This window comes from Erinaceus europaeus, chromosome 2 (genome assembly GCF_950295315.1).
Source record: "Erinaceus europaeus chromosome 2, mEriEur2.1, whole genome shotgun sequence".
Taxonomy (NCBI): Eukaryota; Metazoa; Chordata; class Mammalia; order Eulipotyphla; family Erinaceidae; genus Erinaceus; species Erinaceus europaeus.
This window is the reverse complement of record NC_080163.1, coordinates 165163452-165740167: the sequence shown is the minus strand read 5'-3', so window position 1 is coordinate 165740167 and position 576716 is coordinate 165163452. Positions and strand designations below refer to the sequence as shown.

Here is a 576716-nt window from a genome sequence, read left to right as displayed (position 1 = left end):
TATTCTTTTGTTTTTCCATTAGGGAAGAACTGGAGATTGTATCAGAAATGTCAAGTAAACATCTTCCACATGCCATACTTGTCCAAAATCCTCCATAAAACTTGGCAAAGCAGCATCAAGCAAATCATTTAGTCTGAAGTCTAACAACTCTCTGATTATGGAAAACCTGAGTTCACAACATTGTCACAATATGACACAACTCAAGTGTTCCATATGTGACTGTAAATGGGGTGAAAACTACAAGCTGTCTAATATATGTCACAAATTGAGCCTAAATGGTTTTATTTTATTTTTAGTGTATTCTTAAAATTTTTTTTGCTGCCATGATTATCAGTGGGGCTCCCTGCCAACACTACGAATCCATGGCTCCTGGCAACCATTTTTCTTATTTGACATGACAGAGAGAAATTGAAAGAGAAGGGTATATAGAAAGGGAGAGAGAAAGACATCTTCATCGCTCATGAAGCTTCCTCCCTCCAGGTGAGGAGTGGGGGCTTGAACCAGATTCTTACGCATGGTGATACATGTGCTTAACCCAGTGCTCCTTGGCCTGGCCTCTATTTTTAATTTTTTTTTAAGCAATTTACTTTTTCCAGCCAGGATTATCACTGGGGCTTGCTGCATGGACTATGAACCCACCAATCCCTGAGGCCATTTTTTTTCTTTTTTTTTTCCTTGTATTTTATAGGACAGAGAGAAGCTGAGAGGAGGTGGATAGAGAGAGGGAGAGTGCTGGGGAGACAGAAGAATGGTTCTGCAAAAAGCCTTTCAAGGCTGAGGCTCTTCATTCTATCTCTTTGACTAAAAAATAATTCAGAAAACTATGATTTTACCATTTAGCTTTCGTGGATGGAGGCCTACCGACCAGTTTGGAGAAGCAAATACATCAACAGCACACTGGGTATTTTGAAAGGAGGCGCTGCTGGTCTGCTTCTATATGCTCTGTGCAGCTCCACCTGCAGGTCAGTATCTGAAGAGAGAACATCACATCACCCAGGCAAAGAGTTGCAAGAAGGTGTCAGGTGCCGGCACTGCTAGTTACAGAGAACCATTAGCTCTACAAGATTTGATTTCAATTTGTTTAAAGCCCCCTCGTGGCTACCTCTACAGAATATTATTTAATTTAGTTTTGTTTGCTTGTTTGTTGTTGTTGTTGCTTTGTACACTACTGTTAAAATTCAGCGGCTCTAGCTGGCCAGGCTAGTTCATGGGCGGGTAACAGAGACAACCAGAGACATACGGCTGGGCAGGGAAGCTGTATTTCTGTATTCAGGAACAACGATTCATAAACTAAACCAAACTAATCACCAAACAGAACTCTGCTGTCTCTTTACCCCCGCGGCGGCGCCAAGCACTCTCGAACGAACTCTGGGACTCTGGAACCCTGTTGGGGTCCCTAGGGGCAGGGCCAAGGGGGCTGCGAAACTAACAGGACTGATTCAATTTTCTTGGCGGGGGAGAGCTAGAACAAACCAATGTAAAGCATACAACAGTACAGAACACTGATCAGCCCTGTCTTGCCGTGATATTGGAAATTAAACCTGGGGCCTCATGTGTCTTAGGACTGAAAGTTTGGAGCTTTAATTCTAGTACCATCTACCCAGCCCAACACTCTCTACTCTTTTGAATTTACCTTCTGAATATTTCTCAAATAAATCCTGATATGGCAGGCATTTACACCGCAGCCTCTGTTTAGATGCTTAAAAGCTCTAGGTTCAACATTCAGTGACCTGATAACAGCTCTAAACCCATCCACACTGAGGTGTAAAGATACAACTCACCATCCACAGCCACTACTATATGTATCATTTCATTTAAAAAAAAACACACCTACCATGATGCCAACCTAACTTCCCTGGGCAGACAACCCACCAATATGTCCTGGAGCCCCACCTCCCCAGAACCCTACCCCACTAGGGAAAGAGAGAGACAGGCTCGGAGTATGGACAGACCTGCCAATGCCCATGTTTAGAAGGGAAACAATTACAGAAGCCAGACCTCCCACCTTCTGCACCTCCTAATGGCCCTGGGTCCATACTTCCAGAGGAATAAAGAATAGGAAAGCTTTCAATAGAGGGGGTAGGATGGAGAAATCTGGTGGTGGGAATTGTGTGTGAAATTGTACCCTTCTTATCCTATGGACTTGTCCTTCATAATTAAATTGATTTAAAAAGAAGAAAAATACACATCACATTGATACTCACAGCTACAACATCGTTCTTATCTTACACATCTTCCAATGGCCTCAGACTCCCTGAATTACAGTCCATGTGAAAACACTGGTTTTCAGTTTTAAGCACTTACTTAAGGAGAAAGACACCAGCAAAGCACCACTCATCTCTCACAGAAGCAGTGCTGGCACACAAGCCAAGACCTTGCATGTCCAAGTTCAGTGTCACACAGGCAAGCCTGGGGCTCCTCCTGCTAAGCCACTGCCCAGGCACAAGGACAACCCCACCCAAACCCCCTTTCAGCTGGACCCCTTCACACTGCCCTGGGGATGTCAGTTGTTTCTTTTCACACCCTCCAGTTTCACATTGTGCTGCCTCTGCATCTGCTGCCTACAACTCTCAAAGACAGTTCTCGCCCAACTGCCCAAATCCACCTCAGTCCTCAACCATCCAGCTCAGTGCTCCTGCCACCAAAAAGGAACCCGATGCCAGCAGCTTTTTTCCTCAAGGACTAAGCTTTCTGCTTTCCACAACACCTCAGTGCCCATCTGCCACATGGCCGAGCGGCTTCCTCCCCCAGCAGACTAAGACCCTGCCTTCCTGGGGTCACATCTGGGAAAACACCAGTCCCCAGAGGTTTCCGGCAGGTTCACTGACCTTGCTGGTCTGTCACAGGCAGGATACTTAGGAGACAGCATTTCAAGCGGTGGGCTCTCCCGGGCAGGAGAAGCCTGTCTGCCTGTCTGAAGCCTCTTCTCTGGGCTCGCATCTCCCAGCACTGCGCTGGCCTGACTATGGATACACTTCTGTCCTGGGCCCTGCCGATGTGGTCACTGTGGGCTGTGGATGGAGAGAAAGGTTGTCACCAGGTGAGGATGAGCAAGAGTCGGGTGTGTGACCCCCACGAAGGGCAGTGGGGACTCTGCTCCGGGCCCAAGGGGCAGGTCAGGGGCAGGAGCTGCAGTCCACCATCACCCCCACAGGGAGAAGGCCCAGCTCCACCCAGTGCCCTGCATTTTATTAAGTGAGATCTTCCTGCATAGTAGGAATAATGACATTTTAGTGCAAAATCTCCAGGATTTTCTCTAAAGGGATTTATTTCTTTATTGTCACCAGGATTACCACCAGGACTTGCTGTCAGCATGAATGATGAATCAATGGCTGCTAGTGGTCTTAAAAAAAAAGCAATCAAATATTTATTTATTTTCCCGTTGTTGCTCTACTAGTGGTCATTTTAATTTTAGTTTGGATCTATATAGAGAGAAATTGAAAAAGGTAGGATGAAACCTCAACAAAATGAACATAATAAAAAAGTGGTCAGGATACACGAGTAGGTGACTCTCTAAAGAAGAGATACACATGGACCACAGACACAAGGGGAAATGCTCCAGTTCACTCATCATCAGAGACATGCAAATCAAAACCATTTTGAGATTCCACCACATACCTGTGAGAACGGACTCCATCAGTCAAACAAGAGAAGATAACTAACTATTGGAGAGGATGTGGAGAGGGGAAGTTTACTGCACTGCCGGTGGGATGCAAAGGGGTAAACCCAGTCTGGAGAACAGGATGGAGACTCCTTAAACAAATAAAAATGGAAATGCCACATGACCCAGCAATTCCACTCCTAGGCATATACTCAAAAGATATAAAAGCACTGACTCAGGGATGTGAGCCCCCGTGTTCATAGTGGTTTTAGTCACAATTGCAAAGACCTGGAAACAACCAAAATGCCTTTTACAGATGCCTAGATAAAAAGAGAGTATAGGAGGGGGAGAGGAAGATGGCAGACTGAGAAGTCGCTAACAGCGAGCGCTCGGATCGCATCGTCGGCAACGGTAGGATTTTCTGCCTTTAGCAGGCCAGTTAATAAGGGGTGACACCAAAAAGTGAGTACAATTTAATTTGGGTTAAGAATTAGAGTAAAGGTGACACGGACTAGCAGGGTTCCAGAATTCCCAGGGCGCCGGGCAAGGCGAGTGCGCCGGGCATTGTCCTCCGCCCGCCCAGTAAGGCGGCTCCTCCGCTGGTTGCAGAGCGCGGCGGGCAGAGGACCCGGAGAGAGCACTTTAGCTCGGGGGCTTTCCCTTGGGAGTCTCCAGGGTCCACCGCGACCCTGAGGGCGGATCCAAAGACTTCTTGAGTATAGCTCTCATTGGATCAAAGCACTTGGAGCTAGTTTTCATTTTTGAGAAATCCTTTAAAAAAGTCTGGAGGGGGGGGGTTTCCCGGAAGATGGCCGACTGAGAAGCGGCTAGCCTTTGAGCTCTGGACACATCTCGTGTAAACAATAGGATTTTCTGCCTTTAGCAGGCCAGCCAATAAGGGGCCATAGCGGTGACACCAAGGAGGTGTCTATAACTTAATTTGGGTTAAGAATTAGAATAGGGGAAAAAAATTCTTTTTTCTTCCTTTTAATTTTCAAGCATACATCCTTCCCGCCCCCCCACCCCCCATAAGCAGTGCCTGGGACCAGCTACTAGCAGGATACCCCATACCACCAAACAGGTTTTTTTTTTTTTTTTTAACTCACTGATACACATTTGGGAAGTCCCTCGCACTGCTCTTTAATTACAACCCTTCTTCTTATCTTCTCCCTTTTCTCTCTCTTATCTCTCTCTATCTCTTTTTTAAATTTTTTTATCTTGTCATACACTTCTTTCTTCTTTGCCTTTCTGAATTTGTGAATTACTTTGGGGAAGAAATCTGACCCAGAGTGGACTCTCTATGTGTGTATCTCTGCTCTACTTCCCTTTACACTCTTGTTACCCCTAGAATATACACTGGATAGTAGATTTGCATAACTGTCTATTCTTGCTATCCTCTCTTTCTTTTCTCTTTCTTCACTGGGATTTGGTTACTATTTTTTCACGGACTGGAGAAATTTTTTGGCTAACTGGTAACGATTAAACTCCTTCAATACTTACCTCAGTTGCTACTGTAATTCCTGAGGTTGGTGAGTGCAATTGTCATAAAGGTATTTAGTACAGTGTTACTTGTGCTCAAAACACAATAACTGAGGAACAACAGAGCATTAAAAAAAAAGAGGGAGAAACACATAAATAAAAAAAATGGGTAGATTAAAAACAAATAAAACTGCTACCCCAATGAATGAAGACAAGAGCCCAGAAGAAACCACAAATCAGTCAGAAGTAACCACAGATAAGAAAAGTATGCAAGCAATAATAAACTTATTAATCACAGAAATGAAAACAACATTGGAGGAAAGGAATGGCAGTATTAAGGAAACAACAGTTGAGACCCCCAAGGAAAATACTGATTATCTTGAGACAATTAGAGAACTGAAAGCTGAAATAGCTGTAATGAAGAAAGAAGCTGAGGCAAGGGAAAGCAGACTAACAGAAGCAGAAAACAGAATTAGTCAGACAGAGGATGAGTTAGAGAAAACTAAGAAAGAGGTGAAAGAGCTTAAAAAGAGATTGAGAGACACTGAAAACAACAACAGAGACATATGGGATGATCTCAAAAGAAGTAACATTCGTATAATTGGCCTGCCAGAGGAAGAAAGAGAGGAAGGGGAAGCAAACATTCTAGAGTAAATAATACAAGAAAATTTCCCAGACCTGAATAACAGAAAGGATATCAAGGTGCAAGAGGCCCAGAGAGTACCAAACAGAATCAACCCAGACCTGAAAACACCAAGACACATCATAGTCACAATGAGAAGAAGTAAGGATAAAGAAAGGATCCTAAAGGCTGCAAGAGAGAAACAAAAAGTCACATACAGGGGAAATGCCATAAGACTTTCTGCAGATTTCTCAACTCAAACTCTAAAAGCCAGAAGGGAGTGGCAAGATATCTATCGAGCCCTGAATGAAAAAGGGTTTCAACCAAGGATAATATATCCTGCTAGACTTTCATTCAAGCTAGATGGAGGGATCAAAACCTTCTTAGATAAACAACAGTTAAAGGAGGCAACTATCACCAAGCTGTCCCTGAAAGAGGCACTAAAAGACCTCTTATAAACAAGAACATCACTATAATACTTGTAATATATCAGAGTAAACAAATTGTTTTTTAGAACAATGGCACTACAATACATTAAATCCATAATATCAATAAATGTCAATGGCTTAAACTCACCCATCAAAAGGCACAGGGTGGGGGGATGGATCAGAAAACATAACCCAACCATATGCTGCTTGCAAGAATCCCATCTGTCACAACAAGATAAACACAGACTTAAAGTGAAAGGATGGAAAACTATCATACAGGCTAACGGTCCACAAAAAAGGGCAGGAACAGCCATTCTCATCTCAGACACAATAGATTTTAAATTAAATAAAGTAATAAAAGATAGGCAAGGACATTACATAATGATTAGAGGATCAATCAGCCAAGAAGACTTAACAATTATTAACATCTATGCATGCACCCAACGAGGGACCATCTAAATACATTAAACACCTATTGAAAGAATTTCAAAAATACATCAATAGTAATACAATAATAGTGGGAGACTTCAATACCCCACTCTCACACTTAGACAGATCAACAAAGCAGAGAACCAATAAAGATACAAGAGAATTGAATGAAGAGATTGACAGACTAGACCTCTTGGACATTTTCAGACTCCTCCACCCCAAAAAACTGGAATACACCTTCTTTTCAAATTCACACAACACATACTCAAGGATAGACCACATGTTAGGCCACAAAGACAGCATCAATAAATTCAAGAGCATTGAAATCATCCCAAGTATCTTCTCAGACCACAGTGGAGTAAAACTAACTTTTAACAACAAACGGAAAATTATTAAAAGACATAGAATTTGGAAACTAAACAACATGCTCCTTAAGAACCACTGGGTCAGAGACTCACTCAAACAGGAAATTCAAATGTTCCTGGAAACTAATGAAAATGAAGACACAACCTATCAAAATATTTGGGACACAGCGAAAGCAGTACTGAGAGGGAAACTTATAGGCATACAATCACATATTAAACACCAAGAAGCCCAAATGAATGACCTTACTACACACCTCAAGGACTTAGAGGAAGAGGAACAAAGGAACCCTAAAGCAACCAGAAGGACAGAAATCACTAAAGTTAGAGCAGAAATAAACAACATCGAAAATAAAAGAACCATACAAAAGATCAATGAAGCCAAATGTTGGTTCTTTGAAAGATTAAACAAAATTGACAAACCCCTAGCCAGACTCACCAAACAAAAAAGAGAGAAGACTCAAATTAATAGAATTGTAAACGATGCAGGAGATATCACAACTGACACCACAGAAATCCAGAGAATTCTGCGAAACTTCTATAAAGAACTATATGCCACCAAGCTAGAGAATCTGGAAGAAATGGAACAATTCCTAGAAACCTATGCACTTCCAAAACTGAACCAAGAAGAACTACAAAATCTAAATGCACCAATCACAGACAAAGAAATTGAAACCGTTATTAAGAATCTCCCCAACAACAAAAGTCCTGGACCAGATGGCTTCACAAATGAATTCTACAAAACTTTCAGGAAACAGTTAATACCCATACTTCTTAAGCTATTCCATAAGATTGAAGAAACAGGAATACTCCCTTCCACCTTTTATGAAGCTAACATCACCCTGATACCAAAAGCTGATAGGGACAGAACAAAAAAGGAAAACTACAGACCAATATCTCTGATGAACATAGATGCCAAAATATTAAACAAGATCTTGGCCAACTGGATACAGCAACACATCAAAAAGATTGTTCATCATGACCAAGTGGGATTCATCCCAGGAATGCAAGGCTGGTTCAAAATCCGTAAATCAATCAATGTCATTCATCACATCAATAAAAGCAAAGCCAAAAACCACATGATTATCTCAATAGATGCAGAGAAAGCCTTTGACAAAATCCAACACCCATTCATGCTCAAAACTCTACAGAAAATGGGAATAGATGGGAAATTCCTCAAGATAGTGGAGTCTATATATAGCAAACCTACAGCCAACATCATACTCAATGGACAGAAGCTGAAAGCATTCCCCCTCAGATCGGGGACTAGACAGGGCTGTCCACTGTCACCGTTACTCTTCAACATAGTATTGGAAGTTCTTGCCATAGCAATCAGGCAAGAGAAAGAAATCAAAGGGATACAGATTGGAAGGGAACAAGTCAAGCTCTCACTATTTGCAGATGATATGATAGTATACATAGAAAGACCTAAAGAATCCAGTAGAAAATTACTGGAAGTTGTTAGGCAATATAGCAAGGTATCAGGCTACAAAATCAATGTACAAAAATCAGTGGCATTTCTTTATGCAAACACTAAATCTGAAGAAGAAGACATCCAGAAATCACTCCCATTTACTGTTTCAGCAAAATCAATCAAATACCTAGGAATAAAGTTGACCAAAGAAGTGAAAGACTTGTATACTGAAAACTATGAGTCGCTACTCAAAGAGATAGAAACTGATACCAAGAAATGGAAAGATATCCCATGCTCATGGATTGGAAGAATAAATATCATCAAAATGAATATTCTCCCCAGAGCCATATACAAATTTAATGCAATACCCATCAAAGTTCCACCAGGCTTCTTTAAGAGAATAGAACAAATACTACAATCATTTATCTGGAACCTGAAAACACCTAGAATTGCCAAAACCATCTTAAGGAAAAGAAACAGAAATGGAGGCATCACACTCCCAGACCTTAAACTATATTATAAAGCCATCATCATCAAAACAGCATGGTACTGGCACAAAAATAGGCATACAGACCAGTGGAACAGAATTGAAAGCCCAGAAGTAAATTCCAACACCTATTGGCATCTAATCTTTGATAAGGGGGCCCAAAGGATTAAATGGAAAAAGGAGGCTCTCTTCAATAAATGGTGTTGGGAAAACTGGGTTGAAACATGCAGAAGAATGAAATTGAACCACTTTATCTCACCAGAAACAAAAATCAACTCCAAATGGATCAAAGACCTAGATGTTAGACCAGAAACAATCAAATACTTAGAGGAAAACATCGGTAAAACACTTTCCCACATACACCTCAAGGACATCTTTGATGAATCAAACCCAATTGCAAGGAAGACCAAAGCAGAAACAAACCAATGGGACTACATCAAATTGAAAAGCTTCTGCACATCCAAAGAAACTATTAAACAGAGAGACCCCTCACAGAATGGGAGAAGATCTTCACATGCCAGACATCAGACAAGAAACTAATCACCAAAATATATAAAGAGCTCAGCAAACTTAGCCGCAAAAAACCAAATGACCCCATCCAAAAATGGGCAGAGGAAATGAACAAAACATTCACCACAGAGGAGATCCAAAAGGCTAACAAACATATGAAAAACTGCTCTAGGTCACTGATTATCACAGAAATGCAAATCAAGACAACACTAAGATACCACCTCCCTCCTGTAAGAATGGCATACATCAAAAAGGACAGCAGCAACAAATGCTGGAGAGGATGTGGGGACAGAGGAACCCTTTTACATTGCTGGTGGGAATGTAAATTGGTACAGCCTCTGTGGAGAGCAGTCTGGAAAACTCTCAGAAGGCTAGACATGAACCTTCCATATGACCCAATAATTCCTCTCCTGGGGTTATATCCCAAGGACTCCATAACACCCAACCAAAAAGAGGTGTGTACTCCTATGTTCATAGCAGCACAATTCATAATAGCTAAAACCTGGAAGCAACCCAGGTGCCCAACACCAGATGAGTGGCTGAGAAAGCTGTGGTATATATACACAATGGAATACTATGCAGCTATCAAGAACAATGAACCCACCTTCTCTGACCCATCTTGGACAGAACTAGAAGGAATTATGTTAAGTGAACTAAGTCAGAAAGATAAAGATGAGTATGGGATGACCCCACTCATCAACAGAAGCTGACTAAGAAGATCTGAAAGGGAAACTAAAAGCATGACCTGATCAAATTGTAAGTAGGGCACCAAAGTAAAAACCCAGTGGTGAGGGGTAGGCATGTAGCTTCCTGGGCCAGTGGGGGGTGGGAGTGGGCGGGAGGGATGGGTCACAGTCCTTTGGTGGTGGGAATGGTGTTTATGTACACTCCTAGCAAAATGTAGACATATAAATCAGTAGCTAATTAATATGAGAGGGGGAAATCAATTGTATGTCAAAGTTTCTCAAAAGACAAACTGAATCTTTTTAATATATAGGCTATGTATTTGATATGCGGACTCTCTCAAAAGCCTAGACCAAGTAGATTAGAAGCTTCCAATAGCACAGCTATATACAAGATACTGGGTACTGTCCAGCAAACCATAACAAAGGGACTTTTCAAAGTTAACCCAATTAACAAATAATGTGATGATAATATTAACTATGGATTGTCTTTTTGAACCCTAAGACAGCAGGAACCTCACATCTTCACTATAGAGCCCCTACTTCCCCCAGTCCTGGAACCCTTGGATAGGGCCCGTATGCATCTCCCAATCCAAACCAAATAACATTGCATCTGCCGATCACAACCTAACCAAAGCAACGATTGCTACCTCAACATGCTTCACCTCAGAATGTATCCAGAGACTTCACTTGTGGAATGACAACCCTTCAGCTTCATTACTCGGGTGAGACCTTTCCTTTAATAGTACACTCTAATTTCATCTCAGGTAGTTCACTTTCTAACAAAGTCCCATAACCTAGATATACACCAGTTTTTATGAGAGAGAGCTTATGTGCACACGTATCCATAAACTACTGCAAAATATATACCTGAAAGCAGGACTACACTAGAGTTTGCAGTGAGTACCTGCCTAACACTTCCTCTCCACTATTCCAAGTTTGGGATCCATGATTGCTCAACAAATTGTTTGGCTTCATATGTTAACTCTATTTTCAATCACCAGGTTCCAGATGCCACCAGGATGCTGGCTAGGCTTCCCTGGATTGAAGACCCCACCAATGTGTCCTGGAGCTCAGCTTCCCCAGAGTCACACCCTACTAGGGAAAGAGAGAGGCAGACTGGGGGTATGGACCGACCAGACAACGCCCATGTTCAGCGGGGAAGCAATTACAGAAGCCAGACCTTCTACCTTCTGCAACCCTCAACGACCCTGGGTCCATGCTCCCAGAGGGATAGAGAATGGGAAGGCTACCACGGGAGGGGGTGGGTTATGGGGATTGGGTGTTGGGAATTGTGTGGAGTTGTACCCCTCCTACCTTATGCTTTTGTTCACTAATCCTTTCTTAAATAAAATTTTTTTTAAAAAAGAGAGTATAATGCAACAGTCAAAAGGGATGACCTTGTATAATTTGGGATAAAGTGGCTGAAACTGGAGAAAAAAAAAGAGAGGGGAAGGTGAGATAGAGAGAGACAGACACCTGCAACATTGCTTCATTACTCACGAAACTTTCTCCCTGCTGGTAGGGAGCAGAGGCTCGAACCCAGGCCCCTGCACACTTCCTCCCGCATAGTAATGACATTGACATTTTAGTTCTGAGTCTCCAGGGTGCTCTCTGAAGGCACGTGTGTATTTATGTATTTACTGAGGCTGAACCCCTCCCCACAGGAGGGGTCCTTGCTTGTGGTTCCCTGTGTGCTCAGCCAGGTGCTCCCAAGCGGGGCCCACCCGCGGCATTTCCTGAAGGTCACAGGCACACGGCCACCGCGCACAACCCGCTTCCTTGACAGGTGCCCTGCGGTCTCAGCCCTCAGGAAGCCCAGGAGCCTCGAACCTGCTGGAAGCCAGGAGGCACATGCTGATGTCACAGACCCCACCCCGTAGCACACCCCCCTCGTCCTCTGGTGGGAATGGGGCACTCACTGTGCCCACCACCTCCTGTTGGACTCAGGCTGGTGGGTCCCTGAACTCCGGTCCTTGCACCTCCTGTCAGTGCGGAAGTGCAGGCCCGCGGGGTCACAGGGAATCTGGGGAGAGCTGCAGATGAAGGACAGGGTTGAACCATGCGGGGGGGGGGGGGGTGTAGAGTCCTCCGTGGGCGTGTGCAGGGGGCTGAGTCTCCCGGAAAGGAGCCGGAGCTGCAGCTGCAGGCTGGGCATGTGCGAATGCCTGGGGTCTGTCCTCAGCCAGATGCAGGTGTCCAGCACCTGCTGGGAGCCATCAGGATCTCAGAAGTTGGCAGCAGGGGCTGAGGTCGGCCTCGCACTCACCGATGGAGAATGTCCAGATTTTAGCCCCTGCACTGCTTATAAACACTGCTTGTGTTTATAATCTGCCTGTGGTGCACTTGTAAGTGGGCAGCGACACAGGACAGAAAGACTGAAAATATAGGGGCTGGGTGGTAGTGCAGCGGGATAAGCGCACATGGCACAAAGCTCAAGGATCTGGGTTTGAACCCCAGGCTCCCCACCTGCAGGCGAGTCGCTTCACAGGTCTGCATGTGTCTTTCTCTCCCCTTCTGTCTTCCTCTCCTCTCTCCATTTCCCTCTGTCCTATCCAACAAAGACATCAATAACAACAACAGTGGAACTGAGCCCCAGTGATAACCCTGGAGGCAAAAAAAAAAAAGTGAAACTGTGGTGGGAATGTAAATTGGCCCAACCTCTGTGGAGAGCAGTCTGGAGAACTCTCAGAAGGCTAGAAATGGACCTACCCTAGGACCCTGTAATTCCTCTCCTAGGGATGTATCCTAAGGAACCCAACACACCCATCCAAAAAGATCTGTGTACACATGTTCTTGGCAGCACAATTTGTAACAGCCAGAATCTGGAAGCAACCCAGGTGTCCAACAACAGATGAGTGGCTGAGCAAGTTGTGGTATATATACACAATGGAATATTACTCAGCTATAAAAAATGGTGACTTTACCGTTTTCAGCCGATCTTGATGGATCTTGAAAAATTCATGGTAAGTGAAATAAGTCAGAAACAGAAGGATAAATATGGGATGATCTCACTCTCAGACAGAAGTTGAAAAACAAGATCAGAAAAGAAAACACAAGTAGAACCTGAGCTGGAATTCGCATATTACACCAAAGTAAAGGACTCTGGGCTGGGTGGGTGGGGAGAATATAGATCCGAGAAGGATGACAGAGGACCTAGTGGGGGATGTATTGTTATATGGAAAACTGGGAAATGTTATGCATGTACGAACTATTGTATTTACCATGCAATGTAAAACATTAATTCCCCAATGAAGAAATTTAAAAAAAATTATCACCCTCTATACAGGTCCACAAAGGATGACAGAGGACCTAGTGGAGTTGTATTGATATGTGGAAAACTGAGAAATGTTGTGCATGTACAAATTATTGTATTTACTGTCAAATGTAAAACATTAATCCCCCAATAAGGAAATTAAAATAAATTAAAAAGTGAAACTGTAGTAAAGGGTCAGGAAGTGTAGAAGGTCTGAGGCAGTGTAGGTGTGTAGTGCAGGCTGGCCTTCACGGGGTGAGCAAGGGACGACAGGTGGAGGCGGTGAAGGCCGGTTGAATCTTTACTGAGATGGCACTTCTGTAACCCCACTAGCTCCTGCTTCCTAGAGGTCCCACCCCCCCAGTGGGGTCTCTTATGTGGAGGCTCAACTTTCCCAGACACTGCTCTGCAGGAAAGATAACAGTAACTAAGGCAACCAGACCCTGAGCATGGGGTCCAAGTCCCACCCCTTAACCTGCAGCCTCTGCTTCTGGGATGATGGTTTTTGCTCTCCAGCCTGCACCCCATATAATCCTGCGCTGCCCCCTCTGTCCTCTGCCAGCCTTATCAGAAAGATCTGAGCTCCTGGTCCAAGCAGGAATAAAAGGCTCCTTTCCTCCTCCACCCACCTGGGCTTCAGTCGTCTTGATTATTAACAGAGTTCCTCAGCATCATCTCCCTTGTTCAGTCCACAGACCTGCAGTGCAGCCCTGCTGTCATGAGGGACTTGGCGCAGGGAGAGGCTGGACCCCAGGATGGGTGGCTGTGATGGCTCTGATGGACCAGGGTTTGAGCCTCCGGTCCTCACCTGCAGGAGGAAGGTTTTACAAGTGGTGAAGCAGGGCTGCAGGTGTCTCTCCATCTCTCTAACTCTCTATTACCCCCTACCTTCAAGATTTCTGGCGGTCTCTATCCAATAAATAAAGATAACAATAGTAGTAATAATTTCTCATTTCAAAAGTGTCATGACTTTGTTTCATTTGTCCTGGTCTTGCCATATACTGTTCTGCATCATAAAACATGTTCAATGTATATTTTTGAATGAGTGGATATAAAGTAGGAGGATTTACTCAGTGGTGAAATTTAAGTGAATGAATACATTTTAAAATTCTGGTGGTGTCTACGGCCATCAAACCTAGAACACGGCCGATCTTGTCTGATCTCCGAAGCTAAAAATCTGGTGGTCCTGGAGATGGTGCAGTGGATAAAGCACTTGAATGTGAGGCATGAGGTCCTGAGTTCAGTCCCTGGCAGCACATGTACCAGAGTGATATCTGGTTCTTTCTCTTTCTCCTCCTATCTTTCTCATTAATTAATAAAAAATTTTTAAATCTGGAAACTGTTTTATACTAAACAGTGAGTATGTTGAAATGTTATAAAATGAGGTAAAAGCTAGAACAGAGTTAGGAAAGACCCTTCAGGACCAGCAAGATGGCCGAGCCAGACAGTTGCCCGCTTTGCCCTGTACACCACCTTGGCTCAGGCCTGGGCCTCACCACACTATAGAAGACGACAGTGCTGAGAGTTTTCCCCTCTCTGTGTCTCTGTGTAGAAGAAACTGGCATAGACAGTCAAGCCCCAGTGATGCCAAAAAGTACAGGAGAAAAAAAAATTAAACAGCCTTAAGGTCTTTGATCCATAGGCCCAACGACCTAGTTGGTGGAAGAAATAATTTCCTACACAGACTTCATCCTACTATTTCATTGTATTGGTAGCACATCAATATAAAACATTTTATTTAATTGTCATGTGAAGTTTGATTTTATAAAAATTAAAAACATTTTTTAATATTTATTTATTTATTTATTTTTAACCACAGGGGTTCTCTCTATGGGTCTGGATCTGTGCCAGCGTGATGAATTTATTCCACTCAGTGGCCAGATTCCCTTTCATTATCTTATCATTATTATTATTTATTATAGAGACAGACAGAAGAAGAGTGAGAGGAGGAGAGAGAGGGACTGAGAGAACCAGCACTGGCCCAAGTCAAGGGACAGAAGACACCAGAGGTCACGACCTCAGAGGTTACAGGGGCCTTAGATTTTTTTCTCAGCTGCTCACTGGATGCTCTGCTCTGGATGATTCTGGGGCTGAAACAGGACCAGGAAGCTCAGAGCCTCAGGCTTCTGAGTCATTGGCAGAACAATTCTGCTGACTCCCCAGCCCACTACAGGGACATTTGCAAATGCAGATTCAGACCACAGTGAGCCTCCAGCTCATATAGAGGTTATGGGGGCATATAGTCAATGGAACACTGCTCTGCTATCAACAAAGATGACAGTGTATCACTGGGAACAAGATGGTCGGCTCTGGAGGTAATTATGCTGAGTCACTTAAGTAAAGAGCTGAAAGACAACTACCAGATTATTTCACTCATATCTGGGATATGTTTGACTGAATTAACTTTTAAAACCTATAGTAACCCCTGGCTCCCCACCTGCAGGAGGACCACTTCACAGTGGTGAAGCAGGTCAGCAGATGTCTGTCTTTCTCCCTCTCTGTCGTATCCAAAAAAATGAAAAAATGTCTGCCAGGAGCAGAGGATACATAGTGCTGGCATGAGTCCCAGCGATAACCCTGGAGGCAAAGGAACAAACAAACTATAGTAACTAAATGCTCTCTTGGGCTTTATGACAAAAGTGCTTTTTTGGGGGTTGTCACAGAACTTTGATGGCAGTTGTGGTGATATACAGTTACCATGTATGAGCTGAAATTACACCCCTGAAACCTTGTGATTTTGTAAACCTCTATTAAATCCCTGAAGAAGAGAGAGAGAGAGAATGAGAGAGAGAGAGAGAAGAAGAAAGACGAAGGAGAAGACAAAGAACAGGAGAAGAAGGAGGAGGAGGAGGAGGAGGAGGAGAGAGATGCACAGAGTTTTGCTGTGCTTGGGCAGATGACTTAGCACATAGACATAAAATTCAATCCTGAGGTCCCAGGTCTGGACCCTAGCGCAGCATATGTTGAGTAGATGCCCTGTATTTATCTCTCCTTAGAATTTTTTATTTTAACTTTATTTATTGCAGTTGATAGAACAGAGAGAAATTGAGGGGCTTGTACCCCAGTCCTTGGGCAGGAAAACATGTGCTCTCCTCAGGGTGAGCCACCACCCAGCGGCCCTGTGGAGTTTCTCTGTAGTTGGCTGTTAGGAGCTGACCACCCCCTGGGGCTCAATCTTGAAACTGAAGGCCAAACAATGCTGCCTTCTGCTGGATCCTTTCCCTCTCTCTCATCTGAAGAATTTCCTTTGCAGACAGAACTATTTTATGAAGAAATGTCTGTTTTATTCTTTGTCCAAAATGTATGAGCCACAGTTATTATTCAAATGATTTTGTTAATCACAAATAAATAAGTAAAAGATCACTTATTAATGTTTCCCTAGGACATTGGATAAAAAGCTGTCCATCTAGTAGATTCATTTTGGGGTGGGGAGTGGTACACCCAGTTAAGTGCATGTAGTACTATGTGCAAGAACTCAACACAAGGACTGAGGTCTGAACCAACACTACTCACCTACAACAGGACACTTCACAAGTGGCAAAGCAGGTCGGCAGGTGTCTGTCTTTCTCTCATTCTCTATATCCCCTCCCTTCTTAATTTCTTTCTGTCCTATCCAAAAAAAGGGGGGGAGAGCTGATGGCTGCAGTGAAGTCCTATTGCCTATACTGAGCCCCAGCAGTTATAACCCTGGACACAAAGAAGAGAATTGATCCCAAATGTCCTCAGGAAAGTCAAACTATTGTGCTAGTTAATTTTGGAGACATAAAAAGGATGTGTAAATTTAGATTCAAATACATTGCTAAAGTATGGAATAGTTTCTAAATTCTTCTAAAACATAAACCATGGAAAGAATCATCTTACAAAATGTTGCTGGGGGGCCGGGTGGTGGTGCACCTGGTTAAGCACACACACACTACAGTGTGCAAGGACTGGGGTACAAGCCCCCGGTCCCCACCTACAGGGGGAAAGCTTCACAAGTGGTGAAGTAGAGCTACAGGTGTCTCTCTGTCTCTCTCGCTCTCTATCTCCTCCTCTTCTCTCAATTCCTCTCTGTCTCTATCCAATAACAAATAAAATAAAATGAAATAGAAAATTGCTAAATGCCTCTAGCTGACTGTTAATATCAATTTACATGTACTTTCAATTTCTGATTCTTATTCAACATTATGCACTGTCATAAGTTTGATCATTCACAATTAAAATATGTGACTGGTCTATTAGAAGAATCCAGTTTCTAAGTACTTGAAGAAAACTGAGTGATTTTTGTTCATTTTGTGGAGTTGTACCCCTCCTACCCTATGGTTTTGTTAATTTATCTTTTCTTAAATAAAAAAAAGAAAATTGCTGAATGCCTCTAGCTGACTGTTAATATCAATCTACATGTACTTTCAATTTCTGATTCTTATTCAACATTATGCACTGTCATAAGTTTGATCATTCACAATTAAAATATGTGACTGGTCTATTAGAAGAATCCAGTTTCTAAGTACTTGAAGAAAACTGAGTGATTTTTGTTCATTCTGTGGAGTTCTACCCCTCCTACCCTATGATTTTGTTAATTTATCCTTTCTTAAATAAAAAAAAAAGAAAATTGCTGAATGCCTCTAGCTGACTCTTAATATCAATCTACATGTACTTTCAATTTCTGATTCTTATTCAGAATTATGCACTCTCATAAGTTTGATCATTCACAATTAAAATATGTGACTGGTCTATTAGAAGAATCCAGTTTCTAAGTACTTGAAGAAAACTGAGTGACCTTTGTTCACTTTGCTGCCATGTGTAGGGGATGAGTGCCCTCAGGTGGCTGAATCCCAAAACTGCAGCTAAAGCAAATCTGCTTGAACCTTTTGGAGGTGAAGTTCCATTGAGTCTCTGACAGCCCAGGGAACTGAATGAAATCACGGCCACCTGACTATGCCTGACCTGTGTGACAGCAGCATGAGGAAATCTAGGATATGTGATCCATTTCCTCCTTAATATTCTAATCATTCTTTATGGCATAAGACAAACATCTGTCTCGTTTTTCCTAGATGGAGTAAGCAAAAGCATTGTTCAAACATCGCATCATTAGTAAGAATGTCGTATTTTCTTTGAGTTTATAAGATACTAAGGAAAGCTAAGAAAGAAATAGAAGTCTGAGGAACCCCTCAGCCTGGTCCAGCACTCAGACGATGCAGCAGGACAGTGAGAACAGGCTTCTCCTCACCTCTCTCCCATACAAGCAGACACAGACACAAACACACCTGTCTGGGGCTCAGCACCCTGATTGATCTGACTAGTGATTCTCTCATTGATGTTAATCTGTATGTTTCTTGTCTGTGATCAGATGGAGTGCATCTTACCAGAGCTGTTTAAGACAAGAAGTAGTGGAGGAGGCTACTTGGTTGAGAGCACTAGCTATAAGCTGCTGGGTCCAAGCCAATGGTCTCCCGCCCACCCTGCTGGAAGGGGAAGAATTTTATGAGCAGTGAAACAGTGATGCAGGTGTCTCTCTGTCTTTCTCCATCTACTCCTTCCCTCTCATGTCTCTGTCTCTATACAGTGAATTGTAAATAAGAATAATTACTAAAAAATAAAATAAAAGACATAATAAAAAGGAAAAAAAGCATAAAGAAAAAGCAAAGAGATTGTGGTCCAGGAAGTGGCACAGTGGTTAATGCACTGGATTCTCAACCATGAGGCCCCGAGTTTAATCCAGGCAACCCATGTACCTGTGACTGTGATGGCTGGTTCTTTCTCTCTTTCCTCCTATCATTCTCATGAATAAAGAAATTCTTTAAAAAACAAAACTGGTAGTCAGGCAGTAGCGCAGCGGGTTAAGCACACATGTTCCGAAGCATAAGGATCCAGGCTCGAGGCCCCAGCTCCCCACCTGCAGGGGGGTCGCTTCACAGGCCAGGTGGCAAAGCAGGTTTACAGGTGTCTATCTTTCTCCCCCCGTGTCTGTCTTCCCCTCCTCTCCATTTCTTTCTGTCCTATCTAACAACAAGTACATCAATATCAACAATAATGTCTGTCTTCCCCTCCTCTCCATTTCTTTCTGTCCTATCTAACAACAAGTACATCAATATCAACAATAACTACATCAACAACAACAAAAAAACAAGGGCAACAAAAGGGAAAATAAATAAATTTTTAAAAAACCTAAGAGGTCTATTCTAGGCTACATCCAGTCCTCTAATGGTTACTTGGATGTATACTTTTTACACTACAGTTGAAGGTCATCAAAGAATGTCCACAACTCATTTGACATTTGATTTTCCAAGTGACATTCCCTTCACACACACACACACACACACACACACACACACTGATGCTCCTGGAAATAGTGTGTCTCTGACAGCATCCATGTGAATATCCTGCCATGATATTTACTCTGTTTAGGATTATATAATTATATCACCACTGTGTGAAATGGGGGCAAGGCTTGCGGCATCTCTATTGTTTCTAATCAATGCATGGGGATCTATAGTTATCAGAACAAAATTCCAAAGGACTAATGAAAAACTCAATGCTGAAGATACAAATTGCTTCAGGGAATCATGCTTTCAGCTGTGCAGTAATGATCTGACCTTTGACTAAAGACATCACAGCCCAGTGGCCCTGGCTACAGTGGAATCTTCAGTCTTGGAGACTGAGCTGAGAGTGCAAGTAGTGCTGTGTCCAGCTCTCTCTTTAGCGTCAAAGAGTGAAGAATAGAGGATGTCTGCATCTACCAGAAAGTCTTCGCGGCTTTCAGAGTGTCTGGACTGTCTGTCCTGCTTCAGGTAGAGTCTGTACACATGCCCTGTGTGACCGGCAGAGCAGGAGGAGGGCAGTCCCAGGACGTGCTCTGTGTGATGCCCACTGACAGAATCCTCAGCTTCAGCCCTGGTCTCATGAACATGTGCTCATGAGATTCCCTCCTGCTGATGCCAGAGAGCAGACTTGACCTGCTAGGATCAGAGTCCTGTGGGCTTACTCAGGGCACAGCCAAGAATAGCTTGGTACTTCCTTAAATTGAGAAACATTTGGATGTTGGATTTATTATCTGCTGATCTTGGGATTCCTGCCCCCCTCAACCCCCAAGTGATGACTGAGTTAAGATTAGAGTCAGTTTTCCAGAATCCTGTTATCTAAGGGTGTATGTTAACCTGAGACCACAGTGGAATGACACCTTCACACTCTTGGAAGTCATGTAATCTGTAATTTGACTTCTATAAGGTCATATATCTGTTTACATTTTATTATTATTATTGAGAGTGAGAGTCAGAAGCAGAAGTAAGAGAAAGTGAAGGGGTTAAGGAGATGGGGAAAGGAAGAGGAAGAGGAAGGAGAAGAGGGAGTGGAAGGAGACAGCCAGAGAGTCACTGGCATATGCAATACTGGGGGTGACACTTGGGGCTACATGATTTTCAGTTCATCTAGACACTGTACTGTGGACCTGAGTTGGTTGTTTGAAACATTTGTCATCTCTCCTTTGTCCTCTAACTGTTCCCTCACCCCTTTTATCATTTAGTGGAGGGACTAATTCACTACAGTGCAGTTTGTTGACATGGGGTAAGATTTCTCATCACTCAGTGAGAGGTGTCTGCAGAACACTCTCCTCCCCACTCAGCTCCACTCCCAGCACCAAGCACCAGGACCCCAATACCCTCGGTCACCCTCACTCCCTCTTAGAGTCCCCAGACTCTGCTGATTCCTTGTCCCCTGACACTAAAGTGACAGCCCCTGTGTCCTGTCCTTCAAGCTGCCCTCCATCTCCACTGGCCCTGAGTGACCTCAACTCTCACAGGAGCTCTGTGTAGCTCAGGACTCCTGAATCGGGGTGCTGAGTCCTTCTGGGGAACTGAGACTCCTCTGCAATGCTTGTGAGTGCTGGCATCAGCAGGAGTCCTTGTGTCCAGCCTCCCCAGTGACAGGCTTCCCTGTGGGTCTGCTGTGTTGCAGTTCTGCTGTGGAGGAGAGCGGCCCGGAAGAGGAGAACATCCCAGAGGTGCCTCGTGGCCACATCCAGTTCACAGGCCTTGGCAAATTCCAGAAGGGTCGGAGGTGGCAGAAAAGGCAACTGATCTTATATTCCAATGTGCTGCTCATCTCCAACACAAAGTGCGTACCTGTTCCCCCTGCTCCTGACTCCACAGCTGCCTCTTCTCTGCTGCCCTGAGGATAGAAGAGGTGGCTTTTCTGCAAGGTTTCTGTCCAGCACTGGGCAGGCAGCAGAGGGGAAGCAAGGAGACTGGGCAGGGCTCCGAGTTCTGGGGAAAGGCAGCCAGGGTGGAGAGGCTGAAGGAGAGATGCAGAGTCAGAGGCCAGGGGGCCCCCAGACTGGAGGACCCTCCCACAGCCTTCTCTTCCTTCACATGTCTGCCCTTCAGCTTGGCCCCAGGGAGACAGGACAAGCCATAGCCCATCCCTGCTTCCCATGACTCACAGACACTCACACTAAATTTCTGCAAAGTGTTTGCAATCACAGACTGCACATGGTGACAGGGACCAGGGACTGAGGGAATGAGTGGTTTATTAACTAAATTTATCCTGTGTGACACGAGGCAATGAATTCAGTGAGTGGACTACAATTGAAGTGAGTGGTCCTCCTCAATTTTTTTTAACCAGAGCACTGCTCAGCTCTGGCATTTGGGGTGCAGGGGATTGAACCTAGGACTTTGGAGCCTCAGGCATGAGAGTATCTTTTCATAACCATTATAGTGTCTATACACCACCCTCAAATTTCTTTTAAAGTACCTGAGAGACAAAGAAGGAGATGGGGAAGGGAACAGAGAGGAGAGACACCCAGTGACAGCTCCCACCATGCAGTTCCCTTTGCTCCTGTCCATGGTCCTTCTCATGGTACATGAGCCTCTGCCTGGTTTTAGGTGGGCACAGTACTTAAGCAGCTTTTTATGTTTTGCCAGAACATAAAAACATAACATAACATGTTGACAGATATGTATATGTATAATTATGAATACAAATTTATGAAAGCAAATTTTCAATAACTTAAGCTTTAAAGGCATGAAAAACCCTTAGAAACTGAGACTGGGTGGCTGGGTGGTGGTGGCACACCTGGTTGAGCATCCATGGCCTAAGACCCAGGTTCAATCCCCACTCCCCATCTGCAGAGGGAAAGATACATGAGCAGTTAGCAAGGCTGGAGGTTTCATTCCTCTCTTCCACTCAGTCACCTTACCATCCTATTTCTCGCAGTCCTATTGAAAAAACAAAACAAAACAAAAAACAGGAAAATGACCCACAAGAACAGTGGATTCATCATGTAGCCACTAAGCCACAGAATAACCCCAATGGCAACTAAAAAAAATAGATATTGAAAATTCAACTTGTTTGGGAATCATGGAAAATATGTTTAACTAACATTGTAATGCATGATTTATTTCATTAGTATCCACAAGTACTTTCAGGATGACAATAATTAACTAATAAGCTTATTGCAATTTCCATACAATTAATAAGGGAAATATGATCATGGATCATTATGGCAAACAAATAAGCAACAGGAAAGATGCTGAGTGAAAGGTTCTCTTAGGGAGCTCATAAATATGGGGTGGTATCTAATTGTTCTGCAATGTTCAGGAAAATGGCTGCTTTCCTCCCACTGGTAAGGAGTGTTCAGGGACATCCTGGGCCAGGCTCCAGTCAGCACACAGCACTCAGGCCCCAGCCCTCCCTCTGCTGTGCTCTCAAGGCTCAGCTCAGAGGGGAAGGAGCCACAGAAACACACCCACCATCTCCCCAGGAGAAACCCAGCTGCTCCCAGAATGCTGGAGATGCCAGCTAACTGCTCTGTGCTCTGTTCCCTCTCCAGGTTGAAGAGTGACTGCAGAATCAAGTACACGTTGACCCTGCGGGACACGTGGGTGACATTCAACAAGAGGAAAGAAAGCCCGAACATCGCTGGTCTTGGGCTGGAGAGACCGCATCTTCGTGGTCTGTTTTCAGTAAGACTGCAGCCTGACCCTGTCTCCTCATGACTCTCGGGGGGAGCACAGCTCCATCTGGGGGTCTATTAGCCACACATGCTCTGACCCCCACAAGGACAGCTGTGTGCTCTCAACTGCCCCCCAATGGCTCTGATTCAAGCAAACACATGCAGCTTCTAAGCCCTCTGCAGGTGGGGACCAGGGGCTTGAACCTGGGTCCTTGTGCATGGTAACATGTGCAGTTAACCACTGGCACCACCACCTGACCCCCAACCCAATTTCCTCTCCATCTAGAAGATTTCTTTGCCAACTCAGCAAACTATCTGTCAGAGAGCTGGGCCTCTCACCACCCAGTGAGCAGGACAGGCCTCCTGACTCACACAGTCCCACCAATAACAACCTGATGTTGATGTTTACATGTTGAAGATTTTTTTTTGTTTCCTGTAGATAATTTACCCCTGGAAGGGATAACTTTATTTTACTTTTTGTTAACTTTTTATTGGTGGGGGAAGTACTCACAATATGTTTGTGTGAATTCTGTGCATTTTATCTTCTTTTCTCCCCTTCTCTTGGATTTCAGTTCAGTTACGAAAATGGAGCAATGGTACAATGAGCTTCATAGGTATGTCCTTAGTTCAGGTATTTCAAATCTTTTTTTAAAAGACTTTATTTTATTAATTAGAAAGACAGGGGAAGAGAGAGAAAGAAACAGACATCACTCTGGTACATGTGCTTCCAGGGATTGAACTAGGATCTCATGCTTGCATCCTTTTTCCTTTGTGACACCTCCCAGGCCATGGTATTTCAAATCTTCAAGTTCTCAGAATGCAGAGTCCTGGCAGTCAGGGCCCCTCCCTCTCCTCCCCCTTCTCTCCATGCTGTGATGGGAGCTAACATCACCCTGGACCATGTATTTACCTGCCCAGACTTAAGGGCAGGTTTCTCTGAGGGGTGGTTCTCAAAGCAAATGCACCTGCCAGCCCTACAGCCCAGGGAGGTTCTGGCCTGGACTCCAGGCAGGAAAGCTGTGAAGTCAGGATCTGTAGGCCTGATTTCAGAGAGCTGACAACATAGGTATGTTTTCTAGGATTGCTCTCATTTTCCAGAAATACATTTGCATATATCTTCATTAGATCTTGCTGAGTATGTTAATGTTTTGAAAATGTAGTGAAAAAGACTGAAGTGACTAGTCAAAATGTAAGTTGACTTGAAAATAATCTAACAGATATTCTTCTGTTTTGGGTCACTGTGGACTTGATTAGCAAAATTCAGAGTGAGATTCTGGGCATCCAGAACACCTCCCGAAAGCAGGTGGAAGACATCACTGTAAGTATTTCTAAGACTAGAACTTACAATTCAAGCTCCTGCCTAGGACAGAAAGAGGTCTAGATATGAGGGGAGAACCCAGAATGTACCAGTCAGAAAAGTGTATTTTTCTACAGACACACAGGTCTGTGTATACACAGAAAAGGAAGCTGTGACTATATGCAACAATCCTTGGTGGTCACATGACAAACTTGGAAAGAACACTGCATCTGAAAAGTTACCGTTTTTTTCAGATTTCCCCTAATATCCATCCTTGATGTCTCTTGCACCAAATAATTTTCACGAGGCAGCTTTTCTATTAGCATGGATTTCTTTTTCCAATTAACTCTTGCATATACAAAGTGGTTTGCATTCTTTTCTGTAGATAATTTATCCCTGCAAAGGATTTTTGTTTACTTTTTATTCAAGGGGGTATTACTGGTTTACAGTAAACAGTAAACAGTTGTTGGCACATATGTATATTTTCTCAGTTTTATGCAAAACACTCTCACCCCCAGCCCAGCTCCTCCTCCCCCATCATGCACCAGGACCTGAAAGACCACTCACCCTAGTCCTTTACTTTGGTGCAGTACACCAAACCCAATTTAGGGATGGCCCTTTCAAGTCAAGAGAAAATACTGACCTCAATTTTCTTTTCCTTTCCTTTCCTTTCCTTTCCTTTCCTTTCCTTTTTTTTTTTTTAGTAATTTATTTCTTTATTGGGGAATGAATGTTTTACATTCCACAGTAAATACAATAGTTTGTACATGCATAACATTCCCCAGTTTCCCATTTAACAATACAACGCCCACTATGTCATTTATCATCCTTCATGGACCTGTATTCTCCCCACCCACCCACCCCAGAGTATTTTACTTTGGTGCGATATGCCAATTACATTTTGGGTTCTACTTGTGTTTTCATTTCTGATCTTGTTTTTCAACTTCTGCCTGAGAGTGAGATCATCCCATATTCATCCTTCTGCTTCTGACTTATTTCCCATAACATGAATTTTTCAAGGTCCATCCAAGATCGGCTGAAAACTGTGAAGTCACCATTTTTTACAGCTGAGTAGTATTCCATTGTGTATATATAGTATAGCACAACTTGCTCAGCCACTCATCTGTTGTTGGACACCTGGGTTGCTTCCAGGTTTTGGCTATTACAAATTGTGCTGCCAAGAACATATGTGTACACAGATCTTTTTTGATGGATGTGTTGGGTTCCTTAGGATATATCCTCAGGAGAGGAATTGCAGGGTAGGTCCATTTCTAGACTTCGGAGAGTTCTCCAGACTGTTCTCCATAGAGGTTGGACCAATTGACATTCCCACCAGCAGTGTAAGAGGGTTCCTTTGACCCCACACCCTCTCCAGCATTTGCTACTGTTACCTTTTCTGATGTATGACATTCTCACAGGAGTGAAGTGATACCTCATTGTTGTCTTGATTTGCAATTCTCTGACAATCAGAGACTTGGAGCATTTTTCCATGTGGTTCTCGGCCTTTTGGATCTCTTCTGTGGTGAATATTCTGTCCAAGTCCTCCCCCATTTTTGGATGGGGTTATTTGTTGTCTTGTTGTTGAGTCTGGCAAGCTCTTTATATATGCTGGTTATTAAACTCTTATCTGATGTATGGCATATAAAGATCTTCTCCCATTCTGTGAGACATCTCTTGGTTTGGGTAGTGGTTTCTTTTGCTGTGAAGAAGCTTTTTAATTTGATGTAGTCCCATAGGTTTATACTTGCCTTAGTCTTCTTTGTAATTGGATTCGTTTCATTGAAAATATCTTTAAAATTTATGCGGAAAAGAGTTCTGCCAATATTTTCCTCTAAGTATCTGATAGTTTGTGGTCTATCCTCCAAGTCCTTGATCCACTTGGAATTTACTTTTGTATTTGGTGAAATACAACGATTCAGTTTCACTCTTCTGCATGTTTCAACCCATTGTTTCCAACACCATTTGTTGAAGAGACTCTGCTTTCCCCAATTAATAGTCTGGGCACCTTTGTCAAAGATTAGATGTCCATAGGTGTGGGGCCTCATTTCTGGGCTCTCAATTCTATTTCACTGTCCAGTGTGTCTGTTCATGTTCCAGTACCAAGCAGTTTTGATGACAATGGCCCTGTAATACAGTTTGAAATCTGGATGTGTGGTCACTCCGGTTCTGTTCTTTTTTCTCAAGATTGTTTTGGCAATTCTAGGTCTTTTCTGATTCCAGATAAACATTTGTAGCATTTTTTTCTATTCTCCTAAAAATGTGCTTGGGATCTTGATAGGGATAGCATTAAATTTGTAGATGGCTCTGGGTAATATATTCATTTTGATGATGTTAATTCTTCCAACCCATGAACATGGAATATCTTTCCACTTCTTTGTGTCTTTTTCAATTTCTTTGAGTAGTGACTCATAATTTTCAGTATACAAGTCTTTCACTTCTTTGGGTAGATTTACTCCTAGATATTTTATTGTTTTTGTTGCTATAGGAAAAGGAATTGATTTCTGGATTTAAATTTCTTCTAACTTAGTGTTTGCATAGAGGAATGCCACTGACTTTTGAATGTTAATTTTATAGCCTGACACCTTACTGTATTGCCTGATGATTTCCAAAAGCTTCTTGCTGGAATCCTTAGGTTTTTCCATGTTAATTATTATGTCATCTGCAAATAAGCAGAGTTTGACTTCTTCTCTTCCAATCTTTATCCCTTTAATTCCTTGCTCCTGCCTGATTGCCTGATTGCTATGGCAAGAACTACAACACTATGTTGACTAGTAATGGTGATAGTGGGCATCCCTGTCTAGTGCCTGATCTGAGTGGAAATGCTTCCAGTTTTACACCATTGAGTATGATGTTGGCTGTAGGTTTGCTATATATAGACTCCACTATCTTCGTAATTTTCCATCTATTCCCATTTTTGTAGTGTTTTTATCACAAAGGGATGTTGTATTTTTTCAAAGGCTTTCTCTGCATCTATTGATATGACCATGTGTTTTTTGGTCTTGCTTTTGTTGATGTGGTGGATCACATTGTTTGATTTACATATATTAAACCAACCTTGCATGCCTGGGATAAACCCCACTTGGTCATGATGAACAATCTTTTTGATATACTATTGTATCCGGTTGGGTAGAATTTTGGTGAATATTTTCGCATCTATGTTCATCAGAGATATTGGTCTGTAGTTTTCTTTTTTGGTTGTGTCCCTGTCTGCTTTTGGTATCAGAGAGATGTGGGCTTCATAGAAGCTAGCAGGGAGTATTCCAGTGTCTTCAATCTTCTGGAAGACTTTTAAAAGTAGAGGTATTAGTTCTTCTTTGAAGGTTTTGTAGAATTCATTTGTAAAGCCATCTGGTCCAGGACTTGTATTTTTGGGGAGATTTTTGATAACTGTTTCAATTTCATTAGCTGTGATGGGCCTGTTCATGTTATCCACTTCCTCTTTACTTAGTTTTGGAAGTTGGTAGGTATGTAGGAAATCATCCATTTCTTCCAGGTTCTCTAGCTTGGTGGCATATAGTTGTTCATAGAAGTCTCGCATGACATGTTGAATTTCTGCAGTGTCTGCTGTGATATCTCCTCTTTCATTTATTATCCAATTTACTTGGGTCTTCTCCCTTTTTTGTTTTGTGAGTCTGGCTAAAGGTTTGTAGATTTTGTTCACTCTTTTGAAGAGCCAACATTTACTTTCGTTGATCTTTTGTATGGTTTTCTTATTCTCAATGTTATTTATTTCAGCCCTAACTTTAGTGATTTATGTCCTTCTGGTTGCTTTAGGGTTCCTTTGTTCTTATTCTTCTAGGTCTTTAAGATGTGCAATCAGGCTGTTTATTTGAGCTTTCCTAATGTGTGCTTGTATAGCTAGGAACTTCCCTCTTAGGACTGCTTTAGCTGTGTCCCAAATATTTTGATAGCTTGTGTCTTCATTTTCATTGAACTCTCGAAACATTTTGATTTCTTCCTTGATTTCCTCTTTGACCCAGAAGTTGTTAAGAAGTGTACTGTTGAGCTTCCACATTTTGGCACTGTTACTAATCTTTTGTTGATTGTTAAGTGTTAGTTAACTCCACTGTGGTCTGAGAAGATGCTTAGGATGATTTCAATGCTCTTGAATTGGCTGATGCTGTCTTTGTGGCCTAATGTACGGTCTATCCTTGACAATGACCCATGTGGATTTGAGTAAAATATGTATTCCAGTTTCTTGGGATGAATGACTCTTCAAATGTCCAATAGTTCTAGTTTATCTATCTCTTCATTTAGCTCCCTTATGTCTTTATTGATTTTCTGCCTGGATGATCTGTCAAGTTGAGAGAATGGAGTGTTGAAGTCCCCTACTATGATTTTGTTGCTGTTAATATATTGCTGTAGCTCTTTCAGTAGAAGTTTGATGTATTTAGATGGCTTATCATTGGGTGCATAGATGTTAATAATTGTTCAGTCCTCTTGATTGATCCTCTGAGCATTAAGTAGTGTCCATTCCTATCTTTTTTAATCTTATCTATTTTAAAGTCTATCGTATCAGATATGAGTATAGCTGTTCCTGCACTTTTTTTCTGGGCCATTGGCTTGTATGATAGTTTTCCATCCTTTCAATTTAAGTCTATGTTTGTCTTGTTGAGTTCGGTGGGCTTCCTGTAGACAGCATATTGTTGGGTTGTGTTTTATGATCCATCTTCCTACTCTGTGTCTTTTAATAGGTGAATTCAGGCTATTGACATTAATTGATATCAAATATTGAAGATATTTTAACGCCACTCTTGTAGAGTTTTAGAGTGTTTTGATATATGTCCTATTTGTGGTGGTCTGATTGTTTATAGGAGAACTTCTTTCAGGGCAGGCTTGTTGATAGTTGATTCCTTCAACTATTGCTTGTCTGAGAAGGTTTTGATGCCTCCATCTAGTCTGAATGACATTTTAGCAGGATATAGTATTCTTGGTTGAAAGCCTTTCTCATTGAGCACTCGATAGATATCTTGCCATTCTCTTCTGGCCTGTAGTGTTTGTGTGGAGAAGTCTGCTGCTAATCTTATGGGTTTTCCTTTGTAGGTGACTCTTTGTATTTCCCTTGCAGCCTTCAGGATCCTTTCTTTATCCTTACTCCTTTCCATTCTAAGTATGATATGTCTTGGTGTCTTTAGGTCTGGGTTAATTCTGTTTGGGACCCTCTGGGCTTCTTGAATCTTTATGTCTTTGATGTTGTCTAGACTAGAGAAGTTTTCAACTATTATGGCCTGGAAAATGCTTTCTTCCTCTCCTGCTCTTTCTTCCTCTGGTATGCCAATAATGCATATATTGTTTCTTTTGAAGTCATGCCATAGGACTCTGTTGTTGTTTTCAGCATCTATTTATCTCTTTTTGAGATCTCTTACTTCTTTGTTAGTTGTCTCTAATTCATCCTCAATCTTGCTAATTCTGTCTTCAGCCTCGTAGATTCTATTCTCTCTGGCCTCTACTGTTTTCTGGAGTTCATCTATTTTGTTGCCCTGTTCTGATACTGTTTTAGCTTGTTCAGCTAGTTGCATTCTTAGCTCAGCAATTTCAGCTTTCAGCGCTCTAATAACCATGAGATAATTAGTATTTTCTTCCATAGTCCCATTTGTTGTTCCTGTATTTCTGATTACAATTTTTTCAAATTCTTTACTCACTCCTGTTATTATTTCCTTAGCTAATGTTTGGATGTTGAACTCATTATTTTGTGCTTCACCCTCTGGAGGACATTTAGCTGGACTCCTGTCCTGGTTCGATTCTCCAGTATTTCTTCTTGTTGTTTTAACCATTTTATATATTATGTTATGAGTTCCCTTTATCAGTACTTTTCAAATTACTGATCACTATTGCCTGGATTGACCTGTGTCTAAGTAAGTTAATTAAAGGGTTCACAGTGGTGGAAGTTACCAGTTGTTTCAATAGTTTTTTAATCAATCCCTGAGTTGGAGCTCAGTGGTTTAAAAGCCTCTTTTTTTCCTTCCCTGTAGGCTATGGGAGCCTGAGGACTTTTAAAATATCAGTAGGCTTCTTAGCTTAATCACTGACTCCTGACCAAGAGATAAAGCAGGGCGTGGCATAGGTAATCCAGTGGTTATGCAAAGAGATTTTCACAGCCCCTCAGCTATGCCATGGAGGTATAGGTCTTCTTCTGAGTTTCCTGGTTAGATCTCTGTCCCCTGGTGTCCCTCCCTGTCGCTGCTCCAGATGCTGAGGGCAGTAGCAATGGAGACTCAGAGTTGTACTTGGTGAGTCTCTGGGGAGTCCTCTCCTCCCTTCAGCTGTCCCCTTGTTCATGGAGCAGACTGGAGGTGGTGTCTCAACTGATAAACTGCTGGACTGTTAGCAGTCACTTCATCTCTCCTTTTGCTCCTCTCTCCTCTCTGTCACCAGCCACACGTGTTTGTACTCACCGGTGATTTAGTGGGTTCCTGTGGTCATTCTAGTCCTGTCTTGTTCAGTCCCGGGAGGTCTCCTTTGGTATTCCTAGTTGATCTGGGAGAGGAGAGGAGAGGAGAGAAAGTGATATGCTGCTGCTCGTAGCTCTGATCCGGAAGTCTCCTTTCCTTTCTTTTTCTCCTCTCTCTCTGGGGCTCTTGCTGCACTACAAATCAACTGCTCCTATGGCTATTTATTTGATTTTTTTTTATAGGAAAGAGAGAAATTGAGAGAGGAGGGGAAGATACTTGAAAGAGAAAGAGAAACTGCAGATCTGCTTCACCACTTGTGAAGTGACCCCCATGCAGATCAGGAGCAGGGGCTTGAACCAGGATCCTTATGTAGATCCTTGCACTTTGTACTATGTACGCTTAACCTGTTGCACCATAACCCACCTCTCCCCCCTCAAGAGAGATAGACACCTGCAGACCTGTTTCACCTCTCAGGAATCCTCCCCACTACAAGTAGGGAGTGAGGGTTCAGACCTGGGTTCTTGCACTTGGTAAGGTGTGTGCCTAACCAGCTGCACCACCACCTAGCCTGCTTTCCTTTTTTTAAATTCCTTCTTTCACATAATTTGAGCTTATGCATCATGTCAGGGTTGGCCTTCATTCTGCAGCATTGATGACACTTTCCTGCTTCTTCATACACCAGGCAATGCTTCTCCTCAAGTAGGGGAAAATGTGCATTCTTTCTTTCAAACCATTTGATTAGATAGTTGATATTTTTAATTACAAATTAATCAACTAGGAATTACCTGTGTGTATATCCTGAGACTAGAGAGCAAGCAAGAAGAAATCCATATATCCTTGTCAACACACTTCTGAACATGCACTGAAAACCCAAGGATTCACTTAAATCTACAGTGTAGACTCTAAACCACAGTCACCCCCAGGGGTGAAATAGCTTTGATCCTGGACACAGGGCTCTCTCTCTCTCTCTCTCTGAGGAAACAAAACTGCTGGAAAATGTTTTCTTCCACTGCACACTGCAAAGGCTTGTTGTGACCCTGCTTTCCTTCTCTTCCAGGATGCGAATTCCAGTCTGGAAGAAACCACAGAGCCACCTGCAGGTGAGTGTCAGGATAATCTGAGAAGAGGCTGATTGGAGTGAGACATTAACTGCAAAGACTCAAAGTAAATGGTTTCCGGCTTTGCTTCAATACCTTCTGACAGGGAAAAGCACAGGCAACAGGCCTCCGTGCCTTCAATAGACACTGACCAACTCACTGCTCTGTAACAGGCTCCAGTGACAGTCCTTGCTTCTCTACTTCTTTCTCTGTGGCAGATTTGCTCTGTAGCGCTCTTCCTCATGAGGAGTTCATGGCATTCCATGCACAGGAATGTATAAGAGCATCTTCCTCTTTATGTTGTCAACTCTTTTCTTGGGCACATGCGAGGGCAGGGTCTCCTGTCAGGTTCAGAGACACAGAGACACGGCCTTCTTTGCACAGAAGGTCCAGGAGAAGGCCCGTGTGTCACACTTACAGTGAAGTGAGTCTCTTCATGGTCAGCCTGGACCTAGACTGAGGTTCTCTCCATCTAGGTGGCAAATATCAGCAGGAGCATGAAGTGGGCCAAATGCCAGCCACTGAGGAGCTTCCACAGGAAGCACAGGAGTCCCCCAGCCTCGCATGTGAAGACCAGCAGGGGAGAGGGGACCCCCTGGGTGCCTGTGTATGCCTTGAGCCAGGTCAGATCTTCCTTCCTGAAACAAGCTCATGACACTGAAAACCAATCCCATTGGAGGGAGGGCAGGATTGGCAGGGACCTAGAAGCCCCCAGAAACCATACGCATCTCCACTGACTCTGGTAGAGGTGGAGCTGCAGTGCAGCTCAGAGTTGCAAGGATGGACTGGACTCTATTCTGAGCTTGTATTGGAGAAGCCTTGGTGTTCCTGTTACAGTGAAACTCTCAATTCCACTCCCAGAGCAGACTCATTTCCCAAGTCGTCTTCAGGCCCAGATGAGCAAGAAACTAGACTGAAAGTCTATGTGTTATCAGGTGTCTTTAAAATGGTCGTTCTAGCCAGTCCCTCCCCCTTCCCCAATATAATGCTAAAACTCTCCCACCAATCTTTGTGCCTTGTAAGAAAAGGCCTAGCTGGCATTTTTTTGGATCAGAATAGAATGGATTAAAATATTTTTAATATGATAATGCGAATCCAGAAGAACTGACTCACACTTTCAAGGTTGTATTCATACCCCATCAACCGTGAGGTATTCATAAAACAAATCTTGCCTAAACTCTGAAGACAGATCATTTTAATAAGCTAGCCTGTTTAGTCATCCCACTCAGCCCCCATGGATAGAGCATCTCTCTTGTTTGGTCACTGAGGGAACATGAACTCTTCCTCTAAATAATGCCCAGCACAGAAGGACCAGGCCTGACAGGGTGACACAGGACTCTGTTTCTCTGCTGCTGCTTGTGCTCAGCCTCAGAGGACTCTCTGGGTGTAGAGTGAGTGTAAGGAGATGTGGCATTCTTCCTCAAGGCGTTCTCTCTGCTGAGACTCCATATTGAATTTATCTGGATTCCAGTTACAAATATTAAGTTCAGTAAAACATACGGTCACATACCTCAACTCCTCATTAAACATTTTCCTGCTAATATGCTGGGATCGTGTCTCCTAGACTTAAGACTGGGTTTGCTCTCCCCTTCTGTCCCTCTACAATGGTTTCAGTGAGGAAGTGGACCCTCGGCCCCTTGGTTATCCAAGCCCTTCATCCTCTCACTGCCTCTGCTCTGCTCCCTAAGGCTCCTCCTTTGTCCATTGCTAAACCCACTGCTATGTTGATAGGTCTCTGTGCTGGGGGTGACTCTACCTGGACCCTGGGCAGCTCTATTGACAGAGACAAGAACAAGAGTCTGTCAGTGGCTGTGGAGCAGAGGAGTGAGGACAACACTGCCTTCCGTGACATGGAAAGCACCAGGCAGTGCTCCATGTTCATTCATTGGCACAGGGCTGCGACATGGCCACCTGTATTGACCCAGACTGCCCCGGAGCCTAACACTGAGTTTCTGATGGGCTCTGGGGACAGGGCCACCCACAACACACCAGTCACCAACACTGCTCTGGCCCTCTACAGGCCCTGTTATCCCATTAATAGTGTCATATATTGGTATATAGTCATTTGTTGTATTTTTCTGTTTATTGATATAATAAAATTTATCCTATAATTCTGTACTTATATGATCTCTATTTTTTGTTCAAGGCTCACATTAGCTCCTTGCTGAGGCCTCACCTGGGCAGTTCTGGAATCAGCCAAGGTCATGTGTGTCTCTGCTTAAATTTTATGAACTTCAGTGTAAATTTGGTTGTGTTCTCAGTCTGTCTTGTACATGCCTGTTAGCAAGCATCTCTTTCCTTACGATGTCAGAATTTTTGGAAACCTGTTCCATACATACCCAATTTCACATTTCTGAATCATAGGCTCATGTCTTTTAAAGCTTACTAATGCCTGGGATGGGTGCTGTCTTTGTTGATCTCACAGCAGCCTATGACAGGTTTTGGCACCTTGGTCTCCTAGTCAAGATATCAAGATGCCTGCCTCCATGGGTGGCCAACACTATATCGTTTCTTCTCCAAAACAGAAGATTCCGGGTGCATCTGGGTGACAAGTCTAGCAGATGGAGACTTGTCTCAAGTGGCCTCCCCCAGGGCTCTGTTCTGGCTCCTACACTATTTAATATTTACATCAATGACCTCCCAGAAACTTCTTCAAGGAAGTTCATCTATGCCGATGACATCTGCTGTGCAACCCAGGCATCCAAGTTCGACATCCTTGAGGAAACACTCACGAAAGACATGTCTCTGATATCTGATTACTGTAAAAAATGGCGACTAATCCCTAGCACTGCAAAAACGGTATCATCTGTTTTCCATCTACACCATGCCTCGGCCTCGCGTGAGCTTAATGTGCAGCTTGGCGATACGAGAATCCGACATGAAGCCCAGCCAGTATATCTTGGCGTTACTCTCGATCGCACTCTGTCATTTCACAAACATCTCATAAAAACGGCAGCAAAGGTGGGCGCGAGGAATAACATCATTGCAAGACTGGCCAGCTCCTCATGGGGCGCGAGCGCTTCCACACTACGATCATCATCTCTGGCATTATGCTATTCCACTGCAGAATACTGTGCCCCAGTATGGTTCTGTAGCCCCCATGTCCACCTGGTCGATTCCAAATTATATTCCTCCATGGTATAATTTCTGGAACCATCCGTTCCACCCCGGTTCCATGGCTGCCAGTTCTTAGCAACATCGCCCCGCCAGATATTCGTCGGGATGTGGCATCATCTAAGTTCATTTTCCATGTCTACGCTCGACCGGACCTGACAATATACGCAGATATCTTCGCCCACCCTGTCCAACGCTTGATGTCTCGTCACCCAATCTGGTCCCCTACGCCTACAGTGAACTTCTCTGTTCAAGACTCTTGGAAAAAGAGTTGGCAGTCAGCTGAGGTAAAGAACAAACACCTTATCACAGACCGCTGCAAGCGTCAACCTGGCTTTGACCTAGCACGTTATGATTGGGCCCCCTTAATTGCTATCGAACAGGCCATGGCCGGTGTGCCGCTATGTTCCATCCCTGGGGAGCCAGAGACGACCCAAACTGCCCCTGCAAATACAGAAAGACTATGACCCACATAGTCAACGACTGCCACCTCTACAGATTCAAAGGAGGTCTCGAAACTTTACATCAGGCTCAACCTGACGCTGTTGACTGGCTACGAAAGAAGGGCAAACGCTAGAAGAAGAAGAAATGCCTGGGATTATTATTATTATTATTGTTGTTGAAGTTACTGTTGTTGATATCATCATTGTCATTGGATAGGACAGAGAGAAATGGAGAGAGGATGCAGGGGGGTCACTTCACAGGTGGTGAAGCAGGCCTGCAGGTGTCTATCTTTCTCTCCGTCTCTCTCTTCCCTTCCTCTCTCCATTTCTCTCTGTCCTATCTAACAATGATGACATCAATAACAACAACAATAATAACTATAACAATAAAAAGCAAGGGCAGAAAGGGAAAATAAACCCACATGTGCATACATAATAAAGGACTAAAACCTTTTCAGTAGGGGGGAAAGAAGTCCTGTTCAATAGCTAAGGCTGGGTAGTCAATTGGAGAAAAATGAAACTGCACCAGCAATTAACACCATATGCCAAATTAACTCAAAATGGGTCAAAGATCTGGTTATTGGAACTGAGAACAAAAAATATAGAGAAAACATTGGTGAAAAACATCCACAATTTAACATCAGGCTCTATTTGGAGACTCATTGCTATGAGTAAGCAAAACTAAAACAAGGATAAATTACTGGGACTACATCAAACATATAAGGGAGGCGGGCTGTAGCTCAACGGGTTAAGCACAGGTGGCACAAAGCACAAGGTCGGCATAAGGATCCTGGTTCGAGCCCCCAGCTCCCCACCTGCTGGGGAGTTGCTTCACAAGCGGTGAAGCAGGTCGGCAGGTGTCTATCTTTCTCTGTCCCTCTCTGTCTTCCCCTCCTCTCTCCATTTCTCTCTGTCCTATCTAACAACAACAACATCAATAACAATAATAACTACAACAACAACAAAAAACAACAAGGACAACAAAAGAGAAAATAAATAAATAAAATATTTTTTTAAAAAATTACTGGGATTACATCAAATATATCAGTTTCTATGAATTTAACAGCTTCTTCTAAAATAAACAGACACACACACAAACACACACACACTCACACACAAAGGTAACCCAGAATTTGGCAGAAGATACCTGGATGTCACACAACTGACAAGAAACGGATAACAAATGATAATAAACAAATCATATGACTCAACGATAACAACAGAACAGACTCATTATTAAATCACTAATAAAAATAGAAAAAAACAATGTTCCTCCCTCCAAGTGTATAGAGAACATGTTTTCTTTAGTATTTGTGTTAAGCTAGCTAGGCTAAATAAACTCTTTTCTAAATATTCTACAGAATGGATGTAGAGCCTCAGAAAGTTACTAAGAAGGCACCTAGCAGATAGTGTGCTTCTTTGTTTTTATAGATTTTTTTTCTCTTGCTTTCTTTAAATTAGTGATTCAATAATGATTAAGAAGATTGTGGGATAAGAGAAATACAATCCCATACAATTCCAGTCACCGGAGTTCCCTATACCCTCCCCTCCACTGGAAGGTTACCTAATCTTTATCCCTCTGCGAGAATGGACAAAAGATTCCTTTTTTTTTCCTCCAGGGTTATAGCTGTGGCTTGGTGCCTGCACTACAGTCCACTGCTTCTGGAGGTCATTATTTTCCATTCTTTTGTCTTTGTTGTTACTGCTGTGATTATTGTTGCCATTGCTATTGTTGTTGGATAAGACAGAGAGAAATCCAGACAGGATGGGAAGACAGAGGTGGGGAGATAAAGACAGATACCTGCATACCTGCTTCACCACTTATGAAGTGCCCACTCAGCAGTTGCGGAACTGGGGGCTCGAGGTGGGATCCTTACTCAAATCCTGGAGCTTTGTGCCATGTGCGCTTAACCCACTGCCCTAACACCCAGCCCCTGGACCAAAGACTTTATGGGGTGCAGAAAGTAGAGTTGTGACTTCTTTAATTCCTTCTCCACTGGACATGGTCATGGACAGGTAAGTCCATACCCCCAACCTGTTTCTTTCTTTCCCTAGTGAGGCAGCAGGGCTTTGGGGAGGTAAGAGTTATATCTTTTTTTCAGTCTCCTATGATTTCACATGAAAAATGTTGATTTTCTTAAACCTCTGGGGTTATTGCTGGGGCTCAGTGCCTGCACTATAATCCACTGCTCCTGGAGGCTATTTTCCCTTTTGTTGCTAATCATTGTTGTTATTAACACTGTTGTCACTGTTGTTGGATAGGACAGAATCTGAAAGAGGACAGGAAGACAGAGATGGGGAAAGAGAGAGAGACACGACAGTCCTGCTTTACCTCTTGTGAAGTGACCCCCCTGCAGGTGGGGAGCAAGGGTCTCCAACTGGGACTCTTAGGCAGTCTTTGAAATTTGCACCATGTGTGCTTAAACCACTGCACTGCCGCCTGGTCCTCGATTTTTTTCTTTTATAATATACTTGTTAATTTTTTTACAAGATGCTTTCAAATTCTTTTTAAATTTTATTTATTTATTTTCCCTTTTGCTGCCCTTGTTGTTTCAAATTCTTCATAACAGCTGACTCTATCTTTTCAAATAGTCTCTGAGTAAAGAATATTTCATGCTCCTAAGGAAGGCTGGACAACATACCCTATGTTCCACCTGAGGATGATGGATGCTAAATTGGGGCAGCTTGGAACATTCGTACTCATGACCACAGAATGTGAACTCAGATCTATAGGGATGCAGAGGTCATATAGGCTCCTAAGATGAATATGGGCATCAAATCAGATCAAATTTATGGGGCTTACAGTCATCAATATTTATACACCTTTCCCACATTGGGGAGCTACTCTCTTCCCTGATTCAGCTTTCTGGTCCTTTTTCCAGTCATGATATCATCTTCAGGATCTTCCCCCATAATCTACCTCTTGAATTACCGACTTTTATAATCAATCCGAAATTTAATTTTAGATCTACTAGTGGGTGGCATTTCTTTTTAGAAAACTTAATTGAAGAGTTAGATGAGAATACAGAAACGACTGTTTATATTCATTAAAATTAGGCACCAAGAATGATCACGGGAATGTAGGGCTCAAAGACATCTCATTAACTCATAAACTAATCATATCTCTGCACATATTTGCAGGGATTTTTACATGAACTGTCTGTCACAAGGTGATAGTTAAATCTCTGATTTGTGCAGAATGTAGGGAAGAGATGATCTGGCAAGAGGGAGATGACACACCCCATATTGTTAAAGAGATTACCAAAAATTAACAAAAACCATGCACTCGAATTAAGTGAGGAAGAAAAGAAGCAACAATCTACACGAGAGACAAATACTTAAAAGCCCTCAAAGATCTACTGTTTAACATTATGTTTTAAAGCACTGACATGATGGAGAAAAGGAATCATTTAGGTTTTTCAATCAATTTGTATTTTTTCAGGTAAATAAAGTGTTTTTATTTCTAGGGAGGTGCTAAAATCAGTGAGAAAACAACATAAAATTGAAACCAATAATCAATGCTATAGTCTATAGAATTCTTAGTGAGATGCTTTTTCAGCTGTATTAACTAATTCATTCTTATTCTTTGAGTTCATCTGGAAGTATTATTACTATTTATTAGTATTCTGGCCATTTCTCATAGATGTCCCAGTTTTGTCCTTCTGACCAAGTAGTTATGATCTCACAGAAAACATGTTTACTTATGGCAGCTGCAGTTGATCTCGACCAAGGGAGAAAAGCTTCAACTAAGTATGAACAGGTGATGTGCAACTTAAAAGGAAATGCATGAATTTGATGTGTTACTCGGTGTTTTTGCCTTTTCTGGTGCAGTTCTTTTTTATACTCCTTAGAGAATCATTTCCTCCATTCCATAAATATACAAGTGTTTGTAAAAGGTTTCCATTTTTTAAATAAATACATTAAAATAATAATGAAAAAGAAATTGCAATTTGTTTTTTAAAAAACACAGAAAACGAGTCTAACATATCAAGAAAATAATTCACCAAGTAAAACGGGATTTATCCCTGAGAAACAGGAATGGATCAATATGTGAAGTCCAATCAATAAAATCTATCATGCCAGAAAAGGGAGAGACAGAGAGAGAGAGAGAGAGAGAGAGAGAAGGAAAAGAAAAAATCACAACCTAGTAAACACCATTAAGACAAACCCACAGCTAACATCATTCTCAATGGGGAAAACCAAACAAGGATGTCCACTACCTCCACTGTTATTCAATAAAGTCACTGAGGTCATCACCACTGCAACCAGACAAGAAAGAGATATCAAATATATGCAAATTAGAAAGAAAAATTAAACTAGCACTATTTGCTACTGACTGATAACATATCTGGAGAACCTCAAGGCTCTACGGACAAACTACTGAAGTATTTAATAAATTTCATAAAGTAACAGGATATAAAGTCATACTCATAAGTCTGTGGCATTTCTGTATACAAAAAAAGTTAGAAGAGAGTAAAATAAAAGACTAAAGTACTTTTACAATCAAAACCAAAAATATAAAATACCTTGGGATGATCTCACAAAGGAGGTTAAAAAAATAAACTACACAAACACATAAAGGAAAACTATTGGGCACTGTTAAAAGAAATAGAGAACGTCTTTTCACACAAGAAATGAAGAACATTCCTCGTCCCTGGATTGGAAGAATAAACAATATTAAATGGTCTTTCTACCAAAACTAATGTACAATTACAATGCAACCTGTATCAAGACTCAGTGGCATATTTCAAGGAAATTGAACAACTTGTCTAAAAGTTTTGTACGTAATCATATTTTTCTGAATGCACAGTAATATTCCCATATATATAATATGTATAATATATAACCCATAACTCCATACAGGCATTTATCCAAAGTACACTCAAATGTGAAGGGACATAGACACTCTTATGTTTATAGCTGCTTATTCACAATAGTCAAAGAGTGGAAGCAGCCTAAATGCCATCATCAGAAGACTGGCTAAAGAAGTTATGGGATATATATTCAGTGGAGATGCTATTGTGTCTTTCAGGACAAAATGGATAGAACTGGAGATGATTTTGTTTCTAGATATAAATAAAGGCATTAAAGACAATTCTCAGATGGTTTCACTCATGTGGAATATAGAGAACTGAAACATATGAACTTGAAAAAACATAACAGAATCAAGCAAAGTGTAAGACTTGTGAGAACTCTAGCGGTCATCTCTGGGTAGTGGAGTGGTTGGGATTCAGGACTCTGGTGGTGGGTGTGAGATGACAGTATACACTGGAATTTTACAATCTAATCATAAAATTTAAAAACACAAGAATCAGATAAAAATGAAATAAAAAGTGAAGAAAGAGGACTGGAGATGTATTCCATCAGGCAGGACAAGAATCTTGCCACGCACGTGGTCCAGTTCAGGTTCTAGTACCATAGTGAGGTACCACAGGACCAGAGCAAGTTTCAGAGAGTGGTCTTTCTTCCTTCCTTCCTCCTTCCTTCCTTCCTTCCTTCCTTCCTTCCTTTTATTTCTTTCTCTTTCTTTATTCCTTGCTTCCTTTCTCCCTCACTCCCTCTACCTCTCTCTTACCTATTATTATTCCTATTGTCGATGTTGGTAAAGTCAGAGAGAGATCCAGAGAAGAGGGGGAGACAGAGATGGAAGAGAAAGAAAGACACCTGTAGACCTAATTCACCACCTACCAAGTGAACCCCCTGCAGGTGAGGAGCCAGGTGCTGGAACCTGGAGCCTTATGCCAGTCCTTGCGCTTCATCCCTTTTGCGCTTAACCCGCTGCACCACTACCCAGGTCCCTCATTCTTCCTTTCTTTCATCTTTATATGTTGGATAGAAATAGACAGAAATTGAAAGGGGGAGATACAGAGGGAGAGAAACAGAGAGACACCTGCAGCCCTGATTCACCACTGGTGAAGCTTCTCCCCCACCCCTGCAGATGGGGCTGGTGGCTTGACCCTGTGTCCTTGCACATTGTAACATGTGCCACCATCTGGCCCCAGCAGTGTTGTTTCAGTCTATCACTATATGAATGAGCAACGTCAGCCAGAGTGACGAGACATGCTAGAAGCCTGAGGTCCTCCCCACCCGGCCAAACAAAAGGAGAGGAAGAGGAACTAAAACTCTTGGAGCAGCAAAACTTCCTGGAAAATAGATGGGGACGACGGACGTTCCCATTCAAAACAGGAGGTGCAGCAAGTTCTGGGAGTTGAGCTGAAGAAAAGGACTGTTGAAGAGGTCAGGCAACAGCACCAAGGCCTCCACTGGCAGGAAACAGTGCACAGCAGGAACATGTAAGGAGGCTGAGCAGTCAGTCTTCAAGGCCTAGTTTATCAGATCAAAGCACAAGGAAAACTCAGAAACTTAAAAGATGGTGTCCCAAAGAAGAAGCTGTTGAATAAAACCCTTGAATATCACCTGAAATTTAAATAAAAAAACAAAACAAAACAGGGCACTGAGTCTATTCTGCAACACAGCCTGTAGTGAACATGGACATCCACATTAAAAGAGGTCTGAACAGCAGAAGCAGCAACAGGCGGGTGGAAAAACTCACCAGCCAGGAAAGAGACCAGGGGGTGCTCCGTGGATGTCCTGGAGACAAGCAAGAGGACCGAGTTTAACTGAATTTGGAGCTGTTCCTACATGTGATTTGAAAGGGTCACCTGTCCCCTAGTTAATCCACACTTGGGTACATTAAGCATGAGTGTGACAGACACTCTTCCAAGACTTCATGGAAAGTCTCCGTACAGGTCCAGAGGTATGGTGTTCTCATGAATCTTCACTGAGACTGGCCGCCCAGCTGGTGAGTGAGTCAACCCTGGGGGCTTTTTTGAAGTTATTTATTGCTCCTCATCATCACTGTACTTCGCTCTTGGTTTTAATCAAGTATCAAAGAAATTAGATTCGTTAACATTTCAAATGTGTACAGTGAGAGGAAATGCTATGTAACTAAAAAGACTACTAATCACATTCTAGAAACAATTTTATTTTTCATTATCTACTGCAATTCACGTCTAGACCATCCCCCAACAGCACTGTTGTTTTATCTGATGTCTGCACACTGTCTTCTATATAGTGTCTACAAGGATATGTGGGCTGACTTGTTACTGTTTACCTGTTTGCTTTAGATTTTAAGATTCTTTTAACTTCTTTATCTCAACATCATTTTTTTCAGTTTTGTTGTTGTTTTTGTTGTTATTGTTTACTTTCGTCATCAGGGTTATTGCTGGGGATTGGTGCCTGCACAAGGAATCCATCATACTTTATATATTAATTTGCTTTTGTTGCTTAAGATGGCATCTTTAATCTATTTCCAAACTTACAAAATTATGCTACTACATTATTATGATAACTGAATACAAAATTCTACCATTTTTAGATTTTCTTTTTCCACCAGGGTTATCATTTGGGGCTTGGTGCTTCCACAATGAATCCACTGACCCTAGTGACCATTCATTTTTCCTTCCCTTTTTTTTTGGTTTTTGTTTCCTTCATATTTGACAGGACAGAAAGAAACTGACAGGGGTTGGGGAGAAAGAAGGAGAGAGACAGAGACATGCCTGCATTCTGGCTTCACTGCTCATGAAGCTTCTTCCCTGCAGATGGAGGCCAAGGGCTTGAACCTAGGTCCTTGCTCCTGTCAATATGTGCACTCAACTGGGAGTGCCACTGCCTGAACACAGATGATTCAAGTTTTTAAAGGTTTTTATTAGTGGCTTAATATTGATTTACAAAATTATGAGACAACAGAAGTACAATTCCATTCCTTTTCTGCCCCTTCATTGGAAACTGCAGTGGTTCTCCCAAGGTTAAAGATTTGAGTTGACCTATTCCTTCTGTAAATAGTCATCTTCGAGTCACCTTCCCATAACATTTCTCCTCCCACTGGGAGTATGGACCAGAATTCCTTTTGCGGTGCAGAAGTTGAGAGTTCTGCGTTCCGTAACTGCTTCTCCTCTAAACATGGGAGTTGGCATGTTGATCCAAACAACCAGCCCATTTGTGTCTTTCATTTGTGGTGCTCAGTTTTTTTAAAATATATATATATAACTGGGCTTTGGAATCTCTGAATGTGCCACAGGGACACTCTCTGATTGTGCTGAGAAGAGTCTTCAAGTCTTAGGAGACTAAAGTCCCTGAGTGTCAATCAGAGGCACACGCCTCCCCGCCCCCAAATTGATGACTGGGTGAGAACAGATAAGTCCCCCCCCTGCCAGTAACCCCTCCCACCGCCAGTCCAGTGGCAGGTGAGGTGGCCTCCCCCTGCGCACTCCAGCCAAAGGTGATGGAGAGGAGACAGTGCTTCAATCTCCCTAACTCAGCCCAGGCAGAATCTATCAACACTGAAGATGGTTCTCCTGGCAATACAAGACTGCCAACACTGATAAATCATGGATTCCGAATCCCAAGACCTTCACCTAGAGCGACAGGCTGGTGGGGTTCCCTAGCCAGGACAAGCCCAGAGTTTCCTGGGCCACTGCAGGCAGGTCCCCTCTCCTTGCCACCTCGCCCGAGCTCGCCATCCCCTCCCCACCTCTTGCAACTCTTCTCTCCTTTAGGCTCCCCAAGTCTAATTTGTCCCGACACCCCTGGTGCTGCGCTGGTGGGTGGGGCGAGGCGGTGGACAGTGGCCCCCCTACACACACACCCCAGCCAGCCCACCTGGGCGCACCTGCCGCCCCCTGGCCGCGGCGCGCAGGGCTGTTCTCATCAGATCATTATTTCTCCAGCAAGAGAGCAAAGGGTGCGAGCGGCGACAGCAGCTGCCAGGGGAGGCTTGGTTACAAAATCCTGCACAAGGTAGTGCCTGGATTAGCAACCAACCCTAAAAAAGCCTGGCAAGCTTGCTAGCACTTGGAGAGCTAGGAGTTGGCCACCCCCTGCCGGCGCACGCCTTCCCCCCACCCCAGTCGCCACAGCCAAGGCCACCCCGCACCAGCGACCCCACACCTCTCCTTTCCCGTGGGTCCCAGAGAGCGTCACCACAAGGAACTGACCAAGGAGGTTGGGGGGGGGGGTGCGATGTGCCGCCTGCCCCACCACCAGTAAGGCGACTGCCCCTCCAGCGCTGGAACCTGAGTCCCAGTCAGCATGTAGCCCTCTTGCTGGTCAGCCCCTCCATGGGTCTCCTGGCTACTGGGCTCACAGGGCCGAGGAGGGACCTTCGCACCTCCGCGGCGCCCCACTCGGCGCCCGCCGTGCACCCCAGAGCCCGGGACCCAGGGCCCCGCCATGGTGCCGGACTCGCGCTGGCTCCGGGCACTCAGTGCCGCTGGGGCGCGGGGCCACACGCTGCCAACTCGCGGTCCCACGCACAGGTGCCGGAGGACCTGCTCTGGCTCCGGAGCAGCAACCTACGCGCTCCCGCCCCCACGCAGTCTCGCGCAGGGTCCCCCGCCCACTCCCGCGCGCTCCGCGGGGACCCTACCCCGCCACCCGCCACCCCCTCCCCCGACAGCGCCCTCGCCCAGACCCGACCTGGCCCCGCAGTCGCACCGCACCTTCCTCAGTGCGGACATCCTCCAGTGTTCCAGGCTCAGCAGGTGCTGGGCCACATTGCAAGCGGGCCCCTAGGCGGACTTCGTAGTCCCGTTGCCTCTGAGACTCGAGGCTCCGTTGGTCAGTCAGTCAGGGTTCGAGTGGGTACAGGGCTGCTTCCGCCACTGCCGCCTCGCACTCTGACCGGGCTCTAGGCCGGTTTCCGTCCTGCCAGCAGTTGGCGCCTGCGCACTCAGTGCCCAGGGAGGCACCTGCGCACTGGGGGGCGGCTGGTGCGCGCTCCACCCAGAGGGGCCAGCCCCCTGCACGCCTAGGGGGGCGCTCAGCCCAAGTTGCCTCGCACCGCGGGCCCCAGCCCAGGCCCCTGGCCCGCCCGCCCTCCTTCACCCCACCCCAAACAGACAAGTGCTGTGAGGGGACCAGCAGGGAAAGCTGGGACATGGGGACCAGGGAGGGTCCCTGGGAACATGTCCCTCGGGGGCTGCGGCCTCCACCGCAGTGCGCTGGAGCCCAGCCCCTGGAAAAAATCCATCAAGAAGGGCATCTTGTGGGCCCTCCTATGACCTTGTCTTCACCATAAAGCAGTGACTTTGGGATAGCCCCAGTCTCCGAAGGGAGGCTAAGGTATCCTGCCCTGTCACTCAAAAAACACTGTGTCCTGAAATGAGTGCAGCCTGCAATGTTCCCAGCTGTGACCATGAGCTGTGAGCTCAGACCAATAGGGACTTAGAGGTTACACAGGTTCTGGTGCTAAATATAAATATAAGTATATTATAAATATAAGTATAAATGTAAATATAAAGTATAAGTACAAATATATATGGGCCCTCGGTCAGATGGATGGAGATAGTTCATTTTTGCCATATAATTTAATTATATAGAGATGAATTAATTTAAAAATCTACTTTAATATTTATTAAATATGCTAAGTATAGAAACTAACAATCATGTATTAATAATCACACTATGAATGCCAAGGTATGCGTTTTCACATTTATTGAAAATATTTTATTAAAGATGTCCAGAGGGGAGTCAGCACCATAGCAGTCTAGCAAAAACCAAACAATGCATACATAACATTCCTGACTTCCATTGATGCTACAAAGCAATAGTAATTAATGTTACATACTGTAATGGAACAAAACCAATTTATAGACCAACAAAAGGAAATTGAAATTTCATAAACAAACCCATATGAGTGTACATAATAAAGGGAAAAAACCTTTTCAGTGGGGGGTGGGAGGGAAAAAGACCTCTTCAATAGCTGATGCTGAGTAGTGAATGAAAAATGAAACTGCACCAGCCCTTAACACCATATGCCAAATAACTCAAGATGGATCAAAGATCTGGTTATTGGAACTGAGACTAAAATTTATAGAGAAGAAAACATTGGTGAAACACGTCCACAATTTAACATCAGGCTCTATTTGGAGACTCGTCACACTATGGGTAAGCAAAACTAAAACAAGGTTAAATTACTGGGACTACATCAAATTTAACAGCTTCTTCACATTAAAAGAAAATTTCATACACACACACACACACAGGTAATGTGGAAATTGGGAGAAGATACCTGATGTCACAAAACTGACAAGAGACTGACCACAAATGACAATAATTAAATCATATGACTCAACAATGACAACAATTAAACCCATTATTAAATCACTAATAAAAATAGGGAAAAAAACCAAGCAATGTTCCTTCAGCAACAAGTGTATAAAGAACACGTTTTCTTTAGTATTTCTGTTAAGCTAGCTAGACTAAACTCTTTTCTAAATATACTACAGAATGGATGTAAAGCTTCAGAAGGTTACTAAGAAGGTAGCTAGCAGCTAGTGTGCTTCTGTGTTTTTATAGATTTTTTATCTTTTTTTTAAATTAGTGATTTAATAATGATTAACAAGATTGTGGGATAAGAGAAGCACAATCCCATACAACTCCAGTCACCAGAGTTCCCTATACCCTCCCCTCCACTGGAAGGTTCCCTAATCTTTATCCCTCTGTGAGAATTGACCAATGATTTCCTCCTTTTTTTTTTTTTTTTCCTCCAGGGTTACAGCTGTGGCTTGGTGCCTGCACTACAGTCCACTGCTCCTGGAGGTCATTATTTTCCATTCTTTTGTCCTAGTTGTTACTGCTGTGGTTATTGTAGCCATTGCTATTGTTGTTGGATAGGACAAAGAGAAATCCAGAGAGGATGGGAAGACAGAGGTGGGGAGAGAAAAACAGACAACTGCAGACCTGCCTCACTACATGTTAAGTGGCCACCCTACAGTTGGGAGCTGCGGGCTCGAACTGGGATCCTTACTCCAATCCTGGAGCTTTGCACCACGTGCAATTAACGCACTGTGCTACTGCCCAACCACTGGAGCAAAGATTTTATGGGGTGCAGAAGGAGGAGTTCTGAATTCTGTAATTGCTTCTCCACTGGACATGGGCATTGACAGGTGGGTCCATACCCCCATCCTGTTTCCGTCTTTCCCAAGTGAGGCAGCAGGGCTCTGGGGATTTAAAAGCCATATCTTTTTTTAGTCTCCTATGATTTCACATGAAAAATGTTGATTTTTTTTTTTTACCTCTGGGGTTATTGCTGGAACTCAGTGCCTGCACTATAATCCACTGCTACTGGAGGCTATTTTCCCTTATCATCGCTGTTATTAACAATGTTGTTATTGTTGTTGGATAGGACAGAGAGAAACTGAGAGAGGACAGGAAGACAGAGATGGAGAAAGAGAGAGAGACTCCTCCAGTCCATCTTTACCACTTGTGAAGTGACCCCCCCCCCCGCAGGTCAGGAGCTAGGAGTTCAAATCAGGATCCTTAGGCCAGGCTTTGAGCCTTGTACCATGTACACTTAATCCACTGCACTACCGCCAGGCCCCCAATTTTATATTTTTATATATATCTTGTTAATTTTTAAAAAGATGCCTTCAAATTCTTTTTTTTGTTTATTTATCCTTTTGTTGCCCTTGTTTCAAATTATTAATAATAGCTGACTCTATCTTTTCAAATAGTCTCTGAGTAGAGAATGTTTCTCTATTTTCCACCTGAGGAAGTTGGAAACTGAAATTGGGGCAGCTTGGACCATTCCTACTCATGACCACAGAATGTGAACTCAGGTCTATAGGGATGCAGCAGTCATATAGGCTCCAAAGCTTAATATGGTCACCAGATCAGATCAAATTGATGTGGTTTACAGTCAACAATATTTATACACCTATCCCATACTTGGGAGCTACTCTTTTCGCTGATTCAGATTTCTGGTCCTTTCTCCAGCCATGATATTATCTCCACAGACAATAAATTAGATCCACCTGCATATTAGATGTTAGGCTCAGGAAAAAAAGAGTAGTATAGTCATAGGCTCTTTGGAATACACCTAAAATAGAACTATAACTAACTCTAAAATGGATACCCCCCAACTCTTCATATGAACTTTTACAGCATTTAGGATAATGATTAGTCAACTTTTGTTTGTTTGTTTTATATGTTAACTCTTTTTTTAGACAACAGGTTCCAGATGCTAACATGATGCCAACTGGACTTCTGTGGGCAGAAAACCCCACACCAATGTGTCTTTGAGCTCTGCTTCCCTGAACCCCGCCCCACTAGGGAAAGAGAGACAGGCTGGTAGTATGGATCGACCTACCAACACCCATGTTCAGTGGGGAAGCAATTACAGAAGCCAAACATTCCACCTTCTGTACCCCATAGTGACCCTGGGTCCATACTCCCAGAGGGAGGAAGTATAGGAAAGCTATCAGGGGAGGGGTGGGATATGGCATTCTGGTGGCAGGAATTGTGTGGAATTGTACCCATCGTATCCTGTGGTTTTTGTCAGGGTTTCCTTTTTATAAATAAAAATTTTAAATACTGTCTCTGAAACATGGATGTGGAAATGAACATAAAAGGAAAGGAAAGTTTCCATCATTTTCTGAAGCTGTCTCTAGATCTGATTTATCTGAGGCAACTCCCATTTTAAACACAGAGCTTTGAATGGAGTTTATGGTAATATTCCCAATGGATGTGACCAGTGGTGTTAGAGGGAACTCCTAGAGGTCTTGCCCCACATCATCTATGGGGGAATCCTATGATCCTCTGGATAGGACCCTAGGTGATAAGAGTGGCTTGACACTGGCTAAAGAGACCATCATTGTGTGAGCCAGTCTCCTGCCCTTATCTAGCTTTTGGAGTCCCTTCTTTATCAGACAAGCTTAGACTTTCTCCCAGTTTTTAAAGTGTTAAGTGACTTTTCAAACCAATATTAGGTTTGTGAGATACAGGTTACAATCCTCTGGAAAACCTCAGGAGGTCTCTATTCTGTGAAAAGGAACACGGCAGGTTTCCTAGTTCCATGAAACAGTCAAAGATTCACATCCATCACACACACACACACACACACACACACACACAAACACACAGACACACACACACACCCCCATTATTCTTCCTGGGCCCTAAGGGTCTTTTATCCCCCACCCATGAGTGTGGCATGTGAGGAGGCAACAGAACAGAATGAAGTGGCATATGCACTTCGGACCACAGTAACACACTCTCCCACATGGTCTTCCAATCTGGTTAGATAAGGACAAACTCAGTCAGATGGGTTGACATAGATTGGTGTCAGGATTGAAAAGGATGACAGGTATTTGGGGTACAAGGGCCTGCTTTTCTTCACTGAGCACAGTATTTTGTATTAAACTTTCATCCTTTTAATGCATACATATAGTTTTCTTTCCCTTTTCTCTTCTTTTACTTTTCACACTGGCTTTATCCAATGGTTAATGCTATTTTCCAACTTCTTACAATGAACAAAGCTGAAGAGAACATCTGTTCAGCTAATTTCCTATAAATTCATGATAATTTTCTTAGGATATGTTCCCAGAAATGAAACTGCTGGAAGCAGAAAGAATGGTGGTGGTATTCTTGCCGCCAATGGAATATGGTACCTACACTACTTCCCCATTACAGGCAGACATTTCTTTAGAGAGTAAGAGACATAGAGAAAGAAGAATAGAGAGACACAGAGAAGGAGAGATGTCTGCAACACTGCTTCACAGCCCATGAAGGTCCCTGAAGGTAGACACCAAGGACCTGAACTTGGGTCCTTGTGCTTGGTAGCGTGTGCTACCAATTCTGCCAGTTGAGCCACCACCAGGCCCTGGAATAGTAGTGCTTTTTAAATGTGTGCTATGACCCTTAGTACAATATCATTATAGAAACAAGGAAATATAAACAAATAGATAAATTGAAGAGTAAGAAATAATGTTCAGACTTCAAAGAGCAATGTAACTTGCCTTACAAAAAATTAAAATCTGGTACTAATGATGGTTGATGACATCAACAGCATAGTATAGACTTGGGAATATGTAGTTATCATGATGAAAGACTGAAAAGACAACATCAACAGTTTGTGAAAAATTCTAAATTGCTGGGGGGCAGATAACATAGCAGGTTAAGCACACATGGTACAAAGCACAAGAACAGGCATAAGGATCCAGGTTCGAGACTCCAGCTCCCCACCTGCACGAGATCAATTCACAAGCGGTGAAGCAGGTCTTCAGGTCCCTATCCTTCTCTCCCTCTCTGTCTTCTCCTCCTCTCTCTCATGATTTCTCTCTGTCTTATACAACAACAATGACAGCAATAACAGTAAACAATAAGGGCAACAAAAGGAAAAAAACAGCCTCCAGGATCAATGGATTTGCAGGGCAGGCACCGTGCACCAGATTAAGCCTGAAGGCAAAAAAAAAAAATTTAAATTGCCTATAGTATAGATTTCAGTACTACGTTTTTAATAGAACCAGAAAACAAATGTTGGAAAACTTGTCAAAATATTACAAAAGATTGAAGTTATTTTTAAAGAGTCAAAGGTATCCTATTACAAGCAAATAAAAAGTATTCATACCCACTAACATGCTCATGAGGTCCTCTAGCTCCATCTGTCTCTCTCACACAATTTATAGAAGAAATGTGAAAACATGCCAGTAGGACACTTTTTAGTAGTGGACTATGGATTTAGTTGGTTGTGGATTTATTTATTCATTCAAAAACTATGTGGAAACTAGGAGACTGCCAAACTTGCCCATTCACTGAATCTCAACCCCTAAAGACAGTGCCATACTCTAGCTGGGCAGCCTAGAGAACAAATATTCCATAGAATGTTCCCGGTGACAGGCAGAGACCCAGGGCCACACAGATAGATTGACTTTTGGCAGTTAAGACCTGAGACACAGGCACAGCAGAAGCAGCTATTCAGTGAGATCATAAAGAACAAATGAGAAGAAAAAACGGAAAAGGCTAAATAAATTAATTCATTAAATTAAAAATCAGGGAATCTTGTCCTTGTATAGGTGAATCAGAAACTGGTACGGGGTAACAGGACCCAAGAGCAGAGTACTGAGCCCACAGGAAGTGGCAGTGTTAACAAGACAAGGTTAGACAGATCTGGAGAATCTGTAATGTGTCCCACAGTCTCACTCACTCATCCACAGAATAGTATGACCTCTTCGGTCAGATCTTAGCTAAATAAGACCAGGCACTGGTGTTTTTGTTTTGTTTTGTTTTTTAAATTTATTTATTTTCCCTTTTGTTGCTCTTGTGGTTTAACGTTGTTGTGGTTACTGATGTTGTTGTTGTTGGATAGGATAGAGAGAAATGGAGAGAGGAGGGGAAGACAGAGAGGTGGAGAGAAAGACAGACACCTGCAGACCTCCTTCAACACCTGTGAAGTGACTCCCCTGCAAGTGGAGAGCTGGGGGCTCAAACAGGGATCCTTATGCCTGTCCTTGTGCTTTGTGCCACGTGCACTTAAACCACTGCGCCACCGCCCAACTCCCCAGGCACTGTTTTTTAAGAGCTGTCTCTCCAGAAAAAAGGTGGCAGGGCCAGGGTGTCTGAGGGAATGGGGAGATTTTGATGGTGAGATGCTATTCCATAGAAGGTGCAGAGTGTTACTTGGCCCACCCTGTGGATCAGAAAGTGGTACTGATATCACATCTAAGTTCTCATTGGGACACTCACCCTGCTTCCCAAGTGTTGGGGGGGCACAGAAAAGTAGTTTGGATTTAGAGACAAAATCTTAAGACTTCACCCACATGGTTTCACATTCAGAACCACAGCCATATTTCTCTGGGAAAATAGCTCAACAACAGACCATGCTAAATGCCCAACAACAGACAGGTGGTTAAGAAAGTTAGCGTCTAGGCGTAGGCAGTGGTGCATCCAATTAAACACACATATTACCATGTTTAAAGACCTGGATTTAAGCCCCTGTTCTGAGAGAGGGAGGGAGAGTGAGAGGAGGTGAGGTGAGGTGAGGTGAGGTGAGGTGAGGTGAGGTGAGGTGAGGTGAAAAGAGAAGAGAAGAGAAGGATGAGGAGGAGGATGGAGAAGGGAATAGAAGAGAAAGGTAGTTGTGGTCTATATTCATAATGGAATACTATACAGCTATTTAAAATGATGTAATAATCTCTTTTGCCCCATCTTGAATGGAACTTGAAGAAATCATGTTAAGTGAGATCAATCAAAAGGAGAAGAATGAACACTATATGATCTCACTTATAAGTGGAACTTAAGAAATATAAAACACAGGGAGTCGGGCGGTAGCACAGTGGGTTAAGTGCACGTGGCACAAAGCGCAAGGACTGGTTTAAGGATCCCTGTTTGAGCCCTCACCTCCCCACCTGCAGGGGAGTCGCTTCACAGGCAGTGAAGCAGGTCTGCAGGTGTCTGTCTTTCTCTCCCACCTCTCTGTCTTCCCCTCCTTTTTCCATTTCTCTCTGCGCTATAGAACAACAACAGTAGTAACTACAACAATAAAAAGAGCAACAAAAGGGAATAAATAAATTTTTTTAAAAAAGAAAGAAAGATACAACACTGGGTGAAAACCAGACTAAATGTTCTCTATTGCAGAAAGTCCAAGGAAGGGAGTTGAGTGGCTATCAGGGACCCAATGCACAGTGGTGGAGCAAAATTGATGGTGGGAATGGTGTGTAGATACCTATCATGGAAGGATGAACAAGTAACCCATGTAAGAACTGTCCTGTAAATCATTATTTTCTGGGTGGATGGTAATATGAAGATGGCCTGGTCACAACCTATGCAAGATGGCTGCAACTGGGTCCCAATGAACCAGCTTCATTGAGCATGACTGTGAACACTGCGCTAAATGCTTTATTTTTAAAATATGGAGACTGGGCAGTGGTGCACCCAGTTGAGCACACATGTTGTAGTGGCACTGGTGTTCAAGTCCCAAGTCCCCATCTGCAGAAGGAGTGCTTCATGTGCAGTGACACAGCAGTGCAAGTGTTTCCTCTTTCTCTTTGGCTGTCTCCTCACCCTCCTCTCAATTTCTCTCTGTCCTATCAAATAAAAAGGGGGGAAAGTTCATTGTGTATGTATGTACTTATTTAGGAGAAAGAGAGAGAATCAGTAACAACTCTAGCATGTGCATACCAGGGATTGAACTTGGGACTCTCACACACACAGTTTCTGTGTTCTACCTGTTGAGTCATCTCCGGAGCTTCTCTAAATGCTGTATGCTGTACAGCCACAGTTTCACTTCATCCTTGTGACAATCCTATCAAATCAGCATTGATTCTGTCCCCTTTTGAGTATTAGGATCAGAACTCAGTGATACCACTTGAACTGTCACCTCATGGGGGCTCCAATTCATCCTCATGCCGGAGAGCAGGACAACTTTTCATGACAGACAAGGGGATGATGACATCTTGGCTGGCTTAACATATATACTTACAGGTTCTGGTGGATTAGTTCAGTACTTTTTTTCTTTTGTGCAGAGTATAGTACATCATTTTAAAGGTAATGCCTACCTATACTTACAAAGTTACTGTTAACATATTTTCTATGATATTTAGGAAAGGCTGGTTGCAAATGTTCCTTTTTAGCAATGACTCATTAAAAGTTTTCTTTTTTGTTATTCTATGACTACACCAGATGTGAATATCAGATGAAGACTGAAAATCTTGCTCTTCAGTAGTTTTCATGTAATTATTATTATTTTTTAAGAAAAACTCATACTTCACTTTGGTTGCCATGGAGAGACAACCAGATTCTTGCCTGAATTCACATTAAAGTGGCCATGTTGCTCTGTGTACAGACAGTCACCACCTAAGCTGTTGGCACCCAGCAACAATTCTAGGCCCCACTCCCTTTCAGCCTTTCTCCCGAGGGTTCCCTCTGCTCAAAAGGCATGTTTCTGTCTCAGCTCAAAAATAAATAAATAAATGTCATGTTATCTTATCCCTGGATACCAAAATTCTCAAACAGGAAGGGTTCTCATTAGACAAAGCAGAACCCATTTTGAAAACAGCAAGACTCTCAGAAAGGCAAATATGTTAGTCCATGGAAATTTACATGCAAATGTCTATGGAGGGCCAATCACAAGGGCAAGAGTGCAGGACAACTTCTTCTAGCCAGAAAGAGAGTTTAAGAATAAAAGCTGGAGGCATCCATCATGGAAAAATGACTGGGAATAATTCAGGAGAGGCAAATTTTCTCAAGAGTGAGCCCTATAATGTTCTCTCTGAGAAATGACAGATCAGCCCAAGAGGACTGTCACTCCAAGGGACTGAATGTGAGGACCAGGAGCTGCTGACTGAGAAGCATCTCCACAGCATAGGGGCAGAAAGTAATGGCTGAAAAAGCAGAGCAGTGGTTACTGAACTCCAGCTGCTATGGACAGCTCAGCCCATTCCTTGTCACTACTGTTCAGGCTAGAAGGCAGGGTAAGTGCTTCTATCTGTGTCTGGCACACAACAGGACAGAGCTGAGACTTGGCCTTTCAAAAGGAGAGCCTTGACACCACACACACACACACACCATCTTACACACTCCAGAGCCCAGACAAAGAAAATGTCAGTCTTCTGGGAATGGACTGTTTGATAAAAACAGCATTAAGTAAAACTATGGTGGATGAAGAATGACTTTTCTTTTTAATGGGCCGAAGTAGAAAGAGTGAGAGAGACCGGAGCACTGAGGCTTTCTTCAATGCTATGGGGGCCCGGGCTCAAACTTGGGTCACACACGTGGCAAAGCTCTGCATTATCCAAGTGAGCAACTTTGTCAGTCCTTACAAGTGATTTAACTGCACAAGAACACTCTGCTTGCTGACTTCCTGCTTATTTGTTTTAATGTAGTGCCAGAAATGAGCTCTGAGCCTTGTACATATGCAACATCAATTTATGGCTCCATGCGTGGCAGATAACACTACTGAGAGACCTCTTTGGCCCTTTTTCTTTCTTCACTATCTGGGGGACAGGAGAGAAGAGGAGTATCACATCATCAAACTACCTCATCAGGGGAGCTACCACTGTGCTATCCATGCGACTCCCATGTGGTGCCCAGACTCAAACTCATGGTAAGGTATATGTGCTGCTCACTGACTCATCTTGTCCTTATGACTGACTTCCTGAACACAACTCTTCATAACCAATGTACTGGCAGTGCTGACACAGGACTCCCTTCTGCCCAGGGCACAAAGGCATAGTAATTTTTATTGTGTCCAGTGAAAGACCAGGGCAAATCTATTCTGTGTGTCAATAAAATATATCTAATTAACACTCCTTTAAAATCTGTAGTCAAAGTGCCTATTATTCAATAACTTGGGCAACTGAGAAACTATGACTTCCATGTTTTCTTAAATCAATATTATATACTTACTTTTTTGCCACCAGTGTCTGCAACAATCAACCACTCCAAGTAGACTATTTTCTCTCTCTTTTTTTTCATACAGAGGATGGAATATAGAAAGGCGTAGAGAGAGAGAGAGAGAGAGAGAGAGAGAGAGAGAGAGAGAGAGAAAGAGAGAGGGGGAGAGAGTGAGGAGAAACACCACAGCACTACTTTACCACTCATGGAGTTCCCCTCTGCATGGTGCTCCTATGAATACTTAGCATGGCAAAGTGTGTACTCTACTAAGTGAGCTATCTCCTAGTTGTCACCTCAATATGTTTTTTTAAATAACAAAAGCATCAAGGCATCTCTGCTCCCTATGTGCATTTCATGAAAGATACTCTGTTAAGAGCAATAACAGATCCTCTAACAATAAAAAGAAAAGCCCCATTATAATCCTTTACTTTCAAAACTGGTCAGGTTCTAGGTACCTGGAATACAATGTATTTAAATTCTGCAAAGCACTTTTTTTATAGGATAAGACAGAGTGAATTTTTTTCTTTTTTTAATATTTATTTTTCCTTTTTGTGGCCCTTGTTGGTTTTTATTATTGTTGTTATTGATGTCATCGTTGTTAGATAGGACAGACAGAAATGGAGAGAGAAGGGGAAGACAGAGAAGGGGAAGAGAAAAAGAGACACCTGCAGACCTGTTTCACCACTTGTGAAGCGACTCCTCTCCAGGTGGGGAGCCAGGGGCTCGAACAGGGATTCTTATGCCAGTCCTTGCCCTTTGCGCCACATGTGCTTAACATGCTGCGCTACCACCCAACTCTCTTTTTTATCTTTATTAATTTATTGGATAGAGACAGCCAGAAATCAAGAGGGAAGAGGGTGATAGAGAGGTAGAGAAACAGAGAGATACCTGCAGCCCTGCTTCACAACTTGTGAAGCTTTCCCCCTGCAGGTGGGGACCGGGCTCGAACCTGGGTCCTTGCACATTGTGACATGTGCACTCAACCAGGTGTGCCACCGTCTGGTTCCAGGACAGAGTGAAATTGAGAGAGGAAGGGAAGATAGGGGAAGAGAAAGAGATGACTGCAGACCTGGTTCACTATCTGTGAAGCAACTCCCCTGTAGGTAGGGAGCTGGGGCTTGAACTGGGATACTTTCACAGGTCCTTGCACTTCGTACTATGTATGCATAACCTGAAGCACTACTGCCGGCCCCCCAAAGGACTTTTTCTATTGAGTATTATTATTAAGTGCCATTATTTATTTTGTAACTTATACCATTTTTAAAAACCTAACAACAGAGAGCTACAGGATATATATGTCAAAGGGGAGAAATACCAAAGTAATCCGAATTCTATAGAAGGGTTTTACATGTTAAATTTCATTTCCACCACAAGTAACCTATAACATTCAGAAATATTGGAAAGTAGAATACATGTTTGTTTTTGTCTTAAACAGTACCACTTAGGATAATTATACTATAAGTGCAAAGTTCTTTCGAAGAAGGAGGAATAAATGATTAAGAGTTTGAAACAATGACTTAGAATGCTGAACTGAGAACCTTTATTTCATCTGCTTGGTTACTGGACATAGTACTCATTTTGCTCACTCAAGTTACCTTTTAGTCTCAAGTGCAATACACAAGTTTGACATGACAAGTGACATAGATGACATCTGTGGCTTATATGAACTCTTAACCAAGAACAGAGAAACCTGGAGGAAAGAGTTACTAAAGGGAACTGAGTGATTTGCATGTATAAAGTCCAGTTCTCTTGAACAACTTTTAGTGAGAAGAACCCTCAGGTCTGCTGAACTACTGACAGAGGATAAATCGACTCTAAATGTTGGTGGAGAAGATAGTGTCTTTGGTGCTTGTAGTTCCTGTTCCTGTCCCTGCAGGCCTGCAAGGCCCTACCTCTCAGTCCAAATGTACCCAGGTACACCATACACCCTGAATCCCACTAGCCATAATGCCAGATGTGGGGTACAAAATAATTCTCATTTGTTCTCTTGCAGGCAATGAAAAAGTCATCCCATCTAAAGAAAATGGTGTACACTCTACAATTACTATTAGAGCCAAAATCTCTGAGTCACAGCCGCCTGCACAAGGCAATTTGGCTACTGGAAAATTCTGATTAATGAAATTTTTGGAAAACCCAGAGTAACAACTTGACCTGCCAAAAATTAGCATGTTTTTATCATTTTACCTTTTTTTTTTTGCCTTGGTTAACTATTACCTTTCTTTCACCAGCGAAATAAAGCAGGTAAACTGAAAATTGTGCTGTAATGCAACTCAACCTCAAATCTAAACGAGTCACTCCCAGGGGTGAAAGTGGAGCTAAAAGGGGGTCTGTTGCTAACTGGGCTTTAGAATATCTGAATGTGCCACAGGGACACTCTCTGATTGTCTCCTTGCTGAGAAGTCTTCAAGTCTTAGGAGACTAAAGTCCCTGAGTGTCAATCAGAAGCACAGGCCTACCTGCCCCCAAATTGATGACTGGGTGAGAACAGAGACATCCCCTGCTGGCAACCCCTTCCACCCCCAGTTCAGAGGCAGGTGAGGTGCCCCCCCACCGCACCCCACCCCCGCGCACTCCAGCCAAAGGTGATGGAGAGGCAAGAGCACTTCAATCTCCCTAATGGAACCCCTGCAGAATCAATCAACACTGAAGACTGTTCTGCTGGCAATGGCCTTATAGTTAATCCACACAAGATTGCCACCGCTGATAAATCATGGATTCAGAATCCCAAGACCTTCACCTAGAGCGACAGGCTGGTGGGGTCCCCCAGCCAGGAGGAGCCCAGAGTTTCCTGGGCCGGTGCAGGCAGGTCCCCTCTGCTAGCCACCTTGCCCAAGCTCGCCATCCCCTCCCCACCTCTTGCAACTCTTCTCTCCTTTAGGCTCCTCAAGTCTAATTTGTCCAGACACCCCTGGCGCATCGCGGGGATAGGTGGTGGGGGTGGGCGGGGCGGTGGGCAGCGGCCCCCCTACACACACACCCCAGCCAGCCCACCTGGCCGCACCCGCCGCCCCCTGGCCTAGGCGCGCAGGGCTCTGCTCATCACATCATTATTTCTCCCACAAGAGAGGGAAGGGGCATGAGCAGTGACAGCAGCTGCCAGGGGAGGCTTGGTTACAAAATCCTACTCCAGGTAGAGCCTTGCTTAGCAACCACCCCTAAAAAAGCCGGTGCACTTGCTAGCACTTGGAGAGAGGGGCATCAGCCACCCCCTGCCAGCGCACACCTTCCCCCCACCCCAGTCGCCTCAGCGAAGGCCACCCAGCACCAGCGACCCCACACCTCTCCTTTCCCGCGGGTCCCAGAGAGCGTCACCACATGGAATTGACCAAGGAGGTTGAGGGGGTGCAATGTGCCGCCTGCCCCCCCCACCACCACCATGACGGCTGCCCCTCCAGCGCAGGAACCCGAGTCCCACTCAGCATGTAGCCCTCTCGCTGGTCAGCCCCTCCATGGGTCTCCAGGCTACTGGGATCACAGGGCCGAGGAGGGACCGTTGCATCTCCGAGGCGCCCCACTTGGCGCCTGTTGTGCACCCCAGAGCCCGGGACCCAGGGACCCGCCAGGGTGCAGGACGCGCGCACTGGTTCTGAGCACTCAGTGCCACCGGGGCGCGGGGCCACTCTGCCAACTCGGGGTCCCACGCACAGGTGCCGGGGGACCTCGCTCTGGCTCGGGAGCAGTGACCTATGCGCTCCCGCCCCCACGCAGTCTCGCGCAGGGCCCCCCGCCCACACCCGCGCGCTGGGACCCTACCCCGCCACCCGCCACCCCCCTGCCCCTGATGGCGCCAGACCAGACCTGGCCCCGCAGTCTCACCTTCCTCAGCGCTGACATCCTCCAGTGCTCCAGGCTCAGCAGGTGCTGGGCCACATGGCTAGTGAGTCCCTAGGCGGGCATCGTAGTCCCGTTGCCTCCGAGACTCGAGGCTCCGTTGGTCAGTTAGTCAGGGTTCCTGTTGGTCCAGCGCTGCCGCCGCAGCTGCCTCGCGCTCTGACCTTGCTCCAATCCGCTTTTGGTATGTTCCAGAGGTTGGCGCCTGCGCACTCAGCGCCCAGGGAGGCACCTGCGCACTGGGGGGCGGCTGGTGCGTGCTCCACCCGAGGGGCCAGCCCCCTGCATACCTAGGGGGGCGCTCAGGCCCTGGTGCCTAGCACCATGCGCGCCCCAGCCCAGGCCCCTGGCCCGCCCTCCTTCACCCCACCCCCCTAGTCTCTCCAAACAGACAACTGTTGAGCAGGGACCCGTGGGTCTAGCAGGGACATGGGGACCACGGAAGGCCCGGGGCGCATGTCCCGTGGGGGCTGCGGCCTCCGCCTTGGTGCGCTCTAGCCCAACCCAGGGCGCTGCAAAATTCCCTGCAGGACCGCGCAGCCCAGTGCCGGAAGGCCCACTGGGGACCCAAAGCTCCAGCGCGCGGAGCTCCTGTGCCCACAGAAGTCTTCACAGTGGCTGCTCTGCTCAGTGCTCCAGAGAGAGAGAGAAAGAAAGAAAGGACAGAGGGAGTAAGGAAGGGAGGGAAGGCATGAGAGTGAGATTGTGTGTATGCACGCTGGGAGAGTACAGTGATCAAATTGGAGTTGGTGACTCATAGTTGAACTCAACATCTGAAAGTATCTCTTTGAGATACAAGATAAAGCCATTCTCATTACTTCCTAGACATGTTCTATGCCCTCAATTTCAAACATGGGCATTTCAACAGGCCAATAAAAATAAAATACCATGATGTGGAGTGTGGTTCAAAAAGAGGAGAGATATAGACAGACATACAGATAGAGAGACACAGAAAGAGGAAGGAAACCTGGAGAAATATGAAAGTCTTCTATAAATTTCCAAAAAAGATGATGCTAAGCAACTGCTCTCAACCCCTGTCCCCTAAACCTGTAGCCTGGAAGGCCCTGTCCAGTACAGCTTTGGGGGTGTAAGGGGGCTATGCTCACAGAGGAATGAGTGCACTTTCCATGTAAACATGTTGAGCTCCTCTTATGAGCTGAACAAGAAAAAGGAGGAGACACAGCATAACAGAAGGAAAATGAGGAGGCACCACCCTGCACTTGTGAAGTCTCATTTACCTTCCAAGTTCAAATATCTAGAAAACGATTAAATCATAAAACCTAACAAGAAACACTAAAATGCTATTCAACATCATACAACATGTTGCTTTCAAAGAAGGTCCAGAAATCACCCCTTTCCCCATTCAATTACCAACCACCTGGCTAAGTGCACACATTACAGTGCTCAAAGATCTGGGTTCAAGCCCCCGGTCCCCACCTGCAGAAAGGAAGCTGCATGAGTAGTGAAGTAGAACTGCAGTTGTCTCAACTGGTAGAGCACCAGACCTGCATGCCTAAGATTCCTGGCTTGACTCCTGGCAGCATATGTGCCAAAGTGGTGCTCTGGTGTTTCTCCACCCCATCTCATATGAAACTCTCTCTCAAGTATAATAAATAAAAAATGAACCTTGAAAAATGGTTTAAGGATCTGGGGATATAATTCACCAGGTAAAGCGTGTGCCTTGTTATGTGTGCATAGTTCAGGTTTGAGTCCTGGCACTGCCTGGGAGATGCTACAGCAATAGAGGAAGACCTGGTGCTGTGGTGTTTCTCTATCTGAAAGAAAAAGGGGGTTGGGTGGTGGTACAGCAGGTTAAGTGCAGGTGGCTCCAAGTGCAAGGACCTGCGTTAAGGATCCCAGTTTGAGCCGTCAGCTCTCCACTTGCAGGGGAGTCTCTTCACAGGTGAAGCAGGTCTGCAGGTGTCTATCTTTCTCTCCTCCTGTCTTCCCCTCTTCTCTCCATTCCTCTCTGTCCTGTCCAACAACGATGACATCAATAACAACAACAGTAATAACTACAACAATAAAACAAGGGCAACAAAAAGGAAAATAAATAAATATATTTTTAAAATTTTTTTTATTTATTATTTATTCCCTTTTGTTGCCCTCGTTGTTTTATTGTTGTAGTTATGATTGATGTCGTTGTTGTTGGATAGGACAGAGAGAAATGGAGAGAGGAGGGGAAGACAAAGAGGAGGAGAGAAAGATAGACACGTGCAGACCTGTTTCACCGCTTGTAAAGCGACTCCCCTGCAGGTGGGGAGCCGGGGGCTCGAACCGGGATCCTTCAGCCAGTCCTTGTGCTTTGCGCCACCTGCGCCCAACCCACTGCGCTAACACGGACTCCCAATAAATAAATATTTTTTAAAAAGAAAGAAAAAGGAGCCCAGTTTGGTGAAATCATGCATGTAGAAGGCCCTGTCTCCTCAAAAAGAAATTGTGCAAAATATCATATGCTTGGAATTTCACAAATAGCAGCAGGGCATAGTAATCAGGAAAAGATGCAAGAGGAAAGCATGCTCGTGCTCACAACTTCTGCTTTTTGCAGACTGGATTTTAAAGTTTCTGAATATTGAAAATAGAACATATTTTGACTTTATTATTATTTTACTATTATTTTTTCCCGTTAGGGGGAATGGGAATGGGAGACAAGAGATCATTTCCAATTGGAAATACTGGATTTTGAGAGGTTGTTTTTCACTGCTAATGAACACTCATGCTGATGGTTTTCCAGTTGATGTATGGTTGTGTCTGTGCAGCTGTTTGTTCCAGGATCAAGTTTCTGCTGTAAATAGGAGATTCTGGGATGAACAGACATAGGACATGTTTTGTGGCTCTGCAAATTGGGAGGGAGTTAAGACACAGCTGTATGGTCAGGGCCACATGTGCTCGTAGGACCTTTCTTTGTTGGGGCTGTTTGAAATCAGATGTCTGCTCATCTCTATTTCTGATATACAAAGGCTGGGTCTGAGGGATGGACAGTAGCACAGCAGGTTAAAAATAACAATAACAACAAAAAAGAGGGAGAAATGGCCTCCAGGAGCAGTGGATTTGTAGTGCAGGCACCCAGCCCCAGAGATAACCCTGGAGACAAAAAGAAAAAATAAAGAAAGGTTGGGTACTACTATGCAATTCCTGCAAACTCCTGCTTAGAGATGCCTGTCAAGCCCTGTGTGTCATCATATATATATATATATATATATCTCCAGGGTTATTTCTGGGGCTCAGTGCCTGACCTACGAATCCACTGCTCCTGGAGGCCATTTTCCCCCATTTGTTGCCTTTATTGTTGTTATTGTTGTTGTTATTGTTGCCATTGCTATTGTTGTTGTTGAATAGGACAGAGAGAAATGGAGAGAGAAGGGGAAGAAAGAGAAGCGGAGAGAAAGATAGAAACCTGCAGACCTGCTTTACCATCTGTGAAGGGACCTCCACACAGATGGGGAGCCAGGGGCTCAAACTGGGATCCTTAGGCCTGTCCTTGTGCTTCGTGCCATGTGCGCTTAACCCAGTGCACTATCCCCGGCCCTTGTGTCTTCTTATATACTTATGTGCATTACATCACAGTATGTGCTTTACATGTGCTGGACACTGCACAGTGCAGTAAATGTACTCACAGCGCACTGTGTGCTGTACGAGGTGTAGCAAATGTGTGTGATGCACTAGTAGTCTGCACCACACCGAGCATATATGTATATGGTTCACACAGGAGTGCAGGCTGCATGTACAGTTCATACTGCATAGATAATAAAATATAAGGCCTTGCCTCTTCATGCTGCAGATGAATAATCTGAGCTCAGAAAGGAAGCATCCAAGCAGGTAAAGTGGAGGTGCCTGGTTCCATCACATGTTCAATTCCATCCTGGCTCCCAAGATATCACAGAGCATCTTCCTTACTGCATAAAGTGTTCTACATGCATCTCCCAAGCACATCACCCTACCTTCTTGTGATGCTGCCATTACTGTGATCCCAATTTTAAAGGTGAAATGGAAACTCAGAGAATTTAAGTAAATGTCTGTTGGGTAGTATGCCACCTCCCCCTGGCTTCTGCTTAACCATATGCCTATATAGGGATTTACTGATCCAAAGCTTTGGTCTATTTACATAAATCACTTTTACATAAAGCACTCCAGGGCATTGGTGGTTCAGTGATAGGATTCTCGCCTGTTCCGCCCCCTCCTTGTCACACTCTTGATTTTCACCAGTCACTTTTCTCTCCACCCTCTCTATATCACATCCTGTTTCCACCCTACTTGGAGAGTATAAAAACAGCTGCTCTTCTGATTAAAGACACTTGGAAATTGCTTTCCGGCTCCGAGAGTTCCAGAGTGTATCTCCTGCGGAAGTTAGTGCGGCACGAGTTCCTGATCCCTCTCCCACACAGCAGACTAGATCGGCTCCAGTTGAGTTCTCTCCAAGCCAGAGAGCACTAGCTCGGGAAGAAGTACACCCAGGCTATCCCGGCAAATGTCAAGAGTCATAAAATAAGTAGCAATACTCAGACACCGAGCCAAGTCCTTTAGCTCCAAGCCCCGTGGTTTTTCCAGGCTCCTGCAGATTCATTGACATTCCGTGTGTTCTGCAGCTTTAATGCCAACCATGGCACTTTGATTTGAAGGATGATGATTCCTTTACAGTCCTGGAATTCTTTGTTGCTGGTGGTAGGGCTGCATGTGGGGGTCAGAGCACTCACATGCAGCCATGTAGCCACGACGACCTCATGTCCCATCACATAAGCCCCCAGTCCAGCTCATGGAAGCAGCCCCCAGCCCATCATAGCCCCTGCCAATATTAACCTAGTCAACCATGGTCACCAGGATGTCTGTATCTTGCTTTCTGACAATGGCTGTTTCATTGCTTTATCACAGGCTAACTTCAGAAGTCCTGAATATACAGATTTTATTTTCATAGGACAGGTGCCCTTTGCTTGGTCCAGGTATCACTGTCATGGCCTCTGTGGGATGAGTGCAAGGCTCAGAGCTTCCTTAGCCTCTGACACACAGAGGACACAGAGGGCTCTCTCATCTGAAAGCCCCACGGGCTACGCAAATGACACCAAACTACCCATTATACATGTCTTCAGATTTGAAGGCCCTCTTCTGTCCTTGTGTCCACACACTGCCTTCTTCCCTATCAGTTCACCCTTTTACCCACACTTGAAAATGCCCCTCCCCCCTCAGGAAAACTTGCTGGACTAATGTGAGCAGAATTAATTGTTTATCTTTCTAGTTGCTACCCTCACAATCTCAGACACTGTATAAAGCTCACGTCTAATGCTTCCTAGCCCCATGGGCTCATGTTTCTGACAGCAGGATTCTGTGCATGTTCTCAGCACCCAGATAGCACTGACACATACTCAGAACGAAACATAATATGTGTCAACATGACAAAGTGCCACATTTAGATGTCGGTCCCTTCTCTTTGTCTACAGGGTGGTCTCACCTCTGGGTGAAGGCACTCCTTATCTGCTCCTCTCAGAGGAGGTTTTTTTTATATTTATTTAATTTATTTATTCCCTTTTGTTGCCCTTGTTGTTTTATTGTTGTAGTTATTATTGTTGTCATTGTTGGATAGGACAGAGAGAAATGGAGAGAGGAGGGGAAGACAGAGAGGAGGAGAGAAAGATAGACACCTGCAGACCTGCTTCACCGCCTGTGAAGCGACTCCCCTGCAGGTGGGGAGCCGGGGTTTGAACCGGGATCCTTATGCAGGTCTTTGTGCTTTGCGCCACCTGTGCTTAACCCGCTGAGCTACAGCCTGACTCCCTCAGAGGAGGTTTTAACAGACACATCTCAGGCTTTCTTAGAGAAAAGATCTAATCACAACTAGTTACTGCACTTCAACATCCTCTGAGAGAAGTGATGTAGCAGATGAATGTACTAAGGACAGACTGAACTAGTTAACATGAAAAGTCACCACCACCCTATAGCCTGAGACAGGCCTCAACTGGGAATACTGCACTGTGTGTATCTGGCGGAGAGATAGAGAGACAGACACAGAAAAAGAGAGAGAGAGAGAGATGGAGGGAGCAGGCACAGCAATAGTGCTTATCTAGTATGCAAAGGATGGGAGAATATATGAGAGTGGAAAACATGAACATGATCTCGACTCCCCTTGAATGATCACTGGAGTACAGAAGGGTCTGAACATCTGGTCCCTCACAACCCAAATACCTGTGACCTGATCTGGGAATCACAGGGAAACAGAATACAGGACTTGAAAGAGCCCTGATGGTCATCTGGTTGAACACCTATGAGCCTCAAAAGTGAGAGATGCTGAGATATCGCTCAGCTGAGGACCAGATAGGAAGAGAGGTCCTTTACTGAGGGATACACAAGGGTCACCCCCGAGCCCAGGCCCTTTGGAAATGAGTGAGCCACAGGAACAGGAAGCCCACCAACTCTCTCACAGGGATGGATGTGATCCTGAGCCTTCTGCCTACCACGTGCCTCACTCAGGCCTTGTAGGGACGTATCCTCCACAGGGCAGGTATCCTGTTATTCCAGAAACCTTCTATCCAGTGTGGAGGGTTTGCTTTATGATGCAGGTGACATTCAAATAAATACACATTAACTGACATCTTTTCAAAGTGGCTTCCCTGGGGAACACGTCATTTCTGAAGAAAAGAATGATCATTAGACCCAGTCTCTAAAGAGTGGAATTGTTGGGAAACTTGAAGCATCAGCTTTGTTGGATGTGACAGGTGCACATTTGATGTCCATTGACGGGTAATGACTGCACAAGATAAGTGGCACAACTGATGGCTGCTGCTGGAAGCAGGGATATAAAATGTACCTCTGTACCTCGCTCATGTCTGCCCCTGGAGAGCTCCCCGTAGGCTGGGGAGCCCCTGAGTTGTTATGGGCTTTGGGACAAAGCACTGCTGCTATTCAGGCAGAAGAGCTTCCTGGGAGTGTTGCTACCCAGGCTCTGACATTCAGAAACCTTCCAGAGAAGGTCAGCTCACTTGAAGGCCTGACCACCAGCTCTGTGGCATGCAGAGAATTTTAAAGTAAGTGTAGATTTAGAAAGGGCGGAATTGATTGCACAGTGGCCTCGCATTGAAATGTTAAAAGACCCAAGCTACTAGTGGTGACTGGAGGGAAGCCCCTCTATGTTCCCCCTGGGAGAGGTTTTATTTGGTGGAGAACCAGTGGAAAAGTTGATTTAGAAATTAGAAAAATACTCATTTCAGCATGACACCCGTGCTCCTCCACCCCCCAGTGTTTGTGGAGCTGTTTCAAAAACACTGCTTGCAGCTCCTCTCCCACCTGGGACAGCTATGTCCCAGGCACTTTCTTCTGGAAGCCCTTCCACCCACCAGCATCCTCTTGAAAGAGCCTTCCTAAACCCTGGCTCTCAAGCAGCCAGAACACTTCCTCTTTTCACAGTAGCTACTTCCTCCTGCAGACAACTCTCTCATGTGCTGTGGTTGCCTTCTATTTATGTATCTAGTAGAGACATGAGCACTGCACACATTCAGTGAATGCTGGATCTATAGAAGCAGATGGATTCTGCTGCCTTCATTCTTTTAGAAGGTGAGGGGCCGTGTGGCTTTGCTTTCAACCCTCTCTGATTCTATCAGTGTAAAAATAAGATACCAGGATTGTTGTGTATGGGATCAGGACTCTTTCTGCAACTCATGTAAATACATCAGTATCCTGAACTGAAATGCACAATAAAGTCAGGACTCAGAGTGAATCCATTCTTCTAGAAACACAATGTAGAAACTGGAATAAAAAGTAAGGGAAATATAACACACTTCTGAGGGAAGAAAAAAAGTACCAAAAAGACAAAGGTAATTTCATGGAGTTCCATGCACTGCAGTTGTGCTGTTCACTTAGGTGTACATTGGAGGTCATTCAAATTAGGGTTAAATGATGTGTGGAACGAATCTCGGTGTGAGATGGTCATCTTCTTCTCAGTACCACTAGGTGGGAGCCTCCTAGCTGCCCCATGGTCCCAATGCAGCAAAACTAATGCTGATTTGCCCTTATGGGTTTCTTTTTTCAAGAGAAAAGGATCTTCTCCTTTCAGACACATTCTTGAAGGATAAAGCAAAGGAGTATGACCAGGGTTTCAGATCCACCCCGCCCTGCCCTGTGGAATAACACAACTGGCAGAAAAGCTTCAGGGCCTAAGTTCCTCAAGGCACTAGGCTCTGGGACAGGTGGCCAGCAGGTTCTTACCTCTCTCCCTTCTGCAATTTCCCTGTTTCATTTACACCACAGCAAGGAGTATTCTCTTCCACAAAGACAAAAAAAAAAAAAAAAAATCAAAGGTGTGCTTCTCCAATCAGTCAACAACACTTTCCTTTTACCATATAGTTGTTTTTCAGAGCCTAGAAGTATATTGCTGTTTTATTTAGCTCATCTACTTGATTTTTTATGCTTATCAATGATTTAGTAGTGATTTACAAAATTAAAAGATAATAGAGGTAAAATTCCACACTGTTCCTACCTACCACCAGAGTTCTGGGTCCCCACAGCCCTCCTGTGGAAATTATAATAGTTCTCCCAAAGTCACAGATATGGATTGACTATATATTTTTATGTTTTTTTAAGTGATTAATATTGATTTACTAGATTGTAAAAGGTATAATTGTAATAGGAGAATAATTCCATACAGCTTCCATCAATAGAGTTCTGTGCCCCATCTCCTCTATTGGAAACTTTCCTATTGTCTCTCCATCTGGGAGTATGGACAAAAATTCTTTTTTGGGGTGCAGAATGTGGACAGTCTGTCTTCTGTAATTGTTTCTCTGCTGGCCATGGACTCTGGCTTCTGTAATTGTTCTCTGCTGGACATGGACACTGACGTGTTGATCCATACTCCCAACCTGTTTCTGTCTTTCCCTAGTGGGTTAGGGCTCAGGAGAGATGAGGTTACAGGATACATTTATGAGGTCATCTGCCCAGGGAAGGACTGACTATTATCTATCATCCAATCTATCTATCTATCTATCTATCTACCTATCTCTATATATTTTTTTTCCATTTATATTCACTTATATGACCCTGTCTTCTCTTCCTTTCTAAGTCACACTTACACCCATTTCTATTACCATTTCTATGTCACACCTACACCCATTACGACTTCCAAATTTTCATTTTCTTCTTCCCTCTCAGATAAGCAAAACACTGCCTGACTTCCTCTGGTGATTTCCAGATTTTTTTCCCCTTCAGTGATGGGGAAAAAACAAAGATTCCTGGTGACAAACATTTCCTGGCCTGATGGAATTGGGTTTCAAAGTTCTCTGGTCATCTTCCCTTCACATCCCCCCACTGCTGGAAGTATGAACCTCAAATTATTTTTGAGGTGCAGAAGGAAGGAGCTCTGGCTTCCATGATTGCTTCTCTACTGGCCAGGGATGTTAGCTAGTTGATCCATATCCCCAGCCTGTCTCTATCTATCCCTAGTGAGGTAAGACTACGGAGAGGTGTAACTCATCCATTTGTTTTCTCTATCTATCACAAATGAGTGAAATCACAAGGCATTTGTCTTTCTCCACCTAAACATAATATCTACAAAGTCTATCCAGGCTACTGCAAACAGCAAGCCTTCTTTTCCTTTGATCTGAATATATATTGTGTATGCAGACTACATTTTCATTATCCACTCCCCTCTCTATAGGTAATAGGTTGTTTTCAGTTCTCACATATTGTAAATAGTACTGAAATGAACATGGAGATGTAGGTGGCTCTTGAATTACTGTTTATGCTTTTTTTTCAGGTAAGAAACCTGAAGGAGGATAACTGGACCATATACAACATATATTTTTAATTTTTTGAGGATTACACACATATTTCCACATGTTTTGATGGAACGGGAGCTGGGTTAGACAGAAAGACAGCTCAACAGATTGGGCACATACCTTCCCATACTTTCAGCCTGGGTTCAAGCTTGAACACCACATGGTAACAGTATGGCCCCAGGGAAAGCTCTGGTTCTGTGGTAAGTCTCTCTCTCTCTCTCTCTCTCTCTTCCTCTCCCTCTCTCTCTCCCTCTCTTTCTTTGTGTGTCTCTCTAACTGGATTAAAAGATATTGGAAACTGAACTTGTATCTGTATGAGATTCTGAGTATAAAGAAAAAAAGTGGAGCATGGGGGTATTACCATGAATTGACTTGCTGGAGTTTCAGAAATGACTAACCTCACGATCTTCTTTCTCTTACAATCTAGGAGACCTTGGCATCAACAGCCTGACTAGATATGTTACCATCCTCTGAACAAAAATAGTCACTGACAGATGCCCGTAAATCATCTGGACTGATCCCAAGTGAAATACTCCAACAACTCACCATAAATTGAAATTGTTTCATGGTCATTAATTTCAAATGCACACATTCTCCTCTTCTGATCTATAGTCATCCACAACACACTGGTGACAAGCCAAAACAGTTTTAATAGACACTAATATTTTAATAAATGAACTAGTGGTCTCTCTAGAAGAGAAGGTTCATTTGAACTAATCCTATGTCATGGCCTTGTCACTAGGTAGCTGCAATTACATGAGTATTTGTGTAATACACTACAGCAGAGGATATGAACAAAACATTCATCTCAGGAGATCTAAAAGGCTAACAAACATATGAAAAACTGCTCTAGGTCACTGATTGTCAGAGAAATGCAAATTAAGACAACACTAAGATATCACCTCACTCCTGTAAGAATGGCATACATCAAAAAGGACAGTAGCAACAAATGCTGGAGAGGTTGTGGGGACAGAGGAACCCTTTTGCATTGCTGGTGGAAATGTAAACTAGTACAGCCTCTATGGAGAGCAGTCTGGAAAACTCTCACAAGGCTAGACATGGACCTTCCATATGATCCAGTAATTCCTCTCCTGGGATTATACCCCAAGAACTCCATAACACCCAACCAAAAAGAGGTGTGTACTCCTATGTTCATAGCAGCACAATTCATAATAGCTAAAACCTGGAAGCAACCCAGGTGCCCAAAAACAGATGAGTGGCTGAGAAAGCTATGGTATATATACACAATGGAATACTATGCAGCTATCAAGTACAATGAACCCACCTTCTCTGACCCATCTTGGACAGACCTAGAAGGAATTATGTTAAGTGAGCTAAGTCAGAAAGATAAAGACGAGTATGGGATGATCCCACTCATCAACAGAAGTTGAGGAAGAAGATCTGAAAGGGAAACTAAAAGCAGGACCTGACCAAATTGTAAGTAGGGCACCAAAGTAAAAACCCTGTGGTGAGGGGTAGACATGCAGCTTCCTGGGCCAGTGGGGGGTGGGAGTGGGTGGGAGGAATGGGTCACAGTCTTCTGGTGGTGGGAATGGTGTTTATGTACACTCCTAGTAAAATGTAGTCATATAAATCACTAGTTAATTAATATGAGAGGGGGAAAATTAATTGTATGTCTCGAAGTTTTTTAAAAGACAGACTGAATCTTTTTAATATATAGTCTGTGTATTTGATAGGTGGACTCTCTCAGAAGCCTAGACCAAATAGATCAGAAGCAACCAATAGCACAGCTATATACAAGATACTGGGTACTGTACAGCAAACCGTAACAAAAGGCCTTTTAAAAGTTAACCCAATTACCAAATAATGTGATGATAACATTAACTATCGATTGTCTTTTTGAACCCTAAGACAGCAGGAACCTCACATCTCCACTATAGAGCCTCTACTTCCCCCAGTCCTGGAACACTTGGATAGGGCCCACTTTCCCGAATGCCTCTCCCAATCCGTATACAATAATATTGCATCTGCCAATCATTACCTAATCAACACAGCGATGCTTCACTTCAGACTGTGTCCAGAGACTTCACGTGTGGAATGACAACCCTTCAGCTTCATTACTCAGGTGAGACCTTTCCTTTCATAGTGTATCTAATCCATCTCAGGTGGTTCACTTTCCAACAAAGTCCCAAAACCTAGATATACACCAGTTTCTGTGAGAGAAAGCATATGTTCACACGTATCCATAAACTACTGCAAAATATATACCAGATAGAAGAAGTACACTAGAGTTTGCAGTGAGTATCCCCCTAACACTTCCTCTCCACTATTCCAAGCTTTGGGTCCATGATTGCTCAACAATTTGTTTGGCTTTGTATGTTTGGCTTTGTATGGGGAAGGCAGAGAGGGGGTGAGAAAGATAGACAACTGCTTCACCACTTGCAAAGTGACCCCCCTTTAGGTGGGGAGCTGGGGACTCAAACCTGTATCCTTACCCTGGTCCTTGTGCTTTGTGCCCTTTGCGCTTAACCTGCTGCACTACTGCCCAGCGCACTCACTATAAATGTTTTTAGCACATGTCTAAGTTGCACAGTGAACATTTAAAAGTGATTTCACAATAATCCTGTGCGTATTTTGAGGCAAATCCATGGCAGGCACCCACACACACAGTGTTTTGCATTCAAGCACTTTCGAGAGCCCGCTGCCTAGACAGTCAAGTTGAAGCACTCTTTCCCAGCAAAAGTGAAAATCTTCCTGAGGGCAAGTGGAAATATGCTCCTTGTGTAGGAGTTACTGACACGTTGCCTTGCAGGGAATGAGACCCACTGTCTCAAAGACTAGCTGAGGGGAGCGATGGAGCACAGCCATCTCAGCTTTCTCTCATCTGTCAGTGAGCACTAGGAAGACAATCAGCATCTGCCAGTAGAACTGGGGGAGCAGCTTTGTGGGCCTTTGCATTATAAAGGACAAGAAACTGTATTTAAGCCCCATCGTCTGCACCGTGATGTGGCCCTGAGAGCAGGAGAGCCTATCATTCTTTCCATTCACATGATAGTGCCCTAAGAGATAGATGACCTTGGCAGAGCTCTCAAAATCAATATGACAGTAGAGAAACACTCAAATTTTATCATGACTACTGGCTCTTATCCACTGAGCTGAAATCCTCAAGAACCAATTTATTTATATATTTTATAACCTCAGGTGCTATCGCAAAGGCAAACAAATTTAGACTTCTGAGTTACAAAAAATAAAAACACACAAAACAAACAAACAAACAAAACAAAAAGAAAAACCACACGGTACTCACACACCAAATTCCTTATAAATGAGGAAATGTGCACAGGGTCTGGGTGGTGGCGCACCTGCTTAAGCGGACATGCTACTGTGCACAAGAACTCAGGCTCAGGCCCTGGTCCCCATCTGCAGGGGAAAAGCTTCCCTAGTGGCGAAGCAGGGCTGCAGCTGTCTGCCTCCCTCTCTATCTCCTCATTCCCCCTTGATCTCTCTCTGTCTCTATCCAGTAAATAAATAAAGATAATTTACAAAAAAATTTTTAAAAATGTGTACAGAGCCAGAGGACACTCTACTAAACAAATAAGAAAGTACAACTGGGAGTGTGGATCGACCTGCCAACCCCATGTCTCGCGGAGAAGCAATTACAGAAGCCAGAACGTCCACCTTCTGCACCCCACAGTGATCCTGGGTCCATACTCCCAGAGGGATAAAGACTAGGGAAGCTTCCAATGGAGGGGATGGGATATGGAACTCTGGTGGTGGGAATTGTGTGGCATTGTACCCCTCTTCAATAAGGTCTTGTTGATCATTATTAAATCAATAAAGTACAGAAAAGAGAAATGAGGTTGGAGAAGGTATCAGTGATTTAACAGTTGTTACCATCTAATCTCACTTAAGACACTGAGAAAAAAATGACACAGTTTCTGCTCAACAGAAGTTTACAATTCATATGTAATAAATTATAATTTATTTAACATCCAAGCAGCAATGATTATAAAGAATTAGTATTGGGCTACCAACCAATGAAATTCAGGATGCTGACAATACAATGGGCAAAAAAAAATTTCTAATGGGTCTGAAAAGAGAAGAGTACCAAGCCTCCTTTAAAAAAAATTAAAATTTCCTCAAAGAATAATAAAAGTAAGAAAAGCACACATCATAATGAGTTCCAGGAAACTGCATACGGTAACCTGACCTCCAAACCCAGCATCACCTCAGACACCTGCATAGCAGCACTCAGGGCTCCTCCTGTCTCCTTCAGGTCCCTGCTCAACAGTTCAGATGCTTTTTGCCTATTTTGTACTTTGTGCAAATAGAAATGTTTGATGGGATCCTCATTCTCTTAAAGGATGTTGTGACATTCATCCAATGTTTGCCATGCACATGTACATTTGTCTTTCCATCACTGTAGATTATTCCACTGTGGAATTATCCCATCATCCACAATGATCCAGATGACAGTAGAGCTGACACAGTTTCTAGTTCTGGCCGCTTTGCAAAGATGCCACTAACTCGATGTCTGGGGATGGGGTGTGAGGGCGGGGGAGGAAGCCTGTTCGCCTACCTTTCTGCAGCCTCTTCTCTGGGTTTGCGTCTCCCAGCGCTGCGCCGGACTGGCTGCAGCCGCACTTCTGTCCCAGGCCCAGCTGGCACGGTCACTGCGGGCTGTGGACAGAGAGAGAGGTTGTCAGCGGGTGAGGGTGAGCAAGAGCCGCGTGTGTGACCACACGAAGGGCAGCGGCGACTCTGCTCCAGGCCGAAGGGCAGGTGGGGGGGGAGGGGCTGCAGCTCTCCATCACCCTCACAAGGAGAAGGGCCCAGCTCCACCCAGCGCCCTGCAGTATTACAAAAAAATATTGGGTGCCGGGCAGTAGCACAGCGGGTTAAGCGCACGTGCAGCAGAGCGCAAGGACTGACATAAGGACCCTGGTTCGAGACACTGGCTCCCCACCTGCAGGTGGGTCGCTTCACAGGCGGTGGAGCAGGTCTTCGGGTGTCTTTTTCTTTTTACTTTTTTAATTATCTTTATTTACTGAATAGAGACAGTCAGAAATCGAGCACTGCTTCACCACTTTTGAAGTTTTCCCCTGCAGGTGGGGAGTGGGGGCTTGAACCCAGGACTTTGTGCATTGTAACATGTGCGCTCAACCAGGTGCGCCACCACCCGGCCCCGGTGTGCAGGAATCTCTCTCTTTCTCTCCCCCTCTCTGTCTTCCCCTCCTCTCTCCATTTCTCTCTGTCCTGTCCAACAATGATGACATCAATAACAACAATAATAACTATCAAAATAAAAAACAAGGGTAACAAAAGGGAAAAATAAATCAATATTTAAAAAAAGAGGAAGGGAGGCAGACACCTGCCACATTGCTTCATCACTTGCAAGTGGGGAGCAGGTGGGGAGCAGGGGCTCGAACAAGGGTCCCTGCAAACTGTAACATGTGCGCTCAGCGTCCTGATTTTATTAAGCGAGTTCCCCCCACACAGTGGAAGCAGTGACATTTTAGTTCAGAGTCTCCAGGGTGTTCTCTGAAGGCACTTGTGTATTTATGTATTTACTGAAGCTGAGCCCCCCCAACCCGCAGTGGGGCCGGAGCGTGAACCTGGGTCCTTGCTCGTGGTTCCACGTGCGCTTAGCCAGGTGCAGCAGTGTGCAGCCGCCCAACGGCATTTCCTGAAGGTCACAGGCACAGGGCACACATGGCCGCTTCCCTGACACGTGCCCTGCGGTCTCCGCCCTCAGGAAGCCCAGGCAGGGGTTGTGGGGCTTCTTGCCAGAGCTCCCAGCAAAGGCGTGGGCTTTGCGGTGAGGGCGGGGGCAGGCTCTCGCTGTGAGCATTCTGGGGGCTGTCTCCTGGAAGGGGCCCAAGCAGGAGCCGCAGACCAGGCGTGTGTGAAAGTCACGGGTCTGTCCTCAGCTGCACACACGTGTCCAGCACCTGCTGGGAGCCATTGGGGCTTGGAAGTTGGCCGCAGGGGCTGAGGTGGGACTCACACTCACCGATGGGGAATGCCCAGATTTTGCCCCTGGCCTGCTTGTACTTTGTGTTTATAATCTGCTTGTGATGCATTTGTAAGTGGGCGGCAATACAGGACAGAAAGACTGAAAATATAGGGGGCCAGGGGTTGGTGCAGCAGGATAAGCCCACTTGGCACCAAGCGCAAAGATCCTGGTTCAAGCCCCCAGCTCCCCACCTGCAGGGGAGTCGCTTCACAGGCGGTGAAGCAGGTCTGCAGGTGTCTTTCTCTCCCCCTCTCTGTCTTTCCCTCCTCTCTTCATTTCTGCCTGTCCTATCCAACGACAGCAATAACAACAACAATGAATTGAAGCCCCAGTGATAACCCTGAAGGCAAAACAGCAACAACCACAACAAACCTGAGACTGTAATAAAGGATTAGGAAGTATAGAAGGTCTGAAGCAGTGCAGGTGTGTAGTGCAGGCTGGCCTTCCCAGCCTTGGTGAGCAAGGGACGACAGGTGGAGCCGGTGAAGGCCGGGCTGAACCTTTACTGAGAAGGCACTTCTGTAACCTCACTAGCTCCTGTCTCCTAGAGGACCCCCACACCCCCAGTGGGGTCTCTTATATGGAGGCTCAACTTTCCCAGGCACAGCTCTGCAGGAAAGATAAAAGTAACCAGATAAGGCAACCAGACACTGAGCAGTGGGTCCAAGTCCCACCCCTTAACCTGCAGCCTCTACTTCTGGGATGATGCTTTTTGCTCTCCATCCTGCGCCCCATATAAGCCTGTGCTTCCCCTCCATCCTGTGCCAGACTTATCAGAAAGATCTGAGCCCCTGGCCCAAGCAGGAATAAAAGGCTCCTTTCCTCCTACACCCACCTGGGCTTCGGTCGTCTTGATTATTAACAGAGTTCCTCAGCATCCTCTCCCTTGTTCAGTCCACAGACCTGCAGTGCAGCCCTGCTGTCATGGGGCACATGGCCCAGGGAGGGGCTGGGCTCCGGGATGGGTGGCCGTGATGGCTCTGATGGAGCAGGGTTCAAGCCTCCGTTCCTCACCTGCAGGAGGAAAGTTTTGCAAGTGGTGAAGCAGGTCTGCAGGTGTCTCTCTGTCTCTCTCCCTCTCTCTCTCCTCCTCTTCTCTCAATTTCTCTCTGTCTCTATCCAATAACAAATCAATAGAATTAAAAATTGCTGAATGCCTCTAGCTGAGCCGTAATATCAATCTACATGTACTTTCAATCTCTGATTCTTATTTAACATTATGCACTGTCATAAGTTGGTCATTCACAATTAAAATATGTGAATGGACCTATTAGTAGAATCTGGTTTCTAGGTACTGAAGAACACTGAGTGATTTTTGTTTATTTTGCTGCTATGTGTAGGGGATGAGTGCCCTCAGGTGGCTGAATCCCAAAACTGCAGCTAAAGCAAATCTGCCTGAACCTTTTGGAGGTGAAGTTCCAGAGTTCAATCCTGGTTGCCCCGTGATGACTGGTTGTTTCTCTGTCTCCTCCTATCTTTCTCATGAATAAAGAAATTCTTTTAAAAAACTGGGAGTCAGGAGGTAGCGCAGTTGTTGTGAGGCGTAAAGAGCCAGACTCGAGCCTCTGGCTACCCACCTGCAGGGGGGTCACTTCACAGGCCAGGCGGTGAAGCAGTTCTGCAGGTGTCTATCTTTCTCTCCCCCTCTCTGTCTTCCCCTCCTCTCTGTTTCTCTCTGTCCTATCTAACAACAACAACATCAATAACAACAACAAGGGCAACAAAAGGGAAAGTAAATAAATATAAAAAATAAAAAAATAAAACAAAACGAAGGGATCTATTCTAGGCTACATCAAGTCCTCTAATGGTTACTTGAATGTACACTTTTTACACTACAGTTGAAGGTCAGCAAAGAATATCAACTCTTTTGCCATTCCACTTGCCAAGTGACATTCCCTTTGTACATACATACACATACACACACACACACACACACACACACACTTATGCTCCTGGAAATAGTGTGTCTCTGACAGCATCCATGTAAATATCCTACTGTGATACTTACTCTTTAGGATTATATGACCACTGCTTGAAATGGGGGCAAGGCTTGTCACATCTCTATTATTTCTAATAAATGCATGGCAGTTGGGTGGAGGGTAGATAGCACAATGTTTATGCAAACAGACTCTTGTGCCTGAGGCTCTAAAGTCCCAGGTTCAATTCCCCACACCACTGTAAGCCAGAGCTGAACACTGTACTGGCTTAAAAAAATGCATGGGAGTCTATGGTTATCAGAACAAAATTTCAAAGGACTAATTAAAAAACTCAAAGCTGAAGATGCAAATTGCTTCAGGGACTCAGTCTGTCAGCTGGACAGTTATGACACTGACCTTTGACCTCTGACATCACAGACCAGTGGCCTTGGCTACAGTGGAATCTTCAATCTTAGAGACTGAGTTGACAGTGCACACAATGCTATGTTCAGCTCTCTCTTTAGCGTCGAGTGAAGAGTAGAGGATGTTTGTGTCTACCAGAAAGTCTTCGTGGCTTTCAGAGTGTCTGGGCTGGCTGCCCTGCCTAAGGTAGAGTCTGTTCACATGCCCTGTGTGACGGCAGAGCAGGAGGAGGGCAGTTCCAGGACGTGCTCTGTGTGATGCCCACGGACAGAATCCTCAGCTTCAGCCCTGGTCTCATGAACGGTTACTTGTGCTCATGAGATTCTCTCCTGCTGATGCCAGAGAGCAGACTTGACCTGCTAGGATCAGAGTCCTGTGGGCTTACTCAGGGCACAGCCAAGGAATAGCTTAGTACTTCCTTGAGTTGAGAAACATTTGGATGTTTGATTTATTATCTGTTGATCTTGGGATTCCTAACTCCCTCAAGCCCAAAGTGATGACTGAGTTAAGATTAGAGTCAGTTTTCCAGAATCCTGTTATCTAAGGGTGTATGTTAACCTGAGACCACAGTGAAATGACCTCTTCACACTCTTGGATGTCTTGTAATCTGCAATTTGACCTCTATAATGTCATATATCTGTTTACGTTATTTTTTTATTATTATTGTGAGAGAGAGAGAGAGAGAGAGAGAGAGAGACAGAAGCAGAAGAAAGAGAAAGTGAAGGGGTGTAGGAGATGGGGAAAGGAAGAGGAAGGAGGGGAAGGAGACAGAGAGTCACTGGCATATGCAAAACTTGGGATGACACTTGGGGATACATGATTTTCAGTTCAACTAGACACTGTGCTGTGGACCTGAGTTGCTTGTTTGAAACATTTGTCATTTCTCCTTTGTCCTCTAACTGTTCCTTCATTTAGTGGAGGGGCAGTTTGTTGACACGGGGTAAGATTTTTCATTGCCCAGTGAGAAGTGTCTGCAGAACACTCTCCTCCCCACTCATCTCCTCTCCCAGCATCAAGCACCAGGACCCCAATAACCTCACTCCCCCTCACTCCCTCTTAGTGTCTCCTTTCTACCAGATCCTGCTGAGACTCTGCTGCTTCCTTGTCCCCTGACACTAACGTGACAGACCCTGTGCCCTGTCCTTCAAGCTTCCCTCCATCTCCACTGGCCCTGAGTGACCTCAACTCTCACAGGACCTCTGTGTAGCTCAGGACTCCTGAATCGGGGTGCTGAGTCCTTCTGGGGGACCGAGACTCCTCTGTAATGCTTGTGAGTGTTGACATTAGCACGAGTCCCTGTGTCCCACTTGCCCACTGACAAGCTGCCCTGGGGGTCTGCTGTGTTGCAGGTCTTCTGTGGAGGAGAGCGGCCTAAAAGAGAGGAACATCCCAGTATTGCCTCATGGCCGCACCCTGCTCAGTGGCCCTGGCAAATTCCTGAAGAGGCGGAGGTGGCAGAAAAGACAACTGATCTTATATTCCAACGTGCTGCTCATCTCCAACACAAAGTACGTACCTGCTCCCCCTGCTCCTGACCCCACAGCTGCCTCTTCTCTGCTGCCCTGAGGACAGAAGGGGTGGCTTTTCTGCGAGGTTTCTGTCCAGCACTGGGTGGGCGTCTGAGGGGAAGCAGGGAGACTGGGCAGGGCCAGAGTTCTGGGTAAGGGCAGCCAGGGTGGAGAGGCTAAAGGAGAGATGCAGAGACAGAGGCCAGGGGGCACCAGCCTGGAGGACCCTCCCCTGGCCTGCTCTTCCTTCAGGTGTCTGCCCTTCCAGCTCTGCCCGAGGGAGGCAGGACAAGGCACAGCCAGTCCCTGTTTCCCAGGAATCACAGACACTCACACTGAATTTCTGCAAAGTGTTTGCATTCACAGCCTGTTGTTTTCAACGGGTTATGTTGTTTTTGCCGGGCTAGCTTCACGGGCAGGTAACAGACGACCAGGGACTCATGGTTGAGCTGTAGGCAGTATCTCTTTATTCATGCAGGACTCAGCACAATCTAAGATGAGCTAAGCTAAACTCAAGGTACTGTAAAATGCTGTCTTTATATATACTTGCCAAGTAGGGTGTAAACAGGATGTGACATAGAGAGGGTGGAGAGAAAAGTGACTGGTGAAAATCAGAGTGTGACAAGGAGGTGCAGAGCAGGCGAGAATCCCATCACTGAACCACCAATGCCCTGGAGGGAGGGTGCTACTTGTTAACAGTGGTTATGTAAATAGAATGAAGTGGTTATGTAAATAGAATAGTGTTAAGCAGGGGGGATTTAAACCAAATGAAACAGAAGGGGTCTCCTGCATACCAACAATAGCCTGCACATGGAGACAGGGACCTGGGACTGAGGGAATGAATGATTCATTCACTGACTGAATTTATTCTCTTGTGACAAGAGGCAGTGAATTCAGTGAGTGGAAAACACTGTTGAGCAAAGTCCTCCTCATGGCTGATGGGATGTGGGGGTGAACCTGGCACTTTGGAGCCTCAGGCATGAGAGTATCTTTGCATAACCATTATAGTATCTACCCACCACCCTCAAATTTCTTTTTAAGTACCTGAGAGACAGAGAAGGAGATTGGGAAGGGAACAGAGAGGAGAGACACCCAGTGACAGCTCCCACCGTGCAGTTCCCTTTGCTCCTGTCCATGGTCCTTCTCATGGTACATGAGCCTCTGCCTGGTTTTAGGTGGGCACAGTACTAAAGCAGCTTTTCATGTTTTGCAAGACTCTAAGTGGGATAATTATGAATACAAATTCATGAAAGCAAATTTTCAGTAACTTAAGCTTTAAAGGCATGAAAAACCCTTAGAAACTGAGACTGGGTGGCTGGGTGGTGGTGGCACACCTGGTTGAGCATCCATGGCCTAAGACCCAGGTTCAATCCCCACTCCCCATCTGCAGAGGGAAAGATGCATGAGCAGTTAGCAAGGCTGTAGGTTTCATTCCTGTCTTCCACTCAGTCATCTTACCATCTTAATTCTCTCAGTCCTTTAAAACAAAACAAAACAGGGAGTCGGGCAGTAGCACAGCAGGTTAAGCACAGGTGGCACAAAGTGCAAGGACCAACATTAGGATCCTGGTTCAAGCCCCTGGCTCCCCACCTGCAGGAGAGTCGCTTCACAAGCGGTGAAGCAGGTCTGCAGGTATCTATCTTTCTCTTCCCTCTATCTTCCCCTCCTCTCTCCATTTCTCTCTGTCCTATCCAACAAAAATATCATCATCAACAACAACAATAATAACCACAACAATAAAAAAACAAGGACAAGAAAAGGGAAAAAATACATAAATAAGTATATATTAAAACAAACAAACAAAAACCAGGAAAATGGCCCACAAAAACAGTGGATTCATCATGTAGCCACCAAGCCACAGTGATAACCTCAGTGGCAATTAAAAATAATAGACATGGAAAATTCAACTTAATTGTTTAGGACTCATAGAAAATATTCTTTTAAACTTTTTAAAAAATTATCTTTATTTACTTATTGGATAGAGACAGCCAGAAATCGAGAAGGAAGAGGGTGATAGGGAGAAGGAGAAAAACAGAGAGTCACCTACAGCCCTGCTTCACTACTTGCGAAGCTTTCCCTCTGCAGGTGGGGACGGGGCTTGAACCCGGGTCCTTGCGCACTACCGCCCAGCCCAGAAAATATTCTTAAAAAAATTTTTTTTTTATTTAAAGAAAGGATAAGTTAACAAAAACATAGGGAGGAGGGGTATGATCCCACTCATCAACAGAAGTTGAGTAAGAAGATCTGAAAGGGAAACTAAAAGCAGGACCTGACCAAATTGTAAGTAGGGCACCAAAGTAAAAACTCTGTGGTGAGGGGTAGACATCCAGAAAATATTCTTAACTAACATTGTAATGCATGATTTATTTTATTAGTATCCTCAAGCACTTTCAGGATGACAATAATGAACTAATATATTAATTGCAATTTCCATACAATTAATAAGGGAAATATGATCATGGACCATTATGGCTAACAAGCAAGCAACAGGAAAGATGCTAACTGAGTGAAAGTTTCTCATAAAAAGCGAGCTCATAAATATGGGGGAGTATCTAACTGTTCTGCAATGTTCAGGAAAATGGCTGGTTTCCTCCCACTGGTAAGGAGTGTTCAGGGACATCCTGGGCCTCGCTCCAGTCAGCACACAGCACTCAGGCCCCAGCCCTCCCTCTGCTGTGCTCTCAAGGCTCAGCTCAGAGGGGAAGGAGCCACAGAAACACACCCACCATCTCCCCAGGAGAAACCCAGCTGCTCCCAGAATGCTGGAGATGCAAGCTAACTGCTTTGTGCTGTTCCCTCTCCAGGTTCAAGAGTGACTGCAGAATCAAGTACTGGGTGCCCCTGCTGGACATGTGGGTGGCACACAACTCAAGGAATGGAGCGAGAGCCCGCACATCGCTGGTCTTGGGCTGGGATGACCGCAGCTTTGTGGTCTCTTTTCAGTAAGACTGCAGCCCGGCCCTGTCTCCATATGATTCACCTGGGCGGGGGGCACAGCTCCATCTGGGGGTCTATTTGCCACATGTGCTCTGACCCCTACAAGGATAGCTATATGCTCTCGACTGTCCCCCAATGGTTGTGATTCAAGCAAACACATGCAGCTTCTAAGCCCTCTGCAGGTGGGGACCAGGCGTTTGAACCTGGGTCCTTGTGCATGGTAACATGTGCAATTAACCACTGGCACCACCACCTGAGCCTCAACCCAATTTCTCCTTCAGCTGGAAGATTTCCTTGCCAACACGCAGCAAACTATCTGTCAGAGAGCTGGGCCTCTCACCACCCAATGAGCAGGACAGGCCTCCTGACTCACACAGTCCCACCAATAACAACCTGATGTTGATGTTTACATGTTGATTTTGTTGTTGTTGTTGTTTCCTGTAGGTAATTTCCCCCTGGAAGGGATAACTTTATTTTATTTTATTTATTATTTGTTTTTACTTTTTATTGGTGGGGGAAATACAATATGTTTGTGTGAATTTTGTGCATTTTAACTTCTTTTCTGCCCGTCTCTTGGATTTCAGTTCAGTCGACAAAATGGAGCAATGGTACAATGAGCTTCATAGGTAGGTCCTTAGTTCAGGTATTTCAAATCTTTTTTATAAGACATTATTTTATTAATGAGAAAGATAGGAGGAGAGAGAGTAAGAACCAGACATCACTCTGGTACATGTGCTTCCAAGAATTGAACTAGGATCTCATGCTTGAGACCTTTTTCCTTTGTGTTACCTCCCAGGCCATGGTATTTCAAATCTTCAAGTTCTCAGAATGCAGAGTCCTAGCAGTCAATGCTTCTCCCTCTTGTCCCCCTTCTCTCCACTCTGTGATGGGAGCTAACATCACCCTGGACCATGTATTCACCTGCCCAGACTTAAGATCATGTTTCTCTGAGGGGTGGTTCTCAAAGCAAATGCACCTGCCAGCCCTACAGCCCAGGGAGGTTCTGGCCTGGACTCCAGGCAGGAAAGCTGTGAAGACACGATCTGGAGCCCTGCTCTCAGATACCTGACAATATATGTTTTCTAGGATTTGGTCTCATTTTCCAGAAATACATTTGTATATCTCTTCATTAGATCTTGCTGAGTATGTTGATATCTTGAAAAAGGTGTGCAAAATACTGAAGTGACTAGTCAAAACGTAAGTTGACTTGCACATAATCTAACAGATATTCTTTTGTTCTGGGTCACTGTGGACTTGATTAGGAACATTCAGAATGAGATTTTGGACTTCCAGAACACCCTCCGAAAGCAGGTGGAAGACATCATTGTAAGTGTTTCTAAGACTAGAACTTACACTCCAAGCTTCTGCCTTGGACAGAAAGAGGTCTAGAGATGAGGGAAGAATCCAGAATGTACCAGATAGAAAAGTGTATTGTTCTACAGACACACAGGTCTGTGTATACACAGAAAAGAAAGCTGGGACTATATTCAACAGTCCTTACTGGTCACATGACTTAAACTTGGAAAGAAGATTGCATCTGAAAAGTTAACATTTTTTTTCAGAATGCCCTAATATCAATCCTTGATGTCTCTTGCAACAAATGATTTTCACAGGACAGCTTTTCTATTAGCTAGGATTGTTTTCCCAATTAACTCTTGCATGTACAATGTGGTTTGCATTGTTTCCTGTAGATAATTTATCCCTGGCCAGGATTTTTTTGTTTTTTACTTTTTATTAATGGGGAGATTAATGGTTTACAGTAAACAGTAAACAGTTTTTGGCACATATGTATATCGGTTTTCTGCAAAACACTTCACTCCCAGCCCAGCTCCTCCTCTCCCATCATGCACCAGGATTGGAACAACCATTCGCCCTAGTCTTTTACTTTGGTGCAGTACACCAAACCCAATTCAAGGATGGCTCTTCAAGTGAAGAGAAAATACTGACCTCAATTTTCCTTTCCTTTCCTTTCCTTTCCTTTCCTTTCTTTTTCTTTTTTCCTTTCCTTTTGTTTCCCCCCCCCTCTAGCTCTCTCTCTCCCTCCCTCCAGGGTTATTGCTGGGGCTCATTGCTGCACTATAGATCCAGTGCTTTTATGGATATTTTTTTGACTTTTCCTTTTTTTTTTTTGATAGTACAAAGAGAAATTGAGAGGGGAGGGGAAGATAGAGGAGAGAGAAAGAGACACTGCAGACCTGCTTCACCACTTGTGAAGTGACCCCCATGCAGATCAGGAGCAGGGGCTCGAACTGAACCAGGATCCTTATGTAGGTCCTTGCAGTTTGTACTATGTACGCTTAACCTTGTGCACCATAACCCACCTCTCCCCACTCAAGAGAGATAGAACCTGCAGACCTGCTTCACCTCTCAGGAAGCCTCCCCACTACAGGTAGGGAGTGAGGGTTGAGACCTGGGTTCTTGACTTGGTAAGGTGTGTGCCTAACCAGCTGCACCACCTCCTAGCCCGCTTTCTTTTCATTATTTCTTTTTTATTTTTTTTTGCATAATTTGAACAGCTGCATCATGTCAGGGTTGGCCTTCACTCTGCAGCATTGATGACATTTTCCTGCTTCTTCATACACCAGGCAATGCTTCTCTTCAAGGGGGGTGGGGGAGGAGCTGCTTTTTTTTCAAAGCATTTGAGTAGATAGTTGATATATTTGACATTTTAAATTATGAATTACTCACTCAACTGGGAGTTACCTGTGTGTATAACCTGAGACTAGAGAGCAAGCAAGAAGAAATCCACATATCCTTGTCAACACACTTCTGAACATGCACTGAAAACCCAAGGAGTCACTCAAATCTACAGTGTCGACTCAACCACAGTCACTGCAAGGGTCAAGTAGCTTTGATCCTGGACACAGGGCTCTCTCTCCAGGGAAACAGAGTTGCTGGGAAATGTGTTCTTCCACTGCACACTGCAAAAGCTTGTTGTGACCCTGCCTTCCTTCTCTTCCAGGATGCGAATTCCAGGCTGGAAGTAAACAGAAAGCCACCTGCAGGTGAGTGTCAGGGCAATCTGAGAAGAAGCTGACTGGAGTGAGACATTAACTGTAAAGACTCAGAGTAAATGGTTTCCAGCTTTGCTTCAATACCTTCTGACAGGGAAAAGTGCAGGCAACAGGCCTCCATGCATTCAGTAGACAGTGACCAACTCACTGCTCTGTAACAGGCTCTAGGGATAGTCCTTGCTTCTCTACTTCTTTCTCTGTGGCAGATTGGGCTGCTCTCATGAGGAATTCATGGCATTCCAGGCACAGGAATGAATAAGAGCATATTTCTGTTTATTTTGTCAACTCTTTTCTTGGGCACAAGTGAGGGCAAGATCTCCTGTCAGATTCAGGGACACAGAGACACAGAAACACAGTGACACAGAGACACAGAGACACCTCCTTCTTTGCACAGAAGGTCCAGGAGAAGGCCCCTGTGTCACACTTACAGTGAGGTGAGTCTCTTCATGGTCAGCCTGGACCTAGACTGAGGTTTCTCTCCATGTAGGTGGCAAACATCTGCAGGAGCATGAAGTGGGCCAAATGCTGGCCACTGAGGAGCTTCCACAGGAAGCACAGGAGTCCCCCAGCCTTGCATGTGAAGACCAGCAGGGGAGAGGGGACCCCCTGGGTGCCTGTGTATGCCTTGATCCAGGTCAGATCTTCCTTCCTGAAACAAGCTCATGACACTGAAAACCAATCCCATGGGAGGGAGGGCAGGATTGGCAGGGACCTAGAAGCCCCCAGAAACCATGCACGTCTCCACTGACTCTGGTAGAGGTGGAGCAACTCAGAGTTGCAGGAATGGACTGGACTCTATTCTGAGCTTGTATTGGAGAAGCCTTGGGATTCCTGTTACAGTGAAACTCTCAATTCCACCCCCAAAGCAGTCTCATTTCCCAAGTTGTCTTCAGGCCCAGATCAGCATGACAGTAGACTGAAAGTCTATGTGTTATCAGGTGTCTTTAAAATGGTCCTTCTATCCAGTCCCTCCCCTTTCCCCAATATAATGCTAAAACTCTCCCACCAATCTTTGTCCCTTAAAGAAAAGTGCTAGTTGGTATTTATTTGGATCAGAATAGAATGGGTTAAGATATTTTTATTATGATAATTCTAATCCAGAAGTACTGACTTACACTTTCAAGGTTGTATTCATACCCCATCAACCCTGAGGTATTCATAAAACAAATCTTGCCTAAATATTGAAGACAGAACATTGAAAGAAATTTTAATATTTATTTCCTTTTGTTGTCTTTGTTTTATTGTTGTAGTTATTATATATGTTGTTGTTGCATAGTACAGAGAGAAATGGAAGGACAGGAAGACAGAGGGGGGAGAGAAAGATAGACACCTGCAGACCTGCTTCACCAACTGTAAAGCGACTCCACTGCAGGTTGGGAGCTGGGGGCTCAAATTGAGATCCTTAATCTGGTTCTTGTGTTTTGCAACATGTGTGTTTAACCCACTGTGCTACCGCCCAACTCCCGAAGACAGATCAATTTAATAAGCTAGCCTGTTTATTCATCCCACTCAGCCCCCACAGATACAGCATCTCTCTTGTTTGGTCACTGAGGGATCATGAGCTCTTCCTCCAAATAATGTCCAGCACAGGAGGACCAAGCCTGACAGGGTGACACAGGACTCTGACAGGGTGACACAGGACTCTGGCTCTCTGCTTCTGCCTGTGCTCAGCCTCAGAGGACTCTCTGGGTGTAGAGTGAGTGTAAGGAGATGTGGCATTCTTCCTCAAGGTGTTCTTTCTGCTGAGACTCCATATTGAATTTATCTGGATTCCAGTTACAAATATTAAGTTCAGTAAAGCATAAGGTCACATACCTCAACTCCTCATTAAACATTTCCCTGCTGATATGCAGGAATCATCTCCTCGACTTAAGACTGGGTTTGCTCTCCCATCTCTCCCTCTACCATGGTTTCAGTGAGGTAGTGGACCCTCGGCCCCTTGGTTCTCCAAGCCCTTCATCCTCTCACTGCCTCTGCTCTGCTCCCTGGGGCTCCTCCTTTGTCCATTGCTAAACCCACTGCTTTGTTCACAGGTCTCTGCACTGGGGGTGACTCTACCTGGACCTTAGGCAGCTCTGTTGACAGAGACAAGAACAAGAGTATGTCGGTGGCTGTGGAGCAGAGGAGTGAGGACAACACTGCCTACCGTGACGTGGAAAGCACTAGGCAGTGCTCCATGTTCATTCATCGGCACAGGGCTCCGACACGGCCACCTGTATTGACACAGACTGCCCTGGAGCCTAACACTGAGTTTCTGATGGGCTCTGGGGACAGGGCCGCCCACAATACACCAGTCTACAACACTGCTCTGGCCCTTTCCAGGACCCATTATCCCATTAATAATGTCATATATTGGTATATAGTCATTTGTTGTATTTTTCTATTTATTGATATAATAAAATTTATCCTATAATTCTGTACTTATATGACCTCTATTTTTTGTTCAAGGCTCACATAAATCCCTTATTGAGGCCTCACCTGGGCAGTTCTGGAATCAGCCAAGGTCATGCGTGTCTCTGCTTAAATTTTATGAACTTCAGGGTAAATTTGGTTGTGTTCTCAGTCTGTCTTGTACATGCGTGTTAGCAAGCATCTCTTTCCTTATGATGTCAGAATTTTTGGAAGCCTGTTCCATACATACCAAATTTCACATTTCTGAATGATAGGCTCATGTCTTTTAGAGCTTACTAATGCCTGGGATTATTATTATTATTATTATTGTTGTAGTTTCTGTTGTTGATATCATCGTTGTCATTGGATAGGACAGAGAGAAATGGAGAGAGGCTGCAGGGGGGTTCACTTCACAGGTGGTGAAGCAGGTCTGCAGGTGTCTATCTTTCTCTCTCCCTCTGTCTTCCCCTCCTCTCTCCATTTCTCTCTGTCCTATCTAACAATGATTACATCAATAACAACAACAATAATAACTATAACAATAAAAAGGGCAGAAAGGGAAAATAAACCCACATGTGCATACATTATAAAGGACTAAAACCTTTTCAGTGAGTGGAAAGAAGGCCTCTTCAATAGCTGACACTGGGTAGTCAATTGCAGAAAAATGAAACTTCACCACCCCTTAATACCATATGCCAAATTAACTCAAAATGGGTCAAAGATCTGGCTATTGGAACTGAGAATAAAAAATATAAAGAAAACATTGGTGGAAAACATCCACAGTTTAACATCAGGCTCTATTTGGAGACTCATTGCTATGAGTAAGCAAAACTAAAACAAGGTTAAATTACTGGGACTACAACAAATTTTACAGCTTCTACAAACTTAACAGCTTCTTCTAAATAAACACACACACACACACACACACACACACACACACACACACACACACACAAAGGTATCCCAGAATTTGGCAGAAGATACCTGGATGTCACACAACTGATGAGACGGATAACAAATGATAATAAATAAATCATATGACTCAACAATAACAACAGAACAAACTCATTATTAAATCACTAATAAAAATAGAAAAAAACAATCAATATTCCTCCCTCAACAAGTGTACAGAGAACATGTTTTCTTTAGTATTTGTGTTAAGCTAGCTAGACTAAACTCTTTTCTAAATATACACAGATTGGATGTGGAGCTTCAGAAAGTTACTAAGAAGGCACCTAGCAGATAGTGTGCTACTTTGTTTTTACAGATTTTTTTTACAGATAGATAGAGATAGATAGATCTCCTGCCCTGCTTTACCACTGTAAAGCTTTTTCCTACAGGTGGAGACTGGAGTCCTGGCCAGGGGTCCTTGCACATGTCATGTCTGTGCTCAATCAGGGGTGCCACTGTCCGGCTCCCAAGCCCATGTGATTTTTTTCAGTTTAACAATAATTTGAGAACATTTTCTCCTGAAAGTGTGCATCAATTTGCAACCAACTCAGCAATGCTGGTAAGAATGTAACTTCCCCAGCCTCACTGACACTGAATAGAATCACTGATTTCAAAAACTAACCAACCTGTGAGTCAAACAGTATTAAGTTGTAATTTTGTATAAGGGACAGGCCAGAGCACCATTCACTCCAGGACAGGACATGCTGCAGTGGGTAGGAAGCTAAGTCATCAAGCAGACGCTGTGCTGTGCTCCTACTCATTTGTGAACCTTCAGGTCCTACCAGCATGGTACACATCTGACTGACTGATCCAATGAGCCTTAGAATACAGGTGGCTTTACACTACTGAGAAAATATTAATAAGCCTATGAATACATATTTGGCACATACCAGTCACCAGAGTATTGATGTACCTTTCTAAGTCAGAATATACAGAAAGTCTAAGAGGTGAGTGCAATCAACTTCAGTGTCAGCAAGAGCAGCTCTGCCAATTACATAAACACAATCTGTAATTAGCTAGTGGTCACATTTCTTTGGTGTCTGATTAGTTAAAAACATATCTCTAGCTGCAAATTCAACTGTAAATTTGAATGATAGTGATAATAGCTGTATCACAAGATTAAAGTCAGGACCACCTTACTGATTGGACAGTGGCAATCATAACAAAGACCATACTTTAATTTTAGTTAAAGAGTAAAGGCCAGGCCAGGTGATGGTTCACCAGGTTAATCACACAAAGCACAAAGTGCAAGGACCTGCGCTAGGATCCCAGTTCAAGCCACTGGCTCCCCTCCTGCAGAGGGGTTGCTTCACAGCAGCAAAGCAGGTCTGCAGGTATCTATCTTTCTCTCCTTATCTCTAACTCCCCCTCCTCTCTCAATTTCTCTCTGCCCTGCCTAATAAAATAGAAAAAATGCCTGCAGGAGCAGTAGATTCATGGTGCAGGCACTGAGCCCCAGAAACAACACTGAAGGAAAAAAAAAAGAGTAAGAGCCAAATGAAACACAAGTGCAAATAGTATATAAATACAATTATTATTCATCTCCATGGATGAGTTTTAAATTGAAAATTCATTTTAAATTCAGACATTTTATATTTTTAAATTGAGCACTAATTGTAAAAACAGCATGTAAGCATACCCATATCCTTGCAAGGAAGACCTTAAAACTAGAAAATAGAGAGCTAGGCTGTAGCATTGCAGTGGGTTAAGCACACATGGTATGAAACATAAGGACTTGCGTAAGGACCCCAGTTCAAGCCCTCAGCTCCCCACTTATAGGGGAGTTGCTTCACAGTCAGGGAAGTAGGTCTTCAGGTATCTGTCTTTCTCTCCCCCTCTCTATCTTCCCCTCCTTTCTTGATTTCTCTCTGTCCTGTGCAGCAGCAACAACAATAGCAATGGCAACAATAAAAATACCAACAATAAGGGCATCAACAAAGGCAGCAAAAATGTGGGGAATGGTCTCCAGATGCAGTGGATTCATAGCGCAGGCACCAAGCCCCAGCAATAACCCTGGATATATCTATATCTATATCTATATCTATATCTATATCTATATCTATATCTATATCTATATCTATCCACATATATTCAAGGTGGGAGAAATAGAAAATTTTAGGATACAGGAAAGATTTGGGATCAATCCAAAAATGTCATCGTAGGCAGTGAAAGAAATCTTGTTGTGTAAGCTCTCTAGAAAGAGTATCTCATTCATACGGGCACAAGGAAGCCTCTCAAAACCAGACTCACAGTAACACCTGAGGCAGCATTCCTTTATTAATTATCTGAGTGCTGAAGACAAGTCAGTTCAAGTCAGAAAGCAGCAGATACATAGACTCCGGTTTCCTAAATAACCTGTAGGTGAAATCACTGGGACTCCCAGGGGGGGTGTTTAGAAGAGCTGAGTCCTATGGACTGCAAAGACTAGAGACAAAAGTGGTAAATAACCTGAGGTCAAAATCATGCAGTTGAATGAGAAGATAACTGTATCTGTACTGTTGGTAAAATGTCTTCTCTCTGGGGGTCGGGTGGTGGTGCAGTGGGTTAAGCACAGGTGGCGCAAAGTGCAAGGACCAGCATAAAGATCCCAGTTCAAGCCCCCGGCTCCCCACCAGCAGGGGAGTTGCTTCACAGGCAGTGAGGCAGGTGTCTATCTTTCTCTCCCCCTTTTTGTCTTCCCCTCCTCTCTCCATTTCTCTCTTTCCTGTCCAACAATGAACAACATCAACAATGGTAATAATAATAACCACAATGAGGCTACAACAACAAGGACAACAAAAAAGTGGGAAAAAAATGGCCTCCAGGAGTGGTGGATTCATGGTGCAGGCACCAAGCCCAGCAATAACTCTGGAGGAGGGGGAAAAAATGTCTTCTCTTTAAAAGAAAGGCAAGGAAACTAGACTCTGATATTTTTTTAATTGTCAAACAATAAAAAAAAAAGTGCTAAGTGCCCTCCAGCGGCAGCTCCTCTCTTAGCACTGGGGGAAAAAATTTCCTAAACTGAACAACTTTAGTCTTGGCCAACAGCCAAATAGCCAACAGCCCCAAATTCCACAATTATTTTGATTTTTCATAAGGTGATAAATTCACATACATCTTATAGCTATCTATGGATTTTTGTGCATGTGTGTATGTAACTTATAAGGCAGAACATAACCCAACCCATCAGCTCCAAACTCCACAATTATTTTGATTTTTTGTAAAGTGGTAATTTCACATACATCTTATAGGTATCTATGGATTCTTGTGCATGTGTGTATGTAACTTATAAGGCAGAAGATAACCCAACCCAACAGCCCCAAACTCCACAATTATTTTGATTTTTCTTATGGTAGAAAATTTACATACATCTTATAGGTAACTGTGGGTTTTTGTGCATGTCTTTATGTAACTTATAAGGCATAAGATACTTCATTTTGAATCTGAGCTATCTCGGGCAAATAATGAGAATGAAGGGTACTATAAATCAAACAAAGTAAGACTACAACTACATCTCGATTATTTTTTAGGTCAAATGATATTGTTCATTTAAAGTAATTAAGATCACCTAAGGAAATTTCTATAGCTTCATTATTCTGATCCTTAACACATGTAAAATAAAATCAGAAATAGATCACTTTTTTCATTTAATTACTATTTTTAAAAATCTTGAATAGGGGAGAGGGCATAATGGTTATAAAAAAGACTGATATTTGATATTTTGAGGATTCAAGGTCTAAGTTTCATGTCCTTATCACCTTCATAAGCCAGACCTGAGCAGTCTTTCTCTCTTCATATCTTTCTCTTCATATCTCCACTTATTTATTAAAATAAATTTAGTAAATAAGTAAAATCACACTACCAAATCCCCAACATCAAAAAGACTAGAAACAGCAATTATTGGTGAGGGTATGAAAAAAAAGGTTCCCTTATGCAGAGATATGTAAACTGGTCCAGGCTCTAGATAAAGCAAATGGAAGTTCCTCAAAGTATTAAAAATGAACAGCAGGGTGATGGCACAGCCAGTTGAGAGCACACATTACAGTGCACAAGGACACAGGTTCAAGCTCCTGGCCCCCACCTGCAGGGAGCAAGCTTCACAGGTGGTAAAACATGGCTGAGGGTGTCTCTCTGTCTCTGTCTCCCACTCTACATCCCCCTCCCCTCTCAATTTCTCTCTGTCTCTATGCAGTAATAAAGATTATAAAAAACTTTTCAAAATAAAAATAAATTGTACTTGGTCCTGGATAACATATTCATTTTGATGATGCTAATTCTTCCTATTATTTTTCTACTTCCTTGAATAGTGACTCATAATTTTAAGTATACAAATCTTTCACTTCCTTTGTTAGGTTTATTCCTACATATTTTATTGTTCTTACTGCTATAGTAAAAGGGATTGATTTCTTCTTCTGTTAATTGAGTGTTTCCATAGAGGTATGCCACTGACTTTTATATGTTAATTTTGTAGCCTGACATCTTACTATATTACTTGATAATTTCCAAGAGCTTACTGCTGGATTCTTTAGGTTTTTCTATGAATACTATCATACTATCTGCAAATGGTGAGTGTGTGACTTCTCTTCCACCATACTAACTGTGGGTTTGTCATAGGTTGGTTTTATTATGTTTTCACCTCAATATTTCCAAAAAAAATCTTACTATCACAATAGAAGAAAACTGAGAGGATTTATCCACACTGAGAGATGACAGTCCTTCCCTTTCAGAACATGACACACCTGGACACAGTAATTCAAACAGCTTAGTCCACTATAATGCCCAGGTGTCTAGGAGTAGACCTCCGCCCAGGAAGATCCTACCTAGAAGTAGCCTTTGGCAAAAGCTTCTGTTCTGTCTCTAAGCAACCTCTATAGGAAAGCTCAGAGGGATATTTTATTTATTTATTTACTTATTTATTTATTCCTTTGTTGCCCTAGATGTTTTTTTTAATAGTTATTGTTGTAGTCATTGCTGGATAGAAATGGAGATAGGAGGGGAAGACAGAGAGGAGGAGAGAGAAAGAGACACCTGCAAACCTGCTTCACCGCCTGTGAAGCTACTCCCCTGCAGGTGGGAAGCCCAGGGCTTAAACCAGGATCCTTACACTGGTATTTGTGCCTTGCGCCACCTGAGCTTAACCCTCTGTGCTACTGCCTAACTTCCAGGGGGATATTTTTAACAAGTGATCCACACTTACTTTGTCTTAGTAGTAGCATTACTGATAAAGAAGTGACATAATAAAACACTCCACATGTTCAAGTTACTTTATAAAACCAGCTAGATGGATAGACAGTTATTAAGCAAAGAAGTAAGATTTTGTAGATAAAATAACTTTCAGACAAAGAAAGGGGTTGTTGGGAGTTGGCCAGTAGCGCAGCAGGTTAAGCGCACTTGGCGCAAAGCGCAAGGACCTGTGTAAGGATCCCGGCTCGAGCCCCCGGCTCCCCACCTGCAGAGGAATAGCTTCACAAGTGGTGAAGCAGGTCTGCAGTGTCTACCTTTCTCTCCTTCTCTCTCCATTTCTCTCTTTCCCATCCAACTACAACAACATCAATAGTAACTACAACAATAAAACAAAAAGGGCAACAAAAGGGAATAATAAAAATAAATATTAAAAAAAGAAACAAACAAAAAAAGAAAGGGGTTGTTACTATACTACAATGTGGCACTAATATGTAAAGAGGTTAATGCATGTGAAATACATTAAACCTGAACACACACAAAGGGCAGGGTTGAGTATGTTTGGTGGTGAAAGCAGCACAAACTTTCTAGTTCTCTAGCTGTTTCCAGGAGTAAGAACACATTAAGATGCTGATGCAGATACCTAGTTTCACCATACTGCCTTTTTAATCCATGAAGACTGAACCCAATGCCATTAAGCTTATAGGGAAATTCTCACAAGTCAATTTCTAGCTTAGGCATGCAATTTAATAAATATCTGATTTTTCATGTACTGTCATAAATAAGGGAGCTTAAAACAGAGGAATATGACAATTTAGCACTTTTGATGGGTATAATTATTCCTACAAACAAATAAAGTCAATTTCTAATTAATAATTGTATTTTTAATTTATTTAAGAAAAGAGGATCAGTGCATTAATCTGTTTCATATCGTGTTAGAATCTAATTTAGAATCTCATGCTCACAAGTCCTGTACTCTACTACTGCACAACACCCAGCCCACAAAACAAAATTGGACTCTTTTTAAAGTTGACTAGAGTGTTTCAGGATCCCTGAGGTGGATCAAGTCAATGTACCTGTTCTCCTAGAATATGAGCCTAAGGGAACTGGGCAGTGGCACAGAAGGTTAAGCACACATGGCGCAAAGCACAAGAACCAGTGTAAGGATCCTTGGAGTCGCTTCAAAAGAGGTGAAGCAGGTCTGCAGGTGTCTATCTTTCTCTCCCCCTCTCTGTCTTCTGCTTCTGTCTCCATTTCACTCTGTCCTATCCAACAACAAACGGCACCAATAAGGACAACAATAAAACAAAAAGGGCAACAAAAGGGAACAAATTAATATTTATTTAAAATATAAAATAAAAAGAAGTATATGAGCCTAAAAGACCAGGAGAGAGCACCCTGTGTATCAGGGTAGTCAGTTGGCAATCCTTAGTGCTTGTGTGGTGCTAGTATTTCCTGACACCACTCCTTATTCCTCTGCACCAAAAATGCCACTGTGATTACTAAATGATTAGACTTCACATCTTCTTATTTCTACTCTATGCAATTTAGATCAGAGTTAAATTATATGCACTGAAGACTGATGAAGGAAAACTCTACTTACATGTTTAAACTATCAGGCAGAGCTGAGCAATGTTTCTAAGTAAGACCCAAGAAAAGTTATCAGTGAGCTTACAGGAAATTCTAATTCTCCTCTATTTTTCTCTATGACTGATAGGGAGCTGCTACATGCTATAAAGCAAACTGTTGGAAGGAATTGTCTTTTTTAATTATTATCTTTATTTAATGGATAGAAAGAGCCAGAAATTGAGAGTGAAGTGTGATATGAAGAGAGACACCTGCCATACTGCTTCACCACTCACAAAGCTTTCCCTCTGCAGGTGGAGACTGGAGCCTTGAACCTGGATCCTTCCACATCATAACATGTGCACTCAATCAGGAACACCACTACCTGGCCCCAGAATTCTTTTGTTTTTCATTAGGAAAGAACTAGAGATTATATCAGCAACGTCAAGTAAACATTTTCTATATGTCATAATGTTCCAAAATTCCACATAAATCTTGGCAAAGCAGCATCAAGCAAATCATCTAGTCTGACGTCTATCAACTCTCTCATTACAGAAAACCTGAGGTCACAACATTGTCACAATATGACAGAACTGAAGTGTTCCACATGTGACTGTAAATGTGGTGAAAACTACAAGATGTCTAATATATATGCCACAAATTGAGCCTAAACATTTTTATTTTATTTTTAATTTATTCTTTTTATTTATTTTTTTGCTACCAGGGTTATCGCTGGGCTCCCTGCCAACACTAGGAATCCATGGCTCCTTGCAACTAATTTTTTCTGTTTTTTGTTTATTTGAGAGGACAGATTGAAATTGAAAGAGAAGGGTAGATAGAAAGGGAGAGAGAAAAATATCTTCATCGCTCATGAAACTTTCTCTATCCAGGTGAGGAGTGGGGCTCAAACCCAGATCCTTACACATGGTTATATGTGTGCTTAACCCAGTGCACCACTGCCTGTACCCTATTTTTAATTTTTTAAGCAAGTTATTTTTTCTAACCAGGATTATCGCTGGGGCTTGGTGCCTGGACTATGAACCCACCATTCCCAGATGCCATTTCTCCCCCCCCACCCTTGTATTTTATAGGACAGGGAGAGAGCACCACTCATCTCTCACACCAGCAGTGCTGGCACAGAAACCAAGACCTCAAGCATTCAAGTTCAGTGTCACAAAGGCAAGCCCAGGGCCCTTACTGCTGAGCCACTGCCCAGGCACAAGGACAACCCCACCAAAACCCCCTTTCAGCCCACCCCTTCACACTGCCCTGGGGACTTCAGTTGTCTCTTCTCACACCCTCCAGTTTCCTGCTCTGCAGCCTCTGCATCTGCTGCCTGCAACTCTCAAAGGCCGTTCTCGCCCAACTGCCCAAATTCACCTCAGTCCTCAACCATCCAGCTCAGTGCTCCTGCCACCAAAAAGGAACCCGCTGCCAGCAGCTTCTTTCCTCAAGGACTAAGCTTTCTGCTTTCCACAACATCTCAGTGCCCATCTGCCAGATGGCCCAGCGGCTTCCTCCCCCAGCAGACTGAGGCCCTGCCTTCCTGAAGTCACTTCAGGGAAAACAGCAGTCCCCGCAGGGTTCCTCCAGCAGGTTCACTGACCTCACTGGTCTGGTTGTTCACAGGCAGGATACTAAGGAGACAGCAGTTCAAGCACATGAATTAGCACCGCCACATCTGCAAATTGGACAGAGCCAGGTGGGCTCTCCTGGGCAGGAGAAGCCTGTCTGCCTACCTGTCTGAAGCCTCTTCTCTGGGCTCAAGTCTCCCAGCACTGCGCATGCCTGGCTATGGATACACTTCTGTCCTGGGCCCTGCTGGTGTGGTCACTGGAGGCTGTGGATGGAGGGAAAGGTTGTCACCGGGTGAGGATGACCAAGAGTCAGGTGTGTGACCCACACGAAGGGCATTGGGGACTCTGCTCTGGGCCCAAGGGGCAGGCCAGGGGCGGGGACTGCAGCCCACCATCACCCTCACACGGAGAAGGGCTCAGACCCACCCAGCATCCTGCATTTTATTAAGTGAGATCTTCCTGCATAGTAGGAATAATGATATTTTAGTGCAAAGTCTCCAGGATTTTCTCTGAAGGCATTTATTTCTTTATTTTGCATTAACTGATGACTGGCTGTGCTCTCAATCTTGGAAGGAACATGCATTGTTGTTGTTGTTGTTGCCCTTATTGTTTTTATATTTGTGTTTTTATTGTTGAATTAGGTGGGATTCCTGCAGAAAGCATATGGTTGGGTTATATTTACTAGTCCATCCTGTTATTCTGACTGTTAAAGGGTAAATATAAGCCATTGACATGTATTGATATTATGGGTTTAAGTGCCATTATTCAACACTTTTAAAAGATGTTTTGGGGAGTCGGGCTGTAGCGCAGCGGGTTAAGCGCAGGTGGCGCAAAGCACAAGGACCGGCATAAGGATCCCGGTTCGAACCCCGGGTCCCCACCTGCAGGGGAGTCGCTTCACTAGCGGTGAAGCAGGTCTGCAGGTGTCTATCTTTCTCTCCTCCTCTCTGTCTTCCCCTCCTTTCTCCATTTCTCTCTGTCCTATCCAACAACGATGACAACAACAATAATAACTACAACAATAAAACAACAAGGGCAACAAAAGGGAATAAATAAATAAAATATTTTTTTAAATGTTTTTATTTATTTTTAATATTTATTCCCTTTTGTTGCCCTTGTTGTTGTTTTTTATTGTTGTAGTTATTATTGTTGTCGTCATTGTTGGATAGGACGGAGAGAAATGGAGAGAGGAGGGGAAGGCAGAGAAGGGAAGAGAAAGACACCTGCAGACCTGCTTCACCACTTGTGAAGCGACTCCTCCGCAGATGGGGAGCCGGGCTCGAACTGGGATCCTTATGCTGGTTATTGTGCTTTGTGCCACCTGCGCTTAACCTGCTGCACTACAGCCCAACTACCTATTCAACACTTTTTTGCGTGTTCTGATATTTGGCAAGTTTTTTTTTTTTTTTTGAGAGATGTTGCTGTTAATGTGTATTGGAGAGCTTTTACAACCTCTTTCTGGGTAGGTTTGATGATAGTTGCCTCCTTTAACTGCTGATTGCCTGAGAAGGTTTTTATCCCTCTGTCTACTCTGCATGACAGTCTAACAGGTTATACTATTCTTGGTTGAAACTCTCTTTCATTGAGAGTTCAGTAGATATCTTGCCATTCTCTTCTGGCTTTTAGAATCTGAGAGAAGTCTCCTGATAACTAAAGGGTTTTCCTCTGTATTTGAATTTTTGTTTTTCTCTTACAACCTTCAGGATCCTTTTTTTTTTTTTTACCCTTATTTCTTCCAATTGTAACTATGATGTGTCTTGGTGCCTTCAGGTCTGGGTTCATTCTGTTAGGACTCTCTGAGATTCTTGTATCTTAATGTCCTTTTTGTTGTTTAGTATGGGGAAGTTTTCTTCTATTGTTTCTTCTTGGATGCTATCTTCCCCTTTCTTTCTTTCTTTCTTGCTCTGGTAGGCCAATTATGTGTGTGTTGCCTCTTTTAAGGTTGCCCAATATGTGTCTGTTGTTGTTTTCGGTGTTTCCCTTTCTCTTTTAGCTCTTTGAATTCTTTCTTATTTTTCAGTTTTCTCTAACTCATCCTTGGTCTGGCTAATTCTGTTTTCTGCTACTATTATTTTGCTTTCCCTTCCCTCAGCTTCTTTCTTCAGTTAACCCTGTTTTTTTTTAAAAAACCTCATTCTGTTACAGTATTAGCTTGTTCTGCTAGCTGGACTTCTACCTCAGGTATTTCAGCTTTCAGTTCTCTAATTACCTTGAGATAGTTCATGTTTTCTTTCAGGGTCTCAATGATTATTCCCCTATTTCTGTATAAGTACCGCACGCTAACCCATTGCTAACCCACTGGAACTCCAATTTCCCTATTACTGATCAAAAGCTTTTCTCATTCATGTGTTTAATGCATCATTTAATGTTTGGAAATTTTCTTCTATTTTGGTTGCTTCTAGCTTACTTGGAATTTGTTCTGGGCTCCTGTCCTTATTTATTGTTGTAGCTGATTTATCTGTTTTTGATTTAGCCATTTTGGGGGGGGGTGTTTTGTGTCCTGGCTATTCAGTTACTCTATTTTGTGAGAAAAAGCCACAAAAAACCAAAGTCCTCTCACAAATGAAATCACAAACCTCAGCAAATACAACAGCAACAGAAGTGTATATTAGTGCTATTCAAACAAAATCAGTTAGCCAAGCAAAATTCTTCCTCCAAAGACAAAAAAAAAGAATAGACAATCACAAAAATCAGCTATCAAGTATACATTTAAGAGAGAGTGGGAAAGAAGAGGAAAAAAAATACAGGGGCAGGCAGTAGTTCAGCGGGTTAAACACATATGGCGCAAAGCACAAGGACAGCGGAAGGATCCTGGTTAGAGCCCTTGGCTGCCTACCTGCAAGGGGAGTCACTTCACAGGTGGTGAAGCAGGTCTGCAGGTGTCTTTCTTTGCCCCTCTCTGTATTCCCCTCCTCTCTCAATTTCTCTCTGTCCTATCCAACAACAAAGACAACAATAATAGTAACTACAACACCAATAAAAACAACAAGGGCAACAAAAGGGAAAAAATGGCCATGAAGACCAGTGGATTCATAGTGCAGGCACCAAACCCCAATGAGGATCCATTTAAATACATCAAACGCATCGAAAGAACTACAAAGAAAACATCTATAGTAACACAGTGGTAGTAGGAGACTTCAACACACCAGTCTCACACTTAAAAGATCATCTAGGCAGAGAATTAACAAAGAAACAGAATTAATTGAAGAGATAGACAGACTAGACCTTCTGGATATTTTTAGAGTTCTTCACTCCAAAAAACTGGAATATACTTTCTTTCTGAACCCACACAGGAAATCAAGGACAGACCATATCCTTAGGACACAAAGATAGTATCAGCAAAGTCTAGAGCACTGAAATCATCCAAGCACCTTCCCAGACCACAGTGAAATTAAATTAACACTTAACAACAAACGGAAAATCAGTAAAAGTCACAAAATATGGACACTAAGCAACACACTGCTTAACACATTGAGGAACTCAAGAAAGAAATTCAAAGGTTCCTAGAAACAAATGAAAATGAAGACACAATCTATCAAAATTTTAGGACACAGGGGGTCGGGCAGTAGTATAGCAGGTTAAGCTCAAGTGGCACAAAGTACAAGGACCAGCATAGGTATCCCGGTTCGGGCCCCCTGCTCCACACCTGCAGGGGAGTCGTTTCACAGGCAGTGAAGCAGGTATGCAGGTGTCTTTCTCTCCTTCTCTCTGTCTTCCCCTTCTCTCTCCATTTCTCTCTGTCCTATACAACAAATAACTAAAACAAGGGTAATAACCACAACAAGGGGGCAACAAAGGGGGGCAGATGGCCTCCAGGAGCAGTGAATTCATGGTGCACGCACTGACCCCAGCAATAACCCTGGAGGCCAAAAAATTTAGGCACTACTTTTATATTTTAAAGCACTACTTTGAGGGAAATTCATAGCCATACAAGCACACATCAGGGGACCAAAAAATAAATAAATAAAATAAGCTCCAGTAAACAACCTGACAACACGATTTAAAGACTGAGAAAAAGAGAAACAAAGAAACACTAAAGCAACCAGAAACAGCAAAACTTAAGGCAGAAATAAGTAGTGTCAAAAATAAGAGAACCATACAAAAGATTAATGAAGCCAAATGTTGGTTCTTTGAAAAATTAAACAGCCTGACTCACAAAAAAAAAGACTCAAATAAATAGAATTGTAAATGACAGGGAAGACATCATAACAACCGCCACAGATATTCATAAATTCATTTGAAGCTAAATGACAGATTTCAGAAAAAAGCACCAGTCTGTGGGTATGGAAGGAACAGAAGACTTCAAGATGGAGGCTTTGCATGCCTGAGGTTGAGGTTCAAAGCACTGTCCCAAACGAAGCCAGAGGTAGGCAACTCTGGTAAAAAAACAAAAGAAAACGACCTTTTAGAGATCATCTGTTGTGGGACTGTGGATTGGTAGAGTTTAGGGAAAACTCCTCCCATTGTTGGTATGCTTCTGGATTCTGCTTGTGAAGCCTTCTGTTTTTATCATCACATTGGGTTCCCTTGTGTTGCTTCCTATGTGTTCTGTTTGCACGTCCACTGTTGACTGGGCACACCCCTGCCTCCGGGATATTGGTTTGGTCTTCCCCTCCTGCCTCTGGGACATTTGGTTTAGTCTTTGCTGGTTTGCGCTTCTTCCTTCTCCCTGCCTCCATCATATGTATTTCCTTTGTTTCTGACTCTTCAGCTGGAGGAGAGAGATGCAGGACAGAATTGGGTTGTGATTAGATTAGATTAGTTTGTTGAACTGCATCCCTGCTCGTGAATAAACATTGAACTGCGTTCTCAGCTCAGCCATAAGTCTCTGGTCGTCTCTGTCTCCTGCCCAGGATGCCAGCCCAGCAAAAATGACAAAATGGCGCCCGAAGAACAGGGACAAGAATCTTGGCTTCACACACATGAAGGAGACCAGATAAGTAAAGCTGCCATGGCCTGCCTTTCTACTTATGGAGAGGTTTCCAAAAGCCTTTACTCTTTCCTCATGAGACAGTTTCTCTGTCTCTGGAACATTTCGTTCTGGGCCACACTTTGGTTTCTGCCTGCCACCCCCCACCCCGCCAGAGCCTGCATGCTACTGTGGGACGCGGGACGCTGGGCGTGGGCTCCCTCTGTGCTGCTTGGCTTCTGGGAGCAGGGCTGCAACCCATCACCCGCCCTGGGTGCCTTGGCCCATGCCTTCTACACGGCTCCCTCTCCCACCCTCCTGCTATGATGCTTGGGCAGATCCCGAACCCCGCGGTGACCACAGGCTCCCTGCCAGGACTGGACCCTCTGGCCGAGATCCCCAGCTTGGCTCTGATGGCAGAGGAGCTAGAATACACAGACTTCCATGCAGTGATCGCACCTCTGCACTTCCTAGAGGTGAAGTTGGGCAAGAGGCCACCGCTGGACAACGCACCCCCCCAAAACCAATGATGTGACTTGGCACGACCTGAAGAAAAGGATTCATAGATTCCAAGGCTCACTCTCTACAGAAAAGCGAAATTCCAGTGGGTCACCTTCCCCATGGAGATAGACACGAAACATTTCATCCCCTGGCAGTTCTTCCCCTAGCCATCTACTTTGGACTGGCACTTCTATCGGACTGACTGGTACACAACTCTACAGCAGCTCCCTTTACGCTGCTGGGTGTCTCAAAGACTGACTGCATCCAGCTGCCTTGGGACTCTATAGGACAGACACACACCCCTCCTTGGTAGGTAATGCCCACAGAGGTAGGAAACGCCTGTTGAGGCATTTTACGCCCCCAGAGGCAAGAGAAGCCCACAGAGGTAAGAAATGCCCATTGAGGCATTTTACGCCCCTAGAGGCAAGAGAAGCCCACAGAGGCAGGAAATGCCTGTTGAGGCATGAAGCGCCCCCAGAGGCAAGAGATGCCCACAGAGGCAGGAAATGTTCTTTAGCCTGATAGGCCTTGCCCACAGAGGCAAGAAACGCCCCCTCAGGCCTTCCCTTGGCATCACACTGGTTCTTGCTGCTCTCTTACTTGTTCCTCCATGTCTTGTGCCAGTTTTTTTTTTGAAAATGCCTGTACAGGTTTCTGTTCCCCCCACATTCCTGATACTATGGCCATTAGTTAAAAAGAAAAGGGGGAATTGTTGGTATGCTTCTGGATACTGCTTGTGAAGCCTTCTCTTTTTATTAACACATTGCGTTCCCTTGTGCTGCTTGCTATGTGTTCTTTTTGCATGTCCACTGTTGGCTGGGCACACCCCTGCCTCCAGGATATTGGTTTGGTCTTCCCCCCTTTTCTCTGTGACATCTGGTTTAGTCATCACTGGTGTGCGCTTCTTCCTTCTCCCTACCCCCTATCGTATGTATTTCCTTTCTATTGCCTCTTGCTACAAACCAAATGTTTGCCTGCTTTAAATTTCACTTAAAATTCACGATCACTTCACCATCTTTGATCACATACAAATCGGAGTCCATCACCCTGCCTTGTCAGTAACATAACAGTTAAGACCCACACACTATTTCCTCATTCTGTGATCACTGTTCCTTACATCAATATTCTGCCCTTTACCTCACCATGCTGGTTTAACTACCATGTTTTTCTTAATACCTTTAGTTAATTAGCATTCTTGCCTCAAAGTAACAAATCACAATGACCTTTCAACTACCCCTATCAATTCTCATCATTCCTTAGATTCCCCCACCAAAAGGGTACTGACCTTTTGGAAACCCATCATCATTGACATATGTGAAAAATGTTCTTTCTTCCACTCTGCTATATAAACCTTGCCTTTTTCTTAATAAAGCGGATTGTTCATACCTTAATTTTCCCCTGGCGGTTCCCTCTGTTTGCGCAGTCTCTTGAGCTGGCATGGGGAAACCAGTGACTTACCTCTGGTTGCAAGGCCACCCACATGAGTGCCAGCAATATACACTATTATATATTATCAGGTATGTATTAAATATTGTCTATGTATTATATTAACTATTATAAACTGTACTTTGGGTAACTGTATGTATATTATTATGTAATTTATATTATTATTATGTAATATGTAGTACCTTGTATGTTAGGATATTATCACATTAATATAAGCTTTTAAATTGTAGTTTACACATTATAAACATACAATTATTAAGCATTTTTTACAATTTTACCTTATACACTTTCCACTGTAATATATAATACACAAAATATGTTAAAATATATTTTATAAGGAGTTGGGCAGTAGCACAGCAGGTTAAGCACACTTGGTACAAAGAACAAGGACCAGCCTAAGGATCTCAGTTTGAGCCCTCGGCTCCACATCTGCAGGGGAGTAGCTTCACAGGTGATGAAGTACATCTGCATGTGTTTATCTTTCTCTTCCCATCTGTCTTCCCCTCTACTCTCTATTTCTCTTGTGTCCTATCCAACAATGACAATGTCAATAACAACAATAAGTACAACAACAATGAAAACCAACAAGGGCAACAAAATGTATATATATTAAAATAAAACATCATCTAGTATACTGCATAAGATACTATATATTGACATTTTGTTATCTCCAGTGTTTAAAATCCACATCTAGTGACTTAGTTTTGGTCTGATTCCCCTGGCTAGCTCCCAAATATTTGAAAATTATATAAATACCACTAAATGTAAACCCAAAAATCTGACCTAGGGCCCATATATATTCATATTTAGCACAGGAGCCTGTGTAACCTCTGAATCTCTGTCATTGTGAGCTCTCAGTTGATGGCTACAGCTAGGAACATTCTAGACTGCACCCATTTTAGGACCAGTCTTCCTTGACTGCCACAGTAGGTTGATCCAGTCTCCCTTCAATAAATGGGGCAGTTTCTACCATTGCTATTCTACACTGAGGGCAAGGTACTGTAGAGGCTAACAAGAGGGCTTATGACAATGTTCCTGATGAAGATGACTAGTGGTGGTAGAGAGATGGGGCCTATTAGAGGTCTAGGCCCATCATTATCTATGTGGTAATTCAAGGATTCCCTGACTAGATTCCCAGATGATGGATATTCCTGGTAGGGACCAAAAAGGCCATCATTAAAGTGTGCCAGTCTCTTGTCCCTAAACAGCGTTTGAAGTCCTTGCCTCTTTGTATTTGTTACTGGATAGAGACAGAGAAATTGAGTGAGAAGGGGGAGATAGAGAGGAAGAGAGACACCTGTAGACCTGCTTCATCACCTGTGAAGTGACTCCCTTGCAGGTGGGGAGCCGGGGGCTAAAACTTGGATCCTAACAGGTCCTTGCACTTTGTGCCATGTGCTATTAACCCACTGCACTACCACCCGACTCCCCTGAAGTCCTTACTGTATCTGACAAGATTAGATATAAAGTGGTTGAGGGAAGTGAAGTATGGGGTAGGAAAGAAGGGAATTTAGACCTAAGCAGTAAATATTTGATTAGGTACTTTATGGTGTCTTTAGGCATTTATACTAGCTTGCTGCACATATAGAATCTAAATCTAATCACAGCAGCCTATTGAGTACTTTAACTTTGAGGCATATATTTTCCCCTAACTGATGTGCACATATAACCTATCACTTAGGCCCTAGTCTATATCTAGGTTCTGTCACGTTGTTAGAGAATGTGCCCTTTGAAAAGGAACTGTAACATAATCTTAACTCACTTAAGTCAAAAACCACTTGAAATTCAAATAACACGGGAGTCGGGCGACAGCACAGAAGGTTAAGCGCAGGTAGTGTGAACCAGAAGGACTGGCATAAGGATCCCGGTTCCAGCCCCTGGTTCCCCACCTGCAGCGGAGTTGCTTCACAGGCAGTGAAGCAGGTCTCCAGTTGTGTGTCATTCTCTACCTCTCTCTGTCTTTCCCTTCTCTCCATATATATTCCATTTCTCTCCATATATATTCTGTTGGCTCTGTTCTTCTAGAGAAGCCTGACAAGTGCCATGGAGAAACAGGGCAAATACAACTTGAGCTAGGGGACTGCGGTCATTGTCAGCAGTGATGTCATACTGATAATATGTACTTTTGAATGACCTGGTAAAAATAGCATTTTTTTTTCTGTGCTCTACTTTCCAGGAACACACAACCCTGGTCCAATTAGGAGAAAAGCATCATATGCATCCCAACATAAAGACAATACAAAATACTCAGCCAGCACTCTTCAAAGCTGTCAAGGTCCTGAGATGCAAGGGGAGGCAAGAGGTTGCTGAAAGTGAAGCAGGTTAAAGAGACAGGCCAGAGCATGCTAGAGCAGATCCTGCAAGGATCCTGCATGACAATGAAGTTTGCACCCCTGAGAAAAAAGTTAAAGCAACAATAATCACCTAAAATAATAATAATAAAAAACCCACAACTGGGAATTCTTCAGAATCTTACTAAGCCACAGGTAGGTGAAGACACATGTGGTCAAAGAGTAGAAAAAGGGTGAAGGAGAGATTCTCAGGACATAAGAAGCTATGCTTAGTGACTGCTGGCACCATTTTAGGAATTACAAGGCAGAGTACACTGTTAGTGGCATGAAGGTAGATCTTGAGGCTTAAGCTAGGAACTCAATAACAACAGTATATTGGGCTCCCCAGAAGGATTCACCAGTATTAATGGAAAAATTAAGATGAGAACTAAAGACCTGTGGTTGGCTCAGGCTTCCAAAAGCACCTAGGCAAATAAATCCTGGCCCACTTCCAAATGCATACTAAATGCATACCAACAGATTCACTCCCCAAACAACTAATTGAAGTTAAAACAACAATAAAATTACATGAAAACTTACCAATTAAAACTATGTCTTTTTTTAAAAAAAGATAACTCACTTAGCCACATATTGGTTAGAGGATCAATCCAACAGAAAGATTATATGTGCCCCCAATATGGTTGCACCCAAATATACTAAAAGTGTTCTAAGTTCAGAGTGTCTCTTCAATAACTATGTTATTATCTCCAATATACAAATGAAGAAATTAACATATGAATATACTATTGTTAGTTTTTTTGCAGTTAATAAAAAACTCCTTTATTTACATGCCAACTGATGGGACAAGACCTCAAATAAATCCCTCTCTCCATTGTTACCAGTCATCTCTATCAAGAACAACAAAACCGAGCCCTTTGTGGGGCCCCCATAGGACCTTGCCCTCATCTTGGATCAACAATGGTAGAGAATGTTCCATCCTCCGAAGGGAAGATGGACAACATACTCTATGCTACACCTGAGGAAGATGGGTCGATATTTGGGCAGCTTGGAATGTTCCTACTCATGACCACAGAATGTGAGCTCAAATCTACAGGGATGCAGAAGTCACATTGGCTCCTAAACTGAATATGGGCCCCAGACCAAATCAAATCAATGGGGTTTACAGTCAACCATATTTATACCCCTTTCCCATATTAGGGAGCTACTTTCTTCCCTGATCCAACTTTCTGTTCCTTTTCCAGCCATGACATCACCTCCACAGACAATAACTTGGATCCACATGCATATCAGATTTCAGGCTCAGAGGGAAAAAAAAAAACACTAATATACCTATAGGCCCTTTGATATAGGCTAATATACCTATATACCTATAGGCCCTTTGATAAAAAACACTAATATACCTATAGGTCCACTAATATACCTATAGGCCCTTAACTAAAACATGCCTACTACCTTCTACAAAATGGAGGACCTCCCTCTCCTCAACACTTCATCTGCACTATTCCAGTTTTCAGGTACTGATTGTTCAACAATTTGGCTTTGTATCTTAACTCTCTTTTCGGCCACCAGGGTCCAGATGCCAGCATGATGCCAACCAGACTTCCCTGGACAGAGGACCCCACCAATGTGCCCTGGAGCTCTGCTTCTCCAGAACCACAGCACACTAGGGAAAGAGAGAGGCAGGCTGGGAGTATGGATTGACCAGTCAATGCCCATGTTCAGTGGGGAAGCAATTACAGAAGCCAGACTTTCCACCTTCTGCATCCCACAATGACCTTGGGTTCATACTCCCAGAGAGATAAAGAATAGGAAAGCTATCAGGGGAGGGGATTGGATACAGCTATCTGGTGGTGAAAATTATGTGGAGTTGTACCCCTCTTATCCATGGTTTGGTTAATGTCTCCTTTTTAAAATAAAATAAATAAATTAAATTAAAAAGGTGAAGAAATGAAAAAAAACACTTAAATAATTATTTTTAAAAAATGGCTCCGGCAATGATTTTTTTTTTTTTTTGCCTCGAGGTTTACTGCTGGGGCTCAGTCCCTGTAAAACAAATCCCCATTGTGAATGTGATGTGGCGAGAAAGGAATAAGAGGCCCAGAGGTAGTCTGAGCACTAACTACTGTAGCGGGGCTACGGGGCTACTCACCGTTTTACCATGGAATTTAAACAATACATGGCATGGCCCGGCTGCCACACACTAAGTGCATACACTACAGTGCCTAAGAATACCATGGATTGAGCCACCTATCCTTCCCTGCAGGGGGAAAGCTTCACAAGTACTAAAGCAGGGCTATGGGGGTCTCTATCCCCCTCTTCTCAATTTCTTTCCATCTCTAGAAAAAAAAATTAACAAAATAAGCACTAAGTTGCAGAGTGTACCCTGAAGTTCTTAGTGCCTGGCTTCTGGTAATTTAAGTATAGGAATAGGAGAATGTGCTTCCAGAGTTTAGAACAAGCCTGTCCAAATATAACTGACTTCTAGAGAAAGCATTCTGTAACACTTTGGAGGATTGAGTTAATGGGATGACAGAAAGGCAGGAAGATAACTGAAGGGAAGGTTAGAATATCCCCAGTAGTCACAAGCAAGGTCCCATAAGTGTAAATCAATCTGAGAAGGTCCAGAAAGAGTTTTGAAGAATAGACTCTGTGGGGTTGTAGGCCTCAAAAATATTGTCATTCTATCTCTTCGAGTAAAACACAATTAAGAAACCCGTGATTTTACTATTTAGCTTTCATGGATGCAGGTCTACTGACCAGTTTAGAGAAACAAATACATGAACAGTACACTGGGTATTTCAAAAGGAGGCACTGGTGATCTGTTTATATATCCTCTGTGCAGCTCCACTGTCAGGCCAGTATCTGAAGAGAGAAAATCATGCAGGCCAAGTGCTGCAAGGAGGTGGCAGGTGCCAGTACTGCTAGTGACAGAGAACCATTAGTTCTAGGAGGTTTGATTTCAGTTTGTTTAAGGACCCCTCATGGCTACCTCTACAGAATATTATTTAATTTAGTTTTTGTTTCTTTTCTTGTTTTTTTTTTTTTTTGTTTTGTTTTGTTGTTGTTGCTGTTTTGGACAAAGCACTGATGAGCCCTGGCTTGCCCTGGTATTGGGAACAAAACCTGGGGCCTCATGTATCTTGAGACTGAAAGTTTGGAGCTTTAATTCTACTTCCATCTCTCCAGCCCAACACACTCTGTATTCTTTTGAAATTACCTTCTGAATATTTCTTGAATGAATCCTGTTATAGCTGGCTTTTATACCGAGGCATCTGTTAGGATGCTTAAAATATCTAGGTTCAACCTTCATAGTGATCTGATAACAGTGCTAAACCCATCCACATTGAGGTGTAAAGATACAACTTACTATCCACAGGCACTACTATATGTATCATTTCATTAAAAAAAAAAATACACATACGATGCTTTCAACCAAACTTCCCTGGGCAGACAACTCCACCAATGTTTCCCTGCTCCACTAGGGAAAGAGAGAGACAGGCTGGGAGTATGAATCCACCTGTCAATGCCCATGTCCAGCAGAGAAGCAACTGCAGAAGCCAGACCTTCCACCTTCAGCACCCCATAAATATCCTGGGCCCATACTCCCAGAGGGATAAACAATAAAGAAGCTACTGAACTAGGGGGTAGGATGGAGATATCTGGTGTTGGGAATTGTGTGTGGAATTGTACCCCTCTTATCCAATGGACTTGACCATCATAATTAAATAATTTTTTAAAAAGTAGAAAAATACACATAACATTGAGATTCACAGCTAAAACATCCTTCTTATCTTACACACCTTCCAATGGCCATAGGCTCCCTGAATTATAGTTCATTTAACAACCTCTGTTGTCCAGTTTTAAGCACTTACTTAAGGAGAAAGACACCCTTTGGCAAATCACCACTCATCTCTCACACAGCAGTGCTGTCCAGAAGACAAGACCTCACACATCCAAGTTCAGTGTCATAAAGGCAAGCCTGGGGCTCTTCTTGCTGAGTTACTGCCAAGGCACAAGGACAACCCCACCCTAACCCCCTTTCAGCTGACCCCTTCACACAGTCCTCAGGATGTCAGTTGTCTCTTCTCACAGCATCCAGTTTCATGCCAGCTGCCTCTGCATCTGCTGCCTGTGACTTCTGAAGGATAGTGTTTGCCCAATTGCCCAACTCTACCTCAGTCCTCAACCATGCAGCTCAGTGTTCCTGTCGCAAAAAAGGAACCCGCTGCCAGCAGCTTCTCTCCTCAAAGACTAAGCTTTCTGCTTTTCACAACACCTCAGTCAGTGCCCATCTGCCACGCAGCTGAGCAGCTTCTTCCCCTGGCAGACTGAGGTCCTACCTTCCTGGGGTCACCTCTGGGAAAAAACCAATCCCCGCTGGATTCCTGCAGTTTCACTGACCTTGCCAGTCACAGAAAGGAATACTTAGGAGACAGCATTTCAAGTGCATGAAAGAGCACCACCACATCTGTAAACTGGACACAGCCAGGTGGGCTCTCCAGGGCAGGGAGAAGCCTGTCTGCCTGACTTGTCTGCTGCATCTTCTCTGGGCTTGCTTCTCCCCAGCGCTGAGCTGGCCTGGCTGAGGCTGCACTTCTGTCCCGAGGCCCTGCTGAACACGGTCACTTCCCTGCTGCTAGACAACTCTGTCCGCAGACAGCCTTCCACTAGATCCTAAAATGTTCAGGCATAATACCCATGGGAGGAGAGGCAGAGCCCAGCAATTCCCAGGAGGACTGATGGCCACATACTCTGAAGCTCCAGTCGCCATTCCTTGCACAAGGAACATCTCTGAGCCAGTATCGAACCAGGACAGAACTGTCTGTGGGATCAAAAGTTGTTGGTCTGTTGGTCTCTGTGTCCAGAAGCAAGAGTGAACCACTACAGATGACCTACTATGAGATTCCGGCCTCTGGCTTTGAGAAACAGGATTATGACTGGTATTTTAATTCAAAAACTAGGGTGCAGCCCTCCCAATATGTCCAGGAATTGGAAAAAAAGGGTTCAATCTCTGTGAAGGGCTTTGCCTTTATAAAGCTGGAGACCTATAGAGGAACTGGTCTGACACCAGGACAACAAGACATGAATCCCACTTAGCTAGCTCTAGAGCCAGGTCTGCAACCTCTCTGGGGACAGTGTCATCAGACATCATTATCAGAGCTGATTATGACTCAGGAAACTCACAGCCCTTCACTCCATTTCTCTCCCTCTCCCTATTATACACACACACACACACACACACACACACACGCCATGCATAAAAATATTAACTTTTCGGAGTCGAGTGATAGCACAGAGGGTTAAGTGCACATGGAGCAAAAGACAAGGACAGGTGTAAGGATCCTGGTCGAGCCTCTGGCTCCCCACCTTCAGGGGAGTTGATTCACAAGTAGTGAAACAGATCTGCAGGTGTCTATCTTTCTCCCCCTCTCTGTCTTTCCCCTCTCCATTTCTCTCTGTCCTATCCAACAAGGACATCAATCACTACAACAATAAAATAACCAGGGCAACAAAAGTTAATAAAAAAATACTTTAAATAATGGACTATTTGACCAGATATGTTTTACCCATTCTCCTCATTATTACCTTTGTGATAACCAAGAGTACATCTTCATTAAAGGAAAAGGTTCCTGTTAAAGAAAAGAGAGGGAGTCGGGCTGTAGCACAGCAGGTTAAGTGCAGGTGGCACAAAGCACAAGGACCGGCACAAGGATCCCGGTTCGAACCCCGGCTCCCCACCTGCAGGGGAGTTGCTTCACAGGTAGTGAAGCAGGTCTGCAGGTGTCTATCTTTCTCTCCTCCTCTCTGTCTTCCCCTCCTCTCTCCATTTCTCTCTGTCCTATCCAACAACGACAAAACAATAATAATTACAACAATAAAACAACAAGGGCAACAAAAGGGAATAAATAAATAAAATAAATATTAAAAAAAGAAAAGAGAAGAAAGAAATAATGAAAGGCAAGGGGTATAAACTAGTCCTTTCAATTACTTTGACACTCAGATTCCTAATGCACACACACAAAAAAAAAATCAAGGGTGTCTAGAATTTAAATAATACTACCATGTAAAAAAAAAGATAATGTACACTAGATACCTTTATTTCCTAGAAAAACTGAAATAACCCTTTTTAGTGAATCTAATACATTGTCTGTGTAATGACTTGTAATATTACTTGTTTCTAAACGTATAGAGATTGTCCATGTAGTACACACAAAAGTGTGTTATATAGAGGGATATAAGTAGATCAGTAAGTTTTAGTACATCTGTTTTCTTTCATTTATATTATTACTATCTTAGTATATATTGAGGAAAACTGAGAGCCTAAGGGAAGGAAGAAGAGAGTGGCCAGGAAAAGGAAAGAAAATCCTGGAAGACTGACCTAAAAGTAAGACTCAAACTGTTTACAGTGATGCTGGATCTGTGTTGATGGATGGATTGGAGATGTTTAAGATTTCTCAGGCAAGTGCCTCAGGCAATCCAGGAAGTGATGCAGTCAGTGTCTGGATTAGGCATGGAGTCTATTATGAGAGTGGGAGGTGGTAGGATTGGGATCCCCATTAGAAAGAAACTATTTCATCCCACAGTGTCTCACCATCCATACCTGCCTCAGAGCCAGGTTATGTTGAAAGAAGACAGGGATGTTTTTGGCCAGTATTTTTTTTATTTCTTTTTTTTTTCCTCCAGGGTTATTGCTGGGCTCGGTGCCTGCGTCATGAATCCACCACTCCTGGAGGCCATTTTTCCCCCCTTTGTTGCCCTTGTTGTTGTAGCCTCCTTGTGGTTATTATTATTGCCCTTGTTTACGCTATTCATTGTTGGATAGGACAGAGAGAAATGGAGAGAGGAGGGGAAGACAGAGTGGGGGAGAGAAAGATAGAAACCTGCAGACCTGCTTCACTGCCTGTGAAGCGTCTCCCCTGCAGGTGGGGAGCCGGGGGCTTGAACTGGGATCCTTACGCTGGTCCTTGTGCTTTGCGCCACATGCGCTTAACCCACTGTGCCACCGCCCGACCCCCTATTTCTAATTATTTATTTAAAAAAGGAGATGTTAATGAAACCATAGGATAGGAAGGGTAAACCTCTAAACAATTCCCACCACCAGATCTCTATATCCAATCCCCTACCCTTAAGGAAGACAGGAATGTGTTTTACCAGGTTTTTTTAAATTTCTTAGGAGCATTTTCTCCATACCATTCTAATACTCTCCCATCAATAATTATATATTGAAAAAAGTGTATCGGCTTGCTATGTACTATGACCAGACTAGGATGACGAATTAAATAAATTTTTCATTATGACTTTTTTTTTTTTTTTACCACCAGGGTTATTGCTGGGGCTCTTGGCTGCACGATGACTCCATTGCTCTCCACAGTGACTTTTTCCTTTTCTAATTTGTCACACCAGAGATATAGAGATGGGGACAGAAGGATAAAGGCAGACATCAGCAGCACTGCTCCCCCACTTGGGAGGTGTTCTCCTCTCCCTCCCCCCCACCCAGGATTAGGGTCCAGGGACTTAAAACAAGGTCCTGCCCCCGGCTCCTCTGTGTGCACTACCAGGTGCACCACTGCCAGGCCTTGGTGACTCTTGCAACAGATACTGTCCATTCAAAAGGCAGAAGCCTGGCAACAGTACGTGACAAGACTCAGTGCCCTCTCTGCTTTCTGTCTTTGCTCATAGACGTGTCCTTGGAGGTAGGACTGTATGTCAAGGGACAGGGCGTTCTTTCTACAGGCATTCTCCCTGTGAAAGATGAATAACACAATATATCTGGATTCCACCTACGAAATCTTAAATCCTGTTAAAAGTAGAGAAGTCAAATCTCATACATCAGCCCATGCACAAATATTTCCATGGTGAGGTACATCATTCTCCTGGACTTAAGACTGGTTGGGCTTTCTTCCTTCTCTCCTTCTATAATGCTCTCAACTAGAAAGTGGGCCTGGTGGCTGCCTGGCTCTCCACCTCCTCTCAGCACACAGAGTGGCCACTTGAGCTCATCATTATACACACTGCTATGTCACAGGTCTATTTGCTGGGGGAGGGTGGGGTATCCCAGGCCCTTGTACAATCTGTCATCAGATACCATCCATCACAGATTCTTGGTGGCAGTGGACCAGAACAGTGACAACATCACCACCATCAATGATATGGAAACTTAGCTGCAAGCACTCCACCATATACCACACGCCCATGGCCCCAACATGGCCAAATCTACTCCTCCTCAGGACCTTGAGCTCACCCCTGAATCTGTGATGGCCTCTGGGGACAGGGATGACCCAAACTGCTACCGGACAGTAGCTACTACCCAGGAGACCCCCTTCTTCCCTGAGAACATAGTGGTGGAGTACATAAGCTGTTTCATTCTGGTTCTAGAGAAGTTGAAGGCCACCAGTACATCCTTAACCTTCTATCAGGACCTGTAGACTGTCTACCTTCAAACTTGGGGGGACATTCATATAAGATGTCCTAGAGTTTAGGATTGCTATCTAAGCCAATACGTGAAAGACTTTCCAGTAAGCTATCTGACTATTTCTCACACATAACTGTAAAAAACCAAGGCAGAGGGCAGCCAGTGCTCTTGGACATTTACTGTCTCTTTTTTTTTTTTTTTAATATTTACTTATTCCCTTTTGTTGCCCTTCTTTTATTGTTGTAGTTACTATCGTTGTTGTTGTTGATGTCCTTGTTGTTGGATAGGACAGAAAAAAATGGAGAGAGAAGAAGACAGAGGGGGGAGAGAAAGATAGACACCTGCAGACCTGTTTCACCAATTGTGAAGTGACTCCCCTGTCACTTCACAATGGGAAGCCGGGGGCTTGAACCAGGATTCTTATGCCAGTCCTTGTACTTCCTGCCACGTGTGCTTAACCTGCTGCACTACAGACCAACTCCGGACTCCCAGATATTTACTGTCCTAACCTTTTATAGGTTCCTGAGCATGAAAACATGTGCTCTCATCAGGGTGAGCCACCACCCAGCACCCCTGTGGAGTTTCTCTGTGGTTGGCTGTCAGGAGCCAACCACCCCCTGGAGCTCAATCCTGAAACTTGAGGCCAGAAAATGCTGCCTCCTGCTGGATCCTTTCCCTCTTTCTCATTTGCAGAATCTCCTTTGCAGGCAACTATGTAAAGAAAAATGCATTCTCCAGTCTTGGCCCCAAATGTATGAGACAAAGTTATTACTCAATGGTTATATGAATTACATATTAAGATGTAAAAGAGCACTTACTGGTGTTTCTCTAGGCTGTAGAGTAAAAAGCTGTGCATTTAATCACTTCATTATGGGGCTTGCGGTAGTGCACACAGATAAGCACACACAGTACATGGTCAAGGTCCTTCCAGGTCCTGCTCATCCCTGTAGCAAGGAGGCATCACAAGTGGAGAAGCATGTCTGTAGGTCTCTCTCTCTCTCTCTCTCTACATATATATATATATATATATATATATATATATATATATATATATTCCTCCCTCCTTTATCTTCTGAATTTCTTTCTGTCCTATCCAAAAAAATAGGGAATTAGTAAAAAAAAAAAAAGATAAAAATGGCAACCAGCTGCAGTGGATTCCTGTGCCTGCAATAAGCCCCAGCGGTTATAACCCTGGATACAAGGAAGAGAACTGACCCCAAATGTCCTAAGGAAACTCAAACTATTATTGTGGTAGTTAATGCTGGACACATAAAATGTGTGGTGTAGGGAGTCAGGTGAGAGCACAGTGGGTTCAGCTCATGTGGCACAAAGCGCAAAGACTGGCTAAGGATCCCAGTTCAAGCCCCAGCTCCTCACTGCTGGAGACACTTCACAGGCGGTGAAACAGGTCTGCAGGTGTCTATCTTTCTTCCCCCCTCTTTGTCTTCCTCTCCTCTATACATTCTCTCTGTCCTATCTAACAACAACATCATTAACAACAATAATAATAACTACAACAACAATAACAAACAAGGGCAAAAAAAAGAGAAAACAAATAAATATAAAAAAAAAAACAGGGAGCCGGGCTGTAGCGCAGCGGGTTAAGCGCAGGTGGCGCTAAGCGCAAGGACCGGCATGACGATCCCGGTTCAAACCCCGGCTCCCCACCTGCAGGGGAGTCGCTTCACAGGCGGTGTTGCAGATCTGCAGGTGTCTATCTTTCTCTCCTCCTCTCTGTCTTCCCCTCCTCTCTCCATTTCTCTCTGTCCTATCCAACAACGACGACATCATCAACAACAACAACAAAAAGACAACAAGGGCAACAAAAGGGAAGATAAATAAATAAAATTACAAAAAAAAAAGTGTTGTGTAAATTTAGATCCACATGCATCTCTAAAGTATGGAATGGGATAATTCCAAAGTTCTGAAAAGCATAATCCATAGAAAAAAATCATTTTACAAAATATTGTGGACTGCCTTCATCTGACAGTTAATATCAATCTACATGTATGTTGAATTTCTGATTCTTATTCAACATTATGCACTGTTATAAGTTGATCATTCACAATTAAATTATGTGAATGGATCTATTAGAAGAATCTCCTTTCTAAGTAAGTACTTGAAGAAAAAAACTGAGTGAGTTTTGTTCATTTTGCTTCCCTGTGTAGGTGATGAGTGCCCTCAAGAGGCTGAATTCTAAAACAACAGCTAAAGCCAATCTGCCTGAACCTTTTAGAGGTGAAGTGCCAATGAGTCTCTGACAGACAAGGGAAGTGAATGACATCACGGCCACCTGACTATACTTTACCAGTGTGCCAGCAGCATGAGGGAAATCTTGTATATGTGACCCATTGCCTCCTTAATCTTTTAATTATTCCTTATGTCAAAGACAAACATCTGTCTCACTTTCCCTGGACTGAGTGAGGAAAAGCATTGTTCAACCATCACATCATTAGTAAGAATGTCATATTTTCCTTCAAACAGTTTATATTAAGGGAAGGTAAGAAAGAAAGAAAAGTCTGAGGAACCACTCATCCTGGTCAAGCACTCAGATGATGCAGCAGGACAGTGAGAACAGGCTTCTCCCCACCTCTCTCTCCGCACAAGCAGACACAGACACAAGCACACTGTCTTGTGCTCAACACCCTGTTTTTTCTGAACAGTGATTCTCTCACTGATGTTAATCTGGATGTTTCTCGTCTGTGATCAGATGGAGTGCATCCTACAGAGCTGTTTAAGACAAGAAGTAATAGAAGGCTGGGATGCACCTAGCTCAGAGCACTAGTTACAACATGCTGGGTTCCAGACACAGGTCCACCCTAAAGAGGAAGAGCTTCACAAGCAGTTGAAGCAGGGCTGCAGATATCTCTCCTCTCTCCCTCCATCTCCTTCACTCTACTTTTTCTATTTCTGTCCAGTGAACTATGAATAAAATAATAAAAAAAGAAAGTGAAAGACTTTCATGTGTGAGGATCTTGGATCCTTTCCAGGTTCAATCCCATTGCCAAAGGCAAGAGCTGAGCAGTGCTCTTATCTTTCTCATTAAGATAAATAAATTAATTAATAAAAGAGAAAACATACCAAGAAGCTAAGGCATCTATTCTAGGCTACATCAAGTCCTCCAGTGGTTCCTTGAATGTGGGTCTTTTACACTAGAGTTGAAGGACATCAAAGAATGTCCACAACTCATTTGCCAATGGATTCATTCTTTCAAAAATGGTTTTATGAGGATAACATTGCCTTTGTGTGTGTGTGTGTGTGTGTGTAAACACACACACACATGCTCCTGGAAATAGTGTGTATCTGACAGCATCCATGTGAATATCCTACAGTGATATTTACTCTGCTTAGAATTAAATAATTAGATGACCACTGCATGAAATAGGGGCTAGGCTTGTAGCATCTCTATTATTTCCAATAAAAGCCTGGAAGTCTATAGTCATCTCAAAAGGAAAAGATTAAAAGACTCAAAGCTGTAGGTGTAACTGGCTTTAGAGGGGCACTCTGTCAGCTTTCAGTTATGATGCTGACCTTTGACCACTGACATCACAGGCCAGGGTCCCTGGCTACAGTGGAATCTTCAGTCTTGGAGACTGAGCTGAACAGTGCACAAAGTGCTGTGCCCAGCTCTCTCTTTCGTGTCAAGGAGTGAAGAGTTGAGGATGTCTGCGTCTACCAGAAAGTCTTTGAGGCTTTCAGGGTGTCTGCGCTGGCTGCCCTGCTTAAGGTAGAGTCTGTTCACATGCCCTGTGTGACCAGCAGAGGAGGAGGAGGATGGTTCCAGGAGGTGCTCTGTGTGATTCCCACTGACAGAATCTCAGCTTCAGGCTGGTCTCATCAATAGTTACTTGTGCTCATGAGATTCCCTTCTGCTGATGCCAGAGAGCAGGCTTGACCCCTTAGCATCAGAGTCTTGTGGGCTTACTCAGGGCACAGCCAAGGAATAGCTTAGTACTTCCTTGAGTTGAGAAACATTTGAATGTTTGGTTTATTCTCGGCTGATCATGGGATTCCTGCCCCCCTCAACCCCAAAGTGATGACTGACTTAAAGAAGATTAGAGTCAGTTTTTCCAGAATCCTGTTATCTAAGTATGTATGTTAACCTGAGACCACAATGGAATGACTTCTTCACACTCTTGGATCTATGCAATCTGACCCCTATAGGTCACACATAGATCTGTTTAAAATTATTTTTATGAGAGAGGAAGAGAGAGAGAATAAAAAGAAGAGAAAAGAAGAAAAGAGGAATGAAATGGGGAGAAGAATGGGTAGGGAAAGAAGCAGCGTCACAAAGGCTAAAACTGCAGATGATACTGTAGTTGATTATGCTCCGACAATGCTGTAGACACTGTGCTGCCTTCAGGCCTTGGCCCTGTGTCCCTGAGTTGGTTCTTTGAAACATTTCTCATCTTCTCTCCTTTGACCTATTAGTGTCCCCTTACATTTTTTATCCTTATATTGGGGGTCAGTGTTAATTCACTTCAGTGTGATTTATTGACACAGGGTGTCTGCACAATACTCTCACCCCCACTCAGGATCTTTCCCAGCACCAAGCCACCAGGGCCCCAATACCCTCACTCCCCCTCACTCCCTTTAGTGTCTCCTTTCTACCAGGTCCTGAGACTCTGCTACTTCCTTGTCCCCTGACACTGAATTGACAAGCCTTGTGCCCTGTCCTTTAAGCTTCCCTCCATTACCACCAGCCCTGAGTAACCTCAACTATCACAGGAGCTCTGTCTAGCTCAAGACTCCTGAATTGGGCTACTGAGCCCTTCTGGGGGACAGAGACTCCTCTGTAATGCTCTGTGAGGGCTGACATCAGAATGAGCCCGTGTCCTGCCAGAGACAAACTGCCCTGCGGGTCTGCTGTGTTGCAGCTCTTCTATGGAGGAGGGCAGTCTGGAAGAGAACATCCTAGTGTTGCCTTATGGCCATATCCAGTTCATGGGCACTGGCAAATTCCAGAAGGGTCGGAGGTGGCAGAAAAGGCAGCTGATCCTATATTCCAACGTGTTGCTCATCTCCAACACAAAGTATGTACCTCCCTCCCAGGAGTTGGTATAATGCACCAAAGTCAAAGACTCTGGGGTGGAGGAATGGGGGGGTACACATCCTGGAAAAGGATGGCAGAGGACCTAGTGGGGGTTGTATTGTTCTGTGAAAAACACTCAGGATAAACTGAGAAATGTTATGCATGTACAAACTATTGTAGTTACTGTCAACTGTAAAACATTAACTCCCCAATAAAAAAATTAAAGAAAGAAACACACACACCATCTCCTCAGGAGAAACCCAGCTACTCCCAGATCGCTGGGATGCAAGCTAACAGTGCTGTGCTCTATTCCCTCTCCAGGTACAAGAGTCACTTCCGAATCAAGTACTTGGCACCCCTGATGGACATGTGGGTGGAACCCAGCATGAGGAAAGCCGCGAGAGCCCGTACATCACTGGTGTTGGGCTGGGCTGACCACAGCTTCGTGGTCTCTTTTCAGTAAGACTGCATCCAGGCCCTGCCTGTCTCCTCATGACTCTTAGGGGGAGCACAGCTCCATCTGGGGGTCTATTAGCCACACGTGCTCTGACCCCCACAAGGACAGCTGTGTGTTCTCCATTGGCTCCCAATGGCTCTGATACAGGCAAACACATGTAGCTGCTAAGTCCCTTGCAGGTGGGGGCCAGGGGCTTGAACCCGGGTCCTTGTGCATGGTAGCATGTGCAGTTAACCACCAGCACCACCAAAGGGCCCTAAACACAATTTCTCCTCCATTTAGAAGATTTCCTTGCCAACCCAGGAAACTGTCAAAGAGCAGGGCCACTCAGCACCCAGTGACCAGGACAGGCCTCCTGGATCACACAGTCCCACCAATAACAATCAATGATGCTGTTTATACTGCCCAGAACTCATAATATGTTTGTGTGAATGTGCATTTTAACTGTTTTTCTCCACTTCTCTTGGATTTCAGATCAGTTGAGAAGATGGAGCAATGGTATAACGAGCTTTCTGAGTATGTCCTTATTTCATGTATTTCAAATTTTCAAGTTCTCAGAATGCAGAGTCCAAGCAGTCAATGCCCATCCCTCTTGTGACCCTTCTCTTCATGCTGTGATGGGAGCTAACATCAGCCTGCACCATGTATTAAATGGCCCTGACATAAGGGCAGGTTTCTCCATGGGCTGGTTCTCAAAGCAAATGAACCTGCCAGAGCTACAGCCCAGGGAGGTTCTGGCCTGGACTCCAGGCAGGCCTGGAGGATGGGATCTTCAGCCCTGGTCTCAGAGACCTGACACCCCAGACATGTTTTCTGGCATCTGTCTCATTCTCCAGAAATACATTTGCATACTGTTATTCTCATTAAGTCTTGCACGTATCTTAAAAAACTTGACATCTTGAAAAAGCATTGAAAAATGCTGAAATGATTAGCCAAAACACAAGTTCATTTGATAATAGTCTAACAGCTCATTTCTCCTTCTCTCTTTTGGGTCACTGTGGAATCTATTAGCAAAATTTATACCGCCATTCTGGACTACCTGGATATCAACCAAAAGGAGGCAGAACGCACCTGTGTGAGTGTTTCTAAGACTAGAACTTACATTCCAAGTTCCTGCTTTACACAGAAAGTGGTCTAGATATGAGGGAAGAATTCAGCACATACCACCCGAAGGATGTATTTTCCTATTTACACACACTTCTCTATAGACACAATAAAGGGAGCAGACTGGATGCAACCCTCTCTTGCATATACAGAGTGGTCTGCATTGCTCCCTGTGGATTATTTCCTCCTGGAATGGGTGACTCTACTAATTAAAGAAAAAATAACAACCTCACATTTCTTTATGCTACTGGACCAAAAGCAAGCTAGGAGGGACCAGGCAGTGGTGTGCCCAGTAGAGTGCACATTACCGTGCAAGAGGACCTGGGTTCAAGTCCCTGAGACCTACTTGTGGCAGGGGAGCTTCATGAGTGGTGAGGCAGTACTTCAGGTTTCTCTCTCCTTCTCTGCCCCTTTCTCCCCCGTTTCCCTGCTATCAAAGAAAACGAAAAAGAAGAGAATGACAGCCAGGAGCTCTGCGTATCATTTGGTTTCTGGAATTGCAGTACAATAGCTAAGACATTTACTATGGAGAACTAAGACATTCTCTTAACCACATTTTCAGTAGTGACTGAATAATGGTTAATAAGCTTATCCAAGTATACGGGTAGAGTTCCATGCTCACCCCACTCCAAATCCCTGTGTCTCCCATAAGAGATAACTTCATAGTTCTCACAAACCTTGAGATACATTGGAGCTTCCATTTAGGGGCAGGGCCTGGAGCTGATTATGCTTAATGAATTGAGGAGGTGAGGGCTAAAGAACTGAGTCATGTGAATTTGAACAAAGTAATTCTGAGTATCTTCTCAAATTTGTAAATGTACTTTTCATTCAGTTAGAGTCTTTCCATCATGTGACCTCGGATATCTTTTCTTTCCCATCTTAAATCTTTCCCCATTTTCAGATATGGGACACCATATTCTTCCCTTGGAGTTTTTTTGTTTCTTTGTTTTACTATGGATAGATACAGAAAGAAACTGATAGGGGAGGGGAGATGGAGAAGGAAAGAGACAGAGTCACCTACAGCACTGCTTAACTACTCATGAAGTCCCCCTACAGGTGGGGCCAGGGCTAGAACATGAGACATTGTCCATGGTAATGTGTGCACTTAACTAGGTGTACTGCCTTGCCTGGCCCTGAGGAGGATTCTTTCTTTCTTTCTTTCTTTTTTTTTCCAGAGCACTAATCCGCTTTGGCTTCTAGCTTCGGGTGGTCCTGGGGGTTGTACCTGGGATTTTGGAGCCTCGGGCATGACAGTCACTTTGCATAACCATTATGCTAGGAGATCCCACTATGCTATTCTCATAAGATCCCACTTATTAGACCCATGGATGATGTCTGCATGTCCCTTGGACACTGTGTGCTCTATTTACAATTCTTTACTGCATTAGAACGGGATCATTTTTAATGACCTATCACAAACCAATTCCTCCTAAATTTCTCATCTTCATTAACAGCTTAGTATGTCAATAATAAGGCTTTCTGGCAGGGTAGTGGCACCGAATCCTGGATTCTTGCACTTGGTAAGGTGTGTGCCTAACCAGCTGCGATACCGCCTAGCCCTCTCTTATTTTTCTTCTTCTGCATAATTTGAACATCTGCATCATGTCAGGGTTGGCCTTCACTCTGTAGCATTGATGCCATTTTCCTGCTTCTTCATACATCAGGCAATGCTTCTCCTCTAGTGGGGGGTTATATATTTTTAAATGCATTTGATCAGATAGCTGACATTTTAAATAACAAAGTACTTACTCAACCAGGAGTTACCTATGTATGTATCCTGAGTCTAGAGAGAAAGCAGGAAAAAAGCAAATACCCTTGTCAACACACTTCTAAACATGCACTAAAAATCCAAGAATCACTAAAATCTACAGTGGCGATTCTAAACCACAGTCACCCCCAAGGGGTCAAGTAGCTTTGATACTGGACACAGGGTGCTCCCCCCCTCTCTCTGTGGGGGAACAGAGCTGCTGGGAAATGTGTTCTTCCACTGCTCACTCCAAAGGCTTATTGTGACCCTGACTTCTTTCTCTTCTAGGAGTCTGAGGAACCTGATCAGGGGTCTGTGAGTTCCAGGATGGAAGAAACCACAGAGCCACCTGCAGGTGAGTGTCAGGGCAATCTAAGAAGAGGCTGACTGGAGTGAGACATTAACTGCAAAGGCTCAGGGAAAATGGTTTCCAGCTTAGCTTCAATACCTTCTGACAGGGAAAAGTGCAGGCAATAGGCCTCCGTGCATTTTACCGACACTGACCAACTCACGGCTCTGTAACAGACTCTGATGATAGTCCTTCTCTACTTCTCTGTGGCAGACAGGGTTGCTCTGTAGAGCTCTTTCTCATGGGGAATTCATTGCATTCCAGGCACAGGAATGTATAAGAGCATCTTCCTCTTTACTTTGTCAACTCTTTTCTTGGGCACATGCTAGGGCAGGGTTTCCTGTCAAATTCATGGACACAGAGACACAGAGACACAGCCTTCTTTGCACAGAAGGTCCAGGAGAAGGCCCATGTGTCATCTTCTACAGTGAGGTGAGTCTCTTCATGGTCAGCCTGGACCTAGATTCAGATTTCTCTACATGTAGGTGGCAAACATCTGCATGAACATGAAGTGGGCCAAATGCCAGCCACTGAGGGGCTTCCACTAGAAGGAGATGATTCCCGCAGCCTTGCATGTGGAGACCAGCTGGGTGCCTGTATATGCTAGGTGCCAGGTCATATCTCCTTCTGAAACAAGCTCATGACATTGAAAATCAATCCAAAGGAGGGGGTGGGGGCCGGATTGGCAGGGACCCAATAGCCCCACAGAAAACCATGCACATCTCCAAGGAAGACATACCTCCCTTGCCATGCTCTGGCTACATCCCATGGTCATGATAGGCTCATCATGACCACTTCAGCCTGAACCTATGCTTGGATTTCTCTCCATACAGATGGTGAATATCACCAAAAAAATGGAATGGCTCCACTGCTAGTGACTCAGGACCAGTCTCAGGAACAGGAAATCTCTGGCTTGGCTTCCAGCCACCAGGAGTCCTTCCTTTTGGAGCAGCTATTTGAGGACACCCCAGGTTAGTTCCTCTTCAAGCCCAGACCCCAGGACAGGGCCATCAGAGGACAGGGAAATTGAACACTTTGCTGCAAGTGCCACCTCTGTGACCATTTCTACCTCCTGAAAACAAGCTCACGACACTGAAAACCAGCCTCACTGGGGAAATGGGATCAGAATATACACCAGAACTAATAGTGACCCAGCATGATAAGTTCTACTTCCAAGTTTCTAGAAACCTCTTAAGTTCTCCAATAAAAAGCCATGGCCAGTTATACACCTTCAAATTCAATCAAAAGTAGGGAGTCCAGGTCTCCTTTCTCAAATCCTTAAAGATTTTCCTGCTGATATGCAGGAAACATCTCCTACACTTATAACTGGGTTTGTTTTCTCCGACTATCCCTCTACAAAGATTGCAGTTAGAAATGGAAGTTCGACCCATTGGCTCTCCATGTCCTTCATCCTCTCACTGCCTGTGCTCTGCTCCCTAGGGCCCCTCCTTCATCCACTGCTAATCCCACTGCTATGTTCACAGGTCTCCAGACTGGGGGTGAATCTCCCTTTACCTTGCGCATCTCTGTAGACAGAGGCCACCACAAGAGCATCTTGCTGGCTGTGGACCAGAAGGATGACACTGTCACCACCCTCCATGATGTGGAAAGCATCAGGCAGAGCTCCGTGTTCAATCATCTGCACGGGGGCCCCTCATGGCCACTTTTGCTGGACCTCACTGCCTCTGAGATCAGAATTGAATACCTGATGGGTTGTAGGGACAGGGCCACCCACAAGCTGTCACTCTACAACTATGCCCTGAGCCACCCCATCATCCCTGTGAACCTGGCAGTGGAGAACATCATGGACTGTGCCACTCTGCTCCACCAGAAGGAGAAGGCCACCAGCACTCAGTTCTCCTGCATTATGGCCGTGCTGTGCACCAGCAACCACACAGAGTGTAACAAGGAAGACAAGGAGGAGTGAGGCCCTCCATCCTGGTCCCCTGGTCCTGCTAGAGGTACGTGCCTCCTTCCTGACTGATGCCAGTGGTACAAAGGTGACCAGGCTCCTGGACACACCTCATCTACACCATGAGTCTGGATGAGCCTAGGCCATGTGAGATTAATTTGAGCAACCAGTCTGTGTGAGACACAAGGTGTTCTGGCTGATTAAAACAGGACAAGAGAATCACATCCCAACAATGGCAGGACTTTACTCATTCTCTTGGTGGCAACACAGTCTGAGAGGAGGCTGCAGATTTTTGCTGTATAGAGAGGAAAGGTTTCTACTACATGCTGACTAGGTTTTAATATATTTAACTTTTGATGTTAATTCAATTTACCTAATGGCTAGAGACAGTAATTAAGATGGGAGGGAAGAGACAGATGGGGAGAGAAGGAGACACACCTACAGCTTTGCTTTCCAGCTTCTGAAGCTTCCCCCCTGCAGGTGGGGTTAGGGGCAAGAACCCAGGTCCTTGCTCACTGTGGCATGTATGCTCACCAGGTGGGCACCACTTAGCCCTTTCATGTATTTATCTCCAAGGATACATTCTCCCTTTGACTTATTTCTTCAGGAATAAAGAGTTAGCTAGTATATGTGAATGTGATTTGACTAAACAGCTCTCTGTTTTTCATTTCAGGCATGACAAGAAGACAACCTCCTAATTCCAAGCCAGGAGAGTGACACCTACAAAAAGGAGCAGTGATGGACCAACTCATGCCTCTCTGAGCAGGATCCAGAGAGCCCCCTAGCAACACCCTGCTCAGCTTAAGGGCTAGGGCTCCTCTCAGCACCTTGCTGGGGGCTCCCCTGGCAAATCTGCAGTCAGTGAGGCCACCTGGGTGTCTGCTGGAATGCCAACAGACAGCTTCCCCTTTCTAGAACTGGCCCTTTCTTTTCCCTGTGACTTTATAATATCCAATTGAGAACAATTATTCTCTTAATCCTTTACAGTATTTTGAGTTAGTCCTTAGTCCTGCCATCTATGTGAAAACTTCCTAGTGGAAGACATGAAGCCCTCTGACTAATGAAGTTCTTTTAAACTTTTTATCTAGTGTGGTCACAGTAAAAAATATCAACATTCTACATCCAGCTCATTTCATTTGAGGCATCTTCCTTGATCCCTTCTTACATCCTGCTTTGAAGGTCTTTTCACAGAAATCTCCCTCTTATTCCTTTCACTGTATGTATGTAGTTATAGAGTCTTTTGCTGTATTTTCTTCTTATTTGTACTGCCATAATAAATATCACTTCCTGACTCTGTGCCTTATACAACCACTCTCTTTGCACAGGGCTCATACGAAACCTTGGTGGACTCCTCTGGGCAGCTCTGCATTAGCTGAGGTCCCATTGTGTTTGCAGACAGCTAACAGATCAACTGGATCTATTTTCTGTGTGTTGCCTGTTCCCCAAGCTTCCACAGGGTGGCACCTAGATTCTTCAGTGCTGGGAGAAGGGCTCCCATACCACAGCCAGACAGCCACTGAGGTCTCTGCCTGCTTCCCATTTGTCCATGTTCCATGGGCCAGAGCAAGGACATGGCTGAGTCTGCAGTCAGCCCAGGAGGAGACAGTAGCAGAGACTAAAGATGGCGCACTTCAGACTTCTGGATGGCTGTTACTGTGATCAGCACATTACACTGCAAAGTTCAAGGTGACACCTCTACTGCCATAGGCCCTCAGCTACTAGCCTTTTACTCCTTAGCCCAGCACTTCCCAGACAGTAGCCAAGTGTGGGAACAAATGGTCATGGAATAGCCACTCATTATGCTGACACTGGCCTCTCTGCACCACATGCAGGTCAGAAGTTCACAGGTCAAAACTGGCTTCCTAGGGAAATGAAGGTCACTGTTCAACCTGACTGCCCTTTCTCTTTTTTTGGAAAATTTAGTACTACACTAAGAACTTTAGTAAATATAACACCCAGGAGTCAGGCTGTAGCTCAGCAGGTTAAGTGCAGGTGGCACAAAGCACAAGGACTGGCATTAGGACCCTGGTTCGAGCCCTGGCTCCCCACCTGCAGGGGAGTCGCTTCACAGATGGTGAAGCAGGTCTGCAGGTGTCTATCTTTCTCTCCCCCTCTCTGTCTTCCCCTCCACTCTCCATTTCTCTCTGTCCTATCGAAGAACAATGACATCAATAACTACAACAATAAAACAACTAGGGCAACAAAAGGGAATAAATAAATAAATAAATATAAAATTAAATTAAAAATTAAAAAATAATAAAAAAGAAAATATAACACCCAATGTCCTTTCAAAGAGAAGTGTCATTTTTAAACAAGCAAGTCCACATTTTCCAAAATTAAAAGCACAAATTTTCTAAAATTTCAGAGTATGCTTTTGTAAAAATTAAAAAAATGAAAACCTGTGTACACTACTACTACACCTGAAAATTATAAAAGTTTAAGATCAGGAGTTGGGCAGTAGCACAGCTGGTAAAGCACAGGTGGCACAAAGCAGGAGGACGGGGTAAGGATCCCAGTTAGAGCTGCCAGCTCCCTACCTGCAGGGGAGTCGATTCACAAGTGGTGAAGCAGGTCTGCAGGTGTCTATCTTTCCCTTCCAGTCTCTGTCTTCCCCTTGTCTCTCCATTTTTCTCTATCCTATCCAACAAGATCAACAAAAATAGTAACTAAAACAACTAAACAAGGGCAATAATGGGAATAAATAAATTTTAAAATTTTTCACTCTCTGAAAGGCAATAAAAAAGACAGATACAACGAGTTGGGCAGTAGTGCAACGGCTAATGGGCATGTGGCGTGAAATGCAAGGACTGGCGTAAGGATCCCGTTTCTAGACCCCAGCTAGCCACCTGTGGGGAGTCATTTCACAGGTGGTGAAGCAAGTCTTCAGGTGTCTATCTTTCTCTCCCCCTCTCTGTCTTCCCCTCATCTCTCCTTTTCTCTCTATGCTATCTAACAATGATAACAACAATAATTACAACAACAATAAAAACAGTAAGGGCAACAAAAGGGAAATAAATATATAAATAAAATTTTTTAAATGCACCATAAAAATCTTTTTTAAAGAAAAGATGGAAACAATTATTTCGGTCAGTTCCAAATCACTGAGCACGGGAGTTTTCTTTTATATTTTTCAATAGTGACCCACTTTTTTAAAGCTATTTATAAATACAATCAACATTATAGTCTCTTTTGCACCTCCCTAATAACAAGTGTAATATTTTTATGTATTTATTGACTACCTGTACTTTTTCTGTACCCTATTCATAATATTTGAAAAACTCTAAAGGCCCATGTGTCTTTTTCTTCTTGATGTTTCACTATTGTTGCTAATGCTATGGCTTCTGCTCATTAGCTATAGACTCTATCATCATTATCAGCTATCTACATTTAATTTAATTTATTTTATTAATATATAATAAATATATCATTTATGTTATTTTTATTATTAGCTACAGGACTCTAACATCATCAGCAGCTGTCTTTATTTTATTTATTCATTTTGAATGTATGTAGAGACAAAGATGAAGAACCGAGGTGTGGAACTGTTCTACTATTTCTAAAACTTTCCCCCATCCACACCTCGCAGGTGGGGACTGGAGCTGTACCCCAGTCACCAACATGGCAACTTAAGTGCTCTACTGAGTGACACACAAACTGCCCACTTTTCTCAATTTTTAAGAACTCAGATGGTCTCCAGGCATGTCACTCATCTAACTTCCTTATCTTCCACTGTCCCTGCTGGGGAGCCAGCATAATGCTTCTATATGTCAAAGGCTTCCATGCCTGAGGCTCCGAAGTCCCAGGAACAATTTTCAGCCCCACCATAACCCGGAGCTGAGCAGTGCTCTGATCTTTCTCTTTTTGCATCTCTCTCATTAAAAATATAAAAAATTAAGAGTCGGGTGGTAGCACATCGTGTTAAGTGCACGTGACTCAAAGCACAATGACAGGCATCAGGATCCCAGTTCGAGCCCCAGGCTCCCCACCTGCAGGCGGTTTGCTTTACAGGCTGTGAAGCAGGTCTGTAGGTGTCTATCTTTCTCTCCCCCCTCTGTCTTCCCTTCCTCTCTCCATTTCACTCTGTTCTTTCCAACAAGGACTACAACAGTAATAACTACAGCAATAAAACAACAAGGGCAACAAAAGGGAATAAATAAATATTATTAAAAATCTTAAAAAATTATATATATATTTTAGGGTCCAGGCAGTGACACATCTGGTTGAGCGCACATGTTACAGCACACAGTGACCCAGGTTGAGGCCTCTGATCTCCAACTGAGGTGGAGAAAGCTTCAAGAGTGGTGAAGCAGGGCTGCAGGTGCCTCTGTCTCTTGCCTTTTCCACCTCCCCCTCCCTTCTAAATTTCTCTCTGCCGTTTCCAATAATAACTGTCTGTTAAAAAACATATATATGTACTTTAATTTCTAATATTTAATTGTATGCTAGTCCCAAGACATATGCACAGCTATGTTTATATAGCTATATATTGGTAAATCAAAATATGGAAGCAACCTAAACACAGACAACTAGGTAACCATATTAGAATGGGGCATATCTGGTGATGCACACAGCTGAGACTGCTGTTATCATACACAGGGACCTGGGTTTGAGTCCCTGCTTCCCACCAGCAGGAAGGATGTTTAATGAGTGGTGAAGTAGGTTTAGAAGTCCCTCTCTCTCTTTTTTCATTTTTACTTAATTCCCCATGCCAGGGTAATTGCTTCAGCTCAGTGCCTATGCTACAAATCCACTGCTCCTGGAGGGTACTTTTTCCTTTTGTTGCCCTTGTTGTGTATCTTTGTTGTGGTTCTTATTGATTTTTATTTCTATCATTGTTGTTGGACAGGACAGAGAGAAATTGAGAGGAGGGGAATACAGAGGGGGGAGAAAAAGATATGATTAGTGAAGTAAATGAGTAAATCAATCAACAGATTTTTCCTTTTCCTTTTTTTTTTGCCTCCAGGGTTATTTATTGCTGGGGCTCAATAAGAATCTACTTTTCCTGGTGGCCTATTTTTTCATTTTATTGGATAATACAGAAATTAAGAGGTGAGAGGGAGGGAGAATGATGTACACACTAGCAGACCTACTTAGACTCTTGTGAAGCGACCCCCCTGAAGGTAGGGAGTGGGGTTTGAAACTTGAACCTTGCATTGGTCCTTGTTCTGAGTACTATGTGTGCCTAACCAGGTACACCGCCAGCCCATTCAATATACGTACTTAAAAATATTTTATTATCTTTATATATTTATTGATGGGATAGAGACAGCCAAAGTTGAGAGGGAAGGGGATGATAGGGAGAGAGACACCTGCAGCACAGCTTCACCACTCATGAAGCTTTCCCCCTACAGCTGGGAGCCAGGGGCTTGAACCTGTGTCCTTTAGCATTGTGACATGTGCTCTCAACTAGGTGCACCACCACCCAGCCTCTCTCTCAAAATATTTTTTTTCAAGACAGCATTTCTTTGTGAAAAAAAATAGATAGGAGACTTCAACTCTCTGGCTAACACCATCAAGCGTGGTTAGAGGTGCAGAGGTGCAGGTCTGAGGCTTGTTTTTTTTTTCCCTGAGAAAATGTAGCTGAAATCATGGAAAATGGGATGAAAAAGATACTGGGAACAGGTGAGTTTGGGACAGGGGTATTGAGGCCTTTACATTGTACAATGCCTGTTTTCTACTTTCATTATTTTAATAAATCATTTCACCTAAAACAAATTACACTGTGATGACAAACAGAAAGACCCAGCAACTATATTGTTCCCCAGATGTACAAATTATTATATTATTGACAACAACAATAAAACAACCGTAAACTAGGTGTTTATAAAGTAAGACTCATCCTGCTAAAAGGTATTTTATGCAATTTTCATTCTTGGTGCAAAATCTTCCTTCTTAAGATAGAGACAAAAAACAGAGGGGCAAACAGACAAATAGACAGGGAGAGAGACAGAGAGAGAGAGAAAGAGAAAGAGAGAGAGACAGTGCCAAAGCTTTTTTCATCGTGGAGGCTTTGAGGCTTTGTCATAAAAAGCAATGAAGTACACTCTAAGACAGCCTTTTGCCCTTCCTCTGATGCAAATTCTTATCAAATCATTTTTTTCTTTAGTAGGCATATTAGAAGCATAACATGTAAGCATGTGGGAATAGGAAGCTGGAGAATTACAAAAAAAAAAAAAATTTAGCTCTGACCATCAACATCCAGTCAGTATGTGGGAAGTAAGTCAGGGTGGAGTGAGGTTAGAGCCACATTCTAGCTGAGTCAAGGCCACTTCAGCCCAGGCTGTGCTCAGAGTCCCTTTCACCCCCTCCCAATAGTCCCTGTGCATGGGAGTCCCCAGTACAGGTATGGATTGACAGGCCTGGAAGTGCATCTGCTCCCGGGGTTGCCAGGATACTGGACATACCCTGGGGTGGGGAAGGCCTCCTCCCAGGTCCTAAAGGCCCTGCTCAAATGAGAGAACAAAGCACCTACACAGAAGCTCAGGCAGAACAGGCTCTTGGCACCCAGCATAGGAGCCACTGTCACCATACACAGGTGGGGACCTCCAGCCGGTGGGCAACACGAGATAATGCAAACAATATTCTTCATAAGAATGCAGCTGTCTCTAGGAAGAGCAAGCTTGTTGGGGACCCTGAAACTATAATGTCTCATCACTTATGTGACCCATTTCTCTCGTACTGGCAGCTATTTATTAAAACTAGTTATGATACAAATTCTTTGTAGTTCTGTTTCCAGCTTTCACAGTGTTTTGGATACATCAGGGTAAACTCAGACAGTGGTCACCAGGGCCCTTTAGGCTAAAAATAAGCCTGTCTTATTTGATACCCCTGAATTATGCCTACTTCCTTAGCATAAGGTCAGAATTTGAAAAGTAAACAGAGAATCAGATATAGTCACTAAAATGGAGATAACAAGTCTGATATAGAACAGTTAAAGACGAGGAGAGAGACCATTCTACTGTGTATGCCCTTAAGATATTTATACTTGACATAGCTACATGTATACACAGTCAATATATAAGGAAAAATGCTGCCAGTGCAGAACACATACAGGGCAGACTCTTTTTTTTTTTTTTTTGTCTCCAGGGTTATTGCTGGGTTCAGTGCCTACACTATGAATCTACTGCTCCTGAAGGCTATTTTTTCCTTTTGGTGCCCTTGTTGTTAGTGCTGACATTGTTGTTGGCTAGGAAAGAGAGAAATGGAGAGAGGAGGGGAAGACAGAGACAGGGAGAGAAAGATAGATACCTGCAGACCTGCTGCACTGCCTGTGAAGTGACCCCCTGCAGGTGGGGAGCTGGGGGCTAGAACCAGGATCTTCACTCAGTCCTTGAGCTTTGTGCCACATGTGCTTCAACAGGGCAGAATCTTGTTGTAAGAGGTACACCATGTGCCTGCCAATCTTCATTATAGAGCTCAGGCTCCAGGCATCTGGTCCTTAAACCCAACACTATTCTACAATACCAGCTACTATTGAGGGCATAGGAATAATTAGAACAATATGAACAAGAAAACTGGGATACGGTGCAGTGGAATAAGTGCTAGACTCTTGAGAATGAAGTCCTAAATTCAATCCCCAGCACTGCATATACAGAACAATGCTCCAGTTCTCTCTCTTCCTCATATTAACAAATAAGTAAATTTGGGGGACTGGGCTGTGGTGCACCAGGTTATGCACATATATAACCATGTGCAAGGTTCTGGGTTCAAAGCCCTGCTCTACACCTACAAGAGGGACACTTCCCAAGCAGTGAACCAGGTCTTTCTTCCTTTTTCACTCCATCTTTCTCAATTTCTCTTTCCTATTCAATCAAATAGAAAGAAAGAAAAGTAAATCTAACAAAACAAAGCAATGTGTCTAAATGGTCCTGCTAAAAATGGACTGCATCCAGCTGCCTTGGGACTCTATAGGACACACACACACCCCTCCTTGCTAGGTAATGCCCACAGAGGCAGGAAACGCCCATTGAGGCATTTTACGCCCCCAGAGGCAAGAGAAGCCCACAGAGGCAGGAAATGCCTGTTGAGGCATGAAGCGCCCCCAGAGGCAAGAGATGCCCTCAGAGGCAGGAAATGTTCTTTAGCCTGATAGGCCTTGCCCACAGAGGCAAGAAATGCCCCCTCAGGCCTTCCCTTGACATCACACTGGTTCTTGCTGCTCTCTTACTTGTTCCTCCATGTCTTGTGCCAGTTTTTTTGTTTTTTTTTTGAAAATGCCTGTACAGGTTTCTGTTCCCCCCACATTCCTGCTACTATGGCCATTAGTTAAAAAGAAAAGGGGGAATTGTTGGTATGCTTCTGGATACTGCTTGTGAAGGCTTCTGTTTTTATTATCACATTGGGTTCCCTTGTGCTGCTTGCTATGTGTTCTGTTTGCATGTCCACTGTTGGTTGGGCACACCCCTGCCTCCAGGATATTGGTTTGGTCTTCTCCCCTTTTCTCTGGGACATCTGGTTTAGTCATCGCTGGTGTGCGCTTCTTCCTTCTCCCCACCCCCTATCGTACGTATTTCCTTTGTTTTTCCTCTTGCTACAAACCAAATGGTTGCCTGCTTTAAATTTCACTTAAAGTTCACAATCACTTCACCATCTTTGATCACATACAAATCGGACTCCATCACCCTGCCTTGTCAGTAACATAACAGTAAGACCCACACACTACTTCCTCATTCTTTGATCACTGTTCCTTACATCAATATTCTGCCCTTCTGTGTTTACCTCACCATGCTGGTTTAACTACCATGTTTTTCTTAATACCTTTAGTTAATTAGCACTCTTGCCTCATAGTAACTAATCACGATGACCTTTCCACTACCCCTATAAATTCTCATCATTCCTTCGATTCCCCCACCAAAAGGGTACTGACCTTTTGGAAACCCATCATCATTGACATATGTGAAAAATGTTCTTTCTTCCACTCTGCTATATAAACCCTGCCTTTTTCTTAATAAAGCGGATTGTTCATACCTTAATTTTCCCCTGGCGGTTCCCTCTGTTTGCGCAGTCTCTTGAGCTGGCACGGGGAAGCCAGTGACTTACCTCTGGTTGCGAGGCCACCCACAGGAATGCCAGAAATATACACTATTATATATTATCAGGTATGTATTAAATATTGTCTATGTATTATATTACCTATTATATACTGTACTTTGGGTAACTGTATGTATATTATTATGTAATTTATATTATTATTATGTAATATGTAGTACCTTGTATGTTAGGGTATTATCAAATTAATATAAGCTTTTAAATTGTAGTTTACACATTATAAACATATAATTATTAATCACTTTTTAGAATTTAACCTGATACACTTTCCACTGTAATATATAATACACAAAATATGTTAAAATACATATTATAAGGAGTTGGGCAGTAGCACAGCAGGTTAAGCACACTTGGTACAAAGAACAAGGACCAGCCTAAGGATCTCAGTTTGATCCCTTGGCACCCCATCTGAAGGGGAGTAGCTTCACAGGTGATGAAGTACATCTGCATTGTGTTTATCTTTCTCTTCCCATCTGTCTTCCCCTCTACTCTCCATTTCTCTTTGTCCTATCCAACAATAACAATGTCAATAACAACAATAAGTACAACAATGAAAAACAAGAGCAACAAAATGTATATATTATATATATATATATATATATATTTAAAATAAAACATCATCTAGTATACTGCATAAGATACTATATATTGACATTTTGCTATCTCCACTGTTTAAAATCCACATCTAGTAACTTAGTTTTTTTTGTCCCTATCCAGCGTTTGAAGTCCTTACCTTTTTTTATGTTATTGGATAGAGACAGAGAGAAATTGAGTGAGAAGGGGGAGATAGAGAGGAAGAGAGACACCTGTAGACCTGCTTCATCACCTGTGAAGTGACTCCCTTGCAGGTGGGGAGCAAGGGGCTTGAACTTGGATCCTAATAGGTCCTTGCACTTTGTTCCATGTGCTCTTAACCCGCTGCACTACCACCCGACTCCCCTGAAGACCTTACTGTATATGAAAAGATTAGATATAAAGTGGTTGAGGGAAGTGAAGTATGGGGTAGGAAAGAAGGGAATTTAGACCTAAGCAGTAAATATTTGATTAGGTACTTTATGGTGTCTTTAGGCATTTGTACTAGCTTGCTTCACATATAGAGTCTAAATCTAATCACAGCAGACTATTGAGTACTTTAACTTTGAGGTATATATTTTCCCCTAACTGATGTGCACATGTACCCTGTCACTTAGGCCCTAGTCTATATCTAGGTTCTGTAACTTTGTTAGAGAATGTGCCATTTGAAAAGGAACTGTAACGTAATCTTAACTCACTAAAGTCAAAAACCACTTAAAATTCAAATAACATGGGAGTCGGGCGACAGCACAGAAGGTTAAGTGCAGGTAGTGTGAACCAGAAGGACTGGTGTAAGGGTTCCGGTTCCAGCCCCTGGATCCCCACCTGCAGGGGAGTCGCTTCACAGGCAGTGAAGCAGGTCTCCAGTTGTCTGTCATTCTCTACCCCTCTCTGTCTTTCCCTTCTCTCCATATATATTCCATTTCTCTCCATATATATTCTGTTGGCTCTGTTCTTCTAGAGAAGCCTGATTAATGCCATGGAGAAACAGGTCAAATACAACTTGAGGTAGGGGACTGAGGTCATTGTCAGCAGTGATGTCATACTGATAATATGTACTTTCGAATGACCTGGTAAAAATAGCATTTTTTTTTCTGTGCTCTACTTTCCAGGAACACACAACCCTGGTTCAATTAGGAGAAAAGCATCATATGCATCCCAACATAAAGACAATACAAAATACTCAGCCAGCACTCTTCAAAGGTGTCAAGGTCCTGAGATGCAAGATGAGGCAAGAAGTTGCTGAAAGTGAAGCAGATTAAGGAGACAGGCCTGAAAAGGGGAATGGAGCATGCTAGAGCAGATCCTGCAAGGATCCTGCATGACAATGAAGTTTGCACCCCTGAACAAAAATTTAAAGCAACAATAATAACCTAAAATCATCATAATAATAAAAAAACGCAACTGGGAATTCTTCAGAATCTTACTAAGCCACAGGTAGGTGAAGACACATGTGGTCAAAGAGTAGAAAAAGGATGAAGGAGAGATTCTCAGGACATAAGAAGCTATGCTTAGTGACTGCTGCCACCATTTTAGGAATTACAAGGCAGAGTACACTGTTAGTGGCACGAGGGTAGATCTTGAGGCTTAACCTAGGAACTCAATGACAACAGTATATTGGGCTCCCCAGAAGGATTCACCGGTATTAATGGAAAAATTAAGATGAGAACTAAAGCCCTGTGGTTGGCTCAGGCTTCCAAAAGCAGCTAGGCAAATAAATCCTGGCCCACTTCCAAATGCATACGAAATGCATAGCAAGAGATTCACTCCCCAAACAACTAATTTAAGTAAAAATAACAACAAAATTACATGAAAATTTACCAATTACAACTATGTCTTTTTTTAAAAAAAAGATAACTCACTTAGCCACATATTGGTTAGAGGATTAATCCAACAGAAAGTTTATCATCCTCATTATATGTGCTCCCAATATGGTTGCACCCATATACCAAAAGTTTTCTAAGTTCAGAGTAAGTGCCTCTTTAATAACTATGTTATTATCTCCAATATACAGATGAAGAAATTAACATATGAATATATTATTGTTAGTTTTTTTGCAGTTAATAAAAAACTCCTTTATTTACATGTCAACCGATGGGACAAGACCTCAAATAAATCCCTCTCTCCATTGTTACCAGTCATCTCTATCAGGAACACAAAATAGACCCCTTTGTGGGCGCCCTATAAGACCTTGCCCTCAACTTGGATCAACAATGGTAGAGAATGTTCCATCCTCCGAAGGGAGGATGGACAACATACTCTGTGCTACACCAGAGGAAGATGGGTTGATATTGGGGCAGCTTGGAATGTTCCCACTCATGACCACAAAATGTGAGCTCAGATCTACAGGGATGCATAAGTCACATAGGCTCCTAAACTGAATATGGGCTCCAGACCAAATCAAATCAATGGGGTTCACAGTCAACAATATTTATACCCCTTTCACATATTAGGGATCTACTCTCTTCCCTGATCCACCTTTCTGTTCCTTTTCCAGCCATGACATTACCTCCCCAGACAATAACTTGGATCCACATGCATATCAGATTTCAGGCTCAGAGGAAAAAAAAAAAAACTAACATACCTATAGGCCCTTTGAAATATAACTAAAACATGCCTACTACAAAAGGGAGCTCCTCCCTCTCCTCAACATTTCATCTGTACTATTACAGCTTCTAGGTACATGATTGTTCAAAAATTTGGTTTTGGATGTTAACTCTCTTTTCAGCCACCAGGCTGCAGATGCCCGCATAATGCCAACCAGACTTCCCTGGACAGACAACCCCACCAATGTGTCCTGGAGCTCTGCTTCTCCAGAACCTCAGCACACTAGGGAAAGAGAAATGCAGGCTGGGAGTATGGATTGATCAGTCAATGCCCATGTTCAGTGGGGAAGCAATTACAGAAGCCAGACTTTCCACCTTCTGCATCCCACAATGACCTTGGGCTCATACTCCCAGAGGGATAAAGAATAGGAGAGCTATCTGGGGAGAGGATTTGATACAGAGATCTGGTGGCGAAAATTGTGTGGAGTTGTATGTACCCTTCTTATCCATAGTTTGGTTAATGTATCCTTTTTTAAATAAATAAAATTAAAAGGTGAAGAAATGAAATAAACCACTAAAATAATTATTTTAAAAAATGGCTCTGGAAATGATTTTTTTTTTTTTGCCTCCAGGTTTACTGCTGGGGCTCAGTGCCTGCAAAACAAATCCCCATTGTGGATGTGCTGTGGTGAGAAAGGAATAAGAGGCCCAGAGGTAGTCTGAGCATTAACTACTGTAGCAGGGATGTGGGGCTACTCACCCTTTTACCATGGAACTTAAACAATATATGGCATGGCATACACTACAGTGCCTAAGAATACCATGGATTGAGCCACCTATCCTTCCCTGCAGGGGGAAAGCTTCACAAGTACTAAAACAGGACTATGGGGGGTCTCTATCCCCCTCTTCCCAATTTCTCTCCATCTCTAGAAAAAAAAATATTAACAAAATAAGCACTAAGTTGCAGAGTGTACCCTGCAGTTCTTAGTGCCTGGCTTCTGGTAATTTAAGTATAGGAATATAAGAAGGTGATTCCAGAGTTTAGAACAAGCCTGTCCAAATATAACTGACTTCTAGAGAAAGCATTCTGTAACACTTTGGAGGATTGAGTTAATGGGATGACAGAAAGGCAGGAAGATAACTGAAGGGAAGGTTAGAATATCCCCAGTAGTCACAAGGAGGGTCCCATAAGTGTAAATCAATCTGAGAAAGTCCAGAAAGAGGTTTGAAGAATAGACTCTGAGGGTGGTAGGCCTCAAAAATATTGTCATTCTATCTCTTCGAGTAAAACACAATTAAGAAACCCGTGATTTTACTATTTAGCTTTCATGGATGCAGGTCTACTGACCAGTTTAGAGAAACAAATACATGAACAGTACACTGGGTATTTTAAAAGGAGGCGCTGGTGATCTGTTTATATATCCTCTTTGCAGCTCCACTGTCAGGCCAGTATCTGAAGAGAGAAAATCATGCATGGAAAGAGCAGCAAGGAGGTGGCAGGTGCCTGCACTGCTATTGACAGAGAACCATTAGTTCTAGGAGGTTTGATTTCAGTTTTTTTAAAGCCCCCTCATGGCTACCTCTACAGATTATTACTCAATTTAGTTTTTTGTTTGTTTACTTGCTTTTTTGTTGTTGTTGTTGTTTTGGACAGAGCACTGATCAGCCCTGGCTAGCCCTGGTATTGGGAACTAAACCTGGGGCCTCATGTATCTTGAGACTGAAAGTTTGGAGCTTTAATTCTACTTCCATCTCTCCAGCCCAACACACTCACTATTCTTTTGAAATTACCTTCTGAATATTTCTTGAATAAATCCTGTTATGGCTGGCTTTTATACTGCGGCATCTGTTTAGATACTTAAAATATCTAGGTTCAACCTTCATAGTGATCTGATAACAGTGCTAAACCCATCCACATGTAGGTGTAAAGATACAACTTACTAGCCACAGGCAATACTATATGTATCATTTCATTAAAAAAATTACACATACCATGATGTCAACCTCACTTCCCTGGGCAGACAACTCCACCAATGTGTCCTGGAGCCCCACCTCCCCAGATCCCTGCTCCACTAGGGAAGAGAGAGACAGGCTGGGAGTATGGATCCAACTGTCAATGCCCATGTCCAGCAATGAAGCAATTACAGAAGCCAGACCTTCCACCTTCTGCACCCCATAAAGATCCTGGGCACATACTCCCAGAGAGATAAAAAATATAGAAGCTTCCGATCAAGGGGGTACGATGGAAATATCTGGTGTTGGGAATTGTGTGTGGAATTGTACCCCTCTTATCTAATGGAATTGTCCTTCATAATTAAATCATTTTTTTAAAAAAGGAGAAAAATACATGTAACATTGAGATTCACAGCTACAACATCCTTCTTATCTTACACACATTCCAATGGCCATAGGCTCCCTGAATTACAGTTCATTTAAAATACTCTGTTTTCCAGTTTTAAGCACTTACTTAAGGAGAAAGACACCCTTTGGCAAAGCACCACTCATCTCTCATACAAGCAGTGCTGGTCCAGAAGACAAAACTTCACACATCCAAGTTCAGTGTCACAAAGGCAAGCCTGGGGCTCTTCCTGCTGAGTTATGGCCCAAGCATAAAGACAACCCCACCCTAACCCCCTTTCAGCTGACCCCTTCACACTGTCCTCAGGATGTCAGTTGTCTCTTCTCACACCATCCAGTTGCATGCCTTGCTGCCTCTGCATTTGCTGCCTACAACCTCTGAAGGATAGTTCTTGCCCAACTGCCCAAATCCACCTGTCCTCAACCAGGCAGCTCAGTGTTCCTGTCTCCAAAAAGGAACCCACTTCCAGCAGCTTCTCTCCTCTGGGACTAAGCTTTCTACTTTTCACAACACCTCAGTGCCCATCTGCCACATGGCTGATCAGTTTCCTCCCCTAGCAGACTGAGGTCCTGCCTTCCTGGAGTCAAATCTGGGAAACCAGCAGTCCCTGCAGGGTTCTGGCAGGTTCACTGACCTCGCCAGTCACAGGAAGGAATACTTAGGAGACAGCATTTCAAGTGCATGAATGAGCACCACCACATCTGCAAACTGGACAGAGCCAGGTGGGTTCTACAAGGCAGGGAGAAGCCTGTCTGCCTACCTTGTCTGCAGCATCTTCTCTGAGCTTGGTTCTCCCCAGCACTGAGCTGGCCTGGCTAAGGCTGCACTTCTGTCTCGAGGCCCTGCTGAACATGGTCATGTGGGCTGTGGATTGAGGGAAAGGTTGTCTCTGGGTGAGGATGAGCATGAGCTTGGAGTGTGACCCACACCAATGGCAGCAGCAACTCTGCTCTGAGCCCAAGGGGCAGGCCAGGGGCAGGGGCTGCAGTCCCCCATCACCCTCACATGGTGAAGGGCCCATCTCCACCAGCACCCTGAATTTTATTAAGTGTGCTCTTCCTGCATAGTAGGAATAATGATATTTAAGTGCAAGGACTCCAGGATTTTCTCTAAAGGCATTTATTTATTTATTTTCACCAGGATTACCACTAGGACTTGGTGTCTGCATGAATGATGAATCAACAGCTGCTAGTGGTCTTTCTTTTTTAAAATTATATTTACTTATTTATTCTCAATTTTGTTGCCCTACTAGTGGTCATTTTTGTTTTATTTTTGATATATATATAGAGAAATTTAGAAAGGTGAGACGAAAACTCAACAAAAAGAACACAATAAAAATGTCAGAATATACGAGTAGGTGGCTCTCTAAAGAAGAGATACCCCTGGCCCACAGACATAGGCAGAAATGCTCCAGTTCACTCATCATCAGAGATGTGCATATCAAAACCACTTCTGAGATTCCACCTCACACCTGTGATATGGACTCCATCTGTAAAGCAAGAGAAGGCAAGTGTTGAAGAGGATGTGGGGAGAGGGGAACTCTCCTGCACTGCCTTTGGGATGCAAACTGGTAAATTGAGTGAGGAGAACAGTATGGAGAATCCTTAAACAAATAAAAAAGGAAATACCACATGACACAGCAATTCCACTCTTAGGCATATACCCAAAAGATAGAAAAGCACTGGTTCAGAGGGATATGTGCACCCCCACTTTCACAGCTGCTTTAGTCACAATAGCAAATACCTGGAAACAACCAAAATGTCCTTTTGACAGATGCCTAGATGAAAAAAGAGTACTATGCAGTAATCAAAAAGGATGACGTTGTGTCCTTTGGGATAAAGTGGCTGAAACTTGAGAAGATGATGCTCAGTGAAGCAAGTTAGGAGTAAGGACAACTACAGAATGGTTTCACTCATATGTTGAATAGTGAGTCTATATGTGTGGGGAAAAAAAACAAACTGTGAACCTATTTCTGAGACTGTGTGCACACACTAGTGGTTTATCTATGGGTGTGTGGATGGGGACACAGACTGAACCTTTACTAAGAAGACGCTTCAATAAACCCCACTAACTCCTGCCTGCCAGTCCCTGTTCGGGGCGCCAGTTGCTGTTCTAGCTTTGCGGGTGGGAGAGAGACGACCAGGGACTCAAGGCTGAGCTGGAAATGCAGTTCTATCTTTATTGACGAGCGGGGATGCAGTGCAAGCTAGCTCTAATCACAATCCTGTCCTATATATATATCTCCTGAGGCGGAAGTGTCAGGAAGAGGAAGTACGTAGGATAGGGGGTGGGGAGAAGGAAAAAGCTAGAACCAGTGGGGATTAATCCAATGCCCTGTATGCAGGGCGGTTCCCAGGTAACACAGTGATTATGTAAATAGACCAGTGTAAGCAGTGCAACAGAAGAGGTCCCTGAGGCAGAATTCCGGAGCAGACCAACACCTGCCCACCTAGACATCCTGCCCCCACCACCAGTGGGTTCTCTTTTGTGGAGGCTAAACTTTCCTAGGCACAGCTCTGCAAGAAAGATAATAGTAACTAAGGCAAACAGACCTTCAGCAATGGGTCCCAGTCCCACCCCTTAACCTTGCAGCCTCTGCGTCTGGAATGATGCCTACTGTTCTCCAGCCTGTGCCCTGATATAAGGCAGTACCGCCCCTTTGTCTGGTGCAAGACTTATGAGAAAGACCTGAGACCCTGGTTCAAGCATAAATAAAAGGCTCCTTTCCTCCTCCACCCACCTCGGCTTCAGTTATCTTGATTATTAATAGTGCTCCTCAGCAACCTCACTCTTGTTCAGACCACAGACCTACAACACAGCTCTACTGTCATGGGGGACATGGCCCAGGGCTGGGCTGGGCTCCGGGATTGGTGGCCATGATGGCACCCTTGATGCAGCCCACAGAGCTGCAGCCTCACTGCTCATGATGGCTCTGCCTGTGCGCACTGTGACAAGGACCACTTGAGAAACCTCAGACATGGCCACACTAAGCAGCTTCTGCTCTTTCCTCTCCTTCCCTGCTGCTGGACAACTCTGTCCTCAGACAGCCTCCCACTGGGTCCTGAAATGTCCAGGCATAACACCCATGGGAGGAGAGGTAGGAGCCCAGCAATGCCCAGGGGGACAGATGGCCACATGCCTCTGAAGCTCCAGTTACCATTCCTTCCACAAGGAACATTTCTGAGCCAGAAACTAACTAGGACAGAACTGTCTGTGGGATTGAAAGTTGTTGGCCTGTTGGTCTCTGTGTCCAGAAGCAAGGGTGAGCCGCCACAGATGACCTACTATGAGATTCTGGCCTCTGGCTTTGAGAAACAGGATTAAGGCTGGTGTTTTAATTCAAACACTAGAGCGCAGCCCTCTCCATATGTGCCAGGGACTGGAAAGAATGGGTTCAATCTCTGTGACAGGCTTTGCCTTTATAGAACTGGAGGCCTATAGAGGAACTGGTCTGACACCAGGACAGCAAGATATGAATCCGACTTGGCTAGTCTAGAGCCAGGTCTGCAACCTCTCTGGGGACAGGGTCATCCATCAGGCATCATTATCAGAGCTGATTATGACTCAGGAAACTCACAGGCCTTCTCCCCGTTTCTCTCTCTCTCTCTATTACACCACACACACACACACACATACCATGCATAAAAATACTTTTCTGTCCAGGTAGTATGTATTCATTTTCTCATTATTATATTTGTGATAACCAAGAGTACATTTTGCTTAAAGGAAAAGCTTTCTTTGAAAGGAAAGAGAAGAAAGAAATAATGAAAGGCAAAGGGGTATAAACTAGTCCTTTCAGTCCTTTGACACTCAGATACTTAATGCACACAAAAAAACAGCGGTGTCTAGAATTTAAATAATAGTATCCGGTAAAAAAAAAAGATAATGTACCTGAGACACCTTTCCTTTGTAGATAAACTAAAATAACCCTTTATAGTGAATCTAATATATTGTCTTGATAATGACTTATTACTTATTTCTAAATGTATAGAGATTGCTCATGCAGTACAAGCACAAGTGTGTTATATAGAGGGATATAAGTGGATCTGTAAGTTTTTGTACATCTGTTTTCATTCATTTATATTATTACTATCTTAGAAAATATTGAGGAAGATTGAGAGCCTAAGGGAAGGAAAAAGAGAGTAGCAAGAAAAAGGAGAGAAAATCCTGGAAGACAGACCTAAAAAGATGACTCAAACTGTGTCCAGTGATGCTGGATCTGTGTTGATGGATAGATCGGGGATGTTTTTAGATTTCCCTAGTGTCTCAGGCAATCCAGGAAGTGATACAGTAAGTGTATGTATTAGGCATGGACTCTATTCTGAGACTGGAAAGAAGTAGGATCCAGATTCCCATTAGAAATAAACACTCTGCAGGTGGCACAAAGCACAAGGACCGGCTTAAGGATCCCGGTTCGAACCCCGACTCCCCACCTGCAGGGGAGTCGCTTCACAGGCAGTGAAGCAGGTCTGCAGGTGTCTATCTTTCTCTCCTCCTCTCTGTCTTCCCCTCCTCTCTCCATTTCTCTGTCCTATCCAACAATGACAACAACAATAATAACTACAACAAATAAAAAAAAAAACAAGGGCAACAAAAGGGAATAAATAAATAAAATAAAATTAAAAAAAAGAAAGAAACACTCTGTTTCATCCCACAGTGTCTAACCATCAATACCTGCTTCAGAACCAGGTTATTTTGAAAGAAGACAGGGATGTTTTTGACCAGCTTTTTAAAAATTTCTTTAGGAGCCATTTTCTCCATACCATTCTAATACTCTCCCATCAATAATTATGTATTGAAAAAGTGTATTAGCTTGCTATGTAGTATGACCAGACTAGGATGTCTAGTTAAATAATTTTATTATTCTGACTTTTTTCTTTTTTTTTAACCACCAGTGTTATTGCTGGGGCTCATGCTTGCACTATGATTCCATTGCTCTCTGCAGTCATTTTTTCCTTTTCTAATTTGCCACGCCAGAGAGATATAGACATGTGGAGAGAAGGATAAAGGCAGACATCAGCAGCACTGCTCCACCACATGGGAGGTGTTCTCAACTCCCTCCCCCACCCAGGAATAGGGTCCAGGGACTTAAAACCAGGTAGTACCTGGGCTCCTGTGTGTGCACTACCAGGTGCACCACTGCCAGGCCCCTGGTGACTCTTGCAACAAATACTGTCCATTAAAAGGCAGAAGCCTGAAAGACAGTATGTGACAAGACTCAGTGCCCTCTCTGCTTTCTGTCTTTACTCATGAAGGCGTCTTTGGATGTAGGACTGTATGTAAAGGAAACATTTCCATGGTGAGGTACATCATTCTCCTCCTGGACGTAAGACTGGTTGGGCTTTCTTCCTTCTCTCCTTCTATAATGCTCTCAACTAGAAAGTGGGCCTGGTGACCGCCTGTCTCTCCACCTCCTGTCAGCACACAGAGTGTCCACTTGAGCTCGTCATTCAACACACTGCTATGTCACAGATCTATTTGCTGGGGGGGAGGGTGTATCCCAGGACTTGTACAATCTGTCATCAGGCACCATCCATCAGAGCTTCTTGGTGGCAATGGACCAGAAAAGTAACATCATCACCACCATCAGTGATATGGAAACTTTACTGGAAGTACTCCACCATATACCACACACCCATGGCCCCAATTTGGCCAAATCTTCTCCTCCTCAGTGCCTTGAGCTCACCCCTAAGTCTGTGATGGCCTCTGGGGACAGGGCTGCCCCAAACTGCTCCTGTACAATAGCTATTATCCAGGAGACCCCTGCTTTCCCTCTGAACATAGTGGTGGAGTTCATAAGCTGTTTCATTCTGGTTCTAGAGAAGTTGAAGGCCACCAGTACATCCTTAACCTTCTATCAGGCCCTGTAGACTGTCTACCTTCAAACTTGGGGGATATTCATATAAGATGTCCTAGAGTTTAGGATTGCTATCTAAGCCAGTACCTGAAAGACTCTGTTTCCAGTAAGCTATCTGGCAATTTCTCACACATAACTGTAAAAAAACCAAGGCAGAGGGCATCCAGTGCTCCTCCACATTTCCTGTCTTAACCTTTTGTAGGTTCCTTGGGCATGAAAACATGTGCTCTCATCAGGGTGAGCCACCAACCAGCAAACCTGTGGAGTTTATCTGTGGTTGGCTGTCAGGAGCTGACCAGCCCCTGGGGCTCAATCTTGAAACTTGAGGCCAGAAAATGCTGCCTCCTGCTGGATCCTTTCCCTCTTTCTCATCTGCAGAATCTCCTTTGCAGACAGAACTATGCAAAGAAAAATGCATGTTCCAATCTTGGCCCCAAATGTATGAGACAAAGTTATTACTCAATGGCTATATGAATGACATATTAAGATGTAAGAGAGCACTTATTGGTGTTTCTCTAGGCTGTAGAGTAAAAAGCTGTCCATTTAATTGCTTCATTATGGGGCTGGCGATAGTGCACCCAGATAAGCACACACAGTACATGGTCAAGGGCCCAGATTCCAGTTCCTGCTCATCCCTGCAGCAAGGAGGCTTCACAAGTGGAGCAGGTCTTAGGGGTCTCTATCTCTCTTTCTCTCTCTCTCTTTCTCTCTCTCCATATATATTCCTCCCTCCCTTCTCTTCTGAATTACTTTTTGTCCTAGCCAACAAAATAGGGAAGAAGAAAAGAAAAAAGGTTAAAAATGGCAACCAGGAGCAGTGGATTCCTAGTGCCTACACTGAGCCCCAGCGGTTATAACCTGGACACAAAGAAGAGAATGGATCCCAAATGTACTAAGGAAACTCAAACTATTTATTACGATACTTAACTCTGGACACACAAAAAGTGTTGTGTAGCGAGTCAGGCGAGAGCACAGCAGGTTAAGTGATTGTGGAGCAAAGCGATAGGACTGACTAAGGATCCTGGTTCAAGCCCCAACTCCCCACTGCAGGGGAGTCGCTTCACAGGCAGTGAAGCAGGTCTGCGGGTGTCTATCTTTCTTTCCCTGTCTCTGTTTCCCGACCTCTCTACATATCTCTCTGGCATATCTAACAACAATGACATCAATAACAACAATAATAATAACTACAACAACAAAGATCAACAATAAAGATCAACAAGGACAACACAGGAGAAAATAGATAAATACTAAAAAATAATAAAAAAGTGTTGTGTAAATTTGGACCCAGATGCATCTCTAAAGTATGGAATGGAATAATTCCAAAGATCTAAAAAACATAAACCAGAGAAAGAATCATTTTAGAAAATATTGCTGAATGCCTCCAGCTGACAATGTACATGTACTTTGAATTTCTGATTCTTATTCAACAATATGCACTGTTATAAGTTGATCATTCACAATTAAAATATGTGAATGTATCTATTGGAAGAATCTCCTTTCTAAGTACTTGAAGAAGAAAACTGAGTGAGTGTTGTTCATTTTGCTGCCCTGTGTAGGTGATGAGTGCCCTCAACTAGCTGAATCCCAAAACTGCAGCTAAAGCAAATCTGTCTGAACCTTTTAGAGGTGAAGTTCCAATGAGTCTCTGACAAACAAGGGAAGTGAATGACATCATGGCCACCTGTCTGTGCTTTACCGTGTGCCAGCAGCATGAAGGAAATCTAGCATATGTGGTCCATTGCCTCCTTAATATTTTCATCCTTCCTTATGGCAAAGACAAACATCTCTCTCGTTTTTCCTGGATTGAGTGAGGAAAAGCATTGTTCAAGCATCACATCATTAGTAAGAACGTCATATTTTCCTTCAAATAGTTTATAAGATATTAAGGGAAGGTAAGAAAGAAAGAAAGAAAAGTCTGAGGAACCACTCAGCCTGGTCATGCACTCAGATGATGCAGCAGGTGAGAACAGGCTTGTCCCCACCTCTCTCCCACACAAGCAGACACAGACACAAACACACTGTCTGGTGCTCAACACCCTGATTTTCCTGACCAGTGATTCTCTCACTGATGTTAATCTGGATGTTTCTCATCTTTGATCAGGTGGAGTGCATCCTACAGAGCTGTTTAAAACAAGAAGTGGTGGAAGGCTGGAGTGCACCTGGCTCAGAGCACTAGTTACAAGCTGCTGGGTTCAAGACACGGGTCCCCATGAAGAGGAAGAGCTTCACAAGTAGTTGAAGCAGTGCTGCAGGTGTCTCTCCTCTCTCCCTCCATCTCCTTCACTCTACTTTTTCTGTCACTGTCCAGTGAACTATATATAAAATAACAAAAAAGGGAGTCCAGCAGTAGCGCAGTGGATTAAGCACAGGTGGAGAAAAACAAAAGGACCAACATCAGGATCCTGGTTCGAGCCCCCAATTCCCCACCTACAGGGGAGTAACTTCACAGGTGGTGAAGCAGGTTTGCTGGTGTCTTTCTCTTCCCCTCTGTCTTTCCCTTCTCTCTCCATTTATCTCTGTCCTATCTAACAACAAGAACAACAATAATAACTACAACAATATAACAACAGAAGGACAACAGAAGGGAATAAATAAATAATAAAATTAATTAATTAATTAATTACATAATTTTTAAGAAGTGAAAGACTTTCATGTGTGTCTGGAGTACTTTCCAGGTTCAATCCTACTGACAAAGGCCTAAGCTGATCAATGCTCTTATCCTTCTCATTAAGATAAATAAATTGATTAATTAATGAATAAAAGAGAAAACATACCAAGAAGCTAAGGCATCTATTCTAGGATACATCAAGTCCTCCAATAGTTCCTTGAATGTGTGTCTTTTACACTAGAGTTGAAGGACATCAAAGAATGTCCACAACTCATTTGCCAATGGATTCATTCTTTCAAAAATGGTTTCATGAAGATAACATTGCCATTGTGTATGTACACACGGACACACACACACACACACACTCCTGGTAATAGTATGTCTGTGACAGCATCCATGTGAATATCCTACAGTGATATTTACTCTGTTTAGAATTATATAATTAGATGACCACTGCATGAAATAGGGGCAAGGCTTCTGGAATCTCTATTATTTCCAATAAAAGCATGGAAGTCTATAGTCATCTCAAAAGGAAAAGATTAAAAGACTCAAAGCTGTAGGTGCAACTGGCTTCAGAGGGTCACTCTGTCAACTCTGTTATGACACTGACCTTTTACCACTGACATCACAGCCCAGGGTCCCTGGCTACAGTGGAATCTTCAGTCTTGGAGACTGAGCTGAATAGTGCACACAGTGCTGTGCCCAGCTCTCTCATTCGCATCAAGGAGTGAAGAGTAGAGGATGTCTGTGTCTACCAGAAACTCTTCCAGGCTTTCAGGGTGTCTGGGCTGGCTGCCCTGCTTATGGTAGAGTCTGTTCACATGCCCTGTGTGACCAGCAGAGGAGGAGGAGGGTGGTCCCAGGAGGTGCTCTGTGTGATTCCCACTGACAGGATCCTCAGCTTCAGCCCTAGTCATCAACAGTTACTTGTGCTCATGAGATTCCCTTCTGCTGATGCCAGAGAGCAGGCTTGACCTGTTAGGATCTGAGTCCTGTGGGCTTACTCTGGGCAAGCTAAGGAATAGCTTTGTATGTCCTTGAGTTGAGAAACATTTGAATGTTTGGTTTATTCTCGGCTGATCATAGGTTTCCTGCCCCCCTCAAGCCCAAAGTGATGACTGGCTTAAAGGAGATTAGAGTCAGTTTTCCAGAATCCTGTTATCTAAGTGTGTATGTTAACCTGAGACCACAATGGAATGACTTCTTCACACTCTTGGATCTATGCAATCTGATCCCTATAGGTCACACATAGATCCATTTAAAATTATTTTTATGAGAGAGGAAGAGAGAGAGAACAAAAAAGAAAGAAAATAAGGAAAGAGAAAAGAAAAGGGGAGAGGAATGGATAGGAAGAGAGGCAGAGTCACTGAGGCAAAAACTGCAAAGGATACTTGGGGTTGATTATGTACCGCAACACTCTAGACATTGTGCTGCCTTCAGGCCTTGGCCCTGTGTCCCTGAGTTGGTTCTTTGAAACATTTCTCATCCTCTCTCCTTTGACCTCTTAGTGTCCCCTTACATTTTTTTATCCTTATATTTTGGGGTAAGTGTTAATTCACTACAGTGTGATTTGTTGACACAGGGTGTCTGCACAATACTCTCACCCCCACTCAGATCCTCTACCAGCACCAAGCACCAGGGCCCCAATACCCTCACTTCCCCTAACTCCCTCTCAGTGTCTCCTTTCTACCAGGTCCTGAGACTCTGCTACTTCCTTGTCCCCTGACACTGAAGTGGCAGGCCCTGTGCCCTGTCCTTTAAGCTTCCCTCCATTACCACCAGCCCTGAGTGACCTCAACTCTCACAGGAGCTCTGTGGAGCTCAAGACTACTGAATTGGGTTGCTGAGCCCTTCTGGGGAACTAGACTCCTCTGTAATGCTCTGTGAGTGCTGACATCAGCAGGAGCCCCTGTGTCCTGCCTGCCAGTGACAAATTGCCCTGTGGGTCTGCTCTGTTGCAGCTCTTCTTTGGAGGAGGTTGGTCCAGAAGAGAAGAACCTAGTGTTGCCTCATGGCCATATCTAGTTCTTTGGCTCTGGCAAATTCCAGAAGGGTGGGAGGTGGCAGAAAAGGCAACTGATCTTATATTCTAACGTGCTGCTTATCTCCAACACAAAGTATGTACCTGCTCACCCTGAAGTTGGTGTAAAGCACCAAAGTAAAAAACTGGGGTGGAGGAGTGGGGGGAAATACAGGTCTTGGAAAAGAATGACAGAGGACCTAGTGGGGGGGTGTATCATTATGGGGAAACTCTCAGGGAAAACTGAGAAATATTATGCATGTACTATTGTAGTTATTGTCGACTATAAAACATTAATCCCCCCAATAAAAATTGAATAAAAGCAAGAAACCCACCATCTCCTTAGGAGAAACTCAGCTGCTCACAGATCTATGGGATACAAGCTTACAGTGCTGTGCTCTATTCCCTCTCCAGGTACAAGAGTCACTTCAGAATCACTTCCGAATCAAGTACTCCGTGCCCCTGATGGAATTGTGGGTGGAACCCAACATGAGGAAAGCCACGAGAGCCCGCACATCGCTGGTCCTGGGCTGGGCTGACCGCAGCTTCGTGGTCTCTTTTCAGTAAGACTGCAGTCAGGCTCTGCCTGTCTCCTCATGACTCTCAGGGGGAGCACAGCTCCATCTGGGAGTCTATTAGCCACACGTGCTCTGACCCCCACAAGGACAGCTGTGTGCTCTCCCTTGTCCCCCAATGGATGATTCAGGCAAACACATGTAGCTGCTAAGACCCCTGCAGGTGGGGACCTGGGGCTTGAAACCAGGTCCTTGTGCATAGTAGCATGTGCAGTTAACCACCAGCACCACCAACTGAGCCCAAACCCAATTTCTCCTCCAATTATAAGATTTCCTTGCCAACCCAGAAAACTATTAAAGAGCAACATTCTTTTGCATATACAGAGTGGTTTGGATTGCTCCCTGTGAATTATTTCCCCCTGGAATGGGTGACTCTACTAATTAAAGAGAAAATAACAAGCTCAAGTTTTCTTTATGATACTGGACCAAAAGCAAGCTAGGAGGGACCAGGCAGTTGTGTAACTGGTAGAGTGCACATGTTACCATGCAAGAGGACCTGGGTTCAAGTTCTGAGTCCTACTTGTGGCAGGGGGAGCTTAATGAGTGGTGAGGCAGTACTGCAGGTGTCTCTCTATTTCTATGCCCCTTTCTCCCCCGTTTCCCCTCTATCAAATCAAATGAAAAAGAAGAAAATGACAGCCAGGAGCTGTGGAGTCATGATGTAGCCACCAAGTCCAGTGGCAAAAGAAAGTTCGTTGAGTATCATTTGTTTTCTGGAATTGCAGTACAATAGCTATGACATTTACTATGGGGGACTAAGACATTCTCTTACCCACATTTTTAGTAGTGACTGAATAATAGTTAATAAACTTATCCAAGTATAGGGGTAGAGTTGCATGCTCATCCCACTCCAGAGCTCTGTGTTTCCCATAAGAGATAAACCCATAATTCTTGAGATAGCTTGGCACTTCCATTAGGGGGGGAGGGGCTGGAGCTGATTATGTTTAATGAATTGAGGTGGTGAGAGCTACTAGGTGGTTTCACACATTTAGGAATATAAAGAAATGAGTCATGTGAACTTGAACAAAGTAATTCGGAGTATCTTCTCCAATTTGTAAATGTACTTCTTTCACTAAGTTAGAATCTTTCAGTCATGTGACCTTGTATATTTTTTCTTTCCCATCTTAAATCTTCCCCCATTTTCAGGTATGGGACACCATCTTCTTCCCTTGGAGTTTTTTTGTCTCTTTGTTTTACTATTGATACATACAGAAAGAAATTGAGTGGGGAGGGGAGATAAAGAAGGAAAGAGACAGAGTCACCTAGAGCACTGCTTAACTACTCATGAAGTTTTCCCCTTAAGGTGGGGCCTAGGACTTGAATGTGGGTCCTTGTCCATGGTAATGTGTGTACTTAACTAGGTATACTGCCTTGCCTGGCCCTGAGGAGGGATCTTTCTTTCTTTCTTACTTTTGCTTTTTTTCCAGAGCACTGATCAGCTTTGGCTTATGGCCTATAGTGGTCCGGGGGGTTGAACCAGGGACTTTGGAGCCTCAGGCATGACAGTCTCTTTGCATAACCATTATGCTAGGAGATCCCACTATGCTATTCTCATGAGATCCCACTTACAGATATACTAGACCTATGGATACTGACTGCATGCCCCTTGGATACTGTGTGCTCTTTGTACAATTCTTTATTGCATTAGGATGCAATCATTTTTAATGATTTATCACAAACCAATTCCTCCTTAATTTCTCATCTTCATTAACAGCCTCATGTCAATAATAAGACCTTCTGGCAGAGTAGTGGCACCCAATCCTGGGTTCTAGCACTTGGTAAGGTGTGTGCCTAACCAGCTGCACAACTGCCTAGCCCTCTTTTTTTATTTCTTCTTTTGCATAATTTGAAAATCTGCATCATGTCATGGTTGGCCTTCACTCTGCAGCATTGATGCCATTTTCCTATTTCTTCATACACCAGGCAATGCTTCTCCTCAAGTGGAGGGGGCAGTTCAAAGCATTTGATTAGATAGTTGACATTTTAAATTACAAAGTACTTACTCAACTGGGAGTTACCTGTGTGTATATCCCGAGACTAGAGAGCAAGCAGGAAGAAATCCACATATCCTTGTCAACACACTTCTGAAGATGTACTGAAAATCTAGGTATTTAAATCTGCAGTGTTGACTCTAAACCAGTCACTCCCAGGGGTCAAGTAGCTTTGTCACTGGACACAGGGCTCTCTCTCTCTCTCTCCCTCTCTCTCTCTCTCTCCCTCTCTCTCTCTCTCCCTCTCTCTCTCTCTCTCTCCCTCTCTCTCTGGGGAAACAGAGCTGCTGGGAAATGTGTTTTTCCACTGCTCACTCCAAAGGCTTACTGTGACCCTGACTGCTTTCTCTCCCAGGAGTCTGAGGAACCTGATCAGGGTTCTGTGAGTTCCAGGATGGAAGAAACCACAGAGCCACCTGCAGGTGAGTGGCAGGGCAATCTAAGAAGAGGTTGACTGGAGTGAGACATTAACTGCAAAGGCTCAGGGAAAATGGTTTCCAGCTTAGCTTCAATACCTTCTGACAGGGAAAAGTGCAGGCAATAGGCCTCCATGCATTCAGCAGACACTGACCAACTCACGGCTCTGTAACAGGCTCTAATGACAGTCCTTGCTTCTCTACTTCTCTGTGGCAGACAGGGCTGCTCTGTAGAGTTCTTTCTCATGAGGAATTCATTGCGTTCCAGGCACAGGAATGTGTAAGAGCATCTTCCTCTTTACTTTGTCAACTCTTTTCTTGGGCACATGCTAGGGCAGGGTCTCCTGTCAGATTCATGGACACAGAGACACAGAGACACAGCCTTCTTTGCACAGAAGGTCCAGGAGAAGGCCCATGTGTCATCTTCTACAGTGAGGTGAGTCTCTTCATGGTCAGCCTGGACCTAGATTCAGGTTTCTCTCCAAGTAGGTGGCAAACATCTGAATGAACATGAAGTGGGTCAAATGCCAGCCACTGAGGGGCTTCCATTAGAAGCAGATGACTCCTGCAGCCTCGCATGTGGAGACCAGCAACAGAGAGGGGACCTGCTGGGTTCCTGAATATGCCTCCTGCCAGGTCATATCTCCTTCCTGAAACAAGCTCATGACACTGAAAAGCAATCTCAAGGAGGGAGTGGAGGGCAGGATTGGCAGGGACCCAGTAGCCCCAAAGAAAACCATGCACATCTCCCTGGAAGATACTCCTCCCTTGCCAAACTCTGGCTACATCCTGTGGTCACAATGTGCTCACCACAGCCACCTCAGCCTAAACCTATGCTTGGATTTCTCTCCATACAGATGGTGAATATCACCATGAAAATGGAATGTCTCCACTGCCTGTGACTGAGGAGCAATTTCAGGAACAGGAAATCTCTGGCTTGGCTTCCAGCTACCAGGAGTCTTTCCTGTTGGAGCAGCTATTTGAGGACACCCCAGGTTAGTTCCTCCTCAAGCACAGACCCCAGGACAGGGCCAGCAGAGGAGAGGGAAATTGAACACTCTGCTGCAAGTGCCACCTCTCTGGCCATTTCTCCCTCCTGAAAACAAGCTCATGACACTGAAAACCAGCCTCACTGGGGAGACGGGACCATGATATACACCAGAACTAACAGTGACCCAGCATAACTTCTACTTCCAAGTTTCTAGAAACCTCTTATTTTGTCAAATAAAAAGCCACGGCCAGTTATATACACCTTCAAATTCAATCAAAAGTAGGGAGTCCAGGTCTCCTTTCTCAAATCCTCAAAGATTTTCCTGCTGATATGCAGAAATCGTCTCCTACACTTAAGACTCGATTTGCTTTCTTCATCTGTCCCTTTACAAAGGTTTCAGTTAGGAAGTAGACTCTCAGCCCCTTGGTTCTCCATGTCCTTCATCCTCTCACTGCCTCTGGTCTGCTCGCTACGGCCCCTCCTTTGTCCATTGCTAAGCCCAATGCTATGTTCACAGGTCTCTGCACTGGGGGGGACTCTACCTGGACACTGGGCAGCTCTGTTGGCAGAGGCCACCACAAGAACATCTTGGTGGCTGTGGACCAGAGGGATGACACTGACACCACCCTCCATGATGTGGAAGGCATCAGGAAGAGCTCCATGTTCAACTGTCCACATGGGGGCCCCTCATGGCCGCCTTTGCTGGACCTCACTGCCTCTAAGCTCAGAATTGAATACCTGATGGGTTGTGGGGACAGGGCCACCCACAAGCTGTCACTCTACAACTATGCCCTGAGCCACCCCATCATCACCATGAATCTGGCAATGGAGGACATCATGGACTGTGTCGCTCTGCTCCACCAAAAGGAGACGGCCACCAGCACTCAATTCTCCTGCATCATGGCCGTGCTGTGCACCAGCAACCACACAGAGATTAACAAGGAAGACAGGGAGGAGTGAGGCCCTCCATCCTGGTCCCGTTCCTGCTAGAGGTAGGTGCCTCCTTCCTGACTGATGCCAGTGGTACAAAGGTGACCAGGCTCCTGGACACACCTCATCTACACCATGAGTCTGGGTGAACCTAGGCCATGTGAGATTAATTCAATCAACTAGTATGTGTGAGACACAAGGTGTTCTATTTGATTAAAGCAGGACAAGAGAATCACATCCCAACAATGGCAGGACTTTACTCATTCTACTGGTGGCAGTACAGTCTGGGTAGAGGCAGCAGATTTTTGCTGTATAGAGAGAGGAAAGGTTTCTACTACATGCTGACTAGGTTTTAATATATTTAACTCTTTTGATAATAACTCAATTTACCTAATGGCTAGAGACAAAAATTAAGATGGGAGGGAGAGACAAATGGGGGGAAAAGAGAGACACCTACAGCTTTGCTTTTCAGCTCCTAAAGCCTCCCCCTTGCAGGTGGGGACAGGGGCAAGAACCAGGTGCTTGTTCACTGTGGCATGTGTGCTCACCAGGCACCACTTAGCCCCTTCATGTATTTATCTCCTTGGAGAAATTCGCTCTTTGGCTTACTTTCTCAGCTAGTATATGAGATTTTGATTTGACTAAAACAGTTCTCAGTGTTTCATTTCAGGCATGACAAGAAGACAGCCTCCAAATTCCAAGCCAGGAGAGTGACACCTACAGAAAGGTGCAGTGATGGACCATCTCAGGCCTCTCAGAGCAGGATCCAGACAGCCCACTGTCTACACCCTGCTCAGCTGATAAGGGCTCAGGTCTCCTCTCAGCACCTTGCTGGGGTAACCCTGGCAAATTTGCAATCAGTGAGGCCACCTAGGTGTCTGCTGGAATGCCTACAGTCACCCTTCCCCTTTCTAGAACTAACCCTTTCTTTTCCCTGTTAGTTTATGATATCCAACTGAGAACAATTATTTTCCTAATCCTTTGCAGGATTTTGAGTTAGTTCTCAGTCCTGCCATCTATGTGTAAACTTCCTGGTTCAAGACATGAAGCCCTCCGACTAAGACAGTTCTTTTAAACTTTTTGTCTTGTGGGGTCACAATGAAAAATGTCAACATTCCACATCCAGCTCATTTCATTTGAGTCATCTTCCCTGATGCCTTCTTACATCCTAGTTTGAGGGTCTTTTCACAGAAATCTCTCTCTTATTCCTTTCACTGTATGTATGTAGTTACAGAATCTTTTACTGTATTTTCTTGTTGATTGTACTGCTATAATAAATATCACTCCCTGACTCTGTGCCTTATATCACCCCTCTCTTTGCACAGGGCTCAGATGAAACCTTGGTGGGCTCCTCTGGGCAGCTCTGCATTAGCTGAGGTACCATGTGTCTGCAGGCAGGTAACAGCTCAACTGGATCTATTTTCTGTGTGTTTCCTGTTCCCCAAGCCTCCACAGGGTGGCACCGAGCTTCTTCAGTGCTGGGAGAAGGGCTCCCATACCATAGCCAGACAGCCACTGAGGTCTCTGCCTGCTTCCCATTTGTCCACATTCCATGGGCCAGAGTAAGGACATGACTGATTGGAGTCAGCTCAGGAGGAGACAGTAGCAGAGACTAAAGATGTTGCACTTCCAACTTCTGGATGGATGTTACAGTAAGCAGTACTTTCACAGCAAAGCTCAAGGTGACACCTCTACTACCATAGGACCTAAGCCTGGTAGTAGAGCTACAAGACTTTTACTCCTTAGCCCAGCCTCTCCCAGACAGATGCCAAGTGTGGGGACAAACGGTCATGGAATAGCCGCTCATTTGCTGACACTGGCATCTGCACACAGCCTGCAGGTCAGAAGGTCACAGGTCAAAACTGGCCTCCTGGGGAACTGAAGGTCACTGTCCAAACTGACTGCCCTTTCTCTTTTTAGGAAAACTTAGTACTACACTGTCTACTAAGGACTTCAGAAAATTTAACATTCAATGTTGTTTCAAAGAGAAGTGACATTTTTAAATAAGCAAGTACACGTTTTCCAAAATAAAAAGTTCAAATTTTCTAAAATATCATAATATGTTTTTGTCAAAATTAAAAAAAATGAAAACCTGTGTACACTACTACCACACCTGAAAATTAAACAAGTTTAAGTTCAGGAGTCGGGCGGTAGCACAGTGGGTAAAGCACAGGTGGCACAAAGCAGAAGGACGAGTGTAAGGATCCCAGTTAGAGCCGCCAGCTCCCCACCTGCAGGGGAGTAGATTCACAAGTGGTGAAGCAGGTCTGCAGGTGTCTATCTTTCCCTCCCCATCTCTGTCTTCCCCTCCTCTCTCCATTTCTCTCTGTCCTATCCAACAACGTCAACAAGAATACTAACTACAACAAGGGCACAAAAGGGGAATAAATAAATGAATAAAAAGTTAAAAAGCTCAGAAAGGCAATAAAAAAAGATAGAAACATGGAGTTGGGCAGTAGAGCAGCGGGTTAAGGGCATGTGGCTGAAATGCAAGGAGTGGCGTAAGGATCCCGGTTCTAGACCCAGCTCCCCACCTGTAGGGGAGTCACTTCACAGGCAGTGAAGCAAGTCTGCAGGTGTCTATCTTTCTCTCCCCCTCTCTGTCTTCCACTCCTCTCTCCATTTCTCTCTAACCTATCTAACAAGGACAACAACAATAATAACTACAAAAATAAAAACAACAAAGGCAACAAAAGGAAAAATAAATACATAAAAAAATTTTAATGCACCTTAAAAAATCATTTTTTAAAAAAGATGGAAACAATGATTTCAGTCCCAAATCACTGAGCATGGGAGTTTTTTTATATATATATTTCAATAGTGACCCACTTTTTTTATGCTACTTATAAATATAATCAACATTATAGTTTCTTTTGCACCTCCCTGATAATAACTGAACAAGTGTAATATTTTTATGTATTTATTGACACTTGTACTTTTTCTGTACCCTATTCATAATATTTGAAATCCTCTAAAGGCCAATGTGTCATTTTCTTCTTGATGTTTCACTGCTGTTGTTAATGCTATGGCTTCTGCTCATAAGCTATAGGACTCTATCATCATTATCAACTGTCTTAATTTAATTTTTATTTATTTTATTCATATATTACTAATATATCATTTATGTTATTTTTACTATTAGCGACAGGACTCTAACATCATAATCAGCTGTATTTATTTTATTTATTCATTTTGAATGTATGTAGAGACAAAGATGAAGAACCGAGGTGCAGAACTGTTCTACTATTTCTAAAACTTTCCCCCCTCCCTGCCTCGCGGGTGGGGACTGGGGCTGAAACCAAGGTTACCAACATGGCAACTTAAGTACTCTACTGGGTGACACACAAACTGCCCACTTTTCTCAATTTTTAAGAACTTCCCATAGTCTTGAATACTCAGATTGTCTCCAGGCATGTCATTCATCTGACTTCCTTATATTTCACTGTCCCTGCTGGGGAGCCAGCATAATGGTTCTGCATGTCACAGGCTTTCATGCCTGAGGCTCTGAAGTCCCTGGTTCAATTATCAGCTCCACCATAACCTGGAGCTGAGCAGTGTTTCTCTTTTTGTATCTCTCATTAAAAATATAAATTATATATTTATATTTTTAGGGTCCAGGCAGTGGTGCACCTGGTTGAGCGCACTTTACAGTGCACAATAACCCAGGTTCAATTCTCTGGTCTCTGCCTGAGGTGGGGAAAGCTTCAAGAGCAGGGAAGCGGGGCTGCAGGTACCTCTCTGTCTCTCCCCTTCTCCATCTCCCCCTCCCCTCTAGATTATTAATTGTGTGCTAATCCCAAGACACATGCACAGCTATGTTTATATAGCTATATAGTTGGTAAGTCTAATGTGGAACCAACCTAAACACAGACAACTAGATAACCATGTTAGAATGGGGCATGGCTGGTGATGCACACAGCTGAGACTGCTCTTACCATACACAGGGACCTGGGTTTGAGCTCCTGATCCCCACCAGCAGGGAGGATGTTTAATGAGTGGGGAAGTAGGTTTGAAAGTCCCTCTCTCTATATATCTCTTTTCTTTTTTTATTTAATTCCCCCCCAAAGATAATTGCTGGGGCTCAGTGCCTGTACTACAAACCCACTGTTCCTGGAGGCTCTTTTTTTCTTTTGTTGCCCTTGTTGTTTATCTTTGTTGTAGTTATTATTATTGTTATTTCTGTCATAGTGGTTGGAAATTGAGAGTAGGGGAAGACAGAGAGGGGGAGAGAAACATAGACACCAGCAGACCTGCTTCATCCCCTTGTACAGTGACCCCTCTGCAGGTGGGAAGTGGGTGGCACCAATGTGGATTCCTAAACTGGTCCATAAACTTCCTGCCATGGGCTCTTAACCCACTACACCAGTCCCCCTCCCTTTTTTCTTCCCACTCACCTCTTAATTTCTCTCTGTTCTAACACATAAAACAGAAAATTAATGACCATTACTCATACTACCACACCACTGATAAACTTGATGATAATAATAATAATAATTTCAAGTATATACTTAATATGAAAATATTTTGCAATTTAAAAAAGAGATAGTACCATGTCCTTTTGGACAAAGAATATAGAAAATTGGAACAAAAGAACTTGGAAAAAAGTAAAAGAAATAGAAGCAGCCAAGCTGACTTCTAAGATTATGTGAAAACTATGGTGGTTCCTCTTGTGGACAGAAGTACAGAACTTTGGCAATGGGTTTGGTGTGGAATCACGGCTGTCCATATTATAATCTTATAAAGCATTACTAAATCCCTAATACAAATGTTAAAAAAGATATTTAGTTATAACTATCATTTTCCCCCTTTATTCCTCTGGTCTTTTAAAAACAGTTTTAGCACTTTTAACTCAGGAAGACTAAGTGCCATTGCAAAGCAGAATAAATTTAAACCTGTAAGTTACAAAAATAAAAACAACAAAAAATAACTACTTATCATAATCAGAAAGTACCTTGGGAAGGAAAAAAAGACATTCACAGAGCCAGAGCAATCTCTATTTATACTAATATGAAAACAGAAAAGAGAAGCATGAAAAGTTGTTTGTGGCTATTGGTGATTTAACAACTGCGTAGTATCAGACACGACTTAGGCTCTGAGAGAGGAAAGAAAGCACACGTCTTCTGCCCACCAGAAACCACAATTCAGGTGTAAACAAGCATAATGTTAGCAACATTCAAGCAGCAGTGATTCTAAAGAGTTAGTGATGGGCTTCAAACCAATGGAAGTCATGATGCTGACAGTACAATGGAGAAAAGAATTCTAGTGGGTCTGAAAAGAGAAGAGCACCAAGCCTCCTTTAAAGAATACTTAGACTCTGATGAAAACATAATAAAGGGAGGAAAAGCACAGGTGTCACAATGAGTTCCATGAAGCTTTCTTGACACAGTAAACTGACCTCCAAACCCAGCTTCAGCTCACAACACCTACATGGCAGCACTCAGGGCTGCTCCTGGCTCCTTCAGGTCCCTGCACCAAACCTTGGTGCTATAAGTCTATTTTGCAAACACAACTGCAGTGACCGGGAGGCAGCATAGCGGTTACACAAAAGGCTTTCATGCCTGAGGCTCTGGACTCCCAGTGGAACCTCTGGCATGACCACAAGCAGAGCTCAGAGGTGCTCTGGTTGTTTTTAAAAGCAGAATTATTGTGTCCCAGGAGGGACCTCAGAAGTCACAAAGCAGGGCCTGCAAGCATAGGATCCTGAATTTGGTTCCAGCACTGAATGTGCCAGAATGATACTCTGGTATGTTCTCTTGAGAAGAATTTGACACAAAGAATTCACTGTTCCAGCAGATGTAGAGAGCATAATGGTTCTGCAAAAAGACTCTCATACCTGACACTCCAAAGTCCCAGGCTCAGCAGCTCACACCACCATAAAATAAGCCGGAGTTGAGCAGTGCTCTGGTATAATAAATAAAACAAATAAATAAATAATAGAGAGAGACAAAGAGAAGGAGGGAGGAATAATAAAGAAAAGGGAATTTATAATAAAGAAAAGCAATGTCCAATATCTAGAAAACTGAATTTTCACTAATTTGTAAAGAGCAGCTATGCCTATAACTGGCATCCACACAAAGCTCAGAGGTGCTATGGTTGGTTTTTTTTTTTTAATATTTATTTTATTTATTCCCTTTTGTTGCCCTTGTTGTTTTATTGTTGTAGTTATTATTGTTGTTGTCGTTGTTGGATAGGACAGAGAGAAATGGAGAGAGGAGGGGAAGACAGAGAGGAGGAAAGAAAGATAGACACCTGCACACCTGCTTCACCGCCTGTGAAGCTACTCCCCTGCAGGTGGGAAGCCAGGATTCGAACCAGGATCCTTATCCCATTCCTTGTGCTTTGCGCCACCTGCGCTTAACCCGCTGTGCTACAGCCTGACTCCCTCTGGTTGTTTTTAAAAGCAGAATTACTGTGACCCAGGAGGGAGCTCAGAAGTTAGAAAGCAGGGCCTGCAAGCATAGGATCCTGAATTTGGTTCCAGCACTGAATGTGCCAGAATGATGCTCTGGTATGTTCTCTTGAGAAGAATTTGACACAAAGAAGTCACTGTTCCAGCAGGTGTAGAGAGCACATTGGTTCTGCAAAAAGACTCTCACACCTGACACTCCAAAGTCCCAGGCTCAGCAGCTCATACCACCATAAAATGAGCCAGAGTTGAGCAGTGCTCTGGTAAAACAAACAAACAAACAAATAATAGAGAGAGACAGAGAGAAGGAGGGAGGAATAATAAAGAAAAGGGAATTTATAATAAAGAAAAGCAATGTCCAATATCTAGAAAACTGAATTTTCACTAATTTGTAAAGAGCAGCTATGCCTATAACTGGCATGTAAAGTCAACCTATCCTCATTCCAAGACACTGTTTTGCAAATGCTACCTGTGAAAAAACAGTTTAAAATAATGTGGAAAATGAACCCTTTAACACACATAGTTCACCAAGTAGAGCAGGCTGCCCAGAATTGGACCCTGGCCCTACATGGGAAGAGAATGGACCAGGAGAAGTTTCAATGCAGTCAGTATGCCATCTGTCTCTCTTCACCTCTCTTGTCCCTCTGTCTGAATGAAAAAGCAGCCTAGAAGTGGTGAAATCAAGCATACAGGAGGTCCTAGATCCACAAGGTTAATAATGCTTGAAGTATAAATGCAGTTCAATTCCACTTAACTAGAGAAGGACATTCACTGATGGAATGAAAAACCATAAATGTAAATAAAGCCCTCACACTTCAGGATTATGTAGTACATAAAACAATCTTAAATGTTTCTTAGAACACTGAGTTCCTTAGCGAAAACTTCTCATACAACTATGTGTATGTGTATATATACAGATACACACTTCCTTACAAGCTGAGATTCATTCATGATGCTACCTAATCAAGGATGGTTTTTGTATTGCTACAGCCTTTGAATATTTCCTATGACTAATTGCACTAAGTTAATACTTTAAATTCTTGGAACTAAAATAATCTAGCAGAGACACCAGATGTACTGCAAAACCTTTCTAGAAGGGATTTCAGAAGAGTATTAATCCTTACTGTGTTAGGGCATTCATAGTCCTGACTAAATGGAGTTTTCTCATGTGTGCCTGGAATGGTCTTCTAATCCTTTTTTTAAAATTAATTTTATTTATTTTTTTGAGAGCGATGCAGAGAGAGAGAGACACACACACACAGAGAAACACCAGAGCACTGCTCAGCTCAGGCTTATGGTGGTGTGGGGGATTGAACCTGGGACTTAGGAGCCTCAGGCATGAGAGTCTGTTTGCGTAACCATTATGCTCTCTCCCCCACTCTGTATTATCAACTTTAAGAGAAAGGAAACAATAGTAACTCACTCCCTGGCCCATGTTAGAAAAGGTTGTTACCCACTAGATGATGAGACAAGGACCTGCAGAGTAATTGAATTCCAGCCAAAGCCAAATGGGCAAAATCTAAAACACATGAGGAATTTGTAAATTTAAGAACAATACATTTGGGAAAATAAAAATAAATGACTGAAAGGCTATTACTATGCACTATATACTGATCTAAAAACTGTATTCTACAGAACTTCAGTTTAATCCTAACAATACATAAGTGAGCCACCTAAATTAGGAAGTGACTTCTGTCCATAAAATCTAGTTTAAATTAAGGACAGAAGAACTTCTTTCTGTGGAAAACTAGAGTTTAGTGCTTAGACCCCAGAGTCTGCAGATGAGGTGCAGGGGGTTCATTGGACTCTGGTGGAAGATAAGGTGTTGCAACACATTTTGAAAAAGGGAAGATATCAATTTCTGTAACACTGGTTTATGAATCTACCTCAACTCAAAACAGCCTATTGTTAATCTTCAAAATTCCTTTCAGTTTATTTTTCTACTTAGGAAAGAATGATTTAAAAAATAGTAGTTATCAAGTGGGCACAATTTCTCCCCGTCTCTGACAGTCACCTGCACACTGACTCCACAGCCATCTTAGCCTTTCTGCCACCCTTGGGCAGAGTGGGTATCTCCAGCACCCACTCTTCCTCTTCCTGTTACAGCACAAGGCCTGGTCTTGTTGCAACAGGCCAAGCCCAGTCTAAAGTCTGCCATGTATCTGGCTTTTTCTTGCTAATTTTTTTTAAATGAAGGGAAAGGGCATTTAAAAAATATAATTATTGGTTTATTCCCTTTTGTTGCCCTTTTTGTTTTATTGTTGTAGTTAATGTTGATGTTGTTGTGGGATACAACAGAGAGAAATGGAGAGAGGAGGGGAAGACAAAGAGGGGGAGAGAAAGACAGACACCGGCAGAATTGCTTCACTGACTGTGAAGAGACTCCCCTGCAGGTGGGGAGCCAGGGCCTTGAACCTCTTCCTTATTTCTTAAGTTCCATCTATAAGTGAGATTTCCAAATACTCATCTTTCTCCTTCCAACAAATGGTACTAAACATGGCCACCTGAAGTTCCATACAGTAGGACGTAAGAGGATAATTTCTCCATCTTCAATGGGTGAGTAGACTTCCCTTGTGTATATGGACCACAAGCATTTAAAACACTGTTAACCCGTCTGTTAACCTTCGCGGTTGCTCCCGGATTTGGACCCACCTGTGCACTGATCATTTTGGAGACCTATTTGTCTCCTTTTGCATGGCAGTTTTTTAATCCTCTGCTTATTTCCTTTCTGTGTGTGCCTAAGTTGGGCGTGTGTGTGTGTGTGTGTGTGTGTGTGTGTGTGTGTGTGTGTGTGTGTGTGTATTTCCCACAACTAGAAGGCATTGCTGTCTCAACTTACCTGACACCAACATTTCATTCAAATGCTTCTAATGTAACACTGGCTCTGACTGGCCTGCTCTGGGCTCCCAATGTGGGAAAGGGCCCACAGTTCCTCTGTGACACTGTGTCTGTCTGGCTGCAATCACAAGGCCAACACTTCCACTTTGTCTCTCTTTGGTGGGGATCAGTCAGATTCCTCTCTTTGACATCAAATGAGCCAGATTGTTCCTTAGTTCTCATTTCTTTTGTTTTCTTTATACTTTCCTTCTCTTCCCTCCTTCATGTCTCTCTCCCTCTCCCTCTCCCTGTTCCTCTCTCTCTCTATATATATATTTGTAAACTGGCACATGTATTTATGACCAGAAAGTACCTCATCAATACCCTTTGCAACCTTGTGTGAGTTGAGTAACTGTTGCAAAGTTACCAGTCACCAGCAGACTCTAGCAAGTGTTCAGACTGGTCAGCACAGGCAATGCAGACAGGTTGTTTATAGTGACTTCTCAACTGAAATTGAACAGCCAAGGTTTTAACACAATGGCTCCCTTAATATTCTGTGATGTCTGAACTTGATCCACTGTGGGAGCCTGGCCTTGTCGGTCCTCTAGTTACAGCCTGAGCCTTTCACGAACAGGAGGTGATGAACACCTTGCTGCTTTCAGAAATTCCAAAAGGGACCAGGGTGAATCTGGAATAACAGAGAGCACATGTTCCCCAGCATGAAGACTGAGTACAAATCCCTGGGCCCTTTACAAGGGGAAATGCGAGGATTTATGATATGTATACATTTCACTTTCTTGCACTCTGGTCTGGTAAGAGACACAGTGCACAGAGACAGAGTCCTGTGTGAGAGAGGCTCCAGAGACAAAGAGGAGGAGCCACTATCTACCTACAGCCACTGAAAAATAAGAACCCTCCCTAGCAGTGAGCTGGGTCTGATTTCACAACAGGAAGTGTCCCCAAGTTGGACTGTGTTGGGTCTTGGGCCCTGCCTGTACGACCCCCTCACCCCTACAGGTGGCTTTCAATGTCAGGAGCCACATCAGGATGGCAGTCATGGGCCCAGAGGGGACACTTGCAGAATGGCTGGGGTTCACCAGTGCTCCCTGCTGGTTCCTACTCAGTGTCTGGGCCTGAGGACACACTGACCTGGGTTCTCCTCAGAGGTCTGCTCCAGATGGCAGGGCTCTGCCATGATGGAGACAGAAGTGGAGTCTTGTGGTCTCCGGCGCAGCAGCTCAATAGTTGGCAGCTCACTCATTTCCTATCCACAGTCTTGTTGATGCCCTACACGGAGAACAGTCAACATGCAGACTCAGGCTGAAGAATGGTACCAATCAGGCCAACTCACCTTGAGCTAGTGCCCACATGGTGCCTTAGGTCCTCCCTCTGGGCGTCAGGATGGAGCCACTGTGTCTGTGGGAACATCACTGCACTCAGCCAGGGAAACCCTACAGAAAGCAGGTGCCCAGGCATAGAAATTGCTGAGTCCATGGGAGCAAGCTTCCCAGGTTCCCTTGCTTATAATGCAGACATCCCTTGGTACAGGGTGCAATAGGAACTTTATATTCCGTGATGTCTAGGGTGACATTGCACTGGGTTTGTCTTTCTTCCAGTAGAGGAGGGAGATAGATCAAAAATAACAAGAGGCCGGGAGGTGGGGCACCAGGCTGAGGGCACACATGACCATGTGCAAGGATCTGGGTTTGAGTCCAAGTTCCCAACATGCTTAGAGATGAAACACGCTGCAGGTGTCTATCGTTCTTTATTCTCTCTTTTCCCCTCCAATATATCTTTATTCAATAAAATAGGAAAAAAAAAAAAAAGGAAAACGACTGACAGGACCAGTGAATTCATGGTGCCAGTAACCAGCTCCATCCACTGAATTACAGGATAGCAGAGAGAGAGGAAGAAAGATAGGGAGAGGGAGAGGGAGAGAGAGAAAGGCAGCAACACAGCACTGACACTTATTTCCATCATATGGTGAGGATTGAGCTTGAACCTGGATCTGGCACAGGAAAAGCTGGCGACTGCAGTACGAGGGCTCTTCTCCTGGGCCCATTAGTAACTTCAGCTAGGATCCTGTCTGAGAACACTCCTGCTCGTCCATGCCCAATACCATTGAGATCTGTATTTCTATGGCAGATTATTTGTCAGTTCTGACACTAAATGTGTCCTTCTTTAGAAAAGATTTGATTTACTGTTTCTTGTGAATAAAGATAAGAGATATTGAGAGGAGAGATGAGGGTAGAGAGATAGACAGGAGCATGTAGTTCTGTTTCCCTGTCCATCAAGGTTCCCTGTTGCAGGTGGGGGCTAGGGACTAGAACCTGGATGCTTGTGCACTGTAATTTGTGCGCTCTACCAGATATGCCACTGCCTGTGCCCTGACATTGCCCTTCTAAACTGTGCCTTTACAGAGATCTGTTAAGGAGTCAAACAAATGAAGGTAGGAACACTGATGGCTGCTGTGATTAAATAACTGCAATGGATTGTGTGGAATTGCTCTGCTCACTATACTGCCACATGAGGTCAGTCTAATAGACTTTAAATGTTTCTTTTCTTTTATTATTTACTTAACTGCTATGGTCTTATGACCCACTAGTTCCAGAAGACCTTTTCTTTTGAATCCTTTAAAAAGAGCCAAGGTGGCCAGGCGCTAGTGCAGCAGGTTAAGTGCACATGGTGTAAAGCTCTAGGACTGACCTAAGGATTCCGGTTCGAGCCCCTGGCTCCATAAGTGGAGAAGCAGGTCTGAAGGTGTCTGTCTTTCTCTGCCCTCTCTCTCTTCCTCTCCTCACTAGATTTCTCTCTGTCCTGTCTAACAACAATGATAGTAATAACAAAAGCAATTATAATAACAATAAAGAACAAGGGCAACAAAAGAGGAAAATAGCCTCCAGGAGCAGTGGATTCATAGTACAGGGCACAGAGCCCCAGCAATAGCCCTGGAGGCAGAGAAAGAGAGAGAGAGACAGAGGTTTTGAGATAGAGATCCAGGCTCACTGCAAGCCTCCACTGATCATGGAGTCTCCCCTCTGTGCTGTTTGAGCTGATGTGATGTGCACATGGTGTGTGAACCTGGGGCTTCCTACACAATAAAATGAACTTTGCTGTGGGAGCTCTGTGCCAGTCCTAGAATGTCCTTCTCCTTGTCAGGGCTACAAAGGAACAGCAGGCACTTTGCTCTATGCTCCCATCCCACTGCTCCTTCCAGCCCATGGAGTCACCAAAGAGAGGACGCAGGGGACTGAAAACCCAGAAGCCAAGTACAAAGCCAGAGCTGACACAGGGAGTAACTGTGCATAACAACAGTGGCTAGTACTTCATGCTTAGGATTGCTTTCCCTTGCCCTTCCCAAAATTGAGAAAGATAGTTTGCTGTGGTGTGGATTTGAGTTTTAAAAATGTGGTTCATTTCTTTTTCTTTTTTTTCCCTAAAATGTTTTCTTAAAGACGTTTTAAAATATTTATTTATTTACTTTTGTTGCCCTTGTTGTTTTTATTGTTGTAGTAGTTATTATTGTTGATGTTGTCATTGTTGGATAGGATAGAGAAATGGAGAGAGGAGGGGAAGACAGAGAGGGGGAGAGAAAGACAGACACCTGCAGACCTGCTTCACCACCTGTGAAGTGACTCCTTTGCAGGTGGGACGGTTCATTTCTTAATGAGAGAGAGAGAGAGAGAGTAGAGAAAGGAGGAGGAGGAGAAGGAAAGAGAGAAGCAGAGTGTCACTATGGATGGGCACTGAGGATGCTGCACTAAGCAGCTCACAGTCCTCTGACAGTGCTCTAGCTCGCAGTCTGGGAAATGGAGCTCATTTCTGAGGTATAGAGAGGAAAGTCTCTTTGCATTCTGATCTTGAGGATTTAACTTGGACTGTAAATGCACAACACTAAGAGGGCTGGGAACTCAGTCTGAGAAACACCAAGTGCAGGTGTTCAGCACATGAACACCTGAGCCTGGACACAAGCCTCTAGCTATCTTCAAATGCTGAGTACATTCTGCCATGGGGCTGGGGTTCAAGAAATACTTCTGTGTGGACTCAGAGGTGTGACCTCACTTGAAAGGAGTCTCAGAAATACAAGGGCCTTTTTTGCAAAGAAATATACTAGCAAGGGCAACCAAAAGGAATAAATAAATAAATAGACTAGCAGAATCCCATACTGAAAATAAAAAGCTGTGAGGAAAAGAGAGTGTAATTTGTATTTCTATAAACATCAAGAAAGAAAGACATGATTAGTGAAGTAAATGAATAAATCGATTAACATTTTTTTTCTTTTCCTGTTTTTTTTTTTTTTTTTTTTTTTGCCTCCAGGGTTATTTATTCCTTGGGCTTAATAAGAGTCCACTTTTTCTGGTGGCCTATTTTTTCATTTTATTGGATAATACAGAAATTGAGAGTGGAGAGAGAGAAAGATGGACACACCTGCAGACCAGCTTCCACTCTTGTGAAGCGACCCCCCTGAGGTGGGGAGTGGGATAAACCTTGATTCTTGCATGGGTCCTTGTGCTGACTACTATGTGTGCTTAACAGGGTACACTGCCAGCCCCCTAAACATATATATTTTTAAATTTTTATGATATTTATTTATTTATTGATGGGATAAAGACAGCCAAAAATTGAGAGGGAAGGGGGTGATAGGCAGGAAGACACCTGCAGCACAGCTTCACCACTCATGAAGCTTTCCCCCTGTAGGTGGGGAACAGGGGCTTGAACCTGTGTCCTTTAGCATTGTAACATGTGCTCTCAAATGGGTGTGCTACCACCCAGCCTCTCTCTCAAAACATTTTTTCAAGACAGCACTTCTTGGTGAAAAAAATAGAGAGAAGACTTCACCTCTCTGGCTAACAACACCATCAAGCATGGCTAGAGGTGCAGAGGTGCAGGTCTGAGGTTGTTTTTTTTTTTCTTTTTTTTTTTTTTTCCTGAGAACATGTAGCAGAAAATGTGGAAAGGGGATGAAAAAGACACTGGGAACAGGTGAGTTTGGGACAGGGGTATTGATGCCTTTACATTGTACAATGCCTGTTTTCTATTTTCATTATTTTAAAGAAGCATTTTACCTAAAACAAATTACACTGTGATGACAAAATGAATAGAAAGACCCAACAACTATATTGTTCCCAAGATTTACAAATTGGTGTATTCTTCAATGTATTAAAGAAAACCTTTAGGAAGTCAGGTTTGACTTTTGTGCCACAGTAAGGGCTGGTCAGGATGTATGAAATGTGTGAAGACAATTAAGCTAAATACTAAACAGCTGCTACTGAGAGAGTTTTGAACTGCTATTTTAAATCTAACATCCCAACTTAGAATATCTTGACACTCACCCATCAATGTGTCTGGAGTCTCATTTTCCTTAGAAGTCAGACACATCTAATGCTGTGCAGGAACCTTGAATTAAAAAACAAAAACAAAAAACTGGAGTTACAACCCACCTTTCACAGGATCTACTTGAAGAAAACTTGTCTTTAGCTTCCCTAAGGTTCACAAAGAATGAATCAACTAAAAATATAAATTCTCTTAGCTCCACAGACTTCACTATGGTTGGAGAGTAAACATTGCTGATTTCAGTAACTCTTTAACTGAATGCATAAGAACAATATGTTTAAAACACTAATGTCAACATTTGTATTTCTTCTTGCAGTGTGACTGTTTCCTTGTAAATGAGAAATATATATTCTAGCAAATTCAGCTCTTTGCAAATCAAGTTTAAATACAGATCATAGTTTAAAATAAGTATCACCAGGGCCACGTGCATCTGCATGAACAGGGATTGCTGCCAGGTGGCTTCTTGCTGATACAGGAGGAGAAGTTCTGCTCATCCAACAGGGTTCCCAGGGCCTGGGAGTTCCTGGTAATGCCCTGGAATCCCGACCAGGGGACTCGCCCATCAGCAAGGACACCTGTGAACAAGACACTGAGCTCTGGGATGAGCAGAGGAGGAGGTTCCTGTCTGCTCAGTAGAGGCTTGGAGAGAATGGAGGACAGCTAAATATGGGGCCTGGGGCAGGTCCACTTCCTACTGAGGCTCAGTAGGACAGAAAGGAGGGGACAGCAAACTCCTATTTAATACAAGAAGGGATTCTCCTACATCAACATGGGAATATTTGTTAATAGATGAGTTGATACATGCATCCTGGTTTTCCTACCTGAGACCCAAGACTTCTAAAATGGAACCCAAATATAGTCCCTTACAAAGGCTTTCGGCAAGAACGCTCTATTCCTTGATGGAACAGAGCCTTTGTGCAATCTTATAATAGTGACTCCAGAACACCGACAGTCAGAAAAGGAGTCTCATCCCGAGAAGGACTGTCAGGCTCAGCTGTATTGTTAGTTACAGATAGATATGCCCTGGTGTAGACTCTGATTTTCTGTGACTGATGACAATAGCTGGTCTATTTTATTTTTTGGGGGGCAGGGCAAATGGAGATGATTAAACAAGTTAATTTAATGAAACCTCATCCTTCATCATCTGTTAAGGCAAGATTCAAGTACAGTTTCCTCAGGTTTCAGTGAAGTAAAAATATTATTGACAACAACAACAAGAACAAAAAGCTGAACTATATGTTAATAAAGTAAGAGTCACCTTAATAAAAGGTATGTTATATGATTTTCATTCTTGGTGTAAGATCTTTTTTCTCAACATAGAGACAGAAAAACAGAGGGGCGAAGAGACAGACAAATAGACAGACAGAGAGACAGAGAGAGATGGTGTCAAAGCTTTTTTCAACATGGAGGGTCTAGGCTTGAGGCTTTGTCATACAAAAGCAAGGTAGTGCTTTACCTAAGAGAGCCTTTTCCCCTTCCTCTGATGCAAAAGCTTATCAAATCATTTTTTTTTCTGTAGTAGGAATATTAGAAGCATAACATGGAATCATGAGGGAATATGAAGCTGGAGAATTAAAAAAAATTAGTCCTGACAATCAACATCCAGTCAATATGTGGGAAGTAAGTCAGTGGAGTGAGGTCAGAGCCACATTCTAGCTGAGTCAAGGCCACTTCAGCCCAGGCTGTGCTCAGAGTCCCTTTCACCCTCCAATACTCTCTGTGCATGGGAGTTCCCCACTACAAGTATGGATTGACAGGCCTGGCAGTGCATCTGCTCCCAGGGTGGCCAGGATACTGGACACACACTGGGGTGGGGAAGGCCTCTTCCCAGGCCCTAAAGGTCCTGCTCTAATGACAGAACAATGTACCTACAGAGAAGCCCATGCAGGATAGGATCTGGGCATATGAAATAAAAGCCACCTCTAGCCTGTGGACAACACGAGACCCAGGGAGTCATTTCATCTGGGAATCAAAGTCAGCACATAGCATCCAATGCTCATGTTCAAGCTGATAATTGTAGGGCCTGTAAATTATCTCTTAAATATCCATGTCACCCCTGGCAGAAAAAGGGTTGGCCACACTGACCTAGAGCAATTCCCAAAATAAAATACCTTTCTAGAAATGACTTCGGATGAGAATTGGGTCCCTGCCTGTAACCTTCCCTGAACCCCCGCACCCCCCACATGCGAATGGTCCTGTGTCATGATCCTGCTTCAGAAAGGGAGACATCCCAGAGGAGGCACTTTGGGAAGGCTGGGGCTCACCTCTCCCCTGCTGGCTCCTTCTCTACTGCCTGGCCTTGCGGACCAGCTGCCCTGGGGTCTCTGAAGTCATCTGCTCCAGATGGAAGGGCTCCTTGAAGGTGGGAAAAGACCATGAAATGGTGAGTCCAGATAAAGTACCTGAGGGGATTCTGAATGATCCTTTTACATTTACCATTTTTTTCTAGGTTATCTCAGTAAATCATAAGGGACAGGGACCTGTGAAAACACTGAAAACACCATTTGTAAGGATGACAATTAACTGAGGGAAATTGTTATTTGTTTATGCTGAGGAACTTTTAATTTTTTCCCCCAAGGGTTGTTGCTGGGGCTTGGTGCCTGCACTATGAATCCATTGTTCCTAGAGGCCATTTTTCCCATTTTTGTAGTTGTTATAGCTGCTGTTGTTGGACAGGACAGAGAGAAATCAAGAAAGATGGGGAAGACAGGGGGAGAGAAAGAAAGACACCTGCAGACCTGCTTTACTGCCTGTGAAGCGAGGCCCCTGCAGGTGGGGAGCCTGCAGTTAGAACCTGTATCCTTAACCTGGTCCTTGCACTTCTTTTTTTAATTTTTTTTTTATTTAAGAAAGGATTAACAAAACCATAGGGTAGGAGGGGTACAACTCCACACAATTCCCACCACCCAATCTCCATATCCCACCACCTCCCCTGCCAGGGTACTGGAGAACTCTCCTCAAATTAGAGTAGTCCTTCTCCATGGGAAACATTTGATAAGAAGTCCAGAAAGTCTCAGTGGAAATCCCCATGCATATCCCAAGGTCTATGATCATGGTCATAAAGAACCAAATTATGGCCCAGAGCAAAATGTAGTCCTTTTCCTCAGGAAACATGGGAGAGGGAATCCAAAAAGTCCAAGGAGAAATCTCAGTGCATCTCCCAAGCTCTATGATTAGGGTCACAAGAAACCAAAGTTCCTGGTCAGGGAAACAAAGTGTGGCCCAGAGCAAAATGTTCCAGAGACAGAGTAACTATCTCATGATGAAACAGTAGAGGCTTTGGCAAACCTCTTCATAACTGGAAGAGAAGACCATAGTGCATAGGTAGGCAAAGTCTTCACTTATCTGGGAGTTATCCTCTTCATAAGTGGAAGAGAAGACCATAGTGCATAGGTAGGCAAAGTCTTCACTTATCTGCGCAGGTCCAGTCCCACATTGTAAGCGCCATTATGTTGTTTTCGACAGGCTGGCTTCACGGGCGGGTAACAGACGACCAGGGACTCATGGTTGAGCTCTACGCAGTATCTCTTTATTCATACAGGACGCAGCACAATCTATACCAAGCTAAGCTAAACTAACTACAAACAATCTTGTCCTTATAAATATACTAGCCCAGTAGGGTGGGAACAGGATGTGATGCAGAGAGGGTGAAAAGAAAAGAAAAGTGACTGGTGAAAATCAGGGTATGACAAGGAGAGGGGGCGGAGCAGGCAAGAATTCTACCACTGAACCACCAATGCCCTGGAGGGAGGGTGGTACTTGTTAACAGCGGTTATGTAAATAGAATGAAGGGGTTATGTAAATAGAATAGTGTTAAGCAGGGGGGATTAAGCTAATGAAATAGAAGGGGTTTTTAGAAGCATACCAATACCCCCAAGGGTTATTGCTGGGGCTTGGTGCCTGCACTATGAATCCATTGTTCCTAGAGGCCATTTTTCCCATTGTTGTAGTTGTTATAGCTGCTGTTGTTGGATAGGACAGAGAGAAATCGAGACAGGAGGGGAAGACAGAGGGGGAGAGAAAGAAAGACAGACACCTGCAGACCTGCTTCACTGCCTGTGAAGCGTGGCCCCAGCAGGTGGGGAGCCTGCAACTAGAAACTGGATCCTTAACCTGGTCCTTTAACTTCTTACCATGTGCGCTTAACCTGCTGTGCTACCTCTTGGCCCCCAGGAATGATGTTTTGCAAGACTGTAGTCATCTGATGGGTTCACATTCATATCTCCCTAAACTACATGTAGAAACTCTCACCCTCAGCCATATGCTATCTCCCTTGAACACAGGGCTTTGGGCCTCTCCCCTGCTTTTAGAAAATTTCTTTGATTCTTGTAGGAGTTTCCAGTTAGTAAACATCACTCCCTTTTTTAAAAAAAAAAATATGTATCATTGGATAGAGACAGAAATAAATTGAGAGAGGAGGGGATACAGAGAAGGAGAGAGCCAGAGACATTTGCAGGCCTGCTTCACTACTCCAGAAGCTTCAACAGGGGCTTGAACCTGTGTGCTTGTGCACTGTAATGTGTGTGCTTATTCAGGACATGACCACCTGGCCCTCAAACTCACTTCCTTACAAAGAGTATGATGACTGACATCAGGAAGAGCCTGATCAACATTATGGAATTTAATAAGCAACATTATTTCTATATTTAGGCTGTAGAGCCACTAAGAATTCCTTTTGCTTCCTATGCCTTTACAGTTTCCCATAAACATAAATATCTGTAGTTTCCCTAGTAAACCAACTGCACAGCATGCAGGTGGTATACCCATTAGAGTGCAAATGTTATCAAGAGCAAGGACCTGGGTTCCGTTTCCTGCTTCCACCTGCTCTGGAGAAGCTTCATGGGCTATGACGCGGTGCTATAGGTGTCTGACTCTCTTCCTCTCCACCCTCTCCAGACAGGAATGCCACTCTTGTTTTTGCTGAACTGACCTGCAGTGCAAGAAATTGGGAAGAAATAAGTTCAACTCCACAAAATACTGATGTCCATATTTCCTTTTTTTATCTGTGGGCCTCCTGTGCATGATTACACTGTGCCAGATGACCCATGTTTTCTTTTGTTTTTCCCTTTTAATGTTCAGAAGAGAACGAGAGAGAATAACTAAGACTAAAGCTTCATGCTTGAGCCACTGGCTTTACAGACAAGTAGATGAAAAGGTTTTAAATGTAAAAGTCATGACCACATGGAAAACCAAGATGGAGGTCTTAGGAGAAAGTAACCAGGAAGCTGTTCCTGGGCCAGCCTAGAACCAGTGACCTCTTGTCTCTGCTGGTGGCTCTCCTGGATCTTTGCAAGTAGGCAGACACCCACAGGCTAAGCAGAGGCACTGAGTGCTTGATCCTGAAGCTCCTTTCAAACTTGGAGAGACAGAGAGAAGCACTCTGTCATTCTCCCCTCTGCTCTTAGCCCAACCCATGAGCTCCTGCAGCTCTGTCCTCATCTGGCAGCTCAGCAAGGGTGGGGAGAGGGGCCTGAGCACTGTGTGTGCTGACTGACCCTGGAGACACCACACCACAGGCAGGAAGGTCCTGCCCTCAGAGCTGAGGCTCCAGTGTGGCTGCACTCTGCACTTCTGGGTTTACAAATGCCATTCAGAGAATGCTGAGTGTTCCTTTCCTGTTGCTGAATTTCTGATATTTATACTTTGTTACACTTAATGTATATACTACATTACTAAACCTCATACATTAGTAGAAATGATGAACTTTTTAAGTCGGGCCTTCTAAATTATTTCAGGCCTTCACAGAAAAGAACACATGATTGGAAAAAAGATTTCAATAGCTTTTTCATAAAAGAATGAAATAAATAAATTTATTTAGAGTTTCTTTCAAGTTTTTATTTAGGATGAGAGGAATAGATCACCAGGTAGCCTACTTCAAAACTCCATTTGTTGATTGATGAGAGAGACAGAGATAGAATAACACATGACACAAGCATATGCAGTGCCACAGACCAGACCTGAGATTTATGTTGCTGAGTTGTTTCTACCCAGTGCCAAAAACCATTCTGTAGCTGTCACTTACCTCTTTACTTATCCACCAAGCATAATCCTATTTATCCCAAAGGATACAACATCATCTTTTCTTTCCTAGGGGATACTTCATTGAGTATATGTCCCATAACTTTTTTATCCAGTCATCTGTCAAAGGGCATTTGGTTTTTTCCAAATGGGGGCTACATAGGTCCTAAACTGGAGAAATGTGGGCTGTGGTTTTTCTAGTTGTTCAGGAAGCTTGATGGACGCCTGTCTTTTATTTACCACTAGACACACAACCACCTCAACATTATGCCTCTGCCAGGCATCATTCACAGTTTTGGATGAGACCTTGGTTTGCAAGACTGTATGTTTTAGACATGTCCATGCAGCTTCCAGGGCAAGTTTCCAACACTGTCCAGGTCCTGGACCCCTAGGTGCTAATGACCGTCCACCACAAGTGGCTACTAATGAATTCTTATCTGCATCTTCACATTGGCCTACATATTTAAGTTATTTTTCTGAGGAAATGAAATAGTGTCCTATAGTAAGAACTAAAAAAAAAAAAGAAAAAGAAAAGAAAAAAGGCCCAATTCTCATGCAACCAACTTTTGAATGGAGATGACAGAAATTCAACAGAAGAGACTACCAATCACAATGTGATTCTAGACTCCTGGAAATATTACCCAGAAAAAAACAGAGGGAAGTGAGGGAGTAAAGGTGAAAGATGAAACCTGACTGACATTGTGGAGAGGACAAACAAGGAAGGCTCCTTGTAAGAGCTCATTTGAAAGGAGACTTATTTGAATTTAATTTCTTTTTTTTTTCCAGAGCTCTGCTCAGATCTGGCTTATGGTAGTAGCAGGGTTTGAACCTGGGACCCTGAAGCCTCTGACAGAAATGTCATTTGCATAGCATTATGCTCTCTCCCTGGCTCTTGATTTATTTTAATCACTGCAGGGAAGAATCCTGGCCCTGCCATCTGCACAGTGCCACTGAATGGCCCTAATGCCCAACTGTATAATATTTAAAATAATTTTTTAGAGAAAGAGAGAGAGAGCAGTTGGAAAAAGAGAGACAGAGTCATCACAGCACCTGTCACCACGCATGACGAGACTGAGGCCATGTATGGTGCTGATGCTCAAATGCAGGGATTCAAACATGGGAGGCATGCACTCTAAGAGATGAGCTATCTCCAGTCACCAAAATGTAAACATACTTTGAATTCATCTAAAATGCCACTGTGAATAACTGCAGGAACGATATAAAATTGAAGGGTAAAATTACACTTCTCACTGATATTTTTAGCTAAAATTGGTGTTAAGTCCTGGACCCAGACATGAACATGTTTATGTCTACAGTGTCAGAGAGAGAAGCCCACACTCCTTCATTTAGACATGGGTCAAGGTCAGTCACATCAGTTTCTGTTTTTAAAGGAAAAATGGAAAGACTCTAAGTTACAGAACAGCCTGACATGTGCTTCCAAAGAACATGAGCTGCTCAGAAGGGTCCCCAGAACAACAATCCACACACTGTTACTGTGGTGCCGATCTCCGCATCTAGGCTTCCTCACCAGCCTGGCCACCACCACTGGTAACACTCTGTCTTAATCTTATCTTCATATTCTCTGAGCACGCTCTTGCCAAACCAGAGGTGTGTGGGCACTCACAAGACTAACTGACCCCACTTCTCTAAGTTGATGTCAATGTCCCTGAAGCCCCGAGGCTGTCCCTCCAAATAAATGTGCAGCACAGGGAGTTTCACCTGGAGCTATTCAGCACTGAGCTCGGCCCCCTAGAGGAAGTCCATCCTGTGACAGAACAGAATTTCTGGGGTCTAAAAACTCAGATGGTGCCCACCTGCAGCCAGGCTTCATCTCTGCACACTGATGTGCTAAGAACGCTGTGCTCTGCACTAAACTCTGCTCCCTCACCTCAATAATAGTAACTCTGAGCTTCCTTCAGAAGTATGTTTAAATTCTAACATGCAGTTCATTCTGACGGAAGAGAACTTCTAACAGCTGCTGGGAAAATGCAAGTGCATCTGCGTGTATCTTCGATGCTGAATCCCAGGCCCCAGACTGTTCTGTTATTTCCCTAACGTGTTCAGTCCTGGCTATGCTGTGTCATGTTCATAGGTAAGGCCTGTAGGACTCCAACATCAGAAGCTAACTCAGTAGGAACCAAAAGGTTTGGGCTCTGTGTGTGCATATGTGTGTGTCTACATCCACACATCACTACCCCTGGCATGTTTGATGAGAGGGCTCAGGGCAAAAGCCATGGCTCAGGTGCTAGCTCATCTGGTAGAGAGCACATGTTACCATAGTAGAGGACCTGGGTTCAAGTCCCTGGTTCCCTCTTGAAGGGGTAAGAACTCAGGAGCAGGTGACCAGTGCTGCATGCGATCATCTTCTCTCTTTATTTTGAATAGAGAGAGAAATTGAAAGTGGAAAGAGAGATTATAGAAAGGGAGAGACACCTGCTGCTCTGCTTAACTGCTCTGTGAAGCCTCCTTTCCCCCCGGGTGAGGACCTGAGACTTAAACCTGGGTCCTTGTACATTATCGTAGCTGAGCTCTATAGTGTGTGACACTATTTCCCCCATCCATCTGGGTGCTCCATCGAATGAAAAATGGGAAAAGAAGAAGATAAAGAACCGCCTCTAGGAATGGTGGAGTTGGGCAGGTGTGGAGTCCCAGCCCTGGAGGGACAAAATGAAGCACAGAGTAAAGGCCGTCTCACACTAAACATTTCCTTGAACTTTCAAAGGTTCAGTGTTCACCTCACTGTTGCCTTCCTTCTAGCTTTTGCTGTTTGTCTGTTTTCCTTTTGCCATCATCTTAATGGGGCCTCCAGGTTTATGGGAGAGTTGACATAAGGGCACAATCCCAATCACTGTCTCTGTAACCTATGGAGACACCCGGTCTCCTGCCCTCAGAAAGCAGAAGCGCCTTTGAAGAAGCTTCTGGAAGCTCCAGGTGGGAAGCAGTGACGTCAAGGTCATAGGCATGTGGCTGAGGTCTCAGACCCACATCACTGAGTGCACCCCTTCTTACCATCCAGCAGGATGGGATCCCCCTGTGCACTGTGACTCCTGGTGGACTTGGGGTGTGGTCTCCAACCCGGGTCCTGGTGCCTCCTCTCAGAGCAGAAGTGCAGACCCATGTGGACCCAGGAAATCAGGCAGGAGCAGGAGTGGGAGCAGGAGAAGGAGGCAGAGGCTCAGGGCATAGAGAGAGCAGGGGTGAGTCTTTCCTGGATGAGTCATGGTGTTGAGGGAGAGGAGGCACAACCCAGAAATGGGAGTGGTTACAGCTGTAGGTGGGGCCTTTGGCTTTAAAAGTGGTGAACCTTGTGGGGCTTGCTCTCTTTCTGGGGAATACCATGTGATCAAGGAGAAAGTAAGTGAGTTCATTCCTCTCCCTCTCCCTCTCTTGTACACTAACATGTTTCGTTTTCTCTACAGTTTAGTTTACTTGGATAATCATGCTCTCTTTTTAATTCATTGTTGAGATTGGCGTGAGGCACTTTCAGAATGGGGGCAGATGCCCCCCCACCACATTATCTCTAACAATTGTGTGGGATGGAGGGGCTGTGAGTCAGTGTTGGGATCCCCAATAAAGGCCCAGCAGTGTCACTTCACTCAGGTGACCTGGACTGTGTCCTCCTGGCCACCATCACAGGGAAGACTGAGGGGCTGCTGCAGGCAGGGGCAGGTCTTGTGTCAAAGCCCAGCAGCTCCCCCAAGAGCTCCTGTGAAGGGGAGACCCAGGTCCCCAACCAGCACTGGCCCAAGTCAAGGGCCAGGAAGACACCAAGGTCATGACCTCAGAGGTTACAGGGGCCTTTGATTTTTTTTTTTTCTCAGCTGCTCACTTCCTGCTCAGCTCTGGCTGATTCTGGTGCTGAAACAGGATTTGGGATCTCAGAGCCCTAGGCTTTCAAGTCATTTGCACAACAATTCTGCTGACTGGCCAACCCATTACAGGGACATTGGCAATGCAGATTGGGATCACAGTGAGACTCCCAGCTCACACATCAACATACCTTTAAGATCTGGGGTCTGGGAAGGTGTGGGAATGCAAACTGGTGCAGCCCCTTTGGAAAGCTGCAGGGAGAGTCCTCAAACAAAAAGGGCAGTGCCTTAAGATCCAGCAATACCATCCCTAGGCTTCTATCCAAAGACATGGAAGCACTGGTTCTCAAAGATATCTGAGCCCGGGGGCCAGGTGGTATTGCAGCAGGTTAACTGCACATGGCAGCACAAGGATCCTGGCTTGAGCCCCTGGCCCCCTGCTCCACACATGCAGGGAGGGGTCGCTTCACTGGGGGTGAAGCTGGTCTGCTGGTGTCTGTCTTTCTCTCTCCACTCTCTCTTGCCCCTCCTCTCTCAATTTCTCTTTGTCCTTTCCAACAACAGCAATGCAACAATGGCATCAAAGTTGGAAAAATGTCCTCCAGGAGCAGTGGATTTGTAGTGCAGGCACCCAGCCCCACAGATAACCCTGGAGGCAAACACATTAAAAAAAAAAGGTATCTGAGCCCCATGTTCTCAGCTGCACTGCTTACAGTAGCCAAACAGGAAAGCAAATAGCCAATAACAGATCACTGAATAAGAAGTTATGGGAATAGGTATTAATCATTCTTGAAAGTTCTGTAGAATTAAATGAATCTTTTTTTACTGGAAACAATGAATAGTGTTGTTTCCAGTCATTAATGTAGGAACACAAGCAGAATGACTTCTGGTCCACTGGGTTATCAAGCAAACTTACCAACATTGATCACGGATGTTTAATAGTGAAATCTGGCCTAATACTGAAAATATCTAATAGTGAGACCTGGTATCAAGTGCTTTTTCCTTTTTTTTCTTCAATTTTTAAAATTTATGTTTATTTTATATTTTCCCTTTTTATTTATTTTTCCCTTTTTATTGCCCTTGTTCTAGTTGTTGTTATTGATGTCGTCATTGTTGGATAAGATAGAAATGGAGAGAGGAGTGGAAGACAGAGAGTGGCAGAGAAAGATACACACCTGCAGACCTGCTTCAAAGCTTGTGAAGGGACTCCCCTGCAGGTGGGGAACCCTGCAGGTGGGGAACCCGGCAGGTGGTGGTGGTCAAAGCAGGATCCTTATGCAGGTCCTCATGCTTCATGCCACCTGTACTTTACCCACTACACTATACCACCCAAGTCCCATCCACTGCTTTTTTTCCCAGTCCTCTTTTATGATTAAAGTCATGAATAACTCCAAATAAACAGTGTGACACGTAACTTTTTAGTATATTCTTGTGAGAGTTTTGCTTCCTACCTTGCTGTTCATTACTCAATTTCTCTCTTGTAGTACACAAATGGGCAGAGAGGTAGAGAAATAACTGCATTTGTATGTATAGATAGAGACATGTAGAAATAGGGAACGTTAAAGCAATACTATGTCGTTATTTATCTACTAGGAAAACATATTTCAGAAACTTTATCTCTTGTACTTCTGATACATTTTGAACTAGAATTTTAGACACTTCTGCTGTATTCTAAGGAATCTGAGGATCAGCAGAATTGCTGTGACTTGAACTGCAGCTCTTTCCCATCTACATTTTTTCCTTCTTTATTTTCATGGAGGTTAAGGGAGCCTTCCTGTGGTTATCAAAGAAAGAACATGCAGAGAAAAAGTCAATCGACTGTGAGAGATGGTTAGGTCTTCTCTTCAAAAGAACATGAATATAACAACTTTTTAGTACATTCTTTTTATAAATTGTTATCTGTGACCACCTGTGGCCAGTAGTTTTGTATTCTTTAGGTCAGCTCCCTGCAGTGCCTCCCAATCCTCCAGCAGAGACCCTCATACTCCCTTCCTCCTTTCCTCCGTTAGACAACGGAGAGATTGTGAGCTCTGAAGCCCAGCCCAGGGGTGGAGGAGTCAGTTCTGCTTCATATATAAAAGATGGGAGAAGGCTGAGGGGGACATGCTGCTGCCTGAAGGCCATTGTTGGTGGCACGCCCTTTTGCAAAAGAATAAATAAATGCCTTGCTTCAATTCCTATTTTTTGCCTTGACAACTATTTTTAATTGGACATCATTTCCAACACTAGGAACCCAGGGATGCTGATGGCTCACCCCACTCCTGCCACCTAACAACATCCCATTTGTTCTTTCTCTCTGAATTTAAAGTCTACTGAGAAATTGAGAGGAAGGGGAGAGATAGAGATGTGGAGAGAAAGAGACCCCCACAGACCTGCCTCACCTTTCCTCCCCATGCAGGTGGGGAACCACCAGGGCTCCAACCCTGGTCCTTGTGCAGGGAAGTCTGGGAACTCCAGCAGGTTCCTCACAGCCCAGCAGCCCAGCACAGGTGTTCAAATCATTTTTCCTGGAAGGGGTTGGAGCAGTGAAAGAAATGGAAGGGGATACACCCATGACACAAACACAGGGGGAGCAAAGGCAGAGCTCCAGGACCCTTCTGTCTCTGTGGCCACCTCACCAGGACAGGGAACTTGGCGCCTCAGCCTCGTAAACCTGGTGCCATGTCCAGTGAACCGTCTCTTACCTCTCTCTAGCTCCTGGGAAGGAAGCTCCCAGGAACAGATCCTGGGAACAGACTGCAAACACCCTGCCCAAAGTAACAACTATTCCAGACCAAGGGGCAGTGCAATGAGAGCAAGGCCAGCCCAGGAGGGGCCCTGCTGTGTTATGTTGCCGCCTTGTGGTCACAGAGCAGAATGCACCTTACAGCCAACCAAAGGGCTCCCATATTTCTCCCAAATTTCACCTCACTTTCTTTTCCAGACACAGATCCAGGGAGAAAAACTGTATGTTTTTCACTGTCAGCTCAAGCTCAAGGGGCGCGGGGGAACTGAAACTGGGCTCTTAAAGCCACAGGTATGACAGGCTTCAGCAGAACTCCTAAGCACAAGTTCTTCTTATTTTATTTTATTTAAAGAACTCACAAAGTTTTATACCACATTCAAATATGGGTCACACAAGGTATGTTTCTTCTTCTCCTTCTTTTTAACCAGGACACTGATCAGCTCTGGACTATGGTAGTCTTAGGGATTGAAAATGGGACCTTGGAACCTCAGGCATGAAAGTATTTTTGCATAACCACTATGCTCTCTACCCCCACTCTCTTTTATTTTAAATAGTTGTATTTTATTGTATTATTATATTTAGTTATGGGGAGAGAGAAAGATGTCAATGCTCTCCCAGTCGAAGGGCTTCTTTGAAAAATATTTTTATTTTCCATTACTTTCTTAAATAGCTTTACTAATGAGAGATAGGTATAAAGACAGAAAGATGATAACTAGGCAGTCACTTCTGCCCAAGCCCTACTTATTTATTTACTACTTTATCACATTTTATTTTATTGTTATGTTTAGTAATGAAAGCTAGAGAAATGGAATGATACAAAAAGTATGAGAATGGGCAGGGTTAAATAACATAATGCTGATGGAAAGAGACTCATACTGGAAGCTCTAGGGTTCCTGCCTCACCATGATGCAGAGCTGAGCAAGGCTCTGGTAAAAAAGTAAATTTTTAATGAATAAGTGTGTGTGTGTGTGTGTGTGTGTGTGTGTGTGTGTATCAGAGTGAAAGCACAGCACTGCTCAGCTCAGACTTATGCTGGAGAGCTGGGGATTCAACCTGAAGCCTTGAAACCTGAAGCATGAAAGCTTTCTATGTAAACTTTAAGTTAGCTCCCCAGCCTCCAAGTTTAGATGTTATTAACTGGCAAAGATCCTGAACACAATATTAAGAAGAAAAATAAGTAAAATCCATTATAGTGGTAACGCCATTATGTTAAGTAAAGACATCTAGGGAGTCAGCAGTAGCACAGTGGGTTAAGCACACATGGCACAAAGCACAAGTACCAGCATAAGGATCCTGGTCCAAGCCCCTAACTCCCCACCTGCAGGGGGGGTCGCTTCACAGGCAGTGAAGCAGGTTAACAGTTGTCTATCTTTCTCTCCCCCTCTCTGCCATCCCCTCCTCTATGCATTTCTCTCTGTCCTATCCAACAACAATAACAACAACAGGGAAAATTGTTTTTTTTCAAAAAAAAATAGGAGTAGGAAAGAACAGACAAACTGTGAGAGACAGAGTACGATTATTGTTTATATTTGGAGGGTGGATGAATGGGGATTTGTGGTTTTTTCTAATTTGGTCTATAAGTGGTAAAAAAAAAACTGAAAAAAAAAGACTGAGGAGATAGCATAATGGTCATACAAAAGCACCACTATACGCCATATATCTCTCCTTCTCCTTCCTCTCCTTTTCTGTATTTCCCTTCCTTTCCTTTTCCTTCTTTAGCTGACCACTGCGTAACTCTGGCTTATGCTGTTGGAGACTGAATCTGGAATCTCTAGTGCCTCAAGCACTAAAGTCTTCTGCATGAACTACTAAGTAGTCCCCCCAATTTCACTCAGAGAGACAGGCACTCCCCCTTGGTGCTGTGACTCTCATTTTTTAATAAATGTATTTGATTTAATAGCACAGAGAGAAATTAAGAAGGAAGGAGAAATAGAGAGGGGAGAGACAGAAACACACCTATAGCACTGCTTCACCACTCCTAAAGCTTTAACCCCTGCAGGTAGGGGCTGAGGGCTTCAACTAGGGTCCTTGCACATGGTAACATATACACTCTACTGGGTGTACCTCTGCCCAGCCCCTGGTGCTATGGTACTCCTATGTGGTACCAGGGTTCATCTGGGCCAGGAGCACCCTACTAGGTATGCATCCGACCTCTCTCAGCCCCTAGCAAAGATATTTAAATATTATATGGAGCAGAGCATGGTGGGTGGTGCAGCCAGTTGAGCACACAGGTTACCATGTACAGTGACCTGGGTTCAAGGCCCAGGTCCCCACCTCTGGGGGGAGGTTTCATGAGAGGAGAAGCAGTGTAGTAGGTATATTTCTCTCCCTATATCCCCTTTCATTTTCAATTTCTCTCTGTCTCTACAAAGAAGAAAGTAAATAAATATTTTTATTTTTTAGATTTTTATTTATTTCCCCTTCTGTTGCCCTTGTTGTTTTTTATTGTTTGTGTACTAATTATTGTTGTTATTGACGCCATCATTGTTAGAGCAGAGAGAAATGGAAAGAGGATGGGAAGACAGAGAGGGGGAGAGAAAGACACCTGAAGACCTGCTTTACCACCTGTGAAGTGACTCCCCTACAGGTGAGGAGCCAGGGGCTCAAACCGATATCTTTATGATGGTCCTTGTGCTTTGTCCCACATGCAATTAACCCAGTGCAGTACTGCCAACTCCCAGAAATAAATATTTTTAAAAACCTTTTAAAAAGACTAAGAAACAAAGATTTTGCTAGGCAGGTGAAATAGCTCACTTGAATAGTGCATTGGCTTTTCTATGTGTCTAATGCAGGTTTGAACCCTACCCCCACTTCACTGAAGCAAGCTTTAGTGCTTTTATCTATCTATCTATCTATCTATCTATCTATCTAACAATCTATCAATCAATCTACCTATGTATCATCTATCTCTATCACAACAAAGAATTATTATGGTTATTCTGGGAAATGGCATAATTCAGAAATAGGATTGACTCATTGCTCAGAATCCTTCAAAGCAGATGCCAGGATCTGACTCCTGAAACGAGTCAGAGATGGGTGAGCTTATAGCAGTAGCGGAGTGGACTCTCTCTATGATTCTATCTCTCCCTGTGCCTCTTTCCCCTTCCTTCACTCTCCCTTCCCACTATCTCAGAATGTATAGTTGATGGCTTATTTTTGTAATTGTCTATTCTTGCCTTTCCATTTTTCATTTCTCTTCTTTTCATAATGTCTGTTGTTGTTTTTACAGTGGTGGTGTTGTCTGGCTAACTGGTTTTGATTGAACTGCATCAATCTCTGCTTCAGCTGCTAATGTACACTCTGGGGTTTGTGACTTCATCTGAGAAAAGACTCTAGTGTGCCCTTATACTCACACACACAACAACTTAAGAATGACAGGACAGAAAACTACAAACCACGTCAATGAAAAAATAAAGAAGGTTAAATTGAGAGCAAATAAAACTGCTAGCACAATGAATCAGGACAAGACCCCAGAACAGAGTCCAGATAAATCAAAAGTAATTATAGATTAGAAAGGTATGCAAACACTAATAGACCTGATGATCACAGAAATGAAGACAACTATGGAGGAAAGGACTGTCAGAAATAGGGAAACAACAGAGGAGACCCTCAAGAAAAATACCAACTACCTCAAGGTAATTAGAGAACTGAAAGCTGACATAGCTGAGCTAAAAGGCCAACTAGCAGAACAAGTTACTGAGCTGAAGAAGGAAGGTGAAGGAAGGGAACGAAGATTAACAGAAGCAGAAGAAAGAATTACCAGACAGAGAGGATGAGCTAGAGAACTAAAAGAAGGATGTAAAACAGCTAAAAAAGAGATTGAGAGACACTGAAAACAATAACAGAGATATATGGGATGATCTCAAAAAGAGTAACACTTCATAATTGGCCTACCAGAGGAAAAAAGAGAGGAAGGGGAAGAAAATATCCTAGAGGAAATAAGAGAGAAAAACTTCCCAGCTCTCAACAACAGAAAGGACATTAAGATTTCAGAGGCCAGGAGAGTCCCAAACAGGATAAACCCAAACTTGAAGACACCATGACACATCGTAGTTACAATGAAAAGAAGTAAGGATAAAGAAAGGATCCTGGGTGCTGAGCAGCAGCACAGCCAGTTAAGTGCACATGACCTGAAGTGCAAGGACCAGCATAAGGATCTGGGTTTGCGCCCCTACAGGGGGTCACTTCACAGATGTTAAAACAGGTCTGCAGGTGTCTATCTTGTTCTCCCCCTCTATCTTCCCCTCCTCTCTCCATTTCTGGCTGTCCTATCCAACAACAATACTACTAACAACAATAATGATAATATTGCATTTGCCAGTCCCAACCTAATCAACCTAATCAATGTACCACCTCAGCATGCTTCACTTCAGACTGTGTCAAGAGACTTCAGGTGTGGAATGACAACCTTCAGCTTCATTACTCGGGTGAGACCTTTCCTTCCATAGTATTCTCTAATTCCAACCCAGGAGGTTCACTCCCAACAAAGTCCCAAAACCTAGATGTAGACCAGGTCCCATGAGATAGAGCATATGTTCACACCATCCATAAACTAGGGCAAAATGTATACCTGAAAGCATAAGTACACAACAGTCTGCAGTGAGTCAGTATAAAGTTCCTAATGAAATAGTATCTAATTAGACTTAGATACCCTCCTCACCTCCTTCCTATTACAGTTCTCTCACTCACTCCAAAGCTAACCTTAACAAAGCAAGGACTGCAAACCTGAATAAGGGCAAGAGACTGGCTTACGTTAATGATGACTCTTTAGTCACTATCAGGCCACCCCATCAGCTGGGGCCCTATTCGGGGAGTCCTGAGATTCTCAAACAGACATGATGGGCCTAGACATCAAATAATTCCCTCTCTCCATTGTTACCAGTCATCTCTATCAAAAACAACCCTATGTGGGCCCCCCATAGGACCCTGTCCTCACCTTGGATCAACAATGGTAGAGAATGTTCTAACCTCCCTTTGGAGGATGGAGAACATAAGCTATGCTACACCTAAGGAAGATCGGTCCTGATATTGGGGCAGCTTGGAATGCTCCTACTCGTGACCACAGAATGTGAGCTCAGATCTACAGGGATGCAGAATTCACATAGGCTCCTAAGTTGAATATTGGCCCCAGTCCATATCAAATTGATGGGGTTTACAGTCAACAATATTTATACCCCTTTCCCATATTATGGAACTACTCTCTTCCCTGATCCAGCTTTCTGTCCCTTTTCCAGCCATGACATCACCTCCCCAGACAATACTGGGATCCACTTGCATATCAGATTTCAGGTTCAGAGGAAAAATAAAAAACAAACTAGTATAGCTACAGGACCTTTGAAATATTACTAAAATATGCCTATTAGCTATCTCCAAAATGGAGGGCCCGCCTCCCCAACATGCCATCTGTACTACTCCAGCCTTTCACATGTATCCATAAACTAGGGAAAATATATACCTGAAAGCAGAAGTACACAAGAGTCTGCAGTGAGTACCCCCCCAACACTTCATCTGCACTATTCCAGCCTTTAGGTCTATGATTGTCAACAATTTGTTTGGCTTTGTATGTTAGTTCTCTTTTCTGCCACCAGGTTCCAGATGTCAGCATGATGCTGACCAGACTTCCCTGGACAGACAACCCCACCAATGTGTCCTGGATCTCTGCTTCCCCAGAGCTCCACCCTAATAGGGAAAGAGAGAAGCAGGCTGGGAGTATGGATCTGGATCGACCATTCAACGCCCATGTTCAGCGGGGAAGAAATTACAGAAAACAGACCTTCCACCTTCTGCATCCCACAGTGACCTTTGGTCCATACTCCCAGAGGGATAAGGAATAGGAAAGCTGGCAGGGGAGGGGATGGGATATAGAGTACTGGTGGTAGGAATTGTGTGGAGTTGTACCCCTATTATCCTATGGTTTTGTGAATATTTCCTTTTTTAAATAAATTAAATTAAGAAGGTGAAGAAATTTTTAAAAATTAAACATTTTGAAAATTGCCTCCCTGCAGAGATTTTTTTTGGCTTCCAGGGTAACTTCTAGGGCTCAGTGCCTGCACTACAAATCCACACTTTGGATGTGCCAAGGTGAGAAAGGATTAAGAGGCCCAGAGGTAGTCTGAGCACTAACTACTGTGCCAGGACTGTGGGGCTGCTCACCCTTTCACCATGAAATTTAAACAATACATTGCATGGCCCGGCTGCCACACACAAATACATACACTACAGTGCCTAAGGATGCCAGGGAGTAAGCCCCGTGACCTTGCCTGCAGGGGGAAAAGCTTCACAGATTCTAAAGCAGGGATATGGGAGTCTCTGTCTCCCTCTTCTCAATTTCCTTCTCTAGAAAAATAAATATTAAATAACAAAAAAGTTGGGCTGTAAAAAAGTTCCAGCGGGTTAAGCGAAGGTGGCGCAAAGCACAAGGACCGGCATAAGGATCCCGGTTCGAACCCCGGCTTCCCACCTGCAGGGGAGTCGCTTCACAGGTGGTGAAGCAGGTCTGCAGGTGTCTATCTTTCTCTCCTCCTCTCTGTCTTCCCCTCCTCTCTCCATTTCTCTCTGTCCTATCCAACAATAACTACAACAATAAAACAACAAGAGCAACAAATAAATAAAATAAATATTAAAAATAATAATAACAAAATAAGCACTAAGGTGCAGAGCTTACTCTGCAGTCCTTAGAGCCTGGCTTCTGGTAATTGAAATATGGGAATAGGAGAAGGTGATTCCAGGGTTTAGAAGAAGCCTTTCCAACTATAACTGACTTCTAGAGAAAGTATTCTGTAAAACTTTGGAGGATTGAGTTAATGGAATGACAGAAAGGCAAAAAGATAACTGAAGGGAAGGTTAGAATGTCCCCAGTAGTCACAAGCAAGGTCCCATCAGTGTAAATCAATCTGAGAAAGTCCAGAAAGAGCTTTGAAGAATAGACTGTGGGGTTGTAGGCCTCAAAAATATTTTTATTCTATCTCTTTGAGTAAAAAACAAGAAACCCGTGATTTTACGATTTAGCTTTCATGGATGCAGGCCTACCGACCAGTTTAGAGAAATAAATACATTAACTGGGTATTTTGAAAGGAGGCATTGGTGATCTGTTTATATATCCTCTGTGCACCTCTACTTGCAGGCCAGTATCTGAAGAGAGAAAATCATGCAGGCAAAGAGCTGCAATGAGGTGGCAGGTGCCGGCACTGGTAGTGACAGAGAACCATTAGCTGTAGGAGATTTGATTTCACTTTGTTTAAAGCCCCCTCATGGCTACCTCTACAGAGTATTATTTAATTAGTTTTTGTTTGCTTGCTTGCTTTTTTGTTGTTTTTGTTTCAAACAGAGCACTGATCAGCCATGGCTTATTGGGAATTAAACTTAGGGCTTCATGTATCTTGGGACTGAATGTTTGGAGCTTTAATGCTAGTACCATCTCCCCAGCCCAACACACTCTCTATTCTTTTGAAATTACCTTCTGAATATTTCTGAATGAATCCTGTTATGGCTAGCTTTTATACCACAGCCTCTGTTCAGGTGCTTAAAATATCTATGTTCAACATCTTCTCACACCATCCAGTTCCATGCTGTGCTACCTCTGCAACTGCTGCCTGTGACTTCTGAAGGATAGTTCTTGCCCAACTGCCCAAATCCACCTCAGTCTTCAACCATCCAGCTCAGTGTTCCTGTCGCCAAAAAGAAACCTGCTGACAGCAGCTTCTCTCCTCATGAACTAAGCTTTCTACTTTTCACAACACCTCAGTCATTGCCCATCTGCCACACAGCTGAGCAGCTTCTTCCCCTAGCAGACTGAAGTCCTGCATTCCTGGGGTCACCTCTGGAAAAACGCCATTCCCCGCAGGTTCCAGCAGGTTCACTAAACTCAATGGTCACAGGCAGAAATACTTAGGAGAGAGCATTTCAAATGCATGAATGAGCACCACAACATCTGCAAACTGGACACAGCCAGGTGGGCTCTCTAGGGCAGGGAGAAGCCTGTCTGCCTTCCTTGTCTGCAGCATCTACACTGGGCTCCCTTCTCACCAGTGCTGAGCTGGCCTGGCTGAGGCTTCACTTCTGTACCGAGGCCCTGCTGGACATGGTCACTTCTGTGCTGCTGGACAACTCTGCCCCATACAGCCTCCCACAGGATCCTAAAATATCCAGGCTTAACACCCATGGGAGGAGAGGCAGGAGCCCAACAATGCCCAGGGGGACTAATGGCCACATGCCTCTGAAGCTCCAGTCGCCATTCCTTGTACAGGAACATTTCTGAACCAGAAACTAACTAGGACAGAACTGTCTGTGGGATCAAAAGTTGTTGGCCTGTTGGTCTCTGTGTCCAGAAACAAGGATGAGCTGTCACAGTTGACCTACTAGGAGAAAATGGACTGAACTGATTTTGGCAAGAGTGGCAAGAAAAAGCAGAGAAGATCCTGGAAGACTGACCTAAAAGGAAGACTCAAATTGTTTACAGTGATGCTGTATCTGTGTTGATGGATGGATTGGGGATGTTTTTAGATTTCTCTAGTGTCTCAGGCAATCCAGAAAGTGATGCAGTCAGTGTCTGGATTAGGCATGGAGTCTACTATGAGAGTGGGAGGTGGTAGAATTGGGATTCCCATTAGAAAGAAACTCCATTTCATCCCACAGTGTCTTAGCATCCCTACCTGCCTCAGAGCCAGGTTATGCTGAAAGAAGACAGGAATGTTTTTGACCAGTATTTTTTTACATTTCTATTTATTTATTTAAAAAACGAGATGTTAACAAAACCATAGGATAGGAGGGGTACAACTCCACACAATTCCCAACACCAGATCTCTATATCCCATTCCCTGCCCTTAAGGAAGACAGGAATGTTTTTTACTATTATTTTTAAATTTCTTAGGAGCCATTTTATCCATACCATTTTAATACTCTCCCATCAATAATTATATATTGAAAAAAGTGTATTGGCTTGCTTTGTAGTATAACCAGACTAAAATGTCTAATTAAATAATTTATTATTATGACTTTTTTTTTTATCACCAGGGTTATTGCTGGGGCTCTTGGCTGCACAATGACTCCATTGCTCTCCACAGTCATTTTTTCCCTTTTCTAATTTGCTGCGCCAGAGAGATACAGAGATGGGGAGAGAAGGATAAAGGCAGACATCAGCAGCACTGCTCAAGCACTTGGGAGGTTTCGGGGTGTCTCTCTCCTTCGGCAGGGTGTCCTCCAGGAGAAAGGTAACAGGCTGGTTCTTTCTCGCTCACGACAGGGGTGACACGAAGTAAAAGACACCAGGGGACTCTTAGCGTGAATCTAGAATCTGAGTCTTTAGAGTCCCAGAATCCTAGAGTCCATTTATTAGCAAAATTGACATGAGTTACATAGAAAAGCAATGGAGTTAATTATTGTTGCGATATGACAGAAATTACAGGTTTCTTAACAGTCAGCATGCCCCTAAGGTAGGGGGTTGGTATGACAGGAATTGATGAGATACAAGACAGTTATTTTCCATAACACAAGCAACTTAATTATCCAAAGGTATTTAAGAGAAGCATAGGGGTTAAACCCGTAGGGTGAGACAGAGAGAAGATGGATATCAAAAGGCCATATAGTTTGGCATTTCTCTTGTCTGGGGTCTGAGGTGTGTGATGAAGTGTGTGATAAGATGTGTTCTTCTATGATCAGAAGGTGACTTTGAATGAGTGAATCTGAGGCCATGTGGCCTGCAGTTAATGGAGGGAAGTACTGGGGTATCTGTGGGCCTGAGAGTCAAGAAGGAAAGAACCAAGTCTGAGTTTCCCCCCTTATGCTCACCTCGGTTGAGAGAGATTTACCAAGAGGTTATCTTCTCAGACCTCCATCCAAAGATGGGGGTGGTTCTCCCTAAGCTCTATCAGGCTCACACATGTTCCCAACAGGGAGGTGTTCTACACTCCCTCCCTCCACCCAGGATTAGGGTCCAGGGACTCAAAACCAGGTAGTGCCTGGGCTCCAGGTGCACCACTGCTAGGCCCCTGGTGATTCTTGCAACAAATACTGTCCATTCAAAAGGCTGAAGCCTGACAGACAGTATGAGACAAGACTCAGTGCCCTCTCTGCTTTCTGTCTTTGCTCATAGAGGTGTCCTTGGAGGTAGGACTGTATGTCAAGGGACAGGGCGTTCTTTCTACAGGCATTCTGCCTGTGAAAGATGAATAACACAATATATCTGGATTCCACCTTCGAATTCTTAAATTCTGTTAAAAGTAGCAAAGGCAAAACTCATACATCAGCCCATGCACAAATATTTCCATGGTGAGGTACATTCTCCTCCTGGACATAAGACTGGTTGGGCTTTCTTCCTTCTCTCCTTCTATAATGCTCTCAACTAGAAAGTGGGCCTGGTGACCGCCTGGCTCTCCACCTCCTCTCAGCACACAGAGTGGCCACTTGAGCTCATCATTACACACACTGCTATGTCACAGGTCTATTTGCTGGGAGAGGGTGGGTTATCCCCGGCCCTTGTACAATCTGTCATCAGACACCATCCATCACAGTTTCTTGGTGGCAGTAGACCAGAACAGTGACATCATCACCACCATCAATGATATGGAAACTTAGTTGCAAGCACTCCACCATATACCACACGCCCATGGTCCCAACTTGGCCAAATCTACTCCTCCTCAGTGCCTTGAGCTCACCCCTGAATCTGTGATGTCCTCTGGGGACAGGTCCACCCCAAACTGCTCCTGTACAGTAGCTACTATCCAGGAGACCCCCTTCTTCCCTGAGAACATAGTGGTGGAGGACATAAGCTGTTTCATTCTGGTTCTAGAGAAGTTGAAGGCCACCAGCACATCCTTAACCTTCTATCAGGCACTGTAGACTGTCTACCTTCAAATTTGGGGGACATCACATCAGATGTCCAAGAGTTTAGGATTGCTATCTAAGCCAGTACCTGAAAGACTGTTTCCAGCAAGCTAGCTGACTATTTCTCACACATAACTGCAAAAACCAGACCCACAGGGCAGCCAGTGCTCCTGGACATTTACTGTCTTTTTTTTTTAATATTTACTTATTCCCTTTTGTTGCCCTTCTTTTATTGTTGTAGTTACCATTGTTGTTGTTGATGATGTCCTTGTTGTTGGATAGGACAGAAAGAAATGGAGAGAGAAGAAGACAGAGGGGGAAGAGAAAGACACCTGCAGATCTGCTTCACCAATTGTGAAGTGACTCCCCTGTCACTTCACGATGGGGAGCCGGGGGCTTGAACCAGGATCCTTATGCCAGTCCTTGTACTTCCTGCCACTTGTGCTTAACCTGCTGCACTACAGCCCAACTCCAGATTCCCGGATATTTACTGTCCTAACCTTTTATAGGTTCCTGGGCATGAAAACATGTGCTCTCATCAGGGTGAGCCACCAACCAGCACACCTGTGGAGATTCTCTGGAGTTGGCTGTCAGGAGCTGACCAGCCCCTGGGGCTCAACTTGAAACTTGAGGCCAGAAAAGGTTGCCTCCTGCTGGATGCTTTCCCTCTTTCTCATCTGCAGAATCTCCTTTGCAGACAGAACTATGTAAAGAAAAATGCATGTTCCAATCTTGGCCCCAAATGTATGAGACAAAGTTATTACTCAATGGCTATATGAATGACATATTAAGATGTAAGAGAGCACTTACTGGTGTTTCTCTAGGCTGGAGGGTAAAAAGCTGTGCATTTAATCACTTCATTATGGGGCTGGCGGTAGTGCACCCAGATAAGCACACATAGTACATGGTCAAGGGCCTTCCAGGTCCTGCTCATCCCTGCAGCAAGGAGGCTTCACAAGTGGAGAAGCATGTCTGTAGGTCTCTCTCTTTCTCTCTCTCTCTCTCTCTCTCTATATATATATATATATATATATATATCCTTCCTTTCTCTTCTGAATTTCTTTCTGTCCTATCCAAAAAATAGGGAATTAGTAAAAAAAAAAAAAAAAAAAAAAAAGGTAAAAATATGGCAACCAGGTGCAGTGGTTTCCTGTGCCTGCAATAAGCCCCAGCGGTTATAACCATGGACACAAGGAAGAGAACTGACCCCAAATGTCCTAAGGAAACTCAAACTCTTATTGTGGTAGTTAATGCTGGATGTTGTGTAGGGAGTCAGATGAGAGCACAGTGGGTTCAGCTCATGTGGCACAAAGCACAAAGACTGGCTAAGGATCCCAGTTCAAGCCCCAGCTCCTCACTGCTGGAGACACTTCACAGGCGGTGAAACAGGTCTGCAGGTGTCTATCTTTCTTCTCCCCTCTTTGTCTTCCTCTCCTCTATACATTCTCTCTGTCCTAACAACAACAATTTCAATAACAACAATAATAATAACTATAACAACAACAAAAAACAAGGTCAAAACAAGAGAAAATAAATCAATAAATAAATAAATATAAAAAAACAAAAAAGTGTTGTGTAAATTTAGATCCAGATGTATCTCTAAAGTATGGAATAGAATCATTCCAAAGTTCTGAAAAACATAATCCATAGAAAAAAATCATTTTACAAAATATTGCAGACTGCTTCCAGCTGACAGTTAATATCAATCTACATGTATGTTGAATTTCTGATTCTTATTCAACATTATGCACTGTTATAAGTTGATCATTCACAATTAAATTATGTGAATGGATCTGTTAGAAGAATCTCCTTTCTAAGTAAGTAGTTGAAGAAAAAAACTGAGTGAGTTTTGTTCATTTTGCTTCCCTGTGTAGGTGATGAGTGCCCTCAAGAGGCTGAATTCCAAAACAACAGCTAAAGCCAATCTGCCTGAACCTTTTAGAGGTGAAGTGCCAATGAGTCTCTGACAGACAAGGGAAGTGAATGACATCACGGCCACCTGACTTTACTTTACCAGTGTGCCAGCAGCATGACAGAAATATTGTATATGTGATCCATTGCTTCCTTAATCTTTTAATTGTTCCTTATGGCAAAGACAAACATCTGTCTCACTTTCCCTGGACTGAGTGAGGAAAAGCATTGTTCAACCATCACATCATTAGTAAGAATGCCATATTTTCCTTCAAACAGTTTATATTAAGGGAAGGTAAGAAAGAAAGAAAAGTCTGAGGAACCACTCAGCCTGGTCAAGCACTCAGATGATGCAGGAGGACAGTGAGAACAGGCTTCTCCCCACCTCTCTCTCCACACAAGCAGACACAGACACAAACACACTGTCTGGTGCTCAACACACTGTTTTTTCTGAACAGTGATTCTCTCACTGATGTTAATCTGGATGTTTCTTGTCTGTGATCAGATGGAGTGCATCCTACAGAGCTGTTTAAGACAAGAAGTAATGGAAGGCTCGGATGCACCTAGCTCAGAGCACTAGTTACAACATGCTGGGTTCCAGACACGGGTCCACCCTAAAGAGGAAGAGCTTCACAAGCAGTTGAAGCAGGGCTGCAGATATCTCTCCTCTCTCCCTCCATCTCCTTCACTCTACTTTTTCTATCTCTGTCCAGTGAACTATGAATAAAATAATAAAAAAAGAAAGTGAAAGACTTTCATGTGTGAGGATCTGGGGTCCTTTCCAGGTTCAATCCCATTGCCAAAGGCAAGAGCTGAGCATTGCTCTTATCTTTCTCATTAAGATAAATAAATTAATTAATAAAAGAGAAAACATACCAAGAAGCTAAGGCATCTATTCTAGGATACATCAAGTCCTCCAATGGTTCCTTGAATGTGGGTCTTTTACACTAGAGTTGAAGGACATCAAAGAATGTCCACAACTCATTTGCCAATGGATTCATTCTTTCAAAAATGGTTTTATGAGGATAACATTGCCTTTGTGTGTGTGTACACACACACACACACACACACACACACACGCTCCTGGAAATAGTGTGTCTGTGACAGCATCCATGTGAATATCCTAGTGATATTTACTCTGTTTAGAATTATATAATTAGATGACCACTGCATGAAATAGGGGCTAGGCTTGTAGCATCTCTATTATTTCCAATAAAAGCCTGGAAGTCTATAGTCATCTCAAAAGGAAAAGATTAAAAGACTGAAAGCTGTAGGTGCAACTGGCTTTAGAGGGGCACTCTGTCAGCTGTCAGTTATGATGCTGACCTTTGACCACTGACATCACAGGCCAGGGTCCCTAGCTACAGTGGAATCTTCAGTCTTGGAGACTGAGCTGAACAGTGCACAAAGTGCTGTGCCCAGCTCTCACTTTCGTGTCAAGGAGTGAAGAGTAGAGGATGTCTGCGTCTACCAGAAAGTCTTCAAGGCTTTCAGCGTGTCTGCGCTGGCTGCCCTGCTTAAGGTAGAGTCTGTTCACATGCCCTGTGTGACCAGCAGAGGAGGAGGAGGGTGGTTCCAGGAGGTGCTCTGTGTGATTCCCACTGACAGGATCCTCAGCTTCAGCCCTGGTCTCATCAACAATTACTTGTGCTCATGAGATTCCCTTCTGCTGATGACAGAGAGCAGGCTTGACCCCTTAGCATCAGAGTCTTGTGGGCTTACTCAGGGCACGGCCAAGGAATAGCTTAGTACTTCCTTGAGTTGAGAAACATTTGAATGTTTGGTTTATTCTCTGCTGATCATGGGTTTCCTTCCCCCTTCAACCCCAAAGCAATGACTAACTTAAAGAAGATTAGAGTCAGTTTTCCAGAATCCTGTTATCTAAGTGTGTATGTTAACCTGAGACCACAATGGAATGACTTCTTCACACTCTTGGATCTATGCAATCTGACTCCTATAGGTCACACATAGATCTGTTTAGGATTATTTTTATGAGAGAGAGAATAAAAAAGAAGAGAAAAGAAGGAAAGAGAAAAGAAAAGGGGGAGAGGAATGGGTAGGGAGTGAGGCAGAGTCACTCAGGCAAAAATTGCAAATGATACTTGGGGTTGATTATGCTCTGCAAAACTCTATAGACACAGTGCTGCTTTCAGGCCTTGGCCATGTGTCCCTGAGTTAGTTCTTTGAAACATTTCTCATCCTCTCTCCTTTGACCTCTTAGTGTCCCCTTACATTTTTTATCCTTATATTGGGGGGGGGTCAGTTTTAATTAACTACAGTGCGGTTTGTTGACACAGGGTGTCTGCAGAACACTCTCACCTCCACTCATGTCCTCACCCAGGACCAAGCACCAGGGCCCCAATACCCTTGCTCCTGCTCGCTCCCTCTTAGTGTCTCCTTTCTAACAGGTCCTGAGACTCTGCTACTTTCTTGTCCCCTGACACTGAAGTGACAGATCCTGGGCCTTGTCCTTTAAGCTGCCCTCAATTACCACCATTCCTGAGTGACCACAACTCTCACAGGAGCTGTGCCTAGCTCAAGACTCCTGAATTGGGCTGCTGAGCCCTACTGGGGAACTAGACTCCTCTGTAATGCTCTGTGAGGGCTGACATCAGCATGAGCTCCTGTGTCCCACCAGCCAGTGACAAGCTGCCCTGTGGGTCTGCTGTGTTGCAGCTCTTCTATGGAGGAGGGCAGTCTGGAAGAGAACATCCTAGTGTTGCCTTATGGCCATATCCAGTTCATGGGCACTGGAAAATTCCAGAAGGGTCGGAGGTGGCAGAAAAGGCAATTGATCTTATATTCCAACGTGCTGCTCATCTCCAACACAAAGTATGTACCTGCCCTCTCGGGAGTTGGTGTAATGCACCAAAGTCAAAGACTCTGGGGTGGAGGAGCAGGGGGGAGTACAGGTCCTGGAAAAGGATGACAGAGGACCTAGTGGGGGTTGTATTGTTATGTGGAAAACTCTCAGGGTAAACTGAGAAATGTTATGCATGTACAAACTATTGTAGTTACTATCAACTGTAAAACATTAATCCCCCAATAAAAAATAAAGAAACACACCCACCATCTCCTCAGGAGAAACCCAGCTGCTCCCAGATTGCAGGGATGCAAACTAACAGTGCTGTGCTCTATTTCCTCTCCAGGTACAAGAGTCACTTCAGAATCAAGTACTTGGTGCCCCTGATGGACATGTGGGTGGAACCCAACATAAGGAAAGCTGCTAGAGCCCGCACATCGCTGGTCTTCGGCTGGGCTGACTGCAGCTTCGTGGTCTCTTTTCAGTAAGACTGCAGCCAGGCCATGCCTGTCTCTTTATGACTCTCAGGGGGAGCACAGCTCCATCTGGGGCGGTCTCTTAGCCACACGTGCTCTGACCCACACAAGGACAGCTGTGTGCTTTCCACTGTCCCAAAATGGCTCTGATTCAGGCAAACACATGTAGCTGCTAAGCCCTTTTCAGGTGGTGACCAAGGGCTTGAACCCAGGTCCTTGTGCATGGTAGCATGTGCAGTTAACCACCAGCACCACCATATTGACCTAATTCCAATTAATCCTCCATTTAGAAGATTTCCTTGCCAACCCAGCAAACTTTCAAAGAACAGGGCCCCTCACTACCCAGTGACCAGGACAGGCCTCTTGTATCACACAGTCACACCAATAACAATCAATGATGGTGTTTACACTGGCCTGCACTCACAATATGTTTATGTGAATTGTGTGCATTTTTAATTTTTTTCTCCCCTTCTCTTGGATTTCAGATCAGTTGAGAAGATGGAGCAATGGTACAACAAGCTTTCTGAGTATGTCCTTATTTCATGTATTTGAAATCTTCAAGTTCTCAGAATGCAGAGTCCTAGCAGTCAGTGCCCATCCCTACTGTCCCCCTTCTCTTCATGCTGTGATGGGAGCTAACATCACCCTGCACCATGTATTAAACGGCCCTGACATAAGGGCAGGTTTCTCCATGGGCCGATTCTCAAAGCAAATGAACCTGCCAGAGCTACAGCCCAGGGTCTGGCCTGGACTCCAGGCAGGCCTAGAGGATGGGATGTTCAGCCCTGGTCTCAAAGACCTGACACTGTAGACATGTTTTCTGGGATCTGTCTCATTCTCCAGAAATATATTTGCATACTATTGCTCTCATTACATCTTGCACATATCTTCAAAAACTTGGTATCTTGAAAAAGCATTGAAAAATGTTGAAATGATTAGCCAAAACACAAGTTCATTTGATAACAGTCTAACAGCTCATTTCTCCTTCTCTCTTTTGGGTCACTGTGGAATCCATTAGCAAAATTTATACCGCCATTCTCGAATACCTGGATACCAACCAAGAGGAGGCAGAACACACCTGTGTGAGTGTTTCTAAGAATAGAACTCACATACCAAGTTCCTGCTTCACACAGAAAGTGGTCTAGAGATGAGAGAAGAATTCAGCACATACCAGCCAGAAAGATGTGTTTTCCTATTTACACACAGGTCTCTATGGCCACCAAAAAGGGAGCTGAGACAGGATGCAACCCTCTCTTGCATAAACAGAGTGGTTTGCATTGCTCCCTGTGGATTATCTCCTCCTGGAATGGGTGACTCTACTAATTAAAGAAAAAATAACAACCTCACTTTTCTTTATGCTATTGGACCAAAAGCAAGCTAGGAGGGACCAGGCAGTGATGTACCTGGTAGAGTGCACGTTACCGTGCAAAAGGACCTGGGATCAAGTCCCTGAGACCTACTTGTGGCAGGGGAGCTTCATGAGTGGTGAGGCAGTACTTCAGGTTTCTCTCTCTTTCTCTGCCCCTTTCTCCCCCCTCTGTTTCCCCTCTGTCAAAGAAAACGAAAAAAGAAGATAGTGGCAGCCAGGAGCTGTGGAGTCATGATGCAGCCACCAAGCCCAGTGGCAAAAGAAAGTTCTTTGCGTATCATTTGGTTTCTGGAATTGCAGTACAATAGCTAAGACATTTACTATGGGGAACTAAGACATTCTCTTACCCACATTTTCAGTAGTGACTGAATAATGGTTAATAAGCTTATACAACTATAGGGGTAGAGTTCCATGCTCACCCCACTCCAAAGCACTGTGTCTCCCATAAGAGATAACTCCATAGTTCTCACAAACCTTGAGATAGATTGGCACATCCATTTGGGGGGAGGGACTGGAGCTGATTATGCTTAATGAATTGAGAAGGTGAGAGCTACTAGGTGGTTTCACACATTTATGGAATATAAAGTCATGTGAACTTGAACGAAGTAATTATGAGTATCTTCTCTAATTTGTAAATGTACTTCTTTCATTATGTTAGAATCTTTCAGTCATGAGACCTTGGATATCTTTTCTTTCACATCTTAAATCTTTCCCCATTTTCAGAGACAGGACTACATCTCCTTCCCTTGGAGTTTTTTTGATTGTTTTACTATTTTAACGATGGATAGATACAGAAAGAATTTGACAGGGGAGGTAGAGAAGGAAAGAGACAGAGTCACCTACAGCACTGCTTAACTACTCATGAAGATATCCCCCTACAGGTGGGGCCAGGGCTAGAACATGAGTCCTTGTCCATGGTAATGTGTGCACTTAACTAGGTGTCCTGCCTTACCTGGCCCTAAGGAAGGATTCTTTCTTTCTTTCTTTCTTTCTTGCTTGCTTGCTTGCTTGCTTTCTTTCTTTTTCCAGAGCACTGCTTTGCTCCGCTCTGGCTTCGGGTGGTCCTGGGGGTTGTACCTGGGATTTTGGAGCCTTGGGCATGACAGTTTCTTTGCATAACCATTATGCTAGGAGATCCCACTATGCTATTATCATAAGATCCCACTTATTAGACCCATGGATGATGTCTGCATGTCCCTTGGACACTGTGTGCTCTGTTTACAATTCTTTACTGCATTAGAATGGGATCATTTTTAATGACCTATCACAAACCAATTCCTCCTTAACTTCTCATCTTCATTAACAGCTTAGTATGTCAATAATAAGGCTTTCTGGCAGGGTAGTGGCACCGAATCCTGGATTCTTGCACTTGGTAAGGTGTGTGCCTAACCAGCTGCAACACCGCCTAGCCCTCTCTTTTATTTTTCTTCTTCTGCATACTTTGAACATCTGCATCATGTCAGGGTTGGCCTTCACTCTGTAGCATTGATGCCATTTTCCTGCTTCTTCATACATCAGGCAATGCTTCTCCTCTAGTGGGGGGGTATATTTTTTTAAATGCATTTGATCAGATAGTTGACATTTTAAATAAGAAATTACTCAACCAGGAGTTACCTATGTATGTATCCTGAGACTAGAGAGAAAGCAGGAAAAAAGTCAAATACCCTTGTCAACACACTTCTAAACATGCACTGAAAATCCAAGGATTCACTAAAATCTACAGTGGCGATTCTAAACCACAGTCAACCCCAAGGGGTCAAGTAGCTTTGATACTGGACAAAGGGTGCTCCCCCCCGCTCTCTCTCTCTGTGGGGGAACAGAGCTGCTGGGAAATGTGTTCTTCCACTGCTCACTCCAAAGGCTTATTGTGACCCTGACTTCTTTCTCTCCTAGGAGTCTGAGGAACCTGATCAGGGGTCTGTGAGTTCCAAGATGGGAGAAACCACAGAGCCACCTGCAGGTGAGTGTCAGGGCAATCTAAGAAGAGACTGACTGGAGTGAGACATTAACTGCAAAGGCTCAGGGAAAATGGTTTCCAGCTTAGCTTCAATACCTTCTGACAGGGAAAAGTGCAGGCAATAGGCCTCCATGCATTCAACAGACACTGACCAACTCACTGCTCTGTAACAGACTCTGATGATAGTCCTTCTCTACTTCTCTGTGGCAGACAGGGTTGCTCTGTAGAGCTCTTTCTCATGGGGAATTCATTGCATTCCAGGCACAGGAATGTGTAAGAGCATCTTCCTCTTTACTTTGTCAACTCTTTTCTTGGGCACATGCTAGGGCAGGGTCTCCTGTCAAATTCATGGACACAGAGACACAGAGACACAGCCTTCTTTGCACAGAAGGTCCAGGAGAAGGCCCATGTGTCATCTTCTACAGTGAGGTGAGTCTCTTTATGGTCAGCCTGGACCTAGATTCAGATTTCTCTACATGTAGGTGGCAAACATCTGCATGAACATGAAGTGGGCCAAATGCCAGCCACTGAGGGGCTTCCACTAGAAGGAGATGATTCCCGCAGCCTTGCATGTGGAGACCAGCTGGGTGCCTGTATATGCTAGGTGCCAGGTTATATCTCCTTCTGAAACAAGCTCATGACATTGAAAATCAATCCAAAGGAGGGGGTGGGGGAAGGATTGGCAGGGACCCAGTAGCCCCACAGAAAACCATGCACATCTCCAAGGAAGACATAGCTCCCTTGCCATGCTCTGGCTACATCCCATGGTCACGATGGGCTCATCATGACCACTTCAGCCTGAACCTATGCTTGGATTTCTCTCCGTACTAAGGTGAATATCACCATGAAAATGGAATGGCTCCACTGCCGGTGACTCAGGACCAGTCTCAGGAACAGGAAATCTCTGGCTTGGCTTCCAGCCACCAGGAGTCCTTCCTTTTGGAGCAGCTATTTGAGGACACCCCAGGTTAGTTCCTCCTCAAGCCCAGACCCCAGGACAGGGCCAGCAGAGGAGAGGGAAATTGAACACTTTGCTGCCAGTGCCACCTCTGTAACCATTTGTCCCCTCCTGAAAACAAGCTCATGACACTGAAAACCAGCCTCACTGGAGAAATGGGATCAGAATATACACCAGAACTAATAGTGACCCAGCATGATAACTTCTACTTCCAAGTTTCTAGAAACCTCTTAAGTTCTCCAATAAAAAGCCATGGCCAGTTATATACACCTACAAATTCAATCAAAAGTAGGGAGTTCAGGTCTCCTTTCTCAAATCCTCAAAGATTTTCCTGCTGATATGCAGGAATCATCTCCTACACTTATAACTGGGTTTGTTTTCTCCGACTGTCCCTCTACAAAGATTTCAGTTAGAAATGGAAGTTCGACCCCTTGGTTCTCCATGTCCTTCATCCTCTCACTGCATGTGCTCTGCTCCCTATGGTCCCTCCTTTGTCCACTGCTAATCCCACTGCTATGTTCACAGGTCTCCAGACTGGGGGTGACTCTACTTTTACCTTGGGCAGCTCTGTAGACAGAGGCCACCACAAGAGCATCTTGGTGGCTGTGGACCAGAGGGATGACACTGTCAGCAACCTCCATGATGTGGAAAGCATCAGGCAGAGCTCCGTGTTCAATCGTCTGCACGGGGGCCCCTCATGGCCACCTTTGCTGGACCTCACTGCCTCTGAGCTCAGAATTAAATACCTGATGGGTTGTGGGGACAGGGCCACCCATAAGCTGTCACTCTACAACTATGCCCTGAACCACCCCATCATCCCTGTGAACCTGGCAGTTGAGGACATCATGGACTGTGCCACTCTGCTCCACCAGAAGGAGAAGGCCACCAGCACTCAGTTCTCCTGCATCATGGCTGTGCTGTGCACCAGCAACCACACAGAGAGTAACAAGGAAGACACGGAGGAGTGAGGCCCTCCATCCTGGTCCCCTGTTCCTGCTAGAGGTACGTGCCTCCTTCCTGACTGATGCCAGTGGTACAAAGGTGACCAGGCTCCTGGACACACCTCATCTACACCATGAGTCTGGATGAGCCTAGGCCATGTGAGATTAATTTGAGCAACCAGTCTGTGTGAGACACAAGGTGTTCTGGCTGATTAAAACAGGGCAAGAGAATCACATCCCAACAATGGCAGGACTTTACTCATTCTCTTGGTGGCAGCACAGTCTGAGAGGAGGCTGCAGAATTTTGCTGTATAGAGAGGAAAGGTTTCTACTACATGCTGACTAGGTTTTAATATATTTAACTTTTGATATTAATTCAATTTACCTAATGGCTAGAGACAGTAATTAAGGTGGGAGGGAGAGACATATGGGGAGAGAAGGAGAGACACCTACAGCGTTGCTTTCCAGCTTCTGAAGCTTCCCCCCCTGCAGGTGGGGATAGGGGCAAGAACCCAGGTCCTTGCTCACTGTGGCATGTGTGCTCACAAGGTGGGCACCACTTAGCCCTTTCATGTATTTATCTCCAAGGAGACATACTCCCTTTAACTTATTTCTTCAGGAATCAAGAGGAAGTTAGTATATGAGAATATGTTTTGACTAAGACAGCTCTCTGTTTTTCATTTCAGGCATGACAAGAAGACAACCTCCTAATTCCAAGCCAGGAGAGTGAAACCTACAAAAAGGAGCAGTGATGGACCAACTCACACCTCTCTGAGCAGGATCCAGAGAGCCCCCCAGCAACACTCTGCTCAGCTGAAGGGCTAGGGCTCCTCTCAGCACCTTACTGGGGGCTCCCCTGGCAAATCTGCAGTCAGTGAGGCCACCTGGGTGTCTGCTGGAATGCCAACAGACAGCTTCCTCTTTCTAGAACTGACCCTTTCTTTTCCCTGTTACTTTATAATATCCAATTGAGAACAATTATTCTCTTAATCCTTTACAGGATTTTGAGTTAGTTCTCAGTCCTGCCATCTATGTGAAAACTTCCTGGTGGAAGACATGAAGCCCTCTGACTAACGCAGTTCTTTTAAACTTTTTTATCTAGTGTGGTCACAGTAAAAAAAATGTCAACTTTCTACATCCAGCTCATTTCATTTGAGGCATCTTCCTTGATCCCTTCTTACATCCTGCTTTGAAGGTCTTTTCACAGAAATCTCTCTCTTATTCCTTTCACAGTATGTATGTAGTTATAGAGTCTTTTGCTGTATTTTCTTCTTATTTGTACTGCCATAATAAATATCACTTCCTGACTCTGTGCCTTATACAACCACTCTCTTTGCACAGGGCTCATACGAAACCTTGGTGGACTCCTCTGGGCAGCTCTGCATTAGCTGAGGTCCCATTGTGTTTGCAGACAGCTAACAGATCAACTGGATCTATTTTCTGTGTGTTGCCTGTTCCCCAAGCTTCCACAGGGTGGCACCTAGATTCTTCAGTGCTGGGAGAAGGGCTCCCATACCACAGCCAGACAGCCACTGAGGTCTCTGCCTGCTTCCCATTTGTCCATGTTCCATGGGCCAGAGCAAGGACATGGCTGAGTCTGCAGTCAGCCCAGGAGGAGACAGTAGCAGAGACTAAAGATGGCGCACTTCAGACTTCTGGATGGCTGTTACTGTGATCAGCACATTACACTGCAAAGTTCAAGGTGACACCTCTACTGCCATAGGCCCTCAGCTACTAGCCTTTTACTCCTTAGCCCAGCACTTCCCAGACAGTAGCCAAGTGTGGGAACAAATGGTCATGGAACAACCACTCATTATGCTGACACTGGCCTCTTTGCACCACATGCAGGTCAGAAGGTCACAGGTCAAAACTGGCTTCCTGGGGAAATGAAGGTCACTGTTCAACCTGACTGCCCTTTCTCTTTTTTGGAAAACTTAGAACTACACTAAGAACTTTAGAAAATATAACACCCGGGATTCGGGCTGTAGCTCAGTGGGTTAAGTGCAGGTGGCACAAAGCACAAGGACTGGCATAAGAATCCCGGTTCGAGCCCTGGCTCCCCACCTGCAGGGGAGTCGCTTCACAGGCGGTGAAGCAGGTCTGCAGGTGTCTATCTTTCTCTCCCCCTCTCTGTCTTCCCCTCCTCTCTCCATTTCTCTCTGTCCTATTCAACAACTATGACATCAATAACTACAACAATAAAACAACAAGGGCAACAAAAGGGAATGAATAAATAAATATAAAATTAAATTAAAAATTAAAAAAATTAAAAAAAGAAAAATATAACACCCAATGTCCTTTCAAAGAGAAGTGACATTTTTAAACAAGCAAGTTCACATTTTCCAAAATTAAAAGCACAAACTTTCTAAAATATCAGAGTATGCTTTTGTCAAAATTAAAAAAATGAAAACCTGTGTACACTAGGACCACACCTGATAATTATAAAAGTTTAAGGTAAGGAGTTGGGCAGTAGCACAGCTGGTAAAGCACAGGTGGCACAAAGCAGGAGGACCGGGGTAAGGATCCCGGTTAGAGCTGCCAGCTCCCTACCTGCAGGGGAGTCGATTCACAAGTGGTGAAGCAGGTCTGCAGGTGTCTATCTTTCCCTTCCCGTCTCTGTCTTCCCCTTGTCTCTCCATTTTTCTCTATCCTATCTGACAAGATCAACAACAATAATAACTAAAACAACTAAACAAGGGCAATAACGGGAATAAATACATTTTAAAAAGTTTTCACTCTCTGAAAGGCAATAAAAAAAGATAGATACAACGAGTTGGGCAGTAGCGCAACGGGTAATGGGCATGTGGCATGAAATGCAAGGACTGGCGTAAGGATCCCGTTTCTAGACCCCAGCTACCCACCTGCAGGGGAGTCATTTCACAGGTGGTGAAGCAAGTCTTCAGGTGTCTATCTTTCTCTCCCCCTCTCTGTCTTCCCCTCATCTCTCCTTTTCTCTCTATGCTATCTAATAATGATGACAACAATAATTACAACAACAATAAAAGCAGTAAGAGCAACAAAAGGGAAATAAATATATAAATAAAATTTTTTAAATGCACCATAAAAATCTTTTTTAAAGAAAAGATGGAAACAATTATTTCAGTCAGTTCCAAATCACTGAGCACGGGAGTTTTTTTTTTATATTTTTCAATAGTGACCCACTTTTTAAAGCTAATTATAAATACAATCAACATTATAGTTTCTTTTGCACCTCCCTAATAACAAGTGTAATATTTTTATGTATTTATTGACTACCTGTACTTTTTCTGTACTCTATTCATAATATTTGAAAAACTCTAAAGGCCCATGTGTCATTTTATTCTTGATGTTTCATTGTTGTTGCTAATGCTATGGCTTCTGCTCATTAGCTATAGGACTCTATCATCATTATCAGCTGTCTTCATTTAATTTGATTTATTTTATTCATATATAATAAATATATCATTTATGTTATTTTTATTATTGGCTACAGGACTCTAAGATCATCATCAGCTGTCTTTATTTTATTTATTCATTTTGAATGTATGTAGAGACAAAGATGAAGAACCGAGATGCGGAACTGTTCTACTATTTCTAAAACTTTCCCCCATCCCCACCTAGCGAGTGGGGACTGGAGCTGGAACCCGGTCACCAACATGGCAACTTAAGTGCTCTACTGGGTGACACACAAACTGCCCACTTTTCTCAATTTTTAAGAACTTCCCATAGTCTTGAATACTCAGATGGTCTCCAGGCATGTCACTCATCTAACTTCCTTATCTTCCACTGTCCCTGCTGGGGAAGCCAGCATAATGGTTTTGTATGTCAAAGGCTTCCATGCCTGAGGCTCTGAAGTTCCAGGATCAATTTTCAGTTCCATCATAACCCGGAGCTGAGCAGTGCTCTGATCTTTCTCTTTTTGCATCTCTCTCATTAAAAATATAAAAAATTAAGAGTCGGGTGTTAGCGCATCGGGTTAAGTGCACATGACGCAAAGCACAAGGACAGGCATCAGGATCCCGGTTCGAGCCCCAGGCTCCCCACCTGCAGGGGGTTTGCTTCACAGGCTGCGAAGCAGGTCTGCAGGGGTCTATCTTTCTCTCCCCCCTCTGTCTTCCCCTCCTCTCTCCATTTCTCTCTGTTCTTTCCAACAAGGACTACAACAGTAAAAACTACAGCAATAAAACCACAAGGGCAACAAAAGGGAATGAATAAATATTAATAAAAAACTTTTAAAAATTATAAAAAAATATATATATATTTTAGGGTCCAGGCAGTGACACATCTGGTTGAGCCCACATGTTCCAGTGCACAGTGACCCAGGTTGAGGCCTCTGATCTCCAACTGAGGTGGAGAAAGCTTCAAGATTGGTGAAGCATGGCTGCTGGTGCCTTCTCCACCTCCCCCGCCATTCTACATTTCTCTCTGCCCTTTCCAATAATAATAGTCTGTTAAAAACATATATCTGTACTTTAATTTCTAATATTTAATTGTATGCCAAGACATATGCACAGCTATGTTTATATAGCTATATAGTTGGTAAATCAAAATATGGAAGCAACCTAAACACAGACAACTAGGTAACCATATTAGAATGGGGCATGGCTGGTGATGCACACAGCTGAGACTGCTCTTATCATACACAGGGACCTGGGTTTGAGTCCCTGCTTCCCACCAGCAGGAAGGATGTTTAATGAGTGGTGAAGTAGGTTTAGAAGTCCCTCTCTCTCTTTTTTCATTTTTACTTAATTCCCCGTCAGGGTAATTGCTTCGGCTCAGTGCCTATGCTACAAATCCACTGCTCCTGGAGGGTACTTTTTCCTTTTGTTGCCCTTGTTGTGTATCTTTGTTGTAGTTATTATTGATTTTTATTTCTGTCATTGTTGTTGGACAGAACAGAAATTGAGAGGAGGGGAATACAGAGGGGGGAGAGAAAGATATGATTAGTGAAGTAAATGAATAAATCAATCAACAGATTTTTCCTTTTCCTTTTTTTTTTTTTTTGCCTCCAGGGTTATTTATTGCTGGGGCTCAATAAGAATCCACTTTTCCTGGTGGCCTATTTTTTCATTTTACTGGATAATACAGAAATTAAGAGGTGAGAGGGATGGAGAATGATGGACACACTAGCAGACCTACTTAGACTTTTGTGAAGTGACCCCCCTGAAGGTAGGGAGTGGGGTTTGAAACTTGAACCTTGTATTGGTCCTTGTTCTCAGTACTATGTGTGCTTAACCAGGAACACTGCCAGCCCATTCAATATACGTATTTAAAAATATTTTATTATCTTTATATATTTATTGATGGGATAGAGACAGCCAAAATTGAGAGAGAAGGGGGTGATAGGGAGGGAGACACCTTCAGCACAGCTTCACCACTCATGAAGCTTTCCCCCTACAGGTGGGGACCAGGGGCTTGAACCTGTGTCCTTTAGCATTGTAACATGTGCTCTCAACTAGGTGAGCCACCACCCAGCCTCTCTCTCAAAACATTTTTTTTCAAGACAGCACTTCTTTGTGAAAAAAAAATAGATAGGAGACTTCACCTCTCTGGCTAACACCATCAAGCGTGGTTAGAGGTGCAGAGGTGCAGGTCTGAGGCTTGTTTTTTTCCGAGAACATGTAGCTGAAAACATGGAAAATGGGATGAAAAAGACACTGGGAACAGGTGAGTTTGGGACAGGGGTATTGATGCCTTTACATTGTGCAATGCCTGTTTTCTACTTTCATTATTTTAATAAATCATTTCACCTAAAACAAATTACACTGTGATGACAAAACAAACAGAAAGACCCAGCAACTATATTGTTCCCCAGATGTACAAATTATTATATTATTGACAACAACAACAACAATAAAACAACCGTAAACTAGGTGTTCATAAAGTAAGACTCATCCTGCTAAAAGGTATTTTATGCAATTTTCATTCTTGGTGCAAAATCTTTCTTCTTAAGATAGAGACAAAAAACAGAGGGGCAAACAGACAAATAGACAGAGAGAGAGAGAGAGAGAGAGAGAGAGAGAGAGAGAGAGCCAAAGCTTTTTTCATCGTGGAGGGTCTGGGCTTGAAGCTTTGTCATAAAAAAGCAATGAAGTGCACTAAGACAGCTTTTTGCCCTTCCTCTGATGCAAAATCTTATCAAATCATTTTTTTTCTTTAGTAGGCATATTAGAAGCATAACATGTAAGCATGGGGGAATAGGAAGCTGGAGAATTACAAAAAAAAAATTTAGCTCTGACCATCAACATCCAGTCAGTATGTGGGAAGTAAGTCAGGGTGGAGTGAGGTTAGAGCCACATTCTAGTTGAGTCAAGGCCACTTCAGCCCAGGCTATGCTCAGAGTCCCTTTCACCCCCTCCCAATAGTCCCTGTGCATTGGAGTCCCCAGTACAGGTATGGATTGACAGGCCTGACAGTGCATCTGATCCCGGGGTTGCCAGGATACTGGACACACCCTGGGGTGGGGAAGGCCTCCTCCCAGGTCCTAAAGGCCCTGCTCAAATGAGAGAACAATGCACCTACAGAGAAGCTCATGCAGGACAGGCTCTGGGCACTCAGCATAGGAGCCACTGTCACCATACACAGGTGGGGACCTCCAGCCAGTGGGCAACAGGAGATAATGCAAACAATATTCTTCATAAGAATGCAGCTGTCTCTAGGAAGAGCCAGCTTGTTGGGGACCCTGAAACTATAATGTCTCATCACTTATGTGACCCATTTCTCTCTTACTGGCAGCTATGTATTAAAACTAGTTATGATACAAATTCTTTGTCATCTTTGTAGTTCTGTTTCCAGCTTTCACAGTGTTTTGGACACATCAGGGTAAACTCAGACAGTGGTCAACAGGGCCCTTTAGGTTAAAAATAAGCCTGTCTTATTTGATACCCCTGAATTATGCCTACATCCTTGGCATAAGGTCAGAATTTGAAAAGTAAACAGAGAATCTGATATAGTCACTAAAATGGAGATAACAAGTCTGATATAGAACAGTTAAAGACGAGGAGAGAGACCATTCTACTGTGTATGCACTTAAGATGTTTATACTTGACATAGCTACATGTATACACAGCCAATATATAACGAAAAGAGCTGCCAGTGCAGAACACATACAGGGCAGACTCTTTTTTTTTTTTTTTTGTCTCCAGGGTTATAGCTGGGTTCAGTGCCTACACTATGAATCCACTGCTCCTGAAGGCTATTTTTTCCTTTTGGTGCCCTTGTTGTTAGTGCTGACATTGTTGTTGGCTAGGAAAGAGAGAAATGGAGAGAGGAGGGGAAGACAGAGACAGGGAGAGAAACATAGATACCTGCAGACCTGCTGCACCACCTGTGAAGTGACCCCCTGCAGGTGGGGAGCTGGGGGCTAGAACCAGGATCTTCACTCAGTCCTTGAGCTTTGCACGACATGCGCTTAAACAGGGCAGAATCTTGTAAGTGGTACACCATGTGCCTGCCAATCTTCAGTATAGAGCTCAGGCTCCTGGCATCTGGTCCTTAAACCCAACACTATTCTACAATACCAGTTACTATTGAGGGCATAGGAATAATTAGAACAATGTGAACAAGAAAACTGGAATACGGTGCAGTGGAATAAGTGCTAGACTCTTGAGAATGAAGTCCTAAATTCAATCCCCAGCACTGCATATACAGAACGATGCTCCAGTTCTCTCTCTTCCTCATATTAACAAATAAGTAAATTTTGGGGACTGGGCTGTGGTGCACCAGGTTATGCACATATATAACCATGTGCAAGGTTCTGGGTTCAAAGCCCTGCTCTACACCTACAAGAGGGACACTTCCCAAGCAGTGAACCAGGTCTTTCTTCCTTTTTCTCTCCATCTTTCTCAATTTCTCTTTCCTATTCAATCAAATAGAAAGAAAGAAAAGTAATTCTAACAAAACAATGTGTCTAAATGGTCCTGCTAAATTATTGCTAGCCAATTAAATTTTTATACTTATTTATTTTCCCTTTTCTTGCCCTTGTTTTTGACTGTTGTTCTAGTTATTATTGTTGTCGCAATTGATGTCGGCTTTGTTATATAGGACAGAGAGAAGTGGAGAAAGGAGGGGAAGACAGAGAGAGGGAGAGAAAGATAGACACCTGCAGACCTGCTTCACCGCCTATGAAGCGACTCCCCTGCAGGTGGGGATCCAGGTGCTCCAACCAGGAACCTTACACTGGTCCTTGTGCTTTGCGCCATGTGTGCTTAACCCGATGTGCTACCATCAGGCCCGGAAATTTGATTCCTTAATAAATCAAAGATACAGTAAGCACATTCAGTAATATTACCTTAATATTTTGGACTTCATATCCTACCCTGTGGTCAGTGACACTATTCTGGGTGAAATTGTAGGTCTGAATTCTTTCTGACTGGGTTCTTGTTCCAACCTGTGCAGAGATAGAAAGGAATTCACATTTTAACATAATTACTATCTTTACTACAATGGAAAAGGCACCCGCAAATTCTTTTCTAAGGATTTCTACTTCTGAAGGTCAGGCACATACATTGACAAAGAGCAAGAGTGGCAGGAATTTAATTGTTTAAGACTCTTGTTATCTCAGGTTTACTTATGGAGTAAGAGTGTTTCTTTTTTTTTTTTCTTCCTACACTACAAATCCACTGCTCCTGCAGGCCATCACCCCCCCCCCGCCTTTTGTTGTTCTTTTTGTTTATCATTGTTGCTGGATAGGACAGAGAAATTGAGGGTGGGGGGGAGACAAGGAGTAGGAGAGAAAGACAGACACCTGCAGACCTGCTTCACCACTTGTGAAGTGACATCCCTGCGGGTCTGGAGCTCAAACTGGGATCCCAACCCCTATCCTTGAGCTTTGTGCCATGTGCGCTTAACCCGCTCGCTGCACTACCACCCAGCCCCCAATAGTGCTTCTTCAGTAGTTCCAATTCCAATCAAAGCCAAATTATCAGTGGTCTGGGAGGAAGAGGCAGAGTGGATAAAGTACAGGATTCTCAGGCATGAGGTCCCAAGTTCAATCCCCAGTGCCACATATACCAGAGTAACGTGCTGATCCTCCCTGCTCCTCTCTCTCTCATTAATAAATAAATAAGATCTTTAGGACAAAACAAAACTATCTCTGAAGATGGGTAGGTTACACCATGGAAGAAATTAGAGCTTCTAAATTTTAGGTCCTGAGTCCAATCCCAAACATGCATATGCTAGAGTGCTGCTTCTGAGCCTCTCAACCCCCTTCTGTAATTCATGAAATTAAAATAATTAAAAAACTATATTTTACCCTCATCAGTCCGTTCTCCAGCAAGTTTACTAATGTGTTAACTCAAATTTCTTCCTCAAGCTATTTCTATTCAGGATTTGTATCATAACTGTCTAAAGAAAAAATTTGTTTAAAGGTCATTTTTATGAAATTTTTATGGAAATTAAGATACTTTCAAGTTTTAAAATAAAACATATTATTAGAAAAATTTATTACAACTCCCTGTGGGTTCAGAAATAAATAGCTCTGCCAAAACCATACTGCAAAGTACAAGGACCAGCGGAAGGATCCTGGTTCTAGCCCCAGCTCTCTGGACCTGCAGCAAAGGTACTTCACAAGCAGTGAAGCAGGTCTGCAGGTATCTGTCTTTCTCTCCCCTCTCTGTCTTCCCCTGCTATCTCCATTTCTCTCTGTCCTATCCAACAACAACAACATCAATAACTACAACAATGTTAAACAAGGGCAACTAAAAAGGAAAAATAAATTAATTCATTTAAAAACACCATACTGTAATATTTTCTACTGAGAGAGTCTAAGGTCGAGGGTCAGGAAAGGGTTTTTCCCCCACTTCATTTTTCTTTATTTCCTAGATTTTGAATTACATATGTATGTAGTTTTATTCAAATGTATAAGTTCTACTAAAGTGTATGTATCATTTAAATAAGCAAAGTATGTATGCTCTTGTTCTCTTCAGATTGTATAAATCTTTTGCCTCTTAAGTAAGCAAAGTATCATAATATTTTAAATTATAAAAAATAAAGGCTGCCGCTGTCTGGGAGGTTGTGCAGTGGATAAAGCTTTGGGGTTCTTATGTGTGAGGTCTCAAGATTGATCTCCGGCATCAGATGTGTCAGAGTGATGCTGCGGTTCTCCTTCTTCCTCTCCCCTAATTTTATAACTAATAAATAAATCTTTAAAAACAAAAGTAAAACCTGAATGGGGTTGAAAGAGAATTTTGGGGTTGGAAGGCCAAAACAGCCATGTTTTTGAGTTATTTGCAGTAAAACTTGTAGCATTTTAGGAAAAGTGGGCTGCATAACAGTAAGCATTATAATAACTGTCACAAGTCACTTTGATTTAGATATCTTAGTTTTCCCTACTTTTGGCCGTTCCACTTTCCTACCCTTGTTTTAGCCTGCAGTAGTGTAAATGAGTGCAAATGATATATTAATCCCTTGCCTGAGATGGTCTCAGATTGCAGAGGAGCATCAGTAGGTAGACTTGAAGCTAGGAATTTGGATTTCCAAACCACTACTTCTTAGCAACCCCCTTCTGGCACAGACACAGAGAGCCTAAACATTCAAGTTATTTCTTATTCACAGCGGAGTATATTTTCTCTATGTCCTGAGATATTTTTACTTGGTCAAGAATAATGAAAAAACATTTTTAATATAAAGAAACCTTTTTAAAAGTTTTTTTTCTTTTTGCTTGGTAAGAGAGAAACAGAGATGGAAAGGGGAGATAGAGTGGAAAAAGAAAGTGAGACACATTAAGATAGTGTTTCACTGCTTGTGAAGCTTCCGCCTGCAAGTGGGGATCAGGGGCTTGAACCTTGGTCCTCTCACACTATATAACATGTGCCTCACAAAGTGACCTTTAAAAAAAGATGTATATATTGATGTATTTTAGTACACCAGAGTTTCATACTTACATAATTCTACTGTAGCCAACAGTTATTTTCTCCTTTTAAATTTAAAATGAAAAAATGGGGTCCAGGAGGTGGTGTAAGCAGTGGAGTGCACATGTAACAATGCACAAGGACTAAGGTTCAAGCCCAAGATCCAACCAGCTGAGGAGAAGCTTCACAAGTGGTGAGGCAGCGCTGCAGGTGTCTCTCTGTGTCTCCCCCTCTACATCTTCTTTTCCCTCTCAATTTCTATCCAGGAAATAATTAATGAATAAAATATACATGGGGCCAGCTGTGGTGCATCTGGTTAAGCACACAAATTACAGTGCATAAGGAACCAGGTTCAAGACCTTGGTCCCCAGCTGCAGGGGGTAGGGGAAGCTTCACAAGTGGTAAAGCAAGGCTGTAGGTGGTTCTCTGTCTCTCTCCTGTTCTATCTCCCCTCCCCTCCCTATTTCTCTGTCTCTGTCCAATTATAAATAAATATATTAATATATATAAAAGAAATTTGACTTTAAAAATGAAATAGAAAAAGTGGGAGAAAGAGCATGTGAGAAACATCACAGTACCTGCCATCATGCCTGGTGCTCCCATGTTGTGTTAGGGCTCAACACCAGGTCTGCAAGCATGGTGATGTGATGTGCACTCTATTGGGAGAGCAAGCTCTGGACCCCTTCGTTTATTTATTTTTATGGATAGAGCACCACTCAGAACTTCTGTATGCTGGGGATCAATCTTGGGGCCTTATGCATGTGCAGTATGCAATTTACCAATAAGCTACCTCTCAGTTCAATGCTTACAATTTTGAGATAAAGACCTAAGCACAGATCTACTATCCACTGAACTTGGCTTGCTGTGTCTGTGTTACTGTTCAGTGGTGCCAGGAATCAAGCCTAGGGACTCCCATATGTAAGGCATGTGCAGAATGACTCTTCGAACAGTTGTTAAGTGATTCTAATAAATAAATTTTATCTGCAGTGTCCTGAGAGGTGGTGCAGTGAATAAGACATTGGACTCTCAAGCATGAAGTGCTGAGTTTAATCTCTGGCATTCCATAGGTCACAGTGATGCTCTGGTTCTTCCCTCACACCTTCTCATTAATAAATCTTTTTTTTTCCTTTCCATTTTGTTGCACTTGTTGTTTTATAATTATTATGGTTATTATTATTGTTATTGATGTCATTGTGGATAGGACAGACAGAAATTGAGAGAGGAGGGGAAGATAGAGGGTGAGAGAAAGATAAGACATCTGCAAACCTGATTCACCACTTATGAAGAGACAACCTGCAGGTGGGGAGCCAGGAACTCAACCCAGGTTCCTTGCACCAATCCTTGTGATTTGCATCACCTGCACTCAACCTCCTGCACTACCACCTGACCCCCACCTTTCTTTTTTCCTTTTATTTTCTTTTATTTTATTTCTTTTATTTTTATTTATTATTTCTTTTATTTACCTGCATTCTTCTGGTATTTTGCTGTCGACACGACTTTCTCTATAATCTTCTGGTAAAGCCTATCTCGAAGCACATGCAGAGCGATTTCTTTGTTTTTTTTATCTGGGAGCGTCGTTGCTGGCATTCAACTACAAGCCCTGGAAAATTACCAAGACCAAAGACAGATGGGACTTCCCACAAGGCAAACTAAAACAGAACCAAGATATTTAAGACAAGCAAACATGAATCAGGAAATTACTACAAAAGGTTAAGAACATTTTAGATTTAAGAGGCTTTAGAATTGATACCTAAGGGAGGCAGAAGGTAGCACAGTGGGCTAAGCCCACATGGCACAAAGAGCAAGGACCGTTTAGGATCCTGGTTCAAGCCCCCTGCTCCCCACCTGCAGTGGAGTCACTTCACAGGTAGTAAAGCAGGTCTGCAGGTGTCTCTCTGTCTCTATTCCTCTCTATCTCCCCCTTCTCTCTCAATTTCTCTTTGTCGCTATCCAATAACAACAAAAAAAAAGAAAGAAAGAAAGAAAGAAAAGAAATGATACATAGATTGCTATATGGAAAACTGGGAATTGTTATGCAAATACAAACTATTATATTTAATGTGGAATGTAAAACATTAATTCCCCAATAAAGAAATTAAAAAGAAAAAGAGAGAAAGAAAGGAAGAAATGATACCTAGCTTAAGATGTAATAACTGTTGACTCACCTGTAAAGAAGGAAGCTTCACAGGCGGTTAAGCAGTGCTGTTGGTGTCTTTCTCTCTACCTCCCCCTACGATCTCAGTTTCTCTGTCTTTATTCAATAAACAAGTAAAGTAAAATAAATCTTGAAAAAATACTTGTAAATGGTTGCTCTGATACTGATATCTTGAGGTGTTTCCTATATGAAGGCTGAATGTAGCAACACCTATTGATGAGGATGATTCTTTCTCCAAGTTCTGCCTCCCAATCCCACCGCAGCACATTCATTTACTTTCAAAGATCAACATACAGCAGGGTATTGTGACCCAAATGTAGATACACACATTGTCTGTCTCAAGGAGAACTAAGTCAGCTTGACCCACTTCAATCATCAATACAGAAATGTTGAAAATAACATGTTTATATAGAGAGACCAATGCAAAGAAGCTACCCAGTGTCTTAAAAAAATTATAGTGACTGTTCTTTCCTTTGCCTTGGTTCTAAATTTGTTGAATTTGGATTTTAAATGGGCCTGGCCTACTGTTGAGTCCAGTTACCCACCTAAATCTAGGTGCAGGTTGTCTGTTTCTTAAAAAGAAAACATAGCATAGCATGTGGCTGGGGGTCTGATCCTGCACACTGCAAGTGAAAACAAAGGCAGGCAATGGGCGGGACTCCTTGCATAGAGGAGCAGTGCTTTGCATGTCTCCCTCTCTTAAAGGATACAGAATGGAGACTGGCAGGGAGGCCTCTCAGCTGTCCCATGCAGGTGCAAGGTTCTGGGTGGGATTGATCCCCAGGCACAATATTTGAGAAAAAATTTTTAAAAGACTTTGTATTATTTAAAATATGTACAGTTAAGAGAACAATATTACCATGATTTTATTCAAAAAAGCCAATCTGCAGTCCTGGAGGCTGGCAGAGTGGTTGGAGTTTTGGACTCAAGCATGAGGTCCTGAATTCTACCTCCAGCATCACATGTTCCAGACTGATGCTATAGTGTTTTTCCTCTCTCTCTCTCTCTCTCTCTCTCTCTCCTCCCTTTCTCCCTCACTGATTAATAAATCTTTTAAAAGAGCTTCAGCATATGTAGAACCAGAGTTCAGACAGACCTGGGATCCCACACATACAAATCCAGATCTCTTGCCACTGAACCACCTCCCAGGTTGCATTAACTGGCTCTTTAAAAAATTATAATTACTTATATGTGTGCACATATATTTTATAATCCTTTTTTTGAAAAAATATGGTATGCCTCATGAATCTGTGTGTAATCCTTGAGCAGGGGCCATGCTAATCTTCTATGTATCATGCCAATTTTAGTATATGTACTACGGAAGCTAGGACTATATTATAATCTTATTTAAAAAGTGTTAAGAGAAGGAGACAGTTGGAGTCAGGCAGTGGCACAGCGGGTTAAGCGCACATGGCGCAAAGCTCATGGACCAGAGGAAAGATCGCGGTTCTAGCCCCTGGCTCCCCACCTGCCCGGGAGTCCCTTCACAGGTGGTGAAGCAGGTCTGCAGGTGTCTGTCTTTCTCTCCCCCTCTATGTCTTCCCCTCTTCTCTCCATTTCTCTCTGTCCTATCCAACAACAACGACATTAATCACCACACAATGTTAAGCAACAAGGGCAACAAAATGGAAAAATAAATAAAAATAAAAAAGAGTTGAAAAGAATAGACAAAAAAAAAAAGGGAGACAATGAGACCTTGGTGGCAACACAACAACAAAAATAAAATAACCTATTTATACTCTAGAATTGCAGAATGGCTAGGGCAATGGCTCTGTACGAATCAAGTCCTGAATTCAATCCCCAGATTTGCATGTGCCATATGACTATGCTCTGCTTCTCTTTTTTGTATTAATAAATAACATTTTTCCTTTTTTTAATTTCCTTTTTTTAATTTCATTTTTTTTTTAAAAAAACCGCGGTTCCTGCCCGGTTCCTACCCAGCTCCAACATCGGCTGCTGCCTGGCTCTGTGGGGCTCCTAGTGCAGCTCCCACCTGCCAGCATCCTGGCTGCCCCATTGTGTGAGTAGGAAGACTGCAGTCTCCCCAGGACTATCCCCACAGACACAAGAACCCCAGGCGACCCCTGCCCACCCCCCACCACACACGGAGCCCTGCCAGGCCCAGGCCACCGGGACGAGGGGGGTTGGGGGTGGGTGTTGGCAGTGCCCTCCAGGACCAGCAGGTTGCAAAGTGCCAGACCTTCAGTCCAGACCCAATCCACAGCCCAGGCCCAGGGCTCAACAAGGGTTGGAGCCAGCTGGCTTGGGGCACCCCTCTGAAATGCATGTCTCTTCTGAGAGAGACAGAGGCAGAGAAAACACTTCAGTTCTAGTAGTGCGAGGAGACCCCCAACCTGGACCCGCACCCCGTGCCCCAGCCTCCTTCACCCTAATTTGGGAGCTTGGCTCGCCATGTTTCCTCAGACCAAACTCGAAGTTCAGGATTCCAAACAGCCGTCCCCCGAGGACCTCGTCGTGGGCCACACCGAGAGGAAGGACAGCGGGTGCACATTTCGGGTGGGCGGACACACAGAAAGTTTTCTGGGCCTGGCTGCTCCTGAAGCCAGGTCGGTGGGTTCCGGGGTCCCCTCCTGCCAGGGTGTTTGGGGTGCTCGGGAGGCGCACTGCCTGGACTCCAGATGCGCTGGCGGGTCCTCACCCTCGGGGCACTTGGAGCCACCAGCACTGACACGCTGGGTGAGGCCCAGGGACCTAGGACCCCTCTCCCGGCAGGAAGGAAAGGGAAGGCCGGCTGCCCAGACTCTCCGGCGGGGTCCATACGCTCGCGCTCACGGAAGCCAAAAGCAGCACGATCTGGGGGCGCACAGCCACCCTTCCAGGGTGTCCCTGCCAGGGGTGCGGGGTCTGGGGGCTCGCGGACACCTCCCCTGGGTGCGCCCCTGCCGGGGGTGCGCATGGCTCCATCTTGGGGAGCGCCCTGCTCAAGGCCGCTGGGTGCTGGAAGTTTGGGGGGGTGCGCAGCCACCTCTAAGGGGTGCGCCTGTCCCGGGGTACTGGGTCCGGGGGCGCTGGCCCCTATGCGGCTGTACCCCGACTTCGCCCCTCACCCCACCCAGCACCTTCCCAGGCGGGCACAACAACCCAGCCTTCAAGGGCACAGGAACCAGGGGCCACTTACTTGGAATTGGAGGAATCTCACTAGATGGGCTCCAGCACTATGGACCTGGCCACTGGCTGCTGTCTGGCACAGCACCTTGGGGAGTCCCCAGCAGTACTTCCACACGGGGCCTCCGCACAGTTCTTGCTGGGTGCTCAGGGCGCAGGACCGAGGCCCCAGCGCTGGGGCTTATGGGTGCGACACAACGTGGCATGGCTCAATGCTGCCTGGGGGTGATGCGATGCTATGCTACTCAATGTGACAGGGGGCGACAGGGTCTTAGGGCGCGGGCCTCAGGGCTCCATGGTGCTGCTGTGGATGCAGCTGGGACAAAGGGAAGAAGAGAAGAATGGAAGACAGGGTGAGAGAAAGATAGACACCTGCAGACCTGCTTCACTGCCTATCTTTCTCTCCCCCTCTCTGTCTTCCCCTCCTCTCTCCATTTTTCTCTGTCCTATCCAACTACAAGGACATCAATAACAACAATAATAACTACAACAATAACAACAAGGGTAACAAAAGGGAAAATAAATATTTTAAAAATTAAAAAATAAAAATATTTTTATTATCTTTGTTTATTGGATAGTAACAGAAGAAATCAAAAAGGAAATGGGAAGTAAAGAGGGAGAAGAGAGAGAAAGAGAGAGAGAGAGAGAGAGAGAGAGAGAAACCTGCAGCACTGCTTCACCATTCACAAATCTTTTCCTCTGCAGGTGTGGTGGGGACTCAAATCCAAAATAAATTTTAAGAATCTAACTCAACTCATTTTGTGTTGATGGTGTTAGGGTTTAGAGACATACTTAAGTTTGAATAAAATCTAGAGACAGGATGTAAAGTTCAAAATCTCAGAGCCAGAAAAAGAAATAGGGCTTTGCCCAGACCCATCCCTGCTACCTGCAGGATGAGATTGCCTGAGAGGACAAAGCAGTAGGAATATAATATCCCTTTGGAATATATATCCCATGGAATATAATATCCCTTTGGAATATATATCCCTTTGGAATATAATATCCCTTTGGAATATATATCCCTTTGGAATACAACTAAAATAGGCCTACTAGCTATCTTCAAAATGGAGACCCCAAATCTTCATCTGCAATATAACAGCCTTTAGGTTCATGATGGGTCAACAATTTGTTTGGCTTTATATATTAACTCTTTTTTCAGCCACCAGGTTTCAGATGCTACCAAGATGCCTACCAGACTTCCCTGGTCGGACGACTCCACCAATGTGTCCTGGAGCCCCACTTCCCCAGAGCTCTGCCCAACTAGGGAAAGAGAAAGACAGGCTGAGAGTATGGATCCACCTGTAAACACCCATGTTCAGCATGGAAGCAGTTACAGAAGCCAGACCTTCTACATTCTGCACACCATAATGTCCCTAAGTCCATACACCCAGAGGGATAAAGAATAAGAAAGCTTTCAGGAGGGGATGGCATGCAGAGTTCTGGTGGTGGGAATTGTACCCCTCTTATCCTATGGCCTTGTCAATGTTTCCATTTTATAAATAAAACTTTAAAAAAGAATAGCGGGGTTCCCGGAACATGGTGGACTGAGAAGCTGCTAGTGGCTTGAGCTCTGACCACACTGTCTGGAAATGGTAGGATTTTCTGCCTTCAGTACGCCAGTCAATAAGGGGTCCTAACTTAATTTGGGTTAAAAATAGAGTAGAAAAAAAGGAAAAAAAAATTTTTCTTTTAAATTATTATTCCCAAAGCGAACCTCCTCCCCCTCACCCCCCCATAACCAATCCCGGGGGACCACCTCCTAGCAGGCTCCTCTGCTGAGCTTCTTTCTTTACCAAGATTCCTGTCCCACCAGGGAGTACCATTCATTCTAAGTCTATTCCCTTCTGAAACCTCTGGCCTTTTTTCTTTCTAAGTAGCCACCCCTCCCCCACATAGATAATTAAATAATAAAAAATAAACAAATAAAAAACTCTTTCCTTTAACTGCTCTTTTATTACTGTTCTTTTTCTTGTCTTTTTTCTCTCTCTCTCTCTCTCTATCTCTCTCTCTCTCTTTTTTTGTGGCTTCCAAAGCCACAGGCCCCATCCCCCACATCACCAAACAGTGTGCTTTCACTGAATTCACTGATACACGTTTGGGAATTTTTTTTGGGATGAAATCTGACTCAGAGTGGACTCTCACTACGAGTATCTCTGATCAACTTCCCTTCCTCCTTTAGCTACCCCTAGAATATACAGTGGATAATAGATTTGTATAACTGTCTATCCCAGCTATCCTTGTCTAGTCCTGAGGTTTTTTTTATTATTTTTTTTCTTCTTCTTTCTTAACAATCAGCTACCTCTGCTCACGAGGTTTGAGGTAATCTGGGACAGGGTGTTTTTTTTACCCTGCTCTATTTTATTATTAATATTATGTAAAGGCATATATCTTCCCCCCCCTTTAGGTTGATCAGAATTAACTCTTAGGGTATCTTTCATTGCTAGGGTAGTGGGCATCTTATCTATTGTGGGAGGAACTTGTCTCATTACTCCTACCTCCTCTACAGACTCTCGCCTTCCTCCTCCTAGCTAATTAAAAAAATTAAATTAAAAATAAAGTAATCAAAAAAACTTTCCTTTTACTGCTCTTTAATTACAGCTCTTTTTTTTATCTTTTCTCTTTTCTCTCTCTTGTTTCTTTTTTTATCTTGTCATACACTTCTTCCTTCCTTCTTCTTTGCCTTTATGAATTTGTGAATTATTTTGGGGAAGAAATCTGACTCAGAGTGGACTCTCTATGTGTCTGTCTCTGCTCTAGTTCCCTTTCCCCTCTTGTTACCCCTAGAATATACAGTGGATAGTAGATTTGCATAACTGTCTATTGTTGCTATCCCTTTTTTTTTTAATCTTTCTTCTTCACTGGGATTTGGTTACTATTTTTTCACAGACTGGAGATATTGTTTGGCTAACTGGTAGTGATTAAACTGCTTCAATACTTGCTACAGTTGCTATTGTAATTCCTGAGGTTGGTGAGTGAAATTGTCATAAAGGTATTTAGTACAGTGTTAATTGTACTGAAGACACAACAAAAGAGGAATAACAGAGCATAAAAAAAGAAACACATTAAAAATGGGTAGATCAAAAACAAATAAAACTGCTACTCCAATGAATGAAGACAAGAGCCCAGAAGAAACTACAAATCAGCCAGAAGTAACCATAGATAAGAAAAGGATACAAGCAATAATAAACTTATTAATGACAGAAATGAAAACAACTTTGGAGGAAAGGAATAGCACTATTCAGAAAACAAGTTGAGACCCCCAAGGAAAATACTGATTATCTTGAGGCAATTAGAGAACTGAAACCTCAAATAGCTCTAATGAAGAAAGAAGCTGAGGCAAGGGAAAGCAGAATAACAGAAGCAGAAAACAGAATTAGTCAGACAGAGGATAAGTTAGAGAAAAATAACAAAGAGGTGAAAGAGCTCAAAAAGAGACTGAGAGACACTGGAAACAACAACAGAGACATATGGGATGATCTCAAAAGAAGTAACATTCCTTTAATTGGCCTGCCAGAGGAAGAAAGAGAGGAAGGGGAAGCAAACATTCTAGAGGAAATAATAGAAGAAAACTTCCCAGACCTGAATAACAGAAAGGACATCGAGATTCAAGAGGCCCAGAGTTCCAAACAGATACAACCCAGACCTGAAGACACTAAGACACATCATAGTCACTATGAGAATAAGTAAGGATAAACAAAGGATCCTAAAGGCTGCAAGAGAGAAACAAAAAGTCACATACAGGGGAAATGCCATAAGATTATCTGCAGACTTCTCCAAGCAAACTCTAAAAGCCAGAAGAGAATGGCAAGATATCTATCGAGCCCTGAATGAAAAAGGGTTTCAACCAAGGATAATATATCCTGCTAGACTTTCATTCAAACTAGATGGAGGGATCAAAACCTTCTTAGACAAACAACAGTGAAAGGAGCCAACCATCACCAAGCCGGCCCTGAAAGAGGTTCTAAAAGACCTCTTATAAACAAGAACATCACTATAAATACTTGCAATATATCAGAGCAAACAAAAATTTTTATTTGAACAATGGCACTACAATACATTAAATCCATAATATCAATAAATGTCAATGGTTTAAACTCACCCATCAAAAGGCAAAGAGTGGGGGGATGGATCAGAAAGCATAACCCAACCATATGCTGCTTGCAAGAATCCCATCTGTCACAACAAGATAAACACAGACTTAAAGTGAAAGGATGGAAAACTATCATACAGGCTAATGGACTACAAAAAAGGGCAGGAACAGCCATTCTCATCTCAGACACTATAGATTTTAGGTTAAAAAAGTAACAAAAGATAGGCAAGGACATTACATAATGATTAGAGGATCAATCAGCCAAGAAGACATAACAATTATTAACATCTATGCACCCAGTGAGGGGCCATCTAAATACGTCAAGCGCTTACTGAAAGAATTTCAATAATACATCAATAATAATACAGTCACCATCATGGCAACCATGAGCAGAGTGGCCTAGACCCAGCAGCCGCAGGCCGCCCCCGCCCTCAGCACCACCGACACCAAGCCTGCTGCCACGGGTAGTGGCACAGGGAGCGGCTGCCCAGGCAGCCTCACATCGGTGGCGCCTGCTGGCAGGGACAAGAAGATCAAGGCAATGAAGGTTATGGGAACAGTAAAATGGTCAATGTAAGGAGCAAATATGGTTTCAACAACAGGAATGAGCTGAAGACCTTAAGTGCTTGCTTTTTGCCCCTTGACCAGATAACCAGAACTATCTGTATTATCTATGCAGCAAGGGGTTTTTTATTATTTTTACCTAAAGATGTCTCTTTTTGGTAATGTCAAACATGTTTTTTTTTTTTTTTTTAAAAAGGCCTGGTTTTTCTCAATACACCTTTAAAGGTTTTTAAATTGTTTCATATCTGGTCAAGTTGAGATTTTTAAGAACCTCATTTTGAATTTGTAATAAAAGTTTACAACTTTATTTTTTCAAAAACTAAAAGGCAACAAGCTGCAGCATCTGTTAATAAAGGTCTTAAATTAAAAAAAAATGGCAAGCCATCTTCTGTTTCCCAAGGAGAAGACTGCAAAAGAGACCTTGGTTTTACATTTTTACTAAATTTGCCATATAAACATTTAATTATATATAGTTGAATTAATTTAAAATTTTACTTTAATCTTAAATATGCTAAGTATAGAAACTAAAAATCATGTATTAATAATCACACTATGAATCCCAAAGTATGTGTTTTCACATTTATTGAAAATATTTTATTAAAGATGTCCAGAGGGGAGTCAGCACCATAGCAGTCTAGCAAAAACCAAACAATGCATACATAACATTCCTGACTTCCATTGATGCTACAAAACAATAGCAATTAAAAAGTTATATCACTGTAACAAAACCAATTTATAGACCAACAAAACAAAATTGAAATTCCATAAATAAACCCCTATGTGTGTACTAATAAAGGACTAAAACCTTTTCATTGGGGGGAAAGAAGGCCTCTTCAATAGCTGATACTGGGTAGTCAATTGCAGAAAAATGAATCTGCACCAGCCTTTAACACCATATGCCAAATTAACTCAAAATGGACCAAAGACCTTGTTGTTAGAACTGAGACTAAAAAATATAGAGAAGAAAACATTGGTGAAACACATCCACAATTTAACATCAGGCTCTATATGGAGACTCATCACACTATGGGTAAGCAAAACTAAAACAAGGTTAAATTACTGGGACTATATCAAATTTAACAGCTTCTACACATTAAAAGAAAACTTCACACACACACACACACACACACACACAAAGGTAACCCGGAAATTGGGAGAAGATACCTGGATGTCACAAAACTGACAAGAGACTGATCACAAATGACAATAAATCAATCATACGACTCAACAATAACAACAAAACAATTAAACCCATTATTCAATCACTAATAAAAATAGGAAAAAAAAACAAGCAATGTTCCTCCCTCACCAAGTGTATAGAGAACATGTTTTCTTTAGTATTTTTGTTAAGCTAGCTAGGCTAAACTCTTTTCTAAATATACTACAGAATGAATGTGGAGCTTCAGAAAGTTACTAAGAAGGTAGCTAGCAGACAGTGTGCTTCTGTATTTTTATAGATTTTTTTCTCTTGCTTTCTTTAAATTAGTGATTTAATAATGATTAAGAAGATTGTGGGATAAGAGGAGTACAATCCCATACAATTCCAGTCACCAGAGTTCCCTATACCCTCCCCTCCACTGGAAGGTTGCCTAATCCTTATCCCTCTGGGAGAATGGACAAAAGATTTCTTCTTTTTGCCTCCAGGCTTATAGCTGGGGCTTGGTGCCTGCACTACAGTCCACTGCTCCTGTAGGTCATTATTTCCCATTCTTCTGTCCTAGTTGTTACTGCTGTGGTTATTGTTGCCATTGCTATTGCTGTTGGATAGGACAGAGAGAAACAGAGAGGACAGGAAGACAGAGACTGAAAAGGAGAGCAACACCTACAGTCCTGCTTCACCACTTGTGAAGTGACCCCCCCCACAGGTGGGGATCCAGGGGTTCCAACCAGGATCCTTAGGCCAGTCTTTGCACCTTGTACTGTGTGCACATAATCCACTGCACTACCGCCAGGCCCTGAATTTGCTTTATATTTATATAAACCTTATATATATATATATACATATATGTATAACACTTGTTAATTATTTACAAGATGCCTTCAAATTCTTCTATTAAATTTTTATTTATTCACTTATCCTTTTGTTGCCCTTGTTGTTTCAAGTTCTTAATAATAACTGACCCTATTATTAATATTCTCAAATGTGTACAAAGAGAGGAAAGGCTACGTAACTAAGAAAGACTACTAACCTCAGTCCAGAAACATTTTTTTCATTCTGGGACTATATCAATTCACATCTAGACCATCCCCAAACAGCAGTGTTGTTTCCTCTGATGTCTGCACATTGGCATCCATATAGAGTCTACAAGGATATGTACACTGAATTGTTACTGTTTACCTGTTTGCTACAGATTTAAAGATTAACTTCTTTTTTTATATATTTATTCCCTTTTGTTGCCCTTGTTTAATTGTTGTAGTTACTATTGTTGTTGTTATTGTTGCCCTTGTTGGATAGGACAGAGTAATAGAGAGAGGAGGGAAAGACAGAGAGGGGAGAGAAAGATAGACACCTGCAGACCTATTTCACAGCCCGTGAAGCAACTCCACTGTAGGTGGGGAGTTGGGGGCTCAAACCGGGATCCTTAGGCCAGTCCTTGTGCTTTGTGCCATGTGTGCTAAACCCACTGGGCTACCGCCCAACTCCAAGATTCTTTAAATGTGCTTTTTAAAAATATATATGTTTTTTATTTTCCCTTTTTTGCCCTGGTTCATTTTTATTGTTGCAGTTATTACTGTAATTATTGATGTCGTCAATGTTAAAAAGGACAGAGAGAAATGGACAGAGGAGGGGAAGACAGCGGGGGTGGGGATAAAGATAGACACCTGCAGACCTGCTTCACCATCTGTGAAGGACTCCCCTGCAGGTGGGGAACCTGGGGCTCGAACAGGGATCCTTAGGCCGGTCCTTGTGCTTCGTGCCACCTGTGTTTAACCTGCTGCACTACCGCCCAGCTCCTCCAGATTCTTTTAACTTTTTTCTCTCAACATCATTGTTTATTTATTTTTTTTACGTTCTGTGTTTTGTTTTCCTCACCAGGGTTATTTCTGGGTATTGGAGCCTGCACAAGGAATCTATCATATTTTACATATTAATTTGCTTTTGTTACAAAAGGCTTGGTTACAAAATCCTGCGCCTGGTAGTGCCTTGCTTAGACCCCTCCATGGGTCTCCCGGCTACTGGGCTCACAGGGCCGAGGAGGGACCGTCGCACCTCCGCGGCACCCCACTAGGCGCCCTCCGTGTGTTAGGGTCCGGTAATCCACAGAAATCACCAAGAGACCAGAGCGATGTAAAATCAACAGAGTCTTTATTAGCTGGCGCCAGGGACGAACACACTGAGCCACCACGCAGTGGTAGTCAGAAATGCTTGACCCCCTCTATAGTTTCTATTGAGATTATATAGGGTTTAGGGCAGGGGGGCTACGTGACAAGCATCGTGTTAGTTTAGTTAAAAAAAAGTGTTCCCAAGCCATAGCAGGAGGAAGCAGGGGGGTAGGGGTTGCGACTTTTGGTTTCTTCTCTTCTGCCTGGTCAGCAGGATGTTGCAGGTTGGGGAGTTGCCTTTGTTAAGCAGGACATGCTGTGGTCGGTAGGAAGCTAAGTCGTCAAGCAGACTCTGTGCTGTGCTCCTACTCATTTGTGAACCTTCAGGTTCTACCAGTATGGTACACATCTGACTGACTGATCCAATGAGCCTTAGAATACAGGTGGCTTTACACTACTGAGAAAATATTAAAAAGCCTATGAATACCTATTTGGCACATACCAGTCACCAGAGTTTTGATGTACCTTTCTAAGTCAGAATCTACAGAAAGTCTAAGAGTTGAGTGCAATCAACTTCAGTGTCAGCAAGAGCAGCTCTGCCAATTACATGAACACAATCTGTAATTAGCTAGTGGTCACATTTCTTCAGTGTCTGATTGGTTAAAAACATATCTCTAGCTGCAATTTCAACTGTTAATTTGAATGATAGTGATAATAGCTGTATCACAAGATTAAAGTCAGGACCACCTTACTGACTGGACAGTGGCAATCATAATGAAAACCATACTTTAATATTAGTTAAAGAGTAAAGGCCAGGCCAGGCGGTGCTTCACCAGGTTAAGCGCACATAGTAGTACAAAGTGCAAGGACCTGCACAAGGTTCCCAGTTCAAGCCCCTGGCTCCCCTCCTGCAGGGGGGGTCACTTCACTTCAGCAAAGCTAGTCTGCAGGTGTCTATCTTTCTCTCTTCCTCTCTATCTCCCCCTGCTCTCTCAATTTCTCTCTGTCCTGTCTAATAACAGAAAAAATGCCTGCAGGAGCAGTGGATCCATGGTGCAGGCACTGAGCCCCAGCAACAACACTGGAGGCAAAAAAAAAAGTAAGAGACAAACGAAACACAAATGCAAATAGTATATAAATACAAGTATTAATCATCTCCAGGGATGAGTTTTAAATTGAAAATGTATTTTAAGATGAGACATTGTATATTCCTAAAATTACCACTCATTGTAAAAACAGCATGTAAGCATGTCCATATACTTGCAAGGAAGACCTTAAAACTAGAAAATAGAGAGCTAGGCGGTAGCAGTGCAGTGGGTTAAGCACACATGGTATGAAATGCAAGGACCTGCGTAAGGACCCCAGTTCAAGCCCCCAGCTCCCCACTTATAGGGGAGTTGCTTCACAGTCAGGGAAGTAGGTCTTCAGGTATCTGTCTTTCTCTCCCCCTATCTTCCCCTCCTTTCTTGATTTCTCTCTGTCCTGTGCAGCAGCAACAACAATAGCAATGGCAACAATAAAAATACCAACAAGGGCATCAACAAAGGCAGCAAAAATGGGGGAAATGGTTTCCAGAAGCAGTGGATTCACAGCGCAGGCACTGAGCCCCAGCAATAACCCTGGATATATATATCCACATATATTCAAGGTGGGAGAAATAGACAATTTTAGGATGCAGGAAAGATTTGGGAGCAATCCAAAGATGTCATCGTGGGCAGTGAAAGAAATCTTGTTGTGTAAGCTCTCTAGAAAGAGTATCTCATTCATACGGGCACAAGGAAGCCTCTCAAAACCAGACACAGTAACACCTGAGGCAGCATTCCTTTATTAATTATCTGAGTGCTGAAGACAAGGCAGTTCAAGTCAGAAAGCAGCAGATACATAGACTCCGGTTTCCTAAATAACCTGTAGGTGAAATCACTGGGGCTCCCGGGGGTGGGAGGTGTTTAGAAGAGCTGAGTTCTATGGACTGCAAAGACTAGAGACAAAAGTGGTAAATAACCTGAGGTCAAACTCATGCAGTTGAATGAGAAGATAACTGTATCTGTACTGTTGGTAAAATGTCTTCTCTCTGGGGGTCGGGTGGTGGTGCAGTGGGTTAAGCACAGGTGGCGCAAAGTGCAAGGACTAGCATAAAGATCCCAGTTCGAGCCCCCGGCTCCCCACCTGCAGGGGAGTCCCCCTTTCTGTCTTCCCCTCCTCTCTCCATTTCTCTCTTTCCTGTCCAACAATGAACAACATCAACAATGGTAATAATAATAACCACGATGAGGCTACAACAACAAGGACAACAAAAAAGTGGGAAAAAATGGCCTCCAGGAGTGGTGGATTCATGATGCAGGCACCAAGCCCAGCAATAACTCTGGAGGAGGGGGAAAAATGTCTTCTCTTTAAAAGAAAGGCAAAGAAACTAGACTCTGATATTTTTTTAATTGTCAAACAATAAAAAAAAAGTGCTAAGTGCCCTCCAGCGGCAGCTCCTCTCTTAGCACTGGGGGAAAAAATTTCCTAAACTGAACAACCTTAGTCTTGGCCAACAGCCAAATAGCCAACAGCCCCAAATTCCACAATTATTTTGATTTTTCATAAGGTGATAAATTCACATACATCTTATAGCTATCTATGGATTTTTGTGCATGTGTGTATGTAACTTATAAGGCAGAACATAACCCAACCCATCAGCTCCAAACTCCACAATTATTTTGATTTTTTGTAAAGTGGTAATTTCACATACATCTTATAGGTATCTATGGATTTTTGTGCATGTGTGTATGTAACTTATAAGGCAGAAGATAACCCAACCCAACAGCCCCAAACTCCACAATTATTTTGATTTTTCTTATGGTAGAAAATTTACATACATCTTATAGGTAACTGTGGGTTTTTGTGCATGTCTGTATGTAACTTATAAGGCATAAGATACTTCATTTTGAATCTGAGCTATCTCGGGCAAATAATAAGAATGAAGGGTACTATAAATCAAACAAAGTAAGACTACAACTGCATCTCAGTTATTTTTTAGGTCAAATGATATTTTTCATTTAAAATAATTAAGATCACCTAAGGAAATTCCTATAGCTTCATTATTCTGATCCTTAACACATGTAAAATAAAATCAGAAATAGATCACTTTTTTTCATTTAATTACTATTTTTAAAAATCTTGAATAGGGGAGAGGGCATAATGGTTATAAAAAAGACTGATATTTGATATTTTGAGGATTCAAGGTCTAAGTTTCATGTTCTTATCACCTTTATAAGCCAGACCTGAGCAGTCTTTCTCTCTTCATATCTTTCTCTTCATAACTCCACTTATTTATTAAAATAAATTTAATAAATAAGTAAAATCACACTACCAAATCCCCAACATCAAAAAGACCAGAAACAGCAGTTATTGGTGAGGGTATGAAAAAAAAGGATCCCTTATGCAGAGATATGTAAACTGGTCCAGGCTCTAGATAAAGCAAATGGAAGTTCCTCAAAGTATTAAAAATGAACAGCAGGGTGATGGCACAGCCAGTTAAGAGCACACATTACAGTGCACAAGGACACAGGTTCAAGCTCCTGGCCCCCACCTGCAGGGAGCAAGCTTCACAGGTGGTGAAACATGGCTGAGGGTGTCTCTCTGTCTCTGTCTCCCACTCTACATCCCCCTCCCCTCTCAATTTCTCTCTGTCTCTATGCAGTAATAAAAAACTTTTAAAAATAAAAATAAATTGTACTTGGTCCTGGATAACATATTCATTTTGATGATGCTAATTCTTCCTATTATTTTTCTACTTCCTTGAATAGTGACTCATAATTTTAAGTATACAAATCTTTCACTTCCTTTGTTAGGTTTATTCCTACATATTCTATTGTTCTTATTGCTATAGTAAAAGGGATTGATTTCTTCTTCTGTTAATTTAGTGTTTCCATAGAGGTATGCCATTGACTTTTATATGTTGATTTTGTAGCCTGACATCTTACAATATTACTTAATAATTTCCAAGAGCTTACTGCTGGATTCTTTAGGTTTTTCTATGAATACTATCATATTATCTGCAAATGGTGAGTGTGTGACTTCCACCATACTAACTGTGGGTTTGTCATAGGTTGGTTTTATTATGTTTTCACCTCAATATTTCCAAAAAAATCTTACTATCACAATAGAAGAAAACTGAGAGGATTTATCCACACTGAGAGGTGACAGACCTTCCCTTTCAGAACATGACACACCTGGACACAGCACTTCAAACAGCTTAGTCCACTATAATGCCCAGGTGTCTAGAGGTAGACCTCCGCCCAGGAAGATCCCACCTAGAAGTAGCCTTTGGCAAAAGCTTCTGTTCTGTCTCTAAGCAACCTCGATAGGAAAGCTCAGAGGGATATTTTATTTATTTATTTACTTATTTATTTATTCCTTTGTTGCCCTAGATGTTTTTTTTTAATAGTTATTGTTGTAGTCATTGCTGGATAGAAATGGACATAGGAGGGGAAGACAGAGAGGAGGAGAGAGAAAGAGACACCTGCAAACCTGCTTCACCGCCTGTGAAGCTACTCCCCTGCAGGTGGGAAGCCCAGGGCTTAAACCAGGATCCTTACACTGGTATTTGTGCCTTGCGCCACCTGAGCTTAACCCTCTGTGCTACTGCCCAACTTCCAGGGGGATATTTTTAACAAGTGATCCACACTTACTTTGTCTTAGCATTACTGATAAAGAAGTGACATAATAAAACACTCCACATGTTCAAGTTACTTTATAACACCAGCTAGATGGATAGACAGTTATTAAGTAAAGAAGTAAGATTTTGTAGATAAAATAACTTTCAGACAAAGAAAGGGGTTGTTGGGAGTCGGCCAGTAGCGCAGCGGGTTAAGCGCACTTGGCGCAAAGCGCAAGGACCTGTGTAAGGATCCTGGCTCGAGCCCCCAGCTCCCCACCTGCAGAGGAATAGCTTCACAAGCGGTGAAGCAGGTCTGCAAGTGTCTATCTTTCTCTCCTTCTCTCTCCATTTCTCTCTTTCCTATCCAACAACAACAACATCAATAATAACTACAACAATAAAACAACAAGGGCAACAAAAGGGAATAATAAAAATAAATATTAAAAAAGAAACAAACAAAAAAAGAAAGGGGTTGTTACTATACTACAATGTGGCACTAATATGTAAAGAGGTTAATGCATGTGAAATACATTAAACCTGAACACACACAAAGGGCAGGGTTGAGTATGTTTGGTGGTGAAAGCAGCACAAACTTTCTAGTTCTCTAGCTGTTTCCAGGAGTAAGAACACATTAAGATGCTGATGCAGATACCTAGTTTCACCATACTGCCTTTTTAATCCATGAAGACTGAACCCAATGCCATTAAGCTTATAGGGAAATTCTCACAAGTCAATTTCTAGCTTAGGCATGCAATTTAATAAATATCTGATTTTTCATGTACTGTCATAAATAAGGGAGCTTAAAACAGAGGAATATGACAATTTAGCACTTTTGATGGGTATAATTATTCCTACAAACAGATAAACTCAATTTCTAATTAATAATTGTATTTTTAATTTATTTAAGAAAAGAGGATCAGTGCATTAATCTGATTCATATCGTGTTAGAATCTAATTTAGAATCTCATGCTCACAAGTCCTGTACTCTACCACTGCACAACACACAGCCCACAAAACAAAATTGGACTCTTTTTAAAGTTGACTAGAGTGTTTCAGGATTCCTGAGGTGGATCAAGTCAATGTACCTGTTCTCTTAGAATATGAGCCTAAGGGAACTGGGCAGTGGCACAGCAGGTTAAGCACACATGGCGCAAAGCACAAGAACCAGTGTAAGGATCCTGGGAGTCGCTTCAAAAGAGGTGAAGCAGGTCTGCAGGTGTCTATCTTTCTCTCCCCCTCTCTGTCTTCCGCTTCTGTCTCCATTTCACTCTGTCCTATCCAACAACAAACAGCATCAATAAGGACAACAATAAAACAAAAAGGGCAACAAAAGGGAAAAAATAAATATTTATTTAAAATATAAAATAAAAAGAAGAATATGAGCCTAAAAGACCAGCAGAGAGCATGCTGTGTATCAGGGTAGTCAGTTGGCAATCCTTAGTGCTTGTGTGGTGCTAGTATTTCCTGACACCACTCCCTATTCCTCTGCACCAAAAATGCCATTGTGATTACTAAATGATTAGACTTCAAATCTTCTTATTTCTACTCTATGCAATTTAGATCAGAGTTAAATTATATGCACTGAAGACTGATGAAGGAAAACTCTACTTACATATTTAAACTATCAGGCAGAGCTGAGCAATGTTTCTAAGTAAGACCCAAGAAAAGTTATCAGTGAGCTTACAGGAAATTCTAATTCTCCTCTATTTTTCTCTATGACTGACAGGGAGCTGCTACATGCTATAAAGCAAACTGTTGGAAGGAATTGTCTTTTTTAAATTTTTTAATTATAATCTTTATTTACTGGATAGAAAGAGCCAGAAATTGAGAGTGAAGTGTGATAGGAAGAGAGACACCTGCCACACTGCTTCACCACTCACAAAGCTTTCCCTCTGCAGGTGGAGACTGGAGCCTTGAACCTGGATCCTTCCACATCATAACATGTGCACTCAATCAGGAACACCACTACCTGGCCCCAGAATTCTTTTGTTTTTCATTAGGAAAGAACTAGAGATTATATCAGCAACGTCAAGTAAACATTTTCTATATGTCATAATGTTCCAAAATTCCCCATAAATCTTGGCAAAGCAGCATCAAGCAAATCATCTAGTCTGACGTCTATCAACTCTCTCATTACAGAAAACCTGAGGTCACAACATTGTCACAATATGACAGAACTGAAGTGTTCCACGTGTGACTGTAAATGTGGTGAAAACTACAAGATGTCTAATATATATGCCACAAATTGAGCCTAAACATTTTTATTTTATTTTTAATTTATTCTTTTTATTTATTTTTTTGCTACCAGGGTTATCGCTGGGATCCCTGCCAACACTAGGAATCCGTGGTTCCTTGCAACTAATTTTTTCTGTTTTTTGTTTATTTGAGAGGACAGATTGAAACTGAAAGAGAAGGGTAGATAGAAAGGGAGAGAGAAAAATATCTTCATCGCTCATGAAACTTTCTCTATCCAGGTGAGGAGTGGGTCTCAAACCCATATTCTTACACATGGTTATATGTGTGCTTAACCCAGTGCACCACTGCCTGTACCCTATTTTTAATTTTTTAAGCAAGCTGGGGCTTGGTGCCTGGACTATGAACGCACCATTCCCAGATGCCATCCCCCCCCCTTGTATTTTATAGGACAGGGAGAGAGCACCACTCATCTCTCACACCAGCAGTGCTGGCACAGAAACCAAGACCTCATGCACTCAAGTTCAGTGTCACAAACGCAAGCCCAGGGCCCTTACCGCTGAGCCACTGCCCAGGCACAAGGACAACCCCACCAGAACCCCCTTTCAACCCACCCCTTCACACTGCCCTGGGGACGTCAGTTGTCTCTTCTCACACCCTCCAGTTTCCTGCTCTGCTGCCTGCGACTCTCAAAGGCCATTCTCGCCCAACTGCCCAAATCCACCTCAGTCCACAACCATCCAGCTCAGTGCTCCTGCCACCAAAAAGGAACCCGCTGCCAGCAGCTTCTATCCTCAAGGACTAAGCTTTATGCTTTCCACAACATCTCAGTGCCCATCTGCCCCATGGCTGAGCGGCTTCCTCCCCCAGCAGACTGAGGCCCTGCCTTCCTGGGGTCACTTCAGGGAAAACAGCAGTCCCCACAGGGTTCCGGCAGGTTCACTGACCTCGCTGGTCTGGTTGTTCACAGGCAGGATACTAAGGAGACATCAGTTCAAGCACATGAATTAGCACTGCCACATCTGCAAACTGGACAGAGCCAGGTGGGCTCTCCTGGGCAGGAGAAGCCTGTCTGCCTACCTGTCTGAAGCCTCTTCTCTGGGCTCAAGTCTCCCAGCACTGCGCATGCCTGGCTATGGATATGCTTCTGTCCTGGGCCCTGCTGGTGTGGTCACTGCAGGCTGTGGATGGAGGGAAAGGTTGTCACCGGGTGAGGATGACCAAGAGTCGGGTGTGTGACCCACACGAAGGGCATTGGGGACTCTGCTCTGGGCCCAAGGGGCAGGCCAGGGGTGGGGACTGCAGCCCACCATCACCCTCACACGGAGAAGGGCTCAGACCCACCCAGCATCCTGCATTTTATTAAGTGAGATCTTCCTGCATAGTAGGAATAATGATTTTAGTACAAAGTCTCCAGGATTTTCTCTGAAGGCATTTATTTCTTTATTTTTACCAGGATTACCACCAGGACTTGGTGTCTGCGTGAATGATGACTCAAAGGCTGCTAGTGGTGTTTTTAAATAAATTCTTTAAATATTTATTTTCCCTTTGTTACCCTACTACTTAGTAGTCATTTTAATTTTATTTTGGATATATATATAGAGAAATTGAGAAAGGTAGGATGAAACCTCAACAAAATGAACACAATAAAACGTGGTCAGGATATATGAGTAGGTGGCTCTCTAAAGAAGACATACACATGGCCCACAGACACAGGGGGAAATGCTCCAGTTCACCCATCATCAGAGACGTGCAAATCACAACCACTTTGAGATGCCATCTCACACCTGTGAGAACAGGCTCCATCAGTCAAACAAGAGAAGATAACTGTTGGAGAGGATGTGGAGAGAGGGGAAGTCTACTGCACTGCTGGTGGGATGCAAACTGGTGAACTCAGTCTGGAGAACAGGATGGAGACTCCTTAAACAAATAACAATGGAAATGCCACATGACCCAGCAATTCTACTCCTAGGCATATACCCAAAAGATATAAAAGCACTGACTCAGAGGGATATGTGCACCTCCGTGTTCATAGTGGCTTTAGTCACAATAGCAAAGACCTGGAAACAGGCAAAATGCCCTTTTGACAGATGCCTAGATAAAAAGAGAGTATTATGCAGCTGTCAAAGGGGGATGACATTGTGTACTTTGGGATAAAGTGGCTGAAACTGGAGAAGATGATGTTCAATGATGCAAGTTAGGAGTAAGGACAACCACTGAATGGTTTCACTCATATGTGGGATATGGACTATTGAGTCTATAAATGTGACAAAAAAACAAAATGTTGACCTATTTCTAAGACTGTGTGTGAACTCTAGTGGTTATCTATGGGGGTGAGGATGGGGACACACACCTTTGGTAACGGGAATAGTGAACAAAAAAGAGACAGATAGGAAAAGGTGAGGTAGAGACAGACAGACACCTGCATCATTGCTTCATCACTCAAGAAACTTTCTCCCTGTAGGTGGGGAGCAGGAGCTCGAACCCGGGTCCCTGAACACTGTAACGTGTGCACTCAGAGCCCAGATTTTTTAAAGAGAGTTCCTCCCAAATAGTAGCAACAGTGACATTTTAGTTAAGAGTCTCCTGGGTGTTCTCTGAAGGCACGTGTGCATTTATGTATTTACTGAAGCTGACCCACCTCTCCCCACAGGTGGGGTCCTGGGATTGAACCCAGGTCCTTGCTTGTGGTTCCGTGAGTGCTGAGGAAGGTGCACCAGTGCACAGCCCACCCGGGGCATTTCCTGAAGGTTACAGGCACAAGGTCACACACACCGCTGCTTCCCTAACAGGTGCCCTTTGGTCTCTCCCCTCAGGAAGCCCAGGTGCCTAGAACCTGCCAGAAGCCAGGAGGGATGCAGTGATGTCATCGGGGCAGCCATGTTCTGATGTCACAGACCCCATCCCAGAGCAGACCGCCTCATCCTCCAGTGGGATATGTGGTGTCCCGGTGCCCTGCGACTCCTGGTGGACTCATGCTCAGGTCCCCAAATCCCAGAACTCCAGTCCTGAAGCCTCCTGTCAGAGTGGTAACAGAAGGCCAGCTACTAAGCTTAGCAAGAGGAGACATGGTGAATAAAAGGACATGACTACACATAAAATTCTGCTTTCCTCACTGGTCAACTTTTCCCAAGAAGTTGGCCTTATCTCTAAAAAGGAATCTCCATTATTCTCATTCCTTGAAATTATTTTTTCCCCCAAAGACATACTTTTGAGGGTGGTAGATTTATTTTTTATTTAAATTCTTTATTTTGTTTTATTTTATTTTTATTTTACCATAACACTGCTCAACTGTGGCTTATGGTGGTATGGCAGATTGAACCTGGAACTTCAGTGCCTTTTTGCCATTTTTCACAGGTGTGTGCCTTTGGATTTTGATGGAGAGTCAGCTTTAAATATGGTCCTGGAGGAGAACTAATTTACCTAAATCTATTTACAAAGAAAGTAGTCAAATAGCGAGTCAGGTGGTAGCACAACGGATTAAGCGCAGGTGGCGCAAAACTCAAAGACCAGTGTAAGGATCCCGGTTCAAGCCCCTGGCTCCCCACTTGCAGGGGAGTCGCTTGACAGGAGGTGAAGCAGGTCTGCAGGTGTCTATCTTTCTCTCTGCCTCTCTGTCTTCCCCTCCTCTCTCCACAAAGATGGCATCAATAACAACAATTACAATAACAAAAACAAGGGCAACAAAAGGGAATAATAAATAAATATTAAAAATAAAGATAATAAAAAAAGAAAGTAGTCAAAGCATTACTTGAATAATTGGGATCAGGAATTTCATAATTAACAAAAGGTTGAAAAGAACCCCTGGGCAACAGCTTACCCTCTGGCCTTGAATTGTAGCTATTTCTTCATTAATCATAAGAAAAATAATCACCTACACTAGAAGAAATAAATACCTCTATCTTTTCACTGAATCTTCAGGCTTTTGGAAGTAAAAGACAAGATCATTTTCTCTTGAAAATTTCATTCTAGACTTGCTACTGGATTTGCTAATGAGCTGAACTTGGATGGGAAACGATGGGAAATTGAAAGCCATAGTAAATATTAAAAATAAATGTTTCAGAGTGGAGCCAGACATGTTCATTCCTACTAGAACCTGGCTTATAAATGACAAGTCATCTTCTGTTGCCCAAGGAGAAGATTGCAAAAGAGACCTTGGTTTTACATTTTTACTAACTTTGCCATATAATTTAATCATATAGAGATGAGTTAATTTAAAAATCTACTTTAATATTTATTAAATATGCTAAGTATAGAAACTAACAATCATGTATTAATAATCACACTATGAATCCCAAGGTATGCGTTTTCACATTTATTGAAAATATTTTATTAAAGATGTCCAGAGGGGAGTCAGCACCATAGCAGTCTAGCAAAAACCAAACAATGCATACATAACATTCCTGACTTCCATTGATGCTACAAAGCAATAGTAATTAATGTTACATACTGTACTGGAAAAAAACAATTTATAGACCAACAAAACAAAATTGAAATTTCATAAATAAACCCATGTGTACATAATAAAGGACTAAAACCTTTTCAGTGGGGGGTGGGAGGGAAAAAGACCTCTTCAATAGCTGATGCTGGGTAGTCAATGAAAAATGAAACTGCACCAGCCCTTAACACCATATGCCAAATAACTCAAGATGGATCAAAGATCTGGTTATTGGAACTGAGACTAAAAATTATAGAGAAGAAAACATTGGTGAAACACGTCCACAATTTAACATCAGGCTCTATTTGGAGACTCGTCACACTATGGGTAAGCAAAACTAAAACAAGGTTAAATTACTGGGACTACATCAAATTTAACAGCTTCTTCACATTAAAAGAAAATTTCATACAGACACACACACACACAAATGTAACGTGGAAATTGGGAGAAGATACCTAGAAGTCACAAAACTGACAAGAGACTGATCACAAATGACAATCAATCATATGACTCAACAATAACAACAAAACAATTAATCCCATTATTAAATCACTAATACAAATAGGAAAAAAAAACCAAGCAATGTTCCTCCAGCAACAAGTGCATAAAGAACATGTTTTCTTTAGTATTTGTGTTAAGCTAGCTACAATAAACTCTTTTCTAAAATACTACAGAATGGATGTGGTGCTTCAGAAGGTTACTAAGAAGGTAGCTAGCAGATAGTGTGCTTCTTTGTTTTTATAGATTATTTTATCTTTTTTTTAAATCAGTGATTTAATAATGATTAACAAGATTGTGGGATAAGAGAAGCACAATCCCATACAATTCCAGTCACCAGAGTTCCGTATACCCTCCCCTCCACTGGAAGGTTCCATAATCTTTATCCCTCTGCGAGAATGGACCAAAAATTTCTTTATTTTTTCTTCCAGGGTTACAGCTGTGGCTTGGTGCCTTCACTACAGTCCACTGCTCCTGGAGGTCATTATTTTCCATTCTTTTGTCCTAAGATGTCATTGTTGTTGGATTGGATAGAGAGAAATGGAGAGAGGAGGGGAAGACAGAGAGGTGGAGAGAAAGACAGACACCTGCAGACCTGCTTCAACACTTGTGAAGTGACTCCCCTGCATGTGGAGAGCTGGGGGCTCAAACAGGGATCCTTAAGCCTGTCCTTGTGATTTGTGCCACGTGCACTTAACCCACTGCGTCACCCGGCACAACTCCCCGGGCAATGTTTTTTTAAGATCTGTCTCTCCAGAAGAAAGGTGGCAGGGGCAGGGGGTCTGGGGAGATGGGGAGATTTTGATGGTGAGATGCTATTCCATAGAAGGTGCCGAGTGTTACTTGGCCCACCCTGTGGATCAGAAAGTGGTACTGATATCACATCTAAGTTCTCATTGGGACACTCACCCTGTTTCCAAGTGTTGGGGGGGCACAGAAAAGTAGCTTGGATTTGGAGACAAAAGTTTAAGACTTCACCCACATGGTTTCACATTCAGAACAGCAGCCATAATTCTCTGGGAAAATAGCTCAACAACAGACCATGCTAAACGCCCAACAACAGACAGGTGGTTAAGAAATTTAGCGTCTAGGGGTAGGCAGTGGTGCATCCAATTAAACACACATATTACCATGTTAAAGATCTGGATTTAAGCCCCTGTTCGGAGAGGGGGGGAGAGAGAGAGGAGGGGAGGGGAGGTGGTGGGAGGGGAGAAGAGAAGAGAAGAGAAGAGAAGAGAAGAGAAGAGAAGAGAAGGAGGAGGAGGAAGAAGAAGGGAATAGAAGAGAAAGGTAATTGTGGTCTATATTCATAATGGAATACTATTCAGTTATTTAAAATGATGTAACAATCTCTTTTGCCCCATCTTGAATGGAACTTGAAGAAATCATGTTAAGTAAGATCAATCAAAAGGAGAAGAATGAACACTATATGACCTCACTTATAAGTGGAACTTAAGAAAGATAAAACACAGGGAGTCGGGCAGTAGCACAGTGGGTTAAGTGCACGTGGCACAAAGCGCAAAGACTGGTGTAAGGATCCCTGTTTGAGCCCCCAGCTCCCCAACTGCAGGGGAGTCGCTTCACAGGCAGTGAAGCAGGTCTGCAGGTGTCTGTCTTTCTCTCCCACCTCTCTGTCTTCCCCTCCTTTCTCCATTTCTCTCTGTCCTATACAACAACAACAGTAGTAACTACAACAATTAAAAAAGAGCAACAAAAGGGAACAAATAAAATTTTTTAAAAAGAAAGAAAGATAAAACACTGGGTGAAAACCAGACTAGATGTTCTCCACTGCAGAAAGCCCACGGAAGGGAGTTGAGTGGCTATCAGGGACCCAATGCACAGTGGTGGAGCAAAATTGATGGTGGGAATGGTGTGTAGATACCTATCATGGAAGGATGAACAAGTAACCCATGTAAGAACTGTCCTGTAAATCATTATTTTCTGGGTGGATGGTAATATGAAGATGGCCTGGTCACAAACTATGCAAGATGGCTGCAACTGGGTCCCAATGAACCAGCTTCATTGAGCATGACTGTGAGCACTATGCTAAATGCTTTATTTTTAAAATATGGAGACTGGGCAGTGGTGCACCCAGTTGAGCACACATGTTGTAGTGGCACTGGTGTTGAAGTCCCAGGTCCCCATCTGCAGGAGAAAAGCTTCATGTGCAGTGACACAGTACTGCAAGTGTTTCCTCTTTCTCTTTGGCTGTCTCCTCACCCTCCTCTCAATTTCTCTCTGTCCTATCAAATAAAAAGGGGGGAAGTTTCATTGTGTATATACTTATTTAGGAGAAAGAGAGAATCAGTAACAACTCTAGCATGTATATACCAGGGATTGAACTTGGGACTCTCACACACACAGGCTCTGTGTTCTACCTGCTGAGTCACCTCTGGAGCTTCTCTAAATGCTGTATGCTGTACAGCCACAGTTTCACTTCATCCTTGTGACAATCCTATCAAATCAACATAGATTCTGTCCCCTTTTGAGTATTAGGATCAGAACTCAGTGATACCACTTGAACTGTCACCCCAGAGGGGCTCCAATTCATCCTCATGCAGGAGAGCAGGACAACTTTTCATGACAGACAAGGGGATAATGACATCTTGGCTGGATTAACATATATACTTACAGGTTCTGGTGGATTAGTTCAGTACTTTTTTTCTTTTGTGCAGAGTATAGTACATCATTTTAAAGGTAATGCCTACCTAAACTTACAAAGTTACTGTTAACATATTTTCTATGATTTTAAGGAAAGGCTGGTTGCAAATGTTCCTTTTTAGCAATGACTCATTAAAAGTTTTCTTTTTTGTTATTCTATGACTACACCAGATGAGAATATCCGCTGAAGACTGAAAATCTTGCTCTTCAGTAATTTTCATGTAATTATTATTATTATTTTTAGAAAAGCTCATACTTTACTGTGGTTGCCATGGACAGACAACCAGATTCTTGCCTGAATTCACATTAAAGTGGCCATGTTGCTCTGTGTACAGTCACCACCTCCTTTCAGCCTTCCTCCCAAGGATTCCCTCTGCTCAAAAGGCATGTTTCTGTCTCAGCTCAAAAATAAATAAATAAATGTCATGTTATCTTATCCCTGGATACCAAAATTCTCAAACAGGAATGGTCTCATTAGACAAAGCAGAACCCATTTTGAAAATAGCAAGACTCTCAGAAAGGCAAATATAATAGTCCAAGGAAATTTACATGCAAATGTCTATGGAGGGCCAATCACAAGGGCAAGAGTGCAGGACAACTTCTTCTAGCAGGAAAGAGAGTTTAAGAATAAAAGCTGGAGGCATCCATCATGGAAAAATGACTGGGAATAATTCAGGAGACGCACATTTTCTCAAGAGTGAGCCCTATAATATTCTCTCTGAGAAATGACAGATCAGCCCAAGAGGACTGTCACTCCAAGGGACTGAATGTGAGGACCAGGAGCTGCTGACTGAGAAGCATCTCCACAGCATAGGGGCAGAAAGTAATGGCTGAAAAAGCAGAGCAGTGGTTACTGAACTCCAGCTGCCATGGACAGCTCAGTCCATTCCTTGTCACTACTGTTCAGGCTAGAAGGCAGGGTAAGTGCACCTATCTGTGTCTGGCACACCACAAGACAGAGCTGAGACTTGGCCTTTCAAAAGGAGAGCCCTGACACCACACACACACACACACACACACACACACACACACACACACACACACACACACACACAACACACCATCTTATACACTCCGGAGCCCAGACAAAGAAAATGCCAGTCTTCTGGGAATGGACTGTTTGATAAAAACAGCATTAAGTAAAACTATGGTGGATGAAGTATAACTTTTCTTTTTTATGGGCAGAAGTAGAAAGAGTGAGAGAGACCGGAGAACTGAGGCTTTCTTCAATGCTATGGGGGCCGGGCTCAAACTTGGGTCACACATGTGGCAAAGCTCTGCATTATCCAAGTGAGCAACTTTGTCAGTCCTTACAAGTGATTTAACTGCACAAGAACACTCTGCTTGCTGACTTCCTGCTTATTTATTTGTTTTAATGTAGTTCCAGAAATGAGCTCTGAGCCTTGTACATATGCAACATCAATTTATGGCTTCATGCGTGGCAGATAACACTACTGAGAGACCTCTTTGGCCCTTTTTCTTTCTTCACTATCTGGGGGACAGGAGAGAAAAGGAGTATCACATCATCATTCTACCTCATCAGGGGAGCTACCCCAGTGCTATCCATGGTACTCCCATGTGGTGCCAAGACTAAAACTCATGGTAAGGTATATGCGCTGCCCACTGACTCATCTTGTCCTTACCACTGACTTCCTGAACACAACTCTTCATAACCAATGTACTGGCAGTGCTGACACAAGACTCCCTTCTGCCCAAGGCACAAAGGCATAGTTATTTTTATTGTGTCCAGTGAAAGACCAGGGCATATCTATTCTGTGTGTCAATAAAATATATTTAATTAACACTCCTTTAAAATCTGTAGTCAAAGTGCCTATTATTCAATAACGTGGGCAACTGAGAAACTATGACTTCCATGTTTTCTTAAATCAATATTATATACTTACTTTTTTGCCACCAGTGTCTGCAACAATCAACCACTCCCAAGTAGACTATTTTCTCTTTTTTTTTTCATACAGAGGATGGAATATAGAAAGGGGTAGAGAGAGAGAGAGTGAGAAAGAGACAGAAAGAGAGAGGGGGAGAGAGGGAGGAGAAACACCACAGCACTACTTTACCACTCATGGAGTTTCCCCACTGCATTGTGCTCCTATGAATACTTAGCATGGCAAAGTGTGTGCTCTACTAAGTGAGCGCTATCTCCTAGTTGTCACCTCAATATGTTGTTTTAAATAACAAAAGCATCAAGGCATCTCTGCACCCTATGTGCATTTCATGAAAGATACTCTGTTAAGAGCAATAACAGATCCTCTAACAATAAATGAAAAGCCCCATTATAATTCTTTACTTTCAAAACTGGTCAGGTTCTAGGTACCTGGAATACAATGTATTTAAATTCTGCAAAGCACTTTTTTTATAGGATAGGACAGAGTGAATTTTTTTCTTTTTTTAATATTTATTTTTCCTTTTTGTTGCCCTTGTTGGTTTTTATTATTGTTGTTATTGATGTCATCGTTGTTAGATAGGACAGACAAATATGGTGAGAGAAGGGGAAGACAGAGAGGGGGAAGAGAAAAAGAGACACCTGCAGACATGCTTCACCACTTGTGAAGTGACTCCTCTTCAGGTGAGGAGCCAGGGGCTCAAACCGGGATTCTTATGCCAGTCCTTGCACTTTGCGCCACATGTGCTTAACACGCTGCACTACCACCCAACTCCCTTTTTTACCTTTACTGATTTATTTATTGGATAGAGACAGCCAGAAATCAAGAGGGAAGAGGGTGATAGAGAGGGAGAGAGACAGAGAGATACCTGCAGCCCTGCTTCAACACTTGTGAAGCTTTCCCCCTGCAGGTGGGGACCGGGCTCGAACCTGGGTCCTTGCACATTGTGACATGTGCACTCAACCAGGTGTGCCACCATCTGGTCCCAGGACAGAGTGAAATTGAGAGAGGAAGGGAAGATAGGGGAAGAGAAAGAGATGACTGCAGACCTGGTTCACTACCTGTGAAGCAACTCCCCTGTAGGTAGGGAGCTGGGGCTTGAACTGGGATACTTTCACAGGTCCTTGCACTTCGTACTATGTATGCTTAACTTGAAGCACTACTGCCGGCCCCCCAAAGGACTTTTTCTATTGAGTATTATTATTAATTGCTATTATTTATTTTGTAACTTATACCATTTTATAAAACCTAACAACAGAGAGCTATACAGGATATATATGTCAAAGGGGGGAAATACCAATGTAATCCGAATTCTATAGAAGGGTTTTACATGTTAAATTTCATTTCCACAAGTAACCTATAACATTCAGAAATATTGGAAAGTAGAATACATGTTTATTTTTGTCTCAAACAGTACCACTTAGGATAATTATACTATAAGTGCAAAGTTCTTTCGAAGAAGGAGGAATAAATGATTAAGAGTTTGAAACAATGACTTAGAATGCTGAACTGAGAACCTTTATTTCATCTGCTTGGTTACTGGACACAGTACTCATTTTGCTCACTCAAGTTACCTTTTAGTCTCAAGTGCAATACACAAGTTTGACATGACAAGTGACATCGATGACATCTGTGGCTTATATGAACTCTTAACCAAGAACAGAGAAACATGGAGGAAAGAGTTAATAAAGGGAACTGAGTGATTTGCATGTATAAAGTCCAGTTCCCTTGAACAACTTTTACTTAGAAGAACCCTCAGGTCTGCTGAATTACTGACAGAGGATAAATTGACTCTAAATGTTGGTGGAGAAGATAGTGTCTTTGGTGCATATAATTCCTGCTCCTGTACCTGCAGGCCTGCAAGGTCCTATCTCTCGGTCCAAATGTACCCACGTACACCATACACCCTGAATCCCACTAGCCATAATGCCAGATGTGGAGTACAAAATAATTCTCATTTGTTCTCTTGCAGGCAATGAAAAAGCCACCCCATCTAAAGGAAATGGTGCACACTCTACAAGTATTATTAGAGTCAAAATCTGAGTCACCTGTACAAGACAGTTTGGCTACTGGAAAATTCTGATTAATGACATTTTTTGAAAACCCAGAGTAACAACTTGACCTGCCAAAAATTAGCATGTTTTTTATCATTTTACCTTTTTTTATGCCTTGGTTACCTATTACCTTTCTTTCACCAGGAAAATAAAGCAGGTAAACTGAAAATTGTGTTGTAATGCAACTCAACCTCAAATCTAAACGTGTCACTCCCAGGGGTGAAAGTGGAGCTAAAAGGGGGTTTGTTGCTAACTGGGCTTTGGAATCTCTGAATATGCCACAGGGACACTCTCAGATTGTGCTGAGAGGAGTCTTCAAGACTTAGGAGACTAAAGTCCCTGAGTGTCAATCAGAGGCACAGGCCTCCCTGCCCCCAAATTGATGACTGGGTGAGAACAGATAAGTCCCCCAGCCCGCAACCCCTCCCACCCCCAGTCCAGTGGCAGGTGAGGTGGCCTCCCCTGTGCACTCCAGCCAAAGGTGATGGAGACTCTAGAGCACTTCAATCTCCCTAAGGCAGCCCAGGCAGAATCAATCAACACTGAAGACGGTTCTGCTGGCAATGGCAGTATTGTTAATCCATACAAGATTGCCACCACTGATAAATCATGGATTCCGAATCCCAACACCTTCACCGAGAGCGACAGGCTGGTGGGGTCCCCCATCCAGGATGAGCCCAGAGTTTCCTGGGCCACTGCAGGTAGGTCCCCTCTGCTTGCCACCTCGCCAGAGCTCGCCACCCCCTCCCCACCTCTTGCAACTCTTCTCTCCTTTAGGCTCCCCAAGTCTAATTCGTCCTGACACCCCTGGCGCAGCGCAGGTGGGTAGGGCGAGGCGGTGGGCAGCGGCCCCCCTACACACACACCCCAGCCAGCCCACCTGGCCGCACCCGCCGCCCCCTGGCCTCTGCACGCAGGGCTGTGCTCATCACATCATTATTTCTCCCACAAGAGAGCAAAGGGGCACGAGAGGTGACAGCAGCTGCCAGGGGAGGCTTGGTTACAAAATCCTGTGCCAAGTAGGGCTTCACTTAGCAACCACCCCTAAAAAAGCCCAGCGGGCTCACTAGCTCTTGGAGAGCAGGGCGTTGGCCACCCCCTGCCGGCGCAAGCCTTTCCCCTCCACCCCAGTCGCCACAGCCAAGGCCACCCCACACCAGCGACCCCACACCTCTCCTTCCCGCGGGTCCCAGAGAGCGTCACCACACGGAATTGACCAAGGAGGTGGGGGGGGGGTGCGATGTGCCGCCTGCCCCACCACCACCACAGTGGCTGCCCCTCAGGTGCCAGAACCGGAGTCCCAGTCAGCATGTAGCCCTCTCGCTGGTCAGTCCCTCCATGGGTCTCCCTGCTACTGGGCTCACAGGACTGAGGAGGGACCGTCGCACCTCCGCGGCGCCCCACTCGGCGCCCGCCGTGCACCCCAGAGCCCGGGACCCAGGGACCCGCAGAGGTGCAGGACGCGCGCGCTGGCTCCGGGCACTAAGTGCCACCGGGGCACGGGGCCACACTGCCAACTCGGGGTCCCACGCACAGGTGCCGGGGGACCTCGCTCTGGCTCAGGAGCAGTGACCTACGTGCTCCCGCCCCCACGCAGTCTCGCGCAGGGTCCCCCGCCCACACCCGCGCGCTCCGCGGGGACCCTACCCCGCCACCCCCTCCCCCCACGGCGTCCGCGCCCCGACCAACCCGGCCCCACAGTCGCACCTTCCTCAGCGCGGACATCCTCGAGTGCTCCAGGCTCAGCAGGTGCCAGGCCACATGGCTAGCGGGCCCCTAGGCGGGCGTAGTAGTCCTGTTGCCTCTGAGACTCGAGCTGCAGTTGGTCAGTCAGGGTTCCTGTTGGTCCAGCACTGCCTCTGCTGCTGCCGCTGCGCACTCTGACCCGGCTCTAGCCAGGTTTCAGTCTGGCCAGCCTGTTGGCGCCTGCGCACTCAGCGCCCAGGGAGGCACCTGCGCACTGGGGGGCGGCGGGTGCGAGCTCCACCCAGAGGGGCCAGCCCCCTGCACGCCTAGGGGGGCGTTCAGCCCCTGTTACCACCCACCTCGCGCCCCAGCCCAGGCCCCTGGCCCGCCCTCCTTCATCCCACCCCCTGAGTCCCTCCAAACAGACAACTGCTGCGTGGGGACCCACTGGGCAAGTGGGGACATGGGGACCAGAGAGGGCCCTGGGCGCATGTCCCTCGGGGGCTACAGCCTCCACCACAGTGCCCTGGAGCCCAGCCCCTGGAAAAAATCCATCAAGAAGGGCATCTTGTCGGCCCTCCTATGACCTTGTCTTCACCATAAAGCAGTGACTGTAGGGATAGCCCCAGTCTCTGAAGGGAGGCCCTGCCACTCAAAAAACACTGTGTCTTGAAATGAGTGCAGCCTGCAATGTTCCCAGCTGTGACCATGAGCTGTGAGCTCAGACCAACAGGGACTTAGAGGTTACACAGGTTCTGGTGCTAAATATAAATATAAGTATATTATAAATATAAGTATAAATGTAAATATAAAGTATAAGTACAAATATGTATGGGCCCTCGGTCAGATGGATAGAGATAGTTCATTTTAACCATCATTTGCCTTAATCCAACTTTTTAGCCCTTTTCTCTACTCCGACACCATTTTTTTCCTGGGATTTCTTCTTTTTTATTTGTTTTTTTTTTTAATTTAAGAAAGGGAGACATAAACAAAATCATAGGATAGGAGGGGTACAACTCCACACAATTCCCACCACCCAATCTCCATATCTCATTCCCTCCCCTGATAGCTTTCCCATTCTCTATCCCTCTGGGAGTATGGACTCAGGGTCACTATGGGGTGCAGAAGGTGGAAGGTCTGGCTTCTGTAACTGCTTCCCTGCTGAACATGGGCATTGACTAGTGGATCCATACTCCCAGTCTGCCTCTCTCTTTCCCTAGTAGGGTGGGTCTCTGGGGAAGCAGGCTCCAGGACACATTGGTGGGATCTTCCTTCAGTCCAGGGAAGTCTGGTCGACATCATGCTGTCATCCGGAACCTGACACCATTCTTTCAGACAATATTCATTCTAACTTCAGGCTAGCTATCAAACTCAAACAAAACTACCGTAGTTGTGTGCCCCCAGAACATGCCTAAAATGGTTTTCCTAGCTTTATTCTACCCTAAAATTCCTAATCTCATCTGCTCTAATCCTACCTTTTTGGTTCCTGTTCAATAAATAGTTTGTCTCAATTTAGGTCACATCACATTCCAGATACCAAGTTACAGATGCTACCATGACTTCATCCTGACTTCTCTGGGTAGATGACCTCACCAATGTGTCCTGGATGCTCCCATCTCCAGAGCTCTGGTCCATTATGGAAAGATAGGTACAGGCTGGGAGTATTGTTCGACCTGCCAGTGACTGTGTTCAGCAGAGAAGCAATTACAGAAGCCAGAACCCCTACCTTCTGCACCCCAAAAACAACCCTGATCTGTACCCCCAGTGGGGGAGAAGTGGTAAGATGAAGATAAGAGGATTCTGAACTCCATCTCCATCAGCACCCAGAGAGAAATAAGGAAAAGGAGAAGGGCATATGGAGGTAGTTATTTTGTCATGAATGTCTTGGAGAGGAACAGAGATTTGAATCAGGAGAAAATGGGGGAAATCATGTATAAATGGAGACAGATAGTTGTAGAGATGATGGTTAGCGCATGTCTACAACCTTAGGGGAACTATAGTGGATTGCAGTGAAGAGACTGAAGATTCAGAACTCTGGTGGTAGGCATGGTGTGGATTTAAACCGCTGTTGACATATATAATTTTATAAAATTAGTTTTTAAAAAGAAACTGGAAATGAGAAGTGTTGCAAGTAAAACACATGGTATTATTATTATTTTTTCTGGCTGGGTTATAAAGGGAGAGAGGAAGCAGAGGAGTGCACGAAGTCCCCAAGCCTGACTCTGCAATTGGGTGAGTGGTGCTTCTGGAGGACTGTGGCAAGAATACGGATCACTGTGACACAGAGGGCCTAGGGGATATAGTGGAGCAGACAGATGGAACAACCTAGTCCTCTGAAGATGACAAAAATGAAAACTGGCTCTGATACCAGTTCCTTCCAGAGCTTTAGATATAAAAGCAGGTTTCTATGTGATTGCATGATCTGATTTATATTTAGAATCTAAGACACACACACCCCACTACCACCACCCACCACCAGACTCTTAGGAGAAGAGATCAGATTTGTTTGGCAGTAGCTCACTTGTATATTGTGCTGTTTATCATGTGTGAGACCCAGGTTTGAGCTCAGCCCCACTGAATTAAAGGAAACGTCAGTATGTGGCCACCAACTTGCTCTTTCTATCTGAAAAAGTCATCCCAGAGTGTTAAAGCTCCAGAGGTGATGGAAAAGAAAGAAAAATAGATAAAAAATTATTGGTACCAGAGACAGGGCAAGGGAAAATAGGAGAAAAGTGGTCGAAAAATAAAGATTCCTGTCTGAGATCAGACATTCTGATGACCCATTGTGGTGATCACAGTGAACACTGTTGTATGGAAGATAATAGAGCTGTTGGGAGAGTAAATCTTCAGTATTCTCACCTAAAGGAGAAAAAAAATTATTTTGGTATCCCATTGAAAGATGTTAAGTAAACATACTATAATCATTTCCCTAGACTGAAGACCCCACCAATGTGTCCTGGTGCTCCGCTTCCCCAGAGACCCACCCTAGTAGGGAAAGAGGCAGACTGGGAGTGTGGACCGACCAGTCAACGCCCATGTTCAGTAGGGAAGCAATTACAGAAGCCAGACCTTCTACCTTCTGCAACCCACAATGACCCTGGGTCCATGCTCCTAGAGGGATGGAGAATGGGAAAGCATTCAGGGGAGGGGGTGGGAAATGGAGACTGGGTGGTAGGAATTGTGTGGAATTGTACCCCTCCTACCCTATGGCTTTGTTAATTAATCCTTTCTTAAATAAAAAAGAAAAAAAAAGGCCCAAGCTACTAGTGGTGACTGGAGGGAAGCCCCTCTGTGTTCTGGGAGAGGTTTTATTTGGTGGAGAATCAGTGGGAAAGTTGATTTAGAAATTAGAAAAATACTAATTTCAGCATGACACCCATGCTCCTCCACCCCCCAGTGTTTGTCGAGCTGTTTCAAAAACACTGCTTGCAGCTCCTCTCCCAGCTGGGACAGCTATGTCCCAGGCACTTTCTTCTGGAAGCCCTTCCACCCACCAGCCTCCTCTTGAAAGAGCCTTCATAAACCCAAGCAGCCAGAACACTTCCTCTTTTCACAGTAGCTACTTCCTCCTGCAGACAACTCTCTCATGTGCTGTGGTTGCCTTCTATTTATGTCTCTAGTAGAGGCATGAGCACTGCACACATTCAGTGAATGCTGGATCTATAGAAGCAGATGGATTCTGCTGCCTTCATTCTTTTCGAAGGTGAGGGGCCGTGTGGCTTTGATTTCAACCTTCTCTGATTCTATCAGTGTAAAAATAAGATACCAGGATTGTTGTGTATGGGATCAGGACTCTTTTTGCAACTCATGTAAAACATCAGTGTCCTGAACTGAAACGCACAATAAAGTCAGGACTCACAGTGAATCCATTCTTCTAGAAACACAATGTAGAAACTGGAATAACAAATGAGGGAAATATAACACACTTCTGAGGGAAGAAAAAAAGTACCAAAAAGACAAAGGTAATTTCATGGAGTTCCATGCACTACAGTTGTGCTGTTCACTTCTTCTTCTAGCGTTTGCCCTTCTTCCATAGCCAGTCAACAGCATCAGGTTGAGCCTCATGTAAAGTTTTGAGACCTCCTTTGAATCTGGAGATGTGGCAGTCGTTGACTATGTGGGTCATAGTCTGTCTGTAGCCGCAGGGGCAGTTCAGATCGTCTCTGGCTCCCCAGCGATGGGACATAGCGGCGCACCGGCCATGGCCTGTTCGATAGCGATTGAGCAAGGCCCAATCATAACGTGCTAGGTCAAAGCCAGGTTAACGCTTGCAGGGGTCTGTGATGAGGTGTTTGTTCTTTACTTTGCTGTTCACTTAGGTGTACATTCAAGGTCATTCAAATTAGGGTTAAATGATGTGAGGAACGAATCTCGGTGTGAGATGGTCATCTTCTTCTCAGTACCACTAGGTGGGAGTCTCCTAGCTGCCCCATGGTCCCAATGCAGCAAAACTAATGCTGATTTGCCCTTATGGGTTTCTTTTTTCAAGAGAAAAGGATCTTTTCCTTTGAGACATATTCTTGAAGGATAAAGCAAAGGAGTATGACCAGGGTTTCAGATCCACCCCGCCCTGCCCTGTGGAATAACACAACCGGCAGAAAAGCATCAGGTCCTGAGCTCCTCAAGGCACTAGGCTCTGGAACAGGTGGCCAGCAGGTTCTTATCTCTCTCCCTTTTGCAATTTCCCTGTTTCATTTACTCCACAGCAAGGAGTATTCTCTTCCACAAAGACAAAAACAATCAAAGGTGTGCTTCTCCAATCACTCACCAACACTTTCTTTTTACCATATAGTTGTTTTTCAGAGCCTAGAAGTATATTGCTGTTTTATTTAGCTCATCTACTTGCTTTTTTATGCTTATCAATGATTTTATAGTGATTTACAAAATTAAAAGATAATAGAGGTAAAAATTCCTCACTGTTCCTACCTACAACCAGAGTTCTGGGTCCCCACACTGGGTCTCCAGTGGAAATTATAATAGTTCTCCCAAAGTCACAGATATGGATTGACTATATATTTTATGTTTTTTTTAGTGATTAATATTGATTTACTAGATTGTAAAAGGTATAATTGTAATAGGAGAATAATTCCATACAGCTTCCATCAATAGAGTTCTGTGTCCCATCCCCTCTATTGGAAACTTTCCTATTGTTTCTCCATCTGGGAGTATGGACCAAAATTCTTTTTTGGGGTGCAGAATGTGGACAGTCTGGCTTCTGTAATTGTTTCTCTGCTGGTCATGGACTCTGGCTTCTGTAATTGTTTCTCTGCTGGACATGGACACTGACATGTTGATCCATGCTCCCAACCTGTTTCTATCTTTCCCTAGTGGGTTAGGGCTCAGGAGAGATGAGGTTACAGGATACATTTATGAGGTCATCTGCCCAGGGAAGGACTGACTATTATCTATCATCAAATCTATCTATCTATCTATCTACCTACCTATCTCTATATATTTTTCCCATTTATATTCACTTATATCACCCTGTCTTCTCTTCCTTTCTAAGTCACACTTACACCCATTTCTATTACCATTTCTAAGTCACACCTACACCCATTACGACTTCCAAATTTTCATTTTCTTCTTCCCTCTCAGATAAGCAAAACACTGCCTGACTTCCTCTGGTGATTTCCAGATTTTTTCCCCTTCAGTGATGGGGAAAAAACAAAGATTCCTGGTGACAAACATTTCCTGGCCTGATGGAATTGGGGTTCAAAGTTCTCTGGTCATCTTCCCTTCACATCCCCCCAGTGCTAGAAGTATGAACCCCAAATTCTTTTTGAGGTGCAGAAGGAAGGAGCTCTGGCTTGAATGATTGCTTCTCTACTGGCCAGGGATGTTAGATAGTTGATCCATATCCCCAGCCTGTCTCTATCTATCCCTAATAAGGTAAGACTACGGATAGGTGTAACTCATCCATTTGTTTTCTCTATCACAAATGAGTGAAATCACGAGGCATTTGTCTTTCTCCACCTAAACATAATATCTACAAAGTCTATCCAGGCTACTGCAAACAGCAGGCCTTCTTTTCCTTTGATCTGAATATATATTGTGTATGCAGACTACATTTTCATTATCCACTCCCCTCTCTATAGGCAATCGTTTGTTTTCAGTTCTCACATATTGTAAATAGTGCTGAAATGAACATGGAGATGTAGGTGGCTCTTGAATTACTGTTTATGCATTTTTTTTCAGGTAAGAAACCTAAAGGAGGATAACAGGACCATATACAACATATATTTTAAATTTTTTTTGAGGATTACACACATCTTTCCACATCTTTTGAAAGAACAGGAGCTGGGTTAGACAGAAAGACAGCTCAACAGATTGGGCACATACCTTGCCATGCTTACAGCCTGGGTTCAATCTTGAACACCCCATGGTAACAGTATGGCCCCAGGGAAAGCTCTGGTTCTGTGCTAAGTCTCTCTCTCTCTCAATCTATCTCTTCCTCTCCCTCTCTTTCTTTGTGTGTCGCTCTAACTGGATTAAGAGCTATTGGAAACTGAACTTGTATCTGTATGAGATTCTGAGTCTAAAGAAAAAAGTGGAGCATGGGGGTATTACCACGAATTGACTTGCTGGAGTTTCAGAAATGACTATCTTCACCATCTTCTTTCCCTTACAATATAGGAGATCTTGGCATCAACAGCCTGACTAGATATGTTACCATCCTCTGAACAAAAATAGTCACTGACAGATGCCCATAAATCATCTGGACTGATCCCAAGTGAAATACTCCAACAACTCACCATAAACTGAAAATGTTTCATGGTCATACCAGGTGCCCTTTGGTCTGTGCTCTCAGGAAGCCCAGGTGCCTAGAACCTGCCAGAAGCCAGGAGGGATGCAGTGATGTCATCGGGGCAGCCATGTTCTGATGTCACAGACCCCATCCTGGAGCACACCCCTTCATCCTCCCTTGGGATATGGGTTGTCCCGGTGCCCTGCGACTCCTGGTGGACTCATGCTCGGGTCCCCAAATCCCAGAACTCCAGTCCTGGAGCCTCCTGTCAGAGAGGAAGTGGGGGTTAGAGGGGAATCTCTGGAGACCTGCAGGCAAAGCCGTGGGTTGCAGAGTCCTCCTTGGGCGCCCATTGAGGGCTGAGTCTTGGGGAAGGGGACAGAGCAGGAGCCCGAGAGCCAGGCATGTACAAAAGCCACGGGTCTGTGCTCAGCCAGATGCAAGTGTCCAGCACCTGCTTGGGGCAGTCTGGGGCCCCAAAGTTGGAGGAAGGGGCCAAGGTCAGCCTCGCAGTCACTGATGGGGAATGTCCACAGATTTTAGTTCCTGCACTGCTTGTAGTTTGTGCTTATAATCTGCCTGTGATGCATTTGTAAGTGGGCCACAATACCGGACAGAAAGACTGAAAATATAGGGGCTAGGCAGTAGCAACGCAGGATAAGCACACATGGCATGAAGCACAAGGATCCTGGTTTGAGCCCCCAGCTCCCTAGGTGCAGGGGGGTTGCTTCATGGTCACTGAAGCATGTCTGCAGGTATCTGTCTTTCTCTCCCCCTCTATGAGTTCCCCTCCTCTCTCGATTTCTCTCTGTCCTATCCAACAACAACGATGACAGCAATGACAACAACAATAATAACACTGATAAACAACAAGGGAAACAAAAGGGCAAAAATGGCATCCAGGAGCAGTGGATTTTTGGTGCAGGCACTGAGACCTAGCAATAACCCTGAAAGCAAAATAAATAAATAAATAAATAAATAAATAAATAAATAAATAAATAAATAAATGTGTAACTGTAATGAAGGGTTGAGAATTGTAGAAGGTCTGAGGCAGTGCAGGTGTGTAGTGCATGCTGGTCTTCCCTGGGGCCTTGGCTACTGCGGAATCTCCAGTCTTGGAGACTGAGCTGACAGTGCAAGCAGTGCTGTGTCCAGCTCTCTCTTTAGCATCAAGGAGTGAAGAGTAGAGGATATCTGCTTCTACCAGAAATTTTTCGCAGCTTTCAGAGTGTCTGGGCTGGCTGCCCTGCTTCAGGTAGAGTCTGTTCACATGCCCTGTGTGACCGGCAGAGCAGGAGGAGGGCAATCCCAGGACGTTCTCTGTGTGATGCCCACTGACAGAATCCTCACCTTCAGCCCTGGTCTCATGAACGGTTACTTGTGCTCATGAGATTCACTCCTGCTGATGCCAGAGTGCAGACTTGACCTGCTAGGATAAGAGTCCTGTGGGCTTACTCAGGGCACAGCCAAGGAATAGCTTAGTACTTCCTTGAGTTGAGAAACATTTGGATGTTTGATTTATTATTTGCTGATTGTGGGATTCCTGCCCCCCTCAACCCCAAAGTGCAGACTGACTTAAAGTTTAGAGTCAGTTTTCCCCACTACAGGTAGGGAGTGAGGGTTCAAACCTGGGTTCTTGTACTTGGTAAGGTGTGTGCCCAACCAGCTGAACCACCTCCTAGCCCACTTTCCTTTTTTTAATTTCTTCTTTCACATAATTTGAGCATCTGTATCATGTCAGGGTGGGACTTGAATCTACAGCACTGATGACATTTTATTGCTTCTTCATACACCAGGCAATGCTTCTCCTCAAGTGGGGGAGAGTGTGGGTTTTTTTTTTCTTTCAAACCATTTGATTAGATAGTTAACATTTTAAATGACAAATTACTCACTCAACTGGGAGTTACCTGTGTGTATATCCGGAGACTAGAGAGCAAGCAGGAAGAAATCCATTTATGCTTGTCAACACACTTCTGAACATGCACTGAAAACCCAAGGATTCACTCAAATCTACAGTGTCGACTCTGAACCACAGTCACACCCAGGGGTCAAGTAGCTTTGATTCTGGACACAGGGATCTCTCTCTGGGGAAACGGAGCTGCTGGGAAATGTGTTGTACCACTGCTCACTGCAAAAGCTTATTGTGACCCTGACTTCTTTCTCTCCCAGGACTCTGAGGAAGATGATCAGGGGCCTGTATGTTCCAAGAGGGAAGAAACCACAGAGCCACCAGCAGGTGAGTGTCAGGGCAATCTAAGAAGAGGCTGACTAGAGTGAGACATAAATGGTAAAGAGTTTCCAGCTTCACTTCAACTGAGGACACACTGATCTGGGTTCTCCTCAGAGATGGCAGGGCTCTGTGATGATGGAGACAGAAGTGTGTTGTATGCTTTACATTGGTTTGTTCTAGCTCTCCCCCTGCCAAGAAAATTGGTTCAGTCCTTCTAGTTTCGCGGGCCCGCTTGTCCCCGCCCCAAGGAACCCCGAGAGGGTTCCATAGTTCCAGAGTTGCAGAGTTCGAGAGTGCTTGGCGCTGCCGCGGGGGAAAGAGGCAACAGAGTTCTGTTTGGTGATTAGCTTGGTTAAGTTTATAAATCATTGTTTCTGAATAAAGAAATACAGCTTCCCTGCCCAGCCGTATGTCTCTGGTCATCTCTGTTACCCGCCCTTGAAGCTAGCCCGGCCAGCTGGAGCCTCTGAATTTTAACAACAAATGGTGCCCATGTGGACCTGACCTGCGCATCTATCAGATAAGTGAAGACAATTTGGCTACCTATGTACTATGGCCTTCTCTTCTGCTTGTGAAGAGATCTCCAAAGGCCTCTGCTCTTTCTTCACGAGACTGTTTTGCTGTTTCTGGAACATTTATGTTTGGACCTCTCTGTGGTTTCCACGCACTCGGGCACACTCAAAACAGCCAGAGGAGTCGGGAAGAGTCAGCGGGCAAGGGGCGAGGCACGGAGCTGCCTTTTCCATCTGGTGGAACAGCCAGGCAGCCGGCTGTGCCCAGACAACGCCGCGCACCACGCCCGCAGCCCTACAGCCCTGCAGCCCGCAGGAGACCAACACCAACACGCAGGAGCCGATGCCAACACACTAGAGCCCGATGCCAACATACAGGAGCCTGATGCCAACACGCAGGAGCCCGAGGCCAGCCCACAGGAGCCAGCTCTCCACCACTTGGTGCAGGGCACTTGACATGTGATCCCTCCATGCTGTTCTTCCACTGCGAACAGGGCAGCAGACATGGCAGGGCCATGGGGCAGGGCCGCGGCAGCCTATCATGGCTGCCACCCCTGGGCACCTCGGCCCGTGCCTTCTACAAGGCTGGCCCGCCCGCCCTTGTGCTATGAATTCTGGAATGATCCCAGACCTCCCGGACGCCCGGGCTCCCTGCTGAAACTGGACTGAGATCTCCAGCTGCTGGTCTGGTCTGAAGACAGACAACCTGGAGTACACAGAGATTTGTACAGAGATCGCAACCTGCAATTCCTAGAAGTGAAGCTGCCCAAGAGACCACCACTGGACAACACACCCCCCCAACAACTAAGACAGTACATATCTAAATTCGTGTTTGAAATGACATGTCTTTGTAACAAAGGTTTCTCTCCTTGTGCATTAATGACCATGTTTATGTGTATGTTTAAAGTTTGGTAAACAGTATTTTTAAGGCTAAATTCTTACTAGTCAAAGTTAAATGAAAAAGGTTTTCAACGTAATTCTCATAAAGACAAAATTAACTTATATTTAAAGTCTGAGGTAAAAATTAGTTAACAATCAATATATTTTAACTAAGTTGGTCTAAAGACCTACGCACACCTAGGGTGTGTCTCCATCTTGAATGGGTATAACAAAAGTTTAAATAAACTTGTTGATATGTAAAACTCTCGATTACCTTCTCTATTAGAAATGGTAGATTACACAATGGCTATGCTAATTATTATCATGCCTGAGGTTTCCTTTCCTGTGCACACCTAGGGTGTGTCTCCATCTTGAATAGGTGTAACAAAAGGTTAAAAAGATGTTGTTGATATGTAAAAGTCTCAAATTCCTTCTCTATTAGAAATTTTAGATTGTGCTGTGGATATGCTAATAACAAGTTTTGTTTCATAGTAAGTAAATTGCAGCCAGCTGCCTTTGGGACTCTAGGCCGTTCCCCACCCCCATACAAATGCCCATCGAGACATGTACACCCCCCAGAAGCAAGAAATGTTTTTTTTAAGCTGATAAAGTTTTGCCCACAGAGGCAAAAAAATGGCCCCCTCAGGCCTTCCCTTGGCAACACACTGGTTCTTGTTACTTGCTTACATGTTTCTCCATGTTTGTGCCAGTTTCTTTTTTAAAAATGCCTGTATGATATAGGTTTCTGTTCACCCCACACCCCTGATACTGTGGTCATTTAGTTAAAAAGAAAAGGGGGAATTGTTGTATGCTTCACATTGGTTTGTTCTAGCTCTCCCCCTGCCAAGAAAATTGGTTCAGTCGTTCTAGTTTCATGGGCCCGCTTGTCCCCACCCCAAAGAACCCCGAGAGGGGTTCGAGAGTGCTTGGCGCTGCCGCGGGGGAAAGAGGCAACAGAGTTCTGTTTGGTGATTAGCTTGGTTTAGTTTATAAATCGTTGTTTCTGAATAAAGAAATACAGCTTCCCTGCCCAGCCGTATGTCTCTGGTCATCTCTGTTACCCGCCCGTGAAGCTAGCCCGGCCAGCTGGAGCCTCCGAATTTTAACAACAGAAGTGGAGTCTTGTGGTCTCTGGGGCAGCAGCTCAGTGGGTGGCAGCTCACCCATTTCCTGTCCACAATCTTGTTGATGCCCCACAGGGAGAACAGTCAACATGCAGATGCAAGCTGATGAATGGTCCGGATCAGGCCAACCTCACCTTGAGCTTTGCCCACATGGTGCCCACGGTCCTCCCTCTGGGCCTCAGGATGGAGCCTCTGTGTCTGTGGGAGCATCACTGCAGTCACGCAGGAAGACCCTGCGGAAAGCAGGTGCCCAGGCACAGAATGTGCTGAGTCAGTGGGAGCAGGCTTCCCAGGTTCCCCTGCTTAGAATGCAGACATCCCTTGAAGCTGGTGCAATGGGGCCTTCATATGCTGTGATGTCTGGGGTGACATTGCACTGGGTTTGCCTTTCTTTAAGTAGAGGAGGGAGACAGATCACAAATAACAACAAGGTGCTGGGTGGTGGTGTATAGGGCTGGGTGCACATACTAGCTCCCAACCTGAGTGCACAGCCCTAGCTCCCAAACTGCTAGGGACAGTTTCTACTGATGAAACATGTCTGCTGGTGTCTATCTTTCTCTCTTCTCTCTTTCCCCCTCCAATTTCTCTCAATCTAATAAAACAGAAGAGAAAAACAAATGGAAAATGACTGACAGGACCAGTCAATTCATGGTGCCATTAACCAGTTCCACTGAATTTCAGATTAGCAGAGAGAGAGAGAGAGAGAGAGAGGGAAAGAAAGGAGGAGAGGGAGAGGGAGAGGGAGAGGGAGAGGGAGAGGGAGAGGGAGAGGGAAAGGCAACAAAACAGCACTGACCCTTATTTCCATTATCTGGTAAGGGCTGAGTTGAACCTGGATCTGGCACAGGAAAAGCAGGGGACTGTGCAGTGTGAGGGCTCTTCTGCTGGGCCCATAAAGTCACTTCTGCTAGGATACTGTCTGAGAACACTCCTGCTCATTCAAACATAACACCATTGAGATCTTTGCTATTGGATTGTTTATATTAAAAGTGGTTTTATGGAGATAACATTGTAGTTTGTGAGACACACAAACACAAACACACACACTCACTTATGCTCCTGGAAATAGTGTATCTCTGAAAGCACCCATGTAAATATCTTGCTGTGATATTTACTCTGTTTAGAATTATATAATTATATGACTACTGTGTGAAATGGGGCAAGGATTCTGACATTTCTATTATTTTCAGTAAAGGCCTGGAAGTCTATAGTCATCTCAAAAGAAAACTATTTTAATAATCAAGAGCGGGTGGTGCAACATGCTTAGGGAGTCAGTCATGCTGTCAGCTGGTCAATTATGACGCTGACCTTTGACTGCTGACATCACAGCCCAGTGACCTTGGCTACAGCAGAATCTCCAGTCTTGGTGACTGAGCTGACAGTGAAAGCAGTACTGTGTCCAGCTCTCTCTTGAGCATCAAGGAGTGAATATTAGAGGATGTCGGCGTCTACCAGAAAGTCTTCGAGGCTTTCAGCATGTCTGGGCTGTCTGTCCTGCATCAGGTAGTCTGTTCACATGCCCTGTGTGACCGGCAGAGCAGGAGGAGGGCAGTCCCAGGACGTGCTCTGTATGATGCCCACTGACAGAATCCTCAGCTTCAGCCCTGGTCTCATGAACGGTTACTTGTGCTCATGAGATTCCCTCCTGCTGATGCCAGAGAGCAGACTTGAACTGCTAGGATCAGAGTCCTGTGGGCTTACTCAGGGCACAGCCATGAAGAGCTTAGTACTTCCTTGAGTTGAAAAACATTTGGATGTTTGATTTATTATTTGCTGATTGTGGAATTCCTGCCCCCCTCAGCCCCAAAGTGAAGACTGACTTAAAGATTAGAGTCAGTTTTCAATAATTCTGTTATCTAAGTGTGTATGTTAATGTGAGACCACAATTGAATGACCTCTTCACACTCTTGGATGCAAATGCAATCTGACCTTTATAGATCCCACATGGGTCTGTTATTTTTATGACAGAGGAAGAGAGAAAAAGAGAAAAGAAAAGAAGAGGAAAGAAAAGGGGAGTAGGAATGGGTAGGGAGTGAAGCAGAGTCACAGAGGCAAAAACTGCAGATGATACTTGGAGTTGATGATTTCCTGACAATACTCTAGGCACTGTGCTGCCTTTAGTCCTTGGCCCTGAGCTGGTTCTTTGAAATATTTCTCATCCTCTCTCCTTTGACCTCTTAGCATCCCCTTATATATTTTGATTTTTATATTGTGGGCCAGTGTTAAATCAATACAGTGCAGTTTGTTGTCACAGGGTAAGATTTCTCATCTCCCTGTGAGAGGTGTCTGCAGAACACTTTCACACCCATTCAGCTCCCTCCCCAGCACCAAGCAGCAGGACCCCAACCCTCATTCCCCCTCACTCCCTCTTAGAGTCTCCTTTTCCCCAGGTCCGGAGACTCTGCTGCTTCCTTGTCCCCTAACACTAAAGTGACAGCCCCGTGCCCTGTCCTTCAAGCTGCCCTCCATCTCCACTGGCCGAGTGACCTCAAATCTCATAGGAGTTCTGTGTAGCTCAGGACTCCTGAATCGGGGTGCTGAGTCCTTCTGAGGGACTAAGACTCTTCTGTGAGACTCATGCTGTGAGTGCTGGTATCAGCATGAGCCCCTGTGTCCTGCCTGCCCAGTGACACACTGCCCTGTGTCTGCTGTGTTTCAGGTCTTCTGTGGAAGAGAGCAGCCCGCAAGAGGAGAGCAGCCCGCAAGAGGAGATCCCAGTGGTGCCTCGTGGAGGCATCCTGCTCTTCGGCCCTGCCAAATTCCAGAAGGGCCGGAGGTGGCAGAAAAGACAAATGTTCGTATATTCCAACGTGCTGCTCATCTCCAACACAAAGTGCGTACCTGCTCCCCCTCCTCCTGACTCCACAGCTGCCTCTTCTCTGCTACCCTGAGGACAGAAGAGGTGGCTTTTCTGCAAGGTTTCTGTCCAGCACTGGGCAGGCAGCAGAGGGGAAGCAGGGAGACTGGGCAGGGCCTGAGTCCTAGGGAAGGGCACCCAGGGTGGAGAGGCTGAAGAAGAGATGCAGAGACACAGGCCAGCGGGGTCCCAGCCTGGAAGACCCTCCCCAGCCTGCTCTTCCTTTATGTGTCTGCCCTTCCAGCTCAGCCCGAAGGAGACAGGACAACCCACAGCCAGAACCTGCTTCCTACAACTCACAGACACTCACACCAAATTTCTGCAAAGTCTTTGCATTCACAGACTGCACATGGTGACAGGGACCAGGGACTGAGGGAATGAGTGATTTATTAACTGAATTTATTCTGTGTGACACGAGGCAATGAATTCAGTGAGTGAACTATACTGTTGAGCAAAGTCTTCCTCAATTTTTTTTTTAAACAGAGCACTGCTCTGCTCTGGCTGATGTGGTGTGGGGGATTGAACCTGGGACTTTGGAGCTTCAGGCATGAGAGTATCTTTGCATAACCATTACAGTGTCTACAGACCACCCTCAAATTTCTTTTAACGTACCTGAGAGACAGAGAAGGAGATGGGGAAGGTAACAGAGAGGAGAGACACCCAGTGACAGCTCCCACCATGCAGTTCCCTTTGCTCATATCCATGGTCCTTCTCACGGTACTTGTGAGCCTCTGCCGGTTTTATGGTGGACACAGTATATAAGCAGCTGTTTAGGTTTTGCAAACTCTAAGTGAAAGATTATGAATAGAACTCTAAGAAAGCAAGTTTTAAATAACTTGACTTTTTTTTTGAGTGGTTAAATTTTTTTCTTTTTTTTAAATTTATATTTTATTTAAGAAAGAATAAATTAACAAAACCATAGGGGAGGAGGGGGACAACTCCACATAATTCCCACCACCCAATCTCCATATCCTATCCCCTCCCCTGATAGCTTTCCCATTCTCTATCCCTCTGGGAGCATGGACCCAGGGTTGTTGTGGGTTGCAGAAGGTGGAAGGTCTGGCTTCTGTAAATGCTTCCCTGCTGAACATGGACGTTGACTGGTCGATCCATATTCCCAGTCTGCCTCTCTCTTTCCCTACTAGGGTGGGTCTCTGGGGAAGTGGAGCTCCAGGACACATTGGTGGGGTCTTCAGGGAACAACTTGACTTTTTATCTTTTAAAATAATTTTATTTGAGGTTTATGGTTTGGTACAGTTCTTGACACAAAGGTAATTTTTTCATTGCACCTTAATAGTTGTCTGAAAACACTCTCTTCATCGACTTAGGTCCTTTCCCATCATGCTCCAGGACTCCACAATCACCCCACCCCCAACCTAGCCCTCTCCCTACCCTTCCCTTCCCTAGAGTCCTTCCCTTTGGTTCAATATACCAAATGAGTCAATGTTTTGTTATGTGTTTCTCCTTTCTGTTGTTGAACCTTATGTTCTGCCTACAAGTGAGATCATCTCTACTCATCCTTCCCCTTTTGGCTTATCTCACATGATTCATTTACATTTCTAGGCTGCACTCATTTCAGGACCAGTCTTCCTCCAGTGTCAGAGTATGTTGACCCAGCCTCCCTTCGGAGAGTGGGGCAGTCCCTACCATTGCTGTTCCCTTTTGAGGTAAAGGTCCTGTAGAGGCCCACAAGAGGGTTCATGGTGTTGCTCCTGATGGAGGTGACCAGTGATAGTGCAGGGAGGTCTCTGTCAGCGGTCAAGGCCCATCTTGTCTATGTGGGAATCCCACTATTCCCCCACTTGGGCCCCAGATGATGGGGTGGCCTGGTGGTGACCAAAAGAGCCATTGAAGTCTGCTGGTCTCTTGCCCTTATTCAGCTTTTGTTGTCCTTACTTTGTCTGACAAGTTTAGCCTTAGTGTGATTGAGGAAGTGAAATAGGAAGTGGGTGAAGAGGTATCTAGGTCTAAGTATAAACTATTTGATTAAATAGTTTATGGTGTCTTTTTTTTCTTTCTACTTGCTTGCTGCACTTATTGACTCATTATAAATGTGTGCACTTTTTATTTGAGCTATATATTTTTCCTGTAACTTATAAAAATGTATGAAAAGCCCTTATAAAGTAAGATTGGGTGGCTGGCTGGTGGCACACCTGGTTCAGTGAGCGTACATATTACCATGCCCAAGGTTCCAGATTCAATCCCCACTCTTCATTTGCAGAGGGGAAGCTTCATAAGCAGTTAGGAGGGCTATAGATTTTTTCTTTTTTTTTTGTTTTTTTATATTTATTTATTTTACCTTTTGTTGCCCTTGTTTTTTTTATTGTTGTTGTAGTTATTATTGTCGTCGTTGTAGGATAAGAGAAAAAGAAATGGAGAGAGGAGGTGAAGACAGAGAAGGGGAGAGAAAGGTAGACACCTGTAGAACTCCTTCACTGTTTGTGAAGTGACTCCCCTGCAGGTGGGGAGCCAGGACCTCAAACCAGGATCCTTAATGCCAGTCCTTGCACTTTGTGCCACATGCACTTAACCTGCTGCAACACCCTAGGGCTAAAGATTTCATTCCTCTTTTCAACTCAGTCTCCCACCCTCTCAATTTCTCTCCGTCCTCTCAAAAACAAACACACAGAAACAGGGAAATGATCAGTAACAACAGTGGATTCATCGGGCTGCCACTGTGATAACCCCAGAGGGAATTAAAACAAAGTGACATAGAAAATACATCTTACTTCTTTCATTCTCATAGAAAATGTATTTAACGGAACTTATAATGCATGACTTATTTCATGAGTATCCTCAAGCACTTTCAGGGTGACAATAATTACCTAATAAGTTAATTACAATTTTTATATGATTAATAAGGGAAATATGATCATGGATCATTATGATTAACAAAGAAGACACTACATGGAAAGATTCTAACTGAGTGAAAGGTTCTCTTAGCGAGCTCATAAATATAGGGGGGTATCTCATTGTTCTACAATGTTCAGGAAAATGGCTGCTTTCCTCCCACTGGTCAGGAGTGTTCAGGGACATCCTGGGCCGGGCTTCAGTCAGCACACAGCTCTCAGGCCCCAGCCCTCCCTCTGCTGTGCTCACAAGGCTCAGCTCAGAGGGGAGGGGAAGGAGCCACAGAAACACACCCACCATCTCCCCAGGAGAAACCAAGCTGCTCCCAGAATGCTGTTGATGCAAGCTAACTGCAGTGTGCTCTGTTCCCTCTCCAGGTTCAAGGGTCACTTCAGAATCAAGTACACGGTGCCCCTGCTGGACATGTGGGTTATATGCAACTTGAAGAAAGCCAAGAAATTCACAAGAGTCCGCCTATCGCTGGTCTTGGGCTGGGCTGAACACCGATTCTTTGTCTCTTTTCAGTAAGACTGCAGCCCGGCCCTGTCTCCTCATGACTCTCAGGGGGGAACACAGCTCCATCTGGGGATCTATTAGCCAAACGTGCTCTGACCCCCTCAAAAACATCTGTGTGCTCTCAACTGTCCCCTAGTGGCTCTGATTCAGGCAAACACATGCAACTGCTAAGCCCTCTGCAGATAGGGACTAGGGGCTTGGACCTGGGTCCTTGTGCTTGGTAAAATGTGCAGGTAACCACCAGCATAACCACCTTACCCCCAAACCCAATTAGCCTCCATCTAGATAACTTCCTTGCCAACCCAGAAAACTGTCTTTCAAAGAGCAGGGCTCCCTCACACCCAGTGACCAGGACAGTCCTCCTGACTCACACAGTCCCACCAATAATGACCGACATTGATGTTTACACTGACCAGCACTCATAATATGTTTGTGTGAATTTTATGCATTCTAACTGGATTTCCCCTCTTCCCTTGCATTTCAGATCAGTTGAGAGGATGGAGCAATGGTTTAAAGAGCTTTGTAGGTATGTCATTAGTTTACATATTTCAAATCATTTCTTAAGAATATTTTATTTTATTAATGAGAAAGGAGGAGAGAGAGAGAGAGAAAGAGAAAGAACCAGATATCATTCTGGTACATGTGCTTCTGGGGATTGAACTCAGGACCTCATGCTTGAGAGCCCAGTACTTTATCCATTGTGCCACTTCACAGGCCATGGTATTTCAAATCTTTAAGTTCTCAGAATGCAGAGTCCTAGAAGTCAGTGCCGCTCCCTCTCGTCCCCCTTCTTTCCATGCTGTGATGGGAGCTAACATCACCCAAGACTATGTATTAAACTTCACTGACTTAAAGGCAGCTTCCTTCACTGGGTGGTTCTCAAAGCAAATGCATCTGCCAGCCCTACAGGCCAGGGAGGGTCTGGCCTGGACTCCAGGCAGGAAAGCTGTGAGGACAGGATCTGCAGCCCTAGTCTCAGAGGCCTGACAACATAGCTTTCATTCTTTTTCTGGTATCTGTCCATTCTCCAAAAATACATTTGCATACTGTTTCTCTCATTAGATCTTGCATATATCTTTAAAAAGTTGATTATCTTGAAAAAGTAGTGGAAAATACTGAAGTAACCAGCTAAAACTTAAGTTGATTAGAAAACAACCTAACAGGTATTCTTTCGTTTTGGGTCACTTGATGGACTTGGTGGACTTGATTAGCAACATTTACAGTGAGAACATGGACTATGAAGATGCCATCCTGGAGTATGCAGAGGACAACATCAGTGTAAGTGTGTCTAAGACTAGAACGTACATTCCAAGCTCCTGCCTTGGACAGAAAGAGGTCTAGAGTTGAGGGAAGAATCCAGAATGTACCAGACAGGAAAGTTTATTTTCCTGCAGACACACAGGTCTGTGTATACACAGAAAAGGAAGTTGGGACTATATGCAACAATAATTAATTTGACTTAAACATGGAGAGACCATGGCACCTGAAATGTCACAATTTTTTCCAGAAGGCTTCTTGTGTCAATCCTTGATGGCTCTTGTACTGAACTGTTTTCAGGAGACAGCTTTTCTATTCACAGGGATTTTTTCCCCAATTGACTGTTGTGTATACAGAGTGGTCTGTGTCGTTTTCAGTGGATTATTTACCCCTGGACAGGGTGAAACTTTTTAGTGAAGAGAAAATATTGACCCCAGTTTTCCTTATTCAACTGGAAAAAAGCAAGAAAGGGTGTGGGGGGAGACACTGGTGTACCTGGTAGAGTGCGCATGTCACCATGCAAGAGGACCTGAGTTCAAGTCCCTGGGTCCTACTTGCAGCAAGGGAGACTTGAGAGCAAGCAGGAAGAAATCTACATATCCTTGTCAATAAACTTCTGAAAATGCACTGAAAACCCAAGGATTCACTCAAATCTACAGTGTAGACTCTAAACCAGTCACCCCACCCCCCCCCCCCGGGGGTGAAGTAGCTTTGCTACTGACACAGGGCTCTCTCTGGGGAAACAGAGCTGCTGGGAAATGTGCTCTACCACTGCTCACTGCAATGATTATTGTGACCCTGACTTCTTTCTCTTCCAGGACTCTGAGAAACATGATCAGGGACCTGTGAGTTCCAGGATGGAGAAAACCATAGAGCCACCTGCCGGTGAGTGTCAGAGCAGAGAAGAAGCTTATTGGAGTGAGATATTAACTGCAAAGACTCAGAGTAAATAAATGGTTTCCAGCTTCGCTTCAACACCATCTGACAGGGAAAAGCGCAGGCAACAGGCCTCCGTGCATTCAGTAGACAGTGACCAGCTCACTGCTCTGTAACAGGCTCTAGGGATAGTCCTTGCTTCTCTACTTCTTTCTCTGTGGCAGATTGGGCTGCTCTGTAGAGCTCTTCCTCATGAGGAATTCATGGCATTCCAGGCACAGGAATGTATAAGAGCATCTTCCTCTTTATTTTGTCAACTCTTTTCTTGGGCACATGGGAGGGTAGGGTCTCCTGACAGATTCAGGGACACAGAGACACAGCCTTCTTAGCACAGAAGGTCCAGGAGAAGGCCCATGTGTCATATTCTATATGAGGTGAGTCTCTTCATGGTCATGGTCAGCCTGGACCTAGACAGAGGTTTCTCTCCACCTAGATGGCAAACATCTGCAGGAGCATGAAGTGGGCCAAATGCCAGCCACTGAGGAGCTTCCATGAGAAGCTGATGACTCCCCCAGCCTGGCATGTGGAGACCATCTGAGGAGAGGGGACCCCCTGGGTTCCTGTAAATGCCTCCTACCAGGTCAGATCTTCCTTCCTGAAACAAACTCATGACCCTGAAAACCAATTCCATGGGGGACAAAGGACTGAAAGGAACCCAGTAGCCCCCAGAAACCATGCACGTCTCCAAGAAAAACACAGCTCCCTTGCTAAGCTGTGGGCACATTCTGGGATCACAATGGGCTCATCATGGCACCTAAGCCTGAATCTATGCCTGGATTTCTCTCCACACAGACTGTGACTATCACCACGAAAATGGAATGGCACCACCGCCCGTGACTGAGGACCTGTCACAGGAACAGGAAGACTCCAGCTCAGCTTCCAGCTGCCAGGAGTCCTTCCTTTTGGAGCAGCTACTAGAGGACACCCCAGGTCAGCTCCTCCTCAAGCCCAGTTCCCCAGGTCAGGTCAGCAGGGGAGAGGGGAACTGCACCCTTTGCTGCAAGTGCCACCTCTCTGGCCATCTATCCCCTCCTGAAAACAAGCTCAGGACACTGAAAACCAAACTCCCTGGGGAAATGGGACCATAATATACACCAGAATTAACAATGACCCAGCATGATAACTTCCAGTGCCAAGTTTACAGAATCCTCTTAAGTTCTCAATTAAAAAGGCAACTCCAGTCCCACACCTTCAAATTCAGTAAAAATTAGGGGCTCCTGGTCTCCTGTCTCAACTCTCATTAAACATTTTCCTGCTGATATGTGCGAATCGTCTCCTAGATATAAGCCTGGGTTTGCTCTCCCCATCAGTCCCTCCGCAATGGTGTCAGTGAGGTGGTGGACCCTCAGCCCCTTGGTTCTCCAAGTCCTTCATCCTCTCACTGCCTCTGCTCTGCTCTCTGGGGTGCCTCCTTTGTCCATTGCTAAACCCACTGCTATGTTCACAGGTATCTGTGCTAGAGGTGACTCTATCTGGACCCTGGTCAGCTCTGTTGGCAGAGGCCACCAGAAGAGCATCTTGGTGGCTGTGGGCCAGAGGAGTGATACTGTCACCGCCCTGCATGATGTGGAAAGCATCTGGTAGAGCTCCGTTTCCACCCGTCTGCACGGGGCCCTCTCATGGCTGCCTCTGCTGGACCTCACCGCCTCTGAGCTCAGGGTTGACTCTCTGATGGGCTATGGGGACAGGGCCACCCACAAGGTGTCACTCTACAACTATGCCCTGGGCAACCCCATTATCCCTGTGAACCTGGCAGTGGAGGATATCAGGGACTGTGTCCATCTGGTCCCCCAGAAGGAGGAGGCCACCCGCACTCAGTTCTCCTGCTTCATGGCCGTGCTGTGCACCCACAACCATACAGGGATTAACAAGGAGGAGAGGGAGGAGTGTGACCCTCCATCCTGGTCCCTGTTCTGCTAGAGGTAGGTGCCTTCTTCCTCACTGATGCCAGTTGTACAAAGGCGACCAGGCTCCTGGACACTGCTCATCTACACCATGAGTCAGGGTGAGCCTAGGCCATGTGAGATTAGTCTAGCAACCAGTCTGTGTGAGACACACGGTGTTCTGGTTGTTTAAAACAGGACAAGAGAATCACATCCCAACAATGGCAGGACTTCATTCTTCTGGCAGCACAGTCTTGGTGGAGGCTGCAGATTTTTGCTGTATTGATTTGAGAGGAAAGGTTTCTACTATGTGCTGACTACGTTTTAATATATTTCACTCCTGATAATGATTCAATTTACCTAATGGCTAGAGACAAATTAAAATGAGAGGGAGAGACAGAGGGGAGAGAAGGAAAGATGCCTACAGATCTGCTTTCCAGCTCCTGAAGCTTTCCCTTTTTGTAGGTGGGCACAGGGGCAAGAACCCAGGTCCTTGCTCACTGTGGCATGTGTGCTCACCAGGTGGGCAATACTCAGCCCCTTCATGCATTTATCTCCTTGGAAAAATTCTCTCCTGGGATAATTCATTTCTTCAGGAATCAAGAGGAAGCTAGTGTCTGAGAATGTGACTTGACTAAGACAGCTCTCTGTGTTTCATTTCAGGCATGACAATAAGACAGCCTCCTAATTCCAAGCTGGGAGAGTGACACCTACAGAAATGCGCAGTGATGGACCATCTCCGACCTCTCTGAGCGGGGTCCAGGCAGCACCCTGTCTACACCCTGCTCAGCTGCTAAGGAGCTCAGGGCTCCTCTCAGCACCTTGCTGGGGGCTCCCCTGGCAGGTCTGCAATCAGTGAGGCCTCCTGCGTGTCTGCTGAAATGCCTACAGCCAGCCTTCCCCTTCCGAGAACTGACCCTTTCTTTTTCCTATTAGTTTATGATATACAATTGAGAAAAATTATATGCTAATACTTTGCAGGATTTTGCATTGTTCCTCAGTCCTGCCATCCATGTGTAAACTTTCTGGTGGAAGACTTGAAGCCCTTTGACTAAGACTTTTAAACTTTTTGTCTAGTGGGGTCACAATGGAAAATGTCAGCATTCCATATCCAGATCATTTCATTTGAGTCTTCTTCCTTAATCCCTTGCTCCCTGGTCTTTTCACAGAAATTTCTCGCTTATTATTCCTTTCATGGTATATATGTAGTTATATATTCTTTTACTGTATTTTCTTGCTTATTGCTATAATAAAGATCACTCCCTGACTCTGTTCCTTAGATGACCCCTCTCTTTGCTCAGGACTCAGATCAGCCCTTGGTGGGCTCCTCAGGGCAGCTCTACATCAGCTGAGGTCATGTGTGTCTGCAGGCAGCTAACAGCTCCACTGGAGCTACTATGTGTGTCTTGCCTGTTCCCCAGGCCTCCACAGAGTGGCACCTAGCTTCCTCAGTGCTGGAAGAGGCAAACGCTAGAAGAAGTGCTGGAAGAAGGGCTCCCCACAGCCAGACAGGCACTGAGGTCTCTGCCTGAGTCCCACCTGTCAATGTCCCAGGGGCCAGAACAAGTACATGGCTGAATACAGTAGCAGATACTAGAGATGGTGCACTTCTGATTTCTGGAAGGCTGTTACTGTCATCAGCACACTTCACAGCAAGGCTCAAGGTGAAGCCTCTCCCACACTAGTCCCTCAGCTACTAGCCTTTTACTCCTTAGCCAGCACTTCCCAGACAGAGGCCAAGTGTGGGGACAATAGTTCATGGAATAGTCACTCATTCTGCTGACATTGGCCCCTGTGCACCACATGCAGGTCAGAAGGTCACAGGTCAAACTGGCATCCTGGGAAAATGAAGGGCACTTTTCTAATTGTCCTTTCTCTAATCTATCATCTCCTGCTTCCCTCTCAATTTCTGTCTCTACCCAGGAAATAGATAAGTAAACAGAATATTAAAAAGAAACATTTCCCCCAAAGAAGACATTTAAAATTAAACATGGGGTTCTCTGTGTCTCTCCATTCTTTCAAAAATAATATTAATAAAAAAAAGAAAATTGAGAAATTTAAACAAATAAATAAAATTTACTCACATATAAACTCAGCAGAAAATGAAGAGAAAGCTTGCTTTTCAGGGATTTTTAGACACCTGCACATTGGGAGTACATTGGCCTAGTGAGTACAAAAAGGAAGGGAAAAAAGACTAAATATGAATGTTCTATAGTGTTCAAACAAGAAAGAAATTATCTTCTACCCATCAGAGTTCTTCAGATACTGCTTAAGTAGGCATTAGAAAGACGGATTAGAGAAAAATAAAGGATGATTAATAACATGCACACCACCTTCACATATGAGAGTCAGATATGGTGAGGAACTCACCATGTGTTCTTCGACGCCATCTTTAATAGCTTAGTTAACAAAGAGGACATTGTGAGGGGGTAACAGAAGGCCAGCTCATAAGCTTAGCAAGAAGAGACACGGTCAATAAAAGGACATGACTACACATAAAATTCTGCTTTCCTCACTGGTCAACTTTTCCCAAGAAGTTGGCCTTATCTCTAAAAAGGAATCTCCATTATTCTCCTCCCATGAAATTATTTTCCCCAAAAGACATACTTTTGAGGGTGGTAGATTTATTTTTTATTTAAATTCTTTATTTTGTTTTATTTTATTTTTATTTTACCATAGAACTGCTCAACTGTGGCTTATAATGGTATGTCAGATTGAACGTTGAACTTAAGTGCCTTTTTGCCATTTTTCACAGGTATGTGCCTTTGGATTTTGATGGAGAGTCAGCTTTAAATATGGTCCTGGAGGAGAACTAATTTACCTAAATCTATTTACAAAGAAAGTAGTCAAATAGCGAGTCAGGTGGTAGCACAACGGATTAAGTGCAGGTGGCACAAAGCTCAAGGACCAGTGTAAGGATCCCAGTTCAAGCCCCTGGCTCCCCACCTGCAGGGGAGTCGCGTGACAGGAGGTGAAGCAGGTCTGCAGGTGTCTATCTTTCTCTCTGCCTCTCTGTCTTCCCCTCCTCTTCCCTCTGTCCTATCCAACAACGATAGCATCAATAACAACAATAATTACAATAACAAAAAAGGCAACAAATTACAATAATAATAACAAAACTTACAATAACAAAAATTATAATAACAAAGGGCAACAAAAGGGAATAATAAATAAATATAAAAAATAAAGATAATAAAAAAAGAAAGTAGTCAAAGCATTACTTGAATAATTGGGATCAGGAATTTCATAATTAACAAAAAGTTGAAAAGAACCCCTGGGCAACAGCTTACCCTCTGGCCTTGAATTGTAGCTATTTCTTCATTAATCATAAGAAAAATAATCACCTACACTAGAAGAAATAAATACATCTGTCTTTTCACTGAATCTTCAGGCGTTTGGAAGTAAAAGACAAGATCATTTTCTCTTGAAAATTTCATTCTAGACTTGCTACTGGATTTGCTAATGAGCTGAACTTGGATGGAAAACGATGGGAAATTGAAAGCCATAGTAAATATTAAAAAGAAATGTTTCAGAGTGGAGCCAGACATGTTCATTCCTACTAGAACCTGGCTTATAAGTGACAAGCCATCGTCTGTTTCCCAAGGAGAAGATTGTAAAAGAGACCTTGGTTTTACATTTTTACTAACTTTGCCATATAATTTAATTATATAGAGATGAATTAATTTAAAAATCTACTTTAATATTTATTAAATATGCTAAGTATAGAAACTAACAATCATGTACTAATAATCACACTATGAATCCCAAGGTATGCGTTTTCACATTCATTGAAAATATTTAATAAAGATGTCCAGAGGGGAGTCAGCACCATAGCAGTCTAGCAAAAACCAAACAATGCACACATAACATTCCTGACTTCCATTGATGCTACAAAGCAATAGTAATTAATGTTACATACTGTACTGGAACAAAACCAATTTATAGACCAACAAAATAAAATTGAAATTTCATAAATAAACCTATATGTGTGTATATAATAAAGGACTAAAACCTTTTCAGTGGGGGGTGGGAGGGAAAAAGACCTCTTCAATATCTGATGATGGGTAGTCAATGAAAAATAAAACTGCACCAGCCCTTAACACCACATGCCAAATAACTCAAGATGGATCAAACATCTGGTTATTGGAACTGAGACTAAAAATTATAGAGAAGAAAACATTGGTGAAACACGTCCACAATTTAACATCAGGCTCTATTTGGAGACTCATCACACTATGGGTAAGCAAAACTAAAACAAGGTTAAATTACTGGGACTACATCAAATTTAACAGCTTCTTCACATTAAAAGAAAACTTCACACACACACACACACACACACACACACACACACAAAGGTAACCTGGAAACTGGGAGAAGATACTTGGATGCCACAAAACTGACAAGAGACTAATCACAAATGACAATAAATAAATCATATGACTCAACAATAACAACAATTAAACCCATTATTAAATCACTAATAAAAATAGGAAAAAAAAACCAAGCCATGTTCCTCCCTCACCAAGTGTACAGAGAACATGTTTTCTTTAGTATTTGTGTTAAGCTAGCTAAACTCTTCTCTAAATATACTACAGAATGGATGTAAAGCTTCAGAAAGTTACTAAGAAGGTAGCTAGCAGATAGTGTGCTTCTGTGTTTTTATAGATTTTTTTATCTTTTTTTTTTTAAATTAGTGATTTAATAATGATTAACAAGATTGTGGGATAATAGAAGCACAATCCCATACAATTCCAGTCAACAGAGTTCCCTATACCCTCCCCTCCACTGGAAGGTTCCCTAATCTTTATCCTTCTGGGAGAATGGACCAAAGATTTCTTTTTTTTTTCCTCCAGGGTTACAGCTGTGGCTTGGTGCCTGCACTACAGTCCACTGCTCCTGGAGGTCATTATTTTCCATTCTTTTGTCCTAGTTGTTACTGCTGTGGTTATTGTTGCCATTGCTATTTTTGTTGGATAGGACAGAGAGAAATACAGAGAGGATGGGAAGACAGAGGTGGGGAGAGAAAAACAGACACCTGCAGACCTGCCTCACAAGTGTTAAGTGGCTACCCTACAGTTGAGAGCTGGGTGCTCGAACTGGGATCCTTACTCCAATCCTGGAGCTTTGCACCAAGTGCACTTAACGCACTGTGCTACCGCCCAACCACTGGAGCAAAGATTTTATGGGGTGCAGAAGGAGTAGTCTGAATTCTGTAATTGCTTCTCCACTGGACATGGGCATTGCCCGTTGGGTCCATACCCCCAACCTGTTTCTGTCTTTCCCAAGTGAGGCAGCAGGGCTCTGGGGAGGTAAAAGCCATATCTTTTTTTAGTCTTCTATTATTTCACATGAAAATTTTTTTTTTTTTTTTTTTTTTTTTTACCTCTGGGGTTATTGATGGGGCTCAGTGCCTGCACTATAATCCACTGCTCCTGGAGGTTATTTTCCCTTTTGTTGCTTATCATTGTTGTTATTAACAATGTTGTTATTGTTGTTGGATAGGACAGAGAAAACTGAGAGAGGACAGGAAGACAGAGATGGGGAAAGAGACACCTACAGTCCATCTTTACCACTTCTGACGTGACCTCCCCCCCGCAGGTCAGGAGCTAAGGGTTCCAATCAGGATCCTTAGGCCAGGCTTTGAGCTTTGTACCATGTGCACTTAATCCACTGCACTACCGCCAGGTCCCCAATTATATATATATATATTTATATATTTATATATTTATATATTTATATATTTATATATTTATATATTTATATATTTATATATTTATATATTTATATATTTATATATTTATATATTTATATATTTATATATTTATATATATTACTTGTTAATTTTCTAAAGAATGCCTTCAAATTATTTTTTATTTATTTATCCTTTTGTTGCCCTTGTTTCAAATTATTAATAATAGCTGACTCTATCTTTTCAAATAGTCTCTGAGTAGAGAATGTTTCTCTATTTTCCACCTGAGGAAGTTGGATACTGAAGTTGGGGCAGCTTGGAACATTCCTACTCATGACCTCAGAATGTGAACTCAGGTCTATAGGGATGCAGAGGTCACATAGGCTCCAAAGCTTAATATGGTCACCAGATCAGATCAAATTTATGTGGTTTACAGTCAACAATATTTATACACCTATCCCATACTTGGGAGCTACTCTCTTCACTGATCCAGCTTTCTGGTCCTTTCTCCAGCCATGATTATCATCTCCACAGACAATAACTTAGATCCACCTGCATATTAGATGTTAGGCTCAGGAAAACAAAGTAGTATAGTCATAGGCTCTTTGGAATACACCTAAAATAGAACTATAACTAACTCTAAAATGGATACCCCCCAACTCTTCATATGAACTTTTACAGCATTTAGGATAATGATTAGTCAACTTTTGTTTGTTTGTTTTATATGTTAAATCTTTTTTCAGACAACAGGTTTCAGATGCTAACATGATGCCAACTGGACTTCCGTGGGCAGAAAAACCCACACCGATGTGTCTTTGAGCTCTGCTTCCCCAGAACCCCGCCCCACTAGGGAAAGAGAGACAGGCTGGTAGTATGGATCGACCTACAAACACCTATGTTCAGTGGGGAAGGAATTACAGAAGCCAAACATTCCACCTTCTGTACCCTATAATGACCCTGGGTCCATACTCCCAGAGGGAGAAAGAAGAGGAAAGCTATCAGGGGAGGGGGTGGGATATGGCATTCTGGTGGCAGGAATTGTGGGGAATTGTACCCATCGTATATATGGTTTTTGTCAGGGTTTACTTTTTATAAATAAAAATTTTAATTACTGTCTCTGAAACGTGGAGGTGGAAATGAACATAAAAGGAAAGGAAATTTTCCATCATTTTCTGAAGCTGTCTCTAGATCTGATTTATCTGAGGCAACTCCCATTTTAAATACAGTGTTTTCAATGGAGTTTCTGGTAATATTCCCAATGGATGTGACCAGTGGTGTTAGAGGGAACTCCTAGAGATCTTGCCCCACATCATCTATGGGGGAATCCTATGATCCTCTGGATAGGACCCTAGGTGATAAGAGTGGCTTGACACTGGCTAAAGAGACCATCATTGAGTGAGCCAGTCTCCTGCCCTTATCCAGCTTTGGAGTCCCTTCTATATCAGACAAGCTTAGACTTTCTCCCAGTTTTTAAAGTGTTGAGTGGCTTTTCAAACCAGTATTAGGTTTGTGAGATACAGGTTACAATCCTCTGGAGAACCTCAGGAGGTCTCTATTCTGTGAAAAGGAACACATCAGGTTTCCCGGTTCCATGAAACAATCAAAGATTCACATACATCACACACAAACACACACACACACACACACACACACACACACACACACCTTATTCTTCCTGGGTCCTAAGGGTCTTTTATCTCCCACCCATGAGTGTGGCATGTGAGGAGGCAACAGAAAAGAATGAAGTGGCATATGCACTTCAGACCACAGTAACACACTCTCCCACATGGTCTTCCAATCTGGTTAGATAAGGACAAACTCAGTCAGATGGGTTGACATAGTTAGATTGGTGTCAGGATTGAAAAGGATGACAGGTATTTGGGGTACAAGGGCCTGCTTTTCTTCACTGAGCACAGTATTTTGTGTTAACTTTCATCCTTTTAATGCATACATATAGTTTTCTTTTCCTTTTCTTTTACTTTTCACACTGGCTTTATCCAATGGTTAATGCTATTTTCCAACTTCTTACAATGAACAAAGCTGAAGAGAACATCTGTTCAGCTAATTTCCTATAAATTCATGATAATTTTATTAGGATATGTTCCCAGAAATGAAACTGCTGGAAGCAGAAAGAATGGTGGTGGTTTTCTTGCTGCCACAGGAATATGGTACCTACACTACTTCCCCATTACAGGGAGATATTTCTTTAGAGAGCAAGAGACATAGAGAAAGAAGAATAGAGAGACACAGAGAAGGAGAGATGTCTGCAACACTGCTTCACAGCCCATGACGGTAACTGAAGGGAGACACCAAGGACCTGAACTTGGGTCCTTGTGCTTGGTAGCGTGTGCTACCAATTCTGCCAGTTGAGCCACCAACAGGCCCTGGAATAGTAGTGCTTTTTAAATGTGTGCTATGACCCTTCGTAGAATATCATTATAGAAACAAGGAAATATAAACAAATAGATAAATTGAAGACTAAGAAATAATGTTCAGACTTGAAAGAGCAATGTAACTTGCCTTACAAAAAACTAAAATCTTGGCCTAATGATGGTTGATGACATAAACAGCATAGTATAGACTTGGGAATATGTAGTTCTCATGATGAAAGACTGAAAAGACAACATCAACAGTTTGTGAAAAATTCTAAATTGCTGGGGGGCAGATAACATATCAGGTTAAGCACACATGGTACAAAGCGCAAGAACAGGCATAAGGATCCAGGTTCGAGCCTCCAGCTCCCCACCTGCACGGGATCACTTCACAAGCGGTGAAGCAGGTCTGCAGGTGCCTATCCTTCTCTCCCTCTCTCTGTCTTCTCCTCCTCTCTCTCGTGATTACTCTCTGTCCTATATAACAACAATGACAGCAATAACAATAAACAATAAGGGCAACGAAAGGAAAAAAACAGCCTCCAGGATCGATGGATTTGCAGCGCAGGCACCGCGCACCAGCAATAAGCCTGGAGGCAAAAAAAAAAAATCTAAATTGACTATAGTATAGATCTCAGTGCTACGTTTTTAATAGAACCAGAAAACAAATGTTGAAAAACTTGTCAAAATATTACAAAAGATTGAAGTTATTTTTAAAGAGTCAAAGTTATCCTATTACAAGCAAATAAAAAGTATTCATACCCACTAACATGCTCATGAGGTCCTCTAGCTCCATCTGTCTCTCTCACACAATTTATAGAAGAAATGTGAAAACATGCCAGTAGGACACTTTCTAGTAGTGGACTATGGAGTTAGTTGGTTGTGGATTTATTTATTCATTCAAAAACTATGTGGAAACTGGGAGACTGCCAAACTTGCCCATTCACTGAATCTCAACCCCTAAAGACAGTGCCATACTCTAGCTGGGTAGCCTGGAGAACAAATCTTCCACAGAACATTCCCTGAGACAGGCAGAGACCCAGGGCCACACAGATATATTGACTTTTGGCAGTTAAGACCTGAGACACAGGCACAGCAGAAGTAGCTATTCAGTGAGGTCATAAAGAACAAATGAGAAGAAAACACGGAAAAGGCTAAATAAATTAATTCATTAAATTAAAAATCAGGGAATCTTGTCCTTGTATAGGTGAATCAGAAACTGGTACAGAGTAACAGTACCCAAGAGCAGAGTACTGGGCCCACAGGAAGTGGCAGTGTTCACAAGACAAGGTCAGACATATCTGGAGAATCTGTAATGTGTCTAACAGTCTCACTCACTCATCCACAGAATAGTATGACCTCTTCGGTCAGATCTTAGCTAAATAAGACCAGGCACTGGTTTTTTTGTTTTGTTTAATTTATTTATTTTCCCTTTTGTTGCTCTTGTTGTTTAACGTTGTTGTGGTTATTGATGTCGTTGTTGTTGGATAGGATAGAGAGAAATGGAGAGGAGGGGAAGACAGAGAGGTGAGAGAAAGACAGACACCTGCAGACCTGCTTCAACACTTGTGACGTGACTCCCCTGAAGGTGGAGAGCTGGGGGTTCTAACAGGGATCCTTACGCCTGTCCTTGTGCTTTGTGCCACATGCACTTAACCCACTGCGCCACCGCCCAACTCCCTGGGCACTGTTTTTTAAGAGCTGTCTCTCCAGAAGAAAGGTGGCAGGGGAAGGGGGTCTGGGGGGATGGGGAGATTTTGATGGTGAGATGCTATTCCATAGAAGGTGCTGAGTGTTACTTGGCCCACCCTGTGGATCAGAAAGTGGTACTGATATCACATCTAAGTTCTCATTGGGACACTCACCCTACTTCCCAAGTGTTGGGGGGGGCACAGAAAAGTAGCTTGCATTTGGAGACAAAAGCTTAAGACTTCACCCACATGGTTTCAGATTCAGAACAGCAGCCATAATTCTCTGGGAAATTAGCTCAACAACAGACCATGCTAAATGCCCAACAACAGACAGGTGGTTAAGAAATTTAGCGTCTAGGGGTAGGCAGTGGTGCATCCAATTAAACACACATATTACCATGTTAAAGACCTGGATTTAAGCCCCTGTTCGGAGAGGGGGGGGAGAGAGAGAGGAGGGGAGGGGACGTGGTGGAAGGGGAGAAGAGAAGAGAAGAGAAGGAGGAGGAGGAAGAAGAAGGGAATAGAAGAGAAAGGTAATTGTGGTCTATATTCATAATGGAATACTATTCAGTTATTTAAATGATGTAACAATCTCTTTTGCCCCATCTTGAATGGAACTTGAAGAAATCATGTTAAGTGAGATCAATCAAAAGGAGAAGAATGGACACTATATGACCTCACTTATAAGTGGAACTTAAGAAAGATAAAACACAGGGAGTCGGGCGGTAGCACTGTGGGTTAAGTGCACGTGGCACAAAGCGCAAAGACTGGTGTAAGGATCCCTGTTTGAGCCCCCAACTCCCCACCTGCAGGGGATTCGCTTCACAGGCAGTGAAGCAGGTCTGCAGGTGTCTGTCTTTCTCTCCCACCTCTCTGTCTTCCCCTCCTTTGTCCATTTCTCTCTGCCCTATACAACAACAACAGTAGTAACTACAACAATAAAAAAGAGCAAGAAAAGGGAATAAATAAAAAAAATTTTAAAAAGAAAGAAAGATAAAACACTGGGAGAAAACCAGACTAGATGTTCTCCACTGCAGAAAGCCCACGGAAGGGAGTTGAGTGGCTATCAGGGACCCAATGCACAGTGGTGGAGCAAAATTGATGGTGGGAATGGTGTGTAGATACCTATCATGGAAGGATGAACAAGTAACCCATGTAAGAACTGTCCTGTAAATCATTATTTTCTGGGTGGATGGTAATATGAAGATGGCCTGGTCACAACCTATGCAAGATGGCTGCAACTGGGTCCCAATGAACCAGCTTCATTGAGCATGACAGTGGGCACTATGCTAAATGCTTTATTTTTAAAATATGGAGACTGGTGCACCTAGTTGAGCACACATGTTGTAGTGGCACTGGTGTTCAAGTCCCAAGTCCCCATCTGCAGGAGGAATGCTTCATGTGCAGTGACACAGTACTGCAAGTGTTTCCACTTTCTCTTTGGCTGTCTCCTCACACTCCTCTCAATTTCTCTCTGTCCTATCAAATAAAAAGGGGGGAAAGTTCATTGTGTATATACTTATTTAGGAGAAAGAGAGAATCAGTAACAACTCTAGCATGTATATACCAGGGATTGAACTTGGGACTCTCACACACACAGGCTCTGTGTTCTACCTGCTGAGTCACCTCCGGAGCTTCTCTAAATGCTGTATGCTGTACAGCCACAGTTTCACTTCATCCTTGTGACAATCCTATCAAATCAGCATTGATTCTGTCCCCTTTTGAGTATTAGGATCAGAACTCAGTGATACCACTTGAACTGTCACCCCAGGGGGGCTCCAATTCATCCTCATGCAGGAGAGCAGGACAACTTTTCATGACAGACAAGGGGATAATGACATCTTGGCTGGCTTAACATATATACTTACAGGTTCTGGTGGATTAGTTCAGTACTTTTTTCTTTTGTGCAGAGTATAGTACATCATTTTAAAGGTAATGCCTACCTAAACTTACAAAGTTACTGTTAAAATATTTTCTATGATTTTAAGGAAAGTCTTGTTGCAAATGTTCCATTTTAGCAATGACTCATTAAAATTTTTCTTTTTTGTTATTCTGTGACTACACCAGATGAGAATATCAGCTAAAGACTGAAAATCTTGCTCTTCAGTAATTTTCATGTAATTATTATTATTATTTTAGAAAAACTCGTACTATACTGTGGTTGCCATGGACAGACAACCAGATTCTTGCCTGAATTCACAGTAAAGTGGCCATGTTGCTCTGTGTACAGACAGTCACCACCTAAGCTGTTGGCACCCAGAAACAATTCTAGGCCCCACTCCCTTTCAGCCTTCCTCCCGAGGGTTCCCTCTGCTCAAAAGGCATGTTTCTGTCTCAGCTCAAAAATAAATAAATAAATGTCATGTTATCTTATCCCTGGATACCAAAATTCTCAAACAGGAAGGGTTCTCATTAGACAAAGCAGAACCCATTTTGAAAATAGCAAGACTCTCAGAAAGGCAAATATGTTAGTCTATGGAAATTTACATGCAAATGTCTATGGAGGGCCAATCACAAGGGAAAGAGTGCAGGACATCTTCTTCTAGCAGGAAAGAGAGTTTAAGAATAAAAGCTGGAGGCATCCATCATGGAAAAATGACTGGGAATAATTCAGGAGAGGCACATTTTCTCAAGAGTGAGCCCTATAATGTTCTCTCTGAGAAATGACAGATCAGCCCAAGAGGACTGTCACTCCAAGGGACTGAATGTGAGGACCAGGAGCTGCTGACTGAGAAGCATCTCCACAGCATAGGGGCAGAAATTAATGGCTAAAAAAGCAAAGCAGTGGTTACTGAACTCCAGCTGCTATGGACAGCTCAGCCCATTCCTTGTCACTACTGTTCAGGCTAGAAGGCAGGGTAAGTGCTCCTATCTGTGTCTGGCACACAACAGGACAGAGCTGAGACTTGGCCTTTCAAAAGGAGACCCTTGACACCACACACACACCCACCGTCTTACACACTCCAGAGCCCAGACAAAGAAAATGTCAGTCTTCTGGGAATGGACTGTTTGATAAAAACAGCATTAAGTAAAACTATGGTGGATGAAGAATGACTTTTCTTTTTAATGGGCAGAAGTAGTAAGAGTGAGAGAGACCAGAGCACTGAGGCTTTCTTCAATGCTATGGGGGCCCGGGCTCAAACTTGGGTCACACACCTGGCAAAGCTCTGCATTATCCAAGTGAGCAACATACAAGTTGATTTAGAACTTACAAGTGATTTAACTGCACAAGAACACTCTGCTTGCTGACTTCCTGCTTATTTATTTGTTTTAATGTAGTTCCAGAAATGAGCTCTGAGCCTTGTACATATGCAACATCAATTTATGGCTTCATGCGTGGCAGATAACACTACTGAGAGACCTCTTTGGCCCTTTTTCTTTCTTCACTATCTGGGGGACAGGAGAGAAGAGGAGTATCACATCATCATTCTACCTCATCAGGGGAGCTACCCCAGTGCTATCCATGGTACTCCCATGTGGTGCCCAGACTCAAACTCATGGTAAGGTATATGTGCTGCTCACTGACTCATCTTGTCCTTATGACTGACTTCCTGAACACAAGTCTTCATAACCAATGTACTGGCAGTGCTGACACAGGACTCCCTTCTGCCCAGGGCACAAAGGCATAGTAATTTTTATTGTGTACAGTTAAAGACCAGGGCATATCTATTCTGTGTGTCAATAAAATATATTTAATTAACACTCCTTTAAAATCTGTAGTCAAAGTGCCTATTATTCAATAACGTGGGCAACTGAGAAACTATGACTTCCATGTTTTCTTAAATCAATATTATATACTTACTTTTTTGCCACCAGTGTCTGCAACAATCAACCACTCCAAGTAGACTATTTTCTCTTTTTTTTTCATACAGAAGATGGAATATAGAAAGGGGGAGAGAGATAGAGAGACAGAAATAGAGAGGGGAGAGAGAGGGTGGAGAAACACCACAGCACTACTTTACCACTCATGGAGTTTCCCCTCTGCATGGTGCTCCTATGAATACTTAGCATGGCAAAGTGTGTGCTCTACTAAGTGAGCTATCTCCTAGTCGCCACCTCAATATGTTGTTGTAAATAACAAAAGCATCAAGGCATCTCTTCACCCTATGTGCATTTCCTGAAAGAAACTCTGTTAAGAGCAATAACAGATCCTCTAACAATTAAAAAAAGCCCCATTATAATCCTTTACTTTCAAACCTGGTCCGGTTCTAGGTACATGAAATACAATGTATTTAAATTCTGCAAAACACTTTTTTTATAGGATAGGACAGAGTGAATTTTTTTCTTTTTTTAATATTTATTTTTCCTTTTTGTTGCCCTTGTTGATTTTTATTATTGTTGTTATTGATATCATCATTGTTAGATAGGACAGACAAAAATGGAGAGAGAAGGGGAAGACAGAGAGGGGGAAGAGAAAAAGAGACACCTGCAGACATGCTTCACCACTTGTGAAGCGACTCCTCTCCAGGTGGGGAGCCAGGGGCTCGAACCGGGATTCTTATGCCAATCCTTGCACTTTGCGCCACATGTGCTTAACATGCTGTGCTACCACCCGACTCCCTTTTTTATCTTTATTGATATATTTATTGAATAGAGACAGCCAGAAATCAAGAGGGAAGAGGGTGATAGAGAGGGAGAGAGACAGAGAGATACCTGCAGCCCTGCTTCAACACTTGTGAAGCTTTCCCCCTGCAGGTGGGGACCTGGCTCGAACCTGGGTCCTTGCACATTGTAACATGTGCACTCAACCAGGTGTGCCACCATCTGGTCCCAGGACAGAGTGAAATTGAGATAGGAAGGGAAGATAGGGGAAGATAAAGAGATGACTGCAGACCTGGTTCACTACCTGTGAAGCAACTCCCCTGTAGGTAGGGAGCTGGGGCTTGAACTGGGATACTTTCACAGGTCCTTGCACTTCGTACTATGTATGCTTAACCTGAAGCACTACTGCCGGCCCCCCAAAGGACTTTTTCTATTGAGTATTATTATTAATTGCTATTATTTATTTTGTAACTTATACCATTTTAAAACAGAGAGCTACAGGATATATATGTCAAAGGGGAGAAATACCAATATAATCCTACTTCTATAGAAGGGTTTTACATGTTAAATTTCATTTCCACCATAAGTAACCTATAACATTCAGAAATACTGGAAAGTAGGATACATGTTTATTTTTGTCTCAAACAGTACCACTTAGGATAATTATACTATAAGTGCAAAGTTCTTTCGAAGAAGGAGGAATAAATGCTTAAGAGTTTGAAACAATGACTTAGAATGCTGAACTGAGAACCTTTATTTCATCTGCTTGTTTACTGGACATAGTACTCATTTTGCTCACTCAAGTTACCACTTAGTCTCAAGTGCAATACACAAGTTTGACATGACAAGTGACATCGATGACATCTGTGGCTTATATGAACTCTTAACCAAAAACAGAGAAACATGGAGGAAAGAGTTAATAAAGGGAACTGAGTGATTTGCATGTATAAAGTCCAGTTCCCTTGAACAACTTTTACTGAGAAGAACCCTCAGGTCTGCTGAATTACTGACAGAGGATAAATTGACTCTAAATGTTGGTGGAGAAGACAGTGTCTTTGGTGCGTGTAGTTCCTGTTCCTGTCCCTGCAGGCCTGCAAGGCCCTACCTCTCAGTCCAAATGTACCCACGTACACCATACACCCTGAATCCCACTAGCCATAATGCCAGATGTGGGGTACAAAATAATTCTCATTTGTTCTCTTGCAGGCAATGAAAAAGTCACCCCATCTAAAGGAAATGTTGCACACTCTACAATTACTATTAGAGCCAAAATCTCTGAGTCACAGCTGCCTGCACAAGACAATTTGGCTACTGGAAAATTCTGATTAATGGTATTTTTTGAAAAACCAGAGTAACAACTTGACCTGCCAAAAATTAGCATGTTTTATCATTTTACCCTCTTTTTTTGCCTTGGTTACCTATTACCTTTCTTTCACCAGGGAAATAAAGCAGGTAAACTGAAAATTGTGCTGTAATGCAACTCAACCTCAAATCTAAATGTGTCACTCCCAGGGGTGAAAGTGGAGCTAAAAAGGGGTCTGTCGCTAACTGGGCTTTGGAATCTGTGAATGTGCCACAGGGACACTCTCCTATTGTGCTGTGAAGAGTCTTCAAGTCTTAGGAGACTAAAGTCCCTGAGTGTCAATCAGAAGCACAGGCCTCCCGGGCCCCCAAACTGATGACGGGGCAACCCCTTCCACCCCCAGTTCAGTGGCAGGTGAGGTGGCCTACCCAGCACACTCCAGCCAAAGGTGATGGAGAGGCTACAGCACTTCAATCTCCCTAAAGCAGCCCAGGCAGAATCGGTCAACACTGAAGACTGTTCTGCTGGCAACGGCCATATTGTTAATCCATACAATATTGCCACCACTGATAAATCATGGATTCTGAATCCCAAGACCTTCACCGAGAGCGAAAGGCTGGTGGAGTCCCTCATCCAGGACTAGCCCAGAGTTTCCTGGGGTAGTGCAGGCAGGTTCCCTCTGCTTGCCACCTAGCCCGAGCTCGCCACCCCCTCCCCACCTCTTGCAACTCTTCTCTCCTTTAGGCTCCCCAAGTCTAATTAGTCCAGACACCCCGGGCGCATCGCAGGGGTGAGTGGTGGGGGTGGGGCGAGGCGGTGTGCAGCGGCCCCCCTACACACACACCCCAGCCAGCCCACCTGGGCGCACCCGCCGCACCCTGGCCATGGCGCGCAGGGCTATGCTCATCACATCATTATTTCTCCTGCAAGAGAGGGAAGGGGCGCAAGCAGAGACAGCCTCTGCCAGGGGAGGCTTGGTTACAAAATCCTGTGCTGGGTAGCGCCTCGCTTAGCAACCACCCCTAAAAAGGCCTGGCAAGCTCTCTTGCACTTGGAGATCTGGGCGTCGGCCACCCCCTGCAGGCGCACGCCTTCCCCCCACCCCAGTCGCTGCAGCCCAGGCCACCCCGCACCAGCGACCCCACACCTCTCCTATCCCGCGGGTCCCAGAGAGCGTCACCACATGGAATTGACCAAGGAGGTTGGGGGGTGGGGGGTTTGCAATGTGCCGCCTGCCCCACCACCACCAAGGCGGCTGCCCCTTCTGAGCCAGAACCTGAGTCCCAGTCAGCATGTAGCCCTCTCGCCGGTCAGCCCCTCCATGGGTCTCCCGCCTACTGGGCTTACAGGGCCAAGGAGGGACAGTCGCACCTCCGTGGCGCCCCACTCGGCGCCCGCCGTGCACCCCAGAGCCCGGAACCCAGGGACCCCGCCACGGTGCAGGATGCGCGCGCTGGCTCCGGGCACTCAGTGCCGCCGGGGCGCGGGGCCACGCTGCCAATTCGCGGTCCCACGCACAGGTGCCGGGGGACCTCGCTCTGGCTCAGGAGCAGCGACCTACGCGCTCCCGCCCCCACGCAGTCTCGCGCAGGGTCCCCCGCCCACACCCGCGCGCTCCGCGGGGACCCTACCCCGCCACCCGCCATCCCCCTTCCCCGCGCCGACCCGACCCGGCCCCGCAGTCGCACCTTCCTCAGCGTGCTCCAGGCTCAGCAGGTGCCGGGCCACATGGCTAGCGGGCCCCTAGGCGGGCTTCTTAGTCCCGTTGCCTCCGAGACTCGAGGCTCCCTTGCTCAGTCAGTCAAGGTTCCTGTTGGTCCAGCGCTGCCGCCGCTGCTGCTGCCCGCTCAAGCCTGGTTTTGGTCAGTGCCAGCGGCTGGCGCCTGCGCACTCAGCGCCCAGGGAGGCACCTGTGCACTGGGGGGCGGCCAGTGAGCGCTCCACCAGAGGGGCCAGCCCCCTGCATGCCTAGGGGGGGCACTCAGCCCCTGGTGCCTCGCACGGCGCGCCCCAGCCCAGGCCCAGGCCCGCCCTCCTTCACCCCACCCCCCCAGTCCCTCCAAACAGACAACTGTTGCGCAGGGACCCACAGGTCAAGCGGGGACATGGGGACAGCGGAGGGACCAGGCGCATGTCCTGAGGAGGCTGCAGCTTCCACAGCGGTGCGCTCCAACCCAGCCCCGGGCGCTGCAAAGTTCCCTGCAGGACCGCGCAGCCCCGCGCCAGAAGGCCCACTAGGGACCCAAAGCTCCAGCGCGCGGAGCTCCTGTGCCCACAGAAGTCTTCACAGCAGCTGCTCTGCTCAGTGCACCAGAGGGAGAGAGGTAGTAAGGGAGGGAGGGAAGGCATGAGAGTGAGAGTGTGTATGCACGCTGGGAGAGTGGGAGAGTACAGTGATCAAATTGAAGTTGGTGACCCATAGTTGAACTCAACATCTGGAAGTATCTCTTTGATTCCTGAAAAATGACTTGTTTCTAAGTGGTCCCAATGATTCTACCAGGACTTTGAAATGGTTTCTCTTTATGAGCAAATAATAGAAGGTGCAAGAAAAGGAAACTTAGGAAAAGACATTTAAGATTACTTCTAGTTAGTAAAATCATCAACTGCATTCTTGCTCTAAGTCCTTTTTGCTAGGGTGTACACTGAGTCTATTTCACTAGGTGTGCACACTGTCTCAGAAGGTGTGCACTGACCCCTTCTCACTAGGTTACACAGTGTCATCATATTAGGCGTGCATATATGGTGTCACCTTGATAGGTGTGCACAGTGTCATCTCAACATGTATGCACAGGAGTCTAACGACCTTCATCACCACTGCAGGCAGCACCATGGACAATGCATGGCACTTGCCATTCTGATCATCTATAGATTCTTGAAAGCAAGGAGCAAATGGACATCAGAAGTATAACTGACAGGGGAAATAATTCATTCATTACAGTCTAGCCCTTACCATGCCTGAGGACCTGTAGCAAATCTTCAATACACCCCAGTTATTATTGCCTATATCATGCCCACAATTCAATCTGAATTGAATCTCCCTAAGTGGCTTGTGGGGGCTTCTGCATGGAGAATTGGCTCTAGGATCTGTGGGATTCATCTAGAATTCTCAAAGGCAGATGTGCAACTTATTCTCAGCTGAGAACACCAACATGACTTGAAAAAGAGCAACCATTTCTAACACTTACTTTTTTTTCTTCTATGACAACCACTTCAGAACCTCATTTAACCTAGAAATAAAGCAGCACGAAATCCTACTCACTGCCCTGCTTCCCGTGTAAGAGCTGAAAAAGTAGTAGTAGTCTCAGAGAAGCAGTGCACCCTTTAGGCAAAATCCAACAAATCCTCAGATCAGGAACTTTAACATTTGTACGCAGCAGATGAACACAGATACAGCAGAAGAAGGAGTCTGTGGCCAGGGGACAGGTCAGCACTGACCTAGACATCTACAAAAGTTAAAAAAAATTGTGTCAACAGATAGTAGCACCACCGAGAAGCTGCAGCTGAGGGCATATTTCCACCTTCAGTTCTGCTCCTCTGCTTCTATGGAGCCTTCTGGAGGGCACACCTTCCACAGAGATGCTGAGTGAAAGCCCACAGTGGGCCCATCAGTGCAAATGCATTCCATTTTAAGAGTGGAGGAGATTAAGACCACCCAGAGTGTAAAGAGAAAGGGCACAGCTATTGACTAATCTTCAAAAAGGGCACACAAGATAAAGCCATTCTCATTACTTCCTAGACATGTTCTATGCCCTCAGTTTAAAACATGGGCATTTCAACAGGCCAATAAAAATAAAATACCATGATGTGGAGTGTGGTTCAAAAAGAGGAGAGATATAGACAGGCATGCAGATAGAGAGACACAGAAAGAGGAAGGAAACCTGGAGAAATATGAAAGTCTTCTATAAATTTCCAAAAGAGATGATGCTAAGAAACTGCTCTCCACCCCTGTCCCCTAAACCTGTAGCCTGGAAGGCACTGTCCAGTACAGCTTTGGGGGTGTAAGGGGGCTATGCTCACAGAGGAATGAGTGCACTTTCCATGTAAACATGTTGAGCTCCTCTCATGAGCTGAACAAGAAAAAGGAGGAGACACAGCATAACAGAAGGAAAATGAGGAGGCACCACCCTGCACTTGTGAAGCCTCATTTACCTTCCAAGTTCAAATATCTAGAAAACGATTAAATCATAAAACCTAACAAGAAACACTAAAATGCTATTCCACATCATACAACATGTTGCTTTCAAAGAAGGTCCAGAAATCACCCCTTTCCCCATTCAATTACCAACCACCTGGCTAAGTGCACACATTACAGTGCTCAAAGATCTGGGTTCAAGCCCACGGTCCCCACCTGCAGAAAGGAAGCTTCATGAGTAGTGAAGTAGAACTGCAGTTGTCTCAACTGGTAGAGCGCCAGACCTGCATGCCTAAGATTCCTGGCTTGACTCCTGGCAGCATATGTGCCAAAGTGGTGCTCTGGTGTTTCTCCACCCCATCTCATATGAAACTGTCTCTCAAGTATAATAAATAAAAAATGAACCTTGAAAAATGTTTTAAGGATCTGGGGATATAATTCACCAGGTAAAGCATGTGCCTTGTTATGTGCGCACAGTTCAGGTTTGAGTCCTGGCACTGCCTGGGAGATACTACAGCACTAGAGGAAGACCTGGTGCTGTGGGGTTTCTCTATCTGAAAGAAAAAGGGGGTTGGGTGGTGGTACAGCAGGTTAAGTGCAGGTGGCTCCAAGTGCAAGGACCTGCGTTAAGGATCCCAGTTTGAGCCATCAGCTCTCCACTTGCAGGGGAGTCGCTTCACAGATGGTGAAGCAGGTCTGCAGGTGTCTGTCTTTCTCTCCTCCTCTGTCTTCCCCTCTTCTTTCCATTTCTGTCTGTCCAGTCCAACAATGATGACATCAATAACAACAACAGTAATAACTACAACAATAAAACAAAGGAAACAAAAGGGAAAATAAATAAATAAATAAATAAATAAATGTATTTAAAAAAATATTTTTTTATTTATTATTTATTCCCTTTTGTTGCCCTCGTTGTTTTATTGTTGTAGTTATGATTGATGTCGTTGTTGTTGGATAGGACAGAGAGAAACGGAGAGAGGAGGGGAAGACAAAGAGGAGGAGAGAAAGATAGACACCTGCAGACCTGCTTCACCGCTTGTGAAGTGATTCCCCTGCAGGTGGGGAGCCGGGGGCTCGAACCGGGATCCTTCAGCCAATCCTTGTGCTTTGTGTCACCTGCGCCCAACCCACTGCGCTACCACGGACTCCCAATAAATAAAGATTTTTTAAAAAGAAAGAAAAAGGATCCCAGTTTGGTGAAATCATGCATGTAGAAGGCCCTGTCTCCTCAAAAAGAAATTGTGCAAAATATCATATGCTTGGAATTTCACAAATAGCAGCAGGGCATAGTAATCAGGAAAAGATGCAAGAGGAAAGCATGCTCGTGCTCACAACTTCTGCTTTTTGCAGACTGGATTTTAAAGTTTCTGAATATTGAAAATAGAACATATTTTGACTTTATTATTATTTTACTATTATTTTTTCCCGTTAGGGGGAATGGGAATGGGAGACAAGAGATCATTTCCAATTTTAAATACTGGATTTTGAGAGGTTGTTTTTCACTGCTAATGAACACTCATGCTGATGGTTTTCCAGTTGATGTATGGTGGTGTCTGTGCAGCTGTTTGTTCCAGGATCAAGTTTCTGCTGTAAATAGGAGATTCTGGGATGAACAGACATAGGACATGTTTTGTGGGTCTGCAAATTGGGAGGGAGTTAAAACACAGCTGTATGGTCAGGGCCACATGTGCACATAGGACCTTTCTTTGTTGGGGCTGTTTGAAATCAGATGTCTGCTCATCTCTATTTCTGATATACAAAGGCTGGGTCTGAGGGATGGACAGTAGCACAACAGGTTAAAAATAACAACAACAAAAAAAGAGGGGGAAATGGCCTCCAGGAGCAGTGGATTTGTAGTGCAGGCACCAAGCCCCAGAGATAACCCTGGAGACAAAAAGAAAAATAAAGAAAGGTTGGGTACTACTATGCAATTCCTGCAAACTCCTGCTCAGAGATTCCTGTCAAGCCCTGTGTGTCATCATATATATCTCCAGGGTTATTTCTGGGGCTCAGTGCCTGCATTACGAATCCACTGCTCCTGGAGGCCATTTTCCCCATTTGTTGCCTTTATTATTGTTGTTGTTGTTGTTATTGTTGCCAATGCTATCATTGTTGTTGAATAGGACAGAGAGAAATGGAGAGAGAAGGGGAAGACAGAGAAGGGGAGAGAAAGATAGACACCTGCAGACCTGCTTTACCATCCGTGAAGCGACCTCCACGCAGATGGGGAGCCAGGGGCTCAAACTGGGATCCTTAGGCCTGTCCTTGTGCTTCCTGCCATGTGCGCTTAACCCAGTGCGCTATCCCCGGCCCTTGTGTCTTCTTATATACTTATGTGCATTACATCACAGTATGTGCTTTACATGTGCTGGACACTGCACAGTGCAGTAAATGTACTCACAGTGCACTGTGTGCTGTACGAGGTGTAGCAAATGTGTGTGATGCACTAGTAGTCTGCACCACACTGTGCATATATGTATATGGTTCACACAGGAGTGCAGGCTGCATGTACAGTTCATACTGCATAGATCATAAAATATAAGGCCTTGCCTCTTCATGTTGCAGATGAATAATCTGAGCTCAGAAAGGAAGCATCCAAGCAGGTAAAGTGGAGGTGCCTGGTTCCATCACACGTTCAATTCCATCCTGGCTCCCAAGATGTCACAGAGCATCTTCCTTACTGCATAAAGTGTTCTACATGCATCTCCCAAGCACATCACCCCATCTTCTTGTGATGCTGCCATTACTGTGATCCCAATTTTAAAGGTGAAATGGAAACTCAGAGAATTTAAGTAAATGTCAAGAGTCATAAAATAAGTAGCAATACTCAGACACGGAGCCAAGTCCTCAAGCTCCAAGACCCATGGTTTTTCCAGGCTCCTGCAGATTCATTGAGATTCCATGTGTTCTGCAGCTTTAATGATAACCATGGCACTTTGATTTGAAGGATGATGATTCCTTTACAGTCCTGGAATTCTTTGTTGCTGGTGGTAGGGCTGCATGTGGGGGTCAGAGCACTCACATGCAGCCATGTAGCCGTGATGACCTCATGTCCCATCACATAAGCCCCGAGTCCAGCTCCCCATGGAAGCAGCCCCCAGCCCCTGCCAATATTAACCAAGTCACCATGGTCACCAGGATGTCTGTATCTTGCTTTCTGACAATGGCTGTTTCATTGCTTTATCACAGGCTAACTTCAGAAGTCCTAAATATACAGATTTTATTTTCATAGGACATGTGCCATTTGCTTGGTCCAGGTACCACTGTCATGGCCTCTGTGGGATGAGTGCAAGGCTCAGATCTTCCTTATCCTCTGACACAAAGAGGACACAGAGGGCTCTCTCATCTGAAAGCCCCACGGGCTACGCAAATGACACCAAACTACCTATTATACATGTCTTCAGATTTGAAGGCCCTCTTCTGTCCTTGTGTCCACACACTGCCTTCTTCCCTATCTGTTCACCCTTTTACCCACACTTGAAAATGCCCCTCCCCTCTCAGGAAAACTTGCTGGACTAATGTGAGCAGAAGGAATTGTTTCTCTTTCTAGTTGCTACCCTCACAATCTCAGACACTTTATAAAGCTCACTTCTAAGGCTTCCTAGCCCCATGGCCTCATGTTTCTGACAGCAGGATTCTGTGCATGTTCTCAGCTCCCAGATAGCACTGACACATACTCAGAACTAAACATAATATGTGTCAACATGACAAAGTGACACATTTAGATGTCGGTCCCTTCTCTTTGTCTACAGGGTGGTCTCACCTCTGGGTGAAGGCACTCCTTATCTGCTCCTCTCAGAGGAGTTTTTTTTTTATATTTATTTTATTTATTTATTCCCTTTTGTTGCCCTTGTTGTTTTATTGTTGTAGTTATTATTGTTGTCGTTGTTGGATAGGACAGAGAGAAATGGAGAGAGGAGGGGAAGACAGAGAGGAGGAGAGAAAGATAGACACCTGCAGACCTGCTTCACCACCTGTGAAGCGACTCCCCTGCAGGTGGGGAGCCGGGGTTCCAACCAGGATCCTTATGCCGGTCCTTGTGCTTTGCGCCACCTGTGCTTAACTCGCTGAGCTACAGCCTGACTCCCTCAGAGGGGGTTTTAACAGACACATCTCAGGCTTTCTTAGGGAAAAGATCTAATCACAACTAGTTACTGCACTTCAACATCCTCTGAGAGAAGTGATGTAGCAGATGAATGTACTAAGGACAGACTGAACTAGTTAACATGAAAAGTCACCACCACCCTATAGCCTGAGACAGGCCTCAACTGGGAATACTGCACTGTGTGTATCTGGTGGAGAGATAGAGAGACAGACACAGAAAAATAGAGAGAGAGAGAGAGAGAGAGAGATGGAGGGGGCAGGCACAGCAATAGTGCTTATCTGGTATGCAAAGGACAGGAGAATATATGAGAATGGAAAACAGGAACATGATCTCAACTCCCCTTGAATGATCACTGGAGTACAGGAGGGTCTGAACATCTGGTCCCTCACAACCCAAACACCTGTGACCTGATCTGGGAATCACAGGGACACAGAATACAGGACTTGAAAGAGCCCTGAGGGTCATCTGGTCGAACACCTATGAGCCTCAAAAGTGAGAGATGCTGAGATATCACTCAGCTGAGGACCAGATAGGAAGAGAGGTCCTTTATTGAGGGATACACAAGGGTCACCCCCAAGCCCAGACCCTTTGGAAATGAGTGAGCCATAGGAACAGGAAGAGAGTCCACCAACTCTCTCACAGGGATGGATGTGATCCTGAGCCTTCTGCCTACCACGTGCCTCACTCAGGCCTTGTAGGGACGTATCCTCCACAGGGCAGGTATCCTGTTATTCCAGAAACCTTCTATCCAGTGTGGAGGGTTTGCTTTATGATGCAGGTGACATTCAAATAAATACACATTAACTGACATCTTTTCAAAGTGGCTTCCCTGGGGAACACGTCATTTCTGAAGAAAAGAATGATCATTAGACCCAGTCTCTAAAGAGTGGAATTGATGGGAAACTTGAAGCATCAGCTTTGTTGGATGTGACAGGTGCACATTTGACGTCCATTGATGGGTAATGACGGCACAAGATGTGCGGCACAACTGACGGCTGCTGCTGGAAGCAGGGATATAAAATGTACCTCTGTACCTCGCTCATGTCTGCCCCTGGAGAGCTCCCCATAGGCTGGGGAGCCCCGGAGTTGTTATGGGCTTTGGGACAAAGCACTGCTGCTATTCAGGCAGAAGAGCTTCCTGGGAGTGTTGCTGCCCAGGCTCTGACATTCAGAAACCTTCCAGAGAAGGTCAGCTCACTTGAAGGCCTGACCACCAGCTCTGTGGCATGTGGAGAATTTTAAAGTAAGTGTAGATTTAGAAAGGGCGGAATTGATTGCATAGTGGCCTCGCATTGAAATGTTAAAAGGCCCAAGCTACTAGTGGTGACTTGAGGGAAGCCCCTCTGTGTTCCCCCTGGGAGAGGTTTTATTTGGTGGAGAACCAGTGGAAAAGTTGATTTAGAAATTAGAAAAATACTCATTTCAGCATGACACCCATGCTCCTCCACCCCCCAGTGTTTGTATAGCTGTTTCAAAAACACTGCTTGCAGCTCCTCTCCCACCTGGGACAGCTATGTCCCAGACACTTTCTTCTGGAAGCCCTTCCACCCACCAGCCTCCTCTTGAAAGAGCCTTCATAAACCCAAGCAGCCAGAACACTTCCTCTTTTCACAGTAGCTACTTCCTCCTGCAGACAACTCTCTCATGTGCTGTGGTTGCCTTCTATTTATGTCTCTAGTAGAGGCATGAGCACTGCACACATTCAGTGAATGCTGGATCTATAGAAGCAGATGGATTCTGCTGCCTTCATTCTTTTCGAAGGTGAGGGGCCATGTGGCTTTGCTTTCAACCCTCTCTGATTCTATCAGTGTAAAAATAAGATACCAGGATTGTTGTGTATGGGAGTCAGGACTCTTTCTGCAACTCATGTAAAACATCAGTGTCCTGAACTGAAATGCACAATAAAGTCAGGACTCACAGTGAATCCATTCTTCTAGAAACACAATGTAGAAACTGGAATAACAAATGAGGGAAATATAACACACTTCTGAGGGAAGAAAAAAAGTACCAAAAAGACAAAGGTAACTTCATGGAGTTCCATGCACTGCAGTTGTGCTGTTCACTTAGGTGTACATTGGAGGTCATTCAAATTAGGGTTAAATGATGTGTGGAACGAATCTCGGTGTGAGATGGTCGTCTTCTTCTCAGTACCACTAGGTGGGAGCCTCCTAGCTGCCCCATGGTCCCAATGCAGCAAAACTAATGCTGATTTGCCCCTATGGGTTTCTTTTTTCAAGAGAAAAGGATCTCCTTTCAGACACATTCTTGAAGGATAAAGCAAAGGAGTATGACCAGGGTTTCAGATCCACCCCGCCCTGCCCTGTGGAATGACACAACTGGCAGAAAAGCTTCAGGGCCTGAGTTCCTCAGGGCACTAGGCTCTGGGACAGGTGGCCAGCAGGTTCTTACCTCTCTCCCTTCTGAAATTTTCCTGTTTCATTTACACCACAGCAAGGAGTATTCTCTTCCACAAAGACAAAAAAAAAAAAAAATCAAAGGTGTGCTTCTCCAATCACTCACCAACACTTTCCTTTCACCATATAGTTGTCTTTCAGAGCCTAGAAGTATATTGCTGTTTTATTTAGCTCATCTACTTGCTTTTTTATGCTTATCAATGATTTTATAGTGATTTACAAAATTAAAAGATAATAGAGGTAAAAATTCCTCACTGTTCCTACCTACAACCAGAGTTCTGGGTCCCCACAGCCCTCCAGTGGAAATTATAATAGTTCTCCCAAAGTCACAGATATGGATTGACTATATATTTTATGTTTTTTTTAGTGATTAATATTGATTTACTAGATTGTAAAAGGTATAATTGTAATAGGAGAATAATTCCATACAGCTTCCATCAATAGAGTTCTGTGTCCCATCTCCTCTATTGGAAACTTTCCTATTGTCTCTCCATCTGGGAGTATGGACCAAAATTTTTTTGGGGGTACAGAATGTGGACAGTCTGGCTTCTGTAATTGTTCTCTGCTGGCCATGGACTCTGGCTTCTGTAATTGTTTCTCTGCTGGACATGGACACTGACATGTTGATCCATGCTCCCAACCTGTTTCTATCTTTCCCTAGTGGGTTAGGGCTCAGGAGAGATGAGGTTACAGGATACATTTATGAGGTCATCTGCCCAGGGAAGGACTGACTATTATCTATCATCCAATCTATCTATCTATCTATCTATCTATCTATCTATCTACCTACCTACCTACCTACCTACCTACCTACCTACCTATCTCTATATATTGTGCCCATTTATATTCACTTATATGACCCTGTCTTCTCTTCCTTTCTAAGTCACACTTACACCCATTTCTATTACCATTTCTAAGTCACACCTACACCCATTACGACTTCCAAATTTTCATTTTCTTCTTCCCTCTCAGATAAGCAAAACACTGCCTGACTTCCTCTGGTGATTTCCAGATTTTTTCCCCTTCAGTGATGGGGATAAAACAAAGATTCCTGGTGACAAACATTTCCTGGCCTGATGGAATTGGAGTTCAACATTCTCTGGTCATCTTCCCTTCACATTCCCCCACTGCTGGAAGTATGAACCCCAAATTCTTTTTCAGGTGCAGAAGGAAGGAACTCTGGCTTGCATGATTGCTTCTCTACTGGCCAGGGTTGTTAGCTAGTTGATCCATATCCCCAGCCTGTCTCTATCTATCCCTAATAAGGGAAGACTACGGAGAGGTGTAACTCATCCATTTGTTTTCTCTATCTATCACAAATGAGTGAAATCACGAGGCATTTGTCTTTCTCCACCTAAAAATAATATCTACAAAGTCTATCCAGGCTACTTCAAAACAGCAGGCATTCTTTTCCTTTGATCTGAATATATATTGTGTATGCAGACTACATTTTCATTATCCACTCCCCTCTCTATAGGCAATAGGTTGTTTTTCAGTTCTCACATATTGTAAATAGTGCTGAAATGAACATGGAGATGTAGGTGGCTCTTGAATTACTGTTTATGGTTTTTTTTCAGGTAAGAAACCTGAAGGAGGATAACTGGACCATATACAACATATATTTTTAATTTTTTGAGGATTACACACATCTTTCCACATGTTTTGAAAGAACAGGAGCTGGGTTAGACAGAAAGACAGCTCAACAGATTGGGCACATACCTTGCCATACTTGCAGCCTGGGTTCAAGCTTGAACACCCCATGGTAACAGTATGGCCCAAGGAAAGCTCTGGTTCTGTGGTAAGTCTCTCTCTCTCTCTCTCTCTCTCTCTCTCTCTCCCTCTCCCTCTCCCTCTCCCTCTCCCTCTCCCTCTCCCTCTCCCTCTCCCTCTCCCTCTCCCTCTCCCTCTCTTTCTTTGTGTGTCTCTCTCTAACTGGATTAAAAGCTATTGGAAACTGAAGTTGTATCTGTATGAGATTCTGAGTCTAAAGAAAAAAAGTGGAGCATGGGGATATTACCATGAATTGACTTGCTGGAGTTTCAGAAATGAATAACCTCACCATCTTCTTTCCCTTACAATCTAGGAGACCTTGGCATCAACAGCCTGACTAGATATGTTACCATCCTCTGAACAAAAATAGTCACTGACAGATGCCCATAAATCATCTGGACTGATCCCAAGTGAAATACTCCAACAACTCACCATAAATTGAAAATGTTTCATGGTCATTCATTTCAAATGCACACATTCTCCTCTTCTGATCTACAGTCATCCACAACACACTGGTGACAAGCCAAAACAGTTTTAATAGACACTAATATTTTAATAAATGAACTAGTGGACTCTCTAGAAGAGAAGGTTCATTTGAACTAATCCTAAGTCATGGTCTTGTCACTATGTAGCTGCAATTACATGAGTATTTGTGTAATACACTACAGCAGAGGATATGAACAAAACATTCATCTCAGAGGAGATCTAAAAGGCTAACAAACATATGAAAAACTGCTCTAGGTCACTGATTGTCAGAGAAATGCAAATTAAGACAACACTAAGATATCACCTCACTCCTGTAAGAATGGCATATATCAAAAAGGACAGCAGCAACAAATGCTGGAGAGGTTGTGGGGACAGAGGAACCCTTTTGCATTGCTGGTGGAAATGTAAACTGGTACAGCCTCTATGGAGAGCAGTCTGGAAAACTCTCACAAGGCTAGACATGGACCTTCCATATGATCCAGTAATTCCTCTCCTGGGATTATACCCCAAGGACTCCATAACACCCAACCAAAAAGAGGTGTGTACTCCTATGTTCATAGCAGCACAATTCATAATAGCTAAAACCTGGAAGCAACCAAGGTGCCCAACAACAGATGAGTGGCTGAGAAAGCTGTGGTATATATACACAATGGAATACTATGCAGCTATCAAGAACAATGAACCCACCTTCTCTGACCCATCTTGGACAGAACTAGAAGGAATTATGTTAAGTGAGCTAAGTCAGAAAGATAAAGACGAGTATGGGATGATCCCACTCATCAACAGAAGTTGAGGAAGAAGATCTGAAAGGGAAACTAAAAGCAGGACCTACCCAAATTGTAAGTAGGGCACCAAAGTAAAAACCCTGTGGTTAGGGGTAGACATGCAGCTTCCTGGGCCAGTGGGGGGGTGGGAGTGGGTGGGAGGGATGGGTCCCAGTCTTTTGATGGTGGGAATGGTGTTTATGTACACTCCTAGTAAAATGTAGTCATATAAATCACTAGTTAATTAATATGAGAGGGGGAAAATTAATTGTATGTCTTGAAGTTTTTTAAAACACAGACTGAATATTTTTAATATATAGGCTGTGTATTTGATAGGTGGACTCTCTCAAAAGCCTAGACCAAGTAGATCAGAAGCAACCAATAGCACAGCTATATACAAGATACTGGGTACTGTACAGCAAACCATAACAAAAGGCCTTTTCAAAGTTAAACCAATTACCAAATAATGTGATGATAACATTAACTATCGATTGTCTCTTTGAACCCTAAGACAGCAGGAACCTCACATCTCCACTATAGAGCCTCTACTTCTCCCAGTCCTGGAACCCTTGGATAGGGCCCACTTTCCCGTATGCCTCTCCCAATCCGTATAAAATAATATTGCATCTGCCAATCACTACCTAATCAACACAGCGATGCTTCACTTCAGACTGTGTCCAGAGACTTCACATGTGGAATGACAACCCTTCAGCTTCATTACTCAGGTGAGACCTTTCCTTTCATAGTATATCTAATTCCATCTCAGGTGTTTCACTTTCCAACAAAGTCCCAAAACCTAGATATACACCAGTTTCTGTGAGAGAAAGCATATGTTCACATGTATCCATAAACTACTGCAAAATATATACCTGAAAGCAGAAGTACACTAGAGTTTGCAGTGAGTACCTCTAACACTTCCTCTCCACTATTCCAAGCTTTGGGTCCATGATTGCTCAACAATTTGTTTGTCTTTGTATGTTTGGCTTTGTATGGGGAAGGCAGAGAGGGGGTGAGAAAGATAGACACCTGCTTCACCACTTGCAAATTGACCCCCCTTTAGGTGGGGAGCTGGGGACTCAAACCTGTATCCTTACGCTGGTCCTTGTGCTTTGTGCCATTTCCGCTTAACCTGCTGCACTACTGCCCAGCACCCTCACTATAAATGTTTTAAGCACATGTCTAAGTTGCACAGTGAACATTTAAAAGTGATTTCACAATAATCCTGTGCGTATTTTGAGGCAAATCCATGGCAGGCACCCACACACACAGCGTTTTGCATTCAAGCACTTTCGAGAGCCCGCTGCCTAGACAGTCAAGTTGAAGCACTCCTTTCCCAGCAAAACTGAAAATCTTCCTGAGGGCAAGTGGAAATATGCTCCTTGGGCACCTGTGTGTGTGTGTGTAGGAGTTACTGACACGTTGCCTTGCAGGGAATGAGACCCACTGTCTCAAAGACTAGCTGAGGGGAGCGATGGAGCACAGCCGTCTCAGCTTTCTCTCGTCTGTCAGTGAGCACTAGGAAGACAATCAGCATCTGCCAGTAGAACTGGGGGAGCAGCTTCGTGGGCCTTTGCATTATAAAGGACAAGAAACTGGATTTAAGCCCCATCGTCTGCACAGTGATGTGGCCCTGAGAGCAGGAGAGCCTATCATTCTTTCCATTCACATGATAGTGCCCTAAGAGATAGATGACCTTGGCAGAGCTCTCAAAATCAATATGACAGTAGAGAAACTCTCAAATTTTATCATGACTACTGGCTCTTATCCACTGAGCTGAAATCCTCAAGAACCAATTTATTTATATATTTTATAACCTCAGGTGCTATCGCAAAGGCAAATAAATTTAGACTTCTAAGTTACAAAAAATAAAAACACACAAAACAAACAAACAAACAAAACAAAAAGAAAACCCACACGGTACTCACACACCAAATTCCTTATAAATGAGGAAATGTGCACAGGGTCTGGGTGGTGGCGCACCTGCTTAAGCGGACATGCTACTGTGCACAAGAACTCAGGCTCAGGCCCTGGTCCCCATCTGCAGGGGAAAAGCTTCCCTAGTGGCGAAGCAGGGCTGCAGCTGTCTGCCTTCCTCTCTATCTCCTCATTCCCCCTTGATCTCCCTCTGTCTCTATCCAGTAAATAAATAAAGATAATTTACAAAAAAATTTTAAAAAATGTGTACAGAGCCAGAGGACACTCTATTAAACAAATAAGAAAGTACAACTGGGAGTGTGGATCGACCTGCCAACCCCATGTCTCGCGGAGAAGCAATTACAGAAGCCAGAACGTCCACCTTCTGCACCCCACAGTGATCCTGGGTCCATACTCCCAGATGGATAAAGACTAGGGAAGCTTCCAATGGAGGGGATGGGATATGGAACTCTGGTGGTGGGAATTGTGTGGCATTGTACCCCTCTTCAATAAGGTCTTGTTGATCATTATTAAATCAATAAAGTACAGAAAAGAGAAATGAGGTTGGAGAAGGTATCAGTGATTTAACAGTTGTTACCATCTAATCTCACTTAAGACACTGAGAAAAAAATGACACAGTTTCTGCTCAACAGAAGTTTACAATTCATATGTAATAAATTATAATTTATTTAACATCCAAGCAGCAATGATTATAAAGAATTAGTATTGGGCTACCAACCAATGAAATTCAGGATGCTGACAATACAATGGGCAAAAAAAAATTTCTAATGGGTCTGAAAAGAGAAGAGTACCAAGCCTCCTTTAAAAAAAATTAAAATTTCCTCAAAGAATAATAAAAGTAAGAAAAGCACACATCATAATGAGTTCCAGGAAACTGCATACGGTAACCTGACCTCCAAACCCAGCATCACCTCAGACACCTGCATAGCAGCACTCAGGGCTCCTCCTGTCTCCTTCAGGTCCCTGCTCAACAGTTCAGATGCTTTTTGCCTATTTTGTACTTTGTGCAAATAGAAATGTTTGATGGGATCCTCATTCTCTTAAAGGATGTTGTGACATTCATCCAATGTTTGCCATGCACATGTACATTTGTCTTTCCATCACTGTAGATTATTCCACTGTGGAATTATCCCATCATCCACAATGATCTGGATGACAGTAGAGCTGACACAGTTTCTAGTTCTGGCCACTTTGCAAAGATGCCACTAACTAGATGTCTGGGGATGGGGTGTGAGGGCGGGGGAGGAAGCCTGTTTGCCTACCTTTCTGCAGCCTCTTCTCTGGGTTTGCGTCTCCCTGGCTGCAGCCGCACTTCTGTCCCAGGCCCAGCTGGTGCGGTCACTGCAGGCTGTGGACAGAGAGAGAGGTTGTCAGCAGGTGAGGGTGAGCAAGAGCCGCGTTTGTGACCACACGAAGGGCAGCGGCGACTCTGCTCCAGGCCGAAGGGCAGGTGGGGGGGGGGGCTGCAGCTCTCCATCACCCTCACAAGGAGAAGGGCCCAGCTCCACCCAGCGCCCTGCAGTATTACAAAAAAATATTGGGTGCCGGGCAGTAGCACAGCGGGTTAAGCGCACGTGCAGCAGAGCGCAAGGACTGACATAAGGACCCTGGTTCGAGACACTGGCTCCCCACCTGCAGGTGGGTCGCTTCACAGGCGGTGGAGCAGGTCTTCGGGTGTCTTTTTCTTTTTACTTTTTTAATTATCTTTATTTACTGAATAGAGACAGTCAGAAATCGAGCACTGCTTCACCACTTGTGAAGTTTTCCCCTGCAGGTGGGGAGTGGGGGCTTGAACCCAGGACTTTGTGCATTGTAACATGTGCGCTCAACCAGGTGCGCCACCACCCGGCCCCGGTGTGCAGGAATCTTTCTCTTTCTCTCCCCCTCTCTGTCTTCCCCTCCTCTCTCCATTTCTCTCTGTCCTATCCAACAATGATGACATCAATAACAACAATAATAACTATCAAAATAAAAAACAAGGGTAACAAAAGGGAAAAATAAATCAATATTTAAAAAAAGAGGAAGGGAGGCAGACACCTGCCACATTGCTTCATCACTTGCAAGTGGGGAGCAGGTGGGGAGCAGGGGCTCGAACAAGGGTCCCTGCAAACTGTAACATGTGCGCTCAGCGTCCTGATTTTATTAAGCGAGTTCCCCCCACACAGTGGAAGCAGTGACATTTTAGTTCAGAGTCTCCAGGGTGTTCTCTGAAGGCACTTGTGTATTTATGTATTTACTGAAGCTGAGCCCCCCCCAACCCGCAGTGGGGCCGGGGCTTGAACCTGGGTCCTTGCTCGTGGTTCCACGTGCGCTTAGCCAGGTGCAGCAGTGTGTAGCTGCCCAACGGCATTTCCTGAAGGTCACAGGCACAGGGCACACATGGCCGCTTCCCTGACACGTGCCCTGCGGTCTCCGCCCTCAGGAAGCCCAGGCAGGGGTTCTGGGGCTTCTTGCCAGAGCTCCCAGCAAAGGTGTGGGCTTTGCGGTGAGGGCAGGGGCAGAGCTCTCGCTGTGAGCATTCTGGGGGCTGTCTCCTGGAAGAGGCCCAAGCAGGAGCCGCAGACCAGGTGTGTGTGAAAGTCACGGGTCTGTCCTCAGCTGCACACACGTGTCCAGCACCTGCTGGGAGCCATTGGGGCTTGGAAGTTAGCTGCAGGGGCTGAGGTGGGACTCACACTCACCGATGGGGAATGCCCAGATTTTGCCCCTGGCCTGCTTGTACTTTGTGTTTATAATCTGCCTGTGATGCATTTGTAAGTGGGCGGCAATACAGGACAGAAAGACTGAAAATATAGGGGGCCAGGGGTTGGTGCAGCAGGATAAGCCCACTTGGCACCAAGCGCAAAGATCCTGGTTCAAGCCCCCGCTCCCCACCTGCAGGGGAGTCGCTTCACAGGCGGTGAAGCAGGTCTGCAGGTGTCTTTCTCTCCCCCTCTCTGTCTTCCCCTCCTCTCTCCATTTCTGTCTGTCCTATCCAACGACAGCAATAACAACAACAATGGATTGAAGCCCCAGTGATAACCCTGAAGGCAAAACAGCAACAACCACAACAAACCTGAGACTGTAATAAAGGATTAGGAAATGTAGAAGGTCTGAAGCAGTGCAGGTGTGTAGTGCAGGCTGGCCTTCCCGGGTGAGCAAGGGACGACAGGTGGAGCCGGTGAAGGCCGGGCTGAACCTTTACTGAGAAGGCACTTCTGTAACCTCACTAGCTCCTGTCTCCTAGAGGACCCCCACACCCCCAGTGGGGTCTCTTATATGGAGGCTCAACTTTCCCAGGCACAGCTCTGCAGGAAAGATAACAGTAACCAGATAAGGCAACCAGACACTGAGCAGCGGGTCCAAGTCCCACCCCTTAACCTGCAGCCTCTGCTTCTGGGATGATGCTTTTTGCTCTCCATCCTGCGCCCCATATAAGCCTGTGCTTCCCCTCCATCCTATGCCAGACTTTTCAGAAAGATCTGAGCCCCTGGCCCAAGCAGGAATAAAAGGCTCCTTTCCTCCTACACCCACCTGGGCTTCGGTCGTCTTGATTATTAACAGAGTTCCTCAGCATCCTCTCCCTTGTTCAGTCCACAGACCTGCAGTGCAGCCCTGCTGTCATGGGGCACATGGCCCAGGGAGGGGCTGGGCTCCGGGATGGGTGGCCGTGATGGCTCTGATGGAGCAGGGTTCAAGCCTCCATTCCTCACCTGCAGGAGGAAAGTTTTGCAAGTGGTGAAGCAGGTCTGCAGGTGTCTCTCTGTCTCTCTCCCTCTCTCTCTCCTCCTCTTCTCTCAATTTCTCTCTGTCTCTATCCAATAACAAATCAATAGAATTAAAAATTGCTGAATGCCTCTAGCTGAGCCGTAATATCAATCTACATGTACTTTCAATCTCTGATTCTTATTTAACATTATGCACTGTCATAAGTTGGTCATTCACAATTAAAATATGTGAATGGACCTATTAGTAGAATCTGGTTTCTAGGTACTGAAGAACACTGAGTGATTTTTGTTTATTTTGCTGCTATGTGTAGGGGATGAGTGCCCTCAGGTGGCTGAATCCCAAAACTGCAGCTAAAGCAAATCTGCCTGAACCTTTTGTAGGTGAAGTTCCAGAGTTCAATCCTGGTTGCCCCTGTGATGACTGGTTGTTTCTCTGTCTCCTCCTATCTTTCTCATGAATAAAGAAATTCTTTAAAAAAATAAAACTGGGAGTCAGGTGGTAGCGCAGCAGGTTAAGCGCAGTTGTTGTGAGGCGTAAAGAGCCAGACTTGAGCCTCTGGCTCCCCACCTGCAGGGGGGTCACTTCACAGGCCAGGCGGTGAAGCAGTTCTGCAGGTGTCTATCTTTCTCTCTCCCTCTCTGTCTTCCCCTCCTCTCTGTTTCTCTCTGTCCTATCTAACAACAACAACATCAATAACAACAACAAGGGCAACAAAAGGGAAAGTAAATAAATATAAAAAATAAAAAAAAAAAAAAAAAACGAAGGGATCTATTCTAGGCTACATCAAGTCCTCTAATGGTTATTTGAATGTACACTTTTTACACTACAGTTGAAGGTCATCAAAGAATATCAACTCTTTTGCCATTCCACTTGCCAAGTGACATTCCCTTTGTACATACATACACACACACACACACACACACACACACACACACACACACACACACACACACACTTATGCTCCTGGAAATAGTGTGTCTCTGACAGCATCCATGTAAATATCCTGTGATACTTACTCTTTAGGATTATATGACCACTGCTTGAAATGGGGGCAAGGCTTGTCGCATCTCTATTATTTCTAATAAATGCATGGCAGTTGGGTGGAGGGTAGATAGCACAATGTTTATGCAAACAGACTCTTGTGCCTGAGGCTCTAAAGTCCCAGGTTTAATTCCCCACACCACTGTAAGCCAGAGCTGAACACTGTACTGGTTTAAAAAAAAATGCATGGGAGTCTATGGTTATCAGAACAAAATTTCAAAGGACTAATTAAAGAACTCAAAGCTGAAGATGCAAATTGCTTCAGGGACTCAGTCTGTCAGCTGGACAGTTATGACACTGACCTTTGACCTCTGACATCACAGACCAGTGGCCTTGGCTACAGTGGAATCTTCAGTCTTAGAGACTGAGTTGACAGTGCACACAATGCTATGTTCAGCTCTCTCTTTAGCGTCGAGTGAAGAGTAGAGGATGTTTGTGTCTACCAGAAAGTCTTCGTGGCTTTCAGAGTGTCTGGGCTGGCTGCCCTGCCTAAGGTAGAGTCTGTTCACATGCCCTGTGTGACCGGCAGAGCAGGAGGAGGGCAGCCCCAGCATGTGCTCTGTGTGATGCCCACTGACAGAATCCTCAGCTTCAGCCCTGGTCTCATGAACGGTTACTTGTGCTCATGAGATTCTCTCCTGCTGATGCCAGAGAGCAGACTTGACCTGCTAGGATTAGAGTCCTGTGGGCTTACTCAGGGCACAGCCAAGGAATAGCTTAGTACTTCCTTGAGTTGAGAAACATTTGGATGTTTGATTTATTATCTGTTGATCTTGGGATTCCTAACTCCCTCAAGCCCAAAGTGATGACTGAGTTAAGATTAGAGTCAGTTTTCCAGAATCCTGTTATCTAAGGGTGTATGTTAACCTGAGACCACAGTGAAATGACCTCTTCACACTCTTGGATGTCTTGTAATCTGCAATTTGACCTCTATAAGGTCATATATCTGTTTACGTTATTTTTTTATTATTATTGTGTGAGAGAGAGAGAGACAGAAGCAGAAGAAAGAGAAAGTGAAGGGGTGAAGGAGATGGGGAAAGGAAGAGGAAGAGGAAGGAGGGGAAGGAGACAGCCAGAGAGTCACTGGCATATGCAAAACTTGGGATGACACTTGGGGATACATGATTTTCAGTTCAACTAGACACTGTGCTGTGGACCTGAGTTGCTTGTTTGAAACATTTGTCATTTCTCCTTTGTCCTCTAACTGTTCCTTCATTTTGTGGAGGGGCAGTTTGTTGACACGGGGTAAGATTTTTCATCACCCAGTGAGAAGTGTCTGCAGAACACTCTCCTCCCCACTCATCTCCTCTCCCAGCATCAAGCACCAGGACCCCAATAACCTCACTCCCCCTCACTCCCTCTTAGTGTCTCCTTTCTACCAGATCCTGCTGAGACTCTGCTGCTTCCTTGTCCCCTGACACTAAAGTGACAGCCCCTGTGCCCTGTCCTTCAAGCTTCCCTCCATCTCCACTGGCCCTGAGTGACCTCAACTCTCACAGGACCTCTGTGTAGCTCAGGACTCCTGAATCGGGGTGCTGAGTCCTTCTGGGGGACTGAGACTCCTCTGTAATGCTTGTGAGTGTTGACATTAGCACGAGTCCCTGTGTCCCACTTGCCCATTGACAAGCTGCCCTGGGGGTCTGCTGTGTTGCAGGTCTTCTGTGGAGGAGAGCGGCCTAAAAGAGAGGAACATCCCAGTATTGCCTCATGGCCGCACCCTGCTCTGTGGCCCTAGCAAATTCCTGAAGAGGCGGAGGTGGCAGAAAAGACAACTGATCTTATATTCCAACGTGCTGCTCATCTCCAACACAAAGTACTTACCTGCTCCCCCTGCTCCTGACCCCACAGCTGCCTCTTCTCTGCTGCCCTGAGGACAGAAGGGGTGGCTTTTCTGCGAGGTTTCTGTCCAGCACTGGGTGGGCGTCTGAGGGGAAGCAGGGAGACTGGGCAGGGCCAGAGTCCTGGGGAAGGGCAGCCAGGGTGGAGAGGCTAAAGGAGAGATGCAGAGACAGAGGTCAGGGGGGCACCAGCCTGGAGGACCCTCCCCTGGCCTGCTCTTCCTTCAGGTGTCTGCCCTTCCAGCTCTGCCCGAGGGAGGCAGGACAAGGCACAGCCAGTCCCTGCTTCCCAGGAATCACAGACACTCACACTGAATTTCTGCAAAGTGTTTGCATTCACAGCCTGTTGTTTTCAACGGGTTATGTTGTTTTTGCCGGGCTAGCTTCACGGGCAGGTAACAGACGACCAGGGACTCATGGTTGAGCTGTAGGCAGTATCTCTTTATTCATGCAGGACACAGCACAATCTAAGATGAGCTAAGCTAAACTCAAGGTACTGTAAAATGCTGTCTTTATATATACTTGCCAAGTAGGGTGGAAACAGGATGTGACATAGAGAGGGTGGAGAGAAAAGTGACTGGTGAAAATCAGAGTGTGACAAGGAGGTGGCAGAGCAGGCGAGAATCCCATCACTGAACCACCAATGCCCTGGAGGGAGGGTGCTACTTGTTAACAGTGGTTATGTAAATAGAATGAAGTGGTTATGTAAATAGAACAGTGTTAAGCAGGGGGGATTTAAACCAAATGAAACAGAAGGGATCTCCTGCATACCAACAATAGCCTGCACATGGAGACAGGGACCTGGGACTGAGGGAATGAATGATTCATTCACTGACTGAATTTATTCTCTTGTGACAAGAGGCAGTGAATTCAGTGAGTGGAAAACACTGTTGAGCAAAGTCCTCCTCATGGCTGATGGGATGTGGGGGTGAACCTGGCACTTTGGAGCCTCAGGCATGAGAGTATCTTTGCATAACCATTATAGTATCTACCCACCACCCTCAAATTTCTTTTTAAGTACCTGAGAGACAGAGAAGGAGATTGGGAAGGGAACAGAAAGGAGAAACACCCAGTGACAGCTCCCACCGTGCAGTTCCCTTTGCTCCTGTCCATGGTCCTTCTCATGGTACATGAGCCTCTGCCTGGTTTTAGGTGGGCACAGTACTAAAGCAGCTTTTCATGTTTTGCCAGAGTCTAAGTGGGATAATTATGAATACAAATTCATGAAAGCAAATTTTCAGTAACTTAAGCTTTAAAGGCATGAAAAACCCTTAGAAACTGAGACTGGGTGGCTGGGTGGTGGTGGCACACCTGGTTGAGCATCCATGGCCTAAGACCCAGGTTCAATCCCCACTCCCCATCTGCAGAGGGAAAGATGCATGAGCAGTTAGCAAGGCTGTAGGTTTCATTCCTCTCTTCCACTCAGTCATCTTACCATCTTAATTCTCTCAGTCCTTTAAAACAAAACAAAACAAAACAGGGAGTCGGGCAGTAGCACAGCAGGTTAAGCACAGGTGGCACAAAGTGCAAGGACCAACATTAGGATCCTGGTTCAAGCCCCTGGCTCCCCACCTGCAGGAGAGTCGCTTCACAAGCGGTGAAGCAGGTCTGCAGGTATCTATCTTTCTCTTCCCTCTATCTTCCCCTCCTCTCTCCATTTCTCTCTGTCCTATCCAACAACAATATCATCATCAACAACAACAATAATAACCACAACAATAAAAAAACAAGGACAAGAAAAGGGAAAAAATACATAAATAAGTATATATTAAAACAAACAAACAAAAACCAGGAAAATGGCCCACAAAAACAGTGGATTCATCATGTAGCCACCAAACCACAGTGATAACCTCAGTGGCAATTAAAAATAATAGACATGGAAAATTCAACTTAATTGTTTGGGACTCATAGAAAATATTCTTTTAAACTTTTTAAAAAATTATCTTTATTTACTTATTGGATAGAGACAGCTAGAAATTGAGAAGGAAGAGGGTGATAGGGAGGAGAAAAACAGAGAGTCACCTACAGCCCTGCTTCACTACTTGCGAAGCTTTCCCTCTGCAGGTGGGGACGGGGCTTGAACCCGGGTCCTTGCGCACTACCGCCCAGCCCAGAAAATATTCTTAAAAAAATTTTTTTTTATTTAAAGAAAGGATAAGTTAACAAAAACATAGGGTAGGAGGGGTATGATCCCACTCATCAACAGAAGTTGAGTAAGAAGATCTGAAAGGGAAACTAAAAGCAGGACCTGACCAAATTTAAGTAGGGCACCAAAGTAAAAACTCTGTGGTGAGGGGTAGACATCCAGAAAATATTCTTAACTAACATTGTAATGCATGATTTATTTTATTAGTATCCTCAAGCACTTTCAGGATGACAATAATGAACTAATATATTAATTGCAATTTCCATACAATTAATAAGGGAAATATGATCATGAACCATTATGGCTAACAAGCAAGCAACTGGAAAGATGCTAAATGAGTGAAAGGTTCTCATAAAAAGCGAGCTCATAAATATGGGGGAGTATCTAACTGTTCTGCAATGTTCAGGAAAATGGCTGGTTTCCTCCCACTGGTAAGGAGTGTTCAGGGACATCCTGGGCCCGGCTCCAGTCAGCACACAGCACTCAGGCCCCAGCCCTCCCTCTGCTGTGCTCTCAAGGCTCAGCTCAGAGGGGAAGGAGCCACAGAAACACACCCACCATCTCCCCAGGAGAAACCCAGCTGCTCCCAGAATGCTGGAGATGCAAGCTAACTGCTCTGTGCTGTTCCCTCTCCAGGTTCAAGAGTGACTGCAGAATCAAGTACTGGGTGCCCCTGCTGGACATGTGGCTGGCACACAACTCAAGGAATGGAGCGAGAGCCCGCACATCGCTGGTCTTGGGCTGGGATGACCGCAGCTTCGTGGTCTCTTTTCAGTAAGACTGCAGCCCGGCCCTGTCTCCATATGATTCACCTGGGCGGGGGGCACAGCTCCATCTGGGGGTCTATTTTTCCACATGTGCTCTGACCCCCACAAGGATAGCTGTATGCTCTCCACTGTCCCCCAATGGTTGTGATTCAAGCAAACACATGCAGCTTCTAAGCCCTCTGCAGGTGGGGACCAGGGGTTTGAACCTGGGTCCTCATACATGGTAACATATGCAATTAACCACTGGCACCACCACCTGAGCCTCAACCCAATTTCTCCTCCAGCTAGAAGATTTCCTTGCCAACCCACAGCAAACTATCTGTCAGAGAGCTGGGCCTCTCACCACCCAATGAGCAGGACAGGCCTCCTGACTCATACAGTCCCACCAATAACAACCTGATGTTGATGTTTACATGTTGATTTTGTTGTTGTTGTTGTTTCCTGTAGGTAATTTCCCCCTGGAAGGGATAACTTTATTTTATTTTATTTATTATTTGTTTTTACTTTTTATTGGTGGGGGAAATACTCACAATATGTTTGTGTGAATTTTGTGCATTTTAACTTCTTTTCTGCCCGTCTCTTGGATTTCAGTTCAGTCGACAAAATGGAGCAATGGTACAATGAGCTTCATAGGTAGGTCCTTAGTTCAGGTATTTCAAATCTTTTTTATAAGACATTATTTTATTAATGAGAAAGATAGGAGGAGAGAGAGTAAGAACCAGACATCCCTCTGGTACATGTGCTTCCAAGAATTGAACTAGGATCTCATGCTTGAGACCTTTTTCCTTTGTGTTACCTCCCAGGCCATGGTATTTCAGATCTTCAAGTTCTCAGAATGCAGAGTCCTAGCAGTCAATGCTTCTCCCTCTTGTCCCCCTTCTCTCCACTCTGTGATGGGAGCTAACATCACCCTGGACCATGTATTCACCTGCCCAGACTTAAGGGCAGGTTTCTCTGAGGGGTGGTTCTCAAAGCAAATGCACCTGCCAGCCCTACAGCCCAGGGAGGTTCTGGCCTGGACTCCAGGCAGGAAAGCTGTGAAGACACGATCTGGAGCCCTGCTCTCAGAGACCTGACAATATATGTTTTCTAGGATTTGGTCTCATTTTCCAGAAATACATTTGTATATCTCTTCATTAGATCTCGCTGAGTATGTTGATATCTTGAAAAAGGCATGCAAAATACTGAAGTGACTAGTCAAAACGTAAGTTGACTTGCACATAATCTAACAGATATTCTTTTGTTCTGGGTCACTGTGGACTTGATTAGGAACATTCAGAATGAGATTTTGGACTTCCAGAACACCCTCCGAAAGCAGGTGGAAGACATCATTGTAAGTGTTTCTAAGACTAGAACTTACACTCCAAGCTTCTGCCTTGGACAGAAAGAGGTCTAGAGATGAGGGAAGAATCCAGAATGTACCAGATAGAAAAGTGTATTTTTCTACAGACACACAGGTCTGTGTATACACAGAAAAGAAAGCTGGGACTATATGCAACAGTCCTTAGTGGTCACATGACTTAAACTTGGAAAGAAGATTGCATCTGAAAAGTTAACATTTTTTTCAGATTGCCCTAATATCCATTCTTGATGTCTCTTGCACCAAATGATTTTCACAGGACAGCTTTTCTATTAGCTAGGATTGTTTTCCCAATTAACTCTTGCATGTACAACGTGGTTTGCATTGTTTCCTGTAGATAATTTATCCCTGGCCAGGATTTTTTTTTTTTACTTTTTATTAATGGGGAGATTAATGGTTTACAGTAAACAGTAAACAGTTGTTGGCACATATGTATATCGGTTTTCTGCAAAACACTTCACTCCCAGCCCAGCTCCGCCTCTCCCATCATGCACCAGGATTGGAACAACCATTCGCCCTAGTCTTTTACTTTGGTACAGTACACCAAACCCAATTCAAGGATGGCTCTTCAAGTGAAGAGAAAATACTGACCTCAATTTTCTTTTCCTTTCCTTTCCTCTCCTTTCCTTTTTTTCCTTTCCTTTCCTTTCCTTTCCTTTTCCTTTTTTCCTTTCCTTTTGTTCCCCCCCCCCCCATCTCTCTCTCTCCCTCCCTCCAGGGTTATTGCTGAGGCTCATTGCTGCACTACAGATCCAGTGCTTTTATGGATATTTTTTTGACTTTTCCTTTTTTTTTTTTTTTGATAGTACAAAGAGAAATTGAGAGGGGAGGGGAAGATAGAGGAGAGAGAAAGAGACACTGCAGACCTGCTTCACCACTTGTGAAGTGACCCCCATGCAGATCAGGAGCAGGGGCTCGAACTGAACCAGGATCCTTATGTAAGTCCTTGCAGTTTGTACTATGTACGCTTAACCTTGTGCACCATAACCCACCTCTCCCCACTCAAGAGAGATAGAACCTGCAGACCTGCTTCACCTCTCAGGAAGCCTCCCCACTACAGGTAGGGAGTGAGGGTTGAGACCTGGGTTCTTGACTTGGTAAGGTGTGTGCCTAACCAGCTGCACCACCTCCTAGCCCGCTTTCTTTTCATTATTTCTTTTATTTTTTTTTTGCATAATTTGAACAGCTGCATCATGTCAGGGTTGGCCTTCACTCTGCAGCATTGATGACATTTTCCTGCTTCTTCATACACCAGGCAATGCTTCTCTTCAAGGGGGGTGGGGGAGGAGCTGCTTTTTTTTCAAAGCATTTGAGTAGATAGTTGATATATTTGACATTTTAAATTATGAATTACTCAACTGGGAGTTACCTGTGTGTATAACCTGAGACTAGAGAGCAAGCAAGAAGAAATCCACATATCCTTGTCAACACACTTCTGAACATGCACTGAAAACCCAAGGATTCACTCAAATCTACAGTGTCGACTCAACCACAGTCACCCCCAAGGGTCAAGTAGCTTTGATCCTGGACACAGGGCTCTCTCTCCGGGGAAACAGAGCTGCTGGGAAATGTGTTCTTCCACTGCACACTGCAAAAGCTTGTTGTGACCCTGCCTTCCTTCTCTTCCAGGATGCGAATTCCAGGCTGGAAGAAACCAGAAAGCCACCTGCAGGTGAGTGTCAGGGCAATCTGAGAAGAGGCTGACTGGAGTGAGACATTAACTGTAAAGATTCAGAGTAAATGGTTTCCAGATTTGCTTCAATACCTTCTGACAGGGAAAAGTGCAGGCAACAGGCCTCCATGCATTCAGTAGACAGTGACCAACTCACTGCTCTGTAACAGGCTCTAGGGACAGTCCTTGCTTCTCTACTTCTTTCTCTGTGGCAGATTGGGCTGCTCTGTAGAGCTCTTCCTCATGAGGAATTCATGGCATTCCAGGCACAGGAATGAATAAGAGCATCTTCCTGTTTATTTTGTCAACTCTTTTCTTGGGCATAAGTGAGGGCAAGATCTCCTGTCAGATTCAGGGACACAGAGACACAGAAACACATTGACACAGAGACACAGAGACACCTCCTTCTTTGCACAGAAGGTCCAGGAGAAGGCTCCTGTGTCACACTTACAGTGAGGTGAGTCTCTTCATGGTCAGCCTGGACCTAGACTGAGGTTTCTCTCCATCTAGGTGGCAAACATCTGCAGGAGCATGAAGTGGGCCAATTGCCGGCCACTGAGGAGCTTCCACAGGAAGCACAGGAGTCCCCCAACCTCGCATGTGAAGACCAGCAGGGGAGAGGGGACCCCCTGGGTGCCTGTGTATGCCTTGAGCCAGGTCAGATCTTCCTTCCTGAAACAAGCTCATGACACTGAAAACCAATCCCATGGGAGGGAGGGCAACATTGGCAGGGACCTACAAGCCCCAGAAACCATGCACGTCTCCACTGACTCTGGTAGAGGTGGAACAACTCAGAGTTGCAGGAATGGACTGGACTCTATTCTGAGCTTGTATTGGAGAAGCCTTGGGATTCCTGTTACAGTGAAACTCTCAATTCCACCCCCAAAGCAATCTCATTTCCCAAGTTGTCTTCAGGCCCAGATCAGCATGACACTAGACTGAAAGTCTATGTGTTATCAGGTGTCTTTAAAATGGTCCTTCTATCCAGTCCCTCCCCTTTCCCCAATATAATGCTAAAACTCTCCCACCAATCTTTGTGCCTTAAAGAAAAGTGCTAGTTGGTATTTATTTGGATCAGAATAGAATGGGTTAAGATATTTTTATTATGATAATTCTAATCCAGAAGTACTGACTTACACTTTCAAGGTTGTATTCATACCCCATCAACCCTGAGGTATTCATAAAACAAATCTTGCCTAAACACTGAAGACAGAACATTGAAAAAAAATTTAATATTTATTTATTTCCTTTTGTTGTCCTTGTTTTATTGTTGTAGTTATTATATATGTTGTTGTTGTTGCATAGTACAGGGAGAAATGGAAGGAGGACAGGAAGACAGAGAGGGGGAGAGAAAGATAGATACCTGCAGACCTGCTTCACCAACTGTGAAGCAACTCCCCTGCAGGTTGGGAGCTGGGGGCTCAAACTGAGATCCTTAATCTGGTTCTTGTGTTTTGCAACATGTGTGTTTAACCCACTGTGCTACCGCCCAACTCCAGAAGACAGATCAATTTAATAAGCTAGCCTGTTTATTCATCCCACTCAGCCCCCACAGATAGAGCATCTCTCTTGTTTGGTCACTGAGGGATCATGAGCTCTTCCTCCAAATAATGTCCAGCACAGAAGGAACAAGCCTGACAGGGTGACACAGGACTCTGACAGGGTGACACAGGACTCTGGCTCTCTGCTTCTGCCTGTGCTCAGCCTCAGAGGACTCTCTGGGTGTAGAGTGAGTGTAAGGAGATGTGGCATTCTTCCTCAAGGCGTTCTTTCTGCTGACACTCCATATTGAATTTATCTGGATTCCAGTTACAAATATTAAGTTCAGTAAAGCATAAGGTCACATACCTCAACTCCTCATTAAACATTTCCCTGCTGATATGCAGGAATCGTCTCCTCGACTTAAGACTGGGTTTGCTCTCCCATCTCTCCCTCTACCATGGTTTCAGTGAGGTAGTGGACCCTCGGCCCCTTGGTTCTCCAAGCCCTTCATCCTCTCACTGCCTCTGCTCTGCTCCCTGGGGCTCCTCCTTTGTCCATTGCTAAACCCACTGCTTTGTTCACAGGTCTCTGCACTGGGGGTGACTCTACCTGGACCTTAGGCAGCTCTGTTGACAGAGACAAGAACAAGAGTATGTCGGTGGCTGTGGAGCAGAGGAGTGAGGACAACACTGCCTACCGTGACGTGGAAAGCACTAGGCAGTGCTCCATGTTCATTCATCGGCACAGGGCTCCGACACGGCCACCTGTATTGACCCAGACTGCCCCGGAGCCTAACACTGAGTTTCTGATGGGCTGTGGGGACAGGGCCGCCCACAATGCACCAGTCTACAACACTGCTCTGGCCCTTTCCAGGACCCATTATCCCATTAATAATGTCATATATTGGTATATAGTCATTTGTTGTATTTTTCTATTTATTGATATATTAAAATTTATCCTATAATTCTGTACTTATATGACCTCTATTTTTTGTTCAAGGCTCACATAAATCCCTTGTTGAGGCCTCACCTGGGCAGTTCTGGAATCAGCCAAGGTCATGTGTGTCTCTGCTTAAATTTTATGAACTTCAGGGTAAATTTGGTTGTGTTCTCAGTCTGTCTTGTACATGCGTGTTAGCAAGCATCTCTTTCCTTACGATGTCAGAATTTTTGGAAGCCTGTTCCATACATACCAAATTTCACATTTCTGAATGATAGGCTCATGTCTTTTAGAGCTTAATAATGCCTGGGATTATTATTATTATTTTTATTGTTGTAGTTTCTGTTGTTGATATCATCGTTGTCATTGGATAGGACAGAGAGAAATGGAGAGAGGCTGCAGGGGGGTCACTTCACAGGTGGTGAAGCAGGTCTGCAGGTGTCTATCTTTCTCTCTCCCTCTGTCTTCCCCTCCTCTCTCCATTTCTCTCTGTCCTATCTAACAATGATTACATCAATAACAACAGCAATAATAACTATAACAATACAAAGGGCAGAAAGGGAAAATAAACCCACATGTGCATACATTATAAAGGACTAAAACCTTTTCAGTGAGTGGAAAAAAGGCCTCTTCAATAGCTGACACTGGGTAGTCAATTGCAGAAAAATGAAACTTCACCACCCCTTAATACCATATGCCAAATTAACTCAAAATGGGTCAAAGATCTGGCTATTGGAACTGAGAATAAAAAATATAAAGAAAACATTGGTGGAAAACATCTACAGTTTAACATCAGGCTCTATTTGGAGACTCATTGCTATGAGTAAGCAAAACTAAAACAAGGTTAAATTACTGGGACTACAACAAATTTTACAGCTTCTACAAACTTAACAGCTTCTTCTAAATAAATAAACACACACACACACACACACACACACACAAAGGTAACCCAGAATTTGGCAGAAGATACCTGGATGTCACACAACTGATGAGACGGATAACAAATGATAATAAATAAATCATATGACTCAACAATAACAACAGAACAAACTCATTATTAAATCACTAATAAAAATAGAAAAAAACAATCAATATTCCTCCCTCAACAAGTGTACAGAGAACATGTTTTCTTTAGTATTTGTGTTAAGCTAGCTAGACTAAACTCTTTTCTAAATATACACAGATTGGATGTGGAGCTTCAGAAAGTTACTAAGAAGGCACCTAGCGGATAGTGTGCTACTTTGTTTTTACAGATTTTTATCTTGTTTTTTTTTAATTAGTGATTTAATAATGATTAACAAGATTGTGGGATAAGAGAAGTACAATCCCATACAATTACAGTCACTAGAGTTCCCTATACCCTCCCCTCCACTGGAAGGTTCCCTAATCTTTATCCCTCTGCGAGAATGGACCAAAGATTTCTTTTTTTTGCCTCCAGGAGTACAGCTGGGGCTTGGTGCCTGCACTACAGTCCACTGCTCCTGGAGGTCATTATTTTCCATTCTTTTGTCCTTGTTGTTATTGCTGTTGTTATTATTGCCATTCCTATTGTTGTTGGATAGGACAGAGAGAAATCCAGAGAGGATGGGACGACAGAGGTGGGGAGAGAAAGACAAGATACCTGCATACCTGCTTCACCACTTATGAAGTGCCCACCCTGCAGTTAGGGAACTGGGAGCTCAAACTGGGATCCTTACTCCAATCCTGGAGCTTTGTGCCATGTGTGCTTAACCTGCTGCCCTAACACCCAGCCCCTGGACCAAAGATTTTATGGGGTGCAGAAAGTAGAGTTGTGACTTCTGTAATTGCTTCTCCACCGGACATGGGCATTGACAGGTGGGTCCATACCCCCAACCTGTTTCTGTCTTTCCCTAGTGAGGCAGCAGGGCTCTGTGGAGGTAAGAGCCATATCTTTTTTTCAGTCTCCTATGATTTAACATGAAAAATGTTGATTTTTTTTAAACCTCTGGGGTTATTGCTGGGGCTCAGTGCCTACACTGCTCCTGGAGGCTATTTTCCCTTTTGTTGCTTATCATTGTTGTTATTAACACTGTTGTCATTGTTGTTGGATAGGACAGAGAGAATTTGAAAGAGGACAGGAAGACAGAGACAGGGAAAGAGAGAGAGACACCTACAATCCTGCTTTACCTCTTGTGAAGTGATCCCCCTGCAGGTGGGGAGCAAGGGTCTCCTACTGGGATTCTTAGGCCAGTCTTTGAGATTTGCACCCTGTGTGCTTAAACCACTGCACTACCGCCAGGCCCTCGTTTTTTTTTTTTTCTTTTATAATATACTTGTTAATTTTTTTTACAAGATGCTTTCAAATTCTTTTTTTAATTTTATTTATTTTCTCTTTTGCTGCCCTTGTTGTTTCAAATTCTTCATAACAGCTGACTCTATCTTTTCAAACAGTCTCTGAGTTAAGAATTTTCATCCTCCTAAGGGAGGCTGGACAACATACTCTATGTTCCACCTGAGGAAGTTGGATACTGAAATTGGGGCAGCTTGGAACATTCCTACTCATGACCATAGAATGTGAACTCAGGGATGCAGAGGTCACATAGGCTCCTAAGCTGAATATGGGCATTGAATCAGATCAAATTTATGGGGCTTACAGTCAACAATATTTATACACCTTTCCCATATTTGGGAGCTACTCTCTTCCCTGATCCAGCTTTCTGGTCCTTTTTCCAGCCATGATATCATCTTCAGGATCTTCCCCCATAATCTACCTCTTGAATTACTACTGACTTTTATAATCAATCTGAAATTTAATTTTAGATCTACTAGCGGGTGACATTTCTTTTTAGAAAACTTAGTTGAAGAGTTAGATGAGAATACAGAAACAACTATCTATATTTATTAAAATTAGGCACCAAGAATGATCATGGGAATGTCGGGCTCAAAGACATCTCATTAACTCATTAATTCATCATATCTCTGCACATATTTGCAGGGATTTTTACATGAACTGTCTGTCACAAGGAGATAGTTAAATCCCTGATTTGTGCAGAATGTAGGGAAGAGATCTGGCAGGAAGGAGATAACACACCCCATATTGTTAAAAAGATTACCAAAAATTAACAAAAACCATGCACTTGAATTAAGTGAGGAAGAGAAGAAGCAACAATCTACATGAGAGACAAATAGTTAAAAGCCCTCGAAGAGCTACTGTTTAACGTTATGTTTTAAAGCACTGACATGATGGAGGAAAGAAATCATTTAGGTTTTTCAATCAATTTGTATTTTTTTCAGGTAAATAAAGTGTTTTTATTTCTATGGAGGTGCTAAAATCAGTGAGAAAACAATATAAAATTGAAACAAATAATCAATGCTATAGTCTATATAATTCTTAGCGAGATGTTTTTTTAGCTGAATTATCTAATTCATTCTTATTCTTTGTGTTCATCTGGAAGTGTTATTACTATTTATTAGTATTCTGGCCATTTCTCATAGATGTCCCAGTTTTGTCCTTCTGACCAAGTAGTTATGATCTCACAAAAAACATGTTTACTTATGGAAGCTGCAGTTGATCTCGACCAAGGGAGAAAAGCTTCAAATAAGTATGAACAGGTAATGTGCAACTTAAAAGGAAATGCATGAATTTGATGTTTTACTCGGTGTTTTTGCCTTTTCTGGTGCAGTGCTTTTTTATTCTTCTTAGAGAATCATTTCCAACATTCCATAAACATACAAATGTTTGTAACAGTGTTTCCATTTTATAAACAAATACATTAAAATAATAATGATAAAGAAATTACAATCAATTTGTTTTTAAAAAACACTGAAAAAACGAGTCTAACATGTTAAGAAAATAATTCTTGGATGGGGTCGTTTGCTTTTTTGGTGCTAAGTTTGCTGAGCTCTTTATATATTTTGGTGATTAGTTTCTTGTTTGATGTCTGGCATGTGAAGATCTTCTCCCATTCTGTGAGGGGTCTCTCTGTTTGTTTAATAGTTTCTTTGGATGTGCAGAAGCTTTTCAATTTGATGTAGTCCCATTGGTTTGTTTCTGCTTTAGTCTTCCTTGCAATTGGGTTTGATTCATCAAAGATGTCCTTGAGGTGTATGTGGGAAAGTGTTTTACCAATGTTTTCCTCTAAGTATTTGATTTTTTCTGGTCTGACATCTAGGTCTTTGATCCATTTGGAGTTGATTTTTGTTTCTGGACAACCCTTCAGCTTCATTACTCGGGTGAGACCTTTCCTTTTATAGTACACTCTAATTTAATCTGAGGTGGTTCACTTTCTAACAAAGTCCCATAACCTAGATATACACCAGTTTCTGTGAGAGAGAGCTTATGTGCACACGTATCCGTAAACTACTGCAAAATATATACCTGAAAGCAGTAGTACACTAGAGTTTGCAGTGAGTACCTCCCTAACACTTCCTCTCCACTATTCCAAGCTTGGGATCCATGATTGCTCAACAAATTGTTTGGCTTCGTATGTTAACTCTCTTTTCAATCACCAGGTTCCAGATGCCACCAGGATGCTGGCCAGGCTTCCCTGGATTGAAGACCCCACCAATGTGTCCTGGAGCTCAGCTTCCCCAGAGACAGACCTTACTAGGGAAAGAGAGAGGCAGACTGGGAGTATGGACCGACCAGTCAACGCCCATGTTCAGCGGGGAAGCAATTACAGAAGCCAGACCTTTACCTTCTGCAACCCTCAACGACCCTGGGTCCATGCTCCCAGAGGGCTAGAGAATGGGAAAGCTATCATGGGTGGGGGTGGGTTATGGAGACTGGGTGGTGGGAATTGTGTGGAGTTGTACCCCTCCTACCTTATGTTTTTGTTCATTAATCCTTTCTTAAATAAAAAAAAGAAAATAATTCACCAAGTACAAGTGGGATTCAACCCTGAGAAACAGGAATGGAACAATATCTGAAAGCCAATCAATAAAATCTATCATACCAGAAAGACAGAGAGATTGAAGAGAAGGAAAAGAAAAAATCACACTGTCATATCAACTAATGGTGAAAAATAATTTGACATGATCCATTAGCCATTTTTAATAAAGACACTCCAGAAATTGAGAAAAGAAGGACATTTACTCAACCTAGTAAACACCATTAAGACAAACCCACAGCTAACATCATTCTCAATGGGGAAAACCAAACAAGGATGTCCACTACCTCCACTGTTATTCACTATAGTCACTGAGGTCCTCACCACTGCAACCAGACAAGAAAGAGGTATCAAATATATGCAAATTAGAAAGAAAAATTAAACTAGCACTATTTGCTAATGACTGATAACATATCTGGAGAACCTCAAGGCTCGACGGACAAATTACTGAAGTATTTAATAAATTTCATAAAGTAACAGGATATAAAGTCAATACTCATAAGTCTGTGGCATTTCTGTATAAAAAATGTTAGAAGAGAGTAAAATAAAAGACTCAATTACATTTACAATCAAAACCAAAAACATAAAATACCTTGGGATGGTCTCACAAAGGAGGTTAAAAAAATAAACCACACAAACACATAAAGGAAAACTATTGGGCACTGTTAAAAGAAATAGAGAAAGACACACAAGAATTAAAGAACATTCCTTGTACCTGTATTGGAAGAATAAACAATATTAAATGGTATATCTACCAAAAGTAATCTACAATTACAATGCAACCCCTATCAAGACTCAGTGGCATATTTCAAGAAAATTGAACAACTTGTCTAAAAGTTTTGTATGTAATCATATTTTTGAATGCACGGTAATATTCCATTCAATATATATATAAATCCTTTAACTCCATACAGGCATGTATCCAAAGTACACTCAAACACTAATGTGAAGGGACACAGACACTCTTATGTTCATAGCTGCATTATTCACAATAGCCAAAGAGTGGAAGCAGCCTAAATGCCCATCATCAGAAGACTGGCTAAAGAAGGTAGGGGATATATATTCAATGGGATACTACTCGGCAATCAAAAAGATGATATTGTGTCTTTCAGGACAAAATGGATAGAAGTGGAGATGATTTTGTTTATAGATATAAATAAAGGCATTAAAGACAACTCTAAGATGGTTTCACTCATGTGGAATATAGAGAACTGAAACATATCAACTTGAAAAAACAAAACAGATTCAAGCAAAGTGTAAAACTCTAGTGAGAACTCTAGTGGTCATCTTTGGGTAGTGGAGTGGTTGGGATTCAGGACTTGTGGTGGGTGTGAGATGGCACTATACACTGGAATTTTACAATCTAATCATAAAATTTAAAAACACAGGGAGTTGGATGGTAGCGCAGCAGGTTAAGCGCAGGTGGCGCTAAGCACAAGGACCAGCAGAAGGAACCTGTTCGAGCCCCTGGCTCTCCACCTGCAGGGGAGTCACTTCACAGGCGGTGAAGCAGGTCTGCAGGTGTCTGTCTTTCTCTCCCCCTCTCTGTCTTCCCCTCCTCTCTCCATTTCTCTCCGTCCTATCCAACAACAACATCAACAACAACAACAAAACAACAAGGGCAACAAAATAAATTAATTAATTAAAAAAATTAAAAAATTAAAAACACAACAATCAGATAAAAATGAAATAAAAAGTAAGAAAGAGGACTGGAGATGTATTCCATCAGGCAGGACAAGAACCTTGCCATGCATGTGGTCCACATTCAAGTTCTAGTACCATAGTGAGGGACCACAGCACCAGAGCAAGTTTCAGAGAGTGGTCTTTCTTTCTTTCTTTCTTTCTTTCTTTCTTTCTTTCTTTCTTTCTTTCTTTCATCCTTTCTCTTTCTTTATTCCTCGTTTCCTTTCTCCCTCTCTCTACCTCTCTCTTCCCTTTCTCTCTATTGTTATTGCTATTGTCAATGTTGGTAAAGTCAGAGAAAGATCCAGAGAAGAGGGGAAGACAGAGATGGAAGAGAAAGAAAGACACCTGTAGACCTAATTCACCACCTGTCAAGCGAACCCCCTGCAGGTGAGGAGCCAGGTGCTGGAACCTGGAGCCTTATGCCAGTCCTTGCGCTTCGTCCCTTGTGCACTTAACCTGCTGCACCACCACCCAGGTCCCTCATTCTTCCTTTCTTTCATCTTTATTTGTTGGATAGAAATAGCCAGAAATTGAAAGGGGGGATACAGAGGGAGAGAGACAGAGAGACACCTGCAGCCCTGCTTCACCACTGGTGATGCTTGTCCCCCACCCCTTCAGATGGGACCTGGTGGTGACCCCGGGTCCTTGCACATTGTAACATATGTGCCACCATCGTGCCCCAGCAGTGGTGTTTCAGTCTATCACTATATGAATGGGCAACATCAGCCAGAGTGAGGACACATGCTAGAAGCCTGAGGTCCTCCCCACCCTGCCAAACAAAAGGAGAGGAAGAGGAAACTAAAACTCTTGGAGCAGCAAAACTTCCTGAGATGGGGACGAGGAACATTCCCATTCAAACCAGGAGGTGCAGGAAGTTGTGGGAGTTGAGGTGATGAAAAGGACTGTTGAAGAGGTCAGGCAACAGCACCAAGGCCTCCACTGGCAGGAAGCAGTGCACAGCAGGAACATGTAAGGAGGCTGAGCAGTCAGTCTTCAAGGCCTAGTTTATCAGATCAAAGCAGAAGGAAAACTCAGAAACTTCAAAGATGGTGTCCCAAAGAAGAAGCTGTTGAGTAAAACCCTTGAAGATCACCTGAAACTTAAATAAAAAACAAACAAACAGGGCACTGAGTCTATTCTGCAACACAGCCTGTAGTGAACATGGACATCCACATTAAAAGAGGTCTGAACAGCAGAAGCAGCAACAGGCGGGTGGAAAAACTCTCCAGCCAGGGAAGAGACCAGGGGTTGCTCCGTGGATGTCCTGGAGACAAGCAAGAGGACCGAGTTTAACTGAATTTGGAGTTGTTCCTACATGTGATTTGAAAGGGTCACCTGTCCCCTAGTTAATCCACACTTGGGTACATTAAGCATGAGTGTGACAGACACTCTTCCAAGACTTCATGGAAAGTCTCCGTACAGGTCCAGAGGTAAGTATGGTGTTCACATGAATCTTCACTGAGACTGGCCACCCAGCTGGTGAGTGAGTCAACCCTGGGGGCTTTTTGGAAGTTACTTATTGTTCCTCATTATCACTGTCTTTCGCCCTTGGTTTTAATCAAGTATCAAGGAAACTAGATTCATTAACACTAGAATGTGTACAATGAGAGGAAAGGCTATGTAACTAAAAAGACTACTAATCACATTCTAGAAACAATTTTATTTTTCATTTTCTACTGCAGTTCACGTCTAGACCATCCCCCAACAGCACTGTTGTTTTATCTGATGTCTGCACACTGTCTTCTATATAGTGTCTACAAGGATATGTGGGCTGACTTGTTACTGTTTACCTGTTTGCTTTAGATTTAAAGATTCTTTTAATTTCTTTATCTCAACATCATTTTTTTTTAGTTTTGTTGTTGTTATTGTTTGTTTTTTTTCGTCACCAGGGTTATTGCTGGGGATTGGTGCCTGCACAAGGAATCCATCATACTTTATATATTAATTTGCTTTTGTTGCTTAAGATGGCATCTTTAATCTATTTCCAAACCTACAAAATTATGCTACTACATTATGTTGATAATTGAATACAAAATTCTACCATTTTCAGATTTTATTTTTCCACCAGGGTTATCATTTGGGGCTTGGTGCTTCCACAATGAATCCACTGACCCTAGTGACCATTCATTTTTCCTTCCCTTTTTTTTTTGGTTTTTGTTTCCTTCATATTTGACAGGACAGAAAGAAACTGACAGGGGTTGGGGAGAAAGAAGGAGAGAGACAGAGACATGCCTGCATCCTGGCTTTACTGCTCATGAAGCTTCTTCCCTGCAGATGGAGGCCAAGGGCTTGAACCTAGGTCCTTGCACATGTCAATATGTGCACTCAACTGGGAGTGCCACTGCCTGAACACAGATGATTCAAGTTTTGAAAGGTTTTTATTAGTGGCTTAATATTGATTTACAAAATTATGAGACAACAGAAGTACAATTCCATTCCTTCTCTGCCCCTTCACTGGGAACTGCAGTGGTTCTCCCAAGGTTAAAGATATGAGTTGACTTATTCCTTCTGTAAATAGTCATCTTTAAGTCACCTTCCCATAACATTTCTCCTCCCTCTGGGAGTATGGACCAGAATTCCTTTTGGGGTGCAGAAGGTAAGAATTCTGCCTTCCGGGAGTCGGGCTGTAGTACAGTGGGTTAAGCGCAGGTGGCGCAAAGCACAAGAACCGGCATAAAGGTCCCGGTTCAAACCCCGGCTCTCCAGCTGCAGGGGAGTAGCTTCACAGGCGGTGAAGCAGGTCTGCAAGTGTCTATCTTTCTATCCTCCTCTCTGTCTTCCCCTCCTCTCTCCATTTCTCTCTGTCCTATCCAACAAAGACAACAACAATAATAACTACAACAATAAAACAACAAGGGCAACAAAAGGGAATAAATAAATGAAATAAATTAAAAATAATTAAAAAAAAGAATTCTGCCTTCCGTAACTGCTTCTCCTCTTAACATGGGAGTTGGCATTTTGATCCATACACCCAGCCCATTTGTGACTTTCCTTTGTGGCACTCAGTTTTTTAAAAAAGATATATATATAATTTATTATCTTTATTTATTGGACATAGACATCCAGACATTGAGAGGAAAGGGAAGTTAGAGAGGAAGAGAGACAGAGAGACACCTGCAGCACTGCTTTACCTTTTGCAAAGCTTTCCCCCTGCAGCTGGGGGTTAGGGACCTCAACCCGGGTCCTTCAGCATTGTAACATGTGTGCTCAAACAGGTGTGCTACCACCCAGCCCCAGATACACTTATTTCTAACACACACACACACACACACACACACACACACACCAGACCTGGGAATTTTATGCATCTATGTTCTGTGCTCTGCTTATGAGTTATCTTCCTGGAACTTAACAATTTTTCTTTCAGCTTTTATTTATTGAGTAATGAGAAATTATAGGAGAGTGAGAACCAGACATCACTCTGGTACATGTGCTGCCAGGGATTGAACTTAGGACCTCATGCTTCAGAGTCCAATGCCTTATCCACTGCACCACCTCCCAGTCCACAGAACTTAACATTTTTTAAACCAGTTTCTATTTGTCTATTTTTCTCTGAAGTACCAGGTTTTGTGTATTGAATTTTGGAGCAAAGGCCCAGTGATTTCCTTGGGACAAGTTTTTTAACGTATATTCTTATTCAAAGAGTCTATGTATTTTCTTTTTTTTTACAACTCTTTATTAATAAGTTACTTCTTTGTTTAATAGGGCCAGAAAAATCAATATGGAAAGAGATATTGAGAGAGAACAGAGATAGATATAGAGTTAGAGATAGATAGATAGATAGATAGATAGAGATAGATAGATCTCCTGCCCTGCTTTACCACTGTAAAGCTTTTTCCTACAGGTGGAGACTGGAGTCCTGGCCAGGGGTCCTTGCACATGTCATGTCTGTGCTCAATCAGGGGTGCCACTGTCCGGCTCCCAAGCCCATGTGATTTTTTTCAGTATAACAATAATTTGAGAACATTTTCTCCTGAAAGTGTGCATCAATTTGCAACCAACTCAGCAATGCTGGTAAGAATGTAACTTCCCCAGCCTCACTGACACTGAATAGAATCACTGATTTCAAAAACTAACCAATCTGTGAGTCAAACAGTATTAAGTTGTAATTTTGTATAAGGGACAGGCCAGAGCACCATTCACTCCAGGACAGGACATGCTGCAGTGGGTAGGAAGCTAAGTCGTCAAGCAGACGCTGTGCTGTGCTCCTACTCATTTGTGAACCTTCAGGTCCTACCAGTATGGTACACATCTGACTGACTGATCCAATGAGCCTTAGAATACAGGTGGCTTTACACTACTGAGAAAATATTAATAAGCCTATGAATACATATTTGGCACATACCAGTCACCAGAGTATTGATGTACCTTTCTAAGTCAGAATATACAGAAAGTCTAAGAGGTGAGTGCAATCAACTTCAGTGTCAGCAAGATCAGCTCTGCCAATTACATAAACACAATATGTAATTAGCTAGTGGTCACATTTCTTCAGTGTCTGATTAGGTAAAAACATATCTCTAGCTGCAAATTCAACTGTAAATTTGAATGATAGTGATAATAGCTGTATCACAAGATTAAAGTCAGGACCACCTTACTGATTGGACAGTGGCAATCATAACAAAAACCATACTTTAATTTTAGTTAAAGACGAAAGGCCAGGCCAGGTGGTGGTTCACCAGGTTAATCACACATAGCACAAAGTGCAAGGACCTGCGCTAGGATCCCAGTTCAAGCCACTGGCTCCCCTCCTGCAGAGGGGTTGCTTCACAGCAGCAAAGCAGGTCTGCAGGTATCTATCTTTCTCTCCTTATCTCTAACTCCCCCTCCTCTCTCAATTTCTCTATGCCCTGCCTAATAAAATAGAAAAAATGCCCGCAGGAGCAGTAGATTCATGGTGCAGGCACTGAGCCCCAGAAACAACACTGGAGGAAAAAAAAAAGAGTAAGAGCCAAATGAAACACAAGTGGAAATGGTATATAAATACAATTATTATTCATCTCCAGGGATGAGTTTTAAATTGAAAATTCATTTTAAATTCAGACATTTTATATTTTTAAATTGAGCACTAATTGTAAAAACAGCATGTAAGCATACCCATATCCTTGCGAGGAAGACCTTAAAACTAGAAAATAGAGAGCTAGGCTGTAGCATTGCAGTGGGTTAAGCACACATGGTATGAAACATAAGGACTTGCGTAAGGACCCCAGTTCAAGCCCCCAGCTCCCCACTTATAGGGGAGTTGCTTCACAGTCAGGGAAGTAGGTCTTCAGGTATCTGTCTTTCTCTCCCCCTCTCTATCTTCCCTTCCTTTCTTGATTTCTCTCTGTCCTGTGCAGCAGCAACAACAATAGCAATGGCAACAATAAAAATACCAACAACAAGGGCACCAACAAAGGCAGCAAAAATGTGGGGAATGGTCTCCAGAAGCAGTGGATTCATAGCGCAGGCACCGAGCCCCAGCAATAACCCTGGATATATCTATATCTATATCTATATCTATCTATATATATATATATCCACATATATTCAAGGTGGGAGAAATAGAAAATTTTAGGATACAGGAAAGATTTGGGATCAATCCAAAGATGTCATCGTGGGCAGTGAAAGAAATCTTGTTGTGTAAGCTCTCTAGAAAGAGTATCTCATTCATACGGGCACAAGGAAGCCTCTCAAAACCAGACTCACAGTAACACCTGAGGCAGCATTCCTTTATTAATTATCTGAGTGCTGAAGACAAGTCAGTTCAAGTCAGAAAGCAGCAGATACATAGACTCCGGTTTCCTAAATAACCTGTAGGTGAAATCACTGGGGCTCCCAGGGGGGGTGTTTAGAAGAGCTGAGTCCTATGGACTGCAAAGACTAGAGACAAAAGTGGTAAATAACCTGAGGTCAAACTCATGCAGTTGAATGAGAAGATAACTGTATCTGTACTGTTGGTAAAATGTCTTCTCTCTGGGGGTCGGGTGGTGGTGCAGTGGGTTAAGCACAGGTGGCGCAAAGTGCAAGGACCAGCATAAAGATCCCAGTTCGAGCCCCCGCCTCCCCACCTGCAGGGGAGTCCCCCTTTCTGTCTTCCCCTCCTCTCTGCATTTCTCTCTTTCCTGTCCAACAATGAACAACATCAACAATGGTAATAATAATAACCACAATGAGGCTACAACAACAAGGACAACAAAAAAGTGGGAAAAAAATGGCCTCCAGGAGTGGTAGATTCATGGTGCAGGCACCAAGCCCAGCAATAACTCTGGAGGAGGGGGAAAAAATGTCTTCTCTTTAAAAGAAAGGCAAGGAAACTAGACTCTGATATTTTTTTAATTGTCAAACAATAAAAAAAAAGTGCTAAGTGCCCTCCAGCGGCAGCTCCTCTCTTAGCACTGGGGGAAAAAATTTCCTAAACTGAACAACTTTAGTCTTGGCCAACAGCCAAATAGCCAACAGCCCCAAATCCCACAATTATTTTGATTTTTCATAAGGTGATAAATTCACATACATCTTATAGCTTATCTATGGATTTTTGTGCATGTGTGTATGTAACTTATAAGGCAGAACATAACCCAATCCATCAGCTCCAAACTCCACAATTATTTTGATTTTTTGTAAAGTGGTAATTTCACATACATCTTATAGGTATCTATGGATTTTTGTGCATGTGTGTATGTAACTTATAAGGCAGAAGATAACCCAACCCAACAGCCCCAAACTCCACAATTATTTTGATTTTTCTTATGGTAGAAAATTTACATATATCTTATAGGTAACTGTGGGTTTTTGTGCATGTCTGTATGTAACTTATAAGGCATAAGATACTTCATTTTGAATCTGAGCTACCTCGGGCAAATAATGAGAATGAAGGGTACTATAAATCAAACAAAAGTAAGACTACAACTACATCTCAATTATTTTTTAGGTCAAATGATATTGTTCATTTAAAATAATTAAGATCACCTAAGGAAATTTCTATAGCTTCATTATTCTGATCCTTAACACATGTAAAATAAAATCAGAAATAGATCACTTTTTTCATTTAATTACTATTTTTAAAAATCTTGAATAGGGGAGAGGGCATAATGGTTATAAAAAAGACTGATATTTGATATTTTGAGGATTCAAGGTCTAAGTTTCATGTCCTTATCACCTTCATAAGCCAGACCTGAGCAGTCTTTCTCTCTTCATATCTTTCTCTTCATATCTCCACTTATTTATTAAAATAAATTTAATAAATAAGTAAAATCACACTACCAAATCCCCAACATCAAAAAGACTAGAAACAGCAGTTATTGGTGAGGGTATGAAAAAAAAGGATCCCTTATGCAGAGATATGTAAACTGGTCCAGGCTCTAGATAAAGCAAATGGAAGTTCCTCAAAGTATTAAAAATGAACAGCAGGGTGATGGCACAGCCAGTTGAGAGCACACATTACAGTGCACAAGGACACAGGTTCAAGCTCCTGGCCCCCACCTGCAGGGAGCAAGCTTCACAGGTGGTGAAACATGGCTGAGGGTGTCTCTCTGTCTCTGTCTCCCACTCTACATCCCCCTCCCCTCTCAATTTCTCTCTGTCTCTATGCAGTAATAAAGATTATAAAAAACTTTTAAAAATAAAAATAAATTGTACTTGGTCCTGGATAACATATTCATTTTGATGATGCTAATTCTTCCTATTATTTTTCTACTTCCTTGAATAGTGACTCATAATTTTAAGTATACAAATCTTTCACTTCCTTTGTTAGGTTTATTCCTACATATTTTATTGTTCTTACTGCTATAGTAAAAGGGATTGATTTCTTCTTCTGTTAATTTAGTGTTTCCATAGAGGTATGCCACTGACTTTTACATGTTAATTTTGTAGCCTGACATCTTACTATATTACTTGATAATTTCCAAGAGCTTACTGCTGGATTCTTTAGGTTTTTCTATGAATACTATCATACTATCTGCAAATGGTGAGTGTGTGACTTCTCTTTCACCATACTAACTGTGGGTTTGTCATAGGTTGGTTTTATTATGTTTTCACCTCAATATTTCCAAAAAAAATCTTACTATCACAATAGAAGAAAACTGAGAGGATTTATCCACACTGAGAGATGACAGTCCTTCCCTTTCAGAACATGACACACCTGGACACAGCAATTCAAACAGCTTAGTCCACTATAATGCCCAGGAGTCTAGGAGTAGACCTCCGCCCAGGAAGATCCCACCTAGAAGTAGCCTTTGGCAAAAGCTTCTGTTCTGTCTCTAAGCAATCTCTATAGGAAAGCTCAGAGGGATATTTTATTTATTTATTTACTTATTTATTTATTAATTTGTTGCCCTAGATGTTTTTTTTAATAGTTATTGTTGTAGTCATTGCTGGATAGAAATGGAGATAGGAGGGGAAGACAGAGAGGAGGAGAGAGAAAGAGACACCTGCAAACCTGCTTCACCTGTGAAGCTACTCCCCTGCAGGTGGGAAGCCCAGGGCTTGAACCAGGATCCTTACACTGGTATTTGTGCCTTGCGCCACCTGAGCTTAACCCTCTGTGCTACTGCCTAACTTCCAGGGGGATATTTTTAACAAGTGATCCACACTTACTTTGTCTTAGTAGTAGCATTACTGATAAAGAAGTGACATAATAAAACACTCCACATGTTCAAGTTACTTTATAAAACCAGCTAGATGGATAGACAGTTATTAAGCAAAGAAGTAAGATTTTGTAGATAAAATAACTTTCAGACAAAGAAAGGGGTTGTTGGGAGTCGGCCAGTAGCGCAGCAGGTTAAGCGCACTTGGCACAAAGCGCAAGGACCTGTGTAAGAATCCCGGCTCGAGCCCCCGGCTCCCCACCTGCAGAGGAATAGCTTCACAAGTGGTGAAGCAGGTCTGCAGTGTCTACCTTTCTCTCCTTCTCTCTCCATTTCTCTCTTTCCTATCCAACAACAACAACATCAATAATAACTACAACAATAAAACAACAAGGGCAACAAAAGGGAATAATAAAAATAAATATTAAAAAAGAAACAAACAAAAAAAGAAAGGGGTTGTTACTATACTACAATGTGGCACTAATATGTAAAGAGGTTAATGCATGTGAAATACATTAAACCTGAACACACACAAAGGGCAGGGTTGAGTATGTTTGGTGGTGAAAGCAGCACAAACTTTCTAGTTCTCTAGCTGTTTCCAGGAGTAAGAACACATTAAGATGCTGATGCAGATACCTAGTTTCACCATACTGCCTTTTTAATCCATGAAGACTGAACCCAATGCCATTAAGCTTATAGGGAAATTCTCACAAGTCAATTTCTAGCTTAGGCATGCAATTTAATAAATATCTGATTTTTCATGTACTGTCATAAATAAGGGAGCTTAAAACAGAGGAATATGACAATTTAGCACTTTTGATGGGTATAATTATTCCTACAAACAGATAAACTCAATTTCTAATTAATAATTGTATTTTTAATTTATTTAAGAAAAGAGGATCAGTGCATTAATCTGATTCATATCGTGTTAGAATCTAATTTAGAATCTCATGCTCACAAGTCCTGTACTCTACCACTGCACAACACACAGCCCACAAAACAAAATTGGACTCTTTTTAAAGTTGACTAGAGTGTTTCAGGATTCCTGAGGTGGATCAAGTCAATGTACCTGTTCTCTTAGAATATGAGCCTAAGGGAACTGGGCAGTGGCACAGCAGGTTAAGCACACATGGCGCAAAGCACAAGAACCAGTGTAAGGATCCTGGGAGTCGCTTCAAAAGAGGTGAAGCAGGTCTGCAGGTGTCTATCTTTCTCTCCCCCTCTCTGTCTTCCGCTTCTGTCTCCATTTCACTCTGTCCTATCCAACAACAAACAGCATCAATAAGGACAACAATAAAACAAAAAAGGGCAACAAAAGGGAAAAAATAAATATTTATTTAAAATATAAAATAAAAAGAAGAATATGAGCCTAAAAGACCAGCAGAGAGCATGCTGTGTATCAGGGTAGTCAGTTGGCAATCCTTAGTGCTTGTGTGGTGCTAGTATTTCCTGACACCACTCCCTATTCCTCTGCACCAAAAATGCCATTGTGATTACTAAATGATTAGACTTCACATCTTCTTATTTCTACTCTATGCAATTTAGATCAGAGTTAAATTATATGCACTGAAGACTGATGAAGGAAAACTCTACTTACATGTTTAAACTATCAGGCAGAGCTGAGCAATGTTTCTAAGTAAGACCCAAGAAAAGTTATCAGTGAGCTTACAGGAATTTCTAATTCTCCTCTATTTTTCTCTATGACTGATAGGGAGCTGCTACATGCTATAAAGCAAACTGTTGGAAGGAATTGTCTTTTTTAATTTTTTAATTATTATCTTTATTTAATGGATAGAAAGAGCCAGAAATTGAGAGTGAAGTGTGATAGGAAGAGAGACACCTGCCATACTGCTTCACCACTCACAAAGCTTTCCCTCTGCAGGTGGAGACTGGAGTCTTGAACCTGGATCCTTCCACATCATAACATGTGCACTCAATCAGGAACACCACTACCTGGCCCCAGAATTCTTTTGTTTTTCATTAGGAAAGAACTAGAGATTATATCAGCAACGTCAAGTAAACATTTTCTATATGTCATAATGTTCCAAAATCCCCCATAAATCTTGGCAAAGCAGCATCAAGCAAATCATCTAGTCTGACGTCTATCAACTCTCTCATTACAGAAAACCTGAGGTCACAACATTGTCACAATATGACAGAACTGAAGTGTTCCACATGTGACTGTAAATGTGGTGAAAACTACAAGATGTCTAATATATATGCCACAAATTGAGCCTAAACATTTTTATTTTATTTTTAATTTATTCTTTTTATTTATTTTTTTGCTACCAGGGTTATCGCTGGGCTCCCTGCCAACACTAGGAATCCATGGCTCCTTGCAACTAATTTTTTCTGTTTTTTGTTTATTTGAGAGGACAGATTGAAATTCAAAGAGAAGGGTAGATAGAAAGGGAGAGAGAAAAATATCTTCATCGCTCATGAAACTTTCTCTATCCAGGTGAGGAGTGGGGCTCAAACCCAGATCCTTACACATGGTTATATGTGTGCTTAACCCAGTGCACCACTGCCTGTACCCTATTTTTAATTTTTTAAGCAAGTTATTTTTTCTAACCAGGATTATCGCTGGGGCTTGGTGCCTGGACTATGAACCCACCATTCCCAGATGCCATTCCCCCCCCCCTTGTATTTTATAGGACAGGGAGAGAGCACCACTCATCTCTCACACCAGCATTGCTGGCACAGAAACCAAGACCTCATGCATTCAAGTTCAGTGTCACAAAGGCAGGCCCAGGGCCCTTACTGCTGAGCCACTGCCCAGGCACAAGGACAACCCCACCAAAACCCCCTTTCAGCCCACCCCTTCACACTGCCCTGGGGACTTCAGTTGTCTCTTCTCACACCCTCCAGTTTCCTGCTCTGCAGCCTCTGCATCTGCTGCCAGCGACTCTCAAAGGCCATTCTCGCCCAACTGCCCAAATTCACCTCAGTCCTCAACCATCCAGCTCAGTGCTCCTGCCACCAAAAAGGAACCCGCTGCCAGCAGCTTCTTTCCTCAAGGACTAAGCTTTCTGCTTTCCACAACATCTCAGTGCCCATCTGCCACATGGCCGACAGGCTTCCTCCCCCAGCAGACTGAGGCCCTGCCTTCCTGGAGTCACTTCAGGGAAAACAGCAGTTCCCGCAGGGTTCCTCCGGCAGGTTCACTGACCTCACTGGTCTGGTTGTTCACAGGCAGGATACTAAGGAGACAGCAGTTCAAGCACATGAATTAGCACCGCCACATCTGCAAATTGGACAGAGCCAGGTGGGCTCTCCTGGGCAGGAGAAGCCTGTCTGCCTACCTGTCTGAAGCCTCTTCTCTGGGCTCAAGTCTCCCAGCACTGCGCATGCCTGGCTATGGATATGCTTCTGTCCTGGGCCCTGCTGGTGTGGTCACTGGAGGCTGTGGATGGAGGGAAAGGTTGTCACCGGGTGAGGATGACCAAGAGTCAGGTGTGTGACCCACACGAAGGGCATTGGGGACTCTGCTCTGGGCCCAAGGGGCAGGCCAGGGGCGGGGACTGCAGCCCACCATCACCCTCACACGGAGAAGGGCTCAGACCCACCCAGCATCCTGCATTTTATTAAGTGAGATCTTCCTGCATAGTAGGAATAATGATATTTTAGTGCAAAGTCTCCAGGATTTTCTCTGAAGGCATTTATTTCTTTATTTTGCATTAACTGATGACTGGCTGTGCTCTCAATCTTGGAAGGAACATGCATTGTTGTTGTTGTTGTTGCCCTTATTGTTTTTATGTTTGTGTTTTTATTGTTGAATTAGGTGGGATTCCTGCAGAAAGCATATGGTTGGGTTATATTTACTAGTCCATCCTGTTATTCTGACTGTTAAAGGGTAAATATAAGCCATTGACATGTATTGATATTATGGGTTTAAGTGCCATTATTCAACACTTTTAAAAAATGTTTTGGGGAGTCGGGCTGTAGCGCAGTGGGTTAAGCGCAGGTGGCGCAAAGCACAAGGACCGGCATAAGGATCCCGGTTCGAACCCCGGGTCCCCACCTGCAGGGGAGTCGCTTCACTGGCGGTGAAGCAGGTCTGCAGGTGTCTATCTTTCTCTCCTCCTCTCTGTCTTCCCCTCCTCTCTCCATTTCTCTCTGTCCTATCCAACAACGATGACAACAACAATAATAACTACAACAATAAAACAACAAGGGCAACAAAAGGGAATAAATAAATAAAATAAAATATTTTAAAAAATGTTTTAAGTATTTATTTTTAATATTTATTCCCTTTTGTTGCCCTTGTTGTTGTTTTTTATTGTTGTAGTTATTATTGTTGTCGTCATTGTTGGATAGGACGGAGAGAAATGGAGAGAGGAGGGGAAGGCAGAGAAGGGAAGAGAAAGATAGACACCTGCAGACCTGCTTCACCACTTGTGAAGCGACTCCTCCGCAGATGGGGAGCCGGGCTCGAACTGGGATCCTTATGCTGGTTATTGTGCTTTGTGCCACCTGCGCTTAACCTGCTGCACTACAGCCCAACTACCTATTCAACACTTTTTTGCGTGTTCTGATATTTGGCAAGTTTTTTTTTTTTTGAGAGATGTTGCTGTTAATGTGTATTGGAGAGCTTTTACAACCTCTTTCTGGGTAGGTTTGATGATAGTTGCCTCCTTTAACTGCTGATTGCCTGAGAAGGTTTTTATCCCTCTGTCTACTCTGCATGACAGTCTAACAGGTTATACTATTCTTGGTTGAAACTCTCTTTCATTGAGAGTTCAGTAGATATCTTGCCATTCTCTTCTGGCTTTTAGAATCTGAGAGAAGTCTCCTGATAACTAAAGGGTTTTCCTCTGTATTTGAATTTTTGTTTTTCTCTTACAACCTTCAGGATCCTTTTCTTTTTACCCTTATTTCTTCCAATTGTAACTATGATGTGTCTTGGTGCCTTCAGGTCTGGGTTCATTCTGTTAGGACTCTCTGAGATTCTTGTATCTTAATGTCCTTTTTGTTGTTTAGTATGGGGAAGTTTTCTTCTATTGTTTCTTCTTGGATGCTATCTTCCCCTTTCTTTCTTTCTTTCTTTCTTTCTTTCTTTCTTTCTTTCTTTCTTTCTTTCTTTCTTGCTCTGGTAGGCCAATTATGTGTGTGTTGCCTCTTTTAAGGTTGCCCAATATGTGTCTGTTGTTGTTTTCAGTGTTTCCCTTTCTCTTTTAGCTCTTTGAATTCTTTCTTATTTTTCAGTTTTCTCTAACTCATCCTTGGTCTGGCTAATTCTGTTTTCTGCTACTATTATTTTGCTTTCCCTTCCCTCAGCTTCTTTCTTCAGTTAACCCTGTTTTTTTTAAAAACCTCATTCTGTTACAGTATTAGCTTGTTCTGCTAGCTGGACTTCTACCTCAGGTATTTCAGCTTTCAGTTCTCTAATTACCTTGAGATAGTTCATGTTTTCTTTCAGGGTCTCAATGATTATTCCCCTATTTCTGTATAAGTACCGCACGCTAACCCATTGCGCCACTGGAACTCCAATTTCCCTATTACTGATGGTATTTTCCTCCAAAGCTTTTCTCATTCATGTGTTTAATGCATCATTTAATGTTTGGAAATTTTCTTCTATTTTGGTTGCTTCTAGCTTACTTGGAATTTGTTCTGGGCTCCTGTCCTTATTTATTGTTGTAGCTGATTTATCTGTTTTTGATTTAGCCATTTTTTGGGGGGGTGTTTTGTGTCCTGGCTATTCAGTTACTCTTTTTTGTGAGAAAAAGCCACAAGAAACCAAAGTCCTCTCACAAATGAAATCACAAACCTCAGCAAATACAACAGCAACAGAAGTGTATATTAGTGCTATTCAAACAAAATCAGTTAGCCAAGCAAAATTCTTCCTCCAAAGACAAAAAAAAAGAATAGACAATCACAAAAATCAGCTATCAAGTATACATTTAAGAGAGAGTGGGAAAGAAGAGGAAAAAAAATACAGGGGCGGGCAGTAGTGCAGCGGGTTAAACACATATGGCGCAAAGCACAAGGACAGCAGAAGGATCCTGGTTAGAGCCCTTGGCTGCCTACCTGCAAGGGGAGTCACTTCACAGGTGGTGAAGCAGGTCTGCAGGTGTCTATCTTTCTTTGCCTCTCTCTGTATTCCCCTCCTCTCTCAATTTCTCTCTGTCCTATCCAACAACAAAGACAACAATAATAGTAACCACAACACCAATAAAAACAACAAGGGCAACAAAAGGGAAAAAATGGCCATCAAGAGCAGTGGATTCATAGTGCAGGCACCAAACCCCAATGAGGATCCATTTAAATACATCAAACACATCGAAAGAACTACAAAGAAAACATCTATAGTAACACAGTGGTAGTAGGAGACTTCAACACACCACTCTCACACTTAAAAGATCATCTAGGCAGAGAATGAACAAAGAAACAGAATTAATTGAAGAGATAGACAGACTAGACCTTCTGGATATTTTTAGAGTTCTTCACTCCAAAAAACTGGAATATACTTTCTTTCTGAACCCACACAGGAAATCAAGGACAGACCATATCCTTAGGACACAAAGATAGTATCAGCAAAGTCTAGAGCACTGAAATCATCCAAGCACCTTCCCAGACCACAGTGAAATTAAATTAACACTTAACAACAAACGGAAAATCAGTAAAAGTCACAAAATATGGACACTAAACAACACACTGCTTAACACATTGAGGAACTCAAGAAAGAAATTCAAAGGTTCCTAGAAAGAAATGAAAATGAAGACACAATCTATCAAAATTTTAGGACACAGGGGGTCGGGCAGTAGCACAGCAGGTTAAGCTCAAGTGGCACAAAGTACAAGGACCAGCATAGGTATCCCGGTTCGGGCCCCCTGCTCCACACCTGCAGGGGAGTCGTTTCACAGGCAGTGAAGCAGGTATGCAGGTGTCTTTCTCTCCTTCTCTCTGTCTTCCCCTTCTCTCTCCATTTCTCTCTGTCCTATACAACAAATAACTAAAACAAGGGTAATAACCACAACAAGGGGGCAACAAAGGGGGGCAGATGGCCTCCAGGAGCAGTGAATTCATGGTGCACACACTGACCCCAGCAATAACCCTGGAGGCCAAAAAATTTAGGGACTATTTTTATATTTTAAAGCACTACTTTGAGGGAAATTCATAGCCATACAAGCACACATCAGGGGACCAAAAAATAAATAAATAAGCTCCAGTAAACAACCTGACAACACGATTTAAAGACTGAGAAAAAGAGAAACAAAGAAACACTAAAGCAACCAGAAACAGCAAAACTTAAGGCAGAAATAAGTAGTGTCAAAAATAAGAGAACCATACAAAAGATTAATGAAGCCAAATGTTGGTTCTTTGAAAAATTAAACAGCCTGACTCACAAAAAAAAAGACTCAAATAAATAGAATTGTAAATGACAGGGAAGACATCATAACAACCGCCACAGATATTCATAAATTCATGTAAAGCTAAATGATAGATTTCAGAAAAAAGCACCAGTCTGTGGGTATGGAAGGAACAGAAGACTTCAAGATGGAGGCTTTGCATGCCTGAGGTTGAGGTTCAAAGCACTGTCCCAAACGAAGCCAGAGGTAGGCAACTCTGGTAAAAAAAACAAAAGAAAACAACCTTTTAGAGATAATCTGTTGTGGGACTGTGGATTGGTAGAGCTTAGGGAAAACTCCTCCCATTGTTGGTATGCTTCTGGATTCTGCTTGTGAAGCCTTCTGTTTTTATCATCACATTGGGTTCCCTTGTGTTGCTTCCTATGTGTTCTGTTTGCACGTCCACTGTTGCCTGGGCACACCCCTGCCTCCGGGATATTGGTTTGGTCTTCCCCTCCTGCCTCTGGGACATTTGGTTTAGTCTTTGCTGGTTTGCGCTTCTTCCTTCTCCCTGCCTCTATCATACGTATTTCCTTTGCTTCTGACTCTTCAGCTGGAGGAGAGAGATGCAGGACAGAATTGGGTTGTGATTAGATTAGATTAGTTTGTTGAACTGCATCCCTGCTCGTGAATAAATATTGAACTGCGTTCTCAGCTCAGCCATAAGTCTCTGGTCGTCTCTGTCTCCTGCCCACGATGCCAGCCCAGCAAAAATGACAAATGGCGCCCGAAGAACAGGGACAAGAATCTTGGCTTCACACACATGAAGGAGACCAGATAAGTAAAGCTGCCATGGCCTGCCTTTCTACTTATGGAGAGGTTTCCAAAAGCCTTTACTCTTTCTTCATGAGACAGTTTCTCTGTCTCTGGAACATTTCGTTCTGGGCCACACTTTGGTTTCTGCCTGCCACCCCCCACCCCGCCAGAGCCTGCATGCCACTGTGGGATGTGGGACGCTGGGCGTGGGCTCCCTCTGTGCTGCTTGGCTTCTGGGAGCAGGGCTGCAACCCATCACCCGCCCTGCGTGCCTTGGCCCATGCCTTCTACACGGCTCCCTCTCCCACCCTCCTGCTATGATGCTTGGGCAGATCCCGAACCCCGCGGTGACCACAGGCTCCCTGCCAGGACTGGACCCTCCGGCCGAGATCCCCAGCTTGGCTCTGATGGCAGAGGAGCTAGAATACACAGACTTCCATGCAGTGATCGCACCTCTGCACTTCCTAGAGGTGAAGTTGGGCAAGAGGCCACCGCTGGACAACGCACCCCCCCAAAACCAATGATGTGACTTGGCACGACCTGAAGAAAAGGATTCATAGATTCCAAAGCTCACTCTCTACAGAAAAGTGAAATTCCAGTGGGTCACCTTCCCCATGGAGATAGACACGAAACATTTCATCCCCTGGCAGTTCTTCCCCTAGCCATCTACTTTGGACTGGCACTTCTATCGGACTGACTGGTACACAACTCTACAGCAGCTCCCTTTACGCTGCTGGGTGTCTCAAAGACTGACTGCATCCAGCTGCCTTGGGACTCTATAGGACAGACACACACCCCTCCTTGGTAGGTAATGCCCACAGAGGTAGGAAACGCCTGTTGAGGCATTTTACGCCCCCAGAGGCAAGAGAAGCCCACAGAGGTAAGAAACGCCCATTGAGGCATTTTACGCCCCTAGAGGCAAGAGAAGCCCACAGAGGCAGGAAATGCCTGTTGAGGCATGAAGCGCCCCCAGAGGCAAGAGATGCCCACAGAGGCAGGAAATGTTCTTTAGCCTGATAGGCCTTGCCCACAGAGGCAAGAAACGCCCCCTCAGGCCTTCCCTTGGCATCACACTGGTTCTTGCTGCTCTCTTACTTGTTCCTCCATGTCTTGTGCCAGTTTTTTTTTGAAAATGCCTGTACAGGTTTCTGTTCCCCCCACATTCCTGATACTATGGCCATTAGTTAAAAAGAAAAGGGGGAATTGTTGGTATGCTTCTGGATACTGCTTGTGAAGCCTTCTGTTTTTATTAACACATTGCATTCCCTTGTGCTGCTTGCTATGTGTTCTTTTTGCATGTCCGCTGTTGGCTGGGCACACCCCTGCCTCCAGGATATTGGTTTGGTCTTCCCCCCTTTTCTCTGTGACATCTGGTTTAGTCATCGCTGGTGTGTGCTTCTTCCTTCTCCCTACCCCCTATCGTACGTATTTCCTTTCTTTTGCCTCTTGCTACAAACCAAATGTTTGCCTGCTTTAAATTTCACTTAAAGTTCACGATCACTTCACCATCTTTGATCACATACAAATCGGACTCCATCACCCTGCCTTGTCAGTAACATAACAGTTAAGACCCACACACTATTTCCTCATTCTGTGATCACTGTTCCTTACATCAATATTCTGCCCTTTACCTCACCATGCTGGTTTAACTACCATGTTTTTCTTAATACCTTTAGTTAATTAGCATTCTTGCCTCAAAGTAACAAATCACAATGACTTTTCAACTACGCCTATCAATTCTCATCATTCCTTAGATTCCCCACAAAAAGGGTACTGACCTTTTGGAAACCCATCATCATTGACATATGTGAAAAATGTTCTTTCTTCCACTCTGCTATATAAACCCTGCCTTTTTCTTAATAAAGCGGATTGTTCATACCTTAATTTTCCCCTGGCGGTTCCCTCTGTGCAGTCTCTTGAGCTGGCATGGGGAAGCCAGTGACTTACCTCTGGTTGCAAGGCCACCCACATGAGTGCCAGCAATATACACTATTATATATTATCAAGTATGTATTAAATATCGTCTATGTATTATATTAACTATTATATACTGTACCTTGGGTAACTGTATGTATATTATTATGTAATTTATATTATTATTATGTAATATGTAGTACCTTGTATGTTAGAATATTATCACATTAATATAAGCTTTTAAATTGTAGTTTACACATTATAAACATACAATTATTAAGCATTTTTTACAATTTTACCTTATACACTTTCCACTGTAATATATAATACACAAAATATGTTAAAATATATTTTATAAGGAGTTGGGCAGTAGCACAGCACGTTAAGCACACTTGGTACAAAGAACAAGGACAAGCCTAAGGATCTCAGTTTGAGCCCTCGGCTCCACATCTGCAGGGGAGTAGCTTCACAGGTGATGAAGTACATCTACATGTGTTTATCTTTCTCTTCCCATCTGTCTTCCCCTCTACTCTCTATTTCTCTTGTGTCCTATCCAACAATGACAATGTCAATAACAACAATAAGTACAACAACAATGAAAAACAAGGGCAACAAAATGTATATATATATATATATATATATATATATATATATATATATATTAAAATAAAACATCATCTAGTATACTGCATAAGATACTATATATTGACATTTTGCTATCTCCAGTGTTTAAAATCCACATCTAGTGACTTAGTTTTGGTCTGATTCCCCTGACTAGCTCCCAAATATTTGAAAATTATATAAATACCACTAAATTTAAACCCAAAAATCTGACCTAGGGCCCATATATATTCATATTTAGCACAGGAGCCTGTGTAACCTCTGAATCTCTGTCATTGTGAGCTCTCAGTTGATGGCTACAGCTAGGAACATTCTAGACTGCACCCATTTTAGGACCAGTCTTCCTTGACTGCCACAGTAGGTTGATCCAGTCTCCCTTCAATAAATGGGGCAGTTTCTACCATTGCTATTCTACACTGAGGGCAAGGTACTGTAGAGGCTAACAAGAGGGCTTATTACAATGTTCCTGATGAAGATGACTAGTGGTGGCAGAGAGATGGGGCCTATTAGAGGTCTAGACCCATCATTATCTATGTGGTAATTCAAGGATTCCCTGACTAGATTCCCAGATGATGTATATTCCTGGTAGGGACCAAAAAGGCCATCATTAAAGTGTGCCAGTCTCTTGTCCCTAAACAGCGTTTGAAGTCCTTGCCTCTTTGTATTTGTTACTGGATAGAGACAGAGAAATTGAGTGAGAAGGGGGAGATAGAGAGGAAGAGAGACACCTGTAGACCTGCTTCATCACCTGTGAAGTGACTCCCTTGCAGGTGGGGAGCCGGGGGCTCAAACTTGGATCCTAACAGGTCCTTGCACTTTGTGCCATGTGCTATTAACCCGCTGCACTACCACCCGACTCCCCTGAAGTCCTTACTGTATCTGACAAGATTAGATATAAAGTGGTTGAGGGAAGTGAAGTATGGGGTAGGAAAGAAGGGAATTTAGACCTAAGCAGTAAATATTTGATTAGGTACTTTATGGTGTCTTTAGGCATTTATACTAGCTTGCTGCACATATAGAATCTAAATCTAATCACAGCAGCCTATTGAGTACTTTAACTTTGAGGCATATATTTTCCCCTAACTGATGTGCACATATAACCTATCACTTAGGCCCTAGTCTATATCTAGTTTCTGTCACGTTGTTACAGAATGTGCCCTTTGAAAAGGAACTGTAACATAATCTTAACTCACTTAAGTCAAAAACCACTTGAAATTCAAATAACACGGGAGTCGGGCGACAGCACAGAAGGTTAAGCGCAGGTAGTGTGAACCAGAAGGACTGGCATAAGGATCCCGGTTCCAGCCCCTGGTTCCCCACCTGCAGCGGAGTTGCTTCACAGGCAGTGAAGCAGGTCTCCAGTTGTGTGTCATTCTCTACCTCTCTCTGTCTTTCCCTTCTCTCCATATATATTCCATTTCTCTCCTTATATATTCTGTTGGCTCTGTTCTTCTAGAGAAGCCTGACAAGTGCCATGGAGAAACAGGGCAAATACAACTTGAGCTAGGGGACTGCGGTCATTGTCAGCAGTGATGTCATACTGATAATATGTACTTTTGAATGACCTGGTAAAAATAGCATTTTTTTTTCTGTGCTCTACTTTCCAGGAACACACAACCCTGGTCCAATTAGGAGAAAAGCATCATATGCATCCCAACATAAAGACAATACAAAATACTCAGCCAGCACTCTTCAAAGCTGTCAAGGTCCTGAGATGCAAGGGGAGGCAAGAGGTTGCTGAAAGTGAAGCAGGTTAAAGAGACAGGCCAGAGCATGCTAGAGCAGATCCTGCAAGGATCCTGCATGACAATGAAGTTTGCACCCCTGAGAAAAAAGTTAAAGCAACAATAATCACCTAAAATAATAATAATAAAAAACCCACAACTGGGAATTCTTCAGAATCTTACTAAGCCACAGGTAGGTGAAGACACATGTGGTCAAAGAGTAGAAAAAGGGTGAAGGAGAGATTCTCAGGACATAAGAAGCTATGCTTAGTGACTGCTGGCACCATTTTAGGAATTACAAGGCAGAGTACACTGTTAGTGGCATGAAGGTAGATCTTGAGGCTTAAGCTAGGAACTCAATAACAACAGTATATTGGGCTCCCCAGAAGGATTCACCAGTATTAATGGAAAAATTAAGATGAGAACTAAAGACCTGTGGTTGGCTCAGGCTTCCAAAAGCACCTAGGCAAATAAATCCTGGCCCACTTCCAAATGCATACTAAATGCATACCAACAGATTCACTCCCCAAACAACTAATTGAAGTTAAAACAACAATAAAATTACATGAAAACTTACCAATTAAAACTATGTCTTTTTTTAAAAAAAGATAACTCACTTAGCCACATATTGGTTAGAGGATCAATCCAACAGAAAGATTATATGTGCCCCCAATATGGTTGCACCCAAATATACTAAAAGTGTTCTAAGTTCAGAGTGTCTCTTCAATAACTATGTTATTATCTCCAATATACAAATGAAGAAATTAACATATGAATATACTATTGTTAGTTTTTTTGCAGTTAATAAAAAACTCCTTTATTTACATGCCAACTGATGGGACAAGACCTCAAATAAATCCCTCTCTCCATTGTTACCAGTCATCTCTATCAAGAACAACAAAACCGAGCCCTTTGTGGGGCCCCCATAGGACCTTGCCCTCATCTTGGATCAACAATGGTAGAGAATGTTCCATCCTCCGAAGGGAAGATGGACAACATACTCTATGCTACACCTGAGGAAGATGGGTCGATATTTGGGCAGCTTGGAATGTTCCTACTCATGACCACAGAATGTGAGCTCAAATCTACAGGGATGCAGAAGTCACATTGGCTCCTAAACTGAATATGGGCCCCAGACCAAATCAAATCAATGGGGTTTACAGTCAACCATATTTATACCCCTTTCCCATATTAGGGAGCTACTTTCTTCCCTGATCCAACTTTCTGTTCCTTTTCCAGCCATGACATCACCTCCACAGACAATAACTTGGATCCACATGCATATCAGATTTCAGGCTCAGAGGGAAAAAAAAAAACACTAATATACCTATAGGCCCTTTGATATAGGCTAATATACCTATATACCTATAGGCCCTTTGATAAAAAACACTAATATACCTATAGGTCCACTAATATACCTATAGGCCCTTAACTAAAACATGCCTACTACCTTCTACAAAATGGAGGACCTCCCTCTCCTCAACACTTCATCTGCACTATTCCAGTTTTCAGGTACTGATTGTTCAACAATTTGGCTTTGTATCTTAACTCTCTTTTCGGCCACCAGGGTCCAGATGCCAGCATGATGCCAACCAGACTTCCCTGGACAGAGGACCCCACCAATGTGCCCTGGAGCTCTGCTTCTCCAGAACCACAGCACACTAGGGAAAGAGAGAGGCAGGCTGGGAGTATGGATTGACCAGTCAATGCCCATGTTCAGTGGGGAAGCAATTACAGAAGCCAGACTTTCCACCTTCTGCATCCCACAATGACCTTGGGTTCATACTCCCAGAGAGATAAAGAATAGGAAAGCTATCAGGGGAGGGGATTGGATACAGCTATCTGGTGGTGAAAATTATGTGGAGTTGTACCCCTCTTATCCATGGTTTGGTTAATGTCTCCTTTTTAAAATAAAATAAATAAATTAAATTAAAAAGGTGAAGAAATGAAAAAAAACACTTAAATAATTATTTTTAAAAAATGGCTCCGGCAATGATTTTTTTTTTTTTTTGCCTCGAGGTTTACTGCTGGGGCTCAGTCCCTGTAAAACAAATCCCCATTGTGAATGTGATGTGGCGAGAAAGGAATAAGAGGCCCAGAGGTAGTCTGAGCACTAACTACTGTAGCGGGGCTACGGGGCTACTCACCGTTTTACCATGGAATTTAAACAATACATGGCATGGCCCGGCTGCCACACACTAAGTGCATACACTACAGTGCCTAAGAATACCATGGATTGAGCCACCTATCCTTCCCTGCAGGGGGAAAGCTTCACAAGTACTAAAGCAGGGCTATGGGGGTCTCTATCCCCCTCTTCTCAATTTCTTTCCATCTCTAGAAAAAAAAATTAACAAAATAAGCACTAAGTTGCAGAGTGTACCCTGAAGTTCTTAGTGCCTGGCTTCTGGTAATTTAAGTATAGGAATAGGAGAATGTGCTTCCAGAGTTTAGAACAAGCCTGTCCAAATATAACTGACTTCTAGAGAAAGCATTCTGTAACACTTTGGAGGATTGAGTTAATGGGATGACAGAAAGGCAGGAAGATAACTGAAGGGAAGGTTAGAATATCCCCAGTAGTCACAAGCAAGGTCCCATAAGTGTAAATCAATCTGAGAAGGTCCAGAAAGAGTTTTGAAGAATAGACTCTGTGGGGTTGTAGGCCTCAAAAATATTGTCATTCTATCTCTTCGAGTAAAACACAATTAAGAAACCCGTGATTTTACTATTTAGCTTTCATGGATGCAGGTCTACTGACCAGTTTAGAGAAACAAATACATGAACAGTACACTGGGTATTTCAAAAGGAGGCACTGGTGATCTGTTTATATATCCTCTGTGCAGCTCCACTGTCAGGCCAGTATCTGAAGAGAGAAAATCATGCAGGCCAAGTGCTGCAAGGAGGTGGCAGGTGCCAGTACTGCTAGTGACAGAGAACCATTAGTTCTAGGAGGTTTGATTTCAGTTTGTTTAAGGACCCCTCATGGCTACCTCTACAGAATATTATTTAATTTAGTTTTTGTTTCTTTTCTTGTTTTTTTTTTTTTGTTTTGTTGTTGTTGTTGTTGCTGTTTTGGACAAAGCACTGATGAGCCCTGGCTTGCCCTGGTATTGGGAACAAAACCTGGGGCCTCATGTATCTTGAGACTGAAAGTTTGGAGCTTTAATTCTACTTCCATCTCTCCAGCCCAACACACTCTGTATTCTTTTGAAATTACCTTCTGAATATTTCTTGAATGAATCCTGTTATAGCTGGCTTTTATACCGAGGCATCTGTTAGGATGCTTAAAATATCTAGGTTCAACCTTCATAGTGATCTGATAACAGTGCTAAACCCATCCACATTGAGGTGTAAAGATACAACTTACTATCCACAGGCACTACTATATGTATCATTTCATTAAAAAAAAAAATACACATACGATGCTTTCAACCAAACTTCCCTGGGCAGACAACTCCACCAATGTTTCCCTGCTCCACTAGGGAAAGAGAGAGACAGGCTGGGAGTATGAATCCACCTGTCAATGCCCATGTCCAGCAGAGAAGCAACTGCAGAAGCCAGACCTTCCACCTTCAGCACCCCATAAATATCCTGGGCCCATACTCCCAGAGGGATAAACAATAAAGAAGCTACTGAACTAGGGGGTAGGATGGAGATATCTGGTGTTGGGAATTGTGTGTGGAATTGTACCCCTCTTATCCAATGGACTTGACCATCATAATTAAATAATTTTTTAAAAAGTAGAAAAATACACATAACATTGAGATTCACAGCTAAAACATCCTTCTTATCTTACACACCTTCCAATGGCCATAGGCTCCCTGAATTATAGTTCATTTAACAACCTCTGTTGTCCAGTTTTAAGCACTTACTTAAGGAGAAAGACACCCTTTGGCAAATCACCACTCATCTCTCACACAGCAGTGCTGTCCAGAAGACAAGACCTCACACATCCAAGTTCAGTGTCATAAAGGCAAGCCTGGGGCTCTTCTTGCTGAGTTACTGCCAAGGCACAAGGACAACCCCACCCTAACCCCCTTTCAGCTGACCCCTTCACACAGTCCTCAGGATGTCAGTTGTCTCTTCTCACAGCATCCAGTTTCATGCCAGCTGCCTCTGCATCTGCTGCCTGTGACTTCTGAAGGATAGTGTTTGCCCAATTGCCCAACTCTACCTCAGTCCTCAACCATGCAGCTCAGTGTTCCTGTCGCAAAAAAGGAACCCGCTGCCAGCAGCTTCTCTCCTCAAAGACTAAGCTTTCTGCTTTTCACAACACCTCAGTCAGTGCCCATCTGCCACGCAGCTGAGCAGCTTCTTCCCCTGGCAGACTGAGGTCCTGCCTTCCTGGGGTCACCTCTGGGAAAAAACCAATCCCCGCTGGATTCCTGCAGTTTCACTGACCTTGCCAGTCACAGAAAGGAATACTTAGGAGACAGCATTTCAAGTGCATGAAAGAGCACCACCACATCTGTAAACTGGACACAGCCAGGTGGGCTCTCCAGGGCAGGGAGAAGCCTGTCTGCCTGACTTGTCTGCTGCATCTTCTCTGGGCTTGCTTCTCCCCAGCGCTGAGCTGGCCTGGCTGAGGCTGCACTTCTGTCCCGAGGCCCTGCTGAACACGGTCACTTCCCTGCTGCTAGACAACTCTGTCCGCAGACAGCCTTCCACTAGATCCTAAAATGTTCAGGCATAATACCCATGGGAGGAGAGGCAGAGCCCAGCAATTCCCAGGAGGACTGATGGCCACATACTCTGAAGCTCCAGTCGCCATTCCTTGCACAAGGAACATCTCTGAGCCAGTATCGAACCAGGACAGAACTGTCTGTGGGATCAAAAGTTGTTGGTCTGTTGGTCTCTGTGTCCAGAAGCAAGAGTGAACCACTACAGATGACCTACTATGAGATTCCGGCCTCTGGCTTTGAGAAACAGGATTATGACTGGTATTTTAATTCAAAAACTAGGGTGCAGCCCTCCCAATATGTCCAGGAATTGGAAAAAAAGGGTTCAATCTCTGTGAAGGGCTTTGCCTTTATAAAGCTGGAGGCCTATAGAGGAACTGGTCTGACACCAGGACAACAAGACATGAATCCCACTTAGCTAGCTCTAGAGCCAGGTCTGCAACCTCTCTGGGGACAGTGTCATCAGACATCATTATCAGAGCTGATTATGACTCAGGAAACTCACAGCCCTTCACTCCATTTCTCTCCCTCTCCCTATTATACACACACACACACACACACACACACACACACGCCATGCATAAAAATATTAACTTTTCGGAGTCGAGTGATAGCACAGAGGGTTAAGTGCACATGGAGCAAAAGACAAGGACAGGTGTAAGGATCCTGGTCGAGCCTCTGGCTCCCCACCTTCAGGGGAGTTGATTCACAAGTAGTGAAACAGATCTGCAGGTGTCTATCTTTCTCCCCCTCTCTGTCTTTCCCCTCTCCATTTCTCTCTGTCCTATCCAACAAGGACATCAATCACTACAACAATAAAATAACCAGGGCAACAAAAGTTAATAAAAAAATACTTTAAATAATGGACTATTTGACCAGATATGTTTTACCCATTCTCCTCATTATTACCTTTGTGATAACCAAGAGTACATCTTCATTAAAGGAAAAGGTTCCTGTTAAAGAAAAGAGAGGGAGTCGGGCTGTAGCACAGCAGGTTAAGTGCAGGTGGCACAAAGCACAAGGACCGGCACAAGGATCCCGGTTCGAACCCCGGCTCCCCACCTGCAGGGGAGTTGCTTCACAGGTAGTGAAGCAGGTCTGCAGGTGTCTATCTTTCTCTCCTCCTCTCTGTCTTCCCCTCCTCTCTCCATTTCTCTCTGTCCTATCCAACAACGACAAAACAATAATAATTACAACAATAAAACAACAAGGGCAACAAAAGGGAATAAATAAATAAAATAAATATTAAAAAAAGAAAAGAGAAGAAAGAAATAATGAAAGGCAAGGGGTATAAACTAGTCCTTTCAATTACTTTGACACTCAGATTCCTAATGCACACACACAAAAAAAAAATCAAGGGTGTCTAGAATTTAAATAATACTACCATGTAAAAAAAAAGATAATGTACACTAGATACCTTTATTTCCTAGAAAAACTGAAATAACCCTTTTTAGTGAATCTAATACATTGTCTGTGTAATGACTTGTAATATTACTTGTTTCTAAACGTATAGAGATTGTCCATGTAGTACACACAAAAGTGTGTTATATAGAGGGATATAAGTAGATCAGTAAGTTTTAGTACATCTGTTTTCTTTCATTTATATTATTACTATCTTAGTATATATTGAGGAAAACTGAGAGCCTAAGGGAAGGAAGAAGAGAGTGGCCAGGAAAAGGAAAGAAAATCCTGGAAGACTGACCTAAAAGTAAGACTCAAACTGTTTACAGTGATGCTGGATCTGTGTTGATGGATGGATTGGAGATGTTTAAGATTTCTCAGGCAAGTGCCTCAGGCAATCCAGGAAGTGATGCAGTCAGTGTCTGGATTAGGCATGGAGTCTATTATGAGAGTGGGAGGTGGTAGGATTGGGATCCCCATTAGAAAGAAACTATTTCATCCTACAGTGTCTCACCATCCATACCTGCCTCAGAGCCAGGTTATGTTGAAAGAAGACAGGGATGTTTTTGGCCAGTATTTTTTTTATTTCTTTTTTTTTTCCTCCAGGGTTATTGCTGGGCTCGGTGCCTGCGTCATGAATCCACCACTCCTGGAGGCCATTTTTCCCCCCTTTGTTGCCCTTGTTGTTGTAGCCTCCTTGTGGTTATTATTATTGCCCTTGTTTACGCTATTCATTGTTGGATAGGACAGAGAGAAATGGAGAGAGGAGGGGAAGACAGAGTGGGGGAGAGAAAGATAGAAACCTGCAGACCTGCTTCACTGCCTGTGAAGCGTCTCCCCTGCAGGTGGGGAGCCGGGGGCTTGAACTGGGATCCTTACGCTGGTCCTTGTGCTTTGCGCCACATGCGCTTAACCCACTGTGCCACCGCCCGACCCCCTATTTCTAATTATTTATTTAAAAAAGGAGATGTTAATGAAACCATAGGATAGGAAGGGTAAACCTCTAAACAATTCCCACCACCAGATCTCTATATCCAATCCCCTACCCTTAAGGAAGACAGGAATGTGTTTTACCAGGTTTTTTTAAATTTCTTAGGAGCATTTTCTCCATACCATTCTAATACTCTCCCATCAATAATTATATATTGAAAAAAGTGTATCGGCTTGCTATGTACTATGACCAGACTAGGATGACGAATTAAATAAATTTTTCATTATGACTTTTTTTTTTTTTTTACCACCAGGGTTATTGCTGGGGCTCTTGGCTGCACGATGACTCCATTGCTCTCCACAGTGACTTTTTCCTTTTCTAATTTGTCACACCAGAGATATAGAGATGGGGACAGAAGGATAAAGGCAGACATCAGCAGCACTGCTCCCCCACTTGGGAGGTGTTCTCCTCTCCCTCCCCCCCACCCAGGATTAGGGTCCAGGGACTTAAAACAAGGTCCTGCCCCCGGCTCCTCTGTGTGCACTACCAGGTGCACCACTGCCAGGCCTTGGTGACTCTTGCAACAGATACTGTCCATTCAAAAGGCAGAAGCCTGGCAACAGTACGTGACAAGACTCAGTGCCCTCTCTGCTTTCTGTCTTTGCTCATAGACGTGTCCTTGGAGGTAGGACTGTATGTCAAGGGACAGGGCGTTCTTTCTACAGGCATTCTCCCTGTGAAAGATGAATAACACAATATATCTGGATTCCACCTACGAAATCTTAAATCCTGTTAAAAGTAGAGAAGTCAAATCTCATACATCAGCCCATGCACAAATATTTCCATGGTGAGGTACATCATTCTCCTGGACTTAAGACTGGTTGGGCTTTCTTCCTTCTCTCCTTCTATAATGCTCTCAACTAGAAAGTGGGCCTGGTGGCTGCCTGGCTCTCCACCTCCTCTCAGCACACAGAGTGGCCACTTGAGCTCATCATTATACACACTGCTATGTCACAGGTCTATTTGCTGGGGGAGGGTGGGGTATCCCAGGCCCTTGTACAATCTGTCATCAGATACCATCCATCACAGATTCTTGGTGGCAGTGGACCAGAACAGTGACAACATCACCACCATCAATGATATGGAAACTTAGCTGCAAGCACTCCACCATATACCACACGCCCATGGCCCCAACATGGCCAAATCTATTCCTCCTCAGGACCTTGAGCTCACCCCTGAATCTGTGATGGCCTCTGGGGACAGGGATGACCCAAACTGCTACCGGACAGTAGCTACTACCCAGGAGACCCCCTTCTTCCCTGAGAACATAGTGGTGGAGTACATAAGCTGTTTCATTCTGGTTCTAGAGAAGTTGAAGGCCACCAGTACATCCTTAACCTTCTATCAGGACCTGTAGACTGTCTACCTTCAAACTTGGGGGGACATTCATATAAGATGTCCCAGAGTTTAGGATTGCTATCTAAGCCAATACGTGAAAGACTTTCCAGTAAGCTATCTGACTATTTCTCACACATAACTGTAAAAAACCAAGGCAGAGGGCAGCCAGTGCTCTTGGACATTTACTGTCTCTTTTTTTTTTTTAATATTTACTTATTCCCTTTTGTTGCCCTTCTTTTATTGTTGTAGTTACTATCGTTGTTGTTGTTGATGTCCTTGTTGTTGGATAGGACAGAAAAAAATGGAGAGAGAAGAAGACAGAGGGGGGAGAGAAAGATAGACACCTGCAGACCTGTTTCACCAATTGTGAAGTGACTCCCCTGTCACTTCACAATGGGAAGCCGGGGGCTTGAACCAGGATTCTTATGCCAGTCCTTGTACTTCCTGCCACGTGTGCTTAACCTGCTGCACTACAGACCAACTCCGGACTCCCAGATATTTACTGTCCTAACCTTTTATAGGTTCCTGAGCATGAAAACATGTGCTCTCATCAGGGTGAGCCACCACCCAGCACCCCTGTGGAGTTTCTCTGTGGTTGGCTGTCAGGAGCCAACCACCCCCTGGAGCTCAATCCTGAAACTTGAGGCCAGAAAATGCTGCCTCCTGCTGGATCCTTTCCCTCTTTCTCATTTGCAGAATCTCCTTTGCAGGCAACTATGTAAAGAAAAATGCATTCTCCAGTCTTGGCCCCAAATGTATGAGACAAAGTTATTACTCAATGGTTATATGAATTACATATTAAGATGTAAAAGAGCACTTACTGGTGTTTCTCTAGGCTGTAGAGTAAAAAGCTGTGCATTTAATCACTTCATTATGGGGCTTGCGGTAGTGCACACAGATAAGCACACACAGTACATGGTCAAGGTCCTTCCAGGTCCTGCTCATCCCTGTAGCAAGGAGGCATCACAAGTGGAGAAGCATGTCTGTAGGTCTCTCTCTCTCTCTCTCTCTCTACATATATATATATATATATATATATATATATATATATATATATTCCTCCCTCCTTTATCTTCTGAATTTCTTTCTGTCCTATCCAAAAAAATAGGGAATTAGTAAAAAAAAAAAAAAAAAAAAGATAAAAATGGCAACCAGCTGCAGTGGATTCCTGTGCCTGCAATAAGCCCCAGCGGTTATAACCCTGGACACAAGGAAGAGAACTGACCCCAAATGTCCTAAGGAAACTCAAACTATTATTGTGGTAGTTAATGCTGGACACATAAAATGTGTGGTGTAGGGAGTCAGGTGAGAGCACAGTGGGTTCAGCTCATGTGGCACAAAGCGCAAAGACTGGCTAAGGATCCCAGTTCAAGCCCCAGCTCCTCACTGCTGGAGACACTTCACAGGCGGTGAAACAGGTCTGCAGGTGTCTATCTTTCTTCCCCCCTCTTTGTCTTCCTCTCCTCTATACATTCTCTCTGTCCTATCTAACAACAACATCATTAACAACAATAATAATAACTACAACAACAATAACAAACAAGGGCAAAAAAAAGAGAAAACAAATAAATATATAAAAAAAAAACAGGGAGCCGGGCTGTAGCGCAGCGGGTTAAGCGCAGGTGGCGCTAAGCGCAAGGACCGGCATGACGATCCCGGTTCAAACCCCGGCTCCCCACCTGCAGGGGAGTCGCTTCACAGGCGGTGTTGCAGATCTGCAGGTGTCTATCTTTCTCTCCTCCTCTCTGTCTTCCCCTCCTCTCTCCATTTCTCTCTGTCCTATCCAACAACGACGACATCATCAACAACAACAACAACAACAAAAAGACAACAAGGGCAACAAAAGGGAAGATAAATAAATAAAATTACAAAAAAAAAAAGTGTTGTGTAAATTTAGATCCACATGCATCTCTAAAGTATGGAATGGGATAATTCCAAAGTTCTGAAAAGCATAATCCATAGAAAAAAATCATTTTACAAAATATTGTGGACTGCCTTCATCTGACAGTTAATATCAATCTACATGTATGTTGAATTTCTGATTCTTATTCAACATTATGCACTGTTATAAGTTGATCATTCACAATTAAATTATGTGAATGGATCTATTAGAAGAATCTCCTTTCTAAGTAAGTACTTGAAGAAAAAAACTGAGTGAGTTTTGTTCATTTTGCTTCCCTGTGTAGGTGATGAGTGCCCTCAAGAGGCTGAATTCTAAAACAACAGCTAAAGCCAATCTGCCTGAACCTTTTAGAGGTGAAGTGCCAATGAGTCTCTGACAGACAAGGGAAGTGAATGACATCACGGCCACCTGACTATACTTTACCAGTGTGCCAGCAGCATGAGGGAAATCTTGTATATGTGACCCATTGCCTCCTTAATCTTTTAATTATTCCTTATGTCAAAGACAAACATCTGTCTCACTTTCCCTGGACTGAGTGAGGAAAAGCATTGTTCAACCATCACATCATTAGTAAGAATGTCATATTTTCCTTCAAACAGTTTATATTAAGGGAAGGTAAGAAAGAAAGAAAAGTCTGAGGAACCACTCATCCTGGTCAAGCACTCAGATGATGCAGCAGGACAGTGAGAACAGGCTTCTCCCCACCTCTCTCTCCGCACAAGCAGACACAGACACAAGCACACTGTCTGGTGCTCAACACCCTGTTTTTTCTGAACAGTGATTCTCTCACTGATGTTAATCTGGATGTTTCTCGTCTGTGATCAGATGGAGTGCATCCTACAGAGCTGTTTAAGACAAGAAGTAATAGAAGGCTGGGATGCACCTAGCTCAGAGCACTAGTTACAACATGCTGGGTTCCAGACACAGGTCCACCCTAAAGAGGAAGAGCTTCACAAGCAGTTGAAGCAGGGCTGCAGATATCTCTCCTCTCTCCCTCCATCTCCTTCACTCTACTTTTTCTATTTCTGTCCAGTGAACTATGAATAAAATAATAAAAAAAGAAAGTGAAAGACTTTCATGTGTGAGGATCTTGGATCCTTTCCAGGTTCAATCCCATTGCCAAAGGCAAGAGCTGAGCATTGCTCTTATCTTTCTCATTAAGATAAATAAATTAATTAATAAAAGAGAAAACATACCAAGAAGCTAAGGCATCTATTCTAGGCTACATCAAGTCCTCCAGTGGTTCCTTGAATGTGGGTCTTTTACACTAGAGTTGAAGGACATCAAAGAATGTCCACAACTCATTTGCCAATGGATTCATTCTTTCAAAAATGGTTTTATGAGGATAACATTGCCTTTGTGTGTGTGTGTGTGTGTGTAAACACACACACATGCTCCTGGAAATAGTGTGTATCTGACAGCATCCATGTGAATATCCTACAGTGATATTTACTCTGTTTAGTATTATATAATTAGATGACCACTGCATGAAATAGGGGCTAGGCTTGTAGCATCTCTATTATTTCCAATAAAAGCCTGGAAGTCTATAGTCATCTCAAAAGGAAAAGATTAAAAGACTCAAAGCTGTAGGTGTAACTGGCTTTAGAGGGGCACTCTGTCAGCTGTCAGTTATGATGCTGACCTTTGACCACTGACATCACAGGCCAGGGTCCCTGGCTACAGTGGAATCTTCAGTCTTGGAGACTGAGCTGAACAGTGCACAAAGTGCTGTGCCCAGCTCTCTCTTTCGTGTCAAGGAGTGAAGAGTTGAGGATGTCTGCGTCTACCAGAAAGTCTTTGAGGCTTTCAGGGTGTCTGCGCTGGCTGCCCTGCTTAAGGTAGAGTCTGTTCACATGCCCTGTGTGACAAGCAGAGGAGGAGGAGGATGGTTCCAGGAGGTGCTCTGTGTGATTCCCACTGACAGAATCTCAGCTTCAGGCTGGTCTCATCAATAGTTACTTGTGCTCATGAGATTCCCTTCTGCTGATGCCAGAGAGCAGGCTTGACCCCTTAGCATCAGAGTCTTGTGGGCTTACTCAGGGCACAGCCAAGGAATAGCTTAGTACTTCCTTGAGTTGAGAAACATTTGAATGTTTGGTTTATTCTCGGCTGATCATGGGATTCCTGCCCCCCTCAACCCCAAAGTGATGACTGACTTAAAGAAGATTAGAGTCAGTTTTTCCAGAATCCTGTTATCTAAGTGTGTATGTTAACCTGAGACCACAATGGAATGACTTCTTCACACTCTTGGATCTATGCAATCTGACCCCTATAGGTCACACATAGATCTGTTTAAAATTATTTTTATGAGAGAGGAAGAGAGAGAGAATAAAAAGAAGAGAAAAGAAGAAAAGAGGAATGAAATGGGGAGAAGAATGGGTAGGGAAAGAAGCAGCGTCACAAAGGCTAAAACTGCAGATGATACTGTAGTTGATTATGCTCCGACAATGCTGTAGACACTGTGCTGCCTTCAGGCCTTGGCCCTGTGTCCCTGAGTTGGTTCTTTGAAACATTTCTCATCTTCTCTCCTTTGACCTATTAGTGTCCCCTTACATTTTTTATCCTTATATTGGGGGTCAGTGTTAATTCACTTCAGTGTGATTTATTGACACAGGGTGTCTGCACAATACTCTCACCCCCACTCAGGATCTTTCCCAGCACCAAGCCACCAGGGCCCCAATACCCTCACTCCCCCTCACTCCCTTTAGTGTCTCCTTTCTACCAGGTCCTGAGACTCTGCTACTTCCTTGTCCCCTGACACTGAATTGACAAGCCTTGTGCCCTGTCCTTTAAGCTTCCCTCCATTACCACCAGCCCTGAGTGACCTCAACTATCACAGGAGCTCTGTCTAGCTCAAGACTCCTGAATTGGGCTACTGAGCCCTTCTGGGGGACAGAGACTCCTCTGTAATGCTCTGTGAGGGCTGACATCAGAATGAGCCCGTGTCCTGCCAGAGACAAACTGCCCTGCGGGTCTGCTGTGTTGCAGCTCTTCTATGGAGGAGGGCAGTCTGGAAGAGAACATCCTAGTGTTGCCTTATGGCCATATCCAGTTCATGGGCACTGGCAAATTCCAGAAGGGTCGGAGGTGGCAGAAAAGGCAGCTGATCCTATATTCCAACGTGTTGCTCATCTCCAACACAAAGTATGTACCTCCCTCCCAGGAGTTGGTATAATGCACCAAAGTCAAAGACTCTGGGGTGGAGGAATGGGGGGGTACACATCCTGGAAAAGGATGGCAGAGGACCTAGTGGGGGTTGTATTGTTCTGTGAAAAACACTCAGGATAAACTGAGAAATGTTATGCATGTACAAACTATTGTAGTTACTGTCAACTGTAAAACATTAACTCCCCAATAAAAAAATTAAAGAAACACACACACCATCTCCTCAGGAGAAACCCAGCTACTCCCAGATCGCTGGGATGCAAGCTAACAGTGCTGTGCTCTATTCCCTCTCCAGGTACAAGAGTCACTTCCGAATCAAGTACTTGGCACCCCTGATGGACATGTGGGTGGAACCCAGCATGAGGAAAGCCGCGAGAGCCCGTACATCACTGGTGTTGGGCTGGGCTGACCACAGCTTCGTGGTCTCTTTTCAGTAAGACTGCATCCAGGCCCTGCCTGTCTCCTCATGACTCTTAGGGGGAGCACAGCTCCATCTGGGGGTCTATTAGCCACACGTGCTCTGACCCCCACAAGGACAGCTGTGTGTTCTCCATTGGCTCCCAATGGCTCTGATACAGGCAAACACATGTAGCTGCTAAGTCCCTTGCAGGTGGGGGCCAGGGGCTTGAACCCGGGTCCTTGTGCATGGTAGCATGTGCAGTTAACCACCAGCACCACCAAAGGGCCCTAAACACAATTTCTCCTCCATTTAGAAGATTTCCTTGCCAACCCAGGAAACTGTCAAAGAGCAGGGCCACTCAGCACCCAGTGACCAGGACAGGCCTCCTGGATCACACAGTCCCACCAATAACAATCAATGATGCTGTTTATACTGCCCAGAACTCATAATATGTTTGTGTGAATGTGCATTTTAACTGTTTTTCTCCACTTCTCTTGGATTTCAGATCAGTTGAGAAGATGGAGCAATGGTATAACGAGCTTTCTGAGTATGTCCTTATTTCATGTATTTCAAATTTTCAAGTTCTCAGAATGCAGAGTCCAAGCAGTCAATGCCCATCCCTCTTGTGACCCTTCTCTTCATGCTGTGATGGGAGCTAACATCAGCCTGCACCATGTATTAAATGGCCCTGACATAAGGGCAGGTTTCTCCATGGGCTGGTTCTCAAAGCAAATGAACCTGCCAGAGCTACAGCCCAGGGAGGTTCTGGCCTGGACTCCAGGCAGGCCTGGAGGATGGGATCTTCAGCCCTGGTCTCAGAGACCTGACACCCCAGACATGTTTTCTGGCATCTGTCTCATTCTCCAGAAATACATTTGCATACTGTTATTCTCATTAAGTCTTGCACGTATCTTAAAAAACTTGACATCTTGAAAAAGCATTGAAAAATGCTGAAATGATTAGCCAAAACACAAGTTCATTTGATAATAGTCTAACAGCTCATTTCTCCTTCTCTCTTTTGGGTCACTGTGGAATCTATTAGCAAAATTTATACCGCCATTCTGGACTACCTGGATATCAACCAAAAGGAGGCAGAACGCACCTGTGTGAGTGTTTCTAAGACTAGAACTTACATTCCAAGTTCCTGCTTTACACAGAAAGTGGTCTAGATATGAGGGAAGAATTCAGCACATACCACCCGAAGGATGTATTTTCCTATTTACACACACTTCTCTATAGACACAATAAAGGGAGCAGACTGGATGCAACCCTCTCTTGCATATACAGAGTGGTCTGCATTGCTCCCTGTGGATTATTTCCTCCTGGAATGGGTGACTCTACTAATTAAAGAAAAAATAACAACCTCACATTTCTTTATGCTACTGGACCAAAAGCAAGCTAGGAGGGACCAGGCAGTGGTGTGCCCAGTAGAGTGCACATTACCGTGCAAGAGGACCTGGGTTCAAGTCCCTGAGACCTACTTGTGGCAGGGGAGCTTCATGAGTGGTGAGGCAGTACTTCAGGTTTCTCTCTCCTTCTCTGCCCCTTTCTCCCCCGTTTCCCTGCTATCAAAGAAAACGAAAAAGAAGAGAATGACAGCCAGGAGCTCTGCGTATCATTTGGTTTCTGGAATTGCAGTACAATAGCTAAGACATTTACTATGGAGAACTAAGACATTCTCTTAACCACATTTTCAGTAGTGACTGAATAATGGTTAATAAGCTTATCCAAGTATACGGGTAGAGTTCCATGCTCACCCCACTCCAAATCCCTGTGTCTCCCATAAGAGATAACTTCATAGTTCTCACAAACCTTGAGATACATTGGAGCTTCCATTTAGGGGCAGGGCCTGGAGCTGATTATGCTTAATGAATTGAGGAGGTGAGGGCTAAAGAACTGAGTCATGTGAATTTGAACAAAGTAATTCTGAGTATCTTCTCAAATTTGTAAATGTACTTTTCATTCAGTTAGAGTCTTTCCATCATGTGACCTCGGATATCTTTTCTTTCCCATCTTAAATCTTTCCCCATTTTCAGATATGGGACACCATATTCTTCCCTTGGAGTTTTTTTGTTTCTTTGTTTTACTATGGATAGATACAGAAAGAAACTGATAGGGGAGGGGAGATGGAGAAGGAAAGAGACAGAGTCACCTACAGCACTGCTTAACTACTCATGAAGTCCCCCTACAGGTGGGGCCAGGGCTAGAACATGAGACATTGTCCATGGTAATGTGTGCACTTAACTAGGTGTACTGCCTTGCCTGGCCCTGAGGAGGATTCTTTCTTTCTTTCTTTCTTTTTTTTCCAGAGCACTAATCCGCTTTGGCTTCTAGCTTCGGGTGGTCCTGGGGGTTGTACCTGGGATTTTGGAGCCTCGGGCATGACAGTCACTTTGCATAACCATTATGCTAGGAGATCCCACTATGCTATTCTCATAAGATCCCACTTATTAGACCCATGGATGATGTCTGCATGTCCCTTGGACACTGTGTGCTCTATTTACAATTCTTTACTGCATTAGAACGGGATCATTTTTAATGACCTATCACAAACCAATTCCTCCTAAATTTCTCATCTTCATTAACAGCTTAGTATGTCAATAATAAGGCTTTCTGGCAGGGTAGTGGCACCGAATCCTGGATTCTTGCACTTGGTAAGGTGTGTGCCTAACCAGCTGCGATACCGCCTAGCCCTCTCTTATTTTTCTTCTTCTGCATAATTTGAACATCTGCATCATGTCAGGGTTGGCCTTCACTCTGTAGCATTGATGCCATTTTCCTGCTTCTTCATACATCAGGCAATGCTTCTCCTCTAGTGGGGGGTTATATATTTTTAAATGCATTTGATCAGATAGCTGACATTTTAAATAACAAAGTACTTACTCAACCAGGAGTTACCTATGTATGTATCCTGAGTCTAGAGAGAAAGCAGGAAAAAAGCAAATACCCTTGTCAACACACTTCTAAACATGCACTAAAAATCCAAGAATCACTAAAATCTACAGTGGCGATTCTAAACCACAGTCACCCCCAAGGGGTCAAGTAGCTTTGATACTGGACACAGGGTGCTCCCCCCCTCTCTCTGTGGGGGAACAGAGCTGCTGGGAAATGTGTTCTTCCACTGCTCACTCCAAAGGCTTATTGTGACCCTGACTTCTTTCTCTTCTAGGAGTCTGAGGAACCTGATCAGGGGTCTGTGAGTTCCAGGATGGAAGAAACCACAGAGCCACCTGCAGGTGAGTGTCAGGGCAATCTAAGAAGAGGCTGACTGGAGTGAGACATTAACTGCAAAGGCTCAGGGAAAATGGTTTCCAGCTTAGCTTCAATACCTTCTGACAGGGAAAAGTGCAGGCAATAGGCCTCCGTGCATTTTACCGACACTGACCAACTCACGGCTCTGTAACAGACTCTGATGATAGTCCTTCTCTACTTCTCTGTGGCAGACAGGGTTGCTCTGTAGAGCTCTTTCTCATGGGGAATTCATTGCATTCCAGGCACAGGAATGTATAAGAGCATCTTCCTCTTTACTTTGTCAACTCTTTTCTTGGGCACATGCTAGGGCAGGGTCTCCTGTCAAATTCATGGACACAGAGACACAGAGACACAGCCTTCTTTGCACAGAAGGTCCAGGAGAAGGCCCATGTGTCATCTTCTACAGTGAGGTGAGTCTCTTCATGGTCAGCCTGGACCTAGATTCAGATTTCTCTACATGTAGGTGGCAAACATCTGCATGAACATGAAGTGGGCCAAATGCCAGCCACTGAGGGGCTTCCACTAGAAGGAGATGATTCCCGCAGCCTTGCATGTGGAGACCAGCTGGGTGCCTGTATATGCTAGGTGCCAGGTCATATCTCCTTCTGAAACAAGCTCATGACATTGAAAATCAATCCAAAGGAGGGGGTGGGGGCCGGATTGGCAGGGACCCAATAGCCCCACAGAAAACCATGCACATCTCCAAGGAAGACATACCTCCCTTGCCATGCTCTGGCTACATCCCATGGTCATGATAGGCTCATCATGACCACTTCAGCCTGAACCTATGCTTGGATTTCTCTCCATACAGATGGTGAATATCACCAAAAAAATGGAATGGCTCCACTGCTAGTGACTCAGGACCAGTCTCAGGAACAGGAAATCTCTGGCTTGGCTTCCAGCCACCAGGAGTCCTTCCTTTTGGAGCAGCTATTTGAGGACACCCCAGGTTAGTTCCTCTTCAAGCCCAGACCCCAGGACATGGCCATCAGAGGACAGGGAAATTGAACACTTTGCTGCAAGTGCCACCTCTGTGACCATTTCTACCTCCTGAAAACAAGCTCACGACACTGAAAACCAGCCTCACTGGGGAAATGGGATCAGAATATACACCAGAACTAATAGTGACCCAGCATGATAAGTTCTACTTCCAAGTTTCTAGAAACCTCTTAAGTTCTCCAATAAAAAGCCATGGCCAGTTATACACCTTCAAATTCAATCAAAAGTAGGGAGTCCAGGTCTCCTTTCTCAAATCCTTAAAGATTTTCCTGCTGATATGCAGGAAACATCTCCTACACTTATAACTGGGTTTGTTTTCTCCGACTATCCCTCTACAAAGATTGCAGTTAGAAATGGAAGTTCGACCCATTGGCTCTCCATGTCCTTCATCCTCTCACTGCCTGTGCTCTGCTCCCTAGGGCCCCTCCTTCGTCCACTGCTAATCCCACTGCTATGTTCACAGGTCTCCAGACTGGGGGTGAATCTCCCTTTACCTTGCGCATCTCTGTAGACAGAGGCCACCACAAGAGCATCTTGCTGGCTGTGGACCAGAAGGATGACACTGTTACCACCCTCCATGATGTGGAAAGCATCAGGCAGAGCTCCGTGTTCAATCATCTGCACGGGGGCCCCTCATGGCCACCTTTGCTGGACCTCACTGCCTCTGAGATCAGAATTGAATACCTGATGGGTTGTGGGGACAGGGCCACCCACAAGCTGTCACTCTACAACTATGCCCTGAGCCACCCCATCATCCCTGTGAACCTGGCAGTGGAGAACATCATGGACTGTGCCACTCTGCTCCACCAGAAGGAGAAGGCCACCAGCACTCAGTTCTCCTGCATCATGGCCGTGCTGTGCACCAGCAACCACACAGAGAGTAACAAGGAAGACACGGAGGAGTGAGGCCCTCCATCCTGGTCCCCTGTTCCTGCTAGAGGTACGTGCCTCCTTCCTGACTGATGCCAGTGGTACAAAGGTGACCAGGCTCCTGGACACACCTCATCTACACCATGAGTCTGGATGAGCCTAGGCCATGTGAGATTAATTTGAGCAACCAGTCTGTGTGAGACACAAGGTGTTCTGGCTGATTAAAACAGGACAAGAGAATCACATCCCAACAATGGCAGGACTTTACTCATTCTCTTGGTGGCAACACAGTCTGAGAGGAGGCTGCAGATTTTTGCTGTATAGAGAGGAAAGGTTTCTACTACATGCTGACTAGGTTTTAATATATTTAACTTTTGATGTTAATTCAATTTACCTAATGGCTAGAGACAGTAATTAAGATGGGAGGGAAGAGACAGATGGGGAGAGAAGGAGACACACCTACAACTTTGCTTTCCAGCTTCTGAAGCTTCCCCCCTGCAGGTGGGGTTAGGGGCAAGAACCCAGGTCCTTGCTCACTGTGGCATGTATGCTCACCAGGTGGGCACCACTTAGCCCTTTCATGTATTTATCTCCAAGGAGACATTCTCCCTTTGACTTAGTTCTTCAGGAATAAAGAGTTAGCTAGTATATGTGAATGTGATTTGACTAAACAGCTCTCTGTTTTTCATTTCAGGCATGACAAGAAGACAACCTCCTAATTCCAAGCCAGGAGAGTGACACCTACAAAAAGGAGCAGTGATGGACCAACTCATGCCTCTCTGAGCAGGATCCAGAGAGCCCCCTAGCAACACCCTGCTCAGCTAAAGGGCTAGGGCTCCTCTCAGCACCTTGCTGGGGGCTCCCCTGGCAAATCTGCAGTCAGTGAGGCCACCTGGGTGTCTGCTGGAATGCCAACAGACAGCTTCCCCTTTCTAGAACTGGCCCTTTCTTTTCCCTGTGACTTTATAATATCCAATTGAGAACAATTATTCTCTTAATCCTTTACAGTATTTTGAGTTAGTCCTTAGTCCTGCCATCTATGTGAAAACTTCCTAGTGGAAGACATGAAGCCCTCTGACTAATGAAGTTCTTTTAAACTTTTTATCTAGTGTGGTCACAGTAAAAAATATCAACATTCTACATCCAGCTCATTTCATTTGAGGCATCTTCCTTGATCCCTTCTTACATCCTGCTTTGAAGGTCTTTTCACAGAAATCTCCCTCTTATTCCTTTCACTGTATGTATGTAGTTATAGAGTCTTTTGCTGTATTTTCTTCTTGTTTGTACTGCTATAATAAATATCACTTCCTCACTCTGTGCCTTATACGACCACTCTCTATGCACAGGGCTCATAGGAAACCTTGGTGGAGTCCTCTGGGCAGCACTGCATTAGCTGAGGTCCCATTGTGTCTACAGACAGCTAACAGATCAACTGGATCTATTTTCTGTGTGTTGCCTGTTCCCCAAGCTTCCACAGGGTGGCACCTAGATTCTTCAGTGCTGGGAGAAGGGCTCCCATACCACAGCCAGACAGCCACTGAGGTCTCTGCCTGCTTCCCATTTGTCCATGTTCCATGGGCCAGAGCAAGGACATGGCTGAGTCTGCAGTCAGCCCAGGAGGAGACAGTAGCAGAGACTAAAGATGGCGCACTTCAGACTTCTGGATGGCTGTTACTGTGATCAGCACATTTCACTGCAAAGTTCAAGGTGACACCTCTACTGCCATAGGCCCTCAGCTACTAGCCTTTTACTCTTTAGCCCAGCACTTCCCAGACAGTAGCCAAGTGTGGGAACAAATGGTCATGGAATAGCCACTCATTATGCTGACACTGGCCTCTCTGCACCACATGCAGGTCAGAAGTTCACAGGTCAAAACTGGCTTCCTAGGGAAATGAAGGTCACTGTTCAACCTGACTGCCCTTTCTCTTTTTTTGGAAAATTTAGTACTACACTAAGAACTTTAGTAAATATAACACCCGGGAGTCAGGCTGTAGCTCAGCAGGTTAAGTGCAGGTGGCACAAAGCACAAGGACTGGCATTAGGACCCTGGTTCGAGCCCTGGCTCCCCACCTGCAGGGGAGTCGCTTCACAGATGGTGAAGCAGGTCTGCAGGTGTCTATCTTTCTCTCCCCCTCTCTGTCTTCCCCTCCACTCTCCATTTCTCTCTGTCCTATCGAAGAACAATGACATCAATAACTACAACAATAAAACAACTAGGGCAACAAAAGGGAATAAATAAATAAATAAATATAAAATTAAATTAAAAATTAAAAAATAATAAAAAAGAAAATATAACACCCAATGTCCTTTCAAAGAGAAGTGTCATTTTTAAACAAGCAAGTCCACATTTTCCAAAATTAAAAGCACAAATTTTCTAAAATTTCAGAGTATGCTTTTGTAAAAATTAAAAAAATGAAAACCTGTGTACACTACTACTACACCTGAAAATTATAAAAGTTTAAGATCAGGAGTTGGGCAGTAACACAGCTGCTAAAGCACAGGTGGCACAAAGCAGGAGGACGGGGTAAGGATCCCAGTTAGAGCTGCCAGCTCCCTACCTGCAGGGGAGTCGATTCACAAGTGGTGAAGCAGGTCTGCAGGTGTCTATCTTTCCCTTCCAGTCTCTGTCTTCCCCTTGTCTCTCCATTTTTCTCTATCCTATCCAACAAGATCAACAAAAATAGTAACTAAAACAACTAAACAAGGGCAATAATGGGAATAAATAAATTTTAAAATTTTTCACTCTCTGAAAGGCAATAAAAAAGACAGATACAACGAGTTGGGCAGTAGTGCAACGGCTAATGGGCATGTGGCGTGAAATGCAAGGACTGGCGTAAGGATCCCGTTTCTAGACCCCAGCTAGCCACCTGTGGGGAGTCATTTCACAGGTGGTGAAGCAAGTCTTCAGGTGTCTATCTTTCTCTCCCCCTCTCTGTCTTCCCCTCATCTCTCCTTTTCTCTCTATGCTATCTAACAATGATAACAACAATAATTACAACAACAATAAAAACAGTAAGGGCAACAAAAGGGAAATAAATATATAAATAAAATTTTTTAAATGCACCATAAAAATCTTTTTTAAAGAAAAGATGGAAACAATTATTTCGGTCAGTTCCAAATCACTGAGCACGGGAGTTTTCTTTTATATTTTTCAATAGTGACCCACTTTTTTAAAGCTATTTATAAATACAATCAACATTATAGTCTCTTTTGCACCTCCCTAATAACAAGTGTAATATTTTTATGTATTTATTGACTACCTGTACTTTTTCTGTACCCTATTCATAATATTTGAAAAACTCTAAAGGCCCATGTGTCTTTTTCTTCTTGATGTTTCACTATTGTTGCTAATGCTATGGCTTCTGCTCATTAGCTATAGACTCTATCATCATTATCAGCTATCTACATTTAATTTAATTTATTTTATTAATATATAATAAATATATCATTTATGTTATTTTTATTATTAGCTACAGGACTCTAACATCATCAGCAGCTGTCTTTATTTTATTTATTCATTTTGAATGTATGTAGAGACAAAGATGAAGAACCGAGGTGTGGAACTGTTCTACTATTTCTAAAACTTTCCCCCATCCACACCTCGCAGGTGGGGACTGGAGCTGTACCCCAGTCACCAACATGGCAACTTAAGTGCTCTACTGAGTGACACACAAACTGCCCACTTTTCTCAATTTTTAAGAACTCAGATGGTCTCCAGGCATGTCACTCATCTAACTTCCTTATCTTCCACTGTCCCTGCTGGGGAGCCAGCATAATGCTTCTATATGTCAAAGGCTTCCATGCCTGAGGCTCCGAAGTCCCAGGATCAATTTTCAGCCCCACCATAACCCGGAGCTGAGCAGTGCTCTGATCTTTCTCTTTTTGCATCTCTCTCATTAAAAATATAAAAAATTAAGAGTCGGGTGGTAGCACATCGTGTTAAGTGCACGTGACTCAAAGCACAATGACAGGCATCAGGATCCCAGTTCGAGCCCCAGGCTCCCCACCTGCAGGCGGTTTGCTTTACAGGCTGTGAAGCAGGTCTGTAGGTGTCTATCTTTCTCTCCCCCCTCTGTCTTCCCTTCCTCTCTCCATTTCACTCTGTTCTTTCCAACAAGGACTACAACAGTAATAACTACAGCAATAAAACAACAAGGGCAACAAAAGGGAATAAATAAATATTATTAAAAATCTTAAAAAATTATATATATATTTTAGGGTCCAGGCAGTGACACATCTGGTTGAGCGCACATGTTACAGCACACAGTGACCCAGGTTGAGGCCTCTGATCTCCAACTGAGGTGGAGAAAGCTTCAAGAGTGGTGAAGCAGGGCTGCAGGTGCCTCTGTCTCTTGCCTTTTCCACCTCCCCCTCCCTTCTAAATTTCTCTCTGCCGTTTCCAATAATAACTGTCTGTTAAAAAACATATATATGTACTTTAATTTCTAATATTTAATTGTATGCTAGTCCCAAGACATATGCACAGCTATGTTTATATAGCTATATATTGGTAAATCAAAATATGGAAGCAACCTAAACACAGACAACTAGGTAACCATATTAGAATGGGGCATATCTGGTGATGCACACAGCTGAGACTGCTGTTATCATACACAGGGACCTGGGTTTGAGTCCCTGCTTCCCACCAGCAGGAAGGATGTTTAATGAGTGGTGAAGTAGGTTTAGAAGTCCCTCTCTCTCTTTTTTCATTTTTACTTAATTCCCCATGCCAGGGTAATTGCTTCAGCTCAGTGCCTATGCTACAAATCCACTGCTCCTGGAGGGTACTTTTTCCTTTTGTTGCCCTTGTTGTGTATCTTTGTTGTGGTTCTTATTGATTTTTATTTCTATCATTGTTGTTGGACAGGACAGAGAGAAATTGAGAGGAGGGGAATACAGAGGGGGGAGAAAAAGATATGATTAGTGAAGTAAATGAGTAAATCAATCAACAGATTTTTCCTTTTCCTTTTTTTTTTGCCTCCAGGGTTATTTATTGCTGGGGCTCAATAAGAATCTACTTTTCCTGGTGGCCTATTTTTTCATTTTATTGGATAATACAGAAATTAAGAGGTGAGAGGGAGGGAGAATGATGTACACACTAGCAGACCTACTTAGACTCTTGTGAAGCGACCCCCCTGAAGGTAGGGAGTGGGGTTTGAAACTTGAACCTTGCATTGGTCCTTGTTCTGAGTACTATGTGTGCCTAACCAGGTACACCGCCAGCCCATTCAATATACGTACTTAAAAATATTTTATTATCTTTATATATTTATTGATGGGATAGAGACAGCCAAAGTTGAGAGGGAAGGGGATGATAGGGAGAGAGACACCTGCAGCACAGCTTCACCACTCATGAAGCTTTCCCCCTACAGCTGGGAGCCAGGGGCTTGAACCTGTGTCCTTTAGCATTGTGACATGTGCTCTCAACTAGGTGCACCACCACCCAGCCTCTCTCTCAAAATATTTTTTTTCAAGACAGCATTTCTTTGTGAAAAAAAATAGATAGGAGACTTCAACTCTCTGGCTAACACCATCAAGCGTGGTTAGAGGTGCAGAGGTGCAGGTCTGAGGCTTGTTTTTTTTTTCCCTGAGAAAATGTAGCTGAAATCATGGAAAATGGGATGAAAAAGATACTGGGAACAGGTGAGTTTGGGACAGGGGTATTGAGGCCTTTACATTGTACAATGCCTGTTTTCTACTTTCATTATTTTAATAAATCATTTCACCTAAAACAAATTACACTGTGATGACAAACAGAAAGACCCAGCAACTATATTGTTCCCCAGATGTACAAATTATTATATTATTGACAACAACAATAAAACAACCGTAAACTAGGTGTTTATAAAGTAAGACTCATCCTGCTAAAAGGTATTTTATGCAATTTTCATTCTTGGTGCAAAATCTTCCTTCTTAAGATAGAGACAAAAAACAGAGGGGCAAACAGACAAATAGACAGGGAGAGAGACAGAGAGAGAGAGAAAGAGAAAGAGAGAGAGACAGTGCCAAAGCTTTTTTCATCGTGGAGGCTTTGAGGCTTTGTCATAAAAAGCAATGAAGTACACTCTAAGACAGCCTTTTGCCCTTCCTCTGATGCAAATTCTTATCAAATCATTTTTTTCTTTAGTAGGCATATTAGAAGCATAACATGTAAGCATGTGGGAATAGGAAGCTGGAGAATTACAAAAAAAAAAAAAATTTAGCTCTGACCATCAACATCCAGTCAGTATGTGGGAAGTAAGTCAGGGTGGAGTGAGGTTAGAGCCACATTCTAGCTGAGTCAAGGCCACTTCAGCCCAGGCTGTGCTCAGAGTCCCTTTCACCCCCTCCCAATAGTCCCTGTGCATGGGAGTCCCCAGTACAGGTATGGATTGACAGGCCTGGAAGTGCATCTGCTCCCGGGGTTGCCAGGATACTGGACATACCCTGGGGTGGGGAAGGCCTCCTCCCAGGTCCTAAAGGCCCTGCTCAAATGAGAGAACAAAGCACCTACACAGAAGCTCAGGCAGAACAGGCTCTTGGCACCCAGCATAGGAGCCACTGTCACCATACACAGGTGGGGACCTCCAGCCGGTGGGCAACACGAGATAATGCAAACAATATTCTTCATAAGAATGCAGCTGTCTCTAGGAAGAGCAAGCTTGTTGGGGACCCTGAAACTATAATGTCTCATCACTTATGTGACCCATTTCTCTCGTACTGGCAGCTATTTATTAAAACTAGTTATGATACAAATTCTTTGTAGTTCTGTTTCCAGCTTTCACAGTGTTTTGGATACATCAGGGTAAACTCAGACAGTGGTCACCAGGGCCCTTTAGGCTAAAAATAAGCCTGTCTTATTTGATACCCCTGAATTATGCCTACTTCCTTAGCATAAGGTCAGAATTTGAAAAGTAAACAGAGAATCAGATATAGTCACTAAAATGGAGATAACAAGTCTGATATAGAACAGTTAAAGACGAGGAGAGAGACCATTCTACTGTGTATGCCCTTAAGATATTTATACTTGACATAGCTACATGTATACACAGTCAATATATAAGGAAAAATGCTGCCAGTGCAGAACACATACAGGGCAGACTCTTTTTTTTTTTTTTTGTCTCCAGGGTTATTGCTGGGTTCAGTGCCTACACTATGAATCTACTGCTCCTGAAGGCTATTTTTTCCTTTTGGTGCCCTTGTTGTTAGTGCTGACATTGTTGTTGGCTAGGAAAGAGAGAAATGGAGAGAGGAGGGGAAGACAGAGACAGGGAGAGAAAGATAGATACCTGCAGACCTGCTGCACTGCCTGTGAAGTGACCCCCTGCAGGTGGGGAGCTGGGGGCTAGAACCAGGATCTTCACTCAGTCCTTGAGCTTTGTGCCACATGTGCTTCAACAGGGCAGAATCTTGTTGTAAGAGGTACACCATGTGCCTGCCAATCTTCATTATAGAGCTCAGGCTCCAGGCATCTGGTCCTTAAACCCAACACTATTCTACAATACCAGCTACTATTGAGGGCATAGGAATAATTAGAACAATATGAACAAGAAAACTGGGATACGGTGCAGTGGAATAAGTGCTAGACTCTTGAGAATGAAGTCCTAAATTCAATCCCCAGCACTGCATATACAGAACAATGCTCCAGTTCTCTCTCTTCCTCATATTAACAAATAAGTAAATTTGGGGGACTGGGCTGTGGTGCACCAGGTTATGCACATATATAACCATGTGCAAGGTTCTGGGTTCAAAGCCCTGCTCTACACCTACAAGAGGGACACTTCCCAAGCAGTGAACCAGGTCTTTCTTCCTTTTTCACTCCATCTTTCTCAATTTCTCTTTCCTATTCAATCAAATAGAAAGAAAGAAAAGTAAATCTAACAAAACAAAGCAATGTGTCTAAATGGTCCTGCTAAAAATGGACTGCATCCAGCTGCCTTGGGACTCTATAGGACACACACACACCCCTCCTTGCTAGGTAATGCCCACAGAGGCAGGAAACGCCCATTGAGGCATTTTATGCCCCCAGAGGCAAGAGAAGCCCACAGAGGCAGGAAATGCCTGTTGAGGCATGAAGCGCCCCCAGAGGCAAGAGATGCCCTCAGAGGCAGGAAATGTTCTTTAGCCTGATAGGCCTTGCCCACAGAGGCAAGAAATGCCCCCTCAGGCCTTCCCTTGACATCACACTGATTCTTGCTGCTCTCTTACTTGTTCCTCCATGTCTTGTGCCAGTTTTTTTGTTTTTTTTTTGAAAATGCCTGTACAGGTTTCTGTTCCCCCCACATTCCTGCTACTATGGCCATTAGTTAAAAAGAAAAGGGGGAATTGTTGGTATGCTTCTGGATACTGCTTGTGAAGGCTTCTGTTTTTATTATCACATTGGGTTCCCTTGTGCTGCTTGCTATGTGTTCTGTTTGCATGTCCACTGTTGGTTGGGCACACCCCTGCCTCCAGGATATTGGTTTGGTCTTCTCCCCTTTTCTCTGGGACATCTGGTTTAGTCATCGCTGGTGTGCGCTTCTTCCTTCTCCCCACCCCCTATCGTACGTATTTCCTTTGTTTTTCCTCTTGCTACAAACCAAATGGTTGCCTGCTTTAAATTTCACTTAAAGTTCACAATCACTTCACCATCTTTGATCACATACAAATCGGACTCCATCACCCTGCCTTGTCAGTAACATAACAGTAAGACCCACACACTACTTCCTCATTCTTTGATCACTGTTCCTTACATCAATATTCTGCCCTTCTGTGTTTACCTCACCATGCTGGTTTAACTACCATGTTTTTCTTAATACCTTTAGTTAATTAGCACTCTTGCCTCATAGTAACTAATCACGATGACCTTTCCACTACCCCTATAAATTCTCATCATTCCTTCGATTCCCCCACCAAAAGGGTACTGACCTTTTGGAAACCCATCATCATTGACATATGTGAAAAATGTTCTTTCTTCCACTCTGCTATATAAACCCTGCCTTTTTCTTAATAAAGCGGATTGTTCATACCTTAATTTTCCCCTGGCGGTTCCCTCTGTTTGCGCAGTCTCTTGAGCTGGCACGGGGAAGCCAGTGACTTACCTCTGGTTGCGAGGCCACCCACAGGAATGCCAGAAATATACACTATTATATATTATCAGGTATGTATTAAATATTGTCTATGTATTATATTACCTATTATATACTGTACTTTGGGTAACTGTATGTATATTATTATGTAATTTATATTATTATTATGTAATATGTAGTACCTTGTATGTTAGGGTATTATCAAATTAATATAAGCTTTTAAATTGTAGTTTACACATTATAAACATATAATTATTAATCACTTTTTAGAATTTAACCTGATACACTTTCCACTGTAATATATAATACACAAAATATGTTAAAATACATATTATAAGGAGTTGGGCAGTAGCACAGCAGGTTAAGCACACTTGGTACAAAGAACAAGGACCAGCCTAAGGATCTCAGTTTGATCCCTTGGCACCCCATCTGAAGGGGAGTAGCTTCACAGGTGATGAAGTACATCTGCATTGTGTTTATCTTTCTCTTCCCATCTGTCTTCCCCTCTACTCTCCATTTCTCTTTGTCCTATCCAACAATAACAATGTCAATAACAACAATAAGTACAACAATGAAAAACAAGAGCAACAAAATGTATATATTATATATATATATATATATTTAAAATAAAACATCATCTAGTATACTGCATAAGATACTATATATTGACATTTTGCTATCTCCACTGTTTAAAATCCACATCTAGTAACTTAGTTTTTTTTGTCCCTATCCAGCGTTTGAAGTCCTTACCTTTTTTTATGTTATTGGATAGAGACAGAGAGAAATTGAGTGAGAAGGGGGAGATAGAGAGGAAGAGAGACACCTGTAGACCTGCTTCATCACCTGTGAAGTGACTCCCTTGCAGGTGGGGAGCAAGGGGCTTGAACTTGGATCCTAATAGGTCCTTGCACTTTGTTCCATGTGCTCTTAACCCACTGCACTACCACCCGACTCCCCTGAAGACCTTACTGTATATGAAAACATTAGATATAAAGTGGTTGAGGGAAGTGAAGTATGGGGTAGGAAAGAAGGGAATTTAGACCTAAGCAGTAAATATTTGATTAGGTACTTTATGGTGTCTTTAGGCATTTGTACTAGCTTGCTTCACATATAGAGTCTAAATCTAATCACAGCAGACTATTGAGTACTTTAACTTTGAGGTATATATTTTCCCCTAACTGATGTGCACATGTACCCTGTCACTTAGGCCCTAGTCTATATCTAGGTTCTGTAACTTTGTTAGAGAATGTGCCATTTGAAAAGGAACTGTAACGTAATCTTAACTCACTAAAGTCAAAAACCACTTAAAATTCAAATAACATGGGAGTCGGGCGACAGCACAGAAGGTTAAGTGCAGGTAGTGTGAACCAGAAGGACTGGTGTAAGGGTTCCGGTTCCAGCCCCTGGATCCCCACCTGCAGGGGAGTCGCTTCACAGGCAGTGAAGCAGGTCTCCAGTTGTCTGTCATTCTCTACCCCTCTCTGTCTTTCCCTTCTCTCCATATATATTCCATTTCTCTCCATATATATTCTGTTGGCTCTGTTCTTCTAGAGAAGCCTGATTAATGCCATGGAGAAACAGGTCAAATACAACTTGAGGTAGGGGACTGAGGTCATTGTCAGCAGTGATGTCATACTGATAATATGTACTTTCGAATGACCTGGTAAAAATAGCATTTTTTTTTCTGTGCTCTACTTTCCAGGAACACACAACCCTGGTTCAATTAGGAGAAAAGCATCATATGCATCCCAACATAAAGACAATACAAAATACTCAGCCAGCACTCTTCAAAGGTGTCAAGGTCCTGAGATGCAAGATGAGGCAAGAAGTTGCTGAAAGTGAAGCAGATTAAGGAGACAGGCCTGAAAAGGGGAATGGAGCATGCTAGAGCAGATCCTGCAAGGATCCTGCATGACAATGAAGTTTGCACCCCTGAACAAAAATTTAAAGCAACAATAATAACCTAAAATCATCATAATAATAAAAAAACGCAACTGGGAATTCTTCAGAATCTTACTAAGCCACAGGTAGGTGAAGACACATGTGGTCAAAGAGTAGAAAAAGGATGAAGGAGAGATTCTCAGGACATAAGAAGCTATGCTTAGTGACTGCTGCCACCATTTTAGGAATTACAAGGCAGAGTACACTGTTAGTGGCACGAGGGTAGATCTTGAGGCTTAACCTAGGAACTCAATGACAACAGTATATTGGGCTCCCCAGAAGGATTCACCGGTATTAATGGAAAAATTAAGATGAGAACTAAAGCCCTGTGGTTGGCTCAGGCTTCCAAAAGCAGCTAGGCAAATAAATCCTGGCCCACTTCCAAATGCATACGAAATGCATAGCAAGAGATTCACTCCCCAAACAACTAATTTAAGTAAAAATAACAACAAAATTACATGAAAATTTACCAATTACAACTATGTCTTTTTTTAAAAAAAAGATAACTCACTTAGCCACATATTGGTTAGAGGATCAATCCAACAGAAAGTTTATCATCCTCATTATATGTGCTCCCAATATGGTTGCACCCATATACCAAAAGTTTTCTAAGTTCAGAGTAAGTGCCTCTTTAATAACTATGTTATTATCTCCAATATACAGATGAAGAAATTAACATATGAATATATTATTGTTAGTTTTTTTGCAGTTAATAAAAAACTCCTTTATTTACATGTCAACCGATGGGACAAGACCTCAAATAAATCCCTCTCTCCATTGTTACCAGTCATCTCTATCAGGAACACAAAATAGACCCCTTTGTGGGCGCCCTATAAGACCTTGCCCTCAACTTGGATCAACAATGGTAGAGAATGTTCCATCCTCCGAAGGGAGGATGGACAACATACTCTGTGCTACACCAGAGGAAGATGGGTTGATATTGGGGCAGCTTGGAATGTTCCCACTCATGACCACAAAATGTGAGCTCAGATCTACAGGGATGCATAAGTCACATAGGCTCCTAAACTGAATATGGGCTCCAGACCAAATCAAATCAATGGGGTTCACAGTCAACAATATTTATACCCCTTTCACATATTAGGGATCTACTCTCTTCCCTGATCCACCTTTCTGTTCCTTTTCCAGCCATGACATTACCTCCCCAGACAATAACTTGGATCCACATGCATATCAGATTTCAGGCTCAGAGGAAAAAAAAAAAACTAACATACCTATAGGCCCTTTGAAATATAACTAAAACATGCCTACTACAAAAGGGAGCTCCTCCCTCTCCTCAACATTTCATCTGTACTATTACAGCTTCTAGGTACATGATTGTTCAAAAATTTGGTTTTGGATGTTAACTCTCTTTTCAGCCACCAGGCTGCAGATGCCCGCATAATGCCAACCAGACTTCCCTGGACAGACAACCCCACCAATGTGTCCTGGAGCTCTGCTTCTCCAGAACCTCAGCACACTAGGGAAAGAGAAATGCAGGCTGGGAGTATGGATTGATCAGTCAATGCCCATGTTCAGTGGGGAAGCAATTACAGAAGCCAGACTTTCCACCTTCTGCATCCCACAATGACCTTGGGCTCATACTCCCAGAGGGATAAAGAATAGGAGAGCTATCTGGGGAGAGGATTTGATACAGAGATCTGGTGGCGAAAATTGTGTGGAGTTGTATGTACCCTTCTTATCCATAGTTTGGTTAATGTATCCTTTTTTTTAAATAAATAAAATTAAAAGGTGAAGAAATGAAATAAACCACTAAAATAATTATTTTAAAAAATGGCTCTGGAAATGATTTTTTTTTTTTTTGCCTCCAGGTTTACTGCTGGGGCTCAGTGCCTGCAAAACAAATCCCCATTGTGGATGTGCTGTGGTGAGAAAGGAATAAGAGGCCCAGAGGTAGTCTGAGCATTAACTACTGTAGCAGGGATGTGGGGCTACTCACCCTTTTACCATGGAACTTAAACAATATATGGCATGGCATACACTACAGTGCCTAAGAATACCATGGATTGAGCCACCTATCCTTCCCTGCAGGGGGAAAGCTTCACAAGTACTAAAACAGGACTATGGGGGGTCTCTATCCCCCTCTTCCCAATTTCTCTCCATCTCTAGAAAAAAAAATATTAACAAAATAAGCACTAAGTTGCAGAGTGTACCCTGCAGTTCTTAGTGCCTGGCTTCTGGTAATTTAAGTATAGGAATATAAGAAGGTGATTCCAGAGTTTAGAACAAGCCTGTCCAAATATAACTGACTTCTAGAGAAAGCATTCTGTAACACTTTGGAGGATTGAGTTAATGGGATGACAGAAAGGCAGGAAGATAACTGAAGGGAAGGTTAGAATATCCCCAGTAGTCACAAGGAGGGTCCCATAAGTGTAAATCAATCTGAGAAAGTCCAGAAAGAGGTTTGAAGAATAGACTCTGAGGGTGGTAGGCCTCAAAAATATTGTCATTCTATCTCTTCGAGTAAAACACAATTAAGAAACCCGTGATTTTACTATTTAGCTTTCATGGATGCAGGTCTACTGACCAGTTTAGAGAAACAAATACATGAACAGTACACTGGGTATTTTAAAAGGAGGCGCTGGTGATCTGTTTATATATCCTCTTTGCAGCTCCACTGTCAGGCCAGTATCTGAAGAGAGAAAATCATGCATGGAAAGAGCAGCAAGGAGGTGGCAGGTGCCTGCACTGCTATTGACAGAGAACCATTAGTTCTAGGAGGTTTGATTTCAGTTTTTTTAAAGCCCCCTCATGGCTACCTCTACAGATTATTACTCAATTTAGTTTTTTGTTTGTTTACTTGCTTTTTTGTTGTTGTTGTTGTTTTGGACAGAGCACTGATCAGCCCTGGCTAGCCCTGGTATTGGGAACTAAACCTGGGGCCTCATGTATCTTGAGACTGAAAGTTTGGAGCTTTAATTCTACTTCCATCTCTCCAGCCCAACACACTCACTATTCTTTTGAAATTACCTTCTGAATATTTCTTGAATAAATCCTGTTATGGCTGGCTTTTATACTGCGGCATCTGTTTAGATACTTAAAATATCTAGGTTCAACCTTCATAGTGATCTGATAACAGTGCTAAACCCATCCACATGTAGGTGTAAAGATACAACTTACTAGCCACAGGCAATACTATATGTATCATTTCATTAAAAAAATTACACATACCATGATGTCAACCTCACTTCCCTGGGCAGACAACTCCACCAATGTGTCCTGGAGCCCCACCTCCCCAGATCCCTGCTCCACTAGGGAAGAGAGAGACAGGCTGGGAGTATGGATCCAACTGTCAATGCCCATGTCCAGCAATGAAGCAATTACAGAAGCCAGACCTTCCACCTTCTGCACCCCATAAAGATCCTGGGCACATACTCCCAGAGAGATAAAAAATATAGAAGCTTCCGATCAAGGGGGTACGATGGAAATATCTGGTGTTGGGAATTGTGTGTGGAATTGTACCCCTCTTATCTAATGGAATTGTCCTTCATAATTAAATCATTTTTTTAAAAAAGGAGAAAAATACATGTAACATTGAGATTCACAGCTACAACATCCTTCTTATCTTACACACATTCCAATGGCCATAGGCTCCCTGAATTACAGTTCATTTAAAATACTCTGTTTTCCAGTTTTAAGCACTTACTTAAGGAGAAAGACACCCTTTGGCAAAGCACCACTCATCTCTCATACAAGCAGTGCTGGTCCAGAAGACAAAACTTCACACATCCAAGTTCAGTGTCACAAAGGCAAGCCTGGGGCTCTTCCTGCTGAGTTATGGCCCAAGCATAAAGACAACCCCACCCTAACCCCCTTTCAGCTGACCCCTTCACACTGTCCTCAGGATGTCAGTTGTCTCTTCTCACACCATCCAGTTGCATGCCTTGCTGCCTCTGCATTTGCTGCCTACAACCTCTGAAGGATAGTTCTTGCCCAACTGCCCAAATCCACCTGTCCTCAACCAGGCAGCTCAGTGTTCCTGTCTCCAAAAAGGAACCCACTTCCAGCAGCTTCTCTCCTCTGGGACTAAGCTTTCTACTTTTCACAACACCTCAGTGCCCATCTGCCACATGGCTGATCAGTTTCCTCCCCTAGCAGACTGAGGTCCTGCCTTCCTGGAGTCAAATCTGGGAAACCAGCAGTCCCTGCAGGGTTCTGGCAGGTTCACTGACCTCGCCAGTCACAGGAAGGAATACTTAGGAGACAGCATTTCAAGTGCATGAATGAGCACCACCACATCTGCAAACTGGACAGAGCCAGGTGGGTTCTACAAGGCAGGGAGAAGCCTGTCTGCCTACCTTGTCTGCAGCATCTTCTCTGAGCTTGGTTCTCCCCAGCACTGAGCTGGCCTGGCTAAGGCTGCACTTCTGTCTCGAGGCCCTGCTGAACATGGTCATGTGGGCTGTGGATTGAGGGAAAGGTTGTCTCTGGGTGAGGATGAGCATGAGCTTGGAGTGTGACCCACACCAATGGCAGCAGCAACTCTGCTCTGAGCCCAAGGGGCAGGCCAGGGGCAGGGGCTGCAGTCCCCCATCACCCTCACATGGTGAAGGGCCCATCTCCACCAGCACCCTGAATTTTATTAAGTGTGCTCTTCCTGCATAGTAGGAATAATGATATTTAAGTGCAAGGACTCCAGGATTTTCTCTAAAGGCATTTATTTATTTATTTTCACCAGGATTACCACTAGGACTTGGTGTCTGCATGAATGATGAATCAACAGCTGCTAGTGGTCTTTCTTTTTTAAAATTATATTTACTTATTTATTCTCAATTTTGTTGCCCTACTAGTGGTCATTTTTGTTTTATTTTTGATATATATATAGAGAAATTTAGAAAGGTGAGACGAAAACTCAACAAAAAGAACACAATAAAAATGTCAGAATATACGAGTAGGTGGCTCTCTAAAGAAGAGATACCCCTGGCCCACAGACATAGGCAGAAATGCTCCAGTTCACTCATCATCAGAGATGTGCATATCAAAACCACTTCTGAGATTCCACCTCACACCTGTGATATGGACTCCATCTGTAAAGCAAGAGAAGGCAAGTGTTGAAGAGGATGTGGGGAGAGGGGAACTCTCCTGCACTGCCTTTGGGATGCAAACTGGTAAATTGAGTGAGGAGAACAGTATGGAGAATCCTTAAACAAATAAAAAAGGAAATACCACATGACACAGCAATTCCACTCTTAGGCATATACCCAAAAGATAGAAAAGCACTGGTTCAGAGGGATATGTGCACCCCCACTTTCACAGCTGCTTTAGTCACAATAGCAAATACCTGGAAACAACCAAAATGTCCTTTTGACAGATGCCTAGATGAAAAAAGAGTACTATGCAGTAATCAAAAAGGATGACGTTGTGTCCTTTGGGATAAAGTGGCTGAAACTTGAGAAGATGATGCTCAGTGAAGCAAGTTAGGAGTAAGGACAACTACAGAATGGTTTCACTCATATGTTGAATAGTGAGTCTATATGTGTGGGGAAAAAAAACAAACTGTGAACCTATTTCTGAGACTGTGTGCACACACTAGTGGTTTATCTATGGGTGTGTGGATGGGGACACAGACTGAACCTTTACTAAGAAGACGCTTCAATAAACCCCACTAACTCCTGCCTGCCAGTCCCTGTTCGGGGCGCCAGTTGCTGTTCTAGCTTTGCGGGTGGGAGAGAGACGACCAGGGACTCAAGGCTGAGCTGGAAATGCAGTTCTATCTTTATTGACGAGCGGGGATGCAGTGCAAGCTAGCTCTAATCACAATCCTGTCCTATATATATATCTCCTGAGGCGGAAGTGTCAGGAAGAGGAAGTACGTAGGATAGGGGGTGGGGAGAAGGAAAAAGCTAGAACCAGTGGGGATTAATCCAATGCCCTGTATGCAGGGCGGTTCCCAGGTAACACAGTGATTATGTAAATAGACCAGTGTAAGCAGTGCAACAGAAGAGGTCCCTGAGGCAGAATTCCGGAGCAGACCAACACCTGCCCACCTAGACATCCTGCCCCCACCACCAGTGGGTTCTCTTTTGTGGAGGCTAAACTTTCCCAGGCACAGCTCTGCAAGAAAGATAATAGTAACTAAGGCAAACAGACCTTCAGCAATGGGTCCCAGTCCCACCCCTTAACCTTGCAGCCTCTGCGTCTGGAATGATGCCTACTGTTCTCCAGCCTGTGCCCTGATATAAGGCAGTACCGCCCCTTTGTCTGGTGCAAGACTTATGAGAAAGACCTGAGACCCTGGTTCAAGCATAAATAAAAGGCTCCTTTCCTCCTCCACCCACCTCGGCTTCAGTTATCTTGATTATTAATAGTGCTCCTCAGCAACCTCACTCTTGTTCAGACCACAGACCTACAACACAGCTCTACTGTCATGGGGGACATGGCCCAGGGCTGGGCTGGGCTCCGGGATTGGTGGCCATGATGGCACCCTTGATGCAGCCCACAGAGCTGCAGCCTCACTGCTCATGATGGCTCTGCCTGTGCGCACTGTGACAAGGACCACTTGAGAAACCTCAGACATGGCCACACTAAGCAGCTTCTGCTCTTTCCTCTCCTTCCCTGCTGCTGGACAACTCTGTCCTCAGACAGCCTCCCACTGGGTCCTGAAATGTCCAGGCATAACACCCATGGGAGGAGAGGTAGGAGCCCAGCAATGCCCAGGGGGACAGATGGCCACATGCCTCTGAAGCTCCAGTTACCATTCCTTCCACAAGGAACATTTCTGAGCCAGAAACTAACTAGGACAGAACTGTCTGTGGGATTGAAAGTTGTTGGCCTGTTGGTCTCTGTGTCCAGAAGCAAGGGTGAGCCGCCACAGATGACCTACTATGAGATTCTGGCCTCTGGCTTTGAGAAACAGGATTAAGGCTGGTGTTTTAATTCAAACACTAGAGCGCAGCCCTCTCCATATGTGCCAGGGACTGGAAAGAATGGGTTCAATCTCTGTGACAGGCTTTGCCTTTATAGAACTGGAGGCCTATAGAGGAACTGGTCTGACACCAGGACAGCAAGATATGAATCCGACTTGGCTAGTCTAGAGCCAGGTCTGCAACCTCTCTGGGGACAGGGTCATCCATCAGGCATCATTATCAGAGCTGATTATGACTCAGGAAACTCACAGGCCTTCTCCCCGTTTCTCTCCCTCTCTCTATTACACCACACACACACACACACATACCATGCATAAAAATACTTTTCTGTCCAGGTAGTATGTATTCATTTTCTCATTATTATATTTGTGATAACCAAGAGTACATTTTGCTTAAAGGAAAAGCTTTCTTTGAAAGGAAAGAGAAGAAAGAAATAATGAAAGGCAAAGGGGTATAAACTAGTCCTTTCAGTCCTTTGACACTCAGATACTTAATGCACACAAAAAAACAGCGGTGTCTAGAATTTAAATAATAGTATCCGGTAAAAAAAAAAGATAATGTACCTGAGACACCTTTCCTTTGTAGATAAACTAAAATAACCCTTTATAGTGAATCTAATATATTGTCTTGATAATGACTTATTACTTATTTCTAAATGTATAGAGATTGCTCATGCAGTACAAGCACAAGTGTGTTATATAGAGGGATATAAGTGGATCTGTAAGTTTTTGTACATCTGTTTTCATTCATTTATATTATTACTATCTTAGAAAATATTGAGGAAGATTGAGAGCCTAAGGGAAGGAAAAAGAGAGTAGCAAGAAAAAGGAGAGAAAATCCTGGAAGACAGACCTAAAAAGATGACTCAAACTGTGTCCAGTGATGCTGGATCTGTGTTGATGGATGGATCGGGGATGTTTTTAGATTTCCCTAGTGTCTCAGGCAATCCAGGAAGTGATACAGTAAGTGTATGTATTAGGCATGGACTCTATTCTGAGACTGGAAAGAAGTAGGATCCAGATTCCCATTAGAAATAAACACTCTGCAGGTGGCACAAAGCACAAGGACCGGCATAAGGATCCCGGTTCGAACCCCGACTCCCCACCTGCAGGGGAGTCGCTTCACAGGCAGTGAAGCAGGTCTGCAGGTGTCTATCTTTCTCTCCTCCTCTCTGTCTTCCCCTCCTCTCTCCATTTCTCTGTCCTATCCAACAATGACAACAACAATAATAACTACAACAAATAAAAAAAAAAACAAGGGCAACAAAAGGGAATAAATAAATAAAATAAAATTAAAAAAAAGAAAGAAACACTCTGTTTCATCCCACAGTGTCTAACCATCAATACCTGCTTCAGAACCAGGTTATTTTGAAAGAAGACAGGGATGTTTTTGACCAGCTTTTTAAAAATTTCTTTAGGAGCCATTTTCTCCATACCATTCTAATACTCTCCCATCAATAATTATGTATTGAAAAAGTGTATTAGCTTGCTATGTAGTATGACCAGACTAGGATGTCTAGTTAAATAATTTTATTATTCTGACTTTTTTCTTTTTTTTTTAACCACCAGTGTTATTGCTGGGGGTCATGCCTGCACTATGATTCCATTGCTCTCCGCAGTCATTTTTTCCTTTTCTAATTTGCCACGCCAGAGAGATATAGACATGGGGAGAGAAGGATAAAGGCAGACATCAGCAGCACTGCTCCACCACATGGGAGGTGTTCTCAACTCCCTCCCCCACCCAGGAATAGGGTCCAGGGACTTAAAACCAGGTAGTACCTGGGCTCCTGTGTGTGCACTACCAGGTGCACCACTGCCAGGCCCCTGGTGACTCTTGCAACAAATACTGTCCATTAAAAGGCAGAAGCCTGAAAGACAGTATGTGACAAGACTCAGTGCCCTCTCTGCTTTCTGTCTTTACTCATGAAGGCGTCTTTGGATGTAGGACTGTATGTAAAGGAAACATTTCCATGGTGAGGTACATCATTCTCCTCCTGGACTTAAGACTGGTTGGGCTTTCTTCCTTCTCTCCTTCTATAATGCTCTCAACTAGAAAGTGGGCCTGGTGACCGCCTGTCTCTCCACCTCCTGTCAGCACACAGAGTGTCCACTTGAGCTCGTCATTCAACACACTGCTATGTCACAGATCTATTTGCTGGGGGGGGAGGGTGTATCCCAGGACTTGTACAATCTGTCATCAGGCACCATCCATCAGAGCTTCTTGGTGGCAATGGACCAGAAAAGTAACATCATCACCACCATCAGTGATATGGAAACTTTACTGGAAGTACTCCACAATATACCACACACCCATGGCCCCAATTTGGCCAAATCTTCTCCTCCTCAGTGCCTTGAGCTCACCCCTAAGTCTGTGATGGCCTCTGGGGACAGGGCCGCCCCAAACTGCTCCTGTACAATAGCTATTATCCAGGAGACCCCTGCTTTCCCTCTGAACATAGCAGTGGAGTTCATAAGCTGTTTCATTCTGGTTCTAGAGAAGTTGAAGGCCACCAGTACATCCTTAACCTTCTATCAGGCCCTGTAGACTGTCTACCTTCAAACTTGGGGGATATTCATATAAGATGTCCTAGAGTTTAGGATTGCTATCTAAGCCAGTACCTGAAAGACTCTGTTTCCAGTAAGCTATCTGGCAATTTCTCACACATAACTGTAAAAAAACCAAGGCAGAGGGCAGCCAGTGCTCCTCCACATTTCCTGTCTTAACCTTTTGTAGGTTCCTTGGGCATGAAAACATGTGCTCTCATCAGGGTGAGCCACCAACCAGCAAACCTGTGGAGTTTATCTGTGGTTGGCTGTCAGGAGCTGACCAGCCCCTGGGGCTCAATCTTGAAACTTGAGGCCAGAAAATGCTGCCTCCTGCTGGATCCTTTCCCTCTTTCTCATCTGCAGAATCTCCTTTGCAGACAGAACTATGCAAAGAAAAATGCATGTTCCAATCTTGGCCCCAAATGTATGAGACAAAGTTATTACTCAATGGCTATATGAATGACATATTAAGATGTAAGAGAGCACTTATTGGTGTTTCTCTAGGCTGTAGAGTAAAAAGCTGTCCATTTAATTGCTTCATTATGGGGCTGGCGATAGTGCACCCAGATAAGCACACACAGTACATGGTCAAGGGCCCAGATTCCAGTTCCTGCTCATCCCTGCAGCAAGGAGGCTTCACAAGTGGAGCAGGTCTTAGGGGTCTCTATCTCTCTTTCTCTCTCTCTCTTTCTCTCTCTCCATATATATTCCTCCCTCCCTTCTCTTCTGAATTACTTTTTGTCCTAGCCAACAAAATAGGGAAGAAGAAAAGAAAAAAGGTTAAAAATGGCAACCAGGAGCAGTGGATTCCTAGTGCCTACACTGAGCCCCAGCGGTTATAACCTGGACACAAAGAAGAGAATGGATCCCAAATGTACTAAGGAAACTCAAACTATTTATTACGATACTTAACTCTGGACACACAAAAAGTGTTGTGTAGCGAGTCAGGCGAGAGCACAGCAGGTTAAGTGATTGTGGAGCAAAGCGATAGGACTGACTAAGGATCCTGGTTCAAGCCCCAACTCCCCACTGCAGGGGAGTCGCTTCACAGGCAGTGAAGCAGGTCTGCGGGTGTCTATCTTTCTTTCCCTGTCTCTGTTTCCCGACCTCTCTACATATCTCTCTGGCATATCTAACAACAATGACATCAATAACAACAATAATAATAACTACAACAACAAAGATCAACAATAAAGATCAACAAGGACAACACAGGAGAAAATAGATAAATACTAAAAAATAATAAAAAAGTGTTGTGTAAATTTGGACCCAGATGCATCTCTAAAGTATGGAATGGAATAATTCCAAAGATCTAAAAAACATAAACCAGAGAAAGAATCATTTTAGAAAATATTGCTGAATGCCTCCAGCTGACAATGTACATGTACTTTGAATTTCTGATTCTTATTCAACAATATGCACTGTTATAAGTTGATCATTCACAATTAAAATATGTGAATGTATCTATTGGAAGAATCTCCTTTCTAAGTACTTGAAGAAGAAAACTGAGTGAGTGTTGTTCATTTTGCTGCCCTGTGTAGGTGATGAGTGCCCTCAACTAGCTGAATCCCAAAACTGCAGCTAAAGCAAATCTGTCTGAACCTTTTGGAGGTGAAGTTCCAATGAGTCTCTGACAAACAAGGGAAGTGAATGACATCATGGCCACCTGTCTGTGCTTTACCGTGTGCCAGCAGCATGAAGGAAATCTAGCATATGTGGTCCATTGCCTCCTTAATATTTTCATCCTTCCTTATGGCAAAGACAAACATCTCTCTCGTTTTTCCTGGATTGAGTGAGGAAAAGCATTGTTCAAGCATCACATCATTAGTAAGAACGTCATATTTTCCTTCAAATAGTTTATAAGATATTAAGGGAAGGTAAGAAAGAAAGAAAGAAAAGTCTGAGGAACCACTCAGCCTGGTCATGCACTCAGATGATGCAGCAGGTGAGAACAGGCTTGTCCCCACCTCTCTCCCACACAAGCAGACACAGACACAAACACACTGTCTGGTGCTCAACACCCTGATTTTCCTGACCAGTGATTCTCTCACTGATGTTAATCTGGATGTTTCTCATCTTTGATCAGGTGGAGTGCATCCTACAGAGTTGTTTAAAACAAGAAGTGGTGGAAGGCTGGAGTGCACCTGGCTCAGAGCACTAGTTACAAGCTGCTGGGTTCAAGACACGGGTCCCCATGAAGAGGAAGAGCTTCACAAGTAGTTGAAGCAGTGCTGCAGGTGTCTCTCCTCTCTCCCTCCATCTCCTTCACTCTACTTTTTCTGTCACTGTCCAGTGAACTATATATAAAATAACAAAAAAGGGAGTCCAGCAGTAGCGCAGTGGATTAAGCACAGGTGGAGAAAAACAAAAGGACCAACATCAGGATCCTGGTTCGAGCCCCCAATTCCCCACCTACAGGGGAGTAACTTCACAGGTGGTGAAGCAGGTTTGCTGGTGTCTTTCTCTTCCCCTCTGTCTTTCCCTTCTCTCTCCATTTATCTCTGTCCTATCTAACAACAAAAACAACAATAATAACTACAACAATATAACAAGGACAACAGAAGGGAATAAATAAATAATAAAATTAATTAATTAATTAATTACATAATTTTTAAGAAGTGAAAGACTTTCATGTGTGTCTGGAGTACTTTCCAGGTTCAATCCTACTGACAAAGGCCTAAGCTGATCAATGCTCTTATCCTTCTCATTAAGATAAATAAATTGATTAATTAATGAATAAAAGAGAAAACATACCAAGAAGCTAAGGCATCTATTCTAGGATACATCAAGTCCTCCAATAGTTCCTTGAATGTGTGTCTTTTACACTAGAGTTGAAGGACATCAAAGAATGTCCACAACTCATTTGCCAATGGATTCATTCTTTCAAAAATGGTTTCATGAAGATAACATTGCCGTTGTGTATGTACACACGGACAGACACACACACACACACACACACACACACTCCTGGTAATAGTATGTCTGTGACAGCATCCATGTGAATATCCTACAGTGATATTTACTCTGTTTAGAATTATATAATTAGATGACCACTGCATGAAATAGGGGCAAGGTTTCTGGAATCTCTATTATTTCCAATAAAAGCATGGAAGTCTATAGTCATCTCAAAAGGAAAAGATTAAAAGACTCAAAGCTGTAGGTGCAACTGGCTTCAGAGGGTCACTCTGTCAACTCTGTTATGACACTGACCTTTTACCACTGACATCACAGCCCAGGGTCCCTGGCTACAGTGGAATCTTCAGTCTTGGAGACTGAGCTGAATAGTGCACACAGTGCTGTGCCCAGCTCTCTCATTCGCATCAAGGAGTGAAGAGTAGAGGATGTCTGTGTCTACCAGAAACTCTTCCAGGCTTTCAGGGTGTCTGGGCTGGCTGCCCTGCTTATGGTAGAGTCTGTTCACATGCCCTGTGTGACCAGCAGAGGAGGAGGAGGGTGGTCCCAGGAGGTCCTCTGTGTGATTCCCACTGACAGGATCCTCAGCTTCAGCCCTAGTCATCAACAGTTACTTGTGCTCATGAGATTCCCTTCTGCTGATGCCAGAGAGCAGGATTGACCTGTTAGGATCTGAGTCCTGTGGGCTTACTCTGGGCAAGCTAAGGAATAGCTTTCTATGTCCTTGAGTTGAGAAACATTTGAATGTTTGGTTTATTCTCGGCTGATCATGGGTTTCCTGCCCCCCTCAAGCCCATAGTGATGACTGGCTTAAAGGAGATTAGAGTCAGTTTTCCAGAATCCTGTTATCTAAGTGTGTATGTTAACCTGAGACCACAATGGAATGACTTCTTCACATTCTTGGATCTATGCAATCTGATCCCTATAGGTCACACATAGATCCATTTAAAATTATTTTTATGAGAGAGGAAGAGAGAGAGAACAAAAAAGAAAGAAAAGAAGGAAAGAGAAAAGAAAAGGGGAGAGGAATGGGTAGGAAGAGAGGCAGAGTCACTGAGGCAAAAACTGCAAAGGATACTTGGGGTTGATTATGTTCCGCAACACTCTAGACATTGTGCTGCCTTCAGGCCTTGGCCCTGTGTCCCTGAGTTGGTTCTTTGAAACATTTCTCATCCTCTCTCCTTTGACCTCTTAGTGTCCCCTTACATTTTTTTATCCTTATATTTTGGGGTAAGTGTTAATTCACTACAGTGTGATTTGTTGACACAGGGTGTCTGCACAATACTCTCACCCCCACTCAGATCCTCTACCAGCACCAAGCACCAGGGCCCCAATACCCTCACTTCCCCTAACTCCCTCTCAGTGTCTCCTTTCTACCAGGTCCTGAGACTCTGCTACTTCCTTGTCCCCTGACACTGAAGTGGCAGGCCCTGTGCCCTGTCCTTTAAGCTTCCCTCCATTACCACCAGCCCTGAGTGACCTCAACTCTCACAGGAGCTCTGTGGAGCTCAAGACTCCTGAATTGGGTTGCTGAGCCCTTCTGGGGAACTAGACTCCTCTGTAATGCTCTGTGAGTGCTGACATCAGCAGGAGCCCCTGTGTCCTGCCTGCCAGTGACAAACTGCCCTGTGGGTCTGCTCTGTTGCAGCTCTTCTGTGGAGGAGGTTGGTCCAGAAGAGAAGAACCTAGTGTTGCCTCATGGCCATATCTAGTTCTTTGGCTCTGGCAAATTCCAGAAGGGTGGGAGGTGGCAGAAAAGGCAACTGATCTTATATTCTAACGTGCTGCTTATCTCCAACACAAAGTATGTACCTGCTCACCCTGAAGTTGGTGTAAAGCACCAAAGTAAAAAACTGGGGTGGAGGAGTGGGGGGAAATACAGGTCTTGGAAAAGAATGACAGAGGACCTAGTGGGGGTTGTATCATTATGGGGAAACTCTCAGGGAAAACTGAGAAATATTATGCATGTACTATTGTAGTTATTGTCGACTATAAAACATTAATCCCCCCAATAAAAATTGAATAAAAGCAAGAAACCCACCATCTCCTCAGGAGAAACTCAGCTGCTCACAGATCTATGGGATACAAGCTTACAGTGCTGTGCTCTATTCCCTCTCCAGGTACAAGAGTCACTTCAGAATCACTTCCGAATCAAGTACTCCGTGCCCCTGATGGACATGCGGGTGGAACCCAACATGAGGAAAGCCACGAGAGCCCGCACATCGCTGGTCCTGGGCTGAGCTGACCGCAGCTTCGTGGTCTCTTTTCAGTAAGACTGCAGTCAGGCTCTGCCTGTCTCCTCATGACTCTCAGGGGGAGCACAGCTCCATCTGGGAGTCTATTAGCCACACGTGCTCTGACCCCCACAAGGACAGCTGTGTGCTCTCCCTTGTCCCCCAATGGATGATTCAGGCAAACACATGTAGCTGCTAAGACCCCTGCAGGTGGGGACCTGGGGCTTGAAACCAGGTCCTTGTGCATAGTAGCACGTGCAGTTAACCACCAGCACCACCAACTGAGCCCAAACCCAATTTCTCCTCCAATTATAAGATTTCCTTGCCAACCCAGAAAACTATTAAAGAGCAACATACTTTTGCATATACAGAGTGGTTTGGATTGCTCCCTGTGGATTATTTCCCCCTGGAATGGGTGACTCTACTAATTAAAGAGAAAATAACAAGCTCAAGTTTTCTTTATGATACTGGACCAAAGGCAAGCTAGGAGGGACCAGGCAGTTGTGTACCTGGTAGAGTGCACATGTTACCATGCAAGAGGACCTGGGTTCAAGTTCTGAGTCCTACTTGTGGCAGGGGGAGCTTAATGAGTGGTGAGGCAGTACTGCAGGTGTCTCTCTATTTCTATGCCCCTTTCTCCCCCGTTTCCCCTCTATCAAATCAAATGAAAAAGAAGAAAATGACAGCCAGGAGCTGTGGAGTCATGATGTAGCCACCAAGTCCAGTGGCAAAAGAAAGTTCGTTGAGTATCATTTGTTTTCTGGAATTGCAGTACAATAGCTATGACATTTACTATGGGGGACTAAGACATTCTCTTACCCACATTTTTAGTAGTGACTGAATGATAGTTAATAAACTTATCCAAGTATAGGGGTAGAGTTGCATGCTCATCCCACTCCAAAGCCCTGTTTCCCATAAGAGATAAACCCATAATTCTTGAGATAGCTTGGCACTTCCATTGGGGGGGAGGGGCTGGAGCTGATTATGTTTAATGAATTGAGGTGGTGAGAGCTACTAGGTGGTTTCACACATTTAGGAATATAAAGAAATGAGTCATGTGAACTTGAACAAAGTAATTCGGAGTATCTTCTCCAATTTGTAAATGTACTTCTTTCACTAAGTTAGAATCTTTCAGTCATGTGACCTTGGATATTTTTTCTTTCCCATCTTAAATCTTTCCCCATTTTCAGATATGGGACACCATCTTCTTCCCTTGGAGTTTTTTTTGTCTCTTTGTTTTACTATTGATACATACAGAAAGAAATTGAGTGGGGAGGGGAGATAAAGAAGGAAAGAGACAGAGTCACCTAGAGCACTGCTTAACTACTCATGAAGTTTTCCCCTTAAGGTGGGGCCTAGGACTTGAATGTGGGTCCTTGTCCATGGTAATGTGTGTACTTAACTAGGTGTACTGCCTTGCCTGGCCCTGAGGAGGGTTCTTTCTTTCTTTCTTACTTTTGCTTTTTTTCCAGAGCACTGATCAGCTTTGGCTTATGGCCTATAGTGGTCCGGGGGGTTGAACCAGGGACTTTGGAGCCTCAGGCATGACAGTCTCTTTGCATAACCATTATGCTAGGAGATCCCACTATGCTATTCTCATGAGATCCCACTTACAGATATACTAGACCTATGGATACTGTCTGCATGCCCCTTGGATACTGTGTGCTCTTTTTACAATTTTTTATTGCATTAGGATGCAATCATTTTTAATGATTTATCACAAACCAATTCCTCCTTAATTTCTCATCTTCATTAACAGCCTCATGTCAATAATAAGACCTTCTGGCAGAGTAGTGGCACCCAATCCTGGGTTCTAGCACTTGGTAAGGTGTGTGCCTAACCAGCTGCACAACTGCCTAGCCCTCTTTTTTTATTTCTTCTTTTGCATAATTTGAAAATCTGCATCATGTCATGGTTGGCCTTCACTCTGCAGCACTGATGCCATTTTCCAATTTCTTCATACACCAGGCAATGCTTCTCCTCAAGTGGAGGGGGCAGTTCAAAGCATTTGATTTGGATTTCTCTCCATACAGATGGTTAATATCACCATGAAAATGGAATGTCTCCACTGCCCGTGACTGAGGAGCAGTTTCAGGAACAGGAAGTCTCTGGCTTGGCTTCCAGCTACCAGGAGTCCTTCCTGTTGGAGCAGCTATTTGAGGACACCCCCAGTTAGTTCCTCCTCAAGCACAGACCCCAGGTCAGGGCCAGCAGAGGAGAGGGAAATTGAACACTCTGCTTCAAGTGCCACCTCTCTGGCCATTTCTCCCTCCTGAAAACAAGCTCATGACACTGAAAACCAGCCTCACTGGGGAGACGGGTCCAGAATATACACCAGAACTAATAGTGACCCAGCATAACTTCTACTTCCAAGTTTCGAAGTGACATTTTTAAACAAGCAAGTACACGTTTTCCAAAATAAAAATTTCAAATTTTCTAAAATATCATAATATGTTTTTGTCAAAATTTAAAAAAATGAAAACCTGTGTACACTACTACCACACCTGAAAATTAAACAAGTTTAAGTTCAGGAGTCGGGCGGTAGCACAGTGGGTAAAGCACAGGTGGCACAAAGCAGAAGGACGAGTGTAAGGATCCCAGTTAGAGCCGCCAGCTCCCCACCTGCAGGGGAGTAGATTCACAAGTGGTGAAGCAGGTCTGCAGGTGTCTATCTTTCCCTCCCCATCTCTGTCTTCCCCTCCTCTCTCCATTTCTCTCTGTCATATCCAACAACGCCAACAAGAATACTAACTACAACTAAACAAGGGCACAAAAGGGGAATAAACAAATGAATAAAAAGTTAAAAAGCTCGGGAAGGCAATAAAAAAAGATAGAAACATGGAGTTGGGCAGTAGAGCAGCGGGTTAAGGGCATTTGGCTGAAATGCAAGGAGTGGCGTAAGGATCCCGGTTCTAGACCCCAGCTCCCCACCTGCAGGGGAGTCACTTCACAGGCAGTGAAGCAAGTCTGCAGGTGTCTATCTTTCTCTCCCCCTCTCTGTCTTCCACTCCTCTCTCCATTTCTCTCTAACCTATCTAACAAGGACAACAACAATAATAACTACAAAAATAAAAACAACAAAGGCAACAAAAGGAAAAATAAATACATAAAAAATTTAAATGCACCTTAAAAAATCTTTTTTAAAAAAAGATGGAAACAATGATTTCAGTCCCAAATCACTGAGCATGGGAGTTTTTTTTATATATATTTTTCAATAGTGACCCACTTTTTTTTATGCTACTTATAAATATAATCAACATTATAGTTTCTTTTCCACCTCCCTGATAATAACTGAACAAGTGTAATATTTTTATGTATTTATTGACACTTGTACTTTTTCTGTACCCTATTCATAATATTTGAAATCCTCTAAAGGCCAATGTGTCATTTTCTTCTTGATGTTTCATTGTTGTTGTTAATGCTATGGCTTCTGCTCATTAGCTATAGGACTCTATCATCATTATCAACTGTCTTAATTTAATTTTTATTTATTTTATTCATATATTACTAATATATCATTTATGTTATTTTTACTATTAGCGACAAGACTCTAACATCATAATCAGCTGTCTTTATTTTATTTATTCATTTTGAATGTATGTAGAGACAAAGATGAAGAACCGAGGTGCAGAACTGTTCTACTATTTCTAAAACTTCCCCCCTCCCTGCCTCGCGGGTGGGGACTGGGGTTGGAACCAAGGTTACCAACATGGCAACTTAAGTACTCTACTGGGTGACACACAAACTGCCCACTTTTCTCAATTTTTAAGAACTTCCCATAGTCTTGAATACTCAGATTGTCTCCAGGCATGTCACTCATCTGACTTCCTTATCTTTCACTGTCCCTGCTGGGGAGCCAGCATAATGGTTCTGCATGTCACAGGCTTTCATGCCTGAGGCTCTGAAGTCCCTGGTTCAATTATCAGCTCCACCATAACCTGGAGCTGAGCAGTGCTTTGTTCTTTCTCTTTGTATCTCTCTCATTAAAAATATAAATTATTTTTAGGGTCCAGGCAGTGGTGCACCTGGTTGAGCGCACTTTACAGTGCACAATAACCCAGGTTCAATTCTCTGGTCTCTGCCTGAGGTGGGGAAAGCTTCAAGAGCAGGGAAGCGGGGCTGCAGGTACCTCTCTGTCTCTCCCCTTCTCCATCTCCCCCTCCCCTCTAGATTATTAATTGTATGCTAATCCCAAGACACATGCACAGCTATGTTTATATAGCTATATAGTTGGTAAGTCTAATGTGGAACCAACCTAAACACAGAAAACTAGATAACCACGTTAGAATGGGGCATGGCTGGTGATGCACACAGCTGAGACTGCTCTTACCATACACAGGGAACTGGGTTTGAGCTCCTGCTCCCCACCAGCAGGGAGGATGTTTAATGAGTGGGGAAGTAGGTTTGAAAGTCCCTCTCTATATATATCTCTTTTCTTTTTTTATTTAATTCCCCCCCAAAGATAATTGCTGGGGCTCAGTGCCTGTACTACAAATCCACTGTTCCTGGAGGCTGTTTTTTCCTTTTGTTGCCCTTGTTGTTTATCTTTGTTGTAGTTATTATTATTGTTATTTCTGTCATAGTGGTTGGACAGGACAGAGAGAAATTGAGAGTAGGGGAAGACAGAGAGGGGGAGAGAAACATAGACACCAGCAGACCTGCTTCATCCCCTTGTACAGTGACCCCTCTGCAGGTGGGGAATGGGTGGCACCAAGTGGATTCCTAAACTGGTCCATAAACTTCCTGCCATGTGCTCTTAACCAACTACACCGGTCCCCCTCCCTTTTTTCTTCCCACTCACCTCTTAATTTCTCTCTGTTCTAAGACATAAAACAGAAAATTAATGACCATTACTTATACTACCACACCACTGATAAACTTGATGATAATAATAATAATAATTTCAAGTATATACTTAATATGAAAATATTTTGCAATTTAAAAAAGAGATAGTACCATGTCCTTTTGGACAAAGAATATAGAAAATTGGAACAAATGAACTTGGAAAAAAGTGAAAGAAATAGAAGCAGCCAAGCTGACTTCTAAGATTTTGTGAAAACTATGGCGGTTCCTCTTGTGGACAGAAGTACAGAACTTTGGCAATGGGTTTGGTGTGGAATCACGGCTGTCCATATTATAATCTTATAAAGCATTACTAAATCCCTAATACAAATGTCAAAAAAGATATTTAGTTATAACTATCATTTTCCCCCTTTATGCCTCTGGTCTTTTAAAAACAGTTTTAGCACTTTTAACTCGGGAAGACTAAGTGCCATTGCATAGCAGAATAAATTTAAACCTGTAAGTTACAAAAATAAAAACAACAAAAAATAACTACTTATCATAATCAGAAAATCCCTTGGGAAGGAAAAAAAGACATTCACAGAGCCAGAGCAATCTCTATTTATACTAATATGAAAACAGAAAAGAGAAGCATGAAAAGTTGTTTGTGGCTACTGGTGATTTAACAACTGCACAGCATTAGACACGACTTAGGCTGTGAGAGAGGAAAGAAAGCACACGTCTTCTGCCCACCAGAAACCACAATTCAGGTGTAAACAAGCATAATGTTAGCAACATTCAAGCAGCAGTGATTCTAAAGAGTTACCGATGGGCTTCAAACCAATGGAAGTCATGATGCTGACAGTACAATGGAGAAAAGAATTCTAGTGGGTTTGAAAAGAGAAGAGCACCGAGCCTCCTTTAAAGAATACTTAGACTCTGATAAAAACATAATAAAGGGAGGAAAAGCACAGGTGTCACAATGAGTTCCATGAAGCTTTCTTGACACAGTAAACTGACCTCCAAACCCAGCTTCAGCTCACAACACCTACATGGCAGCACTCAGGGCTGCTCCTGGCTCCTTCAGGTCCCTGCACCAAACCTTGGTGCTACAAGTCCATTTTGCAAACACAACTGCAGTGACTGGGAGGCAGCATAGCGGTTACACAAAAGGCTTTCATGCCTGAAGCTCTGGAGTCCCAGTGGAACCTCTGGCATGACCACAAGCAGAGCTCAGAGGTGCTCTGGTTGTTTTTAAAAGCAGAATTATTGTGACCCAGGAGGGACCTCAGAAGTCACAAAGCAGGGCCTGCAAGCATAGGATCCTGAATTTGGTTCCAGCACTGAATGTGCCAGAATGATGCTCTGGTATGTTCTCTTGAGAAGAATTTGACACAAAGAGTTCACTGTTCCAGCAGGTGTAGAGAGCACATTGGTTCTGCAAAAAGACTCTCACACCTGACACTCCAAAGTCCCAGGCTCAGCAGCTCACACCACCATAAAATGAGCCAGAGTTGAGCAGTGCTCTGGTATAATAAATAAAACAAATAAATAAATAATACATAGAGACAAAGAGAATGAGGGAGGAATAATAAAGAAAAGGGAATTTATAATAAAGAAAAGCAATGTCCATGATCTAGAAAACTGAATTTTCACTAATTTGTAAAGAGCAGCTATGCCTATAACTGGCATCCACACAAAGCTCAGAGGTGCTCTGGTTGTTTTTTTTTTAATATTTATTTTATTTATTCCCTTTTGTTGCCCTTGTTGTTTTATTGTTGTAGTTATTATTGTTGTTGTCGTTGTTGGATAGGACAGAGAGAAATGGAGAGAGAAGGGGAAGACAGGAGGAGAGAAAGATAGACACCTGCACACCTGCTTCACCGCCTGTGAAGCTACTCCCCTGCAGGTGGGAAGCCGGGATTCGAACCAGGATCCTTATGCCGTTCCTTGTGCTTTGCGCCACCTGCGCTTAACCCGCTGTGCTACAGCCTGACTCCCTCTGGTTGTTTTTAAAAGCAGAATTACTGTGACCCAGGAGGGAGCTCAGAAGTCAGAAAGCAGGACCTGCAAGCATAGGATCCTGAATTTGGTTCCAGCACTGAATGTGCCAGAATGATGCTCTGGTATGTTCTCTTGAGAAGAATTTGACACAAAGAAGTCACTGTTCCAGCAGGTGTAGAGAGCACATTGGTTCTGCAAAAAGACTCTCACACCTGACACTCCAAAGTCCCAGGCTCAGCAGCTCATACCACCATAAAATGAGCCAGAGTTGAGCAGTGCTCTGGTAAAACAAACAAACAAACAAACAAATAATAGAGAGAGACAGAGAAAAGGAGGGAGGAATAATAAAGAAAAGGGAATTTATAATAAAGAAAAGCAATGTCCAATATCTAGAAAACTGAATTTTCACTAATTTGTAAAGAGCAGCTATGCCTATAACTGGCATCTAAAGTCAACCTATCCTCATTCCAAGACACTGTTTTGCAAATGCTACCTGTGAAAAAACAGTTTAAAATAATGTGGAAAATGAACCCTTGAACACACATAGTTCACCAAGTAGAGCAGGCTGCCCAGAATTGGGCCATGGCCCTACATGGGAAGAGAATGGACCAGGAGAAGTTTCAATGCAGTCAGTATGCCATCTGTCTCTCTTCACCTCTCTTGTCCCTCTGTCTGAATGAAAAAGCAGCCTAGAAGTGGTGAAATCAAGCATACAGGAGGTCCTAGATCCACAAGGTTAATAATGCTTGAAGTATAAATGCAGTTCAATTCCACTTAACTAGAGAGGGACATTCACTGATGGAATGAAAAACCATAAATGTAAATAAAGCCCTCACACTTCAGGATTATGCAGTACATAAAACAATCTTAAATGTTTCTTAGAACACTGAGTTCCTTAGCGAAAACTTCTCATACAACTATGTGTATGTGTATATATACAGATACACACTTCCTTACAAGCTGAGATTCATTCATGATGCTACCTAATCAAGGATGGTTTTTGTATTGCTACAGCCTTTGAATATTTTCTATGACTAATAGCACTAAGTTAATACTTTAAATTCTTGGAACTAAAATAATTTTAGCAGAGACGCCAGATATACTGCAAAACCTTTCTAGAAGGGATTTCAGAAGAGTATTAATCCTTACTGTGTTAGGGCATTCATAGTCCTGACTAAATGGAGTTTTCTCATGTGTGCCTGGAATGGTCTTCTAATCCTTTTTTTAAAATTAATTTTATTTATTTTTTTGAGAGCAATGCAGAGAGAGAGACACACACACACACAGAGAAACACCAGAGCACTGCTCAGCTCTGGCTTATGGTGGTGTGGGGGATTGAACCTGGGACTTAGGAGCCTCAGGCATGAGAGTTTGTTTGCATAACCATTATGCTCTCTCCCCCACCCTGTATTATCAACTTTAAGAGAAAGGAAACAACAGTAACTCACTCCCTGGCCCATGTTAGAAAAGGTTGTTACCCACTAGATGATGAGACAAGGATCGGCAGAGTAATTGAATTCCAGCCAAAGCCAAATGGGCAAAATCTAAAACACATGAGGTATTTTTAAAATTAAGAACAATACATTTGGGAATATAAAAATAAATGACTGAGAGGCTATTACTATGCACTATATACTGATCTAAAAACTGTATTCTACAGAACTTCAGTTTAATCCTAACAATACATAAGTGAGCCACCTGAATTAGGAAAGTGACTTCTGTCCATAAAATCTAGTTTAAATTAAGGACAGAAGAACTTCTTTGTGTGGAAAACTAGAGTTTAGTGCTTAGACCCCAGAGTCTGCAGATGAGGTGCAGGGGGTTCAGTGGACTCTGGTGGAAGATAAGGTGTTGCAACACATTTTGAAAAAGGGAAGATATCAATTTCTGAAACACTGGTTTATGAATCTACCTCAACTCAAAACAGCCTATTGTTAATCTTCAAAATTCCTTTCAGTTTATTTTTCTACTTAGGAAAGAATGATTTAAAAAATAGTAGTTATCAAGTGGGCACAATTTCTCCCCGTCTCTGACAGTCACTTGCACACTGACTCCACAGCCATGTTAGCCTTTCTGCCACCCTTGGGCAGAGTGGGTATCTCTAGCTCCCACTCTTCCTCTTCCTGTTACAGCACAAGGCCTGGTCTTGTTGCAACAGGCCAAGCCCAGTCTAAATTCTGCCATGTATCTCGCTTTTTCTTGCTAATTTTTTTTAAATGAAGGGAAAGGGCATTTAAAAAATATAATTATTGTTTTATTCCTTTTTGTTGCCCTTTTTGTTTTATTGTTGTAGTTAATGTTGATGTTGTTGTGGGATACAACAGAGAGAAATGGAGAGAGGAGGGGAAGACAAAGAGGGGGAGAGAAAGACAGACACAGGCAGAATTGCTTCACTGACTGTGATGAGACTCCCCTACAGGTGGGGAGCCAGGGCCTTGGACCTATTCCTTATTTCTTAAGTTCTATCTATAAGTGAGATTTCCAAATACTCATCTTTCTCCTTCCAACAAATGGTACTAAACATGGCCACCTGAAGTTCCATACAGTAGGACACAAGAGGATGATTTCTCCATCTTCAATGGGTGAGTAGACTTCCCTTGTGTATATGGACCACAAGCATTTAAAACACTCCCGTCTGTTAACCTTTGGGGTTGCTCCTGGATTTGGACCCACCTGTGCACTGATCATTTTGGAGACCTATTTGTCTCCTTTTGTATGGCAGTTTTTTAATCCTCTGCTTATTTTCTTTCTGTGTGTGCCTAAGTTGGGCGTGTGTGTGTGTGTATTTCCCACAACTAGAAGGCATTGCTGTCTCAACTTACCTGACACCAACATTTCATTCAAATGCTTCTAATGTAACACTGACACTTACTGGCCCGCTCTGGGCCCCCAATGTGGGAAAGGGCCCACAGTCCCTCTGTGACACTGTGTCTATCTGTCTGCAATCACAAGGCCAGCACTACTACCTGGTCTCTCTTTGGTGGGGATCAGTCAGATTCCTCCCTTTGACATCAAATGGGCCAGATTGTTCCTTAGTTCTCATTTCTTTTGTTTTCTTTATACTTTCCTTCTCTTCCCTCCTTCATGTCTCTCTCCCTCTCCCTCTCCCTGTTCCTCTCTCTCTCTCTATATATATATATTTGTAAACTGGCACATGTATTTATGACCAGAAAGTACCTCATCAATACCCTTTGCAACCTTGTGTGAGTTGAGTAACTGTTGCAAAGTTACCAGTCACCAGCACTCTAGCAAGTGTTCAGACTGGTCAGCACAGGCAATGCAGACAGGTTGTTTATAGTGACTTCTCAACTGAAATTGAACAGCCAAGGTTTTAACACAATGGCTCCCTTAATATTCTGTGATGTCTGAACTTGATCCACTGTGGGAGCCTGGCCTCTAGCTACAGCCTGAGCCTTTCACGAACAGGAGGTGATGAACACCTTGCCGCGTTCAGATATTCCAAAAGGGACCAGGGTGAATCTGGGATAACAGAGAGCACATGTTCCCCAGCATGAAGACTGAGTACAAATCCCTGGGCCCTTTACAAGGGGAAATGTGAGGATTTATGATATGTATACATTTCACTTTCTTGCATTCTGGTCTGGTAAGAGACACAGTGCACAGAGACAGAGTCCTGTGTGAGAGAGGCTCCAGAGACAAAGAGGAGGAGCCACTATCTACCTATAGCCACTGAAAAATAAGCGCCCTCCCTAGCAGTGAGCTGGGTCTGATTTCACAACAGGAAGTGTCCCCAGGTTGGACTGTGGGTGGGTCTTGGTCCCTGCCTGTACCACCCCCTCACCCCTACAGGTGGCTTTCAATGTCAGGAGCCACATCAGGATGGCAGTCATTGGCCCAGAGGGGACACTTGCAGAATGGCTGGGGTTCACCAGTGCTCCCTGCTGGTTCCTACTCAGTGTCTGGGCCTGAGGACACACTGACCTGGGTTCTCCTCAGAGGTCTGCTCCAGATGGCAGGGCTCTGCGATGATGGAGATAGAAGTGGAGTCTTGTGGTCTCCAGCGCAGCAGCTCAATAGTTGGCAGCTCACTCATTTCCTATCCACAGTCTTGATGCCCTAAACGGAGAACAGTCAACATGCAGACTCAGGCTGAAGAATGGTACCAATCAGGCCAACTCACCTTAAGCTAGTGCCCACATGGTGCCTTAGGTCCTCCCTCTGGGCCTCAGGATGGAGCCACTGTGTCTGTGGGAGCATCACTGCACTCAGCCAGGGAAACCCTACAGAAAGCAGGTGCCAGGCATAGAAACTGCTGAGTCCATGGGAGCAAGCTTCCCAGGTTCCCTTGCTTAGAATGCAGACATCCCTTGGTACAGGGTGCAATAGGAACTTTATATTCCATGATGTCTGGGGTGACATTGCACTGGGTTTGTCTTTCTTCCAGTAGAGGAGGGAGATAGATCAAAAATAACACAAGAGGCCGGGAGGTGGGGCACCAGGCTGAGGGCACACATGACCATGTGCAAGGATCTGGGTTTGAGTCCAAGTTCCCAACATGCTTAGAGATGAAACACGCTGCAGGTGTCTATCGTTCTCTATTCTCTCTTTCCCCCCCCCCCCAATATATCTTTATTCAATAAAATAGGGGAAAAAAAGGAAAATGACTGACAGGACCAGTGAATTCATGGTGCCAGTAACCAGCTCCATCCACTGAATTACAGGATAGCAGAGAGAGGGAGAAAGATAGGGAGAGGGAGAGGGAGAGAGAGAAAGGCAGCAACACAGCACTGACACTTATTTCCATCCTATGGTGAGGATTGAGCTTGAACCTGGATCTGGCACAGGAAAAGCTGGCGACTGCAGTACGAGGGCTCTTCTCCTGGGCCCATTAGTAACTTCTGCTAGGATCCTGTCTGAGAACACTCCTGCTCATCCATGCCCAATACCATTGAGATCTGTATTTCTATGGCAGATTATTTGTCAGTTCTGACACTAAATGTGTCCTTCTTTAGAAAAGATTTGATTTACTATTTCTTGCGAATAACGATAAGAGATATTGAGAGGAGAGATGGGGGTAGAGAGATAGACAGGAGCCTGTAGTTCTGTTTCACTGTCCATCAAGGTTCCCTGTTGCAGGTGGGGGCTAGGGACTAGAACCTGGATGCTTGTGCACTGTAATTTGTGCACTCTACCAGATATGCCACTGCCTGTGCCCTGACATTGCCTTTCTAAACTGTGCCTTTACAGAGATCTGTTAAGAAGTCAAACAAATGAATGTAGGAACACTGATGGCTGCTGTGATTAAATAACTGCAATGGATTGTGTGGAATTGCTCTGCTCACTATACTGACACATGAGGTCAGTCTAATAGACTTTAAATGTTTCTTTTCTTTTATTATTTACTTAACTGTTATGGTCTTGTGACCACCCACTAGTTCCAGAAGACCTTTTCTTTTGAATCCTTTAAAAAGAGACAAGGTGGCTGGGCGCTAGTGCAGCAGGTTAAGTGCACATTGTGTGAAGCTCTAGGACTGGCCTAAGGATTCTGGTTCGAGCCCCTGGCTCCATAAGTGGAGAAGCAGGTCTGAAGGTATCTGTCTTTCTCTGCCCTCTCTCTCTTCCTCTCCTCACTAGATTTCTCTCTGTCATGTCTAACAACAATGATAGCAATAACAAAAACAATTATAATAACAATAAAGAACAAGGGCAACAAAAGAGGAAAATAACCTCCAGGAGCAGTGGATTCATCGTGCAGGGAACAGAGACGCAGCAATAGCCCTGGAGGCAGAGAAAGAGAGACAGAGATTTTGAGATAGAGATCCAGGCTCACTGCAAGCCTCCACTGATCATGGAGTCTCCCCTCTGTGCTGTTTGAGCTGATTTGATGTGCATGTGTGAACCTGGGACTTCCTACACAATAAAATGAACTTTGCTGTGGGAGCTCCGTGCCAGTCCTAGAATGTCCTTCTCCTTGTCAGGGCTACAAAGGAACAGCAGGCACTTTGCTCTATGCTCCCATCCCACTGCTCCTCCCAGCCCATGGAGTCACCAAAGAGAGGACGCAGGGGACTGAAAACCCAGAAGTCAAGTACAAAGCCAGAGCTGACACAGGGAGTAACTGTGCATAAAAACAGTGGCTAGTACTTCATGCTTAGGATTGCTTTCCATTGCCCTTCCCAAAATAGAGAAAGACAGTTTGCTGTGGTGTGGATTTGAGTTTTAAAAATGTGGTTCATTTCTTTTTCTTTTTTTTCCCTAAAATGTTTTCTTAAAGACGTTTTAAAATATTTATTTATTTCCTTTTTGTTGCCCTTGTTGTTTTCATTGTTGTAGTAGTTATTATTGTTGATATTGTCATTGTTGGATAGGATAGAGAAATGGAGAGAGGAGGGGAAGACAGAGAAGGGGAGAGAAAGATAGACACCTGCAGACCTGCTTCACCGCCTGTGAAGCAACTCCCCTGCAGGTGGGGAGCCGGGGGCTCGAACTGGGATCCTTGTGCCGTTCCTGCGCATTGCGCCACATGCGCTTAACCCACTGCGCCACCGCCCGACCCCCGTCCCATAACTTTTTTATGCAGTCATCTGTCAAAGGGCATTTGGGTTGCTTCCAAATGGGGGCTATATAGGTCCTAAACTGGAGAAATGTGGGCTGTGGTTTTTCTAGTTGTTCAGGAAGCTTGATGGACGCCTGTCTTTTATTTGCCACTAGACACACAACCACCTCAACATTATGCCTCTGCCAGGCATCATTCACAGTTTTGGATGAGACCTTGGTTTGCAAGACTATATGTTTCAGACATGTCCATGCAGCTTCCAGGGCAAGTTTCCAACACTGTCCAGGTCCCAGACCTCTAGGTGCTAATGACCGTCCACCACAAGTGGCTACTAATGAATTCTTATCTGCATCTTCAGATTGGCCTACATATTTAAGTTATTTTCCTGAGGAAATGAAATAGTGTCCTATAGTAAGAACTAAAAAAAAAAAAAAGAAAAGAAAAAAGGCCCAATTCTCATGCAACCAACTTTTGAATGGGGAAGACAGAAATTCAACAGAAGAGACTACCAATCACAGTGTGATTCTAGACTCCTGGAAATATTACCCAGAAAAAAACAAAGAGGGAAGTGAGGGAGTAAAGGTGAAAGATGAAATCTGAATGATACTGTGGAGAGGACAAACAAGGAAGGCTCCTTGGAAGAGCTCATTTGAAAGGAGATTTATTTGAATTTAATTTCTTTTTTTTTTTTTCAGAGCTCTGCTCAGATCTGGCTTATGGTGGTAGCAGGGTTTGAACCTGGGACCCAGAAGCGTCTGACATAAATGTCATTTGCATAGCCATTATGCTCTCTCCCTGGCTCTTGATTTATTTTAATCACTGCAGGGAATAATCCTGGCCCTGCCATCTGCACAGTGCCACTGAATGACCCTAATGCCCAACTGTATAATATTTAAAATAATTTTTTAGAGAGAGAGAGAGAGAGAGCAGTTGGAGAAAGAGAGACAGAGTCATCACAGCACCTGTCACCACCCATGACGAGACTGAGGCCATGTATGGTGCTGATGCTCAAATGCAGGGATTCAAACATGGGAGGCATGCACTCTAAGAGATGAGCTATCTCCAGTCACCAAAATGTAAACACACTTTGAATTCATCTAAAATGCCACTGTGAATAACTGCAGGAACGATATAAAATTGAGGGGGAAAATTACACTTCTCACTGATATTTTTAGCTAAAATTGGTGTTACGTCCTGGACCCAGACATGAACATGTTTCTGTCCACAGTGCCAGTGAGACGAGCCCCACTCCTTCATTTAGACATGGTTCAAGACAGTCACATCAGTTTCTGTTTTTAAAGGAAAAATGGAAAGACTCTAAGTTACAGAACAGCCTGACATGTACTTCCAAAGAACATGAGCTGCTCAGAAGGGTTCCCAGAACAACAATCCACACACTGTTACTATGGTGCCGATCTCCGCATCTCGGCTTCCTCACCAGCCTGGCCACCACCACTGGCAATGCTCTGTCTTAATCTTATCTTCATATTCACTGAGCATGCTCTTACCAAACCAGACGTGTGTGGGCACTCACAGGACTAACTGACCTCACTTCTCTAAGTATATGTCAATGTCCCTGAAGCCCCGTGGCTGTCCCTCCAAATAAATGTGCAGCACAGGGAGTTTCACCTGGAGCTATTCAGCACTGAGCTCGGCCCCCCAGAGGAAGTCCATCCTGTGACAGAACAGAATCTCTGGGGTCTAAAAACTCCTCAGATGGTGCCCACCTGCAGCCAGGCTTCATCTCTGCACACTGATGTGCTAAGAACGCTGTGCTCTGCACTAAACTCTGCTCCCTCACCTCAATAATAGTAACTCTGAGCTTCCTTCAGACGTATGTTTAAATTCTAATATGCAGTTCATTCTGACGGAAGAGAACGTCTAACAGCTGCTGGGAAAATGCAAGTGCACCTGCGTGTATCTTGGATGCTGAATCCCAGGCCCCAGACTGTTCAGTTATTTCCCTATCGTGTTCAGTCCTGGCTATGCTGTGTCATGTTCATAGGTAAGGCCTGTAGGACTCCAACATCAGAAGCTAACTCAGTAGGAACCAAAAGGTTTGGGCTCTGTGTGTGCATATGTGTGTGTCTACATCCACACATCTCTATCCCTGGCATATGTGATGAGAGGGCTCAGGGCAAAAGCCATGGCTCAGGTGCTAGCTCATCTGGTAGAGGTCACATGTTACCATAGTAGAGGACCTGGGTTCAAGTCCCTGGTTCCTCTTGAAGGGGTAAGAACTCAGGAGCAGGTGACCAGTGCTGCATGCGATCATCTTCTCTATTTTGAATAGAGAGAGAAATTGAAAGTGGAAAGAGAGATTATAGAAAGGGAGAGACACCTGCTGCTCTGCTTAACTGCTCTGTGAAGCCTCCTTTCCCCCCGGGTGAGGACCTGAGGCTTAAACCTGGGTCCTTGTACATTATCGTAGCTGAGCTCTATAGTGTGTGACACTGTTTCCCCCATCCATCTGGGTGCTCCATCGAATGAAAAATGGGAAAAGAAGAAGATAAAGAACCGCCTCTAGGAATGGTGGAGTTGGGCAGGTGTGGAGTCCCAGCCCTGGAGGGACAAAATGAAGCACAGAGTAAAGGCCGTCTCACACTAAACATTTCCGTGAACTTTCAAAGGTTCAGTGTTCACCTCACTGTTGCCTTCCTTCTAGCTTTTGCTGTTTGTCTGTTTTCCTTTTGCCATCATCTTAATGGGGGCCTCCAGGTTTATGGGAGAGTTGACATGAGGGCACAATCCCAATCACTGTCTCTGTAACCTATGGAGACACCCGGTCTCCTGCCCTCAGAAAGCAGAAGCGCCTTTGAAGAAGCTTCTGGAAGCTCCAGGTGGGAAGCAGTGACGTCAAGGTCATAGGCATGTGGATGAGGTCTCAGACCCACATCACTGAGTGCACCCCTTCTTACCATCCAGCAGGACGGGATCCCCCTGCGCACTGTGACTCCTGGTGGACTTGGGGTGTGGTCTCCAACCCGGGTCCTGGTGCCTTTTCTCAGAGCAGAAGTGCAGACCCGTGTGGAACCATGAAATCAGGCAGGAGCAGGAGTGGGAGCAGGAGCAGGAGGCAGAGGCTCAGGGCATAGAGAGAGCAGGGGTGAGTCTTTCCTGGATGAGTCATGGTGTTGAGGGAGAGAAGGCACAACCCAGAAATGGGAGTGGTTACAGCTGTAGGTGGGGCCTTTGGCTTTAAAAGTGGTGAACCTTGTGGGGCTTGCTCTCTTTCTGGGGAATACCATGTGATCAAGGAGAAAGTGAGTGAGTTCATTCCTCTCCCTCTCCCTCTCTTGTACACTAACATGTTTCGTTTTCTCTACAGTTTAGTTTACTTGGATAATCATGCTCTCTTTTTAATTCATTGTTGAGATTGGCATGAGGCACTTTCAGAATGGGGGCAGGTGCCCCCCCCCCACATTATCTCTTTAACAATTGTGTGGGATGGAGGGGCTGTGAGTCAGTGTTGGGATCCCCAATAAAGGCCCAGCAGTGTCACTTCATTCAGGTGATCTGGACTGTGTCCTCCTGGCCACCATCACAGGGAAGACTGAGGGGCTGCTGCAGGCAGGGGCAGGTCTTGTGTCAAAGCCCAGCAGCTCCCCCAAGAGCTCCTGAAGGGGAGACCCAGGTCCCCAACCAGCACTGGCCCAAGTCAAGGGCCAGGAAGACACCAAGGTCATGACCTCAGAGGTTACAGGGGCCTTTGATTTTTTTTTTTTTTCTCAGCTGCTCACTCCCTGCTCAGCTCTGGCTGATTCTGGTGCTGAAACAGGATTTGGGATCTCAGAGCCCCAGGCTTTCAAGTCATTTGCACAACAATTCTGCTGACTGGCCAACCCATTACAGGGACTTTGGCAAATGCAGATTGGGATCACAGTGAGACTCCAGCTCACATATCAACATACCTTTAAGATCTGGGGTCTGGGAAGGTGTGGGCAAAGGGAACCCTGAGAAGTGACACTGCTGTTGGGAATGTAAACTGGTGCAGCCCCTTTGGAAAGCTGCAGGGAGAGTCCTCAAACAAACAAAAAGGGTAGTGCCTTAAGATCCAGCAATACCATCCCTAGGCTTCTATCCAAAGACATGGAAGCACTGGTTCTCAAAGATATCTGAGCCCAGGGGCCAGGCGGTATTGCAGCAGGTTAACTGCACATGGCAGCACAAGGATCCTGGCTTGAGCCCCAGGCCCCCTGCTCCACACATGCAGGGAGGGGTCGCTTCACTGGGGGTGAAGCTGGTCTGCTGGTGTCTGTCTTTCTCTCTCCACTCTCTCTTGCCCCTCCTCTCTCAATTTCTCTTTGTCCTTTCCAACAACAGCAATGCAACAATGGCATCAAAGTTGGAAAAATGGCCTCCAGGAGCAGTGGATTTGTAGTGCAGGCACCCAGCCCCACAGATAACCCTGGAGGCAAACACATTAAAAAATAAAAGGTATCTGAGCCCCATGTTCTCAGCTGCACTGCTTACAGTAGCCGAACAGGAAAGCAAATAGCCAATAGCAGATCACTGAATAAGAAGTTATGGGAATAGGTATTAATCATTCCTCGAATGTTCGTAGAATTAAATGAATCTATTTTTAATGGAAACTATGAATAGTGTTGTTTACAGTCATTAATGTAGGAACACAAGCAGAGTGACTTCTCCTGGTCAACTGGGTTATCAAGCAAACTTACCAACATTGATCACGGATGTTTAATAGTGAAATCTGGCCTAATAGTGATAATATCTAATAGTGAGACCTGGTATCAAGTGCTTTTTTATTTTTTTCTTCAATTTTTTAAATTTATTTATGTTTATTTTATATTTTTCCTTTTTATTTATTTTCCCTTTTTATTGCCCTTGTTCTAGTTGTTGTTGTTATTGATGTCGTCATTGTTGGATAAGATAGAAATGGAGAGAGGAGTGGAAGACAGAGTGGCAGAGAAAGATACACACCTGCAGACCTGCTTCAAAGCTTGTAAAGGGTCTCCCCTGCAGGTGGGGAGCCCGGCAGGCGGTGGTGGTCAAAGCAGGATCCTTATGCAGGTCCTCATGCTTCATGCCACCTGTACTTAACCCACTACACTATACCACCCAAGTCCCATCCATTGCTTTTTTTTCCAGTCCTCTTTTATGATTAAAGTCATGAATAACTCCAAATAAACAGTGTGACACGTAACTTTTTAGTATATTCTTGTGAGAGTTTGCTTCCTACCTTGCTGTTCATTACTCAATTTCTCTCTGGTAGTACACAAATGGGCAGAGAGGTAGAGAAATAACTGCATTTGTATGTATAGATAGAGACATGTAGAAATAGGGAACGTTAAAGCAATACTATGTCGTTATTTATCTACTAGGAAAACATATTTCAGAAACTTTATCTCTTGTACTTCTGATACATTTTTGAACTAGAATTTTAGACACTTCTGCTTTATTCTAAGGAATCTGAGGATCAGCAGAATTGCTGTGACTTGAACTGCAGCTCTTTCCCATCTACATTTTTTCCCTCTTTATTTTCATGGAGGTTAAGGGAGCCTTCCTGTGGTTATCAAAGAAAGAACATGCAGAGAAAAAGTCAATCGACTGTGAGAGATGGTTAGGTGTTCTCTTCAAAAGAACACGAATAGAACAACTGTTTAGTACAAACATTCTTTTTATAAATTGTTATCTGTGACCACCTGTGGCCAGTAGTTTTGTATTCTTTAGGTCAGCTCCCTGCAGTGCCTCCCAATCCTCCAGCAGAGACCCTCATACTCCCTTCCTCCTTCCCTCCTTTAGACAATGGAGAGATTGTGAGCTCTGAATCCCAGCCCAGGGGTGGAGGAGTCAGTTCTGCTTCAGATATAAAAGATGGGAGAAGGCTGAGGGGGACATGCTGCTGCCTGAAGGCCACTGTTGGTGGCACACCCTTTTGCAAAAGAATAAATAAATGCCTTGCTTCAATTCCTATTTTTTGCCTTGACAACTATTTTTAATTGGACATCATTTCCAACACTAGGAACCCAGGGATGCTGATGGCTCACCCCACTCCTGCCACCTAACAACATCCCATTTGTTCTTTCTCTCTGAATTTAAAGTCTACTGAGAAATTGAGAGGAAGGGGAGAGATAGAGATGTGGAGAGAAAGAGACCCCCACAGACCTGCCTCACCTCTCCTCCCCATGCAGGTGGGGAACCACCAGGGCTCCAACCCTGGTCCTTGTGCAGGGAAGTCTGGGAACTCCAGCAGGTTCCTCACAGCCCAGCAGCCCAGCACAGGTGTTCAAATCATTTTTCCTGGAAGGGGTTGGAGCAGTGCAAGAAATGGAAGGGGATACACCCATGACACAAACACAGGGGGAGCAAAGGCAGAGCTCCAGGACCCTTCTGTCTCTGTGGCCACCTCACCAGGACAGGGAACTTGGCGCCTCAGCCTCATAAACCTGGTGCCATGCCCAGTGAACAGTCTCTTACCTCTCTCTAGCTCCTGGGAAGGAAGCTCCCAGGAACAGATCCTGGGTACAGACTGCAAACACCCTGCCCAAAGGAACAACTATTCCAGACCAAGGGGCAGTGCAATGAGAGCAAGGCCAGCCCAGGAGGGGCCTTGCTGTGTTATGTTTCCCCCTTGTGGTCACGGAGCAGAATGCACCTTACAGCCAACCAAAGGGCTCCCATATTTCTCCCAAATTTCACCTCACTTTCTTTTCCAGACACAGATCCAGGGAGAAAAACTGTATGTTTTTCACTGTCAGCTCAAGCTCAAGGGGCGCGGGGGAACTGAAACTGGGCTCTTAAAGCCACAGGTATGACAGGCTTCAGCAGAACTCCTAAGCACAAATTCTTCTTATTTTATTTTATTTAAAGAACTCACAAAGTTTTATACCACATTCAAATATGGGTCACACAGGTATGTTTCTTCTTCTCCTTCTTCTTCTTCTTCTTCTTTTTAACCAGGACACTGATCAGCTCTGGACTATGGTAGTCTTAGGGATTGAAAATGGGACCTTGGTACCTCAGGCATGAAAGTATTTTTGCATAACCACTATGCTCTCTACCCCCACTCTCTTTTATTTTAAATAATTGTATTTTATTGTATTATTGTATTTAGTTATGGGGAGAGAGAAAGATGTCAATGCTCTCCCAGTCGAAGGGCTTCTTTGAAAAATATTTTTATTTTCCATTACTTTCTTAAATAGCATTACTAATGAGAGATAGGTATAAAGACAGAAAGATGATAACTAGGCAGTCACTTCTGCCCAAGCCCTACTTATTTATTTACTACTTTATCACATTTTATTTTATTGTTATGTTTAGTAATGAAAGCTACAGAAATGGAATGATACAAAAAGTGTGAGAATGGGCAGGGTTAAATAATTAAATAACATAATGCTGATGGAAAGAGACTCATACTGGAAGCTCTAGGGTTCCTGCCTCACCATGATGCAGAGCTGAGCAAGGCTCTGGTAAAAAAATAAATACTTAATAAATAAGTGTGTGTGTGTGTGTGTGTGTGTGTGTGTGTGTGTGTGTGTGTGTGTGTGTGTATCAGAGTGAAAGCACAGCACTGCTCAGCTCAGACTTATGCTGGAGAGCTGGGGATTCAACCTGAAGCCTTGGAACCTGAAGCATGAAAGCTTTCTATGTAAACTTTAAGTTAGCTCCCCAGCCTCCAAGTTTAGATGTCATTAACTGGCAAAGATCCTGAACACAATATTAAGAAGAAAAAAAAGTAAAATCCATTATAGTGGTAACGCCATTATGTTAAGTAAAGACATCTGGGGAGTCAGCGGTAGCACAGTGGGTTAAGCACACATGGCACAAAGCACAAGTACCAGCATAAGGATCCTGGTCTAAGCCCCTAACTCCCCACCTGCAGGGGGGGTCGCTTCACAGGCAGTGAAGCAGGTTAACAGTTGTCTATCTTTCTCTCCCCCTCTCTGCCATCCCCTCCTCTATGCATTTCTCTCTGTCCTATCCAACAACAATAACAACAACAGGGAAAATAAATAGTTTAAAAAAAAAATACTGAGTAGGAAAGAACAGACAAACTGAGAGACAGAGTACGATTATTGTTTAAATTTGGAGGGTGGATGAATGGGGATTTGTGGTTTTTTATAATTTGGTCTATAAGTGGTAAAAAAAATGAAAAAAAACTGAGGAGATAGCATAATGGTCATACAAAAGCACCACTATACGCCATATATCTCTCCTTCTCCTTCCTCTCCTTTTCTGTATTTCCCTTCCCTTCCTTTTCCTTCTTTAGCTGACCACTGCTTAACTCTGGCTTATGCTGTTGGAGACTGAATCTGGAATCTCTGGTGCCTCAAGCACTAAAGTCTTCTGCATGAACTACTAAGTAGTCCCCCAATTTCACTCAGAGACAGGCACTCCCCCTTGGTGCTGTGACTCTCATTTTTTAATAAATATATTTGATTTAATAGCACAGAGAGAAATTAAGAAGGAAGGAGAAATAGAGAGGGGAGAGACAGAAACACACCTATAGCACTGCTTCACCACTCCTAAAGCTTTAACCCCTGCAGGTAGGGGCTGAGGGCTTGAACTAGGGTCCTTGCACATGGTAACATATACACTCTACTGGGTGTACCTCTGCCCAGCCCCTGGTGCTATGGTACTCCTATGTGGTACCAGGGTTCATCTGGGCCAGGAGCACCCTACTAGGTATGCATCCGACCTCTCTCAGCCCCTAGCAAAGATATTTAAATATTATATGGAGCAGAGCATGGTGGGTGGTGCAGCCAGTTGAGCACACAGGTTACCATGTACAGTGACTGGGTTCAAGGCCCAGGTCCCCACCTCTGGGGGGAGGTTTCATGAGAGAAGCAGTGTAGCAGGTATATTTCCCTCCCTATATCCCCTTTCATTTTCAATTTCTCTCTGTCTCTACAAAGAAGAAAGTAAATAAATATTTTTATTTTTTATATTTTTATTTATTTCCCCTTCTGTTGCCCTTGTTGTTATTGTTTGTGTACTTATTATTGTTGTTATTGACGCCATCATTGTTAGATAGGGCAGAGAGAAATGGAAAGAGGATGGGAAGACAGAGAGGGGGAGAGAAAGACACCTGCAGACCTGCTTTACCACCTGTGAAGTGACTCCCCTACAGGTGAGGAGCCAGGGGCTCAAACCGATATCTTTATGATGGTCCTTGTGCTTTGTCCCACATGCAATTAACCATGCAGTACTGCCAACTCCCATGAATAAATATTTAAAAAAAACTTTTAAAAAGACTAAGAAACAAAGATTTTGCTAGGCAGGTGAAATAGCTCACTTGAATAGTGCATTGGTTTTTCCATGTGTCTAATGCAGGTTTGAACCCTGCCCCCACTTCACTGAAGCAAGCTTTAGTGCTGTTATCTATCTATCTATCTATCTATCTATCAATCAATCTACCTATGTATCATCTATCTCTATCAGAACAAAGAATTATTATGGTTATTCTGGGAAATGGCATAATTCAGAAATAGGATTGACTCATTGCTCAGAATCCTTCAAAGCAGATGCCAGGATCTAACTCCTAAAAGGAGTCAGAGATGGGTGAGCTTATAGCAGTAGCGGAGTGGACTCTCTCTATGATTCTATCTCTCTCCCTGTGCCTCTTTCCCCTTCCTTCACTCTCCTTTCCCACTATCTCAGAATTTATAGTTGATGGCTTATTTTTGTAATTGTCTATTCTTGCCTTTCCATTTTTCATTTCTCTTCTTTTCGTAATGTCTGTTGTTTTTACAGTGTTGGTGTTGTCTGGCTAACTGCTTTTGATTGAACTGCATCAATCTCTGCTTCAGCTGCTAATGTACACTCTGGGGTTTGTGACTTCATCTGAGAAAAGACTCTAGTGTGCCCTTATACTCACACACACAACAACTTAAGAATGACAGGACAGAAAACTACAAACCACGTCAATGAAAAAATAAAGAAGGTAAAATTGAGAGCAAATAAACCTGCTAGCACAATGAATCAGGACAAGACCCCAGAACAGAGTCCAGATAAATCAGAAGTAATTATAGATTAGAAAGGTATGCAAACACTAATAGACCTGATGATCACAGAAATGAAGACAACTATGGAGGAAAGGACTGTCAGAAATAGGGAAACAACAGAGGAGACCCTCAAGGAAAATACCAGCTACCTCAAGGTAATTAGAGAACTGAAAGCTGACATAGCTGAGCTAAAAGGCCAACTAGCAGAACAAGTTACTGAGCTGAAGAAGGAAGGGAACGAAGATTAACAGAAGCAGAAGACAGAATTACCAGACAGAGAGGATGAGCTAGAGAAATAAAAGAAGGACGTAAAAGAGCTAAAAGAGAGATTGAGAGACACTGAAAACAATAACAGAGACATATGGGATGATCTCAAAAGAAGTAACACTTCATAATTGGCCTACCAGAGGAAAAAAGAGAGGAAGGGGAAGAAAATATCCTAGAGGAATTAAGAGAGAAAAACTTCCCAGCTCTCAACAACAGAAAGGACATTAAGACTTCAGAGGCCAGGAGAGTCCCAAACAGGATAAACCCAAACCTGAAGACATCATGACACATCGTAGTTACAATGAAAAGAAGTAAGGATAAAGAAAGGATCCTGGGTGCTGAGCAGCAGCACAGCCAGTTAAGTGCACATGACCTGAAGTGCAAGGACCAGCATAAGGATCTGGGTTTGCGCCCCTACAGGGGGTCACTTCACAGATGGTAAAACAGGTCTGCAGGTGTCTATCTTGTTCTCCCCCTCTATCTTCCCCTCCTCTCTCCATTTCTGGCTGTCCTATCCAACAACAATACTACTAACAACAATAATGATAATATTGCATCTGCCAGTCCCAACCTAATCAATGTAACGAGTACCACCTCAGCATGCTTCACTTCAGACTGTGTCAAGAGACTTCAGGTGTGAAACGACAACCTTCAGCTTCATTACTCGGGTGAGACCTATCCTTCCATAGTATTCTCTAATTCCATCCCAGGAGGTTCACTCCCAACAAAGTCCCAAAACCTAGATATAGACCAGGTCCCATGAGATAGAGCTTATGTTCACACCATCCATAAACTAGGGCAAAATATATACCTGGAAGCATAAGTACACAACAGTCTGCAGTGAGTCAGTATAAAGTTCCTAATGAAATAGTATCTAACTAGACTTAGATACCCTCCTCACCTCCTTCCTATTACAGTTCTCTCACTCACCCCAAAGCTAACCTTAACAAAGCAAGGACTGCAAACCTGAATAAGGGCAAGAGACTGGCTTACATTAATGATGATTCTTTAGTCACTATCAGGCCACCCCATCAGCTGGGGCCCTATTCAGGGAGTCCTGAGATTCTCAAACAGACATGATGGGCCCAGACATCAAATAATTCCCTCTCTCCATTGTTACCAGTCATCTCTCTCAAAAACAACCCTATGTGGGCCCCCCATAGGACCTTGTCCTCACCTTGGATCAACAATGGTAGAGAATGTTCTATCCTCCCTTTGGAGGATGGACAACATAAGCTACGCTACACCTAAGGAAGATCGGTCCTGGTATTGGGGCAGCTTGGAATGCTCCTACTCGTGACCACAGAATGTGAGCTCAGATCTACAGGGATGCAGAATTCACATAGGCTCCTAAGTTGAATATTGGCCCCAGTCCATATCAAATTGATGGGGTTTACAGTCAACAATATTTATACACCTTTCCCATATTATGGAACTACTCTCTTCCCTGATCCAGCTTTCTGTCCCTATTCCAGCCATGACATCGCCTCCCCAGATAATATTGGGATCCACTTGCATATCAGATTTCAGGCTCAGAGGAAAAATAAAAAACTAGTATAGCTACAGGACCTTTGAAATATTACTAAAATATGCCTATTAGCTATCTCCAAAATGGAGGGCCCGCCTCCCCAACATGCCATCTGTACTACTCCAGCCTTTCACATGTATCCATAAACTAGGGAAAATATATACCTGAAAGCAGAAGTACACAAGAGTCTGCAGTGAGTACCCCCCCACAACACTTCATCTGCACTATTCCAGCCTTTAGGTCTATGATTGTCAACAATTTGTTTGGCTTTGTATGTTAGTTCTCTTTTCTGCCACCAGGTTCCAGATGTCAGCATGATGCTGACCAGACTTCCCTGGACAGACAACCCCACCAATGTGTCCTGGATCTCTGCTTCCCCAGAGCTCCACCCTAATAGGGAAAGAGAGAAGCAGGCTGGGAGTATGGATCTGGATCGACCATTCAACGCCCATGTTCAGCGGGGAAACAATTACAGAAAACCGACCTTCCACCTTCTGCATCCCACAGTGACCTTCGGTCCATACTCCCAGAGGGATAAGGAATAGGAAAGCTGGCAGGGGAGGGGATGGGATACGGAGTACTGGTGGTAGGAATTGTGTGGAGTTGTACCCCTCTTATCCTATGGTTTTGTGAATATTTCCTTTTTTAAATAAATTAAGAAGGTGAAGAAATTTTTAAAAATTAAACATTTTGAAAATTGCCTCCCTGCAGAGATTTTTTTTTTGGCTTCCAGGGTAACTTCTAGGGCTCAGTGCCTGCACTACAAATCCACACTTTGGATGTGCCGAGGTGAGAAAGGATTAAGAGGCCTAGAGGTAGTCTGAGCACTAACTACTGTTCCAGGACTGTGGGGCTGCTCACCCTTTCACCATGAAATTTAAACAATACATTGCATGGCCCGGCTGCCACACACAAGTACATATACTACAGTGCCTAAGGATGCCAGGGAGTAAGCCCTGTGACCTTGCCTGCAGGGGGGAAAGCTTCACAGATTCTAAAGCAGGGATATGGGAGTCTCTGTCTCCCTCTTCTCAATTTCCTTCTCTAGAAAAATAAATATTAAATAACAAAATAAGGGAGTCGGGCTGTAGCGCAGTGGGTTAAGCACAGGTGGCGCAAAGCACAAGGACCGACATAAGGATCCCGGTTCGAACCCAGGCTCCCCACCTGCAGGGAGTCGCTTCACAGGCGGTGAAGCAGGTCTGCAGGTGTCTATCTTTCTCTCCTCCTCTCTGTCTTCCCCTCCTCTCCATTTCTCTCTGTCCTATCCAACAACAATAATAACTACAACAATAAAACAACAAGGGCAACAAAAGGGCATAAATAAATAAAATAAATATTAAAAATAATAATAACAAAATAAGCACTAAGGTGCAGAGCTTACCCTGCCGTCCTTAGAGCCTGGCTTCTGTTAATTGAAATATGGGAATAGGAGAAGGTGATTCCAGGGTTAGAAGAAGCCTTTTCAACTATAACTGACTTCTAGAGAAAGTATTCTGTAAAACTTTGGAGGATTGAATGAATGGGATGACAGAAAGGCAAAAAGATAAGTCAAGGGAAGGTTAGAATGTCCCCATTAGTCACAAGCAAGGTCCCATCAGTGTAAATCAATCTGAGAAAGTCCAGAAAGAGCTTTGGGGCTTGAACCAGGATTCTTATGCCAGTCCTTGTACTTCCTGCCACTTGTGCTTAACCTGCTGCACTACAGCCCAACTCCAGACTCCCGGATATTTACTGTCCTAACCTTTTATAGGTTCCTGGGCATGAAAACATGTGCTCTCATCAGGGTGAGCCACCAACCAGCAAACCTGTGGAGATTCTCTGGAGTTGGCTGTCAGGAGCTGACCAGCCCCTGGGGCTCAATCTTGAAACTTGAGGCCAGAAAAGGCTGCCTCCTGCTGGATCCTTTCCCTCTTTCTCATCTGCAGAATCTCCTTTGCAGACAGAACTATGTAAAGAAAAATGCATGTTCCAATCTTGGCCCCAAATGTATGAGACAAAGTTATTACTCAATGGCTATATGAATGACATATTAAGATGTAAGAGAGCACTTACTGGTGTTTCTCTAGGCTGGAGGGTAAAAAGCTGTGCATTTAATCACTTCATTATGGGGCTGGCGGTATTGCACCCAGATAAGCACACATAGTACATGGTCAAGGTCCTTCCAGGTCCTGCTCATCCCTGCAGCAAGGAGGCTTCACAAGTGGAGAAGCATGTCTGTAGGTCTCTCTCTCTCTCTCTCTCTCTCTCTCTATATATATATATATATATATATATATATATATCCTTCCTTTCTCTTCTGAATTTCTTTCTGTCCTATCCAAAAAAATAGGGAATTAGTAAAAAAAAAAAAAAAAAAAAAAAGGTAAAAATATGGCAACCAGCTGCAGTGGATTCCTGTGCCTGCAATAACCCCTAGCGGTTATAACCCTGGACACAAGGAAGAGAACTGACCCCAAATGTCCTAAGGAAACTCAAACTATTATTGTGGTAGTTAATGCTGGACACATAAAAAGTGTTGTGTAGGGAGTCAGATGAGAGCACAGTGGGTTCAGCTCATGTGGCACAAAGCGCAAAGACTGGCTAAGGATCCCAGTTCAAGCCCCAGCTCCTCACTGCTGGAGACACTTCACAGGCGGTGAAACAGGTCTGCAGGTGTCTATCTTTCTTCTCCCCTCTTTGTCTTCCTCTCCTCTATACATTCTCTCTGTCCTAACAACAACAATTTCAATAACAACAACAATAATAACTATAACAACAACAAAAAACAAGGTCAAAACAAGAGAAAATAAATAAATAAATACATATAAAAAAACAAAAAAGTGTTGTGTAAATTTAGATCCAGATGTATCTCTAAAGTATGGAATAGAATCATTCCAAAGTTCTGAAAAACATAATCCATAGAAAAAAATCATTTTACAAAATATTGCAGACTGCCTCCAGCTGACAGTTAATATCAATCTACATGTATGTTGAATTTCTGATTCTTATTCAACATTATGCACTGTTATAAGTTGATCATTCACAATTAAATTATGTGAATGGATCTGTTAGAAGAATATCCTTTCTAAGTAAGTAGTTGAAGAAAAAAACTGAGTGAGTTTTGTTCATTTTGCTTCCCTGTGTAGGTGATGAGTGCCCTCAAGAGGCTGAATTCCAAAACTGCAGCTAAAGCCAATCTGCCTGAACCTTTTAGAGGTGAAGTGCCAATGAGTCTCTGACAGACAAGGGAAGTGAATGACATCACGGCCACCTGACTGTACTTTACCAGTGTGCCAGCAGCATGATAGAAATATTGTATATGTGATCCATTGCTTCCTTAATCTTTTAATTGTTCCTTATGGCAAAGACAAATATCTGTCTCACTTTCCCTGGACTGAGTGAGGAAAAGCATTGTTCAACCATCACATCATTAGTAAGAATGCCATATTTTCCTTCAAACAGTTTATATTAAGGGAAGGTAAGAAAGAAAGAAAGAAAAGTCTGAGGAACCACTCAGCCTGGTCAAGCACTCAGATGATGCAGCAGGACAGTGAGAACAGGCTTCTCCCCACCTCTCTCTCCACACAAGCAGACACAGACACAAACACACTGTCTGGTGCTCAACACACTGTTTTTTCTGAACAGTGATTCTCTCACTGATGTTAATCTGGATGTTTCTTGTCTGTGATCAGATGGAGTGCATCCTACAGAGCTGTTTAAGACAAGAAGTAATGGAAGGCTCGGATGCACCTAGCTCAGAGCACTAGTTACAACATGCTGGGTTCCAGACACGGGTCCACCCTAAAGAGGAAGAGCTTCACAAGCAGTTGAAGCAGGGCTGCAGATATCTCTCCTCTCTCCCTCCATCTCCTTCACTCTACTTTTTCTATCTCTGTCCAGTGAACTATGAATAAAATAATAAAAAAAGAAAGTGAAAGACTTTCATGTGTGAGTATCTGGGGTCCTTTCCAGGTTCAATCCCATTGCCAAAGGCAAGAGCTGAGCAGTGCTCTTATCTTTCTCATTAAGATAAATAAATTAATTAATAAAAGAGAAAACATACCAAGAAGCTAAGGCATCTATTCTAGGATACATCAAGTCCTCCAATGGTTCCTTGAATGTGGGTCTTTTACACTAGAGTTGAAGGACATCAAAGAATGTCCACAACTCATTTGCCAATGGATTCATTCTTTCAAAAATGGTTTTATGAGGATAACATTGCCTTTGTGTGTGTGTGTACACACACACACACACACACACACACACACACACATGCTCCTGGAAATAGTGTGTCTGTGACAGCATCCATGTGAATATCCTAGTGATATTTACTCTGTTTAGAATTATATAATTAGATGACCACTGCATGAAATAGGGGCTAGGCTTGTAGCATCTCTATTATTTCCAATAAAAGCCTGGAAGTCTATAGTCATCTCAAAAGGAAAAGATTAAAAGACTGAAAGCTGTACGTGCAACTGGCTTTAGAGGGACACTCTGTCAGCTGTCAGTTATGATGCTGACCTTTGACCCCTGACAACACAGGCCAGGGTCCCTAGCTACAGTGGAATCTTCAGTCTTGGAGACTGAGCTGAACAGTGCACAAAGTGCTGTGCCCAGCTCTCACTTTCGTGTCAAGGAGTGAAGAGTAGAGGATGTCTGCGTCTACCAGAAAGTCTTCGAGGCTTTCAGCGTGTCTGCGCTGGATGCCCTGCTTAAGGTAGAGTCTGTTCACATGCCCTGTGTGACAAGCAGAGGAGGAGGAGGGTGGTTCCAGGAGGTGCTCTGTGTGATTCCCACTGACAGGATCCTCAGCTTCAGCCCTGGTCTCATCAACAATTACTTGTGCTCATGAGATTCCCTTCTGCTGATGCCAGAGAGCAGGCTTGACCCCTTAGCATCAGAGTCTTGTGGGCTTACTCAGGGCACGGCCAAGGAATAGCTTAGTACTTCCTTGAGTTGAGAAACATTTGAATGTTTGGTTTATTCTCTGCTGATCATGGGTTTCCTGCCCCCTTCAACCCCAAAGCAATGACTGACATAAAGAAGATTAGAGTCAGTTTTCCAGAATCTTGTTATCTAAGTGTGTATGTTAACCTGAGACCACAATGGAATGACTTCTTCACACTCTTGGATCTATGCAGTCTGACCCCTATAGGTCACACATAGATCTGTTTAAAATTATTTTTATGAGAGAGGAAGAGAGAGTGAATAAAAAGAAGAGAAAAGAGGAAAGAAAGTGGTAGAAGAATGGGTAGGGAAAGAAGCAGCGTCACAAAGGCTAAAACCGCAGATGATACTGTGGTTGATTATGCTCTGACAACGCTGTAGACACTGTGCTGCCTTCAGGCCTTGACCCTGTGTCCCTGAGTTGGTTCTTTAAAACATTTCTCATCCTCTCTCCTTTGACCTCTTAGTGTCCCCTTACATTTTTTTATCCTTATATTGGGGGTCAGTGTTAATTCACTACAGTGTGATTTGTTGACACAGAGTGTCTGCACAATACTCTCACCCCCACTCAGGTCCTCTCCCAGCACACCAAGTACCAGGGCCCCAATACCCTCACTCCCCCTCACTCCCTTTAGTGTCTCCTTTCTACCAGGTCCTGACTCTGCTACTTCCTTGTCCCCTGACACTGAAGTGACAAGCCCTGTGCCCTCTCCTTGAAGCAGCCCTCCATTACCACCAGGCCTGAGTGACCTCAACTATCACAGGAGCTCTGTCTAGCTCAAGACTCCTGAATTTGGCTACTGAGCCCTTCTGGGGGACTGAGACTCCTCTGTAATGCTCTGTGAGGGCTGACATCAGAATGAGCCACTGTCCTACCTGCCAGAGACAAACTGCCCTGTGGGTCTGCTGTGTTGCAGCTCTTCTATGGAGGAGGGCAGTCTGGAAGAGAACATCCTAGTGTTGCCTTATGGCCATATCCAGTTCATGGGCACTGGCAAAATCCAGAAGGGTTGGAGGTGGCAGAAAAGGCAGCTGATCCTATATTCCAACATGCTGCTCATCTCCAACACAAAGTATGTACCTCCCTCCCAGGAATTGGTATAATGCACCAAAGTGAAAGACTCTGGGGTGGAGGAGTGGAGGGAGTACACATCCTGGAAAAGGATGACAGAGGACCTAGTGGGGGTTGTATTGTTATGTGAAAAACACTCAGGGTAAACTGAGAAATGTTATGCATGTACAAACTATTGTAGTTACTGTCAACTGTAAAACATTAATTCCCCAATAAAAAAATTAAAGAAAGAAACACACCCACCATCTCCTCAGGAGAAACCCAGCTACTCCCAGATCGCTGGGATGCAAGCTAACAGTGCTGTGCTCTATTTCCTCCCAGGTATAAGAGTCACTTCCGAATCAAGTACTTGGTGCCCCTGATGGACATGTGGGTGGAACCCAACATGAGGAAAGCCGCAAGAGCCCGCACATCACTGGTCTTGGGCTGGGCTGACTGCAGCTTCGTGGTCTCTTTTCAGTAAGACTGCAGCCAGGCCCTGCCTGTCTCCTCATGACTCTTAGGGGGAGCACAGCTCCATCTGGGGGTCTATTAGCCACAGGTGCTCTGACCCCCAAAAGGACAGCTCTGTGCTCTCCATTGGCTCCCACTGGCTCTGATACAGGCAAACACATGTAGCTGCTAAGCCCTTTGCAGGTGGGGGCCAGGGGCTTGAACCCGGTTCCTTGTGCATGGTAGCATGTGGAGTTAACCACCAGCACCACCAAAGGGCCCTAAACCCAATTTCTCCTCCATTTAGAAGATTTCCTTGCCAACCCAGGAAACTGTCAAAGAGCAGGGCCACTCAGCACCCAGTGACCAGGACAGGCCTCCTGGATCACACAGTCCCACCAATAACAATCAATGATGCTGTTTACACTGGCCAACACTCATAATATGTTTGTGTGAATGTGCATTTTAACTGTTTTTCTCCCCTTCTCTTGGATTTCAGATCAGTTGAGAAGATGGAGCAATGGTATAACGAGCTTTCTGAGTATGTCCTTATTTCATGTATTTCAAATTTTCAAGTTCTCAGAATGCAGAGTCCAAGCAGTCAATGCCCATCCCTACTGTCCCCCTTCTCTTCATGCTGTGATGGGAGCTAACATCAGCCTGCACCATGTATTAAATGGCCCTGACTTAAGGGCAGGTTTCTCCATGGGCTGGTTCTCAAAGCAAATGAACCTGCCAGAGCTACAGACCAGGGAGGGTCTGGCCTGGACTCCAGGCAGGCCTGGAGGATGGGATCTTCAGCCCTGGTCTCAGAGACCTGACACCACAGACATGTTTTCTGGGATCTGTCTCATTCTCCAGAAATACATTTGCATACTGTTATTCTCATTAAGTCTTGCACGTATCTTTAAAAACTTGATATCTTGAAAAAGCATTGAAAAATGCTGAAATGATTAGCCAAAACACAAGTTCATTTGATAATAGTCTAACAGCTCATTTCTCCTTCTCTCTTTTGGGTCACTGTGGAATCTATTAGCAAAATTTATACCGCCATTCTGGACTACCTGGATATCAACCAAAAGGAGGCAGAACGCACCTGTGTGAGTGTTTCTAAGACTAGAACTTACATTCCAAGTTCCTGCTTTACACAGAAAGTGGTCTAGAGATGAGGGAAGAATTCAGCACATACCACCCGGAAGGATGTATTTTCCTATTTACACACACTTCTCTATAGACACAAAAAATTAGACTGAATGCAACCCTGTCTTGCATATACAGAGTGGTCTGCATTGCTCCCTGTGGATGTTTTCCTCCTGGAATGGGTGACTCTACTAATTAAAGAAAGAATAACAACCTCACTTTTCTTTATGCTACTGGACCAAAATCAAGCTAGGAGGGACCAGGCAGTGGTGTACCCGGTAGAGTGCACATTACCATGCAAGAGGACCTGGGTTCAAGTTCCTGAGACCTACTTGTGGCAGGGGAGCTTCATGAGTGGTGAGGCAGTACTTCAGGTTTCTCTCTCTTTCTCTGCCCCTTTCTCCCCCGTTTCCCCGCTATCAAAGAAAACAAAAAAGAAGAGAATGACAGCCAGGAGCTCTGCGTATCATTTGGTTTCTGGAACTGCAGTACAATAGCTAAGACATTTACTATGGGGAACTAAGACATTCTCTTAACCACATTTTCAGCAGTGACTGAATAATGGTTAATAAGCTTATCCAAGTATACGGGTAGAGTTCCATGCTCACCCCACTCCAAATCCCTGTGTCTCCCATAAGAGATAACTTCATAGTTCTCACAAACCTTGAAATACATTGGAGCTTCCATTTGGGGGGGAGGGCCTGGAGCTGATTATGCTTAATGAACTGAGGAGGTGAGGGCTAAAGAACTGAGTCATGTGAATTTGAACAAAGTAATTCTGAGTATCTTCTCAAATTTGTAAATGTACTTTTCATTCAGTTAGAGTCTTTCCATCATGTGACCTCGGATATCTTTTCTTTCCCATCTTAAATCTTTCCCCATTTTCAGATATGGGACACCATATTCTTCCCTTGGAGTTTTTTTGTTTCTTTGTTTTACTATGGATAGATACAGAAAGAAACTGAGAGGGGAGGGGAGATAGAGAAGGAAAGAGACAGAGTCACCTACAGCACTGCTTAACTACTCATGAAGCTGTCCCCCTACAGGTGGGGCCCAGGGTTAGAACATGAGTCCTTGTCCATAGTAATGTGTGTACTTAACTAGGTGTACTGCCTTGCCTGGCCCTGAGGAGGATTCTTTCTTTCTTTCTTTCTTTCTTTCTTTCTTTCTTTCTTTCTTTCTTTTTCTCTTTTTTTTTTCCAGAGCACTGCTCAGCTTTGGCTTAATGCTTATGGTCATCCAGGGCGTTATACCTGGGATTTTGGAGCCTCAGGCATGACAGTCTCTTTGCATGACCATTATGCTAGGAGATCCCACTATGATATTCTCATAAGATCCACTTACATATATACTTGACCTATGGATACTGTCTGCATGTCCCTTGTACACTGTGTGCTCTTTTTACAATTCTTTACTGCATTAGAATGGGATCATTTTTAATGACCTATCTCAAACCAATTCCTCCTTAATTTTCATCTTCATTATCAGCTTAGTATGTCAATAATAAGGCTTTCTGGCAGGGTAGTGGCACCCAATCCTTGGTTCTTGCACTTGGTAAGGTGTGTGCCAAAACAGCTGCAACACCGCCTAGCCCTCTCTCTTTTTATTTCTTCTTTTGCATAATTTGAAATCTGCATCATGTCAGGGTTGGCCTTCACTCTGCAGCATTGATGCCAGTTTCCTGCCTCTTCAAATACCAGGAAATTCTTCTCCTCTAGTGGGGGGAAGATATATTTTTTTAAAAGTATTTGATTAGATAGCTGACATTTTAAATTACAAATTACTCAACTGAGAGTTACCTGTGTGCGTATCCTGAGACTAGAGAGCATGCAGGAACGAATCCAAATACCCTTGTCATCACACTTTTAAACATGCACTGAAAATCCAAGTATTCATGTAAATCTACAGTGGCGATTCTAAACCACAGTCACCGCCAGGGGTCAAGTAGTTTGATACTGGACACAGGGTTCTCTCTCTCTCTCTCTCTCTCTCTCTCTCTCTCTCTCTCTCTCTGGGGGAAACAGAGCTGCTGGGAAATGTGTTCTTCCACTGCTCACTCCAAAGGCTTATTGTGACCCTGACTTCTTTCTCTCCCAGGACTCTGCAGAAACTGGTCAGGGGTCTGTGAGTTCTAGGATGGAAGAAACCACAGAGCCACCTGCAGGTGAGTGTCAGGGCAATCTAAGAGGCTGACTGGAGTGAGACATTAACTACAAAGGCTCAGGGAAAATGTATTCCGGCTTAGCTTCAATACCTTCTGACAGGGAAAAGTGCAAGCAGTAGGCCTCCATGAATTCAACAGACACTGACCAACTACTACTCTGTAATAGGCTCTAATGACAGTCCTTGCTTCTCTACTTCTCTGTGGCAGACAGGACTGCTATATAAAGCTCTTCCTCATGAGGAATTCATTGCATTCCAGGCACAGGGATGTATAAGAGCATCTTCCTCTTTACTTTGTCAACTCTTTTCTTGGGCACATGCTAGGGCAGGGTTTCCTGTCAGACTCTTGGACACAGAGACACAGAGACACAGCCTTCTTTGCACAGAAGGTCCAGAGAAGGCCCATGTGTCATCTTCTACAGTGAGGTGAGTCTCTTCATGGTCAGCCTGGACCTAGATGGGAGTTTCTCTACATGTAGGTGGCAAACATCTGCATAAACATGAAGGGGGTCAAACGCCAGCCACTGAGGGGCTTCCACTAGAAGCAGATGACTCCCACAGCCTCACATATGGAGACCAGCTGGGTTCCTGTACATGCCTCCTGCCAAGTCATACCTCCTTTTTGAAACAAGCTCACGACACTAAAAATCAATCCCAAGGGGGTGGGGAGATTGGCAGGGACCCAGTAGTCCCAAAGAAAAACATGCACATCTCCAAGGAAGACACAGCTCCCTTGCCTTGCTCTAGCTACATCCTGTGGTCACGATGAGCTCATCACGACCACTTCAGCCTGAACCTATTTTGGATTCCTCTCCATACAGACAGAGAATATCACTATGAAAATGGAATGGCTCCACTACAGGTGACTGAGGACCAGTCACAGGATCAGGAAATCTGTGGCTTGGCTTCCAGCCACCAGGAGTCCTTCCTTTTGGAGCAGCTATTTGAGGACACCCCAGGTTAGTTCCTCCACAAGCCCAGACCTCAGGGCAGGGCCAGCAGAGGAGAGGGAAATTGAACACTTTGCTGCCAGTGCCACCTCTCTGGACATTTCTCCCCTCTTGAAATCAAGCTCATGATACTGAAAACCAGCCTCACTATGGAAATGGGATCAGAATATACACCAGAACTAATAGTGACCCAGCATGACAACTTCTACTTCCAAGTTTCTAGAAACCTCTTAAGTTCTCCAATAAAAAGCCAAGACCAGTTATATACACCTTCAAATTCAATCAAAAGTAGGGAGTCCAGGTCTCCTTTCTCAAATCCTCAAAGATTTTCCTGCTAATATGCAGGAATCATGTCATACTCTTATAACTGGGTTTGCTACCTCCATCTGTCCCTCTACAAAGGTTTCAGTTAGAAAGTGGACGCTCGACCCCTTGGTTTTCCACGTCCTTCATGCTCTCACTGCCTCTGCTCTGCTCCCTAGGGCCCCTACTTTGTCCATTGCTAATCCCACTGCTATGATCACAGGTCTCTGCACTGGGGGTGACTCTACATGGACCCTGGGCAGCTCTGTTTACAGAGGCCACCACAAGAGCATCTTGGTGGCTGTGGACCAGAGGGATGACTCTGACACCACCCTCCATGATGTGGAAAGCATCAGGCAGAGCTCTGTGTTCAACCGTCTGCACAGTGCCCCCTCATGGCTGCCTCTGCTAGAGCTCACTGCCTCTGAGCTCAGTACTGAATACCTGATGGGCTGTGGGGACAGGGCCACCCACAAGCTGTCACTCTACAACTATGCCCTGAGCCACCCCATTATCCCCGTGAATCTGGCAGTGGAGGACATCATGGACTGTGTCTATCTGCTACACCAGAAGGAGAAGGCCACCATCACTCAGTTCTCCTGTATCATGTCCGTGTTGTGCACCAGCAGCCACACAGAGCTTAACAAGGAAGACAGGGAGGAGTGAGGCCCTACATCCAAGTCCCCTGATCCTGCTAGAGGTAGGCGCCTCCTTCCTGACTGATGCCAGTGGTACAAAGGTGACCAGGCTCCTAGACACACCTCATCTACACCATGAGTCTGGGTGAGCTTAGGCCATGTGAGATTAATTCGAGCAACTAGTCTGTGTGAGACAAAGGTTTCTGGCTGATTAAAACAGGACAAGAGAATCACATCCCAACAATGGCAGGACTTGACTCATTGTCCTGGTGACAGCACATTCTGGGTGGAGGCTGCAGAATCTTGCTGTGTTGAGAGGAAATGTTGACTAGGTTTTAATATATTTAACTCTTCTGATAATAATTCAATTTACCTAATTGCTAGCGATAGAAATTCAGATGGGAGGGAGAGACAGTGGGGGAGAAATTGAGAGATACCTACAGCTTGGCTTTTCGGCTCCTGAAGCTTCCCCCCTGCAGGTGGGGATAGGGGCAAAAACCTAGGTCCTTTTTCACTGTGGCATGTGTGCTCACCAGGTGGGCACCACTTAGTCCTTTCATATATTTATCTCCATGGAGAAATACTCTCTTTGGCTTAACTTATTTCTTCAGGAATCAAGAAGAAGCTAGTATATGACAATGTGATTTAACTAAGACAGCTCTCTGTTTTTCATTTCAGGCATGACAGTAAGACAGACCGCTAATTCCAATCCGGGATAGTGATGCCTCCAGAAAGGCTCAGTGATGGAACATCTCAGATCTCTCCAAATGGGATTCAGAGAGCCCCCTACCTACAACCTACTCAGCTGATAATGGCTGAGGGCTCCCCTGGCAAATCTACAATCAGTGAGGCCACCTGGGTGTCTGTTGGAATGCCTACACACAGGTTCCCCTTTCTAGAACTGACCCTTTCTTTTCCCTGTTACTTTATGATATCCAACTGAGAACAATTATTTTCTTAATCCTTTGCAGGATTTTGAGTTAGTTCTCAGTCCTGCCATTTATGTGAAAACTTCCTGGTGGAAGACATGAAGCCCTCTGACTAATGAAGTTCTTTTAAACTTTTTGTCTAGTGGGGTCACAATGAAAAATGTCAACATCTCACATCCAGCTCATTTCATTTGAGGCATCTTCCTTGATCCCTTCTTACATCCTGCTTTGAAGGTCTTTTCACAGAAATCTCTCTCTTATTCCTTTCACTGTATGTATGTAGTTATAGAGTCTTTTATTGTATTTTCTTGTTGATTGTATTACTATAATAAATATCACTCCCTGACTCTGTACCTTATATGGCCCCTCTCTTTGCTCAGGGCTCATATGAAACCTTGGTGGGCTCCTCTGGGCAGCTCTGCGTTAGCTGAGGTCCCATGTGTCTGCAGGCAGCTCATAGCTCAACTGGATCTATTTTCTGTGTTGCCTGTTCCCCAAATCTCCACAGGGTGGCACCAGCTTCTTCAGTGCCGAAGAAGGGCTCCCATACCATAGCCAGACAGCCACTGAGGTCTCTGCCTGCTTCCCATTTGTCCATGTTCCATGTGCCAGAGCAAGGACATGGCTGAGTCTACAGTCAGCCCAGGAGGAGACAGTAGCAGAGACTAAGATGGCGCACTTTGGGCTTCTGGATGGCTGTTACTGTGATCAGCACATTTCACTGAAAAGTTCAAGGTGACACCTCTACTGCCATAGGCCCTCAGCTACTAGCCTTTTAAAGACTCCTTAACCCAGCACTTCCCAGATAGTCACCAATTGTGGGGACAAACGGTCATGGAATAGCCACTCATTATGCTGACACTGGCATCTGTACACCACATGTAGATCAGAAGGTCACAGGTCAAAACTGGCATCCTGGGGAAACGAAGGTCACTGTTCAACCTGACTGCCCTTTCTCTTTTTAGGAAAACTTAGTACTACACTGCCTACTAAGAACTTTAGAAAATATAACACCCAACATTCTTTCAAGAGAAGTGACATTTTTAAACAAGCAAGTACGCATTTCCAAAATAAAAAGCACACATTTTCTAAAATATCAGAGTATGCTTTTGTCAAAATTTAAAAAAATGAAAACCTGTGTACACTAGGACCACACCTGATAATTATAAAAGTTTAAGGTCAGGAGTTGGGCAGTAGCACAGCTGGTAAAGCACAGGTGGCACAAAGCAGAAGGACCGGGGTAAGGATCCCGGTTAGACCTGCCAGCTCCCCACCTGCAGGGGAGTTGATTCACAATTGGTGAAGCAGGTCTGCAGGTGTCTATCTTTCCCTTCACGTCTCTGTCTTCCCCTCCTCTCTCCATTTCTCTCTATCCTATCTGACAAGGTCAACAACAACAATAACTATAAAAAATTTAAAAGTGCAATAATGGGAATAAATAAATTTTTAAAAGTTTAAACTCTCTGAAAGGAAAAAAAAGATAGAAACAGGGAGTTGGGCAATAGCGCAAGGGTTAAGGGCAGATGGCGTGAAATGCAAGGAGTGGCGTAAGGATCCCCAGCTACCCACATGCAGGGGAGTCACTTCACAGGCAGTGAAGCAAGTCTGCAGGTGTCTATCTTTCTCTCCACCCCTGTCTTCCCCTCCTCTCTCCTTTTCTCTCTATTCTATCTAATAACGAAGACAACAATAATTACAACAACAATAAAGACAGTAACTATTTTTCAATAGTGACCCACTTTTTTTAAGCTACTTATAAATACAATCAACATTATAGTTTCTTTTGCACCTCCCTAATAACAAGTGTAATATTTTTATGTATTTATTGACTACCTGTACTTTTTCTGTACCCTATTCATAATATTTGAAAAACTCTAAAGGCCCATGTGTCGTTTTCTTTTTGATGTTTCATTGTTGTTGCTAATGCTATGGCTCCTGCTCATTAGCTATAGGACTCTATCATCATTATCAGCTGTCTTCATTTAATTTATTTTATTCATATATAATAAATATATCATTTATGTTATTTTTATTATTACCTACAGGACTCTAACATCATCATCAGCTGTCTTTATTTTATTTATTCATTTTGAATGTATGTAGAGACAAAGATGAAGAACCAAAGTGCGGAACTGTTCTACTATTTCTAAAACTTTCTGCCATCCCCACCTAGCGAGTAGGGACTGTAGCTGGAACCCGGGTCACCAACATGGCAACTTAAGTGCTCTACTGGGTGACACACTAACTGCCCACTTTTCTCAATTTTTGAGAACTTCCGATAGCCTTGAATACTCAAGATTGTCTCCAGGCATGTCACTCATCTAACTTCCTTATCTTCCACTGACCCTGCTGGGGAGCCAGCATAATGGTTCTGTATATCAAAGGCTTCCATGCCTGAGGCTCTGAAGTCCCAGGATCAATTTTCAGCTCCACCATAACCCAGAGCTGAGCAGTGCTCTGATCTTTCTCTTTTTGTATCTCTCTCATTAAAATATAAAGAATTGGGAGTTCGCTGGTAGTGCATCTGGTTAAGTGTACGTGGTGCAAAGCACAAGGACAGGCATCAGGATCCCAGTTAGAGCCTCAGGCTCCCCACGTGCAGGGGGTTTGCTTCACAGGTGTGAAGCACATCTGCAGGTGTCTTTCTCTCCCCCGTATTCCCCTCCTCTCTCCATTTCGCTCTGTTCTTTCCAACAACGGCTACAACAGTAATAACTACAGCAATAAAACAAGGGCAACAAAAGGGAATAAAGAAATATTAATAAAAATATTTTAAAAATATATAAAGAATATATATATATATATTTTTAGGGTCCGGGCAGTGACACATCTGGTTGAGCCCACATATTACAGTGCACATTGAACCAGGTTCAGGCCTCTGATCTCCGCCTGAGTTGGAGAAAGCTTCAAGAGTGGTGAAGCAGGGCTGCAGGTGCATATCTGTCTCTCGCCTTCTCCACCTCCCCCTCCCTTCTAAATTTCTCTCTGCCATTTCCAATGATAATAGTCTGTTAAAAACATATATATGTACTTAAATTTCTAATATTTAATTGTATGCTAGTCCCAAGACATATGCACAGCTATGTTTATATAGCTATATAGTTGGTAAGTCAAAATATGGAAGCAACCTAAACACAGACAACTAGATAACTATGTTAGAATGGGGCATGGCTGGTGATGCACACAGCTGACACTGCTCTTACCATACACAGGGACCTGGGTTTGAGCCCCTACTCCCCACCAGCAGGAAGGATTTTTAATGAGTGGTGAAGTAGGTTTAAAAGTCCCCCTCTCTTTTTTTTCTTTAATTTCCCCCCACCCCGTGTAATTGCTGTGGCTCAGTGCCTATGCTACAAATCCACTGCTCCTGGAGGGTATTTTTTCCTTTTTTTGACCTTGTTTTTTATCTTTGTTGTAGTTATTATAGATTTTTATTTCTGTCATTGTTGTTGGACAGGACAGAGAGAAATTGAGAGGAGGGGAAGACAGAGGGGGGAGAGAAAGATATGATTAGTGAAGTAAATGAATAAATCAATTAACAGATTTTTCCTCTTTTTGCCTCCAGGGTTACTTATTGCTGGGGCTCAATAAGAATCCACTTTTCCTGGTGGCCTATTTTTTTCATTTTATTGGATAATACAGAAATTGAGAGGTGGGAGTCGGGCAGTAGCACAGCGGGTTAAGCGCATGTGGCTCCAAATGCAAGGACCGGTGAAAGGATCCCGGTTTGAGCCCGGCTCCCCACCTGCAGGGGACTTGCTTCACAGGTGGTGAAGCAGGTCTGCAGGTGTCTATCTTTCTCTCCTCTTCTCTGTCTTTCCCTCCTCTCTCCATTTCTCTCTGTCCTATCCAACAATGACATTGATAATAACTACAACAATAAAACATCAAGGGCAACAAAAGGGAATAAATAAGTAAATATAAAAAAATTAAAAAAAAAAGAAATTGAGAGGTGAGAGGAGGGAGAACGAAGGACACACTAGCAGACCTGCTTCGACTCTTGTGAAGCGACCCCCCTGAAGGTGGGGAGTGGGGTTTGAAACTTGATCCTTGCATGGGTCCTTGTTCTGAGTACTATGTGTGCTTAACCAGGTACACTGCCAGACCCTTCAATATACATATTTAAAAATATTTTATTATCTTTATATATTTATTGATGGGATAGACAGCCTAAAATTGAGAAGGAATGGGGGTGATATGGAGGGAGATACCAGCAGCACAGCTTCACCACTCATGAAGCTTTCCCCCTGCAGGTGGGGAACAGGGGCTTGAACCTGAGTCCTTTAGCACTGTAACATGTGCTCTCAACTAGGTGAGCCACCCAGCCTCTCCCTCAAAATATTTTTTTCAAGACAGCACTTCTTGGTGAAAAAAATAGGAGACTTCACCTCTCTGGCTAACAACACCATCAAGTGTGGTTAGAGGTGCAGAGGAGCAGGTCTAAGTTTTGTTTTTTTCCCTGAGAACATGTAGCTGAAAACATGGAAAATGGGATAAAAAGACACTGGGAACAGGTGAGTTTGGGACAGGGGTATTGATGCCTTTACATTGTGCAATGCCTGTTTTCTACTTTCATTATTTTAATTAAGTATTTTACCTAAAACAAATTACACTGAGATATCAAAACAAATAGAAAGACCCAGCAACTATATTGTTCCCCAGATGTACAAATCAGTATATTCTCTAGTGTACTAAAGAAAACTTTTAGCAAGGCAGGTCTGAGTTTTGTGCCACAGTAAGGGCTGGTCAGGATGGATGAAATGTGTGAAGACAATTAAGCTTAATACTAAACAGCTGCTATTGAGAGAGTTTTGAACTGCTATTTTAAATCCAACCATCCCAACTTAAATATTTTGACACTCACCCATCAATGTGTCTGGGGTCTCATTTTCCTTAGAAGTCAGACACATCTGATGCTGTGCAGGAACCTTGAATAATAATTTTTAAAAAACTGGGGTTACAACCCACGTTTCACAGGATCTACTTGAAGAAAACTTGTCTTTAGCTTCCCAAAGGTTCACAAAAAATGAATCAAGTAAAAATGTAAATTCTCTTAGCTCCACAGACTTGACTACAGTTTGAGAGTAAACATTGTTGATTTCAGTAACTCTTGGACTGAGTGCATAAGAACACTATATATTTGAAACACTACTGTCAACACTGTATTTCTTGCACAGTGACTGTTTCCTTATAAATGACAGATATATATTCTAGCAAACTCAGCACTTTGTAAATCAACTTTAAATACAGATCATAGTTTCAAATACTCCATTGCAAGGAAATATATTGTATCCACATAGCAGTTAAAGTGCTCCTTAATGTAGGGGGGAGGAGGGAAACACCTTGAAAGTGTGAGCAACTTTCAAGAATAGAGACCAACTCTCAAATGATCAAAAATTAATTAATAACTAGGAAAAATGCAGAGGTAGCAATTACTAGGAAGAGGGTCCCAGGACAGGGTGGGAGTAGGGATGAGAACATCTCCTGAGACGGAGAGAGTGCCAGATTAGGTGATCATTCCAGCCAGATAGGTTCTGTATATGCTGGGATGCTGTCTCTCTGTCTCTCAGTCCCTGCCTTTGCCTCTATCTCTGTCTCCATATATATAAAATCGGGCATGTCATGAAAAATATTTAAAAAGAGAAATATAACTCTGAACATGATCTAAAGAAATGCTTCCTGAAAAGTCCGATCAAAGTATTATTCTGAGTCTATATGAGAAATAGTCTCATTATTAGTAAGGTACACCGAAGTCATTAAAGGCAAATACTGGGGGCTGTGCCGTACACAGCAGGAGAAGCACACATGGCTCAAAGCACTAGGATGGGCATAAAGATCCCAGTTTGAGCCCCCACTTCCTTATGTGTGTGGGGAAGGTCGCTTGACTAGCAGTGAAGTAGGTCTGCAGGTGTCTGTCTTTCTCTCCCCCTCTGTCTTCCTGTCCTCTCTCAGTTTCTCTCTGTCCTGTCCAACAACAACAGGTATAGCAACAACAACAACAACAACAACAACAAGGGCAATGAAATGGTAAAAATAGCCTCCAGGAGCAGTGGATTCCTAGTGCTGCCACCAAGCCCAATGATAACTATGGAGGCAAAAAAAAAAAAAAAGACTAAAACTCATAGGGTATACATGACCTTCAGAGACAAGCACATACTCAGTGCATATAGAAAGGGAAAAGAGGAGACTTGGGTGGTAGTGCAGCTGATTATGCGCCCATGGCTCAAAGTGCAAGGATGGGGGTAATGATCCAGGTTGGAGTCCCTGGCTTCCCACCTGTAGGGGAGTTGCTTCACAAGCAGTGAAGCAGGTCTATAGGTGTCTATGTTTCTCTCCCCTCTCTGTCTTCCCCTCCTCTCCTCATTTCTTTTTTTTTTTTTCCTCCATGGTTATTGCTGTGCTCGGTGCCTCCACCATGAATCCACAGCTCCTGGAGGCCATTTTTCCCCCTTTTTGTTGCCCTAGTTGTTGCAGCCTCATTGCGGTTATTATTGCCATTGTTGACATTGCTTTGTTCTTGGATAGGACAGAGAGAAATGGAGAGAGAAGGGGAAGACAGAGAGAGGGGGAGAGAAAGGTAGACACCTGCAGACCTACAACACCGCCTGTGAAGTGACTCCCCTGCAGGTGGGGGGCCGGGGGCTCGAACCAGGATCCTTACGCCAGTCCCTGCCCTTTGCGCCACGTGCGCTTAACCCACTGCGCCACCGCCCGACCCCCTCCTCTCCTCATTTCTGTCTGTCCTATCCAACAATGATGACATCAGTAACAACAACAACTACAATAGGGGATTTGGTTGGTAGTGCAGCAGGTTAAGCACAAGTGCACAAGCAGAAGGATCACCATGTGGATCCCGGTTTCAGCCCCCGGCTCCCCACCTGCAGGGGAGTCGCTTCACAGGCAGTGAAGCAGGTCTGCAGGTGTCTATCTTTCTCTCCCCCTCTCTGTCTTCCCCTCCTATCTCCATATCTCTCTGTCCCACCCAACAAAACAACAATAACTACAACAACAACAACAAAAAAAACCAAAGGGCAACAAAACCGAATAAATAGATATATAAAAATAAAATAATAACAACAATAAAACAAGGGCAACAAAAGGGAATAAATAAATAATTTTTTTTTAAAAGCGGGGAAAAAGGGAACTGAGCAGTAGCGCAGCCAGTTAAGCCAAGTGGGGCAAAAACGCAAGGCCTTCTGAAGGATCAGAGTTCGAGCCCCCAGCTCCCTGCTTGTAGGGGAGTTGCTTCACAGGCAGTGAGGCAGATCTACAGTTGTCTTTCTCTCCCCGTCTGTCTTCCCCTCCTTTCTCAATTTTTCTCTGTCCTGTCTACAGGATGACATCAATACTAATAAATACAACAACAATAAAAAGGGCAACAAAAGAGAATATATAAAAAATAATATAAAAGAAAGGCAAAACAAACACTGAAATGCCCAGCAGCATATGGCTAGCAGGCATCTCTAGGTGATACTGACAGTCACTCCAGTGAAGATGTTGTAACTAGGGCGACACAGGGGCCTTGCTGCTGTCCTGTGGTCCACTGTGGGCTCCCCGGCCCCTAAGTACTGCACAGATGGGGGGCACTGAGCTGTGCCCAGAGCCAGCATGGATGGGTCCCGCAGTATCACCAGGACCACATGCATCTGCATGAACTGGGACCGCTGCCAGGTGGCTTCTTTGCACCATGTATGCTTAACCTGTTGTGCTACCACCAGGCCCCGAAATTTGATTCCTTAATAAATCAAAGATACAGTAAGCACATTCAGTAATACTACCTTAATATCTTGGACTTCATATCCTACCCTGTGGTCAGTGACTCTATTCTGTGTAAAATTGTAGGTCTGAATTCTTTCTGACTGGGCTCCTGTTCCAACCTGTTCAGAGATAGAAAGGAATTCACATTTTAACACAATCACTATCTTTACTACAATGGAAAAGGCACTTGTAAATTTTCTTCTAAGGATTTCTATTTCTGAAGGTCAGACACATACAATTGACAAGAGCAAGAGTAGAAGGAACTTAATTGTTTAAGACTCTTGTTATCTCAGGTTTACTTATGGAGTAAGAGTGTTTCTTTTTCTTTTGCCTCCTGCACTACAAATCCACTGCTCCTGGAGGCCAGCCCCCCCCCCCCGCCCTTTGTTGTTCTTTTTGTTTATCATTGTTGCTGGATAGGACAGAGAAATTAAGGGTGGGGGGGAGACAAGGAGTAGGAGAGAAATACAGACACCTGCAGACCTGCTTCACTTCTTGTGGAGTTACATCCCTGCAGGTGGGGAGCTCAAACCAGGATCCCAACCCCTAACCTTAAGCTTTGTGCCATGGGTGCTTAACCGCTGCACTACCACCCAGCCCCCAAGAGTGCTTCTTCAGTAGTTCCAATTCCAATCAAATCCAAATTATGAGTGGTCTGGGAGAAGGAGGCAGAGTGGATAAAGTACAGGATTCTCAGGCATGAGGTCCCAAGTTCAATCCCCAGTGCCACATATACCAGAGTAACGTGCAGATTCTCCCTGCTCCTCTCTCTCTCATTAATGAATAAATAAGATCTGTAGAACAAAAGAAAAATATCTCTGAAGATGGGTAGGTAGCACCATGGAAGAAATTAGAGCTTCTAAATTGTAGGTCCTGAGTCCAATCCCAAGCACTGCATATGCTAGAGCGCTGCTTCTGTGCCCCTCTACCCCTTTCTGTAGTTCATGAAATTAAAAATAATTAAAAAGCTATATTTTACCCACATTAGTCCGTTCTCCAGCAAGTTTACTAATGTGTTAACTCAAACTTCTTTCTCAAGCTGTTTCTATTCAGGATTTGTATCATAACTCTCTAAAGAGAAAATTGGTTTAAAGGTCATTTTTATGAAAATTTTTATGGAAATTAAGATACTTTCAAGTTGTAAAATAAAACATATTATTACATAGATTTATTACGACTCCCTGTGGGTTCAGAAATAAATAGCTCTGCCAAGACCATACTGCAAAGCGCAAGGACCAGCAGAAGGATCCTGGTTCCGGCCCCCAGCTCCCCACCTGCAGGAAAGGTACTTCACAAGCAGTGAAGCAAGTCTGCAGGTATCTGTCTTTCTCTCCCCCTCTGTCTTCCCCTCCTCTCTTCATTTCTATCTGTCCTATCCAACAACAACAACATCAATAACTACAACAATGTTAAACAAGGGCAACTAAAAAGGGAAAATAAATTAATTCATTTAAAAAACCATACTCTAATATTTTCTACTTATAGAGTCTAAGGTCAAGGGGCAAGAAAGGGTTTTTCCCCCACTACATTTTCGATATTTCCTAGATTTTGAATTACATATGTATGTAGTTTTATTCAAATGTGTAAGTTCTACTAAAGTGTATGTATCATTTAAATAAGCAAAGTATGTATACTCTTGTTCTCTTCAGATTGTATAAATATTTTGCCTCTTAAGTAAGCAAAGTATCATAATATTTTAAATTATAAAAAAATAAAGGCTGCCACTGTCTGGGAGGTTGTGCAGTGGATAAAGCTTTGGAGTTCTTAGGTGTGAGGTCTCAAGTTTGGTCTCCGGCATCAGATGTGTCAGAGTGATGCTGTCTCCTTCTTCCTCTCCCCTATTTCTCTCATTAATAAATAAATCTTTAGAAACAAAAGTAAAACCTGAATGGTGTTGAAAGAGAATGTGGAAGCCCAAAATACCCAGATTTTTTAGTTATTTGCAATAAACCTTGTAGCATTTTAGTAAAAGTGGGTTGCATAACAGTAAGCATTATAGTAACTGTCACTAGTCACTTTGATTTAGATATCTTAGTTTTTCCTACTTTTGTCCTTTCCACTTTCACTACCCTTGTTTTAGCCTGCAGTAGTGTAAGTGACAGTGCAAATGGCTCAACAGGGGTTCCAGCCAGCCAGCATGGGGCACAGCTCTGAAATGCATGTCTCTTCGAGAGAGACAGAGGCAGAGAAAACACTCCAGTTCTAGAAGTGTGAGGAGACCCCCCAACCTGGACCCACACCCCGCGCCCAGGCCTTCACCTTAGTCTGGGAGCCCGGCTCACCATGTTGTCCCAGGCCAAACTCCAGGTTCAGGATTCCAAACAGCCGTCCCCCGAGGACCTTGTCGTGGGCCACACCGAGGAAGGACAGCGGGCGCACATTTCAGATGGGCAGGCTCGCGGAAAGTTCTCTGGGCCTGGCCACTCCGGAAGCCAGGGCAGGCCGGTGGGTTCCACCGGGGTCCCCTCCTGCCCAGGTGGTTGGGGTGGGCGGGAGGCGCACTGCCTGGCCTTGAGCTGTCCGGGCGGGTCCTCACCCTCAGGGCGCTCGGAGCCGCAGGCATGGACATGCTGGGCGAGGCCCTGGGACCCCAGGACCCCTCTCCTGGCTGGAAGGAAAGGGAAGGCCGACTGCCCAGACTCTCAGACGGGGTTCCTGCGCTCGAGCTCCTGGAAGCCGAAAACAGCGGGATCTGGGGCATGCAGCCACCCTTCCAGGGTGTCCCTGCCTGGGGTGTGGGGTCTGGGGGCTCGCGCACACCTCCCCTGGGTGCGCCCCTGCCGGGGGTGCGTATGGCCCTTATCCGGGGACCACCCCGCTCAAGGCCGCTGGGTCCTGGGGGTTGGGGGGGGCGCAGTCACCTCTTCGGGGTGTGGCTGGCCCGGGGTAAGGGGTCCGAGGGCGCTGGCGCCTCTGCGGCTATACCCCGACTTCGCCCCTCCCCCCACCCAGCACCTTCCTGGGCGGGCACGACACCCTAGCCTTCCAGGACGGGTGGCACTGGGGGCCACTTACTTGGAATTGGAGGAATGGCAGTAGATGGCCCGAGCACAATGGACATGGCCGCTGCTGTCCAGCACAGCACCGTCGTGACTCCGCAGCAGGACTTCCACGCCAGGAGCCTCCGCACAGTCGTGGCCTGGCGCTCAAGTTGCGGACCCGGGCCCCAGCGCTGGGGCCTATGGGTGCGACGCAACTCAACCCAATGCGGCGTGGGGGTGACGTGACGCGACGCAATGCAGCGTGGGGCTGACATGACGTGACGCAACGCAATGCGCGTGGGGGTGACGTGACGTGACGCGACGCGACGCGCGTGGGGTGACGTGACGCGACGCTAAGCAATGCGGCGTGGGGGCGACGGGGCCTCAGGGCGCTGGCCGCAGGGCTCCATGGCGCTGCGCTGGACGCAGCTGGGACAAAGAGAAGAAGAGAAGAAGGGAAGACAGGGGGAGAGAAAGATAGACACCTGCAGACCTGCTTCACCTACTGTGAGGCCAGGCCCCTGCAGGTGGGGAGCTGGGGGCTCGAACCAGGATCCTTAGGCTGTGCCACCTGCGCTAAACCCGCTGCGCTACCTCCGAACTCCCTTTTTTTAAATGTTTTATTTATAAAAACGAAACATTGAGTAAACCATAGGATAAGAGGGGTACAACTTCCAACAACGACGACAACAATAATAACTACAACAATAAATCAACAAGGGCAACAAAAGGGAATGAATAAATAAAATATTTTTTAAAAAAAGAGGGGTACAACTCCCACCACCAGAACTCTGTATCCCTTCCCCTTCCCTGATAGCTTTCTTGTTTTTTAACCCTGGGAGTATGGACCCAAGGTCATTGTGGGATGCAGAAGACGGAAGGTCTGGCTTCTGCAATTGCTTCCCCGCTGAACATGGGCGGTGACTGGTTGATCCATACTCCCAGCCTGTCTCTCCCTTGTCCTAGTGGGCAAGGGCTCTGGGGAAGCAGAGCTCCAGGACACATTGGTGGTGTTGTCTGTCCAGGGAAGTCTGGTCAGCATTATGCTAGCATCTGGAACCTGGTGGTTGAAAAGAGTTAACATACAAAGCCGAGCAAATTGTTGACCAATCATGGACCTAAGCTGGAATAGTACAGATAAAGTGTTGAGGGGATTCTTAAGAAATTCTTTAATAATTTTAAAATAGGCACAGGTGGTGGTGATCTCAGTTGAGCATGCACATAACCATGACTAAGAACCCAGGTTCAAGGCCCCAGTGCCTACCTGCTAGGGGGTGGGGTTAAGCTTGACAAGCAAGCAGAGCTGTACGTGTCTTTCTCTCTCTCCATTATCTCCCTTCCTTGTATGAATTGCCTTGTTCTATCAAATCAAAATTTAATTGTAAATACAAATTCCTTAAAAATAATCTAAGCGAAGTCAGGAGGTAGCACAGTGGGTTAAGTACACCGGCTCTCAAACTGCAGGGCATTTGCTTCACAGGCAGTGAAACAGGTCTGCAGGTGTCTATCTTTCTCTCCCCCTCTCTGTTTTCTCCTCCTCTCTCCATTTCTCTCTGTCCTATCCAACTACAAGGACATCAATAACAACAATAATAACTACAACAATAAAACAACAAGGGCAACAAAAGGGAAAATGAATATTTTAAAAATTTAAAAATATTTTTATGATCTTTATTTATTGGATAGTAACAGCAGAAATCAAAAGGGAAAGGGGAAGTAAAGAGGGAGAAGAGAGAGAGACCTGCAGCACTGCTTCACCATTCACAAAGCTTTTCCTCTGCAGGTGTGGTGGGGACTCAAATCCAAAATAAATTTTAAGAATCTAACTCAACTCATTTTGTGTTGATGGTGTTAGGGTTTAGAGACAGACTTAAGTTTGAATAAAATCTAGAGACAGGATGTAAAGTTCAAAATCTCAGAGCCAGAAAAAGAAATAGGGCTTTGCCCAGACCCATCCCTGCTACCTGCACGATGAGACTGCATGAGAGGAGGAAAAAGCAGTGGGAATATAATGTCCCTTTGGAATATATATCCCTTGGAATATAATATCCCTTTGGAATATATATCCCTTTGGAATATAATATCCCATTGGAATATATATCCCTTTGGAATACAACTGAAATAGGCCTACTAGCTATCTTCAAAATGGAGACCCCAAATCTTCATCTGCAATATTCCAGCCTTTAGGTTCATGATTGGTCAACAATTTGTTTGGCTTTATATATTAACTATTTTTTCAGCCACCAGGTTTCAGATGCTACCAAGATGCCTACCGGACTTCCCTGGTCGGACGACTCCACCAATGTGTCCTGGAGCCCCACTTCCCCAGAGCTCTGCCCAACTAGGGAAAGAGAAAGACAGGCTGAGAGTATGGATCCACCTGTAAACACCCATGTTCAGCATGGAAGCAGTTACAGAAGCCAGACCTTCTACATTCTGCACACCATAATGTCCCTAAGTCCATACACCCAGAGGGATAAAAAATAAGAAAGCTTTCAGGAGGGGATGGCATGCAGAGTTCTGGTGGTGGGAATTGTACCCCTCTTATCCTATGGCCTTGTCAATGTTTCCATTTTATAAATAAAACTTTAAAAAAGAATAGCGGGGTTCCCGGAACATGGTGGACTGAGAAGCTGCTAGTGGTTTGAGCTCTGACCACATTGTCTGGAAATGGTAGGATTTTCTGCCTTCAGTACGCCAGTCAATAAGGGGTCCTAGCGGTGACACCAAGGAGGTGACTATAACTTAATTTGGGTTAAAAATAGAGTAGAAAAAAAGGAAAAAAATTTTTTTCTTTTAAATTATTATTCCCAAAGCGAATCTCCTCCCCCTCACCCCCCCCCTAACCAATCCCGGGGGACCACCTCCTAGCAGGCTCCTCTGCTGAGCTTTCTTTACCAAGATTCCTGTCCCATCAGGAAGGCCCTCTGGCCTTTTTTCTTTCTAAGTATCCACCACCCCCCGCATAGCTAATTAAATAATAAAAAATAAACAAATAAAAACCTCTTTCCTTTAACTGCTCTTTTATTACTGTTCTTTTTCTTGTCTTTTTCTTTTTTTTTTCTCTCTCTCTCTCTTTTTTTTTTTTGTGGCTTCCAAAGCCACAGGCCCCATCCCCAACATCACCAAACAGTGTGCTTTCACTGAATTCACTGATACACGTTTGGGAATTATTTTTGGGATGAAATCTGACTCAGAGTGGACTCTCACTACGAGTATCTCTGTTCAACTTCCCTTCCTCCTTTAGCTACCCCTAGAATATACAGTGGATAATAGATTTGAATAATTGTCTATCCCAGATATCCTTGTCTAGTCCTGAGGTTTTTTTAAGTTTTTTTTTCTTCTTCTTTCTTAACAATCAGCTACCTCTGCTCACGAGGTTTGAGGTAATCTGGGACAGGGTGTTTTCTTTACCCTGCTCTATTTTATTATTAATATTATGTAAAGGCATATATCTTCCCCCCCTTTAGGTTGATCAGAATTAACTCTTAGGGTATCTTTCATTGCTAGGGTAGTGGGCATCTTATCTATTGCGGGAGGAACTTGTCTCATTACTCCTACCTCCTCTACAGACTCTCGCCTTCCTCCTCCTAGCTAATTAAAAAAATTAAATTAAAAATAAAGTAATCAAAAAAAACTTTCCTTTCACTGCTCTTTAATTACAGCTCTTTTTTATCTTTTCTCTTTTATCTCTCTTGTTTCTTTTTTTATCTTGTCATACACTTCTTCCTTCCTTCTTCTTTGCCTTTATGAATTTGTGAATTATTTTGGGGAAGAAATCTGACTCAGAGTGGACTCTCTATGTGTCTATCTCTGCTCTAGTTCCCTTTCCCCTCTTGTTACCCCTAGAATATACAGTGGATAGTAGATTTGCATAACTGTCTATTCTTGCTATCCCTTTTTTTTTTACTCTTTCTTCTTCACTGGGATTTGGTTACTATTTTTTCACAGACTGGAGATATTGTTTGGCTAACTGTTAGTGATTAAACTGCTTCAATACTTGCTACAGTTGCTATTGTAATTCCTGAGGTTGGTGAGTTAAATTGTCATAAAGGTATTTAGTACAGTGTTAATTGTACTGAAGACACAACAAAAGAGGAATAACAGAACATAAAAAAGAAACACATTAAAAATGGGTAGATCAAAAACAAATAAAACTGCTACTCCAATGAATGAAGACAGGAGCCCAGAAGAAACTACAAATCAGCCAGAAGTAACCATAGATAAGAAAAGGATACAAGCAATAATAAACTTATTAATGACAGAAATGAAAACAACTTTGGAGGAAAGGAATGGCACTATTCGGAAAACAAGTTGAGACCCCCAAGGAAAATACTGATTATCTTGAGGCAATTAGAGAACTGAAACCTCAAATAGCTCTAATGAAGAAAGAAGCTGAGGCAAGGGAAAGCAGAATAACAGAAGCAGAAAACAGAATTAGTCAGACAGAGGATAAGTTAGAGAAAACTAAGAAAGAGGTGAAAGAGCTCAAAAAGAGACTGAGAGACACTGGAAACAACAACAGAGACATATGGGATGATCTCAAAAGAAGTAACATTCGTTTAATTGGCCTGCTAGAAGAAGAAAGAGAGGAAGGGGAAGCAAACATTCTAGAGGAAATAATAGAAGAAAACTTCCCAGACCTGAATAACAGAAAGGACATCGAGATTCAAGAGGCCCAGAGAGTTCCAAACAGATACAACCCAGACCTGAAGACACTAAGACACATCATAGTCACTATGAGAATAAGTAAGGATAAACAAAGGATCCTAAAGGCTGCAAGAGAGAAACAAAAAGTCACATACAGGGGAAATGCCATAAGATTATCTGCAGACTTCTCCAAGCAAACTCTAAAAGCCAGAAGAGAATGGCAAGATATCTATCGAGCCCTGAATGAAAAAGGGTTTCAACCAAGGATAATATATCCTGCTAGACTTTCATTCAAACTAGATGGAGGGATCAAAACCTTCTTAGACAAACAACAGTGAAAGGAGCCAACCATCACCAAGCCGGCCCTGAAAGAGGTTCTAAAAGACCTCTTATAAACAAGAACATCACTATAAATACTTGCAATATATCAGAGCAAACAAAGATTTTTATTTGCACAATGGCACTACAATATATTAAATCCATAATATCAATAAATGTCAATGGTTTAAACTCACCCATCAAAAGGCACAGAGTGGGGGAATGGATCAGAAAGCATAACCCAACCATATGCTGCTTGCAAGAATCCCATCTGTCACAACAAGATAAACACAGACTTAAAGTGAAAGGATGGAAAACTATCATACAGGCTAACGGACCGCAAAAAAGGGCAGGAACAGCCATTCTCATCTCAGACACTATAGATTTTAGGTTAAAAAAAGTAACAAAAGATAGGCAAGGAAATTACATAATGATTAGAGGATCAATCAGCCAAGAAGACATAACAATTATTAACATCTATGCACCCAGTGAGGGGCCATCTAAATACGTCAAGCGCTTACTGAAAGAATTTCAATAATACATCAATAATAATATAGTAATAGTGGGAGACTTCAATACCCCACTCTCACACTTAGACAGATCAACAAAGCAGAGAACCAACAAAGATACAAGAGAACTGAATGAAGAGATAGACAGACTAGACCTCTTGGACATTTTCAGAGTCCTTTAACCCAAAAAACTGGCATACACCTTCTTTTCAAATCCACATAATACATACTCAAGGATAGACCACATATTAGGCCACAAAGACAGCATCAATAAATTCAAGAGCATCAAAATCATGCCACGTATCTTTCAGACCACAGTGGAGTAAAACTAACATTTAACAACAAACAGAAGATTATTAAAAGGCACAGAAGTTGGAAACTAAACAACATTCTCCTTAAAACTTTCAGGAAACAGTTAGTACCCATACTTCTTAAGCTTTTCCATAAGATTGAAGAAACAGGTATACTCCCTTCCACCTTCTATGAAGCCAACATCACCCTGATACCAAAAGCTGATAGGGACAGAACAAAAAAGGAAAACTACAGACCAATATCTCTGATGAACAAAGATGCCAAAATATTAAACAAGATCTTTGCTAAGATTTGCTAATGAGCTGAACTTGGATGGGAAAGGATGGGAAATTGAAAACCATAGTAAATATTAAAAAGAAATGTTTCTGAGTGGAGCCAGACATGTTCATTCCTACTAGAACCTGGTTTAAAAATGACAAGCAGGGGGTCCGGCAGTGGCGCAGTGGGTTAAGCGCATGTGGCGCAAAGCACAGGGACCAGCGTAAGGATCCCGGTTCGAGCCCCCGGCTCCCCACCTGCAGGGGAGTCGCTTCACAGGCGGTGAAGCAGGTCTGCAGGTGTCTATCTTTCTCTCCCCTTTTCTGTCTTCCCCTCCTCTCTCCATTTCTCTCTGTCCTATCCAACAACGAATTGCATCAACAAGGGCAATAATAATAACCACAACAAAGCTACAACAAGGGCAACAAAAGGGGAAAAAATGGCCTCCAGGAGCGGTGGATTCATGGTGCAGGCACCGAGCTCAGCAATACCCCTGGAGGAGGAAAAAAAAAAGTGACAAGCTGATAGCGGACCCCAGAGAGCCCTGAGCAGCCCCACCGCCACAGCCTCCTAGTTACCATCACACCCTGGGAGGAGCTGCAGCTGCAGCAGCTGGCCCCAGTCACCATCATGGCAACCATGAGCAGAGTGGCCTAGACCCAGCACCCGCAGGCCGCCCCCGCCCTCAGCACCACCGACACCAAGCCTGGTGCCACAGGTAGTGGCACAGGGAGTGGCTGCCCAGGCAGCCTCACATCGGTGGCGCCTGCTGGCAGGGACAAGAAGATCAAGGCAACGAAGGTTATGGGAACAGTAAAATGGTCAATGTAAGGAGAGGATATGGTTTCAACAACAGGAATGAGCTGAAGACCTTAAGTGCTTGCTTTTTGCCCCTTGACCAGATAACCAGAACTATCTGCATTATCTATGCAGCAAGGGGGTTTTTATTATCTTTACCTAAAGATGTCTCTTTTTGGTAATGTCAAACATGTTTTTTTTTTTTTTTTTTTTTTTTTTTTAAAAGGCCTGGTTTTTCTCAATACACCTTTAAAGGTTTTTAAATTGTTTCATATCTGGTCAAGTTGAGATTTTTAAGAACCTCATTTTGAATTTGTAATAAAAGTTTACAACTTGATTTTTTTTTTAAAAAAAGGCAACAAGCTGCAAGCATCTGTTAATAAAGGTCTTAAATAAATAAAAAAAAAAAATGACAAGCCATCTTCTGTTTCCCAAGGAGAAGACTGCAAAAGAGACCTTGGTTTTACATTTTTACTAACTTTGCCATATAAACATTTAATTATATATAGTTGAATTAATTTAAAAATCTACTTTAATCTTAAATATGCTAAGTATAGAAACTAAAAATCATGTATTAATAATCACACTATGAATCCCAAAGTATGTGTTTTCACATTTATTGAAAATATTTTATTAAAGATGTCCAGAGGGGAGTCAACACCATAGCAGTCTAGCAAAAACCAAACAATGCATACATATCATTCCTGGCTTCCATTGATGCTATAAAACAATAGTAATTAAAAAGTTATAGTACTGTAACAAAACCAATTTATAGACCAACAAAACAAAATTGAAATTCCATAAATAAACCCCTATGTGTGTACTAATAAAGGACTAAAACCTTTTCAGTGGGGGAAAAGAAAGCCTCTTCAATAGCTGATACTGGGTAGTCAATTGCAGAAAAATGAATCTGCACCAGCCTTTAACACCATATGCCAAATTAACTCAAAATGGACCAAAGACCTTGTTGTTAGAACTGAGACTAAAAAATATAGAGAAGAAAACATTGGTGAAACACATCCACAATTTAACATCAGGCTCTATATGGAGACTCATCACACTATGGGTAAGCAAAACTAAAATAAGGTTAAATTACTGGGACTATATCAAATTTAACAGCTTCTACACATTAAAAGAAAACTTCACACACACACACACACAAAGGTAACCCGGAAATTGGGAGAAGATACCTGGATGTCACAAAACTGACAAGAGACTGATCACAAATGACAATAAATCAATCATATGACTCAACAATAACAACAAAATACTTAAACCCATTATTAAATCACTAATAAAAATAGGAAAAAAAACAAGCAATGTTCCTCCCTCACCAAGTGTATAGAGAACATGTTTTCTTTAGTATTTGTGTTAAGCTAGCTAAACTAAAATCTTTTCTAAATATACTACAGAATGAATGTGGAGCTTCAGAAAGTTACTAAGAAGGTAGCTAGCAGATAGTGTGCTTCTGTGTTTTTATAGATTTTTTCTCTTGCTTTCTTTAAATTAGTGATTTAATAATGATTAAGAAGATTGTGGGATAAGAGGAGTACAATCCCATACAATTCCAGTCACCAGAGTTGCCTATACCCTCCCCTCCACTGGAAGGTTCCCTAATCCTTATCCCTCTGGGAGAATGGACAAAAGATTTCTTCTTTTTGCCTCCAGGCTTATAGCTGGGGCTTGGTGCCTGCACTACAGTCCACTGATCCTGGAGGTCATTATTTCCCATTCTTTTGTCCTAGTTTTTACTGCTGTGGTTATTGTTGCCATTGCTATTGTTGTTGGATAGGACAGAGAGAAACAGAGAGGACAGGAAGACAGAGACTGAAAAGGAGAGCAATACCTACAGTCCTGCTTCACCACTTGTGCAGTGACCCCCCCCCCCCGCAGGTGGGGAGCCAGGGGTTCCAACCAGGATCCTTAGGCCAGTCTTTGCTCCTTGTACTGTGTGCACATAATCCACTGCACTACCGCCAGGCCCTGAATTTGCTTTATATTTATATAAATCTTATATATAGGGGAGTCGGGCTGTAGCGCAGCGGGTTAAGCGCAGGTGGCGCAAAGCACAAGGACAGGCATAAGGATCCCGGTTCGAACCCCGGCTCCCCACCTGCAGGGGAGTCGCTTCACAGGTGGTGAAGCAGGTCTGCAGGTGTCTATCTTTCTCTACTCCTCTCTGTCTTCCCCTCCTCTCTCCATTTCTCTCTGTCCTATCCAACAACGACAACAACAATAATAACTACAACAATAAAACAACAAGGGCAACAAAAGGGAATAAATAAAGTAAATATTAAAAAAATTAAAAAAAAACTTATATATATATACATATATGTATAACACTTGTTAATTATTTACAAGATGCCTTCAAATTCTTCTATTAAATTTTTATTTATTCATTTATCCTTTTGTTGCCCTTGTTGTTTCAAGTTCTTAATAATAACTGACCCTATTATTAATATTCTCAAATGTGTACAAAGAGAGCAAAGGCTACGTAACTAAGAAAGACTACTAACCACAGTCCAGAAACATTTTTTTCATTCTGGGACTATATCAATTCACATCTAGACCATCCCCAAACAGCAGTGTTGTTTCCTCTGATGTCTGCACATTGGCTTCCATATAGTGTCTACAAGGATATGTACACTGAATTGTCACTGTTTACCTGTTTGCTACAGATTTAAAGATTCTTTTAACTTCTTTTTTTTTTTAAATATTTATTCCCTTTTGTTGCCCTTGTTTAATTGTTGTAGTTACTATTGTTGTTGTTATTGTTGCCCTTGTCGGATAGGACAGAGAAATAGAGAGAGGAGGGAAAGACAGAGAGAGGAGAGAAAGATAGACACCTGCAGACCTATTTCACAGCCCATAAAGCAACTCCACTGTAGGTGGGGAGTTGGGGGCTCAAACCGGGATCCTTAGGCCAGTCCTTGTGCTTTGTGCCATGTGTGCTAACCCACTGGGCTACCGCCCAACTCCAAGATTCTTTAAATGTGCTTTTAAAATATATATATGTTTTTTATTTTCCCTTTTTTGCCCTGGTTCATTTTTATTGTTGCAGTTATTACTGTAATTATTGATGTCGTCATTGTTAAAAAGGACAGAGGGAAATGGACAGAGGAGGGGAAGACAGCGGGGGTGGGGATAAAGATAGACACCTGCAGACCTGCTTCACCATCTGTGAAGGACTCCCCTGCAGGTGGGGAACCTGGGGCTCGAACAGGGATCCTTAGGCCGGTCCTCGTGCTTCGTGCCACCTGCTTTTAACCTGCTGCACTACCGCCCAGCTCCTCCAGATTCTTTTAACTGTTTTTCTCTCAACATCATTGTTTATTTATTTATTTTTTTTACGTTCTGTGTTTTGTTTTCCTCACCAGGGTTATTTCTGGGTATTGGTGCACAAGGAATCTATAATATTTTACATATTAATTTGCTTTTGTTACAAAAGGCTTGGTTATAAAATCCTGCGCCTGGTAGCGCCTTGCTTAGCAACCACCCCTAAAAAAGCCTGGCGGGCTAGCTGGCACTTGGAGAGCAGGGCATCAGCCATCCCCTGCTGGCGCACGCCTTCCCCCCACCCCAGTAGCTGCAGCTGAGGCCACCCCACACCAGCGACCCCACACCTCTCCTTTCTCGCGGGTCCCAGAGAGCGTCACCACACGGAATTGACCAAGGAGGTTGGGGGGGTGCAATGTGCTGCCACAGCCACCGCCACCGCCACCACCACCACCACCACCACTGAGGCTGCCCCTCCAGCGCCAGAACCCGAGTCCCAGTCAGCATGCAGCCCTCTCGCTGGTCAGCCCCTCCATGGGTCTCCCGGCTACTGGGCTCACAGGGCCGAGGAGGGACCATCGCACCTCCAAGGTGTTCCACTAGGCGCCCTCCGTGTGTTAGGGTCCGGTAATCCACAGAAATCACCAAGAGACCAGAGCGATGTAAAATCAACAGAGTCTTTATTAGCTGGCGCCAGGGATGAACACACTGAGCCACCACGCAGTGGTGGTCAGAAATGCTTGACCCCCTCTATAGTTTCTATTGAGATTATATAGGGTTTAGGGCAGGGGGGCTATGTGCAAGCATCCTGTTAGTTTAGTTAAAAAAAAAAGTGTTCCCACGCCATAGTAGGAGGAAGCAGGGGGGTAGGGGTTGCGACTTTTGGTTATCTTCCCTTCAGCCTGGTCAGCAGGATGTTGCAGGTTGGGGAGTTGCCTTTGTTAATTGTCTCCCCTCAGCAGGAAATGTTTCCTTAACTGATTCTTGTCAAAACAAGTAGTTTACAGGCCTTTCCAGGGGGCCCATTTTCTCCAGTTTTACTTTTTTAACCCTTTTATCTCTGGAACAATGTTTTACCTTCTAACACATGCACCCCAGAGCCAGGGACCCAGGGACCCGCCATGGTGGAGGACACGCGCGCTGGCTCGGGGCACTCAGTGCCGCCGGGGCGCGGGGCCACGCTGCCAACTCGGGGTCCCACGCACAGGTGCCGGGGGACCTCGCTCTGGCTCAGGAGCAGCGACCTACGCATTCCCGCCCCCATGCAGTCTCGCGCAGGGTCCTCCGCCACACCCGCGCGCTCCGCAGGGACCCTTCCCCGCCACCCGCCACCCCCCTCCCCCAATGGCGCCCACGCCCCGCCCAGACCCGGCCCAGCAGTCACACCTTCCTCAGCGCGGACATCCTCGAGTGTCCCAGGCTCAGCAGGTGCCAGGCCACATGGCAAGCGGGCCCCTAGGCGGGCATCTTAGTCCCATTCTCTCTGTCCTATCCAACAATGACGACAACAACAATAATAACTACAACAATAAAAAACAACAAGGGCAACAAAAGGGAATAAATAAAATAAAATATTTTAAAAAATCCAACACTCATTCATGCTCAAAACTCTACAAAAAATGGGAATAGATGGGAAATTCCTCAAGATAGTTGATTCTATATATAGCAAAACTACAGCCAACATCATACTCAATGGACAGAAGCTGAAAGCATTCCTCCTCAGATCAGGGACTAGACAGTTATTCTTCAACATAGAATTGGAAGTTCTTGCCATAGCAATCAGGCAAGAGAAAGAAATCAAAGGAATACAGATTGGAAGGGAAGAAGTCAAGCTCTCACTATTTGCAGATGATATGATAGTATACATAGAAAAACCTAAAGAATCCAGCAGAAAACTACTGGAAGTTATTAGGCAATATAGCAAGGTATCAGGCTACAAAATCAATGTACAAAAATCAGTGGCATTTCTTTATGCAAACACTAAATCTGAAAAAGAAGACATCCAGAAATCACTCCCATTTACTGTTTCAGCAAAATCAATCAAATACCTAGGAATAAAGTTGACCAAAGAAGTGAAAGACTTGTCTTTTTGAACCCTAAGATAGCAGGAACCTCACATCTCCACTATAGAGCCTCTACTTCCCCCAGTCCTGGAACCATTGGATAGGGCCCACTTTCCCGTATGCTTCTCCTAATCCATATCAAATAATATTCCATCTGCCAATCACAACCTAACCAACACAACGATTGACACCTCAACATGCTTCACTTCAGACTGTGTCCAGAGACTACACGTGTGGAATGACAACCCTTCAGCTTCATTACTCGGGTGAGACCTTTCCTTTCATAGTATACTCTAATTCCATCTCAGGTGGTTCACTTTCTAACAAAGTCCCAAAACCTAGATATACACCAGTTTCTGTGAGAGAGAGCATATGTTCACACATATCCATAAACTACTGCAAAATATATGCCTGAAAGCAAAAGTACACTAGAGTTTGCAGTGAGTATCCCCCTAACACTTCCTCTCCACTATTCCAAGCTTTGGGTCCATGATTGCTCAACAACTTGTTTGGCTTCGTATGTTAACTCTCTTTTCAGTCACCAGGTTCCAGATGTCATCAGGATGCCGGCCAGGCTTCCCTGGACTGAAGACCCCACCAATGTGTCCTCGAGCTCAGCTTCCCCAGAGACCCACCCTACTAGGGAAAGAGAGAGGCAGACTGGGAGTATGGACCGACCAGTCAATGCCCATGTTCAGCAGGGAAGCAATTACAGAAGCCAGACCTTCTACCTTCTGCAACCCACAATGACCCTGGGTCCATGCTCCCAGAGGGATAGAGAATGGGAAAGCTATCAGAGGAGGAGTGGGATATGGAGAATGGGTGGTGGGAATTGTGTGGAATTGTACCCCTCCTACCCTATGGTTTTGTTAATTAATACTTTCTTAAAAAAATGTCATCCCAGAGTGTTAAAACTCCAGAGGTGATGGAAAAGAAAGAAAAATAGATAAAAATTATTGGTACCAGAGACAGGCCAAGGGATAATAGGAGAAAAGTGGTCGAAAAATAAAGATTCCTGTCTGAGATCAGACATTCTGATGACCCATTGTGGTGATCACAGTGAACACTGTTGTATGGAAGATAACAGAGCTGTTGGGAGAGTAAATCTTCAGTATTCTTACCACAAGGAGAAAAAAATCTATTTTGGTATCCCATTGAAAGATGTTAAGTAAACATACTATAATCATTTCACAACATGTAAGTCATTATGCTGTACCTTAAACTTAGTGTTGCATGTCTACTATGTCTTAATAAAACTGGGGAAGGGACTGGAAAATAGAGGTTTAAAAAATCACCATAAGGTTCCTGGGATCATTTTATTGTGAATTTCAGAGTAGGCTTGAATAAAGGTGAGAATGTTGAAGAGAATGACAAGTTCAAGGCGAACCCAATCAAATATAACTTTATCGTGTATTTCTTCTCTCTCCTGCATTATTCATTTTTTAAAATAAAAATTTTAGGGAAGTGTATAGTTCACAGCAAAACTGAGCTGAAGGCACAAAGATCTTTATATACCTTTGGTGTTCCCAATATGCCCAATTATGCACACCCTGCCAGATGGAACATTTGTTACAACTGGTGAACCTATACCTGGGACATGCTGTTATTACACAGAGGCTATAGTTCCTATCAAGGCACTCTTAGTGTTGAACTTCCTGTGGGTTAAGGTAAATGTATAATGACATTTGTCCATTATAGCATCTTACATTATCACTGACCTAAAACTCTCTGTGTTCAGCCTATTCATTACTTTTCTAATGCCTTGGCAAAATTTTTATTATATCTCTTGTTTTCCCTTCTCCAGAATGTCCTATAGTTGGAATTGTACAGTGTGTAACCTTTTCAGAGGAACTTCTTTCACTTAGTAATGAGTGTTTAAGGTCCCTCAGTGTCTTTTCATGACTATCTCATTTCTTTTTTAGTGCTAACATTCCTCTTTTTGGAAGGACCATAGCTTATTTCTTCAGCTACTGAAAGGCATCTTTATTGTTTCCAAATTGTGGTGATCATGAAAAAAAACTGTATAATCATTTTTGTGCATGTGTTTGTGTGGAACCATTTGGGTTAAAAGCCCATGGAGAACAATTTCTGGATCATATAAGTGTTTAGTATTAACAAGAAAATATTAAACTGTCCTCCAAAGTATCTGTACTCCCATTAGCAGGGACCAGAGTTTCTGTTGCTCCATGTCTTCACCAGCAGTGATCATTCTGAATGTTTTTTGCAATTTTCTATGGTGAGCTGTCTATGGTCTTTTGGCTTTCTCCTTTCACCTATTTTTAAATTATAGTGTTTGTCTCTAGTACTTATTTTTCAGTCTCAACTTGATTAGGTCCTTCAGAACATGCATGGGATGTGTGCTCCTTTGATTATATGTGGTATGTGTGTATCCTTCCTTTGACTGTAAACGGCTTATTTATGTGCCTAATTTTCTTTCATATATGGGGTGTGTCCCTCCTTTAATTATTTATAGGTAGTATGCACATGTTCCTATTTTGACTATATGTGGGGAGTGTATCTTGATTTTAGAAACCCTCCAGCCACTAACCTGTCTAGTCTCTGTGGAGAGTGGTCTGCAGTTAATGGCTTCAATTTCCCTCTTGCAAATCTCACTATTGAATTGCCAGCAAGTTTTGCATCTAACCCTTCAACAAAATCACCCTAGTCAAGATTACTAAAGTCTGCTATGACAAAATCAGTTGTCTGAGATGAGCTCATCTTCACCCACTTACCTCATCTGAAATTAATGACTTATTTGATTGGCTTTGAGCCTCTCACTTCTTCCATCTCCTCCTTGCCCATTCCATGTCATATTCCAGGCCTTGCACCTTCTGTCTCCACTCTGGTTGGAGTACCTGGATTAGAAGGGGCTGGGTGATGGCACAACCAATTGAGCACACACATTAGTATGCAAAAGTGTCTGGGCATAAGCCTGAAGCCCCACCTGTGACAGGAAGCTTCACAAGTGGTGAAGAAGTGCTGCAAGTGTCTCTTTCTCTCTATTCCCCCAACCCCTAGTTTATCTCTGTCCTATCAAATAAAAATAAGTTTTTTTTTTTTTTTTTTTTTCAGATAGTACCTAGTTAAAAGTTTGGTTCTGGACCACTCTTCTTTTCTTTCTTCTTTCTTTCTTTCTTTCTTTCTTTCTTTCTTTCTTTCTTTCTTTTTACTAGTGGTTTAATAATGATTCACAAGAATGTGGGATAAGAAAGGTAGAATTCCATACAATTCCCACCACCAGAGTTCTGTAACCCATCCCCTCCATTGGAAACTTCCCTATTCTTTACCCTCTAGGAGTATGGACCAAAGAACTTTATGAGGTGCAGAAGGTGGAAGATCTGGCTTCTATAATTGCTTCTCTGCTGGACATGGGCATTGGCAGTTCGATCCACACACCCTGTCTGTTTCTATCTCTCCCAAGTGAGGTAGGGGCCTGGGGAGGGGCCCACTCTTTTCATGACTAGTCTGACAGATTCAGGTGCTGCCATTGGCATATGTCCCTGCTGGGCATTTTTGCTGAACTCTGAAGTCACTCTCAATTGCCCACAATGACACAGCTAACCTGCATTTCACATTCAATCCAAGGCACCTCCTCTCTCATTACACCACCAGTCTTTTGGTAAAGAACAACTGTGGGGATATGCTGTAGTTCTTTTTCTCTGTCAGAGCCTGCACTTGTTCAATCCGAAAATCCCTTGCTTTGTCTTCAGACATATCCAGATTTCACTACCTCTTCCCACCAGTTCCACTGCCATTGCCTTCTTACTGCTTGCCATTCAAAGGATTCTCCAGGCCTCCTCCACTATACCTCCTTTCAGCACAGTGAAGAGATGACATCATTTCATAAATCTGCTCTGGCGAGTTTCCATCTTGCTCCTTGCAAGATACCTACCACAGTAAGATGAGAGATCATACTCATGTGTTAACAATTGTACTGTAATCCATTCCAAATCTGCCCAGAAAAGGAAGCAAAAGATACTATTTATATGGTGCCAGGAAACAAACCCGGGACTTTGTATGATAACCCCAGGCCCAATTTTTATTCTTTATTTGAGCCACTCCTCGATCAACCCTGAACTTTGAATGTGCTTGTACATCTCTAGCACACTGAATAAAAGAAAGGAGAAGGAATACCTCTCTGACAACATGATTCAGCCCTGAGTGAACCAGCTCTTCTCTCCTCATTCTCTGGTTGGCATTTCGGTCATCACTGGTTGTTGGTCAGGGGTTCCTTCTAGAAGGTCCTGCTGGTACCTTACCCCCTGAGGAAAACAACACCAGAAGGCTCTCTGGCTTACAATTCTAAGATGTTCTCTAAGTTTAACTGAAAACTCTTAAAAGTCTCCCAGATGCTTTGGAATCTATTTCTGAGGGAGAGAAAAATAAGCAGTATGACAGGAAATCAGGAAGAAACTTTTCTGAGTTTCCACAGATCATTCAATGAAGCTACTGTCCAGGAGCTAAGTCACAACCCTGACAGTTATTTAATCTCACTTAGCACCATCTGACATCCTTAGAAAGAGGAGAGTGAATGCCCCAAGAAAGCCACTTAACTGTGGACTTCAAATTGTGTTTCTGTGTTTGTATACATTCTCATAGTTAGTACTGATGAGTGACTTCGTAGGCATTTTCAACATAATCCTTTGTATACTATGAACAAGCCCTTAGTCATGGATACTGAGCACAATAGCAGCTGCAATGAAGGTGGGACTTGGAAGCCTTTTGTGAAAGAGGAATCACGCTATAATTTGTCAGCTGCACGTGATCAAGTTATGCAAAGATGCAAGCACCTTCTGGCTTGTCTGTATATTCTCCTATTAAGTGACTTTGAAAAATGAACACACCCATGTTGTTATTCCTCTAGTTTAGGTAATAATATCCCTCCTTTGCAAAGTTAAATACTCAAGTATGAACTTGTAGGGGTCAAGAAAACCTAGCCCCTTTGTACACAGGCAGGTGCAGTGAAGGCACCAATCTCTGCATGTTGGACTCTATTCCCTGATAACAGGTGTGGTCCACCTCCTCTGGTGGATAATTAACTGGAAAAAATCCATAATCTAAGGTGACATCCTTCCCTGAATGCTAAAATTCACTCCATCGTCCACCTCGAAGGAAATGTCAGATACATCGATGAAGTGGATTAACCCTGGATGAAAACAAATTCTCAATGCCTAGGTCCTTGTTCTTAAGTGGTACCTAGGTCAAATAAACTCTGATAGGAAGAGTCAGCATCTGCTTAGACAATGCTCACAGTCTGAGCAACTCTCTCACATGGTGGGAGGGGAATATTCTCATGTAGATCTACTTTATTGGAGGAGGAAAGGAAGAGAGTTTTCAGAGAAGTATAGATGTACCAAGTCAATAAATTTCAGGGACCAAGGTCATAGGAAGACACCCAAATAGAGTACCATGAGCACAGAAAAATTTATTTAAAAAAAATAGACATTTGACCATGTGATGAGAAGGGTCTGGTGACTCCCACTCCTGGAACCAAGTGTCAGGGCTCTCCAACAAGAGAATAAGCACAGGAGCAACTCTCATGGAAAGGAGAAGAAAAGTGATAGGAAGGTGCTTTCACTGGGAGGAGTGGGAGGAGTGTGTTTGGGAAGAGTTTGTGGGAAGGCCTCTGGGTCAGAGTGTAATGACAGGGATCTTTGGTCTCTGACCTTCTCCCCCAACTCTGTCCTGGTGAGAATGGGCTGTATATCTGGTCCCTCCCATCTCTGTGGAAGGAATGGGGGCAGGAAAAGCCTAGGGTTCCTGTGCTGACCCACATGTGAGCCAGCTATGGGCAGGCCAAAGCTGCATTCAACCGCAGAGAAGGTTTCTCTTGTCACCTCAGTGACACACGTGAAACCTCACAAGAAACTGTCCTCTAACAGAGACTCTTGACTCAAGGCTTGCAGGAATTACCACAAGAAATCCATTCCCACTTACAAACAAAAGTATTTTAAGGGAGTCAGGCTGTAGCGCAGTAGGTTAAGCGCAGGTGGCACAAAGCACAAGGACCGGCATAAGGATCCCGGTTCGAACCCCGGCTCCCCACCTGCAGGGGAGTCGCTTCACAGGTGGTGAAGCAGGTCTGCAGGTGTCTATCTTTCTCTCCTCCTCTCTGTCTTCCCCTCTTCTCTCCATTTCTCTCTGTCCTATCCAACAACAACAACAACAATAAAAACTACAACAATAAAACAACAAGGGCAAAAAAAGGGAATAAATAAATAAAATAAATATTTTTAAAAAAGAAAAGTATTTTAAGATTTGGTGGCATTTTAAATCACAGTTTTATGTGTTAATTTTTGTTGTTGTTGTTCAGCCATCTGAAGTTATCATGATCCCATAAAACTACAATTGCATATACAAATATTCTCTAGAACATGATTTTCCAGAACATGATTAATTACTTTAAAAGTTTGAGCTGTATGTCACTAGAATACTACCTGTTATGCTAAAACCTTACAATACTGCATATCAGTTCTCCTTATTTCATGACTTTGTACAGTCTGGTATAATATATTAAAAAGTGCAGAAAAGAGAGTCAGGCGGTAACGCAGCGGGTTAAGCGCACGTGGTGCAAAGTGCAAGGACCGGTGTAAGGATCCTGGTTCGAGCCCCTGGCTCCCCACCTTCAGGGGAGTCGCTTCACAGGTGGTGAAGCAGGTCTGCAGGTGTCTATCTTTCTCTCCCCCTCTCTGTCTTCCCTCTCCTCCTCTCTCCATTTTTCTCTGTCCTGTCCAACAACGACATCAATATCAACAATTTTTTAAAAAGGGCAACAACAGGGAAAATACATAAATATAAAAAAGCGCAGAAAAACACTAAAATTGTAAAAAAAAATTCATAAAAAACTAATGAGTCAGGGGGTCGGGTGGTAGCGCAGTGGGCTGAGTGAACATGGTGCAGAGTGAAAGGACTGGCATGTAAGGATCCTGGTTCAAGCCCCCGGCTCCTTACCTGCATGGGAGTCGCTTCACAGGCGGTGAAGCAGGTCTGCAGGTGTCTATCTTTCTCTCCCCCTCTGTCTCCCCTCTCCTCTCTCTGTCCTATTTCTCTCTGTCCTGTCCAAAAACGACATCAACAACAATAATAACCACAACAAGGGCAACAAAAGAGGAAAAATAGCCTCTAGGAGCAGTGGATTCATGGTGCAGGCACCAAGCCCTAGCAGTAACCCTGGAGGCAAAAAAAAAACCCAAAAACTAATGAGTCAGAATTTGAAGTGACTAATTTTTGTTTTTATCTATTGTTCTGAGTTTTAACAACTAACATTCACTTCTTTATCAAAATCTTAATCCTGACTTTTCTAAATATTTAATAATTTCTGGAATGTATATGTTAAGTAGCAAGACAGACTAGGGTCTTGTTTCATTGATCAATCTGAATGAAAAAAATGAAGACTCCTTAATACCAAAGCACCTGTGAGGGTTAGACCAATGGTCTCCTATCCCATCCTACTGCCAAATAGTCACACCCACACAGGTAATTTTCTCCAGAGACCCAAGTACCAGAGAATTAATGCATTTACTCCTTTTCCCATTACAACAGGCACATTTTTCTCTTTGAAAATATCCTTGCTATAAAATCTGAGAAATAAAAATTCTCATATTTCTGGGCTCAAAATTAGTTTAAAACCCTGTTCCTAAAATCAAAAAGAATTTCTAATGAAACAAAATACACTTCTCCCCACGACTAAATCAGCTATCCTTCCTATTGGTTCTCTATAGCAGACTTGTTATTTCTATATCAGATCTCTAAGTAAATAGAGCTAGCAGCACATAGAACCATCTAGGTCCCACCCTATACATCCCAGGAGAAAGAACACTGCTGGCATTTTCACCTTTAAAGGGAACAAGTGTCCACATGCAGTACTATACTCATTATGTGGCTTCCAGATAAGTGAGTTGGCATGATATTTGGCTAGACAAACATTCTCCCTCTGGGATATAAATAGGCCAGCTGACCAAGAGGGACTGTGGTATCTAGCAAAATTGATCATGACCTGTCATATTAAAGGGCAGCTGGAAATAACAGTTTTGTCTTCACTCCATCTCAGTTCCCACAGTGCCACCACCATCCGGCCCCAGCAGTGGTGTTTCAGTCTATCACTATATCTTCCGCCCAGGAAGACGTACCTGCGAACAAGCCCTGGCCCTCTCAACTTACATTGAAAATGGATTCCAGAAGAATTTAAAGATGGGTGCTGTCTTTGTTGATCTCACAGCAGCCTATGACACGGTCTGGCACAGTGGTCTCCTAGTCAAGATCTCAAGATGCCTGCCTCCATGGGTGGCCAACACTATATCGTTTCTTCTCCAAAACAGAAGATTCCGGGTGCATCTGGGTGACAAGTCTAGCAGATGGAGACTTGTCTCAAGTGGCCTCCCCCAGGGCTCTGTTCTGGCTCCTACGCTATTTAATATTTACATCAATGACCTCCCAGAAACTTCTTCAAAGAAGTTCATCTATGCCGATGACATCTGCTGTGCAACTCAGGCATCCAAGTTCAACATCCTCATCCTCGAGGAAACAGTCACGAAAGACATGTCTCTGATATCTGATTACTGTAAAAAATGGCGACTAATCCCTAGCACTGCAAAAACGGTATCATCTGTTTTCCATCTACACCATGTCTCAGCCTCGCGTGAGCTTAATGTGCAGCTTGGTGATACGAGAATCCAGCATGAAGCCCAGCCAGTCTATCTTGGCGTTACTCTCGATCGCACTCTGTCATTTCACGAACATCTCATAAAAACTGCAGCAAAGGTGGGCGTGAGGAATAACATCATTGCAAGACTGGCCAGCTCCTCATGGGGCGCAAGCACTTCCACACTACATTCATCATCTCTGACATTATACTATTCCACTGCAGAATACTGTGCCCCAGTATGGTTCTGTAACCCCCATGTCCACTTGGTCGATTCCAAATTATATTCCTGCATGAGGATAATTTCTGGAACCATCCGTTCCACTCCGGTTCCATGGCTGCCAGTTCTTAGCAACATCACCTCGCCAGATATTCGTCAGGATGCGGCATCATCTAAGTTCATTTCCCACGTCTACGCTCGACCGGACCTGCCAATATACGCGGATATCTTCGCCCACCCTGTCCAACGTTTGACGTCTCGTCACCCAATATGGTCCCCTATGCTTACACTGAACTTCTCTATTCCAGTCTCTTGGAAACAGAGTTGGCAGTCAGCTGAGGTAAAGAACAAACACCTCATCACAGACCCCTGCAAGTGTCAACCCGGCTTTGACCTAGCACGTTATGATTGGGCCCTCCTCAATCGCTATCAAACAGGCCATGGTGCACCACTATGTTCCATCACTGGGGAGCCAGAGATGACCCAAACTGCCCCTGCAGCTACAGACAGACTATGACCCACATAGTCAATGACTGCCTCCTCTCCAGATGCAAAGGAGGTCTCGAAACTTTACATCAGGCTCAACCTGACGCTGTTGACTGGCTACAGAAGAAGGGCAAACACTAGAAGAAGAAATATATGAATGGGCAACGTCAGCCAGGGTGAAGACACATACTTAAGGAGAAAGGCACCAGCAAACAACGCCCATCTCTCACACAAACAGTGCTGGCACAGAAGCCAAGACCTGGCACATCCAAGTTCAGTGTCACAAAGGCAAGCCCAGGGCTCTTCCTGCTGAGCCACTGCCCAGAAACAAGGACAACCCCACCCAAACCCCCTTTCAGCCAACCCCTTCACACTGCCCTGGGGATGTCAGTTGTTTTTTCTCATACCCTCCAGTTTCATGCTGTGCTGCCTCTGCATCTGCTGCCTGCAACTCTCAAAGATAGTTCTCGCCCAACTGCCCAAATCCACCTCAGTCCTTAACCATCCAGCTTAGTGTTCCTGCCACCAAAAAGGAACCCACTGCCAGAAGCTTTTCTCCTCAAGGGCTAAGCTTTCTGCTTTCCACAACATCTGCCACTTGACCAAGTGGCTTCCTCCCCCAGCAGACTGAGGCCATGCCTTCCTGGGGTCACATCTGGGAAAACACCAGATACCGCAGGCTTCCAGCAGGTTCAGTGACCTCACTGGTCTGGTCGGCCACAGGTGGAATACTAGGGCAATGCATATCAAGCGCATGAAGGAGCACCACCACATCAGCAAACTGGACAGATCCAGGTAGGCTCTCCCGGGGAGGAGAACCATGTTCGCCTACCTGTCTGCAGCCTCTTCTCTGGGCTCGCATCTCCCAGCACTGTGCCGGCCTGGCTGCGGCTGCACTTCTGTCCCAGGCCCTGCTGGCGCAGTCACTCCGGGATGTGGATGGAGGGAAAGGTTGTCACAGGGTGAGGATGAACAAGAGTCTGGTGTGTGACCCACAGGAAGGGCATTGGGGACTCTGCTCTGGGCCCAAGGAGCAGGCCAGGGGTGAAGGCTTTTGTCCCCCATCACTAGCAGAAGGGCCCAGCTCCACCCAGCGCCCTGCATTTTATCAAGTGAGTTCTTCCTGCATAGTAGGAATATTGATATTTTAGTGCAAAGTCTACAGGATTTTCTCTAAAGGGATTTATTTCAGGAAGCTCAGGAGCCTTGTACCTGCCGGAAGCCAGGAAGCACAAGGTGATGTCAGGAGCTGCAGGCCGGTCCTGTGCAAAAGCTGAAGGTCTGGCCTCAGCTGGAGGCTGTTAAGGACCCTGAAGTTGGCCACAGAGGCTGAGGTTGGCCTCGCAGTCACCACAGTCACCGATGGGGAATGTCCAGATTTTAGCCCGTGCACTGCTTGTAGTTTGTGCTTATAATCTGGCTGTGATGCATGTGTAAGTGGGCCGCAACACAGGACAGAAAGACTGAAAATATAGGGGGCCGTGCAGCAGGTTAAGCCCATATGGCACGAAGCTCAAGGATCCCACTGCAGGGATCCCAGTTCGAGCCCCTGGCTCCCCACCTGCAGGGGAGTCGCATCACAGGCAGTTAAGCAGGTCTGCAGGTGTCTGTCTTTCTCTCCCCCTCTCTGTCTTCCCCTACTCTCTCGATTTCACTGTCCTATCCAACAACAACAATGACAGCACTGACAACAATTATAACAATGATAACCAACAAGGGCAACAAAAGGGAAATTCTACTTTCAGAATTCTACTTTCTTTTTCCTCTTTCTTTCTAAGATATTTTATTTATTTTAATGAGAGAGATGCAGAATAATATACACATATAGAACTCAGCTCTGTCTGCTGGGGATTAAGCCTAAGACCTCAGAGTTTCTGGCATGAAAGTATTTTGCAGAAAGTATTTTACTGTCACCCCAGTTTTCTTTTTTTAAAAAGAGATTTATTTTTATTTTTGGCTAGGGATGTGATTCAGTGGGTAGAGAGTTGACTCTCAAGCATGGGGTCCTGCCTGAGTTTGATCTCAAGCATCACAAAAGCTACAGTGATGCTTTGCTGTATCTCTCTCTCTCTCGCTCTTTCTCTCTCTCTCTCTCTCTCACACACACACACACACACACAAACACACAAGCATTTACAGAATTAAATTCTCTTGTCAGCTTACAACCTAGGAAACATCTTACACAAGGACCACTTTTAAATGTAAACATCATACATCATACATGTAGCAACCCTATCTTGCAGTCTCCCCAGGAAGGAGGGAGCCTACAGCAGTGGGCCCCTTCCCCTAAACTGTCTCAAAGATATAAGAAATTGCCCCCTATCTCAAAGATATAAGAATGGGCCCATTGCCTTTAGGTAAAGCTCATGAGCAAGCACAGATGACTAAGGACCTCCTTTTAGCCCCAAATTGAACCCTCCTTATTGTTTTGTTCTGTTGAATGTAAAAATTAATCCCCAAATTAAGAAATTTAAAAAATCCCCCACCCTCTGTTTTGTCAGCAGAAGTGAGCTCAGGCCCAGTTCTTCCTTTTATTCTTTTTAAACATTTTTTATTAATGAGAGGGATGGGGCAGAGGGAGACAGAGCATCACTCTCTCACAAGCAATGTTGGAGACCAAGCTTGGGATCTCGCGATTCAGAGCTTAGCACCTTACTAGCCACTGTGCCACTTCCAGAGCCCCACAGTTCTTTTCTTCTTCACCTTCTCCTCCTCATGCTTTAAAGGCTTATTTGTACTTTTTTTTTTAAGATTTCCTTTTTGGGTTTTGATTTCTTTTTTTTTTTTGACAGGACAAAGAAAATTGGGGAGGTAGGGCCGGGTCGAGGTGAGCGGGCTGGAGGCACCGGGGTGAGGCATGAGGGCTGCGACCACACTGGCCAGGCCACTATGGGTGGCTCAGGCTCAGGCTCCTGGGGCAGGGGCGCCTCGGCGGGGTGGACCTGGCCGGGTCGTCGCGGCCTGCGCTTGGCTGTGGGGCCAGGTGTTGTCAGGTGAGAAAAAAAAAAAGAAAATTGGGGAGGTAGTGGGGAGACAGACAAGGAGAGAGACAGAAGATACCTGCACACCTACTTCAATGCTCATGCAACTTCCCCTCTGCAGGTGGGGACTGGGGGCTTGAACCTGGGTCCTTGTGAATTGTAACATGTGCTCCACCACCTGGACTTTGAAAATAATTACTCAGTTATTTGACAGATTTAAGGATCAAACTCTGGACTTTACTCAGGCAAGTCCTGTGCTCTATCACTGAGTCACCTCCTTTTCTTGAGGACCAGTTCTTGCATGTACACACTTCTCTCTTGCTCTATCTTTAAATACCTTTGAATCAAGTCTTCCTCCTCTGTTTAGTTTTCCAGGACAGGGTTTTATCTCTTTTGCTCCCCAATACGTCCCATACTTTCAGATTGGGTGCTTGGTAACTCTGGCCAGTTTTGCACCTGGGTGTCATGGGTCAAGGCTTCCTGGCTTTCTGCAGGTGTGGAGGCTAGGAGTTCATTTTTACCTCCTCTGTTCTGACAAAATTTCCCTGCTGTTTGAAGGGAGTTCCAAGGTGTGGGAAGCCTATAGGGGGAAAAATGGCCTCCAGGACTGTTGGATTCATGGTGCAGGCACTGAGCCCAGCAATAACCCTGGAGGAGGGAAAAAATGTCTTCTCTCTAAAAGAAAGGCAAGGAAACTAGGCTCTGATATATATTTTTTTCTGATATTTTTTAAATTGTCAAACAATTAAAAAAGCGCTAAGTGCCCTCCAGCGGCAGCTCCTCTCTTACCACTGGGGGAAAAAAATTCCTAAACTGAGCAACCTTAGCCTTGGCCAACAGCCAAATAGCCAAAGGTAATGTGCAAGGTAAAAGGAAATGCATGAATTTGATGTGTTACTCTGTGTTTTTGCCTTTCCTGGTGCAGTTCTTTTTTATTCTCCTTAGAGAATCATTTCCTCCATTCCATAAATATACCAGTGTTTGTAACAGTGTTTCCATTTTATAAATAAATATATTAAAATAATAATAAAAATAAATTACAATCAACCGTTTTTTTAAAAAAACACTGAAAAACGAGTCTAACATGTCAAGAAAATAATTCACCAAGTACAAGTGGGATTCATCCCTGAGAAACAGGAATGGAACAATATCTGAAAGTCAATAAATAAAATCTATCATACCAGAAAGAGAGAGAGAGACAGAGAGAGAAGAGAGAAGGAAAAGAAAAAAAATCACACTGTCATATCAACTAATGGTGAAAAATAATTTGATATGATCCATTAGCCATTTATAATAAAGATACTCAAGAAATTGAGAAAAGAAGGACATTTACTCAACCTAGTAACACCATTAAGACAAACCCACTGCTAACATCATTCTCAATGGGGAAAACCAAACAAGGATGTCCACTACCTCCACTGTTATTCACTATAGTCACTGAGGTCCTCACCACTGCAACCAGACAAGAAAGAGATATCAAATATATGCAAATTAGAAAGAAAAATTAAACTAGCACTGTTTGCTACTGACTGATAACATATCTGGAGAACCTCAAGGCTCTACGGACAAACTACTGAAGTATTTAATAAATTTCATAAAGTAACAGGATATAAAGTCAATACTCATAAGTCTGTGGCATTTCTGTATACAAAAAAGTTAGAAGAGAGTAAAATAAAAGACTCAAGTACATTTACAATCAAAACCAAAAACATAAAATACCTTGGGATGGTCTCACAAAGGAGGTTAAAAAAATAAACCACACAAACACATAAAGGAAAACTATTGGGCACTGTTAAAAGAAATAGAGAATGTCTTTTCACACAAGAATTGAAGAATATTCCTCATCCCTGGATTGGAAGAATAAACAATACTAAATGGTCTTTCTACCAAAACTTATCTACAATTACAATGCAACCCCTATCAAGACTCAGTGGCATATTTCAAGAAAATTGAACAACTTGTCTAAAAGTTTTGTATGTAATCAGATTTTTCTGAATGCACAGTAATATTCATATATATATATATATATATATATATATATATATAATATATATATAATATATATCCCATAACTCCATACAGGCATTTATCCAAAGTACACTCAAATGTGAAGGGACATAGACACTCTTATGTTCATAGCTGCATTATTCACAATAGTCAAAGAGTGGAAGCAGCCTAAATGCCATCATCAGAAGACTGGCTAAAGAAGTTATGGGATATATATTCAGTGGAATATTACTTGCCAATCAAAAAGATGCTATTGTGTGTTTCAGGACAAAATGGATAGAACTGGAAATGATTTTGTTTCTAGATATAAATAAAGGCATTAAAGACAACTCTCAGATGGTTTCACTTATGTGGAATATAGAGAACTGAAACATATGAACTTGAAAAAACAAAACAGAATCAAGCAAAGTGTAATACTTGTGAGAACTCTAGTGGTCATCTTTGGGTAGTGGAGTGGTTGGGATTCAGGACTCTCGTGCTGGGTGTGAGATGGCAGTATACACTGGAATTTTACAATCTAATCAAAATTTAAAAACACAAGAATCAGATAAAAATGAAATAATAAGTGAAGAAAGAGGACTGGAGATGTATTCCATCAGGCAGGACAAGAACCTTGCTACGCACGTGGTCCAGATTCAGGTTCTAGTACCATAGTGAGGTACCACAGCACCAGAGCAAGTTTCAGAGAGTGGTCTTTCTTTCTTTCTCTTTCTTTCTTTTTCTTTCTTTCTTTCTTTCTTTCTTTCTTTCTTTCTTTCTTTCTTTCTTTCTCTTTCTTTATTCCTTGCTTCCTTTCTCCCTCACTCCCTCTCTCTACCTCTCTGTTCCCTCTTTCTCTATTGTTATTGCTATTGTCGATGTTGGTAAAGTCAGAGAGAGATCCAGAAAAGAGTGGGAGACAGAGATGGAAGAGAAAGAAAGACACCTGTAGACCTAATTCACCACCTGTCAAGTGAACCCCCTGCAGGTGAGGAGCCAGGTGCTGGAACCTGGAGCCTTATGCCAGTCCTTGCGCTTCGTTCCTTGTGTACTTAACCCGCTGCGCCACCACCCAGGTCCCTCATTCTTCCTTTCTTTCATCTTTATATGTTGGATAGAAATAACCAGAAATTGAAAGGGGGGATACAGAGGGAGAGAGACAGAGCAACACCTGTAGCCCTGCTTCACCACTGGTGAAGCTTTTCCCCCACCCCTGCAGATGCGGCCTGGTGGCTTGACCCCGTGTCCTTGCACATTGTAACATATGAGCCACCATCTGACCCAGCAGTGGTGTTTCAGTCTATCACTATATGAATGGGCAACGTCAGCCAGAGTGACGAGACACGGTAGACACCTTAGGTCCTCCCCACCCTGCCAAACAAAAGGTGAGGAAGAGGAAACTAAAACTCTTGGAGCAGCAAAACTTCCTGAGATGGGGACAAGGAACGTTCCCATTCAAACCAGGTGGTGCAGCAAGTTGTGGGAGTTGAGCTGATGAAAAGGACTGTTGAAGAGGTCAGGCAACAGCACCGAGGCCTCCACCAGGAGGAAACAGTGCACAGCAGGAACATGTAAGGAGGCTGAGCAGTCAGTCTTCAAGGCCTAGTTTATCAGATCAAAGCAGAAGGAAAACTCAGAAACATCAAAGATGGTGTCCCGAAGAAGAAGCTGTTGAATAAAACCCTTGAATATCACCTGAAACTTAAATAAAAACAAAACAAAACAGGGCACTGAGTCTATTCTGTAACACAGCCTGTAGTGAACATGGACATCCACATTAAAAGAGGTCTGAACAGCAGAAGCAGCAATAGGCGGGTGAAAAAACTCGCCAGCCAGGGAAGAGACCAGGGGGTGCTCCGTGGATCTTTGGAGACAAGCAAGAGGACCGAGTTTAACTGAATTTGGCGTTGTTCCTACATGTGATTTGAAAGGGTCACCTGTCCCCTAGTTAATACACACTTGGGTAAATTAAGCATGAGTGTGACAGACACTCTTCCAAGACTTCATGCAAAGTCTCCGTACAGGTCCAGAGGTATGGCGTTCACATGAATCTTCACTGAGACTGGACGCCCAGCTGGTGAGTGAGTCAACCCTGGGGGCTTTTTGGAAGTTATTTATTGCTCCTCATTATCATTGTCCTTCACCCTGGTTTTAATCAAGTATCAAAGAAACTAGATTCATTAACACTAGAATGTGTACAATGTGAGGAAAGGCTATGTAACTAAAAAGACTACTAACCACATTCTAGAAACAATTTTATTTTTCATTATCTACTGCAATTCACGTCTAGACCATCCCCCAACAGCACTGCTGTTTTTTCTGATGTCTGCACACTGACTTATATATAGTGTCTACAAGGATATGTGGGCTGACTTGTTACTGTTTACCTGTTTGCTCTAGATTTAAAGATTCTTTTAACTTCTTTATCTCAACATCATTTTTTTTTTTAGTTTTGTTGTTATTATTATTGTTTTTTTCATCACCAGGGTTATTGCTGGGGATTGGTGCCTGCACAAGGAATCCATCATACTTTACATATTAATTTGCTTTTGTTGCTTAAGATGGAGTCTGTAATAAATATCCAAACCTACAGAATTATGCTACTACATTATTTTGATAATTGAATACAAAATTCTGCCATTTTCAGATTCTATTTTTCCACCAGGGTTATCATTTGGGGCTTGGTGCTTCCACAATGAATCCACTGACCCTAGTGATCATTCATTTTTCCTTCCCTTTTTTTTTTGGTTTTTGTTTCCTTATATTTGACAGGACAGAAAGAAACTGACAGGGGTTGGGGAGAAAGAAGGAGAGAGAGACATGCCTGCATCCTGGCTTCACTGCCCATGAAGCTTCTTCCCTGCAGATGGAGGCCAAGGGCTTGAAACTGGGTCCTTGCACATGTCAATATGTGCACTCAACTGGGAGTGCCACTGCCTGAACACAGATGATTCAAGTTTTTAAAGGTTTTTATTAGGGGCTTAATACTGATTTACAAAATTATGAGACAACAGAAGTACAATGCCATTCCTTCTCTGTCCCTTCACTGGGAACTGCAGTGGTTCTCCCAAGGTTAAAGATATGAGTTGACTTATTCCTTCTGTAAATAGTCATTTTCAAGTCACCTTCCCATAACATTTCTCCTCCCTCTGGGAGTATGGAGCAGAATTCCTTTTGGGGTGCAGAAGGTAAGAATTCTGCCTTCTGTAACTACTTCTCCTCTAAACATGGGAGTTGGCATGCTGATCCATACACCCAGCCCATTTGTGTCTTTCCTTTGTGTCTTTCCTCAGTTTTTTAAAAAAACATATATACATATACATATGTATATGTATATATATTTTAAAATTTTATTATCTTAATTTATTGGACAGAGACATTCAGACATTGAGAGGAAAGGGAAGTTAGAGAGGAAGACAGAGAGACACCTGCAGCCCTGCTTCACATTTTGAAAAGCTTTCCCCCTGAAGCTGGGGGGGGGTTAGGAGCCTCAACCTGGGTCTTTCAGCATTGTAACATGTGTGCTCAAACAGGTGTACTACCACCCAGCCCCAGATACACTTATTTCTAACACACACACACACACACACACACCAGACTGAACCTGCGTTTTTATGCATCTATGTTCTGTGCTCTGCTTATGAGTTTTCTTCCTGGAACTTAAAAATTTTTTCTTTCAGCTTTTATTTATTGAGTAATGAGAAATTATAGGAGACAGAGCGAGAACCAGACATCACTCTGGTACATGTCCTGCCATGGATTGAACTTAGGACCTCATGCTTGAGAGTCCAATGCGTAATCCACTGCACCACCTCCCAGTCCACAGAACTTAACATTCTTTAAACCAGTTTCTCTTTGTCTATTTGTCTCTGAAGTACCAGGATCTGTATAATGAATTTTGGAGCAAAGGCCCAGTGATTTCCTTGGGACAAGTTTTTTAAAGTATATTCTTATTCAAAGAGTCTATGTATTTTCTTTTTTTTTTACAACTCTTTATTAATATTTTACTTCTTTGTTTAAAAGAGACAAAAAATCAATATGGAAAGAGATATTGAGAGAGAACAGGAGATAGCAATAGAGATAGATAGATAGATAGATAGATAGAAAGATAGATAGATAGATAGAGATAGATCTCCTTCCCTGCTTCACCACTTGTAAAGCTTTTTCCCACAGGTGGAGACTGGAGTCCTGGCCAGGGGTCCTTGCAGATGTGATGTCTGCGCTCAACCAGGGATGCCACTGCCCGGCTCCGAAGCCCATGTGATTTTTTCAGTTTAACAACCATTTGAGAAAATTTTCTCCTGAAAGTGTGCATCAATTTGCAACCAACTCAGCAATGCTGGCAAGAATGTCACTTCCCCAGCCTCACTGACACTGAATAGAATCACTGATTTCGAAAACTAACTAACCTGTGAGTCAAACAGTAATAAATTGTAATTTTGTATAAGGGACAGGCCAGAGCACCATTCACTCCAGGACAGGACATGCTGCGGTGGATAGGAAGCTAAGTTGTCAGTGCTGTGCTGTGCTCCAACTCAGTAGTGAACCTTCAGATCCTACCAGTATGTTACACATCAGACTGATCCAATGAGCCTTAGAATACAGTTGGCTTTACACTACTGAGAAAATATTAATAAGCCTATGAATGCCTACTTGGCACATGCCAGTCACCAGATTTTTGATGTACCTTTCTAAGTCAGAATCTACAGAAAGTCTAAGAGGTGAGTGCAATCAACTTCAATGTCAGCAAGAGCAGCTCTGCCAATTACATGAATGCAATCTGTAATTAGCTAGTGGTCACATTTCTTCAGTGTCTGATTAGTTAAAAACATATCTCTAGCTGCAAATTCAACTATAAATTGGAATGATAATGATAATAGCTGTATCACAAGATTAAAGTCAGGACCACCTTACTTATTGGACAGTGGCAATCATAACAAAAACCATATTTTATTATTTATTTTATTTGTTTATTCCCTTTTGTTGCCCTTGTTGTTTTATTGTTGTAGTTATTATTGTTGTTGTTGGATAGGACAGAGAGAAATGGAGAGAGGAGGGGAAGACAGAGAGGAGGAGAGAAAGATAGACACCTGCAGACCTGCTTCACCGCCTGTGAAGCGACTCCCCTGCAGGTGGGGAGCCGGGGTTTGAACCGGGATAATTATGCCATCCTTGTGCTTTGCGCCACCTGCACTTAACCCGCTGTGCTACACTCCGACTCCCCAAAAACCATACTTTAATTTTAGTTAGAGAGTAAAGCCCACGCCAGGTGGTGGTTCACCAGGTTAATCGCACATAGTACAAAGTGCAAGGACCTGCGCTAGGATCCCAGTTCAAGCCCCTGGCTCTCCTCCTGCAGAGGGGTTGCTTCACAAGCAGCAAAGCAGGTCTGCAGGTGTCTATCTTTCTCTCCTTCTCTCTATCTCCCCCTCCTCTCTCTCAATTTCTCTCTGCCCTGCCTAATAAAATAAAAAAAATGCCTGCAGGAGCAGTAGATTCCTGGTGCAGGCACTGAGCCCCAGAAACAACACTGGAGGCAAAAAAAAAAAAAAGAGGAAGAGCCAAATGAAACACAAGTGCAAATAGTATATAAATACAATTATTATTCATCTCCAGGCATGAGTTTTAAATTGAAAATTCATTTTAAATTCAGACATTTTGTATTTTTAAATTGAGCACTCATTATAAAAATAGCATGTAAGCATACCCATATCCTTGGAAGGAACACCTTAAAACTAGAAAATAGAGGCTAGGCAGTAGCAGTGCAGTGGGTTAAGCGCACATGGCATGAAACACAAGGACCTGCATAAAGATCCAAAAACGTTCAAGCCCCTAGCTCCCCACCTCTAGGGGAGTCGCTTCACAGGCAGTGAAGCAGGTCTGCAGGTGTCATACTTTCTCTCCCCCTCTGTCTTCCCCTTCTCTCTCGACTTCTCTCTGTCCTGTCCAGCAGCAACAACAACAGCAATGGCAACAATAAAAATAACAACAACAATGGCATCAACAAAGGCAGCAAAAATGTGGGGAATGGTCTCCAGAAGCAGTGGATTCGCAATGCAGGTACCGAGTGCCAGCAATAACCTTGGAAATAGACAACTTTAGGATGAAATAGACAACTTTAGGATGCGGGAAAGATGAAAGATTTGGAGCAATCCAAAGATGTCCTTGTGGGCAGTGAAAGAAATCTTGTTGTGTAAGCTCTCTAGAAAGAGTGTATCCCATTCATACAGGCACAAGGAAGCCTCTCAAAACCAGACTCACAGTAACACCTGACGCAGCATTCCTTCTTTAATTATCTGAGTGCTGAAGACAAGGCAGTTCAAGTCAGAAAGCAGCAGATACATAGACTCAGGTTTCCTAAATAACCTGTAGGTGAAATCACTGGGGCTCACGGGGGGGGGGGGAGGATTTTTTAGAAGAGCTGAGTTCTATGGACTGCAAAGACTAGAGAAAACAAAACAGTGGAATAACCTCAGAGGTCAAACTCATGCAGCTGAATTAGAAGATAACTGTATCTGTACTGTTGGATTTAAAATGTCTTCTCTCTGAAAGAACGGCAAGGATACTAGGGATTGATTTTTTTTATTTAAGAAAGGATTAATTAACAAAATCATAGGGTAGGAGGGGTACAACTCCACACAATTCCCACCATGCAATCTCCATATCCCACCCCCTCCCCTGATAGCTTTTCCATTCTCCATCCCTCTGGGAGCATGGACCCAGGGTCATTGTGGGTTTCAGAAGGTAGAAGGTCTGGCTTCTGTAATTGCTTCCCCGCTGAACATGGGCGTTGACTGGTTGGTCCATACTCCCAGTCTGCCTCTCTCTTTGCCTAGTAGGGTGTGTCTCTGGGGAAGCTGAGCTCCAGGGCATATTGGTGGGGTCTTCAATCCAGGGAATCCTGGCCAGCATCCTGATGGCATCTGGAACCTGGTGACTGAAAAGAGTGGCTGAGAAAGCTGTGGTATATATACACAATGGAATACTATGCAGCTATCAAGAACAATGAACCCACCTTCTCTGACCCATCTTGGACAGAGCTAGAAGGAATTATGTTAAGTGAGATAAGTCAGAAAGATAAAGATGAGTATTGGATGACCCCACTCATCAACAGAAGTTGAGGAAGAAGATCTGAATGGGAAACTAAAAGCAGGACCTGACCAAATTGTAAGAAGGGCACCAAAGTAAAAACCCTGTGGTGAGGGGGTAGACATGCAGCTTCCTGGGCCAGTGGGGGGTGGGAGTGGGTGGGAGGGATGGGTCACAGTCTTTTGGTGGTGAGAATGGTGTTTATGTACACTCCTAGCAAAATGTAGATATATAAATCACTAGTTAATTAAGATGAGAGGGGGAAAATCAATTGTATGTCTCAAAAGTTTTTCAAAACACAAACTGAATCTTTTTAAATATATAGGCTGTGTATTTGATATGCGGACTCTCTCAAAAGCATAGACCAAGTAGATTAGAAGCATCCAATAGCACAGCTATATACAAGATACTGGGTACTGTACAGCAAACCCTAACAAAAGGACTTTTCAAAGTTAACCCAATTACCAAATAATGTGATAACATTAACTATCAATTGTCTTTTTGAACCCTAAGACAGCAGGAACCTCACATTTCCACTATAGAGCCCCAACTTCCCCCAGTCCTGAAACCCTTGGATAGGGCCCACTTTCCCGTATGCCTCTCCCAATCCATATCAGATTTTTTTTTAATTGTCTAACACTGCCCTCCAGCAGCAGCTCCTCTCTTAGCACTGGGGGGAAAAAGTACTAAACTGAACAACCTTACTCTTGGCCAATAGCCAAACAGCCAACAGCCCCAAATTCCACAATTATTTGGTTTTCCATAAGGTACATCTTATAGGTCTATGGATTTTTGTGCATATGTGTATGTAACCTATAAGGCATAAGATAACCCAATCCAATAGCCCCAAATTCCACAATTATTTTGGTTTTTATTACCATGGATCCATGGAAAATTTACATACAACTTTGTGTGTGTGTGTAAAAGTCATTTTATTAAAACATGTCATCCATTTCACAAATAAGGATGGATTTTTTTTAAAACAAAACTTTAGGTCACAAAGGGTTAGAGCATTGGAAAACTGAAAGCTAGCAATCCATCAGCAGACCCTGGTCTACTTACTGTGTCTTTGGTGCACATGCGTGATCTCAGCAAGATCTACCAATATCTATGGGGCCTCGGGGGGGGGGGGGAACTAGCAGATGTGTTCTACTAATGAAAGCTAAAAGCTGCTGAATCAGGCAGAATATCCCCAACAAGGAGAGTGGACTGGCAAGAGGATCCCCAGGGAACAACTGATCATCAATAGAAGTCTAGAAGGCAGGATAGCAGTTGAAATTCATTGACACCTGACCCAGCAAACTCTGGAGACTTTCAAGTTTTTCTGGCTGTTTTCTTCTCTTAGTGAATTTGCCCTATAGAGCTATCTCCAGACTGTACACAGTTTAAAGGGATATCATATATTTAGACAATTACAAGGTATGGAGAGACATATCTACACCATTGACCACTATATTTACAACATCTGTTTATAATCTTTAAAGACCATTTGATGAATGTGTGTATGTGTGTGTATAAGTACCTAACTTACCTATAACCTTAGCCAGATCAAAATCGACTGGCCCTGTCAGTATCTAAGATACTGTTATTAGCAGACAGCCTTAAACAGCAGAAAACATAGTGAGGTCAAGTACATTACGGTAAATCCCAACCACTGTAATTTCAAAGAAAAACAAGCTCAGCTAAATCAACACTACCTGAGCCACCAGGCCACTATGTGCTGCTGCTGACTGGTTACTGTGAATTGTCTCCACAGACACCATGTCTGAGATGTCAACCTCCCATCTCCTCTTATGGTGAGATCTTTCCTCACACATGAGACCACCTAGTTCCATTTCAAGGGCACGTTTTCTAACAAAGTTACAGAGTAGACATAGGCTGGGGCCTAGGATGCTGGGCACAGATGTACATGTCCCCCTTAAGTAAGGGGCAATTACATGCCTCAGACAAGAGTCCTTCATAGTCCTTCCCGATTAGACTCAGACCTCACAAGCCTGGAATTTAGTGGAAGGGCCTAAAGAAGGCATTGCATGTACTTGAGGGTTCTTATTCATTAAATGTTTTGTCCTGCTTCCCATCTTTCTGACTTTCAGTCACCAAGTTCCAGGTGCTACTGTATTACCCTCCTGACTTTCCTGGGCAGACAACCTCACCAACATGACCCAGAATACAGCTCTCCAGAACCCTGCCCCACCAGGGAAACATAAATACAGACTAGGGGTATGGATCAACCTGCCAATATCTATGTCCAGTAGAGAAGCAATTACAGATGCCAGAACTCCCACCTTCTGCACCCCATAATGATCTTTGGTCCAGACTCCCAGAGGGATTTATGGGAGCAGAAGTGAACCAGAGGGCTCTGTACCACTATTCGACAAGGATCCAAACTTTTTGTTACCAGGAAGCTTGTTTTTATAGCCTCAATGAAAGGGAAGCAAATTTGGAAAACACCAGAGGAAGCTTTGCACAGTTTCACTTATCTGAGAGAGAAGGGGGGGAAAGACTCCTGGAAGTAGTAATAGATGCCAGGGGGTGAACTAGAAAGTGGGTAAAGGCAGGACCACTATAAAAATTGGGGACAGGATATATATATATATATATATATATATATATATATATATATATATATATATACAAGATTCCTGGTGACAAACACTTCCAACATCACCCAGGTGAAATGGAGGAGTCAGGACACTGAATTGTGGTGAGAACTGTGTGGAACTGTACCCCTATTATCTAACATTTTTGTGAATGAATATTAACTATCTAATAAAAAATTAAAAATACATTTTAAAAGTAAGTAAGAAAGATGAGAACTGTCTGGCAGTTAGTATGTTGAAGTGTTATAAAATGAGGTAAAAGCTAGAATAGAGGTAGGAAAGACCCTTCAGGAACAGCAAGATGGCCGAGCCAGACAGGTGCCCACTTTGCCCTGTGCACCACCTGGGCTCAGGTCTGGGTCTCACCACACTGTAGAAGACGGCAGTGCTGAGAGCTTCCCCCTCGCTCTGTCCTTATCTGAGAGAGAAAAAAAAAAAACAGCCTTGGAGGGGTGAAGCCCTAGGCATGATAAATATAGAGATATTATGGAAGAAAGAGAGAGAGAAAGAAGGAAAGAAATAAAGAAAGAAAGAGTGATACTTCCTTGAGTACCTTTGTATCCACAGGCCAACAACCTAGTTGGTAGAAGCAACAATTTCCTACACAGAGTTCATCCTAATATTTAGTTGTATTGATACCTCTTCAATATAACACATTTAATTGTCATATGAAGTCTGATTTTATAAAATTTTAAATGCATTTATTTCTTCATTTTTGCCGCATGGGTTTTCTATGGGGGTTGCTGTCTGTGTGATACATTTTAAGTTCCCAGCGGCCAGCTTTCCTTTCATTGTTTTTTACTCATTATCTTTTTATGACAGAGACAGAGAGAAATAGGCTGAGAGAGTGTGAGATAGAAGGTACAGGGAAGGAGAAACAGAGCTCTCACTGCAGGCCTGAGAGTGAGACAGCTTCCACTGGGGAGGACACGGGACGAGGCCTGCCTGCTGCCTGCCTGCTGTGTGTGTCTGTGCATCTGTCTGTGTGTGTCTCACACCTGGGTGGTCACCCACCACAGTGCACAAATTGCCCTTGGTGTGTGAAAACAGAGAGCTCAGTGCAAAGACCTGGCCCCAGGTGGTGACTCAGCTGGAAGAGTGCACGTGTTACCACCACAGTGCAGCTGAGTTCAAGTCCCGGGTCCCTACGTTTGTGTGTGTGTGCGCGCGCGTGAGAGAGAAAGAGAGAGAGGGCTTTATGAGCTGATGAGCAGTGCTGGAAGAGTATCTCCCCTTTGTGTTCTCTCCCTGTCTCCCTGTCTCTGTGTCACCAAAAAAGAAAAATGAAACAATAAAAAAAAGAGAATAATGAAAAAAAGGTCTCCAGGAAAGGTGGAGTACAGCAGGCAATGAGCCTCAGCAATCATGGTGGTGTGGAAAGAGCAGGAAGAAAAGGCCACTTCACGCTAAACATCTAATGAAATTAAAGGTGTGTTGTGTTCACCTTGCTATTGCCTACCATGTGCTGTCTATTTTTTTAATTGATTGATTCATTTTTTAAAATTTATTTATTCATTTCCTTTTGTTGCCCTTGCTGTTTTATTGTTGTAGTTATTATTATTGTTGTCATCATTGTTGGACAGGACAGAGAGAAATGGAGAGAGGAGGGGAAGACAGAGAGGGAGAGAGAAAGATAGACACCTGCAGATCTGCTTCACCGCCTGTGAAATGACTCCCCTGCAGGTTGGGAGCCGGGGTCTCGAACCAGGATTCTTACACCGGTCCTTGTACTTTGCACCACCTGTGCTTAACCCGCTGTGCTACAGCCCAACTCCCGATTGATTCATTTTTTTAATTTTACAAAATTGCCTGTCAACAGGGCTTTGAATTCACACCATTCCCACCACCAGAGTTCTGACACCTCAGTCTCCCCACTGCGAGCCACCCCAGTGCCCCTAAGGTTGTAGACATGGACCAACCTCCATCTCTACAACCTTTTTTTTCATTATCTTACAGGGGGCTTCATGGTTCACAGTTCATTCACTGACACACAGGCACAATCCCACCTTCCCTCCCTGTAACCTATGGAGATTCCCAGGACCCTGGTCCTCAGAAAGCAGAGAAGAAGCTCCTGTAAGCTCCAAGGGGAGGCAGTGACATGGCCTTGTGGCTGAGGTTTCGGGACCCCACCACCAAGCACATATGCACTCAGCTACCCTGCTACTCTGCTACCCTGGAGGGCAGCAGCTCCTGCAGGACCCGGGGTGCAGTGGCCCAACCCCAGGTCCCTGCACATCCTTTCAGGACAGCAGTGCAAGAGCAGGAGGCTGAGGCTCAGTGAGAGGAGGGACAGAGTCCCCCTGGATATGCCACAGGGGTGAGGAGGATGGGGGCTGTGAGTCTCAGTAGGAGCAGGAAGGGGACAGAGCAGGGCCAAGCAAGGCCACTTCACTCAGGTGGCCTCGACTGTGTCCTCCTGGTCAAGGTCACAGGGAAGACTGAGGGGCTACAGCAGCTAAAGCAAATCTCCCTGGACCTTTTAGAGGTGGTGTTCCAATGAGTCACTGGGAGATGGAAGCAGTTGAGTAAAACCAGGGGCACCTGACCATGCTTTACCCATTTCCCAGCAGCACAGGGGAAATCCATGATGTGCGCTTCAATTGCTCTTGTTCTTAATATTTTTCTTTAGGACACAAAACATCTGTCTCATATTTCACGAGTTGAGTGAGGAAAGCACTGTTCAAGCATCACATCATATTTTCTTTCAAATAGTTTATGAGATCCTAAGGAAAAGGTAAGAAAGAAAGGGAAGTCTTATTGTTGTGGCAGTCTGGTGTCGGGCTGCACCTCAGAGAAGAGAGTGGACGTCCAGAGCAAAGGGGTACACAAATCTTTATTATAGAAAGGGGGGTTTGGTTCAGACCACATGGAGTCAGCCAGCAATGGCCGTCCCCACTACCTGAACACGGGGGGAGATCAGGGGGCGAGATCTCAGAGAGGGAGAGCTGAGAGCCCGGGGGGGGGGGTAAGGGGGCTTTTTATTGGGCGACAACCAGGGGTGACGTGTGGGGCCAGGATTGGTTAAAGGGGGCACTGCTAGGATTACACGGGGTGTAGTAAAACCTGGGGGCGGAGACTGCATCAGAATAACTCCTCAGCAACATCTCCTCCTATCCCTTTATATCTAAATGGACACAGTAAAGAAAAATGGAATGGAGCAGGCTTAAATGTTTTAGAGGAATGCTGTGCTCAGGTGGGAAGATGTAGGCCTTTCTGTGGAGGAGGGAAGGCTTAAATGGCTGCGAACCTTGTGAGATTTATGCGTCCTCCTGTGCTCAACCCCTCTTTAGAGAGAGAGACTTATCTGGAGAGACTCATCTCATAGGTTTAAGCGCAGCCTGCTCAACCATCTCTTCACAATATCTCTACATCTTTTCTATCTTTCTATCTAGTAATATCATAAGATGTACAAAGTCTGTAAAAGACTATCATGGAGCAGAAACCTTTTGGGCATAAGCCTGAATGATATAACAAAGCAGGAAGGGACAAGTAGGGGAGTAGTAAAAGCCAGTGTGGTGTGAAGGGAAGGATTGGTGTGTAAAGGAACATTCCCTACTTGGGGTGGGGGAAGGGCAAGGGTACATAAAGAGGGGGAGGCGGGAGGGCATGACCCACCAAACAGAGGGGCTATTTGGCATTGTATAGTCCTCAAGGCAACAGCCTGTAAAGTCTATGAATTACTCAGGATCAGTCTATGAAAAACCAGCAGCGTGAAGGGAAATAAGCTACTTCAAAATTGTGTAAAATGTATGTAGGGTATGTCAGAAAGTCCGATACAAGTCTCAGTCCGAAGTAGATGGCTAGGGGAAGAATTGGCAATGGATGTGACGGTGCATGAGGGAGGTCAGCCGCTGGAATTGAGGGAGGTCAGCCGCTGGAATGTTGCTTTTCTGTAGATAGCCAGCTGGAACCGCCAACACGTGACAGGCAGGTCAGAAGCAGGAACGGCAACCAGGCATGAAGAAAGTTCTGTCCTTGGAGTCTGTGTATCAGGTTCTTCAGATCGCGTTGAGTGACATCTAGGGTTTCGGGGGGTGTGCCATGGTAGTCCTGCCATCTAGTGGGTGACATCAGGGTGTGCAGGGGTTCAGATGGTTTTTCCGGGATTCCTGTGAAAGAAACACAAACAATCTGCTTCTCGTGGTTAATTTGAACTTGTAACAAGTTATAGGTTTGTTATAGTTGATACCTCGATGATTATAATTGGTTTAAAATCTCTTTATGATTTTATTTAAAGGTCATCTAATGTGACTGTAGCAGCCTCTACTGCAGGATCTTGAGACCAATTTTAGCTAAAATATGTATTTTAAACAGACTAAAATTGCTTAGAGAGTTAATGCATATTTGTGACAATGATTTTAACGTTTACAGTGCCAGATTGATGCCAGATCTGTTGTGGATTAATTTCCACAAGATAGCTTACAGGGCACCTTTGGGGGCCCTTCAAAGGTGTCCTGTATATAAAATTTATATAGTTTAGTTTTGGGAATGAATAGTCACGTTGAACATTTAGACTTTTACCTAAATAGTAAGTTACCTTAACAAATTAATTTTTACCTTGTCTGGTAAAAGTGTAGCTGTAGGGTTACACTTTTGACCGTTAAGTTAGTGTTACCAAACTTGAGACATACCCATAAACATTTAGTTATAACACACTGGAGGAAAAAGAACTTTTGTTATAAAAACACATTATTTAAAAACAAATTTATATCTGTCATTAGTCACACAGTTTAAGACTAAACACATATATACCAAAACTATATATAAAAAATCAAAAGAGGGAGAAAGAAAAAAATTTTTGGAATGTTTCTGGATGTCTCCAGAAACTTTGGCTGCATCCAGCATTTTTATATAAAGCCAATTATCTTTTAGAGTACTCCGAGCAGATGGGTCATGCAAAAAAAAGATTTTTTTTCCCATTCAACACACTCACTCACAAAAACAACTGGCCAGTAATAACATAAGACATACAGGGAAAGGGTAGGAGAGAGGTCTCTGTGAGCCAGATTTTGTAGGTTCTGCCATATCGTATTACGGGTCCTGGGATGTATCCTGCATCTGGTCCTCTTGTAGTATTTCTCGTTCTTCAGGAATAACAGCGCCATCCTGCGGGTATTGTTGGACATGGCAGGCAGGAACCCAGACAGGTTTAGAGAAATTTTGAGGGAAAATGCATGCGAAACCCCTTCCCATGGTCAATAATGGGTCAGGCCCTTTCCAAATTTTATCGAGTGGGTCTCTCCATTTGATCTTAATAGATGGGAGGGTAGATGGTGTTTGCCAGTGAAGAATAATAGGGGGTAAGGCTGAGTTATTGTAAATATTAAAGAGATTTAACGTAGTTAAGGCTTTTGTGAGCTGGATATTGGGGGGATATGTTCCTCCTTTATCTTTATTTAGTTGAGCCTTCAGAGTTTGATGTGCCCTCTCGACAATGCCTTGTCCCTGTGGATTGTAGGGAATGCCCGTGGTATGAGTAATATTCCAGAGGGAACAAAAATCTTTAAATTGTTTGCTTGTAAACATAGGTGCATTGTCTGTTTTCAAAAATAATGGGATCCCCATAACGGCAAAACAAGAGAGCATATGGCTTACAAGCTTTTTAGCACTTTCTCCTGTCTGAGCTGTAGCCCACATAAATTTAGAAAAGGTATCAATTGAGACAAACACATATTTTTGTCTGCCAAAGTTTGGTATGTGGGTGACATCAATTTGCCAAATAGCATTAGCTTTTAAACCTCGGGGGTTAACCCCAAGGGTCTGGATAGCAGGTGTCTTTATGAGACTTGCACAAGAAGAGCATGTAGCGAGGATATGTTTTAACTGTGGTACAGGAACATCAGGGAATCGAGCTCAAAGGCCTTTAAGATTAACATGGGTTAGAGAATGGAAATTAGCAGGATCAGAGACAGAGACTGGGAAAGTTCCTGTGGAGGCAAGGTGGTCAACTGCAGCATTACCTTCGGACAGGGAACCAGGAAGAGGTCTGTGGGAACGAAGGTGTTGAATATACAGTGGTTGGGTTCGAGAACAGAGCATAGAGGCGATTTGAATCAAGAGAGGGGAAAGTGGGTTGTCATCAATTTTCACATAAGAACGAGCAAGCCATGGAAGTAAGTTAACAGTATACACACTGTCAGAAAAAAGGTTGAAGGATTCTGGTACAGCTTTTAGTGCAAGGAAAACAGCATAAATTTCTTTGTACTGAGGGGAATTCTCAGGAAGCTCAGTAAAGAGAGGTTTAGGAGATTGTTTGTCTGGGTAATATATAAGGGCAGCAGCTCCCCTTTTTCCGCCATCAGTAAATATTGTAGGAGCGGAGGGAATGGGATCCCGAGAGAAAAGTTTAGGTGCTAGTAGAGGCAGAAGAGGTAAAGAAGCTATCAATTTATTATTTATTATCAATTTATCTATTTGTCCTGGAAACCCCACGAAGCTTATGGCAAAGCGGGAATGATGGCGTATAAGCCACTCTGTATCTGTGAGAGAAAAGGGCAGAATGATTAAATCCGGTTCTTTCCCTAAGACCTGCACAGACCTATTTCTCCCTTGGCGAACCATGAATGCTAACACGTCTATCTCAGTGAAGAGTCTTGGAGCTCCTCCTACTGGCGTGTGAAGCCATTCGAGAACCCCATGGTCTTGCCACAGTGCCCCTACTACTGTGGGGTGGAGTTGAAGATTAGAAGGTTTACCGGAGAGGAGGGAGAGAATCGAACAAGGTGCATGTTCTGGAGGGCCTGGTTAACCCTTTCCAGTGCCAAGGAGGCCTCAGGAGTTAACTTACGTTTTGAAGAGGGCTGTTTATTTCCTTTCAACAGGTCAAATAGTGGTTGGAGGCAGCTTGTGGGCAGATAGAGATACTGCCTAAGCCAATTTAAATTTCCTAGAAAACTTTGTAAAGAAGCAAGAATAAGGTTAGAAGGGAAGGTAACATTAGGTTTTAAGGGACGAATTTGCATTAGAGAAATCTCTGAACCTAGGAAGGATATTGGAGGGATTAGCTGTATCTTCTCAGGGGCTACATTAAAGCCGCTTTTCTTTAATGCAGGAATGAGAAAATCACGTAAGGCATAGAGATCTGTATCTGATTTTCCCCATATTAAAATATCATCTGTATAATGAAAAATATTAAGGCCCTTATGAATATATGGGACAAGGGAAGATTTAACAGCCTCCTGACAAATAGTAGGACTATTGGCCATACCCTGGGGCAGCACCACCCATTCAAATCTATCAGCAGGGCTGGCGTTATTAATAGATGGAACAGAGAAGGCAAAACGTTTACAATCTTGCGGATGCAAGGGGATAGAGAAAAAACAATCTTGTATATCAATAGCTATGATTGGAATTCCCGTGGGAATTGCAGAAGTAAGAGGCAAACCCCTTTGGGGGGAGCCCCAGACCTGCATGGTTTTATTTACTACATGGAGATCTTGAAGGAGGCGCCATTTTCCCGAGCGCTTTTTAATCACAAAGACAGGAGTATTCCATGGGCTTCGAGAATGACGAATGTGTCCCAAGGACAACTGCTCTCAGACAAGCTCTTTTAAAAATTTTAGCTTATCCCTAGGTAAAGGCCACTGTTCCACCCAGACAGGCTCATTAGAAAGCCAGCTTAAGTGGGGTGTTTGGCTACAAACAGCGGCATTTAGTATTGGGGGCGCTGAGTAGACCTGGTATCTCAGGAACGAGTTTTATACTCTGCAGAGGTGTCTGTGGATATCCTAGCATCAAGACATTCCAGAAGATCCCTGCCCAGTAAGTTGGTGCTAATATTAGCTACCAAATGGCGGAAGTGTCCAGTAGAACCTTCTGGGTCTTCCCACATGAGCGAGTCTCGTGTGCAAAATGCTCTGGTCATCCCTCCTATTCCATGTATACTGGGTCCACGGATAAGTTCCCAATCTTGGGGAACCTCTTCTTGCCTTAAAATCGTCTTTTCTGCCCCCGTGTCAATCAAAAATTTAAAAGGAATATTGCCAAGCTTTACTGTCATAGAAGGGTGGCCCCGTTCTGAAACAGGAGTGGTCCACAAAATCTCAGGCCCTGAATTTGTACCATTCAGGGGCAAACCATCTTTATGAAATTGGGACCAACAACCTCTCTTCCAATGCAACCCCTTATGACATTTTGGACAAACAGTACGTGGTCTCTGGCTCCCTGACTGAAAGCGGGGTTGCTCTAGCTGGAGGTGTGGTTTCCCTGACTGGAGGTGTGGTCACAACTTATCAGGACATTGGTTACGCAAATGTCCTTGGCGACCGCACTGAAAGCAGGCCCTGTTTTGCTTACGTGGGGCAACTGCATAGACCTGTGTCGTAGCGGGTGCCCCATAATTGCCTGATGTAAGTTCCTGTGTCGCTAGAATCCAATTATCTGGGTGTAGGTGTTTAAGATTAAGGCATACCTGACGGAATCGTGGTGTCATGCCTTCCCAGACAATAGAGCGCAGGAGTAGTGTGCGGACGTCAGGATTATAAACCTTTCTCTCTAAGCTTCTCTTCACCCTTGAGATGAAGCTCGCCAATGATTCATCAGAGCCTTGGTGAAAAGAGTTAATGGGAGCTGACAAATCTACATTGGGTGGGGGTCACCCTTTCCCATGCTTGTGTTGCACAGATGCGTACCTGTTCAAAATAACCGGTTAGAAACCTGGCTTCTGCCTGCTGAGCTCCAGATTCATAAGCTCCTGCTCCAAACAAAGCACCAGAATTCCATTCTACCTGTTTGTTATTATTTTCTATAACCTGTTTGTTATATATTGTCTAGAGCACTCATTGCGGAAGCATGCCTGCCACTGAAGATAGAGTGGGTCTGGGAGTGTAGCATGAGCCAGATCTTTCCAGTCTTGTGGTGTATTGAGATGCTGGTAAAAGCTTCTTAAGACAGACTTGGTCCATGCAGAATGCATTCCGTCCTTGCTGACCGCTTGCCTAAGCGTTCCAATATCTGTAGAGGAATATGGCTGCCACGGCTGAGGGTTTTGTTTAGAAGGGGCCAAGCTTACTGGGAACGTGTGGATTTGGTCCGATGGCATGGGAGAGGGAGCTACAGAAGTGGAAAGTGCCGTAGAAACTGATGTAGTGGCCGCAGGGGAGACTAAATGCATATCTACGGGGACGGAGCTCCCGGGGTGTACTGCACATGGTTTAAAGTCCTTAAATGCTGAAAAAATATCCTTTAGCTCTTGTATCTCAGCCAGTAGGTCCCTTAATGATGATGTATCAGCATGGGGCGGGGTCAGGAACGCAGAAGCTGCAGGCGGAGCTGAAACGGGGCGACAGGGGCGGGGGGGGGTTCAGGGACGCAGAAACCTCAGGCGGAGCTGAAACGGGGTGGCAGGGGCCTGGGGTGGAGTCAGGAACACGGAAGCTGCAGGCGGAGCTGAAACCGGGGCAGCAGGGGCAGGGGGGGTTCAGGGACGCAGAAACCTCAGGCGGAGCTGAAACCGGGGCGGCAGGGGCCAGGGGTGGGTTCAGGGATGCAGAAACCTCAGGATGAGCTGAAACCGGGGCGGCAGGGGGCAGGGTCAGAGGAGGAGCGTCCGAACACGTGCATGTCTGTGGGAACAGAATTCTTGGGTTTAGCCGCTGATCTCTTAGGACGTCTAAGTCTTAAGCACATGTGATTTAACTCTCGTACCTCAGCCTCAAGGTCACTTATCCTTATGGCATACCACGTTTTACATATCTTGAAAGTGGTGACCACAGTTAAAAAAATCCAAGGGGTAGCGAAAATTAAACCATTTATGACAGTGCGAATCTGTCCCAGGTCAAGAGATAATGACTGGGACACCTCCTCATAAAACGAAAAATTTCCCATGGTGGAGGGAAACGCGGGGTCACAAAAGTGGGCGAATGCCACTTACCTGTGTCTGGGCGGTTTCGGGGACCTCAGGCCGGGCGTGGTGTGGGTACGGAACAGGATGGGCGCCAGATGTTGTTGTGGTGGTCTGGTGTCGGGCTGCACCGCGGAGAAGAGAGTGGACGTCCAGAGCAAAGGGGTACACAAATCTTTATTATAGGATGGGGGGGGCTTTGGTTCAGACCACGTGGAGCCAGCCGGCAATGGCCTTCCCAACTACCTGACCACAGGGGAGAGCAGGGAGCGAGATCTCAGAGAGGGAGAGCTGAGAACCCAGAGAGAGGGGGGGGGGTGAGGAGGCTTTTTATTGGGCGACAACCAGGGGTGACGTGTAGGGCCAGGACTGGTTGAAGGGGGCACTGCTAGGATTTTGCGGGGCGTAGTAAAATTTGGGGGTGGAGACTGCATCAGAATAACTCCTCAGCAACACTCCTCTCCATTTCTTTCTGTACTATCTAACAACAAGTACATCAATATCAACAATAACTACAGCAACAACAACAAAAAAACAAGGGCAACAAAAGGGAAAATAAATTTTTAAAAAACCTAAGAGGTCTATTCTAGGCTAATGGTTACTTGGATGTATACTTTTTACACTACAGTTGAAGGTCATCAAAGAATGTCCACAACTCATTTGACATTTGATTTTCCAAGTGACATTCCCTTCACACACACACACACACACACACACACACACACACACGCTCCTGGAAATAGTGTGTCTCTGACGGCATCCATGTGAATATCCTGCCATTATATTTACTCTGTTTAGGATTATATAATTATATCACCACTGTGTGAAATGGGGGCAAGGCTTGTGGCATCTCTATTGTTTCTAATCAATGCATGGGGATCTATAGTTATCAGAACAAAATTCCAAAGGACTAATGAAAAACTCAAAGCTGAAGATACAAATTGCTTCAGGGAATCATGCTGTCAGCTGTTCAGTAATGATCTGACCTTTGACTGATGACATCACAGCCCAGTGGCACTAGCTACAGCGGAATCTTCAGTCTTGGAGACTGAGCTGACAGTGCAAGTAGTGCTGTCTCCAGCTCTCTCTTTAGTGTCAAGGAGTGAAGAATAGAGGATGTCTGCATCTACCAGAAAGTCTTCGCGGCTTTCAGAGTGTCTGGACTGTCTGTCCTGCTTCAGGTAGAGTCTGTTCACATGCCCTGTGTGACCGGCAGAGCAGGAGGAGGGCAGTCCCAGGACGTGCTCTGTGTGATGCCCACTGACAGAATCCTCAGCTTCAGCCCTGGTCTCATGAACGGTTACCTGTGCTCATGAGATTCCCTCCTGCTGATGCCAGAGAGCAGACTTGACCTGTTAGGATCAGAGTCCTGTGGGCTTACTCAGGGCACAGCCACGAATAGCTTAGTACTTCCTTGAATTGAGAAACATTTGGATGTTGGATTTACTATCTGCTGATCTTGGGATTCTTGCCCCCCTCAACCCCCAAGTGATGACTGAGTTAAGATTAGAGTCAGTTTTCCAGAATCCTTTTATCTAAGGGTGTATGTTAACCTAAGACCACAGTGGAATGACCCCTTCACACTCTTGGATGTCATGTAATCTGTAATTTGACTTCTATAAGGCCATTTATCTGTTTACATTTTATTATTATCATTATTGAGAGTGAGAGTCAGAAGCAGAAGTAAGAAAAAGTGAAGGGGTTAAGGAGATGGGGAAAGGAAGAGGAAGAGGAAGGAGAAGAGGGAGGGGAAAGAGACAGCCAGAGAGTCATTGGCATATGCAAAACTGGGAGTGACACTTAGCCTACATGATTTTCAGTTCATCTAGACACTGTACTGTGGACCGGAGTTAGTTGTTTGAAACATTTGTCTTCTCTCCTTTGTCCTCTGTTACCTCACCCCTTTTATCATTTAGTGGAGGGACTAATTCACTACAGTGCAGTTTGTTGACATGGGGTAATATTTCTCATCACTCAGTGAGAGGTGTCTACAGAACATTCTCCTCCCCACTCAGCTCCTCTCCCAGCACCAAGCACCAGGATCCCAATACCCTCGCTCACCCTCGCTCCCTCTTAGAGTCTCCTTTCTACCAGGTCCCCAGACTCTGCTGATTCCTTGTCCCCTGACACTAAAATGACAGTCCCTGTGTCCTGTCCTTCAAGCTGCCCTCCATCCCCACTGGCCCTGAGTGAGCTCAACTCTCACAGGACCTCTGTCTAGTTCAGGACTCCTGAATCGGGGTGCTGAGTCCTTCTGGGGAACTGAGACTCCTCTGCAATGCTTGTGAGTGCTGTCATCAGCAGGAGTCCTTGTGTCCAGCCTCCCCAGTGACAGGCTGCCCTGTGGGTCTGCTGTCTTGCAGTTCTGCTGTGGAGGAGAGCAGCCCGGAAGAGAAGAACATCCCAGAGGTGCCTCGTGGCCACATCCAGTTCACAGGCCTTGGCAAATTCCAGAATGGTCGGAGGTGCAGGAAAGGCAACTGATCTTATATTGCAACGTGCTGCTCATCTCCAACACAAAGTGTGTACCTGTTCCCCCTGATCTTGACTCCACAGCTGCCTCTTCTCTCTGCCCTGAGGACAGAAGAGGTGGCTTTTCTGCAAGGTTTCTGTCCAGCACTGGGCAGGCAGCAGAGGGGAAGCAAGGAGACTGGGCAGGTCCCCGAGTTCTGGGGAAGGGCAGCCAGGGTGGAGAGGCAGAAGGAGAGATGCAGAGTCAGAGGCCAGGGGGCCCCCAGACTGGAGGACCCTCCCACACCCTGCTCTTCCTTCACGTGTCTGCCCTTCCAGCTCGGCCCCAGGGAGACAGGACAAGCCATAGCCCGTCCCTGCTTCCCAGGACTCACAGACACTCACACTAAATTTCTGCAAAGTGTTTGCAATCACAGACTGCACATGGTGACAGGGAGCAGGGACTGAGGGAATGAGTGGTTTATTAACTGAATTTATCCTGTGTGACACGAGGCAATGAATTCAGTGAGTGGACTACACTGTTGAGCAAAGTCCTCCTCAATTTTTTTTTAACCACAGCACTGCTCAGCTCTGGCATTTGGGGTGCAGGGGATTGAACCTAGGACTTTGGAGCCTCAGGCATGAGAGTATCTTTTCATAACCATTATAGTGTCTATACACCACCCTCAAATTTCTTTTAAAGTACCTGAGAGACAAAGAAGGAGATGGGGAAGGGAACAGAGAGGAGAGACACCCAGTGACAGCTCCCACCGTGCAGTTCCCTTTGCTCCTGTCCATGGTCCTTCTCATGGTACATGAGCCTCTGCCTGGTTTTAGGTGGGCACAGTACTTAAGCAGCTTTTTCTGTTTTGCCAGAACATAAAAAGATAATATAACATAACATGTTGACAGATATGTATATGTAAAATTATGAATACAAATTTATGAAAGCAAATTTTAAATAACTTAAGCTTTAAAGGCATGAAAAACTCTTAGAAACTGAGACTGGGTGGCTGGGTGGTGGTGGCACACCTGGTTGAGCATCCATGGCCTAAGACCCAGGTTCAATCCCCACTCCCCATTTGCAGAGGGAAAGATTCATGAGCAGTTAGCAAGGCTGGAGGTTTCATTCCTCTCTTCCACTCAGTCACCTTACCATCCTATTTCTCGCAGTCCTATTGAAAAAACAAAACAAAACAAAAAACAGGAAAATGACCCACAAGAACAGTGGATTCATCATGTAGCCACTAAGCCACAGAATAACCCCAGTGGCAACTAAAAAAAAAACAGATAATGAAAATTCAACTTGTTTGGGACTCATGGAAAATATGTTTAACTAACATTGTAATGAATGATTTATTTCATTAGTATCCTCAAGTACTTTCAGGATGACAATAATTAACTAATAAGCTCATTGCAATTTCCATACAATTAATAAGGGAAATATGATCATGGATCATTATGGCTAATAAGTAAGCAACAGGAAAGATGCTAAATGAGTAAAAGGTTCTCTTAGCAAGCTCATAAATATAGGGGGGTATCTAATTGTTCTACAATGTTCAGGAAAATGTCTGCTTTCCTCCCACTGGTAAGGAGTGTTCAGGGACATCCTGGGCCAGGCTCCAGTCAGCACACAGCACTCAGGCCCCAGCCCTCCCTCTGCTGTGCTCTCAAGGCTCAGCTCAGAGGGCAAGGAGCCACAGAAACAAACCCACCATCTCCCCAGGAGAAACCCAGCTGCTCCCAGAATGCTGGAGATGCCAGCTGACTGCTCTGTGCTCTGTTCCCTCTCCAGGTTGAAGAGTGACTGCAGAATCAAGTACACGTTGACCCTGCGGGACATGTGGGTGACATTCAACAAGAGGAAAGGAAAGAAAGCCTGAACATCGCTGGTCTTGGGCTGGAGAGACCGCATCTTCGTGATCTGTTTCCAGTAAGACTGCAGCCTGACCCTGTCTCCTCATGACTCTCGGGGGGAGCACAGCTCCATCTGGGGGTCTATTAGCCACACATGCTCTGACCCCCAAAAGGACAGCTGTGTGCTCTCAACTGTCCCTCAATGGCTCTGATTCAAGCAAACACATGCAGCTTCTAAGCCCTCTGCAGGTGGGGACCAGGGGCTTGAACCTGGGTCCTTGTGCATGGTAACATGTGCAGTTAACCACTGGTACCACCACCTGACCCCCAACCCAATTTCCTCTCCATCTAGAAGACTTCTTTGCCAACTCAGCAAACTATCTGTCAGAGAGCTGGGCCTCTCACCACCCAGTGAGGACAGACCTCCTGACTCACACAGTCCCACCAATAACAACCTGATGTTGATGTTTCCATGTTGAAGATTTTTTTTTGTTTCCTGTAGATAATTTACCCCTGGAAGGGATACCTTTATTTTACTTTTTGTTAACTTTTTATTGGTGGGGGAAGTACTCACAATATGTTTGTGTGAATTTTGTGCATTTTATCTTCTTTTCTCCCCTTCTCTTGGATTTCAGTTCAGTTACGAAAATGGAGCAATGGTACAATGAGCTTCATAGGTATGTCCTTAGTTCAGGTATTACAAATCTTTTTTTTAAAGACTTTATTTTATTAATTAGAAAGACAGGGGAAGAGAGAGAAAGAAACAGACATCACTCTGGTACATGTGGTTCCAGGGATTGAACTAGGATCTCATGCTTGCATCCTTTTTCCTTTGTGACACCTCCCAGGCCATGGTATTTCAAATCTTCAAGTTCTCAGAATGCAGAGTCCCAGCAGTCAGGGCCCCTCCCTCTCCTCCCCCTTCTCTCCATGCTGTGATGGGAGCTAACATCACCCTGGACCATGTATTCACCTGCCCTGACTTAAGGGCAGGTTTCTCTGTGGGGTGGTTCTCAAAGCAAATGCACCTGCCAGCCCTACAGCCCAGGGAGGTTCTGGCCTGGACTCCAGGCAGGAAAGCTGTGAAGACAGGACCTGTAGGCCTGATTTCAGAGAGCTGACAACATAGATATGTTTTCTAGGATTGCTCTCATTTTCCAGAAATACATTTGCATATATCTTCATTAGATCTTGCTGAGTATGTTAATATCTTGAAAATGTAGTGAAAAAGACTGAAGTGACTAGTCAAAATGTAAGTTGACTTGAAAATAATCTAACAGATATTCTTCTGTTTGGGTCACTGTGGAATTGATTAGCAACATTCAGAATGAGATTCTGGGCATCCAGAACACCTCCCGAAAGCAGGTGGAAGACATCATTGTAAGTATTTCTAAGACTAGAACTTACAATCCAAGCTCCTGCCTTGGACAGAAAGAGGTCTAGATATGAGGGAAGAACCCATAATGTACCAGACAGAAAAGTGTATTTTCCTACAGACATACCGGTCTGTGTATACACAGAAAAGGAAGCTGGGACTATATGCAACAATCCTTGGTGGTCACATGACAAACTTGGAAAGAACACTGCATCTGAAAAGTTACCATTTTTTTTTCCAGATTTCCCCTAATATCCATCTTTGATGTCTCTTGCACCAAATAATTTTCACGAGGCATCTTTTCTATTAGCATGGATTTCTTTTTCCAATTAACTCTTGCATATACAAAGTGGTTTGCATTCTTTTCTGTAGATAATTTATCCCTGGAAAGGATTTTTGTTTACTTTTTATTCAAGGGGCTATTACTGGTTTACAGTAAACAGTTGTTGGCACATATGTATATTTTCTCAGTTTTCTGCAAAACACTCTCACCCCCAGCCCAGCTCCTCCTCCCCCATCATGCACCAGGACCTGAAAGACCACTCACCCTAGTCCTTTACTTTGGTGCAGTACACCAAACCCAATTTAGGGATGGCCCTTTCAAGTCAAGAGAAAATACTGACCTCAATTTTCTTTTCCTTTCCTTTCCTTTCCTTTTTTTTTTTTTTTAGTAATTTATTTCTTTATTGGGGAATGAATGTTTTACATTCCACAGTAAATACAATAGTTTGTACATGCATAACATTCCCCAGTTTCCCATTTAACAATACAACGCCCACTATGTCATTTATCATCCTTCATGGACCTGTATTCTCCCCACCCACCCACCCCAGAGTATTTTACTTTGGTGCGATATGCCAATTACATTTCGGGTTCTACTTGTGTTTTCGTTTCTGATCTTGTTTTTCAACTTCTGCCTGAGAGTGAGATCATCCCATATTCATCCTTCTGCTTCTGACTTATTTCCCATAACATGAATTTTTCAAGGTCCATCCAAGATCGGCTGAAAACGGTGAAGTCACCATTTTTTTTACAGCTGAGTAGTATTCCATTGTATATAGATACCACAACTTGCTCAGCCACTCATCTGTTGTTGGACACCTGGGTTGCTTCCAGGTTTTGGCTATTACAAATTGTGCTGCCAAGAACATATGTGTACACAGATCTTTTTTGATGGATGTGTTGGGTTCCTTAGGACATATCCCCAGGAGAGGAATTGCAGGGTCATAGGGTAGGTCCATTTCTAGCCTTCGGAGAGTTCTCCAGACTGTTCTCCATAGAGGTTGGACCAGTTGACATTCCCACCAGCAGTGTAGGAGGGTTCCTTTGACCCCACACCCTCTCCAGCATTTGCCACTGTTACCTTTTCTGATGTATGACATTCTCACAGGAGTGAAGTGATACCTCATTGTTGTCTTGATTTGCATTTCTCTGACAATCAGAGACTTGGAGCATTTTTCCATGTGTTTCTCGGCCTTTTGGATCTCTTCTGTGGTGAATATTCTGTCCAAGTCCTTCCCCATTTTTGGATGGGGTTATTTGTTGACTTGTTGTTGAGTCTGGCAAGCTCTTTATATATGCTGGTTATTAAACTCTTATCTGATGTATGGCATGTAAAGATCTTCTCCCATTCTGTGAGACATCTCTTGGTTTGGGTAGTGGTTTCTTTTGCTGTGAAGAAGCTTTTTAATTTGATGTAGTCTCATAGGTTTATACTTACCTTAGTCTTCTTTGTAATTGGATTCGTTTCATTGAAAATGTCCTTAAAATTTATGCAGAAAAGAGTTCTGCCAATATTTTCCTCTAAGTATCTGATAGTTTGTGGTCTAACCTCCAAGTCCTTGATCCACTTGGAATTTACTTTTGTATCTGGTGAAATACAATGATTCAGTTTCATTCTTCTGCATGTTTCAACCCATTGTTTCCAACACCATTTGTTGAAGAGACTCTGCTTTCCCCATTTAATAGTCTGGCACCTTTGTCAAAGATTAGATGTCCTTAGGTGTGGGGCCTCATTTCTGGGCTCTCCATTCTATTTCACTGTCTAGTGTGTCTATTCATGTTCCAATACCAAGCAGTTTTTATGACAATGGCCCTGTAATACAGTTTGAAATCTGGATGTGTGGTCACTCCGGTTCTGTTCTTTTTTCTCAAGATTGTTTTGGCAATTCTAGGTCTTTTCTGGTTCCAGATAAACATTTGTAGCATTTTTTCTATTCTCCTAAAAATGTGCTTGGGATCTTAATAGGGATAGCATTAAATTTGTAGATGGATCTGGGTAATATATTCATTTTGATGATGTTAATTCTTCCAACCCATGAACATGGACTATCTTTCCACTTCTTTGTGTCTTTTTCAATTTCTTTGAGTAGTGACTCATAATTTTCAGTATACAAGTCTTTCACTTCTTTGGGTAGATTTACTCCTAGATATTTTATTGTTTTTGTTGCTAAAGGAAAAGGAATTGATTTATGGATTTAAATTTCTTCTAACTTAGTGTTAGCATAGAGGAATGCCACTGACTTTTGAATGTTAATTTTATAGCCTGACACCTTACTGTATTGCCTGATGATTTCCATAATCTTCTTGCTGGATTCCTTAGATTTTTCCATGTTAACTATTATGTCATCTGCAAATAAGGAGAGTTTGACTTCTTCTCTTCCAATCTGTATCCCTTTAATTCCTTGCTCCTGCCTGATTGCCTGATTGCTATGGCAAGAACTACAATACTATGTTGACTAGTAATGGTGATAGTGGGCATCCCTGTCTAGTGCCTGATCTAAGTGGAAATGCTTCCAGTTTTATACCATTGAGTATGATGTTGGCTGTAGGTTTGCTATATATAGACTCCACTATCTTCAGGAATTTTCTATCTATTCCCATTTTTGTAGTGTTTTTATCATAAAGGGATGTTGTATTTTGTCAAAGGCTTTCTCTGCATCTATTGATATGACCATGTGTTTTTTGGTCTTGCTTTTGTTGATGTGGTGGATCACACTGTTTGATTTACATATATTAAACCAACCTTGCATGCCTGGGATAAACCCCACTTGGTCATGATCAACAATCTTTTTGATTTACTGTTGTATCCGGTTGGGTAGAATTTTGGTGAATATTTTCGCATCTATGTTCATCAGAGATATTGGTCTGTAGTTTTCTTTTTTGGTTGTATCCCTGTCTGCTTTTGGTATTAGAGGGATGTGGGCTTTATAGAAGCTGGCAGGGAGTATTCCAGTGTCTTCAATCTTCTGGAAGACTTTTAAAAGTAGAGGTATTAGTTCTTCTTTGAAGGTTTTGTAGAATTCATTTGTAAAGCCATCTGGTCCAGGACTTGTATTTTTGGGGAGATTTTTGATAACTGTTTCAATTTCATCAGCTGTGATGGGCCTGTTCGTGTTATCCACTTCCTCTTGACTTAGTTTTGGAAGTTGGTAGGTATCTAGGAAATCATCCATTTCTTCCAGGTTCTCTAGCTTGGTGGCATATAGTTGTTCATAGAAGTCTCGCATGACATGTTGAATTTCTGCAGTGTCTGCTGTGCTCTTTCATTTACTATCCAATTTACTTGGGTCTTCTCCATTTTTTGTTTTGTGATTCTGGCTAAAGTTTTGTCTATTTTGTTCACTCTTTTGTAGAGCCAACATTTACTTTCGTTGATCTTTTGTATGGTTTTCTTATTCTCAATGTTATTTATTTCTGCCCTAACTTTAGTGATTTACGTCCTTCTGGTTGCTTTAGGGTTCCTTTCTTCTTCTTCTTCTTCTTCTTCTTCTTCTTCTTCTCCTTCTCCTTCTCCTTCTCCTTCTTCGTCTTTAAGATGTGCAATCAGGCTGTTTATTTGTGCTTTTTCTTTTTTCCTAATGTGTGCTTGTATAGCTATGAACTTCCCTCTTAGGACTGCTTTAGCTGTGTCCCAAATATTTTGATAGCTTGTGTCTTCATTTTCATTGAACTCTCGAAACATTTTGATTTCTTCCTTGATTTCCTCTTTGACCCAGAAGTTGTTAAGAAGTGTACTGTTGAGCTTCCACATTTTGGCACTGTTACTAATCTTTTGTTGATTGTTAAGTGTTAGTTTAATTCCACTGTGGTCTGAGAAGATGCTTGGGATGATTTCAATGCTCTTGAATTGGCTGATGCTGTCTTTGTGGTCTAATGTATGGTCTATCTTTGACAATGACCCATGTGGATTTGAGTAAAATGTGTATTACAGTTTCTTGGGATGAATGACTCTTCAAATGTCCAATAGTTCTAGTTTATCTATCTCTTCATTTAGCTCCCTTATGTCTTTATTGATTTTCTGCCTGGATGATCTGTCAAGTTGAGAGAATGGGGTGTTGAACTCCCCTATGATTGTGTTGCTGTTAATATATTGCTGTAGCTCTTTCAGTAGAAATTTGATGTATTTAGATGGCTTCTCACTGGGTGCATAGATGTTAATAATTGTTCAGTCCTCTTGATTGACTGATCCTCTGAGCATTAAGTAGTGTCCATTCCTATCTTTTTTAATCTTATCTATTTTAAAGTCTATCGTGTCAGATATGAGTATAGCTGTTCCTGCACTTTTTTCTTGGCCATTGTCTTGTATGATAGTTTTCCATCCTTTCACTTTAAGTCTGTGTTTGTCTTGTTGAGTTCGGTGGGTTTCCTGTAGACAGCATATTGTTGGGTTGTGTTTTCTGATCCATCTTCCTACTCTGTGTCTTTTAATAGGTGAATTCAGGCCATTGACATTTATTGATATCAATTATTGAAGATATTTTAATGCCATTCTTGTAGAGTTTTGGAATGTTTTGATATATGTCCTATATGTGGTGGTCTGATTGTTTATAGGAGACCTTTCAGAACTTCTTTCAGGGCAGGCTTGTTGATAGTTGATTCCTTCAACTATTGCTTGTCTTAGAAGGTTTTGATGCCTCCATCTAGTCTGAATGACATTTTAGCAGGATATAGTATTCTTGGTTGAAAGCCTTTCTCATTGACCACTCGATAGATATCTTGCCATTCTCTTCTGGCCTGTAGTGTTTGTGTGGAGAAGTCTGCTGCTAATCTTATGGGTTTTCCTTTGTAGGTGACTCTTTGTATTTCCCTTGCAGCCTTCAGGATCCTTTCTTGTTTTTTTTTTCCTCCAGGGTTTTGCTGGGCTCGGTGCCTGCACCATGAATCCACCGCTCCTGGAGGCCATTTTCCCCCCTTTTTGTTGCCCTAGTTGTTGCAGCCTCATTGCGGTTATTATTGCCATTGTTGACGTTGCTTTGTTGTTGGATAGGACAGAGAGAAATGGAGAGAGGAGGGGAAGACAGAGAAAGAGGGGAGAGAAAGATAGACACCTGCAGACCTCCTTCACTGCCCGTGAAGCGACTCCCCTGCAGGTGGGGAGCCGGGGGCTCGAACCGGGATCCTTACGCCAGTCCCTGCACTTTGTACCACGTGTGCTTAACCCACTGTGCCACCGCCCGACTCCCAGGATCCTTTCTTTATCTTTATTCCTTTCCATTCTAAGTATGATATGTCTTGGTGTCTTTAGGTCTGGGTTAATTCTGTTTGGGACCCTCTGGGCTTCTTGAATCTTTATGTCTTTGATGTTATCTAGACTAGAGAAGTTTTCAACTACTATGGCCTGGAAAATGCTTTCTTCCTCTCCTGCTCTTTCTTCCTCTGGTATGCCAATAATGCATATATTGTTTCTTTGGAAGTCATGCCATAGGACTCTGTTGTTGTTTTCAGCATCTATTTATCTCTTTTTGAGATCTCTTACTTCTTTGTTAGTTGTCTCTAATTCATCCTCAATCTTGCTAATTCTGTCTTCAGTCTCAAAGGTTCTATTCTCTCTGCCCTCTACTGTTTTCTGGAGTTCATCTATTTTGTTGCCCTGTTCTGATACTGTTTAGCTTGTTCAGCTAGTTGCATTCTTAGCTCAGCAATTTCAGCTTTCAGCTCTCTAATAACCATGAGATAATTAGTATTTTCTTCCATAGACCCATTTGTTGTTCCTGTATTTCTGATTACAATTTTTTCAAATTCTTTACTCACTCCTGTTATTATTTCCTTAGCTAATGTTTGGATGTTGAACTCATTATTTTGTGCTTCACCCTCTGAAGGACATTTAGCTGGACTCCTGGCCTGGTTCGATTCTCTAGTATTTCTTCTTGTTGTTTTAACCATTTTATATATTATGTTTTGAGTTCCCTTTATCAGTACTTTTTAAATTACTGATCACTATTGCCTGGATTGACCTGTGTCTAAGTAAGTTAATTAAAGGGTTCACAGTGGTGGAAGTTACCAGTTGTTTCAATAGTTTTTTTATCCCTGAGTTGGAACTCAGTGGTTTAAAATCCTCTTTTTTTTCCTTGCCTGTAGGCTATGGGAGACTGAGGGCTTTTGAAATATCAGTAGGCTTCTTAGCTTAATCACTGACTCCTGACCAAGAGATAAAGCAGGGTGTGGCAAAGGTAATCCAGTGGTTATGCAAAGAAACTTTCACAGCCCCTCATCTATGCCACGGAGGTATAGGTCTTCTTCTGAGTTTCCTGGTTAGATCTCTGTCCCCTGGTGTCCCTCCCTGTCGCTGCTCCAGATGCTGAGGGCAGTAGCAATGGAGACTCAGAGTTGCACTTGGTGAGTCTCTGGGGAGTCCTCTCCTCCCTTCAGCTGTCCCCTTGTTCGTGGAGCAGACTGGAGGTGGTGTCTCAACTGATAAACTGCTGGACTGTTAGCAGTCACTTCATCTCTCCTTTCGCTCCTCTCTCCTCTCTGTCTCACCGGTGATTTAGTGGGTTCCTGTGTTCATTCTAGTCCTGTCTTGTTCAGTCCCGGGTGGTCTTTCGTATTCCTAGTTGATCCGGGAGAGGGGAGGAGAGGAGAGAATGTGATATGCTGCTGCTCATAGCTCTGATCCGGAAGTCTCCTTTCCTTTCTTTTTCTCCTCTCTCTCTGGGGCTCTTGCTGCACTACAAATCAACTGCTCCTATGGCTATTTATTTGATTTTTCTTTTTTTTATAGGAAAGAGAGAAATTGAGAGAGTAGGGGAAGGTACTTGAAAGAGAAAGAGAAACTGCAGATTTGCTTCACCACTTGTGAAGTGACCCCCATGCAGATCAGGAGCAGGGGCTTGAACCAGGATCCTTATGTAGATCCTTGCACTTTGTACTATGTATGCTTAACCTGTTGTGCCATAACCCACCTCTCCCCTCTCAAGAGAGATAGACACCTGCAGACCTGCTTCACCTCTCAGGAATCCTCCCCAATACAGGTAGGGAGTGAGGGTTCACAGCCCTGGGTTCTTGTACTTGGTAAGGTGTGTGCCTAACCAGCTGCACCACCTCCTAGCCTGCTTTCCTTTTTTTATTCCTTCTTTCACATAATTTGAGCTTATGCATCATGTCAGGGTTGGCCTTCATTCTGCAGCACTGATGACACTTTCCTGCTTCTTCATACACCAGGAAATGCTTCTCCTCAAGTAGGGGAAAATGTGCATTTTTTTCTTTCAAACCATTTGATTAGATACTTGATATTTTTAATTACAAATTAATCAACTAGGAATTACCTGTGTGTATATCCTGAGACTAGAGAGCAAGCAAGAAGAAATCCATATATCCTTGTCAACACACTTCTGAACATGCACTGAAAACCCAAGGATTCACTTAAATCTACAGCGTAGACTCTAAACCACAGTCACCCCCAGGGGTGAAATAGCTTTGATCCTGGACACAGGGCTCTCTCTCTCTGAGGAAACAGAGCTGCTGGAAAATGTGTTCTTCCACTGTTCACTCCAAAGGCTTGTTGTGACCCTGCCTTCCTTCTCTTCCAGGATGCGAATTCCAGTCTGGAAGAAACCACAGAGCCACCTGCAGGTGAGTGTCAGGGTAATCTGAGAAGAGGCTGATTGGAGTGAGACATTAACTGCAAAGACTCAAAGTAAATGGTTTCCGGCTTCGCTTCAATACCTTCTGACAGGGAAAAGCACAGGCAGTAACCAACTCACTGCTCTGTAACAGGCTCCAGTGACAGTCCTTGCTTCTCTACTTCTTTCTCTGTGGCAGATTTGCTCTGTAGCTCTCTTCCTCATGAGGAATTCATGGCATTCCAGGCACAGGAATGCATAAGAGCATTTTCCTCTTTATTTTTTCAACTCTTTCCTTGGGCACATGCGAGGGCAGGGTCTCCTGTCAGGTTCAGAGACACAGAGACACAGAGACACGGTCTTCTTTGCACAGAGGTCCAGGAGAAGGCCCGTGTGTCACACTTACAGTGAGGTGAGTCTCTTCATGGTCAGCCTGGACCTAGACTGAAGTTCTCTCCATCTAGGTGGCAAACATCTGCAGGAGCATGAAGTGGGCCAAATGCCAGCCACTGAGGAGCTTCCACAGGAAGCACAGGAGTCGCCCCAGCCTCGCATGTGAAGACCAGCAGGGGAGAGGGGACCCCCTGGATGCCTGTGTATGCCTTGAGACAGGTCAGATCTTCCTTCCTGAAACAAGCTCATGACACTGAAAACCAATCCCATGGGAGGGAGGGCAGGATTGGCATATACCTAGAAGCCCCCGGAAACCAAGCGCGTCTCCACTGAGTCTGGTAGAGGTGGAGTTGCAGTGCAGCTCAGAGTTGCAGGGATGGACTGGACTCTATTCTGAGCTTGTATTGGAGAAGCCTTGGGGTTCCTGCTACAGTGAAACTCTCAATTCCACCCCCAGAGCAGACTCATTTCCCAAGTCGTCTTCAGGCCCAGATGAGCAAGAAACTAGACTGAAAGTCTGTGTGTTATCAGGTGTCTTTAAAATGGTCGTTCTAGCCAGTCCCTCCCCCTTCCCCAATATAATGCTAAAACTCTCCCACCAATCTTTGTGCCTTGTAAGAAAAGGCCTAGCTGGCATTTTTTTGGATCAGAATAGAATGGATTAAAATATTTTTAATATGATAATGCGAATCCAGAAGAACTGACTTACACTTTCAAGGTTGTATTCATACCCCATCAACCCTGAGGTATTTATAAAACAAATCTTGCCTAAACACTGAAGACAGATCATTTTAATAAGCTAGCCTCTTTAGTCGTCCCACTCAGCCCCCATGGATAGAGCATCTCTCTTGTTTGGTCACTGAGGGAACATGAACTCTTCCTCTAAATAATGCCCAGCACAGAAGGACCAGGCCTGACAGGGTGACACAGGACTCTGTTTCTCTGCTGCTGCCTGTGCTCAGCCTCAGAGGACTCTCTGGGTGTAGAGTGAGTGTAAGGAGATGTGGCATTCTTCCTCAAGGCGTTCTCTCTGCTGAGACTCCATATTGAATTTATCTGGATTCCAGTTACAAATATTAAGTTCAGTAAAACATAAGGTCACATACCTCAACTCCTCATAAAACATTTTCCTGCTAATATGCCGGGATCATGTCTCCTAGATTTAAGACTGGGTTTGCTCTCCCCTTCTGTCCCTTTACAATGGTTTCAGTGAGGAAGTGGACCCTCAGCCCCTTGGTTCTCCAAGCCCTTCATACTCTCACTGCCTCTGCTCTGCTCCCCGAGGCTCCTCCTTTGTCCATTGCTAAACCCACTGCTATGTTCATAGGTCTCTGCGCTGGGGGTGACTCTACCTGGACCCTGGGAAGCTCTATTGACAGAGACAAGAACAAGAGTCTGCCAGTGGCTGTGGAGCAGAGGAGTGAGGACAACACTGCCTTCCGTGACATGGAAAGCACTAGGCAGTGCTCCATGTTCATTCATTGGCACAGGGCTCCGACACGGCCACCTGTATTGACACAGACTGCCCTGGAGCCTAACACTGAGTTTCTGATGGGCTCTGGGGACAGGGCCACCCACAACGCACCAGTCACCAACACTGCTCTGGCCCTTTACAAGCCCCGTTATCCCATTAATAGTGTCATATATTGGTATACAGTCATTTGTTGTATTTTTCTGTTTATTGATATAATAAAATTTATCCTATAATTCTGTAATTATTCAATCTCTATTTTTTGTTAAAGGCTCACATTAGCTCCTTGCTGAGGCCTCACCTGGGCAGTTCTGGAATCAGCCGAGGTCATGTGTGTCTCTGCTTAAATTTTATGAACTTCAGTGTAAATTTGGTTGTGTTCTCAGTCTGTCTTGTACATGCCTGTTAGCAGGCATCTCTTTCCTTACGATGTCAGAATTTTTGGAAACCTGTTCCATACATACCAAATTTCACATTTCTGAATCATAGGCTCATGTCTTTTAGAGCTTACTAATGCCTGGGACGGGTGCTGTCTTTGTTGATCTCACAGCAGCCTATGACACGGTCTGGCACCATGGTCTCCTAGTCAAGATCTCAAGATGCGTGCCTCCATGGGTGGCCAACACTATATCGTTTCTTCTCCAAAACAGAAGATTCCGGGTGCATCTGGGTGACAAGTCTAGCAGATGGAGACTTGTCTCAAGTGGCCTCCCCCAGGGCTCTGTTCTGGCTCCTACGCTATTTAATATTTACATCAATGACCTCCCAGAAACTTCTTCAAGGAAGTTCATCTATGCCGATGACATCTGCTGTGCAACCCAGCCATCCAAGTTTGACATCCTTGAGGAAACACTCACGAAACACATGTCTCTGATATCTGATTACTGTAAAAAATGGCGACTAATCCCTAGCACTGCAAAAACGGTATCATCTGTTTTCCATCTACACCATGCCTTGGCCTCGCATGAGCTTAATGTGCAGCTTGGCGATACGAGAATCCGGCATGAAGCCCAGCCAGTATATCTTGGCGTTACTCTCGATCGCACTCTGTCATTTCACAAACATCTCATAAAAACTGCAGCAAAGGTGGGCGCGAGGAATAACATCATTGCAAGACTGGCCAGCTCCTCATGGGGCGCGAGCGCTTCCACACTATGATCATCATCTCTGGCATTATGCTATTCCACTGCAGAATACTGTGCCCCAGTATGGTTCCGTAGCCCCCATGTCACCTGGTCGATTCCAAATTATATTCCTCCATGAGGATAATTTCTGGAACCATCCGTTCCAGCCCGGTTCCATGGCTGCCAGTTCTTAGCAACATCGCCCCGCCAGATATTCGTCGGGATGCGGCATCATCTAAGTTCATTTTCCACGTCTATGCTCGACCAGACCTGCCAATATACGTGGATATCTTCTCCCACCCTGTTCAATGCTTGACGTCTCGTCACCCAATCTGGTCCCCTACGCCTACACTGAACTTCTCTGTTCTAGACTCTTGGAAACAGAGTTGGCAGTCAGCTGAGGTAAAGAACAAACACCTCATCACAGACCCCTGCAAGCGTCAACCCGGCTTTGACCTAGCACGTTATGATTGGGCCCTCCTCAATCGCTATGGAACAGGCCATGGCCGGTGCGCTACTATGTTCCATCACTGGGGAGCCAGAGACGACCCGAACTGCCCCTGCAGCTACAGACAATGACCCACATAGTCAACGACTGCCACCTCTACAGATTCAAAGGAGGTCTCGAAACTTTACATCAGCCTCAACCTGACGCTGTTGACTGGCTACGAAAGAAGGGCAAATGCTAGAAGAAGAAGAAATGCCTGGGATTTTTATTATTATTTTTATTGTTGAAGTTACTGTTGCTGATATCATCGTTGTCATTGGATAGGACAGAGAGAAATGGCGAGAGGCTGCAAGGGGGGTCACTTCACAGGTGGTGAAGCAGGTCTGCAGGTGTCTATCTTTCTCTCCGTCTCTGTCTTCCCCTCCTCTCTCCATTTCTCTCTGTCCTATCTAACAATGATGACATCAATAACAACAACAATAATAACTATAACAATAAAAAGCAAGGGCAGAAAGGGAAAATAAACCCACATGTGCATACATAATAAAAAACTAAAACCTTTTCAGTGGGGGGGAAAGAAGTCCTGTTCAATAGCTGAGGCTGGGTAGTTAATTGGAGAAAAATGAAACTGCACCAGCAATTAACACCATATGCCAAATTAACTCAAAATGGGTCAAAGATCTGGTTATTGGAACTGAGAACAAAAAATATAGAGAAAACATTGGTGAAAAATATCCACAATTTAACATCAGGCTCTATTTGGAGACTCATTGCTATGAGTAAGCAAAACTAAAACAAGGATAAATTACTTGGAGTACATCAAATATATAAGGGAGTCGGGCTGTAGCTCAGCAGGTTAAGTGCAGGTGGCACAAAGCACAAGGTCGGCATAAGGATCCAGGTTCGAGCCCCCCGCTTCCCACCTGCAGGGGAGTTGCTTCACAAGCGGTGAAGCAGGTCTACAGGTATCTGTCTTCCCCTCCTCTCTCCATTTCTCTCTGTCCTATCTAACAACGACAACATCAATAACAATAATAACTACAACAACAACAAAAACAACAAGGACAACAAAAGAGAAAATAAATAAAATATTTTTTTTAAAAAATTACTGGGATTACATCAAATATATCAGCTTCTACGAATTTAACAGCTTCTTCTAAAATAAACAGACACACCCAGAATTTGGCAGAAGATACCTGGATGTCATACAACTGACAAGAAATGGATAACAAATGATAATAAACAAATCATATGACTCAACAATAACAACAGAACAGACTCATTATTAAATCACTAATAAAAATAGAAAAAAACAATCAATGTTCCTCCCTCACCAAGTGTATAGAGAACATGTTTTCTTTAGTATTTGTGTTAAGCTAGCTAGGCTAAACTCTTTTCTAAATATACTACAGAATGGATGTAGAGCCTCAGAAAGTTACTAAGAAGGCACCTAGCAGATAGTGTGCTTCTTTGTTTTTATAGAATTTTTTCTCTTGCTTTCTTTAAATTAGTGATTCAATAATGATTAAGAAGATTGTGGGATAAGAGAAGTACAATCCCATACAATTCCAGTCACTGGAGTTCCCTATACCCTCCCCTCCACTGGAAGGTTCCCTAATCTTTATCCCTCTGCGAGAATGGACAAAAGATTCCTTTTTTTTTCCTCCAGGGTTACAGCTGTGGCTTGGTGCCTGCACTACAGTCCACTGCTTCTGGAGGTCATTATTTTCCATTCTTTTGTCTTTGTTGTTACTGCTGTGGTTATTGTTGCCATTGCTATTGTTGTTGGATAAGACAGAAAGAAATCCAGACAGGATGGGAAGACAGAGGTGGGGAGATAAAGACAGATACCTGCATACCTGCTTCACCACTTATGAAGTGCCCACTCAGCAGTTGTGGAACTGGGGGCTCAAACTGGGATCCTTACTCCAATCCTGGAGCTTTGTGCCATGTGCGCTTAACCCACTGCCCTAACACCCAGCCCCTGGACCAAAGATTTTATGGGGTGCAGAAAGTAGAGTTGTGACTTCTGTAATTCCTTCTCCACTGGAAATGGTCATGGACAGGTAAGTCCATACCCCCAACCTGTTTCTGTCTTTCCCTAGTGAGGCAGCAGGGCTTTGGGGAGGTAAGAGTTATATCTTTTTTTCAGTCTCCTATGATTTCACATGAAAAATGTTGATTTTTTTAAACCTCTGGGGTTATTGCTGGGGCTCAGTGCCTGCACTATAATCCACTGCTCCTGGAGGCTATTTTCCCTTTTGTTGCTAATCATTGTTGTTATTAACACTGTTGTCACTGTTGTTGGATAGGACAGAGAGAATCTGAAAGAGGACAGGAAGACAGAGACGGGGAAAGAGAGAGAGACACCTACAGTCCTGCTTTACCTCTTGTGAAGTGACCCCCTGCAGGTGGGGAGCAAGGGTCTCCAACTGGGACTCTTAGGCAGTCTTTGAGATTTGCACCATGTGTGCTTAAACCACTGCACTGCCGCCTGGTCCTTGATTTTTTTTCTTTTATAATATACTTGTTAATTTTTTTACAAGATGCTTTCAAATTCTTTTTTAATTTTATTTATTTATTTTCCCTTTTGCTGCCCTTGTTGTTTCAAATTCTTCATAACAGCTGACTCTATCTTTTCAAATAGTCTCTGAGTAAAGAATATTTCATGCTCCTAAGGAAGGCTGGACAACATACCCTATGTTCCACCTGAGGATGATGGATCCTGAAATTGGGGCAGCTTGGAACATTCGTACTCATGACCACAGAATGTGAACTCAGATCTATAGGGATGCAGAGGTCATATAGGCTCCTAAGATGAATATGGGCATCAAATCAGATCAAATTTATGGGGCTTACAGTCATCAATATTTATACACCTTTCCCACATTTGGGAGCTACTCTCTTCCCTGATTCAGCTTTCTGGTCCTTTTACCAGCCATGATATCATCTTCAGGATCTTCCCCCATAATCTACCTCTTGAATTACCGACTTTTATAATCAATCCGAAATTTAATTTTAGATCTACTAGTGGGTGGCATTTCTTTTTAGAAAACTTAGTTGAAGAGTTAGATGAGAATACAGAAACGACTGTTTATATTCATTAAAATTAGGCACCAAGAATGATCACGGGAATGTAGGGCTCAAAGACATCTCATTAACTTATTAACTAATCATATCTCTGCACATATTTGCAGGGATTTTTACATGAACTGTCTGTCACAAGGTGATAGTTAAATCTCTGATTTGTGCAGAATGTAGGGAAGAGATGATCTGGCAGGAGGGAGATGACACACTCCATATTGTTAAAGAGATTACCAAAAATTAACAAAAACCATGCACTTGAATTAAGTGAGGAAGAAAAGAAGCAACAATCTACACGAGAGACAAATACTTAAAAGCCCTCAAAGATCTACTGTTTAACATTATGTTTTAAAGCACTGACATGATGGAGAAAAGGAATCATTTAGGTTTTTCAATCAATTTGTATTTTTTTTCAGGTAAATAAAGTGTTTTTATTTCTAGGGAGGTGCTAAAATCAGTGAGAAAACAACATAAAATTGAAACCAATAATCAATGCTATAGTCTATAGAATTCTTAGTGAGATGCTTTTTCAGCTGAATTATCTAATTCATTCTTATTCTTTGAGTTCATCTGGAAGTATTATTACTATTTATTAGTATTCTGGCCATTTCTCATAGATGTCCCAGTTTTGTCCTTCTGACCAAGTAGTTATGATCTCACAGAAAACATGTTTACTTATGGCAGCTGCAGTTGATCTTGAGCAAGGGAGAAAAGCTTAAACTAAGTATGAACAGGTGATGTGTAACTTAAAAGGAAATGCATGAATTTGATGTGTTACTCGGTGTTTTTGCCTTTTCTGGTGCAGTTCTTTTTTTATAATCCTTAGAGAATCATTTCCTCCATTCCATAAATATACAAGTGTTTGTAAAAGTGTTTCCATTTTTTAAAATAAATACATTAAAAAAATAATGAAAAAGAAATTGCAATTTGTTTTTTTAAAAAACACAGAAAAGGAGTCTAAGATATCAAGAAAATAATTCACCAAGTAAAATGGGATTCATCCCTGAGAAACAGGAATGGATCAATATGTGAAATCCAATCAATAAAATCTATCATACCAGAAAAAGGGGGAGAGAGAGAGAGAGAGAGAGAAGGAAAAGAAAAAATCACAACCTAGTAAACACCATTAAGACAAACCCACAGCTAACATCATTCTCAATGGGGAAAACCAAACAAGGATGTCCACTACCTCCACTGTTATTCACTACAGTCACTGAGGTCCTCACCACTGCAACTAGACAAGAAAGAGATATCAAGTATATGCAAATTAGAAAGAAAAATTAAACTAGTAATATTTGCTAATGACTGATAACATATCTGGAGAACCTCAAGGCTCTACGGACAAACTACTAAAGTATTTAATAAATTTCATAAAGTAACAGGATATAAAGTCAATACTCATAAGTCTGTGGCATTTCTGTATACAAAAAATTTAGAAGAGAGTAAAATAAAAGACTCAAGTACATTTACAATCAAAACCAAAAATATAAAATACCTTGGGATGGTCTCACAAAGGAGGTTAAAAAAATAAACCACACAAACACATAAAGGAAAACTATTGGGCACTGTTAAAAGAAATAGAGAATGTCTTTTCACACAAGAATTGAAGAACATTCCTTGTCCCTGGATTGGAAGAATAAACAATATTAAATGGTCTTTCTACCAAAACTAATCTACAATTACAGTGCAACCCCTATCAAGACTCAGTGGCATATTTCAAGAAAATTGAACAACTTGTCTAAAAGTTTTGTATGTAATCATATTTTTCTGAATGCACAGTAATATTCCCATATATATAATATATATCCAATAACTCCATACAGGCATTTATCCAAAGTACACTCAAATGTGAAGGGACATAGACACTCTTATGTTCATAGCTGCATTATTCACAATAGTCAAAGAGTGGAAGCAGCCTAAATGCCATCATCAGAAGACTGGCTAAAGAAGTTATGGGATATATATTCAGTGGAATGCTACTCTGCAGTCAAAGAGAGATGCTATTGTGTCTTTCAGGACAAAATGGATAGAACTGGAGATGATTTTGTTTATAGATATAAATAAAGGCATTAAAGACAACTCTCATATGGTTTCACTCATGTGGAATATAGAGAACTGATACATATGAACTTGAAAAAACAAAACAGAATCAAGCAAAGTGTAAGACTTGTGAGAACTCTAGTGGTCATCTCTGGGTAGTGGAGTGGTTGGGATTCAGGACTCTGGTGGTGGGTGTGAGATGGCAGTATACACTGGAATTTTACAATCTAATCATAAAATTTAAAAACACAAGAATCAGATAAAAATGAAATAAAAAGTGAAGAAAGAGGACTGGAGATGTATTCCATCAGGCAGGACAAGAACCTTGCCACGCACGTGGTCCAGATTCAGGTTCTAGTACCATAGTGAGGTACCACAGCACCAGAGCAAGTTTCAGAGAGAGTGGTCTTTCTTCCTTCCTTCCTTCCTTCCTTCCTTCCTTCCTTCCTTCCTTCCTTCCTTTCTTTCTCTTTCTTTATTCCTTGCTTCCTTTCTCCCTCACTCCCTCTACCTCTCTCTTCCCTCTCTATTGTTATTCCTATTGTTGATGTTGTTAAAGTCAGAGAGAGAGATCCAGAAAAGAGGGGGAGACAGAGATGGAAGAGAAAGAAAGACACCTGTAGACCTAATTCACCACCTACCAAGTGAACCCCCTGCAGGTGAGGAGCCAGGTGCTGGAACCTGGAGCCTTATGCCAGTCATTGCGCTTCATCCCTTTCGCACTTAACCCGCTGCACCACTACCCAGGTCCCTCAATCTTCCTTTCTTTCATCTTTATATGTTGGATAGAAATAGCCAGAAATTGAAAGGGGGAGATACAGAGGGAGAGAGACAGAGAGACACCTGCAGCCCTGCTTCACCACTGGTGAAGCTTCTCCCCCACCCCTGCAGATGGGGCTGGTGGCTTGACCCTGGGTCCTTGCACATTGTAACATGTGCCACCATCTGGCCCCAGCAGTGGTGTTTCAGTCTATCACTATATGAATGGGCAAAGCCAGCCAGAGTGACGAGACATGCTAGAAACCTGAGGTCCTACCCACCCAGCCAAACAAAAGGAGAGGAAGAGGAAACTGAAACTCTTGGAGCAGCAAAACTTCCTGGAAAATAGATGGGGATGACGGACATAACCATTCAAACCAGGTGGTGCAGCAAGTTCTGGGAGTTGAGCTGAAGAAAAGGACTGTTGAAGAGGTCAGGCAACAGCACCGAGGCCTCCACCAGGAGGAAACAGTGCACAGCAGGAACATGTAAGGAGGCTGAGCAGTCAGTCTTCAAGGCCTAGTTTAGCAGATCAAAGCAGAAGGAAAACTCAGAAACTTCAAAGATGGTGTCTCAAAGAAGAAGCTGTTGAATAAAACCTTTGAATATCACCTGAAACTTAAATAAAAACAAAACAAAACAGGGCACTGAGTCTATTCTGCAACACAGCCTGTAGTGAACATGGACATCCACATTAAAAGAGGTCTGAACAGCAGAAGCAGCAACAGGTGGGTGAAAAAACTCGCCAGCCAGGGAAGAGACCAGGGGGTTCTCAGTGGATCTTTGGAGACAAGCAAGAGGACCGAGTTTAACTGAATTTGGAGTTGTTCCTACATGTGATTTGAAAGGGTCACCTGTCCCCTAGTTAATCCACACTTGGGTACATTAAGCATGAGTGTGACAGACACTCTTCCAAGACTTCATGCAAAGTCTCCGTACAGGTCCAGAGGTATGGTGTTCACATGAATCTTCACTGAGACTGGCCGCCCAGCTGGTGAGTGAGTCAACCCTGGGGGCTTTTTGGAAGTTATTTATTGCTCCTCATCATCACTGTACTTCGCTCTTGGTTTTAATCAAGTATCAAAGAAATTAGATTCATTACATTTCAAATGTGTACAATGAAAGGAAAGGCTATGTAACTAAAAAGACTACTAATCACATTCTAGAAACAATTTTATTTTTCATTATCTACTGCAATTCACGTCTAGACCATCCCCCAACAGCACTGTTGTTTTATCTGATGTCTGCACACTGTCTTCTATATAGAGTCTACAAGGATATGTGGGCTGGCTTGTTACTGTTTACCTGTTTGCTTTAGATTTAAAGATTCTTTTAACTTCTTTATCTCAACATCATTTTTTTTTTCAGTTTTGTTGTTGTTGTTGTTGTTATTGTTTGCTTTCGTCATCAGGGTTATTGCTGGGGATTGGTGCCTGCACAAGGAATCCATCATACTTTACATATTATTTTGCTTTTGTTGTTTAAGATGGCATCTTTAATCTATTTCCAAACTTAAAAAAATATGCTACTACATTATTTTGATAATTAAATACAAAATTCTACCATTTTCAGATTTTCTTTTTCCACCAGGGTTATCATTTGGGGCTTGGTGCTTCCACAATGAATCCACTGACCCTAGTGAGCATTCATTTTTCCTTCCCTTTTTTTTTGGTTTTTGTTTCCTTCATATTTGACAGGACAGAAAGAAACTGAAAGGGGTTGGGGAGAAAGAAGGAGAGAGACAGAGACATGCCTGCATCCTGGCTTCACTGCTTATGAAGCTTCTTCCCTGCAGATGGAGGCCAAGGGCTTGAAACTGGGTCCTTGCACATGTCAATATGTGCACTCAACTGGGAGTGCCACTGCCTGAACACAGATGATTCAAGTTTTTAAAGGTTTTTATTAGTGGCTTAATATTGATTTACAAAATTATGAGACAACAGAAGTACAATTCCATTCATTTTCTGCCCCTTCACTGGAAACTGCAGTGGTTATCCCAAGATTAAATATTTGAGTTGACCTATTCCTTCTGTAAATAGTCATCTTCAAGTCACCTTCCCATAACATTTCTCCTCCCTCTGGGAGTATGGACCAGAATTCCTTTTGCGGTGCAGAAGTTGAGAGTTCTGCGTTCCGTAACTGCTTCTCCTCTAAACATGGGAGTTGGCATGTTGATCCATACACCCAGCCCATTTGTACCTGGTAGAGTTCACATGTCACCATGCAAGAGGACCTGGGTTCAAGTCCCTGGGTCCTACTTGCAGCAAGGGAGACTTGGGAGCAAGCAGGAAGAAATCTACATATCCTTGTCAATAAACTTCTGAAAATGCACTGAAAACCCAAGGATTCACTCAAATCTACAGTGTAGACTCTAAACCACTCACCCCACCACCCCCTGGGGGTGAAGCAGCTTTGCTACTGACACAGGGCTCTCTCTGGGGGAAACAGAGCTGCTGGGAAATGTGTTCTACCACTGCTCACTGCAATGATTATTGTGACCCTGACTTCTTTCTCTTCCAGGACTCTGAGAAAGATGATCAGGGATCTGTGAGTTCCAGGATGGAGGAAACCACAGAGCCTCCTGCCGTTGAGTGTCAGAGCAATCTGAGAAGAAGCTGATTGGAGTGAGATATTAACTGCAAAGATTCAGAGTAAATAAATGATTTCCAGCTTCACTTCAATACCATCTGACAGGGAAAAGCACAGGCAACAGGCCTCCATGCATTCAGTAGACAGTGACCAACTCACTGCTCTGTAACAGGCTCTAGGGACAGTCCTTGCTTCTCTACTTCTTTCTCTGTGGCAGATTGGGCTGCTCTGTAGAGCTCTTCCTCATGAGGAATTCATGGCATTCCAGGCACAGGAATGTATAAGAGCATCTTCCTCTTTATTTTATCAACTCTTTTGTTGGGCACATGGGAGGACAGGGAGGGTCTCCTGACAGTTTCAGGGACACAGAGACACAGAGACACAGCCTTCTTAGCACAGAAGGTCCAGGAGAAGGCCCGTGTGTCATATTCTACATGAGGTGAGTCTCTTCATGGTCAGCCAGGACCTAGACTGAGGTTTCTCTCCATCTAGATGGCAAACATCTGCAGGAGCATGAAGTGGGCCAAATGCCGGCCACTGAGGAGCTTCCACTTGAAGTTGATGACTCCCCCAGCCTGGCATGTGGAGACCATCAGGGAAGAGGGGACCCCCTGGGTTCCTGTAAATTCCTCCTACCAGGTCAGATTTTCCTTCCTGAAACAAACTCATGACCCTGAAAACCAATTCCATGGGGGGACGATGGACTGGAAGGAACCCAGTAGCCCCTAGAAACCATGCACGTCTCCAAGAAAAACATAGCTCCCTTGCTAAGCTGTGGGCACATTCTGAGATCACAATGGGCTCATCATGGCACCTCAGCCTGAACCTATGCTTGGATTTCTTTCCACACAGACTGTGACTATCACCATGAAAATGGAGTGGCACCACCGCCCGTGACTGAGGACCTGTCACAGGAACAGGAAGACTCCAGCTCAGTTTCCAGCTGCCAGGAGTCCTTCCTTTTGGAACAGCTACTAGAGGACACCCCAGGTCGGCTCCTCCTCAAGCCCAGGTCCCCAGGTCAGGTCAGCAGGGGAGAGGGGAACTGCACCCTTTGCTGCAAGTGCCACCTCTCTGGCCATCTATCCCCTCCTGAAAACAAGCTCAGGACACTGAAAACCAAACTTCCTGGGGAAATGGGACCAGAATATACACCAGAATTAACAATGACCCAGCATGATAACTTCCAGTTCCAAGTTTACAGAAACCTCTTAAGTTCTCAATTAAAAAGCCAACTCTAGTTTCACACCTTCAAATTCAGTAAAAATTAGTGAATCCTGGTCTCCTGTCTCAACTCCTCATTAAACATTTTCCTGCTGATATGCAGGAATCATCTCCTAGATTTAAGCTTGGGTTTGCTCTCCCCATCAGTCCCTCTGCAATGGTGTCAGTGAGGTAGTGGACCCTTGGACCCTTGGTTCTCCAAGTCCTTCATCCTCTCACTGCCTCTGCTCTGCTCTCTGGGGTGCCTCCTTTGTCCATTGCTAAACCCACTGCTATGTTCACAGGATTCTGCGCTGGAGGTGACTCTACCTGGACCCTGGGCAGCTCTGTTGGCAGAGGCCACCAGAAGGGCATCTTGCTGGCTGTGGAACAGAGGAGTGACACTGTCACTGCCCTCCATGATGTGGAAAGCATCTGGCAGAGCTCCGTGTCCACCCGTCTGCACGGGGCCCTATCATGGCTGCCTCTGCTGGACCTCACCGCCTATGAGCCCATGGTTGACTATCTGATGGGCTATGGGGACAGGGCCACCCACAAGGTGTCACTCTACAACTATGCCCTGGGCAACCCCATCATCCCCGTGAACCTGGCAGTGGAGGATATCAGGGACTGTGTCCATCTGGTCCACCAGAAGGAGGAGGCCACCCGCACTCAGTTCTCCTGCCTCATGGCCTTGCTGTGCACCCACAACCATACAGGGATTAACGAGGAGGAGAGGGAGGAGTGAGGCCCTCCATCCTGGTCCCTGTTCTGCTAGAGGTAGGCGCCTTCTTCCTCACTGATGCTAGTTGTACAAAGGCGACCAGGATCCTGGACACTCCTCATCTACACCATGAGTCTGGGTGATCCTAGGCCATGTGAGATTAGTCTAGCAACCAGTCTGTGTGAGACACACGGTGTTCTGGTTGTTTAAAACAGGACAAGAGAATCACATCCCAACAATGGCAGGACTTCATTCTTCTGGCAGCACAGTCTTGGTGGAGGCTGCAGATTTTTGCTGTATTGATTTGAGAGGAAAGGTTTCTACTATGTGCTGTCTAGGTTTTAATATATTTAACTCCTGATAATGATTCAATTTACCTAATGGCTAGAGACAAATTAAAATGGGAGGGAAAGACAGAGGGGAGAGAAGGAGAGATGCCTACAGATCTGCTTTCCAGCTCCTGAAGCTTTTCCTTTTTCTAGGTGGGCACAGGGGCAAGAACCCAGGTCCTTGCTCACTGTGGCAGGTGTGCTCACCAGGTGGGCAATACTCAGCCCCTTCATGCATTTATCTCCTTGGAAAAATTCTCTCCTGGGATAATTCATTTCTTCAGGAATCAAGAGGAAGCTAGTATCTGAGAATGTGACTTGACTAAGACAGCTCTCTGTGTTTCATTTCAGACATGACAATAAGACAGCCTCCTAATTCCAAGCTGGGAGAGTGACACATACAGAAAGGCGCAGTGATGGACCATCTCAGACCTCTCTGAGCGGGGTCCAGGCAGCACCCTGTCTACACCCTGCTCAGCTGCTAAGGAGCTCAGGGCTCCTCTCAGCACCTTGCTGGGGGCTCCTCTGGCAGGTCTGCAATCAGTGAGGCCACCTGGGTGTCTGCTGAAATGCCTACAGCCAGCCTTCCCCTTCCTAGAACTGACCTTTTCTTTTTCCTGTTAGTTTATGATATACAATTGAGAACAATTATATGCTAATACTTTGCAGGATTTTGCACTGTTCCTCAGTCCTGCCATCCATGTGTAAACTTTCTGGTGGAAGACTTGAAGCCCTTTGACTAAGACTTTTAAACTCTTTGTCTATTGGGGTCACAATGGAAAATGTCAGCATTCCATATTCAGATCATTTCATTTGAGTCTTCTTCCTTAATCCTTTACTCCCTGGTCTTTTCACAGAAATTTCTCGCTTATTATTCTTTTCATGGTATATATGTAGTTATATAGTCTTTTACTGTATTTTCTTGCTTATTGCTATAATAAAGATCACTCCTTGACTCTGTGCCTTAGATGACCCCTCTCTTTGCTCGGGGCTCAGATCAGCCCTTGGTGGGCTCCTCAGGGCAGCTCTGCATCAGCTGAGGTCATGTGTGTCTGCAGGCAGCTAACAGCTCCACTGGAGCTACTATGTGTGTCTTGCCTGTTCCCCAGGCCTCCGCAGGGTGGCACCTAGCTTCCTCAGTGCTAGAAGAAGGGCTCCCCACAGCCAGACAGGCACTGAGGACTCTGCCTGATTCCCACCTGTCAATGTCCTGGGGGCCACAGCAAGTACATGGCTGAGTACAGTAGCAGAGACTAGAGATGGTGCACTTCTGATTTCTGGATGGCTGTTACTGTCATCAGCACACTTCACAGCAAAGCTCAAGGTGATGCCTCTTCCACACTAGTCCCTCAGCTACTAGCCTTTTACTCCTTAGCCAGCACTTCCCAGACAGAGGCCAAGTGTGGGGACAATAGTTCATGGATAGTCACTCATTCTGCTGACATTGGCCCCTGTGCACCACATGCAGGTCAGAAGGTCACAGGTCAAAACTGGCATTCTGGGAAAATGAAGGGCACTTTCCTAATTGTCCTTTCTCTAATATCATCTCCTGCTTCCCTCTCAATTTCTGTCTCTACCCAGGAAATAGATAAGTAAACAGAATATTAAAAATAAACATTTCCCCCAAAGAAGACATTTAAAATTAAACTTGGGGTTCTCTGTGTGTGTCTCTCCATTCTTTCAAAAATAATATTAATAAAAAAAAGAAAATTGAGGTCTTCAATCCAGGGAAGCCTGGCCGGCATCCTGATGACACCTGGATTGAAGACCCCACCAATGTGTCCTGGAGCTCAGCTTCCCCAGAGACCCACCCTACTAGGGAAAGAGAGAGGCAGGCTGGGAGTATGGACCGACCAGTCAACGCCCATATTCAGCGGGGAAGCAATTACAGAAGCCAGACCTTCTACCTTCTGCAACCCTCAACGACCCTGGGTCCATGCTCCCAGAGGGATAGAGAATGGGAAAGCTACTGGGGAGGGGGTGGGATATGGAGATTGGGTGGTAGGAATTGTGTGGAGTTGTACCCCTCCTACCCTATGGTTTTGTTAATTAATCCTTTCTTAAATAAAAAAAAAAATTAAAAAAACAAGGGCAACAAAAGGAAAAAATAAATATAAAAAAATTTCACTGCAGACAAAAAAAAAAGAAAATTGAGAAATTTAAACAAATAAATAAAATTTCCTCACACATAAACTCAGCAAAAAATGAAGAGAAAGCATGCTTTTCAGGGATTTTTAGACACCTGCACATTGGGAGTACATTGGCCAAGTGAGTAAAAAAAGGAAGGGAAAAAAAAGACTAAATATGAATGTTCTATAGTGTTCAAACAAGAAATTATCTTCTACCCATCAGAGTTCTTCAGATACTGCTTAAGTAGGCATTAGAAAGACGGATTAGAGAAAAATAAAGGGTGATTAATAACATGCACACCACCTTCACATATGAGAGTCAGATATGGTGAGGAACTCACCATGTGTTCTTCGACGCCATCTTTAATAGCTTAGTTAACACAGAGGACATTGTGAGGGGGTAACAGAAGGCCAGCTCATAAGCTTAGCAAGAAGAGACATGGTGAATAAAAGGACATGACTACACATAAAATTCTTCTTTCCTCACTGGTCAACTTTTCCCAAGAAGTTGGCCTTATCTCTAAAAAGGAATCTCCATTATTCTCCTCCCTTGAAATTATTTTTACCCAAAGACATACTTTTGAGGGTGGTAGATTTATTTTTTATTTAAATTCTTTATTTTGTTTTATTTTATTTTTATTTATTTTAATTTTTTATTTTATTTATTTTATGTATTTATTCCTTTTTGTTGCCCTTGTTGTTTTATTGTTGTAGTTATTATTGTTGTCGTTGTTGGATAGGACAGAGAGAAATGGAGAGAGGAGGGGAAGACAGAGAGGAGGAGAGAAAGATAGACACCTGCAGACCCGCTTCACCGCCTGTCAAGCGACTCCCCTGCAGGTGGGGAGCCAGGGTTTGAACCAGGATCCTTATGCCAGTCCTTGTGCTTTGCGCCACCTGCGCTTAACCCGCTGCGCTACAGCCCGACTCCCGTTTTATTTTATTTTTATTTTACCATAGCACTGCTCAACTGTGGCTTACGGTGGTATGGCAGATTGAACCTGGAACTTCAGTGCCTTTTTGAAATTTTTCACAGGTGTGTGCCTTTGGATTTTAATGGAGAGGCAGCTTTAAATATGGTCCTGGAGGAGAACTAATTTACCTAATTCTATTTACAAAGAAAGTAGTCAAATAGTGAGTCAGGTGGTAGCACAACGGATTAAGCGCAGGTGGCGCAAAGCTCAAGGACCAGTGTAAGGATCCCGGTTCAAGCCCCTGGCTCCCCACATGCAGGGGAGTCGCTTGACAGGAGGTGAAGCAGGTCTGCAGGTGCCTATCTTTCTCTCTGCCTCTCTGTCTTCCCCTCCTCTTCCCTCTGTCCTATCCAACAACGATAGCATCAATAACAACAATAATTACAATAACAATAACAAGGGCAACAAAAGGGAATAATAAATATTAAAAATAAAGATAATTAAAAAAGAAAGTAGTCAAGTCATTACTTGAATAATTGGGCTTAGGAATTTACTAATTAACAAAAGGTTGAAAAGAACCCCTGGGCAACAGCTTACCCTCTGGCCTTGAATTGTAGCTATTTCTTCATTAATCATAAGAAAAATAATCACCTACACTAGACGAAATAAATACCTGTCTTTTCACTGAATCTTCAGGCTTTTGGAAGTAAAAGACATGATCATTTTCTCTTGAAAATTTCATTCAAGACTTGCTACTGGATTTGCTAATGAGCTGAACTTGGATGGGAAACGATGGGAAATTGAAAGCCATAATAAATATTAAAAAGAAATGTTTCAGAGTGGAAACATTTGGGTTATCTTAAGGCATAAGATAACCCAATCCAATAGCCCCAAATTCCACAATTATTTTGGTTTTTCTTACCATGGAAAATTTATATACATCTTTGTGTATGTGTGTGTGTGTGTGTGTGTGTAAAAGTCATCTTATTACAACATGTCATCCATTTCACAAATAAGGATGGATTTTTTTTAGAACAAAACTTTAGGTCACAAAGGGTTAGAGCATTGGCAAACTGAAAGCTACCAATGCACCAGCAGACCCTGGTCTACTTACTGTGTCTTTGGTGCACATGCTTGATCTCAGCAAGACCTATGGGGCCCCAGGGGGGAAACTAGCAGATGTGTTCTACTAATGAAAGCTAACAGCTGCTGAATCAGGCAGAATATCCCCAACAAGGAGAGTGGACTGGCAAGAGGATTCCCAGGGAGCAACTGACCATCAATAGAAGCCTAGAAGGCAGGATAGCAGTTGAAATTCATTGACTCCTGACTCAGCAAATTCTGGAGACTTTCAAGTTTTTCTGGCTGTTTTCTTCTCTTAGTGAATTTGCCCAATAAAGAAACCTCCAGACTGTACACAGTTTAAACAGATATCACATTTTTAGACAAATACACATATGGAGAGACATATCTACACCATTGACCACTATATTTACAACATCTGTTTATAATCTTTAAAGACCATTTGATGAATGTTTGTATGTGTGTGTATAAGTACCTAACTTACCTATAACCTTAGCCCGATAGATCAAAACCGATTGGCCCTGTCAGTATCTAAGATTCTGTTATTAGCAGACAGCCTTAAACAGCAGAAAGCATAGTGAGGTCAAGTATATTACAGTGAATCCCAATCACTGGAATTTCAAAGAAAAACAAGCTCAGCTAAATCAACACTACCTGAGCCACCAGGCCACTAAGCACTGCTGCTGACTTGTTACCGTGGATTGTCTCCACAGACACCATGTCTGAGATGTCAACCTCCCATCTCCTCTTATGGTGAGATCTTTCCTCACACATGAGACCACCTAGTTCCATTTCAAGGGCACGTTTTCTAACAAAGTTAGAGTAGACATAGGCTGGGGCCTAGGATGCTGGGCACAGGTGTACATGTCCCCCTTAAGTAAGGGGCAATTACATGCCTCAGACAAGAGTCCTTCATAGTCATTCTCGATTAGACTCAGACCTCACAAGCCTGGAATTTAGTGGAAGGGTCTAAAGAAGGCATCACAAGTACTTGAGGGTTCTTATTCATTAAATGTTTTGTCCTGCTTCCCATCTTTCTGACTTTCAGTCACCAAGTTCCAGGTGCTACTGTCTTACCCTCCTGACTTTCCTGGGCAGACAACCTCACCAACATGACCCAGAATACAGCTCTCCAGAACCCTGCCCCACCAGGGAAACATAAATACAGACTAGGGGTATGGATCAACCTGCCAATATCTATGTCCAGTGGAGAAGCAATTACAGATGCCAGAACTCCCACCTTCTGCACCCCATAATGATCTTTGGTCCAGACTCCCAGAGGGATTTATGGGAGGAGAAGTGAACCAGGGGGCTCTGTACCACTATTCCACCAGGATCCAAACTTTTTGTCACCAGGAAGCTTGTTTTTTATAGCATCAATGAAAGGGAAGCGAATTCGGAAAACACCAGAGGAAGCTTTGCACAGTTTCACTTATCTGAGAGAGAAGGGGGGGAAAGCCTCCTGGAAGTAGTAACAGATGCCAGGGGGTGAACTAGAAAGTGGGTAAAGGCAGGACCACTATAAAAATTGGGGACAGGATATATATATATATATATATATATATATATATATATATATATATATATATATATATACACACACATATATACATACACACACATACAGATAGATTAGTCATAGAATCAGCCTATATTGGTGATCTTGGGAGAAGTTTTCTCTCAGATAAGTGAAACTGTGCATAGTTTCCTCTGGTGTTTTGCACATTAGCTTCCCTCTCATTGAAGGTATAAAAACAAGATTCATGGTGACAAACACTCCCAACATCACCCAGGTGAAATGGAGGAGTCAGGACACTGAATTCTGGTGATGAGAACTGTGTGGAACTGTACCCCTATTACCTTACAGTTTTGTGAATGAATATTAACTATCTAATAAAAAATTTTAAATATATTTTAAAAGTAAGTAAGAAAGATGAGAACTGTCTGGCAGTTAGTATGTTGAAGTGTTATAAAATGAGGTAAAACTAGAATAGAGGTAGGAAAGACCCTTCAGGAACAGCAAGATGGCCGAGCCAGTCAGTTGCCTGCTTTGCCCTGTGCATGACCTGGGCTCAGGTCTGGGTCTCACCACACTGTAGAAGACGGCAGTGCTGAGAGTTTCCCCCTCGCTCTGTCCTTATCTGAGAGAGAGAAAAAAAAAAACAGCCCTGGAGGAGTGAAGTCCTAGGTATGATAAACATAGAGATATTATGGAAGAAAGAAAGAGAGAGAGAGAGAAAGAGTGGTACTTCCTTGAGTACCTTTGTATCCACAGGCCAACAACCTAGTTGGTGGAAGCAACAATTTGCTACACAGAGTTCATCCTAATATTTAGTTGCATTGATACCTCTTCAATATAACACATTTAATTGTCATATGAAGTCTGATTTTATAAAATTTTAAATGCATTTATTTCTTCATTTTTGCCACATGGGTTTTCTATGGGGGTTGCTGTCTGTGTGATACATTTAATGCTCCCAGCGGCCAGCTTTCCTTTCATTGTTTTTTACTCATTATCTTTTTATGACAGAGACAGAGAGAAATAGGCTGAGAGAGTGTGAGATAGAAGGTACAGGGAAGGAGAAACAGAACTCTCACTGCTGGCCTGAGAGTGAGGCAGCTTCCACTGTGAAGGACACAAGGGACGAGGCCTGCCTGCTGCCAGCCTGCTGTGTGTGTCTGTGTGTCTGTCTGTGTGTGTCTCACACCTGGGCGGTCACCCACCACAGTGCACAAATTGCCCTTGATTTGTGCAAACAGAGGAATCAGTGCAAAGACCAGGCCCCAGTTGGTGGCTCAGCTGGAAGAGTGCACGTGTTACACCACATTGCAGCTGCGTTCAAGTCCCGGGTCCCTATGTGTGTTTGTGTGTGCGTGTGCGTGTGCATGTGCGTGTATGAAGAGAGAGAGAGAGAGAGAGAGAGAGAGAGAGAGAGAGAGAGAGAGAGAAGGCTTTATGATCTGATGAGCAGTGCTGGAAGGGTCTCATATTTCATGAGTTGAGTGAGGAAAGCACTGTTCAAACATTACATTGTATTTTCTTTCAAATAGCTTCTGAGATACTAAGGAAAAGGTAAGAAAGAAAGAGAAGTCTGAGGAACCCCTCAGCCTGGTCAAGCACTCAGATGATGCAGCAGGGCAGTGAGAACAGGCTTCTCCCCATCTCTTCCCCACACAGGCAGACACAGACTCAGACACAGACACAAACACACCTGTCTGGGGCTCAGCACCCTGATTGTTCTGACCAGTGACTCACTGATGTTAATCTGTATGTTTCTTGTCTGTGATCAGATGGAGTGCATCTTACCAGAGCTGTTTAAGACAAGAAGTGCTGGAGGGGTGGAGCAGAGTGGGGCGCACCTGACTCAGAGCACTAGTTACAAGCTGCTGGGTTCAAGACACTGGTCCCCCTGAAGAGGAAGAGCTTCACAAGCAGTTGAAGCAGTGCAGCAGGTGTCTCTCCTTCTCCTTCTCTATCTCTCCATCTGCTCATTCACTCTCACTTTCTCTGTCCCTGTCCAGTGAACTATAGTAAAATGATTATTAAAAAGAAAATGAAAGAGTGGACGCCGCCTAGATTCCCATCATCAGATGACTTGACTGAATAAGGAGTCATGGGATAGATGTTCCATGAAATACTACTCTGCAATCAAAAACGACAAAATGGATAGAACTGAAGTGATTATACTTACCAAAATAAGTGAAGATATGAAACACAACCACCAGATGGTTTCACTCATATGTGGAATCTGGAGATTTGATTTACAAACTTGTCAAAAAAAAATTCAAACAAAACAGAAGCAAGCAAACTGTGAGACTTGTGAGAACTCTGGTGGTTGTCTTTGGGAGAGAGGGGATACAGTACTCTGGTGATGCGGAACTGTGCACTGTGATCACAATCTTGTAACAAAATTAATAGCAAATTAAGAAGAAAATGAAAGACGTAATAACAAAAAACAGAAAAATATAGCAAAAAGCTAAGGCATCTATCTATTCTAGGCTACATCAAGTCCTCTAGTGGTTACTCGGATGTGAATCTTTATACTAGAGTTGAAGGACATCATAGAATATGTACAACTTGAACCTGAACTGGAATTGGCGTATTGCACCAAAGTAAAAGACTGGGGTGGGTGGAGGGGATAATAAAGGTCCAAAAAGGATAACAGATGACCTAAGGTAGAATCTGTTCACATGCCCTGTGTGACCGGCAGAGCAGGAGGAGGGCAGTACCAGGACGTGCTCTGTGTGATGCCCACTGACAGAATCCTCAGCTTCAGCCCTGGTCTCATGAACAGTTACTTGTACTCATGAGATTCCCTCCTGCTGATGCCAGAGAGCAGACTTGACCTGCTAGGATCAGAGTCCTGTGGGCTTACTCAGGGCACAGCCACAAATAGCTTTGTACTTCCTTGAGTTGAGAAACATTTGGATGTTTGATTTATTATTTGCTGATTGTGGGATTCCTGCCCCCCTCAACCCCAAAGTGAAGACTGACTTAAAGATTAGAGTCAGTTTTCAATAATCCTGTTATCTAAGTGTGTATGTTAATGTGAGACCACAATGGAATGACCTCTTCACACTCTTGGAGTCCATGCAATCTGACCTCTATAGGTCCCACGTATATCTGTTTAAAATTATTTTTATGACATAGGAAGAGAGACAGAGAAGATAAGAGAAAAGAAGCAAAGAGGAAAGAAAAGGGGGAGAGGAATGGGTAGAGAGAGAAGCAGAGTCACAGAGGCAAAAACTGCAGATTATACTTGGGGTTGATGATTTTCCCACAACACTCTAGACACTGTGCTGCCTTTAGGCCTTGGCCCTGAGCTGGTTCTTTGAAACATTTCTCATCCTCTCTCCTTTTATTTTTTATTCTTATATTGGGGGCCAGTGTTAATTCACTACAGTGCGGATTGTTGACACAGGTAAGTTTTCTCACCTCCCCATGAGAGGGATCTGCAGAACACTTTCACCCCTCACTCAGCTCCTTCCCCAGCACCAAGCACCAGGACCCCAATCCTCACTCCCACTCACTCCCTCTTAGTGTCTCCTTTCTCCCAGGTCCAGTGACTCGGCTGTTTCCTTGTCCCCTGACACTAAAGTGACAGTCCCTATGTCCTGTCCTTCAAGCTGCCCTCCATCTCCACTGGCCCTCAGTGACCTCAACTCTCATAGGAGCTCTTTGTAGCTCAGGACTCCTGAGTGGGGGTGCTGAGTCCTTCTGGGGGACTGAGATTCCTCTGTAATGCTGTGAGTACTGGCATCAGCATGAGCCACTATGTCCCGAATGCCCACTGACATGCTGCCCTGTGGGTCTGCTGCGTTGCAGGACTTCGGTGGAGGAGAGTGGCCCTCAAGAGGAGAACATCCCAGTGATGCCTCGTGGCTGCATCCTGCTTTTTGGCCCTGCCAAATTCCAGAAGGGGCGGAAGTGGCAGAAATGACAAATGATCTTATATTCCAACGTGCTGCTCATCTCCAACACGAAGTGCATACCTGCTCCCCCTGCTCCTTACCCCACAGCTGCTGCTTCTCTGCTGCCCTGAGGACAGAAGAGGTGGCTTTTCTACAAGGTTTCTGTCCAGCACTGGGAAGGCAGCAGAGGAGAAGCAGGGAGACTGGGCAGGGCCCCGAGTTCTCAGGAAGGGCAGCCAGGGTGGAGAAGGTGAAGGAGATGCAGAGTCAGAGGCCAGCAGGGACCCAGCCTGGAGGACCCACCACTGGCCTGCTCTTCCAACTGGGCACAAGGGAGACAGGACAAGCCACAGCCAGACATGCTTCCCAGGACTCACAGACACTCACACTGAATTTCTGCAAAGTGTTTCCATTCACAGCCTGCACATGGTGAAGGGGACCTGGGAATGAGGAAATGAGTAATTCATTAACTGAATTTATTTTGTGTGACACAGGCAATGAATTCAGTCAGTGGACAACACTGTTGAGCAAAGTCCTCTTCAAATTTCTTTTGAAAGTACCTGAGAGACAAGAGAAGGATATGGGGAAGGGAACAGAGAGGAGAGACACCCAGTGACAGCTCCCACTATGCAGTTCCCTTTGCTCGTGCACAAGGTCCTTTTCATGGTACATGAGCCTCTGCCTGGCTTTATGATGGGCACAGCATTCAGGCAGCTTTTTACGTTTGGCCAGACTTTAAGTGAAACATTATGAATAAAACACTAAGAAAGCAAGTTTGAAATAACTTGACTTTTTATCTTTTAAACTAATAGTATTGTAGGTTTATGGTTTAGTACAGTTCTTGACACAAAGGTAATCTTTACATTGCACCTTGATAGGTATCTGCAAAACACTCTCTTCACTGACTTAGGTCCTTTCCCATCATGCTCCAGGACTCCACAATCACCCCCTGTCCCCCAACCCCAACCTAGCCCTCTCCCTGCCCTCCCTCCCTAGAGTCCTTTCCTTTGGCTGAATACACCAAACGAGTCCACGTTTTGTTACACGTTTCTCCTTTCTGTTGTTGAACCTTATGTTCTGCCTACAAGTGAGATCATCTCTACTCATCCTTCCCCTTTTGGCTTATCTCACATGATTCCTTTACATTTCTAGGCTGCACTCATTTCAGGACCAGTCTTCCTCCAGTGGCAGAGTATGTTGAGCCAACTTCCCTTTGGAGAGTGGCGCAGTCCCTACCATTGCTGTTCCACATTGAGGGCAAGGTCCTGTAGAGGCCCACAAGAGGTTTATGGTGTTGCTCCTGATGGATATGACCAGTGACAGTGCAGAAAGGTCTCTGTCAGAGGTCTAGGCCCACTGTGTCTATGTGGGAATCCCAGGGTTCCCTGACTTGGGCCCCAGATGATGGGGTGGCCTGGTGGTGACCAAGAGAGCCATTACTGAAGTCTGCTGGTCTCTTGCCCTTATTCAGCTTTTGTTGTCCTTACTTTGTCTGACAAGTTTAGCCTTAGTGTGATCGAGGAAGTGAAATAGGAAGTGGGTGAAGAGGTATCTAGGTCTAAGTATAAACTATTTGATTCAATATTTTATGGTGTCTTTACTTTTCTTTCTACTTGCTTGCTGCACTTATTGACTCATTGTAAACATGTGCACGCTTTCTTTGAGGTAAATATTTTCCCTCTAACTTATGGAAAGGTATGCAAAGCCCTTAGAAACTGAGACTGGGTGGCTGGCTGGTGGCACACCTGGTTCAGCGTGCATACTTATTACCATGCCCAAGGTTTTAGGTTCAATCCCCACTCCTCATCTGCAGAGGAAGCTTCATAAGCAGTTAGCAGGGCTGCAGATTCATTCCTCTCTTCAACTCAGTCTCCCACCCTCTCAATTTCTCTCGGTCCTCTCAAAAACAAACACACAGAAACAGGGGAATGATCAGTAACAACAGTGGATTCATCAGGCAGCCACTGTGATAACCCCAGTGACAATTAAAATAAAGTTACATGGAAAATACATCTTAACTCTTTCAGTCTCATAGATAATATATTTAACTGAACTTATAATGCATGACTTATTTCATTAGTATCCTCAAGCACTTTCAGGGTGACAATAATTACCTAATAAGTTAATTACAATTTTCATACAATTAATAAGGGAAATATGATCATGGATCATTATGATTAACAAAGAAGACACTACATGGAAAGATGCTAAATGAGTGCAAGGTTCTCTTAACGAGCTCATAAATATAGGGGGGATATCTAATTGTTCTATAATGTTCAGGAAAATGGCTGTTTTTCTCCCACTGGTAAGGAGTGTTCAGGGACATCCTGGGCTGGGCTCCAGTCAGCACACAGCATTCAGGCCCCATCCCTCCCTCTGCTGTGCTCTCAAGGCTCAGCTCAGAGGGCAAGGAGAAACCCAGCTGCTCCCAGAATGCTGGAGATGCAAGCTAACTGTACTGTGCTCTGTTCCCTCTCCAGGTTCAAGGGTCACTTCAGAATCAAGTACTGGGTGCCCCTGCTGGACATTTGGGTGGCACCCAACATGAAAACCCAAGAAAGTCTCAAGAATCTGCCCATCGCTGGTCTTGGGCTGGGCTGACCGCAGCTTCGTTGTCTCTTTTAAGTAAGACTGCAGCCCGGCATCTCTCTCCTCATGACTCTCAAGGGGGAGCACAGCTCCATCTGGGGGTCTATTAGCCAAACGTGTGCTGACCCCCTCAAAAACATCTGTGTGCTGTCAGCTGTCCCCAATGGATCAGATTCAGGCAAACACATACAACTGCTATGCCCTCTGAAGGTGGGGACCAGGGGCTTGAACCCACATCCTTGTGCATGGTAACATGTGCAGTTAACCACCAATATAACTGCCCAACCCCCAACACAATTTATCCTCCATCTAGAATTTTTTCTTTCCAACCCAGCAAGCTGTCTGTCAAAGAGCAGGGCCCTCACCACCCAGTAGCAGGACAGGCCTCCAGTCTCACACAGTCCCACCAATAACCACCATGTCGATGTTTACACTGGCTGGCAATCACAATATGTTTGTGTGAATTTTATGCATTCTAACTTTCTTTCTCCTCTTGGATTTCAGATCAGCTGAGAGGATGGAGCAATGGTATAAGGAGCTTTGTAGGTATGTCATTAGTTCACATATTTCAAATCATTTCTTAAGAATATTCTGTTTATTTTATCAATGAGAAAGGAGGAGAGAGAGAGAGAAAGAACCAGGTATCAGTTTGGTACATGTGCTTCTGGGGATTGAACTCAGGACCTCATGCTTGAGAGTCTAATACTTTATCCATTGTGCCATCTCCCAGACCATGGTACTTCAAATCTTCAAGTTCTCAGAATGCAGAGTCCTAGCAGTCAGTGCTTCTCCCTCTTGTCCCCCTTCTCTCCATGCTGTGATGGGAGCTAACATCACCCCGGACCATGTATTAAACTGCCGTGTCTTAAGGGCAGGTTTGTCTGTAGGGTGGTTGTCAAAGCAAATGCATCTGCCAGCTCTACAGGCCAGTAAGGTTCTGGCCTGGACTCCAGGCAGGAAAGCTGTGAGGACTGGATCTACAGCCCTGGTCTTAGTGACCTGACAACATAGCTTTTTTTTCTTTTTCTGGTATCTGTCCATTCTCCAAAAATACATTTGCATACTGTTTCTCTCATTAGATCTTGCATATATCTTTAAAAAGTTGCTATCTTGAAAAAGTAGCGGAAAATACTGAAGTAATCAGCCAAAACATAAGTTGATTAGAAAACAAGCTAACAGCTATTCTTCTGTTTTGGGTCACTGTGGACTTGATTAGCAACATTTACAGTGAGAACATGGACTATGTGGACGCCATCTTGGAGTATGCGAAGGCGACATCAGTGTAAGTGTGTCTAAGACTAGAATGTACATGTACATTCCAAGCTCCTGCCTTGTACAGAAATAGGTCTAGAGATGAGGGAAGAATCCAGAATGTACCAGACAGGAAAGTGTATTTCCTGCAGACACAGAAAAGGAAGCTGGGACTATATGCAACAATAATTAATTTGACTTAAACCTGGAGAGAACATGGCACCTGAAATGTCACGATTTTTTCCAGAAGGCTTCTTGTGTCAATCCTTGATGTCTCTTGTACTGAACTGTTTTCAAGAGACAGCTTTTCTATTCGCATGGATTTTTTGCATATACAGAGTGTTCTGTGTCGTTTCCAGTAGATTATTTACCCCTGGACAGGGTGATACTTTTAAGTGAAGAGGAAATATTGACCCCAGTTTTCTTTATTCAACTGGAAAAAAGCAAGAAAGGGTGTGGGGGGAGACAGTGGTGCACCTGGCAGAGTGCACATGTCACCATGCAAGAGGACCTGGGTTCAAGTCCCTTGGTCCTACTTGCAGCAGGGGAGGTTCCTATGAGGTGAAGCAGTACTGCAGGTGTCTGTCTAGTCCTCTGCCCCTTTCTCCCCCTTGTTTCCTCTCTATAAAATAAAATGAAAAAGAAGACGACGATGGCAGCCAGGAGCAGTGGAGTCATGATGCAGCCGCCAAGCCCTGGTGGCAATATAGTTCTTTGTGTATTATTTGATTTCTAGAATTGCAGTGCTGTAACCAAGATATTTATAATGAAGAACAAAGATTTTTTTTTTTAGTCTCCAAGGTTATAGCTGGGACTAAGTACCAGCACTAAAAATCTACTGCTCCTGGAATCCGTATTTTTTCCCTCCATTTTACTGGATAGGACAGACAGAAATTGAGAGAGGGGAGGAGAGAGACAACCGCAGACCTTCTTTGTTGCTAGTGAAGCAATCCACCTACAACTAGGGAGTTAGTGCCTTGAACCCAAGTCCTTGCGCTGGTCCTTGTGTTTAATACTACATGTGCTGAACCAGGTGTGCCACTGCCTGGCCCTCCAAAAACATTCTCTTGCCTACATTTTCACTAGTGACTGAATAATAGTTAATAAGCTCACATAAATATAGGGGTAGATTTCCATGCTCACCCCACTCCAAAGCTCTGTGTCTCCCATAAGAAATAACTCCATAGTTCTCACAAACATTGAGATAATTTGACACTTCAATTTGGGGGAGGGGGACTGAACGTGATTACGCTTAGTGAAGTGAAAAGGTTAAAGCTAGTAGGTGGCTTCACACAATTATGGAATATAGAGAAATGAGTAATGTGAACTTGAGCATAGAAACTTTGAGTATCTGTCTCAAATGTGTCGATTTACTTCTCTCACTGAGTTAGGATCCTTAGTCATTATGAGCTCAGGTAGTTCTTCTTCCCTGTTTTCTGTATTGTTCTCATGAGATCTGCTTACAGATATATTAGACCCTTTGATAATGCATGCAGGTTCCTTGGGCACTGTGTGCTCTTTGTTCAATTATCTATCGCCTTTATGGTGGAATGATTTATACTGATCTATTATAAAACCAATTCCTCCTCCACTCTTGTCTCCACTAGCAACTTAGTGTGTCAAGAATATGCCTTCCACGCACCTGTTTGAGTTCACAGATTATAATGTGTAAGGACCTGGGTACCAGCCCTCTTCCCCACATGCAGGGAAAAAGCTTTGTGAGTGGTGAAGCAGAGCTGCAGTTCTCTCTCTCTCTTTTCCCCCCTTTCTCCCCCCCTTTTACCCCATACCTAATTCTGGATGTCTCTAATAAATAAATTAAATTAAATTAAATTAAGAATAAGACTTTCCAGCTGGGTGGTTAACACAGCGGGTTGAACACACAAGTCCTCATCTACAGTGACCCAGAGGGGAGACATCACAAGCCTGGAAGCAGTCATGCAGGTGTCTCTCTCTGTCTCTTCTCCCTCTATGTCCCCCTCCTCTCTCAATTTCTCTCTGTCCTATCAAATAAAATAGAAAGGAAAAAATGGCTACTGGCAGTGGTGCCTGCCTAAAGCTCCAGTAATAATGCTAGTGGAAATAAATAAGGACTGAATATATGTGACTTTCAGATATTTTTTAAGCTACTAAATGATTGGTTTTAAATTACTTCAATTTCTTCGCTAATTTTTATCCATCATGAACATATTTCTGTTTATATCATGTCAATAGGTAGAGTAGAAGTTTGTGGTTTTTTTCTTTTTTCTTTTACATAATTTGAGCATCTGCATCATGTCAGGGTTGGCCTTCACTCTGCAGCATTGATGACACTTTCCTGCTTCTTCATATACCAGGCAATGCATCTCATCACGTTGGGGGAATTGTGGGTTTTTTCTTTCCAATAATTTGATTAGATAGCTGACACATTTTTTACAGTTTAAATTTTTTTAATATTTATTTATTCCATTTGTTGCTCTTGTTATATGTCTGTAGTTATGATTGTTGTTGTCATCGTAATTGGATAGGACAGAGAGAAATGGAGAGAGGAGGGGAAGACAGAGAGGGGGAAAGAAAGATAGACACCTGCAGACCTGCTTCACTGCTTGTGAAGTGGCTCCTCTACAGGTGGGAGCCCGAGACTTGAGTCGGGATCCTTACACCAGTCCTTGTGATTAGTGCCAAGTGTGCTTAACCTGAGGCACTAAGGCCTGACTTCCAAGATAGTTGGCACTTCAAATTACAAATTACTCACTCAACTGGGAGTTACCTGTGTGTATATCCTGAGACTAGAGAGCAAGCAGGAAGAAATCCACATATCCTTGTCAACACACTTCTGAACATGCACTGAAAACCCAAGGAATCACTAAACTCTAGTGTCGACTCAAACCACCGTCACCCCCTGGGTTCAAGTAGCTTTGGTGCTGGACACAGGGCTCTCTCTCTCTCTCTGGAGAAACAAAGTTGCTGGGAAATGTGTTCTTCCAGAGCTCACTCCCAAGGTTTATTGTAACCCTGACTTCTTTCTCTCCCAGGACTCTGAGGAAGATGATCAGGGACCTGTGAGTTTCAGAATGGAAGAGTCACCTGCAGGTGAGTGTCAGGGCAATCTGAGAAGAGGCTGATTGGAGTGAGACATTAACTGCAAAGACTCAGAGTAAATGGTTTCCAGCTTCGCTTCAATACCTTCTGACAGGGAAAAGCACAGGCAACAGGCCTCCGTGCATTCAGTAGACAGTGACCAACTCACTGCTCTGTAACAGGCTCTAGGGACAGTCCTTGCTTCTCTACTTCTTTCTCTGTGGCAGATTGGGCTGCTCTGTAGATCTCTTCCTCATGAGGAATTCATGGCATTCCAGGCACAGGAATGTATAAGAGCATCTTCCTCTTTATTTTGTCAACATTGTTCTTGGGCACATATGAGGGCAGGGTCTCCTGTCAGATTCAGGGACACAGAGACACAGAGACACAGCCTTCTTAGCACAGAAGGTCCAGGAGAAGGTCCGTGTGTCATATTCTACATGAGGTGAGTCTCTTCATGGTCAGCCTGGACCTAGACTGAGGTTTCTCTCCATCTAGATGGCAAACATCTGCAGGAGCATGAAGTGGGCCAAATGCCGGCCACTGAGGAGCTTCCACTTGAAGTTGATGACTCCCCCGGCCTGGCATGTGGAGACCATCAGGGGAGAGGGGACACCCTGGGTTCCTGTAAATGCCTCCTACCAAGTCAGATCTTCCTTCCTGAAACAAGCTCATCACCCTGAAAACCAATCCCATGTGGGGACACAGAATTGGCAGGAACCCAGTAGCCCCCAGAAACTATGCACATCTCCAAGAAAAACACAGCTCCCTTGCCATGCTGTGGACACACTATGTGGTCATGATGGGCTCATCACGGCACCTCAGCCTGAACCTATGCTTGGATTTCTCTCCTCACAGACTGTGACTATCACCATGAAAATGGAATGGCATCACCGCCCGTGACTCAGGACCTGTCACAGGAACAGGAAGACTCCAGCTCAGCTTCCAGGCGCCAGGAGTCCTTCCTTTTGGAAGAGCTACTAGAGGACACCCCAGGTCAGCTCCTCCTCAAGCCCAGGTCCCCAGGTCAGGTCAGCAGGGGAGAGGGGAACTGCACCTTTTGTTGCAAGTGCCACCTCTCTGGCCATCTTTCCCCTCCTGTAAACAAGCTCAGGACACTGAAAACCAAACTCCCTGCGGAAATGGGACCATAATATACACCAGAATTAACAATGACCCAGCTTGGTAACTTCCAGTGTCATGTCAAGTTTACAGAAACCTCTTAAGTTCTCAATTAAAAAGCCAACTCTAGTTCCACACCTTCAAATTCAGTAAAAATTAGGGAGTCCTGTTCTCCTGTCTCAACTCCTCATTAAACATTTTCCTGCTGATATGCAGGAATCATCTCCAAGATTTTAGACTGGGTTTGCTCTCCCCATCAGTCCCTCTGCAGTGGTGTCAGTGAGGTAGTGGACCCTCGGCCCCTTGGTTCTCCGAGTCCTTCATCCTCTCACTGCCTCTGCTCACTGCCTCGGGTGCCTCCTTTGTCCATTGCTAAACCCACTGCTAGCTATATTCACAGGTATCTGTGCTGGAGGTGATTCTCCCTGGACCCTGGGCAGCTCTGTTGGCAGAGGCCACCAGAAGGGCATCGTGCTGGCTGTGGGCCAGAGGAGTGACACTGTCACTGCCCTCCACGATGTGGAAAGCATCTGGCAGAGCTCCGTGTCCACCCGTCTGCACGGGGCCCTATCATGGCTGCCTCTCCTGGACCTCACCGCCTCTGAGCTCAGGGTTGACTAGATATCTGATGGGCTATGGGGACAGGGCCACCCACAAGGTGTCACTCTACAACTATGCCCTGGGCAACCCCATCATCCCCGTGAACCTGGCAGTGGAGGATATCAGGGACTGTGTCCATCTGGTCCACCAGACGGAGGAGGCCACCCGCACTCAGTTCTCCTGCCTCATGGCCTTGCTGTGCACCCACAACCATACAGATATTAACGAAGAGGAGAGGGAGGAGTGAGGCCCTCCATCCTGGTCCCCTGTTCCTGCTAGAGGTAGGCGCCTTCTTCCTGACTGATGCCAGTGGTACAAAGGTGACCAGGCTCCTGGACACTGCTCATCTACACCATGATTCTGGGTGAGCCTAGGCCATGTGAGATTAGTCTAGCAACCAGTCTGTGTGAGACGCATGGTGTTCTGCTTGATTGAAACAAGTCAAGAGAATCACATCCCAACAATGGCAAGACTCCATTCTTCTGGCAGCACTGTCTGGGTGGGGGCTGCAGACATTTGCTGTATTGATTTGAGAGGAAAGGTTTCTACTATGTGATGACTAGGTTTTAATATATTTAATGCTCTGATAATAATTAAATTTACCTAATGGCTAGAGACAAATTAAAATGGGAGGGAGAGACAGAGAAGGAGATATACCTACAGCTCTGCTTTCCAGCTCCTGAAGCTTTCCTTTTCTGCAGGTGAACACAGGGGCAAGAACCCAGGTCCTTGCTCACTGTGGCAGGTGTGCTCACCAGGTGGGCATCACTCAGCCCCTTCATGCATTTATCTCCTTGGAGAAATTTTCTCCTGGGATAATACATTTCCTCAGGAATCAAGAGGAAGCTAGTGTCTGAGAATGTGACTTAACTAAGACAGCTTTCTGTTTTTCATTTCAGGCATGACCATACGACAGCCTCCTAATTCCAAGATGGGAGAGTGACACCTACAGAAAGGCGCAGTGATGGACCATCTCAGACCTCTCTGAGCGGGGTCCAGGCAGCACCCTGTCTACACCCTTCTCAGCTGCTAAGGAGCTCAGGGCTCCTCTCAGCACCTTGCTGGGGGCTCCCCTAGCAGGTCTGCAATCAGTGAGGCCACCTGGGTATCTGCTGGAATGCCTACAGCCAGCCTTCCCCTCCGAGAACTGACCCTTTTTTTCCTATTAGAATGATATACAATTGAGAACAATTATATTCTAATACTTTGCAGAATTTTGAATTATTCCTCAGTCCTGCCATCTATGTGTATAATTCCTGGTGGAAGACATGAAGCCATCTGACTAAGACACTTCTTTTAAACTTTTTGTCTAGTGGGGTCACAATGGAAAATGTCAACATTCCATATCCAGATCATTTCATTTGAGTCATTTTCCTTGATCCCTTACACCCTGGTCTTTTCACAGAAATTTCTCACTTATTATTCTTTTCATGGTATATATGTAGTTATATAGTCTTTTACTGTATTTTCTTGCTTATTGCTATAATAAATATCACTTACTGACTCTGTGCCTTGGATGACCCCTCTCTTTGCTCAGGGTCAGATCAGTCCTTGGTGGGCTCCTCAGGGCAGCTCTGCATCAGCTGAGGTCATGTGTGTCTGCAGGCAGCTAACAGCTCCACTGGAGCTACTATGTGTGTCTTGCCTGTTCCCCAGGCCTCCACAGGGTGGCACCTAGCTTCCTCAGTGGTGGAAGAAGGGCTCCCCACAGCCAGACAGGCACTGAGGACTCTGCCTGATTCCCACCTGTCAATGTCCCGGGGGCCACAGCAAGTACATGGCTGAGTCTGAAGTCAGCACAGGAGGAGTCAGTAGCAGAGACTAGAGATGGTGCACTTCTGATTTCTGGATGGCTGTTACTGTCATCAGCACACTTCACAGCAAAGCTCAAGGTGAAGTCTCTCCCACACTAGTCCCTCAGTTACTAGCCTTTTACTCCTTAGCCAGCACTTCCCAGACAGAAGCCAAGTGTGGGGACATTAGTTCATGGAATAGTCACTCATTCTGCTGACACTGGCACCTGCACACCACATGCAGGTCAGAAGTTCACAGGCCAAAACTGGCATCCTGGGAAAATGAAGGGCACTTTCCTAATTGTCCTTTCTCTAATCTCACCATCTCCTGCTTCCCTCTCAATTTCTGTCTCTACCCAGGTAATAGATAAGTAAATAGAATATTAAAAAGAAACATTTCTGAAAAAAAGACATTTAAAATTAAATATGGGTTTCTCTTGTGTGTGTCTCTGCATCTCTTTCAAAAATAAAATTTATAAAAAAGAAAAGACATTTAAAATAATATATTTCTTCACACATAAACTCAGCAAAAAATGAAGAGAAAGCATGATTTTAAGGGATTTTAAACACCTGCACATTGGGAGTACATAGGCCAATGAATGAGTGAGAGAAAGAAGGGGAAAAAAAGATTAAATATGAATGTTCTGTGGTGTCCAAACAGGTAATATTATCCTCTACCCATTTGAGTTCTTCAGATACTGCTTAAGTAGGCATTAGAAAGACGGATTAGAGAAAAATAAGTGGCGATTAGTAACATGCACACCACCTTCACATATGAGATTATGAAATGGTGAGGAACTCACCATGTGTTCTTAGATGCCATCTTTAAATAGCTTAGTTAACACCGAGGACATTGTGAAGGGGTAACAGAAGGCCAGCTAGGATGTTAGCCAGAAGAGTCACGGTGAAAAAAAAAAACATGTCTACACATAAAATTCTGCTTCCCTCACTGGTCAAATTTTCCCAAGTTGTCCTTATCTCTCAAAAGGAATCTCCATTTTTCTCCTCCCATGAATTTATTTTTCCCCCAAAGACATACTTTGAGGATGGTAGATTTATTTTTTATTTAGATTATTATTATTTTTTTTTTTTTACCAGAGCACAGCTCAACTCTGGCTTAGGGTGGTATGGTGGATTAAACCTAGAACTTGGAAGCCTTTTCTGCCATTTTTCACAGATGTGTGCCTTTGGATTTTGATGGAGATTCAGCTTTAAATATGGTCCTGGAGGAGAACTAATTTACCTAAATCTATTTACAAAGAAAATATTCAAATCATTACTTGACTAATTGGGCTCAGGAATCTCCTAATTAACAAAATGTTGAACAGAACCCCTGGGCAACAGCTTACCCTCTGGCCCTTGAATTGTAGCTACTTCTTTATTAATCATAAGACAATCACCTACGCTAGAAGGAATAAATACCTCTGTCTTTCCACTGAATCTTTAGGCTTTTGGAAGTAGGAGAGAAGATCATTTTCTCTTGAAAATTTCATTCTAGACTTGTTACAGGATTTGCTAATGAGCTGAACTTGGATGGGAAAGGATGGGAAATTGAAAGCCATAGTAAATATTAAAAAGAAATGTTTCTGAGTGGAGTCAGACATGTTCATTCCTACTAGAACCTGGCTTAAAAATGACAAGCTGAGAGCTGACCCCAGAGAGCCCTGAGCAGCCCCACCGCCACCGCCGCCTAGTTACCATCACACCTTGGGAGGAGCTGCAGCTGCAGCAGCCGGCCCCAGTCACCATCACCACAACCATGAGCAGGGTGGCCTAGACCCAGCAGCTGCCAGCTGCCCCTGCCCTCAGCACCACCGACACCAAGCCCGGTACAATGGCAGTGGCGCAGGGAGCGGCTGCCCAGGCAGCTTCACATCCATGGTGCCTGCTGGCAGGGACAAGAAGGTCAAGGCAACAAAGGTTAATGGTAACAGTAAAATGGTTCAATGTAAGGAACGAATATGGTTTCAACAACAGGAATGAGCTGAAGACCTTAAGTGCTTGCTTTTTGCCCCTTGAGCAGATAACCAGACTATTTGCATTATCTATGCAGCATGGGGTTTTTATTATTTTAACCTAAAGATGTCTCTTTTTGGTAATGACAAACTTGTATTTTTTTTTTAAAGGCCTGGTTTTTCTCAGTACACCTTTAAAGGTTTTTAAGTTGTTTCATATCTGGTCAAGTTGAGATTTTTAAGAACCTCATTTTTAATTTGTAATAAAAGTTTACAACTTGATTTAAAAAAAAAAAGTCAACAAGCTGCAAGTATCTGTTAATAAAGGTCAAATAAAAAAATGACAAGGGGGCCGGGCGGTGGCGCAGTGGGTTAAGGGCATGTGGCGCAAAGCGCAGGAACCGGCCTAAGGATCCCGGTTCGAGCCCCCGGCTCCCCACCTGCAGGGGAGTCGCTTCACAGGCTGTGAAGCAGGTCTGCAGGTGTCCATCTTTCTCTCCCCTTCTCTGTCTTCCCCTCCTCTCTCCATTTCTCTCTGTCCTATCTGTATTCTACCTGCTGAGTCACCTCCGGAGCTTCTCTAAATACTGTATGCTGTACAGCCACAGTTTCACTTCATCCTTGTGACAATCCTATCAAATCAGCATAGATTCTGTCCCCTTTTGAGTATTAGGATCAGAACTCAGTGATACCACTTGAACTGTCACCCCAGGGGGGCTCCAATTCATCCTCATGCAGGAGAGCAGGACAACTTTTCATGACAGACAAGGGGATGATGACATCTTGGCTGGCTTAACATATATACTTACAGGTTCTGTTGGATTAGTTCAGTACTTTTTTCTTTTGTGCAGAGTATAGTACATCATTTTAAAGGTAATGCCTACCTAAACTTACAAAGTTACTGTTAACATATTTTCTATGATTTTAAGGAAAGGCTGGTTGCAAATGTTCCTTTTTAGCAATGACTCATTAAAAGTTTTCTTTTTTGTTGTTCTATGACTACACTAGATGAGAATATCCGCTGAAGACTGAAAATCAGGCTCTTCAGTAATTTTCATGTAATTATTATTATTATTATTATTATTATTAGAAAAACTCATACAGTACTGTGGTTGCCATGGACAGACAACCAGATTCTTGCCTGAATTCACATTAAAGTGGCCATGTTGCTCTGTGTACAGACAGTCACCACCTAAGCTGTTGACACCCAGCAACAATTCTAGGCCCCACTTCCTTTCAGCCTTCCTCCAAAGGATTCCCTCTGCTCAAAAGGCATGTTTCTGTCTCAGCTCAAAAATAAATAAATAAATGTCATGTTATCTTATCCCTGGATACCAAAATTCTCAAACAGGAAGGGTTCTCATTAGACAAAGCAGAACCCATTTTGAAAATAGCAAGACTCTCAGAAAGGCAAATATAATAGTCCAAGGAAATTTACATGCAAATGTATATGGAGGGCCAATCACAAGGGCAAGAGTGTAGGACAACTTCTTCTAGCAGGAAAGAGAGTTTAAGAATAAAAGCTGGAGGCATCCATCATGGAAAAATGACTGGGAATAATTCAGGAGATGCACATTTTCTCAAGAGTGAGCCCTATAATGTTCTCTCTGAGAAATGACAGATCAGCCCAAGAGGACTATCACTCCAAGGGACTGAATGTGAAGACCAGGAGCTGCTGACTGAGAAGCATCTCCACAGCATAGGGGCAGAAAGTAATGGCTGAAAAAGCAGAGCAGTGGTTACTGAACTCCAGCTGCCATGGACAGCTCAGTCCATTCCTTGTCACTACTGTTCAGGCTAGAAGGCAGGGTAAGTGCTCCTATCTGTGTCTGGCACACTACAAGACAGAGCTGAGACTTGGCCTTTCAAAAGGAGAGCCCTGACAACACACACACACACACACACACACACACACACACACACACACCATCTTACACACTCCAGAGCCCAGACAAAGAAAATGCCAGTCTTCTGGGAATGGACTGTTTGATAAAAACAGCATTAAGTAAAACTATGTTGGATCAAGAATGACTTTTCTTTTTTATGGGCAGAAGTAGAAAGAGTGAGAGAGACCGGAGCACTGAGACTTTCTTCAATGCTATGGGGGCCCGGGCTCAAACTTGGGTCACACACATGGCAAAGCTCTGCATTATCCAAGTGAGCAACTTCGTCAGTCCTTACAAGTGATTTAACTGCACAAGAACACTCTGCTTGCTGACTTCCTGCTTATTTATTTGTTTTAATGTAGTTCCAGAAATGAGCTCTGAGCCTTGTACATATGCAACATCAATTTATGGCTTCATGCGTGGCAGATAACACTACTGAGAGACCTCTTTGGCCCTTTTTCTTTCTTCACTATCTGGGGGACAGGAGAGAAGAGGAGTATCACATCATCATTCTGCCTCATCAGGGGAGCTACCACAGTGCTATCCATGGTACTCCCATGTGGTGCCCAGACTCAAACTCATGGTAAGGTATATGTGCTGCCCACTGACTCATCTTGTCCTTACGACTGACTTCCTGAACACAACTCTTCATAACCAATGTACTGGCAGTGCTGACACAGGACTCCCTTCTGCCCAGGGCACAAAGGCATAGTTATTTTTATTGTGTCCAGTGAAAGACCAGGGCAAATCTATTCTGTATGTCAATAAAATATATCTAATTAACACTCCTTTAAAATCTGTAGTCAAAGTGCCTATTATTCAATAACTTGGGCAACTGAGAAACTATGACTTCCATGTTTTCTTAAATCAATATTATATACTTACTTTTTTGCCACCAGTGTCTGCAACAATCAACCACTCCAAGTAGACTATTTTCTCTCTCTTTTTTTTCATACAGAGGATGGAATATAGAAAGGGGTAGAGAGAGAGAGAGAGAGAGAGACAGAAAGAGAGAGGTGGGAGAGAGGGTGGAGAAACACCACAGCACTACTTTACCAATCATGGAATTTCCCCTCTGCATGGTGCTCCTATGAATACTTAGCATGGCAAAGTGTGTGCTCTACTAAGTGAGCTTTCTCCTAGTTGTCACCTCAATGTTGTTTTAAATAACAAAAGCATCAAGGCATCTCTTCACCCTATGTGCATTTCATGAAAGAGACTCTGTTAAGAGCAATAACAGATCCTCTAACAATTAAAAAAAAGCCCCATTATAATCCTTTACTTTCAAAACTGGTCAGGTTCTAGGTACCTGGAATACAATGTATTTAAATTCTGCAAAGCACTTTTTTTATAGCATAGGACAGAGTGAATTTTTTATTATTTATTTTTCCCTTTTGTTGCCCTTGTTGGTTTTTATTATTGTTGTTATTGATGTCATCGTTGTTAAGATAGGACAGACAGAAATGGAGAGAGAAGGGGAAGACAGAGAGGGGGAAGAGAAAAAGAGACACCTGAGACATGCTTCACCACTTGTGAAGCAACTCCTCTCCAGGTGAGGAGCCAGGGGCTCGAACCGGGATTCTTATGACAGTCCTTGCACTTTGCGCCACATGTGCTTAACACACTGCGCTACCACCCAACTCCCTTTTTTATCTTTATTGATTTACTTATTGGATAGAGACAGCCAAAATCAAGAGGGAAGAGGGTGATAGAGAGGGAGAGAGACAGAGAGATACCTGCAGCCCTGCTTCACCACTTGTGAAGCTTTCCCCCTGCAGGTGGGGACCGGGCTCGAACCTGGGTCCTTGCACATTGTGACATGTGCACTCAACCAGGTGTGCCACCATCTGGTCCCAGGACAGAGTGAAATTGAGAGAGGAAGGGAAGATAGGGGAAGAGAAAGAGATTACTGCAGACCTGGTTCACTACCTGTGAAGCAACTCCCCTGTAGGTAGGGAGCTGGGGCTTGAACTGGGATACTTTCACAGGTCCTTGCACTTCGTACTATGTATGCTTAACCGTAAGCACTACTGCCAGCCCCCCAAAGGACTTTTTCTATTGAGTATTATTATTAATTGCTATTATTTATTTTGTAACTTATACCATTTTAAAAAACCTAACAACAGAGAGCTACAGGATATATATGTCAAAGGGGAGAAATACCAATGTAATCCGAATTCTATAGAAGGGTTTTACATGTTAAATTTCATTTCCACCACAAGTAACCTATAACATTCAGAAATATTGGAAAGTAGAATACATGTTTATTTTTTGTCTCAAACAGTACCACTTAGGATAATTATACTATAAGTGCAAAGTTCTTTCGAAGAAGGAGGAATAAATTATTAAGAGTTTGAAACAATGACTTAGAATGCTGAACTGAGAACCTTTATTTCATCTGCTTGGGTTACTGGACATAGTACTCATTTTGCTCACTTAAGTTACCACTTAGTCTCAAGTGCAATACACAAGTTTGACATGACAAGTGACATAGATGACATCTGTGGCTTATATGAACTCTTAACCAAGAACAGAGAAACCTGGAGGAAAGAGTTAATAAAGGGAACTGAGTGATTTGAATGTATAAAGTGCAGTTCCCTTGAAGAACTTTTACTGAGAAGAACCCTCAGGTCTGCTGAACTACTGACAGAGGATAAATTGACTGTAAATGTTGGTGGAGAAGATAGTGTCTTTGGTGTGTGTAGTTCCTGTTCCTGTCCTTGCAGGCCTGCAAGGCCCTACCTCTCAGTCCAAATGTACCCACGTACACCATACACTCTGAATCCCACTAGCCATAATGCCAGATGTGGGGTACTAAATAATTCTCATTTGTTCTCTTGCAGGCAATGAAAAAGTCACCCCATCTAAAGGAAATGGTGAACACTCTACAATTATTATTAGAGCCAAAATCTCTGAGTCGCAGCCACCTGCACAAGACAATTTGGCTACTGGAAAATTCTGATTAATGACATTTTTTGAAAAACGAGAGTAACAACTTGACCTGCCAAAAATTAGCATGCTTTTATCATTTTACTTTTTTTTTTTGCCTTGGTTACCTATTACCTTTCTTTCACCAGGAAAATAAAGCAGGTAAACTGAAAATTGTGTTGTAATGCAACTCAACCTCAAATCTAAAAGTGTCACTCCCAGGGGTGAAAGTGGAGCTAAAAGGGGGTCTGTTGCTAACTGGGCTTTGGAATCTCTGAATGTGCCACAGGGACACTCTCTGACTGTGCTGAGAAGAGTCTTCAAGTCTTGGGAGACTAAAGTCCCTGAGTGTCAATCAGAGGCACACGCTTCCCCGCCCCCAAATTGATGACTGGGTGAGAAAAGAGATGTCCCCCTGCTGGTAACCCCTCTCACCCCCAGTCCAGTGGCAGGTGAGGTGGCCTCCCCCAAGCACTCCAGCCAAAGGTGATGGAGAGGCTACAGCACTTCAATCTCCCTAAGGCAGCCCAGGCAGAATCAATCAACACTGAAGATGGTTCTGCAGGCAATGGCAGTATTGTTAATCCATACAAGATTGCCACCGCTGATAAATCATGGATTCCGAATCCCAAGACCTTCACAGAGAGCGACAGGCTGGTGGGGTTCCCTAGCCAGGAGGAGCCCAGAGTTTCCTGGGCCAGTGCAGGCAGGTCCCCTCTGCTTGCCACCTCGCCTGACCTCGCCACCCCCTCCCCACCTCTTGCAATTCTTCTCTCCTTTAGGCTCCCCAAGTCTAATTTGTCCCGACACCCCTGGCGCAGCGCGGGTGGGTGGGGCGAGGCGGTGGACAGCGGCCCCCCTACACACACACCCCAGCCAGCCCACCTGGCCGCACCCGCTGCACCCTGGCCTAGGCACGCAGGGCTGTGCTCATCACATCATTATTTCTCCAGCAAGAGAGCAAAGGGGCGCGAGCGGTGACAGCAGCTGCCAGGGGAGGCTTGGTTACAAAATCCTGCGCTCGGTAGCGCCTCGCTTACCAACCACCCCTAAAAAAGCCCAGCGCACTAGCTAGCACTTGGAGAGCAGGGCAGGGGCCACCCCCTGCCTGCGCATGCCTTCCCTCCACCCCAGTCGCCACAGCTGAGACCACCCTGCACCAGCGACCCCACACCTCTCCTTTCCCGCGGGTCCCAGAGAGCGTCACCACACGGAATTGACCAAGGAGGTTGGGGGGGTGCGATGTGCCTCTGCGCCAGAACCCGAGTTCCAGTCAGCATGTAGCCCTCTCGCTGGTCAGCCCCTCCATGGGTCTCCCGGCTACTGGGCTCACAGGGCTGAGGAGGGACCATCGCACCTCCGAGGCGCCCCATTCTGCGCCCGCCGTGCACCCCAGAGCCCGGGACCCAGGGACCCGCCACGGTGCAGGACGCGCGCGCTGACTCCGGGCACTCAGTGCCGCTGGGGTGCGGGGCCACGCTGCCAACTCGGGGTCCCACGCACAGGTGCCGGGGGACCTCGCTCTGGCTGGGGAGCAAGGACCTACGTGCTCCCGCCCCCACGCAGTCTCGCGCAGGGCCCTCCGCCCACACCCGCGCGCTGGGACCCTACCCCGCCACCGCTACCCTCCACCCCCCTGCCCCTGATGGCGCCCAGACCCGACCTGGCCCCGCAGTTGCACCTTCCTCAGCGCGGACATCCTCCAGGCTCAGCAGGTGTCGGGCCACATGGCTAGCGGGCCCCTAGGGCGCCATAGTCCCGTTGCCTCTGAGACTCAGGCTCCGTTGGTCAGTCAGTCAGGGTTCCTGTTGGTTCAGCGCTGCCTCAGCCTCTGCCTCCGTGCACTCTGACTGGGCTCTAGCCCGGTTTCGGTCCTGCCAGCGGTTGGCGCCTGCGCACTCAGCGCCCAGGGAGGCACCTGCGCACTGGGGGGCGGCTGGTGCGCGCTCCACCCGGAGGGGCCAGCCCCCTGCACGCCTAGGGGGGCGCTCAGCCCCTGCTGCCTCTCAGCCCAGGCCCCTGGCCCGCCCTTCTTCACCCCCCGCCCCCAGTCCCTCCAAACAGACAACTGCTGCGCAGGTACCCGCTGGGCAAGGTGGGACATGGGGTTCTGCTGGCAATGGCCCTATTGTTAATCCATACAAGATTGCCACCGCTGATAAATCATGGATTCCAAATCCCAAGACCTTCACAGAGAGCGACAGGCTGGTGGGGTCCCCCATCCAGGACTAGCCCAGAGTTTCCTGGGCCTGTGCAGGCAGGTCCCCTCTGCTTTCCACCTTGCCAGAGCTCGCCACCCCCTCCCCACCTCTTGCAACTCTTCTCTCCTTTAGGCTCCCCAAGTCTAATTCGTCCCGACACCCCTGGTGCAGCGGGGTGGGTGGGGCGAGGCGGTGGGCAGCGGCCCCCCTACACACACACCCCAGCCAGCCCACCTGGCCGCACCTGCCACACACTGGCCGCAGCGCGCCGGGCTGTGCTCATCACATCATTATTTCTCCCACAAGAGAGCAAAGGGGCACGAGCGGTGACAGCAGCTGCCAGGGGAGGCTTGGTTACAAAATCCTGCGCTGGGTAGCGCCTCGCTTAGCAACCACCCCTAAAAAAGCCCAGCACGCTCACTCTCTCTTGGAGAGCAGGGCTTGGGCCACCCCCTGCTGGCGCACGCCTTCCCCACACCCCAGTCGCCACAGCCGAGGCCACCCCGCACCAGCGACCCCACACCTCTCCTTTCCCGTGGGTCCCAGAGAGCGTCACTGGCTCAGGGCACTCAGCAGGTGCCAGGCCACATTGCAAGCGGGCCCCTAGGCGGGCGCCTTAGTCCCCTTGCCTCCGAGACTCGAGCCTCCGTTGGTCAGTCAGTCAGGGTTCCTGTTGGTCCAGGGCTGCCTCCACCGCTGCCACCACGCACTCTGACCCGGCTCTAGCCAGGTTTCAGTCCTGCCATTGGTTGGCACCTGCGCACTCAGCGCCCAGGGAGGCACCTGCGCACTTGGGGGCGGCAGGTGCGAGCTCCACCCAGAGGGGCCAGCCCCCTGCACGCCTAGGGGGGCGCTCAGCCCCTGTTGCCTCGCACAGCGGGCCCCAGCCCAGGCCCCTGGCCCGCCCTCCTTCACGCCACCCACCCCCAGTCCCTCCAAACAGACAACTGCTGCGCAGGGACCCACGGGGCAAGTGGGGACATGGGGACCAGGGAGGGCCCTGGGCGCATGTCCCTTGGGGGCTGCGGCCTCCACCGCAGTGCGCTGAAGCCCAGCCCCTGGAAAAAATCCATCAAGAAGGGCATCTTGTCGGCCCTCCTATGACCTTGTCTTCACCATAAAGCAGTGACTGTAGGGATAGCCCCAGTCTCTGAAGGGAGGCTGGGGTATCCTGCCCTGCCACTCAAAAAACACTGTGTCCTGAAGTGAGTGCAGCCTGCAATGTTCCCAGCTGTGACCATGAGCTGTGAGCTCAGACCAATAGGGACTTAGAGGTTACACAGGTTCTGGTGCTAAATATAAATATAAGTATATTATAAATATAAGTATAAATGTAAATATAAAGTATAAGTACAAATATGTATGGGCCCTCGGTCAGATGGATGGAGATAGTTCATTTTATCCATCATTTGCCTTAATCCAACTTTTTAGCCCTTTTCTCTACTCTGACACCATTTTTTTTCTGGGATTTCTTCTTTTTTTATTTGCTTTTTTTTAAATTAAGAAAGGGAGACATAAACAAAATCATAGGATAGGAGGGGTACAACTCCACACAATTCCCACCACCCAATCTCCATATCTCATTCCCTCCCCTGATAGCTTTCCCATTCTCTATCCCTCTGGGAGTATGGTCTCAGGGTCACTATGGGGTGCAGAAAGTGGAAGGTCTGGCTTCTGTAACTGCTTCCCTGCTGAACATGGGCATTGACTAGTGGATCCATACTCCCAGTCTGCCTCTCTCTTTCCCTAGTAGGGTGGGTCTCTGGGGAAGCGGGCTCCAGGACACATTGGTGGGGTCATCCTTCAGTCCAGGGAAGTCTGGTCAACATCATGCTGTCATCAGGAACCTGACACCATTCTTTCAGACAATATTCATTCTAACTTCAGGCTAGCTATCAAACTCAAGCAAAACTACCGTAAGTTGTGTGCCCCCAGAACATGCCTAAAATGGTCTTTCTTCCTAGCTTTATTCTACCCTAAAATCCCTAATCTCATCTGCTGTAATCCTACCTTTTTGGTTCCTGTTCAATAACTAGTTTGTCTCAATTTAGGTCACGCCACCTTCCAGATACCAAGTTACAGATGCTACCATGACTTCATCCTGACTTCTCTGGGCAGACGACCTCACCAATGTGTCCTGGATGCTCCCACCTCCAGAGCTCTGGTCCACTATGGAAAGATAGGTACAGGCTGGGAGTATGGATCGACCTGTCAGTGATTGTGTTCAGCAGAGAAGCAATTTCAGAAGCCAGAACCCCTACCTTCTGCACCCCAAAAACAAGCCTGATCTGTACTCCCAGTGGGGGAGAAGTGGTAAGATGAAGATAAGAGGATTCTGAACTCCATCTCCATCAGCACCCAGAGAGAAATAAGGAAAAGGAGAGGGGCATATGGAGGTAGTTATTTTGTTATGAATGGCTTGGAGAGGAACAGAGATTTGAATCAGGAGAAAATGGGGGAAATCATGTATAAATGGAGACAGATGGTTGTAGAGATGATGGTTAGCCCGTGTCTACAACCTTAGGGGAACTATAGTGGATTGCAGTGAAGAGACTCAAGATTCAGAACTCTGGTGGTAGGCATGGTGTGGATTTAAACTGATGTTGACATATAATTTTATAAAATTAATTTTTAAAAAGAAACTGGAAGTGAGAAGTGTTGCAAGTAAAACACATGGTATTATTATTTTTTTTTCTGGCTGGGTTCTAAAGGGAGAGAGGAAGCAGAGGAGTGCACGAAGTACCCAAGCCTGACTCTGCAATTGGGTGAGTGGTGCTTCTGGAGGACTGTGGCAAGAATACGGATCATTGTGACACAGCAGGCCTAGGGGATTTAGTGGAGAAGACAGATGGAACAACCTAGTCCTCTGAAGATGACAAAAATGAAAACTGGCTCTGATACCAGTTCCTTCCATAGCTTTAGATATAAAAGCAGGTTTCTATGTGATTGCATGATCTGATTTATATTTAGAATCTAAGACACACACACCCCACTACCACCACCCACCACCAGACTCTTAGGAGAAGAGATCAGATTTGGTTGGCAGTAGCTCACTTGTATATTGTGCTGTTTGTCATGTGTGACACCCAGGTTTGAGCTCAGCCCCACTGAATTAAAGGAAACTTCAGTATGTGGCCACCAACTTGCTCTTTCTATCTGAAAAAGTAATCCCAGAGTGTTAAAGCTCCAGAGGTGATGGAAAAGAAAGAAAAATAGATAAAAAATTATTGGTACCAGAGACAGGGCAAGGGAAAATAGGAGAAAAGTGGTCGAAAAATAAAGATTCCTGTCGGAGATCAGACATTCTGATGACTTTTATCAAATGGTGTTTCTGTGTCTACTTATATGATGGTGTGACTTTTCTTCTCTACTGTTAGTGATATAGATCATAATAATTTTCTTTTTTTATTAGTTATTTAATATTGGTTTACAAAATTACAAGGTAAAGGGAATCACTTATTCAAATGCTAGCCCTACTTGTAAAAGGCAAGGATAGCCCTTTGACTACAAAAATGACACTGAAAAATCCATTGGGAAAGTGAATTAGGACCACTGTGGCCTGACAGATGCTCTCCTCACAGAACCCACACCCTATGGAAAAGTACCACAGACTTGCTCCTTCCTCTGCATCTCCAGCAAACTGTTAGGTTGATATACCAGCTCCATGTTTGAAATCAGAATCTAGAACAGATAACAGCTAATATTTTCATGTCCTCAGAGAGTTGGGTACAGACAGCTTTAATGAACAGAATGCAGTGGGACATGTAAAATCCTTACAATCCCCCATTCTCACAAAAAGGGAGAGAAGTAACAAAACAGAATGGAAGAATAACCATGAAAAAATTATTCCCATTCCCATATAGGCAAGGATAAATGTGCACTAAAAACATCAAGAAAACTAAAATTAACCATTAGTAGTAGCTTTGTCTCAAAGGAGAGGTTGGGAAGAGCTTTTCCTTCCTGTGTCACTACACATCCTGTTATACTTGGATTCGTACATTACGCGGTGGTAAATGGAATGTATGTGTACAAAATAAAAAGCATCTGAGATTGAAATATCAGCTTTAAGGAAGATCTTCTTCTTCCTGGTGCTTATAACTCTGGGAACATGCAGCTCAAGCCAGGAGAAGGCAGAGGGTAGGCAGATGTTGAGATGTCCTGAACTTGGAATGGTCCCAGTGCCCTCCTCCAAGTATTCCCCATGATAGTCAAGAGTGCCTGGCAGGTTGAGCACACATATTACCCCATGATAGTCAAGGATGTCTTTTTTTTTTAACCAGAGCAACTGCTCAGCCCTAGGTTACGGTGGTGAGGGTGATTGAACCTGGGACTTCGGAGCTTCCGGTATGAGAGCCTCTTGGCATAACCATTATGCTATCTACCCCCACACTAGAATGTCATTGTGTACCCATTAATTAAATGCTCTCTGGAGACACATCTGGGTTTCCAAGCATTCTGGCTATAGACACATGTGTACTGAATCTTCCAGCTGCTGAAGCCACCAAGAAAGTGAGACCTGTCGCATCTGCGTGGCCCATCTAAGTTCCTTGCAATCTCTAAACCAGGTATATGTTGGGCCTGAATTATCCTTAGTCCTGCTCTCAGTCTGTTCCACCAGCCTGTTCACAGTGGGTGAGAACTGGTCTTCTGAATGTGGTCCTGCTAACAGCCCTCAAAGCAGCTGAAGTCTGTGAGAGTCCCCATGTGACGAAAAGAGATGAACATCAGAACCACGGAGCCCATTTACAAAATGTGGGTTCCCTTAGGAATCACCTTCACCTTTCAGAGATGCAAAGATCAAATCAGTTTCATAGTAGTGGTCAGACAATTGGCCTTTCACTCCTTGGCATTGCTCTGGCAGTGCAAGAGTGCAGAAGTGATTATGAGCAAAACCAGGGTGTCCTCTCAATGAAGGTCACACTAAAAAGTCTTTGATAAGCATTCACAACTGAAACTATTAATTTCATTAAATCTCAACCCATGAGTACATCTTTTTACTATTCTAAGTGATAGACCAAGTGGAAAGTACATGAAGCTACATTTGCTATGTTACAAACTAAAGTTCCCCTTACAACCACCATAAGCTAGAGCAGAGCAGTGTGCTGGTTTAAAAAAATATGAATAAAAACTAAAATCCCTGATTTTTTTTTTTTGAAAGTGGGTCACTTTTTCCCATGGAACTCTATTTCTGCTTGAGACTAACAGAGTATGGTTATTTGTACATAAGACATTTTCTCAAAATAAATCCATTAAAAAAACCTGTAACTTTCAGTTAAATAACTCACAGTGCTTGGTACCAATAATCAAATTGGAGCTTTTAAGAGAAATCAGAATTTTGAAAATTTTGTATCCACTCCTGTGACCTTCACAGCTTTTCAAAATATTATTTAAAACTTTCTGATTAAATTGGTGGTAATGTTAACTAGTGAGATTTCTAGGTACTGTAGAAGGTGTATCAACATTTTCAAAACCTATATAACTCAATGATCTAATAGTTTCCAAATTACCAAAGCATGATGCTACAAAGTGATATATAGGTAAATGAGTTTTCAACATACAAAATATCTGAAGTTTTATAGTATTTTAAACTGATGTTAAGCCATTAAACTAAAGGCAAAATACATCAGTATGTTTTTAATGTATGAAAGGTCAGTGTATTTACTGATGTAGACGATAACTAATTTTCTCCAGATACTGAACATAAAGAACACATTACAACAGGTCAAAGATGCAAACATAGGATATTATATGCTTATATGATACCAGAAGTTCAAGTGGCACTGAAACAGTTAAGTTTCTAGGGAGGAAATGCTGAGTTACAGGGTAGGTACATCTGAAGTTCATAAGATGGTGTGAGACCAAGGACCAAGGTTACTCTTTTTAAAAAGATATTTATTTATTTATTCCCTTTTGATGCCCTTGTTTATTGTTGTAGTTATTATTGTTGTTGTTATTAATGTCATCGTTGTTGGATAGGACAGAGAGAAATGGAGATAGGAGGGGAAGACAGAGAAGGGGAGAGAAAGATAGACACTTGCAGACCTGCTTCATCGCCTGTGAAGTGACCCCCTGCAGGTGGGGTGCTGGAGGCTCAAACCGGGATCCTTACACTCCTCTTTGCCTTTAGCCCTACCTGCGCTTAACCTGCTGCACTACTGCCTGAGTCCTGACCAAGGTTATTCTTAGTCACGCTTGGAGTTCATACTCCTCCACACATGGGAAGAAAGCAGAGCAAGCTAAATAAGCAACAGACAAGTGTGTGTGTGTGTGTGTGTGTGTGTGTGTGTGAGAGAGAGAGAGAGAGAGAGAGAGAGGGAAACAGAGAGAGTATGTGTGTGTTTGAGAGAGAGTATATGGGTGTGTTTGAGAGAGAGAGAGAGAAAGAAAGAAAGGAGAGAGGGAGTAAGGGAGGGAGGGAAGGCATGAGAGTGAGAGTGTGTATGCAGGCTGGGAGAGTACAGTGATCAAATTGGAGTTGGTGACCCATAGTTGAACTCAACATCTGCAAGTATCTCTTTGATTCATGAAAAATGACTTGTTTCTAAGTGGTCCCAATGATTCTACCAGGACTTTGAAATGGTTTCTCTTATGGGCAAATAATAGAAGGTGCAAGAAAAGGAAACTTAGAAAAAGACATGTACTTAAGGAGAAAGGCACCAGCAAACAACACCCATCTCTCAAACAGTGCTGGCACAGAAGCCAAGACCTGGCACATCCAAGTTCAGTGTCACAAAGGCAAGCCCGGGGCTCTTCCTGCTGAGCCACCGCCCAGAAACAAGGACAAACCCCCTTTCAGCTAACCCCTTCACACTGCCCTGGGGATGTCAGTTGTTTCTTCTCACACCCTCCAGTTTCATGCTGTGCTGCCTCTGCATCTGCTGCCTGCTACTCTCAAAGATCGTTCTTGCCCAACTGCCCAAATCCACCTCAGTCCTTAACCATCCAGCTCAGTGCTCCTGCCACCAAAAAGGAACCCACTGCCAGAAGCTTTTCTCCTCAAGGACTAAGCTTTCTGCTTTCCACAACATCTGCCACTTGACCAAGTGGCTTTCTCCCCCAGCAGACTGAGGCCATGCCTTCCTGGGGTCACATCTGGGAAAACACCAGATACCGCAGGCTTCCAGCAGGTTCACTGACCTCACTGGTCTGGTCGGTCACAGGTGGAGTACTAGGGGAATGCATATCAAGTGCGTGAAGGAGCACCGCCACATCAGCAAACTGAGCCAGGTGGGCTCTCCAGGGCAGGAGAACCATGTCCGCCTACCTGTCTGCAGCCTCTTCTCTGGGCTCGCATCTCCCAGCGCTGTGCAGGCCTAGCTGCAGCTCAGTCACTCCGGGCTGTGGATGGAGGGAAAGGTTGTCACAGGGTGAGGATGAACAAGAGTTGGGTGTGTGACCCACAGGAAGGGCATTGAGAACTCTGCTCTGGGCCCAAGGAGCAGGCCAGGGGTAAGGGCTTTTGTCCTCCATCACTCTCACTAGCAGAAGGGCCCAGCTCCACCCAGCACCCTGCATTTTATCAAGTGAGTTCTTCCTGCATAGTAGGAATAATAATATTTTAGTGCAAAGTCTACAGGATTTTCTCTAAAGGGATTTATTTCAGGAAGCCCAGGAGCCTTGGACCTGCCGGAAGCCAGGAAGCATGAGGTGATGTCAGGAGCTGCAGGCCGGTCCTGTGCAAAAGCTGAAGGTCTGGCCTCAGCTGGGGGCCATTAAGGACCCTGAAGTTGGCCACAGAGGCTGAGGTCGGCCTCGCAGTCACCACAGTCACCGGTGGGGAATGTCCAGATTTTAGCCCCTGCACTGCTTGTAGTTTGTGCTTATAATCTGGCTGTGATGCATTTGTAAGTGGGCCACAACACAGGACAGAAAGACTGAAAATATAGGGGGCCGTGCAGTCATGCAGCAGGTTAAGCCCATATGGCACAAAGCTCAAGGATCCCGCTGCAGGGATCCGGGTTCGAGCCCCTGGCTCCCCACCTGCAGGGGAGTCGCATCACAGGCGGTTACTCAGGTATGCAGGTGTCTGTCTTTCTCTCCCCCTCTCTGTCTTCCCCTACTCCCAAGATTTCTCTGTCCTATCCAACAACAACGACAGCACTGACAACAACAATTATAACAATGATAAACAACAAGGGCAATTATACAAAAGGGAAATTCTACTTTCTTTTTCCTCTTTCTTTCTAAGATATTTTATTTATTTTAATGAGAGAGATGCAGAATGATATACACATATAGAACAGAGCACTACTCAGCTCTGTCTGATAATGGTGCTGGGGATTAAGCAAAATACCTCAGAGTTTCTGGCATGAAAGTATTTTGCAGAAAGTATTTTACTGTCACCCCAGTTTTCTTTATTTTTTAAAAGATTTCTTATTATTTTTGGCTAGGGATGTGATTCAGTGGGTAAGAGAGCTGACTCTCAAGCATGGGGTCCTGCCCGAGTTTGATCTCAAGCATCACAAAGGCTACAGTGATGCTTTGCTGTATCTCTCTCTCTCTCTCTCTGTCACACACACACACAAACACACAAGCATTTACAGAATTAAATTCTCTTGTCAGCTTACAACCCAGGAAACATCTTACACAAGGACCACTTTTAAATGTAAACATCAGAAGAGACAGCAACCCTATCTTGCAGTCTCCCCAGGAAGGAGGGAGCCTACAGCAGTGGGCCCCTTCCCCTAAACTGTCTCAAAGATATAAGAAATTGCCTCCTGTCTCAAAGATATAAGAATGGGCCCATTGTCTTTAGGTAAAGCTCATGAGCAAGCACAGATGACTAAGGACCTCCTTTTAGCCCCAAATTGAACCCCCCTTATCATTTTGTTCTGTTGAATGTAAAAATTAATCCCCCAATTAAGAAATTTAAAAAAATCCCCCAACCTCTGTTTTGTCAGCAGAAGTGAACTCAGGCCCAGTTCTTGCTTTTATTCTTTTTAAACATTTATTTATTAATGAGAGGGATGGGGCAGAGTGTTGGGAACATGTGTGAGCCTGATAGAGCTTAGGGAGAACCACCCCCATCTTTGGATGGAGGTCTGAGAAGATAACCTCTTGGTAAGTCTCTCTCAACCGAGGTGAGCATAAGGGGGGAAACTCAGACTTGGTTCTTTCCTTCTTGACTCTCAGGCCCACAGATACCCCAGTACTTCCCCCATTAACTACAGGCCACATGGCTGCAGATTCACTTATTCAAAGTCACCTTCTGATCACAGAAGAACACACCTTATCACACACTTCATCACACACCTCAGAGCCCAGACAAGAGAAATTCCAAACTATATGGCCTTTTGATATCCATCTTCTCTCTGTCTCACCCTACGGGTTTAACCCCTATGCTTCTCTCAAATACCTTTGGATAATTAAGTTGCTTGTGTTATGGAAAATAACTGTCTTGTATCTCGTCAATTCCTGTCATACCAACCCCTACCTTAGGGGCATGCTAACTGTTAAGAAACCTGTAATTTCTGTCATATTGCAACAATAATTACCTCCATTACTTTTCTATTTAACTCATGTCCACTTTGCCAATAAAAGGGACTCTAGGATTCTGGGACTCAAGGACTCAGATTCTAGATTCACGCAGAGTCCCCTGGTGTCTTTTACTTCGTGTCACCCCTGTCGTGAGCGAGAAAGAACCAGCCCGTTGCCTTTACCCTGGAGGACACCATGCCGGAGAAGGAGAGAGACACCCCGAAATCTGGCGCCCATAGCGTGGGGCAGAATTTCCCGACCTCAAGAGGAAAATCGGCCCATCAGGCATCAGCCTTCACCCAGTTGAAAAACGCTGGCCCAACTGAGGGGATCAGGACCGTGGCTTCAGGAAATCAAGAAGATACAGCGAAGCACATCGGAAAGGTAACCCCAAGGCTCTCATTTGAGCCCCTGTGATTTTCTCTCCTTCTCCCTATCTTTTCACACTCCAGGGAAGCTCGTGGAGAGGATACAGAGGGAGAACCTCAGTGGAACAGAACCCTGGCCAGGCTCTGAGAAACTGAGTATTCTTCCCCCGTTGAATCTTAACGGGTCTGACCTAATCTTTCCTCCTATCCAAATTTTGTAACATTTGCTCTAGACTTTCACCTAATTTCTGAGCTAAACTGACATGGGGAATTTTTTTTCAACCCAGGAGAAACCTCCAATTAACTGCTTTCGAGACTTGTTAGCTACCAGAGCGTTAAAGCTATCAAAGAAACAGGCCCTATGATTTTGGAATGTGGTGATTCATGTAGCCCCTGGTTTAGGAAAGAGCATATCTATGACCCGGAGTCATGGGCCTGTGTGGCATATTTAGCCCACAAGGAGGAAGCTGAAGGATTAAGAGAACTAGATGTTCAGTTCCTGGCAATCATTGCTGCATTAAAACAGTATGCAGCATCTGCTAAGAAACCAGAGAAAAGGGATAGCTCTCCCTCAGCCAAGTCGCTGGAGGGCAGGGCCACTCTGGCACCCCCAGTGCAAGTCTTAAAGGAATTGAAAGGATCAGATACTAAAAAAGAGGCTAGCCTTGAGACTGCTATTCAGGAATTAAGGGATCAGGTTGCTCTCTTGGCTAAGTCTAAGCTTCTTTCTCCAGAAAGGGCAGAATCTGAAGAATCTGTTCTGCAGTTTCCATCTCTCCCTCCACCATTCTCTGCACCTTCCTCTCCACCTCCGCCTCCTCCTCAGATACCCCTGCCCTTCCCTGCACGGACCAGGCCACCATCTCCGGTGTTGCCCCCTGGACCACAAGCATTATTTTTGCCTGTATCACCGCCTTGGGCAGTAACAGAGCCAGCTCCGAAGGCACAGGCACCTCCGATTCAGCCGCCATGTCAGTCACCGCCGGCTGCACCCAGTGCACAGTTAGAGGCACCCACGGCTTCATTGCCATCACTGCCACAATCTAGTGTGCAGTTAGAGGCGCCCATGGCTTCATTGCCGTCACTACCACAATCTGTACAGCTCCCACAAGCGCCGCCGCCCTCGGCACAACAGGCACTATCACCCGTGCCAGTGATTCTGGCTGTGCCAGAGCCGCAGGACATGCCAGTAAATGAAAGGCAGCTGCGGGATCCACAGCCACCTGCACAGACCCTGTGCACCGCCCCTCTCCCTCCTCTTCCTGCTCCAACTACCTCACTGCTCCCTGTCACTCCAAAAGTGGCTATGACAGACTCTGAACGCTTATGCCAGCTAAGAGATCAGTTTTTCCCAGGACAGCTTAGTGCGTACCCTGTAAATTTGGTCCCAAACAGGCAGAAACCTAGCTCCTGGTACCCCTATGCAGTTTCTTATTTAAAAGAACTCAAAATCACTATTCGGGAAGACGGGGTTCATTCCCCTTGGACAAAGTCTATTCTCCAGGGTTATCTACAAAGTTTAAATACACCCCAAGATTGGAGAGATATTATGAGAGCTGTACTGCCTAGCCCACTTTTTCTCCAGTGGGAAGAATTTTTTCGGGATGAGTGTTTGCAGCAAGCCTGTAGAAATACTGAAGGGCAGCCAGATTGGAATTTCGATGCATTATTTGGCACAGGCTGCTTGAGCACCGGAATTCTTCAGGCAGAGGCCAGGTTTCCACCCGGTTACTTTGACCAGGTGCGCTTCTGCGCAATGCAGGCATGGGACCGATTAACACCGCCTACAGGCAAGAGCCCTGCCCCTATACTTAGCCTATGCCAGGAACGAACGAGTCTGACCTAATTTTTTCCTCTCTCACTTTTGTGGCATTTTGTTCTATACCCTCTCCTAATTTCTGAGTCAATCAGACATTAAAGTGGCCCTAGGCATGGTCTTAAAACTGCTATTTACTGCTTAAAAGGAAAACGCAAAAGATAAACTTTTTTTGTGACAGCCAGAGCCCTCAGAAAACGATTAAACCAGTTCTGAGTGAGATATTACCTGGCTAGCAAGTTATTCTTTAAAGAAAGAAAGAAATCAATCAAACAAGACGGTCTCTTTAACTTAAAGGTTATTAGAGAACCAGCACACACTTTTGATAGCAATTTAATGATTTGTTTCTTTAAAAATCTAAAATGTACCTTAGCCCAGAAAAGAAACTTCCAAAATTTTTTTCTCGGCATGGTGGTAAACTAAGCCCGCCTGTTCCATCCGTGCAGCCAATCACATCACAGAGCTCCTGCTCCACAGATTGGCAAAGACTGCAGTCAGTCATTCCTCTAGCCACACCCGCCCCTCCTGGGGTCGGGGTGGGGGGGAGTGGCTGTGAGCTAAGGAAAAAAAATTTTTCACAAAGAATGTCTGTTCTAAATTTGTGTGCTAACTTTGTTTTCACTAATGTGTGTTAACCCTCTGAAATAACTAGATTTTGTTTTAAGTTTTAAATAATATTTAGTTAAGCTGAATGTGATTATAAAGATCCTGACTTGTAGAGTTGGCACACCTTTACCAGACTAAAATATAAGACAGTTTCATCCTTCTGATAGCTAATATCAGCATCAGTTCATTAGAGATTTTCTGAGATCTCTAGGCATGGTGAGACGCCTCTGCAGTCTCTCACACTCAATATTCTAAATATCACCAGCACCCTAATACCAACTGCCACTGTAACAAATTCCGTGCTTAGTCTGGCTTTCTAATGACACAGTCAGGGTAGAACAGTGGCCTTGCCAGGAATAAAGGGTTAAACATGATATTCCTGGCCTGATAAATTTTTTTTTATTCGGCAGATGTGATTCAACAAAATTATTTAGCCTAATATTGTCATCTAAAATAAATGTAACAGTAAAAATTTATTTTTAAACATTTGCTATGAGGTTTATCTTAGCTTTTTAAGTGAAAGATCAATTAAGTTGTGTACCCACCCTTGTTTATAGCAGCCCTAAGGGTGTGATAAGCTTTGTGATAAACAAAGATTCTAACAAACTAAGTTTAAATTGTTTAAGTGATTAAAAAAAAATAGTAAGCATTTATCATGTCAACACATTAGGTATTGACTTTCTATAACATACTGGTATATTTTAATAAAGAGCCTTCTAAAATCATATGAAGGAACTCAAGCCAATTCTAACCATTAAACTTCTAACTTGGTACACATTATTTTCTCTTAAGTAAATAATTATAGGTACAATCTACAGATGAAGAACCGACTGCTCATATGGTAAGATTTAAAGCTAAACAATTTTCTTTTTTATTTATGGGTGTGTGATGACTCTTAAAGTCACTCATATCCTAATTTTTTTTTCATTTTTTTACAAGCGTCTTAAATTTTAACGCTTGACCTGCCATAGTGAGAGCACTTTACTGGCTCCTGCTTTGTTTAATTAAGATCCTGCTATTCAGAATTTGAAGACTAATTCCCATTGATAAAAGCCAGTGCTCTCTGGCAGATTGATGTAAGTAACTCACCTGCCCATGTTTGGTAAACAATTTTTTTTCTCAATTGGTACTTTTTCTAAATTTATGTGGGCTACAGCTCAAACAAGAAAAACTATAACCCTTAAGCTCAATTAATAAAAAAAGAAGGGGAATGCACCCCCCCAGTAATCAGTTGGCTAAAGTATCAATGAAGTAACTTTACTAAACCTTCTTAATATTTACAGAAATTCGAATTGTCCATTTATTATATCTCATTGACAAAGCCACCCAATATATAGAGACACATAGTCATAGAGACACATTTTTTTTCTTTTTTCTTTTTTCAATGCTGGAATGTCTGTTTTCTTTTTATTATGGTGGATGACATTACTGTTCTTGGAAAATCCACAGAGTCCCTGTTGGCAAGTCCTTACCATTAAAGGACACCATGCTAGTATATACTCCAGCTAACCTCACCAGCCTACTCAATTCTCTTTCTGCTGACCTAATTTTCGTGTCAGTTCTTCTCTACCTGGTCCTTGCCTCCTAGTTTCTTTTGTTCCACAGCTGACCTCTATGAAGAAGAAGAATTTCATCAGCTGGCGATGGCTACCCACCGGAGGACCAGATGTGCAGTTTTTCTCCCTCTGATTGTTGGAATCGGATTAACCGCTTCCCTTGGAATTGCTGCTGGAGCTTTGGGACAATCTCTCTATGCTGCTGGACGCATTGAAAATCAGCTCCAACAGTCCATTGACTTTACCTCTGGCAGCTTGGAGTCTCTCCAGAGACAGATAAACTCCCTTGCCAAGGTGGTACTCCAGAACCGTCGTGGTTTGGACTTAATATATGCAGAACGGGGTGGTCTTTGCCTAGCATTGCAGGAAGAATGTTGTTTTTTTGTAAATGAAACTGGATTTGTAGAACAGAATGTTGATACCTTGCACAAACTTAGCCGTGATATTAAGAATTCCTTTTCCCCTTTCAATACTAACTCCTGGTTCTCTTCTCCTTTAACTGCTTGGCTTCTGCCTCTCCTAGGCCCTTTGCTAGCTATGGTATCTCTATCGATGATTATTCCTTGCCTCATTCAATTCCTCAAGAAACACATACATGACATTATTAGTGTTACAGTACAGAGAGTCTCAGTTGACCCTTACACTCGTATTCCTTTAGAGGAAAGAAATGCTCTAACTGACATTGATCCATAAACACTGTTCATTAATTAAAGAAATTAGGAGGAGATGTTGGGAACATGTGTGAGCCTGATAGAGCTTAGGGAGAACCACCCCCATCTTTGGATGGAGGTCTGAGAAGATAACCTCTTGGTTAGTCTCTCTCAACCGAGGTGAGCATAAGGGGGGAAACTCAGACTTGGTTCTTTCCTTCTTGACTCTCAGGCCCACAGATACCCCAGTACTTCCCTCCATTAACTACAGGCCACATGGCTGCAGATTCACTTATTCAAAGTCACCTTCTGATCACAGAAGAACACACCTTATCACACACTTCATCACACACCTCAGAGCCCAGACAAGAGAAATTCCAAACTATATGGCCTTTTGATATCCATCTTCTCTCTGTCTCACCCTACGGGTTTAACCCCTATGCTTCTCTCAAATACCTTTGGATAATTAAGTTGCTTGTGTTATGGAAAATAACTGTCTTGTATCTCGTCAATTCCTGTCATACCAACCCCTACCTTAGGGGCATGCTAACTGTTAAGAAACCTGTAATTTCTGTCATATTGCAACAATAATTACCTCCATTACTTTTCTATTTAACTCATGTCCACTTTGCCAATAAAAGGGACTCTAGGATTCTGGGACTCAAGGACTCAGATTCTAGATTCACGCTAAGAGTCCCCTGGTGTCTTTTACTTCATGTCACCCCTGTCGTGAGCGAGAAAGTACCAGCCCGTTGCCTTTCCCCTGGAGGACACCCTGCCAGAGAAGGAGAGAGACACCCCGAAAGCAGAGGGAGCCAGAGCATCACTCTCTCACAAGCAATGTTGGAGACCAAGCTAGGGATCTCGTGATTCAGAGCCTAGCACCTTACTTAGCCACTGTGCCACTTCCAGGGCCCCACAGTTCTTTTCTTCTCCTTCTCCTCCTCCTGCTTTAAAGGCTTATTTGTACTTTTTTTAAGGTTTCATTTTTGGGTTTTGATTTCATTTATTTTTTTGACAGGACAAAGAAAATTGGGGAGGTAGGGCCGGGTCGAGGTAAGCGGGCCTGAGGTGCTGGGGTGGGGTGTGGGGGCAGCAGCCGCGCTGGCCAGGCCGCGATGGGTGGTGCCAGCTCCCGGGGAAGGGGCACTGCGGCGGGGGGACCTGGCTGGGTTGTCGCAGCCCTGCGCTGGGCTGCCGGGCCAGGTGCGGTCAGGTGAGAAAAATAAAAAGAAAATTGGGGAGGTATTGGGGAGACAGAGGAGAGAGACAGAAGATACCTGCACACCTACTTCAATGCTCATGCAACTTCCCCTCTGCAGGTGGGGACTGGGGGCTTGAACCTGGGTCCTTGTGAATTATAACATGTGCTCCACCACCTGGACTTTAAAAATAATTACTCAGTTATTTGACAGATTTAAGGATCAAACTCTGGACTTTACTCAGGCAAGTCCTGTGCTCTATCACTGAGCCACCTCCTTTTCTTGAGGACCAGTTCTTGCATGTAAACACTTCTCTCCTGCTCTATCTTTAAATACCTTTGAATCAAGTCTTCCTCCTCTGTTTAGTTTTCCAGGACAGGGTTTTATCTCTTTTACTCCCCAATACATCCCATACTTTCAGATTGGGTGCTTGGTAACTCTGACCAGTTTTGCATCTGGGTGTCATGGGTCAGGGCTTCATGACTTTCTGCAGGTGTGGAGGCTGGGAATTCATTTTTACCCCCTCTGTTCTGACAAAATCTTTCCCTGCTCTTTGAAGGGAGTTCCAAGGTGTGGGAAGCCTATAGGGGGAAAAAATGGCCTCCAGGAGCGTTGGATTCATGGTGCAGGCACTGAGCCCAGCAATAACCCTGGAGGAGGAAAAAAAATGTCTTCTCTCTAAAAGAAAGGCAAGGAAAAAAGGCTCTGGTATTTTTTTAATTGTCAAACAATTAAAAAAGTGCTAAGTGCCCTCCAGCGGCAGCTCTTCTCTTAGCAATGGGGGAAAAAAATTCCTAAACTGAACAACCTTAGTCTTGGCCAACAGCCAAATAGCCGACAGGTGATGTGTAACTTAAAAGGAAATGCAGGAATTTGATGTGTTACTTGGTGTTTTTGCCTTTCCTGGTGCAGTTCTTTTTTATTCTCCTTAGAAAATCATTTTCTCCATTCCATAAATATACCAGTGTTTGTAACAGTGTTTCGAATTTATAAATACATTGAAATAATAATAAAAAAGAAATTACAATCAATTTGTTTTTTAAAAAAACACTGAGAAACGAGTCTAACATGTCAAGAAAATAATTCACCAAGTACAAGTGGGATTCATCCCTGAGAAACAGGAATGGAACAATATCTGAAAGCCAATCAATAAAATCTATCATACCAGAAAGAGAGAGAGAGAAGAAAGAAGGAAAAGAAAAAAATCACACTGTCATCAACTAACAGTGAAAAATAATTTGACATGATCCATTAGCCATTTATAATAAAGACACTCCAGAAATTGAGAAAAGAAGGACATTTACTCAACCTAGTAAACACCATTAAGACAAACCCACAGTTAACATCATTCTCAATGGGGAAAACCATATAAGGATGTCCACTACCTCCACTGTTATTCACTACAGTCACTGAGGTCCTCACCACTGCAACCAGATAAGAAAGAAATATTAAATATATGCAAATTAGAAAGAAAAATTAAACTAGCACTATTTGCTAACGACTGATAACATATCTGGAGAACCTCAAGGCTCCACGGAAAAACTACTGAAGTATTTAATAAATTTCATAAAGTAACAGGATATAAAGTCAATACTCATAAGTCTGTGGCATTTCTGTATACAAAAAAGTTAGAAGAGAGTAAAATAAAAGACTCAAATACATTTACAATCAAAACCAAAAATATAAAATACCTTGGGATGGTCTCACAAAGGAGGTTAAAAAAATAAACCACACAAACACATAAAGGAAAACTACTGGGCACTGTTAAAAGAAATAGAGAATGTCTTTTCACACAAGAATTGAAGAACATCCTCGCCCCTGGATTGGAAGAATAAACAATATTAAATGGTCTTTCAACCAAAACTAATCTACAATTACAATGCAACCCCTATCAAGACTCAGTGGCATATTTCAAGAAAACTGAACAACTTATCTAAAAGCTTTGTATGTAATCAGATTTTTCTGAATGCACAGTAATATCCCACGGAATATATATCCCATAACTCCATACAGGCATTTATCCAAAGTACACTCAAACACTAATGTGAAGGGACATAGACACTCTTATGTTCATAGCTGCATTATTCACAATAGTCAAAGAGAGGAAGCAGCCTAAATGCCCATCATTAGAAGAATGGCGGGAGGTGGGGGAGTCGTTCCAGGACTGTAAAATAATTGGGGGCGGTAGATGGCATAATGGTTATGCCTAAGGCTTCCAAGTCCCAGGTTCAATCCCTGACACCCTTGTAAGCAAGGGAGGGGGGGAGAATAGATATATTTGTATTGATTTATTTTGCCATCAGGGTTACCCCTGGAGCTCAGTGTCTGCGCAGTGATTCCACTGCCTTTTGCTACCTGCTAAGAGAGAGAAGGACAGAGACAAGCAGACACCCGTCCTGCTCTGCTCATGAAGCTTCTCGGCAGGTGGGGACTGGGGATTTGAACCAGGTCCTTGCACACGGCGATGGGGTTGCCCCACTGGGTGAGCCACCATCTTGGCCCGGGTTCTGGCACTTCCGTGGCAGGGCCCTAGAGACTGTGGTGTGGGGAGTCGGGGCTGGCTTTGAGGCCGCGCTTGTGCGCCTTGCCTGGTGACTTCGCCTCTGGCCCACTGTGCAGGCCAAAGAATCCCTGAGATGCCCACCGATGGGGCAGACGGGGTCTTTGAAACCAGCACCCCACAGGGACTGGGCTACTCGCTTCACATGGGAGTTTTGCTCTTTTGTTCTTTGCTTTCTTTCTCTCACTCTCTGTCTTTTTAAATATTGTCTTTATTTATTGGATAGAGACAGCCATAAATCGAGGGGGAAGAGGGTGACAGAGGGAGAGAGACAGAGCAGCCTTGCAGCCCTGCTTCACCTCTCATGAAGCTTTCCCCCTGCAGGTGGGGACTGGGGGCTTGAACCCGGGTACTTGTAACATGTATGCACTCAACCAGGTACACCACTACCCTTCTCTCTTTCTCCTTTCCTTCCTAACCTTTTTCTTTCTTTTTTTATTTAAGAAAGGATAAATTAACAAAACCATAGGGTAGGAGGGGTACAACACCACACAATTCCCACCACCCAGTCTCCATATCCCACCCCCTCCCCTGATAGCTTTCCCATCTTTTTTTAAAAATTAAAATAAATTATTTTTTCTTGGCTCTAGAGTTATCGCTGGGCTCAGTGCCTGCACTAGGAGTCCACTGCTCCTGGAGGCCATTTTTCCCATTTTGTTGCCCTTGCTATTGTTGTTGCTATTGCTGTTGTTAGATAGGACAGAGAGAAATGGAGAGAGGAGGGGAAGACAGGGAGGGGGAGAAAAAGACAGACACCTGCAGACCTGCTTCACCAACTGTGAAGTGACTCCCCTGCAGGTGGGGAGCCGGGGGCTCGAACCGGGATCCTCATGCCGGTCCTTGTGCTTTGCACCATGTGTGCTTAACCCATTGTGCTACTGCCCCACTCTGTTTAAATTTTTTAAAAATTATCTTTATTTATTGAACAGAGACAGCCAGAAATTGAGAGGAAAGGGGGTGACAGAGAGGGAGAGACAGACACTGGGGCGGGGGTAGATAGCATAATGGTTCTGCAAAGAGACTCTCATGCCTGGGCCTCCAAAGTCCCAGGTTCAATCCCATGCACCACCATAAACCAGATCTGAGCAGTGCTCTGGTTAAAAAAAAGAGACAGGGGAATGAGGGGAAGATGGCGTCCTGAGAAGTCGCTGACAGTGAGCGCTCTGACCGCATCATCGGCAATGGTAGGATTTTCTGCCTTTAGCAGGCCAGTTAATAAAGGGTGACACCAAAAAGTGAGTACAATTTAATTTGGGTTAAGAATTAGAGTAAAGGTGACATGGACTAGCGGGGCTCCAGAATTCCCAGGGCGCCGGGCAAGGAGAGTGCGCCGGGCATTGTCCCCCACCCGCCCAGGAAGGCGGCTCCTCCGCCGGTTGCAGAGCGGCGGGCAGAGGAACCAGAGAGAGCACTTTAGCTCGGGGGCTTTCTCTTGGGAGTCTGCAGGGTCCACCGCGGCCCTGAGAGCAGATCCAAAGACTTCTTGAGTATAGCTCTCATTGGATCAAAGGATTTGGAGCTAGTTTTCATTTTTGAGAAATCCTTTAAAAAAGTCTGGAGGGAGGGTTCCCGGAAGATGGCGGACAGAGAAACTGCTAGCCTTTGAGCTCTGGACACATCTCGTGTAAACAATAGGATTTTCTGCCTTTAGCAGGCCAGCCAATAAGGGGCCATAGCGGTCATACCAAGGAGGTGTCTATAACTTAATTTGGGTTAAGAATTAGAATAGGGGAAAAAAATTCTTTTTTCTTCCTTTTAATTTTCAAGCATACATCCTTCCCGCCGCCCCCCCCCCCCCCATAAGCAGTGCCTGGGACCAGCTACTAGCAGGATACCCTATACCACCAAACAGGGTTTTTTTTTTTTAAACTCACTGATACACATTTGGGAAGTTCCTCGCACTGCTCTTTAATTACAACCCTTCTTCTTATCTTCTCCCTTTTTCTCTCTCTTATCTCTCTCTATCTCTTTTTTTTTTTTACTTTTTTTTTTATCTTGTCATACACTTCTTTCTTCTTTGCCTTTCTGAATTTGTGAATTACTTTGGGGAAGAAATCTGACCCAGAGTGGACTCTCTAGGTGTGTATCTCTACTCTAGTCCCCTTTACACTCTTGTTACCCCTAGAATATACACTGGATAGTAGATTTGCATAACTGTCTATTCTTGCTATCCTCTCTTTCTTTTCTCTTTATTCACTGGGATTTGGTTACTATTTTTTCACGGACTGGAGAAATTTTTTGGCTAACTGGTAACGATTAAACTACTTCAATACTTACTTCACTTGCTACTGTAATTCCGGAGGTTGGTGAGTGCAATTGTCATAAAGGTATTTAGTACAGTGTTACTTGTGCTCAAAACACAACTGAGGAACAACAGAGCATTAAAAAAAAAGAGAGAGAGAAACACATAAATTAAAAAAATGGGTAGATTAAAAACAAATAAAACTACTACCCCAATGAATGAAGACAAGAGCCCAGAAGAAACCACAAATCAGTCAGAAGTAACCATAGATAAGAAAAGTATGCAAGCAATAATAAACTTATTAATCACAGAAATGAAAACAACATTGGAGGAAAGGAATGGCAGTATTAGGGAAACAACAGTTGAGACCCCCAAGGAAAATACTGATTATCTTGAGGCAATTAGAGAACTGAAAGCTGAAATAGCTGTAATGAAGAAAGAAGCTGAGGCAAGGGAAAGCACACTAACAGAAGCAGAAAACAGAATTAGTCAGACAGAGGATGAGTTAGAGAAAACTAAGAAAGAGGTGAAAGAGCTTAAAAAGAGATTGAGAGACACTGAAAAAAACAACAGAGACATATGGGATGATCTCAAAAGAAGTAACATTCGTATAATTGGCCTGCCAGAGGAAGAAAGAGAGGAAGGGGAAGCAAACATTCTAGAGGAAATAATACAAGAAAATTTCCCAGACCTGAATAACAGAAAGGATATCAAGGTGCAAGAGGCCCAGAGAGTACCAAACAGAATCAACCCAGACCTGAAAACACCAAGACACATCATAGTCACAATGAGAAGAAGTAAGGATAAAGAAAGGATCCTAAAGGCTGCAAGAGAGAAACAAAAAGTCACATACAGGGGAAAACCCATGAGACTTTCTGCAGATTTCTCAACTCAAACTCTAAAAGCCAGAAGTGGCAAGATATCTATCGAGCCCTGAATGAAAAAGGGTTTCAACCAAGGATAATATATCCTGCTAGACTTTCATTCAAGCTAGATGGAGGGATCAAAACCTTCTTAGACAAACAACAGTTAAAGGAGGCAACTATCACCAAGCCGGCCCTGAAAGAGGTACTAAAAGACCTCTTATAAACAAGAACATCACTATAATACTTGTAATATATCAGAGTAAACAAATCGTTTTTTAGAACAATGGCACTACAATACATTAAATCCATAATATCAATAAATGTCAATGGCTTAAACTCACCCATCAAAAGGCACAGGGTGGGGGAATGGATCAGAAAGCATAACCCAATCATATGCTGCTTGCAAGAATCCCATCTGTCACAACAAGATAAACACAGACTTAAAGTGAAAGGATGGAAAACTATCATACAGGCTAACGGTCCACAAAAAAGGGCAGGAACAGCCATTCTCATCTCAGACACGATAGATTTTAAATTAAATAAAGTAATAAAAGATAGGCAAGGACATTACATAATGATTAGAGGATCAATCAGCCAAGAAGACTTAACAATTATTAACATCTATGCACCCAACGAGGGACCATCTAAATACATTAAACACCTACTGAAAGAATTTCAAAAATACATCAATAGTAATACAATAATAGTGGGAGACTTCAATACCCCACTCTCACACTTAGACAGATCAACAAAGCAGAGAACCAATAAAGATACAAGAGAATTGAATGAAGAGATTGACAGACTAGACCTCTTGGACATTTTCAGACTCCTCCACCCAAAAAAACTGGAATACACCTTCTTTTCAAATCCACACAACACATACTCAAGGATAGACCACATGTTAGGCCACAAAGACAGCATCAATAAATTCAAGAGCATTGAAATCATCCCAAGTATCTTCTCAGACCAAGTGGAGTAAAACTAACTTTTAAAAACAAACGGAAAATTATTATAAGACATAGAATTTGGAAACTAAACAACATGCTCCTTAAGAACCACTGGGTCAGAGACTCACTCAAACAGGAAATTCAAATGTTCCTGGAAACTAATGAAAATTAAGAAACAACCTATCAAAATATTTGGGACACAGCGAAAGCAGTACTGAGAGGGAAACTTATAGCCATACAGTCACATATTAAACACCAAGAAGAAGCCCAAATGAATGACCTTACTACACACCTCAAGGACTTAGAGGAAGAGGAACAAAGGAACCCTAAAGCAACCAGAAGGACAGAAATCACTAAAGTTAGAGCAGAAATAAACAACATCGAAAATAAAAGAACCATACAAATGATCAATGAAGCCAAATGTTGGTTCTTTGAAAGATTAAACAAAATTGACAAACCCCTAGCCAGACTCACCAAACAAAAAAGAGAGAAGACTCAAATTAATAGAATTGTAAACGATGCAGGAGATATCACAACTGACACCACAGAAATCCAGAGAATTCTGCGAAACTTCTATAAAGAACTATATGCCACCAAGCTAGAGAATCTGGAAGAAATGGAACAATTCCTAGAAACCTATGCACTTCCAAAACTGAACCAAGAAGAACTACAAAATCTAAATGCACCAATCACAGACAAAGAAATTGAAACCGTTATTAAGAATCTCCCCAACAACAAAAGTCCTGGACCAGATGGCTTCACAAATGAATTCTACAAAACTTTCAGGAAACAGTTAATACCCATACTTCTTAAGCTATTCCATAAGATTGAAGAAACAGGAATACTCCCTTCCACCTTTTATGAAGCCAACATCACCCTGATACCAAAAGCTGATAGGGACAGAACAAAAAAGGAAAACTACAGACCATTATCTATGATGAACATAGATGCCAAAATATTAAACAAGATCTTGGCCAACCGGATACAGCAACACATCAAAAAGATTGTTCATCATGACCAAGTGGGATTCATCCCAGGAATGCAAGGCTGGTTCAACATCCGTAAATCAATCAATGTCATTCATCACATCAATAAAAGCAAAGCCAAAAACCACATGATTATCTCAATAGATGCAGAGAAAGCCTTTGACAAAATCCAACACCCATTCATGCTCAAAACTCTACAGAAAATGGGAATAGATGGGAAATTCCTCAAGATAGTGGAGTCTATATATAGCAAACCTACAGCCAACATCATACTCAATGGAGAGAAGCTGAAAGCATTCCCCCTCAGATCGGGGACTAGACAGGGATGTCCACTGTCACCGTTCCTCTTCAACATAGTATTGGAAGTTCTTGCCATAGCAATCAGGCAAGAGAAAGAAATCAAAGGGATACAGATTGGAAGGGAAGAAGTCAAGCTCTCACTATTTGCAGATGATATGATAGTATACATAGAAAGACCTAAAGAATCCAGTAGAAAATTACTGGAAGTTGTTAGGCAATATAGCAAGGTATCAGGCTACAAAATCAATGTACAGAAATCAGTGGCATTTCTTTATGCAAACACTAAATCTGAAGAAGAAGACATTCAGAAATCACTCCCATTTACTGTTTCAGCAAAATCAATCAAATACCTAGGAATAAAGTTGACCAAAGAAGTGAAAGACTTGTATACTGGAAACTATGAGTCGCTACTCAAGGAGATAGAAACTGATACCAAGAAATGGAAAGATATCCCATGCTCATGGACTGGAAGAATAAATATCATCAAAATGAATATTCTCCCCAGAGCCATATACAAATTTAATGCAATACCCATCAAAGTTCCACCAGGCTTCTTTAAGAGAATAGAACAAACACTACAATCATTTATCTGGAACCTGAAAACACCTAGAATTGCCAAAACCATCTTAAGGAAAAGAAGCAGAAATGGAGGCATCACACTCCCAGACCTTAAACTATATTATAAAGCCATCATCATCAAAACAGCATGGTACTGGAACAAAAATAGGCATACAGACCAGTGGAACAGAATTGAAATCCCAGAAGTAAATCCCAACACCTATGGGCATCTAATCTTTGATAAGGGGGCCCAAAGGATTAAATGGAAAAAGGAGGCTCTCTTTAATAAGTGGTGCTGGGAAAACTGGGTTGAAACATGCAGAAGAATGAAATGGAACCACTTTATCTCACCAGAAACAAAAATCAACTCCAAATGGATCAAAGACCTAGATGTCAGACCAGAAACAATCAAATACTTAGAGGAAAACATTGGTAAAACACTTTCCCACATACACCTCAAGGACATCTTTGATGAATTAAACCCAATTGCAAGGAAGACCAAAGCAGAAACAAACCAATGGGACTACATCAAATTGAAAAGCTTCTGCACATCCAAAGAAACTATTAAACAAACAGAGAGACCCCTCACAGAATGGGAGAAGATCTTCACATGCCAGACATCTGACAAGAAACTAATCACCAAAATTTATAAAGAGCTCAGCAAACTTAGCCGCAAAAAAGCAAATGACCCCATCCAAAAATGGGCAGAGGAAATGAACAAAACATTCACCACAGAGGAGATCCAAAAGGCTAACAAACATATGAAAAACTGCTCTAGGTCACTGATTATCAGAGAAATGCAAATCAAGACAACACTAAGATACCATCTCACTCCTGTAAGAATGGCATACATCAAAAAGGACAGCAGCAACAAATGCTGGAGAGGATGTGGGGACAGAGGAAGCCTTTTACATTGCTGGTGGGAATGTAAATTGGTACAGCCTCTGTGGAGAGCAGTCTGGAAAACTCTCAGAAGGCTAGACATGGACCTTCCATATGACCCAATAATTCCTCTCCTGGGGTTATACCCCAAGGACTCCATAACACCCAACCAAAAAGAGGTGTGTACTCCTATGTTCATAGCAGCACAATTCATAATAGCTAAAACCTGGAAGCAACCCAGGTGCCCAACAACAGATGAGTGGCTGAGAAAGCTGTGGTATATATACACAATGGAATACTATGCAGCTATCAAGAACAATGAACCCACCTTCTCTGACCCATCTTGGACAGAGCTAGAAGGAATTATGTTAAGTGAACTAAGTCAGAAAGATAAAGATGAGCATGGGATGATCCCACTCATCAACAGAAGCTGACTAAGAAGATCTGAAAGGGAAACTAAAAGCAGGACCTGATCAAATTGTAAGTAGGGCACCAAAGTAAAAACCCAGTGGTGAGGGGTAGGCATGTAGTTTCCTGGGCCAGTGGGGGGTGGGAGTGGGCGGGAGGGATGGGTCACAGTCCTTTGGTGGTGGGAATGGTGTTTATGTACACTCCTAGCAAAATGTAGATATATAAATCAGTAGCTAATTAATATGAGAGGGGGAAATCAATTGTATGTCTCAAAGTTTCTCAAAAGACAAACTGAATCTTTTTAATATATAGGCTATGTATTTGATATGCCGATTCTCTCAAAAGCCTAGACCAAGTAGATTAGAAGCTTCCAATAGCACAGCTATATACAAGATACTGGGTACTGTCCAGCAAACCATAACAAAAGGACTTTTCAAAGTTAACCCAATTAACAAATAATGTGATGATAATATTAACTATTGTCTTTTTGAACCCTAAGACAGCAGGAACCTCACATCTTCACTATAGAGCCCCTACTTCCCCCAGTCCTGGAACCCTTGGATAGGGCCCACTTTCCCATATGCATCTCCCAATCCAAACCAAATAACATTGCATCTGCCGATCACAACCTTACCAAAGCAACGATTGCTACCTCAACATGCTTCACCTCAGAATGTATCCAGAGACTTCACGTGTGGAATGACAACCCTTCAGCTTCATTACTCGGGTGAGACCTTTTCTTTAATAGTACACTCTAATTTCATCTCAGGTAGTTCACTTTCCAACAAAGTCCCATAACCTAGATATACACCAGTTTCTGTGAGAGAGAGCTTATGTGCACACGTATCCATAAACTACTGCAAAATATATACCTGAAAGCAGGACTACACTAGAGTTTGCAGTGAGTACCTCCCTAACACTTCCTCTCAACTATTCCAAGCTTGGGATCCATGATTGCTCAACAAATTGTTTGGCTTCATATGTTAACTCTCTTTTCAATCACCAGGTTCCAGATGCCACCAGGATGCTGGCTAGGCTTCCCTGGATTGAAGACCCCACCAATGTGTCCTGGAACTCAGCTTCCCCAGAGTCACACCCTACTAGGGAAAGAGAGAGGCACACTGGGGGTATGGACCGACCAGTCAACGCCCATGTTCAGCGGGGAAGCAATTACAGAAGCCAGACCTTCTACCTTCTGCAACCCTCAACGACCCTGGGTCCATGCTCCCAGAGGGATAGAGAATGGGAAAGCTACCATGGGAGGGGGTGGGTTATGGGGATTGGGTGTTGAGAATTGTGTGGAGTTGTACCCCTTCTACCTTATGCTTTTGTTCACTAATCCTTTCTTAAATAAAAAATTTAATAAAAAATAAAAAATAAAAAAAATAAAATAAAGAGACACCTGCAGCTCTCCATCACTCACAAAGCGTTCCCCTTCCAGGTGGGGACTAGGGGCTCAAACCCGGGTCCTTATGCATTGTAACAGGCGCACCACCACCCAGCCCCCTTTATTTTTAGAAGATTTTATAAAAAAAAAAAAGACTGGCTAAAGAAGTTATGGGATATATATTCAGTGGAATACTACTCGGCAATCAAAAAGATGATACTGTGTCTTTCAGGACAAAAATGGATAGAACTGGAGATGATTGTGTTTCTAGATATAAATAAAGGCACTAAAGTCAACTCTCAGATGGTTTCACTCATGTGGAATATAGAGAACTGAAACATATGAACTTGAAAAAACAAAACAGAATCAAGCAACGTGTAAGACTTGTGAGAACTCTAGTGGTCATCTTTGGGTAGTGGAGTGTTTGGGATTCAGGACTCTGGTGGTGGGTGTGACACAGCACTATACACTGGAATTTTACAATCTAATCATAAAATTTAAAAACACAAGAATCAGATAAAAATGAAATAAAAAGTGAAGAGGACTGGAGATGTATTCCATCAGGCAGGACAAGAACCTTGCCACGCACGTGGTCCACATTCAAGTTCTAGTACCATAGTGAGGTACCACAGCACCAGAGCAAGTTTCAGAGAGTGGTCTTTCTTTCTTTCTTTCTTTCTTTCTTTCTTTCTTTCTTTCCCTCTTTCTTTCTTTCTTTCTCTTTCTTTATTCCTTGCTTCCTTTCTCCCTCACTCCCTCTCTCTACCTCTCTCTTCCCTCTTTCTCTATTGTTATTGCTATTGTTGATGTTGGTAAAGTCAGAGAGAGATCCAGAGAAGAGGGGGAGACAAAGATGGAAGAGAAAGAAAGACACCTGTAGACCGAATTCACCACCTGTCAAGCGAACCCCCTGCAGGTGAGGAGCTAGGTGCTGGAACCTGGAGCCTTATGCCAGTCATTGCGCTTCCTCCCTTGTGTGCTTAACCCGCTGCACCACCAACCAGGTCCCTAATTCTTCCTTTCTTTCATCTTTATTTGTTGGATAGAAATAGCCAGAAATTGAAAGGGGGAGATACAGAGGGAGGGAGACAGAGAGACACCTGCAGCCCTGCTTCACCACTGGTGAAACTTGTCCCCCACCCCTGCAGATGGGGACTGGTGGCTTGACCCCGGGTCCTTGCACATTGTAACATATGTGCCACCATCTGGCCCCAGCAGTGGTGTTTCAGTCTATCACTATATGAATGGGCAACGTCAGACAGCATGAGGAGACATGCTAGAAACCTGAGGTCCTACCCACACTGCCAAACAAAAGGAAAGGAAGAGGAAACTAAAATTCTTGGAGCAGCAAAACTTCCTGAAATGGGGACGAGGAACATTCCCATTCAAACCAGGAGGTGCAGGAAGTTGTGGGAGTAGAGCTGATGAAAAGGACTGTTGAAGAGGTCAGGCAACAGCACAGAGGCCTCCACCAGGAGGAAACAGTGCACAGCAGGCACATGTAAGGAGGCTGAGCGGTCAGTCTTCAAGGCCTAGTTTATCAGATCAAAGCAGAAGGAAAACTCAGAAACTTCAAAGATCGTGTCCCAAAGAAGAAGCTGTTAAATTAAACCCTTGAAGATCACCTGAAACTTAAATTAAAAAAACAAAAACAAACAGGGCACTGAGTCTATTCTGCAACACAGCCTGTAGTGAACATGGACATCCACATTAAAAGAGGTCTGAACAGCAGAAGCAGCAACAGGCGGGTGAAAAAACTCGCCAGCCAGGGAAGAGACCAGGGGGTGCTCCGTGGATGTCCTGGAGACAAGCAAGAGGACCGAGTTTAACTGAATTTGGAGTTGTTCCTACATGTGATTTGAAAGGGTCACCTGTCCCCTAGTTAATCCACACTTGGGTACATTAAGCATGAGTGTGACAGACACTCTTCCAAGACTTCATGCAAAGTCTCCGTACAGGTCCAGAGGTATGGCGTTCACATGAATCTTCACTGAGACTGGCCGCCCAGCTGGTGAGTGAGTCAACCCTGGGGGCTTTTTGGAAGTTATTTATTGTTCCTCATTATAAATGTCCTTCGCCCTTGGTTTTAATCAAGTATCAAAGAAACTAGATTCATTAACACTAGAATGTGTACAATGAGAGGAAATGCTATGTAACTAAAAAGACTACTAATCACATTCTAGAAACAATTTTATTTTTCATTATCTACTGCAATTCACGTCTAGACCATCCCCCAACAGCACTGTTGTTTTATCTGATGTCTGCACACTGCCTTCTATATAGTGTCTACAAGGATATGTGGGCTGACTTGTTACTGTTTACCTGTTTGCTTTAGATTTAAAGATTCTTTTAACTTCTTTATCTCAACATCATTTTTTGTTGTTGTTGTTGTTATTATTGTTTGTTTTTTTGTCACCAGGGTTATTGCTGGGGATTGGTGCCTGCACAAGGAATCCATGATACTTTACATATTAATTTGCTTTTGTTGCGTAAGATGGAGTCGGTAATAAATTTCCAAACCTACAAAATTATGCTACTACATTATTTTGATAATTGAATACAAAATTCTACCATTTTTAGATTTTCTTTTTCCACCAGGGTTATCATTTGGGGCTTGGTGCTTCCACAATGAATCCACTGACCCTAGTGACCATTCATTTTTCCTTCCCTTTTTTTTTTGGTTTTTGTTTCCTTCATATTTGACAGGACAGAAAGAAACTGACAGGGGTTGGGGAGAAAGAAGGAGAGAGACAGAGACATGCCTGCATCCTGGCTTCACTGCTTATGAAGCTTCTTCCCTGCAGATGGAGGCCAAGGGCTTGAAACTGGGTCCTTGCACATGTCAATATGTGCACTCAACTGGGAGTGCCACTGCCTGAACACAGATGATTCAAGTTTTGAAAGGTTTTTATTAGTGGCTTAATATTGATTTACAAAATTATGAGACAACAGAAGTACAATTCCACTCCTTTTCTGCCCCTTCATTGGAAACTGCAGTGGTTCTCCCAAGGTTAAAGATTTGAGTTGACCTATTCCTTCTGTAAATAGTCATCTTCGAGTCACCTTCCCATAACATTTCTCCTCCCTCTGGGAGTATGGACCAGAATTCCTTTTGGGGTGCAGAAGGTAAGAATTCTGCCTTCTGTAACTACTTCTCCTCTAAACATGGGAGTTGGCATGTTGATCCATACACCCAGCCCATTTGTGTCTTTCCTTTGTGTCTTTCCTCATTTAAAAAAAATATATATATATATATGTATATATGTATGTAAAATTTAAAAATTTATTATCTTAATTTATTGGACAGAGACATCCAGACATTGAGAGGAAAGGGAAGTTAGAGAGGAAGACAGAGAGACACTTGCAGCCCTACTTCACCTTTTGCAAAGCTACCCCCCTGAAACTGGGGGTTAAGAGCCTCAACCCGGGTCCTTCAGCATTGTAACATGTGTGCTCAAACAGGTGTGCTACCACCCAGCCCCAGATACACTTATTTCTAACACACACACACACACACACACACACACACACACACACACACACACCCCAGACTGAACCTGGGTTTTTATGCATCTATGTTCTGTGCTCTGCTTATGAGTTATCTTCCTGGAACTTAAAAAATTTTCTTTCAGCTTTTATTTATTGAGTAATGAGAAATTATAGGAGACAGAGCGAGAACCAGACATCACTCTGGTACATGTGCTGCCAGGGATTGAACTTAGGACCTCATGCTTGAGAGTCCAATGCCTTATCCACTGCATGACCTCCCAGTCCACAGAACTTAACATTTTTAAACCATTTCTTATTTGTCTATTTTTCTCTGAAGTACCAGGATCTGTGTAATGAATTTTGGAGCAAAGGCCCAGTGATTTCCTTGGGACAAGTTTTTTAAAGTATATTCTTATTCAAAGAGTCTATGTATTTTCTTTTTTTTACAACTCTTTATTAATATTTTACTTCTTTGTTTAATAGAGACAGAAAAATCAATATGGAAAGAGATATTGAGAAAGAACAGGAGATAGATATAGAGATAGAGATATATAGATAGATAGATAAAGATAGATAGATCTCCTGCCCTGCTTCACCACTTGTAAAGCTTTTTCCCACAGGTGGAGACTGGAGTCCTGACCAGGGGTCCTTGCAGATGTCATGTCTGCGCTCAACCAGGGGTGCTACTGCCCGGCTCCCAAGCCCATGTGATTTTTTCAGTTTAACAATCATTTGAGAAATTTTTCTCCTGAAAGTGTGCATCAATTTGAAACCAACTCAGCAATGCTGGTAAGAATGTCACTTCCCCAGCCTCACTGACACTGAATAGAATCACTGATTTCAAAAACTAACTAACCTGTGAGTCAAACAGTAATAAGTTGTAATTTTGTATCAGGGACAGGCCAGAGCACCATTCACTCCAGGACAGGACATGCTGCAGTGGGTAGGAAGCTAAGTTGTCAAGCACATGCTGTGCTGTGCTCCAACTCATCTGTGAACCTTCAGGTCCTACCAGTATGTTACACATCTGACTGACTGATCCAATGAGCCTCAGAATACAGGTGGCTTTACACTACTGAGAAAATATTAATACGCCTATATATCCCTACTTGGCACATAGCAGTCACCAGAGTTTTGATGTATCTTTCTAAGTCAGAATCTACAGAAAGTCTAAGAGGTGAGTGCAATCAACTTCAGTGTCAGCAAGAGCAGCTCTGCCAATTATATAAACACGATCTATAATTAGCTAGTGGTCACATTTCTTCGGTGTCTGATTAGTTAAAAACATATCTCTAGCTGCAAATTCAACTGTAAATTGGAATGATAGTGATAATAGCTGTATCACAAGATTAAAGTCAGGACCACTTTACTGATTGGACAGTGGCAATCATAACAAAAACCATACTTTAATTTTAGTTAAAAACGAAAGGCCAGGCCAGGTGGTGGTTCACCAGGTTAATCGCACATAGTACAAAGTGCAAGGACCTGCGCTAGGATCCCAGTTCAAGCCCCTGGCTCTCCTCCTGCAGAGGGGTTGCTTCACAAGCAGCAAAGCAGGTCTGCAGGTGTCTATCTTTCTCTCCTTCTCTCTATCTCCCCCTCCTCTCTCTCAATTTCTCTCTGCCCTGCCTAATAAAATAAAAAAAATGCCTGCAGGAGCAGTAGATTCCTGGTGCAGGCACTGAGCCCCAGAAACAACACTGGAGGCAAAAAAAAAAAAAAAGAGGAAGAGCCAAATGAAACACAAGTGCAAATAGTATATAAATACAATTATTATTCATCTCCAGGCATGAGTTTTAAATTGAAAATTCATTTTAAATTCAGACATTTTGTATTTTTAAATTGAGCACTCATTATAAAAATAGCATGTAAGCATACCCATATCCTTGGAAGGAAGACCTTAAAACTAGAAAATAGAGGCTAGGCAGTAGCAGTGCAGTGGGTTAAGCGCACATGGCATGAAACACAAGGACCTGCATAAGGATCCAAAAAAGTTCAAGCTCTTGGCTCCGCACCTCTAGGGGAGTCGCTTCACAGGCAGTGAAGCAGGTCTGCAGGTGTCATACTTTCTCTCCCCCTCTGTCTTCCCCTTCTCTCTCGACTTCTCTCTGCCCTGTCCAGCAGCAACAACAACAGCAATGGAAACAATAAAAATAAAACAACAATGGCATCAACAAAGGCAGCAAAAATGTGGGGAATGGTCTCCAGAAGCAGTGGATTAGCAGTGCAGGCACAGATATATATATATATATATATCCAGGGTTATTGAAATAGACAACTTTAGGAAGAAATAGATAACTTTAGGATGAAATAGACAACTTTAGGATGCAGGAAAGATGAAAGATTTGGAGCAATCCAAAGAAGTCCTTGTGGGCAGTGAAAGAAATCTTGTTGTGTAAGCTCTCTAGAAAGAGTGTATCCCATTCATACAGGCACAAGGAAGCCTCTCAAAACCAGACTCACAGTAACACCTGAGGCATCATTCCTTTATTATCTGAGTGCTGAAGACAAGGCAGTTCAAGTCAGAAAGCAGCAGATACAGAGACTCCGGTTTCCTAAATAACTCGTAGGTGAAATCACTGGGGCTCACGGGGAGGGGGGGGGGGTTTAGAAGAGCTGATTTCTATGGACTGCAAAGACTAGAGACAAACAAAACAGTGAAATAACCTCAGAGGTCAAACTCATGCAGTTGAATGAGAAGATAACTGTATCTGTGCTGTTGGATTTAAAATGTCTTCTCTCTGAAAGAAAGGAAAGGATACTAGGCATTGATTTTTTTTTAATTGTCTAACACTGCCCTCCAGCGGCAGCTCCTCTCTTAGCACTAGGGGGAAAAAAGTCCTAAACTGAACAACCTTACTCTTGGCCAATAGCCAAACAGCCAACAGCCCCAAATTCCACAATTATTTTTGTTTTCCGTAAAGTACATCTTATAGGTCTATGGATTTTTGCGCATATGTGTATGTAACCTATAAAGCATAAGATAACCAAATCCAATAGCCCCAAATTCTAGAATTATTTTGGTATTCCTTCTATGGAAAATTTACATACATCTTGTGTGTGTGTGTGTGTGTGTGTGTGTGTGTGTGTGTGTGTGTGTGTAAAAGTCATTTTATTAAAACATGTCATCCATTTCAAAAATAAGGATGGATTTTTTTTTTTTTCCTCCAGGCTTACTGCTGGGCTCGGTGCCTGCACCATGAATCCACCACTCCTGGAGGCCATTTTTTCCCCTTTTTGTTGCCCTAGTTGTTGCAGCCTCATTGCGGTCATTATGGCCATTGTTGACGTTGCTTTGTTGTTGGATAGGAAAGAGAGAAATGGAGAGAGGAGGGGAAGACAGAGAGAGGGGAGAGAAAGACCTGCTTCACCGCCCGTGAAGCGACTCCCCTGCAGGTCGGGAGCCGGGGGCTTGAACCGGGATACTTACGCTGGTCCCTGCGCTTTGCGCCACGTGCGCTTAACCCACTGCGCCACCGCCAGACTCCCAAGGATGGATTTTTTTTTAGAACAAAACTTTAGGTTACAAAGGGATAGAGCATTGGCAAACTGAAAGCTGCCAATGCATCAGCAGACCCTGGTCTACTTACTGTGTCTTTGGTGCACATGCTTGATCTCAGCAAGACCTACCGACATCTATGGGGCCCCAAGGGGAAAACTAGCAGATGTGTTCTACTAATGAAAGCTAACAGCTGCTGAATCAGGCAGAATATCCCAAACAAGGAGAGTGGACCAGCAAGAGGATCCCCAAGGAGCAACTGATCATCAATAGAAGCCTAGAAGGCAGGATAGCAGTTGAAATTCATTGACTCCTGACCCAGCAAACTATGGAGACTTTCAACTTTTTCTGGGTGTTTTCTGCTCTTAGTGAATTTTCACAATAAAGCCATCTCCAGACTGTACACAATTTAAATGGATATCACATATTTAGACAATTACAAGGTATGGAGAGACATATCTACACCATTGACCACTATATTTACAACATCTGCTTATAATCTTTAAAGACCATTTGATGAATGTGTGTATGTGTGTGTATAAGTACCTAACTTACCTATAACCTTAGCCAGATAGATCAAAATCGATTGGCCCTGTCAGTATCTAAGATACCGTTATTAGCAGACAGCCTTAAACAGCAGAAAGCATAGTGAGGTCAAGTATATTACGGTAAATCCCAACCACTGGAATTTCAAAGAAAAACAAGCTCAGCTCAATCAACACTACCTGAGCCACCAGGCCACTAAGCACTGCTGCTGACTTGTTACCGTGGATTGTCTCCAGACACCAAGTCGGAGATTTCAACCTCCCATCTCCTCTTATGGTGAGATCTTTCCTCACACATGAGACCACCTAGTTCCATTTCAAGGGCACGTTTTCTAACAAAGTTACAGAGTAGACATAGGCTGGGGCCTAGGATGCTGGGCACAGGTGTACATGTCCCCCTAAGTAAGGGGCAATTACATGCCTCAGACAAGAGTCCTTCATAGTCCTTCCCGATTAGACTCAGACCTCACAAGCCTGGAATTCTAGTGGAAGGGTCTAAAGAAGGCATCACACGTACTTGAGGGTTCTTATTCATTAAATGTTTTGTCCTGCTTCCCATCTTTCTGACTTTCAGTCACCAAGTTCCAGGTGCTACTGTATTACCCTCCTGACTTTCCTGGGCAGACAACCTCACCAACATGACCCAGAATACACCTCTCCAGGACCCTGCCCCACCAGGGAAAGATAAATACAGACTAGGGGTATGGATCAATCTGCCAATATCTATGTCCAGTGGAGAAGCAATTACAGATGCCAGAACTCCCACCTTCTGCACCCCATAATGATCTTTGGTCCAAACTCCCAGAGGGATTTATGGGAGCGGAAGTGAACCAGAGGGCTCTGTACCACTATTCCACCAGGATCCAAACTTTTTGTCACCAGGAAGCTTGTTTTTATAGCATCAATGAAAGGGAAGCGAATTCGAAAACACCAGAGGAAGCTTTGCACAGTTTCACTTATCTGAGAGAGAAGGGGGGCGGGGAAAGACTCCTGGAAGTAGTAATAGATGCCGGGGGTGAACTGGAAAGGGGGTAAGGCAGGACCACTATAAAAATTTGGGACAGGGGTACACACACACACACACATGATTAGTTATAGAATCAGCCGATATTGGTGTTCTTGGGAGAACTTTTCCCTCAGATAAGTGAAACTGTGCATAGCTTCCTCTGGTGTTTTGCACATTAGCTTCCCTCTCATTGAAGCTATAAAAACAATATTCCTGGTGACAAACACTCCCAACATCACCCAGGTGAAATAGAGGAGTCAGGACACTGATTTCTGGTGGTGAGAACCGTGTGGAACTGTACCCCTATTACCTTACAGTTTTGTGAATGAATATTAACTCTCTAATGGCAAACGCTAGAAGAAGAACTCTCTAATAAAAAAAGTAAAAATCAATTTAAAAGTAAATAAGAAAGAGATGAGAACTGTCTGGCAGTTAGTATGTTGAAGTGTTATTAAATGAGGTAAAAGCTAGAATAGAGGTAGGAAAGACCCTTCAGGACCAGCAAGATGGCTGAGCCAGACAGTTGCCCACTTTGCCCTGTGCACCACCTGGGCTCAGGCCTGGGCCTCCCCACACTGTAGAAGACAGCAGGCAGTGCTGAGAGCTTTCCTCTCTCTCTGTCCTTATCTGGGAAAAACAAAACAAAACAAAACAGCTTTGGAGGAGTGAAACCCTAGGCATGAAAAAATAGAGACATTATGAAAGAAAGGAAGGAAAGAAGGAAGAAAGGAAAGAAACAAAGAAAGGAAGAAGGAAGGAAGGAAGGGAGGGAGGGAGGGAGCAAAGTACTTCCTTGAGTACCTTTGTATCCACAGGCCAACAACCTAGTTGGTGGAGGCAACAATTTGCTACACAGAGTTCATCCTAATATTTAGTTGTATTGATACCTCTTCAATATAACACATTTAATTATCATATGAAGTCTGATTTTATAAAAATGTAAATGCATTTCTTCATTTTGCTGCAGGGGTTTTCTATGGGGGTTGCTGTCTGTGTGATACATTTAATGCTCCCAGCGGCCAGCTTTCCTTTCATTGTTTGTTACTCATTATCTTTTTATGACAGAGACAGAGAGAAATAGGCTGAGAGAGGGTGAGATAGAAGGTACAGGGAAGGAGAAACAGAGCTCTCACTACAGGCCTGAGAGTGAGGCAGCTTCCACTGGGGAGGACACGGGACGAGGCCTGCCAGCTGCCTGCCTGCTATGTATGTCTGTGCATTTGTCTGTGTGTGTTTCATACCCGGGCGGTCACCCACCACTGTGCACAAACTGCCCTTGGTGTGTGCAGAGGGCTCAGTGGAAAGACCAGGCCCTAGGTGGTGGTTCAGCTGGAAGAGTGCACGTGTTACCAACACATTGCAGCTGTGGTTCAAGTCCCGGGTCCGTGTGTGTGTGTGTGTGTGTGTATGAGAGAGAGAGAGAGAGAGATATTTATGAGCTGATGAGCAGTGCTGCAAGGGTCTCTCCCCTTTGTCTTCTCTCCCTGTCTCTGTGTCACCATCAAAAAAAAAATGGAAAAAAAAAAGAGAATAAAAAAAATAAAAAGGTCTCCAGGAAAGGTGGAGTCCGGCAGGCAATGAGCCTCAGCGATAACTGTGGTATGGAAAGAGCAGGAAGAAAAGGCCACTTCATGCTAAACATCTAATGAAATTAAAGGTGTGCTGTGTTCACCTTGCTATTGCCTACCATGTGCTGTCTATTTTTTAATTAACTGACTCATTTTTTAATTTTACAAAATAGCCTGTCGACAGGGCTTTGAATTTACACCATTCCCAGCACCAGAGTTCTGACTCCTCAGTCTCCCCACTGCAAGCCACCTCAGTTCCCCTAAGGTTGTAGACATGGGCCAACCTCCATCTCTACAGCCTTTTTTTGTCATTATCTTACAGGGGGCTTCATGGTTCACAGTTCATTCACTGACACACAGGCACAATCCCACCTGCCCTCCCTGTAACCTATGGAGATTCCTGGGTCCCCGGTCCTCAGAAAGCAGAGGAGAAGCTCCTGTAAGCTCCAAGGGGAGGCAGTGACATGGCCTTGTGGCTGAGGTTTCAGGACCCCACCACCGAGCACATCTGCACTCAGCTACCCTGCTACTCTGCTACCCTGGAGGGCAGCAGCTCCTGCAGGACCCCGGGTGCAGTGGCCCAACCCCAGGTCCCTGCACATCCTTTCAGGGCAGCAGTGCAAGAGCAGGAGGCCGAGGCTCAGTGAGAGCAGGGACAGAGTCCCCCTGGATATGCCACAGGGGTGAGGAGGAGGGGGGCTGTGAGTCTCAGCAGGAGCAGGAAGGGGACAGAGCAGGGCCCAGCAAGGCCACTTTACTCAGGTGGCCTGGACTGTGTCCCCCTGGTCATGGTCACAGGGAAGACTGAGGGGCTGCAGCAGCTAAAGCAAATCTCCCTGGACCTTTTAGAGGTGGTGTTCCAATGAGTCACTGGGAGATGGAAGCAGTTGAAAAAAAACCAGGGGAACCTGACTGTGCTTTACCCATTTCCCAGCAGCACGGGGGAAACCCATGATGTGTGCTTCAATTGCTCTTGTTCTTAATCTTTTTCTTAAGGACACAAAACATCTGTCTCATATTTCATGACTTGAGTGAGGAAAGCACTGTTCAAGCATCACATCGTATTTTCTTTCAAATAGTTTACAGGATACTAAGGAAAAGGTAAGAAAGAAAGAGAAGTCTGAGGAACCCCAGCCTGGTCAAGCACTCAGATGATGCAGCAGGGCAGTGAGAACAGGCTTCTCCCCACCTCTCCCCACACAAGCAGACACAGACACAAACACACCTGTCTGGGGCTCAGCACCCTGATTGTTCTGACCAGTGACTCTCTCACTGATGTTAATCTGTATGTTTCTTGTCTGTGATCAGATGGAGTGCATCTTACCAGAGCTGTTTAAGAAAGAAGTGCTGGAGGGGTGGAGGAGAGGGGCACACCTGACTCAGAGCACTAGTTACAAGCTGCTGGGTTCAAGACACTGGTCCCCCTGAAGAGGAAGAGCTTCACAAGCAGGTGAAGCAGTGCAGCAGGTGTCTCTCCTTCTCCTTCTCTATCTCTCCATCTGCTCATTCACTCTCACTTTCTCTGTCCCTGTCCAGTGAACTATAATAAAATGATTATTAAAAAGAAAATGAAAAAGAGTGGAAG

At 43.7% G+C, this 576716-nt stretch overlaps 2 long non-coding RNA genes and 1 other non-coding gene across 5 annotated transcripts in view; 1 reads left to right on the top strand and 2 right to left on the bottom strand.

Moving 5' to 3' along the window:
- Positions 1-147571, top strand: part of LOC132537004 (uncharacterized) — a 418667-nt gene extending 271096 nt beyond the window's left edge. Inside the window, exon 3 of the long non-coding RNA XR_009548515.1 lies at positions 147366-147571. This is a non-coding gene — a long non-coding RNA (uncharacterized LOC132537004). The remainder of the gene's footprint in view (positions 1-147365) is intronic.
- A 12916-nt stretch (positions 147572-160487) lies between these two features.
- Positions 160488-432693, bottom strand: LOC132536775 (uncharacterized). 3 transcript variants are annotated; one of them, XR_009548304.1, is made up of 7 exons: positions 432608-432693; positions 429694-429757; positions 174174-174282; positions 171617-171707; positions 169352-169415; positions 162659-162720; positions 160488-160696 (listed from the first exon to the last, which is right to left on the bottom strand). It is a non-coding gene; the product is annotated as an uncharacterized LOC132536775 (long non-coding RNA). The 3 variants fall into 3 exon arrangements; XR_009548303.1 differs by lacking the exons at positions 160488-160696; positions 162659-162720 and adding an exon at positions 165275-165305; XR_009548305.1 differs by lacking the exons at positions 160488-160696; positions 162659-162720; positions 169352-169415 and adding an exon at positions 169798-169927.
- Positions 217349-217455, bottom strand: LOC132537203 (U6 spliceosomal RNA). Its single transcript, XR_009548665.1, has one exon. It is a non-coding gene; the product is annotated as a U6 spliceosomal RNA (small nuclear RNA).
- Positions 432694-576716: the final 144023 nt, after the last annotated feature.